Genomic DNA, 457,068 nt, shown 5'->3' with positions numbered 1-457,068 from the left:
GAACATTACTTGATTGAATATTTTTTTCCTAAACTATTACAGTGTTGCATTGTACTTAGAATGTAAATGTTTTATTTCAAACTGAACAAAAGCTATGGTTTTCTACAAAATAGTCAGGTATTAGTATTAGAACCTGTCTACCAAATAGCAAAGTCACTATTTTATAACAATTTACCACTATGCGTAATTACGGTATAATGTGAAAGACTGAAATGAGTGTTAAGATGGTATTAATCATGTCAGTATCATGAGTAAGTTTAATGCTGCTGTATTTTTTATTTTATTTTTAAAAGCCAATATATGTACTAAATTGCTTCCAGGTAATATTTGATTTCCTAAAGTGCACTGAGGTTATCTGGAAGATGAGTGTATTTTTTGACTGCTGCATTCAACACCGATGAACAACTACCACTGTATATCCATAGGGTTTGGCATTCCTCACAGTTCATGGCAGAAATGTTTTTTCTTAAAATCAGACCTGGTGTCCGGTAGAGGGATGAAATGAAATCAATCTTTGGTTCAGCTGTCTAATAAATTGCTAAACAAACAAACAAAAAACTTGAAGAAAAAAAAAAAAGCTTGATTACTACATTTCTTCATAGGTAGCATTTATATTTATAGCACCAGTGTACATTTTGAAACTTTTTTCTTGGAGGGGGGGAATAGGGAGGGAGGTAGATGAAAGCTTTAATTTTAAAAAAAAAAAAAAAGTTTAAGTAGTAAATGAAAATTATTTTGATTAAAATTTTTATTTGATCTGGGTATTTTTGGACCACTTGAAGTGAATGAACTGCGTTTGAGTTGAAGTGAGGGTGTTAAACCACCAATGGACTTGTATTGTGAATTACCTGCCAGTTGTACTTTATGGAACTTATTTTATGATTTAAAATACTGTACTGTAAATAGGAGGTATGTTACCTTCTCTTTATTTGTATGTTTACCATATACTTTGATATTTGAAATGTACTGGAAAGGTCACTTATATTTCTAGAAGAGATTGGATTTTATGCAACCTTTTTCCTTGAATTAACAGCAATAAAAAAAAAAAAAAAAAAGAAAAAAAAAAAAGTACCTGTGTGCAAGTAATGTCCTTTCTCACTGAGACCAATTAAATAAGTGTGATGCCCATCCTCTGGGTATAGGGCTGGGATCACAGAAAGTTTTGTCAAGCTACCATTTTGATTGCAATCTGTCACTTCTAAGACAAAGCTGAGAGTATTTGACTTAATGTAAGGTCACTCTTGTATCTGAAGTCAGGATACTGTCTCTTGATTTAAGCTTTTTTAAGACAGGTAGATGGATCTCTTGGGAGAAAGAGTGACCTTGTGTGATAGACCCAGAACTTTCACCTAAGCTCCTTCAGAACAGTTAAGCCTGTGTTATATTCTAATGGGTCCTGGATTTGGACTAAAACCCAGCTTAACCATGCTTTTTTGACTGCAGTGCAAATAACGTGTGTGCTAGGCATGTAGAAACTTGAAAGTGAGATCTTTCTTCTAACTGCTAAAATAGATGGAAGAGCACCAGGAATTGCCGAGAGGAGGGAAGAAGCTTAGCAATGTGCAGATTACAGCTGAAGGGTCTGATGTGCGCATAGTGCCGAATCTGCTCAGGTAGTACTGGGAAAGAGAAGGGTACTGATTACTCTGTCTCCTCACTTAACTGTACGGACAGTGCTTCTCATTCCTGCTGCTTAGCAGCACCTTATCTACAGAGCTGAGGACCACAGACTATCGTAGATCGTTATCCCAGCTTACTCCCCAGAACAGCCTACTTCCTGAGAAACCAACTGACCTGATGAGAAGGCTCAAAGGTGCCAGTGAACCCAACCTTTTCTTCAGCCAACTCCCATAATAATGGGGGGATAGAACCCAGCTGTCATGCAGACATCATCATATAGCTTCTGCTTCTGCAAGGATCTTGTGTCCCCTCCCTGGGCACAAAGCACTGCAGACACCTGTCCAAGGAATTTGTGAATAATCTTACTACTCCGAAAATGAAATCTGCTGCTTGCTGTGCCATCGGAGTTGCTGATACTCTCATTTGCCTCCATGCTGCAAGCAGCCCCCACTTTAACGGGTCCTGGTTGGATCTATCAATTAAAAAAGTTTAAAAATGCATACCCTGGGGCACAGCAAACAATATAAAATGCTGCATAAATGCCTCATTCTTCTGATGCTTGTTTTGCTGGAGACCTAACAGCACTCTTCCTAGCCGTCCTCTTTGGCTACACGACTACTGTCTGGGTGATCGGGCTCAACTACAGCTGCAGTTCAGGAGAGAGAGTCTCTTTCCCACTGAGTGGCTTGGAAACAGCTGAATGCTGTAACGATCAAATGAGAAAACCCCATGAGCTGGTTGGGCTGAGCAGCTGTCCAGGTTGTCCAGGGGTGACTCCCTGGTACTGTGCTGTTCCTAGTTTGCACTGCCTGCTTTGGGGCTGCTGCAAATGGAAACCTGTTGTTTGTACAAACTGTTTGGGCCCTAAAGCTGGAAGAAAAAAAAATGACGATGAGGTGGGGGGCATGGACAGGATTGAAAAGATAACATAAGGGAGTGCGATGATGCACACTGCTTGCTTCTGAGTGAACAGATGGCCTCATTTTCTCAGCTGAGCAACCTCAGTAGTGGTACTGATGGCCTAATGCCTAGATCTTGACTTAGCTGATAGCACTGAAGAGGTGAAGGAACAGAGAGCATGTGTGTTGTGCCAGGATAGATGTAAAGTAAAAGGTGCAGAAATGTACACTGAGAATTGCAAAACTCAACCAGTGCTAAGCTACTCTAGTTGTAGAGAGATGGAAGTGCCATCATCGTTTCAGTTTTGCTGATGGCTGCCTCTAGTGCTGTGCTGACCTTGGTCCCCTGCAGCTGCTCTTCTGAAATAAGGTGCCCTAATTTCTGCACACCCAAAAAAAAAGCAGCTTTGGGCAGCAGTGCCTCCTGCTCAGGGCTGGCAACTACAGCTGCTGGAATTAGGCACAATATACATAAAGGGTACATGGACCACACTTGTGCTTGTGAGGAAGAAGAGGTGTCCTAAAGGCATAGTCCTGAGTTTATACTAGGGCTCAAGCACCATCTCCGTTAACATGGACAGGATCCAGGCACTAACACACAGTCCCATGCTCCTCTAACCAGGGAGGACAGAAACACACATCTCAAAGCATGACCGCAGGGAGAGCGCACTGCCTTTCTACGCGTGGCTGCTGTTTGCCTCGAGCTAGCGGCTGCAGCCAGTCAAGTGCTGTACGGTGGAGCAGGCTAGAGATCACAATGTACCAACGGCTGTGCTTGGACAGGCTGAAAGTCCACCCGTGCCTGCATCCTGTCTCCAGCAATGAGACATGTAGGAAGAAAGTACTGTTAATAAAAGAAAAAAAAAAAAAAGAGAGAAAGACAAGTGGTAATTCTTGTAAATGCGTCACCTAGCAAAAAGAAATGAGTCTCTCAGGTTCATCTTCACAATAGATGGCAGCACAACTCCACCAGTGGAACATGAGGGACCTTCTGAGACGCCATGTAAGATGCTTCAGTTTAATTTGGTTTTAGCATCTTCGTGCCATCACAGTAAGCTTACTTGGGGGATTTCTCTGAGTTGTGATTTTGTAACATTAGTTTCTGTAGGGTTTTCTCATGTTTATCTATTTTCTCACATGAAGAGCATGCTAATTGTTGTTTCTCAAAAAAAAAAAAGTAAGCTAAATACGTGTCTGAAATATTAACTACCTAGAGCTAGAATAGCCCGGGTCTCATAGCGAAGACCCAGAGAATTGCAGCCAAAAATGAAAGCTGTGTCTTAATAACTACTGAGCATTAGAAATGGTATTATGGTATTTGTATTCATACCATGAGGAATGTTTTATGAAGTCCATATTTTTTTTTTTTTTTGCAAATTAGAATAATTCATGAGGGAGTCTGATTATCTTGCAGGATAATTTCTCTTACTTGTGTCTCTCTTCTTAGTCTGAAGGTCCACAGTATAGTATTTAACATCAGATCAGATATTTATCCAGAATGTCTCATGCTCAGGAACATGTTTCCCAGGAGATGGAACATAATAAACTCATTATTTTTAATACTGAGACACGCTCTCTGACTAGTGTAAAGGGTCACTGTTGTCTGAATGGGTCAATAATACAATGTACAAAAGCACAGGCTGAAAAAAAAAAAAATTGAACTTGATAAAAGGATAGAATAGCTGTATCTTAACTATTAGTGCATTCATTTTAGACCTCCCCTCTTTGATCTAAGATGGCCATTTTTATTGACTTCTAAAATATGGGTTTTTTTGTGGAGACAGGATGTTGGTGACTGATACAAAGTTCAGAACTAGCTCTTGTTGATTGGTGTGACTGATGAAAGATGGGGATTGCTACTTCAAAAACTTATTTGCCATTTATTTTTGGTTTTAAAGTACTATTAGGGACTCCTTAGAAAAAAAATAGTAGTATACATAATAAAATATCATTTACATAATAAAATATTATGCTTACATTATAGTAGTCTTATTTTACACCATTTGCAGTTTGAAAGTTAAACCACAGTGTTTTTAGCAGCTTCAGATTTTTTTTCTTGTTTTGACTGAAACTAAGTTTGGAAACTGATGGCATGTCTAGGTAGAGCCATCAATATAATGTGTACAATTGATTATGTTGCTATCAAATTGCTCTTTTTCTTTTTTTGAAGTTTTTTTACAGGGTTTTTGCACAGCAAAAGAGTAGACAGCTTAGCGATGGCAAGACTTCTGGATGAAAACATCATGGGACTTAACTTTAATTGCTCCTTAAAGACCAGATCGGCTCTGAGGTGCATAGTGACAAGGACTTCTAGGCACTTCAAACTGAGCATGTAATCCAGGAAATCCTGGCCCCTGTCAACATACGAAATAAAAACCTCAAATTAAAAGATCAATAAAGTGCAAGAAGGGGAGAGGAAAGCAACAGCAACACCCAAAAGATACCAACAGGCATTGGGAGAGTGCTTGAGGTGAGACAACTTTCACACATCACTCGATTTCTTACCGCAGCTCAGATCCATTTCATAGCCAAGAACTTCAAAAAGCAACTGCATCTGTTTGGTACAAAATGAGCTGAATTCTGCACTTCACCACAGCGCAGTTGCGTGTATCAGACACGTAACAGGAGAGATGGGCGCTTCCAGCAGCCTACATAAGGCTGATTTATGTAGACTTTGAACAGACGATAATAATATCTTTAATATCTTATGGTGTTCATAATTCTTACAGCTACACAGAGTTGCCAGCTAGCTAACACACCCTTTAGAGTGGTGTCTCCTTTTGAGTTGTTTTCCATTTGGAATTTATGTGGGTTTTTTTTAATCTTGATTTTGCCCTGATTAGCCTTTTAAAGTCTCTTTCACATGCATGCTAGAACCATGCACATGATGGAAGGCCACTTGAAATGCCATAATCCATGCTATGCAAACTCCCAAACAATAATATTGAAAACTTGCTAATCCACAATAAAACAGCCTGTGCAAGGGGGTAACTATTTCAGTGTGAGCCTGTGCCGGGACCTGCCTTTGCAAAGGCAGCTGAATGGGAGCTGGAACTTAGCATCGTGCTTTGAAACCACCACATTTTTCTTCCTTTCTAAGGAAGGGTATCTTATTTCTAGTAAGTTCTCAGGCAGAGGAGGCAAAGAATGGGATGTTACTTTAGAGTTAGACAGGAAAACAAACATGCATGGCTACCCTACAGACAAAGCCTGATGCCGAAAGGCTGTCACACCTCCAGTGCCACTGGAGAGAGCAGCTACCCTGAGAAGTGACATCACTGTCACTTTGTCCGAGCCAGAGCTGTCTACCCAAGCTGCTAGAGACTTACAACAGCGCTTTCCTAAATTTTGCTGTTGATCGAGGAAGAGAATACTGTGATGCTTTTATTGCCACCTATTGCCAGCATGTTCCTAATGCTGGTGCCTGCATGAGACGACTGGAGGGACAGTGTCCTGCTTCTCCACCGCCCAGTGCAGACCTGGCAGGTTTGCTGAAGCAGGGCAGCTGTCTCCTGATCAGCAGCTCTCTGCCTTCCAGCTAAGGACAAGGGGACCGCTGCCCAAATCCTAACACAGGATTTTAAAGAAAGAAGATGCTTATGTTCAATTTCTGAATTTTTTTTTTCAGGCACCTGGGTGGCCTCTGTTTTCATTGGCACCGACAGCCCCATCGTGCAAAAAAGACCACAGAAGCAGTTGGCAGATGAGTTCACTTCAGCAGTGATCATCCTGTGGCTTACAGGTTACCTGTCACCCTGCATTTAGCTGGTGACCTGGCCTGACCCCCCTGCTCTTCCCAGAGCCCCCCAGGTCCCCTCGGGCAGGGGAGTGTCACCACTGGCTCAGTGGCAGGCGAATGCCCTGCAGCTAGACAGTTTTAAAGCAGGTTTTGGTTTGTGCATGGGTGGGGGTATGTAACGTGCTGCGGACGATGGCAGAGGACTGAGAGCTGCCATCGGGAGCCACGGAGGGACCAGGACTGCTTGGTGGTGATCTGTGCTGCAGAAGCTTAGTTTCCAAACTTCAATCATTTCTGCTTTTTTGTTTGATTTTAAAATAAAAAAAAAACCTTCCTTACCAGTAGTCTTCTCACAAGAAAGTACAGCGTGTTTTGGGATAGAGTAAGTCAAGCCAGCCCAGCGGTACCCATGGTGTATACAGTCAGAGTGCGGGCACCTAGAATGTTTAATCAGTTATTTGGGACCTTACTTTTTCTGCCCTCCCTCCCCCCCCAACCATCTTGATTTATGCATTAAAGTTTAATCTTTCAGCTCTTCGGTGCACATCTTTAACCAGTTTTAGACAACTTCCATATTCAAAAGTCTCCAGGCTTACTCAGGCAGAGGGAAGGCTATGTGAGCCCTCTCCTCTCCCCTCCCCGCCGTGCATTGTCACTCACCCCCAATTTTTCAGCATTTCTTTGTTTGGAAATGTATCTAGTTTCCTTCTGAACTCTTTAAAGTTCCTTACTTCCATGATGGACATGGGTAACGTATTCCATATGCTCGCTTCCCTTTGGTCGGCAAGCTCATCCCATCTCCGTCTCTGACGGAGGGAGATGCCAGGCTCCTCCTGTTGCCACTTGAAAGCTGGGAATTGCCCTTGGTTCTTTAATAAAATTAAGCAAAATTCATTTTGCTTCAAACGCTCTTTCTCTTGAACTGTACACAGCGTCGCTTGGCTCTGCTTAGATGTTTGCATATCGTGCCATAATTGTTTCATCTGTGCCAGGACATTATTTTTACAGCTGGCTGTGCCTTTGATACAAGGAAACGTGAGAGTTTAAAGGCGGGAGAGGAAGCAATGGCGGCGGAGCCACCGCAGCTGTCTGCCCTGTCCCTGAGTGGGGAGCCGCTCTTCACCAACCCACCGCCCAGAGCACCAGCGGGGTGTTTTTTCAATAAAGGATCAGGAAAAAAAACAAGCCACAGCTAATGCAAAAAAGAACAGCTGGCATTGTCAGGGCCTTGGGAGCATTCATAGGCCTCAGCCAGCCTCCTTTGGGGCCTCCACCCACCCTGCCCTGGGCCTCATCCTGGTTAAATGGTGGACGGGTCTTCCCAAGTGGGTCCCAGACCCTTGTTGCAGGTGCCCTGACTCTCCTGCCCAAAACCCCTGGGTGGGCCCTGGACCCGTGCCACCACTGTGCCTGGTCTGGGGCTGTGGATGGGCCCCGTGCCCAGCTGGTGCCTGGTGAGCACGGCCCAGTGTCTTGCAAAGCTCATCGCTTCATCTGCCGTGAGGTGCCTTCCGCAAAACCCCTTCCAGGTGGGCAATGGATTCCTTCTTACTGGTTCTCTATCAGCTGTGGGCTAAAGTACAGCGGGTGGCAAACAAAGGGAGAGATGGAGGTCGTCTGGTTTGTAGAAGACACCATTTTAAGAGCTTGATAATTGCAGCGAAACCAAAGAGCAAAATGCAGCTGACGAAAGGAAAGAAGAGATGGAAAGAACCAGACTAAAATGTAGCTATTAAAGTCATGAAATTTTTTTTTTTTTTAACACTAGTTCAGGTCCAAATTCAGTCCCAGGTACTCTTGAGCTAACTTCTGCCATGGAACAAACAGAAAGCCAAGACAACGCGGTGCTGATAGAGCTGGCTGTGCCTCTCCGGTGAGGTAAACAGGGCTTTGCAGCTATGCTTTTATGCAAGTATTTTTGCAGCAGTGCAGAAGCCGTTAAACTGTGCAGCTATGGATTTCACCGCTCATTTGAGACCCGTTAAAATAAGGTATTACACAGTGTGCCTGAGGCAGCAGGGACAGGTGGGAGAGGGCAGATTTTGCACTGGACAGTTATTGCCTTATTGGAGAAAGGAAAATACATTTCTCTAATTTACAAATACCACAGTCTCAGCTAAAAACTCATTTGCCAGTGCTTGTCAGCACTCAGAGTCTAAAATGTCACTTTTCCCTCCCTGAGACAAAGAACAGCAATAATCCTGAGGTGCTGCCTTACCAACGTGAATGTAAATGCATTTTGAGTGAGGGTTGCTTTATTGCCTGAGATGCTTCAAGCCCATGGGCTGCTTGTTCCCAGCCCAGAGCTTTGCCTGCCCTTTGTTTTACCTTGTTAAGGGCAGAAGGGCTCCCTCTGGGCTCTCACAGTTGGGATGTGCGGATAGCACCTGGGAAGAGCCACCTGGGCACAGTTACCCAAATGAAGGACAAGGCCGGGTGTCCCTTCATCTCTCTTTCCATTGTGCTCTGGTTTCCTTCCCTTTCTTCCCCTTGCAAATGCTGTACTCTGCTCTTTGTCTGCCTCAGTGCATCCACAAAGACCTTGCTCTACCCTTTTGGCAGAGAAGGATTTCACTGTAAGTTATTTCTCAGAGCTATATTTTAATTTGTTTATGTGTTTTTATTCTGTGTTGTTTATCTTAGCATTGTGTTACATCAGCATGATGTCATATTTTGCCTTCAAAAGCTTTAAAGGTTTAGAAGATGTAATTGGGGATAAGCTTGCTCTCTGGATTCATTTTTTTTCTGAGCATCAAGCAGATTGGCCTTGTCGTCTCTCACACAGTGAGCGTCAGTTACAGTGGAGACACAAGGCCCACCCCTGTCCAGGGCATGTGACACCGGACAGAAGTGTAGATGTGGTTTCTGACCATTGGGGGATTTAAGCTGCAACTAGGGCACAGGCGAGGTGGTCACTTCGGTGGCCCTTGGGGCTGAGTGGGTGGTAGGAGGTCGGCTGACCTCTAGACTAGCATGGCACAAGGTGGAAGCGCGCTTGTATTCGGAGTGCCTCTGCTGCCAAGAGACCAAAGCAGAGCTGAACTTGGCTGGGTTATAGCCCATAAGAAATGCGAGGCTTAGACATGAGCAGCAGTGGAAACCTCATCTGGCACAACAGGCAGATCTTGGTGGCTCTGCAGTGGCCTTGTCCTGCTTCCTCTGCCTGGAAACTGGATGTTTCTCCTCCATTAGGTATTTGGGGCATTTGCTTGGGGCAAACGACCTCTGAAGCCACCAGCAGTGACAGCAGTTGAGGCTCTCCTCCCTTGGCAGGCTTCTCTCTCTTCTGTTAAAACCAAAAACCAACAACTTGGTTTTTGAAGACAAGGTGAGATGCTTCTCCTTTCCTTTAAAATTTTGTGTCGTCATGCTGAAGTGCCAGCTGAAAAGAGAGGGGCAGTAAAAACCTTCCAGATTAACATATGCTGATGAATCCCAAGCTAAGAAACGCAATTCACTCCTGCACTGCCCGGCCCTCAAGGTGCTGAATGGCTTCTGCTCCTCTACCTCTTGCAGCTCCCACTGCCCATCTCAGCATCTCCTGGTGAACATCTATGAGGTGGGAGTGTGTCCCCATCTCCTGCCCTGACCCAGCCAGTGCTACCAGTCCCACAGGTCTCGGATGTCCCTCAGGACTATGCTTCAGTAGGTGGCCTCTCATTTCCACCACTGATACATCCAAGTGCCCTCCATAAGCATGCCAAATGTGATCTGTGGGACATCCCCCTTCTAGATTCATCATGACAATTCCTTAATGAGCTGCTGTCTCCTGTCCTACTTACTGCTGTATCTGTTGTCATTGTAGTCAGGGGGCTCGATTCGGTAGCCCACGCAGAGATGTCTCATGTTGTTTGAGAAACCTTGGCATACCCCGGTGGGCTTCCAGCTGCCTCTCCAGATGTGTGCGTGTGTCCTGTATGTCTTGAGCTTTATTTCCTATCCCTGCATTGCTGCCACAAGTAGCTGCAGGTGACTTGGTCAGCAGTGAGACACCCAGGTGTGGGCAGCTGAAGGAGGCTCTTGCTACGTGCCCTTTATAGTGGGAGCAATGGGCAAAATTAACACTTGTCAATGGATATGTCCTGGTTTCAGCAGGGATGGAGTTAAATTTCTTCTTAGTAGCCGGTGTGTTTTGGATTTCGTGTGTGAAGAATGTTGATAAAAACATTCTGATGATACGAGTTGTTGTTAATGAGACCAAGGACACTGTCTGGCTTTCTAAGTCTCGTTAACGTGCAGATGCAGGAAGCTGGGCAAAAGACAGACAGAATAATTGATCCAAACTGGCCAAAGAGAGTATTCCATGCCATAAACGTCATGCTCAGTATATAAGTGGGGGTTGCCCATGGGAGGGGGCATCATTTTCTGGTATTTCTTTTTCTTTTTGGACATTCTTGTCGGGTATCCGTTCCGGCACCCTTGGCATTCTTTTCTTCTCTCTTGCTTGCTGGCATCGTTCCCTCTACCTTGCTAGCTTGCTCTTCCCCTTTGCTTGCTGCTCGGTGTCGTTCCTGTGATCGCTGCTCGGGACGGGCTGCGTCGGTAATCCGGACATCGGGCGGTGAGAAATTGTACATTGTTCATTTTGTATATTTTGTATATATTAATATCCTTATATTCTGTTAGCTTTGTAGTTTTTAGTATTATTAGTAAACTGTTTTTATCTCAACCCACGAGTTTTTCTTTCTTCCCAATTTCTCTCCCCTGTCCCACTGGGTAGTGGGAGGGTGAATAAGAAACTGTGTGGTGATCCGGGCTAAACCACCGCAGGATATCAATTGATTATCAATTTCTATCAATTTTTCCCGTGTTGTGCTAGCTACAAGTGGAACTGCATCCAAATGGAGACACACCTGCTGAGCTTGGCACCAGTGCTTCTGATGGGACTACTTTCTCCCTCTGGTGCTGGGCACTCCCCTCTGTTTCTCTTGCTTTTTCCTCTACTCTGAGCACATCTCGTTCCTTGCAAGGAGGGTGCACGCAGCCACGTGCCTCACTCTCTGTCCCTCTCCAAGGGAAAGCTATCCTGTTCTGTGTCCTGTGAGTATCCAGCTGTGGGGATGTGGAGCTTTTTTTCCTTCTCTTTTCAAGCTTACAGACAGTGCTTCAAGGATAGCATGTAGGGGAGTCCTAAAATCAAGTTATCTGAGCGCTTAAGAATTCTCTCTATAATTAATTCCATCCCTCTGTGAAATGCAGAGATGCTTTTCTCCCCTTACTGTAAACAGAGGAACGAAGCTGAAGGCATAAATCACATTGTCTGCAGCAGGCGTTGGCTTCGGGAGGAACGCAGGCGACTGGTGTTTGGAGCCTAGGGCTACATCCGTGCTCCTAAATCATGCATCTTCCCTGACCTCTGGGGTGGGGTGCACAGCACCACCTGGCCCCATGCAGCTGACCCCTCTGCCCCACCATGCACGGTGGCCTCCCCGTGCTGCCTTTCGGGCATCTGCCCATGCCAACCCTGCGGCTGCTGCCCAGGAGGGTGCAGATGAGCTCCAGTCAGCTGATGGTGGTGGACCTGGTGGTGGACCTGGGGCCTCCATGCACCTCCTGGACCCGTGTCAGTACATCCCTGTGTCCTTGATGTAGTCTGTGGGGAGGGAGGGAAAGTCAGGGAAGTTAAGGGAGGGATGAGAGCACCCAAGTTAGATGCCAAATGAAGGTTTAAGAAAGAGTATGAATCCCCTCTTTCAGAGGAAGAAAAAAAAAAAAAGGCACTGGTGAATTATTCTGTAGGCAATCAGAAGAAATTTCTGGATCGGTAGTCCTTGTCCTTATGGCCCTTATGATAGATTTAAACTTCTCAGACATCAGCTGGGAATATCATACCGCTGTGATGAGAAGGTCTTGGAAATTCTTGAAGTTTGTAGGAGATAAATTCTTGTCAAAAGTAGCCAGTGAGCCAACTGCGAAAGATGGTTCTTGCTGTTTGAGAATAGAGAAGGACTTGTGGGGGATGTGATGGTAGGCAGCTGTCTTGGCCACAGTGATCATGAAATGGTTGAGTTTAAAATTTTCAATGTAATGAGGAAAAAGGACAGTGGTATTGCTATATGGACTTCAGGAGAGCAAACTTTAAGCTATTCAGGGAGCTGTTTAGCAGAGTACCCTGGGTACCTGCTTTTGAGGGCTTAGGAGTTCATGACTACTGGTCGGTCTTCAAGAGCCACCTTTCAGAAGCACAGGAGCAGGCAGTTCCACCATGTTGTAAATCACCATTGCCGAAAGCAGCTGGGAAGCAGAAGGAGTAAGCAGGGATGGAAGGACCCCTGTGCTGAAACTTGCAGGTGGTTTGACACAGTGTGAGCTGCTCCTGCTCATCCCAGTGAGTTTTCTGGTCAGAAATCTGAGACAGGTGCTTCAAACGCCAACCTGAATGAATTCCCTGCCTTAGGCTCATTGCATTGACTTTCTCCTGCGTTGCTGTACGTGTCGACACAGCTATTGAGAGAGGGTCAGCGCACCCACTTCAGCAGCACCATGGGTAACGAACCCGGTACCCTCTCCCCCAAACTTAGTCCCCTCTTCCCCTCCCTGAAACCTGAAATAAGAAAAGCCCCTTTAAGTGATACAATCAGAAAATAGCTGCTTTGTAGACAAAACTGGCTGCTCTCCCTTAGTGCAAGTCAGTGGTGGCTTCTGCAAAGGCTTCCAAAATCTCTTCCATCTTGCCTGGCGGGTTGTATAGAGCTATAGAATAGACAGGCAGCTCTGCCACGAAATTAGTATGAGGTGCAGTGTAGGCCACGTGAGCTTGGTTGGGCAGAGTTGGCCCTCGCTGTGCACAGCCTTTCTGAACGGGGAAACGAGTACACTAGTAATTGGCTTAATTTCCGTACGGCCTCCAGACTGCCTCGCGGAGAGGTTTTAGCGTTTTCACTCATGGCAATTCCTCCTGCAAGTCCTGGGTCGGCGGTTTTGTGAGCAGGAACCTCAGCTTTCATTTGCTTCCCATTCAGGGTCCCTTCGCCAGCATAACCCCCCCGCCACCAGCGCTGCTTCCTTGGCTGCGTGTGGTCCTTTTGCTGAATCCTGACACTTTTTATTTTTGGTTACCATCAGAATGGAGCTGCGGAATAATTGCTCTTTCACTTTTCTCTTAAGTAGGCCACGCTGCTCGTCTGCATAAACGTTCTCTTCATGCATCTCGTCACTCTGCCTCGCGGACTTCCTCGGAGGGGATAAAAAAAAAAAAAACAAAAAACCCCACTTTATTTATTTTTTTTTTAAAAAAGATGCCTTTTCTTCCTCGTGAATTGCCCTTGCTCTGTATGACAGCCAGCAATTGGCCCCAAAGGATGAATACTAAGCAGCTTTGCCAAGGTGCAATTCAGCTGTAAGACATCCCGTATATCCGGGGCTGTCCTGGAAGACCTTGAGGGCAGGGGGATTGAAGCTGGGGAGGAAGGCCACCTCGGCAGCTCCAGCCCGCTCAAGCCCTCGACCTGAAGCTAAAGCCAGGTTTTAGCCACTAGTGCACAAATCCTGGTGACACGGGAGGACAAGCAAAGCCGCAAGTGCAGTCAGTTTTCTCCAGGATGAAAGCCTCTGCTGTCAGGCTATTCAAAGGGAAACATCCCGAGGCTGAAATCCGCTGATGTGCACCGGCTCCTGCTCCGGAGGCCGGCCGGCTGCCTCGGCTCGCCTCAAGCCTGCAGCCGGCAAAGGGCAGGGAGGGATGGAGGGAGCAGGACTACGTCCCAGGGCAGGGAGGGATGGAGGGAGCCCTGGGGGAAGGGTAGAGAGGAGCAAGGCAGGCTTTGCAAAGCCAGCAGCGGCTCCTCCTTTGCCTGCTAGCCCAGAGGCAAATGCAATCGTCTCAAATGCGATAGCATTTGGCCGCAGAGCTGCAAAGCTCTGGCTCTGCCACGAAGCACAGCACCAAGGAGTTTCCCCCCTTGCTGAAATGTTTGCCTGCAGAGATCACACACAATGGATCGTGTCTAGTAACGTTTACGCGACCTGATTATTTATCAGAACAAAAGCCAGCTCAGCTTTCAGTGCTGGTTAGCTTCTATTGTGATGTTTTCCCAACACACAGAGGCCCCTCTGAAGCAAATGTGTGGGGAAGATTGGACCGTGAGCCATGCTGGGCTGAAGCCCATGTCGTTCTCACAGAGCCAAGGTGGAGCTTGTTACCAAAAATCCAAAGGTGCAAGTCGGATCATGGGGAAAGAAGAAGCGTGTGGAAGAGGGAAGACGCGTGTGGGAGCAGTGCCCGTACCTGGAGGGGTGAGGAAAGTGGGGTGCGAGAAGCTGCCTGGCTCGTCTTGTGTGACTCTGCATATTTGGAGGAAAAAAGGAGTGGCACAAAAGCGTGACCTGAGAGCACTGCCGCAGGCTGTGCCGTGCTTTGCAGGCACTGAGGTAAGGGCAAGCACAGGTTTTGCATTTTAAAACGGTAAAGAGGAATGTAGGGTCTTTAGAGACATCCTGAGACTCCAGTCCAAGGCTGCAACCCCTACCATCACCCCAGCTCACCGTAGGCTTCTGTTCCAGCCTGCCCTAGCTCTGCTGTAGAGGTAATTAGGCTGGATTTTGTCCTGCTTCTCTCAGTAAAAGGTGGCTTGGGAACCTCCTTGCTCTGATGATTAGAAACCAGGTAAGAAGGCAGGAGCAGCCACGTGGGGTCAGCTGAAGAATCCTTCTGAGTATCATACATCAGCGTGAGTCAGTAGTGTATTTAAATAGGAAAAGCAAAATTGCTTAAATTAAAGAGAAGTTAGAATATAGCCAAAAAAAAAAAAAAACCAAACAAACAAAAAAAAAAAAAACCAAAAAAAACCCAAACCAAAAAACCAAACCTATCAGCCTCTCTGGAGGAAAATGCACAGTATTTGTGAGGCCACATGTGTGGCCTCAGTGTACCATGTCCAGTTGTAGGGTCCTTGGTACAAGAGAAGCATTGACACACTGGAGCAAGTCCAACGCAAGGACATGGTGAACCGGAAAAGGATGAGAGAGCTGAGTTTGTCCAGCCTGGAGAAGAGAAGGCTGAAAGGAGACCTTACAGGAAATCCAGAGCCAGGGTCATCTTGGAACTGCACAGTGAAAGGATGAGGGGCACAAACAAAAGTTACATACAAGAAAATCCCAATTAGATATTAGGAAACAGTTTTCACAGGGATGGTGGTCAAACCATCTCCTGCAGAGATGCGCAAAGGTCTCCCATCAAAGGCTTGCTCTGACTTTTAAGTTGGCTGTGCTTTGGGTAGGGAGTGCGACAGATGGTCCCTTCCAACCTTAGTTATTGTGTGATTCTATGTTTTGATTACATGTACACCTGTTTTTATTTTTTCATTTATATGTATACCTGTAGTTCAGGCAACTACAAGTATAATCGCTGTTGTCCAACACCTCCCGTATTAAGATCCCATTTTCACTTTCTTGTAATGTTACCAGACAGCATTCGTTTAGGTTGAAATTGTCAGAGAAGCTCTTTGCGCAGCATCTTTTCTTTCAGTTCGTTCATGTCCTTCCCTTTGCTGTTCCAGTTTATGTGATCCAACTGTTTCAAAGAACAAGATTTCTGAAAAAGTCATGACCAAGAGCCAGGTGGCAGCCTGGAAACCAGACAGCATCTCCAGCAGATGTAGCCTATAGGGTTATCAGGTGACCTGATTCTCCAGCTACATGGATGACCAAGGTCCATGCTTGAGCTCAGCTCCTGGGTCTCCTTTCTGTAGTGGTTCTCTCTCCCGCAGGGTGGCACTGACAGCCGTGTGTGGGTGTTTCTGAGTACTAGCTGGTGTTAGTGGGAGCCCTGCTCCACCACCTCCAAAATCTGGCCCTAGCCCCCAGGGTTTGGTGCCCAGAGGATGCCTGTGGCTCGCATAGTGGCTCTGTATCCACATGCCAGGGACAGAGTCCAACTTCTTGGTGTCAAGAAGATCAATCAGGAAATTACAAACTAAGATGGGAGAGCAGGTCCAAAAGCAAATAGGTCCTTCCCCTCTGCCACCCACAGAAGGTCAATCACTCTGAATTCACTGCTCCTTGAACTCAGCTGCACCACGCTTGGTTAAAACGGCTATGACCTCCACAAAGCCCTCTCTGTGCTGCTTTAACTACATCAAGTGAAAACCGTATTTCAAATGAAGCTGGTGGAGCTCCAGGCCATCAGCAAGCCCTCCAGCATAACTCTCCATATTGTTCTTTTTGCAGCCTGTCCTCTAACACTTTCATGCAGAAGGCAGCACTTAAAACAGACAGTCATACCCAAAGGACCGTCACTCTCACTTGTGAACCCTTCATGAACCCAGGAAAAAATCAATAAAGGGTTTTAAAAAAACAACAAAATCATATTTCATCTCTGTGTCAGCAGATCTGAAGAACAGGTTTAGGGTTGTTTTGCATCTGGGTTAAAAAAAAAAAAAAATTAAAAATTGCAGTGTAGGGTTCCCTGTAGGGGATTAGGTTTCACTGTAAAACTTTAAACAAACATGGAAATCTCAGCATAAGCTTCTTGAAGATTAAGCATTCTGGCATGAACTTAGGAAGAAAGAGCACAAGGCTGAGACTCGAGAGATTTTAGGGTGACTGTCTTCTCTACCACCGTTCAACATCCTGCTTTAAGCCAAATCTTCCAGGCTAACTTCTGCCTTCTGATTTCAGTGGGAGCTGAGGACTTAAATACCACTAGAAGATCTGTTTGCTCTGTTTTCTCTCTTTCATTGCTGTCTGCTCATCTTTGAGGTGTTGCAAGAGCTCTGGCATGAGGACTGGTCCCTATGCGTTTGTAAAATGATGAGCTCTGATTTTTATTGCTCTTCTCTGAGGGACATTATAAGGAGTTGAGTAGTCATGTGCTGGTGACGCACTTCAGCCGGTGTTACCGACCACAGCTTGAGGTCCACAGCTGAAAAGAGCGGCATCGGTCTTAATGGCCCTGGGTGGGCTATGGCGAGGTGCAACCAAGGGCTGCAGCGAGGCTGAGAGGCTTTATCATGTTGTGGTTCAGCTAATCTTGACTCATAATATCAGATTGTATGTTCTTACTGCCACTGAAGGCCACAGCAAAGTTGCCACTTACTCAGTCCCGCAGCCTGGGGCAGCGCCAGTGACCCCCACGTGTTTTTGTACTGTGGTGCCTGATTCGCTCCCTTCTCCCAACCGAGCAAGAAACATCTTGCATGGCCCTACCTCCACTGACCCCAGGTACAATGGTTGTCCAGTTCATGCATGGGGGCAGCATGAGCCAGTTTTCTCCTCCTCTTCGATGTGACGTTAAGTGGAAACAACCCAGAGTTTATGAATCCCAGGTGGAAAAAGTCAGGATTGGAAAGCAAGAGCTGGCCCAGAAGTCACAGACCCAAAGGTGATGCGTCTTTTCTCTTGCAAGAGTCATTTTGGGCATGGGACACATGGGGTTTTTGGTACTTTATGGCAAGATCTGGTCATTCTTGTGTGTAAAAATGGCATCCACCCATGCAGTTGAAATACAAAAGGTGGTCATGGACCTACTTCAGCTTCTGACCTCATTTTCCTCCTGGTTTACAGGAAAAAGAGGATTGTCCCTTGTTTGCCGAAACAAGCAACTGATGTTTGGTGTGTGTGTCTGTACGCAGTCGGGCAGGGAGAGGTGTGTACGGTCTACAAATATGCTGGCGCTCGCAATACAGCTTTGATTGCACAGTTGTATTGCAGATGAAGGTGACATCAAAATAATATTGTGTAACAACAGAAGCTTTTTCCAGGGTTACACAACAGTTGGATCCTGTACTGGAGATCAAGGAACTCCGGCTATTTGATTTCAGGCAACGAAGCACACTCTGGACACTGGAAACTTTGTACATTACAGAGACGCACATCCCCCCCACAGAAACTATCCTGACATAGTCAACAATATTTTAATTTGCTTTGCATCAAGATGAATGTGCTTGGCATAACTGAGGGAACAAAGATAACGCATTGGAACTAATAGTTGGTGTCTACTACAGTGGACAATGCAAGGTGTCTAACAGCCTTTCACAGAGGCCCCATCTGTGAGCAACAGTGAAAAAAAGTCAAAACAGCAGCAGAACCCTGGCTAAGTGCATAGATGACGGTGACGCTTTGACAAAGGGAACTTTTACACATGGCCACAGTGAAGCCTGCATTTCCCATGTTGAACAGCCAGAGGAAGCAATCCCTGTCAAACCCAGCTTCCTCAAGATATTCCAGGGCCACACATGCTGCCACAGGAGCTCATCCTAGGTAAAGGAAAAAAAAATTAAATGGAAAAAAAACTAAAAAATGTTAGCTGTTCCTATTTATTTACCTTAGAGAAAGAGGGACATTTTAGAAGCAGTGTCCTGGTGAGCTCTGTCTTTGAATCCTTTTCCCATTGCTTCTAGAAAAATCCTGCTGTAAATCTCACAGTTCCAGCATCTTGGTTCTTTCTGGGAGACAGATGAAGTTCCCATCTTCTGACATGTCCCCAGCAGACATTCTTCTAGAGGACAACCATGTCCAGGCAGACTCACCTAGGTTCAGCTGGGAGCCCCACAAAACCAGACTAGGAAATCTGAAGACTCTTCTCTGGATAACACACATTCCGAGGCTTTTAGCAAACCTCCTGTAGCTGCCACAGCCAGTGTTGGCAGCCTCTCCTCTTGCTGCAGAAACACCCCTGCAAGGCAGCACTGGTGGCAAATACAGATTTGGCGATACAGAAAAAAAAACCCTCACAGACCTAAAAAACAAAGGTAAGGTTGCTACAGAGACCCAAGTTATTGACCACTCCAGGAAAATCAGAAAATGGTTTCTGCTGTGCATGAGAAACCAGGGAGAGGTTGGCACCGGTGTCTGACAGGAAAAATGGCCAAGAAAGAAGTCACACTCCCAGGTGAAGCCTTCAGCCACCAAATGCCCTGCTAAGGAGGTGAGGTTCATGAAGATGGGGAAGTCCACTGTGGTGATACAAGGTTAATTTGCCCCTGGAGCTGCAGCATGAAACTTGTCCAGATATTACTAACTGAAAATGCGTGCCAGGAGTTATGCATTACTGCAGTAAAAACTGAAGTCAGGAGTTGTCCTCCGTGACAAGAGAGGAGTCACATGAAGTAGTGAGATTTCACCTCTTCTTTGCAATCCATGCATTTTATATCAGCTCACTGTGATTAAATTAAGCGTACAGTGTGGTTTTATAGAGCAGCCTGAGTTTTTTATAAAATGTCTTGGCAATAAATAACTTTTCTGAAGATATACAGTGAAAACAGCAAGGGTTTTTTCCATAACCACAAAGTAATTGTTCTAGATATATTACCGTACCAAACAGAACCTGTTCTCTTTACATCTTTTGTTTCTCGGTAAACACAGTACTTGCTGCAACGAGGAACATTTGAAAGGTAAAATCTTGCGATAGAAGATGTTATCCAAGGTATCTTTGTGTTCATGGGCACATTACTGACAGTTGCTCTGTGCTTCACGACAAGCTTAGAGAATAATAAATTACCAGGCAAAATGTTTCTATTCCAAAAACCAGTGTTATGCCCCTCAGTCAGAACCCAGCTGTACTTACTAAAGCTGGTCAAAAGAAATAGTTTTCTGTATATTTTGTAAAAGCTTTGAATTGTTTTTACTTCCTTGCATTTTTTTAAACTTTTCTTAAAAAAAAAAACTTTGCAAAAACCCTTTCCAAATCCTGAGATCTGAATTTTTTTTTAGAAGAAGCACTAAATGCCAGCAGAGGACGTTACCAGGATTTACAACGTACCAGTCTAAATCTGTGCTCTGCCTCAGGCAGGCCAAATTCCCACTAGCACTTGAGGTCCAGACAGTGATACAATTCTTATTTTCCTTTTTATCCTTTTTTTTAGAGCTGATTCACCGGCTTTGTCATCCCTGCACACCGGGTCAGCTCAAGGATTGTGGCCAAACAAAAGCAGTAACTCTCTGAGCTGATACCCAGAGGAACGGCTTAGCCTGTTCTGCCGGGAGCGGGAAGCATCGCTCCTGCTACAAAAGAAGTTATGCCATTGCGTGTGTTACAACTGGGATAGAAAGGTTAGAAAACCGCTTTCACACAGCGCTTCTTGCATGGGTACAGCGTGTGTGGAAGAAGGTAATAGCTCTCGTGTCCTAATTTCTTGTCTCCCTCATTTTCTTCTTTTCAAACCCTGAATGACCTAGACGGAAAGAAAAGTGCCTGTGCTTCGCTCACCCACAATTAGGAAGGAAACAAGTTTGAACTGTGCATGTTTGTGTGTGGCAAAGGGAGGACTCATGCTCCTCAACCTGCCCCTGAAATTACTCCTAATACGACTAACTAGTGTTTTGCAACGGGGCTTTCGGCAAGCAACAAACTGCCGTCGGAAGCCGCGCCTGCATACTACCACCAAAATGCCAGCATGCTTTTGCATGGATCACGCTATTGTTATTACAATGGAAAACAACCAGCTGTAAACAAATTATATGACTCGATACAGGCCTTTAATGAGTTTAGCTGCATACCTAGTGGTAGGTAAAAGGTAAAACAACAGCACTAGACAAGTTATTTCTGGACCCATTACAAGTAATTTGCAAGCACAGGCATCCCAGTTTTGCAATCTCACTCATCTTTGCTTCCCTCAAACCCTACGTCTTCTTGCCAGTGCCAGTGAGCTCCAGCTTCTCTTTTGAAAAGGTTTGCCTTCACTCAGCTCTCTTGCTCTGGCTGTGCTTGCGCAAGCCTCCATAAATGTTTAACTCCATTGACACTTACAGCCTGGAGTAAAAGAGAAAAGCAAGTCTCCTACAGACAGGGATTAATATTTTCCCCTCAATTTGCCCGTTTAATTATTAAGTGGAGAAATTAGGATGACGTTTGCCTAAAGGTGTTACTTTTGTTACATGCTTTGCAGATGCCTGAAGTCGTTCCTTTAAGCTTCACAGGGCAGTTTTAACAAATCGGAGCACGTCTCTGAGCCCGGGCCTCACTGGTTATCCTGCTGCCTTGTCTTTTTGTAACCTCCCCTACGCGTAGGGAACCGCCTGGCAGACAGCGGCGGTACACGCGGATCCTGATAGACAACAAGGATAGGATAGCAAAGGGATGCACTCGGTGGGTACCTGCTGTGCAAGACCCCGCGAGTTTGGGCTGCAGGAGTCAAAAGGTGTGCGGGTTCTTAGCAGGCAGTTTGAGGGGGGAGGAGGGGCATGAAGACAAACTGCAGGAGCCGTCCAGGAACCGCAGCCTCGCCGTAAAGAAAGAGGAATCCACGTGCCAGCAAGCAGTCGTCGAGTAAAGCAGTAACCTACGCCTAGGATGTTGGGGAACAAAGCCTGGCAGTGGAAAGGGTACACTGCGCGGTTTAAGGGACAAGGCGAGGCCCTTGGTTTGTCCCAGGTCCTTGTATTCATAGCTTAAGGACAGGCACAGGTCTTTGCATTAGAACACGGCCCAGCGTAAGCAGGGACCTGGCCCCGTCTGTCGCGGGCACCGCAGGGACCCCGGTGCGGAGGCACAGCAAGGCCCGAGCGTGCTGCGGCTCGCTGGGGGTGGCATGACAAAGCCTGGCATGACACAGCACTCACTGACTTCACCTCCCTGGGACTCTTAAAGCCTTTTTGAGTCGACAGCCCATTCCCTGGCCTTTACAGGATATTTCCTTAGCATGTTTGCTGGGGCTTTGGGGAAAAAAAAACAACAAAACAAGACAAAATCAACCCAACTAAAGCCAACCCTCCAGCACTCCGGCTTAGGAAAATTACACTGGCTCAGCTGATCTCACCACTGGGAAACACCGGCTTCTTCCAGAGCGGTGTCTGCTATAAGATGAAAAAATCGAATAAGGAAAGAGTGGAATAAGGAAAGAGGAAACACACAGACCATTTTACAGTAAGGGCTTACAAAGGTTTACCTACAGCAGCAGCGCCTGCATCAGCCCACAGCACAGCCCAGGCCAGCGGGGGCTGACTGCCGGGTTTCTGCTTGCAGGCACCTTGAAATGGGAGCAAAACCCTCTTCAAAACCTGGCTTTGCCATTTGGGGAAAGACGGGAGGAACCGCCATGCAAAATGTAGGTCAGGGCCATGGGTAAGTCCTGTGGTGCTCTGCAGAGACTTGCAGGATGGACTAACCAAGTTGCACAAAGCAAAAACATATCCAGATCCTGCCTAGCTGGCCTCTGTTTGTATCGCTTATTAAATATTTGATGAATGCTAACTGCCTAACCTACTTTACCCTGTTCGCCTACCATGGCGTTGACTGGCTTCTCCATTTTCCTCTATTATTGATGCATTTTGAGGAAGACAGTGTCTCGTGACAAAACAATGATCTTAGATGTGAGGAATGAAAAAAAAAAAAAGGGGAGATACAAAAAAGAAATGTAAACCAGACACAACCCTAGGAAGAGGAAAGTGATATGTGGGCAAAGGAAAATATAAATTCAGTGGGAGGAAGCTATTGCCAGTTTACAGTAGAGAGGAAACCAGCAATGTCTCAGGATGAAAGTGTATGGAGAATCATATTAATTTGCTATCCCCTTCTAAAATAAATTTGGATTTCCCTCTGGGAACTGCACATGCATGAATTTTAATTGATACAAATATACAGAAGAATTGCAGAGGAACTTCATTTTACATGAAATTGCTCACTGCAAGATTTTAAAACTGTGTACTAAGTCAGAGTATATCTAGTTTTGCCACTATAAATATTCATGAAGGAGAGAGAAAGGGGAATGCAGGCATTACTCCAGACAGCAGGAGTTTTTTTTATGTGACAGGCACCTCAGTAAGGTCGGTCAATGCACAGGTCTCCTCGTACCACTGAGAGCAGAGATCGCTGAGGTAAGCCTGTCTCTGGCCTTGTCAAAATCAGGAAAAACAGATGAGGAGCAATAAAAAATAACCCCCAGTTATACTGGATGAAGCACCACAACAGCCCTTGCTCCAGTATTTTGGAAGTCAAGGTTCAGTGTAACCAAGCAGGGGTCTTCTGAGTGAAGCTGCTCATGGCACATCTGGGGATGGGTAGCTGTGGCTCCATCAGCAAAGAGCCATTTTTCTTTGTTATTAACAAAACGTGGTTGGTCTTTATTTTGTCAGATAAAGAGAAGAAAGAAATGCTAGTAAGTGGTAAAGAGCAGCCACTGGCCTTTTCCAAAGAAGATGTTGAATACCTGCACGTTGGCATTCCTGTTACCTGCTCCCTGCCTCTCCCTGTGCTGCCTCAGGGATGTCCCTGCTCCCCAGTTCAAAACAGCACAACAGCTCTGGCGCTACTTGTACGGCTGAGCACCGAGTCTCCTTAGGGCTGATTTACACTGCCAAAAAGAGCATTTTTCACTCTGAACTGACTCCTTTCAATGCAAACGGCACTGTCAAAAATCAGCCTTGTCGGTCCTGTGAGCTAGGGTGGAAATCGCGCGCCTGGGACGACCACATTTCTGCAGATCTGTGGCTGAGCTTATCTGCTGTGCTGGCCCCGTGAGCAAAGCCTGGGCAGAGCTATTTCCATCAAACTCATGGATTTATTGCTTTATTTTATTTATGGTGACATTTCCCAGGACATGATTCACTTATTTGCTCTCTAAAACCTCCACCTTTTATTCTTTTATTGTTGGCATCTTCCATCCCCAGTATGAGAGGGAAGTGGCCGGGAAGAGGAGCGCTAGCGAGCCAACAGGCAGAGCTTACAAAGCATCACCCCAGCATGCAGGAGCAAGAAAGGGCTGAGGCGTAAGCTGAGATGGGATTAGCAAGGGACATCAGGAAGGTCAGGTATCATTCTGTGGGTGCAGATCTCTTCTCACAGAAGTAAAAAAGCTTTCATCGCTTTGCTTCCTGTAGGAGAAGCATTCAGTGCCTTCTAGTTTCTACTTCTCTTCCCGAAAGCAGCAGTTGTGTGTGGGTGGATAATGAAAATACCAGCAGTACCAAAGTGTAAGATAGGTGTCTCTAATAAGGAAGGGACAGGGGAACGAGTTCATGCAGAAGTTAATTATTTGCAAATTGGCAGCTATACTTCGACCTCAGATACTTGATGACCTGGCTAATGACACCTCTGGGCCATTGGTTTTCTGTAAGACCTGATGGAGGGTGAGTCAAACTATGACCATCGAGAAGGACAAATAGTGTGGCTGCCTTTAAAACTGGGAGGGAAGAAGAGTGTCCAACTTCATTTCCATGCCCGGGAGAATACTGGAGCAAATAATCAAATGGACTAGTTCACACTTGGTGATAAAAGGAAGGTGCACTACATGAGCAAAAGTAAATTTATTTCCTTTCCCAGCCACTCACCAGTCTTACAGAAAGGAGAGAGGCAGTAAATGTCATGCATCTGGAGTACTTTTAAGTGTCTCTGATGTCATTCTCATCATAAGTAAGCTCAAAAGAGAGATTTACGAGAGGGTGACAAAAAGCTTGTTGGAAGAGCGTAACAAGAGGGTGAACGGCAGCGGGCACGGTGGCGAGATGTAGCAGGAGCAACAGGGCAGGCTGGTGCCAGGGCTGGCGCCGCTCAGCGTCATCACTGGTGCCGCCGAGGGCAGCAGGAACACTATGTGGGTCTGCACCCTTACCCTGTGGGGAGGGATGGGGAGAAACCAAGGGTGCAATTCAGAGCAGGGACAAGTTCATGGCAGATGGCTGGGCAGGACCTCAGCTTGCAAGCTAAAGCCTGGGAGCATCCTGTTTCTGAGACAAAGGCAAATGCCATGCTGGGATGTACAAACAAGGACATACCTTGCAAGGTGCGGGCAGGAGGACTTTTCCTCTGTCCTGCAGAGACAGAGCTGCTGCTGGAGATCAGATGGTCTGTTTTGGGGTATGGCACCCCAAGAAGGGGCGCACCTTGGTTGGACATGGTGTGAGGGGCAGCCGCGGGGCTGATAGGGGGCCTGGAGAACATCACCTACAAGGAAAGACCAAATGCACTGCTGTTGTTCTGCCTGAAGAAGGAAATAAGAGTATTGCAACATGTGGGGCTGAAAAGCGGAAGGGAATTACTCTACTCTCTGCCTGTGGGGCAGCAAAGAAGTTTCTGGTTAGTCATTGGGAAATAATTATAGCTGGTAAGAGCAGCGAGGCAGAGGACAGACAACATGGATGGAGGCGGTGGAGCCTCCATTATTGTATATCTTCAAAGACAATCTGCTGGAACAATGTGTGTGCAGTTTATACATTACTATTTACATTATACTATAAGTAAGATTTTTGTATGGTGTATATAATACCTCAAGTAAGTAAGAGACAGTAAATATCCTAGTGGGGTCCCTTCCAGCCTGTGTTCTTTACCGAGCACAGCTGAGGCTGAAATTCTATGTTACACATCGTTTGTAGGAGAAAACTCACCTGCGCAGAGCGCAGCATGAGTTCCAAGTGGGAAGCATCCCCCACTGCAGGGCACTAGCCTGTGCTCTCCAAGCCACAGGATGCATCCAGCTTTGGGGCATCTGTCAGAGGCTTCAGCGAGTCAAAATCTGTAGAGAGTGAACTGCAGCAGGGCAAAATCTGAACCACTCCTGAGTACTAAAGCAGCAGAGGCCGGGGATCCTGCAGAAATATTTGCCTACAGATCGGGGAGGTAGCAAAACCAATATCATTTGGGGTTTGGAGCTCTTAGGGCAAGCTTTGCACACACTTTCAAATGCACCCCCCTTTCTGAACAAGAAACACAGAGTTTAAGTCCTTACCTAATCACGGGAGTCCAGCAGCTGGAGCTTTAAGAGAAACACAGTAATTTGTGACTTGTGCCATAGCTGTTGCTGCTGGATGTGTCTGCAGCTGTCTCTTCTCCTGCCCGTGTGCCTGCGCCAGCCCAAATTTGAAACTTGATTTGGAGGGCAGCCCCAGATGTTCCAGTTTGCTTGTAGGGGCTGCTGGCAAGAAGAAATAAATTGAAAATCTTCTTAGCTCTGGGTGCATAGCTGGCCTGTGCTGCTCTGATTTGTCTGCCACTACAAAGAGCGAACGACATTCTAGGAATTATGCTTTGAGCTTTAACATTTTCACCATCTAATGAAAGGCATTTGATAATTGCGTCAAGCGTAAGGGAAACATCTCTACGGTTACTCAGTAACCAAGATACTTTGTCAACACAGAAGTGACAGAGTTCTTATTGCCTAGTTAGTTACTCTGAAAAATGGAACTATTTGCAACAGAGGCATTCGATATATCGTATTTGTTAATGCTGCATTTCAGTGGTACGGCCATGGAAATGAAAATGCCTTAATAGCCTAGAGTCTGTCGTGTTTGAATCATGGTGGAGCCCCTTTAGAAAAAAAAATAATGCTTGCAGGGAATATTTTATAAAGTGTATTTTACTGGATGGAGAATTGAATTGACATAGTGAATCAGAGGACACCAATATTGTAAAGTTACTGATCTTCAGCTCCCAATTTATTTCTAAAGACAGGCACCGCTGTGCAGAAACCTACAGCCCCAGGGGTATTTGAAGGCCCCTGACTTTATTCAGGTCAGGGTAAAAAAAGAAATTTCTGGTAAATAGGGCAGAAGAAAGAGTAAAGGTTATTCACAGAGGCCATCTCCTGTCTGTGGGTTGGCGAAGTCGCCTTCTCCTAAGCATCAAGGAAATGAAAGCTGAGCTGTGAGAAAACAGCTATTTAGGAGAATCCTTTTAAATATGGATGCTGGCATACTGCTGGGGGGTTGGCTCTTTTCAGTGTTTCGCTACCAGCTTTTGGTTTATTATGTGTACCGTTCTCTCTCCTCCCTCTGTTTCGAAATGAATGAAAGAGATTAGCTGTGACAGGCAGTACGGGGAAAGCAGGCATGAAGGAGGTCAACGTTTAAAGTAGGAAAAAAACCACAGTATTCGATATCCCGCAGTTGGACTTAATTAGGATAATTAATTGTTGCTTTTTTGCAAGTGGAATGAAGGGTGCAAAGCCACAGGCCAAAGACAAGTGGCTTGATGGGGCTGGAGCAGGGGGGAGGAAGTCACCAGCTGCACTGCGGGCTGGCATGGAGAGCTCCCCTCGCCGCGGAGGGCAGCATAAATCATCGCTGCCTTCGCACAGCTTGTCATAACCGCATACTCCTCATGCCATCCCACCTGGGCCGGGCCTGGCTTACAGCTTCCTGAGTTCACACAAACCTTCCTCTGCCCCAGAGGCTCCCAAACTGCTGGCACTCTGGCTGATGGTCCCAGCAGCAGCTCGCTTCTTCAGAGGGACAATGGGGGCTCCCTTCATTAAAACTCCCTTTAATTGGCAGCAAACATGGAGTATTATGCAAGCAAATTTCACTGAAAACGGGGAAAAGAGGAAACCGTAGGAAAAGAAATTACAAGATCCCCTGCTGCTCTGAAGCAACTCCCTTGCTCTTTCTAAAGTAGGCTGCATAAATATTGATCTAGCTGGGATATGCCCTACATTCATTTGCACAGACATTATAAATGTGCTTAAGAATGAGAAATCAATCTTGTTTTCCTGCGTGGTAAACATGTACAACCAAGAATGTGCACAGATAATGCAAATTACAGCTCTCAGCCTTGCCACTTAAACATGGAGTCGGAAAAGGTGTTCTTGGGGGATGCATGAGAAAAATATCTTCTTATCTGTTTGTTTATTTTCAGGTATTTCCATTAATCCCTATACAGGCCATTTAAAACACTCCAACTCCAATTCTAGTTGTAATCTATCATCTAACTAGTTTTCTGTATTTCTTTCTGAATTTCTTTAGGTTACGTTTTCATAACCTCCTCCAAGCAAGGCAAGGTGCAACCTTAGGCATCCTTATAGCTTTATCACTCCCTCTGCCATTAGCCTTCCGTCTGGTTGAGCACTGCAACTGAGAAAATCATACCATTAGGTTGCAAAAGCAGTAGAGTTCCTGCACTGGAGAGCCACAGGGTGATTAATCACTGGGTGATTAATAATTACTATGTAATTGTTGCATAATCTGTTTAGACAGTCACAGTGTAGGAAATGTATTAGTATTTTCTCTGGAGAACCCTGCTACTAAAATAATAAAATGTTAACAAGTCCCCTCTCCTTATAATTCTACTGAATTACCAAAATAGTGCAAAGCTGCCTCATCTTGCTATATATTGGAGTGAAAGATTCTGCCTTTTTGCTACGCAAAGCATGTATGTGTTCATAAAGTAGATGTGGCAGACGTTAGGTGACAGCGATAAGGATCTGTGTGCTCAGCTAGATTTTGAAAGAAAATGACTCAGCTCTTTTTAAAGTATCCGATCTACCTTGTTTGAGCTAGCAGTTGGCCAATTCCTCTGCCAGTTTTATTGGTTTGACTCATTATTTTAAGATATTTTCAACTTCATTTACACATTCTAATTTATGTGTCCCCTTCAGAAAGCATTTGAAATGTTTATGTTGTTGCAAAGAGAAAAAACCTTTAAATTCAAAATGCAGAGTCCCTTCTCATAAACATAACTCCAGCATAAGGTGATGCAGTAAATGAAGAGATGAGGCTTTAGACGGTGAAAACGGTACGTTTAAAGACTTGGCAAAGGCAAGAAGAAAAAGTGAGTCAAGTAATCCCTATTTCTTATAATTACTCACCACGCTGACAGGGGTTATCATCATTGGCCTCAAAATGAAATAATTGTCATGCTGCATTTCAAAGCCGTGATTCAGGAGCTGCAAGATGTGTCTCTCTGTTTCACAACATTGTTATATATGGAGATACTCACCTTTACTGTCGGGATGCTGAACCTAGAGTATTCCTGCGTTACACAACTGTGGTTTATTTGAACACTGACCAAAATATGCAGAATTTGATAAATGATAACTGATCAGTTTACTCTTGGTGACTAATGATCCTGCGTTAAAACGCTGGATATTGTAGAATGGGCAGACACTCCATGTTATAAAACCTGTTTTCTTCATCTGTATGTTCAATGTGATTTGTGGCTACGCTGCAGAAGCAATCCTGAAAGATAAATTTGCTTATTGAAGGTAGCTGCCAGGCTCTACTACATGGAGGAACAGAAGCACCAGCTTACAGAAAGCAGCGTCTTCCAACAAAATGGTTTCAGCCAAAGAAATGGAGCTTAGAGAATAATGCAATGTTACAGCTGAAGTACCAGGATAATTGAGCCTATAACATCTGCTCAAATGTAGTGACACCAAAAAGAAGCACTTCTGTTCGTGATGTTATTCCTTGTTAAAGCAGAGTTTAAACGTGTGACAATACCCGCGTACATCAGGGAATTTGCGAACAGAAGCAGCTTGCTATCACAATTACCCTTCCCCTACCAAAGAAGGAATTTTCCCAGCAAAACTTTGATAAAGACATTGTTTGTGTTGCTTTCCAACACTACGAGAAGGAAAAAGGGATCATGTACTTAATTAGCCCCTTTAATAAGGGGTGTTCTTGTGCCTGTTTTACAGCTGGAACAAAGGGTTAGGGTTAGGCTGCTTGCTTAATTTTTGCCTTACAGTAAGAAATTTTATTGACTCCTTCCTGGAAGGAAAATAGTAGACAAAAAAACCCAGAAAAAAGATCTTTGGTGTGTTATAAGGATGAACTTTCCTAAGAAATTGTTCAAGATTTTCCTTCTGTTGCAAATTACCATTGAGTTTGATTAACCAGAACCTTTAATTTGCTTATTCTACTCTGTTGTGATTTCCCCTGGTTCGAAGCAGCAGGAAGCCAGCCCTAGCCCCTGTCCAGCAAATCCGCTTATAAATACATGCTGCTAGTTTCCCTTCCACAGTATAAACAGGAGGGAATATTCAATTAAGCTTAAAAGGGACACATTTAAAACTGATAAAAAGGAAAGATTTTTTTTTTTGCACAACAGGCAATTAATTATTCAGTTGAATCCCTTCATTCCTAGTACCACCACAACCAAAATCTTAGCAGGAGTCGAAAGAGGACTGGCAATACATGAATAAAAATAAACAGGAGCTTTAGAAGGGATTTACACTCTTGTGCCTCTGGGGTGAGGCCAGCATCCAACCACTGCAGTTTTGGGAAAAGGTTTCTGAGGCTGGTCATCCCACACCATCTACCATCGTGCTCCTTGCTTCTTTCCTTGAAGTGTGTGGTAACAACCACTTTGTAGCAGGACGCTATCTAGACGGACCAGTGGCCTAATCCACTTATGTTCCTGAAAATATATAGGTAGGAAATCTTACAAATTATTTACAAATAATTTCTATATCCCAACCCTCACAAAAAAAAAAAGAGATGTTAGTTCGGTATTTGACAGTCTGTTGTTACACTCGTTCAACAGTGACCACATTGAAAACCGATTTCTTGCCGTGTGGTGCAGACTGCTAATTTCAGCCTGTCAAGTCTTGGCTCACTTTGGTTTTGTGCATGACAAGGCCCTGGGCGATGTGATCTCACTTTCACATTCGCCCTGCTCCAAGAAGGATGACTTCCAGAGGAGGTCCAGAGGTCATCCACCATAACACATTTCACTTATCAACACCTCCCCTCTGCAATGAGATGTGTGCACTGTAAGTCTCATATAGAGGCTTTCCAAACTCCTTGTCTTACTTCAGGGCTACACATTGGTCATGGAGCAGTCTGCCTTTGCACCTGCCTGACTCCACGGTGACTGCGGCACAGTGTGACTGCTTCCTTTGAAAACTGGTCCACACCTCTGAGGACAGGAGGAGAGTCAGCAGAGCCATTCTAGTCGCTGCTTTCTGCATGTTCCTGCACAGCTTCCCTGAGAGATCCTGAATTTGGTTGCTGGTTTTGGAGAGCTACGTGGTCTGGCTGATTTGGAAGAGCATTGATTCTCAGAGTAAGCAATGAAGAGCAGGCATGCCTGAAGGTAAATGCTCCTTCAAGGCCGCAAAGCTCTGGCTAAAGCACCTGAAAACAAAGCGTCATACACTGGGAATGAGGATACTTTTTGCAAGCAATGCCACCATGTGGGGGAATGATGTGGTAAATGGCTTTTCACCAGTCACCTAAGAATCCACTGCAGGTTCCTTGTAGACTGGGGTATCTGATAAGGAGAAAATATAAAAGGGCAAATAAAAATGGTAGGACACAAAATATTTGGCTATCACACAGAAATGCACGCAGCCCAGCTGTGCTGAGTCATGATGGATGTGAGCCCAGCCAGCAGCCCATCTGCAAACGCTGCGGAGAAGAGCTGTACGGCCAGGTCTTACTTGCTATAGACCAACCGCATGGAGAAAACATCACCACTGTTGGGGTTTTTTCAAAAGCCTGATTGCTCATAGTCACAGGTACCAAGCTAGCTCCTTCTCTTCACCTTCTCAAATCTGCAAGAAGAACCTTCACCATGTGCTCCAGGTGACACCTTTGTTAGAAAACGCATGCTTGAAAGCTTCGTGTCCTGGCAGTACTGAATCCCAAATCCACTACTGCTGCAGGACTGATCTGTTTGGCGTGGCAAAGAAGAGTGTCAGGTAGGTGGAAGCTGAAGTTTGTGATACAATTATGAAAACAGCTTATAGGTGTCTGCTGGCAGAAGCAATGTTCCTACAATTCCAGCTGACTTTCAAAGCATGGCATTTCCCAGCCGCGCGGAGGCCACCGATGGGTTTTCACATGTTCATCGCCTGTCTTCTCAAGAGGTCAATGAATATTTTAACCACAAGACATGTCTTGATCTGTGCAATACATAGTCACGGGCCCTGAATATCCTGGGGAGCGTGCTACCAGTGACAGTGTCTGGGCGTTTATGTGCTTGAAAAACTAGGATCTTATTCTGCTCTAGCAATGAGAATTCACATCAGTTTGGAGAATGTGGTTTATCCTGGCTCTGTCCGGAGCAACTGGAGTCCCACAGAGCATTCAGCTCTGTTCTTGACATTTAGAGAACAGTAGAGGACACCTCTGGAAAGCCAAAAGCAGGATAATGCTGCCTCTGAAACAGTTTGGATGCCAAATAAGTACACGTGACTGTAGTTTGCTGTGCCTTGGCCAACATCTGCAAAGCTAATGCAGTTTTTCACCTCAATGAAATTTGGATGCTAAAATATTAGCTGTTACCCCCTTCCTATGACTTCTCTCTGCCCCAGTCCCAAGTCAGCTTCTGCACAAACTGACAGGGAGCACGGAGCAAGGCCTTACAGTGACCTGGGTTACTGCGTGGGGAGCCATATGATCTGTTGGTGAAACGGTGGGCTCATTTTCCTGGAAGTTTTGCTTAGCCTCACCCATGAATACTGGGTTCATTCCCACTGTTCTAGTATATTACCAAGAGCTCTCTTAATCTCATGCAATAGCGTGGCACAGCCCTGTGACTACACAGTCATAGCTGAAACGGCCGAGCGAGTGAACAAGGGAAGGGTGGGGATGATAAGCTAAGGCATCTTTGGTAGGCACGCTCATGTGCCGCTGGCATGGCACGGGAGGGCGATTCTGCACACAGGTGTGCAGCCACCCGCAGGGAAGTCAGTGGGCATTTTGTCACCATAGTAGCTAAATAAAAAAAAAAATAAAATCTCTGCTCTCCTAGCTTTAACTCCTTCTGGTCCTATTCATCAAACAGAGCTCAGATATGTTCCCTGATGATTTCCTGAAAGCCCTTCTGAGAGGGCTGCTTGGGGAGCTGCAGATGTGACTGTGAGCTATTTCAGTATTAACTTCTAGGTTGATCTTGCCAATATTTTAATTGTATAAGGCTTTATTTTATTAATCTCCTTAGAGGATTTCTATGTTTACTTGTAACATGATATAGCTTCAGTGTTGAATAAATAAAGTCAAAAAGGTTCCTTCAAAGAGCATAATGTGCATCTTTGTTTATACTTCCAGTAAATTACTATAGATGTAGCTGTTGATAGCACTCTGAACTAGGCTAAATCATCAGTAATACATATTTTGAGAGTTTAGCTTCCACTACACTATTCTCACTTCAGAGCTTATGCCATTCACAAATAAATGACATGTGTTTATGTGATAGATTCTTACTGTATCAAAGCCATACCCGAGATTCTTAAGGTGTAATTCATTTTAATGCAGAGCATTTCCAATACGCGGCTGACAGTGCGGCTCCACTCATACTGGCACACCAGACTGGACAACACTGTGTGCAGAAGCGGCAAACGTGAGTAGGGGCATGAACTTTCTAAGCCAATTTTGTTGCCAAACCTGCTGTATGGTAGAAACATATCCTCAGTCTTGCATGAAAGGCCTTTATGTACATCCTTTTGACAACAGACAGTGCCCTCGGAGATATTTACAAGCGAATTAATGGGAGATGACTAACCTCACGCAAAGCTGATACCAAAAATGTCTGAATCTCCTGGGTCACTTCAAATACGCCAGTCATGCTATTTAGGGCTACGTATTATGTAAAATCATTGCATTCAAGTCGCTGTGTTGGCTGCAGCTTAATGAATCCAGATTAATCCATCTCTATCAGTAGTGATGAATACTGTACCTCGAGGAGTTGTGGGGCTCTAAAACAAAAAGGGCTTAAGACACCATATGAGTATGAAAGATAAAAATAAATAATTACAAGGAAGGATTGATAAAGTTCTGGAAGAGAATCTTTTAGTGCATTAATATCTAACAGGCAATGAAACTCTTGTTCTTTAAAAAAATAGACCAATAAAACACGTGGTTTAAAATGGGAGAGCTGAAGACACAGTAAGAGGATTAGTGTATAGGGGTTGCTGAGTCTACTGGCAATTACAAGGTCTGGCTTTGCAATTAGTATCAACACAATTTAAAAACAAAATCTGTAAAATACTCCTTTAATTTTAATACAGTATTTAATATGACACCAGAATATATAACACAGATCTAATCAATACGAGTAACAAAGCTGGCATTTCTTTTGCTCAAATTGGTCTCCCTGCACATGGCTTTCAGCCATGTGGTTAACTCAATGTCAGCTGCTCATTGCCCCAAGCAGCAATGGAGAAGCTGCTATTTACTTCTGTAAATTGCCTTCTTCATGCGTGATGGGAACTAGAAGTTTGCACTGGAGAAGAAATTCCAAAATTTGCTAAGGAAGCTGCACCTCCCAGCTGTTCCACTGCAACACCAACATAACACAGCTTGTGTATGTCACAACAGAAAACACTTGTGTAATCAAAGGATCTCCACATCACACCACTGACGATGGCTTAGGAAAACCTCACTTTGCCGAACACAGTACAGGTTAGCTCTGCAAGAAACTGTAATCCCAGTGGCCTCGTACTGCTAGCGAGTAACGCTGTGTGTCAGTTGAACGTAACAACAGGACAACACCACTCATCTCCAGTTCCTCTGGTCAGAAGAAGCTGGGACAGGACTTTCCTTCAGCAAGAAGGGAGCTTCACAGCCTGGTGCTCCACTTTCGGGACGTGGGGACCTGGGTTGTGCCCATTGCCTTGAGAGGGGTTTAATGCACAACCAAGAAGGTATTTGCCTCTTTTCTAATCTCTTCATAACATGGAAATAATTACACTTACTCATATTTTTAAAGTGCTTTGAGGTGCACTGCTGAAGAGCATGTAGTAGCGTCAATATTACTTTTATAGAAGTGGTTTTGGAATCAGAAATACAGGTCAACCCTTGCTGAAAATTATTTAAGGGGCTGTAGGTACAAATAACCTTTTGGGCAATGCAAATCCAGTGTTCCTAAATATATAAACACAAGGGGAACTGTAAGATAATTTACAGCCCAATTCAATCTCAGGCATCAATTAATGGAAACTTCCCAGTCAATAAGAGTTCTTTATCATATGCTCAATCCAAGAACACATTTAAACTTAAGAGTTTCCTTGAATAAGGACCATCTTAAATGCTTTAGCACACTGAAGGCCTTACCTGCCAAGATGAGCACCACTAGCCCGGAACATACACACACTGCTGTGCTTTAGCTCGCAGCTGGAGCAGCAATCAATGTAAATTTTCAGTCCCTTGTTATCTGCATATCCCATTCGCCCCTACAGTTGTGACAAATGCGCATATGGATAGGCGATACAGCTGCACACCTAGCATTTTAAAAAATGAAATTAATCCCTACTGATAAAATTAAGTATTTTTTTTTTCGGGAACAGCATCCACATGATAACATTCAATTTTTCTTTATAAAAAAAAAGGATATTATTCTATTGTTTAATTTTAAATGGTCCCTTTGCTCATCCATCTCCTGGTCTTTGAATTACTTGTACAGTCACAAATATTTTGTCTTCTGCTTTAGCATTTTCACATTGAAATAAGTCTCTTGCTTCTTTGTCTGTAGGGAAATTTCCCCTTACTAGAAAAACAGGCTACTAAAGAAGAGAGCTGAGTAAGCTCCCTAACATTTTGCAGAGTTGAAGGGCATTAAATTCCTTCCTTCTAAGCTCCCTCCTCACCTTCACACGTTAACTGGAATCACTGAAGTGATTCATACCTTCTTAAAACACAGATGAACATTTAACAGCACTGTTGATGACAACTTGTAGCAGAGAAGTTATAAATATAATCTTTCCCACACTAGTATTTCTCAGCGCTCACCAACTTTTGATCCAGAACTGATTTGTCAGTCAAGGCTTGGGGATTAAGCAGTTCCTGTTTAATGAGGACATACTATTCTGCAATGATATCTTTGAAAACAAGAACTAAATTGGGTAATCATTGCATATTTGATATAAACAAAATATTCTCCTTGAGTATAGTTAATGGTAAAACTGAGTCTACAAAGGCTCTGTGCTGTTTGTACTACCCCATTGTAGCAGACATTTCAGAAAAATTAGGCAGTATCAGTAAGCCATCACTGAATTGCCCAGTAAAATATTAATTGTAGCTAAGCCAAGGGGTTTAGCTTCACATGAAATGAAGTGGTAAAATGTTAAAGAACAGAACAGAACTGGCAGTAACATTAATTGAAGCTGGACCTGGCCCTCTCTTCTACATTCACAAAGAAAGAGTAAGGAAAACCACATGCATCAGCTGATGCCCATAATCTGTCCCTTCCCCTGCAGAAACATCTAATAACAGCACAGCGTATCCCCGAGGGCTTTATAGGAATTTGTGAGAATCGAGGGAGGCAGACTTCAGAAGCAGCTGAACAGGAGCTAACGTACTCCAAGCACCACTGCAGTTACTCGGTCAGCTCTGTGGTTGCGTTTGGCAGCCTGATGCCTCCCACCGCAGCTGCAGTAGCTGCCGGCAGAGATGTAGGCAGCAAAGATCACAACAGCTCTGGTCTCCGAGGATTTCAGCTAAGCTTTGGTCTGCTCTGTTGCTCAGGGGACCCTCTGGCTCTGATAACTCTGGATGTAACATGGCCCACAAAAGTCACCTTGCGGTTTCAAGACCTGCCACTGTCTGTGGGAGTGTACAATTTGTTCATTCAGTATAAAGAGTTTTGGTTTCGAGTAATTTACAGTAACCTGCAATAAATTATTTTTTATTCCCTTATTTTTTGTTGACAAGTCCTGTAATCAGAAAACTCTTCTTTAAGATTGCCAGATTCTGTTCGGAAAACTGCAGGTCGCAAATCAACCTGTTTCATTTTGCCTGTCTTCCAAACAGCCGTCATCAATCAAACTTCAGAAAACGGAAATGTGTATTTCACCCTTCCACTTCCTCCTGACAAACATCAATTTCACACGCTCCATTCCCATGTCTCACAACAGCAGTTAATCCCTATCAAAATTCACAATTCCAGGAGAGTTTAAGAGTATCTATCAGTTACTGGGAAATGGAGAACGGCCTAATTTTCTCATAAGTCTGAGGGTTCAATTTAAATATGCATATACTTACAGATTTCAACCGCGCGTCCCTGCATAAAGCAAAAATAACAAGGCTTGGTACCACTAACGTTTGGAGATGCTGGGTCACTACAGAAACCACCACCTTCATATTGAGGAAACTAGGAAGAGTGACAGCGCGGTCCCTTTCCTCCTCATGGTACAACTCAGAGCTCAGGGTGCTGGGAGCCTCATCGCAGCCTTCTGCTCCTGAACAAAGTTCACAGGGCAGTGAGAAATCCAACAATTTTCCCACTCTCAGGACTTCAGTACCACTGCTTTGTTTTTTAATTGCGTAAAGCCCTTAATTAGTAAGGCTGCTGGCAGCGGTGAGTTAGCCCGGCAAGAGGGAGAGCGAGGTCAGCTCAGTCCCTGGCCACTTCTCCGAGTTGTATCGCAGATGGCGGCAGCTCTGTGGAGGCTGGGAAAGCTGCGGGGTAAATCCAGAGCTGGAGCTATACCAGTCCTCCCCACTGAGGATCTGACCCAAGGTTATTTAAATGACCTTAACTCCGTGTTCCTGCACTATACGGACTATCTTACCAGAGGAGACAAAAAGGGCTTGTTTAGTCTAGCAAAGACAGAGAGAATATGAAGTCTGCCAGGGGACACAACTGCTGCCTATAAGTACCTTGGAGGTAAACATTCCGGAGTTAAAAAAGAAAAAAAAGCTATGTGAGTCAAAGGGCAATGCTGGCATGTGAGCAAATGGGTACAGACTACCCCTGTGCAAATTGAGACTGAAAATTGGAAAGAAGTTCCCATCAGCGAAGGCAAAGTGGCCCTGGGACAGTCTTCCAGTTGGAGCTGAGGACAAATCAGCTCAGCTTGTTTCAAAATGATGTTCGACTTGTTTGTCTATCATGTTAGGAGGGCCTCACTAACGTGCAGCACTGCAGGATGCGGTATCTCCAGTCATAAAGGAGAAAACTGCATGTCCTAGGAGACCTCTCTCTGATTCCGTGTTCCAAAGTAACATTTGAGAATATCTGTGTTCTGAATTTTTTCTCTTTGTGTTTGTGCATGAACATCCAAGTATTTGAACAATCTGAGAAAAGCAGAGCTTCTCTCTGTCTGCTCCCTCCAAAGAAGAGAAGGGCTGGAAACCGTTTTCTAGAAACTCTCTTTTATTTCAAGTATTACTGTTAACAAGAATGTCCCTAGAGCCTGCTGTCTCCTTCTTCTGACTGTCTCCATGTGTATGTGTTTGCACATTGAATATTTCTCTCACACATCTAAATCGGGAGACCTGGAGTAACCTTCACGAAGTAGGTGGTGTGAGGGTGGTGCAAAGCAGTAGAAATAAACCAGAACGTAAGAAGCAGCCGGAACCAGACCTCAATATACTCAGTGCTGCACTTCTGCTGTGCGCGCTGCTACTGTCAAAGGGGATTTTTGGGCACCAGCTTAAGCTTTCAATGGCCAAGTGCTGCCGTCATCTTCTGTCAGTCCATGCTCTGGACGCGGTCCTGGCTCTCTCGAGCAGCAGGAATTCCAAAGACGCTCTTGGTGGTGATTGCAACTCCAGATACAGGCCAGCAAACTGCATGGTCAGACCGTAATTAATGTACAGATTGTTCTGTTTAGAAAGTGAGTGGTTTCCATATGAAGGTAAAACATCAGCTTCTTTGTTACAAAACCTTTTAAAAAGTAGTCACATATTTCCATCACAAGTTCCTTACGGAATACCTCTGTTTTCTGTGATGCATCTCACCTGCTTTTACAGGGTATGAAGATAGTAATGCAGAAGTGTGGAGGAATGCTTTATTAGGAGAGGTAAACCTTAGTTTTATTATGGTTCGGGTTTATTTATGGTTCATATGTTATATGTGTGCACTAAAAACCCCACCAACTAAAAATACTGTTTCACTAAGAGTTTATCTCGGGGTTCTCAGTGGTGATTTATCTCCCCTAACATTGACGTGACTGGTTAATTGCCCAGAACTCCCACTTTATTGCAGTCTATAGCATTTTTGATAAATATCTGGCAAGATGTTTCACTGTGATTTTACAAAATGTATTAAAAAGGAAAGACTTCAGGCAGTTACAGCCCTATCCAACGGACATTACTCAGCTAAAACATCCCCAGGAGCATAAGAGATTTCTCTGAATAAATACCATAGTATGGTGTCCTTACAACATGAAAACTCAGGCTTTCACACTGCTAATTGAATTTATCTGATTGTAATTTTCCTTTTCAGTAATGGATTTACAATCACATTGTGGAGGGTGGGGGAAATGTCACCATTTAATGGCTGCTTCTAAGCAATTTTCAAGGTAAGTATTTTTGGTAATTTTAGTCCTTGAAATACAGTGACAGAATAATAGCACTGAAACTTTATCTGTGAGTCTGCTCACAAAGCAGCTTTTTCTTGGTACGCCTGTGGGTATATATATATATGTGTGTGTGTGTATGTATATATATGTTTCCCACACACATTTTTCCATGTCTCTCTCCATCTTGGATCTGAAGAGACCATCCTCCTCCATCGCCCCGGCTGAGAGCTTGGGTTCTGCGCTGAGACAGCCAGCAGGGAGGGCCGGGAACAGCGGAACCTCCGCAACCGTTTCGCGCATGCTGCCGGGCGGCCGTTAGCCGGCCACCACCGGCGGCCCCGCTGAGGCGCAGCGCAAGGGCGACCGCACACCGGCACTCCAGGCCGCACGCTTTCCCTTCATCAGCTGTTACCGATAAGGAACGTAACCACCGAGCGCGGGGCAAAGTCCTGGAACGATTTTAAAACGGGTTTCAGCTCCGCTGCCCTAAGGAGCGGCGGGACAGCGGGGTCACCGGGAGGAAAGCGCTGTGAGCGCTTGCATACCAGCGGGCGGGCCGGCCTGTAACGCACGGCAGAGCAAGGTGGAGCTCGCCCGCCTGAGAGAGGACCCCCTCCCCGCCCCGCCCTCCCGCCGCGGCCCAACGGCAGAACGGCTTCGCGTGGCGGGAAGCCGAGCGGCGGGAAGAAGGCGCTGCCGGGACTGGTAGTAGGTCCAGAACTACATTTCCCAGCGGCCCCCGCGCTCCACTAGCCGCACGCCAGCCCCTGCTCAGCCCCAGGCGCCGTCACGTTGTGTTTATCGGGGAGGCCCCGCCCCGCCGCGCGAGCGGTGGCGTCACCCTCGCCAGCCTCCCTCGCGCGGCGGCTGCTTAATATTCATGAGGCGCGGGGAGCGGCGGCGGCGGGCTCACTCCTCACTCGCTCCCTAATGGCGCTCGCGACAGCCGGGGAGCGGGGCTGAGCCGGGCGCGAGGGCACTGGCGGAATGCTACCCGCCGCGACGTAACCCGCCCCCCCCCCGCCTCCGGCACGCGGCGCCGCGCTGCGCTCCGCTCGTCGCCCCCCCGCCCAACGGCGCTCCCAGTAGGGCGGCGGCGGCATCCCCGGCCCCGCGGGCGATGGAGCCCGCGCAGCAGAGAGCGAGAGAAGCCCCGGCGGAGGGCAGCGGGCGGGGGGAGCCGGAGAGCGGCTCCCCGGGCAGGAGGAGTCCGGTAGCGGCCGGCACGGACAGCGGCGTGGAGCCGTCGGGCGGCAGCGGGCAGTTGGACAGCAAAGGAGGCGGCGGCCCGCGGCGAAGGCGAGGGGGAGCCGGCAGTTTCGCTCCCACCGCGGCGCTGGCGGCCGGCGGGAACCCGGCGGCTCCCGGCGGGGCCGGCAACGCCAACTCCCTGCTCCTGCGGCGGGGGAGGCTGAAGAGGAATCTCTCCGCCGCCGCCTCCCCCTCGCCCGCCGCCGGCCCCGCCGCCTCGCTGGGCACCCGCAGCTTGGACAGGAAAGCGCTGCTGCTGAAGCCGCCCCGGCAGCTGCAGCCCCTGCAGCCCCCGGAGCGGGACTGGGTGCGGCGGGACCTGCAGCGGGGCTGCGTCCACGTCTACGAGCGCCACATGAACTGCTACCTGCGCCCGGTGCTTTGCACCCTGGAGACCACGGCGGCCGAGGTGGCCGCCCGGCTGCAGCAGCTCGGCCACCGGGGCGGCAGCAGCGTGGTGCGGGTGCTGGGCAAGGCGGCCCCGCCGCCGCCGCCGCAACCCCCGCCCGAGCTGGCGGCGGCCCCCGCCGAGGCGCCGCCCGAGCCCGCGGCCGAGGGGCAGCGTCCACGGCCGGAGGAGAAGCCGAGGAGCCGGCGGGGGACGCGGAGTGGGCCGGCCGGAGGAGACTGCGGGGAAGCGGCGCGGCCCGGCCGGTTGCCGCTGGGCGGCAGCGCCGAGGAGAGCGACTTGGCCGGCGGCCGGCCCGGCCCGGCACCCTGCGACTTCAGCCCCGCGGCGCCGCCGACCGAGCTGTACCTAGCGGGGCCGCCGCTCTCCTGCCCCTCGCTCCTGGGCGAGCTGGGGCCGGCCGGCTCCGACACCGAGAGTTTCAGCCCTAGCGCCGAGAGCGTCTCCGACCGGCTGGATCCCTACAGCAGCGGCGGCGGCGGCGGCTCGTCCTCCTCGGAGGAGCTGGAGGTGGAGCCGGCCCCCGACGGAGTGGAAGCAGGTGCGAGGCCGGGTCGGGCATCCCCCTGCCCAGGGGAGCTGCCCCCGGGGCGGGCAGGGGGGACGCCGGCGGGCGAGGCCGGCGGGCGGGAGCTGCCGCCGGGGGCCTCGCCGCCGGGGCCGCCCGCCCTGTACGTGCAGCTCCACGGGGAGACCAGCCGGCGGCTGGAGGCCCACGAGAAGCCGCTGCAGATCCAGAACGACTACCTCTCCCAGCTGGGCTTCCGGGACCTGTGGCGGGTGCAAGAGGAGGGCATGGACTCGGAGACCGGCTGCCTCATCCGCTTCTACGCCGGTGAGTGGGGCGGCGGCCGTGGGGAGGGGGCGGCCGGTGGGGCGGCGGGCGCGGATTCCACTGCCCCGCCGCCGCTTCCCACCCCGGCCGTTGGCCTGGCGGGCGCCGGGATGAGGGGAGGGAGGGAGCGGGCGGGCGGGCTGGGCTGGGCGCTGCCCCTCCGCCCGGGGCCGGTCCCGGGGTTGCCGCCTCTGACGGAGAAGGTGGCCTGCGGGCCTCTCCGCGGCGGGGAGGGGCCGTGCGGCAGCAGCGGGCAGGACTGCTCCGGTGGTGTTAGCGGCGCTGGGAAGCTCCGGGCTGCCCCAACGCGGAGGCCGTGCCAGGGCAGCCTCCCCCCTCCCTTCAACGCGTGGGTAATGGAGGTCGCTCCTTCAGTTGTTCTCAGTTTCCAGCAGCGGCGCTGGGCGCTCGAGGTTAAATCAGCCTTAATCTGCTGTTTTCCCCGCTGACGAGGAACGGGCCGATGCCGGGGGCGGACGATGCTGGTTGCAGGGTGCCGGCGGCTCGCTCCCGCCCTATTCAGAGGCCTCTGGGTACCGGTACTGGTCCCGCAGGCGGAAAACTCTGCGCAGTTTTGTTCCTGAGAGCGGTTGCAACTGCACAGGGCACGCAGGTTCCTGCGCTGAGAAGGGTGCGTTCCTGCAGACAGAATCCCCTCCTCAGCTTTTCCATGCTGATTGCTTTCACTTGCGATCAATTTTCCCATTTGTTAGAGTTAGTGGGACTTCACTGAGAGGTACTGAGAAAGTATGTGAGTGCAGGACATGGCCTTTGAAAACAGGGTCGTCAGCACCTTTATAATGAAAAGACAGGAGCTTTTTAATGCAGCTTTGCTGTTACAACTTACCGTACAGAATTTGGGGAGTGTTGGGTGGACAAGTTAGCTCCCACGTTCTAATTATGCAACCTTCTGCAGTTGTAGAGAGGTTTAAAAATACCATGTGTGTCAGTTGAATTGGTTTGTATAAAATACTTATTGTAATCTCAGAACTCCTTGGGTTTTAACTGTCCTATCCATCTCTGCAAGATGATGAAATTGTTTAATGTCCAATGAAGCATTCAAATACCTACTAAGTTTTCCTGTGAAAGAGGTAAATGCAATATCCAAAGATAAGGTCATGCTAGCAAAGTAGCACATGCCATCCATCCCCTTGCCAGGTTGGCTGAGCAGAGTGGTCCTTCAGTGAACTGTGAAAATTCAGTGTTTTAACTCTGAAAAATGCAGAGATTCTTCTCTCGAGTGAATTCCACTGAATGTCAGATAAAGGCGGTAATGGTGGGGTGGGCAGGAGAGCAGGATGCTAGATGAGTGCCCTGCTTTATTTGTAAGAGAATGTGGGAGTGGTGGTGAGTGGTCAATTCAGCTTTTCTTCAGATTTCTTGACCGGCTGTATAATGACCCTGGCATAATGAGTGCAGACATAGTATTCGTTCAAGGGACTGACAGAAATAGGTTAGATGTGTTGAGGTTAGAGAGGAGCTAAAATATTTTTTTTTTTTCAGATGTTGATGGTGATCTACATGTCTCTCCATTGCACTGTTGAGGGTGGAAGTCAGCAGGTGATGCTAGAAAGGATGTTGCTTCCTTTATTTCCAATCCCACTGTTAAATGGGGATGCACAGGCTCATTTTAAAATGAGACAACTGTGTGCCTCCTTTCCTAACAGGACGTGTTCTAAAGAAAACACAATCAGAAAATATAGCCAGGTCTTGCGCACAGTTAAGCTTGTTTGCATCTAGTTTTAATGCATTAAATAATGAATTCTGTATGTTAGATGTGGATGTTCCGACTCTTGCTTTGTTTCTATGTCTTAGCTTGATTGCTAACATACCTTGTCCATTCTGGAAGTCCTTGTACAAAACTACTAAATAGAAATGTTTTTCTATAAGTGTACATAGGATTCAATTAATGCAAATTTCTTACGCAAGTTCATATACTAAGAAGTATGCCTCTACTTCAAAAGCGCAGTGTTTTTTTGAAATCCTTATCTCTTTGAGGGGATCTGTGATCAACATCTAAAACACCTGTGATCAGGTGCTTGTAGCAGAATGATTGCAGCATGTAGTGTACCAGAGCAGCCAAAAACAGCTAAGAAGATATTACTGACATGTAATCATACTGATTTGGTGTAACTGTCTTGACAAGTTCTCTCTCCTTCCATATTTTATCCCCCACCCTGAAGATGAAAGAGAGGAAAGGAGGGACACTTTAAAAGAACACACTTCAAATTAAACTGGAAAGGGGAGTGCGTTTTGGCCCCAAAGTTAGGGTGTTTTGCTTAGGAGAAGTACCTTTTTTAATAAATGATCCTCCAGGATCATACCCTAAGGAATGCTTTAAACCAGTGATTTCCTGTTTGCCCGCAACTTCATTGGTTTAAGCAGCCTGGCTTGTCCCAGTGGATAGAGAACCACTAGCGTCTCTATCCCTGTAATTTCCTGCGAGCAATCTCAATAGGATTTGGCAATCCTGGTCTTCTACTGATGTGAAATGGCGTAAACCTAGGCTAGATTTATTGCATCGCTTCTAAAAAGAATTCTTTCACCTAATCCCCTTAGAGTGGGGAGGAAAGAAGAGAGCGAGCGCAGTGGTGACTTTCAGGCATTTTTTATTTCTGGGGAGAGACAGTTTTAAGACTGTAAGATTACTATACTGAAACTTAACATTACAAATTCCAAGTGAGATAAGATGATACAGCCAGTGATTTGAATGATTACTGTAGGTTGGTCATTCTCTAGTTGTGGGTTCTGGAAAATACATATTTTTTTAAAAAATTGCTAGAAGAACTGCAGATTTCTGACGATGACAAAAAAAGCTTTCTTAATAAGTCGCAGTTCACAAACATGCTGTAAATTAAATATCTGTTCTTTAAATGCAGAATTCCAAATTTAAAAGCTCCTGAAACCAAAATACGGCACTAAGAAGCAAAAAGTGCTTCCTGTATGTTGCCTTGGTTCCTTTCCAAATGTGGTTAGTGCATCTTTATTTTGGTATCTCCTCTCTTCTTACTTGGAGTGTGAGTGTGATTCCTTCAGTCTCTTGACTCTGAGCATTAAACAGATAATGCTGTTGCTAAAACAAAATCCCTTACATCTTTAAGGGTCTGATCCTACTCTCTCTGACATCAATTTGAGCAGAACTGGGCATTAGTGACTGGTCATGCATGTCAACTTTTCTCTCTGTTGAAATCTATATCAACAAAAGATACTGTCCTCAAAGTTTGCAATACTTAATCTCTACTTAAAAGGATATGGTTAAATAGCTTTCCTCTGAGATATTACGTTATTGAGTTATGGAACTGTATAAGAATCCATAGTGCAATTACAATCATGATATTGTCGCCGGGAGACCAATTAGGTCAGACTTACTAAACTGTTCCTAAAACCATAAGAGTGGCTGCGATCCAGAAGGCTTCTCACAAACAAGTTATACTGTTCCTTATTCTCTGTAAAAATAATTTTCGTAAAACGTAAGTTGTCCCAGTGGCCTTGACTTCTATATAATTTGCATGTAGAAGGAAAAATAGACTCATATACCAATCTCATCATTTAAAACCTGCAAAACTACTTATTTGTTTTGAGACTTTAGATCAAAAATAAGCATGGAATCATACGCAGTGCTGTGTTCTGGAGCATCTGCATGGCAAGGAGCTTTAGTAACTTGGTCTTGAAGGCTGGTTCGGTACAATGGATGTTTGAGGCTTTTTTGTTTTACTACTGGAAGGTGATGTTATTTGTGATTCTGGCACTTGGCCACCATTAAATTCTCTGCTCTTTGGTGTGACATGGACCTTCTACACCTGATGATGTCATCAAATACTTACCACTTTTCAATAGATAATTACCTATAGACAGAATACTAAGAAATGTCGGATGTAGGTAGGTGTATTAATTTTGCAACTGGCTCTCAGATTTTATTTGGGAAGCGATGCTTTTTGTTCTTGTGACCTTTTAGAAAGCTGTGAGGAGAAACGAATCCAGCTTTGTCTTAAAGTTCATTATAAGAAATGTTGGTCTATCCAGTAGGAAGATAAGGTTGGGAAGATCAGGATCAGTTGCAGTGATCTAAGCTGTTGTTTGGTTGGGTTGTTTTTTTGTGGTTTTTTTTTTTTTTTTTTTTCTTATCTTAAAAGTACAATTGGTAGTTGGGGTCACACTAAGACTGCCAGCTATATGGATGGATACGTGGTTTTAGATGCTTACTCGTACATGAGAACACCGTAGGCCTGGCAATGCTGAGCTTTGTGGAATGTGACATGTATTGACTCACTAGCTGCTTGTTGTGATATACTTGGTGAATAACTCAGTTCAGCTATTTAATACATTGGAAAGCTCAATTTAAGATGACTAAGTGCCATTTAAGGGGGGGAAATGTGCCAAAGACAGACCTGCTTCTTAAATTAGGGTAGGAGAAAAGCTGTGCCGTAAAGAGCTTCTGCCGTTGGAGTGCTGACTTAGTTCTGAAATCCAGTGTCTTACTTAACATGAAATAAATTGATTCACGTTGATGTGAATGGATGTTTTTTTTACTGATGTAATTGGAAAGGGGAGGACTCTGTGAACTTGTCTGAAACCAAAAGGAGAAACAACTTCTGCCTAGGGCTACTATGATCTTGGTATTTTTTTTTCTTCCTAGTGTGACTTGGATGTACATTCTTTTAGTTTGTAATCATTTGTTTGTTGGCGTTTCCTGCAAAGAGGAGTAATACCTAAAACTTGCCACTTTGGCAAAACATCTCATTTCAATTACATAGTGCATTTAAATCCAAGCTTGGTCCTTGTCAGAACCAAAGTAGTGAAATTTCTAGTCCTGTTCCGCAGAAGCATTTAAAATGGTTGCGGTGTTGTTGGCTTGCTCCACCTGTCCATGTGCGTAGTCCTTTGCATACCTCCTTGCAGTTGGAGTGGGGTCTTTCTAAGGTAGGCAGCTTTCTGGAGCTCTGAGGGCACAGCGGCCTCTCCTCCTGCGCGGGAGGAGCCGTGCAGATAATGCTGGAATGCTGGGGAAACTGCAGCTGATCTTTGGTATGTGACAGCTGTTAAGTACAGAGGTTTTTGCAACTTTTAAATTCTGCTGTACTCCTGGCTAGTGTCCATAATTTAAGCATGTGTGAAGTACCAACATGGGAGATTTCAGTGTGATGTACGTAAGAGTTACCATATATATTAAATATGTAGTACCTAAATTGGTACATTCAGGAGCTGAATTTCCTCACTACTGCAGCATGGAATGCAGCAGTCTGTTGTTGTGTATTTTTTTTTTTTTTTCGTTTCTCATTATGTATTTTGATACTATCCCTCTTTCCATATCTCACCAACTATTTCCTTAAGGTTTTGTGGTGTGGTGTTTTTTTGTTTTTTTTTTTTTTTTAAACTGTGCATAAACATCCTCTTGATGACGGACCTGGTGATACACCTAAAAGCCCTTGTGCAATTAAAACATCCATCTGTTCTGTCAGGACACTGACAGACTGCTATGCATCTAAAGCACTGCGTGGTTCTTGGGAAGATACTACTTAATAGTACAAAAAAAAAGAAACATTAATTTGACTTAGTCTTAGCAGCTAGTATGTGCTGCTTAACTACTGAAAACTACTTTGTGGTTTTATAAAACAATAGAGAGATTTCTTTGTTATCCAAATGATCTTCTGGAAAAGAAGCAAGTATAAACCACCATGTCTGAGAAGGTCAGTTTGAAAAGTTGTATGCATACAGAATTCCATAGAATAGAAGCTTAGTGATAGAAACCCTGAAGGGTACTACTTGGTGACACTCGGCTTTTTAATTTGGAGGGAACCTGTGCATTGCATGCTTACAGCTGTATTTTCCTCTGCGTTTAAGGGGTGATTATTTTAAATTAGCTGTTTAAGCTATTAGTATCTTGATTTATTTTAGAAAAACCAACCCCAAACAAACAAACAAAAAAACCAAAAAAAAACCCAAAACCAAACCCCAAAGACTGGGTTTCTATTTGCCTTGGACAGTAGAAGCAAAGACACTTTGACATAGTCTTCAGTCTTTCAATATTTCACTGCTTGTGGAGTGAGGCATGCTGGCAGTTTAGATTGGATAAATCTATGCATGTACTTGTTTTCAGCTTCCCTTGACTCAATTCTGTTGCTCTATTTTAGAACTTTTGTTCCAATGAGGATTTGCACTCTGGGAAGCTGTATGTCTGAAATAGCCCTGTAATAGCTTTATTCTTTGACCCAGAGAACTGAGTGTTACATTTGTCTTTGAGGTTTTTTTGGTAAGGTCTCTTTTTTGGTGTGAGTTCAAATGGTGTAGACTTTGATGCTTGGAGTCAGTTGCAGTTTGTGTGGGGAAACTAACTCAAGTAAAAGGGACAGAGTGGAATGTACTTAAGTCTCTTTTGTTTTGCAAGCTTCACTATCTTGGCCATGTGATTCCAGCTTATTTTTTTTTTTCTTCTCAGAGATGTTTAAGAGAAATGAAAACAACTTTTGTAAACAACCAAAAAGTATTAAACTCACTAAAAAATGAATGTGTGTTAACTTTTTCTAGGTTTGACTCGAAGACAGCAATTCCAAAGCACTAAGCTCTTCACAAGATATTTAAGAAATTTCACAGGAAGACAGTGTCCTTGTTTTTAAAATAATCATTAATGTCTTGCTTATGATAATAATCTGTGAGATTGGAAACCTAAGTTACAAATTCTTGTTGATAGAGTTGTGCATAGGTTTGGAGTAGTTAAGGTCTACAAATTTTGTCAGCAACTTTCTGTGAAAATTCTAGGTTTTTGACTTCATGCTTCACTCAGAAGTGCCTTGTTTTAATTTTTGTGTAACTTTGGTCCTTCAAATAGCTTTTCTGTGCAGTTGAGTTAGCCGCAATGTTAACTTTTTGGATAGAATAATTTTCACATTTTTCACTATAAAATACTTGTATTTGCTCTAGAATATTTTTTTTCCCAATTAGACTGGCATTTGTCCAGTATGCTGTCTTAACATAGATAGCGTTTTCCAAAAATAACTAGTGGCAAATTCTAATTGAATGTTTTCCCACTGATTTGCTGTTAAATACTGAAGCCATCTTGGCTACTGGAAAATTTAAAACACTAAGTCTTTATGATATATTTTGATTGACTCTTAATTTACTTTTCATGTGTGCTATATGATAAAATGCTACATGCAAAGAATAGACATCGCTTCCCTGTTGGAATGCAGCAGCTGTCCTAGTAGCACAGAGGGACGTATGTGGATTATAAATTAATAAAAATATTGTGTCCCACTGAAATACTATTCAGGATTTCAGGTAGGCAAAATTAATAGTAAAAGCAGTTTTCTGTGGTGTCTGTGCTGGCACACCCACTTTGTTGTTTGCTTTTTTGAAAAAAGGCAATGGCACTAATCACCGTTAAGTTACCACGGCTGTTGTCACTCCCTCCATGTGCTCTGCCACTGTCACATAAAATCATTTAGTTACGTAAGTTGATAGTCCAAATTCTTTATGCCAGTTGCCACAGTCAAGATTCCTCTTGCTTCCCTGTTTAGCTAAGAAGCTAGTCCTGATGCTTTTGGTCTTATGGCTGAGACTTTCTGTTCCCATGATTGTGGTTAAAATATATTGAAGAATAGGAATGTTGCAGAATCTCTTAGGGGAGTTTTTTGCTTCCCCTCCCTCCAATTACTTAAGGGGCAAAAATTAGTCTTTGTGTTCTTTGAAGAACGTTGTATTTAAATATGACAACTGTTAAATCAGGAAGACCTCCTGAAGTGAAGTTACTTAATTTCGTAAGATAGCATACTATTACTTTGAAGCTTTTTCTGTCAATGAGGGAAGTACAATTTCTTCCAGATGGCTTTGACTTATTTGGAGGGATGCTGAAAATACTCATTGCCCAACTAACTGCATTCCTTGATTTGACAGCTAAGAAATAACTATTTACATATTTATGTTCAATACTGAGTTTCAGGGGATTTTTCTTTCCAGTTTTATCTAGCTTAGTTCTCGATGTAGAAGGAAAATGAAATTGTGTGAGTGGAGAAGATTTTTTTTTAAAGTGTAACTCAAAGGTTTTTCTGGGCCAGAAGTAAATTTCGCCCTTCGCAGGGAGTTCGTTGTTCCTAGTCTTGTCCAGCGTCAACGGTAATTTTTAAAAGCAACTTCACTAGGCTCTAAGTTGTATTCATAATTCTCAAAAACCCGTAACAGCCGCATGAACCGGTTCCTCTCATCTGCAAGCTAAGTGCCATGCCAACTTATTTAAATAAAGACAAAACAACGGGCCTTGGTCCAAGGGGTAATGAGGAGCTGGAATGCCTTTGAAGTTCAGGACCCTAGGCTGTAGGTGCGATTTACATAAACCTCATTATGTAATCTGAATGCAGTTTCTCTTCCTGTTTCTTCCATTTATGAAGCTTTCTGTCCAAAGAGGGAGAGATAGTAAGACCTGTAATTAAGATAAGTAGCAGGCCACTCATTTTCTGAATGCATACTCTTGGTGAGGAGGGAATTTTAGATGCAGCACTGAGGGTAGAACAAAACCTGTGATTCAGGCACCTTTGGTTGATGAGAATAATACCAACTCCTTTCCTTTGAAAAAGCTGCATGCTTCTTTAAACAATAACTATGCCTAGTTTGACCTATTATTAGCTTTAAAATAAATGGTACAGAACAGCTTAAAGTTCTCATTAGCAACGGTTTTACTTTTATATAAGCTATAGATGGTCTTTGGGCAGCTCTCATCAGTTTTAAAGCTACCTTGAAACTAGTAAGTTTCTAAGTGGACAGTGAATTTTCTGATCAGAATTGCATACAATGACATTTTGTGGTTCTCAGTCAAACACTTGCTTTTTCTTCCTGTCTGGTTGCCTCTAACTTTTTTTTAAAGCAGGTAATAAGTAGTAGCACTGGGTTTGTGATAAGAGTCCTGCAAGCAGCAAAGCTAACTATATATGCAATCTACTTGCTTGTAAGATGATTGGTCAGATCTACCTGTGACTTTTTTTCACCAGTTATTTTATGGCTATTGACTCAAATTTTAAGTGATGGAGTAATGTATTTTTCCTTCTATTGTGTGTTACTTGGTGGAACAGACAGACCTCTAGGGGACGACAGTCTCCATTAGCAGTCATTTTATTTATGAAACTTAATTATGTCTGAGACAAGCTAATATTGTATGTCACTATTGGCTTTCTGCATCTACATGTATTTGTTTCATGCTATGAAGCATGTCTGCTGGAATAAAAAAGTTAATGACAAAGAATGTTATGAATGAAGTGGTGAAACACCTGGAAGAAGGCTGCAATGTATAATGTACGCAAGTTAACAGGCTTGGGACTCTTGGTTTCTTCTGGTACCAGTATTACATGGGTACAAACATGAAGGCAAGCTAGTTTGTGGGTTGCAAATGGGATGTTTTTCAAGGTGAAGTTAATCACATATGTGTGGGAGATACGATTTATTTAACATTTCAGAAATACCAACAGGGCCTTATTGAAAGGTGTGTAATATGTAGTTATACTAATGGATTTCTTTTTTTCCCCCCCATTTCAGTCCTAGGGTTGAGGATTTATAATGTACTGTCTTGGTGAAAGTGTGGAGCTTGTAGTCTGGTTGTGTGGATTAAAATGGCAATGGTTAGAAGTAGACCTGAGTTTATGTCCTTTAGGAGCAAGTAGTTAACTTTTTTTTTTATCTTGGGTGTCCTAGCTATTAAAAGAAAGGACTGGCTGAGAACGGGAATCTGCAGTCTTTGAAGTGTCCAGGCTCTGAAGTGGCTGTGGATGTGGCTTATCTTTTTTTTTTTTTTTTTTTTTTGGTGGCATGAAAATCATGTCCCTTGTCTGTATCAATGAAAATAGAATCTGTAGTTTGTATATTCCCTGTGATTAAACTGAAGATTAATGTGATACATTTCAGACTATTAAATACAGAAAGTATTTTCATTTCATCACTTACAGAATAATGGTATCTGTATAAGTATATTCATTCCCCTTAAGATTAGACTATAGCACTGAGAACTGCTTGATTTGTCTCTCTTTAATCTTCTTAATAAAATGACAACTTTAATTCCTGCTAATTCGGGAAGAGTAGATTAAATAATTTGACTTTATTTTGCTTTAAGATTGCATCTTGGAAGTGTCTCTTGTAAGAACAGTGTTTCAAAATGTTTCTTTTCTGAATCCCTGTGATAAAAGATCCTAGTTTATTTTGTAACTTCCAGCTTTTTCCTTCATAACTGAAACCTAGAACGAAAACATGATAATCAGTATTGCTAGATACTGTAGTAAAAAGATTAAGAGGCTTTGTAGCCTGCAGTGGAGGCTGTCAGCTTCCTTTTGTCGCTGTCAGAATAAATGTCGCTCTGGAGCAAATAGTGTACTAGAGCCTGGGGTATATATTATATTTAATTTGCAACACTGGGTGGGGTGTGATCCTTTGTATAGTGCTCCACTGGAGTGTGAGCAGTTTCATCATTTCTTACTGCTTCAGTTCTGCTTTATAGTTGTGAACAGCACTGTCTGAGACTGTCAGCAGATCGCAAAGCATAGGTTGACTGTAGATGCTTTTAGCCTAGAATATGCAGCTAGACTTTCCTCCTACTTTTTTTTTTTTTCCTCCTTATCTTTTTTTTTTTTTCTTTTCTCCCCTCTTCTTCCTTTCCCCATCCCCTTTTGTGGGTTGGGTTGGTTTTTTTTTTTTTCTTTTCTGTCCTCTTCTTTTTTTTTTCTACAGAAAGCTTTTGGGCATTCTTGGCTGCATTTACCAACTCACCCATTTTATACGGTTATACTCCTCTTCTTGAAGACTTTAGAGGTTTTCTCTGCAGTGCCCATTTATCAGTATGACTCTTTGTGTTCCTTCCTTCTCACCCGTATCTATAAGGCTGTGCGTGAAACAGTACCACCATGTTACTTGTGGAGAGGAGTGTTTGTTCTAGAGTGGCTAACACAGGGCTGCAAAAATAAATATGCAAAATTCTCTCCAGAAAGTCACAGCATGTAGCTACAACAATTTCTGCATATGTTAACAACATAGGATCAGACAACAATGTAGTCAAAAGAGATAAAAAGAGCAGAGCCTTAAAGGGATTTAAGGTGTACTGTACCTTTATATTACAGAAACAAGCATGTGAAAAGTTTTTGGTTTGTTATTTGTTTAAATAAGAAATCCAGTGTCACATGTATGTTCTTCACCAAGCAGTGCGTCTCTTGCAAATGTAGGATTTTAAAAGACAAAGTCTGTGGCATGCATAATGTTCTCAAAGTACTTTACCTGTAAGAAGAGTTTGTAAACTGGTTGTGAAACAAAGGAAAAAGGTTAATCTTGCATGGTAAGAATTATGACTGACAGTAGAAGAGTTCATGCTATTATAGCCTTTGAATTTAAATTGGAGGTACTGAATCTTTAACAGTATACTGACTTGTAAATAGTGGTATTACACACAGCACTTTTGTAAGGTTTATGCTTTTTAGGAATACATACAGCAAACATGGAGGAAATTCAGCATTTGGGACTGTTCTCTTGCTTGCTGTCACCAGCTAAGCGAGGCATGATCAACTGGTCAAGTTAAAAAAAAAAAAAAATGCAGTTAGCAATTGCTGCCCTTTCAGAATTGTGAAGGAAGGCACTGTGAAGGAATGTGGTACAGGGCAGGTCTAGTCTCCTCTTGTAGCCCTGAAAAAGGGTGGAATACTGGGAAGCAGGTTCTAGGAGCTCAATGTGCAGACTTGTGTCTGGGAGAGGATTGCATATGTGTACTCCTCACTGGTAAATGCAAGAACAGCTGTAGTTTTGATAGGAGTGCACTGTTCTTGTCCCAATATGTGGTCTTCGTTCTGTGAGGTTCTTAACCATATTGTACTTAAAGAATTGGTGAATTGCCTTTCCAGATGTGGTATTGTTACTTCAAGTTTGTTCGGATGCTGTGTATATTCAAGCCTTAATCAAAGATATTATCTGATGCTCTCTTCAGTAGGTTCTTTGGCTATTATTCCTTGGCGTCTGTGGGTTTTTGATGACACTGGCTTTTTTCACATTCAGATTTCACTTTTGCTCAGCTCTTCATTGCTCATATCCACTAGTTTTTTTCTGAACGTGTAGGGCATGTACTCAGTTGAAAATCCTTTGAGTCTTTCTCTGTAGACATGGCTATACTGCTTTGCAGTAAAGTGTGTAGTTGTTCACAGACAGTTGGGGACTAATGTCTAACCTTCATACCTAATTGTAGATGCTGTCCATACCAAAACAAATGCTGTGGGGTAAAGTTAATACCCACTAACCTTTTCATAGCAGAAGTACCTGAATATAGCAGTGTCTTCATCCACAGTAGCAGGGAAATAGTGCAATGTCCTTATTTCCCTAATGAAAGATTAGGCAAATCTTGTCTTATTATTTATACGTAAACATCCTATTTTGTCTTCTCGGATTCTCTTGAGCATGTGCTTCTCTGCACTGGAATTACTGTTGTCCTTTTGCCAACTCATGCTTAGGAGAATGTACCCCCGTGGGACTGTCTGCAGGCAGGCATGCCTGGCTTCTTTGGTTTGAATGTGAATTTGTGTTTGCTTCCCTTCTTGTTAGTGACAAGTGTGATGATGGCTAGTTAGAAGTCTCATTAAGCCATATTGGCATGGCCACTAATCTGAGCGTTTCACTGTGGTTTGAACTGATAGAGGGCTGTCACCTTTCTGGCAAGGCACAGGGATGAGGTTGTGGTATCAGTAGAGGTATCACGTGTAGCAGGCTGAGTTCCTGAATGGTAAGCAGGGCTAGCTGAACTGTAAAAATGAGTACACAGTGCTGTGGGTTACTTTAATCTTTCCCACTCTGTGCTATTCTCACCCTATCCATTTTCTTGCATGTATGTTGAGAGATTTGGTGAGCAGTGGAGTTCTTAATAAAAGGAAACTACTTTGATTTTGTTTCCTGAGAACCTGTAAGGCAAACTGCTGAGTGCACTTGTTCCTTGCTGGTTATAAAGGAAGGGAAGATATAAGAAAAAAGTTGAGGTTTTGTCATCTTGGTGTTTGCTAGCTGTAGTTGCTCTTACTAATGTGTGTGCTTTAATTTTTACTGAAGGCAGTTGAAGTGAAACGAGGATTTGAATGCTGATGGGGTTGAATGCTGCAGGGATTGAAGGTACAGTGGTAAATACAGTTGTAGCTTGCTCAAAAGTGTCACGAGTTTCCCAGTGAATGAAGAGCAAAGGTAAAAATCCTAACATGATAAAAAAGCATGGTTTTTTGTGGTTTTTTTTGTTTGTTTGTTTTTTTTTTTTTTTGCAAACTAACTGGTGAAGACTCTTGCCTGCAGGTAGAGCAGCGCTCTGCCACCGTTGCCAGCTCTGCTGGGTGCTGGCAGAGGTGTGGTGGTGACATCACCCAGAGCAAAAGGGAAAAGGTTGGGCAGAATCACTGGGACTGCTTGTTCTGCGCAGGCACTCTGGAAAGGGTTTCTTTCGTATGCTGTCTAATAGATTCAGCCTTTTATTTTATAATATAATTAAATAACCAAGCCTTTGTGAGGCCGCTGAATTCCTTTAATTTAGCGGCAGCACAGAAGCTGAATTCAGAGCATTCATGGGCCTGTACTATCTCCCTGACTACTTGCCAGGTCTATTCATGCTGTTCTGAGTGCAGGAAGTTCTCACATTCATTCAGGGTTGTGGAGGGGTGGGGGTGGAAGACGTTATGTGGTTGGCTTTTTTTTTTTTTTTTTTTTTTTAAGCAAGGGAAATGGTTATAAGGAAAATTCTTCAGTGATTCCCTGGGACCAATTTACCAACTGTTAATCTGTGAGTAAATAATGGGAACAGTTTATACACTTGGCAGCTCTTGAGAAAGAGCAAAGAATCATGAGAGAGAAGTTCACGGTTCAGAGACCCAAGATAGCTGAATACTTTGGTATGTTAGGATTTGTCTGAACAGAGATGGACCAGTACTTTTTTGTTAGTGCATGTAATCTTGTATATTCTGAGGTACTGAGTTTGAGGAGGAAAACTTTGCTCTGGCATATGGTAGCTGTCTGCTTATACGTAGCTTGCGTAAGTTAAAGAATTCTTTCTCTGCCTGAGTTTTAATGCTCTAGCCAATACATTCATCATCTTTTACAGGCTGTTACTGATGCTCTCTTGAGGAGGGGATGAGGAATTATAGTTGATGCCTGGTGAGGGGGAAGCTAGTAATGTGGCTTTCCTTTGATTCAAGGGAAGAGTAGAGATAGAGAGGACAAGAAGGTAAAACAAAACTGAGAAAGCAATGACTAAATCAAAGCAAATACACAGGAAGTACAAAATGCTGTGTCAACTTAAGCATTCATTTCACTTCTCAGGAACTGTCCCGCATCTCTAATCTGTGGTATCTAATCTTATAACTAGATACCACAGTGACAGACATAATCGACGTGTGTAAAGTGCATAGGAGAAAGGAAAGTGACTTCTCAGTGTGGGTTTTCTGCTGGTACAACTGATGTGTTGTGGGAAATACCTGCTATACTCACTCTAGCTAGCTGTGTATTTGACAAGTTGCATTTTCACCAAAACAAACTGAATTGGGGTAGTACAGACTCTCTTACAGGGTTGGTGTTCACTTGTAAACTTCTATATCTGAATCTTCTGTTACAAAAATGAAAGAGAAGTGCTTGACAGAACAGTGGATATACACCATTTGGTAACTGTGAATGAGCAGGAAAGTCATAGAATCATAGAATCACAGAATGGTTAGGGTTGGAAGGGACCTTCAAAGGTCATCTAGTCCAACTCCCCTGCAAGGAGCAGGGACATCCCTGACTAGATCAGGTTGCTCAGAACCTCATCCAGCCTGGCCTTGAACGTTTCCAGAGATGGGGCCTCCACCACCTTTCTGGGCAACCTGTTCCAGTGTTCTGTAACTCGCATCGTAAAAATTTTTTTCCTAATTTCTAATCAAAATCTACCCCCCTCTATTTTAAAACCATTACCTCTCATCTTATCGCAACAGGCCCAACAGCCTTTCCCCATCTTTCTTGTAGGCCCCCTTGAGGTACTGGAAGACCGCTATCAGGTCTCCCCGGAGCCTCCTCTTCTCCAGGCTGAACAGCCCCAACTCTCTCAGCCTGTCCTCATAGGAGAGGTGCTCCAGCCCTCTTATCATCTTTGCGGCCCTCCTCTGGACCTTCTCCAACTGGTCCATGTCCTTCTTGTGCTGGGGGCTCCAGAACTGGACACAGTACTCCAGGTGGGGTCTCACCAGGGCAGAGTAGAGGGGGAGAATCACCTCCCTCGACCTGCTGGCCACGCTTCTCTTGATGCAGCCCAGGATGCGGTTGGCCTTCTGGGCCGCAAGGGCGCATTGCCTACTCATGTTAAGCTTCTCCTCCACCAGCACTCCCAAGTCCTTCTCCTCAGGGCTGCTCTCAATCCATTCCCCGCCCAGCCTGTATTTGTGCCTGGGATTGCCATGACCCAGGTGCAGGACCTTGCACTTGGCCTGGTTGAACTTCATGAGGTTGGCACGGGCCCACCTCTCCAGCCTGTCAAGGTCCCTCTGGATGGTATCCCTCCCTTCCAGCATGTCGACGGCACCACACAACTTGGTGCCGTCGGCGAACTTGTTGAGGGTGCACTCTATCCCACTGTCCATGTCACCTACAAAGATGTTGAACAGGGCCGGGCCCAGCACGGACCCCTGAGGGATGCCACTGGTGACCGGTTTCCACATGGACATCGAGCCGTTGACCACCACTCTCTGAGTGCGGCCATCCAGCCAACTCCTTATCCACCGAGTGGTCCGTCCATCAAACCCATGTCTCTCTAGTTTAGAGAGAAGGATGTCGTGCGGGACAGTGTCAAAAGCTTTGCACGAGTCCAGGTAGAGGATGTCAGTTGCTTGTCCCTTGTCCACCAATGCTGTCACCGCGTCATAGAAGGCCACCAAATTGGTCAGGCACGATCTGCCCTTGGTGAAGCCTCGTTGGCTGTCACCAACCACCTCCTTGCTCTCCATGTGCCTTAGCATGGTTTCCAGGAGAATCTGCTCCATGACCTTGCCAGGCACAGAGGTGAGGCTGACCGGCCTGTAGTTACCTGGGTAAGTCCATAGCTTCCAGACATTTTTATGTAGACAGAGTGAGCTATAGCTAACATGTTCTGTCTGGAAAGTGAATTGGAGGTGGGGAAACCAAAGTTTGTGTCTGGCTCGTGGGATGCGCTGAAGTACACATTTTTATGCTAGGGTGTAAAACTTGCGAACTGATATACCCTTACAAATAATGTTTTAACCTTAGATTACCTTAAGGCTAAGTAATCGCCTTTGTAAGAGTCCACCTTTATTGGGATCCTGGTGTGCAAAGGAGTTGGTGATTCCCCTGCTATGAGATCTAGTTTGCTGCTGTGATGTTGTCCTACAACTTCACGTTCTCCTGAAAACGGAAATGAGTTTTTGAGTTGCATTCTTTTCCTTTGTAATTTGTGTAAGGAAAAGCACTGCTGTTATACTCTGACACACAGTATTTGGGGTCTTTTTGTCCTTTTATTTTTCCGTCCTCTAGTTTGCAAGTTTTAGAGTTCAGTCTGAATTCCTCTTCATGAGATTGTTGAATGTGAATTAAGTGATTTTCTTAAGGTACCATAGTTTTTGGAATCATAGTCTATTAAGAACATGTACGTATGGATTAGGGCACATGTTACCACACGTGCAACTGTGTGAAAATAATTCCAAATGTCTGGATTGTTGTAGTAAAAACAAGGAAGCAAGGAGTGTAGAATTACTGCCATTGGATAACCTCTTGCTCATTTTTTTTCCTTTAATTTAGAACTATGAGATGTGATTTCTGTTTCGTATTACAAGTAATGATGCTGAGTATCTATGGCTGCTTTTTCCTTTTAAGCCAACTTACCATTTCAGGCTATAAAAGTACTGTGACAGCTTTGCCTATGTGTATAAAATCATATATTATACATAAGTTGTTAATCTCTTCAGAATTTAGAAGGTCATTACGTAAACTTACTTTGTGAACCCTATTTCATAACAAGACTAAAAAGTGGAAGCACACATTTACTTCAAGCTTGGTTTTCTGGTATTTTTGTTAACAGCTTGTGAGAGTCTTTAACAAAACAAGGATAAATAGCATCAGCTATTCCACACCTTCTTGAGTAGTGGAGGAGTGTTTCAGTTGAGGGAAGGTTTACAGGTTAAAACTCCTGTTGCCAGGCAGCCCAAGAAATGAGTTGGCATCACTCAGAAATGAGAGCAAATAATGGGTTGATATTGGAGCAGAGTGGACAATGGAGAAATACAGAAAATGAAGAGAAACTTGACTATTTTTAAATTAGCTTGTTTCTGCTTCTAGAATACAAAATATTAAAGAGAAGGTAGCTATCTTTGAAAGCCTTTGTTGTGAGTAAGAAGAGAACTGGGCTACACTGGAAGTGGTATTCCCTTCCCTTTTTTAATTATTATAGCATGTTATGGTGAGTTAGGGATTGCTGTTACAAAACAGGGTATTCAAATGTGTAACTATACTATTGCTCCTCCTAGCTGTAAGCATTGTGAGTAGATGAATGCTTCGGAGTCACCCTTTCTCCTGTAATGCCAAATCTTTTTGTTTAGCTCCTGTTTTATATAAGAGAGTTGAGCATTTGCCACAAGATGCTTCATGAGAGATACTACCACCTCTAAGTACTAGTTTCCATAGGATTGTGTTGTTCCCTCTGCCTCTCTAATCTGATATTAGGGACCCATCACACAGGTAGACAGGCAGTCAAAAACTTCCTGTGTGGATGAGTTTTACACATGAAAGTGTCTTGGTTTTTGATGAAAACCTTTCCCTACCATCAGTGATGTAGGATTTGCTCTGTTGAAACATATGCCCTTGTAAGATTAAACTCGTCAGTGTGTGTGTGTGTTTAGCAGAATGTTGTAAGATAGTAATTAATGCTGTAGCCATCATGTGATTGGAAAATATTTCTGCAAACATGTCTATAGATACTTAAGAGGATAAAATTAGGCTTTGGAATTTCCCTCTGGTCCTGTTTAACTTAGTCAACTCTTAGACACACTTTTCTTATGGTGATAATGGTTATCTGCCATTGTTTTACTTTTAATGTCAATGTTGCACTGTCCTTTGCAGGAGCATAATGTGCAAACCAGTAGCAGTTGGTGCAAATCAGGATGGTCAGATGGAGGTTATGTTCTATCATCTGGCAAGTTTTTATTGTTTCTTCAGTTTTCTTGGGAGTTTGAAGACTGTTGTGGTTGTTATGCAGCACCTCTCTTGAAAATGTTTTCATGTTTCGACTTCTAACCTTGAAAGTTGGACAGTACAGTATTACATGCATAAATTCATTCACTTGTCCTCAGCGTTTACATTTTATAATTAGTATAAAAGACACTAATCTAGCTAGGACTCTGACTTCTCCTATGATTCTTATGTCCATACAGGATGAAATTTAACTGTGTAATCTTACTGATACAGCAGTGCTGTGTTCTTCTTTTGAGCTACATATTTTGGGGGCGGGGGGAGGGAAGGTGTATGGGTAACTCCAGTGAAAGCACTATTTCTTCTTTTATTTCTTTTTTTTTTTTTCCTTAAATTATGTTTAACTTTTGCTTAAGTGTTTTGAGGTAAGGAATTATTTAGGAAAGCTTTGGGCTAGATGGTGAAATTTGTGGTGCCTGGTCCTTTCCCTTCCATATTGCTGAAAGTTGTAAGCAACATTGTCTCAGCACACACGTTTCTTCCACAGTTTAGTCTTAAAATTATAGATAGAAAATGGTGAATTGCTTTTTTTTTTTCCTCTTCCCTTTCTTTTTTTTTTTAATCTCTAGCAGTAAGCATTCCTCAAAATGAAAAAGAAGGAATGCTATCTTCTTGAGTAATTGTATAGCAGAAAAAAATGAGGTGACAAGGTAGTATTTTTTGATGGCTGCCTATGAAAGGGGAAACATGATTGTTTGACAGAGCAGTGGCAGCCACAAGCAACGTAGATTCCATATGGCTTTGCTAAAGTATGAGTGTGATGAGAGAATAGTCTCTCTAGGCTATACACGCTGTTCAACTTTGCTGCAATTATAAGCACTGAAATCCTTTGTCCCAAGAGTGCTTGAGTGCAAAGTTCATTCTGTACTGAAGCTTTTCACCCAGTGTATCTATGATGTGTCTTTCTGGATCTGCTACAAGGATTCCTGCAAGTCACAGGAGTACTGACAGAAAGCCTACTTCCTTGCTGCACATAAAAAGGAGGAAAAAATATAGTAGAAGCATATTTGTCCTCAGCTGACTTGTCCTTTGCAAGTGATATTTGTATGGGGAGGTCTTTCCATCGTGTTCAGTGCAGCTGCCTGTCGCATCACTGGTCCTGCTGCCCCCAAGCTCTCCCCGGGCTTCTCCTGGCTGGGGTTTTCTGTAGTGCATTTGGAAACCTCTGGGCTCGTGTCCTTCTGTTGGGAATTTTGCTTTGGTACTTGGGAGAGCAAATGCTTGCAAGGTGGAGAATTTTTCTTTTCTTTCCCATCCCTCCTCGCTGTGGTGTGACACTGATGTGAGAGCAGCAGGCTTTTAGTTTCTGCAGTGTGCGAGTGGGCAGTGCTGCAAGCAACAGCATTCACCTCTCTACCGAGGAAACCTTCCAACAAATTGGCTGGGCGTTGTGCGGTGCTGCCGGTCGATTGCCTAAAGCAGTCAAGCATTCTTCCGTTTTAACTGACCTCTGTCCAGATCTGCATTCAGGTTGTGGGTGTTGATACAGATGCTTGACGTGGCCCTGATGTTGGAAATTATAATAGTTGGCATTAGGAAGTTGCTAGGCTAAATCATCTCAAACTTCAGTGGCTGCAAATCCCTTGTTTTAATAAAATCTCCTGTTAGCTTCTAATCCAGCATGCAATTAGTTGCAAGAAATCATTGGAGTGCTTTTCAAGAGTCTTTTAATTTGCTGAGGAACCAAGTTGTTGTTTGAAAGATTCAGCTCTTCCTTTCCCTTTGGTTCTGCCTTAAAAAAAAAAAAAGTTTAGATTTGGGAACATAAAGATTCTAAATGTAAAATTTAGAAGAAAAAATGGAAGAGACAGGAGGGATTTGAAAGGCAGAAACTGTTTCAGTCCCTAGTAAAATGGAAAAAAAAAGTCTTTTTTTTTTAACACCTTTAAACTTAATTTTACCTACCCTGTTATGAAAGCTAGGCAAAAACACTACTAATCAAGTATGTTAGTCTAATTTTTGTATACTTTAAACCTTAATCAGACTTCAGAGCGTTGCTTTCAAGCTTAGAGGCAATTACCTGGATTACTGAGATTAAATATTTGTGATTGTTGGAGTTTTACCACAGCTTTTTTTTTTGGCTGTGTGTACTTTCTACTGCAGAAGAAAAAAAAAAATGCAGTCAAAGGCAAGGGCATTGCCATTGTAGTGGTTTTAGGGGCAGATGAGGGGATGCAGAAAGCGAATATAGAGCTTTCTAGAGGGGGAGGTGGTGCAGACTGCTCGGGCATCTCAATTGCCCTATTGCCTGTTAAAAATGACTTAGTTTTAATTAAATAGAAGAACAGATAATACCTTTTTTTTTTTTTTTAATAATGCAGCTTGTGTTACAGGAAGGGAAATGTTCTTGATTATTTTATTTTTTAATTGTTTCTGGAGAGATCTTGTGTGCTGTGCTGAACCGCTGCTCTTGGAGGCTCTGGGGAGTCTGTCACTGTTTGCACAGCTTTGGGGAAATCTGACCCTTGAGTGCCAAAGGGCTGGTCTGTGCAGAATGAGAATGAAATCTGTTTCCTTTCAGGGGATTTTTATATTGAACACAGCGCTCTGCTTAATTTCTTCTAGAAAACTTCTTGAAGCAACTGCCTTCCTAAGGTTTGAGTTTACATGGGGCTTTTTACTCTACACCTCTGGATGTTGGTTAAAAGGAGAACACACTATGTTGTGCTTGCTAGACTGCTGTCCCTGGTTATGTGAAATGTATGTGAGCTGTGACTTGAAGATTCTTGTTATTGTTTGTTGTTTCTTTCAGCCCATAGAAGTACAGAGCAGTGGGATAAGTCTTCTGAAAGAGGGAACATGTCTTGTCTGAGTGGGTGTATGTGGCAATGCTGGCTTGGTTTTTACTGTGGTGTTGTATGTAACAAGTCTGTGCTCTGTTAGCATAGTCTTTTTTTTTTTTTTTTTTTTTTTTTTTTTTTTTCCTCTCTCCCCTCTCCTTGTTGTGGACTAATATGCAGTATTTTTGCCAAGGTTGGCCAATCCTTATGATGGATGGTACCAGAATTTTGTAGCAAGGAATCTGGTGGTTGATGTGTGGTTTTGGTTTTTTTTTGGTTTTTTTTTAATTTGGTTTTTTTTTTTTTTCTTTTCTTTATCGCTTATCTTCAATTGCAGTAACAAGACCTTGCTTTGCAGTTCCCTTGAACTGGTGCCTGTTGTTGAGCTTGGTGCAGTTGATCTTAACATGTTTGCATGGGCCTGATGCTGCTCACTAGGGCGTGACACTTTGGATGGCTTTCCAGAGGCATGTTCTTCCATCCTAATGTCCGTAAGACACTGAGTCAGAAAAGCATGTTTTGTGGGGTCAGATGTGTAGCATTCAGCAGGCAGTGCTTCTCATCTCTGTTTTGCAGTATTGGTACTTGGGGGCTACAGGGATGTCTTAAAATAAGGTAAATGAGTGTCAGTGCTATTACCTGCACCTGTGGACATCTTTTGTATAGCTGAACAACGAGTAGTGGTGTCTAACTGTCCTCTTCTGCATCTCCATTTTGTTATTAAAAGGTTCTGTATAATGAGGACTGTAAAATCAGATGGTATTGATGTGACATCATTTTTAAAACATCTTTGAAATCTTGATTTTGAAGTATCTTAAGTGAGGAGTTTGCCTCTATCTCTAGCAGTTGTTGAATTCTTACAGGCTTCTAACTTAAGCCTTTTCAAAAATAAATGTGTAAATATTTATGATAACTCTTTTTTCAGTGAGTGTCCTCCCACGTCCCTTGCTGCACATCATCCAATGCACGTATTACTGGCTGTAGCTAGTAATATATTAAACCTGTGCAGTTATTCTGTATTAAGTATGATAATGTGATTTTAGCACTAATAAATAAAAAAACTTTAAACTCCAGGCTCCTTCACCTTCGGTAATTTTAATGTCTGAATGTTAAAAAAAAAAGACAAGTTGCATGCAGTTCACTGACTAGCTCTTGTAGGGATACAAAGGGTCAAAGCTAGAACACAAAATTCATAGTGTCCTTGTGGCTTGAAGTTTGAGACCCTTCTGTCAGCTACACTCTTTTGCATAGGAATCATAAAATGTGTATTAAGGCTGCATATATAAAACTTCCTTTCTAGAACACAGGGAACTGCATCAGTGTGATGGGTCAAACGAACTCAAGGAGAAAATTGATCTTCTCTTTCCTTCTCCTTCCACGTGCTGGGTTGTCACCTTGCACCAGAAGGTTTGCTAGGTGTGTAGTTAGTGTTTTGAAGTATGTTTAACTCTGCAGAAGCCTTTCTTACTGTAGAGTATTGCATGAAGTGATACAGCTAAAGAAAACATTTTCAAAATTCTTAAATGACAATTAAAAATTAACTAGTGGTGTGGAGGAATTTGAAATAAAGATGACTGCACTTCTAAACACAAAAATTGAAGGTTAAGCCTAGATGCCCCAACTTGTGTAACTTTTAAAGATTTAAGCTCCAGGCATAAACAAAACAATCCATCCTGCTCTTCTCCAAAGAAGCACTTGGTGCAGATTAGAGAATTGCTTTAGGGTAACTTGCACAGTTAGCGGTAGTATCATGTTGACTATCTTCTGGCATCCTCTGGATCCAGAGGTCAGTAGAAAAGACTCAAAGGTAGGAGCAATTGCTATGTTGTTAGGAGGTTGATTAAAACTAAGCATTTTGTACTGTTACTGCTTGTTCTTTTAACTCTGTTTCTCCACTGTGCAGATGGCCGAAATGTTTGGAGGAAGTCTTTCTGCTTTGTATTGTGTTTGTTTTTCCTGAGAGACCCTTTGAGAAAAAGGTTCTTCTGGCCTGCCTTGCTGAAAAAGAAAGCAGAGCACCAGGTAGAAAATTGTTAAGCAGGAAGATAAGTAATCTCTGGTAGATCTTGTGTAGTTCCATACTTCAGCTAGGTATCTGGGTTGTATTTGTACCATAGGGATTTTTTTTGGGTTGGATTAAAAGATCCTTGTTTTGGTCAGTATTACCTTGCTGAGGTTTATCTAAAATTCATCAGCTTGTGTAAGTTGACCAGTTACTAAATGGTGTTGCTGTATAAAACAATATAACCCCTTTTGCAGCAATTTTGTTGACATGCGGGTGAAATGCTCACAGATTTGACTTCCAGAGTAGAAAATGTTGGCTGTGGAATGTAAATTTTAAAACACAAATTAAAAATGGGTTGTTGTTATCCTAATCAGATGTGCTTGCTCAAATTTAAGGCAGGTGAACCCTGAGAGGTTTAAGAAGTGTTTTTCTTTTTTCTCTGTCTGCATTCTAGTAGGAAATATGTTGGGGTACTTTTAGAAGCACTGTGGGATATATTCTGTGCTGTGTGTTCTCTCGAAGGCATTGATTAGATAGAGAACAGCCCACTTGGTTAGCAGGGCAATGGGGCAGCTTGGGCAGCTATTTTAGTAGGAGTATTGTATGTATTCAGGTACTGTTTTGAAAGAAGCTGAGTTGATTTGTTTAGAGCAGTGTTCCAGAAGTTCATTGCCCTCCCTGGAACTTACCTTCAGACAGTAGCCAAAATGAATTGGTGGCTGTTACCTGTTTGTTCTTTTGCTAAGATTCTAGTGCCAAGAAGGAAAAATGTTTAAGCATAAAGACTCATCTGAGGGGGGAGTGAGGAGAAAAAGGGATGTGTTTGTTACGTTGTCCCTTTATCCTCATTCATCTCCACTATGAGCTGTATTGCAAGGACTAGAAGGAATCTATCTCCTAAGAAAGTATTGGTTAAGGTATTTACATATAATAGGGGAAAAGAAACGTGTTGTACTGATCCCCTCAAAGTACTGCAAATAGTGCTGATTCTGGGTCCTCCTTGAATGTGAGTGATTACTGTAAAAAAGAAATGCTTCAGGTAACTGAGAAAGGAATTTACAGAGTTGGTGGGGGGTTACTTTAGATGCTAGCAAAACAGAGAGTGAGGAGGATTTGATCTAAACCGAAATGCTTGGAGTTGAATACAATCCAGAAATTAGTGCTTTCATCCCATCTAGCACCATGTTGTTTCAACCATCTCTGAACTGTGAATTGAAGTGAAATGTAAACAAAATAAATGTGGTTTGACTCTGATGTAAGTGAACGTTTGTTAGGATTATATCTGTCTAAAAGTTTCTCGGCTACTTCTTGTAATGAGATTTTCAGAATTAGCCTGCCTTGGAGACAAATAAGCTGTGCAGAAGAAAAGTAGACATTAGTTTTGAGCGTGTTACACTCCCTAGTAGATGCTAATGTTCTCTCCCAGTGCTGCACTACTTCTTAGCATTTCAGATCTTTCCCATTTAAAAACGTGGTTTTGAAGTTTTTTCTGTTAGAGAGGAGATGAATCTGATGTTACTCTGCTGTCAGTGGGATGAGTTTTACCCCATTAAAGGTAGCTTGACTATCAGGTAGGGATTAGCAAACTGTTTCCTGAAGAAAAGACTTTCTTCAGAGGAGGACATGCTTTCTTTGCCAAGCACAGAGTCAGATATCTTCACACTCAAGACTGAAACAAAGGCATTGGGGTATAGACTACCTCAGCCATGTCTTTGTGCTCCCACTGAATCACCTGCTCTGTTCAGCCATGGGCCCACGTTTTCCTTGGTCAGTCTGTTGTAAGTTACGTAGCACTAGAACTGTATTTGTTGCACTTGATGTCCCTTGCAACCTGAATTCCAGTTGAGCTTTGGCTTTCCTAAGACCATCCCTACAAGACTGGGCTGTATTTCCTCCTTTGGAGCTTTGTTCAGGACTTCCTTGCTTAAGCATCCCCCTACTCACCTTGCCTTTTTTTTTAATTTTTAAAAGTCTGTTTTCCTGAGCATGGGGGTGGACTGCACTTGTTCTTGGAGGGTGCTGCTGTTAAAGCCCTACCAGCTTTCCTGAGCTCCTCTGCTTTTCAGAGCTACCTGACAAAGGATTCCACCTACTGGCTTGTTGAATGAACCAGAGTCTGCTTTCTTGAAGTCTGGAGTTTCTACTCTGCTGCTCCTCATGCTCACTTCCTTGCTGTTGATCGCCGTAAGCCCAGTCACCTCCTCTTTGGTGAACAGCAGATCAAGTGGGTAAATGATAGTGATGTGTTTATCGAACCTTCCCTGAAGTGACCAAACCTGGAAAGTCAGATTTTATATCTGAGTTCTTTTGTGTGTGTTTCTGGTGTCCCTGTTTGAAGAAACAGCATCGAAAACACTTCAGTGTAAGATTTGCTGGTAGAATATTTCTCTTTAACTTCTAGCTACTGATGCAGACTTACTACATGCATTTAGTAGTTCACTTCTACTCTTTGTTATATCTGCAGGAAGTAATTGGTAACTAATTTCATGTTTTGCTTACTTCTCTCTCCCCTATCCCCCAGTGTAGTTTGCCTCTTGTGTAACAGTGTTTTTTGGTGTGTGGAGTTATTTTATTTTATTATTTATTTTTTTAAAACCCATTGATCTTGATAAGCTTGAAGACTTTGTTCAGCCTTTACATTTTGAATGGTTGGTGGAGGAGGAAGGCACTGTAACAAATGTCTTTAACAACTGAGTGTTGTGAAGGCAAAATGCTCAATGCTGTCTACTGTGTTGGTATCAGTAGCAGTGTTACAGAATTCTAAGGCCATTAAAGTGTACCAGCACTGTGCTGAGAGAGAATTGGGTGACTTACTGTAATTTAGTAATAGTGGGGGAATGTGTAGCACCTTGCCACTGTATTTAAAAAGAACAGATAAACAAAATTTGTGTGTATATGTATGTCTATGGAGGAGTAAAAATACAAGTATAAAAGTATGATGTTAAAATAAGATAAGTTTGTTTGCCTTACTAATGCTTAGGTGTCTGACCTTTTTGAGGTAGCCAGGAACATACGGTTCTTCTATTGCTACAGCCAGCCTTTTGTGAGGAGTAAGTTACATGGATAAAGAGAAACTTGGAATACCTTGGACATTAGACTTACAGTGAGGGTACCTAGAGCCCTCTTCTTTACAAAAAGGTGGCAAAGTTTCATTGTCTTAAATAATTATAGAGGTGTTGATAGTACTTTGTGGTTCCTGGCTTTTATTTTATACCATGATTTGTCTAGTTTTTACCTTTTTTATCTAGGGATCTGCTATCTGCAGAGGGTAATAGGTTTGGTGACTGACAGACGAATGTGTTGCCTACAGATAGCGTTATTTCTCTTACCAGCAAAGATGAAGATTCAGCTGGCTGAGACTGAGGCAGAGGAGAATGGGCTTAACTCAGGGAATGAAGCAATGCTAGGCCAGAATCCTCAGATAATGTGTGCCATCAAACTGATTTAGCAAAGCTGGAAGTGCTTTCTCGACTAAATTTCACTTTTCGTTTTCTTTCCTTTTTCTCCCTTTGTATTTTGTGGCAGTCAAGCACTTAACAGCATTAAGGTTTATGCATTGTCATGCAGAATGTTCTCTGCCTTTTTCCTTTCAAGCTACTCAAGGACTAAGTGCTTCCTTCTTCTGGAAGCTTGTTTCTTTTTAACTTGGACGTTCAGACACTCATTGAAGGAATATAGAATCATAAAATAGTTTGGGCTGGAAGGGACCTTTAAAGGTCATCTAGTCCAACCCCCCCTGCAAAGAGCAGGGACATCTTCAACCAGATCAGGTTGCTCAGAGCCCTGTCCAACCTGGCCTTGAATGTTTGCAGGGATGGGGCAACTACCACCTCTCTGGGCAACCTGTGCCAGTGTTTCACCACCCTCAGTGTAAAAAAAAAGTCTTCCTTGTATCTACTCTAAATCTACCTCCTTCTATTTTAAAACCGTTACCCCTTGTCCTATTGCAACAGGCCCTGCTGAAGAGTTTCTATCTTTCCTGTAGGCCCCCTTTAGTTACTGGAAGGCCGCTATAAGGTCTCCCCGGCGCCTCCTTTTCTCCAGGCTGAACAGCCCCAACTCTCTCAGCCTGTCCTCATAGAAGAGGTGCTCCAGCTGTCTTACAGTATTTGTGGCCCTCCTATGGACCCTCTTCAACTGGTCCATGTCCTTATGTTGGGGGCTCTAGAACTGGACACAGTACTCCAGGTGGGGTCTCACCAGGGCAGAGTAGAGGGGGAGAATCACCTCCCTCGGCCTGCTGGCCATGCTTCTAACGCAGCCCAGGATGCGGTTGGCTTTCTGGGCTGCAAGTGCCCATTGCTGGCTCATGTTGAGCTTCTCATCCACCAGCATTCCCAAGTCCTTCTCCTCAGGGCTGCTCTCAATCCATTCCCCGTCCAGCCTGTATTTGTGCCTGGGATTGCCATGACCCAGGTGCAGGACCTTGCACTTGGCCTGGTTGAACTTCATGAGGTTGGCACGGGCCCACCTCTCCAGCCTGTCACAGTCAATGTTATCCTTTGTTACCAGTGTAACGGGCAGGTGCATGCTTTAGGCTGTCAGTTCAGATGTGGACTCAGAAATGTTTCCAAGTGGATTCTAAATTTGTTACTTTCGTAGAAGATTATTTTGATACAGGAAAGTAATTGGTGGATGAGTGATTACTTTGGCTAGCTGAAGGGATAAGTGTACTACATAGAGGCTGTGTGAAAAGCTCTGGAGTTGGAAGAAAGTAAATTGTTCTAATCAAAGGTTATATAGAAGGGGTCCTGCAAAAGCAAATGGGTATGGTACTTGGGCTTTTGAAAATAGACTTCCTTCTCAACTGACTCCTCACAAATGAGCTGTGTGTGTATATGGAAGTTGGCTCAATATAGTGCAGAAAGAATTGGAGACAGAATTGGACAGACTGTTTTGAGGCTCTTCCAAGAATAGAAAGCAAGAGGAATAACACTTGTATGTGTGGAGCTGAGGGAAAACGGGATGCTGGATTAAACAGATCTAGCTACAAGATTTTCTTAGAGTTCTAAGAAATACTGGACAGTGGTGGGGCTTCTGCCCATATACATGTAAATGCTATCTAATAATAAAAAGAAAACTCTTAAATTAGGTTGTGAAAACTACATATTAGAGAGAAGAATCTATTTCCAGGTTGCTAATGTTTATGTTGCTGTATTGGAAATCAAGCCTCTTGTGAGTTAAAAGTTAAGACTCATTAGCATTTCTGCATGGAAATGTATTTTCTCATCCAAGTTAGTACGTATGTGTTTTTGCAAAATTTATTCCGAGCCGTTTTGAGCAAAACTTTCTATGTAGTGGGTTAATTTATTGATATTTTTAGAATATGCTGTTCTGCCTTTAAAATAAATTAACTATTTCAGAGTTAAAGATCAAGTATCTCAAAGAGATTTGTAATAACTTTGTGGAACATTGGCAAAGCCTTGTAAAAGCATTCTGCTGCTTTTGCAGCAATAGTTTGACCTGCAGGGCTCGTTCTCCATCCAGCACACGACTGTTGCAGGTCCCCTCTTATTCTGCAGCTGTTTTATTGAAGTAAGGGAGTTGAGAGGTGTGCGGTGAGTCATTCGTATATTGAAGTTCACTGTGGCTTTATCTGTAGCATCATCTCTTGTAGAGCTCTTGTTCTCCATTTTTACTACTTAAAAATATACACAGGAGATAGGCTTTAATAGCAGAAGGTTCAGCAGGAGAATCTAGATGATTCTGACAGAATGCACTACCTCTGACATGATGGCTCTAGATGGCCATGTTCCAGTACTTTTTGGTACATAAGATTAGTAGGGAATTGCCGTTTATTTTGATAACTTTCAATTCTCTGAATTGAATTCCTTGTCAGAAATGGAGGTTAAATCAGCATGGACTGAGATTATACTATTTATTTCCTTACAAGTAGTTGCCCTTTGTTTTCACTTACAAATATTCTATGTATTCTTTAAAACAGCTTATAGAACTCTTAATAAAGGGTTATTTAATTTTTATAAGGACCTGTCTAGGATTTGTCTTACCTTGGATAGAATGAGTAAGCACACAGTGAGCTGTGGTAATTACATCTTAGACAAACCTGTCATGTTTTAATCAGTTTACAAAATTATGTATTCACTGCAATAGAAATGATACTGACTTTACTTTGATAGTTTTTATAGTAATGATGTTTAATCTAGCTACAGGTAAAATCAGTGTTTATTTACAAAAAACTCTCAAAACTCAACACCTGAAAATGCATAGCTTGTAGGGCTTGTGTGCCTGGTTTCTCTAGATAAAGAGTTGGCCAAAAAATGTGCCTCCCTGTATTTATTGTCTTGCTGTGCACATGACTGACTTCACATCTGTGGGGCCGTGTTAGGAACTCAAAGGTTGGCGCTCACTGACTTCTGTGGCTAAACAAAAATTGATTTTAATTTTGATATATGACTAACTACAGAAATCTATCTTTAATTTGGCCTTTTAATTTATTTTCTGAGTAAGAAGTACTGAAGAGTAACACCTAATGGCAGCCACCTGAAGTCCTGCTGCAGTAGTTTGGGTCAATTTGTAGCTGCATTCCGAAGTAATGAGACAATGTTACAGCAAGTATGGAGCACTAACCTATAAAATACTATAAATCCATTGAATTTACAGTATTAATACTTGTCTTTATACACATGATTAAAGTCTTCCTTTTAAACGGAACCCTAATGTCTAAGATGGTGACTGTTAGCTGCTTGAATTTCCTTAACGTCTTAGCAGAGGCTTAGATGTCAGTTTTATCTGATGCTGCTTTTAACCTAAATGAATCCATCAGAAACTTACTGAAAACTATTTTAAAATAGGGAGTCTCAGCTGCCTGGTTTAAAACTTGAATACGCTTCACGGGTTTGTGAGCTCAGGAATTTCAAGGAAGAGAAGAGCTTGAATCAAAGTGCTCATCTTTATTTTAAAAAGGAAGAACAAACAGTATTTTGAGGGTGTCATTGCACAAATTTTAAACTCTTGAGAGAATACTTAAGCTTGTCTGTTTAGTGGTGAACATAATTGATTCACCTTCTCATTGCGCAGAACATAACTCAATTATGGTAGGAACAAACAGTGTCTCTAGAGATACAAGCTTGAGTGGATATATGAGATCCTGGCCTCCATCCAGCAAATGATGCCATGACTTCTTTTACTTCTGGTGCTTAAAATCTTATACTAGAGCCCTTCTGTGGGAATTAATGCAAGCAGAGGGGAGGGGGAACTGAAGTGATATCTGTTCAGTTTTAGCTGCCTCGATAAGACGTTGTCAGTTTAAAATGTAACATGGAAACTTGTTTTTATCCGTGCCCTTTCAGGATGCTTGCTTATCTCTGGGTATGCAGACAGTCACGGGTGGGGGTTTTTTGTTTGTTTTGGGGTTTTGTTTTGTTTTTATGCATGAACTCTGTTTTGGGACCTTTCTGCTGTTGGATCTTGACTGCGAACAAGACTCTCTCTCTCTCTCTCTCTCTCTCTTTTTTTTTTTTTTTTTTTTTTTTTTTTATTCTTCATAGTCTAAATGTATTTAATAAAATGGGCTTGTTGCACGAGTCCAATAATGAAGTTGGTACTATCTCTCCTATCAGCACTTCAGCTGCAGGTGTGTGGGGATGTGATGTTTGGGGGTTTTGTTTGGGATGTTTTTGTTGTTGTTGTTAGTCTCTACCAGGAACCAAGTTGTGAGACTCTTGACTTGAGAATACAATATTGAGGCTTGTTTCAGAATGATTTATGAATCTTTTAAGCAGAGCAGTTACTGTCCTTTTCTACAGTACTTTTTTTTTCTGTTGTGACTCATAGTGCATTTTATCTGCTGAAACCAGCAGAGTGGCAGAAGCATGACCTAAAGCAAACCCAGACTGCAACAGACCTTTTGTAGTTATTAAAAAAAAAAACCCAACAAAAAAGATACAGTGGGAACATGGAATAACTTAGATGAGAAGGAACCTCCAGGCCTCAGTTGGTCCGACTTCCTACCTTGAGTCAGGTCTAGTTAGATCAGATTGTTCAAGGTTTTGCCTAGTGAAGCTTGGAGTTGTTTCCATAGAAATGGTACAACCTGCAGTTGAACTCTGTACCACTGATTCATCACAAGCCTTGAGACTCGTGGTATTGTCCACTTACTCAATTGATATCTTGCCAAACTAACTGAGGATGCCATGGGAGACCAAGTGAAAGGCTTTGCTAAAACCACAGTAAACAACATCCACTGCTCTGCCTTTGCCGGTACAGACCCATCACATGTTGTAGAATACAATTATGTTGGTTGGGTGTGGTCTAACTCCATGCTGGCTGTTCTCAGTCGCATCCTTGTCCTTCACGTGCCCAGAAATGGCTTCCAGGAGGACTGGCTCTGTAGTGACTTGGGTTGTGCTGACTTACTCCAGATCTCGCTTCTTGCAGATGGGCATAATATCTGCCATCCATAGAGGACGATGGGGCTAATGACCTCCAGAGCTCCGCCCCAACCAACATGACTGTTATTTCACATCAATAGGATTGCCTGTGAACCTGGGGTTGCCTATTGCAGTTTATGCCTCTAGTACCTAGAACTTCTGAAGAACTGGCTTTTCTAGCCTCCCACGTGTGTGGTACCTTACCCAACCACCTTTTTTTAGGCTTTATTTTCTCTCTGAGAACTGACTCCAGGGTAGCAGAGGTCTTGCCTTGGACATCTGATTTTAATGGCACTTCAGTTCACTGGGGAGTAAACCTTGCACAGGTTTGATATGGAGACATAGTTCTCTCATAAATCTTCTGGAGCTGAATTATTACTAAGTACGGAAGTAGTTTGTTTTGAACCTACAATAAAACGTATAAAGAGTCGACTTGATTAAAGATTTCTTGTATTTTTATACTACTGCAAATGCAAGCTTGTCCTAGATAACAAGTACAATATGGAAATTTTACCTCTTTTGCAGAAGGTTTTAGTAAGAGCTGTAGCTGCAGGTGGTTTGGCTCTAAGTGTATTTCTTTATAGGAAGAACCAAAATACAGACAATTGTCTCCTGAAGCTATGAGTGTTCTCTGGCAGAAAGTTGTGAGAGGAGAGAGTTATGAGATCTTGGGATTTTTGCAGGAAGGGAACTCACTGGGGAAGTCTGACTTCTACTTAAAAATAAAATATACTTTTAGTGATGCAGATAAAATGGAATAATTGTCCATTAGTGGTGCAGTTGTTATGGTAGTCTATTGAGAAGTATAAGCACTGGAAAGGGAAATACAGTGGGGTTGTTTTGTTTGGTTTTTTCCTATGCCTGAGCTGAAACTTCTGGGATGGAGAAATTAGCCTTGACTAAACATACTCTGATTTTGATTATTCAGGATTTGTAAGCTTGATTAAACCTGCATTTATATTTCTGACTGTTTCGAAAAATTGATTCTCCTTTGTGAATGTACTTCTGGCTTCAGGGGTTGAAATTCGGAAGCTGAGCATGAGTAACTTGAACAGTGCTTGTTTAGTCTATTTGTGCTCTTATGGTTGAGCTTGTAATTACATGTTCAATCCAGCTAGCCCTTCTGGAAAAGTATGTGTTGCCGTTCTGCAAGAGTCCAAACAAGTATTTGTATTCAGCTTCATTGCATTCCTTCAGCCAATGGATGAACTTTAAAAATAAAAGTAAAAATTAAAGACTTAATTTAAGTGTAGGTAAGTATATTTAAGTAGAACAGTTAGTCTCCTAATTTGGAGCAGAATACGTTTAGAAAAATGCTGGTGAGTGTTATGCATGTTTCTGTAATAGAGGAAATGGTGAAGTATTTATTGATGTTATTTGAGTTTGTTATTTGAGTTTCTTATGATCTCTGGGTGGGAGGTTACCCAGTGATGTATAAAGTACATATTTTTGAAATTCTGTTGTCTCTGTTCTCCGAAGATGGGACAGGAATCTTTGTAGCATGGGATAGATGCTGGTTTTTCATCTTTCCTGTGCAATATCTCGATGTTGTTGGACTGCTACTCTTCACAGAAGCTTAGGCATGCAAGTAATGAGGGGACTGGCATCTCACACCAGTCTAACTAGTGCTTTTCAATCTTGCTCTTCCCATAAATAAGGTAGCTTTTAAAATGCTACATGCTAGTTTAGAAGATTGAGTCTGATGCTTTCTAAAATCCTGTCTGGCAATGTCGGATAGCAGTTTTCTCAATTGAACAACAGTGAAGTGAATCTGGTGTTTTTAAAATAAAGTGGACGATGGGGCAGGATTGGTGTGAGTGTGTGAAAGTCTGTGATTTAGGAAAGTCTGAATTGGCACTGCTGTAGCATACATAGAGAGTAAAGGAATCTGAACTTGTCATGTGGGAAATGTGGGAAGGTAACACCTTGTGCTTTTTTACATTTAAGGTTAGGCTTAAATATGGAGGAATTTATGAGGTACTTGAGCAGAAAAAAAAAATCTTTTGTAAATGCAGACTCTTCTATCTTTTTTTTTTTTTCTGTTAATTATGGACTTCTGAGTTCATAATGATAACTTGTTTCTAATGATAAACATGTATGGGCATTCTTCCTCTTCACCAAGCCTGTGCCTCTTCTGTCAGATGCAACTTTTCTTACTAACAGTAGATTACGATGATTTAAATATTTTTCTTCTGCTTATTCTTTGACCAGGTATGCCTAATGCTCCTTAGATGGAGCCTGGATAAATATATACTCAATAAATAGATCTCTGGGTGGTTAAATGGTCAGTTGTGGGCTAAGCCTCAGTCCTGGTGCTTGTTTTTCTGCCTATAATTTCTTACCGGGATGGTACTTTGAGTTCTGTCTTGAGCATTTTGTGCTGTCTGATCTGTGTGTGATAGGCTTAGATAAATGCTAGATTGTAACACTGATGGTAACAAACTGCTATTGTATTCTGCTCTCCGGAATGAATGTCAGCTGTGTTCTGTAATTACTGGGGTAAAAGAGGACACTTGAGTTCTTCAAGTAAGCCATTTTCTGCTGCTTTCCTGGGTAACAGTCATCTGGACATGTAACATGCCAATAAGAAAGCTGTATTTTAACTCCTACTGTGGCCTGGTACTGATTGAGTACGTATTCCTGTCAGAATGATTCTGTCCCTGTGTCTTCCTTACTGATGTATGGTTTTGTCTGGAAAATTTCTGCATCAGGACAGTTGAGCATCAAGACTTTGGGCTCCTAATTGTCAATGGATGTTGCAGTAACTGTGCAACAGCATGATGGATCTGACTTCAGAGAAGCAGTCAAGCTGCTCAGTACATACATTCCTTTGTTACCTTAAATCTTGGACATTCCTATGTGTAGTGCTTTGAGTTGAAAGATAACGAGTGTGGTAAGGGGGGAGGGGAAGAATGGTTCTTGATAGCATTCATAACAGCTATGTAATAGCTGAGAATTTGAGTTTCTCCATTTCAGTGCTATGTTTTTTTCCTTAGCTGTTACTCTGTGCAAGAACTAATAGGTGCCCATATGGCATCACTGATGCCTCAGACTAGAAATGAGTATTTCATCATGCCTCCCAAAAGATACTGTGTAAGTCTATTAAGCAGGTTGTGGGGGTTTTTTGTTTTTTTTTTTTTTTTTGTTTTGTTTTTTTTTTTTTTGTTTGTTTTTTTTTTTTAGCAAGTAGTTCAGCTTTCTGAGAATATCAGGAAGTGTTTGTCTCTTTGAGGGAGACAGGGCTTGGGCTTGGGCTTCAAACTCTGCAGCTGACAACCTGGAGTAATCTACTTCTTGCTCATCAATTTGAGGTGGTCAAGATAAGCTGTGGATATGATTCTAAAATGATACTTACTTACTGGAGATACCTAGCCTTACTGCTTAGGGTTTTGATGTTAGTTATTTGCAGGCTTTTGCAACCTAGCAGTGAACTTAGAGGTAAAAGAGATTCGTTTTGGTGGGGTGTTGAGTGGGCTTTTTTTGTTTGTTTGTTTGTTAGTTTGCTTGATTTGTTTGTTTTTTCAATCCTGAAATGTTTCTAGAAATAAATAACATCTTGCTTGCCAGACTACTTTGTGACAGGGTGAAAACACGGCGAGTGTACTCTCTGGCTGTGGTCTGTAATCACAGCAGCGCTGAAGTGTTGATTAGTTATCCTGAGAAGTTATTTACCATAGGGTTGGAAACCCTATTCCTTGAGGAATGGATGCAGTTTTAGGAAAAAAAGGGTTAAAAGAATTTCTGGTCTTTGCTAGTAGGAGATTTGAAGGCTTAAAGAACTAGACTGTTTTGATAGGTGGTTGTAGACCCTCAAGCCAGTCCTCTGGTTGTTCAGAATATTTTATCCTGCCTTCTGTGTCAAACAAGGGAAATGCAAGGATTGACAAGGACAGTGGCTGTTTTTCATACACGAGTGCCTACTTTTCTCTGGATATCCAAGTGCAGGGAAGCATCGTTGCTCTCATATGAGGGTGTTGACAGGAACAGACACTGTAAAATGTTCTCCCCTTGCTGAGCACTGTGAAAGAGCCGTGATGGAGAGCATTGGGGGACAGTGCTGGGCAAGGTCTATTCCTGTGGGTTGGCACTGTTGAGTTGTTTGAAGTCCCTTCTGGGAGAAGTCAAGTGTGTCACGTTAGGGCAATTCTGTTCTGATCTCTCCTGTAATGATTATGCTGCTCAGGTTTTTGTGATCAGTGTTAAGAGGCAGCTGAGATGTCCATAGTGGTACTGGTGTATATGAGCTGCAATTGCTGTCTTTAAAGATGCTGCTACTTTTATTTTAGGTAGTTAAAGACTGACCCTCTCTTTACGGCATACAATTCATAAGTACTCTTTCCTGTTTTGATTAATTTCATCCTGTAAGTTAAAAAAAGAAATGGAGAAGACTTGTTAATAAAACACAGACCACGATGTCTGGATTTACATCCTTGTCAGCAAAGAAAAAAAAATGGGGTCTTTGAAGCAATTAAAGGAGTAAAACTTTTCAGTTTTATGGCTTGTACAATACCGTTAAAACTGGTAGTGATCCTGCATTTGTTTGTCAGACAGTTTCCACTGTAAGAGAGAGTGGTGCAGCTGCTGGTAAGATGGCCAGACTGTTTGGACTTATATTTTCCATACAGAGTGTCTGCTTTATTCAGAATTATTTTTAGAAAACCTCAAGAAAAATATTTCAACTACTTCCTGAAAGATTAAAGCAATTAAATTCTCTTCCTGTGGAAGAGGTAGGGCTGTATGTGTGTATGGTGAGGGGAGCAGTGTTAACAGCTTTAGCACTTCTGGGGAAATAAAAATTTGCCAGACGGTGTGTCTTTTACTCTTTCAGTGAAAATCTTCGAACTTCAGTATCACTTTTCAAGCAACTGAAAATCTTACTGTACACATACTTGGAGGAAATGTAGTTTGGAAACTGCATTCCTGGAAGACAGCAGCTGTGTGAAACATTGAGCTTCTGGTCCCCTCCTTAGATGCTAAGAGGACTTACTTCTCTGACTGCATATAGGATACAAAAAGTGTTGCTTTTGTATAGGGTGCATGTGAGAACATGGATATTATCTTACTTTTTCTTTAAAAAAAAAACCCAAAAAACCAAAAAATTTCAAAGTTAATATTGGTAGTTAAAAGTTTGATTTGCTTCCAAAAGGGATTGAGAAACCGTCTCAGTATTGCCTCTGGATTAGAGGCTTTTTAGACATACATTGTATTTCTATGGCTGGTGTTCCATTACAAGACTGTTTGGCGGGCTGTGGATGTTCATTTCCCAAATGTATATGTCCTATTCCTGTATTTTCATTTTTACTTGAGTGTTCAGCAAAGGTTTTGAGGTGTAACCTGTTTTCTTGGATGAGAAGTCTTCAGTGCTCTGTTTTGCCCGTATTGGAATCTCATTAACATTCATGCACATTTTAGGCTTAGGAAATGGCTTATGCTTCACATAGGCTTCAAACAGTGTGCCAGTGATAAATTCTTGTGCTACAGCTGTTGGGCTCCATGGAGTAACGGATGTTTCATCCTAAAACAAGAGGAGGAGTTGCTGCATGATTTCTGGCCAAATACTTAATGCTGTCTTACAAAATGAGTGAGCTTGACATGTGTTTATTGTGGGAGAGGCTCCCCTGGTATTTATTATTAAAGACTGGAATTTAAGTCTAGCTTTCTTTACCACAAAAAAAGAAAGTCAGTTGCAGGCTTTAGATGAATGAATTTTTAACAAGATTTTTTCCTAAGCTAGGCTGTTACTGAGTTTTTATTGCTGCTGACGTTTCATATTGAGACCCTTCATTTATATCTAAAGAATCTCCTGTAGAGATTTTTAGACTGAAAGTGTCTTGAGATTCGGAGCGAAGAGCAGGAATAGTCTTGCTATCTCAAATCTTTCAAATGAATTTAACAATTCAGGCACAGAGCAGTTAATTCCAGCTCTCTATAGGACAGGTGGGCCTGATGAAAACATAATGTGGGTTTTCTGTGTTGTTTATAGTGTAGTATTCAGAACTTCCAGAAGTAATTTTCTGCATACAAAAACCTGGCAAAATACTAGTGTCTTAACCACAGAATGAGTGGATTACACTTTAGAATATGACTGTGCTGTCCGTGGCATGCAAAAAGAACAGATTATATAGTTCTGGTTTTGTTAAATAATTGTGTAATTTCTCTTCAGATGTAGCTGCTGTAACTTAAAAAATGTAATAGGATTGCTTTGAGAAGTTGAGTAATGGAATAATGGAAAAGAGAAGGAATGCAGGGAAAAATCACTCCTTTCAGATTCTCTGCAGGTCTTCAGTGAGAAAAAAAGGTATTTGATGTCCCTGGGAATTCTTACTAGTGCATGCTCTTGCTAAGTTAGCAGTATACAGAATAATGGGGAATTCTAGTAATTGGTACCTTTCCTATTTAGACTTGCAAAGACTGATGACAGGTTTTTAAATTTAATTGCAAACCCACGTCTGAATGTTCTTAAAGAACTCTTTAATACCATGAGCGGCTGGGATAGTGGTTTCTCTCAAACAAGATGAAGTTTTGCCAACAATGACGTCTTCACTGCTATGCAGAGAGTCGTCAAGATTGTGTTTTATGAGAAGAGTGAGAGAAACTTGGATGGGTCTCAGCAAAATCTTTAGCAAGGAGTGGGGAGAAATCTGAGAGAACTCCTCCTCATTTGCTCCCTGTTATTAGACTTAAGGTAAATTTTCATTCCATATCGAATAGCTGCTTCAGCTTTTGTTATGACACAATATGAAGACCAGATTTTACAGAACTTGCCAACATAACTAAGCCAATATTGGGCAAATTCTTAAGCTGCTTCTTGGTTTGTTTTCTGTTACTTACTGGGGAGACTGCTGATATTGAGAAGGAAAAAACTTTATTGAGCTGGCTGGGGTTGGAAAATGGGAAGAAAAAGAAAATTTCAGGCCTGATAATATTGAGACTTAAATAGGTGCTTGTAATTGTGAAGTGAAAGAGGAATATCAAGTATATTTTACTTATAGACAGAAGGGAGGATGAAAATATGATATACCAGAGCTTGCTTGTTGTTCTAACCAAACCCTACTTTTGTCCTAAAAAATGTTAGCTTTTCATTTCTGAAACTTTGAACTTCTTTAGCAAGGTGGAGAAACACTGTGAAGGTGGAAGACTGTGCTGTTTATTAGTCCTCTTACAGTTGTACACAGAATTTCTCAGATACAGTGGCTGAAGACAACTTCCTCTTGTTCAAACAATAGAGTTCATAGGCCTTGTGCAGCTACCCCCCCCCTTTTTTTTTTTTTTTTTTTAAATTTCTCTATGCCTCTTCATTCTGTATTCAGCTTAGCCGTCATTTGCTGGGTTACATCTTGCTGAAGAATTGCTCGAAGCAGGTGACAAGAAGTGAGAGACCTTTTCTTGCTTTGAATTATTCAATAGCTGTTCTCTAGTTGACATTTCTAATATTAACTCTTAGTAGAGGTTTCTGTCCTCTGGTAATCCATCTGAATTGCTTGATTGGGTGATAGACTTTTTTTTTTTTTCATGTAAGTCATGAAATGAGTTAGTATGAAACCTTTTGCAGACTTCTGTAAGAAGCTTCAATCTGAATGTCACATACTTGCTCTTAAAGTAATATAGCACATAGGTTTTCATGAGAGGAAGAAACAAGTTCCTTAATAATGCTGTCGTTGCCATCAGCCCTCTTGGAAACTGCGGCTGGTATGCCCGCAGTGTCTTGTAGGGCAGCTTGTAATGAAGGAAATCCTTAATAGACTGTATATAAAGGTAAATCAGTATTGGAGCAATACAGCTGCCTTTTTGTGTAGTATAGTTTGGCTTCATCTGCTGCAAGTAATGAATTTCTATGTTAGGGAAGTAGCAGGAGTGTCAAATCAAACTCTGTTCTGTAAGACAATCGATGTTCTTTAGTGTACAAGGTGCCGTACCGATAGCAGATTGGGAAAACGAAGGTTGACAGTAGTAGCTGGAAGAGGAGGGTAACTTCTGGAGTTTCTCTTATAGCAGCTGGGACTCTAGAAAGCAGGAAAATTGCAATGAAGGATGTGGAAGAGAACAGACACAAAAGATGAAAGGGAAAATATGCCTAAGCATACAAATTGCTGAAAGTTGCCATCTCTCTTTTTGTTTGGGCTTTTTTTTTTTTCTTATAGTTGCACTAAATGCACATAATTCCCATAGAGCAGGAGCCACACAGACTATGAAAGCAACTGTTACTATGTCAAGGCACTATTTATTAATACTGTTTTAATTTAGCTTGTTATTTGTCCCATCTAAGTTGCAATATTTTGCTTGATTAGGAAAATAGGTAAAGCCTTTCTCCTCTTATTCTGGAGACTATGAATGCAATTGTTACTTATTTTCAACTCTGTCACTTAAAGAGGGAAAGTAGTCCAGTGTGCACTGTTTTAAATATTGTATATGATGTCCCCTTTAAGCACTTCTTTGATAGCTGCCAGCAGAACAGACTGATGCTGATGAGGAAATCTTACCATGGAGACTGCAGTTTAAAATGGGCCAGCCAAAGTCTGCAGCTGAAGGGACTCTATTTCTGTCAGCAGAGATGTTGCACTGTGACAGGGTAGCTTATAAAGTCTGATGAGCCACATCAAAGCTGTAAATCAGTTGGTAAAAGCTCTAGTGCTGTTGTCTACGGCTAGGTTTTACTGCTTTGGTTTTTTTTTGTCTTCTGTTTCTCCATTGCAAATGAATTGTAGACATGCAAGAACTGCAGAAATACACTTGCATGTAAATTGTCACCAGAAAGAAACCATTGCTGTCACTGAGTCCTGAAATGCCCAAGTTCCATCCAGTTATTACTTAAGTTGTTAGCTAAGTCAGCACTTGAAAAACAGAAAGGAACGCTAATACTGTTTTTTTGTGGGAGGTGTGTACATTGTGGTTGTCCACCTTTTGCAGTGTAGAAGACTGTGCATCAATCAGGCTCGGCATGTCAAGGGGACAGTTTGTTGAGTTGATGTTTTATTTGTGGTACAAGTTAGAGATGCAGTGACAGCTAAAGCTGTGACTGCAGGCAAAAGAGAGGCTTTGTAGTTAGCTTCATAGGAATAAATTATTTTATATCCTTATTTTCTATCAAGGCACTTACTGAATTACTTAAACCAGAGGGTTTTGCAGTTGTTTGTTTCTTGCTTTCCAGATCTTTCTTTTTAATTAGATGCACTTAGCAAGTCAAGATATCAATTCAGTGGGATATCACTACAAGATATCACTACAGTGGGAGTAGTAAAACTTTGCTCTCTGAAGAAAGGAGCTGAGGAATGAGAGATGAGATCCTGCTTCTACCACTGACTCACTGTGGCCTGAGGCAAGGCTGTCTCTCATCTTAACCATCTGCAGAATGATGATGATACTTTTCTCATGGTGGTAATTGGTAGCATGTGAGACAGTTAATGTGGTATTGGAGAAATGTTCAGTCCATCTGAGGAGTATATAAGGGACAGGCTGCTAACTGGAAGAAGAAAAAATAATTCTGTGTCATTTACAGAGCAAGATTCACCTTTTTTGAGGTTTGTGCTTTACACAAGTAAAATCCCTCTTTCAGAGGTGTGAGTGCTCTTTTGCAGAGTGGAAGACTCTTGCAGTGCAGCCTTTCTTTTCTAATCTCTCCCTTGTGTACTTGCATTAAGTTTTGCTGATAATTTTAAGAACTTTGAAGGCCTGATGATGCAGCCTCAACATGTTAACTACTGCTCAATGTAGTGTGAGACTTCAAAAATTTGAGACTTCATGGCAATATTTGCAAGTCCAGTGACTTCTGTTGATATTTAGCAAAGCTTGTGGGCAAGCTTGAGCTTGTCAGCTCTCATTGGGCACATAACGACGTAGTAAGATGGTTGAGTAATGGGAGATGACGACCATAATGCCTGTGAAAGGAAAGAACCATACACCACATGCAAGGCATGGTGAGAAGAGCTGTACTATTTCTTCATATATTGAGTCCTCCTGACATCCTACTAAAAACTGAAAGTAGGAAACTTGTTCCTTGCAATTGTTCTTCGTATTGACAGTTGTTAGTCTAGAACTTAAGTTGAGTGGCTGCTTTGGCCATTCTTAGTACAGTGCTCTGACCAGAAATTAAAATGAATGTTTTCAAAACTGTTTTCAGGGAAACAAGTAACTGATCACAGACAGTAGACCATACCGGGTTCATAATGTGTGAATCCAACTTCCAGATCCTAAAAAAGGCAAATCATTTGTTCCAAGAGCTCTTCCTTAAGAAATCCAGAAAGTTGTAGTTGTTGGGCAAAAGTCTTGTTTTGTGAGAACACGTGAAAAGGTGGACAATGCTTGTATGTAATGTAGTGGAAAGTGTGAAACAGGATGTGTGCTTTCCTTCCACTCTGGATTTCTCAGAGTGCATTTGGAGTGTGACTGAGGTCAGAGGGTATAAAAACACTAACTACAAACTAGATTCTTTTTGTCTGACAATTTTTTAGTTGTGTTGTATAAGAAGATCCAAGTTTGTAATTTTCTTCACAGGAACGTGGAGACATTTGGGGAAGTGGTGGCCTTGGTAGGAGTAAGCCATTTGGGACAAGCTTATATTTTGTGTGTGCACGTGTGCCTGGGGTTTTTTGGTTTTGTGGGTTTAAGTTTGCTGTCTGTATTTAGGTATCACCTAGCATAGTGGGTTCCTGTGCTGTGGTGAGGATTCCTAGGTGTTACAAGACAAAATAAGTACGTAGAAACAGTTGCAGCAGATGGCTTAGATGAGAACTGCTGGGAACAGAGGAGGCATCAGCAATGTGGTGAGAGCACTATGGGGAAGAGTAGTGAAATATTTTTAATCATATTTTGCTGGTGTGTGGCTTTTTCCTCTTTTGCTTCTCTGAAGAGATCAGAAGGGTTCTGAGCTGGTCTGCAATGACTCTTTTGAAGTCACTTAATTCTCTGGTATTGTGCATGTGGAAAGTACATCCTTCTAAACCCTATTGACCTTCCTTTCACAATTACAGTAGTTTTCAAGAATGGCCTATCCATGTAAAGAAAATCAGTGGAGTTTAGTCCGTGTGGCAAAACCAAGTGGAAAGGTGAGAGACTTCCCTTGAGCTGTTTTGGATTTCTTTTAGGTTCCTGACATTCTTGCACGCTCTTAACTTACAGCATACTTGATATGAGGAGGGGAGACCGAACATAAGTTCTGTGATGGTAAGGGAAGGCAATACACTAATTTTGAATTAAGTGTTGCCTGGAATGCTCCGTAATGGCTGATAGCAGCTTCAACGCTAATTGTACGTTGTCTGAGTTACCTGGCTCTACTGCTCTTCGTCTGCTTGCGAAGGTTATTTTTGCCTTTCTAATTTGAATTCTCAAAAAATAAAAAGGGAGCCTGTGTGGGACCCTGCACCCCTGCGATACCCTTCACTTGAAAAAATAAGGGAAAACACTGCTTTGCTGATATCAGGAAGGGACTGCGTTTGTTCTTGCAGCAGTCCAGTCTGGTATGGAAGCAAAGGGGATACTGCTGTCTTTTGCTTGCTGGAGCAAGAAACAGAAAGGTCAGTATATGCTGCTTAGATAAGAAGGTTGATAAGGAGATTAAGTCTTTTAAATTCCAACAACAGACCTGTGTGTTATCTTGCCCATAAAGATTTTAATCTGTACATTTAAAAAAAAAAAAAAAAACTGAAAGGGGGGTAACACTAAAAATTGGTATCAGCTTTTTATTTAGGCCAAGTATTAAGTTCAAATCTGAGTGTAGGGGAAAAAATTTTGAAGTGCAAAATCACAATCAGCCATGCAGGTAGGACAGACTCAGTTGCTTTAAGGGATGTCTGGCTACCGTTGTCATTACATAGGAAACATTTCTTTAGCAAAGCACATCTGGATTCTCATACTTCTAAGGTTTCTAGAACAACTGGATGCTTTGGTGCTAAAGGATTACATACTTGGGGAAATGCACATCTCTATATGGTGAATCTTTTTAGCATCTGTGTTAGAAATCATTGTAACAACTTAGACTGTTGCTTCAGTTGATAACAACTTTTAGATTGAGGTGTTTTTTTTCAGAGACCCGAGCCTTTGAAGGTATCCAGAATGCCTGGACTTGACCACCACATTTGCTTTAACAAGATTGCACATATTTTCAGCTCTCTGCTGATAAGCAAGTTTATCTGCCATGAAACTGCAAGAACAAATGATCAACTGCATGGTAGAGTGAACTTACTATGACGTAGTCTTAGCTTTTTGTTTAAGCTATACTACTCCTTTACAGTAGGTTTTGTTTGGAAAGACGTTTTATTTTAGAAAGGTTTCTAGGACCCAATTAAAATTGCAGCATGTGTGAATGTGTGTCGAAAATGTACTTCTGTCTTCCAGACAACTCTTAGGGGGATTTTAAGTAACTTCATTGTTAAGAAAGCACATATTTTGCTTTGTCTTGTGGTCTAAATATGCATAATTTCAACTTCCGTCACTATATGTTGTTACATATTTCCCAGGCTGGAAGATAGTTCTTGAATTTTTCATCTAGCACAGAGGAAGCTTGACGACTGAGTTGCCCTTTTTGTCTTTTAATAGGCTAAATAGATCAAACTGTTCATGAATTTCCCTTAAAGGTGGATCTTAGTCTTTTTATTTTTGCTTTCTTTTTTTTTTTCCTTGAATCAGATCTCATTTCAGTCTTTGAGCTGTGGATTTCAGCCCTGGACATAGTATTTCACTAGCAGTTGCACCAGTAATACAATGCTTTTAATCCTATTTGCTATTGTCTATTTATATTCTCAAGGATAGTCACTCCCTTTGACCTAGCAGCATGGAGCTTTTCTGATTCAGGTGGGAAAACAGACCAGTCTCATGGGGCTAAAATTGTTATACAGGGATGTCAAGTTTGACCTGTTGTCAAGACCACCATGTGTGTCTCAGGTTAGCTACTGAAAGTACATTCTGCATAGATTTTTTTATTTTTTTATTTTTTCGCCCAGCTGTCTGGAAATAAATCAAGGCCTTTCTGAATTAAATAGTTTCAAAATATTTCACATACTGGCTGATGGCTGGCCATCCTTCCTTAGCTAAAAGCATACAAATTTCATTTAGGCCTGTCAATAGTTTTCTGGAAGCCAGGGTCTGCTACTTTTGCAGAATGATCTTTTTCAACTACTTGTAAACCTACGCTGCTAGAAACAGGTGTTTTGGTTTGGTTTTTTTTTTTTTCTTCCTTTTTCCGTTCATTCATAGCCTCCACCTGATTAGATCTATTAGATCTTCCATCGGCACCATGTGCTCTCTCTTTGGCTGAAGTCTCTTCAGGCCTTTGCAGGATCACTTTGCTTCTGCCTCTTTGTGGATTTATGGTAGTGTTCCACTAGAAACACCACGCACAAGGCTGACAGTCATCAAGTGAGGTAGTGGTAGTAGTTGCTGGGAAGGTCACACCTACAAGTTAACCAGATGCATTATGGTTGTCCCACGTACACTGGGCTCTGATGCTTGTCAAAGGGGTCGAACTGGTTTGTCATCTGAACCTGCATGATCATTTATCACTTCACATTTTACACCTTGACAGCCACATGGTTTTGTCCTTTGCAGCTAATCCAGTTGATTCTGTATCGATGACCAATCTTTTTAGTTCTTTTCTACTCCCTCTGAGTTCTCTCCTGTTATTCTAGTCACTGAAGCCATCCCTGCTGGCCCTCACTAGACTTGCTCACCCTGAGATTTCTCCATCTTTTATGGCCTGCTGACCAGCTGATTTGATACTGTCCTACTGCATGGTATAAGGAACTATCAAAAGCCTGTTGAAAGTCTTAATTTAGCAGAATTACCATTTTCAACTATACTTGCAAAAGATCAGTGTTTCTGGAGGGATGAGTTTACATCTATTTTGCTTTAAATCATATTAATTTGGTGTGAATGGGCTTATTTTACCAGCTCCTAAAACAGTATATTTGGAGATTGTTTGCTTCAGCCTAGAAGGCTTTAAATACCTGATTCGCTTAGGTAAAAGCAAGGTTTTCCTCCAGTGCTGCAGCACTTTCCTGATTTTTTTGTTTGTTTGGTTTTTTTTTGTTTCATCTCCTCTAATTCAATAGGATTGAAATAAGTAATAGCTGTAAGATGGGAGTGAGGTGGAAGAACCTTTGAGCAAGGGTTTTAATTTTTTTTGAGGAAGTGTGTGGGTTTGTTGGTATGGTGGTGGGATTTCTTGTGGTTTTGGGGACAGGCGTTTGGGAATATTCCCCCCCCCCCCACCCCCCCCCCCCCTTGGTTTTTCTTTTTTCCTTTCCCCCCAACACTTCACAGTAGTAAGCTGGCGTCTTCAGTAGCTGGAATCAGAAATGTTGCTTCTGCTGATCTGTTAATAGCAATAAAATTGGTACATAGGCAAGCTGACATTTAATAACACATGCTACAGAAGTGCTTGTGAGTAATTTGGATTGGGTTCCCACACTATTGGGCATTGTACAAAATATTAATTCTTGCCCTGGAGATCTGTGTATAGGCAAGACAAAACTAAGGTAGTTCAAGCAAGCATAAACAAGCAGAGTGGTAAAATGTAGTGGGGGCAGGTGTGTCTCTTAGGCAGCTGCTTTGCTTTCTGGTCTGAAGTGTGGATTAACTTAATGAAAGGAGGTGAAGGGAAGTTGTAGGGGAGCAGGAGGGAAGGGTGGGAGTAATGTTGCAGTCTGTTACGCGGGAGCTTGATTTGGAAAGAGTAGGGGAGAAATCATGTCTGGCATTAAGAACCAAGCCATAGTGTCTCAGTCTGCTAGAGGGAGGGCTGGAGGAGGACCGGGAGCGAGGGTCAGGCAAACTCATGAGGGTGACTTCCTTGCAGTCTGAAATGACCGCAGTACAAGATACAATCCTGTCCTTTGGACTGAGAGCTGTTTCCCCAGCTTTGTTTACTCTTCAGAGTGAGCTGTGGCAATAAAAATATTTGCAGTAATTAGGAAAACTAATCCTTTATGAGAAGCAGAGGCAGTGATTATACCACTTATAAGTTGTCCTTATGCACTTCTTGGTGTGATGAAAAGCAATTGTTTATTCGTGTGGTTCTCCCTCAACCCTTTCTCCATTCCCTTGTTCTTTGATATTTGAAAAATAAATACCTTCTCCTCTGCCTATTGCATAAATGGCTGCTCAGTGGCAAGAATGTTTCTGAATAACTTGCTTTAACAAGCAAGTTGCTGAGCTTCTGGCTCATCACTTAGCGCCCGCATTACCAGCAGTGAACCTGGAAGTGCCAGTGCTGTGTAGGATGTGGAGATTCCCCTGGAGCCTCCCTTTTAAGGGGCCCACATCTGAATCGCAGTTGTCCCTCTTGTGACTGTGAATCATTATCGCCTTCTTTGTGATGGAACACTGGTCTCTTGTGGTTTGCTATAATAAGATGAGTCACTGAAATGTTGTCTAATCACTGCAGAAATGTCTTAAGGTAATGTTCTTGTTGAACTTATTTATTCTAAAAGTGATGCTAATATTTTTAATCTGTAACTTACGATATATCTAGTTCTACAGAATCACTTGCTGTAGGTGCAGATGCTGTGAACTTCAGAGCAGTAAAGCCTGCCTACTCTGACTGCATTGGACTCTTAACAGGCAAAGTCTTTTTTAACTAAGATGGTAACTGTTTAGAGTAGCTAGAATAATTAGTGTCATCTGCTCTTCTGTGAGTTTGTAGGTCAAGCATGATGCTTTGCTCTATGTGACTATGGTATGCACATGCCTCTGATGGGAGAAGTTGAAGCCTTCATAGTTCTCAGGGGCAAGAAGATGATTGTAAATTTGGCATGTCTCAAACTAAGGAACTCGGGGTCTGCCTCCAGTAATAGCATCTATCGGTATCTTAATGATGACAGACCTCTTATCACATGTCCTTGTGAACCTTATTTTTCCACCAAAATGGGAGATCATGGATGTTATGCTACTGGTTGCATTTAAAGCAGCGTTTGAAAATGGTTTGTGCAACCTACCTTGAATGTGACTGTCATTCTTTGTTTGGATCTGATGCTTGAGAAATGAGGCAAAGAATATGTGGGGAGTTTTTTTGTAAGTTCCATCAGCCTCCTCTTGGTTTGGCGTAATTTTTCTGTATCGTAGGCTTATTATCATTCCAAAACTAATGGGAATGGTGAGGTTCCAGGACAGATTTCACTGGTGTTGGAGGGCAAAGGTGATGAATTTATTTCTAAAGAGGAACTTTCTTCCTAGCTCGTGGAATGATTTTGGTGTAGATACAGTAAGGTAATTAAATCATTTCTGGGTCTGAAATGACTGAGAAGTATCCGGTCCATGTTTTATTGCTTCTGGGAAAAATACCTTTCCTTGTTCTATTGCGTAGTGAATGGAGCAGGCTGCTATGTGTAACCTCACACACCTGTATCTTGTATTCTGTGTTTTAGTTGCGTTGTCTCTTCTTTATCAGTGATGAAAGAAAGACAGCTGTTTCAAACGCTCTGTAGTTGTCCAAAATATACTACAAATTCTATAGGTAGCAGCTTAGCACCGAGAAGCAGCAAGGGTCTTGGGTGTCAAAGCTGTGAGTCTCAGAGCCTTGGTAGTTTTCCAGTTTTGTTTTCTTTCTCATGCTCGTACCTAGGATGGAAGGGCAGGGGATGTGAACAATCAACCAATATGTGGTTGGATTAGAAGATTTTTTGGAAGGAAATTTTTTTTTTCAGGGAAAGTACCAAATTGGGTTCACCTCCATGTTGCAGCGTAGGAGCACGCTGTGGCTCCACTAAAGCTGAATTGCTGCAGGGTTGATGCGCTCAGTGCTGTAGGCCTTCAGTGCGTGCAGGATACCAGAGTGTCTGGCAGGGAAAAGGCTGCTAAGCCTCATGCAGTATTTTTTGCTTCTCTTCACTGTTTTCTGTAGATAAGTCTGTGCCCCTTTGAAGAGGTTGTAGGAGTATAATTGGCCCAAGACTAACTGCAACTGTAAAGCAGTCTCTGGTGTGTTGTGCTGGTGGCACTAGGCTAAGTATTAAAAAGCAAGCTTAACCAAGAATATGGGATATACCACTGGGGAGCTGTGACTGTTCCATCTGACTCTTCAAATTAATTGTAGAGCTCAAAGAAGTTGTTTGACAGTGAGCAGCCTGGGGGCTCAAACAGTAAATTGCAAATGGAGAACTGATATTTTAAGAATTTAGTGAGTGTTTGGTTGAGGGAGTTGCATGCTTGAGGCGTGCTAGTATGGATGAAAGCCTAGGTTTTCTGTGGATAGTGGTTTTAATGTTTCTTATTTTTTTCTATTTAAAATTTTTTGACACTTTGTCATTGAGTTGGGGGGCAAATTTAAAATTTTATCTGAATTCAGTGAATTTTTCCTGTAATCCCAGCAATTTGACAAAGGAGTTATTTAAGTGAAAGAGCAAGACTTCGTTTGGATTTTCAAGGACACCTTGTCAGATATCATCATTTTGCAGCCTGTATGAAAAAGAGGGAGCACTTGTTCCAGATGTTTTAAGATTTAAAAGGTGGGGGAAAAAAGCAGTAAACACAATGAATTGGAATAATACTTGCATTCATTTATTTGTATATGATGTTCAAAACTCTGGAAACTTACATAGATCTTGTAAAAGGTTCTGTAAACTGATTGACACAGATTAGCGAACACAAAGTAGGGTGAGTATAGCAATGGAAGAAGTCCTCAAGGCTTCATCTGTACTTAATTTCTGTGACAACACTTACCTCCTAGCCACTCAAATGAGAATAAGGAAACCATTTGGGTGTTACAAGAAAAATAAGGAATTTAATATTTTTGCTGTGCTTTTTTTTTTTTTTTGTTCTTTTGTTCTTTTTCCCTTTGTGAGAGGATCACACAATATCACACACGTCTAGCATAACGTGTCTCCAAACTGTGAAAACTGTACTCGAACACCTATAGCAAACTTGCCACTGATCCTTCTCTTGAGCCTGGAGCTAAAACCAGTGTTAGTTTGCTAAACTGAATTGCAGACTGTATAGTTTGCCCTTAGATTACTTTAATAAATAAATTTAAAAAAAAACAAACAACACAAGAAAACCAACCAAACAAAAAACCCCAGTGCCAAACCTACAGTGCAAGTTGTCTGTCGCTTCCGTGGTTGCTACATAATGAAATCAGACTCCTGCTTTTTCCCTTGCATCAGTTTCTGTGCTGAGACCAAGAAACTCTAAACTATTTGCAAGGTATTTAAAAGAAAAGTTGACTTGGAGCAAATTTAGAAGAGAAACAAATGGATCAGGGAGTGTGGAGGTGCTGCCGCTGACCCTGCAGGTGGAATGGAATGTGTCTGTTTACAGGAGCATAAAAATAACCCTGCCAGGACACACATTGCCTAGGCAGGAATATCCATGCGAGTCTCTCTTCTTACTTTATATTATTCTTATGTGGGCAATACAAACTTTATCTGTTAATCTGTGTGCTTATTAATCCAATATAAACTGAAGCTTAAGTATCTGATACTTACCTTAAAGAGCCAAATGGTGTCACGCTGCTGTAAACTATCTGATGTAGATGCTAAGCTGTTATAGTAGAATTTCATGGCCTTGCTTTTCAGTGATTTTTCTAGCTGTTGTTGTTTTTTTATTCTACTCAATTAATATAGTAGCACACTTTCCTGGCGTGGCATTTGTCAGGGCACTAAACCTATGGGCAGGGAGCCCATAGGGCATTCAAAAAGCAGGGCATGAGCTCCTTTTAGCACATTCATGTAATGTAACTTTCTGTATTGCTTTTCACTTCATCAGAGGGGCCTCTCAGCTCAGCAGCCTTTCTGCTTCAAAGAATGGTTTGGCACATTTAAATCGGCAAGCTATGGTGCGGTTTATCAGCTGGGAGGGTTGTTTGTTTGAGAAGAGTAGTACGGAGACTCTTGTTGCTAAGGAATAGAGACCTGTGTTGGAACTGAGGTCTGGAATGTGCTAGCTTTAATGCTGCTACATTCAGTGATCTCTTGTTTCATAGGCAAACATCTTGTTAAACAGTCTTTCCCAAATAAATACAACCTAAAATGTAATGTAGACTTGCGGTTGATTTCTTCCTTTTTGAAACTCAATCTCACATAGGCTTTGTCATCCTCTTTTACGAAAGTCAATTTAATCTAAAATGTCTCTTGTGGAAGTGCGTGGGAGTTTCCCTATCTGTAGTTTAGAGACCACTGTGTGCTTTGTACATGCCTTAAGCAGTGCTTTGGATGGGAAAGACTCAGAGTTAGCCCACATGGTTTGGGTACATTATATGCAACAGGTTGTCACTCTTTACCTTTTTTGAATTTGTTCCCAGATTTTAGACTACTTCAACTGTAGAAGAATGACTTGGGTGTTGATGTGCAAATGAACGTATGACTAATGACATGTAGCTCCAGAACTTTTTGCCAGAGTGTTTTCCTGCTGCATGTGTGGTTAACGGAAGCTTCTCTGTCTTACCCTAGTGTTGCAACTTAAAATCATACATTTACCATTGCTTCTGCAGACTTGATTGCAGTGTTACAGTTTTGTGTGGTGGGAGAGATGGAATTAAACTTTGTGTAGTGATTATGGTTTGTTTGTGGATTTAAGTCAAAAGTATTTGGTTCATGAGATTGTTATCTGGCCTGTTCTGTATCTGAATTTTTACATGTGAGGGAAGTCATTTGCAAACAGATGTTCAGATCACAATATGGGAAAGAGATGGGCAAGGTGTTGGTGGTAGCTTATAGAAAAAAAAAAACCAAACTCAGAATGCTGTTTTGTAGCTGGATAATCTCATGGTCTGACCAACTGCATGCTCCTACAAACAATACAGTGTCATATTGTCATAGCTATACTGTCATAGCTGTGGGTGATAAAGGAAAGGAACACTTGAAATAAACTGCAGAAACAGAGGTTAAAAGGATGAGAATATCTCAAGACGATCCTTCTGAAGAACTGGACACATGGTGTCATGAAGGTGTCATGAAACCATGATGTGAGAAGGAACCCTAAAAGGAGGGCTTTAAACTAGTGTTGCTGGGGGAGGGGGAGCACAGTTCAGCCCACTGCTGTCAGCATAGCGCCAGTGCCAGCACCGAGAGTCCAGAACCTGAGGAAGGATCACAGATAAGTGCAAATAAACTGCGATCCAATAGCACCCCTGTCGCTCCAGCCAGCAAGTCGGCTTTGTCGGGGGCCCAGCTGAAGTGTCTCTATACCAATGCACGCAGCATGGGGAATAAACAGGAAGAGCTGGAGATGCTTGCACACGAGCAGAGCTATGACCTCGTTGGCATCACGGAGACGTGGTGGGATGACACATACGACTGGAGCGTCAACATGGAGGGGTATAGGCTTTTTAGAAAAGACAGGAAGGAGAGACGAGGAGGGGGTGTCGCTCTCTACGTCAGCAACTGGCTGGAGTGTGTGGAGCTCCGCCTGGGGATGGAGGAGGAGCTGACAGAGAGCTCATGGGTCAAGATTAGAGGATGGGGACGGACAGGGGACGTCACGGTGGGGGTCTGTTACAGGCCGCCTGGCTAGGAGGATAGAGCAGACGAAGTGCTCTATAGGCAGATAGGAGCAGCCTCACGGTCACAGGCCCTGGTCCTCATAGGGGACTTCAACCACCCTGACATCTGTTGGAGAGACAACACGGCAGGGCACAGGCAGTCCAGGAGGTTCCTGGAATGCGTGGATGACAACTTCCTCCTGCAGGCGATAGAGGAGCCGACAAGGAGGGGTGCCATGCTCGACCTTGTGCTCACCAACAGGGAGGGGCTGGTGGGGGATGTGAAACTAAAGGACAGCCTTGGCTGCAGCGACCATGACATGGTGGAGTTGAAGATCCACGGGGCAGCAAGGAAACTACATGGCAAGCTCTCTGCCCTAGACTTCAGGAAGGCGGACTTCGGCCTCTTCAGGGACCTGATGGGCCAAGTGCCATGGGAGGCGGCCCTGGAGGGAAGAGGGGCCTAGGAAAGTTGGTCCGTATTCAAGGAGCACCTCCTCCAAGCTCAGCAGAAGTGCATTCCGGTGAAGAACAAGTCGGGCAAAAAGGCCAGGAGGCCTGCGTGGATGAGCAAGGAGCTCCTGGACCAACTGAAAGTGAAAAAGGAAGCCTATAGAGGGTCGAAGTGGGGACAGGTAGCCTGGGAGGACTACAGAGAGGCTGTGCGAGTGGCCAGGGATAAGGTAAGGAAGGCCAAAGCCCTGGCAGAACTGAATCTGGCCAGGGATATAAAATGCAACAAGAAGAGCTTTTATAGGTACGTAGGGGACAAAAGAAAGTCCAGGGTAAATGTAGGCCCCCTCCAGAAGGGAACTGGTGTCCTGGTTACCCAGGACATGGAGAAGGCTGAGGTTCTCAATGACTTTTTTGCCTCAGTCTTCACCGACATGAGTTCCTGTCCCACCGCCCAAGCTGTAGAAGGTGCAAGCAGGGACTGTGAGAATGAAGAACTGCCCATTGTACTCGAAGAGCAGGTTCGGGATCATCTGAGGAACCTGAAGGTGCACAAGTCCATGGGTCCTGATGAGATCCATCCGCGGGTCCTGAGGGAACTGGCGGACGAAGTTGCCAAGCCGCTGGCTATCGTATTTGAGAAGTCGTGGCGGTCTGGTGAGGTCCCCGATGACTGGAAGAGAGGGAACATAACCCCAATTTTTAAAAAGGGGAATAAGGAAGACCCAGGTAACTACAGGCTGGTCAGCCTCACCTCTGTGCCTGGCAAGGTCATGGAGCAGATTCTCCTGGAAACCATGCTAAGGCACATGGAGAGCAAGGAGGTGGTTGGTGACAGCCAACGAGGCTTCACCAAGGGCAGATCGTGCCTGACCAATTTGGTGGCCTTCTATGACGGGGTGACGGCATTGGTGGACAAGGGACGAGCAACTGACATCCTCTACCTGGACTTGTGCAAAGCTTTTGACACTGTCCCGCACGACATCCTTCTCTCTAAACTAGAGAGACACGGGTTTGATGGACAGACCACTCGGTGGATAAGGAGTTGGCTGGATGGCCGCACTCAGAGAGTGGTGGTCAACGGCTCAATGTCCATGTGGAGACCGGTCACGAGTGGCGTCCCTCAGGGGTCCGTGCTGGGCCCGGCCCTGTTCAACATCTTTGTCGGCGACATGGACAGTGGGATAGAGTGCACCCTCAGCAAGTTCGCCAACGACACCAAGTTGTGTGGTGCCGTCGACACGCTGGAAGGGAGGGATGCCATCCAGAGGGACCTCGACAGGCTGGAGAGGTGGGCCTGTGCCAACCTCATGAAGTTCAACCAGGCCAAGTGCAAGGTCCTGCACCTGGGTCATGGCAATCCCAGGCACAAATACAGGCTGGGTGGGGAATGGATTGAGAGCAGCCCTGAGGAGAAGGACTTGGGAATGCTGGTGGATGAGAAGCTTAACATGAGCAGGCAATGCGCCCTTGCGGCCCAGAAGGCCAGCCGCATCCTGGGCTACATCAAGAGAAGTGTGGCCAGCAGGTCGAGGGAGGTGATTCTCCCCCTCTGCTCTGCCCTGGTGAGACCCCACCTGGAGTACTGTGTCCAGTTCTGGAGCCCCCAACACAAGAAGGACATGGACCAGTTGGAGAAGGTCCAGAGGAGGGCCGTGAAGATGATAAAAGGGCTGGAGCACCTCTCTTATGAGGACAGGCTGAGAGAGTTGGGGCTGTTCAGCCTGCAGAAGAGGAGGCTCCGGGGAGACCTGATAGCGGTCTTCCAGTACCTCAAGGGGGCCTACAAGAAAGATGGGGAAAGGCTGTTTAGTAGGGCCTGTTGCGATAGGACGAGGGGTAATGGTTTTAAAATAGAGGGGGGTAGGTTTAGATTAGAAATTAGGAAAAAATTTTTTACGATGCGAGTTACAGAACACTGGAACAGGTTGCCCAGAAAGGTGGTGGAGGCCCCATCTCTGGAAACGTTCAAGGCCAGGCTGGATGAGGTTCTGAGCAACCTGATCTAGTCAGGGATGTCCCTGCTCCTTGCAGGGGAGTTGGACTAGATGACCTTTGAAGGTCCCTTCCAACCCTAACCATTCAGTGATTCTATGAATGTTTGCTCTCTTGTATTCAGAGTGCAAAGGCAGTACGTAAGATAGTTGTACAGGGAGTGAATCAACACAATGTTTTTCTGTTTGTTTGGTTTTGTTTAGTTTTTTTTTTTTCTTTTTGTTAGTGCTTGTTCTTTTCCACTATTGCTAAAGTTAACCATTCCCTTCAAATTTTCAGTTGTTAGTAAGCAACATACAGCTGATGGCTGGGCGTTTCATGGAGGGATCAAACATGAGTCAAGATGAGCAACCACTGCAATCCTTTGTGACGGGAGGGAGGGAGAGGGAGAGTGTTTCAGAGGTGAGTTTGGGAGATAGCAACCCAATGGTGAAACAATTTAAAATGCTTGTATGGAAGAGAGAGCACCAGATATAAGTTGCCTCTCTGCAGAGCCAGTGTGACTCTGCTTGCCTGATGTTAAGACAAGTGGCTGCAGCAGTTTCCAAAACTCATGTTGTCATTGTTGATGCTACTCTACTGAGACGTGGCTTACGTGCTTTGCTGTTGAAATACTATTATAAGATTAATATAATGCTTCATCACTGTTGATAGAACAGCCCCATAGTAGTGATAGAGAAGCCTAGACTGCCTAATGCATGCAACAGCATAAACATACACTGTTTCTTAGTAGAATGTTGTGCTGAGGAACTACCATACTTTCTGTTCTGTCTGGTCTAGATGATGGCAAACATACCAAATGCTTATGCCTGCTAGGAGTTGTAAGAGTGCCTTCCCTGTATATTTTATTAATGTGAAATTACTTAAAATACTAGGGTTTTTTTTTGCTTCAGGAGTTGTCTTCAAAAGTGTTAAGAGCATATCAGTTCTAAAGTAACTTCTTCCCTTACATGGGGAGATGAATTAGATTGTACTGTAAAAATTTCTAAGGCTGCTAGCCTGATACATTGATAATTCATTATCAGACAGATATTTTTAATTCTTTCCCCCCTTGTGTGGAAGTGACTTTAAATTCAAGGGAGATGGTATTGTGGTTCATGCTGCAAGCTGTTGTATGGATGTGGAGAAGTTCTGATATAATCCTAAGCATGTGTGATCCATTGCAGTTTTAATTAGAAAAAAAAAAATGAGACTTGGGAAAGTTGACAGCCCTTGGGAATTAAATGGGCAAACTCAATCTGCTGAGTACAAAAAGCAGGGAACTTGTCTTTTTTTTTTTTTTTTTTTTTAGAGACTTAAAAAGTTTAGCAGTTGTATCAAAGGAGAACAACTGTTTAACATTAGCTGTTGAGCAGACTGTTGTATTTTTTTGTAATTTACACCTTATACTTTACTACTTTATCATGTAGTCACTTACTGTATTTTCTGTAAGTTTACAATTTATATATATATTTGTAAATATATATATTTTTTATATATATAAAAATGTATGACAAGGAAGAATAAACTTTTTCCTTTAAACCAGGAGTGCAGTACTGTATTTCTCCTTGCATTCTGAAATGACTGATTAAATAAAATTCAGAAAGAGTTTTTTTCTTTTCCTGTGTGATTTGGCTAACCCTTGCTAAATCTACTGAGACTCTGATACTTGTTTGCAGTGTATACCTGACTTTCTCACCCTGTACATGAAAGGCATCTCATTGGTACTGTTGTTTCTGATCTTTGCCTCTGTGATGACAGATTCGGTGTATGTTGGTGTCATGTCTGTAATGTTGCTTCTGTTTGCATTCCTCAATGGGAGTTGTGGCAGAAAAGTAAAGACATTTATAATCTTTCAAGTGACAGGTCTTTAGTGGAAAGACTGGGACAAGAGGAGAGCAGACTTGTGTTTTAAACTCCGCTTTAAGTTTAGACCAAACAATGAATTGCAGCTGAGATGCAGTTATGGGGTTTTGTCTTCACTGGTAAGTTGGTCTTGCTGTCCTGTACCCCTTATGTAGTGTGAACAGGACCCTTAATGTGCTTGCATGTAGTAGTCTTTCTGTTGCTTTAATAACAAAGCCTGAGAAATTGAAAAGGTTAAACATCTTCAAGCTGTCCTCTGATTGTGGAGTTTCACTGTTTGGATTTAGACTGTAAAAAGGAAACAGGCTATGGGACCTGAGTGGGATTTCGTGTAATTTGAGAACATCGTCTAAGTCTTTTCAGTCCATGAGAGTTATATTCTCTTTGTCATCAAATCCAATATTAAAGTTAAGCTGAAGTTAGTGTGAAATACCCAAGTTGTTGAGGAAGGATGCCAAAGAAAAGATAAAACGGGCAGCAGCAACTGAAACCAGAGGAACTTTTACTTGTATTTGCTTCAGAGTAGTCTATTTCCCAATGTGTAGCATTCAGTTGGGACATAAACAAGGACTGTATGTATTTAAACTCGTGTAGTTTCTGGCTGCAATAGATGGTAATTCAAGGGACTTTTGAAGAGCAATATTGTCATGTCTGCTCAGCTGAGGGCTCTGCTTCCTCTGCTGCTGAGTGCATCAACTATTTCTACATGAGCAGTATTTGCTGATGCCACTTCTAAGGTGGCTCTGAAAATACTGAACATCAGCAACCTTCAGCTTTTGGTTTGGGGGGGGGGGGGGGGGTGTTGTTTTTTTTTTTTTTCCCTTTTAACCCTTTTAAGGTGGTAAAGTTGATCACCACTTTGAAGTTGCCAGCATAGTTTTAGAGATTTTGTTTAGTTAGACCATCTTACCCTTTCATCAAAGTGGTGAGCATTACACATAGGCTGTTTTTCGCTAAGGAAATATGATCTATTTTCATTTTTATTTTTTATACAGCTACTATGAAGTTCTATTGCAAGCATACTTCATCTTAAACTTTGAGGTACCTTATTTCAGTAAAAGAAATGTTATCTCAGCTGGATTTTTAGCTGCAGATGTTTGTCAGCATCAAGGCCCTTCGTAAGACTGGCTTGTCTGTCTGTCTAAGTGACAGATTTGCTTTCTGTTCCTCAAAACCACAAGATGTGCTGTGGAATCTTATCCGTGTTGTCTGAAGTAAAGACATCTTTTATCTGAGCATGAAGCTGTTTTGTTTAGTGCTTCTGTCTTTCACTGGCATTTCTAGAGCAAGTAGAAAAGCATGCAAGAAAGATGTAGGAGCTGTTTCTTTGCTTTTCCTAGTGGAGAAAGGAATGTGGGCAAACTGACTGTAAGCTTTCTAGCTTTGTGTAATTCTGTCTTTTTGTGTAGATTTTGCAAGAGATGTAGGCAGTCAGTCTCAAGAACTTTATCTTGAAGCAAGTGACTTCTCATTTTCTCACTTGTTTGTAAGAGTTTGGTACCTGCCTCCATATACTTGACGAATGAAGTAACACATTAATATGCCACATAGAGCAGAGTCTGCAAATAGGGCTTCATCTAATGCTTTTCTGATAGCTGAAGTCATGGGGGTGTCATTACCTGCTATCTGAGTGCCGCTTCTCTCATCATGGCGTGTATCTCCCGTTGTGCATGGTGGAGGATTGCTGTCTCCTTCACTGTTGAAGAGCTTTATGCCTTCTTGGTGATCTCTGCAAGACAGTGGCAGTGTAATCTTGGACAGCAAAAATTTAGGCTGTACAGGAGATGGGCTAAGAAGCAAAACAAAACAAAAAAACCTCATGTAAACTGTATACAGAGAAACTTTACAAACATTTTCAAACCTGAAGCAATATCCTTAGAATAGATCTACCTTGAGCGTCTTCAAGCCGTAACTACTGTATGGTACTTTACACTGAGGTGACTGACCTTGGAAATTCATGTTAGTGCTAGGAAAATGGAGGAGGGGGGGATTAAAAAAAAAAAAAAAAAAAAGGGAGAAACATAGGGAGACCATGGTGAGGTCTGTGGCACTGCAATTAGTTTTGGTAGCTTTGGTGTGATATTACTTTTTTTTTTTTTTTTTGGTCTTGCTATCATGTGAGTTGGTATAGCACTCGTATTACAGGTGCTAGGCTCTGTCCTGTGGTGAGTGGAGAATAGTTTTGTGTGGCTGAGAGAATAGAACATACCAAAAGGAGTGATCCAGAAATAGCCAGGCTGGTCAGAGAATTGGTACGCAAGATGCTTTTCTAGTGTATGCCTGTCTATTATTATTATTATTATTAGTAGTAGTAGTAGTAATAATAATAATGATAAAGTATGGAGTGTTTTATTTGTTTTGGAATTTGAAGTGGATTTTTTTGAGGGTTTTTTTTTTTTTTTTTGTTCTTGCATATACAGCAATCTGACTGAAGTTACTGAATTGACAGGGTCTGTATATAGGTATATTTAAGCTGGGGAATCTTATGCTTTAATGGAAGGATGGAAAACTTATGCAAGTTGGGAAATGAAATAGTACTTACCCCTGTAAGTCCTGAATCACTGTCCAGCAAAATCTGATGCTACCCCTTCTCTCCCCAGTTGTAATCCTAAATGAAAAGAACAAGCACTAAGTATGGAGTCCCATGTCTGATTTTAATGTCACAGCTAGGGAACTCATGAAACTGCATGGGTTGCCTTTTGTGGATTTGATCCTTTTAAAAAAGAACCCTAGGGTTGCTAAATGGTGACACAGAATTGGGGGTAGAACCTTACTTCCAGGGTTTTTTTTAAGGGCCAATGACTCGCACATTTAGGTACCTCTAACCCTGTTGGGTGTATAGATGATGGTGGGAGCAGCACTTAGTGCTTCAAGGGATGGGCACCCCCTAGAAGGGCATTACTTTGTTCCAAAATGTGATTTACCATTAGTTGTTCACTAGCCTTGTCTCTTGAGCAGCATTTTGTTTCTCCAATAAAAAAAAACGGAGTAGGAGGAATTGCTTTCTTGAGTACTGGAACAAGAGTGGAAATAACTCCTCCACCCCCAGCAGGGTTTCTCTGGGGAAAGTACATCTTTACTGACAGTGCAGACTCCTGTCTGTGTGTTACTGCATTTACCAAAAAAGCATTGTGGTCTTGATATAGGGCCTTGGTAGAGATAATTCTTGTGCAACTAATGTGGAAGACTTAAGGGAGTTTTTCTGGTAAGCGGCACATATTCCTGCTCAAATACAAACTGATGTGGTAACTTCCGTGTGGTTCTGCAAACCCCTTTGAACTTAAATGTGCATTAATATGTATGCAAGAAACTCTTAAAATAATAAATCATGTTTAAGAAGGTGTATAAGCAGGTAAGTAGGTTTAGGCCAGGTTTGGGGCCTCAGTCATCTTTGAGAGTCTTACTGTGGAAGAGTGTGAGTTGAGCCAGTGTGTGGGGCGTGCAGAGTAGCAGGGACAGACATCAGGGCTCCGCTGCTGTTGTGCCACTTGTCCCAGTATTACAAATCAGAAATTTCAGGCACCTTGAAAATACTGTTTGCTTCGCAGATGGGCAAGGATGGGAATTACTTGGTTAAATTTGTCTGTGTAGTCTGACCCAGAGCCACGCATTTTCTTAACCGGTTGCAGGAGCGTGTTTTCCGCTTTGCAGTATTAGGTAGTAAAACAACCACAAAGCCAGTTTGCCATTTACTTATTATGATATCTGTGTATGAGTTATAGGAACCAGGTTTAGGATCCCAGATGTGATACTACTACCCTATAAACAATAATGCATTTTTCCAGTAACAGTCTTTAAATTCTGTCTGACCTACGTACTGCACCTTGCTAACTGCACATCCATAACCTGTATGGTTTCTCATAGCAAACAAGTCCAGAGGCTAACATACTGCTTGTTTTCTGAGGAAAACTTTAAATCTTAAATAGGTAAATTGAAAATGAATCTTAACAGAAGAGCTCTGAGAATGTACTCGCCAGCTCAGGGAAGCTGCCTTGCTTTCTTCAAATGCAAACAAAGAGCAGACAGTGTATATCTGAAAGCCTTTTTGTGTTGATTCAGATCACTTGTCCTAGTTTCCAAAGGCCGACTCAATAATGTCAGCTCAAGACTTACAATGGGATATGTCAGTATTTATTCTACTACTTCTCCCCTTCATAACATCCTAGTCCCATTATTTTATCCCTGCTCTCCTCCCATTGTTAAATAGCTTGATTCTGTCAGGTTGAATAAATATCTAAATTCTGTCCACTGAAGAATGGCTCGGTTTCATCAGCAGATATAAATGACCCACGATTTCTAGAAAATGGAGCAGCACATTGTTGCTGCCTTTGTCGGTCTATTGGCTACGCCTCTGCACAAACCCACTAAAAGTGAGATGAAGTGATGAGAGCTACAGCTCCTGGTCTCCATGGGCTCTACCTTTTGTGCTTTAAGTGAGCAAGGAGTTGTATGAGCCTAGCACCCGTGGGCTATACTTTGGCCACCCATGTGTTCCTATATCATGGATGATGGTAAAAGAAATTGTTTTAACTGCTTATTGCTGCAGACATGCTGAAGTAGCATGTTGCGTTTTGTAAATATGATTTGAGGCTAATGAAGCAGATCAGAGAGAAGCAGCCTTTTACATAATGCAATTGCTTCAGCACTAATATGACTAATCTATTTGGACAAGTAACGATGAACTTCTGAATGGCTTATTGCAGGATGCTTGAGTAACTCGGAAACAACAACCTTTGTACTGGCATGGTACTCTTTTTATACGAACAAGTGGCTAGGTTCTCTTCAGTTGTACTATTTTTGTTTCAGAGCAGTGGGATGACAAGTCATGGGGCAGTGCATTAATAAAAAAAAGAAAAATCAACTGAACTTAATTATAATTTCAGGCTGGAAAACATCGTCTATGGATACAGAAGAGAGAGGAGAATAAGACTGGGGATGTATAGTGATGCAGGACTCATGTTGGGGAATAGATGAAACTGCTAATGGCCACCTATAGAAAGCTTGCACCTTCCACTTGAAAAAAAAAGTGTAGTTATTCCATGATGTACCCATAAACTAAGGGATTAATATACAAAAAAAAAAAGCCCTAAGTTTCAGAGTACGTGGGTTTTCACAGACTCTAGACAAATCTGCATTAGTTCCAGGTTGAGGGGTTTGGTGGCTGAGTATTGTTGTATTTGGTAGTTTCACAGACTCCTTTTTCCCTTTCCGAGCATATGCTTCTGGTACTGTTCTTCCAGCACAGGACGTAACGTAGAAGACAATCTTTAGTGATACTTTGACTGCATGCACTTTTTTCCTCCATAGATTGGTGTAATGCTGTTGGCTTGTCCACTTTAAAATGTTACTTCTGATGTGCTGTCCTGCAGTGCTGGCAAACTCTCGAGGAGAAAATAAATCAAATAGCTTTATATATATATATATATATATGAATATATGAGACCAACTCCTGTACTTTATATAATATAATTTTAATAAATTGAAGCTGCCTTTTGTTAATAAGAGTGGTATTGCTGCTTTAAACTTAAGCCTCATAACAAGACAGTATACCAGAGGCAGACTTCATAGTTAGGTATGCAGCAGCATCAGAGCCTGCAGCATTCCCTTTTTTTCCAGCCTGGTATAGCCTTTGTTTTTGTCAGGAGTGCATCTGCAGCAGGAAGCTGTCTGTGCCATGCTGGATAACCCTTTTACTTGGTAACATCTTTTATCTTTCAGTAATATACATTAGAGAAAGGTGTCTTAAGTGTGTTCTGTTCCTCTTTTGTTTTCGTTAAATAATAAATTTAGTAATGCCTTGGAGCATTACTGTCCTTTAGTCTAAGGAGGAAGTTAGATGAGTACCGCACATAATGGCCGTATTCAACAGGAATTTGCTTAAGAGTTGTGTAGCTAAAGTTGAAGGTGACTTGATAAGGAGTCCTGTGCTTTGAAAGGACAGATCTCCTGAATGCACTTTTTTCATCATTACAATCTTTTGGCCAGATCTCTCTCTAAAACTACTGCTGTCACATTTTTACCTTTTGGCAGACTTCCTTTACAGAAGAGTTACGAGTCTCTCTGATGCATCTCTGGGAAGATTATATTTAGTCACAGGGAAACTATCTGTTGCAACTATTTCCAAGAAATGTAGGAGTAGTCCTGAGCTACTGTACTGAGGTTATCACTGTGACATTGCCTGGTTAGGACTATGAAGTTTGCAAATAGATTTTGAAGAAAGTCAGACTTGGTATATTGGATTGTGTTTACTTTGCTCCCAAACAGATTTTTTTCCCCTAGTGAGACTTGAATGAAGACAACTGCTCTGCTTGAAGCTTGCATAGAAGGCTTTAAAAGTAATTCTGTCTGCGTGGTTTTTTTTCCTTTCCTTTTTAAAATGGTTTTTTTTTTTTCTTTTTTTTTTTTTTTCCTTTTTTCTGAAATAGTACACAAATAACATTTAGAAGGCAAGAAAAGCTGGGGATAGAAGTTTGCATTTCAACCCAGTAACCTGAGGCCTGGCACAGTGCTGTCAGATCATTTCCACGTTCTCCAGAAGCAAACTTTACTGATGGAACATGAGAATTTCCTTTCCGTGCGTTGAATCCTATGTGGTGAAAACTTAATACCGCGTGTGGATTCAGAATGTCTTTTTGCATTAGCTTAAAGTGTCTTGGAAAAGGGCATTTTCATGTTCGTTACTAAGTAACTACTTCTAGAAAAAAATTAATCCCTGTACAATTTTTTCAGAGATGGTCCAGATTCTTATTTTAAAATACCTAAATTAAGTAGACTTGGCTGTTTCAAATTGGGATGATGAGACCAGTATCTCTTTCAGCTCAGACTTTGAAGAGGAAAGTTTCTCAATTAAGAAGTAAATTAGTTCATCCAAAATAAGTTATGTGTTTCTTCAAATGATCAAGTTCTGGTGAACTGAGTTTATTTTCCAAGGATAGTCAAAGGATTTTGAAACTACATGAAGTCCTTGGACTCTGCTTTGTAATTCAGTAAGACAAAACCTTAGTGACAGCTGCTAACTCATCCCCTCCTTGGAGCTGAAATATCGAAGTCAAATATTCAGACAAAGCCCATTTTTTGGAGAAGAGTGGTTGGTTTTGACTCATAGCAAGTTCGGGTTGTCTTGCTATGTGTATTTCAGAGTGTTAGAATATGCTAGCCAGCTTTCCTCAGTTGTCTTACGAATTTGAATACCTTTTTTTCAAAGCTTGTGATGACAAGCCTTCAAATTTAGAAATCTGTCACGCCTCTGATGATATGGCACTCTTGGTTCCAGGTTGAACATCGGTCTAATAATGTTCTTTGTATCATTTTTACCATATTTAAGGTAGCTTCAGGAAAATTATCTCTACCATGTTAAGTAACTGTGATCTTGATTTATGCATAGGCCTTCCTAACAGGATTTTGTTCTGTTTCATCCTTGAGAAACACATGAGCCACTGCTGAAGTCAGCTTGTGGAGACAGTGGTGAGTTCTGCCCTGAAAGTAGCAAAACCTGAGGCAAAGGAATAGCAAAAGCATTTCAAGGAGGGGGGAAAAAAAAAAGTAACTACTAAGAGTAACTACAGAAGAAATATTTTGTTCTCCCCAAGAACAGAAGCCAAGAAACTTGCAGGGATGATTTTTGTTGAAATGCTAAGTCGTATAAATATTTGAGTGCAGCGACTATGCTTATTCAAAGCCTCTCTGTTCACGAACAGTCAAGGCAACTGTATGCTTTTGTTGGTAAAAGACAAATAATTAAATTAAATGTGAACCAAAGTGTTTTTAAACTTGCTTCGTGAGTTCTCACATTATATTAACAGTTCTAATGACAAATAGTTCAGTGGAGCAGCAAGAGAAAGTATGTCTAAACAGCTTTTTATACTATGAGTTAGTATGCAAAATGCAAATTGGATGCGGTAAACTACACAATTCCTTTCCCTTAATTACATTCCAGGTCACTGGTTGGCTTTGCTTCAAAACCCAGTAGGAGGCAACTAGAAAAACTTGGATTTATGAGTAGGACTTTGAGCAAGACAGACTGGGGCAATCAGTGGAAGCATTTCACTTTCCTGCTTTGGAGGGGCAGTTCTTCTCATCCCTGCTTCCTGTTAAACCTTTGCAGGCCTTTGCCTCATGTATGACTGTTCATAAACCTTCTCATCATCTACATCTAGGTTTGACAGTGAAACCAAAATACTGATGCCAGTGTCCCTTGAAGCTGGAAGTAGCTGTTGATGACCATTGTTGCCTGTTTGCTGTGTTATGATGCCGTTGATTCTTCAAGTTCCCTGGAGAAGTGCTTCTGCTGGTGGTAGCAGCACAGGTCCTCCTCTCAGTGCTCCAGCCAGAGAGAGCCTGCTTTTTGGGCCTCATCCTTCTCCCTGTACACATGCACAAGCACGCATGCACACGTGCGCATGCAGTCCTGTATGACGATGACAGTAGCAGTTCCCAGCTCACTTATAATAGAGCACAGATTCAGTTATTTGGGCAGCAATAGCTGACTGAGGAGCTTTTCCCTATTTCCTTCAAGGAACTGGCATTGGGTGGGGGATTTGGCAAACTTGGCCTGTAGCCTAGTTCCCTTAGATGTGTTTACAAACACCCATTTAGGTTTGAGTTTCTTGTGTAGGTAAAGTAATAGACCCACTCTGTCTTACGTGGGTCCACTGTATCCCCTGTGTCCTGCTGAGTCCCATGAGTTTAATCAGCTGTTGAACAACAGGCTTAATTTAAACTGCTGCTGATAAAATGACTGTCTGATTCCTGCTCTTGCAGTATCCTTTCTTACAGTGCCATCTCCTCAGGCATGCCTTCACACTTAGTATGCTAGCTAATGTAAGTGTTTTCTTCTCTTCCTGCTTGTTTTTACTTAAGATTTAAGAGAAGCTATTTTCCAGCACATATCCTTCATTTTTAGGTTTATGCGTATCCAGAATGTGAATGAAACATAGGAGAAAATAAATCTGACTGCTTTCTTAAGCTTTTACTATTTTTGTTAAAAACATTCTGTTGAATGATTTTATGGTGTTTCAGCTTAAGTCTCACTGTCCTTTAGATAGCCAAATGTGATCTGTCCAGCTATTTAGAAATCTTCTACTACTTAAAATGCCTAGAAATTAGAATATCTATTAAATCAGTTGACTTGGCAATACCATATATGAAACTTCCATTGAAAAAAAAAATTCACATTAATATGAGTACTACTGATCTGAATTATAATCGTAGAATCATAGGATGGTTTGGGTTGGAAGGGTCCTTAAAGATCACCTAGTTCCAACCCTCCTGCCCTGGACAGGGACACCTTCCACTAGACCAGGTCGCTCAAAGCCCTGTCCAACCTGGCCTTGAACACTTCCAGGGATGGAGCATCCACAACTACTCTGGGCAACCTGTTCCAGTACGTCACCACTCACAGTAAAAATATTCTTCCTTATGTCTAATCTAAACCTTCCCTCTTACAATATAAAACAATTACCACTTATCCCATCACTACATGCCCTTGGCAAAAGTCCCTCTCTAGTTTTCTTGTAGGCCCCCTTGAGGTACTGGAAGACCGCTATCAGGTCTCCGCAGAGCCTCCTCTTCTCCAGGCTGAACAGCCCCAGCTCTCTCAGCTTGTCCTCATAGGAAGGTGCTCCAGCCCTCTTATCATCTTTGTGGCCCTCCTCTGGACCTTCTCCAACTGGTCCATGTCCTTCTTATGTTTGGGGCTCCAGAACTGGACACAGTACTCCAGGTGAGGTCTCACCAGGGCAGAGTAGAGGGGCAAAATCCTCTCCCTCGACCTGCTGACCATGCTCCTTTTGATGCAGCCCAGGATGCGGTTGGCTTTCTGTGCTGCAAGCACGCATTGCTGGGGCATATTGAGCTTCTCATCAATAATAGAATGATAGCAGCTTGGGGGTTGTCAACGTTTGGCATTTTGTACCCAGCACGCTTCCCTTGTGTATAGTAAATAGTTCAGTTGTAATTAAAATGAATGATTGTTTTTCTCCTAATAATAGATTTCGCTGAACAGATTTTTGTTTCTGCAGTATTATAAATGAAACTAGTGCTGGCAATTCACAGAGGATTAAAAAACAGCTTTCAAGTATAAGATATCCTTGACCTCTTCCTTCTCTTTGTTGCTGGGATGGAGATTAAGGTATTTGGAACATAAATAGGTAGCGTCCAAAAAAATAAATTTATCTTCAGGAGTCTCAGTTCTCTCTCAAAGGATGGTGAGTGGGCAGAGGAATCAAAAAGATAGTATTTTGGGAAGGATTCTTTTAAAAATCTGTCCAGATGCTTTTAAAACTTAATCCTGTGAATGTTTGTATCATCGCTAATGTTTGTAGCATCACGAACTTTCCTGTGGTTTTTCTGATAATGAAGCTTCATACACGTTTTAGAGAGATCAGCTCTAGCAGTGATCTCTAAAGAATGCCTTTATGTTGTGGACGTATTGCTGTGTCCAGTCATGCAGCGGGTCTCTGGAAAGGGGAGGCAAAGGAAGAGATTCTGACCCACCTCCTCTTGTTCCTTCTCTTTATTCACTTGAGTAAAGCAGTCAGTGAGATAGCACAGGAGAGGTTTTCTGCCGTTGTGGTATGCAGTTGTAAAGTCTGGGCCCTTTGCATTCCTCTGCATAGAGGTGACTTGTGAAATGACTTTCAGAAAAACAAATGTGATGTGATCCATTCCTTTGTAGGGACGGAGGCACTTAAGACAATTGGTCGGAGTGGGTGTATCAAAATAGAGAGCCTGCTTAAATAAGATCTTGCATATTTTAGGTTTTTCCCCTGATTACGGGATGGAGGATACAATTTTAATAATGTTAAGATGTGCTGAACTGTAAAATGATGTGCATTGGAGGGGAGTGGTTTTGGTTTTGTTGGGGGTTTTTTGTTTGTTTCTTTTTAGATGCTCTTATTGAACATGGATGGAGGGTAGAACAGTTTGATTTGCTCTGCGCTTTTTTTTTTTTAAATAAACAGTTTAAATACAATGTCTCTGTAGCCACAATATTTTTTCTGATGGTAGAGAAAGCATTCATTTCTATGGCAGGAAAATGAAATACTGACCACAATCGATAAACTTAAATAGACTTTCTTGTGCTATGTATTATACTGAACACTGTCCAGCTGGCCTGCTCTCCTCCCTTGGTATTAAGAGGTGTTGGATTTAAATGCCAGTAAAGAAGGTGCTTGACTTTCAGTATGGAGTCCTCAGATATGTGTAGGCGCTTCAGACTCTTCTGTGTGTTTTCACTGAGAGGAGAAAGCTTTGACAAGTAGCCCCAGCTTCAAGTTGATCCTACCAGTGTTGTACAAAGTACTCATGGTGAGTATTTATGGATCCCTTTCTAAAATTATCATGAAGGAGAGTTAAAGTGGTACTCTGATGAATTTTCAAGTTCCTGGGGTTGTTTTTAGCACACTCGCTTTCCTGTCAAAGCTGAATTTACAAATTTATTTTGATTTCTCCTAGATAACATCCTGACTTAAAAGAGGCTTTGGGAGCTCTAAATCAGACTGTGTACTTGTAAAACTGGACCTTTGTACAGACTTTTTTCCTGTTGCTATGGGTGTGGAAATTTTCAACATTTTTACTTAAAGATGTATAGCATGAAACAGGAAACCTTAGAGTGTAGTCAGCCTTATGAGCTAGCACTTGTGATTGTCCTTTCTCAGACCCTTGGAGTGCTTTGGACAGAAAAACTGATGGGTTTGGGGATGACTCAGATGTGTGATAGTTGACTTAATTTACAAAGGGAATGGAAAAAGCCAATATCTTCTGGTTTTTTCCTCTCCTTTGTAATAAAACCGTATGACGTGCACTCCTAGACAATTCCCATATGCTATCTGGTTACTTCTAGTCTCTGCGGTAGAAAAGAAGAAACTGTGTCAAAGCCGATATCTGTGGGCATGCAATAAATCTTCTCTGCCTCTGCTTCCAAGGGCAGAAAGGCATTGGGAAAATGTTCCCTTTCATGTTTCTTCATGATACATATCTCTTGCTCCCCACTGTTTCCTTCTTCTCGCTTTATAAAATCGGCTTTCCTTCCCTTGTCTTTGTTTTTTCTCAGGAATACTGGTCTGAAGTACAGAGTTTCGATACAAGTTGCCTCTTACTGCTGCGTATTTTCATGCATTGACATACAAGCTTAATATATGTCAACATAATCCAACATAACGTAAATTTAAAAAAAGCAAACGCTTGAATGACAGAAGTCAATTTAGAGTGAATCAAAGGGTTCCTGTTCTTCAGCAACAAAACAAAGTTGTTTGCTATAAGCAAGTAGAAATTGTGGTAGTGAGGCTTTCCAAGGGTAGCTGCTTTTTTTTTTTTTTTTTTTTTTTTGAAGCTGCTCTTGCTGATAAGAGAGAAGTGAAAAAGAAAGGTTACTACGGGTGTTGTTAGGAGCAGTCTAGCTACAAAGTCATAGGAGAGAAGGAGAATGAGGTAACCAAATAGTCGTCCTGGCTTATTGTAACTCTTACTTCCAGCTGAAGAAGTACTCCTTGCCACTTACTGAACTCGAAGCTGCAAACCAAAAAGGCACTCGCTTTCACTAGCTATTTGAAAAGAAGATTTGTATAAACATAGTACATAAAATCACATGCACGCACAAATATTAGCTACTCTTACGTGGGGAAAGCAGTTAAGGTGTAGATACAAAATGTATGAACATAGCTTACCTAGCAAGTTACAAGCAGTCTGGCTGATATGATGGAGTAAGATTAGCTTACAGGGGCATTGCCCAGCCAGAATTGCTTCTAGTCATAGCATGGGAATCTTATGTTAACGAAGGTGAATTCAAAATGTTTAGTACTTAGGACTGACAGATAATTCTCTCCAACTAATGGACTTGTGCTGTTTCTTCTGAGTTTTGTATTTTTCTGTCTGTATTCTTCTGTGCAACTTAAAGCAGTCACTTAATTTTTTTACCTACTAGTTCCTTTTTTATTATTATTATCTGTTTGGTAATGCAGCTTTTGATTGCAGGTATTGACAATTCCAAATCCAGCATTCTGGCCTTCTTTTTACAGTGCTAAACTTTGAAGAGACTTGACCAGACAGCATATACATTTTTATGTATTGTTCCATGTCACAATTATTTGGGGTTTTTAAAACTAGACCTAATTGAAATGTGCCAGTAATAGCCTTGCAATACTGTACAGAATTGTTCTGACGTAAGCTGCTTATCAACTGGGTCCTAAGATAAAACTTGAGTTTAAATGTAGATCTATACAATAATGCTGGTACAGTAGTCTGTTGTAGGAAGTGTCATACTTAAAATACTTTTCCTTCACAAAGATTTATATTACCACGTGCTTTAGACATGTTTTAGGACACCTGACTTCTTTCTTCCAATGAAAGAGCAAGGAGAAAGTAATCTTGGAACTTGAATACATTTAATGCACAAAACAGTTTAGTCATCTTGTGGTTGGTGGAATTTTAGTCTAGAATACATTGAGAGATGGCATTTATGTTATATAAGTTCATGTGCAACAATCCTTGGCCTAGTCTGTATATTTGCTCCTCTGTAGCTTTTTTTTAAACGTTTAACTAGCCACATCTTCCATCCTCAGGGCAGGGCAGGCAGGTACAGGGGTGTGGGGGGTTTGCTCAACTTTTGCTGATGAGGAGCACGGGTTCCTATTTTTCTGTCATAGTACTAAGACATACAGATGAACTTCTGCCAGGGGCTGTCATTGTTCCTTCTCAGAGGAGTGTGCATTCAAGTAGTTATGTTGAACTTGCATTGCTGTGCTTCGTGTTGAGCATCTAACACTGATAAAACCTGAAAGCCGCTATTAACTTCAGTGGAGTCATGAGTGCAATTTTGCTCTTGAATTCCATCAAGACTCCAGCTTTGCCTAAAACAGTTGGTTAGCTCAGCAATTGCTTTGGACAGAGTAAGTATCCTTTGAGATGCCAGGGATTTTACTGTGCTTGTCGCTTTATTGTGCATTGGGAGTATAATAAGTAGAATTCAATTTTGCATGACTTCACAAAAATAAATCTGCATTTCCAGCATTGTGTTCAGCTGTGCTTTATGGGGGCTTAATTTGGGAGAAAGGGGAAAGATCAGTTGAGCGGTCATTGGATCCCATCCTACAGAAGCTGTACATCCTCTTATGCAAGTTGTGGTAGTACTTTCAAGTTTGTAAGGCTTAGGTTTTTGGCCCCGTCTGTTCAGTTTTCACCTCTTTACTATCGGTGCATACAATTGTAAAACTGTTCGAAGAGGTGAGTTTCCTGAGGCCATCTTAAGGGATAATTTGAAATGTGTTGCTGAAGTATTATTTTAAAGAAATATATGTAAGGGATGTCATCAGATACTGGGACAAATCTTCTTGTTATAAAACTAATTCTGTTTTAAATTTACTTTGAGCAAAAATATTTGGTAGAAGATCTCACTGAACGTCTTTAGTAGCTTTCTTAAATGAATCCAAAGTGCAGGATGAGAAAGTTGTTTTAAATAGTTCTTCCTGGAAACCTCTGAACCAATGTTGCAGGTTTTTTTACAACTTTGTTAAAGAAACATGAGGAAGATGACATTTTCTCTTGATGGTTCCTTCTCAGGATATTTCAGTTATTTTTCCTTGCAGAGGTGGCATATGGTGCTTTCCCAAAGGAGTTGGTATTGAGTTTTGCTACTGAAGACCAGGCAACTCTCTCCTCTTTGAGCTTTCTTCAAAATGCAGTATTTGGATTTTACAACAGAATTTAACCTGCACCCCATTGTATTTCTAATACAAGTAGAAGTGGGGACATCAAGGGCACCTCGAGAGCCTCATTGTTTTGCTGAAATAAACAAACCACTTGTATGTAACTTGCTTGAATTTCCTGCAGACAAGTGAGGCAGATGGGAATGTGTAGAGCTGAGAGTTTGAATGTGAAGGACCTGTGTTTCACCTGCAGGAGTAGTCTGTAGGGATAGATGGGATGAAGAGTTTAAGAACAGGTAGGTTTTCAATTTATTTTGGAGGGGTTGTGGTTTTGGGGTTTTGCTTATACATGCTGTACTCAACTGTAAAACCTGTCAAAATACATGGGATTAGCTAGATCTGGAATTCACTTCTTACAGTCACAGCAGTTGGATTCCAAGGCTTTGGGTTTGATGCCTCTACATAGCAATCCAGATGAACTTCCACAGTGTGTGCTTGCTTGCTTTTAATTGCAGGTAGCATCCTGTTCACCACTACATATCCTACTTTATTTAGCCTGTTGCCTTTATAAAGTCATCCTAGTGTAGAAGTTGTGCTGGTTAATAATGACTCTGAAATGAATTCTGCTGAATCACTGTTAGGTTTTTCTTCAGAAGCTTTTGGTTTATGCAGGTTGATATTTAGCTTTTTATAGTAAAGCTATTGCAGCTATTTTCCACTGGTAAGTATGTAACACTTACTAGAAATGCTTTAAAAAATTTTTTTTTTTTTTGTTAAATTTGACCTACGGTATCTTTTTACGTGTTGATAACATGGCTTTAGGGCTCCTATGCAGAGGTTGAGTCTTGTGAGAGCAAGATACAGGGAATGATCAAGGGAACAAACATTAAACTCTGTCTCAGTGGGTAAAAAGAGGGATGTTTTCTGCATTATGAAATTCATAAAACCTTTTCTCTAGTGAGGATGTAATATTAATGGAAGGCAGGATTACTGCTATAAAACTAGTAACTGTTTTATTGTACCACATCATATAGTGATAATGCTTGGCTTTAAGGATGATCACAAAGGCTAAAGGCTCATCTGTCTTCTACTCTGCCAGTTTTGTCTTGTAGTGAACATTTCTTTGAAGAAAGACAAGTTAACACAGTTCAGTAGAACCCAACATTTGTTGTCTGCTTTTGTTTCTCAGGTGAAAAGGTAGCAGCCTTCAAGTAGTACAGCTTGAACTGCTAATTTTTAAAAGAAATGTAACCACTTCAGAGCTTCCCCCATATTTATGCAGTGCAGCAAAACGAGGAGTATAATGACTAAAGTCTATGCTAATAGTTATGTGCCCATAAGAACAGCATAATGGTGACTGAGTCCCTCTTCTACGGAGCAATACAAAATCGATTAACAGCTTTGTGTTAAATCTCACAGGAATTCTTAAGAGTCTAAGTAGATTTGAGTGCAAAAATTCAACTGCTGGTTTTGGAATGGTTTGCCAGGTGAAATTTTGCTGTATATATACTTGGTCTGTTACCTTTGCAAAAGCATCCTTTGTTGGTTGCTGGTAGAAACTATGAGACGAATCCTTGGTTGTAGTTAAATATAAAGCTTGGTCTTAAGTTATGACAGTGTGGACCTTTACAAGGAAAAATACTTTTAATAAGCATGTAACTGAAGTAGGCTTTCTTCATAAGTTTAAAATTAAAATGAGAACAGTACAATAGTTTGAGTTTTTACTTGTGGTTTTCTGCTTCCTTTGCCACCCTCCTTTTTAAAAAAAAAAAAAAATCGCTGCTTTATTTTTATACATCTCATTGCCCTGGGCCTTGCCTGAAGTCATCACCGCTGTCCTTAGTTTGACAAGAATGCAAGAGGAAGCAGCCTTAAGTGATGGAGAAGCTTCAAAAACATTGCACGCAGTAGCTTTATCTGTATTTAATGAAAGGGTTTGGGCAAAAGTAGAAATCTGCAGAATGATCTGGCAGTAAGGGTTCAGCAACAGCTATTGTGGCACAGTTTCCCAAAGAGTGGGCAAGGACACTCAAGGGCTTTCAGTGTTTTGAGCTAATTGAAGCCTCTTTGCCCTTACATTTTGGTAAGACCAGTGGTGAGCCTCAATTTGCAGGTTTGTGGGCAAGGCAGGTGTGAGGTGTTCCTGATGTCAGTTCAGAGGGATGGTGCTCTGGGTCTTAACTGAGAAGGTGTCACCTACCCTGCTGATTTCACCCCATCAACTAGGAAAGAGTCCAGTTGAATCCTTAGTGGATTCAGACCAAAGTCTTCAAAATTGACTGGTGGTTTTCAGGGTGTGGTGGTGGTTTTGTTTTTTTGGGGTTTTTTTTTTTGTTTTTTTTTTTTTTTTGTTGTTGTTGTTGTTTTTTGTTGTTGGGTTTTTTTTGTCTTTTTTTTTTTGGTTTTGTCTCCAATGTATACAAGACTTGTTTCACATGTGCGAAATAACCTTACTTCTGAAATGGCTTGCTGAAAACTGGGTGGGTTTAATTACGTATCCTCTCCTGCAGTAGCCACTGTGTTACAGCTCTGGCCCCTACGTGCCATTCCTCTGCTCTCCACACTGAACTGTTTGCCGTGAGCTGTCCCTAAGGCCTCTCAGTCAAAAAGAGATGCAAGAAATTAAAGCGGCATGTTTTGTCTGAAAGGGCTTAGGGACAGCTCACAGTGAGCAGCTGATGCAGTAGGGTTGATGCAATGCTGGCCTAAGGCCAGCTGTGCAGATGAGGATGATGACCTCTGTAGCTGGCCCAGCTGTAGCAGGAAAAGGACGTCCCTAAATTAGGCACTCGGAGTCAGTCACTTCTGAAAAGCCTCAAACTTAGACATTATTCCTACTGAATAACTTAAGCTGCTCTTACCACTGGTGAATACCCAAGACGGCTCAGGGCGGGCAGTCTCTCCAGCTGGCCAGGCTGGCTACGCCATGCAGATACCAGAGAATTTTTAGTTTTCATTCCGTCAGACCAATATTAGTAATAAAAATAAGACCTGCTGCACGGAAGTGAACACGTTTCTTATGTCAACGCTTTTCCCTGCTCTTATTTTGGTAATGTCTTAAATCGTTCTTTAGAGGCAGACTTTATTGGCTGTACTTTTCAAACAGGGGGGGAATAATAAGTACTTGCAACTTAATCAGCTGTATAGCTGCTGACTTTTTTTTCCCCGAGTATTTTATGTCCCATAATGAGTTGGTATTTTATAACTTCTGATGGTAATGTATTCCATATGCCTTCCATCATTAGGATAAAGAGCTTTACTCCAGAATCCAAAGCAAGTAGCTGTGGGTATTTATTTAATAAAGTTTGAAGTCTTTGCACTAGGTGGGAAGTCAGTATGGTGCATACCCGGAGCTTCCTCAGGCTGCTCCTCGTGAGGTCTTACTTCTTTAACATCAAGGAAAGATTGCTGGTGCCCTATCTATGCTTCCTGTGGAGTAGCATAGGGTCCATTGTTCCAATAACAGTCCCACCGTTTCAATCAAATTCCCTGCTTTTCTCTGTCCTTGTTCTAAATACCACTACTTTCCCTCCAGGAATTACGACAAGCTAAAACTGAGAGGAATTCAACCATGAATGTCAAGATAGCCAAATGAGTGGTCTGCTCATAATTCCTTGAGGCATCTCCTCTAATGCCTCACACAGAACAAAAGTCCTGTTGTGGAGGTGCTTAGGAGTTGCTGTAGTCTTGGAGTCCTGACAGGAATGAAAAATAATCTTTTTATGGTTTCTTGCTAAAATACTCAAACTGCTCTGGTTGGGCTTAGCATTTGAAAAATATTTTCTGGTATGTGGCTCTCCTAGATGTTCTGGCATGTTTTCCTTTGCTATGATTGAGGCAACAATAATTAGAAGTTTTTGGCAGGATTCAAATTTGTGTTTCAAGTCACAAAGCATCCTCGTTACCATTTTATCTGCATGACTGTCAGCTTCAGTATCATATCAGAGGCCCATGTGAAAACTCATCTGCTCCCTTTGGGTATAGCTAAAACTGAAGAAATATCTGAATGTGCATCTCGCGCAGTCTTCTGCATCTCAAATGGGAGGTCTGTGAGACAGATTGGGGAACGCGATTTCAGAACTGATGATACTTTTACTACAAATGGGGCTTGCACTGGTAGGTTACCTCAAAACCAACAGATTTTTTTAGTCGTTACACTATGGTTATGCCATAATTTGTGGTCTTTCATCCTTAGCCTAAAGGCATTCTGGTGAAGTCCAAATTGCCTCATCCTTCCTGTAAACTTGGAAGAAAAAGGTCATTTCCCTTCTAATTTGATTATCTTCCAAGCCATAGAAAAGGCAGGTACACTTCTGAGGCCTTTCCTTGTCCTTTGCTCCCCAGTACATCGGGGATGAGCCCCCTTACAGGAGCTGTGCAGTGGAGTGATGCGAGACTGCCACATGATGCCTTCCTCCCTGCAGCGAGGAGCAGTCAGTGTGGGTATTGCTTTGCACTGTTTCCGAGTCTCATTCTACTTCTCTTGTGGCAGAGCTTGCTGTCATTTAAACTTTTCCTGCTTTTATGCTCTCCTGGCAGCAAAGATCTGAGCTCTTTAAAGCTGCAGTCTGTCCAAGCTTATCTTTCAGCAGGCAAGGCTGCTTCTTGTCAAATGGCTTTTGCTCTCAGTTACCTGTAAAACTTCTGTGGATTTATGGGTCTGGTTCCACGACTCGTTGGTATGTCCTTGAATAACCTCTGCTTAAAATCAAAATAAGCCAGTGGCTTTTGACTTTTCTTTTTTTTTTTCCACTTGCGTGATAATAGAACACTGTGATACTATCAAATCTCAATGATTACACCCCTTCAGCAGGAAGAAAACTGAATGATGTGTGAGCAGATTGTGTCTCAGGCAACGACATGTGATCCGATGTTAAACATCGGTTTTGCAAGTTATAGAATCATAGTATCATGGAAGAGCTGAGGTTGGAAGGGACTTCAAAAGATCATCTGGTCTGACCAGATGGTTGGTTTGTAGTGAAGTAGGCAAGAACAGGAAGAGAGAAACCATTTGCTTTAATGAAATTGGCCCAGTATTTTATTTCTGTATGTTCTCAACAGGAATCTTCTAGCTTTCACATAGCAAGGAGCAGTACTTGATGGGAAGGAAGCACCTTAAATTCCTACTTTGAAGGGTCTGTTGTTTATCTATGTATAAAAACTTAGGTTTTATGTACACACGTATGTTTACGTCTGTCTAAGTCTTCCTGTGGGAACAACTGAAGATTGGATTTGATGGGAAAATTAGCAAGGTAAGCAAAGTTTGAGAGAAAGTACAGTACTAGCATGAATACATCTAGTGATAGCTCTGTTCTCGCTCTTTAGTAAACATTTACTGGTGATAGTAACTGTTACTCTGTGACTTGTGACTTAAAACCTCTGTGAACTTGCATGAAATTTGAAGAACTGCCATGTAGAGACTTCTGAGTTGATTTACAGGTTCAGCTGTGCCTAACTTCATGTAGCTAGTCCAAGAGTCTGGTCCTAGGAAGTGGGTTTCTAAGGCTTTTGATTTTCTTTTTTTCCTGCACTTTTTCTGAAGACTAATTTTTCAGCATACTTTGTGAAGTGTGGGCACCCAGTGTGGTAGTTGTTTTGCCACTAGCCTAGGCAGGGTGGTGTTACTTCTCTAGTGTTCCTGAACGCTCTTTTGTTTCCTGCCAAGACTCTTGGCTGCAGCACTGTAGTGGGAGCTCATCGTCTTTGTTATCCGCCATAATCCTGAAGAAGTTCTGAGGTTGTGTTTTCCAGGACAGAGGTCTGCCCCTATTAAGTGTCAATTGTGCCCTTTGTTCCTGGGTGGGTAAAGTTGCATTTGGCGATACTAAAATGCACGTTACTAAATGAGCTTAGCTTCCCAAGGGATTCCGGCTGTGCTTTGCAGTCCTAAGGGATTCAATCAGCAGAGGGTTGTGCTTTTCCAGTGAAGTTAGCATACAGACAGAAACAGGCCCTGGAAGATGACTGCAGAACAGCATTTTTAAGTGAAACTGCCCACACCCCTGACAACTATTCCTTATACAACCATACTATTAATACTTACTTTGCTCCATTATGGAGATTTTACTGTTTCTGTGTGTGGTTAATTATTTAATCAATGCTTTGCAGCATGGAGTCTATTGTTCTGCACAAGCTAGGTAAACTATCAGTTACTTTAGCAAGCACCTTTTTCATATTCCAAATGTAGAGTATCATTCAGCTTTTGTCTTTAAGGCTGAGCTGCTCTGTTTTACTCACTTGTATTCCCTATCAGTCTTTCCGTAGCTTGCGTAGAATGGATGCCCCCTGTTCCCCTCTATTCTGTTGGGCAAAACGTTTATCCGCAACGTCAGTTGCTGGATTTGAATTTGCTCAGCAGTGAAATTACTGCTTTCTTGGGGCACCTATTTTTGTATTAGATACTGATACCCTGTGGGCATTAAAGTTGCAGTCTTTTAGCTTCAGGCAGCTGTGATGTTCCTGCAGATCGGAACTGGCAGACATTGGTAGCCTAAATGCTCGTGTTTATTAGCGCAGAGCAAGGCTTGAGGGTAACTATGCCAAATCTTGGCTCATTAAACCAGCAGGAAGATTCAAGGAGGCTGCTTTTAAAGATAAGGACAAGGATTGGCACAGAGTAGGTGGGGGTGAGAGAATGGCAGTGTGTAGGCCTTGTGGTAGGTGTCTTCTGTCTTCCCATAGATAATTTGAAGGCAAGAGCAGACTCATTGAGACAAATGAGCTGTCATACAAGCAGGAGTAATAGCAAGCTGGAGTAATAGTGTTGCAGCACTTGTCACTGCTGCTGTTTAACTGGCACTGGCCTGAAATACCTTAGGCTTAGAAGACAGAATCAACTCTCTAATTTTCTGGAGTCTTAACTAGTTATTAATCCCTTGATTTTTAAGGAATTTCCTAAAGATTAGTGTATGAAAATGAGTGATTTATCTTTTATCATGATGAGGAAGCTACTTGGAATTAACATAGTCTTTGGTTCGTTTATTCAGGGGAGCTCCCTTCCAAAGTTTCACCGACATTGGTATTTCAGAAATTTTGACTAGTTTAACTTGAATGTGATTACCTCTTGTCTCTGTTTGCAGACGACTTAGTATATTTGGATGACTCAGGTCTGGGCTGGGATGTATAAGGCTTTTAGGGTAACTTGATGGGGATAAACGCTTAAATTAAAATGAGCAAATTGTACGTCTTCCCATTTATCTCCTAAAAAACGTGTTCCTGTTAAAGCAGAGATGAGAGGTACTTGTCTTTGTGTTGCCATTGTTAATGATGGCTTCTATAGAGTAGGATCCTATTAATAGATTGGATAAGTAGAATCTGAGCCATTTTATGTCATTTAACAGATTTGGTCTAATTAGTAGTCTTGCTAATAATCTGAATTATTGTAAATAGCAAATCCATTGCAATATAGACAAAAGAACTTCACTTTTCCAAAGCTTTACTCAGGCTGAAGCAGCGTCTTTGAGGGGTTTCATCCAAGTTGCATCTGTTTACATTGTGGCTGAGTGTACTACCTCTGCTGTGGGGTTTGGACTGAACAGGGTGCACTGAGAGAGTAGAAACTGTATTCTTTGGAAAGCTATTGAAGCTATTCAAACCATGACCTTAAGGATGCCCAGAAGAGACAGAGAAGTGCAAAGGTACGGGTCAGCATGCAGGTCATCACCCTCTTTTGCAGTTACCAGTCAATGTGAACTCGACAGTAAGCAATTACTGTTGAGGTTGAACATTTGGTGTCCCTGTGTCATAGAGAAGACTGGTACCATTAATTGGTACTTCTGTGACTACTGCAGGTTATTTAATGTGTACTGCAAGTCTGTGATCTGCTCTCCATTATACCAGCCTGTCATATACTTCTGCCTATGAAAGAAACCTATACTGAAGCTGATAATAAATTACCTGTTTGCATGATCTTGAAGCTGTGTTTCATTTGTCGTGCTGCACTCTGTAGCTTGAAAACTTGCTGATAGTCTCAGGATGACTTGAGTAAAAGAGGCAAAGATTTTCTGTGATTAAGTGGATGCGTTTGTTTCTATTTCAGGAAAGCCTCACAGCATTGGCAGCTCGGAACGGATTCAGCTCTCAGGAATGTACAATGTTCGAAAAGGGAAAATACATTTGCCAGTCAACAGATGGACAAGACGCCAAGCTATCCTTTGTGGAACATGCCTAATTGTCTCATCAGTAAAAGAAAGCCAGACTGGAAAGATGCACGTCCTCCCTTTAATTGGTGGAAAAGTAGGATATTTTATTTTATGTATTTGCTTGCTTAACCCCTATCTCTTTACTCAGAGAAGATTGCATTCAATTATGATGATTCATAGCCCCCCAAAAGCTTGTTTCTGTACATGGAGTTATCAAAGAATATAACAGACTTTTGTTTATAGTCAGACTCATATTTAACAATTTACAACACTTGCATTAAAATGCTAAAGAAAAGCAAGGGAAACACATTAAGTTTCCTTTTCTCGTGCGCAGCATTAAATGTTTTACATGTGCAATAGTCCACAGCCAAAGGATACATGCACCTGTATTGTATATGATCTGTACCATGCCTCTTCATCCAGTATTTATCCATGTTGGGTTACTGTAATATCCAAAAATGAACTAATAAGGCTTATTTTCAACATTGGGGTTTTTTGAGTGTTTAGCATTGCATCAGTAGTTGTCTAACGTAAGCTAACAGCAACAAACATTTTTACTTGTGAAAAGCTGAAACTGGACTTTTTTTTCGAATTGATTACATCTGAAAAATACAGGAAGATCCAGTCTGAACACAAGGAAATTTTTTTTTTTTTTTCCACTGTGATGGTGACTGAACACTGGCATAGATAGCCCAGAGAGGTTGTGAAGTCTCCCTCTTTGGAGACATTCAAAAGCCATCTGGTCACGGTCCTGGTCAAACAGCTGTAGGTGGCCCTGCTTGAGTAGGGGAGGTTGGACCACATGACCTCCAGAGGTTCCTTCCCACCTCAACCATGCTGTGATTGTGTGAAATTTTAGTGAAGACAGTAAGATTACCACATTACTATTTTGGCCTAAATAATTTTTCAGAACACTATTATTGGCTTGATTAGCCAGGATAATGGGAAGAGAATCGTTAGCTTAAGGATGATTTACACCTGAAATAACATTTTTACCTTGAATACTGATAAGTTTGATTCTTAAGAGTCAGTAGGGGAAGAAACAAGCTTCACAATGTCATATGGGCAGACTAAAGTTAATTCATTAATATGCTATACTAACAATGTGGAAAGTAGTCCCTTCTTCTAGGAGCTGTTTTTCTTATCTCCTTTCATGATTCTTCACATGATTCTTCAACTCTTCCCTGGAGGTAGTGAGGTAGAGACATTTTCCCCTTTTTAGCAGCAGTGGGTGAACTCTGACAGTGAATTGTATTCCTGACTATAGCACACTGCACAGGACAGGATTCAGGTTCCCATTGTCCTTATCTTTGAGACAAAGATGTACTTATTTATTTATTTATTTTCATTAAAAAAGAGAAGAGATTGAGTACCTTTTTAATTGCTTAACATGTAATTTCTAAGTTATTTTTACACAGAAGTGCCTCATGTAACATAAAACATGCAGACTGTGTTAAGCAGTAAGTTGACAACAAATTTTAAAAGAAAATGAGAACCAAGCTGAGAAAAATGTACTGAGGGCTTCTGCTGACAAAGCTTGGGAGGAGGATGCTTGGCACAGAACTAAGTGTTTTTTAAATTGTTGCTCAAAAATATTCTCCCTCAGCCCCATAAATACACTGCACTTCCTGGTTTGCAAAGGCTTTCCAGAATGCAGTGCTGAGACATAAAGACCATAAGTTGTGTGGGACTTCTCGTGTATGGTAGCAGAATTATGTATTCTGGATGTTTTTTGTGAGTTGAGAAATGCCAAAGAATTTAATTGGGCTGTAAGAGAAGCATTTTTTTAACCTGTTTTTAATATCCAGGAATATAAATTGTACTTCTTCGGGTTGTGTAAAGACAGCCTTAAATGTGTTTCACTAGGAGGCCTTTTATGGTGCTTAGTCTCTCTTACAATGTAGACATTCCTGGTGGTTTTTCTCCTTTGGTTCCTTCATCCTTCTGTTCTTGTTCCTTGCTTGTGTAGATGTCATGAGTATTTGACAGCCAAGATCCAGCTTGAGTGCTTGAGAGGGTTAGTCCAGCTCTACTTGAAGAGCTCATCTTGGGCACACTCTAACTTTGCCCTGTGGAGCTCTTCAAAAAGAGGCTTTTGATTCTTGTTCATTAACAGTTTTGTGTCTCTGCTGTAGGTGGAAGAAGTGAAAAAGCACCAGCACTGTTTAGCATTTAGCTCCTCTGGACCTCAAAGCCAGACCTACTACATTTGTTTCGATAACTTCACTGAATATTTGCGATGGCTTCGACAAGCATCAAAGGTGAGAATAGTGTTAATTCCTGCCTGAATGGGATGTTTATAGCGTTTCCCCCAGTTCTGTCTTTTCCATGCAGCGATATAGTCCCTCTTCTAGGTTCGTTCGTGAAATGCTGCTGCTGTTAGTGTTGCACGCAAAAACTAAATTTGAGAGCTCTTGGTAACAGGCAATAGGGAGGTGAATTTTTTTGCATTTATACTGAGACTTCTTTCTACTGTGGTTGTGTAAGCAAAGTGCTGTGCTGGACTTCCTCCTTTTTCTCATCTTGATCCAGCTGGACGGATGGACTGTGAGATCATTAGTACAAAAAGGATGACAAATATAACTGTCAAAATTTCAATTTAAAAAGCTTTGTTTCAGTGTTAATAAAACCTAAATCGTGTTGAGTTTAAATTTGTTCCTTACACAGAGCCTAAAGATTAAATTTCTACGAGTAAGGAATTTTTTGTTTCTTGCTTGGAAATGTTGCTGAATATCTCTTTAGTTTTATAACTATTTCTGATTTTTTTTGTTGTTGTTGTTGTTTTTTTTTTTTAAAAGCAATTGTTTTATGTTAGTAAAAATAAATACTAACTAAAGCCTTTGTAAACCAAATTTTCTACTGTGCTTAGACTACAATTTATTATGGGAATTTAAGTCCTGCACTATTTCATTTGACTCTTCAGTTCCACTTTATGTTGTTGAAAGGTTGTTTTTGCAATTACCCATTTTATGTCTTAATCCCTGCCGCGTTTTTGATAAATCCTCTCTAAAATAATTTACGTATCTTGAACCACTGATTTTTTATTTTTTTTTTATTTTTTATTTTTTTTTTTTACTTTTAATGTGCAAGTTCTTTTCCTGTGCTGTCACCACTCTCTCTGGTATTCTAGTTGGGCCTAAACTGTCCATTAGTTTTATATTTGGTAGAGCTGTCTGTTCATACTCTTTACTATGTTAAAGCAACTTGGTTTTATGTAGTACTACTTAGAGATATTTATGGCACGCTGGATCTGTCTTTTTAGATTGCAATAATGTATTATTCAGGCTATTACCAGTGGTACAGCCTGGGTTGTGGGTTTTTTTTAAGAGGCTAGATTATTATGTCAAACTTTCTTTGACTAGTAACTATTGCACCTACCAACACATGCATCATTTAAAATGACCCTTAGGTTTTTTTTTGTAGTAAGTTTTCAAATTCTCTTTAAAGATGCTGTTCTGGCATCTCTGCTCAGGTCTGTTAAGCCTCAGGGTAAAAATCCCCAAGACATGTTTTATGAGATGATGAGGCACAGTCTGTCAGGTTTTTGAGTTCTTGTTGCTTTGTGGTTCTTTCTGGGAGACTAGTGCCCTTTCATCTCCAGAGGCTTTGACATCAGATAAATGAAAGGCAAATCTAATGAGTGAGAAAAAACAGTGGAAAACAATGAACTTAAGAAGTAGAGATAAATGGCCAGAAAGCCCCTCTGAATTACTGGCAGTGTAAGCTTATTCTGTGCCATGCTGTGCTTCTCTCTTTCTCTCTGGTTCATCCAAATGACTAACAGCAGTGGGACGATAGCCAGCATGAGAACATATCCCCATGCAATCATGATATCCTCCCATTTTCCTTATGTAAGAGTAGAAAGAAAATACATAGTCTGAAGTGTCTTTTCAGACTGTTGGAACTGAGGAAACTCACTAAGCTATTGTTTCTGTTGGTAAAACGTGCTTTAAGGGAAAAGTGATGGTTCCTTTTCCCCAGCTCTCTACCGGCCAGCCCCAAAAACAGACTCGGCATGCTGGATTCATGGATTTTGAAACAGTACTTGCTACTTCAAGTTACTTTTTTACTGTTTGGGATTTCTATCCTTAGACTGAAAAACACAGACAAGCATGATTGTATGCAAGGCAGTTGTGTGGGAAGTACTGTGCAGTTACACTGTTTCTGCAGAACAGAAATAGAGAAACTAGTAGTGCTGCAGAAGTAACTCAAATTTCCTCCAGCTGATGCTGTTTCTGTCCAAGTGCTTAATTGTAAGGTACATTGTCCCTAATTTACATGTACAAATAAATGAGAAAAAATCTTCCGCTCTGGAGTTCAGGCAAGCTAGCATTCTCACGCAAGAAAAAACCCCAACACTTATATAAGGTACTCTGCCTTGGGTGTTTGGAAGCTACTCAAGTTCAAAGAAGTTGAAATATTCTTGCTAGTGAAAAAAATAACGTGTAAAGCATTGTAGATTTAAAGAAAGCAAATTTAGGAAAGAAGAGGTTATGGCTCTCTAACTTTGAGCTTCTAGTTGCTTGTTATGAGGTAGGTCACATAATGCTTCCAGATTCTTCTTTAATTGTGGTGATGTCTATAATACTTGCACTTTTGTAAATTATTATGAACAATATTTAAGACTGTATTTTAAATGTAGATGTTATTTAATGGCATTTGTTTTGAAACTGACATTCGTGTTATGTTCAGTGGTAGTTTTTCTGCAGTCCCTCATTCTCCTGATGCATGCTGCTGGAAGCTGAGGCTTCTGACACAAGTGTAATGAAAGGTTTAATTATAAATTGTAATGCAGAAGGAGCTCCTTGGTAAAATATTTGATTAAAATTGCTCAATTCAGTTTTTAACTATCAAAAAAATTTCATGTCTGTCTTCTGTATACTCCAAAAGAGCTACAAGATGATGTTATTTTAACTTTTAAATAGCAAGTTTAATCTTGAAAGCAGTCTTGCAAGCAAGAATGCTTGCTCTGCAGTCTTTCTCCCCACAGAATATTGGCAATGTTGACTTTTTAGTGGTGTTCCAGAACGAGACAAATCCTAACGTGTCACTCTTGCAATAAATATATGTATGCTAGAGAAGTTTTGAATTCATGTTTGCAGAGACTTGGGCTCAATTTAATTAAAAATGAGCATCACTCCTGTATAATCTGATTCATCATTACAGTGAAATCTATCTTAGCCAAGAAGAGCTCTCGTGCTCTGCCCCAGTAAATTTTTGGAAGGGGTTTGTGAATAGGTGTTAGGATTGGTTTTCCTGTCTGCATGTGTCCTGAGGTGAACAGAACTCCTGTTTTCAGGACAGACTGGAATTACTGCACAAATACTGACCTAAATATCGAACTTGGTGACATACTTACTCCAAATAGGTCACTCTTAGATATGCTGATTTAGCCGAAAACAGAATATTTTTAAGAGCTGGAAATGTAGCTTGTTCGTTAATATTGATAGTTCTATACCACAGTGCATTTCTTTCCTTTTACTTTCCAAATTCTGGAGTCCTAATTAAGGAAGCTCTAAAGGAAAACAACAACAACAAATTTGGTCCTTTGTGATCCAATATGTTCATTCTGTTGCCAAATGTTGAAAAATAAGCTTATGCAACTGGGAAGGGGGTGCGGAGGGGGAAGAAAGGCTCATCTTCATGGCTTTAAAGAATTTTGTCTGAATAAAGTTGGCATGATGGTTCTGGAACCCGCACAATTACTTGCAGGGCAAATCTGATTTGCCACTGTTTACTAGAATGTCAAATGCAGAAGGATGGGTGAAGAATGAGCAGTTAACAGTGAAGAGGACATGATGAGGGCTTTCCTTGTTTGCCACTTCCAACACGTAAAAAGCTACACCCTTAAGGTAGCAGAAGAGAGGGAAATTTTACATATAAGGTGTTACTGAGTGCTGGGACTTGATGTTGTGAGGCTTGTATTTGGGGTGTGGTGGCGAGCTCCTGCTATTTGATGCTTCTAACACCTAAACTTAGGTTAAAGTTTTTTGAACATGTGAAATTGCTCTGTAAGTGCTGACAGCTACACAACTCATGACATGAATGGTTTGGCTGGAGTAAAAAGGGTTATCAGTCCTTCATGTTCCAAGGCATACAATTAAAATGGGATGTCAACATCTGCTTCAGAAATTCAGTATTGCAGAGCTTAAGTGGGGATGTATTACGGGATTTTGTCTTCTTGGAAATAGCATTCATCACTGGGCATGCTGAGACAGGTTATCTGACCCCGCAGAACTTCTCCCCTCTTGGCTTCAGAAGAGCAGGAAGTGTGTCGACAGTTTCATGCGACAATTATTTCCTGCTTTAGTGATCGGTTCAACTGGGCAGGTAGAGGAAGAGAGGTGCTGAGAGACAAGAGCTGTAAATAATACATGACTGCCTCAAGTAAGCTGCCTGTGCATGGCCACGCTGTACATGTAGATAGGTAGAGATGTACAGCGCACATCCATATCTGTGTGCACACCATCGACCACTTCCCAGGCTGAGTTGCACAGCTGTGGCTGCAGTGACAGAATGTTGAGTGGGGAGTAAGCTGTTGTGTGGGGCTTAGGTGCCAGGGTTGATTTGCATCTATACACAAAAGAACTCTGCTGTTTAAAATACAAGGAATATCCAAAACCAGATCCTTGGTTTAAAAACTATCAAACTTCAGAGTTTTCTCCTGTGTGCCTTTCTGTTTTCCCTTCCCTGTTTCCATCACCTTTGTCTTCCAAGTCTGCAGTGGAAATGTGTGTGATGTTCCAGGTGACCCCAGCCTGCTGTGAAAAAGAGAGACTAAATTATGATGTCAGTGTACATTATGTTAAAAAAGTGCTAAAAATAGCAAGAATAGTAAATTCAAAGGAGAAGGGCATGCTGCCATATTGGTATTAGTCCTTTTATGTCAGTGTAGAATGTTCTCTTCATACATTTATTTGCACTGTGAAACTAGCAGAAAATAACAACAGATTTGAATTTAGTTTATACTGTATAAGTGAGTAATGCATGAGCCTCTACAGCAGTAGTCTCCATCTTTCGTCAACCTTGTGTGGAGACCTACCTAAAAGGAGCAGTTAAAAATTAACTTTTTAGCTTTTTTTTCTGTAAAGTTATTCAGTTCTGACCAGCTGCCTCAGCCTTGTAGCTGTTTTTTCAGTACAAGTTTGATAATTTTGTTCAGAGACTATATTGTGAATTGTGAGTCTGAACTGTGTGAAGTGGACAAAGGTCTAATGGACTTTTATTTCTGCTGAGGAAAAAAGGTCTGAGTTCTGACTGCACGCAAGCTTGGTCTTATAGACTATATTTATATACATTCTGTTGAATTAAAAAAAAATGAATTCCTGAATGTGATTGCAGTTCTGCAAATATATCTCCAAAATAGGAGAACAAGATGATAAGCTTGTGCAAGTGTTCTACAGGAACAGTGCTGAGGAAATGCAGTGAGCAACAATGGAGCGTTACTGCTAGAGATGTACTTGCTGTTCAGCTGTGCTTCATCCACCTTTGAGCTAGTGAAAGATTATCAACTGTGGGACTGCCTTTTCCTTTGTCACAGAAGGTTCTGCTCATTAATTAAAGTGACAAGTAATAAGCCATATCCACTTGTGCCTATAGTTTCACCTTTATTTTAGATACTGTCAGGTGCTAATGTCTGACTTTGTCATATCAGGCATGGTCAACCAGGAGAAAGACTGAAGTGCAGATTCCCACTTCAGTGTGGAACATAGACTTGCAGAGCTTTTTAATACAAAATATGCCCTTCAGACTATAAAGAAGGCTTGAAGACAGTAGTCTTGTGGTTAAATTAGCCCTACGTTGTATTTGCCTTGGCTTGCCCACTAGCCGATTGACCTGTTTCTAGATACTGTAATGAGCTGTAACATCGTTACAGAGTTCATCATTGCAGGGATTTTTATTGCCAAACCTCAGTTTTCTCTGCAGGCATTATGGACAGGCTTTTCTAATGCATACTGGTCAGAACCATCTCAGAATACCTTTTTCCAAAGCCTTGACCACAGAGGAGTGCCAATAACAAGTGTAGGGAAAAACCATATGCAAGGTTGAAGTAGTTTATTTTAAGTTATTTGGGATGTTACTTGCTGTAGTGCTGCCAATTTATACTTTTGAGTCACTATATGCAACATCTCTCCAGGTGTCTGTTTAGTCTCCTAAGCAATGGATATGCCTCTTCTGGAGGAAGCCTACAGAGAACTTTACCTTAGTTTCCATGAGATCTGAATTTCTGGATGAATGTTTTTTGCTTTTACATTTGGCTATTGGTTATTACCTTTGGTAATTCTACAGAGAACAGTTATGTGCAACAAACACACTATTTGTGTTGCAGTTAGGAGTTTCTGATATTTTCTCATAGCTTTGTAGTCTTAGTCCATATGTTTGAATGTACCATTGTGATTCTGGGCTACTGTGTTTGTATGTGTGCTGGGGACAAGTTGGAGGTCAGGGATGTGCTAGTTGCTGAGAGGATGACCATGCAGTATTTGGTTTGTTTCTTATGCCAGTAGCGCTTGGAGGCTTGAAAATTAGTCTCTGTATTAGCATGACCTAAAAATGAGTTTAGTAGAATGCCAACATCAGTGGCATGTTTTGAAAATAGCCTTTAACCAAAACCAAGGCTCTGCAAAAAGCTTATTTTCTTTGAGGATAATAATTATGCAGGTTTCTTGACATTTGTGAGACTAAGAAGCACCATTAGCCTGTTTGCAACTGATGATTCAATATCTAGTGAAGAAAAAAGAACCCTGAAAGATTTTCTCATTTTTCAGTGGGGCTTTTGTTGAGCTGATCCTTACTTACAGGAAACGTGATGACTCTAAGTTTAGTAGAAGGAAACAATTTTTTTTTCCTCTAATACCATAAAATGACAATATTGAGATAATGCTTTCTCTAAAAATAGATCCCTAAAAATAAACTCATGGCTTCCTTTTGGCAGTGATTAAAAGTATTCGAACATAAACAAACTTCTGGTTTCCACACGGAACTTGACTTCCTTTTTTTTGTGTGTGCAAAATCTTCAATATTTGGGACGTTTGCTCTGCAATCATATCTGGTTGTTTCTGCTGTGGCTGACTTTTTGTCATCTCCTGTCTGAAAGTAAAAGATTGGGCAAAGCAAACTTGAAGCTAGTTTTGTTTCTCTTTTGATGGTAACACTTGAAAGTGTTCTTCCTCCTCTTTCCCCGCAAAACCTATTCTTTGGTGCCTTTTGTGTTGGAGGTTAGTTGATGTTTTGAAAATGAACTTCTGAGTGTGTTTCAGTGCAGTCTCTCTCTTAATGGTTTGAGAGGGAAGCTTGCTGGTTTGGCTCATCTCGTTAGTTTTCCATGTCAAAGTAGTTCAGCTGATTCCAAAGTGATGTAATTGGTGACTTCAGTCTTTTCTCTTAATTTCTGTTCTGCAGAAACTATAGCTTAACTATTTTAATTTTTTTTTATTTTTCCTTGCTGAAATGTAGAGACTCTATTGTCCTTGTTTTGGTCTTGCTGCCTTCAGTCAATAATAGAGTAGTTATTGAAGTCTTGCAGCCAAGAGTGAGAAAACTAGGTATCGCCCACACATCTGGAATAGCTTTCAAGTAATGTCTTTTGAAGCCTCTAAATCAAGTTCTGATATTATTGAAGCTGAATTTATGCAGCTCTTGCATGAATATGAGAAAGCATTGCCATTCCTTACAGCTAGAAGCTCAGTGAGGCATCACAGATGCTACCTTTTAAGGTGTGTTCAATCCAGGAGGATCCCAAAGTGTTTTCAGTAATCTCTGGAGGTAGAGGAGTGGGAGCAAGTGGGGGAATGTAACTTTGCTCTTAATGAGGCTCAGGGGAACTAAGTGTCTGTGGTGAGCAGATCCCATGAGACTGGAGGGGGTTGCAGGAACTGACATTGCGTGGTACTTCAGTACGTGTAAGGCGATAACTGAATCGATCTTGAAACTGAATGGCTGTAACAGTGAGAGCCTTTCCAAGCAAAGTTTAGCAGAGAGGAAAAATGGAGAGGAATTAATAGCAAAAACTAATTTTAGGGATGTTTGGTGTCCTATAGGCACCTTCTGTAGTCAGTGAAGGAGGAAGGTGTCCAGGGAGGAGAGAGGGTGAGTGCTGGAGACCAGTTTTAGGCCCCAAGCCAGTAGAGCTTATTCATGATTGTTTGTAGCATAAAATACTTTGGTCAGAAGGACTTTCTGAGTCTATGAAATAATGACATGAAGAGACTTCATCTCACTGTAGAGTTAATCGTTATGATGCAGCTGTGTAGGAGAACCTAGGCCAGAAACCGAGGACCTAGTAAAACCTCTTACTTAAACAAAACCCCACAGCCCCTCTCCAAGTGGAACTCAGGAGATTCAGATAAGTGAACAACTATTGAAAGTCTCACTGGCAAGAGTCTGAAATATGTAGTAAATGCATACTGTTAGAAAATCTTAGCTGGAGGGCTGCTCATTGCAAAGCCTGCATGCTGCCAGTACAACAACTTGTCTTGGTAAGAAATTAAGTCTAACACAACTTGTAAGAAGAAAAACGGGTATTTCTCAATTTTTGTGAGACTGTAACCTATTTTGCAATATTTACACATGGATTTTTTTCAGTCAAGTTGTTTTAAGGATATTAATATTCCTTGCTCCACCAAATGGAGATTCACATGTCTGCATTATAAGTAGCTTAATGCTATAGCCAATTACTGTCCCTTAACTCCAGGTAGCATCTTAAGCCTTGTCCTTGCAGGGATCTTATCAGTGTGAACATCCCAGCACGACTACCACCAGGGTAACAGTGATGTCGCTCCTTGTGTAATATTGGTTCCAGTACCTGGTCTCTAAAAGAGGAGCACTTTTTCTCCTGGAGGAGCAAAAATACTCCTATTCTGGTAATGACTGGCATCACGGAGACGTGGTGGGATGGCACATACGACTGGAGCGTCAACATGGAGGGGTATAGGCTTTTTAGAAAAGACAGGAAGGGGAGACGAGGAGGGGGTGTCGCTCTCTACGTCAGCAACTGGCTGGAGTGTGTGGAGCTCCGCCTGGGGATGGAGGAGGAGCTGACAGAGAGCTCATGGGTCAAGATTAGAGGATGGGGACGGACAGGGGACGTCACGGTAGGGGTCTGTTACAGGCCGCCTGGCCAGGAGGATAGAGCAGATGAAGTGCTCTATAGGCAGATAGGAGCAGCCTCACGGTCACAGGCCCTGGTCCTCATGGGGGACTTCAACCACCCTGACATCTGTTGGAGAGACAACACGGCAGGGCAGAGGCCATCCAGGAGGTTCCTGGAATGCGTGGATGACAACTTCCTCCTGCAGGTGATAGAGGAGCCGACAAGGAGGGGTGCCATGCTCGACCTTGTGCTCACCAACAGGGAGGGGCTGGTGGGGGATGTGAAACTAAAGGACAGCCTTGGCTGCAGCGACCATGACATGGTGGAGTTGAAGATCCACGGGGCAGCAAGGAAACTACATGGCAAGCTCTCTGCCCTAGACTTCAGGAAGGCGGACTTCGGCCTCTTCAGGGACCTGATGGGCCAAGTGACATGGGAGGCGGCCCTGGAGGGAAGAGGGGCCCAGGAAAGTTGGTCTGTATTCAAGGAGCACCTCCTCCAAGCTCAGCAGAAGTGCATCCCGATGAAAAACAAGTCAGGCAAAAAGGCCAGGAGGCCTGTGTGGATGAGCAAGGAGCTCCTGGACCAACTGAAAGTGAAAAAGGAAGCCTATAGAGGGTCGAAGTGGGGACAGGTAGCCTGGGAGGACTACAGAGAGGCTGTGCGAGTGGCCAGGGATAAGGTAAGGAAGGCCAAAGCCCTGGCAGAACTGAATCTGGCCAGGGATATAAAATGCAACAAGAAGAGCTTCTATAGGTACGTAGGGGACAAAAGAAAGTCCAGGGTAAATGTAGGCCCCCTCCAGAAGGGGACTGGTGTCCTGGTTACCCAGGACATGGAGAAGGCTGGGGTTCTCAATGACTTTTTTGCCTCAGTCTTCACCGACAAGAGTTCCTGTCCCACCGCCCAAGCTGTAGAAGGTGCAAGCAGGGACTGCGATAATGAAGAACTGCCCATTGTACTCGAAGAGCAGGTTCGGGATCATCTGAGGAACCTGAAGGTGCACAAGTCCATGGGTCCTGATGAGATCCATCCGCGGGTCCTGAGGGAACTGGCGGATGAAGTTGCCAAGCCACTGGCTATCGTATTTGAGAAGTCGTGACGGTCTGGTGAGGTCCCCGATGACTGGAAGAGGGGGAACATAACCCCAATTTTTAAAAAGGGGAATAAGGAAGACCCGGGTAACTACAGGCCGGTCAGCCTCACCTCTGTGCCTGGCAAGGTCATGGAGCAGATTCTTCTGGAAACCATGCTAAGGCACATGGAGAGCAAGGAGGTGGTTGGTGACAGCCAACGTGGCTTCACCAAGGGTAGATCGTGCCTGACCAATTTGGTGGCCTTCTATGACAGGGTGACAGCATCGGTGGACAAAGGAGAGCAACGGATATCATCTACCTGGACTTGTGCAAAGCTTTTGACACTGTCCCGCACGACACCCTTCTCTCTAAACTAGAGAGACATGGGTTTGATGGACGGACCCCTCAGTGGATAAGGAGTTGGCTGGATGGCCGCACTCAGAGAGTGGTGGTCAACGGCTCATTGTCCATGTGGAGACCGGTCACCAGTGGCGTCCCTCAGGGGTCCGTGCTGGGCCCGGCCCTGTTCAACATCTTTGTCGGTGACATGGACAGTGGGTTAGAGTGCACCCTCAGCAAGTTCACCAACGACACCAAGTTGTGTGGTGCCGTCGACATGCTGGAAGGGAGGGATGCCATCCAGAGGGACCTTGACAGGCTGGAGAGGTGGGCCCGTGCCAACCTCATGAAGTTCAACCAGGCCAAGTGCAAGGTCCTGCACATGGGTCAAGGCAATCCCAGGCACAAATACAGGCTGGGGAGGGAATGGATTGAGAGCAGCCCTGAGGAGAAGGACTTGGGAATGCTGGTGGATGAGAAGCTTAACATGAGCAGGCAATGCGCCCTTGCGGCCCAGAAGGCCAACCGCATCCTGGGCTGCATCAAGAGGAGCGTGGCCAGCAGGTCGAGGGAGGTGATTCTCCCCCTCTACTCTGCCCTGCTGAGACCCCATCTCGAGTACTGTGTCCAGTTCTGGAGCCCCCAACACAAGAAGGACATGGACCAGTTGGAGAAGGTCCAGAGGAGGGCCGCAAAGATGATAAGAGGGCTGGAGCACCTCTCCTATGAGGACAGGCTGAGAGAGTTGGGGCTGTTCAGCCTGGAGAAGAGGAGGGTCCGGGGAGACCCGATAGCGGTCTTCCAGTACCTCAAGGGGGCCTACAAGAAAGATGGGGAAAGGCTGTTTAGTAGGGCCTGTTGCGATAGGATGAGAGGTAATGGTTTTAAAATAGAGGGGGGTAGATTTAGATTAGAAATTAGGAAAAAATTTTTTACAATGCAGGTTATAGAACACTGGAACAGGTTGCCCAGAAAGGTGGTGGAAGCCCCATCCCTGGAAACGTTCAAGGCCAGGCTGGATGAGGCTCTGAGCAACCTGACCTAGTCAGGGATGTCCCTGCTCCTTGCAGGGGAGTTGGACTAGATGACCTTTGAAGGTCCCTTCCAACCCTAACCATTCTATGATTCTATGACTTCAGACAGTACCAAATGACAGGTGTTGAATGTAACTTTTTTGACAAATTCTCACTTTCAAGATCTTGATGCGAATCCTGGGACACTGACTTTCACGCCTATGAAATTTCTTCTGCACTTTGGTCATGAAGGGTTGAGGAACTCTACTTGTGTTTCATTACCTCTACATTTCTCCCTCCTCACACACATTTGCTGCTACTGTTTTCAGTTAAGTTGTTGCAGCTTTGCACAAGGGTCAAAAGTAGAAGTGAGCTATTTCTGCACGCTATCGAAATCTTTGTTCAGAGCTGAGGAGAGCAGGGACAAGGTAAATAATCTTCGCACCCACAGGTCTTGCTGGTGTGAGGTGTTTTGGCTGCATCGCCTATGGAGAAAAGATGAGGTGAGAAGCGCGTGCCCTGTTAACACTGCCACACTGAAGTGGGCTCCTCCCTTCGTCTTAGTGGGCAATTATGGCTCTTGCCTATGGTGTTGCCTGTTGGGCTTGTAAATCTGACTGCTGTGCTTTCAAGCCTCTGCTGAGTTTTATCTTTTCTTTGCAAAGCCCTTAGCTTGAATTGGCATGCATCTAATTTAACTTTTGGGGGAAAAAAAAAAAAAAAAGACAGAAAGGAAAGGCCAAACCATTTACCTTTTCACCCTTTGGACTGCACCCATTTTAAAAGCTGTCATTTAAAAATGAAAATATGTGACATTAAAGAAAAATAAACCCTTTTTATTTCTTTCCCCCCTCTTTCATTAAGATTTTTGGCATTAGCTTGTTTACCAGTCTGAACATTTTCTCAGCTCTTGGCTGTGGCTGAGGGTACCGATGTGTTTCCTGGCTGTGGAGTTCAGCTCAGCGGAGGGAGGCCTCTCTGCCAAGCAGGGCTTTGATGTTTGAATAGAAAGGAGGATTAGGATTTGAAGCAAGGTTAGTTCTGAGGTGAGGAGAACCTGGTTGCTCTAAGCAGTTAGTTTAGATATTTCAAACGTATGTACCACTGTTTAGTTAAGCCTTATGCAGGCATTGGTGGGATGTGATGATTATCGAACTGTTTAAAAACAAATCCTAAAGGAGAAAAATTACACTGCCTTTGCATTAGCATGCCTACAGCAGGTGTAATTTAACATTGTCAACTCAGTTCAAACAGACTGTGAATTTGGCTGCCTGTACAGTGCGGGTTGTTTAGTTATTTTAATTGTCTTTTGTTGAACTCCTAGATAGTAATTTCTTATCTGAATAGAGCTATAGGGAATGGGATGAGGGTAAACAGGAAAAAGACATAATTACGTTGGTTGAAATTCACACCACAGGTCACACCAAAAGATGTCCTTGTGTAAACAAGGCTTGTATTTGTCCATACAGCTGGGTTCAGCTGTGTCCATTGCTGACATCCATTGTCAGCAACAGATCATTTTTGTAGGATAGCCAAGGCTTTAAAACAAAGACAGTAATCAGTCTTGTTGCATAGCTCGGTGACAGAGGTGGCATTATACTGATGGACAAAGCAAAGTGGTTTTTAGCCCTGTGTAGCAAGGAGAGGCAAGAATATTGGTTGATACAAATATTTTTCTGTATTTTTGTTGCCAGCTGCTAAAGATTTACAGTGAACCCATATCATACTTTCACTATTCTTGAAATACTGTTTCCTTTTTAAAAATAATAATTAAATAAATTCAAAACACCTTGGTGAAACCGTTTTTATTTAAGGTACTGCTGGCTTTTGTGAATCACTGTTTATACTTGTAAGTACTATTGTGGCACAAATAACACATGTTTAAAAGTGAGTTTTCATATTTGGGAGACTGCTAGTTCTTTGCCACATGTGCAGCTCTTAGGTGAGGAGTAGCAGAAGGCATACTGCCTGAAGGAGGGAGAACGCTCCCTGGCAGCATTATTTGTGGTGGTATTTGCGGAATAAAGCTGCATTTATTGCTGCTGGGGGAAAATTAAAAGCAGGATGACAGCTTTTTGGTGTTTGCAGTGGGTAGATCAGGGCTCTTTGTAGTACATGCGCTATAGTTGTATACCACTTCTCTGGCAGCGCACTTCAGTATGCCGTACTCACATGGAGACTGGAAAGAAAAAAAAAAAAGGAGCTTAAAAGATTGTAGATCAGGGCTGCATAACTGCGGCTGCAACAAGAACTGGAAAAAGTCTTGCATTGGACTTTGCGGTTTAATGTGGAAAGTTGAATTTGGCCTTACCCTGTTACTGCTCCTCTAGTAGTGCAATGGGAGACATTGCAATACAAAGATTGATGATAAAGTGTTTAAACATCATATTCAGGGAATGGAAAAAGCTGCGTGTTTCATCTTGTTTCTTTATATTTGTGATGATTTAAAAATCTCAACTAAGAAGTGGACTTCAAAAAGTGTAAGATCTTGCTGTGTAATTTGAGCTACCCTGCTGTCAAGCTGTTGCATGTCTTGCTTCTCTGGCAAAGACAGATGTTAACTGTACAGCTTATGCTGAGAGGGTGTCATATGCCATCTTCCACGAAGCTATTTCCCTCATGTTATTCGTAGTGGAAATGCAACAGGGTTTTCATGTGAAAACAAATGTTGCCGTTTAAGATGGGATGACATGATGTTCAGAGGGGTTGGTCTGGGCAATGGCTTCTTCTGCCTGGGGAGTCGTGAACTGTGCTGCTTGTGTTTTTATTTTTATGTATGTATGTAAAGCATATAAACCAGAAGAAAAACCCAAACAAGCCATAGTGAGCGCTTGATGCAGGTTCCACATGTATCTAGAAAGCCTTTACCTCTAGCATTCCTACCGCACTGCTACTACTCTCTTCACTGTTTTTGTTTGAGATGAACCTAGTCCAGATAACTTGTTGGGGTATTTATTTATAGTGGAATGTCTTGGGTTCTTTATTTTCTTCTAGTGGAAACCCTACTTTCTGCAAATAATGTCCCTTCCTCCAGATGCTTTTTTTTTTTTTTTTTCTTTGATTGTGAAGGGATACTCTAGTCAGCGTTTTCTTACCCTTTATCATTGTATCCCTGCAGTGATTCCCCTCAGTGAGTCAAGGAAACCCAGTGCCTTGTTAAAAACTCTATAATCTCTTAGAAGAATGCTTTACTTCTAATAAATGATAGCAAGCACACATATGCACTGCATTTAAGTCAATTGAAGATGATTGCAAGACTGAGATCCCTTTATTGTTCAATTTGAGGACAATATAATTTCAGAATTTCAATACTCAACTTCAAAACTGGTGAAAGTTTCTGGTGAACCAACATATTGTTAAGATGTTGTTCTTCATAATTCTTCTTTGTTTTTCGTCTTGTCCCTCTGTTCTCTAGGTATTTGTTACAGAACAGTATTGACCAATGAAAAGAGAAGTCTTTATCCCTGCTTGTGAGAACGGTCTTTGTTTATATGAGTATTCCTTGTAAGAATTCAGAAGTTAATTCTTAGAGTACTGTTTTGTTAACAAAAGACTTCAATAAAATTAGTCAATTCCAGAACTAACACCTTTTAAAATATGATTTTAACTTTTACCGTTATCACTATGGTAGATGTATCATTCAGTGTATGTCAATTGCATTAAAAAGCTTATTTAAATTCTTCATATAACAAAGGGATTCCTTAAAGAAAATCAAGCAAACAAAAAATAACAAGAACATAGAACTTGTAAAAACAAAATTACTTCTAATTAGATTTTTTTTTTTTCACAGGGGTTGATGATTTTAGGAAAGGATTTGCATCTTTGGGGTTTTTGTGGGTTTTTTTTGTTTTGTTTTTGAGATGAGAGTAGAATTGGGATTTGTTTGGCTCCTTTATCATTATTCACACTCAGAGTTACCAGTTCTGGTACTTCAGATATTTTTAGAGTAACATGCCTTGCTAAGCACTGCTGGGGTTGCTTATTATTGTTCATATCACATTCCAAACAAGTAGTTGGAGGAACAGTGTATGTAAGCATTACACCTGAAATTACACATTCTCCTTTTTAATTTAACAGATGTCAGTGCTTTTTCATCTCTTTTGTTTTCAGTGTGATGAGAACTGTAGCATGCTGGACAGGTTCCGGCACCGTAAACATACTGAATACCTAGCTTTCAGAAATGACTGCTCAGAATAGCCTATGAATAATTTTTGTCTAATACTACAGGGGGAAGAAGAACAGTAGCTACAGTAACAAAAGGACTGAACTAATTGAGTAACAAAAATTTGAGCATTTTAATGAATGTGGGAGGACTGGATTATTAATGGCCACATTGGAGAAAAACACTGCACCGTCTGTTCCTCTCGAAGCTTATGGCAGTGTGTCTATAATAGAGACTACTTATCCTGTGTAGCTTGCATTGGAGAGGAAAAAAAAAAGGAAGAAAAAACCTTGTCCTTCCTTTCAGTGGCAAGCTACTTGACTTCTGCCAGCAAAACCTGATGTCTGTAGGTTCAGGGTACATTATGGCAAGGGCTGTGTTTCTGCCCAGAAGGTTGGGTGGTGTCTCCTTCATCAGGGTTCAGAAGCTCTTGTAGACTGTCACTGGGCAATGAATATGAGTTGTTGGCGGTTTTCCTCTTTTTGTTCCTTAGATGCTGTGTTTGTACTTCCAGAATCCTAGCATGTGAGGCCAGTAAAAGTGCCAATGACAGAATGAAATGATTGCTTCTCTTGCAGTGAGCAGCTGGTAGAATGTGTAACCATTTGAGCACTGTTTGTGCAGTTCTAGAAGTCTAAAATGGTGGAGAAGTTGTTTGCTTCTACTCCTTTGATCTAAGCCATGCTTGTTCCAAAAACACATCGCCGCCTTCTAGCATTTGACCCCTCCTCCTTGCCCGCCATCCACACTGGTTTATACTACTGTGTGGTGGTACTTTGTCACGTAGCCAACTCCATGACTCTGCTTTATGAAAGGCTATTTTAATAGCATTGGGCAGAAAATATACGAACTCTACATTGCAGTGTTTTGGTGGTTTTTTTTTTTTTGTTGTTGTTGTTGTGGGTTTTGTTGGTTTTTTGTTTGGTTGGTTGGTTTTTTTTGTTTGGTTTTTTTTGTTGTTTTTGGTTTTTTTTTTTTTTTTTTTAATAAAGACAAGTAAATAAGTAAAGCAGCAAGATGTAGTCCACCCAGCTGTATCGTAGAGATTCGGTAAGGGGCGGAGTTGCTGTTACTTGAATTTGTTGTCTATAGGTCTCTGTGGAATGGTGCTAGCTCTGTGTAGTGCTAGGTGGTACGATTTGATCTCTATAGACTGTGTTTGTTTTACCTTCCCCTTTCCAGAAAACAGTGTTAAACTCTTACATCTCAGTTTTGGTTTTGACACATTTTTGTTGCTCTTGGACAGTTTTCTAATTCATGGAGAAGAGTTGAGTGCTAAGTGCTTTGCTGCTGCTGTGGTTTTTTTTCTCTCCAGTGAGATATAAATGGGGTAACTTTCTTCTGCCATTTCATACCTCTTTTTGACCCTTGAAACAGAGATAGGGTGATGACTGTTATCCTCTCACCTCCACTCCCTTGGGTATACTGACCAGTTGTGCAGCAATATAGAAGACTTAGGCACTGTTTTTGCTGCTGTTACTTGCTGACTAAAGGACTAAAAGTTTATGTCAAATCTCTTATCTTTTTCTCTGGTTGTAAAGCATTGTGTAACTTCATTGATGAAAATGAATCCATTTCACTTCTGAGTTTGACAAACCTTTGCACTTTTCACCCTGATAGCCGTCTATGGTTGGCTGCGTATGGCCATCTGGTTTTAGCACTGAGGCAAAGCAAGAGAACGTGGCAAAATTTGCAGCAATGATGTAAACTGTGCTAGATCAGCTGTGTATGCTGACACTGACTTCTGTGCTTAAAACCAGTTTATCTTATGCTAGTAGGAGTGAAGGAAATGTTCTTGTTTTATTACAATATTAATGTATTGGTGTACCTCTTGACTTCCAGGTTGCATCACAACGCATAAGCTCAGTGGATCTTTCATGCTGCAGCCTGGAGCACCTGCCTGCCAACCTGTTTTATAGCCAAGACCTCACTCATCTCAATTTAAAGCAGAACTTCCTGAGGCTAAATCCAAGCCCATCCACAAGTAGAGCGCTTAGTGAATTACAAAGGTAAAGTGATACGGTTCTACTGGTCTTCCTCTGCCCTTGGAGCCATGTGACCGCTGGTCTGCAGGAGCTTTACTAAAAAATTACTACCTCGTCTTGTGGAGGATTGGCCTGGCTGTAACACTTCTGAAATTGGTTAACTCTGTGTGTTAGAGACAGACTAGCTTTCATAAGAAACTTAATGTTTTTCATGTAAATAGAAGGCTATTTTCAATCTAAAACACAGTTTTCAGAATGCGTTGTTTTTATCTGCCTGCTGAAGCCAGACTTTAGTTCTTCAATCTTTGACTCACATGAGTGAATATGAGTTGGTGAGCTGCCCATCAAAGGGGTGCCTTCTAGGTAGGAACAGTACTGTGTGTCACTTGACTTAGAAGTTTTTTGTCCTTTTTCTACCCTGCTCAACCCTCATTCTTCTTTCCTAGTAAATGTGACCTTCCAGTTGTTCTTTCCACTGCAGCTCATCTGAAAATAAAACAAGTGGGTAGACAGCAGCACAGTCGGTGATCTGAATAATTTAATGTATGTGTCCCAGAAGTGTGGAATCAACAGGCTTTCTGTATTCAGAAAGATGAATGTTTCCATACTGAATATAAAACTGTGATTTTAATTTCAGTGGTAACTGACTTGCAGAGTACCTCAGGATTATACTTGTGGATGGTACTGGTCAAACAAAATGTTTTAAACTACATTTCTAAATCACTTCCTCTTAGAAAAACAACTGAAAAATACAAGATGGATTATGCGGACTGTTGTATTTTTATGTAATTCCAATTTCATTTTAGAAAAACAAAAAAATTGGCATAATGGAAGATGAATGAATCCAGCAGGTCTGCTTCACAAACAAAGCAAGCAGTGATTCCAAGAGCTAATGAACACAGTCTGGAGAGGAATACTGGATTAAATGTTCTGTGAATGTCAGTATAGGTCTCCAGATAGCAAGTGGAATTTTAGCATAAGTTAGGTGATGAACACGGACAGATAATGAATGTCTTTATTTTAATGAATTTTTACTATTTTTCATTACAGGAGATACTGTATTTTGTCCATCTACATATAGCTAATTCTGTCAAGGATTAGAAAGCACTTATAAATAATGCAATGGGCAATGTTCATTGTCTGTTTAAAGTTCTCTGGGTGTTGCAGTTGTAGGAACAGCTGAAGAGTCTTGCTGAAAGTTAATAGACTGTTAATTTTTTTTTCTTGCTTAGGTGGGCCTGAATGTACAGGAGTGAAAGAGTTCAGGTGACTAAATAAAACTCGTATGTTTTCTGAGATTCTGCATCAGGAAAATCTGGAGAAGTGACATATACCTTAGGTGGTGCAAAACTGATTAAGTGTCTCATTCTTCTGACAGCTGGTCCTAATTCTGTCAGTGAATGATAGTCTGCTCTGCATCCATTGCTTTGATCTTGCCAAGCCATCACAGGAAGGCCTGTGAACTTCTGCGGGGGCGGGGGGGGGGGGTGTGGAGAAAAAAAAAAAATTATTAGGAAGGTTACACAGCACTGTTCAAGTGGATCAGAGACAGTGGTTACACAGCACTGTTCAAGTGGATCAGAGACAGTGCCTCATGAACTCCTGCCTCTTGGCACTGACCTTCCCTCTGCCACTGCTGATGTCCTCCAGCCTTATCTTCATCCAGTACAGGTGGCATCACCCAGGCAGTGAGTAGCTGGAAGCTGCTGCTTCTCCCGTTGCTGTGCCCAGTAGAAAGGACTGTGTGAGGTGGCATTTGTTGCTGAGGATTAGGAAGAGCAGTGCCCCATCGGTTATCTTCTGCTTCCCAACAGCGGCAAAAGCACGAGCCCGGCCCTGGAGTGCTCTTCCAAGCCATCCTTTCAGCCCTAAGAAGCACAGTCCCAGCTTCTCTTTAGGGTGGGAAAACTTGAATTTTACTTTTGCTGCCAGAAAGCTTTGAGCCAGCTCAGCTGCTACTGTTAGTCTGCTTTTCTGTAGTGAGTAAATACACAAATATCTAGCAAGAAGGGAACACTGTATTTTTTAAATTATTAGTGAATCCCAGTATGAAAGCATGTGCAAAGTAAGGGAAGCTCACTCATTCCTGGGAACACAAGTTGTTATTTGTCTGACTTTTTTTTTTTTTCTTTTTAATCCAATTTCAGGAAACCATTTTCAGATCTTTTGGGGGTTACACGAGGTAATACTTGACTGGATAAACCAAATGTGTTTTTTTTTTTTTGTTCACCTATGTTCTTTCAAACCACTGCAAAGCAAGTACAAAATCTCTGCTGTTTGAATTTCGTACTGTTGGCTTTTATACCAAATTTTCAGTTGCTAAATTGCAGCCGCACACAGGGCACAGCACCAGTGAATCAAGCCCAGAACTATTTAAGGCTCCAAAATAACCATGTGCTTGGATGCTGTTAACAAAATGCATTGGCATTTATATACCTGCCCTCCCTGGTACAATTTCTGATTAAAATATGGTTAGCAAGGCAGTCTAGGAAAATTTGTCTTGCTATAAACAGCTCTTGGTGCTAGCTGTTCCTCTTAATAAATCACTTTAGGTGGTAATTTAACAAATGCTCATGAATGCTGGATTTCAAAACGAGGTATGGCAAACACAGAAGAAAATACCAACTTTTCAGCTACTCACTGAGTAGACTTAGAAGCAGCTGAGTCATAGTAATGAGATGCTGACATGCACTGACTTGGCAGGTACAGTCAGGAATGGATTGGGAGAAAAACAAGAATTCCTACTTTTGCTTACACAGTTACTTCTTTCAGTTGTTAAAATAATGTAATTAATTGAATTTCTGAATAAAATATTTGGTCCTGCTCAGTGCACAGCATAAGTGAAAAATCTCCATCTTGGAAACTAAGTTGCTGGTACCCTGTGAAGGTTTACAGAGGTGTAGATGTACTTTTTATCCCAATAGCTACACTTTCACTTGCTTTACTTACTCAGACTTTAAGTTCTGTTGCTGTAGATAGTCTCCAGCTGTGCACTTCTGTAACTGAACTGTCTGCATATTGAAAGGTATATACATTTTTGTTTTTTACTGCTTACCAGAGAATATATATTTCATACTACGTATAAAATCCAAAGATTCATCTGTGTTGAAAAAAAAAAAAAAAACCACAAACAAAACCACAACAAATGTTGGGACTTGTTTTCCCTCACAGTAGCTTTTTTAAAAACAATAGGAAAGTGTTTTTCTGATGGAGGAGAGAGGAGATTCTCCAGTTGAAAGATTGCCTAGCTGTTGCAGTATGAGAAGTGACTGACGTGTCTTGTGATAATACCCGCATCGAGTCAGAATTTATGTTAAAGCCCTTGGTGTTTTAGCTCCTGTAAACTGTAGGTAGAGTGATTGAAGAAATTCTGTTTTCTTAAGTTGTCACAAATTGTACTGCTTGCACTCTTTTACTGTTAGTTGGTGAGTTTTTAATTTTTTTTTTACCATAAAGTTGAGAGTTGTATGTACACTGTGTTCTGAAACCTCGCTTTCCCCTTATCTACAATGCAGCTTCATGGCTCTTGTTCTGAAATGCAAACAAGAGTTCAATCTTCCTAGTTTTGCACAGTACTATTGCTCTAGGTTTGAAGCAAATGAATAAACCATAGTCTTTATTCACTGTTGTTCTGCTTCACTGGGTAAGCATGCTTTATCTTTACAAGTAGTGCTATTGGAAAAAATTGTTAATATTAAAAAGTTGTCAGTTTGGATTTTTAATATAAGCCTGTTGCAGATTTTTTATTTTTTATTTTTTTTAAAAAAAAAAAGGAAAGAAAGAGGAAAGAGGGGATGTAATAAACCACAAAGTTTTTTTTAACAATAAACAAAATGATGCTTGCCAATTTTATCTGAAGAACAAGTTCTCATTCTGATTGTGGTTGTTAATAATTAACAGTGATTATAGAGACTTTTATCTTAAGATCCATTGGTATCTCTTCTCTCCCAGAGCCCCTTTAGAAATCATCTGTCTTCTCAGGCTTCTCAGCTGAAGCTCTTCTGGGCTAGTGATAGGAAGTTGAAGTTGCATCTATAGGATATGAGAAGGCTAGAGGCCTCTGAGATAATGATGCAAGTGTTTCTGAAATCCCTTGCTACTTCCAACTGTAGGATAGCTGTTGTTATATGAAACCCCAGAATTTGGGGGGGTTCTAAACCAAAGCCCTCCTTACAAACCCATTGTGCGGTAAGTAGGTATTTTGAAATGCAGTCATTGCTCAGAGAACACTTAGGTTCCCAGACAGTGAGGAAGGTACAGTGTTAGTGACCCAACTAGCGTGAACCCAGCAGACAAGCTTGCTAGAAGTCAGAGTGAGATGTAGTTTGATCCTAGCTTGTCCCTAGAGATTGAGGAGCAGGGAGGAAAGTCTCCAGCCTGGCACTTGGTCTCAAAGTACATTGAAGTGCTCCTTGTGATTACTGCTTTTAGTGTATGAAACTGAGGTTAGTGAGGAAAGTCGGATAGATTAATGACATAGCAAATAGATATTCCTCCTTGCCATGCACCACAGGGCACTGCCAGTAGGTGAACTGGAAAAAAATTGAATTTTCTCCTTTTTTGTGAGGTTTTGGATTTTTGGTTATGTTTTTTGGGTGTTTGGCTTTTTTTTTTTTTTTTTTTTTTAAGGGGAGGTGGTTTGGTGGTTTGGTTTTTGTTTTGTTTTGTTTTTAGGATGCTCTTCTGGAAAGGAATTTGCTTTTAAATGCACACATTTATTGATGTTGTTTAAATTAATCCAGCTTTATGTGGGAAGTTTGCTACTGCAAGGAATGGAGTGCCATTGAACACTCCATGGTGTGGGAAGATGCTGGGAGCTTTCTCTCACATTATGGTGGTCTCAGAGCCAGGAAACCTCCTATACTTGTTTCTCCTCTTTCACTTGAAGCTGAAGACTGAAGCATAGCCATCTAAAGCAGTAGGGCAAGAAGGAGAAGTTGGCATAATATTGACTACCAGAGGTCTACTAGTAACAAACTCCATCCAGTATTTGCTATGTTCTGTTTCTACTTTTTTCTCAGCTGTGTCGTCTTTGAATTTTTTTTTTTTTTTTGCTATTTATAATACTAAAGACAACACTTTGAATATGTTGTTATGGAACTTCACTGCTTTTCTTTTATTCAGCTTGTAAATGCATTGAAGGAAGAGTTTGGATTTTTTTTAAGGGCATCTTTCCAAATCTTCATGACTGGTTGTGTTTTGTGTAGCTCCTGTGTACCCTTCCAAGCTCAATAAAGTACCCTCGTGAATACTTGGCAAAGATCAGTGACATTTGGTTAAAGAAAAATAAATTGCAAAATCAAGTTGCTACAAGTGACTAAGTGGGGAAGATTGCAAAATTGATTTAATGCCTGAAACACATAGGATTTTTTGGATTGTTTAAATTGGAGCAGTGAACTCCTTAATAGTGTTAGGAGAAAAATAGATGGTGCTAAGAAATATGCTATAAAATAGAATTTTAAAAACAGTCTAAAAGTAGAAATCACAGTTGTTAATTGAATTAATTTTAGTGAAACTATTAGGCTAAGTACAACAGTATCTCTTAAAATAATTCTTCAAAAAGTAGTGAACCTATTTATAGAGTCTAGTGATTGTGTATCAGCCTACTCTGAGTGACTTGTCTGTTGCTTTCTGATACAGTTTCCAAAGGAAGGGTTTTGTTTTCATGTATTTAAACACATTTCAGTTTGGAAGCTCACTCTTAGCTAATACTCTTTTATTTCACGTATAGATCTCCAGTGTAGAGAAGGAGAATATATATATTTTTTTTTTTCCCCAGGAATTTTGTTCTTCCTCTGAGGATAGTCTTTCCCCATTAATGAAGCAGTGTACACTAGGTACGTGCAGAAATTGAGAACTGCAAAGTACAGTAATGTGGATTCAGATTATTTCCCACTAACAAAACATACATTTTGTTTTTCTTGTCCTTATGGTCTTCTTACCAACTATGTAATAGAATAAAAGCTTTATTGTTGTCTTGAGTTTGGGAGGTAGTCTGAATTTGACTTAACATCTGTGATTATTTGTTGAAAATAACTGCCTAGATTTAAGGTTATTCCTTTTTGTGCAGTGCAGTCTGTTTTCTTCCTTTTTTTTTTTTTTTTCTTAATATCGTCTACCAATTAATTTTGGCACATAGACTCAAGTCTGTATGCTGGAACTGTTGTGCCTTTTATAGTTTTAAATGCAAGTAGAGGGAAGAAATATCAGGATGACTGTTCGTGGTGTGCTGGCATAAAGCATAGCAAAGATACCAAAATTGTAGCTATCAATCTACTTTTTGCTTTCTTTTTCTTGTTCCCACATGGGATTTAAGGGAGAAGAAGGAAATAAAAATGCAGATAAAACTATGTTTTCATTTATTCATTCAGCTAATGGAGAAAATTATAATTAAGGGGTGAATTTATTCAAGTTTCTTCTGACTTGACCAGAATCAGTCTTTGCCCTCAAACTAAGTTACCCTCTTTCCTGAGATGACTTTACTCCATCTGTTTTTGTAGTGTGACATGAGCTAGTTGATTTCTGGATGAACAGAAGTCTTGGCCAGAGAAACTGAGCAGAAAATGCCAGCAGAGCTCCTCCTTTCTGTATCATCTATTGAAAACTCTACTATGCCCAAGCTGAGGAGGGCTGCTATTGACCTCACTTAGGTGCAGCATTCACCTTCAGCATCCAAGAGAATCTCCCTAGCTGTTGCAGAAACAATCTACCTCTATTCAGCTGTCTTGGCAAATTTAGCAGGGCAAGAGGGCTGGAATAGTTCATTTTAATTGTCTAATTTAAGGCTTTTACGACGACATCTTTCTGGGAAGGGAAATGCTATGACAGTATTTCTGGCACTAGGCTAGCTGCTCCCTTAGGCAATAAAGCTAAGATGGGCAAATTTGATGCAACTGCAAAAAGACAGTAAATTGGACCATTTATTTCCAAGGAGGAAATGGGTGCATTAGGTTTATATGGAAATTCTCTTCATGATTAAGATAGTGGCCAAAGTAGCAGGTGTTCATGAAGGTGCCAAGTTGTAGTTCGGTTCCAACACTTACCACAGTGCATCGATCTGCTCAGAAATGGTGCTGGAGCTGAGGGGCAGTTGTACTGCTGCTTGAAATGATGTTCAACTGCAACCACAGCATAGTCATGAGATAGCCCAAATAGTGAAGATAGTATTGGGAAAGTGATTGTTTTCCTTAAGCTGAGAACCTTATTAAGCTGTTTTGTGTATACTGAAATACTGCGTTTCAGCTGCTTCTGGTAAGAGTAGGGCAAGACTGGTTTTGTCAGACGAGTCTGTTATGGCTGCGTTTCAATGACAATGTATGGCCAATTCAAATATACTATTCTCCCCCCCACAAGCATAGTGGAATACAAATGCTGTACTGTGTAATGGAAATTCCTCTGCTGTGCACATCGGGTAGATCTGAATTTGAAATTAGCATGTCAGTTCATTGCTTTGCCATGATGCAAACTTCTCTTGTTAGTCCCTGTCTTCATTTTGCATACATCAAACTAAAACCACTCCTGAAGTGGCAGCTTCAGGATTAAGTGGGCATTTTTTGGCTCAATTATGGCAATTAGTGTTCAGTCAACATTTTGCTCTAGCTTGAAGTAGGACTATTTTTGGTCAGAGAAGTGTTTATATATTGGTCATTACAATAGAAAGCTTATTAAGCTAACGGAACACAGCGTGTTGAGATGCTGTTATTCAGGTTGGCTTTTTTTAACAGATGGTAAAATCTAGAACCAGGGAAGGAGGGAGAAGAGGAAGGGAAGCATATGTATGGATTTGATATGAGGTTATTACACTGTCATGCCTCAAACAAGAAATGATATGCCTTTTCTTCTTTCCAGCAATACCATGGGGGCAGCATCAATATGTGCCTCTGCTTCTGGTAGGAGTGAAAATTTGAGTGTGAGAGAACAACAAAGATGTTGCTGTGTAAAATTTATCTAAAGCCCAACACTGTGCAAAATCAGCAGCAACAGAAAATTTGAGTCTGTAAAATACTTCTCTTCTACTGTATTTATATTGATGCTACAAGTGCTACTGGTGCTATTGACTGTAAATCTATCTAGATGTAAGAAGCACTATAAACAATTCAGCATTTAAAATATTTTAAATGTGCAGCATGGCACTACTCCATAATGGAAGTGCACCAACCCATTTGCGATGTGTGTAGTGGGCAGTGAGTGGCCAAAGATGAGAGGTAGACTTAGATCTTAACTTTGAGCACATGCCTGTTAGTTTGGCTTGGTAATGTTCTGTACTTGACAGTGCCCCATAAGGAGAAATCCGACACAGCATTTTGTAAATGAACCTGTTTACAAAGGAGGAAGAAAATATCTTCCCTGCCAGTTGTCTTAAATTAATCTCTTAACTTTAACTAAATTTATGGTGTTTGTCTTTCAGCTTTCCTTTAAATGTGATTTAACAATGAACTCTCCTTTGTGGATTATTTGACATACACTTATAAGTAAATTTTCAGCTTGTGTAGGAGTATATCCAATACTGGATGTACTACTTATTTTCCCTTACATACAATGTATACCTGTTAACCAGTTCATCCTTAATGATTAGATTACTCATAGAAGACCCTTAATAAACACCCATTAAAACATACAGTAGGGTAGCAGAGATGTAATCCAGATACATTGAGGGGGAAGGAGAGTGACTTCCCCCCCCACCCGCCCTGCTGCTTTGGTCTAGGAAAATTGTACACAAGAATGTGTGCAAAAAACCTTGAAGCTAAACACTGCATTGGAGTTAGTTAATGTATTTCTTAGTTTCATTCACCACCCTCCCACCAGGCCACCCCAGTCATCTTTCCTCTGCTTATTAGCTTGATCTTCTGTAATTTTATCTGAAGTCTGTATTTGGGGTCTTCTAGCAGATTGTAGTTTTCACTCAGTGGGAAGAAGCCCTGGGGCTGTTCTTCTGAGACTCCAGAGCAGCACAGGTAAAGGCTGTTGCCTCGGTGTTGATTGTAAAATGAGTTAATTCTTTTTTCATAGTTGACCTGAAAATTGTAATGTTTGTATTTTTACATTTCTCTAGGAGCGTAGTTATTTTGATTTGATCTTCCTGTCTTCACTACTATTTTTGCACTTAGCTGAATACTGAAAAAAAAAGTTGTTTCTAAAGGCCATGGAGTCCACTACTTAGAGCACTCCTGTTTGTATTTGCAGTTGATTTTGAGGAAGATGTGGGACAGCTGTTCCACCACAGGATCACCCCAAATTTCAAGGCAAACTGTGGCCTAAATTCACAGCTATCTTCAAGATAAATGTGGGATTGTCAGTTTCAGTTCTAGGCTCAAGAATTTTAAGCCCTTTGTCTCAAAATAGAGGAATAGGAAGGTATAGTGTTTAAAATGTGCTTTTTTTTTTTTTCTTTTTTCCCTGACTAACATCAGCTAGCTTACCATAGCCTCCTTTTATTTTGCAGTTCTCCCTCTAGAGATACATTAGTCATTGTTTCTGCACAGTAGCATTTTTTCCCTGCAGCAGTAATTTGACTACAAGATTTCATCTAGTCTCCATCTAACTCTGTTCCAAACTCCAAACTTCCAGCATGGCACAGGGTGTTCAAAATCTGTGATAACTCTGGCCGTGACTTTTCCATTTTTTTCTTCTGCCATTTTTGAACCAAAATACCAATAGAGAGCACAACATTCCCTTGCTTGCTGCAAGCCTTTGAAATGTATTTGTAAACTTTAAATATATTTAGAACCTGTCTTTGGTGGTAAAATCCACATTTCACTTACAACCCCCATTGAAATACAATATGAAGCACTACTTAGATGTTCATGTTGAGTTTTAGTCAGTAGTATTAGTTTGATTTAGGCAATACTAAAGGTGTGTGCCACCATTCTCAGCTGGTGAGGATTTCTAGGAGTTTTTTTGACTTTGAAACTTTTAAACTTGTTTAATGCTTGATGTGTTTTCTGTCCGTGTTTTGTGGTCGGGAGAGAACAAAGTGTTTTAAGGTAAGAATGTGCTGGGCTGGTGCAAAGGCTGTGGATGCACTGGCACATGCTGTTGGAGATTACTTACACATGGAATAGAGGCATTCATAGGTGCGCTTCTGCTTCCATCGCCACGTTATATAAAAGCCTGCTCATACCAATGAAGGACTTGCACCTTAACAAAGGGAAAACAAAGTCCAAATAAAATGTCCTGGTGTAAACCATGCCAGAAAAGGAACTTCCTCCCATCTGTTGGAATCTGACACAGATATTTTAATTCATCCTTTTACTTGCCTTTAGGCATACCTCCCAGTGGTTGTTAGGCAACCATAATAGTGTTGCTGAACTTGCAGGCAGACTAATTGGATTGCCCCTTCTTGGGTTTTTTGTTCAAACAGGCTTGGTCATCTTTAATAAGGCAAGCACATGCAAGTTGCTTCATTGGCTGATGTGATAGACCAAAGGGCTTTTTTTAAGAGTTCTGTGACATGTCAAGGACAAAATTTTGAAATCTGTGCAAGCTTTGACATAGTAGTTAATTGAGAGTGTAAGAATTCACCTCTGTCATTAGAGAAGTCTCACTAAACTCTGCTTTAATTCAACATATTTCCCAGTTGTATTCAAAGCAGCCTATTCTAATGAGAATTTTTGGTTGAAAGGCAGTATCTATGCACATGAATGGAGCTGAGCTGCACCACAAAAATCGTGCTCAAATAAGCTGAGAATTTCTTGTGCCTTGTAGCCAGTGTCACTAAGGTAGTCTTACTAGCAAGAAATGTGTTCAGAAAAATTCAGCTTTAAGACAGGATGAGATGCCACAGAAGAAATGTATATCATAAGGATGGCAAGGTTTTTGTTCTTTGTTACACTTGTAGGAAAATATATTTAGCATGTTGTTGAGGAGGGCCTGTTTCTCTATGCCAGCTTAATGTGAGTGAACTCTTGCAAGTGGTGTTGAATTTGAGTGACTAGTAGTTTCCCTGGTTGTTCTGAGTACATAAGCTAAAAATGCATGGGATGTGCATTTACATCACCAAACTTACCTTGTATTAATTATTGCAGGGTAACTTGGTGTGATTTGCTTTACTTGTTTGTCTCTTTTAAAAAAAAAATATTTTTTTTTCTTATCTCATCATAGATTCACCAAATTGAAGAGCCTTAACCTTTCCAATAATAATTTAGGAGACTTCCCACTGGCAGTCTGCAGTATCCCAACCCTGACTGAACTCAATGTGTCCTGCAATGCCCTGAGAAGTGTTCCAGCAGTTGTAGGCGAGATGCACAAGCAAGTACTTTCTTAAAATTTAATATACAGACTGATAATATAGACAACAAGCAGTTTCATGCCTCTGTACATAATCTTGCTATGGGAAAGGGTTTATATCTACTGGGTTTTGTCAGAGTAGACTGGCTTGTTAGATCTGTGTGGATTCAGTTGTGAGCTGCAAGTGGAGGGGAAGTGCCGTTTGTGTCTTGAAGCTCTTCCAGTCCCCAGTATTTGACACAAGGGTCACCTTCGTGGTGAAGATAATCTATAAACCCCCTTGCTTATGTGCTTCAGCCATCACACAATTCACAGTTCTGGAGATGTTTGAAGATACAGCTGTCTAGCACAGCCTGCATTTCATAGTTGCAAGGCTTTTAATTATTTGGTTGATATCTTCTGTAGCAGATGTTAGTGTTATTCCTTAATGTTTTTATTTCTTCTGCCCTTTTGTATATTTTATTTCACTGTAACTTCAGCAGATTTGTGTGTTTACAGGAAGGAAATGTGATTTAGCAGGTCACTCACTTTATTCACTCTCCTTTCCCTTCACCCGCCTTTAATAGCTTGCAGACATTTTTGCTTGACGGCAACTTTCTGCAGTCCCTTCCTGATGAACTGGAGCATATGCATCAGCTCAGCTATGTGAGTCTGTCCTTCAACGAGTTCACCGACATTCCAGGCGTGCTGGAAAAGCTGACTGCTATGGATAAGCTCTGTATGTCAGGAAACTGCATAGATACTCTGAACCTGCAGGTGTTAAAAAGGATGCCTCACATTAAACATGTGGATCTAAGGTAGGTACTTGAAAAAGGGGAAAAATAAGTGGGTCTAAATTATTGGTGTTGAAATGGTTTATCTTTGGCTGTCAGAATAGCCTCCGGGTACGAACCTGTTGTGTTAGTCCATTGAACCATGTTTGTGGCAGTATTATATAACTCACAGCACTTGCCACGACTTAGCACTCTTCTTTGAGGAAGAGGTAACATTTAGGGGGATCAGTAGTTAGGAAAATGAGTGGGGGAAATTATACCAAAAAAACCCAAACAAAACGGAGCCTGGGGCACTGGTGACTTCTGCAGTTCGAGTCGGTGCAGTGTTAATATAACCTAAACGATAGTCCCTTACTCAAAAAGCATCTGTCTGAAATGTTACAGATGTGTGAGACGAAGAAAAGGGCAGTGAAGGTGAGAGGACAAAAATAGGTATTTTAATATTTCTTAGTATGTTAAAAACCCTAGTCCACCGTGAGTAACACTATTTTATTGATGCTTTCAGCAGAATCTAAACGGATCCTTATTACAATGGCTCTGGTATATATTTCTTTTAATTGGAAAATGTAGCTACTCTGAAAACACAACTGTTACATAGAGGGCAGCTCTTTGAAAGCAAGAGTAACAACAAAATTGCAGGTATACACCCTTATCCTCACTAGGGAGGCTTAATGGGCCAACAGAAGTTACTATACTGATTTTTAGTGTTCTGGTAAGAGCTGAGAATCTGAAACTGAACTCTTTTGAGTGCTCTGCCATCTCAAATATTGCTGGGTTACATATAATCTTATTTCAATTGTAACTTCTGGGGAAGTTGTTGAGTATTGGCAGTGTCAATGCACTGCAGTGAAGATGTGATAAAACTTGTTCTCTTTATCTGAGACACCCGCTCATCTTGGATTTTTGCTTTGTTTTCTTTCAACACTCATTTTCAGGCCTCTGAATTTGCTTACTGTGGAACATGGCAAAGCGAGAGGCAAATTTGGGAATTCATAGATCTTAATTTGGCCTTTCAGTAAGGCAAGAGACTCCAGTATCTGCAACTTACTCATATCTGATGGACTTTTCCAGCAGATATTTATGATAAACCAGCAGTAACTGTAGAGGATTTGTTCTTTTCCAAACTATCTGGCACAAATAACAGCCAGATCATCTTTTCTTTTTATAGGCACAATAACAGTAATACTTACGTTCTTGCCCAGCTTTTTATTGTAGTTTTCGAAGTAGTTTAGAAAGGCACTTGGTGTCATCATTCCTTTGTCTTGATGAATAAAACAACATAGCTGATCCATTCTGCTTTTTAAATACCATAACAAAGGGGCAAATATTTAAAATCAACCTTTATCAGAACCTGGAGGTATGCTAGTTTAATTCAGCGCAACTGATTGTAGAGTGAGCATTGGTTGGTCAGCAGGAGCCTGCCACATAACTACACTCAATCTCCTTTTTTTTTTGTCTGCAAGATTGAATTCAGTTAGGCGACTGGAGGCCAATGAAATAGATTTTCTGCATCATGTGACCCAGCTGGATCTCAGAGACAACAAACTTGGGGAGCTGGATGCAACAGTTTTTAACAATGTTGAGGTGTTACACTGTGAACGGAACCAACTGGTAACCCTCAAAATCAGTGGCTATTTTCTCAAAGCACTGTATGCTTCTTCAAATGGTAAGTGCATTTTTCAGTGGTGGTGTCATCTGACTTCTGGTTTTCGTACATGGTTCTCTGTTGGATGCTTAAAGAGTGCAGTGCATGTAATCAGGAGGCTCTTGACATGGTCCTTGGAGAAAAGAGTTTCACACGTACAGTGTCATGCTACTGCCAATTCTGAGCTTAGAAGTGACTTTAAAGTAAAACTGGACTACTGATTTAAAATTTGGGCTGAAATTCCTCTCTGTGTCAGCAGGAAGGGCTCTTGAAGTTGTCAGTTCTTTGGATTATATTAATGTATTGCTTTACCAAGGCAAAAAGCAAATTTATTGCTTTTCCCCAGACCTGAGAAAGTTTGAACTTTTCTGAGACAAACTAAAATGATACATATTTTTGTTACTGCCTCTCACTGCTTACTCTGGCCAGAAAGCTACAAAATCTGTAATGAGTAACTTCACTTGTATTCAGTAATAAAAGTAAAGCAACGTTTTCCAGTTGAATAAGTCCTGTGTTATATGAATAGGATTTGTTTGATCTGTCTCTGGAAGGGGCTGTTACTTAAAATACTTAGTTTTCAGCACCACTTTTATTGTTTGGAGTAGTTTGGTATGGAATAAACAAATGCAAGCTCAAAGAGCTGTGAATTTGCCGAACCGTCTGCACTGCCTTTAAAAGGCTGTCATCCTAACGATATCCAAACCTGTGCCTTCCTTAAGTATTCATGCTATGATCTTTGTAGCTGAGAAAAGTTAACATAATCTGAGCACGTGCTGTGCAATGTGAGCTGAGAACCCAAGTCAACTCGTGTCTTGCAATCAACTGCCTATTTGGTGTTGCTGTTCCTCCTGGCAATCCTCTCTTGGCTCTCTCTGGGCACCTTGTCTCATCTTCCAAAGGAAGCATGATGCTTGTTACATTTTCACTTCAGCAGATTTTCTGTAGACTCAAATAAATGTCTGCTGGTTTTGTTTCAACCTTAATGCTAAGCATTAGCTACTTAAAAACCTTAAGATATGAAATATTATTGAAGCAATCAAAATATAACATTTCTAGCAGTAGTTGAGACACTATGAAAGGTCCGTAAGGCTGTCTGCAACCAGGGACTCCACAGGGATGCAAAGACTCATTTCATATGTTGAAAAATACTCTGGATCTTGCCATGATGTGGAGGAATCACATCATGGCAAGATGTATTCTGTAGCTTGCTGTTCCAGAGTGGGGAGTCTCCCTTCCATGCCTGTACCATTAGTGACCAGTGAAGTAAAAGAAGAGCAGGTTTGTGACTGGCACATCTGGGCAGAGAATGGCAGAGGTGAAGTTACAAGTCTGGGACAAAAATGGAGAAATTAGAATTTGCCGTGAAACTTTTAAAATCCTTCAGTTTCTCCTCTCTGATCAGTTATGCAGTGTTTGTCACAGCAAGTATAATGTAATACAGCAAATATATTCAGACATAATAAAGAAAAAACCTTGGTTCACAAAGGTCTATAGTCTCAGAAGTTTTTAAGGTTACTGACTTGTTCTGAAATTTCTGGATGTTAGCTGCTTAAAGTAACTCTTCTGGAACAGACATTTAGGTGCAAAACTTTATCACCACTTTTATTTTCCCCCTAGAACTTGTTCACCTTGATGTGTACCCAGTTCCTAATTGCCTGGCTTATATGGATATTTCTAGGTAAGAGTATGTTTTTGTTTAGTTTTGTTTTTCTTGGGTCTGTAAAATATGTATCAATGAGGCTTATGGAAAAATGGCATTCACTGATATTTTACTGGGAGGGAGTAGGGACAGGAATTGGACCTTGAGATATGAGAAGAGTGATTCTCAGAGTTAAGAGAATGGGCTTTTTTCTACTGGTCAGTTCTTCCCTGTTTCCTTTTTATAGATTTACTTTAAATTTTGCTGAAAGCAAAATGTGCCTTTATAGTTACAGGAAGAGAGTTTCTCTGAAGTAAAGAATTCCTATCTTACAGACATATAACATGATGATTCAAGCATGCACCAACATGAGACATGTACCGAAGTCCCCTTCTGAATATGTCTGTGTCACAAGTCCAGCGTAGGTAACAGTTTGATAGTTTACTCATCAGTTCGGCAGCTCCTGCAACTCATCCTTGTTCTTTGCAGCTCTGGCTGCTGCAGGGATGTCTGCAGTTGCCATTTGAATGCATCTGTAAATCTCACCTTAATGAGGGAGGTGAGAAAAGGAAAGAAATAGAAAAGGAGGTGTTTTAGTTTGTTTTACAATTTAAGGACTGAGTCAGGGAAACACTTAGACATTAAGCACATGTATGGTCTTCTTTAAGGAATTACTCATCTGTATGTTGAAGTGATAATCTCATTCATTAAAAAGCCTGCTTAAAGCACTCTTAAGCTGTTGAGGGTGATCATAATAATTACTGACTTAACCTGGAGGTGTGGCCATCAACTTTCAAAGTTTCATCAACCATGAGTTACTTGCATGGTGCACCTAAATGTAACACACAGATGTGACTAAATAAGGGTGATTTATTGAAGAGCATTCTTTGTAAAGCTATGTTCTCCATTTAGCTGTAAATGAAATTGAGGGCAGAATGCATGATTTTGATCACAAACCCCTTTTTATGTCTCATTTCAGTGATGGCATTATAAGTAAATGGGTAGAGTGTCTTTAGCTTCTTGGCTCGCTTGAAATTTGGGAAATCTGAGATTGAAAAGGAACCTATCTGAGGATAAGAGGGATTGGGTTGCTAGTGCATATTTTGGTTAAAGGCTATTGCATGAATAAATTATAGGATACAAGTACATGAATGAGCATGAACATTGATTTACGTTCATGCTGTGCAAGGGTCCTGTTTCTGAACTTCAAGTCTGCAAGTGCCTGGATATTATTTGATGCCCAGTTTTGCATCTGTGTATGCTAACTGAAGTAGTGGTTATGTGAAAGCACATGCACACAATCTGCTCTATGTATTTTGTACTGATAATTTTTGTCTTTAAGGTGGGATACATGGGTGTCCCACTGTGCCTAGCTGCATGTTTTCAGTGCGTTATTTGGAAAACTTACCTCAAAGAACTTACATTTTAGAAGGGCTAGTTTCTGTGAAGACAAATGCAAGAAAAGCAAAACACTTGACATTAAAGATACGCACACACACAAAAAAAATTTGCTCTATTCAGTGAGATAGCTGAAGAGTGGTGGAGTGGTTTCAGGATTGAATTTATGGGGAATCAAAGAGGTGTGTTTCAACTGTGTAGGATGTGAATATCTTCTGAAGAATATCTCCCAAATTTTCTTCTTCCTGGAGAGACTTCATCCTTGATACCCTGATACTGTTAATACTTCTTCCCCAGTAATTTGGAAGCAGCTTTTTTCCAGTTTCTTAGTGGCTGCACATCTAGGGAGATGGTAATGCTGTTAGCTTTCTTGCCCCCTCACTCAAGACCTTACTGCCCTGGTAGTACCCTTAGAGAAGGAGGGGTGATACAATCTCATAAGAAAAATACGATGTAGCAGATTCATTTCCTGGAGGCCTCTGTATCTCTTGAGGCTGAACTCTTAATAGCCTTTGCAACTTGATTATCATTTAGTTATACCTCTTTGTGTTCTTTATTCATAGAAATCATCTGGAAAACCTGCCTGAGTGGGTATGTGACAGCAGGAAACTGGAAGTGTTGGATGTTGGCCACAATCGGATACGTGAGCTGCCTGCCCGGTGAGTCTTGCAGACCAGTTGCACAATGTGAAACAGGATAAGCAATTCAGAAATAATTGCTGATTCAGTGTTTAGCTTGTTCCAGTGACTGTCAGGCTGCCTGTTTTATCTTTTGTTTGATTTTATTTTTACCTTGTGGGGTGTCATCATGCCTCCAGCTTCCACCCAGCCTTTCTTCTTTTATTTTCATGCAGAGAAACCAGTGCTTTTGAACTCCAAGTGGAAGTTTTGAAGCTGTTAATGTGACTGTTCAGGCAAGAAAGCCCTTCATTTTTGATATTGAATATTAAATATTTACAGCCATAACTTTGCATGACAGATCAGAGATACAGAACTTGTAACTCGGTCTCAGTTGTGCCTAGAGACTCCAGTTCACAGCCCTGTTTAAGTGAAAAAGAGTTGAGAAGAGAAGGTAAAGCCTCATCAAGCAAGCAAACTCCTGGAGGTAGAGCAATCACCATCACCACAAAGATGGTCTCTTTTCCAGAAGTCTAAAGTTAAAATTGATAAATATAAATGATAGAAAAGCAAGTGAACAGGAAGGAAAATAGGAATTGAGTTTAAATTAGAATGATTTTTATTAGGTTTTTTTACTAGAGAGACCTGTTCCAAGAGGTCAGGTACTGATACTGAAAATTTTTGAAGTTCCTGACTTAAGTGGAAGAGAGCTGTCATTCTTGCTTGCTCTGTATGCTTCAAAAGAAATGTTGTGAAAGAAGGAGAACATACTAGGCACAAAGGATGGAATTCCTGAGAGAGTTGGGGTTCTTCAGCCTGGAGAAGAGAAGGCTCTGGGGAGACCTTATAGTGGCCTTCCAGTACCTAAAGGGGGCTTATAAGAAAGACAGAGAGAAACTTTTCAGCAGGGCCTGTTGTGATAGGATGAAGGGTAATGGTTTTAAAATAGAAGGAGGTAGATTCAGACTTGATATAAGGAAAAAAAATGTTTACAATGAGGGTGGTGGAACACTGGAACAGGTTGCCCAGAGAGGTGGTGGATGCCCCATCTCTGGAAACATTCAAGGCCAGGTTGGACAGGGCTCTGAGCAACCTGATCTAGTTGGGGATGTCCCTGCTTCTTGCAGGGAGGTTGGACTAGATGACCTTTAAAGGTCCTTTCCAACTCAAACTATTTTTTGATTCTATGATTGTAGACAGCTAGTATATGATGAGCTAGTCGGTATTTTCCTTATGCATCACAAACAAAAAAGGATAGTTTTGTCTGGGTCAGGTGAATGTGCCATATGGTGTAAACTGGCAGTTTTAGTGTCAGAAATGGGAAGAGAATAGATTTCAGAAATGTGGGTGGAAAAGGATGTGAGGAAATTTACTTAGCAAACTAACAGGCTAACGTGCAGATTATTAATCCCTCTGTTTTTTCACACAAAGTGAAACTGTGCCTACTTAGAAGGTGCGGGGAGCAAAAGTTCATTTGCCTTTCATTTGCACTTCATAACAGCAAGGACTATCAAGGCATACCGGATATCTGTGGGAGATTAATGATCAGCTGAAATTAGGTACAGTCAACATCCCACTTGTCTCTCCTGCCATCTTATCATTAACCCCAGGAAACAGCTTATCTTTGAAAGCTCTTCTTTGTAGTATGTGTCTAGATAGCTTAGCTCCTAATAAGTCACCTCAGTTTTAAGGCCCAGTTCAAAACACAGGCTTTGAATGTCTGTTAATCTTTAGGGAAATTTGGATCTGGATTCAAATGCAAATGGCTCAGGCGTATAGATCTGCTGTTAAATATCAAATAAATACTAGTGCCCGGTAAGTGTGTTCATGTGCACTGCTGTGTGCTCTTCCTTCTACATAGAACAGCACTCTGAAAACCTGTGAAGTGGATGAGCAGGACTCTCCTAGTAGGAGGATGCTTGCAACTCTAACCACAAATGTTCAAGCTTTGACTGACCAGCAGTTTCCTGGAAGGCTGAAGGTTGCACCTAATCTAAACAAATTAGGTTGCTGATATGTGCGTTTGCCTCTTGAAACAAAAAAAACCAATCTTTGAAGACACAGAGTTGAAGCAGTTGAGATAGAGGACCATACACTAATGTTTGAGTCAGTCAAAGAAAATGAGTATAATGTACAGTGAGCTGTAATGCAGCCATTTCTGCTTTAGAGGTACTGAAAAATAACAAAAAGGGTACTTAATCTTAGCTACGCAGGACAAATTAATTGTCATAAAACTGATGTTGCCAAAGATTCCCCAAAGAAAATGGAAATGCTTCAATTAAGAGTTGCCAAGATGACCTTGCCTCCACCAGTGAACAGATGTCTGTATGTATTTTTGTTCTTTTTTTTTTTTTTTTTAAGATCTATCTGTATTCAACATTATGTTGTCTTGAACAGTTGCTTACTAAAGGAATTGGTTGAATGCTTTCACCAAACCATGTTTTCTCAGAAAATGCTGATGCTGAGCAACGTGTTTGTCCTTAGAACTTTTTGATCCCATGAAAACTGCCAGAGGGAGCTGGGCAAGTGGGAAAGCTGCCCGTAGGGAAGAGCGGCCCTAGTGTCCTCATTCCCCACTCAGCTTGAGAACTAGGTATCGCAGGCTCATCAGCAGGTTGCTTAGTTAACTGCTAGTGGTTCAAATTTCTCTTCAGGTAGCCTGGTTCCTTTGGTGCTTGTGTAACTTGGAAAAGAAGAAAAAACAAACTAAAAACTTCCAAAGGCTTACCTGGTTCTTCTGAATTATTTGTAAAATATATTTTCATGGAAAAGCTAATTGCTAAGGCTTTTTGCCATTATTTGAACTTCTTTTATTTTAAAATTACACTGCCCCCACTCATCCAAAAAAAAAAAACCCAAAATGATAAAATTTTTTGGAGATGTCAACCGATTCTGCTATTTATTGTAATGTTTGGTGTTGATGATATTGGTGAGTCTTGATTAGGGAAGGAAATAGAATAGAAAGGCAAATCTGTAACTGAGAGAGATTTTCAAGTGAAAGTGGAGTGAAACAAAAATGGTTAAATGACGAAAACATAATAGATATGCTTATCACTGTGTGGTAAGTCTTTTCACTCTGCGTTGAGCCTTCTGGAATGATACGGCTGGCTGTTGACTTGTATCCATGGTCATAACACAGACGATCCAGCCAACTGAGATAACTGTTAACACTGGCACACAGATAGAGAGTATGACTGTATCTGTCAAGGGGAAAATACTCAGCATACTTCGTTGATTATTTTGGCGCAGTAATCTGATGACCTGATGTATTGTAGGGAAAGGGCAGGGAGGCTCTTTATGTGTATTTGGGTCATTGTAACATAGGGAAGAAGATTTTTGCTTTAATGCTGAGTAATTTGAGAGTCTTTGATTGAAACAGGTCAGCATGATGCATAGGCTCGCCAGATTAAATAGTACGGTAGCAGGAATGTAAGACAGGTGGCAGATGAAGAATAATCTTTCTTCTTAATTTACTGAAAGTGGTTCCTGTTCAAAATCAAGAGTTGCTCCATTTTTGAGGTCTTTAGGTGCAGATTGAAATTCATTATGTTGTTTATACTGCATATTTTAGCTTTACTATTTGATCAAAGCAACTGTTTGTTCTTGTGTCTTCATGTTGCCCTTTTCTCCCCCTGCACTTCTCCCCCAGCCCCCCCAAAAAATGGATCAGGGGGATAGGAGTCCAGGTCATCTATTGCTTGTAAAAGCTCAAGAAAGTAAAGCCGATTAGATAAATTTCATTCACTGTAAAACTGGAAAGGAGGCTTTATGTTAGTCTGGTATTAACAGAAAAGGAAAATAGGGGGGTGGGGAATTGCGTTGGATTATGAGTCAGCACACAATGAATAAAGCACTATGAAACTTGTGGGGTGAGTGGTGATTTCACCCACACTTCTAATGTTCTTCAGTTATCTAGGGGGTTTCTGCAGTTTTCTGCAGCCATTGTTAGCAAATGCCTACTTCACTATCATGCTTCTGTATTGATGTTTTATACAGTGCAATAAGGTAACTCTTTCTCGCTACTTTCACTCCTGAATCATCCTTAAACCTCCTTCCCTGTCTCTGAACAACCCTTTCAAGAAGTTGGTGGAGAGTGGGAAGACATTCTTGGATCTGTGCGTAATTAATACCATGTCTGCTAATCAGTTGGCTGAATCACTTTCTTGTAATGAACTCTGATATCACACCTAAATTCTCAAAGCAACTCTTTGGTTTAGATTTTTCTCATTTTTGATGTTTTTTATTTCTCAAAGGTTGTTTTACAATAGTAGTCTGCGTAAGCTGCTGGCAGGACATAACATGTTAGGAAGGCTACCAGATCGGATCGAGCGAACACAAGTGGAGGTCCTGGACATACAACACAACCAGCTCCTTGAACTGCCGTCTAACCTGCTTTTGAAAGCAGACAGGTAAATATAAAGAAATTTCATCTCGATTTGCATGTGAGGGACCTTACTTGGTGTGTTACTTCCTAGCTGAAAGGGTAATCTGAGGTTCCCCTAATTTCAAAGTTGCCAAACCTTGTGTGGTAAGAACAGATGTCTGCCCAACTCACCAAAACACATTCTTTTTATTCTGGTTTTGTTGCCTTATATGGTTGCTGCTTTTTCCACACCAAGCTCCTGCTGAACACCTACTTCTTGAAATCTAGCTGTAAAGTGAAGCACATGCTATTTTCAGCTGCATACACTGAGATGGGTTAGTGGCAGTTTCTTTAAATACATATTTCTTAGGCTTGTTTGATGGAGTGTGAAAGCTTTTTTTTCCCTCCCCTTCAGTCAGAGGCTAGAATTTATTTATACCTGTCAAACAAAACAAAATCTGTGCATAAGGCTGTCAGAATAACTCAGCTATTCTCCTGTCCTTGCTTTGTGAATTTTTTATGCCTTTCAAATGTTTGTCACTAATTTAGCTGGTGTCACCACTTGATCTGCTTTCTGGTTTCATATTTTTATGCTGCTGTTTCTCTAGTCTGAGTCTTCATAATCTTTTTTTTCTTGGGTATGAACATATCCTGTAAAGTGATTGTGACTGAAATATGGCAAGTTGGTAGCATAGTCTGGGGACGGTGGATGGGCTGGCCCAACTTGCGTTCCTTGCACCTCTGCACTTCCACAAATACTAATGGCATTTTGGAGCGTTCAACCCATGCATAATTTAACAGACTGAGATTGTGTGCTGTGAGGTTTTATTTCTGATGCTAACTGTGACAAAAGGAACACATAGCTCCTGGGTTTCTTGAGCAGTGGAGAAGCAAGAGGAGAGATGATCTCACTCACAACTCCTCACCCAATTAAATATATTGATAAATCCCTGCTTGTATACTGTTCATTCTATCATGATCTTCTGGTTAAATTTCCTGGGATTCACAGCGTTGGGAGTTGGATAATTAGGTTTGCGGCTGAGATGATTTCTAAATAAACTCTTAGCTTGGTATACTCTTGAACAATAATGCTCTGAGGAATTTATCATTTAGGTTAAAAATTATCTTTCAAAAGGTGAACTTCACTAGGATGGGTTTTTGGTTCTGGGAACCAGTATATGATTCATTTCAACCCTGATTTGCTTTGAAGATTTTTTTGGAACAATTTTGCATACCTGTCCACATTCAAGCCTGTGTAGGGTGCCACCTTTGGAACAAATTGATTATCTGCAAAGTTTATTCTGATGTTTAATTTACTGTTTCAGTTGAGACTTTACATGAAAGTGCAGTTAAAGCATTGAAAGCAATGTTGCTACTGTAATAATTGCGATTATCTGGCACACTTCTGTTAAAAAGTGGTGAAATTCATAGCCTGTTCATGTGGCAAGGATGTTTTGCATGGACAGCTGCAATTGTCTTGTGGATGACTTTTCAAACTGTTGTACATTACAGATTGTATGAACTTCAGAAATGAAATCTCATAAAAAGCTTTTTTTTTTACAGGAAGTTGCAAAATTAGGTCAATAAAAAAATCCTAGTTACAGATCCCAAGTTGAAATTCCTATCTGTTAATTTGGAAAGGAAAGAAACCTTTAAGTAAGTTTCAGAAAGCTACTGGCATCTTTGAAAGCAGAGAGAAATGATTTTGTAAAATTTTTATTAAAAACAGGTTGTAGGCCTGGGTGTAGATTAGTGCAATTTTGGCAGTGAGAGAGAACCTGAATAAATTTTTTTGTACTGCAACTCATCTTTTTAAAGTGAGCTACAAAACTGTAGACAGCTTTTCATTATTTTTTTGTGATGCCAAAATGAATGAGTACAGGCTAAAGTCAGAATTGGGAGTAGATTTCCAGAAGTTGCTAAATGTGTGCTGAAAAGAGGTAGAATTGAAAAATATATTGAATAACAGTATTGATATTGAGACTTGGGAATTTTTTCTCTCTGCAGCTTTGATGTTCTGTGGCTTTCTACCAGTACAGGGCGCGTGTTTTCAAAGTCATCTGCTGTGGTACTGAGTATTAACAAAGTCACGTACTGTTGCAGGAGATGAACAGATCTTACCCATTCTGGCATCTCATCACCACTGCAACCTCCCTCGTTTGTGATGACAGTAGAAGCAGTTGGCTTGGGTGGGGTTTTCCCCCTTGTTCCCTGCTCCTTTACTGGTTTAGATTACTTGGCTTGCAAATGGCTTGTACTCACTACTGCTCCCGTGACTGCTGCAGACATGATAACTGTGGAGGAAAACAACAGTGCAGATTAGTTTTCAATGTCTGAGTTTTAAGTTTGGAATTTCCTACAGGAAACTTTTTTTTTTTTTTTTTTTTTTTTTTTTTTTTTCAGTTGTTTGCATCTGTCAGCAGCTAAGCATCAACAGAAATGGGTCCGGGCCAGGGAAAGGCATTTAGGGGGTTGGGTTGGTTTGTTTTAAAAAGGTAAAATGCTTCTCTTCTCCAAGCATTTTCTGGGAAGCACAGTCTGTACTGCCAGAGGTGCCAAGAGAACTGGATCTCCCAAGCGGTCTGCCATGGTCTCTACACAGCTTGTAATGTTGGACAAATCGCTTTACCTTACAGAACCTTTATCTCTCCATCAAATGACTTACCTTTTGCAGCCTTGAAAAGATTAGTTTTTTTTTTTTTTAAAGGTACTTGGGCCTGTGCAACTGACAGATGATATGTTGTCTGGATATGAAGTCTCATGCTGTGAATTCTAAATGCTTTCTCCTTCTGAATCCTGAATATTTGACAAAGTGGGTGTGAAGTGCCTTGGGCAAATTTCAGCACAAGCACTGGTGGGCTTTGACATCTAGAACTTCTGAGGAAGGGAGCAAAATTGATGTATTAGTGCATGAAGAGAGAATAACACTTTCTTAAAAAACAAAAACAAAAACCCAAACAACCCACAAACCAAAAATCTGAAAAACCTCTGTTCTCTTCATAGAAGAATCAACAAAGATTGCTTTTCTGTTTTAATCCTTCAAAAACCAATGAAGAATATAATTTAGGAGTGTTTTGCTGGTCTGTGTTTTAATTAATTTTCTATTTTAAACAGTTAGTTGAGGAGAAATTGAAGACTGGCCTATGAAACATTTATCTGACCATGACAGAACTTGGTTCTGTTGATTGCACTGAAAGTATGCACATCTTGATCATGTTAGCAAGGATTTCTTTTGTAGGGTGGGGATTTTCTTGGCAAGATGAGCGCCACAAAGGCAGCCAGATAATCTCTTCATTTCTCATTACCAGATGCTGCAAAAACAGAGAATTCATGCAAGTGCTACGGCTGATGGGGAAAACTCCCAAGCTGAGTCTTGAACCTTTTTTCATGCACCTGCATTCCTGTAGCCTTTCGTTTCTATCCTCTACTTCATCTGTTATGTTGCCTTTCCTGCTCTGTCTAATTCTCATACAGACTCTTTACTGCCTTCCTTGACCAGGAACAAGGAAGCCAACTACTGTTTAATAGCATGAAAACTATTGTACAAAATGCTCTTTGGATAAGACAAGCAAGCATTCAAGAGCTTTAGCTGAGTATGTGTGGTGTTTTTGTTTAGTGGTGGGGACTAAGGTGGCAGCTTCTGCAGTGAGCTGCTAGAAGTTTCCCCTTTGTTCAGTGGACTCAGCCAGGTCTAGGGCAGACCCACCACTGTCCAGGGCCGAGCCAATTGGTTACGGAATGTTCAGTGATAACGCCTCTGCAATGACGTATTTTTAAGAAGGGGACAAGTAAACTTTTAAAAAAGTGAAGAGGCATAAGCAAGGAGCAGAGGGAGGGAGGCACAAGCCTTGTGGACCTTGCAGCCGTCTCCCGCCGGGCGGCTCTCTAGGCTTGACTGGGCCCAGCCCAGAGAAGTGAAGAGAACATGAGGCATGTGCCTGAGCTGATTGTGAAGAATTTTTTGTGAGAGGAATGGCTGCAGATGCCAAGGTCAGTAAAGAAGGAAGGGGAGGAGTAAAGTTACTCCTGACAAGATTTTTCTCCAGCCCACGGAGGAGAAGAGATCCACCTGCAGCCTGCGGAGGACCTCACGTTGGGGCAGGTGGATGCCCGAAGGAGGCTGCGGCCCATGGAGGGCTCATGCTGGGGCAGCCGATTCCTGAGGGGACTGCACCCCATGGAAAAGGACCTGCACTGGAGCAGTTCATGAAGGTGCCCATGTGAGGGACCCCACACTGGAGCAGGGGAGGAATGTGAGGAGTTCTTCCCCTGACAATAAAGGAGCAGCAGAAAACAATCCATGATGAACTGACTGCAACCCCTATTGCCCTCCTGTGCCACTGAGGAGGGAGGAAGGAGGGTAGAGATAATTGAAATGAAGTTAAGCCTGGGAAGAGTGAGGGGTAGGGGGAAGTTGGTTTTGTTTTCTTCCTCGTTATCCTGTTTTGGTTTTATTAATAATAATAAATAAACAGTTTTCTCCCAATCAAGTCTGTTTTGCCCATAATGGTAACTTGAATGATCTCTCCCTGTCCTTATCTCAAGCCTCGAGCCTTTTTGTTATATTATCTCTCCCCTATTCCCTTGGAGAGTGGGGGGAGTGAGAGGCTGCGTAGCTTGGTCCAGAGCAGGGCTAAACTATGACAGTATGGCAGAAAAGTAGTGGCAGTGGTCGGGGGGGTCTAAAAATGGAGACAAAATGATGAAGGGCAAGGGTTTCCCTCTTGCCTAAGCTTCCTTTCCCAGTTAGTATGAATGTTTTCAGTACAAATCCTAAAAACAACCATTGGACTACTTAAAGCAGTTGTGTGGTGAAGATGTGTAGCTGTGATGTGCACAGCTTAAACCTTGGGCTTTGTTTTGTAGTGTCTGATCGTGGCCAGATGTGGTGGCTAAGCCAGCATCAGCTATTCAGAGCCTGTCTAGCCTCTTGTCTGCGTGATTCTTGTTTTCAGCTTTGTTCAGCTGTTCTTATCTAGTTTGATTTTCTGTTTGTTTTTATTTTATTTGAATTGATTTAATTTGTTTTGGGGTTTGGGCTTTGTTTTCTTTTTTTTTTTTTTTTTTTTCCTGGAGTTCTGGAAAGTGACCCAGTTAAACTTGCTCTTGTTTGATATTTGCCATTTCCACCCACTGTGGCTGCTTCTTTTTGATGCAAGTATTCAATCCTATTGTGGATGCAGGGGAAGTGAGGGAGGAAACAGAATCAAATGAATGCAGAGAGCTATTCAAGTATTTGATGCACATACTCTCATTGTAGAAATGCTTAGCTGCATTTGTTTCTTTGCTGGTATGTTAGGGTTTGCAACCAAATACATTAGAAACTGGGGAAATCCCAGTTAATGAAACAGTTAAAGACAGGTTAGAAAGTAAGAACTGAGGAGACAGGAGCAGTGAAGTGGGTTTTTCTGGCAGTCCATCAACAGGAAAGGGATTCACTTGAATGTTTCTGTCCTTTAATTTTTTTTTTTTTCTTTTTTTTTTAACAGAGGAGAAATACTCTCTTTTGCATGGGCTGGCAAAACTGCCTTGATTTCCGTGGCATGCCCCCCCCTCCCCTTTCTTTTTTGCCCCAGACACGCTTATCTTACGGAATTCTTCCTCACACACCTCCTACCACAATCATAAATTATTTTAGGATTAGACGATCAGAAATTGAGGGCATGTCTCTGCAGAAGGGATCAAAGAAGAAATTTTTTATTTTGATTGCTCTGTGCTGATGGAGATCTTGGGGCACAGGCCAAACTGGGTATCTTGATTTCCCTGCATATTCTCTTTTTGCAGCTGCAGTATTCTTTCCAACTCTTATCAGTACTTTCAAGCTAAGCACAGTGGTTTTTATTGTGCTGCTACTTTGCCATTGGATGCAGTTGCCTATGTTGCTCCTTTTAATGTTGAACATTCTTAAGCTTTTTGAAGGACTTAAATTTTTCAGTGGTCATGGTGTCTTACCAGAAAGCCAAGTTTACTAAGCTACCTCAGAAAATGGTGAGGAAATGGGAGATGCTGTATTCTCACAATTGTCTGTATTCATCCTTTGTGTGTGCTAGAGGTAGGCAGTGGTGTTAAAAAAAAAAAAAAAAATTGGAATCGTTTTCAGTAGGTTTTCTTCTGCTTTTGGAAGTTCAAAGTGAGATCAGAATCCTCTGGGTTTAAATAGGGAATGTACATGACTGCATATTAGGTCTGGTTTGTTGAATTAGTTCCATGTCCTTGATTCTAGCCTATTCTTTGGGACAGTCTTTTTTTTTTTTTTCTTTTTTTTTTCTTTTTTTTTTTTTTTCAATTTTGTCTCTTGCAAAAGTTAATTCCAGCAAGAGATTGTACTTTAATACCTCATAAAACCAAAGGTGACTTATTCTGGCTGGAGATCAATGTTTATATTATTACCCCAGAGGAGAATTTGCACCTTGTCGAAGCTGAAGAGTTCTAGCATCTCCCTGCCAGTGCCTTTGTTTCTTTCTTAATCTCCGACACTCTTTTAGTACTTGTTAATTCATGCTCTCCTCGCTATATTATACTCTGGTATGCGTGCAGGCTGCTGAATTCAGGTTCTTGTGGTAATGCTGTACTTTTTTCATGAGCTTGTGGTATAGTGTGTGGGTGGAATTGGAAAGGGAAACAATTAATTTTGGACTGAGCTTTAATACTTGACATTCTGCTTCCATCTGATAAGCAATATGAGTGGGATATCTTCAAGGAACATGAATCAGTTTAAGTCCATGCACAAGAGAGATGGGAACAGTTGGGCCCAAGTAAATTTTCCACTCTTCTGGAGGGCATTTGTAAGATATGCATTCTAAGGTAGCAGCTGCTGCATTGCACAAGGATGAAGAAATATGGGAGTGAGAATAACCTGGAGGAAGACTCCTGTGTTAAATCAGTGTGAGGGAAAACCTGATGGACAAGTACAGATTTTTGTAATTTTTTTTTTTATTTATTTGTTTGGGTTTTTTTAAGGTAAGATTATGGCACAGAATTGACAAAGCTTTGGCAGTAGCAATCTGCTGGTTCGTCCTGTTCTCTGCCCAAAGAATGATATTCCCCCCTCCCTTTAAAAAAAAAAACAAAAAACTATAGAATATCTTGAAAGAATTATCACTTCAGAATGTGTTTACCATTTTAATGTAAAGGCTTGTTAAAAGGAACATGTAAATAAGCAGCATACTCTTTTTTTTCCTACAAAGTTAATTTAATGCTAATGATGTGAGCTACAGAGATTAGCATGTGGCTATACTGAACTTGACTGTTGAGTGCTGCCCAGCTGTGAGTTTTTACATATGCGGTAGATGTTACTCTGCTACCACAGAGTTCCCAGTCTAGACTGTTGGCATGATTTTTCTAGCCACCTAAACCTTGTTTGCATCAGGGTGCTAAACTGTAGGTCAGGATGATGGGGGCTTATTTCTAGTGGTGTCAGGTGCCTCTCTGGAAGGTTCGGCAAAAGGGCGTGTGGGTATGAAGCAAGAGCAACAGCTCTCCTCTCTCCGTTCCCAGTTGGAAAATACATGCATCGAAAATTGTTTTTGGCAGCAATATGCAGGTTGCAGCCACTTTCAATACCAGTGAGGGAACAGCTTGAAATTTCTTGTATTCCACTAATGTTGAAAGTTTATTAAAAACAGAAGAGCTTTTGTTTTATTCTTTTTTCTTTTGAATTTAAATGGCTTCACCATAGTAGATACTATTAATTTCAGCTTTATCAGAGCAATGTACTTTTTCTTACTTAAAGCTTTCAGCTGTGCGTTAGGCTAGCTGTACTTGAGCATACTTATGTTCTTCTGAACTTCGTAACCATGGGATGCTCTCTAGGTTATCTCTTTGGCTCCATTTTGGTTATTAAAAGAAGGTACATGTGAAACAATCCAGGTTATTCTGCTGCAGCTTGCAAGAACATAAGTAAAATATAGATTCCTCTTCAGGGTAGCAGAACATGCCCTTTCTTGGGAGATGTTTTGCTGCCACCTCCTCATACCCATCATATTCCTGTGAAAGTTCACTTTTCCCAGCTGCCTTAAACCTTTTTATTAATTAAGCCTTTCCAGGCTGAGCTGAAGACAACCATTTTGTACTGTGAGTGGTACAAAAGATATTGTGGCTTTAATGTTAATCAAAGTGCCTTTTTTTTTTTGTGGAGAGAGACGACTATCATGCATATTAGATTGAAGCTGCCAAAGTAATAGTTGTATGTACTTTAGCAATAGGTGTGCTTGCTGGTGTTTAATTAAGTACAGGAGCTGTTGATGTGGTATGCTTCGGTTCAATAATCCAAATTTGAATGAGCTTAATATATTTTTAGTTTATAGCTAAAGGGTGAAATTGAGCAACATCTTCTTAGAATAAATAAATAATTTTAAAAAACTCTTTCAGCTACTTATTCCCTTCTCTGTATTAATCTTCCCTCTTCTCCCTCCCTTCTTCCCTCCTGTGGAGTTTTACCACCCTTGTGAATAATGAATGAGCCTGAGGATTAAACTGTGTTTCTCTGAAGTGGACTCCTCTGTCTGTGTAAAACGGCTAACCTAGTTTCAGTTCTGCGCAGTGCTGAGAGATTTTTTTGCTTCTAATGGAAGTAGTGTTTTTTTTAATCCTTTGGCATTCCACATGACTCCTCTGTAGCATGTTTGACCCTTATTTGCTGCTGAGCAAGTTTCAGCCAGCTGCAACTCTTGCAAATTCAGTTCATTCATTAATAGACCTTAAAGGTCAGCGTGGATTCCTGCATGCATGGGAGAAGCTATCAATATTTTATAACTTTCTCTTAAGATTGATGACAGGAGCTCTCGTACTTTTTGTATCCTGATCCGTGGTTTTATAGGCTTCAGCCAACTCATTTCTGAGTCTTCTTTCTTAAATGCAACTTTGCCCATTGCAGCTGCCTGTTCTTGTTGGTAGGAGCACTACAACCTGGTTTGAATGCAGTCACTATGGACTAGCAGGCACATGCTTACTTCTGTATCACAAGTTCTCTAAGGCAGCCTTCTCTGAAAAGGGGAGGAGGGAAGAGAGAGTTCGTATTTTGGTTGAAAACTCATGGTCATGCCAGAGTTCGTTACTAAAGGATAAATAGCTTTTTTTTTTTTTTTTTTTTTTTTGGAATTGCTTTGTGTGACTACAATGTGTATTCTTCCAGTGCTACTGTGATGACCAAGGTCCCCTAAAAAAACATAAATCTTCTGCCCGCAGAACTTGACTGGCAGGAGTGGGCAGTGCCTATACCTTAGCAACTCTTGTTCCCATCCTGCAAAAAGTCCTTTGAGGGAGAAAGAATAACTTCATTTCTGTACTTCTTCAGTCCTTGCTGCTTGTGGTGGGACTACAGAAAATATTGACAAGTAGCTTCTACTTCTTTGCAGTGTAGAGGAAGGGCACTCAGGAGCAAAATAGAGATCTCGTTGTCTTGCTGCATACACCAGCAAGCAAGTATGTAACTAAAGATGTTAGCACAATCTCTCTTTAAAATCTAAAAGGCAAATTACTGCTTGGTCTCGGGGTTCTTTTTGTGATTGGAGTATCTTTAGTTATCCAAATATTCAAAGAGAACTTTTTCATATTTTGTAGTTGCTTTCAGGGCTGCAGGTTTAAACAAAATACTGTCTGCACCCTAGCCAGTATTTAAAATACTGAAGAATTGGCTGACTTTTTTTACCAGTGACTTTTTAGTCACTTAAAGGGCAGCTATACTCTCATGGTTTGTTGATGATAAATTCAGAATTCATTTATGTGGAATGAATATGGAAATGATGTGGTTTATTATTGCTCTTACCTGTAGGTACATCTGTAGTACTATTGGAGGTACCAAGGTCTTGATAAGAGGATAGAGACATTTTTACATACTCATTTTGCTGATGTTTCGTCCATACAAATGTGTTAATCTTAAAACGTGATCAGAAGTTTTGTTCATATAATGTTAGACTTCTGATCTTCTATCTGTTATTTTGAACTTGTTGCTTTTGAACTTTGCTTTAAAACTATCTTAACTCTTAGAAACAGAGATTTTATTTACACTTCTAGACAAAACCTGCAGGATGTTTTACTGAAGTCCCTTATGCAACTTCTCTTTGCAGCCTGAGATTTCTTAATGCCTCTGCCAACAAACTGGAAATGCTTCCTCCAGCCACTCTTTCTGAAGAAACCCATAGCATCTTGCAGGAGTTGTATTTGACCAATAACAACCTCACAGATAAATGCGTACCCTTGTTAACAGGCCATCCACACCTGAAAATCTTGCACATGGCTTACAATCGCCTACAGAGCTTTCCTGCAAGGTAAGTAACTGGTTTCAGTGCCTCTGGCCCACCAGTGGGTGGACATCATGAAACATTTTCACAGCAAGAACTAGAATGCACAGAAATGTGATGGCACAGGCTGTGTTTTGAATGTAGTGATACTGCAGTGGATGGATTCACTTGCTATGCCCTCTTGCACCTTGCTACCCTCTCTTGTATTACACAAACAAGCAAGTGTATTAATTGGTGTATTTGGATTGCACTTGAAGCTCTTCTCAACTGGACTAATTCCTTGGAGTCAAGCTTTTGGAGGTCAAGCAGGGAGGTCGTCTGTTTTCCCTGGATTGGTCACTTTGCTTACAACTGGTGGGCTTCTCCTTACGAGAGATTTGTGAGCACAGCAATCTGGAAATGTCTTCTGGAAGTGGACTAAACTCCACTAGGGAAAAATCCTCTCACTCCAGAAGGAGATTCTGCCTCAGCAGCAATTTCTGTACTTTCATTTCACTCTGTTTCAATTGGAAATCTTTCAAGTGTAAGATGTGCTGTAAAGCTGATGAAGTACAACCTTGGAAAAGAGATGCCAATAAATAAAGGAAGAGACATCTCTGTCCTTGTGTGATGTTCTGAGCAGCTGGACTTCAATGGCAAGGTGGGGGGAAGCAGAGGAATTAGGGGGAAGGACTGATTGGGATGCTAGAAGGTGCACAGGAAAATTTGGGATGAAGTTGTTACCGAAATCCGGAATAAAACTCCTTAACAGCAATGAGAAGTTAAGAAGCAGGCACTTCTTTATTGCAGCGCTGGGCGCACGGGGGATCGCTCCACCTAGCGTGCGCACCCATTTGATCAACAGCACGGGTTAAATACACATTAATTATACATATTCATTAAATTCCAAGAAATAATATGCATAAACATAAATTTTCTGAGAAACCATTACATCATTTCCCCACCCACTCGCGCATGCCCAGTCTTTTGAGTCGAGGGTCTTTTGGTGGTCTTGGTGGTCGTCAAAACGCCCCCTCCTCAAATTCGCTGGTCAAACTCCTCCTTGAAATCTCCATATATGGTCTTGAGAACAGGTCGCGATGCTCCTTGATTTTCCTGGCTCCAAAGTGATGGCTCAGGGCCTATTTCTGCAGGTGGTGTTTGGGGGTGTTTGGGACTTACCATTGTATTAAAGATATGCTAGGCTAGCTTCTAACAAATGCGTATTATAAGATCTCTAGGGTCCCACTCCCTCTAAGGACAAATAGATTTCGTATAAAATTTAACCTATGTGACTACAGTTCTACAGTTAGCAAGAATCACCTCATACTGATATTTAATTTTCAACATTTATGTCATGTAACATTTCCCCCCTTTGAGACTTATTTAATTTTTTCAATAAGTCTCATTTACTTATAACTAATCTCCATAATCAGTAAAACAAAAAGTATTATTAGCATTACTACTAAAATTCCTTTGATAGATTTCATTATTTTGATATGATTTTGTCTAATTCATTAAAATGAGAGACTGTTAACTTTAAATGACATATTTCTTTAGAAATCCATTGTTTCTGTTTTGGAGGCTGTGCTTCTTGACTCTCAAATAATGAATCCAAGAATCAATATCTTCAAATTTAGGGGCTGTATATATTGCTAGAAGCACCTGATATGGTTCTTTCCATTTTTATTGAAGAGTTTCTGATTCCCGAATTTTCAGGTACACATAATCTCCTGGTTAAAATGATGAACTGGGGAATCTAAAGAAAGGCTCTGTGGCAGTTCCATATCCATATCAGAGTTCTTCCAAGGAATATCAAATACAATTCCATTTCATTATCCCCAGTAGCAGTCACATTTTGAACAAGGGTTAGAGTCTGATAAGATTTTCCATACATTAACATATGGACTAATTTTAGTCTTAGATCTGGATTGAATCTTGATTCTCGGAAGTGCTTAAGGAAGAGCATGAGGCCATTTTAAAGATATTTTCTGACAAATTTTACTTGTCTATTAGATTGTGGCCTTCAAGGAGGGTGTAAATTCAATTTGATTCCCAGAATTTTCCTCAATATTTGAATAATTTCAGACACAAAATGAGGACCTCTATTTGATTATATTCTTTTGGGGATTCCAAACCATGATATTATTTCTTTTAACATATTTTTAGCCACTTCTCTTGCCTATTGGTGCGACAGAAAAAAAATCTTTTGGCCATATTTACTAATACCAATAGATATCTATATCCATTTTGTTGTGGCAATTCTGAAAAAATCAATCTGCCAATAATTTTCAGGCAAGTTTCCCATATATATGGTTCTTGGGGGTGGTTATTTAATATTTCTAGGGTTATTCTTTAAACAAGTTTCACACTTTTTGTTACTGATTTTATTAGCTTTATCATCCTAACACTAATCACCTGTCTTCTTAAATCACTGATCATTGCCTCTGTTTCCCAATGAATTTTTCTATGCTTTTAGCTTTGATTGTGGTGAGACCACAACTTGATTTTTAGGACTAATGATCATTTTTCATATTTATTTGAATTGATTTAGCTAATTCCAAATCAACCTTACTATAATTTGGGGTTTGTTGTTCAAATTTCACTTCTTTAACTGGTATTATTGTCATGATGCCTTTTTCTGCTCTCTCCTTTGCCTTTTTATTGACTAATTTATTTCCAATATTCACTGGGAAATTCCCAAATTGGTGGGCTTTGCAGTGCATTATTGCAACTTCTTTGGGTTTCTGCATCACTTGGAGCAATTGCAGAATTTCTTCTTGGTGTTTAATGGATGTTCCTTGTGCTGTCAGCATTCCTCTTTCTTTCCATGTGGCTCCATGGGCATGTACTACTTAGAAAGGATTCTTCTGAGGGCCGAATGTTGTCTTTCATGAACAAACAGTTCAAAGGGTTTGGTTAAATCAGGCAACCCTAGAGCAGGAGTGAACATCAGAGCTACCTTTACATTCTGGAATGCCTTTCGAGCTTCAGGTTCTCACACAAGGGGTCCCTCCTTCGATTCCTTTAATCCACAGGTGACACCAGCCAGCCATTCCCAGAAATGTTTGCAGCTCCTTAGCTCCTTTTGGCTCCAGCATTTGGCAAATTGCCTCTTTTCTCTCATTTCCAAGTTGTCTTTGTCCCTGTGTGATTTCAAATCCCAAATACATGACAGTCTCTTTTCCAATCTGTGCTTTCTTCTTGGAAAATCTGTTATCACTTTGGCCCAAGAAATTTAGCAGGTTAGTAGTCAAGTTGAAATATTCTTCTCTGGTTTCTGTGGCTATTAAAATATCATCTACATATTGCAACACCAGTCTTTCAGGATAAATTATTTTGCATGTTTCTAATTCCTTAGCCAATTGATTTCCAAAGATCATTGGGCTATTTTTAAATCCTTGAGGTAGCACTGCCCAGGTGAGCTGAGTCTTCTGCCCAGTTGTGGGATTTTGCAGTTCAAAGGCAAAATATGCCTGACTATTTTTGTCAAGAAGAATACAGAAAAGGCATCCTATAAGTTCAATACAGTGAACCACTTGTGATTTTCTTTTAAAGCTGTCAACAAGGATACAGGTTTGCCACTAAGGGGTGAATATCTTGAACTATTAAATTTATTGCTATTAAAATCTTGTACTAACCTATATTCCTCACTTTCTGGCTTTTTCACAGGTAAAATGGGAGTATTGAATTCTGATTCACATTCGACTAATAGTCGATATTTTTTTAAAAAATTTTCAATCATTTTCTCAAGGCCTCTTCTAGCTTCTAATTTTAAAGGGTACTGTTTTTGTCTTACCAGTTTGGTGCTCTCCTTTAGAAAAATCTTTACCGGTTCTGCTGCTTTTGAATGTCCGGGAACTTCGCCAGCCCACACCAAAGGGTTACTGCATTGTCCACTTCTTGAGGGATTTCATATGGCTCTGAAGTTGTCTGCAACATAAAAATTCTTGCCTCTCTGGCTTTTGATTAGGGTATATTTAATTGAATGTCACAGTTTTAAAAATTAATTTGTGCTTTCAATTTGCTCAATAAATCTTTCCCCACTAAGGCAACAGGACACTCTGGCACGTATAAAAATTGGCCAGTTCCCCATTTTTACCCACCTTAAAGTTAAGGATTGAATGAAAAAATTATTTTCAGCTTTCCCTGTGGCACCAATTTTGTCTACATACTTTTTACTCAATTTTCTTCTACCAGTACTTAAAATGAATAGCTCCAGTATCAAAATAGAAAATCCATGGTTTGGGTCCCCAGCTGGATTGTAACCAGGGGTTCTGCTGGGGAATTCTCCCCCAGTCCTCTTTGCACCTCTGACAAAGGCATCTGCTGTGCTGCCAGTTTTTTGTTTCTTTTTCAGAATAAGGACATTCATTTTTCCAGTGCCACCATGCTTCACACTTTGTACACTGATATTCCCAATCTCTCTCCTATTGCAGTTATTTTATCCATTCCTCTACCACACCCCGACCTCATCCCCGGTTTGTTCCCCTACTGCTTGTCAAAGTGGTAGGGGGGGCAAGGCTTGAGCCGCTCCTTGTTCTATCTGGTCTTGTCGGCTCCCAGTTCTCCCTGCAATAGGACTGAAACCCTCATAATTCAACTGTCCCACTCTACAGCTCCCACCAGGCGTTCGGTGTTCTGGCCCCTTTTTCTACTGTTTCATTTGTTAAACCTGCATCAACACTTCCAGACAACACATAAAGATAATACAGAAATTTAACACAGAAATTTAACACATGAATTCTATGTTTTCCTCTTCAGTTCCACATTTTAAACATCACTTTCTATACTACAAGCCAGGATCTTTTCAACCTTTTTCCTTTTTTTTTTTTTTTTTTTTTTTTATGCCAAAACCATTGGATCCTTGGGGACGTATCTGCAATCTTTCTGCCACTTGGGATGATTTCCCAAAGTAAAGAACAAATCAACATCGGGGACCACATCTCACTTTCCTTCCCTTCTACAAGATAACATCAACTGTAAAATATTGTATCAATTTTTTTATTTTTTTTTTTTTTTCTAGTTACTGGGTCTCCCCTTATATCCTCCCAATGTTTAAGAACACATCCCAGTGGAGACTTCATTAATATTTCCCCTACCATTGAGGTAGACATAGAAGATATGTGTTTTCCCATATTTTACAAAGGAGTTTTTGGTACCAAAAAGACAATAACACTGTTCTACAAGCAAAGTCAATCCCGTCACCAAGAAAAGTTTAAAACCCCAAATGCAATACTGTATATCATTCAAGTCCCGTACACTGCAACACATGCATACAGACTTAAAAACAAAACAAAACAAAACAAAACAAAACGCACTGAAGCAACAATTACCAGCTTGTAAATCACTTCTAAAACACCCTGGGGCCCCTTTCCAAGCTATGTACAAATCTTACCAATACTCCCCATACTCTTACTCTTAAACAATTTAGACTAAATGCCAAATACCAGATAAATGCAAATGACAATTGTCCCAAATACAAAAACCAAACAAATGCAAATGACAATTGTCCCAAATACACAAATGTCCAACCCAGCAATAGCTTTCGCTTATGACTTACGGGCAGACGCCTAGGCTTCCAAACCAAACGGGTACCCTCTAAGCCCCAACCCTGCGAAGCTTTCGCCGCGCCTTACGGGCAGGCTATCCAAACCAGACAGATTTCAAAGAAGAAGTGCCTTACCCTTTTCTCCAGGGAACGTTGCGAGGAGCTTTGTGAGTCGAGAGCGATGGGTCTCCACGAGAATACCTCGGTGCCGGCTGGAGTTCGATCAACACTCGATCTCGTTCAGTCTCACTCGCAAGGTCCCATCTGGGTCGCCAAAACTGTTACCGAAATCCGGAATAAAACTCCTTAACAGCAATGAGAAGTTAAGAAGCAGGCACTTCTTTATTGCAGCGCTGGGCGCACGGGGGATCGCTCCACCTAGCGTGCGCACCCATTTGATCAACAGCACGGGTTAAATACACATTAATTATACATATTCATTAAATTCCAAGAAATAATATGCATAAACATAAATTTTCTGAGAAACCATTACATCATTTCCCCACCCACTCGCGCATGCCCAGTCTTTTGAGTCGAGGGTCTTTTGGTGGTCTTGGTGGTCGTCAAAACGCCCCCTCCTCAAATTCGCTGGTCAAACTCCTCCTTGAAATCTCCATATATGGTCTTGAGAACAGGTCGCGATGCTCCTTGATTTTCCTGGCTCCAAAGTGATGGCTCAGGGCCTATTTCTGCAGGTGGTGTTTGGGGGTGTTTGGGACTTACCATTGTATTAAAGATATGCTAGGCTAGCTTCTAACAAATGCGTATTATAAGATCTCTAGGGTCCCACTCCCTCTAAGGACAAATAGATTTCGTATAAAATTTAACCTATGTGACTACAGTTCTACAGTTAGCAAGAATCACCTCATACTGATATTTAATTTTCAACATTTATGTCATGTAACAAAGTGAGAAGCTAGGGTTGAAAGAAAGGGGAAGAAAGGAGGAAAAAGAGTGAAAATGAGCTGGTGAGCAGGGGAAATGTAAGAAAAATAAGTCATTTGAAAAGTAGCATTAACAAAACATTGACAGAAGCAGCACACATTTTGTTCCAAAACCATGTTAGCATCTGATATGAGGAGAGGTGACAGGCACTGCTGTGAACAAGGATCAAAGTCTGCAATTTTGTTTTCTTAAAATAATGAAAACCACTGTTCTTATCACCACTTCAAAATAAAATATGCATGTCTATTAAAAGAAAAATTCTCAAACTCTTGTTTTCATAGCAAAATGGCCAAGCTGGAAGAGTTGGAGGAAATTGATATTAGTGGGAACAAACTGAAAGCCATTCCTACAACCATCATGAACTGCAGACGGATGCATACTGTAATTGCTCACTCCAACTGCATCGAAGTCTTCCCAGAAGTCATGCAACTTTCTGAAATAAAGGTAAGGAATGAATGTGCTTTGGAAGAAGCAAGTATAATGTGACTTCACCAATTTATTCTCCCCTCAGTTTTCATTGCTACAGAAGTTCAGAGAACTGACATATGCTTTTTCCTCCGAGGTCATATGCAAAATATTCACCCCTGTGCTGCCTCAGAGTGGAATGAAAGAAGAGCCTCAAAATCTGATTTTGCACTCACTTTCACTAGATTCTATCTTCTATGCCAAATAAATGTTAATTGTCTTCCTGTGACAGTCTATTATGATATGACTTAAACATTTGGCAAGAGCTATGCGTAATTAACTCTTGCTGCCTTGGCAATTGGTTGATTGTGTAGGAATGGACATTGTTTAGAGCGTGTGTTAAAAACTGCTGAAGCTGCAAAATAGGATAAGCCTTGGGGACAGAGATAAATTCCAGGAGCCACAGGATTTGATTATTTAGGCAAGCTACTTTAATTTTCCTAATTGCAGTCATATTTCGCACAACTGGAGGAATGCTTAATCCGTCTCTTGTATGTGTTTCCAGAAGTAATTCTGTACTTTTCCAGACGCATTCTTTGCTTGACCATGCTGAAGAGCACTACTGCTTACCTTTTATGAATCAAGTTCCTGCTTCATGCCTGGCTATAGCACAGAATATTTTGCACTGCGTGCTGTTTCTGCTGACCAGAGCTGGGAGACAGTTAATTCACAGTGTACAAATCTTGTACAGCAGAAAATCTGTCATTCTCTGAGGCTGAGAACTGATTACCTATTCATGAACTCAAAACAACTTAAGCATCTTTTGGGTGCTCTGTAAAGTCAAAAGGCTAAGTTCCCAGACTGCCCTGTGTGTTTCTGCGTCTGGGGGCAGGCAAAGCAGCAGGAGCAATAATTCTGTTGGGCAGCGAGTACACGTAAAGATGAGCCTTTGTGGTTTTAGCCAGGAAATCTCAAACAAGCTTGTAGGGTTTTGAATACTCCTCCCTCTTTGGAACAATGGCTAGAGGAAGCGGAGGGCCATTTAGAATCAATCAGAAGCAAAGCCTTTTTTCTTAGAGGAAGAATTGGGGTGGGGGAGTGAGGCTCTGTGCAGTAAACATTTCTTTAAAAGCATGAGGGTGGTGTTAACAAAAAAAAAAAAAGTTAGGATAATGTAAACACACTGATAGGGAACAATCAGCTTTTTCCTTTTGTTCATCGGTTTTAGGAAAGCTGAATGTTTTGTAAAAGCATCAGTATTTAAAGTGCTACTCTGCCACGATACTTAGCAGAAAAATGCTTGTGGAAGATCTGGCAGTTTCTTCCTGCTGGTTCCCTATGGTTATTTAGTTCACTTTAGCAGAAAAAAGTCATGGACGTCACTAGCTGCTTTGGGACTGCAGGGATAGGTGCGTGACCTCAACTATGAGGGCACAGTACTCTAGGACTCCACCTTTGTGGAAAGAAAATGCCTGGTCAGCCTCAAGCCTGATTTTTGACTGACTTAATGTAGTTGCCATCTGGGAAGGTACCTGGCTGGGCATAGGGGTTCTTTGGGCCTCTTAGTGACTTCTCAAGGTCAGGGTTGGTGTTTGTCAGTTTGGAGGTCAAGTTTGTGCTGCCTGGCTGTATCTGTTACTTAGCCAGAGCTCCTCTTAGGTACATGAAAGCATTTGAAATGTGCCAAAGTAAGTTTAGAATTTATTGCTTGAGTGTGGATTTGGTTTGGTGAAATAAGTTCGCTTGTAGCAAAGCACGAAGCTGTATAGTCTCATGTAACCTCTGTGATGATATCATATTGGATGTTTCATTTTAACTGAGGTGGCATTTAAATGCTCTAAACTTCTTGGGAAACCCTGTTACTTGAGGTAGTGGCTGGTTTGCTTTTGTATTTAATTAGCCTGAGGACTGACATGTTATATTTTTTGGAGTCAGTAATACTGGAACAGTTCGTAGCAGCAGTTACTATGCTGTCTGAAATAATTTCAGAAGGAAACCTAGTATGAATGATGATGCTTTTACACTTGCAGTAACTCCAGGATTTCCAAGCACAAGGTCATTTTAGTGATATAGTTGTCTCTAAGCCTTTTTTACACACTACAGTCAAGGCTACAGGAGTTATGTGTTGTCCTCTGTTAAGGACTCCAGTGGATATTTCTTGAGATAACTTATACAATATGTTTTTGGGGGGGTTATTATATTTTATGTTGGTTATTTATACTATCAGAGTTAGATACTTCAGTGTGCACAAATAAACCTGCTGCAAATGGCCAAGCAGCTAGAAGCGCACACACCTGAGTCGATGCCCCAGCAGACTCTTCCTTACAGCCATTGTTTGACTTCACAAGGATGCTGGGTAACAATTTAAAATTGTTCTTTCACAGTCAAACAGTTCAGTACTCCATACTCCTTGAGCAGACCTCAGAAACTCAGGCTTGCTTTTCCCTCCCGAGTCCTGACTTGACTTCTGTCATCCAGTTGTTGACTGATGAGTTGCTTTTCTCTTAGAATCATAGAATCATAGAATGGTTAGGGTTGGAAGGGACCTTCAAAGGTCATCTAGTCCAGCCCCCCTGCAAGGAGCAGGGACATCCCTGACTAGGTCAGGTTGCTCAGAGCCTCTTGTGGTTGTCTTGCTGGGCAGCTGCAGTGAAAGTGGTATGGAGGTTTCTTGTTGCACTTTTTTGTCAAGCTTATCTTTCACAGGAGCGTTACCTTGAGATCTGAAATAAGTGAAGATCTAGTAGCAGTAGCATTTAAAGGCAAAGCTCTCAATCTTTGGTAATTTTCCTCCTAGTTAAACAGGTCATTATTGGCATGGCCACCTTCAGTCACAACTGGAGATAACTCAAGTCCCTTCCAGCCTTGGACAAAACAGTTACAAAGCTGTAAATGTTGTATAAGCAAATGCTGAATATTAAACCCTGTCTTCCAGCTGGCCTGTCCAGTGCAAAATCCTATGTGCATTTGCAGGAGTTGTTCTTCTGGTGCTGCATGGGTGGGGCTAAACCAGCTTGCATGAAAATAATGCATGAGGAAATTGGGATCAGTTAGGAAATATGCTTTCCTGCTTGTTTGGGGGGTAGAATAAGTACTAAATTTAACATAGATATGCAGAAAGTCCCTCTTAGATTATTCATCAAAGAGTACAAATAAAATCTAAGAAATCCTAACCTGATAAATAAGCTATCTTCACTAGTGCCTGAGGACCAAGGGCTCTACTGTAGAACTTTGGTGTGTTGGGCATTTAATGAGAACAATGAAATTACTTTACCGGTTTTTGTACTACTTATTCCAGCATGTTCTTCCATCAAATTTGTAATGGCATTGAGGTGTTGAACACAGCAAGGCCTGCTGGCAGCTTCTTTAATCTGCAGAGTAATTACTGGCTCTCTGGAAGCAGCAAGGAGTTGTGCAGAGGAAAGAAGCTTGCTGGAATAACTGTTCTGTTAATCCGTCTACTATTTTGTTTGCGTGACAGATTTAAATTCTGATTTCCTTATCAGGCTTAGATAATGTCAGCAGTTTGTTCTTCCTAGATGATGAGGCCTCTGTATTTACACAACCTCGAGATTCAAGATTTGTATTGGAAATTCATTATTTTCGTTGCACGTATTTAATAAAGCATTAGGAGATTTTTATTTTCCAAATGTTAGTAGGTTATCTTGTGCCTTTTTCCAGCTCAGGACTTAATTTCTTTGAATATACCTACAAAAATGAAAGTGTCTCGGTTATGTCAATGCAAATTATGTAATGGTCAAAATGTGCAGCTAGGAAAAGCTTCCCTCCCCTTCACTTCAGCTTTCTATTTTATTAAAGTTTTTGAAGTCTTTCTCTTTTTGCAGGTTGAAAGTAGAAAATTGTCTTTCTGAAAGGTGTGGATAGTTCTTCTATCCTCTGTTAAATACCAGTCTGCTCTGTCCTCTCCAGAATTTTATTTTTTTTTACAATTTTTGATGCATGCCACATTGGTGGTCCTGTAATAGAGTTTGAAGAGTTGGTTTTCTTCTGTAATGCCATATTTTTCCCTGTATATTGACTTTCATCTGGATATGCAGCTTTAAATGATGTTTGTTTGGGGATTTTGTCTTTCTAGTGCACTTGCTCTAGCTAATTTGTGCTTAGCTGGTGGATAGCCAGCAAGTTTCTCTGCTGTTTTGTATAATATTTTTTCTGAAATATTTAAGCTTTAATTATTTTCACTCATTTTATTGACTTCATATTTAAATATGAATCCATCTAAGATGACACAAATTAAAACCATGTTTAAAACTGTACCAATATTTTTTTAATTTCCACCTCCGTGTTCATAACCCTGCTTATTTTAATATCCCTCAGTAAATATTGAATTCCTGAGAGCACGCTCATACTCATGCTGGTTTAAACTGACTTCGAAGGAGGAACTGCTATGCCAGTGGCTTAGAAACTCCAGCTGTATTTATCTCCATTTCTTTTATCTATTAAAAGACTGGCAACTGTTCTCATCAGTATCATTTTTTTCTTAAATACTTGAAAATACACTGATTGTTGTCTCTGTGAAGAGCAGAAAGTCTTACTAGTTTTGTTACAAGATGACACCTGGCCAGAGATGGAAATGGAGGGAACATATTTCTAGGTGTCCCAGACATCTGGTAAGATGGCTAAATGCCATATGAATTTCTTTTGTAAGAACCACTTACTTAAATGAATGGTCTTAAGCCTCAGTTGCAGCCTTTGTTGTTCATGAAACATGCATTACTACATTTAATCAAAATTTGTGTTATCTTGATGGCGACTGAATTCTCTCACTTATTTGGTTGCTTTCCTTTTACAGTGTGTGGACCTAAGCTGCAATGAACTGAGTGAAATCACATTGCCTGAAAACCTGCCTCCAAAACTGCAAGAGCTGGACCTAACTGGAAATCCCAGATTAGCCTTGGACCACAAAACCCTAGAGCTTCTGAAGTAAGTTGCCTTACAGAGTGGGGACGGGGCAGAACGACTTCTGTGGCTAGGGTGTGACAAAAACACAATACACAGAAGTGTAGATCTCTTAAGGAGTATGGCTCCCTGTTGTCAGCAGGATTAGAAAATAACATTGTTTGGATAGGTCAGAATTCTGTGCTACTTTAAAGAGGATGACTCTATGCACTTCAGTGCTATTGCTTTCAGTTCTAACTCCTGAACAAATCTGCTAATTTGGTGTAACCATTATTGGGCCAGTTTGATCTCCATTTTACTTCTGACATCAGTTTCAACCAAAATGCTTACTTTATTCCACTGTTGAGATGGCAGTAGCTGCTGCTTATATTTGGGTCTGTCTTTGCCATTGTGCTGCTTTTTACCTCTTCACATACTGTTTCTTGTTACCTGAGAGAGAGAGGATTTTTTTCATATTTAAACCTCCCCTGAAGACTCACATCTCCTACTCTGCTTGCAGTAAAGCTAGTTACCTTGCTTTGGGACCTTCTGTTTCCTTCCTGTCTACCTGTTTTGTTTCCTGCCCTGAGACTTTTAAGTATTGTCCATAACTGAAGTTCACCAAGTGCCTTGTGCTTCCCTCTGCGGTGTGCTGGGAAAATGTTGCACTAAACCAGATCATATGGGGACAGTGTTGCTGCCTTGAGCTTTTCTTAGTTCCTGAAGGGAACTGTACCAGCTCTGAGGTTCCTTCTAAGTCTCTTTGATCCTCAAATATTGAATGATTCCAAGAAGGACTGATTTACTTTTCAAGGGTTGAGCAGTTGCTTCATGTGGTTTGCTTTTAAATGGTTAAGATCAGACACTGGAGTAGCAAACCTCATCTGCTGTGCAAGCAAGGGAAACTTACAGTGTGAGTTTGCTTTTAGCTTGAATCAGTGGATTTTGTCAAATTTAACTGAAAATTTGAATAATGATGAGTTGTCACAGATAAAAACAAGAGCCCATGTTCTGCCGCAGACAGAGAATAAAAGGAGTGTTCTCTATTTTAAGAGCTGCTTGGTTGTAAACAGGAAATCTTCCTGAAGAAGCAGTGTGTAATATTGCTTTGGTTCGTAAGGGAAAAAAAATAATACTTATGAAGTTACATTTATATATGTAACAAAGCTAATTGAATTGTGCCAAAACTTAGTGATACATCAGCTTTATTTGTGTGTAACCCAGCAGACAAGATGGGCAACCCAATCTCTTGCCACTTTAGTATTCAAGCATCATGCATGGTAGCAATATTGTACAAATTTAAGTCCTAAGTATTAGAAGAGTAGTGTGGCCCAGTTACACACCAAATTTTCACTGTCATATGCATTGTCTTTAATTCACAGAAAACTTTTTTCTTGTGTGTGTGTGTGTTTGGTTATTTGCAGGGGGGGGGGTGTTTGTTTGTTTTTGGGGTTTTTTTTGGTTGGTTTTTTTTTTTTAATAAATTATTCTTAAGACCTTGGATCTGTTCTATTCCCTAATATTCATTAGCCACTCTTAGCTGTTTCAGGCCTCCTGAGGGAGGACTTAGTGTCTGTACTAATATACTACGCTGACTTCTGCAGTATACTGCTATATTTGACTGTGAGGGAGGAGGTGCTCCCTCCAGTTGTTTTCTATGGCAGGCACAAAAATACTTGTGCACTTGGCACTTTTTATATCTTCCTTCTGCATGTGAAAGGCAGCTCTCCATCTGTGCCCTGACAGGATTCAAGCAGGTAGTAGGTTAATATGTATTCTCACTGCTGGTGAGAAGAAAAGACCTGTCATGCATGCTTGCGTTTTTTAATATGTATGGAGGTCTTAAAAGAGGCTGGCATGCTTAGGAGGATGTTGCCAAGTGATTTTATTGGATGTAAGAATTTTCAGTAGCAATTAAAGGGAAAAATTAAAACATGCTGCTACTCTGATTTTTAGGAGAGAGTATTTAGTTCAATTGTAACAGTCTTTCTAAATTAAGGGGAAAGTAAACCATGCTCTGCCGAAGCCTTAGCCCATCTTCCCTGCAGAGGATGAGCTGCTGGATATCATTCCTTCCTGGGCATGTGGTCTATTTGTAGTCATGCCACTGAGGAAGCTGAAAGCAATGCATTGAGGTAGCTTTTTTCACCACTGCTGGGAAGTCTTGGGACAACTGTGGGTCCTTGACCTACCCAGGAACCAGAGTTCAGTCAACCCGGTTAAAAAAGAAACAAACAGAAAAACCCTTTTGATCCGAGTTCCTCTGCCCTGGAAGATAAGTGCCTTGTATGAGAAGTCTGCAAAGCAAGTGTGTTTGCTCGTGTGTGTAGTGTTTTGCAGGTGGAGACTGAATTAAAATCTCTGCTGCTTTAGAAAAGTTCCAGGTTTCCGCTCTGATTTGGTGTCAGATAATCTTTTCTAATGCTCGTGGTAAGATGTTTGCCTCCTGTTCGTCACACAGAGGGCTTCAAAACCAAGGGTTTAAGACACGAGTGGTTCTAACGTTATTTATGTAATTTGCTTTTAATCTGCCCTGGGTGATGTACATCCTGACTATGAGCGTAAAAAGAAATCGAACTGGATGTGACAGTGCTTTGGGTCATTTGAGGAAGGCTGTGCAATGCTGAAAAGACTTTTCTGTGTGTTCAGGTCAGGTGGGGGTTTGGATAGAGAAAAATGAATGCTCAGAGTGAACAGTTAGACCTTGTCTGCTTGAGTCCTTTTATGATTCATTTGGTTCATGAAAGGTTCGGGTGCCTTTGAAGTGTCTGCAGCATGTGGGGAGCTTGCTTTCCCTGCCTTTGGAAGAGAGCAGTAGGGAGCAGCAGGGAGGTCATCTTTCCCCAGCAAAGCAGGGCTATGAAGAGAAGAAGGGTATAAACAGAGAGGGCTGGGCCATTTTTAAGTCTTTACTACGCTGTGTGACATATTTGAAATTCAGGCTAAAGGTTATGTTGGTAGTAAATTGGAGGGCAGAGGATCAAGGGCCTAAGTAAAAATTGAATTGTACAGTCGGGGAAGGCAAAAGGACTGTGCTTGCCGTCGGGACCGCAGGCTGGCTCTTGCAGGTTGGTGCAGGACGAGGATGGACCACGTTTCTGTTTGTGGGCATTTTCATGGAAGGCTGTTACTACATGTTGCTGTTTCTGAGCATTTTTTTTCTTTTTTTTTTTTTTTTGTTTTATTTAGAGAATGAGATGGGTCATACGGAATATTTCATTTGAGTACAGTGAAAAGAGCCCAGAGGTTTGTTGGTAAAATAAATTGGAGAGATGTGCAAGTTAAAAAGATCACTCCTCTGTACTGACTTTCATCAAGCTAGTGACAAACTTGCCTTTTATTCCTACTGGGCCAGGTTTGAAACAAATAGCTCAGGGGTGAGGGCAAGGAAAGAAAAGCCGGCTAAGCAAAACCATGCAGTTGACATCCTCATAGAGGCTCAGTTATTTACTGCTTTTTTGTTCTTTGTTTAAAGACACATAAAAGTAACCACTTCAGATGTCCTGCTTCATTTTCTTCTATTAAATGTATTACTAAGAACTGGAAGGGAAAAAAAGATGTTATCTTCACATTATAAGCTGGATCATGTCAGCACTTCAATCCACTGCATCTTTCCCCTTTCCTTTCTCCTTGCAGCAATATCCGTTGCTTCAAGATCGACCAGCCCTTGGCCGGTGATGCCTCAGGAGCGCCAGCGGTGTGGAGTCATGGTTACACAGAAGCGTCGGGCGTTAAAAACAAGTATGACTTGGTGTGGTTTTTATTATATGAGCATCCTAGTGGCAGAGCACCTCTATGCTGATACAAAGACATCCTTTTTTCAGTGAAAGTTTTGGGGACTTTTTGGGCCTCACAAAGGCAGAGGGCATGCCATGACTCTGTATTTGTATACAGGGCCCCTGCCTGGCTCTCAACTTTGGTCTTTGTTAGGGAAGTTGCTAAGATACAAGTGTAACAGACACATTTTTTCTATGCAAGACTCCGGCACTTGCAAAAATTTGAGTGTTTAAAAGCATTTTCCTCTTTGCAAAGCTTCTTTATCTTCAACCAAAGGATGTTTACCAAGCAAATCAGAGATACTAAAGAAAGAGGCAGAATGGCCAAAACTCTGAATATTCATAGTGTGCAGAGCTCCTGTGACTAAGGCAGCACTTGACAAATAATGTACCAAGAGTCTGCTAGTCTCTGTGTTGCTGGCAGTGTGATGAATTTTTCTTTGTTCCTTAAATACCTTTTCAGAAATCTTCTGCTACCTAGGTTTCTGTAGCAAGTGCCAGCAAGCCTTTACTTACTGTTAACTGATTTAATGCACGACTTGGTCATTGGCATGTTAATTCACAAGGATGATTTTCAGAGGGGCAAGTACGGTTCCAACTGATGTTGTTTCAGGCATATTTTTTTTTTCCCCTATTTCTATAAATAAGGGACTTGTTCACATGCTGAAAAGGAGGAAGAATCCTTAGGGCATGGCTTGAACTTCCAGTATAGTTCTCTCCACATCTTAGCACTATTGATGAGCTTGACTCTTCTCCACAGCTCAGAAAGCAGTTCTGAAATGCTTGTGAACAGAGGTGGTTAAAACTAGCTCTCAGACTAGGCTACATCCTTCTGGTCAGAATGACAAGATGAGAAACTAGTAGTAGCTAACGACCTTGATGTTCTCCTGCTTTGTTTTTTCACTAGGCTGTGTGTGGCAGCACTTTCAGCCAATAACTTCTGCGATAACCGGGAGGCACTTTATGGTGTTTTTGATGGTGACCGCAACGTGGAAGTGCCGTATCTCCTGCAGTGCACAATGAGTGACATCTTAGCAGAAGAGCTGCAGAAAACAAAAAATGAGGAGGAATACATGATCAACACTTTCATCGTTATGCAGAGGTGAGTCTTGGATCTGAAGCCTTTTTTACCTTCTGTATACTTACTGGGCAATTTGTTTGCTTTCAGGTCAGACACCTGCTCTTTTCTTGCTTAAAAAAAATCTGAGAGGAGGGGAAAAAAAGACTGGTATCTGGTTATGGTGTTTTCTTCTATTGCTTTTTTTTGTGAATGTTGCCCTCTGTTCCTTTCAGGTGTAAGGAGGATAATTCCAACACCTCCCCACCCAAACAAAAAGAAAAAAAAAACACCTGCAAAGTTGCTAAATGCTCATGATGGAGTGGTGTGTGGAGGTTTACTCTTTTCTGGTATCTTCTTTAAGTCCTACCATTCACAGTTAGCTGTAACCAAGTCAGTGGTATGGATCTCTTGATCATCTTTTAAACTTTCTTCCTACTACTGGCTGCAAAGCCTGGGCTGATCCTTTCTGTTTCTCTGTACCAATTGAGGTTATTTAAGGCTACACAAATATTTAAAACATTTAGTCTGATTCCTTAGAAATGTCTATGTCCTGTCATCCCTTAGAATATTATTTGAGGAGGACCCATCCAAAGAGATTGTGGCACGATAGCTGTGAGTGTAATAGTAGCTCTGTGTAGTGGTTTGGAAACCTGCATGCATGCTGTTCTTGACAGAAGAAGAAATTGTGCTTGGGGAGACATTGAGTGAAGGAGGAGTACGAAGGGAATTGAACAAAGGAGAATGAAGAGGTCAGGGAAACAAGGGAAAGCAAATAATCAGCTTAGAGACTGAGGAAATGGATCAAGTTAAAAGTAGCATTGCTTGTTGTTCAATTGCTGCACCTTGGGAAAGGAAAAATGCTGAAGTTCTGGCATCAGGAAAGATACAGAAAACAAGTAGGGTGGTATTGAACCTTAGAAACACAGGAGAGAAAATGCTTCCTTCCCATAATTGCTTGTAACAGTGCCTCAGACCAGTAGCCAAGGAGGTGGTTGCCATATACTTAAAATATTCAAAAATAATAACAAATTTGAGTATTGAAAGTAGTTATTAAGTGGTTTTGCTTACTACTAATGCAATTTCACAGGAATGTGGCATTCCTACAAAAAGCTGCTTAGCTGCTTTTTTTTTTTTTTTTTTTTCTCAAGTCAAAATAAGCTAACCACTTCTTTGGAGAACCGGAAATAGTATTCATTCCACTTGCATGTAGCCATTTATTGAGGATTGTGACACATGATATGCAGTAGCCCGGAAGTGTATTTTTAAAAAATCAAATAAGCATATTGAAGCTTGGTTATGAATTTCATAGTACATTCACTCCCCAGGATTTTGAATCAAAAGTTCTTGCGAGCTATACCTAGCCTTAATATAAATTTTAGTAACCTCTATAATTAGCTTTCTAATTACTGTAATTCCTAATTACTATAGGAGAAGGCCCTGATAATATACTGGGAAGGATAGATGGTTTTTCACAGTCTAGTATTGACATGAATTTACATTCTAAAGACAGGTTTCTGAAAACTTCAGTTTAATCCATAGATTTTTTTTTTTCACTATGACTCCTGCTAAAACAGCAAGCTTAAATATTTCTAAGAACCTATTTAACAGGTTAGTAAATGACAGTATAAATGAAAAGTGTGCCTTCTTATAGTGGAGTTAACAGCCACTGTGCTTTGTTGGTCATCATTTGATACTGCAAGAGCATTATTCTGAAGACATCACAAAACAGTGAACCTCTGCCTTCTATTTTTGCTCAAAAATAGTTTTTATTGTTAAATTATTATTTTTATAATAAAATCTGTAGCTTCAGAAGCCAAAGAACCAGCTGGATAATATGAACCTCTTTTTAAAGCTCTAGCTGTACTCATTTAATAGTTCTCTACTTTTCTAACCCTCTCAGGTTTCCTCGATCTGACCTTTAAAACAAATGTCTTTAAGATGTGAGGAAGAGAGACAACTATGCAACTCTTAAAAGTGCAAAGATTTTGTTGTTGTTGTTGTTCTAAAGTTGAGCAGATTTGTGTATCTGCATATGTGTAAATAACATACTGCCTGAGAGTTGCACGTGATTTCTCTGCAGTGCTGCTATAGTGTTACAGTCTTCAGTAGAGACTTTTCTTTTTGTCCCAGTGATCTAATAGAGTCAATGCCCTGAGTGCTTGTGGTTGCAGAACAGCAGCTGTTTCTCCGTAGTACCCATAACACTTGTTTTACAATTAAAGAACAATCATTGTTTTGTTTAAATTCCAGGAAACTTGGAACAGCTGGACAAAAACTTGGAGGCTCTGCTGTCCTTTGCCATATAAAACATGATCCCATGGACCCTGGTGGATGCTTCACGCTAACCTCAGCAAACGTGGGGAAGTGCCAAACCATTCTCTGCCGGAATGGGAAACCTCTGCCTTTGTCCAGGTGTTACGTGATGAGTTGTGAAGAAGAGCTGAAGAGGATTAAGCAGCATAAGGCCATTATCACAGAGGTGAGAGAACAGTTAGGGACTGTTGCAAGTTGCAGCTTCCGTGGAGAGTATTTGTACAGCAATGTATGAAATTGCATGTCAATATTAGTAGCCTCTAAGAGATGCTGTTAATTTGTGAGTTCCAGAGTTGCAGTTTTCCTTTCAAGGTGATTCATCTCATGCAATCAAGTTACCATGCAGTCAGGTTGCTTTTGCATCCCATTGCCATGCTGGATTTTGGTTAGCTCCAGAGTGTGAGCAACTGTGAGCCTATTGCATTGAAACAGGAAAGCAGTCACCCTCCTCCTAATGGAGAGAGGAATTGCTCTGTTGGAGCTGTCATGAAGAGCCTCTCCAATTGAAAAGGATGAGAGGGCAGAGCACTTGGAGCAATGCCGTCCTTCCCTTAGGAGACTCCTTGCTCCTGGCAGGCTGACTTTGCTGTTTGAGCTCCTGCGTTCCCAGAGCTGCCCTTTTCAAGTGGTTTTTGAAGAGATCACTTGCCCAAAAGGAAAACCCATCCTGTGCTCAGCTGAACCATGAGAGAGGGAGAAGACTATTTGTTTCCTCCTTACAAGCTTGAAGCCACCACTGTCAGTTTTGCTTTGCCTTGTGTGATACACGCGTAGGAATAGATAAATATTGGATCATCTTAATGGTGGGGGAAAGGGCAGAAAACTCACTACTATATGGCCATGAGCAGGGGGTGTGTGTGTGTGTAGGGCGGGGAGGGTGTGGAATAAGTAACGGGCCTATTGATCTTGCCAGAGATCTGAAACGTGACAAGTTGGAAGGGAGTCACTCCCTCATAGTGTGCATCATCGAGGCACGCTCGTCGTGTTGTTCTGTAGAAGAAAAGGGAAGTTTGTGCACTGAATCTGAAGATGACTCACTGATTTCATGCACGTTGATGGCTTATCACTGCTATCAGCCTTCTAATGGGGAAGTTAACAAACTGACAATGCTTCTTTTCCTCTGAGTGGTTTTAAAGGGGAAGCTTTTTTAGTCTTGGTTCACTACTCTGTGGTTATGTGCATTATAATAACCACTGCAGACATCAGCTGGACCAAATGAGTGTAATTCCTCACCTTTGTTGTTCTTCTCAAACACACAATTAGCAGGGTGCAGCTGTCCCCAGCAGGATGACAGATAGCCAGGCTTGCTATTTCAGACACTTGCTCTGCTTATTCTGGCAGCTTGGATTCCAATCAGGACAGGATCCTGGGATTTGGACGTGCATGGGATTTGCTTCTTGAATACATCCATTTTTACTGATGTTTTCCCTTCAGATAGTATTCCTCCTCCCCTTGGAAATGTCATATCTAAGTGGGAACATAGTAAGTAATTGGGGCATGTAAAACATTTCACTACAACTCAGCTGACTGAGAAATGCAGACTTGCTCTCTGCTGCATTTGACTTGCATGCTTCATTTAAAGTCATATTTTCTTTTTTTTTTTTTTTAATGAACTTTTGTCTCCGAAGTGATGAGCCAAGATGAAACTTACGATTGTTACAGCTGCAAGAGAAGAGTCATAACTGAATGACCTGCCCCTGTATCAAATGGAGCTGTGTGTGGCTTTTCCCTGTGTAAAGCCAGCTATCGTGGGTGGAGGAGGGATAAGTCTGACTCACCGGTAAAACATTAGTCCAGTTGCCTCTCACAGCTGCAGGAGCAGAATAGATGGCTCTTTGTTGCAGACTTCTGCTTTGTTGGTGTATGCATAGGTGATGCTAATAACAAATCAGTACGGTGTGGGAGGCATAGCGCAGGACTGGAAACAAGCCATTGCTGTGCTCTAAGCCCAGCTCTGTCACCTTCTTGCAAGTCACTTTGCTTTTCTGTCTTCTCATTTGTAAATGGCACTGTTGCGGGTACTGCAGAAACAGCCATCGGTAAAACGCAAGGAGATGCAGGTGCTGTGTGTCCCTGTCTGCTTTGTTTACAATTTCCTGCCCTTTCTAATTTCAGGATGGCAAAGTGAATGGTGTGACGGATTCTACAAGAATCTTGGGGTACACCTTCCTTCACCCAAGCGTTGTGCCGCGTCCTCACGTCCAGTCCATCACCTTAACTCCGCAAGATGAGTTCTTCATTCTGGGGAGCAAGGGGCTGTGGGATAGCCTCTCGATGGATGAAGCAGTGGAGGCAGTCAGAAACGTGCCTGATGCACTGGCAGCCGCGAAGAAGCTTTGCACTTTGGCCCAGAGTTATGGTTGCAATGACAGTATCAGCGCTGTGGTGGTTCAGCTCAACGTGACGGAGGACAGCTTCTGCTGCTGTGAGCTTAATGGGGTCCCACCCCCCAGCCCAGGCATTTTTCCCCAGTCTGTCAACGTGGTCATCAAGGATAGGCCAACAGATGCACTTGGGATGCCATCTTCGAGCAGCGGCATGGCTTCGGAGATCAGCAGCGAGATCTCCACCTCGGAAATGAGCAGTGAGGTGGGGTCTACGGCCTCCGACGAGCCTCCCCAGGTAGCCATGAACGAGAACAGCCCAGCCTACCCAGGGGAGCAGCGCTGCATGCTGCACCCCGTCTGCCTGTCCAATTCTTTCCAGCGGCAGCTCTCCAGCGCCACCTTCTCCAGCGCCTTCTCTGACAACGGCCTTGACAGCGATGATGAGGAGCCGATTGAGGGGGTGTTCACCAACGGCAGCCGCGTGGAAGTGGAGGTGGACATCCACTGCAGCCGAGCGAAGGAGAAGCAGCTGCTCCAAGTGCCGGTGGAAGCCAGCGATGAAGGTATCGTCATCAGTGCCAATGAAGACGAGCCTGGCCTTCCCAGAAAAGCTGAATATTCTGCCACGGGCACAATAGGGCGCCGGCGGGGCAACGGTTCCGTGGCGCCACAAGAGAGGAGCCATAACTTAATTGAAGTTGCAACGGATGCGCCGCTCAGAAAAACAGGGGGCTACTTTGCTGCTCCAGCGCAGCCTGATCCCGACGACCAGTTCATCATCCCACCAGAGCTTGAAGAAGAAGTCAAGGAGATTATGAAGCAGCACCAGGAACAACAGCAGCAGCAACAGCAGCAGCAGCGGCAGTATCCGATGGACCACCTGGCAGACTATTACGATACACCACTATGACCCACTCTACTGCTCAGAAACAAACTAACAAACAAGGAGACTTGAGTGCGGGACCCAGTGGGCTCACATTACAGCAGGGGTTTTCCTTATCCTTTTCCTTTATATACTTCCTTTTCCTTATCCTGCCACTACAGATAACTGCAGCTTTTCAATTTGTTAGGTTTAATATTCATTGACTTTCTTCTAGAGACGCTTGACCGGTAAAGTTTAAAATAGTTAACCTTCCCTTAACATATCAAGTGTAAAAATAAAAAACAAATAATAAAAAATAATAAAAAGGTTTAATATATTCCTGAGAAACAGATGATGATGTAATATTTTTTAAAAAGGCTCATTTGTTTTGTTTGAAAAGCAGGGCAGTAGCCAGTGCTAAATGATTTAAGTAATATTGTAATACTGTATTTCTTTGAGAGAAAAGGCTTTTTTGGTCTTGAAAATGATAGACATTTGTAGAATATGGAGACTAACTCCTAGGAGTTGCTTTACTCTTTCAGGTGACTTAAGTCACTGAGATTCACTAATTTTCTCTGAGAGAACAGTTGATTGGGAAATTCCTGTAAATAGCTCAGTGTTGTAAAGTGATGCTTACATGTTTTGTAGCCTTGGCATTAAGGACACAACCTGAAAAACTGACCTTTTTTTCTTAAGCGACTCCTTGGGCCATGATAGTTGAGCGTAACGGACTGAGTGGCTGTGTACAAGTTAGCTAGATGGTGTAGGCCATTTAAAGAAACCTACTTTTTCCTCTGGTCTCTTTCTTTCCTTACTTTTACAGACACGTTTTGTTTGTGTTCCTTACTGCTGCCACAACCAGCATGATTGTATAGAGCTCATTTGCTGTAGAACATTTACATACCAAGAGTTATATTAAAGCCGAATGCACAAATGAACATGTCATAATTTTTGTTATAATAAATATGAAATTTACACCTGATGTCTGCTTTTATGTCTGAATAGCTGAGCAGCAGCTTTCAAACAGCAGCTCTCTGTGGTTTATCAGTGCGCTGCTCATTTTAAACCAAGAAGAATTGAAACTTTTCAGCTTGCTCACATTTTCACACTAACTGCAGAAGCTCCTCTGTACTTGTAGATTTTAAAGGCCATGTAGAATGGCATTTAAAAGATACAAAACCACTCTCTGAGGAATTTACCTGTTTCTTTTTTTTTCTTTCTCAGTACTAATTCAGCACTATTGATTTGCCCTTCGCCACAGTATTGACAATGTCAGAAGACTGAAGAGGAGCGTTGCTCTGGCTCTATTCCACTGGGACTGAGTAACTGAAGACAGAAATGATGAAGGTTTAATGCAGGCTAAGAAAAGGGAGAAAGAAAACACCGGATATGGAGAGAAGAGGGAAAATATAAGAAGGTGGAGAAGTGAACTCAAAGCTACCTATGTAAACTCAGATTTGCTCAAGTGTGTTGAATGAACATGAGTTCTATGGCAGTTTGACTTTGCTGACAAAAGGGGGATTTTTTGTGATTCCTGTGGGAAAGGAGCAACACCCTTTTCCAATATTGCCTACAACCAACTGCTCCATTTTACTTGTCACTCTTTAGAAAGCTGAGTTAGTGTGTGGTCATGACAGTGTCTTGCTCCTGCTTGACATTTGGTCTGCATTTTGGAAGAGGACTGTGGTAACAGGCTGTTGTCCTTATTCTGTTCTAGGGTGAAATAGCCAAGTTAGGACATGATTGCTGTTAACAACAGATTTTTAGTTTCTTTTCCTTAAATAATAACAGCAGAGGAGCAAACATGAAAATACCTGGTTTGGTAAATGTTTATTGCACTGCCTACTGTAGATCTAGAAGATTGTACTTTATTGTAATTTGAGCTTCAAAATTTCTCTTTAAGAAAACTCATTAAATACTGTATTTAAACAAAAAAAAAGTTGATGGTTTATTGGCTAGTAACCCTCAGGTGTTCTTTGGTAAACAGTTTGTATATTTCAAATTTTGTTGAATTATTCATTTTCCTTGGTGTGCCTGGAAAGTATTCTCTTTTTCTTCTGTTCAAATGTTGCTTGAGGCTGAAGGTGATAACGTGCAAGGACACTACCATGGCCTAGACAAGTGACTACAAGTTCAGGGTTTCCTGAGCAAGCTGGAAAATTTTCTGTACCTTAAAAAAAAAACAAACCAAAAAACAAAACAAAAAAAAAACAACGGGGGGAGGGGGACAATTCTCTTCTGTGTAGCGCTCACTGCTAGTGGAAGAGTAATCTTGCTGCCGTCTGTGGTTAACGTGCCTCTGGTGTGCTGTACATGTGGTACTCGGGAGAGAGGAACCGAGGTCAGAGTAGGGGTAGGAGGGGAGCCATATCATGTGAGCTAAACTTTGGCCCAGCACTGAGAATTGATGCTCCCTGCTGTGCCCTTTTCTCCTGTGAATAGGAGTATATGTACATGGACTTCATAGAGTCTTTCCCATCCCTTCATTTGAAGGACAAACTTCAAGAACTTGCCAGGCCCTGTGGCGTTAGCAGCTTACAGGCAACAATGCATTTTCGCTCCTTATGCCCTTACCTTGAAATAACTGACAGCCCACCAAAGCCTGCCCCTTTGAGCACGGTGCCTCCTGTAAAGTTAGCAACAGCATTCTGGAGTCACAGCTTTTGCAGCATCCAAATGAGCGGATTTTGGCTGAGGAGCTGTACCTTTGGATTTCTGTCTGCCTGAAGAAGACATTTGCATTTGTAGCCTATCTTAACAGGTTGTAATGCGAAGGACTGATGCATTCCTAGGGACTTCACCCCTCTGCTGAGCTTTCCACAGTGTGCTGAGCTGGGTCAGTAGGCTGGATGGCTGGGAGCATCTTTTGAAAGTTTAGCATGCATGTTTAAACAAGGGTAAAGGGTCTTTTGTTCCAGCTTTAAACTGGGACTTGGAAAACAAGTTACAGTTTTTGCAACTTGTGACTTCTCTGGGCATTGCTGTCCTCTCACAAAAGGAGGTTAGTACACTCTTATCTCATGTGGACTCAAGGCAAAGGTTTTGTCTAGGTACATTACTAGTGTATGTGATTTTATGATAAAGTGCACGGGATATTTTACAGTTTTGACCTACCAGGAACGATCTGACTTGAACAGAGAAGTGGATTTGTTTGCAGAACTTGACAGCTGTAGCAGGGGCAAAGGTTAGGAGCTAAAAAGAAAGGAAAGCTTTTAACTGGGGAAAACATAGAGCCATCATTACCTTTGTAATCAAACCTTTCATGTCCTTTGAAACTTGCTGATAGCCGTATCTGAGACAAGCAGAAATGCTTGAACAGGAGGAGGTAGGTGGCTGGTGGCAGAAAAATGAGCATATTTACATTATTTCCTGGAAGATAACTTTAACTAGGAAGCTCTGATGGTATTGAGAAGTAGCTCAGCTGCTTACATGCTTGTATATGTGAGCCTTTTATGTGGCATAAAAGGTTTTTTCTTGCTTTCTGCCACAGTGCTCTAACAATGCATTTTGTGCGTGGACAACCTGTTGGCGTTCTCCTTGTGCATTCAGCGTGTGGTGCCACCAGTGCCATGGTGGCACTGCCTTCCTCTGGCTTACTGCTCTTGGAGCGAGCCAACGATGTCCATGTAGGTTGTATCCCTCGCTACCGGGAGAACGTTGTGCTGCAACTGCAGCACCCCGCACGTTGCCCCTTAAGTAGTCTCTTCATAGTGATCTTGACCTAATCGCTAGCCATCGGGCTTACAACTCAAATGCAGAGTTTTCTTGCAAATTATAAGTGTTTACTCTTTTAAGTATAACTTTGCTACTTTGGAACCACATTCAAGTGGGAGTGAGTGTTAATGAAGTGTCACAGCACCATTGGAAGTAATTCCTGCATCTCTGCCCTAGTCATGGATGGTGTCTTTTGGGTTTAGCCTTGTGGATCTAGGCTTGCAAATGTTCACTTGAGTGGGTTGGTCAGAATAACCTAGAGAACAGCTCACTGATCTGGGGTGCAGAAGGGCTTGCATTGGTTCAGGCCGAGCAGTAGCATTCAAAGGAGTAAACAGAACAGTAGCTTTAGCCTGGCCAGCCAGATTTCCCTGAACCCTGCCTGCTGTACATGAAGAGATGAGCTTTTCTAAGGAGAGGGCCCTCAAGTCTTAAACCAAGCAGTTCTCCGCAGTGCTGCAGGGCAAGCTGCATGGCAAGAAGTTGGTAAAAAAAAAAAACAACCAGAAAACAAAACAAACAAACAAACAAAAAAACCAACAAAAAAACCAACCCCAACCTTTCAGACTCACCTGGAGCCCGGACATCTTGGTGTCTGTTAAATGATTCTGTCTCTACATTTACTGTTTTCTGTTAACCTGCTTTACTGTCCTGCTTTGTTAATTCAGTTGAGTTGCTTCAGGGCCAACTTACTGCACAATTGTTGGATAAATTTATTTGTTTCTTGCCCATTTGTTACCTGCATGCTTGCACTGCTTGCAGTGAGGATTTCGTGGAGCGCTGCATGAACCAATGTGTTCCTCCTGGTTGCCTGTGTTTTGGTGGGGGGTACGCCGCAGCCTATGCTGATGGTGTAAGTGTTCAAATGTTGAACCTGACAAGACTGCTGCTTCTACGGAAGGATGAAAGTTAAAATTCATCTGCTGCCTGAGAACAAGTAAAACACTTCACAGTCATTTCAATCAAAAAGTGGGGGTGGAAAAACCTTAAATATTTAATGGATTAGCAGCAGCCCAGGGTCAGAATCAGTATACCATTTATTTAGGACATCAATGGGGGACAAAGTTCCTTGTTTGCTCCAAGTCCCTGGTATAAGTGATTGGTCCCTACTTTTCCCGACTCTTTTATTTATATTTCCATTCCTGCTGAGTTCAACAGTTCATCTTTTAGATCCTCTTTTCTCAGACTGACAAACTGGAATTCACCTGCAGTTGACTTGGATACCTCGTCCCTACCTTTTATCTCCCACAATGAGCCAAGTTTGTCCTCCAGCTTGTGATTGAGACAGGAGCTGAATGGGGTGGATGCTATCTCATCTTTTTCCATATTTTCTTAACATTGTAAGCTGAAGGGAGACACTTAATCTGCAAGAGTTCCTCAGCAGCATGACACTGCCGCAGTAAGGAAGCTGTCGTGTAACAACTGCAACGTGACAGAGACCTGGGACAGACAGGGCTGGTCTGCTCGCTGGCAGGAAGACCCGAGAGCAGATGAGCTCCTGAGGCTTTTGGCTGTGGGAGAGCCAGAGCGCCTGGTTTCCTGCACGTCGTCAGGCTGAGGGGAGAGGATGAAGTCGTCAGTACCGAAGCTGGGAGTTCGTGCTTGCTGGTGGATGAGGTTTAGCTGGCTCTTACTCCCCCGTCCCCAGTTAGGGTCTCAATTCCAGTGTCCTGGTGCTTGTCACAGCCCCTGGCGCCTGTTTCATGTTTTCATCTGAGCTTGTTCTTCTGTGTCATTTGTCAAAACTTAAGCTAACAACCAAAAAAGGGATTTTCTGCCAGTGACTTAGAGGTCCTAGGAGTCAGCAGTGGCCAGGGATGGGGCTGTGGAAGCTTTGCAAGCCACCGGTGTGAGCCGGTCTGCAGCTGTGTGATGGGAGCCTGGGCACTGGACACAATGCTCTGAGCACAGCAGGTTCTTCCCCCCTGTCAGATTAAGCACAGCTGCACCGAGAGAAATACATGTATTTTAACAGCAAAGTTGTCAGTATTGACTCACAGAACAGATGGAGTTGTTTTGCTAATTAAATGTATGCTGTTGGATGCTTTAAAAAAAAAAAATTGGGACACAGAACTATGAAGGAAGACTGGTGTAGCAGAAGCATGCAAGTCAGTGACTTGGGAATAAAACGCTTTCTCATTGTAATCCCTCCTAAGGAGAAAGACACCAGCACTTTTTTAAAAATAAAAAAAAAAATAAAAAAAAAAATTCCAACAACTTGCAGTGGGTTCACTTGCAGTTAGTACTTATCTTGGTCCCGAAAACCAGAATGTGAAAGCAGAATTATAGAATATATAGTGACACATCATATTGCGTGCAGAATATTGCATAGAATACACAGTGAGGTTCTCTGCTCAAATGTATTTGGAGTTGGGTGGCAAGGGTGAGCAAACACTGCTGTGTCTTTTCAAAGCGGCCACAGCTGTCTTTCCGGAAACGGCAAAGCTCCCCAGAAGCAGCCTTTGGGAGCCCGACAGCCATGTTACCTGCAGTAGGGTCATTTAACGAGAGGTAAGGAGATTCTCCCATTCTCTCATTTCAGCTGGGAAAAATCTGACCCCGGGGCTGTTCACAGTCAATTCAGGCACCAGCAAAGTCTTTCCTTGGCGTTCTTGGAGTGCCTTGAAATGACAAATTAGATGAGAACATGGAAAAAACGAGTCTGAGGTTCCCCCTCTTCAGAAATGGGAGAGTGACCTTCTCCCCTCCGAGTGATCCGTGGCTTGCACTTGTTTGAACAAGGAGCGGTCTCTTTGTGAAGATAAGAAACGGCTTTCAGGCCTCCTGGGTTTTCTGATTAGGAACTGAGCCTTTGTACGCGGGGCAGAAAAAGGCGTGTTGCCGTCGTCTCCCTTAATTGAAAACGGCAAGGGCTCCCCCTCGTGTTACTGCCGGACAGGACCAGAGCTGCTCCATCTTCGTCCTCGGACGGTGCCAGTGAAACCAGTGCATCTTCTGCAACACCGTGTGAAATGATGCAGGAGCACCGTGGCCCAGAGCAGCCTTCCTGCGGCTGAACGAAGGCAGCGGGGCAGCAGCACCGACATTAGCAGGTTGCTGCTTTGCACAAGCGCACATGGAAGCCTCCAAAGTGCCAGAAGCGATGGGTGCCAGTCTCAACAAGGGTGCCAGGGCTGAGGGAGCCAGGGAAGCTAAACCTGCTACTGCTCAGCAGAGCGTCTGCAGCGCTGCCAGGTGAGAAGGTGGTCTTAGTGAACGAGCAGTGAGATCTGGATCAGAGCGTACCTTGTTTATTTGGACCAATAAATTGCCTCATCTTCACCATCAGAGCTGATCCACACCTGTGTAAAAACCTGAATCTGCTTGAAGTTGCTCAGGGATGTGGGGCCATCTTGTTGGGGAGTTATTTTTGCAATCTGGAAGAAGGAAAACACCCGTTCTACTGTTTATGCCACCCCGCCACTCCCCCCCCCCCCCGCCCATGATGGCTAGGAATACTCACTAACCTCCACTTAAAAAGTCTTAAATGCATTCTCTTTTTTTTTTATCACCAGCTCTTCCAGTGTCCCATGGCTTCCATTGTCCCATGCTGAGCATCCTGCCCTGAAATACTCAGCATTTGGAAGTCACGGTGGTGGGTCCTTCACACTTGCAGATACGGGCTGCTGTGCTGTGGGCGAGAAGTGGTGTGGGTGTGCGGATGATAGTACAAAGCTATGCTTAAATCTATAAATCTAGGTACGGTGGGAAGCCTATGAGTAATGCATGTGCAACACACACACGCAGCTGATGAAATTTGAATTTTCGCTAAACAGCTGGGCAAATTCAAGCCTCCTTTTTTCTTCCTGCACTTCCATTATCCATATTTATCTTGGAAGTCAGTATGGAATAGAAAAAACTCGAGGTTTTCATACACTTATAAATGCCTAAACCCCTCAGTTACAGAGTTTCTCTTGTAGTATTGGAAGTTATATAACCAAACCATAAACAGGCTTTAGAAGACTCAGTTAAAACATATGGTCCTTACCTTTGTACATCTGTCTCATGAGATGTACGTCATGATGATGATGACGAGGCTCTGAGCAACCTGATCTAGTTGGAGATGTCTGTGCTCCTCGCAGGGGGATTGGACTAGATGACCTTTAAAGGTCCCTTCCAACCCAAACTATTCTGTGATTCTATGAGCCTTTCTACATCCCTCTGAAAAACTACTTACCTATAAAATGCACTCATGTGTTTTCCTCACTTGAGCTCTTCAACACGGCCTGAGGGTTTTGGGAAGTCCAGCAGCAGGTGCAGGACTGTGTGCAAATGGCATCACTGGAAATCAATAGACCATTTGTAGTAATGAAGGGCATCCTGTGACTTGCTCCTTTTGCACTGTCACACGCCAAAACCAATTACATCAAATGTCCTGACAACCCACAGACCTTGCAAGGAGTCTCATGTTTTATTTATGGCGGGTGATGGTGAGCATTTGTGACACTTTTTATGCTGTGCTGGCATTAAGCTGCTGCAATACACTGAGCATCACCTTTCCTTGGAGATGGATGTTGTGAAAGAAATGAGTAATGACAAATGTCACAGCTCTCATAAACAACGTGGTCGTAGTCCCCTTCAATAACTTACCTGAGTCTTGAAAAAGAAAAGGAGACACGCAAGGTCTGCAAATGTCATTGAGAGATCAGAGTTACCAAAGCTCTGTTGTGTATCTGTAGCTTTACTTATGTTAAATGCAAGTTGTGGTGGAAAATTACCAGAAGAGTAACTTTTATGAAGATAAATCTGCACTGGGAGTAAAATACATGGATTATGAAAGAACAATTTCCATTCAGAGTGTTCTTTGGCACTCTAATCCCTGTATGTATTCTCATCACCTTAAAGCAGTTTCTCACGTAAACCGAGAACCCAGGTTTTATAAAGCTAAGCCTTCAATCCAGTTTCTGCTGTTGCACAACCGGTTTGTGTCCCTAGTTGTTTCTCCATGTCAGATATGCTTAAACTGTTCTGAAGAACTAATGGAAAAAGCTTAAATAATGATAAAATTTAATATATTCCAGGAATGTTGTCTTAAGCACATGAAGAAAATAAGAAATCTTGGTTTTTATGCTTCCTTGAAAATTTCCTTTCTGCAGATGGGTACAAAGGTCCCTCCTCCTTACAGCTGGTCAGCAGCAGGAGGGCAGTGCCCTAACACACGCAGATCTTCCAGCAGCGCTGGATTTACAGTTCCACATAACTGAATTATTTGGTAAATGTAAAGATTATGGTAAGCCTATTTGGAGGAGTAAATATCCTCTCTCCTCTCCAGCCTCACCCCTCACAATTTTGCTTTTTACATTGAAGCAAGATGTCTGCATCTTCAGATGCTGGTTTGCTCTGTTCAGGACAAGATTTCCCAGAGACTGAGGTACTTTTATGAACTATTGTTTGAATAAAAGAGACATTCAGGACAACGGGTGCTCAGAGGTACATAGTCCACCACAACGAAAATTACATGGCAACTTACTCAGTGCTGGGATGCAGAATGAGTGGTGGGGGTTTTTCTCCTCCCCCCGTTTTTTTTTTTTTTTTTAAATATAGCCATCTTAAATATCTTCTGCTCCCCCCGAATTAGGGCACAGAGACACATTTTGTCAAAGAGAGATTGTTTTTCTTCAAGGCTCTTCTGTGGGGAGGGGACCCCTTTGTGAATAGTTAATGGCTGTTGAGCTCAGCTGGAGGTTTTGCTCTCAGACTGACTGAAGCTGTTTGCCGCTGTGTTGATGTTGAAGGAGACAGGTGCAAATTGATGGTTTAAATCCACAGAGGCTGGCTGAGAGTCTCGCAGGTAACTCTGAGATAAATGAGCTACTCAACCACCTCAGCACCTTGCACCGGCAACCCATCATCTGCAGTGGGGCTTTTCTCCTGTCAGGCAGCTTCCCTGCAACCTGCCTCTGTTCCTTAGCATCACCAGGGAATGGGATTCCATTTTATTCCTCTTTCTGAAGGTCCAGAATAAGCTTGGCGTGCCAGAAGGCTTCCTTGCATCAGTGGTGCATCCCCCAAGGCTTTTAGGTTGGGAGAGGCTGTACTGCTTACCCACAAGACAACCTCTCAGGGACGCACAGATTGGACCTCTGCGGTCGCGGTTTCCCTCACAGCGGGTTATAAGCTGATGGTAGTCACAAGCTGGTTACAACCTGAGGATCACTCTCACCAAAGAGGGACCGAGGGTGATGACTGTGTGCACTCCTTTGGTTGCTGGTGAAACTGGGCTGTGAGGGGCAGCTTCAAAGAAACATGTGAGTTTATTTTCAGTGCTGACCCTGAAGGTTGCACGCTGGCGGTGCGTACACACATGCACAGGGCGGGCAGCAAGGAAAGGCTAAAAGAAATGGCAGGGCTGACAGCAGCCATTTGCCCTGCCTTTGTTTACTGGTCCAAATGCGGATTATCATCCCGCATGAACTGGCAGTCACTGCGCAGAGGTAACGGTGGGGCACAACCGTCTGCAGCAGAAGGTGGGAAGGCTAATCTGCCCTGGAGGGTGGGACCACCTGCAGCGGCAGCTGGGGACGACAGCCTGTTGCAGCCTTAGTCATCTGTGTATGCCAGAAATCTCTGCTCTTTTGTTACACCTTCCCAGCTTGCAGGGAAAAGATGTTCAAGTTGGGTACAGGATACCGAGCAGGGTTCTGTTACAACAGGGAAGCAGGGTTGTTTGGACTGCTCTGATGGTGTACGGCTCAGCCTTCACCCTGAGGGAAAGGAAAGCTTTTCCTTCCTTGCCCTAGTGCTCTGAGGATTATTTCTGGGATTTTTTCCCCCTCTCCTCTCCTACACTTCCCTCCATGAAGGTGAGTGGAGGAAACAGCACTGATATTTATTTCCTCTTCGTGATTATTTCCTAGTGATCTTTCTTCACGGTGGCAGGGAAGGAAACAAATTCAAGGCACAAAGCTTTCAAGAAGCTGGCAATCACTGGGCTTTGGCTTTCCTCGTGGTCCCCCTGCGTGCAGTGCTTCAGGACCTCAGCAAGCTTGTGGCTGACACCAAGCTGAGTTACTATGCTTGCGAGAGGGGATGCCATCGAGAGGGACCTGTCAGGGTCTCTGGGATTGTGACATAGGCCAATGTGAACCTCAGAAAGTTAGAAGGCCCAGTGCAAGGTCCTGCACCTGGGTTGGGGCAATCAGTAGGGACTAGGTGATAAAAGAACTGAGAGCAGCCCGGAGGAGAAAGACTTGGGAGTGCTGATAGACGAGAAGCTCAACATGAGTTGACAATGCGTGCTTGCAGCCCAGAAAGCCAATCATATCATGGGCTCCATCAAAAGAAGCATGGACAGCAGGTTGAGGGAGGTGATTCTCCCTTCCACTCTCATGAGACCCCACCTGGAGTACTGCATCCAGCTCTGGAGCCCCCAACAGAAGGACACGGATCTGTTGGAGCGAGTCCAGAGCAGGGCCACGAAGACGATCAGAGGGCTGGAGCACCTCTCCTGTGAGGACAGGCTGAGAGAGTTGGGGCTGCTCAGCCTGGAGAAGAGGAGGCTCTGGGGAGACCTTATAGTGGCCTTCCAGCACCTAAAAGGGGCCTACAGGAAAGATAGAGAGAAACTCTTCACTAGGACCTGTTGTGATAGGACAAGGGGTAATGGGTTTAGACTAAAAGAGGGTAGATTTAGATCAGATATAAGGAATAAGCTTGAAGCTACAGAGGTTAGAAACACAAGGGGATGGTGAGTGCATGGAGGCAGCTGGGTGAGGAGCTGAGAGAATGTGACTGGGACTGACTGGATGCTTGGGGCAGCGAGTGGGTCCCAGAAGTCTCCAACTGAGCACCTGTAACTAGCAGGTACTTTGTTACTTTCCCTGTAAAATGCATAAAATTGCCTCCATTAACAGGAAAAGTACCCAAAATGAATTGACTGTGAGGAACACAAGTGTCCAAGGGAGGAACACTACAGCAATATCCACAGGAAAGCTCTGCCCACCTTTTCCTAAAGACTGAATTACCTTGCAACAAATGAGGCCTTTACCACACACACAGGGAAAAGGAGATGGAATCGGTGCTCACAGAGGACTGTTGCTATTGCATAGTGATGGCAGGCAAGCATTCAAAAATGAATGGGGCAGAGTAAGAAGCCCTGAGATTAAAATTCATATTGCACACATCTGTAAGGACTGAGTTCAGATTTATATAATCTTATCTGCAGCCTTTTCTAATCTTTCCAATGCGTCACTTCAAGGTGCTGCTTTTTATTGTTTGTGTAAGTTAATAACAGTGTGTCATCCTCTAACTGAGCCTGCATTCAAAATGTGCAAGATGTAGAGGTAGCGCAGGAACAAGTGTGCGGGCAGAAATGCCTACCAAGTGGTGAGCTGCGGCTTCAGCCACGTGCCAGACCTCCCGGTAACAGACCTCCTAGCCAATTACAGCGTACTAGGGAAGGTCTGGGTTTCGGCAAAGAGACAGAAATGGAAGTCTTAATTTCATGACTCTGTCATTACTGTGAGTCATGGCAAGTTTGGAAAAATTCTTCACTCCTGTCTCTGCATAAGCATAATAATGCTATGAAGCTTGATGTTCAAAGTGTTAAAGAGACGTTTACAGTATTATATAAATAATAAATACTTATTGTAAAGGCTCATGTAATTACTTCTAATCAGAACCACAACATTTTCTTGTTCGGCTTATTATTACCTCAAATATAATCCTTTGACATCTATGTGTGTGTGTACATAGATATGAAGTATATACTACATAAGCTCTATTATGGTTCAAAAGAGCCTCTTCTGGGCAACAACTCTGAGACAGACAAAAATGAAAAGAATGAGCACAGCCAGAATCAAAGTTGCCTCTTCCCTCCTCTCAAGCCGATAAATCTTATGTACTTCAAAAGTAGCCTTTTTTTCACACTCCCTCAGCTATGAAGACCAGTGATCTATTTCATCTGCCTCAAACAAAGGACTACTGAAAGATGTTCACTTAAATTTATTTTCTCAACCCTGGGGGCATACAATTACTGCTGTTCACTCATGCTTGGTGTGTTTAGATATTGGAAGGATGCACGTACTTTCTGTCATTGTTACAGCATTCCCATGGAAAACTCCAGGGCAGCCAGCATCTTCCCGACTGTGCCCACCACCAGCTGTGGAGTCAGCAAGCCAAACTTTGTTTAGGTGGCTACAGAAGCAAGCGGTATCTTTACCAACCTGACAGCCTCTCAGGTTCTGATCTGGCTCAGTGGGATGGCTAAAATGTAGCAGGGATCTGGAGGAGGACTCAAACGCCGCCTTTGAAATTGCAGCTAGCTGCCCCCAGCAGCATTCCTCAAGGAGCACACGGTCGGCATGTGCCAACCCCCGTGACTCAAAGGATAAAAGGCTTCGCTAGCCCAAGCGAAACAGGTCACAAGTGCAGCTGCGGCTGTGATTCAGGAAAGCACTCGAGTGTCCTCTGCTTTGTGAGCGGTGTGGCGCAAGGCAACAGGACGCATCAACAGGCACAGGGTCCGTTGAAGGCTGCCCAGCCTGCCTAGCTGTGCGTTCAATTCCTGATGTCACGGGAGAGGAAAGGAAGCGGTTGTTAGCACAAGTTTGGCAGCACTGCGGTTGCAACCTGTTAACAGCCCTTTACTCTGTGCGGGATGAAAACATTACAACCAAACACTTTAAATGCAGGAGTCCAGTTTGAGAGACCGATGCAAAGACCCTTGTTAAAACATCCGCTGAGCATCAGTTTTATTTCATCGTGTTACAGCAGTATCGTTACATTTGGTGATTCGATCGATACGCACTTGAGCACCTTGTAGGACAATACACCGTGGACTGGTCTCCTGTTTAGCATACGATGCCCAGTGTCCCTCCCCTGCTGAAGCTCCAGCTCTCTGGCGCAGTCCCAGAGCTGACTTCACACTAATGTGGCAAGAGCCTGGATGTTGTGGGAGCTTTCAGAGGTCCTGTGGACGGCATGGTGGTTTCTGATGCCTCTGTCTCTAACGTTGTTTTTGGGGCTCTGCTGAGCCTTGGCAGCGTGGCTCTGGAAGGCCCGGACGGTTCGGATAGCAAGGATGCAGACCACAAAGCTGGCGAAGTACAAACAGGCAGCAGCGACACCAAAAAGGCCGACGGCTGCGTCACCGCCCTGGACCACGCAGTTCATGGACGTATAACCACGGCGCGCGTACAGCCTCTCGCGCCTCTTGCAAACTTCTGTGGAGTTCACCTGGCTGACAAAGTGCAGGTAGAGGCCGACCGCCGCGACGTACGCCACGCCGGCCAGCAGGCTGAAGGCACATTCACCTGCCAGCAGCCCCATCCTGAGCTGCTGGATGGGTTTTGCCCCCACGAAAAGGAAGAGGAGCGTAAGTGATGCTGCTGTTAAGCTGAACGCTACGCCGCCGTACACGCAAGGGGCTCTCATCTGGGTGAATTGCATGTCCAGCTCCCTCACCTCCCGGAGCTCCGTGCCCTCAAAGGGGCTATAGGCCGAATTCAGGCTAAAGGATCCGGTGCCGAAGCCACCAAGGGAGGTGAATCCTGCAACAGAGGCCTGGGCAGCGCCCACGCAGATCAACACCAGGAGGTTAACTGTGATTTCCACAAACTTCAAAATGCCTGTCAGAAGTAGAAAGGTGGGAATAGGTGTCAAAAAAATCATGTCTTGTGCAAACTGGAGGTGACAGAATTACACCAAAATTAGAGACACGGAGCACTATTACTGAGAGAGTAGTCTTGTCTACAGCTACAGAAGAGTTCTGCTTTAAAAAAAAAAAAAAACAAAAAAAAACCCGAGATCTCCTGGGTACATTTTGGAGGTTGAGCAAATTACTTTTTTTTAATTTGTCAGTGTACTTGATAAATGGATCTTCATGCGGGGAAAGAAATCCATAAAAATTTTACTGTGCTTGTGTTATTGCCAAGGCAAGCGCACAGTGATTGTATTTTGGCCTGTAAGTACTTGGCATAAACACACTGAGCAAGAAATATCCAGTATGAACAAAACGCTGAGGTTAAAGCTGACAAAAACCTAGAAGCTTCTAATGGCTTAAAAAAAATTGTGCAAGTTATTTAGGTCCTTTAAAATGTGTTTGCTGCTTTAACTTACACCTTTTGTTTTTGTCTTCCTAAGCATGTGTTAATTTAAACTTAGTATCTAACCAGATGCAACTTACACTTCATCTCTTTCCAAGATAAAAATATCTTCATAAATCTGAAGAGGCAGTTCCTGATTGCACAAAAAAAAAAAAAAAAAGGAGGAGGGGAAGGAGGCAAAAACCACCTTACACGCAGAGGTAAGTTAAGTGAATTTGATACCAGGTCATGTGCTCTTTTCCACACCCCTGCCTTCAGAAGAAAGCCTTATGGCTTCTGAGATGACTCTTATTTTTCTTATGTTATGCTACTGATAAAGGTAACCTGTGATGTTTCTTAAGAAAAAAAAAAAAGTGGATAAATGACTTCTTTTTTGTGGTAGCTGCCTGTCCGGAAGGTGCAGCATCTGTTAGATAAATCTGATTGTTCTGGGAGAGCTCACTAGGGGTCAGACTAAGATTAGTAAACATGATGGATGCTGAAGCACAGCACAGCTAGAGCTGCCTATTCGGGAAACAAAAACCCTTCGTGTATTACGCATGTTGCTCCTCACGCTCTGAAGTTAATTACAGAATTGTGACTCTTATTATTCCATTGCAGTCTGGCAGCCAAGAACATAAGATGCTGGATGCAGTGGTCCTATATTTGTCTTTAAAGTGGGGCGGGATCTGTGGTTGCATACAGACTTTCATTTTATGCTGCTCGCATTGATCAGCATGGCAGTTCCCTCTTGAGCAATGGCTCCGCTGCTGTCAAGGCTTTATGGGCTTGAAAAGAAAGGGCTGAAGCAGCACGCAAGGGAATTAGACAAACTCCTCTCTTGTGCTGCCAGATGCTTCTAACTGAAGAAAGCCACCATGAAGGATTATCGGATATTCCCGTTCTGCCCTTTCTTATCCCCTCCACAGAGGACTGAGGTAACGAGCACCTTCTTGCTGCCGCTTGCTCTTCACGGGAAGGTGCTTGCAATGGTTTGCTGAGGGCTTTTGGGGGTTCCTGTTTCCCCTTGTACCTGGACTGATCCCCTCGCTTCTACTAATGCAGCTTTATGTAGGTACTGAGCCCATTCTCATCGTGGCCTTGCAGACCTCCCAGAAGCACAAAGGGGAGCACTGATAATGGTGGTAATGCCTGGGAACAGAATATCTGAGGCTCAGCATGTTTCAGTGTGTGTGTATGTATACACATACACAAGTACACACATACACAGATTTCATACCCTAAAAAAAGAACCACATAGAGCAGGCAGGGAAGACAAAGTGCTCTTGCTGAGGAGGAACTAAGCGTGCAGTTCTGCGTATGCATTCTGTAGAGGTGACGCTGATTTCTGAATGACAACATGCCTTTTCCTCCACCCTTCCGCACAACCATTTCTGTGAAGCAGGGCAATAACCATGCTGGTTACCAAATCTGGTCAGGAGGCTTCAAATATTTAAAAGGAAATATTGGTGAAGATAAATGTAAAGAGAAAATTAAATCTTGGTCCGTGAAACAGGATTTGGAACTCCTTGTACCAAATTCAAACAATGCAGCCAAAAGACTCAACATTTTTAACGGGTACAGAGTCATCTTTACCAGGACTGTTGAAAATGTTTTGAAAGAGTAATAGCTGAACAGGACATTCATTGGAACTGGATCAGATATTTTTTTTGTCTGCTCAGTTAGGCTGTACAATATGCCTTCCAAATACTGGGAGTCAACTTAGGTCCTCAGGGCCCTCGGGTGGTGTTGGACGCAGAAGGCCACTTCCCCTTTATAAGGGCTGACTACTGATTTCATAGATGCTCCATCAGGAAGCAGTTCTTACAAGTCTACAGGGAGGAAAGACCACTTGATTAAGGGAAACATAAATTTTAAATATGTTTGGGAACTTGGAAGCTGGGAACTCATGACCAGTCAGCTTTCTTCTACTGCTGTCTTCAGAATTTCCATTTTGTCTATGACTAGTGAGGCACTCTGACCCACTGAGCATCAACTTTTCCTGTACATCACCTTGCTAAGCTTTAGAAAAGGCAATTTTCTGTTGTCAAAGTAGTCAGCACCTGCTGTTAACCTCTCCACATTTATAAGTAACCCCAATCCTCAACGACGCTGCTCCAAAGCTTCCTAAGTGTTCACAGAAATCCCACATGCAACCCCTTAACTTCACTGAGCTGACTGCTGGTACCACAGTAGGGCTGGCAGAACGTGTCTCTTGGCCCATGAGATGACAAATATGATTAATGTACGTCTGCTGTGTTTTTAACTGCAACAGTAGAATGCTTTAATGGCATGCTTGGAAAATTTCCTTAGACAGGGCATGCAGGTTGGACAGGTTTTGTAGGTTCCTGGACAGTTTTCACACTCACCTGCCGTAGAATGGATTGGAGTAACTAAACAATGGTGAGAGGTGCATTAGCAGTTACACTATCAGTTATTTGCACCACACGCATTAACTTTATAAAAAAAAAAAAAATACAGGTGCAATAACAAAGCCTCCTATATTAAACAAAATCCTGAAATGATAAGCAGTATGTAGAACCAAGCTGTGAATTACAGGTCTACAGTGAACGCCAGCAGGGTTTGTTGAAAGCAGCAGACAATCCGTGGAAATCCCTAAGGCCTTGTATAATCACTGGGGCTTTGATGGAAATATTAAGCCCTACAGTATGTTCAGATCTTGACCCAGGCACCCCAAAAGCCTCATGCAACCTTGATCTGTGAAGAGTTACAAGCTGATACCCAGTCCTACTGTACTAGTATAAACAGGATAGACAGACTTGAGAAATAAGGAATAAAAGGATGGTTAAGTTTGGAATCGCAGCTCTGTCAAGGTATGCTAGCATACAGGTACTAGCAGTCACCTATGTCAAGCGGGGTACCGCTGGCAGAAAGGGCAGAGTTAAAAGCCAGGCTTCTGAGTCTGTGCTGCCATTCCTGCTTTTACAGGCCGGTTAGCTACACCATCTTAGAGTTACAGCTGCAGAAACTCGACTGCCAAAAGCTCTTCCTACGGGGAAGTTACTTATCTCTACAACTATTCCCTAATCCCATGCAACAATGAATGCATTGCAAGACTTGAGTGCAAAATGACAGGAGGGCTGAAAATCTCGGAACTCCACCAGTGTGGTTATTCTTTCCTTTCTCAAGTTCAAAATCTCTGGATTTATCTAAAATGTTATTGATTTGTATTAAAATTAGCATAGTGAATAATTGGCTTTGGGAACTAACCCTCTCCATACTAAGCAAGTAACAAGACTGAAGTCTGGACTCCTGGATTTTCATTTCCCTTCCCATGCTTCTTTCCTGCACCGCTTTTCAGCCTGAAGGTGAGGAGAATGGCTGCATCTAAAAGACAGTGGCTGTTACCAGAGCTTTCCAGAGAACTGTTCCATTCATTTCATAAAATCTACCTCTGCAGTGGATAGTAACTTCAACGTATCATACTTGTTAACTTTGTTTGAATCCAGTCTATTTTTGGCTGTGAGTAGGCTTCCTGCTATAACAACGATTTACACTCCTAATCTACTATTCGCTGTCCCTTTCCCTTCTGTACCAAGTGCATGCTGGGCTACTGCCACGGTATTAACCCCTGATCAGTGGTTCTGTCTTCTGCCAAACCGTGGGCTCAAACATCCAGCAAAGCAGGCGGGCAGGCTGTGAAGGGTACAGATCCACAGGCAGCTGACCTTACTCTAACAGCTCCTACCCTTGGCCGGACAATCACCGCTTTTCTCCCCTGCCCAGTAATAACTCCGGCCTAGCATTAGGCCCTTCCAAGAGCTGTTTTAAAAAACTAAAATAGCAGGAAACGATTCAAGTCTTTTCTGTGTGCTGCTGTTTTTTCCTGCAACTTTAGCAACTTGAAATGACTCACAGCGTATCTGATGAGCAATCATGCTGGCATGAGTTTAGCAGGGGAAACAGCACAGCCAGGACCAGAGAAAGACCAGAAACTCTTCTTTTCAGGTGAGATGAGCTGTTAAATCTGCATGCTCTGCCACATAAAACTACACTGTGGCTGACTGTGTGGTGCCCAGTAACTCAACTGTGTGCTCGTCTCATGCACTGGAAGCTGTAAAGAGGCTTTGTTCATCCAGGCACTGTGGCAGGGTGGCCCCAGTGCTCAGGTGTCAGGATCATGGTGCGTGTACGCATGCATGTAAGTAAAGTAAAACGGTCAATTCATGTTTGTTCCTATGTTTCTGCAGCTAACATAAATGAATCTGCAGGACAGCCACTTTTGGCTCCTCCTGTTGAACTGCCCTGACCCCACGAGGGCCTCACTAATAGAGGAGGCCTTCAAAGTGTCTCCCTCCACTGTGTCTTGGCAAAGCATCACTTTTTTCCTCTGCTGACTGCACATGGACTCTTCCTCCTGTCTCTTTGGGTACCATTCCCTTCTCTTCAGTTAACATCCCTGTGTACTTTGTCATTCTCCATTCTGGCTTGCTTTCTCCCTCTGCATCCTTTACAGGTCACGTACCAGTGGGACCAGTGGTACTCAGCCCCAGCAGGGCCGGGCTGCGCCTCTAGGACACCTCAAGACCTGTGGGAGAGCAGCAGTGCCTGTGTCACATCACTTTAGGGATCACTCTGGGAGAAGGGAAGAGGTGAGTTAGAGGCTACAACACACACATTAAAAAATATTCTCCTAGCCTTTTTCACTGAAAGTTATTTTGTGATTTTTTTCTCTTTTCCCAGTTTGGGTAGCTTTGCACTTCCGCACCCCCCACCCCAAAGAAGCAGACAAGTATTTTGACCATATATAGTGACTTACAAAAGCAGTAGTCAGTTCTGAAAAGGATCTCAAATGCTGAACTTCTCTTGCAGGTTTTGCATTCCCCCAAGAGTAAAGGCACACAGCTTTGGTCACCTCTCTGCTAAACTGAGTCAGTGGCAGGTAAGGGAAAAGAGGGAGAAAACGTCAGGAAAGAGGGACTTTGTTCTGCTTTTGGAAGGGGATAAAAATGTGACAGAAGTGGAGAGGAACCAAAACAGTGGAGGAGAACTGAACAAGGGAAATGAAATGGAGACAACAGTCACAACAGATTAAAAATATTAAATCTGGATGAAAAGTATTAAAACATCTTGCTAATGGTATTACTCCCCTTATGCATACCAGAACAAAGCAAGATCTTACTGAAACCAGTAACAGGAATTCACTGATGCAGGATCAGGGCAATACACAGCTTTGTTGTAAACAAACAAATCCCCCCCAAGCCTCCACACCACCGTTGTTTTTGTAGGTGTCTCTGTTCTTCAGCCAGTGGTGGGATGTAGCTTTCACTGAGTTATGCTAAAATCTTCCTAATGGAGTAATGTTGAAAGCTGGAAAAAACCACAACTCAACCGTAAAACACGAGAGTTAGGCAATGTAACACCAACAGAATCTTGGCTTTTCGAAGTACCCAAGGGAACTACATACTCAGAGCCAACTGCACTTAAATGGCACATAAGTGCCCAACACATTTATGCTCATTTGAGGTATCTGTCTTACTGGAAACTGATCGAAAAATAGTTTTAAACTGGAAAAATTATATTATTTATGTGCTCAAGAAAGATGCATTATTATTATCTTTTAATAAGTCATCCCTCTTTAGTCAAGATAATCACTCCATTAGGAAATCTCAAAGGATGACCAGCCTTGTTTTTAATGATCTAGATAAGCCTTACGTTCACAATCAGAGTGCTCAGATCCAAATGTATTGTCCTGTTTTTCCTGTGCATAATCTTCCCTTAAATAACTACTGTCCCACCTGCTCTATTCCTTCTGCTTAATACCCTCCCATCCTCTAAACAGTGCTGTCCAGCTTTCACAGGAAAGGGTGGACTTAATTTGTAGAACTACTGCATCAGCCTCTATCCCCAAACAGTTTCCCACCACTGCATGACACTAAGTTTCAGCAGAACCCAGCCCCTGCCTGGGAACAACAGCTCTGGTTTACTTGTTCCCAGTAGGGCCTTAAAGCATCACTTCTAGCACGTTCTTGATTTCTCTCCTGTTAACCAAGCACGAGTCATCTTCCACAATTTTGGAGAGGGTGGGAAGCAAAAGGTCTTGCAGTAAACTCTAGCGCTTGGCAATAGTGATGTGAATACAATGTCTGTAAAAGGCTGTACGCATATTTGTAGCGCTGGTAGATCTCTGCACAGACACCTTACGTTCTGCATTTCAGGAATTAGCCCTTTTTCTTCTTAACATACCCATAGTTCTTTCAAGTAGTAAACAAATATCTTGGTACTGAAACAAACTTGCAGATTTTTTAAAAAAAATACTTCAGAAAACAATGCAACACTCTTTTCCTTATGCCAACTTTCCATAGCCACTCCCTCCATTTGAACTGAAACTGAGCCGCCTTTAGAAAGTACAAAGATTGGGGTGTTATTGTTCTTCAAGTAATTACAGTCTGCTTGAAGGTAGGTCAGGTTGGAGGCACCTGTGAACTCCAGCTTCCCATTCACTTTACCAGCTGTGGGTTGTCACACCTGGTGAGCAACATTCCTGACTGGGTGGATTTTTCTCCTTTAAGTGAGCTAAGATTACCTGCTCAAGAAATACAGCTACACTCCACAGATAGTCTGCTGTACCAATTAGCTCTGAGAGCCACTTTTTAAAGGGAAGAGTTTTCTTCCTTTGTTCCCAGAATTTGGGTCAAATGTGGGGAAGACAAACCCAGTGGTCTTCCAAGAGAGATGGTTCAACTCCTGTTCTATACTGGAGGAGAGCGGACTTGACTGAGATTTCCCAGTAGGGAAGCACCGAACAGAGTGTAACACATACCTAACAGCTAACATCAACTTTACCAGTGTCTTCCCTTGCCAACTTAAGTGAGTCTTCTCAGTTGTACTTCTCTCTAAAAACAACAGTGTACATGTTAGCACAATGCCAAAACGTAGATGGAAACAAAAATTGATAGCAAGATGTGTGCAGAGTGAAGTCCCCTATGTTAGCAGGACAGCAGTTTGCTAAAGGTAACATTTGGCTCCCCTGTAGTAGCTCCCCTGCGTGTTTATATAGAGATAACTGCTGATGGCTATTTGTATTTCGCAGCAAACAGGACTTACCTCCATGTGAATACTTCAACTTCAGAACAGGAACGTTACCTGCAGCTCTGCCCCCGTATCTTGTTACTGTGCAATTTTAATTAAGCATTTTGAATAACTGGGATTATTTTAATCTGTACAACTCTGTCCAGTTCCCACTACTACTATCTTCCGTCTTCACAATTACAAAATTAGAAAAAAACTGATGGCCCATTCAGTCTATTAGTCACACTATGTTTAAAATATGCTCTGTAACAGATAGGAGGGGAAGCCCCTCTCTCATTACAAATGAGACTACAGGGGACCTTATTTCTCCCTTCTTACAGCAGAAATATGTTGAAATTAACTGCCACAGGAACATGGTATGACAGCTCTGAGCACAATTTAAAGGAGCTAAGCATGGCAGACTGTAGGGGTGAAACATGAAGATGGCGAGTACAAAATACAGCAGTTTCTAATCCTTTTGGGTGCCTCTACAGAAATTTAAGTATCCTGCTGACCGCTGCTGAAAAGACCTAACATGTGCTGCTGAACGTACTTGTGAAATGCTTGTTTTCATCCACAAAGTTACCTGTATTATGCACATTTAGTGACCCTTCAGTGTTTTTGAATATACATTACTGAAGCTACAAAATGTCTTTTACTTCAGTCCAATGCCTCCTGCAGACCATTATTCTCCTCCAGCATCTCCACAGCACTGGAAGGAATGCAAGTGCTCTGCAAAATACTGTTCCCCTCCTGCTCCCACATCTGACTCCAAAAAGAACGGTATCAGGACACAACGGAACAACATAACAGCAGCAGTAGAACAGTTATGAACAATGGCATAACTCAGGCCAAGTGTCTATTAGTGTGAACCCTGCGTGTAGGGTGACTTTTCATCTCAGTACTTTTTCCAGTCTATGAGTATTTGCCAGCATGGATAGCTACAGGAAAAACACTGAACTGTGTTTTGTAAAAACAAAAGCTTATAGATGTTTACATTTGAATTGATGCTGGCTTGTTAATGCATGAATATATCCTGGAGAAAGTCATTGTTACTCCCTAATTCTATTTCCTCCTCCAAATAAATTCAGTTTGATATTTCCTCCTGGCTATCTATGCCTGAAACTGGAGACTTTTCTTGTTGTTACAAACCATAATGCTGTCTTTTTCTGAGAGGAAATTGGTCTGAAGGTTTTAACAACCATGGATGTTAGAATGCAGGCTAAAGGCATGATTGTTTGGAAGCGCCTACAATATGCTTAAGAAATCTGACACTATTCATGGCGCCTCTTTAAGCTGTATTCATGGCAGCAAAGAACAGGGATTAAATTATACTTGCTCCCCCACAAACTGTTTTCTAACCTTTCTAGTGCTGTCTCCGTTAAATGCCAAGTGGGTTGAAGAATTAAAAGAAAAAGTTACTTAGCCGAGAATTTATGACCTGCACACTACAGATCTGTACGAGGCAAAAGTGCAGGCATTTCCTGAGTCGCATACTGACCGAAGAAGGGAGAAACGTAGTTTACCTTCACTGTTTAAGCAAAACTAAAGGAAGCATTATCCTGGAATTGCATTGCTCCACCTCTTTCACACCAGTATACGTACTAAAAAGAAAATAAAAGTTTTCAAGGTCAAGTGACCAAATATCTATGACCAATTTAAGATCAGCAATTCACTCTTGGGTTTGACTCAGATTTTGCTCTCTCTAAGGTGAAGGAAGCAGCACAGTAGCCAGCCTTTAACACTTCTCTCATTCCCTCTAGTAACCAAAAGCACCGAATCTGGCAAATAAAGGCAAATAAAACTAATTTAGGTTTTCTACACAGAAGAGAGAACTACAGAAATTTTACCTGTGCTGTGAAAAGCAAGTTGAATGTTTTTTTTTTCTGAAAGAATTCACCTCTAAGTATCCCCAAGCAAAAACTCTTGTAGTTTTCAACATGTGCTGCTTTAAAGGGCATGCACTAGTGTGCATTAAGTTGTAAGAAATGGTTATTGCAAGCAATAGTTCCTTAGTTGATGAAAGGTTTTTCTTTACCAGGAACAGTTTATTGTCCATTCCCATATAATTATATAGAGCATCTAGACAATGTCACACCAGTCTATAAGCTGTTCCTTAAGTCTTCTTCACTAGAACAGAAACAGAATGTGACAGACTTCTGTGTTTCTATTGCCTTTGGAATCTGTAATCTGCAGATCCACAAGTCTGAGATCCCTATTAAAAAAAACATATAGAAACTAGACCTAAAGATAGCATAGTAGGGAAGAGACAAAATATTCTTAAAGGAAAGTCATTTGAAAGAATCAGCAGACATATGAAGAAAGGCAATCCAAATGGTAGTGCTCTTAAATGACACAAGCTCCTGCAAGATGAAAGGGAAGATCCTCTTACAGGTTTGTAGTAGTTAAGAGAAAATAAAGACTAAAAGGAAACAATTGATTTTCAAAAAAGAGTTCAGGAGAAATCTTTGTTTTGTGCTGCCTGTCGCTAGATATGACCAAGCTAGCAGTTTAATGGAAGTGGATCTGTAGAATGAAACTGTTGGAGGGGAAGTCCTAAGAGCTACAGGAAAGGCATTTTCTGGGAGAGAAAAGTACTTTATTCTAGGTCTAGTTTAGTCCAAAGGACAGAGTGCCTGCTAGTAGTTATAGCTCATCCTCTCATGTAGTTTTATCTGAAGGAAATATCATTTGTGCATCCTCAGACTGCTGTGCAACATGACCCAGAGCTGTAAGTGGGGGCTCCAAAGAAATTCAGCTGAAAAGTACACAACAAAAAGCTACAGTAGATGCACAAACTAATGATTTGAAAAAAAACCTGAATAGTAAGCTTGTGAAGTATGTTTTAACAATAATCACACAAAATTCTTCCATGATTGCCATCTGTAAAATTGGTAGGCTGCTGAGAGTTCAAGCTCTTGAATTAAAAATTAATGAAGTCAGTGTTTATTAAGCAACTTCGCACTTAACGCATGTACTCAAAACATGCAGATGAGCTCTGCAAGAGCACACAGATGGGCTCTAGACAAATCATTTCAGGTACAGCCTGTACAGGGCTGACAGCCTAACCAGAAGTGGAAAGAATTCACTTGTGATAAGGACAGAACTGACTCTTCTTCACTCTATGAAGAAGCGACATAAGCACAGTGACAGGGAGAAAGGGAAAACATCACTCTAAAATCATAAATATAATGGAGAAGGTGAATAGATGAGATTATCATTAAATATTTTGAATGCCACCAGAATCAGAGACACCTTCTTTAAAAAGTTTTAAGGAACAAAAGAGTAGTACCAAGTGGCACAAAGAAACTGTGGAACTCCTTGTTGTAAGATAATACGGAGGCCAAACATATTCAAAAGGGGATTCAGAAAAGGATTAAACAAATTTGATAGGTCTATAAAGAGGTATTAAGCATAATGGAAGTAAATACAGTTTTCCAGTTCAGAAAATTCCACCAATATGAAGTCTGGAGAGCATTCCAGAGGTCAGCTCACTCTCTAATGGTCCAAACTCTGATGGTCCTCCTAAATTTGCACTCTAGTACATTGTTTGAGAGGATGCACAATTAGGTGCCTCTCATGAGTCAGTACGGCTAGCCACATGATCCTACCTGAATGGCTTTGGATAGGTATTGCTCATACAACGTTTTAACTGTCTTTTTTCCTTCTGTTTTCAAGAAACAGAAGAAAAAGGAGCAGAATGTTCTGATGTTCCTTAGGTGGTATCAAATGTTTCTACCAGCAAAGGGAGTCGGTAACAGTTGTTTCTTCCCCTACATTTGGGTTGGGTTTATTGTCTTAATGTGGTTATAGGGGAAAAAAAAAAGGGGGGTGGGGGGATTAGGGAGGGAAGATGGGAATAACAAAGATAAGACAATGATGCCCTTTTTTCTGCTGCTGCTTGGAGCTAAGATATTCAAATGATCACTGCAAAAATAACTGCCTATTTCTGAAACTCAACTTCAGCTTTTTGGAATATTGCTGGTGAAATGCATGGATGAAGAGGGCAGTATATGGGTAAAGGAAATACTTTTCTGAGCTCTGATTGTTTAGAATTCTTCTCTAGTTTGCCAAACTGGTCAACATGCACAAAGAGTATAAGTATATTTGCTAGGCAAATTATAAAAAACAAAATATAGTGAAAGCAGAGTGATGCACAGTTAGAAACTAAGGTTCACATTTCAGTTGTTTCTTTGGAAAAGATTGTGGAACATCGCTTGATTTCCCGGCCTTGTTTGATACTGGTTTATTTTATAACTATGGTGATTGGGAAGGGGGAATTTCACCACAGTGCTGATAAATCATTGGCAAAAGAAAGAGATGGTTAAGATGATTTACAGGAACTTTTCATGCCGTAAGAAGCTGTAGCTCATATGTACTAACTTCTTAGTAAACAATTCATGTAGCTTTTCATTTCTCATATTTACTATGACTGCAGTGAATATAGAATTCTGCAAAACAATTCTAGGAAATTCTGCTAAATCTTGGTACTTTCAAAAATTAAACAGGCGAGTTACATCCTCATAATCTTATTAACCTCCAATATCTTTTCATTTTTTTTGAAGTAAAACTACTAATAAAAGAGTTTATTTTCTACATTGTCTCTTTTCCCTCCTACACTGCAAGTTCAGACATTAAATTTTTGGAAAATCCTGAGCAATACCTGGGGGAGGGGTGGGAGCAAAATCATCACCATCAACTGATGCATCCAAAACCAGGACATTTTGAAAATGTTAATTATGTTTAATGTATTGAAATAATGAGAAACAAATATGGGTTAAAAAAACCAAAACAAACCAGCAAGTCAGATTAAGCTACCCAGAAGTCTAAACAACCAGTGAAACTGAAAACTAAAAATAACTTGCCACTTCATTTTTTCTAAAGCTGTGATAGAATAAGGCATGGAGATTTCTAGAGCTTCTTAGACAAGTTAAAATAATTTAGTATTGTTGAAGAAGAAACTGCTGATACAATTTTATCAGGGAGAAAATATCACTATGGCTCTGTGTTATTAAAAATGCTCTATGAACTGTTGGAATTAAATCTCCTTGAGATGAAAAACAAACTGCATATAAATACACAGAACATATTTATAAGACAAAATAGTTCAGCTCACTCTTAAAATTGTTCACATATACAGAAATACTAAGAGTAAATTGAATGTGCTAACTTTCCTTCATGGAGTGAAGAAATAATCTAACATTATGTATTTTAATTTACTTCCAATAACTAAACTCTTAATTTTCCTCCCTCCTGGAGGACACTGAAAGGCTGCTTATAGACTTCAGCCAAAGACATTGCACCTAGCTGCAAGTTCCAACTCCGGCTGCACAGAGCCTCTCCTACAAACAAGGTAAAAAAGCTCATTCTCCTGGAAGAGGGAAAACTTTGAAGGAGTAACAAATATTTTAGCACCACTTTTTATCCAGTTTACGGGAACGAGTTTACTAAGTATTAAGGCTGATTTCCTCCCACATTCACGCTCATTTCTCTGCTTGCTGTAGTCACTTTCTAGCTATGAAAAAAAAAAAAGTTATTTCTCAAGAGCTGTTTTATTGGATTCATGTCCATAAAATAGTTTTGTCTCCCACAATGTGGCTTTATAAAGGCGTATCAGTGATGACTGGATGAACACCAGAGTTGACAAAAAGTCGGAGAAGAATGTGTCAGAAATAAATTAGCATCAAAGCTTCAAGAGGCATCTTGAAATTGCCTACAGATGCAAATATCTATTTATTCCTAAATCCCAAAGGTTAACTCTTGCTGCACAACCTGAGTGATTACGCACATGACCCACTCTCAGGCTCTGTATGCACACTCTGGAGATGTATTTTCAATTACCTAAATATCTCTATAAATCTTGCCTTTAGATGCCTAAAATGTGCTAGTAACCTGCGGTTATGCCATTCATTAACTCTCCCAGTTTGTTTGTTTGTTTTCTAATATTACTTCAGCTTTACTTTGTTGTGCTTCTAAATACAGAAACCAAAACCAACTCAAGTGCTTGGAAGCAGAGGAGTGGATGGCAGGCAGTAAGAATCTCACATACCTCTTGTTGTGCATACCTTTGAACACTTCATTGAGAAGGTTTCCTTGGGAGGGTAACATTCTGGTGGTGGACCAAAATATTCCTGTGCTGCTCCTGAGGTTTTAGAGTAAGGGTCTGAGCAAACAGTGGAAGTCCTTGAGAGCTGGCCACCTCGGACATCTTCTGTTGATCTACAATAGAGTAAATGACCAATGTATATTAACTAGATCATGCTCTCTCCTGAACATCAGAACATGAGAAACTGGCAAAGGCTCCTGTTAGTGGAACCAGCTAGCCTGCTTGATAGGTACCTTGATCTTTTTTGCTTGCGTGTTTTGAAAGCAAATATCCCAAATACTTCCATAAAACCATGTTCACAAGGATATTTGCACTCTGTCATTGTTATTTTGGAAAACCGTACTCAGTGAGTAGGCTGGCTTAATTGTTTATGTTACTTGCAAAAGGTAGCAAGGAAGAGCGTGTGGGGAGTGTTCCCATAAAAATGAGTAACAGCTTTTTCACGAAAAACAAAACATTTTTAGCTAGTCCATAGCAGCCCAGAGAATAAAAATGAGAAATACTTTCACATAATAAATGTGTAATGTAGCACAACTATTGCACGGGTAAGCGTTTTGTCAAGTTTGGACTTCCAATTACCATGTCTTAGACAGATGCCTTTTAAAAGAATGAAAGCTATTAAAAGAAACTGATAAAGATTTTAAAGTGTGGGGAAAAATGCCTATTTAAATATTTCTCTCTTTATTTTGAGGTCTTTGATGATATTTGAAGAGGAATCTAAAATCAACAACAAAAAAATCAATTTATCGTGTCTCCAATTAGACTCTTCATTTGTATACTTCAAAATGGAATTGTCTGCCTTCCTGCAGTGACATACAGCTCCACATCTAAAGCCTGATGATTTTTAAGGTTGATGAGATTTAGATTATTCTATGGGAAAAGCGCAATTCGCCCTTTTTAAATAGAGCTAACACTTGAGTTAAAATAAACATTGTAAATTGTTTTATAAGTGTCTGGTCTAGCCTAAATGTTCTCCCTCATCTGAAGGAGAACTGCAGCTTGCCTTTTTCAAGGTACAGCTGGATGATTTTGTTATTAAAGGGTATTTTAAGTCTCATTCAGCATTCTTATTTTTAAAAGTCTTCTTCCTATTCAGTTTTTATCTTGAATTTCTTATCCACAGATCAGCATTTTCAACTGTAGTTTTGTTTCCTGATATCACTACACTTCACCAAGGTTTATCTTCATCCAGTTCCAGATTCCACTTACAAATATTATCTCATTCATCCACATTAAATCATGTTCTTTGTAGTTTTTACATTTTAATTAAGACATTCACTAACAAGAACAATGTGAACATCTCCATGTGTAGTTGCCAACAGCTCTATTTGGCCAAAACACTTCTGATTTTTCTGACCTTTATCCTCTGTCTTGTGCAACCACCAAAGCATCCTGCGCAGCTGTGTCACATAAATTAAATAAGCTGTGTGATTTATAAGACTTCCAGTTAACTTGAAAGCAATCCCTTTGGTACTTCTGATGCAGCTGCTTCTCTCTATTGTATCCTGCTACTTGCCAGAAAACAAAACAAAAACAAAACAAAAACCCCCTAATGTTCAGCAACAGAATACAATTAGAAAAAGAAAAAATTTCTTTCTTTTAGATGCTTTTTTTTTTCCTCACAGTGGCCTATTCTGGTTACCTTTGCTCCTGTTTTCCTTCAGGACTTTCCAGCTCAGGATAACGCAATTCCTTCTCCTCAGCAATGAGAGAAGCTTGCTATAGGAGTTTCAGACAGAAATGTGTTTGGAAAGAGAAATACCGTAGCTAGAAAGTCTTGCTTGTAAGGGATGAAAGCATTAGGCACCCAAATTACAGTTTCCATGGAACTCTACCCATCTATTTCTTCATAGTATCTGGAGGTCTTTTGGTCCATCAGCCTAAGTCTTCATCAAAATACTGAAGTTTCCTTACAAAAGCAGCTGGTTTTGTTGTGAGAACCAAGCAGGGAAAATGCTGTTAGGTTAAGTCAAATTCCATCAAAACAACTGATGGAAAAGTTTTGCGATTAGTTGCAGTGAGGGCTGGTGCCCTCCCGATTCTTGGCTTGACTCTTAAGAATTATCTCCTTAGCTACTACAGATCTGTAGCTGCAGCTTTCCTTCCTCTAATCCTCGGTGGATATAGAGATGGTCTGTTGGCCTTTATGGTCCGTCCACCAATTTCAGTCTAGGTGTCCAGCCATTTATAACCGACAGCAAAAACAAGAAGTTCAGAGAAGCACTTTACTAAGAAGTGGTAGTTTAATTAATAGCTATCCTTTCACACATTGTTTTTTTTTATGCTATATATGAAAAAAACAAACCCAACCCTTTTTTTTTTTCCTCTCCACAGTGCAACTGATGCATTTCTGTCATTTGCTTCTCTCACTTCTAATATGTTCAAGATAATTTAACTATATCCCCTCCTGATCTCTGCTTTTGCTAAGGACAGTCATTCAGCCCCAGGATGATTCTTAGGCTGACCTTTGTTCCCATTTCTCTCTAATTTTTCATGATTTAAGAGAGGCAGAAGAAAAATCCGTTAGCTATTTTCACAATACAATAGGATTATCACCATCCAAATTTTTTATACTTAGCCATAAACACTCCTTCTAGTCCACACAGTGCTCTTCACTGCTGCTTTTATTCTCAGCATGTTCCTGTTTTTCTTGCTAAAATGCATATTACCAAGGAGTACTACAGCATTTCAGCTTTTCAAGAATCTTAATTATATTTATCTCTTCTCCCTCTTTGCCTCTGTTCTTAAATTGCCTTTCAATCATGCCTCTCTGAGAGTAAATGGGAGTGATGAATACCTTACAGCCGTGCCCAATTTGCCAGTGGTGTTTAGAGCTACAGACCTCTCTCCTACAACGCAGCCACTGGCATGCCCTCAAAGGAAAACAGCCTAAGTTCACATCTAATATGCTGTAGGCTAGCCAGACTGGATGGAGAAGAGTTTACTTGTCACTCTAGGCCTTCTGCTTAGTTGATCTGCTCATTGTGCTGATAGGGGCTGGCCCACTATCAAGTGCTGCAAGCTGCTTTAGACACTTGAACAACTACTCATTTACTGACTGCAACTACTGAAATTAACGTTGGTTTCAATTAACATATACTTGTTTGCAGCTGAACCAGAGCAATCCGAGAGTTCAGTAAGTTCCTGTGCTGGTCTCAAGTCATTTAACATTCTCATGTAAGCAATTATGCATATTTGGCAAGCCTTGGCTTGCTGTCACCTTCTGACCAGCCTCTTCAGGAACGGTACTAAGACATATGGCCACACTTCACCTAGTTGTGACCCAACTTGATCCAGATAACCCCAGGAAATTCACATCTCTGTCTGTGTCACACAGCCTATCTTTCCATCCCTTCTCAAGCTCAATATAAAGAAAAAGGTTAAACTTCTAAGTGTAAAATAGCTCCCCAATTCCAAACATGGCATGATCATGTTTCAAAATTTCAAGGCTGAGAAAATGTTTTCTCTACTGTTGTAATATGAAGGTATTTAAAAGCAAACAAAGAAAATGACAGACATTATAGACCTGTGTGATGTGATTCTTTAGGGTGATAAAGACGTACCTTACATTGTATGGGTATGGTTTTCTCGCTCTTCTGTCTTCCTCATATCTATTAGATCCATGATTCTCATGGTGCCTGTATTGTTTATCTTGGTATCGTCTGCCGGCATGCGACATCTTGTTTCTTACATGTATTCTTTCTTTCTAAAATAACTTCCTGAGACAGAGAAATAAAACTGGTTTATTTTATAGCTGTACTTAAAGTTACTCATTGACCAGCACTCACATCCATTCCATGCTGATTCAAGACTTAGCACACACTTCCTTAAGAAGCGAAGGAAGCAAAACCCTTTAAACTACAAGTAAAGTAACTTCATTAAAGAAGAAAGTTTTTCTTTACATTTTCCTATTCATCGAGTAATCGTAATGTTTCTACATTCAATAGTTTTTGCGCTTAGCTTATTTACTAGGTCTGCTCTGTCTCCCCTACTTTTGCTGCAAGGAGAAGGCTTATCTAGCATTGTCTCTTACGTACAGTATTAAACCCAGCAAACAGCAGTGCGTTGCATGAGCACGCATACAGCTGCCACCCATGGCAGGGCAAACCTGAAAGCGCAGGCTGTGACCTTTGTCCTGGAAGTTTCTAAGAGGAGGGCACCCACGGGTGTAAACAGATGCAGTACCAAACCTCGCCTGTGGCTTGGATAAACGTTAGGTAAGGGCAAAGCTGCACTGGGCCGAAAATAAGTTGGCAAGAAGATACATCCTCGGTAGTCTGGCATTAAATATTACAAGGATGTTATTTCCTGAAAGTGTCTTTACCCTTTCAAGTGCAGTGCACTTAAGCCCAAACCGGTAAAACACAGAAACACAGCGTTTAGGCATCTAAGCACTCTTCATTCTCGTTTGCCTTCATCACAGCCCTTCGGCATTGCTGCAGAAGTGCCCGCGCTCCATTTAATTTGGACTGCTCAAGCTGAGGACTTGCACAAGGACTTCCCTTCTGTCTTTTTCGGGTGTTCACCAAATAAATATTCATTTTCATTTGTTTATGGCTAACAAAGAGACAGTGTCTTCTGCTAGGGGAAAAAGTGTCTTCAGCTCCGGGCCAAAGCTGTTTAGGAAGAGGCAGCCCTGTACCTTTCCCCAGGGCTGGTTTCCGGTGCCGGACCCGTCGCCTCAGCTCCATGACAGCAGCCGAAGCCCCCTCTGTCCCCCGGGAGCGACCGCACCGGCGGGGACGCGGCCTGAGGCCTCGGAGCTGAGGCTGAAGTTGCTCCCTTCGCTGCCCACCCGCCGGCCGGCAACGGCCCCGAGCCTCCCTTCCACCGGCTCCCCTCTGTCGGCAACCCCCCCACGGGCCAAGGCCAGCGGCCCCCGCCGCCCCTCACCTGCGGGCAGCGCCCAGCTCCGGCCCGCCCCGCAGCAGCTCCTGGGCGCAGCCGGGCCGGGACCGCCCTTCCCTCCCCGGCCGCCCACCCACCCCCCAACCCCTCCTCCGCCGCGCCTCCCGCCTGGGGCGGGCCGGGCCCCGGCGCAGGTGTTGGGCCGCCCGCCGGATTGCCTGGCCGGCAGGGCCTGCGCTCGTTTACGGAGCCCATCGCTGCGGGGGGAAGGAGGGGTGCAGCCCCCGGCCCAGCCCGGTTGTGAGAGGCAGCTGGAAAGGGGGGGGGGAAGGGGGCGGAAATCTGGTGTCTGAGGGCGTAGGACTGCCTGGGCTTTTGTTTAGTTTAATAAAATGAGGTCCCTGTGCACCATGGTGCGAGGAGGAATCCCGTAAGCAGGGCTCTGAGAGGATATAAAACTTGAAGGTTAATAAAGTTAAAGTACAAGGTCCCCACCGGTTGCCTTTTTTTTTTTTTTTTTAAGCCAGCTTCATTGACTCACAGTGTTCAGGGCGGGAAGCCCTGCAGTACCAGGTGTACACAGGATAGAAGGCAAAAGAAAATGGGGGAAACTTGTTCCCCAGGGTGGGAAGAGGCCATGTTGCGCTAGGCAGGTTGAAAAGGGAGGTGAGCAACTAAACTCTCCTCAGGTGTAAAGCCACGTTTTAGAGAATTGACCATTTGAATGCTTGCAGTCTTGCTTCTTAGTGCTCTGCCACGGGCCGTCCCTGTGGCGAATCTCCAGGGCTTTGTCTCCTCGCTGCCAGCCTGTCATGTTTCCCTTACAGAGGAACAATGTGCTGGTCCCCTCAGGATGCTTTCTGTTGGGGATATATCTATTTTTGTAGAGAGCCTGGGGCAAACCCATGAACCAGCATTGCTGCAAACGACTCGTTCATTTTGCAGTCCTGTACACAAAACCAATTTGTGCCTGAGAAGCAGGGTGGTGGTGTTAACGTGATGCTGTGCCCGGCTAATCCTGAGCCTTGCAAAGCTTCAGAGGAACTCCTATCCCTGAAATGAGGAGATGCCTACAGGAGCTGAATGCTCAAGACATGTTTTGTAAATTGCTGGACCATGGTAGGACTGTGATTCCCTGCTCCAGTTCAGCTGTGTTAACAGCTTCTTTTGCTCTTTACCGTTCTCACCTCACCTAGACCTCTTCTGCTGTTCCTGCCTTCAGCTGTACAGTTCATCTTCTCTCTGTCTTGCACCAACCCTCGTGCTCACTTGATCATGTAGTAAGCCAATTCAGCTTGCTTTCCAGCCAAAACCAATTTACTTTCTGCTGTTTAGTGAGTGGAATTGGCTTTGTGCTGCAATCAAATGTGTGCTGGAGCAAGGACTTGGCAGAAGCATGTGTCCCACAGGGAAGAAACTGGGGGAGGGATGGGGAGGCAGGGCTACCTCTCTTGGCAGTGGTGAGTGGTGAACATAACTGAAGCCTTAATGTGAAGTTGCAGTTTGAGACACTACTACCCATCAGTTAGCCACTACGCCTTCTCAGTTTGAGGCCATCATCCTGCTAGCAACAGCAGTCTAACAGCAGGAGTGTTTTATTGCTTCGTAGTTCTGTTTGTTTCCAAATCTTACTGTTTCTAATTAAAGGTAGTTTAGGCTGGTTTAGCAGATTTTACCCTAAAGAAGATTAGGGTACCTGCAGGAGTTCTGTTCTCCTGTCTAGATGATAAACATTTGGGAAATACATTCATCACTTGCATCCAGCAGAGGATGTCTGCTCTTCATGGGGGGCATGAGGAATTACAGATCCTTTTAGGTAGATGGGTTTCGTACAAACAGTAGAAAAATCCCAAGGAGACATGGCTGGAAATAAACTTTTGGGAGAGAGCTGAAATATGAAAATACCTTGACAGCCACTGTCTACAGTGTAACTAGTAGTTTTGTTGAAGCATTTCCCTTTCTGGGCTGAAAGGGTGAAGGTGTGGCCGCTTTGACTTGATGGAAAACTGGGTGCAAGGAGGGGATGTGATTATAGACTGGGTAAAATTCAGTGAAGCTGATGGGACAGGTAAGTATTTAAAGAGTGGTTAAAGTTATTATGGAACCAGGTAGCTGAAATAATGGGGTTGCTGCTGACCCACAATTACATGGTGAGATCTACATTAAAAACTTAACTGTGTGATCAAAGGGATTTTCCCTGGGAACTCGTAAAGCAAACACAAGGTATTGAGGTAGTGAACGCGGGAGTTGCCTATGTATGACCTAAGGACCAGTGAAAGAAGACACAGAAGATGGTGCTGATTAGGGAGAAACGGTCAGAGGTAGCAGTAGGAATATGTCTCTAAGGGGAAAAAAAAAAAAAAAAAAAGGCAGAAAGAGGTTGTAGAGGGATTGAATATGGTACTGGCTGAATTTGAGTGAGAACCATCAAGGAAAAGATCTCATAGTTCCTTCTTACCTTTTTGCAGATAAAAGGATGCTGTGTTGTATATAAGCAGACATTATGTATCAAAGATACACCCAATTCTGTCATCAGTTTCTCATTTTAATAGAACTAACTTTTTGGACTGAATTTTGGCTAGCTGCTGAAGTCCAGAGGGACTAATTTGCAGAAAATGAAGTGTGAACCATTTTGATTTTTCTTTTTGGTAATTTAGCTGAGTAGGTCACATTTGTGTCTTGGATCAACGCAGTCCTGGATATTTGCTCAGTGTAACAAAACAAAAAAAACCTCTAAAACCCAATCTAGGTATAGGGTATGAGGTGCTGTAAATAGACCTCCATGGACAGATTTCTCCAGCCAGGTAGGCAGGGCACCATTGGAGTCTACTCAGTCTGGTGGGAACACTAAGCTCCTGAGACCAGGAGGACTAAAATTAGCTTTGAAACATTTTTTTCCTACCCTCTTGGTGTTGCTTTTACATGAACTCTGTTGTTTATTGTTATAAACAACAAGAAAAGAATTTGAGTTGAAGGCTTCTCTTTTATTTCTTTGTTTTTTTTTTTCATTTTCTTAAAGAGATTTTGAAATCCCTGGTCTTAGGAATGGGAGGTAAATTCAGAACTAAGTAGTTGGTTACGCATTGGTCAATTTTTTATTTGTTCTACTGGAAAAAAACCATCACAACACCAGATACTACTTGAGCAAAAGAAATGTAAACAGTCATTACTAATTTAATATTAATGTTGTATCCTTAGTGTGTGCTATTACAAATACTTCTTTTTAAAAGCAATGGAAACCATCCTTAGACTTCTTTTATTGTTGTCTTTTGTAACGTGTGACTTGTTTGGTTGGTAGTTGTTTCTTTTCCAAGGCTGAGTCCTTCTTCCCAGCATCTTCTCAGCAATTGCCTGGTTCTGATTTAAAGATCTTACAACACGGTTTTCTGAAAAGTGGGATTTTATCGCCCTGAATCTAGACTCTGGCTGGGGAATAGCCAGCTTCTGGCACACACCCAAAACAGGCTGAAGGCAGTGAGGATGTTGCTATTCAAGCCTTGAATCCCGAAAGACTGTTATCTGTGGGCCCCTTCTTATTTATATCAGCTTGAAGTATGGAGCTGTAACAGCCTTGGTAATGCTCTGCATCACCACAGCTGTTGCTTTCATGCTGACTTTCCTCAAGTTCTGCTGTGGCTGGCCACCCAAGCTGTATCTGAAACCCTATCATTCATTTTCTTTTTCCCTGTTCTTAAGCAGAGTTGTAGTAGGCTGAAGCCATTTTCCCCCTTCTAAAATGATGAGCAAAACCAAAACGGCTTTTGAAATCTGAGAAACTGTTAGCATTAAAATTTCTCCCTCATTTCTTAATAGTCCTTTCTCACTAATTCCATCTATGTTGTGCTGAACTTGGGGGAACCTCTGTCTGAGTAGATCTTGAACACTGTCTGCAGTCTTATACTTAGTTTTCTATATTAATTTACCACTTAAATTTAAAAGTATTTCAGGACTGAAGTTTGCTTTCAGAGGACATCTAGAACCCGTGCAGATCTTTGCAGTCTTGACTGCTCTAAAATTCACACTGGCGGGCCTTTGCGAGGTGCCTTTGTCCTGACCGACCCAGAGATCTCGGTAGTCCTGGGCTTATGATTCTGGGCGCCAGCCTGCAAATTGCATGGAATTGCAGCAAGAGGAGCAATCTGGGAGCTCACACCACTTTCCTGTCTCCTGGCACGAATATATTACATTCCATTTTATATTAGTAAAATATTTATGAAGTTTTATTAACATGGTAGGAGCTCTCGCCTCCTTTAAAAGAGGTAGGAATTACGAGCAGTCTGCCTTCTCTCTCGTTTAATCTACTCTCCCATCTATTGTTTTTCTTTTCTCATCTGGACATAGATAAAATCCAATAACGGGATATTTGTTTTGCGGTCAAAACTATCAGGGTTGGAGGCAACACTCCTGGCAGTCATTGGAAAGATTTCTTGTGCATAGAAAATTTATGAACGCACGGAGATGCTGGGTTCAGTAACCTAACCTTAAAAGGTATCCAAACATTTTGTTCCTGATCAGAACACGTAATCCTGTGCAGCTCTGAGCTATTCACATCTGGTCACTCTATCTGAGGCTGTAACATTGGCAATGGTATGCATTAAGAATGGAAAAGGGGCATTAAATTTAGGTGTCCGGTTCATGCAAACGATATGTCGCAGTTTCTTTTGACCTCCGGAAAAAGAAATGCAACAGTGGCATCCTGTGGCCCGAGCAGTTCATGACAGGTGGGTCTGGTGTAGACCGGAATCCGCCACCGAGGTCTTCTCACACTGAGCGGGAAATGGATCAAGTTATCTCTAAGAAAATTTACAAAAGAAGTCCACAGTATTTCAACCCGGTGCACATTTTCAACCTGAAGTACAGAGCTGCTGTCTTTTTTTTCAACAGGGGCTTTCCACCGACTTACCTTCTATTCTGCTGCTTATTCTCCTACCAGACACTTTGGTGTTTGGGAAAGAGAGGATGACTTCAGTTACCCACCAAGGAGAGAGGACTTTTCTGTTGCTGTCTTTTGCTGCTGAACGTTTCCTCAGAAAAGAGGAATAGAGGAGAGACTGAGAGTGTCCTGTTTTGAGCTAACCCACAGTTTCATGCGGCATACTTGGTCTAAAAATGAATGTTTTAGGAAAGTCTGATGAAGAGAAGACTAACAAGAGTTGTCTTCCCTTGCACCTACATCATACTCAAGTGTTCACTGCCGCACGCCATCTGCGTGCCTGTGTCGCTCGCTTGAGTTTTTCAGAGTCCTGGCCTTTACTTGTTTAAATTGGACCAACTGTGATTTGCTTACCTTCTCACCAGCAGATAGCGGCAGCCGTGACGGCCAGGCTCTCCAAAAGCTTGCAGACGTGCCAGAAGGCACGTTGATGAGGAACATACAGGCTTATCTGCACTCCTATGGCACTCAAAGCTGCTGATGGCCTCATTTTTCCCTCTTCTCCTCCTGGTTTTACAGTGATTTCTCTTCTGTAGGAGAGGAGATGGTAAGGTGGTGTGCTTTAAAGCTTCTTCCTTCCTACTTCTTACCTTTGCACGTAGAGGTGTAAATTCTAGTGAAGGCTCAGCATCAAGAAGTACTGGGGTGGGGAAATGAAATGACTTTGTTCATTTTAATTTTGCGTTTTCTTGTATGCAGAAGGGTCTGCATGTTTTGGGGTGATCTACCTCGAAAACTGGAAAAGCAGAGTAGGGGCAAGGTTGTCCCCTGCTGCCTGTGTGTGGAAGAACTTGTGAGCATTAAGTTTTCTGTTGTGCAGGAAGGTCCCCATGATGCCCTTCTTGGGATGGCTGAAGCAGGAGGCAGGGGAACAAAACCAGCAGCAGGCAGGGGCTTAATTGTTGCCTTTAATAACGAGTGAGTACTCTTAAGATTTTTGTGAAATTACTTAAGTGAGCTCGCACCACTGTTTCTTGCCAGTATTAATTCCTGGGCTGCCTCTTAAAACACACACGTATGAAAACAACCAAATGTTAAGACTGGCTGTGGCTCCGGTGATGTTAACCCCTGCTCCTTTTTGTCAGTTAAACTGACAACCCAGATAAGAAGAGCCGGTGTTGGTATCGTCTCTTGCATAACAAACCACTCTTGACAAAAGAAGCAGCCTCCTGTCAAACGAATTTCCTTTACAACTGCCGAGGAGACTATTTTTAGTTTGATCTGCCATTCTTTACTCCTCAATCATCTGGTTCACTTTTCTCAGTTTTTCTCTCTTTTTCCCCTTCCCCGCCAGCTCTGATACGAGGTACTGTTGCTAATCAGAGGAGGATGAGGAGGGCACTGGGCTCTCGGCCATTCCCTGTTAGCACGTGTCTGCACTAGGATGCCACCAACCTCACCATGTCCAGCTGAGCTCCAGTGTGTGAAGGGAGGAGGCCTTCAGAGAAAGGCAAATAGACTGCCCTGAATCTAGATGAGTGATGTCAAAGACCAACAAGTAAATGAGATCAGTTCTTGTTGGGAAAGGGTTTTTGCTAAGGCTGCATTCAGAAAACATGCTTTAAGTTCCAGAAGGGGAGCTACAAATGTCCGGCGCTGAAGCAACATTACAGGCATGCTGCATCAGGCAGTGAGCTCTTCATATGCCATTAGCAAAGCAAGGCTGAGCCTGGCTTTTCCAGTGCAGATAAAATAAAAGTGCTTTAGGAATGATGGTGTTTATTCCATAGGTCTTGACTCTGTGGTACTGGCTGCCTTCCCTTTTGCTCTGTTTGATCCACTGCATGTTTTTAGCCTGTTGAGCAGCAGAATAGTTCTTGTCTTCTGGCTGAGATATAAAACAGAAGTCCTGACTATCTGTAATCCATTAAAGATTTTGTGGTGCTCTTTGCAAGAGTAAGAGTGTGTTAAGGCTTTGGTCGTTCAGGGAATAACACTGCTTTGCTCAGCTGCACATCATACTTCAGTCAAGTCCATCATTCTCGGCAGCATCCTTCTAAATCCTAATTCATGTGGGTTATTTTATATTCTATACCTTCTTCCTCCACAGTATACAATAATGAGTAGTTTCATGTCCATAGTGCTTCTGTAAGGTACAAGTTGCTATGATAACTGTTTTATAGCTGGATTTGAGGAGCATAGAAGCAAAGTGAATAGCCCAAATTTGAGAGGGAAGTGTTTAGCAGCAGAGGAAATTATGCCTCTGACACCTGAGTAAACCTAACAGTCCTAAAGTTAGCATGCTAACGTGTTCCAGGGACGTGCCACAATTCTCATGAAGAAGGAATCACTAGAAATGGTCAAAAGGTTTAACCATTGCTATTTTCTTAACAAACATGAGTTTTCAAATTATATAAAATGTTTGCATAAAATGTGTGCATTTTGGAAAAGAAAATTTGTTGGATCCAAATGAAAATGAGTTAGGTTTATAAAGTAAATGTTCCAATCGATCTCTTTTTCCCCAGTAGAAAAAAAAAAAAAAAGGAAGAAAACCTTCTGAGGAGGAAAGCAAAAAACAGACTTGGTTTCTCAAATGGAATGAGAATACAAATGTATTGTTGATGGAAAAATGAAAACTATATTGCATCTTTTATTCAGACTTTTCCCTCTCCAGTCTTAGTCTTTTCTTTTTGTGTTTTGAATATACCTGACTAGTGCAAGAGTGACGAGTCTCCTCAACCCTAAGCAATGTGCACCAGCACTTTGAACAGCACTCCTTAGCCAAGGAAAGTTAAGAGAGAGTTGGGAAGAGGTCTTGTGGCTGATGACAGCGGCTCCTTAGGTCTTCAGCTGCTTTGCTGTCCGACAGGATTGGACCAGGATTTCCATAGCAGTTTCTGCTGGCTCACTCCCTTCCACTGCTTGGGTTTGGATTGTGCAATAGCCCCCCAGTTCATGCACTCTTGTCACATGGTGTAATCCCAGTCTATGTGTAGCAGAATTATTTGTGAGCTTCTCAAGGGCTGGTTACCCCTGCTGTGGCATACAAAGCTGTGCAGCCCATGAACTGACAGAAAGCTTTTCTTTCCCTCTTTGTTCCCTTGCTTTAGACAGAAACTTCTTAGTTTCGGCTTGCTTTGTCAGGACATTAGTGAGCTCTATTTCTGATTCTGCTCTTTTCAAGCGCCTGAATTAGATTTTGTTTTAGGAGCTGGAAGTTGAAGAAGCACTAGAAGCAAGGTTTGTTTTATTTTTTTGAAGATGCTTGGAAGTCTGCCAGAGAGCTGTCAGGTTAGTGGCTGATGACATATCAAAGCAGACAAGCGAGGGTTCATAGTAATTCAAGATCTGTTGAAAACCAGATTGAAACATGGCTAGCAGTGAGGGATTTTTAAAGAGAAAATTATTATTGTGGATGTGCGGACTTATACGTGTATTTCAGCCCTTGCTGTGGGAAGAACCTGTCATTTTAGCTTCATGTGCGTCCTTTGGATTTTGGCTGTCTTACTCAGATTTTCAGTATTTTCATCTGAGTTCATTTGTCCCATCCCTTGCCCGAGTGCCTGGCGAGGACACTGCCCTTACATGCCTGCACTCGTGGAGTTGTGGTTTCCCTGCCACCTATGCACATGAAGCCTTTCTTTGAGACATTTATCTCCTTGCTCCATAGTTAAGTTCCCTGCCTCTGTAGGCTTTTGTTGGTCTACAACAAGGAGCAGTAGCAAGAAACTTTTTGGTGGAGAGCCTAGAAAAGAATCAGTTAGGTTCCCCCAGGTGAAGAGGATCCAACCTTCAAAATTTCTCGTGGCATGTTATGAGGTTTTGGGCAAAGATGTCAGGAACAAATGATAATTCTACTTTCAAAATGGCTATGAAATGAGAAAGCCAAAGAAAAAAGCAAATTTTCCTCTTGCACCGTGTAAAGGCCTTTACACAGTGATGACTGAAGACATCACCAGCTGAATGCATATAAGAAGTCGCCAGCAATCATTAAGCTCAATTGATCTTATTCTTGAGCCCATGATAACATCTGTTGATGTTAAAAAGCAATGGTGGGCAAGCAGGAGAGGAAAATTAAAGAAAAGATGTTCTGCTGTGAACACTTGTACCACCACCATCACCCAAGCGATGCTACAATATAGAAACTGGGTCAGAGACACCCTTCCCCCTCCACGCTGTCAAAGTTATTTGAGTGTCTATTGAAACCCTCACAATAAAAGAGCTTGGCTCCTGCATTCGCTAAGCAAAACTGATTTGTGTTTCTTGGTTCAGAAAAAGCTACTGGGTAATTTTCCATGTGACTACAATGCCACCGTTCAGCAGATCCCTGAAAGCTGATTTCTTGGCGATTTGCTTTTTGTTTAATAAGGCACTACTGCTTTTATTTAGCATTTCTAAATTGACACGCTGAATCTGTGTCTAGAAGCTTTAAACCTCTCTCTTGCCTGCGTTAATTTTAGGAGCTGCACTGGTAGTCTTCATTCAAAGTTCAAAAAAGTGCTGTAAGTCTTTTGAGATGATGCTGATATAAGTCTAAGTTAATTAGTTTATTTGCTTCTAGGATAACTGAATTAAAATGTATTAGTTCGGAAGTATGGCTTTTTTAGACTCAAACACAGCGCTCTTCTGAACTCTTCCCACTGCCCTTTTTAATTCCATATTTGAGTCTTTCATCCTTGTTTACAGCTGTCCCATTGGCAGTCTCAGCCTTCTGGTGTGCTCTTTCTGCTCTGGGTTTGTTTTTTTTTTTTGTCTTGTTTTTCTGGCTTCTTTCAGGGAGTTCCAGTAGCTTCACCTTGTCCTGAAAAGAAAACCAAGCTACGCTCCATACTCATAGTGACGGTCTGCACAGGTTGTCCACAAGCACAGAACCTGGGAGTTGGGCTGTCGGAAGTGACATCGGTTGGCAGTGGTTGTAAGCACTTATTCCAAAGGAAACATGAGTGAAGCAAAATAGCAGAGTCCAGAGTTTGAACCTGTTTTCTAATATTCAGTGAGTACATTCTCTAATTTTATGTCCTCAGCCTGCACTTTCCCAGAGTGAGCACATGCCATCTCACACTTTTTTCTCCTTACATAAAATGTCATTTGTTTCTTGAAAATTGCCTGACTTGATGGACAGTGTTGCCTGGGGATGTCTGGGGGACCTACCTGGCCATGGTGCCATGGCTGCTGGGAGTTGCACACCGTAAGTAGTTGTAGCGTAGTGTGTTAAGGAGGCCTGCTTGGGGGTGGCAAAAGAGGAGGAACAACATCATTGTTTCCTTGCTTCCTCCATAGCTGAGTCCACTCCCTGTCTCCCTGGACAAGGTAATTATTGTTATCAAGCAACAGTGAAAACCTTTCTGCCCATCCGTGTCTAGTGTAGTTCTGATTCTTCATCTTATTGTGCGTTAAAAATAAAAGGAAGAAAATACCCCAGTTTGTGTGTTAGTTTCAACAGTGAATGTCTCAAGCTACCTTTCTTGAACAGGCACATAACATGTCTAGTCTATGTCAACATGTCTTCCTTACAGCCTCACTGCCAAGAAGAAGAAATAGAAATTCTTGCCATTCCACCCTGTTGCCCAAGTTTTAGGAGAGACTCAAGGAGGGAGGCCACTTGCACCCTGAAGTTTGATGGCAGAATGACTTCTCTTGTTATCAAGCTAATCACTTTCCAGCCCTGTCTCTGGCAAATACTCTATCTGTAATAATCAAGTCAGTGCATATGACATAGTTTTTTGACAGGACAATATTTCTTAATAATTTAGTAGCGTCGCACACACACAAAAATAGAGTTATAATTAGCTCTCATCCCTAAAGTTGGAAGAGCTTTTCAGTTTGTTGGAGGCTGCTGGCCAATTCTCTTATCTAATTGGATGAAGTTCCTACTTTCTCCCATTTGTATGATGTCTGGTTTTACACAAACTCATTAAGTGCAGCTGTACTCTGCTGCAAGTTTATAACAACAGCCCCAGTGAAGACTAAGCAGAAGTTTAATAGCCGTTCTGTTCTCTCTTTTTCATCTGATCTCAATCCATTTTGGTGGCTGATGTGTGCCCAAACATCTTTCCCTAGCACCTAATTCTCCCCCCTCCAGCTTTTTTATTATGAATTATCTTAATAATTAGGAAAATTAGACAAATTGCATAAGATTCATCTGTCTGTTTTGAAACTGGAGAGTTTACAGCTTGCTTTCAAGGAAGATAGATTTAAAGCAATTACTTGTTTCTGTGAGGCATACAGAAGTTATTTTTTCCCTTCATTTTAAAGCTAGCATTAAGGTGCAATCACATAATTGCTACACTGTTCTTTAAATCTTCAGAGGCATTATTAAGCTGATTATATAGGTAGAACAGCAGCACCATAGTTAACATTATATTAAGCTTTTGCATTTAGGTTGAATTTTTGGCAAAATAAATACATTTTTTTAAAAAAAACCCAATTTTCTCAGTATGACTGCTTTTTTTTTTCTCGTATTCTTGTGTGTAATTTTGAATTTCTGCTTAGTAGAGTATATATAGTAATAGAAAGTCTTCCTTTGCCAGAATTTGAATTTGTCTTACTGTATTGCCTACATATATTCAAATCACATTTACAAAGAAAGATTCACCACATACTTCCTGCAATGGAGATTTATCAGTTTTAGAAGTGATTTTATAACTTCCATGGATGTTTTTATTCCACCACAGAACTATTCCAAGGTTTCCTGGGGAACTTCCAGCTGCATGATTTCCTTCCCTTACCACGTTCTGTCTTCCCATCAAACAAGGTCGGGGAGGCTGGAGGAGAGAGGGAAACTCAGGGAAAAAGTTGTCTCACAACATGAGGGCACTTACCAGTGATGGTGAATGCTCTCTTTATAGCCCAGTGGCGGGGAGACCTGTCTGACAATAAGGACAACACTCATCGGTGCTGGGCTCTTCAGTTACAGCTGTGTAGGTGCACACGGCTGCAGTGCAAAAGAGGGGAGACAGCAAAGGAGCAGAGTGAGACACCAGAGAGGGCATTCAAAGGGACTCCCTCCTAAGCCAAATTCCAATAAGAAGGGAAATTTCCTTCTGCTGGCACCCCACCTCCTAGCATCGGTATTCCCTTCAGGTTGTAGTGCTCTCCTGGCTCTGAAGGTCACCAAAGGCTTGACCCTTATGAGGTTCACAACACCCTTAGCTCTGTCTAGGATTTAAAGATGCAAACATCTTGGAAAATCCAAAGCCTGATATGAGTAGAGAGGAGAGACCTACTGCATCCTACCTGAACTTGCTCTACCCTATAGCTCTCCCTCAGCTCAAGTGATGACAAAGAGGTACTGGTGTTGAACACTTCATTTCTGTTCCTGTGAGAATATGAGAAATGGGCACTGTAGTAACCAGGTCTCTGGTTATTGCTGTCAGTAGACCTTTACGGCAAAGTTCATGTGTACAAGTTGATTATCAGGTTTCTCAATGATGACACAAACAGGTGGTTTAATGGATTGTTCTAATATAAAATTTAATCTCAGCTTGAGTGACAAGTAGATTTGACTAATAAATGTCTTTCCTAAAAAAAAAATGAAATCTGCTAACATCTCTTGTTTTCAGATGGTTGACTCCATCTGTTGACATGTTCCATCATGTGCTCAGCTCCTGTTTAGACAAATATGAAGTACAGACGTTCTTCTTGTTTCGAGTCCCATAGCTTTTGTTGTTTCCATTTAGGGCTGCTGCTGCAAGTGTGCATAAGATAAGCTTGCCTGACATTCATAAGTGAGAACATTTAGGTCTCTTCTACCCAGTAAAGATAATTTTTGTAATTGACCTCTATTACCCTGTTGTCCTCTTAAGTATAAAGCTTATTTTTATAGGAAATAATTTATGTATTAAAAGGGCTCATATAATGCTGGAACATTTGTTTTGCCAGCTACAGTCGTCATGGGCACATCATTAAAATGACAACGATAGCTGTTCCGTGCTGTCTAATTTTGTAATGTTTTGACAGAATGTAAGATATGAATGTATGTTTGTGCTACTAGTCATTGGTGAATCATACCACTTAATTGGATGGGTCAACAAGATAAATAGATGTGGACTTTGGGAAATGAAAACGGCTCCTTTCATTTATGACTTTGTGTTTGTTTCTACACTGCTTTTGTTGGAAGTAGTATTAGTTGATGGAGATTATGGAAAAAGTGGCGACCTATTTTCCTAACACTTGAGTGAGTGGTGATAGTTGTTGGAGGATGTGATGATAGAAGAAAAGTGGGTTTTAATTTTGGTTTTGAAGTGGGTGGGGGTGGGCAAATGGATACTTAAGACACATTAATGAAGTTATGTTGACAAGTGTTAAGTGTGAAGTCTGTCATGCATCTTACTGCAATGAATGTGTCTTTATGAGCATACTGCATTAGAGACATCTGTGCAATTGTCAGCTGTAATTACAGAAAAGGATGATTCGCCAGTGGACATACAGTTGAAAATGAACAGCAGTGTGGGGTTTTTTTACGTAGGTGTGTATACTTCTGTTTGCCAAAAGTGACATATTTTTGACTAGCTAATTCTTTCCAAGTAACTACTAAATTGAAAAAAAATGAATTGAACCTTTGACCTTTTTAAATAAATTTTCTCCTATAGGAGAATGGAGACTTTTTGATCATGTCCTTGTCGGTGGCATTCTGGAGATGCATGGAGAAATTACTTCCAGAAAGCCTTGGGAAAGCGTGAGGTAAAATGTCACTTGTCAAGCATGCAAAATAAGCAAAGAAACCGATACCGCTTAGACTAGGGTCCATCTGTGTTTGCACATGTTGTGCTCAGTTCTGATACATGTCACAGCTCTGTGTCATGTTCCATTTTCCTAATACCCTTCTGACTGTATCACGGGTTTTGGTGTTGCTGTCAAAGGGGCTTGCAAGTATTGTAAAGGGACAGTGGGGGTTTTGTCTTCATAAAGAGACGAGCAGGACTTGGGATGGTGCTCTGATTTTTTTCCAGCCACAGAGCTTCCCACCACAATCAAGTTGAACTTGAGAAAAGTAAAGATATTTGAAGGAAGACCCATGCTTTTCTCAGGTAGTTGAATAACCTTGTGTAGCAGTTAAAGCTGTTCTGCAGCTATCAATGGCTCCCCTTCCAGTGCAAGTACCAAAATATCTTTCCCTGGCTCCAGTGGAAATTAATGAGAGTTTTGCAGTACATGGTGGTGGGAGTAGTTCTCAAGTTGGTAGCATGCTTTGAAAAGCATGCGATGTGAAGAGGAGCCTAGACCTGTCTGAACGTTGGATGCTCTCTCTTCTCTTGTTGGAGGCAGCTGTATAGTTATTTTGCTTTTATACTTCTCAAAGATCTTTTATGACCTCTGGACTGGCCTTCCTTTCGCTCTCCATCTTGGCAGAAAACAAGGACACAGCCACAAAGTACAGGATTGACGTCTAATTCCAGAACTGGAAGCTGTGATGTGGATGTAACTGGAAGCAGTGCTATTTGTCCTTGATTAAAGATTGATTTTATGTCCCTAATGAAAACACTGGCACGATTCATCGTACTAATTGAGGTGGCCAGCGGCTAGAGTGACGGGTTTATCAGATACCTTGTCTGTGAGGCAGAGGAGTAAGGAGGAGCCAAAAGTGGGCACCTTTGGTTAAAATACATCTGTTTCTTTTCCATGGCCACTTTTTTTTTTACGTGTAAAATGTACCAGCTTCTTTGAGAGCTGTGTGCTGGAGGAAGCCGTGCCTGCTGCTAGCAGTAAATGAATTACTTAATGGGGAGAATGTCTGCAAAGCCTGGAGAGCCATTAGAGCAGCTTTTTTTTAAGTGCAAAAACCCTGTAACATTTCAAAACTGTAGCAAGATCAGGGATTGTTTTTTTTTTAAAGGCCTGGACGAAAGGATCTCAGTAATGTGTAGGGGGTGCTGACTGGCCAAGGCACCTCACCTGTTTTATTCCTAGGTGTAGAGGGAATTCCAAGTTCAATGCCAGATGGAAAGCAAACCCAGAGCTGCATGAACTACTAGCCAGTTTCCTTCAGCAACATTAATTTACAGTCTCATGAGAGAGCACCTTGGTTTGCTGCCAGTTTTGGCTTCAGGCAAAATTACCAGAGGACAGAGCAGCGCAGGCAGCGGTCCCTTTCAGGCCACGCCGTCTGGGCGGCGGAGGTGACGACACAGGCTGCTGGCTACGCTTTGCCGAAAGCCTTACAGAGTATGTCTGCACCCCAGCTCCCCGCTGAAAAGCGACATTAACTATACTGCGGCACTGTGGCTTCTCCTCTGCCTGCCGAGTGTGTTCCAGGGTGTTGGCATCTTCGTGCTACAAAAGTTGGCTTGCCTGAACTTGGGTTTGAGGGTGGTTGATGTGCTTTGCATGGCTGGGTCCTGCCAGTGGGTTCCTCTACTGTTTGGTGGGAGGGGGTTGGGGGATGTGGTGCAGGTCAGGAATAGAGGCTGTGTGTCCAATGTCACTTTGATTTGCCATTTGCTGTGCTGTGGGATCACATGGTAGAAGGTACGAAGGCGTGATGCCTCTCAGCCTTTTGCAGTGATATTGTCTAGAAGAAAGCACATTTCCAAACTGCCTTGTCGCCTGTTAGAGCATCTCATGTAGCACTTGGGCTCACTTTTCAATCTCCTGCTCTTTCCAAACTATCAGGAATCAGTGCCAATCTTAAACTTTTTTTTTTTTTCACTGGTTCTGAGGTGCTGTTAATCATAGAGTGGTTTGAGTTGGAAGGGACCTTAAAGATCATCTAGTTCCAATCCCCCTGCCCTGGACATGACACCTTCCACTAGACCAGGTTGCTCAGAGCCCCGTCCAACCTGGCCTTGAATGTTTCCAGGGATGGGGCATCCACCACCTCTCTGGGCAACCTGTTCCTGTGTTTCACCACCCTCATAGGGAAGAATTTCTTCCTTATATCTAATCTAAATCTACCTTCTCCCAGTTTAAAGCCATTACCCCTTGTCCAATCACTATATGCCCTTGTCAAAAACCCCTCCCTAGCTTTCCTGTAGGCCCCCTTCAGGTACTGGAAGGCTGCTCTAAGGTCTCCCCAGAGCCTTCTCTTCTCCAGGCTGAACAGCCCCTACTCTCTCAGCCTGTCCTCATAGGAGAGGTTCTCCAGCCCTCTGATCATCTTCGTGGCCCTCCTCTGGACTCGCTCCTTCTTACATTGGAGTCTCCAGAGCTGAACCCAGTACTCCAGTTGGGGGTCTCAAATCTTAAGATTTGAGATGTATAAGATGCTGAATAATTTTTTTTATAATGAGGGTGATGAGACACTGGAACAGGTTGCCCAGAGAAGTTGTGGATGCCCCATCCCTGGGGTTCAAGGCCAGGTTGGATGGGACTTCGTGCAACTTGATCTAGTGAAAGATGTCCCTGCCCATGGTGGGGGGGTTGGACCAGATGATTTTTGAAGGTCCCTCCCAGCCCAAACCATTCTCTGATTCTGTGAAATGCAGCATAGTTTGAATGTTGCTGAGCATGCTCAGATGACTAGAGGTATGTGCTGTCACACAAGCGTCTTGGAGGGCTGGATCCCAGAAGGGAGCAAGAGGCTTTTTGACAAGTGAGTTGTTTTCTATTTTTGTGTGTGTGTAAGCTTTTAGTAAATCATGGATCTTTACTTCCACTGCAGCAATAATGTACAGTGTAGTTTTTTGTTCCTTTTAGTGCTGAAAGCAGCATTTTCTCCTTTCACAATTTCTAGTGTAGTAGCCTCAACAAAGACAAAGATTAAAGGTCTGTCAAAGCTGTTTCCATCCCAGGGTGAATGAGTAAGTTTGTGGCCTCAGTCAGTGGTCAGTAAGAGACTGTACACATTGACCTTTTATGTGTTTGCATCAGATATGCTTGTCAGTTCATTTGTATAAGGGATGAAGCTCTATGCATAGAGAGATTACTCATTGTGTTTCAGTGGTACAATAAATCTAATTCTGTGACTCATAATACTTGACCAAAAGGGCAGTTTCTGAAGAAATATGAAGCAGTTGCATGGCATGCATTTACATAAATGCATTACACGAAGTGTTGCTCCAGTGTCAAGTGTTGCTCCTGCTGGGTCAAGTTGACCAAATCATATTTTTTTCCTGTCCTGTAGGTTAACTTTCTGCCATAGGGCTTTATGGTGAACAGGATAAAGCCTGTTTGTGCCATTCTAACTAGATGATGCTGGATCAGGTGTCGTGCATCCCACTACAGCCAGAATAAACACCTTAACATGGGCTGTGGCTGCTTTGACAGAAATGGCATCGGGAGCGTTGTCATAATCTGGATGAAACCAGCACAGCTCAGTGGTCTAGCAAGGTGCACCATGACGGTGCTTATGATCACAGTAGCATAGCCTGAGATATGCACATTGGCCTCTGTTAATCATCCACTAATAGGATTATCTACATATATTACACCTTACCTGCCAAAGGGTCTTCAGTGTTCCCAGAGAGGTGAGAACGATAATATTCTGGAAGGCAGAGGTGGGAAAGGGAAAAGTTTACTTACTGGATATACTGAGGACTGGTAATCTTTTTAGAGTGAGGATGTGCAGATGGGGGAAGATTTAAACCTGCAAGAAACTCCCAAGTGACTTCAAGAAAATTACTGACTAGGGCATGGGGCAGCATCTCTGACCACGGAGGCAGGTAAGTGCCTGTAGCTTATCAAGTGGGCCAAGAAAGGGAAGAAGGTTCCTTTTCTATTTCATCTCCAAATAAATAGATTGAGTGCTTTTGTTTCTGTCACTTTATAAAACTTGGCACCAGTACTGTCTGCTCCAGATGCACATTTTTATCTGCATGACCAGGACCTTGAGTTTGAATCCTGATTTCAGAGCTTTTCACTATCATCAAGGCATTGCATTCCCACTGTTATAATCGTGTTTGCAATGGGAGTTCTGGAGGACACATGCAGAAGAGGGCACACTAATATATTTCTGCAGGATATCCAAGAGGCAACTCAGCATATTTAAAATGAGTTGCACAGGTCAGTACTAGAATAGGTATTCCCACTGGAGAGGGAAAGGCATCTTCTGGTTGAACTCATCCAGAAGCACTTTTCAGTATATGGCAGAACAGCAAGGAGTGTCCCTGCCCCTTGAGAAGTCCTGAAAAAATTACATGCCAATGTTTTTTTACTGACTTGTGTTGTTATCCCTTTGAGGTTTCAGAGAGCCATTCTGAACGTTTTCAGTACTTGCACTCAGTTATAGTGAGATGCAGTAAACCATAAGCTATGATGGGATGCTTCAAAAGCTGCTTTGTTGTTTGTTCATCTGTGCAAATCAGTTTCTGCAGTGGACAAATCGTGACTACTTGGTCTTTTGCTCCGAGTAAGGCCTCCTCAGAGGCTGTTCTTGATACCAAAAAGTCACTTACAAGCTGAGGGCTAACTCCTCTTAGGGTCAGGAGCTATAGAAAACTTAAATGGCATGCAGTTGTTATCTGGAGATTCATACTGGAATAAATTTTGCTCTTTATAATTTGCAGCATCTCGTTAAATATTTAATAAGCTAGAGGGCCAAAGGCAGGAACTATACGGATCTGCAGAAGCAGCGCAGCTTCTGTGGAGACTTACAGTGCTTGAAACCATTTGAGTTTATTTCGAGAAGGGAGCTTTCTGGTTTTGGCCCAGCAAAACTTATTTTAAAGGTGCTCCTACCTAGTTTTCCAATAGCTGAAACACTCCTTATTATCAGTTCTAACATTCATTTTGTCTTTTTCCAGACCTCGTCCTTTCTCCCCATCAGCTCACCGTGCTTTGTCCCAGTGGTGAGGCAGGCATTTAATCATGGGTGCTAATCTGTTAGTTTTTTAGAAAAACTGGAGTAATCTCACTGGGCAGAAAGAAGGGAGTCACTGAACTAATTTTCCTGGTTTTGCTGAACTTGGTTTGCCTCAGTAGAGAAACTTAATCTCATCTTCTTTTGTTACATCTTAGCTACAAAAAAAAAAAGACAGTGCTGAAGCTACTTCCCTTTCTTCTTTTTTCAGTCTCACAGAATAATGTTGCGGGGGGGCGAGCAGAAATGTCAATACTTCGAGAACTGCAAATTTGCTTACCTTCTGCCTTGCAAAGGATTTCAGTAACCTCGTTCTCTGCTGGATGGTTCAATCCCAGAGCCCAGAGGACAGAGTCTATTCATTGTGTTCTGCTGCTGTTGCTGCTTCTTTTGGTTTCAGACTGGCTTCCTCCACCTTCTCTGTCTTCAGGGAGACGGATAAAGGGGTCGATGTTTTGCACGTGTGTCTGAATCGTCCTTGAAAGGCATTAAACTACTAACTTCAGGCACTCACAGCAACTGCATCTGTGAGGGTACACTGCACAGCTAGGCTGCAAAACCCACTCAAGAAGTTGGGTAAGGTCTCTGGGCAGTTAAATACTCAGTACCCGAGCTAATTTAGCTATGTTCTACATGAACTAACGCCATGGAAGGTATGTGGCAACAACTGCAATTTAAAGGCAGGTTTATATGAGCCCTTAAGAAGCAAAATACCTAAATACCTGCTGGAAACCAGTTGTAACTGTAACAAACATTCTCCTGTTGAAACTTGCTAATATGCTTTTCCAGCTCCTGTCTACAAGGACAAAAAGTAGTTTTAGCAAGTAAATAGAAGAGTTTCGCTGTACTTCCCCCATGACATCAGATGTATGGGACAGCAGAATGGGTGGCATTGTCCTCAGGTCCTGAAGCATATGGTACACTTGTGGACTGTATGTCCAAGCTTATCAAAACTGGATTATTGCATCTCGATGCACACAGGCCCCTGAGGAAGGCTGGCGAATACTGGCTCTTTGGTTGCAGACTTTTCTGGAGATTTCCACTCTAGAGAATCAGTCCAGAGTTCAGCTCTTTGGGGTAACGTCCATAGACGTGGTACTGGCTGCTCTTTTCAGGGGATCCAGAGAAAGAAGAAATGCAGTATGAGAAATGCAGAATGTAAATGTTTGAATGAAAGCTACGTGCTGTCCTTTGTCAGCTGCCGGCAGCACGGATACTTCTTATCCGTGGCTTTAGTGTGTAATTGACATTGTATTTATAGGAAGTTCCTATTGGTCCTCTTCCAAGTACTGCATGTAGTAAGTCCTGCTTAGAAGTGATTTTTTTTCCCCAAGGTCTCATTTGGGGCTCACAGTACTCAATGAACCTACCTGGAAAGAGTTACATGTGAGCTGACAGACGCACTAAATATGTGATCCCAGACAGTGGGAGCTGTGATAAAAGAGAAGCTTAGACCAAGCCAAGGTTTTCAAACACTCTCATTTGAGGTGTTGGCTAGCAGACCTACAGTTCTGAACGTTGTAGTAAGCATGACGGGGTGCTGCGAGAGGTAGTTGCACTGTGAAACATTAAGCACATGATTATCCCGTCTCCTAACAGTGAAAGCAAGGAGAGAGCTCTTCCATCTTCCGTTGTGATGGTCCAGACAGACCAAGAAACCACCATAGCTACTCTGACTATCACCTCTCCACTGGCCTAATGGGTAGCCTGTGGAGACTAGTCGCTTAGACCCTCAAAGGTGAATTTTTTACATAATTTTTTATATACCCTTTGCTTCAGTAGGAACCTAGTATGAGTGCAAGTCACCACCCACATCTTCTAAACATGTTGATGTTAGCTTGAAAAATATCACAGCATTAAAAAAGTAATATATTTGAAACTTTGTTTATGTGCACGAAATGCAAAGATGTCAGATTTTTTAAAAGCATCTCTTCTACCATGAAGTTCAGAAAAGTTTTTTCTTTTATTTTCTAGGAAATAGGTGCTGAAAGTTGCATTCCCATAGTTCCCAGGGCTATGGCTTTACAAAAATAATCAAATATTTTGGATTCAGAGAAAAAAATGAGTCATGTGGGTAAGCAGAACTTCTGCAGTGTCACTGTGGCTTGCACTTGTTCATGTTGAGCGGAACATGTCAATAGAACTATCAGGAAGGAAACATTATGTTTCATTTATGGGATAACACTCAAAATGTTTGAGTAATGTTTTAGCAACAGATCCTAAACAATTCAAATGCAAAGCAGGTAACTCACAGTGTGCTTTATTATTTTTTCACAATATTAACTAGACAGACATGGAAAGTTTAATGGCAGCATGTTCTTATAACATTTTAAAGACAAAGAACAACATAATCATATTAAATGATGATAAACTGACAAAACTACATTACCATACATACATAATCCAAAGGTACTGGATAAATGATATCTGCTTATGTACATTTATGCTGGTGATAATTAAAATTCAAATATTCAGAAGAAAAAGAAAAAAATATGCTATTTAAATTATAAAAATATACAGGTTTTATGTGGAATTCTTAATGCTGTATAACTTTTTGAAAAAGATTTCATTGTGTGATGAAGCTGCATTAACTTAGTATAGGAGTGTGATTTAAACTAAATACAGATGAAATTGGCTCTTTTGTCTTCCTTGTTTGAAAGAGAGATAGGAATGACAAACAAAGCTGGGCTTTTGCAATGAAAAAGAATTTTTATACTCATAAATCAAAAGATGTTTCATTTTTCATATAGTACTGAGTCATTAACTCATGATACAAATGAAACATTTTGCTAGCTTGTTTAAAGACAGAAAGGAAAAAAAAAGATAGGCTTTAAACATGCTACTTCACTCTACTTTTAATCAACAGGACTTCTAGGTTTGTGATGTGGAGTGCGGGTGCAGAGCTAAGTGCAGTGTCATGCTTCAGGGTCAAAGCATGCAGTCCTTACCTACAGCTGACTCCCACCGCCTCATCTGAGGAGGATGTGTGCACACAAGGATTGGGGGTACTGCGGCTGTATTCTTTGAACTGTATCACCTTGTGTTTCCTTTGCACATCTGGTTTCAGAGAAACATTTTTTTTTTCATACTTGTTCCTTATTAGTGCAACTCTACTCAGGCTGTGTAATCTCCAGCCACAACAGCATACTGATGAACTTTTATAGTGATTGGATAATTTTATAATAATTTCCAAATAATTTTGTAATTGAAAATTTTTAGTAATTGCAGTGATGTAGTGCACACATTTGTAGCTGGTTTTAGTTAGAAGTTATTTTCAGATGATCTCGGGTGAACTCCTGCATCATATAAAACTCAAGACTTTCTTACATACCAATGTCATTCTCCATATCTTCCAGCCCCCTTCCTTATCTGTATATTCTCTATTACCTTGACAGCCCCATTACTCCTTTGGTAGATCTAGTGCTTGTTCTATTAAGAAATGCCCTCTGTGTCAGCTCTGATTTCAGAATACTTAACTTGCAGAATTTTTTTTCTTGTTTTTCCATCTGTTCCTCAGTTACTGATCTGTAACAGATCTTACGTGGTCTTACAGATTTTTTTTTTCAGAAGCAAAGTATTTTCATTATTTTCTTAATAGATGGAGTGAAAAAGAATTAATGACAAATAAATGGAATACAGCAAAATAAAATATTCATCTTAAATTCCCATGGATTTCCTGTTTTGCAAAAGACTGCCTTCAGAATTAACAAAGTTTTATAGTGAAGAATAATTGTGAGGTCTCTGTAATCCACTCTGCCCTTATATCATCCTTTTTCAAGGGAAAGGATGAGAGATGAACAAATTCCAGGTAACAGTCATTAACCAAGGAGATATTTCAGTGATCTCTTTGTTTCCCTCCACTTCTTGATCCCTTCCTTTGTTGTCCTGTGATCTTCCACACCTAACCAACTTCAGAAGTGTCCCCTTTTTTTTTATTTTTTGCTTTTACAACATGGATATGCTAGGAGTGGTCAGCTGTGTTTGCATAAATAGTGACAGAGGATGGATTTTCACTGAAGCATAGTCTCGGAGCATGGAAGTCTATAAGGCATTTTGTGGGGAAAAAATCTTATGTGAAAGGGTAAGGAAGAATAGGAAAGACAGGAATTATTGAAAAAGAAATGCAGGAGTGAGAGGAGTGGATTTTATTAAAGAAGTTCAAGCTTTTATATACATTCAATGTTTCTAATATGTTTCTTAATAAATGTATTATCAACTATCATTATACCTAATGCAGCCACAATACCGTACTATTCTGCAGTCAGGATGGGAAAACTCCATTAGCTCTTTAATAAAATAAAATCATCAACAGTCATCATGACTCTTCTTTTTGCCTGGTATTAACTAATACACTGGGAAGTCCAGTGAGTAGACACAACGGAACACAAAATCCTCAGTATTTATTTAAATGTGTATCATGTGTCTTCTTCATATTATTTCTAAAGCAGCTTTAAAAAACTTTTGCCATTGGAAAGTATTAAAAATAAAACCCATTCAAATTATCCTGGTAGTATAGCAGCATTGGAATTGATAATTACTCTTTTACTACTTTTGACAATGTAAACCTTTAATAAAATAAACAATATTGAAACAATTTGAGGTCTAATAGTTCATGAACTTCAATAGGCGTATGGGCACAAATTGAAACGAAGACTAGGTTGTGAAATGAAACATTAGCTCGATACAAGCCAATTCCAGTTTTGAAATTGGCTCCAGACAAATTCAGCTTGGAAGCTGAAAAAAACCAAAGCCCACACTCAATCCACAATATTCAGTTGCTCCCATTTTGAATATTTTTCAGACGAATCCTACACGAGAATGCCCACTTCTGACAGAAGCATTCTGCCAATATTGCAGGTGCTTTTTGTTTGATGGTGGGATTTTTCATTTTTCTTTAATCAAGCATAGTTTCGATCCCATTTTTGTGTTCTTAGAAACACTTCCTTTCTATGTTTCTATAAAATTAGAAGTAATTTCAAATTAGAAATGTAAGCTCGCTCTGTCTTTGCTCATACAAAGTGTAGGTGCCACGACTAAATAGCAGTAAAAATGCTGAGATGTACAACTCTTAAAAAAACAAACAAACAAAAAAAGCAGCTTTGAAGACACAACATCAACTACAGCCTTAACATTGAACATATTACATTCCCAAGTTAATGGAGATATTTTGCATATAATGCCACAAAGTTATTCAACTGAAATCTTGAGGTTGAATCTACAGTTTATTCACTGTATTGTGTTCACCCTTAGAGCACTTATGTATTCTACGGTACATTTTATTCAGAGCTTTGCAACCTTTTATGTTAATGTCTGGACCTCCATCTACCCACAGATCCCAGATTTCAAAAGTTTCATAGAAAAAAAAATAGGAGCGCTTGACTTAAACATGTGAAGCTGGACATTTCCATGCCTCAGAGTGGCCCATGGGACACGCTTCGGACTCTTCAGCTTTGTCGGGACTCCTGGCCCTCTCCAAGAGCGCGGAAAACCCTGCTTTAAAATGCACTGACGCATCTGGTTTCAGAACACAGATCTGTTTATAAAACTGTATACTGAGTACTCTGCATGAATTTTACTTGAGTTGCATTTTGTGACATGAGCAGGTGACTTCCCCCCTGCCCCCTTTTCCTCCACCCTATTTTTCCTCGAAACCACAGTAAGCACCTGTGTGATCGAGGTGTCAGAGTCTCTGTCCAGAGAGAGGATCTGGAGTTTCTTCATCATCTTTTCTTCTGTAGACAGTCTTAGGAAATTATTAGCATGAAATAGTTTTGAGGTCGAGGGGCAGGAGGATAAAGCTCACTTTCTTTTCCTGTTATGAAAATGAACTTGATTTTGGTGTCCAGTTTGATAAACAAGGATAGTCAGAGCTAATCTGTAACTCAGCTGAGGTCTGCTTCTTGCCAAACAAAATTAAGATCTTTTTCAACTTTCAGGGATTTAGAGACCGCATCTAATTGGTTTCAAACCCCTGGAGGAACTCAGTAAGTAAACAGGATTAGTTGCAGATATGAGCCCACTAAAGTGGGACACAGGTCAGGTCTTCAGACTCCAGCTCTGCTCTGTCGAAGCAGGCACTTAAGGTCTCCTGATGTTTCTGTGTCAGTAGCCGCAGAAAACGTTTTACTGCTGAGAAAACCACTGGAACAGCAATTTCCTGCAAGCCTCAAAGATTTAACTTCACACTTGTATTAAAAAAAAAAGTATTTGAGTTGACATGTATTAGGGTATTATGATTATGACATGATGGCACAACTGGTAACTTGAAAACGCAGGTTTACAAGGCATCGGCAATCGGATTTCCAACGGTTCTCCTGTAGGGATAGCCAGGTGTCCTTCAAGAAGTTGCCATCTTGACTCCCCGTATGTACCATGTTGAATCATTTACTCTGTCAGTTCTTGCCAGCAGGACAGGGTGAGAACTTTGTTCATGCTGACCTTGTCTTTCAGATCTCTCCCAGCCATCCGGAAAATGCAAGGAAAATCAACAATTACGCAGCCTTTAGCAGCTCAAGTAACTGCCCTCATAAGTGTAAGCAGGTAGGTCTTTGTCAGTATATTTGCTCTTCAGAGATAAAATAATCCAGCCAGCTGCATTAATTAAAAAAAGAACCTAAATGACTTTGAGGCTCATTAAAGTTAAGAATAACAACATGACGTGATGACAGATACAACTTGCAGAGTTTCTGAAAATAGCAGGTTAAAATGTAAATATCTTTTAATAAATAATTTTCCTGCAATGTAAAAATAAATGATATTTCCTTTGGCAGTAATAGCTGATTTAATCTTTAGCTGGGAAGTTGTTTTGCTCATAAAATATCATTGTGCTACAGAAAAAAAATATTATTTTGTTGTTTTGAAAGACTTTTGTAATCCACGATAAACTGAGTGACTCTACTTATGTCCAAGATAAGCGCCAAGAGTGATGCAAGCTCCCACCAGAACCAGACTCAGGATGGTCTTCAGAGAGATCCAGGAGAAATCGAACAAAGGCCTCATACTGTTGCCATACAACTCCACGAAGGCATCCTAGAAAGGAAAATAATGGAATATCAGAACTGAAGTAACTTTTTAGAGAGGGAGGGCAGCATCTTTACGCCCATGGTCATCCAGCAATCATGCTGGCACAAAAGACCCAGACAAACCTATTAAAATAGTGATCTGGGAGGTATGTTTTTGTGCAGGGCTTAGCACAAAGTTCTCCTGCCTAAATCTTTACAAATAGTGCTGTAATTACTTATGGTCATGACTTCTGCTTTAGGCATACTCAGTCTAATAGAAAATACAGGAGCAGACTTTTTAAATATGAGTGCCACCATTTTGACTCCTGAATGCTGTATATACAAACACACACAAAGGACGTAAACAGACCTTCATTCTCCAAACCTTTCATTTCCACTGGACATGGGGCAAATATATTGCTGGTCAACTTCGCTGAAAATAAGGCAGTATTTATTTGATTCCCTTAGGATGGGTTCAGAAGGCTACATGTAGTAGCCACAGCAGTTTTTTTTCCATGTGAAATAAAGCAGTTAAGATTCTGTTATGGCTTTGACAGCCTTTCATGACTGTCATCAAAAAGGGTGATGCCTTGTTCATGTGCTCCTGTTAATTGTGCCTTGGATGTAGCAGCGGTCTGACTGCAGTGTCCATTGGGCCAAGCAGCTGATCTGACAGAAAAGTAACCCAGCCCTGCCTTTAAAAGAGCTGTCTTGCCATAGGATCTTCTTGTCAATCTGACTTGCCCTCCAGCCTACACCCAAGACATTCAGCTTGAGGAAGAGCAGGGGAAGCACACAGTGATGCCACTTCTCGTGGCCACCCACAAGTCACCTGGTGTGAGATGTAGAGGAAGTCCTCTCCCTCAGCCTAGCCCAAACCACCCTGGGTTTCTCCTTTGAGCTGCAGTCCTCCGTGTATGGAGAGCTGTTTTGTAAAGCTGCTCCGGGAAAGTCTGGAGGTATGTGTAGGCACTAAATGGAAAAGCTGTTTAAGTAGCAAAGATAAAGTTTTTGTGACTCATAAATACAATGGGATTTGACTGGGCTGGTGATCAGATTAGTGATAGTTTGCACGTAACGTCTTTCTTTCAGGCTGTAGTTTTTAAGAAACATGAAGTTTCAGAGCATTCCTGAGAGATAGGCAAATCATACTGTATGGCATGAAAGCAGTAAATAGCGAAGCTGAATGACTTGAAAAATGTGACAAAACTGATAGCATCATTTAGGACAGCTCTTCTATTGTGCAGCCAATGGAGGTCTGCTCCCAAACTACTGAAATAAACCTAGGAAATAGTTATCTAACGTGAGAGTTTTCATGTCTACCTCTCTTACTCTAGGCTTCCCATATTTTGTAGAAGTAAACGTTCTCCATTTTTGTTATGGTGCCTTTAGCTGTTTTGTAACGCTACTATGCTAGGAGGTAACTTGTCTTCTAAAACTGCATATATGTCATGGATTACAGCAGGAATTAAGGAGAGAAAGGTTGATGCTATTGATATAAACCTTCTAGCCAAGTTAGTTTTCCGTAGAATTTGTAGTTAAATTAGCCTCCATCACTAGCCATCTCCAGTTATTGTTGGAGTAAGAGCATTTGTGGTTTTACCACGAGAGGGCGTGTAAGGTTTTTTTAATATTTTGCCATTTTGACTCCCATTCACTAGACACTGAGTGAGACTCAAATAAATAATAGGTATTTACTTCCAAAATATGTCATTACATTAAGTAATATTTTTGTATGTTGTAGGTAAGAGCAAGTATGTCGGTAACAGAATAGCTATAGGCTGTGGCCAACAGATTGACCTGAAAATACATCTTCCTCCTGCTGTTTGTCAATGCTTGTTCCTCCAGGCAATAATTTTCAAACTTGGGTTTCCAAAGGTATATTCTTAAGTGAAAGCAGCTGAACCTTTAGGGGGAATGTCTTAATGCAAACTCTTCTTTCCGGAGAAAATCTGTCACCTTTTGCTTCGCTGCCTGTTTTTTTAAATAGACGTTTGCAAACTCTGGCCTTAATATTCTCCCGTGCTGTTGCGGAGCTGAAAAAGCACACTCGGTTTGCTGTGCAGCTCTTTGGAAAGCTGCTTTTATTTCTCCTTAAGGCTATGAAGTAACACAATATCCTGAAATGTTACAGACTGGGCTAAATCCTGTTGTCGCCAGTGCAGACTCACTGACTTCCATGGGAGCTTTGTCTGTATAGGGAGTTCAAGATCAGGCCTTATAAAAATACAACAAGGGTAAAGTTCAACACTTGGTGATATTATTATGGGTGGAAAAGAGAGGAAATTAAAAAAAAAACCATGGAAATGCAAGTAATGTGAAAGCATTTTAACATTGAGCTTTCCATGGTTTCTTTCTGTGGGCAAGGTATCACTTCTGTATATTCATGACAGCCGATGCATATGCAGTATCAATGTCAAAATAAGCATATTTTGTGCTTCTCTTCTATCCCAGTTTAAGAACATTCCTCCCAGTTTGTCTGGGAGACCATTTCTAATGATCCGATAGAACTCCTTGCATTGGGTATGAAAATGGACGGCGGGTTACAGTAAAACTCGAAGACAAGGCAAAAACGTGGCATAACCTATGGCTCAAAAGAGGAATGCTAACAAAAAATGTGCAGCACGCAGTACTTTTTCGCCTGAGATTATTACAACAATAACATGAACCCAACCTAATGGTGTCTGCACTATATATTACAAGTAGCTCTTTATGATCGTTCCCCCTCCCCTTCTCAAACATCCTGATTAGGCCTATTTCCGAAGCTTGTTTGAACAGCCTGTCACTATTTGTTTAAGTTTCAAACCTGTTTTAAATAAACACATGTCCATTTTATGTACTAAAACAAGGAGCGGGGGGGGAGGGAAGTATGACCCGTTGCTGAAAACTATTTTAGCACAAAGGGAACCCTAAACAGAATCTCAACTGTTTCATATGGTTTGTCTCTTTCTGTAAACCCATGTATTTGTCACTGGATTTTTGTTGCCTAAACTGGTCTGTTTAAAATAAGAGAATCTCTGCTAAAACAAAGAAGATTAGGAAAATTCCTTGAAACACTTGATGTCCTCTGAAAAGCATTCTCTATACTGAAAGAAAGGGTCTCCTTGGCAAATAGACTGAGGCAAGTTCTGGCTTGGTCAACCTTTCTGGAAGTCTTACACAATTGGAAAGAAAATGATTGCAGGCCTTGCTTTTAAGACCTACCTATTCAAAACTTAATGGAAAGTTATATCCTGGATGTAAAATTATATCAGGGCAGTTAAAAATTATATGGAAAAGAACTCTTCATTCAGCTCTGTAAGTTTTTAAAAAAGTAATTTCTTAAGAAGCTTTTATTAAGTCAAATCAGTCCATTGCTCATTTACTATGCAACTTTACATTGACTGTTTCTGTGAAGCAAGAAAGGTGGCAGTGGGGAAGGGAAAGATGCTCTGCCTAAGCTCCTCTTCACAGCAAAGCACCCTAGATGCCTGCCTCGCCTACATGGGCTGGATTTGCAGGCCAAGAAGCCCGAGAGCACCCCTCACTGCCCTCTTGCCCAAACTCGACAGCTCTGATCCAAGAAATAAATGTCATCTTTAATCACACAGGCATTCTTTGCTTGTGTGGTGAGCTGAGTTTGGTCAGTCTCAGTCCGTTCACAACTCAGCCTTCACCCCTGCTTGCAAGGCAAGGCATAGCTTCTCGGCTGCAGAGAAGTACATACTTCCCATGGGCTGAGCCCAGGGAAGCATTACGGATCTGACGGCTCCTTACTGAAAATACAGAGGGAGAAGGCAGTTTCAGCCTGGCATTTCTGACTGAGGGGGCAGTGGGGAGAGCAAACACAAGGAAGTAAAGGCTTCCTTTTTCTACCTGAATCAAACAGCTGGTGAGGAAGTGACTTTATTTCCCTCGTTATCATTGGGTTGACAGGATATCCTCTTGAGCCACATTGTATTGAATGAAGAGCTAGTGAGACTTCCATTTTACTGAACGGGAATTGCCTTGCGGCTATTTTACGCTGCCCTCTCTGTGACTCCAAAACAAACAAACAAACAAACACACACTAGCTCCCGGCTTTTGAAGAAACCTGCACAGGTCTGAACGAGGTGGCTTTGCCACCCAGTATGGGGCAGGAGAGGGAATGGCATAAGCTTCGATGCCAAGGTTTAGCAGCTGAATTACTTTTCCCTCACCCCTGCCTCCATACGAATGACATAGATTCTCACAAAAGCTTTCGTTCCTGAATGGTAACTCATTTCAGAAAGAGTTTGGGGAGGGAGCAGAGAGAGCTGTTTTAAGTTGTCCCATGTTTTCTATGTGGTGAAACCTCATTAAAATGTCATCTTGTAGCTAACGAGAAAAGTTCTTGGAACACAAAAAATAGACGAATCTGTAGCTGTTCTTTTCCCAAATAGTTTATGGGTCTTTTATGCAAGCCTATGTCGTGAGTACATGCAAATAAGGACAGCTCAGACTTTGACTGTGTTGTGCCGAGGTGTGGTGTTTCACGAGGTCGGTATCTTCAGAGAGGCTGCTATCTTTCCATGCCTGGGAGTGCCGACATGCTGGCACTCTGGCCAGGTGCACGTTATCAAATTATAATGGGAAGGAAAAGAAGGTGTCACCACACAAGCCCTGCTGACCACGGGCGGGAAACCAGCCTGGGGAGTGGCTTTGGCACATGCACCCCTGATCAAATCCACATCCAGATTTCTTTTTTCCCCCTCACCTTTGGGTCTATTCTGAATTCTCCATTTCCACAATGCCCAATATAGTCTTAGGTCTGCAGCTGATGTGTTAGTTGCTGGCTGCATAACCCTTTTATTTCTCCAGTGACATCTAAGGTTTCTGACGTTGAACAAAACTGGTTCTCATCACAGTGGTATTGCTTAACTTCTTTGTTCCTTGTCCTTGCTATCTATTTGTACGAATTCTTGCATCGGTGAGCCTGTGATCTTGGGGGCACATCTTGCCAGGTTCTCACTGAAGTCTGTGTGAATTGAAATCAGTGGAAATATTATTTGCATAAGGCTGACTAAACATGACACTCAGATGGAGACATCTAAGGAGCAGGGACTAATTGTGGTTAGGTTTGTTCATGAAAACTGATGCATATGCTTAGAAATATATAAATGTGAATGGTTATCATAACAGGGATGACTATCCCTCTTGTCCACGCTTCCGGAGAGTGACCCTGCTGGCAGGCAGATTTCCTCTGGACTTCTGCAAGATGAAGGACAAACCTGGGCTTTGAGGAATGGTCAAGCCATCTCTTTAAACACAGAATTTGTAAGGTGTTGGATCATTCAGCTTGCATGGAAAACCATGCCATGTTCAGACTAGCCTGCATTCTTGTTAAACCAAGTCAGCATGAGAAATGTTTCAGTAATTTAGTCTTGGCGTCTCTGCTTAATTCAGTTAGACGTGGCTCTGCAATATGCAAAAGCCCAGACCTAGTGGAGGCTGCCTTGTTTTCTTATTCCTGGAAAGGCCCACACTAAAATGAGGTATTTCTGGCATCGGCGTAACAGCTGTAATGTCACTACAGCACCTAGCTGGTGGTATTTAATGGGTGTCACTTTTGAGGAAGCAATGTTAGCATTAATGAGAGAAAGAAGGCGAGAAGGCCTTCTGGACAAAATCCTTGATGTTTAAACAACATGGTCAAAGCTGCTCTACTCAATCCTTCACAATTTTCTTTTCAGACCTTTTGTGGGTTGATAATCCTATTCAACTAATTTGCTATTTGTTTGCATTGATATTTAGCAGTCTTAGTTTTATTTTCCAAAGGTACCCTATACAGTACTTAAGTAGAGTGCTAGAAGCAATGTCTAACTCGTACCTAGAAAACAAATGTGTCCCTGCACATGTTTTCATTAATCTCAGTTGCACCAACAACCGTTCAGTTTTAGGCCACCACCTTCTCTTTCTACTCAAATTTACCAAACCCACTCTAGAGAGTTTACATTCACATACAACAGTAGACTTATTAAACACTCTTTTATGGATTTGTGAATCACTTTGGAGAAAAGAACGAGTATCACAGAGTTGCTGGGGGGACTCATCTCATCCTGTAACCTGCTCTTACACCTGCATCCTCTGAAAAGAAGCTAGATGCATTAAGAACCCTATCAAATCTTCAGAATTACTTTAAAATGACAATAGTGACAAAATGAGTCTGAATGACCACACAGGCCTGTTTCTCTCAAAATCTTGTCTAAATTCTCCATCTTGCTTGTAACTTACTTTCAATATGAGTGCCCTTACACTGGAAATAGCCTACCTAATTTAAAAGCCTGACTTTGAAGATTGGCTGCAGAGCATATGTTGGTAGTAGAGGGAAATGTGAACATACCTCTTGTTATGTTCCCTGCCTGTTCCAGCTGCCTCTGCCGCTCTCAGGCTGCCGCAAAAGAGTTAAATCATGTAACCGCTTGAGAAATGGGAACTGAAAGTAGCTGCTTGTAGAATTGCTCAAAGTGCTGTGGCACAGCGTTTGTCCTCAAGGCCATGGAGGGTTTTATTTAACTTGCACATCCAACTGTGCTGGAATCAAGGCACAGGTATTGGCAGAGGTAGAGAGGGGAAAGCAAGACAGCACGGCTGTCAGTCTGGCTCGGAGGGCCTGGCTCGGGGTGGCCTCAGCCAGAAAAGGCAGAGCGCGCGTGTGAACAAGAAGAGTGAAATCGAACCAGTCTGAGCAGGTTGTTCCATCGGCTGAACCACGAGGGACCAGTCATGCATTTTTCTGCTTCTTGTTTTAACATCCCTCAGGGAAACACTCCATCCCGTGTTTGTTGTCTCAACACTCAGCTCTGACCCAAACCCCTTTGGCTTGACTGACTTGTGCTCAGCATTGAGCAAGAGTAACACTGAAATGGAGCGACGGCCTTGGTGCTCCAGCAGCAACAGGTCATGCAAAGCCACCGGCACCTTCGGCAGAATTGCCACCTGTTCCTCATGTGACTTGAAGCAGGCTCTTGGTTTTTCTAGATCTCGTGACAATCAACTGATTTACAGGGGGAATGAGACAGCACAGCTAACTTAATTATAAAGTAACCTCACGATAAATCTGCAATTTAATGAGTAAGTGCAAAAAAAGTTTATGCTGTAGATGTCAATAGACAGTTACACTTCTACCAGCAGCCACCTGGAAAATATGAATTTGCACATGTGTTTTCTTTGGCAGCCTACACCTCATTAGCAGCCCAAACCATTTTTGCTCACCTGTAAAAGCCTTATTTGAGGCAGAGAAGAGGCAACCCTTTTTGGTCTTTGCTTTCTCTTGCCATTTCCTAGGTCAGCCCTTGGGGAGGCAGACATGTCCTGGCTGTCAGGCAGCCCGATGGAGCAAGCTGCAAGTACCCCCTCTTCCATCACTGCTCACACATAAGTTGAGGCCTCTCAGTGGCTTGCTCCATGTTTTCATCATTTCACAGCTAAGCGACAATGGAAGACTAAAATAAGGGGAAGTTCCTGGTCTGCATCTGCTCGGATGAGAATGTTTTTGGTCTGGGTGCATCCCCTCCACTCCTCCTCCTTGTCCTTTGTGTCCTGTTCACCACGTGCACGAAAGCACTAGACCTGGGAGACAAATGAAGGGTGAAGGAGCAGGGAAAGGAATGAGAAGAGTCTGTAGATGGAGGCAAGTAGGAATTTAGACAAAATGAACTGTCTAAATAGGAAAGGTGAAAACTGCCTGTGAGTGAGCTGAATTCTACTTTTAAGCCAAGATAGCTTTATGAGTTGCTTTGCCCAATGGAGGGCTCATAGGTTAGGCTTGGCTGGTAAGTCTTGAATTTTTGAGTTAATCCAGAAAGCCCTTTGGCAGATGTTATCAGGTAAGAGCTAACGGGGACCATATGAAAAAACAAGGAAGTCAGAGTGTAACAATACAATTCATAAACAGACTGAAGGACTTTGTTTTGTTATTCAAACCAGCTCAAATTCATTTGCATACACAGTTGTAATCCATTAACTATGACTATTAGATTTATTCAAATGCTACCATGCAAAACCAAAATATGAACACTTAATAAAATGCAAACCACCTCTGCCCCTCCGCCTCCAAAACCAACACCAAAACAAACAACAGGCATTCTACACAAGAAGTGGGATCCTCCTCCTATCCAAAAGCAGGCACCACTGGGACGTTCAAAAGCGACACACCTCCTACCCATATGTATATGTATAAAAAATAGAGACTAGCAGCAGGAGAAAAAGGGTTTTTCTGTACTTCAGGGGCTTTGCTTCTGTCACTGTTCTGGCCCAATCTCTCGATGGAGACCTGGCTTATACCAGCCGAAGGAGCCTGCCAGCATGGTTGAAGTACCTCCCAAACAATGTGAGTTACACTGGCAAAAGGACTCCTCTATTTGGTGTTAGTCTACGTAAGTCTACATAGCAGGGAAGGGAATCATGCCAAAATAGTTATCTTTGCAGGCTAGGGATGTGATTTTTTCCCCATGAGATAGTTATGCTGGCCAGACTTTGTCGTGTAGACCCTAGGAACTTTTATTTGCAAAATAAGACTGTAATTTATTTTAACCAGATGTTCAGCACTAATCTGTGTCTGTGCATTCACAGTGCACTCCAAGTAATTTTTACTGTGAAAGACTTGTACCTTGGACATCGGTAAGATTTTAAAAACATAATGCTGAACCTTTAAGGCTGTGGTGGGCTTTTCTTTCCTTTTGGTGGTGATGTGTAGTTCCCAGTGAAGCAAGCTGGTGTTCTGAGTATTGGGAGGACTGGTCCTACCAGTCAGATACCTTACAGGCCCTGTAAGGCCTAAGTCTCAGCTCTCCTGGGTATCAGACATTCACATGAATTTCTGGAGCGAGTCATGCAGTTCCTTACAATCTAATGGTTGATGGGAGCGTAGGGTGAAAGCCGAGGTGACCTAGGATCTCTCTTCTTTCGGTAAAGAGAAAGAGGTAGGAGTGCCAGTCCTCTGAAAAAAAACAAATCCTTCTTTGTTTTCTTTCATGCCTGGTGCTCTTGAGAGGAGGCAGTGGCTGGTTCTGCTACAGGACGATGATCATCAGAGTGGTCACAGAGCTGTCACTGGAGCCTGAAGTACCCACCACTATCAACAAGTTACACACACACATCCTTGGGAACAGCTGAAATACAGCTTAGCCTGCATTCCTATGGCCAATCATTCAAAACAGAAACTAAAGGATTTGGTTAACTGCTGCTTTTTTTTTTCATAAGCCTGCATGTCCTTGCAGATCATTCACAAAGGGCTGAGCATTTATATTTCCTGTTGACATCCTTTGAAAGGGAGAATGCCAATGGAAATTGGATCTTTTAGTGAACAATTTCTGTGGACAGCAAGTCAGATGAAAATTCATGAAGGATTTAAATCTATCATTGTGACCTTGAACTAACAGCACGAGGAAGGAGAAGGCCGTTAACTCAGGCAGGAAAGACTGGTAATTACTTCATATGTTGGTGCTTCCAAGTGAGTAGAAATTTCATGTAAAATTTCAGATACTCAAAGGAAAGAATAAAAAACAAAATTGGGAAAAACAGCCAGGAAAAAAGTAAGTGCATTACCTATGAAATCAGTCCTTGAAAGCTTTCCCACTTTCTAAAATAAGTAAGATCCCATAGATCAGAAACTGCAGATCTAAACTGATATAAAGTCCCAAACCTTATCATTTACTTTTTTTTAATGCTGCTTCGTGCAGGTGGGTCTACGTGACAGAGTGCAGCTCTATGGAGAGGAAGAGAGTGCTGACCTGGCACTGAACAAGGCAGCGCAGGGGCAGGCAGAGCGGTGCAAGTGCTATAGGTATAGCAGAGTCCTACACCAGGTGGGCTGACTGTTCCTGCTGCGAAACTACTGCAACCATTGTTGAGAGGCAGCTCAAGTATCCCTATGCAGCACTGCCCTGTGTCCTGTAGACGTGCCCTGAGGCACTACTGGAGAAGAAACGATGGATCCTGCTGCTCAGAGAGGCTCTTGCAGCACCGCCTTCCCCCGTACAGCAACATGCACAGCGACTCTTGCGCCAGCATCAGCTGCTGAGAGGCCAGTCTGTCTTGTCCAGTCACTTCAATGTAGCCTCAATAATTTCATTAAAGCATTAATCTGCAATTAAAGAGCTGCCCTTGCTTAATAGCCAGAGGAAGTGATTACAAGAGCTGAGGGAAGCAGGTGTGGCAGAAGGAGAGCGATGAGATCTGGAAGTAGGTATAGCAATCATCTAGAGGATGACCACAAATAACTCCTGTGTACAACCACCTCCTGCGTCTTTCTCTCCTTGGGTGATGACCTGTGCGCATCTTGATGCTCTTATCATTGGAGTTCTGCTACTACTGCTAACCTGCTTCATCTCCCCCCAATGTCTGCTGCTCCTGCCTCAGAGCTTTGCATGAGCAGGGGCTTCCTGCCACAGGGGTAACTTTTAGCTAGCAATTCGTGGCTGGAATCTAATGTATAAGTGACATAACCCACCCAGGAGCTGCCTTCAGAACCTCTTATAATTAACTGTTGCTGCTGTAAGTTTAGACAAACCCAGGAAATCACATGCAAAATTCTGTCTGATTCGCCATCTAATCTTTTTCTATCTAGGTTCTTATACCACACACATTGCTGTGGTATCTGAGCATCTCGGTGCCTGGATGCAATTCAGTTAAACCCTTTTCAAGCTAGCAGTCTAAGCTGCAGTCCTGACACTGCTCCTACACGCAGCCAACTGTTTTGCTATGAGCAAACTGTGAAGAAGCTTCTTCAAAGGCTTCCCTGAACGTACCAGTTTCTCTTATCTTCCTTTCCCAGATAATGTAAGGTTGGGAAACTTGCCAAGCATCACACTAAACCGAAAGAGATGTTCAAATTGCAGTGAGTATAGGAGCCAAGGGAGCCCCCCTCTGCCAGAATGTTATTGTAGTGTTCTCAAGAAGCTCACGGCATTAAGACTTCATTTTGTTGTGTGCCTGTCTGTCTGGCTAGGAGATGCTCCACTGGAGACCAGAAAGTCATTGCTTCCTCAATATTAAATACAAGAGTCTCAACCAACTACAAACCATTTGTTAGCTTCAAACTTTCAAGCTGGTTTTCTTTCTTTTTCTTTTAAGCTTGGAGGTGTTTGATCCTGCGGTTGCTGTCGCTTGAAACAGAACTTCAGCTTTCAAGAGTATTTTAGATATACCCTTTTCTGGTGACTGTACAACTGAAGCAAGAACACAGAAAGGGATCTGCAGTCACAAAGGTGATTCAAAGAAGCTATATTATTTCTGGACGAGAAATACTAGACATGGGTTTGATTGATTTAAGCCCGAGTAAGGGAAGAGAAAAGTTCAGAACTTATCTGCACTTTAACAGTAAAGAAGGAATCCTCCCCCCAGGAGGAACGATTTATAGTGATATCAAAGTGTATTCTGACTCATTAACTGAAATATGTTGTGTTGGTGGAAGACAGTTATATCAGTAAGATTTTGTCTACATAAGGGTTTGCACCAGTATAATTTATATCTGTAAGAAAATTCAGATGCATAACCAAAATGGGCGTTCAGTAGAGTGCAAATCAGGCATAGAACACGGGGGGGGGGGGGGGGGGCGCGAGAATTTGCAGGCTAATGTTTTAGGCTATGTGTTTGATTATTACAAATTTGCATTTTAAAAGTTCCTGGACGTCTATAATGAGGGCAGTTAAAAAACAAAACCAAACAACCTAGAGCAACACAAGCATCAAGAAACTAAAAGAAAACCAAAGCCTCTTCTTTATTTTGGCTATTTATTCCCACAGTCTTAGCCATAGAGTTGGTGGTGGGGAGGGAAAGAAGTTGAACTGAGCCTGTGATCACAACATTAAGTTGATTTGACTATTAGAAAACTTTAATTTAAGTGTTCTCCACAGGATTTCTGGTATTTATTTCCTTATTTACTTCTTAAGCTTATTTAATACTTTGACCTGAAGGAAGAAAACTTTGCACAAGCAAGAGGATTAAAGGTTCAAATTAGCTAAAGAGGAAAAAAAAATCTATGAATTCATTAAAGCTCAATGTCCTCAGTGTCACCAGTGATACTATCATATATTAAACTGTTAATATGCTTGAAGTGCAGAAAAAAAGACATTTTCAGCATAGGTTACAGACAGCCTTTGATTGGAAAAAATACAGTGCTCCTTTGCATCCTTTTTGCCTAACGTTTTCTGTCCCACCCAAGTGGCTTTCCTATGTATGCAACAACCATGGGAGAGTTACTGAGTCTCTTCTCATGCCTGCCTGACCCTGTACATTAATTTTAGCGTAATTTTGTCATCTTTGTCCACTTCCAAATTGTACCTCTTAACTCACACCCCTTTCATTCCTTGGGTTTTTCTGCATGCTTTGTTCACGTATTCACTTTCCTTCTTGTGTGTGTTTCTTCAGCCATTCCTTGTGTGATTCCTTCTTTCTGTGGCTGTGTAACCTTTCTTCATTCATCACCTCTGTTTTCACTATTCTTTTTCATGTATCCACTACTACCTTGCACAGTTTCCGCAAACCGTTTGTGCGTACACAAGTTACGCCTTTTCTTGCTAGTATATTGCCCATTCCTCTCTATAGAGTTGATGTTAGCAGAGACAAATACATGATTGTCATCATGCCAGCTCATCGTGCTTGAGCTGTGGTCCCAGAAGCTTTTAACTGCAGCTGGCTGCCACAACGCTGTGTGCAGCCTAGGTGGATGCCAAGTCACCATGGGCATTGTGCCAAGGGGACTCTTCACGGTTGTGTTGTGACGCAGTGGTAGCTTGCAGTGAAGACTAGCCCTGCCTAGAACTCAGTGAGACTCCAATACTTGGTTTGTGTCTTGAAGAAACCTAAGTTGAGGTGGTGTTCCTCTAGAAGCAAGCAGGGTTGGGGAGGACTGTTTGGAACAAGGCTTGGTACAAACCCTGGTTGTGTCTGGTTTGCTCTGAAGCCATCATAAATCCATGCTTGGAAAGCAGGAATACCTGGGCACTGTATAGCTGTAGTTCAGTCCTGCTCAGTGAATCCTAATATGCGGAAGGCGCAGCACTTCTGTGTGTTTTATCAAGAAGCTGGTAGCCACTGAGCCACACAAGAAGCTCTCTGAAGGCTTTCATGCTCCCATGAGGAGGACCAGCTCATAAAGCTGTGTTTAGTACTTCTCCTCTGGCAATTTTTAAGGGAAGATTTAGGAGAAAGATGAATTTGCTCTTTGTTGAATTTCTTAGATACTAAAATACGTGATCACATCACAGTTTTTAAAGAAAACAAAGTAGCATCACCTTGAAAAGATGAAAGGTATGATCCATGAACATAGGAGCTGTTGCACTGAATTAGCCGTGTGGTCCACCTAGATGTTAAGTCTTTGTGAGTCAGCTACAATTAGTTTGTGATTAATACCTGAGTTAAGACTAGTTTCTTCCTTTTGTGTGCCACTTTTCCAAGATGCTGTTGCTCCAGGTGTCAAGAAATGTCTCTTCTAATCTGTGTGCCTCCTGATGTATTGGGCCAAGTGTAGAGGAGTAGTCAAAGTCCCCACAACTACAATTTTGTTAGCAGTTTGAGTTCAACATTGCTCACTCCATTTCCTTTTCTTAAGCTGGATATTAGCAACAAGACCTGGCAATGACTTTATTTTCCAAAAGTTGTTAAAATGCTTTGAAATTTCTAGTTTAGCTTTTATTTATTTGTCTTCATAGATTCAGTTGCATAGTCCTTCCCACTTAAAGTTCAGCTAAATAATGCTCACATCCTTCCATAGAGTGGTATCTCCTCTGCCTCTGTGGCCCAGTTTTTCCTTCCTGAAGAGTCTGTAGGTAGATAATGATGTTGTTCCACTACATTTCCCTACTGCCCCTTATTATTGAAATCATCCTCCTCGGCAAAATACTCTGATTGTTCTTTTACTTTTAAGCTTGTTAAGCTTGTCTAAATACTTAGGCTTATTCAACTCCTTTTTCTGATACCTTCCCAGCTTTACTGAATTCCGTTTTTTGCATTTACCAAAATTACGACTCTCCGATGGTCGTAATTGGCATCGTGTTCTCTGAATTCACAAGATGCTGCCATATATACAGATGTCTTTAATAGATTTATCTGACTAATATGTTCCCCAGATCCTCATAACTTCTGGCTTATTTGCAGGATCTACTTCTGTTTTGGTCTCCATTTTCTAGGCTCTCCTTTCCCCAGAAGGTTTCCTTACTCTTTATCTAACAAACCGAAACGCCTTTTTGCACAGTCTTTTCTGGCCACACTCAGAACTGGCATAGATCTCACTGGCTCGTCAGGCTTGCATATGAAAGTGGGAACAACTGAGTCAATGCCATTAGCCTTGTCTTGGAACCAGAGTTTTCTATCTAGCCAAATTATGTTAGTTCCCAGACAGTCTCTCTCTCACTTACTGGTAGGAAAAGCTCATCCAGTGTCTCACAATATCCATTGTTTTGGCTGAAATTAAGAAGCCTGCAGAGTTCATGTTCCTCACATCTGTGTTCCCGGGGACGACTAGGGGCATTTATCTCACTGGTCTCATTCTGACCGGCGGCAAAAACCATCTTCAGTTGCTAAGAATTGCAATTTCTGCCAGAGAAGGGTGATCCGGGTCTCCGCTCTGTAGCTGAGCTTATCTTCCATCAGGAGGCTGGCTTCTTAAAGCAAAGAATTGGCTAGATTGTGCCTATGAGCCACCCTTCCCCTCCCAGATGACCTTTCAGCTTCTGAGGTTCCTCAGTTTCTCACAGATGTTTGTGAGATTTCAGAACACTTGAAAGTAAAGGAGCAGAAGCTTTGTAGGATCAAGGGTCCTTAAGAGAAGGTAAGATATTTTAACCAGTTCTCTAGTCAAAATAAGAGTTACTATCTTTTTATCTACTTGCTTAGGATTTAATAAAATGGTGGACTTTTGGTTGGGCAAATACCTGTCACTGCTATATTGCCCAAGGGAGTTCTTTCTCATTCTCACTATCATGTATCCCATTTTCCTAAATCTAAAAAAAAAAATAAAAATGCTTTCAAGTTAGATTCCTAAACACATGAGTAGACATCTAAATGAACAGACTGAGCTTCACAGCAGAGACCTCCTGCCTTGGTTTTCTGAAGTTAGGTAGATGCCAAGCATTGAAAGTCGTGGGCCAAGTCGTACGTTACAAAGCTACAGTTTGAATGGGGACAGGGGAAGTTAAATTCTGATCTCACTTCTAAAATTTTAATATTATGCATGAATAATCATTGCATTGATAATAATTTAATTTAAATTGCTGAGATTTCAAAAATATCTTCTGAAAATCGTGTTTGAATTTTCTGCACTATTTATTTGACAGAGATCAGAGTGGAGCAATGAAACTGTAAGCACAGAAAAAACTTTTCAGTAGGGACAGCCATAATAGCAAGTAACCAACTGAACAAGGAGTACATTGAAGAATGAGTGATAGGGAGAGAGAATGTAGGTATGGCGAGTCAGCACTCCCGGTCCTCATAATACAAGAAACAGCGCGATTCCAGTTACATGAAGAATGACAGGAAATTCACAGTGAGTAGGAGGATGTACTTTTGCATAGGATCCAAAATTACACCATTTTATTATTTAAATTATTTAAATTAGATGATTGCTACAGGATGCTGAGAATTGAGTTTAGCAAGCTTCATAGAATAATTAAGTAGTAAACAAAAGTTGTTAACAGTTATATCAAAATAATAATAATAGTAGTAGGAGTAATAATAATAATGGTGGGAATAATAATAATAATAATAATAATGGAAGTCTTATGCTTGAAGGATTAAATCAATCTCTGAATTCTTGGGATTAGTGTGAGGTCTTCATGAGAACTATGCAGGACAGGACAAAGGATGGGAGACAGAAGAGATTATCCTAAATCTGCCTCTTGTGGCATTTCTTTGCCTTTATCTGAAGCAGCTGGTGCTGAGCACAGGCACAGTCTGTGCTGGATGGATCATGATTTTGGTGAAGAAGTGCAATTTTTAATACTTTTGCATTATCTGGGCAAGGGAGTTTTGTGTCCTTCAGTGTTTTACAAAGATTTTTTTCTAAACTTTTTAGTGTTCATCTAACTAAAAAAGACTTACAGAGACAAGCCCCATGGATGTCTAAAATAAGATGTGCGTAGAAATTTAAAAAAAATGAGCAACATAGTACCTTTAACTTAAGAAAAAAGAATAGGATATGTCTTTTTATCTGGAAAACTAATGTGACTATTTAGTATTTTTAAAAATGCTGGCAGTTAAATGCTAGTATAATAAAAGGTTAAGAAAAGAAGTTCAAGACAGATTTTTTTTTTAAATGGGCAAGTTCTTTAATCTTACAAGGAACATTTTCATAAAATATATAATGAAAACTAAAAAGAAAACAGAATAAAAATTTGATTTTGTCTATGTGCTTTATCCAAATGAAAGGAATAGTAATTAAACATAGAATGACAGCAACACAAAGGGAAGAGGCTGTATTAAAAAAGAGAACCACATTCCTTATTTAACTGAAAATAAAGCTAAACAACCTGCTAACAATACCAAATTTAAATCTGTGCCAGAGTATAAAACGCTACTGTTCACATATGGCTGCCCTCACTCCTGTGTCCAGCCATAAACGACTGTGACGGTTAGACGTAGAGTTTTTAATCTAATCAATTACAGCCAGGGAGCAGGCTCTCCCAGGCTCCTCTGAGGACCATCCTTTGCCACCTAGAGAGGTATCCCTGTCCCGCACAGGGCTGGGGGCAGCCCCTGGAAGAGGGGAGGCCGCAAGAGGTACGGCTGATGGCGCTGGGGCAGATGAGGCTCCACCAAGCCTCAGGTGGGACGTCGACTGGACCCTGTGGCTGGACCAAGGGGCAGAGGGGCGGCCTGAGTACCGATGTCCTCAGGCAGGGCCACTCGTAGGAGCAGGGCTCCAGATTGTCTCCCTGCATGTGGTGGTGCTGCAGAAGACAACAAAGCCACATTAAAGTCTGCAAGGCTGTATCAGTCTTTGCTTCTTCTGTACTCTCCCTAGAGGACTCCTCAGTTTATTTTTATTTTTCAGCCTTCCTTGAATCTCTTTCATTTCCTCACCTTCTTAATTATACATCGCTGTATTATACATTTTAGATAGAAGTATGTGAATATTTTTAATGACATCAAGTCTTTTAAAATTGCATTCACGGCAGAGAATACAGCATATACGCCTCTAGTGTGCCACGAGTGATGTAGTGGTGTCTTTCTCACGGTCAGACGTGCTTCCCAAACTCCCCTCCCCCCCTAGCCAAGTACTTTCACTCACCTCTTTTCAGACCACTAAGCAACCACTGTCAATCACCCTTCACGCCCCATCCCACCACTTTCGCTCTCAGTCATTTGTCCGCTGCAGTGACTCTGTCAGCATGTACCTCACCAAACCATCGCAGACGCCCACCCCTTCTTACTCACCTCCCGAACCCTTTCATGCGGGCAGGGATATTCAACAGTAGCTCAGCTAGAGCTGTCAGTACTGTGGTAAACGCAGAAAATTCAAAGTGAGAGAGAGAAAGAGGGGATAACTGAGTAATATGGGCACTAGGTGGGAAATTCCTTAGTCAGAAGATTTGGCAGGTATGACTGTCTCAGAGGGATTGGGGAGTGCAGGAAACTCATCTGCTTGAAGCACTTCTGCAATGCAACAACTACACCCAGAGGCCGGTCCCCTTAGGTTCAGTATATACAATGATCAAGAGCGAGAAACTCTTCCAGAAGATGATTCAGAGAAGAAGCAGCCTAACGTGACTGCCCCCACGTTGCCTTCTGGAGAAACCTCTCTCCCCCTCTGTTGAGTGTACAGGGAAAGTCCTTGCCTATGTACCCGAGCAAGAATGCCTCCATCTGTGTATCTCAGTGCATCATCTGTGGATGGTGGTAATGAAGTGCTCGACTGGGGCACGTCAAGGAGTGTTCCTGGAAGGTGAGTGCTACAGCAGCTGTGGAGGATGGCCTGCAGCGGGAAATTATGAGTGGCTCTGCATCTGCACGGAGCTGGGAAGTCCCACGCAAAGAGGTTGGCCGTGCCTGCTCAGATCAAGGATCTCTGTTACTCTTGTAGAAAGGGTCATGGTATTTCCCTTTGGGGATTGTGTATCACTGCAAGTCAATTTTAGCTGTGTTTATCTTAAGTGGTTTTATATTCCTGCATTAGTTTGCTGTAGTAAAAGAAAGACTGCCATTTGCATTTGCATATCTTCTCAGTTTTTCAGTGGAAAATGATAACAAGAAGAAATTTCTCAGCTGCTTTTCAACGTGAACATTGCTTATCTTTTCTTTCAGCCTACTGTTGAATGAAATATCATTTCAAGCTAAGGGAGGCACTATTTGACAGAACAATAGATATCTCTCAACACCTGTCAAGTTAAAGAGTAACTGAAAGGTACTATATTCAATCTATTATCTTACATAAGTATTATGCAGAATCCAAGCATACCTTTCTCTGTCAATAAATCTAACTATGTATATTACATACGTACATATATCCATAAATACATGTGTATGCATGTATAATGCTGAATTATTTGAACAACTAAGTGAAAAATCAAGACCTGTGGAAAGAAATTAAATTTAGTATTCTGTTACTGTTTTCCCAGCTAATGATTATCATCTTAAATAGCCTGGTTCATTAGTAGGGTCCATCATCGAGTGGTTACAGATGCAATATATCCACCTTGGACACTGTAAAGGCTGAGTGTTAGAGCTTGCACTTCCCTTAAGCAGCTGTTTCATCCACAGCTTTGAGGTCAGCAGAAAGAGTTCCTTTGTTTTCATTTGACTTTGCTCAGGTCCTCGACGTGCTATACTGAACTTTCCTACAGTTAAGAGAAAAATCTCCCATCTGTGAGAAAGACCTCAGAGCTAAGCTCCTTATGTTACCAGGGGTATGAGGGTAATATCCGCACAGAGACCAGGCAGACCCTGGAAGACAACGGTCTGGACCGTGTGCTCCCCATTTTGATTATGAGGTTTTCTTAACCCAAGAAGCCTGCTGCTGCAGAAGGCCACAGATGTTTCCTTATTCTTCCTTTCTTCCCTGGTTCTTCCTGTCTTTACAGACATCACAGAGACACCGTGCATAATATGGGTTTATTCGAGCTTTCCGCTCAAGACTGTGACCTGACCCCAGACCACTGAAGAGCCGATCTCATCCCAGCCAGCAGATGCCTGTGTGAGATCTTACAGTCCTTGTCCTTCACAAATACTTCTCAGCCCTGTCTATTGCCAATTAAATCTCCCTATTGTGAAGCAAAGAATGATAGCAGCATTTTCTATGTCCACACGCTCCCTAGACTGATAAAACGCTCAATATATATTAAGAATATAAGTGCGCTCAGTCCATTCACAACACACAATAAGTGCACAATTCAATTAACTAATGCAATTCATATTTCATTAGGACAGAAGCTGTTTGTGACCTTAAGCGGACAACAATTTCATGACAGCATTGCAGCATTTTAATTAGATAGGAAAATAACAAAGACAAATGAAACAGAGGGAAAACGCGCTGCCTGGCAGAATTGTTCCAAAGAACTTCAAAACAAAAGATGCAGTTGTTCTCCTAAGTCCTTCTCCTCCTTCCCCCTTACTAATGATGCAGAGGACAAAACATGATTGCCTGCCTTTGCCACTGATTAACCATTTGTTGAGGAGGCTAGCTCCTCCACGTTTGTGGTGTGCAGCACCTGGTACGGTACCGAAAGGCATAGGAAAGAGGAACGTAAGGGCCTGGTTTACCTTTTGTTTACGGGTATCTAACTGAAGTGCAGCTCCCCTCAAAAGAATCAGTTTTATATAAAATTTTTCAAATTTGTTTCACAGGTCCAAATATCAGGCCCTAAAATCATTTGTGAAGCAAAGTGGTAAACCAGCAGCAACAACAGATATGATTAATAGAATTAATCGTTAGTGTGATTAGTAGAAAATAACAATCAAAATCACAGTACATAAAGGACTGTGATTAAAGTAGAGAAGGATTCTAATGTTAAGGTGCGATTGCTATAACATTTCTTTTTGTGATACTCATAAGGAAATGAGAAGAGATTAATAAGGTTAGTTGTTACAGGCCTGTAGTAATTTCATCCTTAATCCAAAGTATTACCATGTATGCTGACCCCATGTGAGAAAAATGGCTCCCTACAGCCTGTAATTCAGTTTCATTATTTTACTAAATATTGCCAAAACTGTCTCTTGTATTACAGAAACATAAAAGGATGAGATCCTTCGGTTTTTAAATAGTAAGCTTAAAGAGACGACAGAAGGATGAAACTACCAGATCAGGGTTCACGGTCTGCAAAACATGCGCCCTTCCCCCTGCCCCTCTCCCAGACTATGACTTTTGTTTTGAAGATAAAAATCAGTAAATAAATTTTGTACAAAGCTGGCCAGATTTTGTATTAAAGGCAAGATGCTGTATAGGAAGCAATTGGATGTGCAGCAAGATGTGTCTGTTTAATCAGGATATTTGTTGATCTGGGTCAGTAACAGGACGGTTATTTGTCCCTGACCAGTGGGTGGCAATGGCAGCAAATGGCTTATAGTAGACAAGGATTGATTTTGATAAACATGTCCAGATGGGTATGATTTAAATCAGTAAATATATTGCTTTGTATAAAGAGATATTTTAAAATTAATTTTAAAACGATGTTTACATCTACCAGTCACTAGATGCTACATATACACTCTTAAAATCATATTTGAACCAGGAGCATAATCAGTAAAGAGAAAGGAAAATGGCTTTGCCTTCTCCGATCCTAACACCTCTGATGTTTTTCTTCTTCGTGATGTACTAGATTGAAGCCCTGTTGTCTGCATATTAATATTATTTAGTAGTACTTTTCTCAAACTTACTGTGAGCCAAAGCTAATTTAACTGGAACAGATGAAGTTACTTTATTGGCAGCGTTGTCAAATAACTTTTTAATGTAATGAAAGCATCAAAACAGTACAGCTGGTAAATGAGAGAGATCATAAAAAGGGAGTTTCCAGAACTCACTGATATTAGCTGCTCACCCATACATTCCCTTCCTCTCAAGTTTCAAAATGAGATTATTATTAAAAAAGGCTGATTTGTCAAAAAAAAAAAAAAAAAAAAGAAAGAAACTGTCTGAACAAATCTGCAAATAAACCAACTTGGGGGAATTCCCATGTCTGTGTCTGACCTCCACGATCAAAATAAGGCATCTTCAACCCGATAAAAGATTCGCCTATTTTTTTAGGACTTAACTCTTCACCCGATTGGGTATCTGACCGTCGCAGCTCGTGCTTCAGGAAAGCTGGGCTTTAACTGTGGTGGGCCCAGCCTGCGCCAGACCCTTCGCAGGCTGGAGGGGTGACAGCTCGGGGAGGAGCAGTGCTGTGGGGACCAGGGTGGTGGCCACCACTGGTCACAGCAGCAGCGTCTTGTCTGGCTCCCGAGCATCGCGCTGAGTCCCCGCACCATGGAGGAGCTGAGCCCAGGCTATTTATTTGTAATGAGTACTGTTGTGCAGCCAAATTGCTCTGTACAGCTTCCTTTTTATTTGTTTTTCCTGTTAAGTTTTTGGCTTGGCTAATGGAGGACAGGGAGGAAATGCATCCCAGCAAAACTGTCTCTCTTCGGACTTGTGGGGGCCTCATTCCAATCTGCTTGCTGGCCTTGGGCTGACCATGTTAGAGATATAGTGCTGTGATTACTTTTTTTTTTTTTTTTTTGCTTTTCTACACTTAAATTTACAAATTTGATGCCAGATTTTTTCTTTCTCTTACAGTATGACAAAACTGCAGTCACCCCACAGCCGTGCTGGGATGTGCTCTGCACTACCAGTGATGGCACCGATGGCTTTTAGATAGAAGGAAGCCGAGGCTAAAGAGCAGAGAATATTTCTCACCCCACATTGTTCTCGGAGACTATTTCTGGCGCACAGGAAGGACTCGCAAAATGACCATCAAACTTATTTTAGCTAATTCCATACATGACTCGAAGTATTCCAAAGGTATGCGTCAAGCCTCAGAGAAGCGATGGCAAATTTCGTTCCCTGGTTAGACACTCTAGGGGCTGCCTGGAAGTGCTTTCTTATAAACAGTGGGGAAAACAGCCTTCAAATGATACAGAAGAATATTAACGGGAGTGGGTCCAAATATTGTATTCTAAAATGAACACTTTGACAATCATAACAATGTGGTTTGAAAAGCATCACTTTAAAAGGTCAGCTATACCACCCTCCAACTGCACATTGAAAGCATAGCGGATATATTGAGTCATACATATTGTTCATTGTCATTTGCATTTGGTGAAATCCCTGCATTTTACCCAATTTAGTAAGCAAGCACCGCCTTGGGCTCCCTTGGTGACACTCTCCTCTAAACGCAGTTACTGTTTGTTGGGCTAAAACAACATCTCATCCAATCCTGCACCAGTAAATCACTCTTTGGTCTTTTGATCAATGTTTGTCTTTTCGAGCCTGTGAGTCATTTTGCATTAATGGAAAGAGAGAGAGCGGCACACTCGGGTATTTTGAGCTTCACCTCTGGTATACTTTCGTGCTTGTTGTTCTGAACAAAATGACCATCTGTGCCAGTTTGCAGATAGCCACGAGTGCATCACAAGATCTAACTTCATATTTGTGTGGATAAAGATCAGCTTAATTCTATGAACACCATGTAGCATCGTTGGGCTACGTGTCATGAAAAGGCCTTACTGAAGTTAAGTACACTTTTTGCATTCTAGACTTTTTAAAACTGTCCTCGGGATTTGACCTCATGGCCTTTTCCTTATTTTTCACACATCACCTATCACTGGTATGGACTGTTCGACTTTCCAATAGTCATGTGAGTGATATTGCCAACCAGAATACAGCGGAAGCTGTCCTCACCCTTCCGGGGGCTACACCTGAAGAGTAAGCAAATTTTGTGGGTGTTTCAACCTTTTTTTATTTTCTATGAGCAATGTACAAATGACTCACGAATCATGCTTCGGCTGGAATGTATAGTTGGTAAACACTGGCAGGGAGCAATCTTACTTCTAGATTAGTAAATAAAAGCAGTCCGTACTGTGCCGACTCTTTGCTCCTGTTACTGATGTGAGTTTTTGGTGGGAAGGGCAGGGGCTCAGCCTGCGCAGCTGGGCAGGTCTGGTAGCTACAGCCCCCGGCAGCTGGCGGGGGAACCAAGAGCTGTCCAGCAACAGGGAGATGGGGAAGAGGTGGAGGAAAGGAATAGATGCACCTTCCTGTCATAGTGCTGACAGAGGCTTTCCATCCATTTCGAATGGCAAAAGAAAAAAAAAAATACCCCTCAGAGGGATGCATGGATATGCAAAGCAACGTGGAGCCTAATCCAAAGATCACCAGAGGCAAAGGAAGACTCCAGTCATGGACGTTCTGGGTTGAGCTCTGCACAGAGGATAGTAAAAACACACTCCCTTGCCACACACATATTATTTTAAAACTAGCCAGTTTGCTGACTGAAGGAGAATTTAAACTGCATCACGTAAAAGCACATACATACCGTGAAGAAACTTCTCAGCAGAGAAGTCACCTCAAAGTACATTTATAAAACCTAACGCTTCTATAAGGCCCTGGAAATCATAGTGTTGTTTGGAAGGATTAACAAATACTCTCCATCCAAGAAGGTATGCAAGTCATTTGCCTTCTCCTTGATATGGACACAGAGCTCAGAGGGTTTCGTTTAGACCCCCAACCCAAGCTGCACAAGCAATTCAGATGGAAAATTTGGAATGAATCCCTCTGACTTGCCCCCTCCCTCCATCAGCCACCAGAAGGAGCGCAAGGGAGTCCTCCTGGGGCGAAACACTGCGTGTCACCTAGAAATCCTTCCTGTTGTCCTGCTCTTGTCGGGTCGGGGCAGGTGGGCCACCATGCCCAGCTCACTGGTCCTCACAGCTGTTTGCCCCTTGACTCCCCAGTCCCCACTGAGGCTGCAGCTCCACGTAGCTCCGCACGGCTCCCACGCTGCCAGGCCACGCCAAGTTTTTTTGAGATTCAGCACCTCCCTCCAGCGATGCCTGTTCAGAGTTACCCGCTGATGAGTAATAGTGTGTAAAAGTCAATTACATTCATAATCATAGTTGCTACTTAAAATGTTAACGATGGGGAAACGTGCCCTACAGGACTGAAGATGGAGGCAAACTTTTATTAGCCCCACATGGGCTTTTATCTGTTTTAAATGTTACATTGTCCCAAGCAAAGAAGTGCCATTGTTAACAGCATTGCAGGCAGTCAGCTGCACTCAATTTAAAATTAAAAGGGGAAGAAAAAAGAAATGAAAAGGGAAAAAAAAAAAAAAGGGTCTGCCTGACGCACTGCAGTATGGCAAGCTACGGTAACTTGCCCCAGAAACGTTTTATTGAATCCAGCCCTTCAGTACAAAAGAATTCGTTAACCGCTTCATGATGTAAAGTCTGCTAAAGACATTATGCTCGCTGGCCAGCATAAGCCCGTTCCCATAAGCCGTCAGCACTGGGTTCCCACATCAGTGTTGAGTCCACGGTTGCACACACCAGTCAAGATTATCAAGTCAGGTGCACAAATTGTGCGTCCCTGCTTCTGACTTGAGCCTGTGCCACATCCCTCCCCAGCGTAAGGCTGCTGAAGTCAGGACTGGCAGAGCTCAGCTCAGGCAAAGGCGCAGGCTGGGGGTGTGAAGTGCAAAGCTGGTGTTTAAAATCAGCTGGGGTTGGGGATGGCACAGGAACCACTATGCACCTGTATGCACCAGCCTGATCTTGCATGGCTGGGCACACCTACCCTCCGGCAAGTGCAGGATCCACTCCAATAAAGTTGTCCCAGTGTAAAAACTAGCAGAACCATATGTTTTCTGCATGAAAAAGTAATACTACATTAATGTAATCTCCCTGTTACTGGGGGAACCTCACCTTTGAAAATGTTCTTTTATTGGGCTTTAAAAGGCTGGGGGCAAGAGAAGCAAGTGTGACTCTGGAAACTGCTGGTATCTTCACATCAGTTTAAGCTTTCCACTCACTATCATACATTTTCCAGTTTGCACTTCACTGACGCACGTGGTGCTGAAAGAGACGCAGTAGTGGATGTTTATTATATTTGTCGACCAGGTGGCCCCTAACTGCCCGAATTGCACTCTCTGCCTTCTATTCAGCATGCCAACTTAATGAACAGAGAGGCTGGCGGATGTCAAACAACCAGTCGGGAGAAACAAAAGAGAAGCCAGGCACGGTGTCACCCAGCTTGAACCAGCCCACCGGTATCTTTTTGCGCTGCCGTATCCATTCAGCTTCCCTGCAATCCTGGTGTGAATGAACCGGAGCTGCTGCCGAGCAAACAGATAAGAGTCTGGAGGAACTGATCAATATTATTTAGATAAGGTGTAACAAGAATACGTAGCAACCTGCCTCTTTGTCCGTGCTTGGGAAAGAGGAGAAAAGAGGAAAATGAAAATCCCTGTATTGGCTGCATCGGGCTGAATTCTTCTCTTTGACATTACGGTTAATCGACACCACTGTAACCATGGCGTTAGCCTAAGTTCAGGATAACGCGGTGGCTTTACTAAGAAACTCAAGCACAGAAATACAGTTGGAAAGTCCTAGGTTTCCTGGGCAAATTAATCCTTTGAACTCAGCTCAGCCACCTGCACCTTCGCGTACACTTTGTTACAGAGAAGATGTTGGAAGTTTAAAAATAATTCAAAGTATGTTAGTCATGCTTGAAATGGCCAAATGAAGATTAGAGAAAAGCTGCAAAAAAAAAACCCCAACAGCTTAACTGAACATGAGGTGACATTAAAGGGCATGTAAATATTTATATGTAATTTTATAGCAGTACGCTATATGCTGTGGTTTTTTTTGCTTACACACTGATTCCAGCGCTCACTAATTGGAATGTCTTCAACTCTGAAAAGGACCTTTATGGGATTGAGAAAACAAAAAACTAGGACAGCATCAAAGGCGCACTAGCTTTTGACACAAGAGCCACTTATGCGACCAAGGCTGTGTTCAATTGCCTTTGCTATTTTCTTGCAGAGAAGCAGCTGAGAAGTTTTAAATAATGGAAGAAAAGGGTCTGTTTATAGAACAAACTGGAAATGAGACTCTACCTGCAGAGGCTGAATACACAGCCAAAGTCGTCCTCTGGCTTCACTTAAGTTTAAGTTTATTACAAAGCTAAAGAAGGCATATTTCGTCGTCTTCTTCTCTGAACTACACATATATATATAAAAATATATACGTAGACACACACAGGACAGAAAGAGCACGCCAGTCTGTATAAAATCCCCTCTATCTTTAGCTGAAAATTTTTCTGCTGTGTCAAATTCAGAACACGGTGCAAAACCAAAATCTAGAGAAGAGTATTTTGAGACCTGTTTAGTTTTCAGGGGATTTTTTTTCCGTATATTAAGACTATGAGCTTACCTGTGTCTCGTGTAAGAATCTCTTGCCCTTCTTTCACTATACGTTTGTAAGGCAAAGTATTTAGCATAGGAAACTTACCAATTACACGTTATAAAAAGGCTGTTGCTAATCAAATTTTACAGAAAAACTTATCGAATTGCCTATGGGGCAAAAAAATTCCAGCATCATTGTGTAACATCTGTGTTTGTCCAAATGCATTTCTTGGAAGCAGACACTGTATTACCCACCAGAAAAAAAACTCAGCGAAGCTGCATCCCAACACTGAAGTGCAAGGCGTGCGGACAGGTGCCTCCCTCTACTCAGTTCCTTTAAAAACAATTTCTGCCAGTTTACTTAGGTGCTTTATTTATAGCCTGGCCCAAACTTTCAGCTGTGGTTTTAGCTTCAGTTTTCATGCACTGAGTCCAGTAGATTTCAAGAGTTGTTTTGGCCTGAGAAGTGTTGCTCGTTCAACCCTTAGGAAGGCTTTTACTGCTTGGCAGCTGGCAATGCCAAACCCTTCGACACCCAGCAGCATACAAGCAGGCCCACAAAATGATTCAGACCTTTAGCTGTCATTTTACACACGCCAGTCCCAAATTTAGGCAACCCCTTCTCAGTTGCTGCAAGGCTTTTGTGAAGACCAACCCAATGCATGTTGAGCTTATGCCTCCAGATTGCAGGATGCAATATTCACAGTAATTATAATTCTAGCATTTGGACTCATATCAAAAAGAAGCAGCTCATGTCCAAGTGTAATTGTAAATACCACTTACATTTTAGCAAAACCTAAGCCAACAGATAGATCCCTACAATCCAGAAAATGCTGAGCTACAATGTTCTTGATTTGCCTGCTAGAGCCAGGGATGCTGTAATAACCACGACCTTGAACTGCAACCACACACTTTTCCCCTCCAAACATTTGCTTTAAAGAAAGCTAAATTAACTAATGTGACATCATAATGATACAAATTGTCTTGCAATGGCCTAGGATAGGTACATTATCACCTGCCTAGGCACAACAGTGTGCACAGGGGTTGGTTTTTTCCCCAGAAAAAAAGAAAAAACATTCTCTCGCAGAAAGTCCTGTAGAATGACCAACAGCTGTGACAGGGGTGGTAGGAACGCCATCTAGTTAGCAAAAACTAACGCTCAGCTTTGGAAGCACTATTTCCAGTGAGGTGGAGATTTCTGGGGCAATCCCCACACTGACTTTTAGCTACTGGCTCCTTAGAAAGGAAAAAGCAGCATCACACTAGCAAGATGTCAGATGCATGCAAGAGCAAAGCTCTTGCAGAGAGGACAAAGTAATCTTCTAGCCCCTTTGCCTTTGAGCTACCTGAAATACTGAAAATATCCCCTAACACCTGTCTCCCAGGACAAATGCTTGAGAAAAAACAAACAAACAAAAAAAAAGAACAAGAGCCTGGGAGCATCCTTAGCTGCATCTTCAGAGGCAGAGGGACATATCCTACTCAGAGACCCTGAGAGTAGCTTGTCATGTGCAGATGAAAAATGCCCCTCTCTCCTGCCCGTTCTGGGGAGTAATTTTCAGCACGGCTGCCCAGGTGGTTATGTGTTACTACTTGCCGATAAAGAACACCGTGCTAAAGTCTATTTTAACTGCATGTCCAAAATGCTCTACATCTGTTCAGCTTGGACGGATTCAGTGGTCCGGTTAACATAAGCTCAGGCTAGTCTGAACCTGTTAAGTGCTCAATTAAGCCTGATCCACTGCACCTCTTTCTCTATTTTCTGCGTAGCTGGATTTCGTTTTTTCCATGACACAAGCATTTCCCTAGCCTTTTGGAAAAGGCATTTAGCTGAAAAGCACGGAGCAGTAGGAAATTGTTTGCTCTCGGTATGCTGCGATGGAAATAAAGTCAACATGATAGATTAGTACGGGGCAAGTGGAAGTTATTTTTCCCAAGATGTCACACTTGCGCTTCAGAAATGAGTGATCTCGAGCGTCAAATAAAGTACCAGCAAAACCACCAAAATATACATCATATATAGCAAAACAAATGCCATACAGAAATGTGTTATAAGCTCTTGCTGAGCCACACAAAGCCCAATAAACATTTGCTTGTCACAGTGCAAAGCGTCGGTTACAGCATGCAGAGGAAATTATGTCTACACCACAGGAGTGTGTGTCTGGGCTTAAAACTAGGTGAATGCATCAGATCTTCATCTGGTGTAAGCCAGAGAAGCTACAAAGATTTCAGTCAGGTTTTAGATCATTATTCCTAATAAGCTCTTGTTCCACGATGTCTGCAGAGACGCTTGGTTTACAAAGCCATGGCTTTGAAAATTCATAATCTTTCTTTTAGGCTTCTCCACCAGGAATTCCTTACAAAGATTTGTTGTTTGATCCTCCACGGGAGGAAAGAAAGCTGAATAACTCCTGTCTCATTTGGACACCGCCGACAAATTGACATAGGCTCCGAAATTAAAACTCTGCATAATTCAATTTGGGAATGAAAGAAGAACCTGATCAGGAAGGAAGGGGAGGTAAAAAGTAAAGCCCACATAGCAGATTGCCTCCAGGTCCTACGAGCTGCTACGCCACAGACAAACTGCGCCTCCCAAAGCAGGGATGATGGAGAGTTTCCCTTGAGGGCTGTAGCTGTGGTTTATGAATGTGCAACTTCATTAGCAGCCAGTGACCCCGTTAGACGGGGCTCTTCATTTCTTGGCTCGGACAAAACTCTCCAGGGACTGTCACAGCTGTATGCCATGCACAGAGATCTCGTTGCTGGGGTGAATGAGATGGCTTTCAAAGTCACCTTGAGTAAAGGCTTGCTAATTCAAAGACTATCCTTTGGATTTGCAGAAAATAAAGCATTTTGGTTTGGGTTTTGCTGAACCAAATTGCTGTAACTTGTAGAGACATCTATTCTGCAGTAGGGAAACCCACTCATCCTCCCAGGTGAGGAGCTGACACTGAAAATCACACATAGCCTAACAAGGCTCCTCTTTCCATAACTAGGGGAGAAGTATGAGACTATTTATTTCTAACATGATTTCATACTGTGTTTTTTAAAAAGAAAAAAAAACCTGAAAAACAAAAAAAGGAAAGCTCACAAGCAGCTGATGACCTGCTCCATGTAGATCAGTTACAGAGGAGCAACTGTGCTCTTCACAAAGGACTTTTGATGTAGGCAGCAGGCAAACAGTGATTTAAGATGGGCTGGGCTTGTGGGGTGGTGATGGTAGGGGACATTTGCGGCAGGCCTGAACTGTTTGCCGATTAGCTCAAACCATGACAGACCTCAGAGTCCTGCTCTCTGGGGACAAGGGTGTTTGGGAAGCCCGTGATAGTGTCTGGCTAGCTGGAGGACGCTGCTGCAACTGGCGCTGCCTTCTCGTCACTTTACGAAAGAGAGGAGAGGCAATAAATGACCCTGCAACTAAGGGTCCTGGTGGGATGGATGCAGCGAACTAGGTGTAGCAGGCACTGAGACTAGGGAGACAGTAGAGATTCAAACATCTACCGAGAAGAACGGAGCAATGAGAGCAGTGAGGAAGGAAAGGTCATGCTGAATGTCACGTTTTTCATTATTCAAATCTGTCGGGTTACAGATGCTTTCAAACAGCCCGTAAGGCTTTAAGTTGGTTTGTTCAATTAAGTACTGCTAAAGCTTTGACCCAAGTTTAAATTTTGGCCAGAGACATAAGCAACAGCAGTAGCCTTCAGCAAAAGCCTAGAGTGATAAAAAGATGTGGTGAACTCTATTATCTGTACTAATAGTATTTCAACAGTGTGCTCTGGCTGCCCCTGTGAGGTTCTCACATGTATTTTGGAGAGAAAGGGAATATATATGTTGTCATTTGTACATGCCGTATCAACTGCTGTTCCTAATGCATTCTTCTGGCATGATTTTCTGTTCCTTTCCTTAAAATCTCCTTTTATGGCTGCCACGCAGTAGATCTGTTATTTTTAAACTACCGCATTTTTTTTCTCTTAATACTCATCTGATTGTTCAAAGCCGGACCATGGATTCAAAATATACATCTGCATTTTTCCGCAGCTTCGGGCCGAGTTCATTCTAGATGTTTATCAGCAGAAGGACTTCAGCCTGGGAGGTTTCGTGGCTTCAGCCCCGGTGGCTACAGGTGGGAAGTGTTGATTCATTAGTGAGCGAGTTCGAAGGCTGCAAAACAACCTTCTGCCATGGCACCGAGGCTGAGCAATAAGCTGTCTGATGTACCGGAGTTTCCAATGAAAGGCGTTTTTCAAGAAGTATCAGCAGTTTTGAACTGCTGGTATGACTGAAGGTAGTTTTTTTAAACTGTCCCAAACTCTCCCCTCTTCCCACTTCTGTGCTGCTGTTCTACTCTGGAAACTTCTTTTTGTTGTTGATTTCTTAATGCTGATGCTTTCATTTAAGAGAGCTGCTCTTCAAGGCAGTGAAGTGGTTCAGCTCCACTGACTTTTCACTGGAGTTGTGCCAGCTTGCACCACCTGAGACAGAGCCCTCCCTGCATTTTCAGAATCAGATCTGCTGTATTTAGAAGCAAAAATCAATTTCAACAGTTTCTTAATCTCGTTAGCTCTATAAAATCACACAGCAGGGCAGGGAATGGCAGCTGGCAGGCATCTGTTACAGAACAAATTTTACCAGTGGATGGAACATCTCTTCAACCATCTGTTTGTAATGTGTAGAAAGAGGAATTACCATCACTGATGACTTCAGCCTCAGAGATATTTGCTGGAGATCTCGTGGTCATTCAAAAAATATCTTAGACGGTCATGCAACCAACATACTTGAGATGAGTACTGACCTCATTCAGATAAACCCAAAAAGAGAGTTTACAGATTGAAGAATTAACAGGTGGCTGTGCACAAAGACAACCATATTAGGAGCAAGTAGAATAAAGTATCAGCCAGGGAAATGTACGACGGAAATTTAAATGCGTCAGTATTCCCAAACTTGACATATTAGCATAACTGACTGGCAAATTAGCAATACAAAGAATTGACCAAAACATGGTTTTATTTACAATTCCACAGGCAAGCTCAAACAAAAAAAAAAAACCCAAACCCTAAAACTATTAGTCTAGATAGAAGGACATTTCTACTAAAGAAGGAGATACAGAAACCACGATAAAACACAGAAGTACAAAAGATGGTGGGAAAACCAAAAAGACATAAATTCAGTTAGTAAAGGATTTAAAAATCAGCATAGAAGCCTGGCATGAAAAGCCTGTTTCCTGGGTCCCAACCCAGTGAAAGGAGGATAAGGCTTATCCAGAGAGGAAGCAGCACATTTGGGAGCCACGCATGAGACTGTTGGGGGCAACAGGGCATGGTGCAATGCCATGTTTGTCCTGATTTGCTCTCGTGTTTCTGGATCCATAGCTAGCTTGGAGTCTACACATCACGGCCCCACACGGTAGTGGCATGGCACAGTGTGGAAAGGCCCCACAGCTCAGAGACACATGGGAAAACTCAAGAGAGAATCACAAAAGTTTTCCAGGGCTGGGAGATAAGCCTACTACTGTGATTCATCTACTTTCTGCCATCATCTGACCTATGTTTCTGGACCCACTTGGTCACACTTAATTTTCCCTTCTTATTGTGGTCCGAAACACTGCAATAGAAAATCTTTCAGCTTTAGCAAATGAACACGTGAATGAAACTTAGGCATGACACGCAGGCAAGCAGGCTAGATGAGTCAATAGCCACTATGTCCCTAACCTCTACAAGCCTGAGGAGACTCTTTCTCTTTCCTGCAGATCAGAAACACATTTAACTACCCCCCAGCTAACTCCCTCCCAGACAGTTTGAAGTGGCAGTAGAAGGCCTGCTCTTCATCTCAAGGCAGAAGACATGCAAAGCCACACTGGATTCAGCCTGGTGGCAGAAGAATTGCGCCAGACCTAGCGAATGAAGGCTGGAAGGTATTTAGATACATCTGCAGGTATCGTATCATAAACAGATAAGTTTTACTTGGCTGTTTTGCAAAAACAAAGTCCAGTATTTACAAATCTCTGTGTGAAGGTACGTGAGCACACCAGTGAGCTTTACTGACTCACAGAGCCTTCGCAGCGAAAGGAGACCACAAGCTCTTAAGGAGAAGCATATGCGTGGCAGGGCAGCACTTGGGAGAGCAGACAGGGATGTTTACTACCATCAGAGCTTCTCTCATCAGAGCTGAGCCCCTTTTCACCCATACAGAAAAAAAAAAAAACAAGGGCAAGGGAGTTTGGTCATTAGCCAGTAACAGTGGCATTTCTGAGAGGGGAGGGAGGCTGGTGGATGCTGTAGGAGGAAGGGTACTGCTACTGGGCTGCTGAAATTTTGGAGTGGGGAAGGGGAAAGAGTCAGAGATTTTAGCATCTGAAGGCTTTGCAATGAACTTGAAGGTTCATCAGCTGTAGAGATGGCACAGGTTGCCCTGGGCCTGCAGATAGAAAAACACAATCCTGTGGAGATCTTGAGAAAGATTCCTTACAACTAAGGACACCTTCACATATCCAGGCAGAGTATGGCAAAGCCACAGGCATTCTAGTCAGCCCCTGGCACTACAAATGCCAACCCACCTTGCCCTAGGAGAGGCTTATCCCATGTCAGCCCCAAGCCTTGCAAGCACCTTACCATTATGGTAGAGTCCAGACAGCCCCACATGTGGCATCGGGGCTTCCCTGCTTGGAGCAGAGGGAGTTTTAAACATTTAAGAAAGGACTTACAGGAAATAAGCTAGCTGACAAAGAGCTAGCCCAGAGAAAATGTGGGAGACAAACCATGTCCTCACCACAAGGCCAAAGTGTGGGGTTAACTTGGGATTGCAGAGAGATGCCTCTGTCCTCGGGGAGTTCAGGCACTTACTTACATTTGGAAGCACTTACTTTCCTTCAAAGAAAAAAAATAACCCAGAGGCCTGCACATTCCTCTTCCTCCCAAAATCACTTCTCTGATCTAACCCAGGGGGTCTGGGCTCACCCCACTATGTAGGGATATGGGAAGACCTGGGATCATTCCACTCCCAGCCCAAAGGGATTGCAGCCTGCTATTTCACTTCATTTCAAACCCAACATTGTGGGTTAACCCGAGGTGAAAATGCAGCAAGCCCTTCCTGCTGTAGGGTTTCCACAGCTCCCATCTGATTTATTGAGACAGAGGGAGAAGTACAAGCCCTGTGATCCAGCAGCAGATGCCCTCACCCAGGACCAACCACAAGATCCAGCATGTATGGCGTGCCCAAAAGTTCATCTGTTCCCCGCTGCCACTCATGAGAGCAGGAACGTTATAAAGGTGCCACCTCTGCTTACAAACCCAGCCTCCCTCTAGCATTAGCGTTCACTGGAGCAGGTAGCAAACTGCAGATCCCCGCACTCCCCGCGTGCTACCTTAGGCCATAGAAATGCCGTATTATCACTGGAGCAGCTCCTTTAGAGGCATGTACACTGTGCTTTCCTTTCTTTTTTTGAAAGCTGGCAGGAGCATTTAAAGGAAAAGAATTCCTTTAACCTTTGCTTTTGCAAGTAGGAATTACCTTGTGTATCTAAAACTTCCTGTAGAACAAATAGAAGTCCTGAGTCCTAAAGCTGTGAAGCAGAAGAGGAACGTGAAAAAACTAAACAGTATGAAAACCTCCTGTAAAAACTAATAATTTTCATGTGTCTTTCTTTCAGAAAGATCATTTTATGTGTTTCTTTGTTCATGCAATCACAAATATGTTACGAGCCAGTAAATGCAATTAACAGAGTATATTTAATTTTTTTTTTAAACAATTGTTCTGGATTTGTTGTGTCTTGTGCTCTCTACCTCCTATCGCTTCACTTGGCTTAAAATTGGAACTATTGCTCTTTGACCTAGGACTGATTAGTTTTTCTAGACTGTTGCCCTAGAGGTTCGTAATACAACAACCCAGGTTATCCAATATCTAATTAAACACAGGTTTAATTCAAGGTGGACCTTGAATTTCCTAGGGGAAGCGAGTAGAAATAATTTTGAGCAGTCTGAAAGGAAGAATGCATTGGCAGGGAAGTGAAGAGAAGACGGTGGGGAAAGCAGATTGGCTTTCCATCAAAGTCAGTAATAACGTTTCCAGCCCCTTCCAGAGTGATACCCAGTAGATTAACTTTGTCTTCTACTAACAAATATATTCCTAAATATTAAACCAATCTGTATGTAAAATTTTGTCCTTTTTTTTTTTGCCAGTATCTGTTGTATTGAGAATTTCTTTATGGGTGAACAGCTTTATCTGTAACCTGAAAGCATCCCTATAGCCTTCACTTAGAAGATACAGTAAGCAAATCCTTACCCGCACCTGTTTTTCCTGAGCCTTGAACGCACTCTGTATTAGGTTACTGCTCCCTGTAAAAAGCGTTGCATTTCCCACCCTCTGCTGCCTGCAACTTTGCCATCAAAGAAATACATTTTTAGGCCTGTAATATAGAAAATACAAAAGCAATCAGTTCTTTCAGTTACACTTAAATATGCAGCAACTTCTCAATAAGCAGAGCTGTGCTGCCCTCAAACGAGTCTGTCCCAAGTGAACAGTTTCATACTCTGGTTCCAAATGTGCCACAAACTCCATCACTGTGACCTTGTCTCAGAAAGCTCCACTCCAAAAAAAGATCACAAACTTTGCTCCAGATTCATACCTTGGGCCTCAGCTCTGCCCCTAGCTTTGGCATTTTTTAGGTATGTAACAGCCTTAAAGACAACAGATTAAAGACAGGATGCTTCCTGCCGATGGAGCGTGGAGCTGGGCACCAAACAGGTGATTCCAGCCCCGCATTGTGAGCCATCCTCCCTGCTTCCTCATAAAAAATGTACCAGGGTGTTGGATTTATACAGAGATTACCGTCACAGGTAAGCAAGGCAAGTGAACACCCACATCTGTTGGCTGTCAGTGGCAGTGGGTGTCTAATGCTCCCCAAGTCCCTTGACAACATTATCTCAATTACAGGCACACACTTGCCTGTCGTACAAAACTGAAACCCTTTTGTACCATCTGATTGCCTCCTCAGCCCTCCCTTAAACTGTTTGTCCTGGGTGGCATGTCTTTAGCTGTCTGACAACTGTGAAGGCGATGCACAAGATGAGCTGGGGGATGGAGCTCACCACCTCACTGCCCATTGTCTCCAGCACAGCTGGTTTCAGGAGACTGCCGAGTCAATGCCCTCGAGAGAGGGGGAGGCCAGAGTGGACATCAGCCTTCGTAGAGAAGCAGAACACTGGTGTCTGAGCCTCTGCATGATCCTTGTAATTTGCTATTGCGTTGGGAACACAGAAAACTCTGTTGATGAGAGGCTGTATTTCTACAAGGAGGGAGTTGTCCAACACCCACAGGCATGAGTATGAACATCCAGTAAGGACACAAAGCTTGCCCAGGTTACCCTGCCAGTGGCCTCAAGCCATGAAGCTCCCATGAAAAAATGTCCCCACAGCTCCAGCTGTCAGCCCATCGGGAACTTCCCCGCTCTGGAGACTGGCCACGGCACAGGGGCACAGAGGCGAGGGCGCACCTCTTCTGCAGTCAAGGGTGAGGTTACCCTCACTGCAGAGGTTTTTCCTTCCACGTTCTCCTCTGTCCACAGGAAGCCTCTCCGATGTGATGGGGTGATGCAGCGCGACCGCCAGCCTGCACCTCCCCCGCTTCTGAGAACCCCAGCTCTCACCACTACCGGCCTTCCAAGAGGCCGGGTGCCGCAGCCGGCATGGCATAGCACCCGCCTGCCCTTTTCACTGGAATCCCCGGCTTTTCGCTATTTACATCCTTTTCTTAGAGAGAGACAGGAAGCCGAATGAATCAGAGATATCTACGGTTACCTCTGCCCCAGCTCTTACCGGGCTCCTAGTGGTGCCCCATGCCTTGATGGAAGGATCTCTGGTTGGCCTCATGCTTTGCCCGCTGCTGAGACGGGGCAGGAGGGCACCAGAGGTGCCACAGCCCGTGCCATCCCCCCTGGGGCAGCGGGTAGGGACGAGGAATCACAGTGGCCCCGAGGGGCAGGGAGGCAGGCAGAGACACCCCCGGCCTCGCTAGCTGCAATGCCCCCCATGGCAGTTCCCACGGGAGGGAAAAGTCGGGCTGTCCTCCCAGAGGCACCTGCAGAAAGCTGAGAGAGGACAGGTCCAGGAGCAAGCCTGCAACAGCCCTACCGCTGCCACCAAAGCCCTCATCCCAGGCGTGCAGGGGTGTACGCTGGAGGGAGGGAGGACACAGGCAAAGCACTTCAGGGTAAGAGGGCCAGTTCCATGGAAAACTAAAAAGCAAGATGTTGCTTTGAACAAGCATGTGGGGTATGAAAACACCCCACCAGAGGAAGTATACCCTTTGCTTTTCTCTCGCAACACCTGGCTGACACGGAGGGTTAAATGCTAGCGAGCTCTGCTGTGCTTCTTCTGTGGAAAGGTTTTCTTCCCTCCGAAACCTTGAAGAATAGGCGAAGTGCAAGGCGGCAGCTTAAAATGATGCTTCCCCAGCGAGAAAGCAAACCCTCCAAGCGAGGATGGGGTTCTTCCTTTGCGCAAGTGAATCGGAGTTACATTCTCTTCTGCCCATCAGATGTGGGAGGCTGCCTCTGAACCCAAGTGATGCATCTCTGCTCTCACCACTGCCCTGTTTTAAGGGGCACTTCTTGCTTCAGGGGAATCATTTTGGCTGCCAGAAAACAACTGCAAGGAAAAAACTAACATGGTATTTGGGCCGCCTTCGTCCAGTCCTCCTGTCTGAGGCCTTATTAGCTGAAAGTCAGTGCTGTGAGGGAGCTCAGCCCTCGCCACCCTAAGCATGGCTGCACTCAGCTTCTGGGACCCCCTAGAGCTTCTAGGACCTGCCAGAGCTGCTGAGACCTCCCAGAGCTTCTGGGATTCCTGGCTCTGAGGCAGGTTTCCCACTGGCTCACAGAGGCAGCTCTCTGCTGCACCAAACTCGCTTGTGAAATGTGTGTGGGGTCCAGGAGACTAAATCAGGGCTGGGCATCTTCGCGACAGCTTTAGGGCCAGACGGCAGCAGCGCCATGCCTAACGCTGCACCATGTAAGGTGAATCGAGTGGCTTGCCATGGGTACATGGGATACCTCGGGGAAAGTCAGATGCCTGCGAATGGCACTTGCAGAGCCTCAAATATTTCCTATAGAGCTCTATCCGACGCCTAACAGGCAGCAGCGTTCAGCCAAGCAATACAGGGAAGCTCCCCTACCACCCCGGGAAATGCTCTGTCCCGCAGGCTGCCAGCTCCGGCTCACTCTGCCAGACACAGTTCCCAGACTTTGTGCTGGCTCGTGCTGCAGGCCCCAGCTCTTGCAAGGAAAACCAGAAGAGCTCAGGACTTCTGAGGTTCAGGTCCTTTTTGCCAACATAAAAAATGTACCAGCGTGCCAGGAGGGCCAGAACAATGCACCCTTTGTGTCTCAGTCAAATCTGCAAAACAAAGCGTATGTCTTCTCTTTTCCTCTTCTTCTCATTAAGGGAAAAAAGTATCCACAAGTTATAGCAACAGGACATCCAAAAACCCCTTTCCAATGAAAAGAACCCTAAATTTGCAAACACAAGTACTCAAAAAGTCGGAGATGCCAGAACTGAGACTGCCTGCTCAACTCCAGAAGCAGTGGGCAACTGAAACAAAGGACATACGTCCTGCCCCTCTCACGGAGGGAGGACTGCATTCTCTGGCCACGTTGCACTGCCATAAAGTACCTGGAGAGAACAAATGGAAATATTTTCTTCAGCGGCAGGAAAGTGACAGGGAGAGGTGAAGCCAAGCAGCTCCAAGCCAGGGAGCTGTAGCCTGGCCACAGTCCCTCCCGCACCCAAGCTCTGTCCCAGCGCAGGTCCCAGCAGAGAAGAAACGAAGTTCCGAGTCTGATTCAATATTGCCTTGTTCCAGTTTTACACCAGTTCAACTCCCATTATTTGAAAACAAGAAAGCCCTTAGCTATAAAAGTCAGATTTTTTTTTTTTTCTTTTTAAGGAAGGGAAAGAGGAAAGAGAAGAGAATAAAGGACTCTCTACCGATGATTCATTATATGGAGGCATTTCACAGGAGTCACACTGCATGAAACCCAGCAACAAAGCAGTGGTTTTGGTCTTTCCTGAAAAGATACAGCAGAAGATGCTTTTTATCAGCATCACAAATATCAAGCTGTCTTTTTTGGAACTTGCACTCGGATATATTTCTGTATTGTCAACGTAGTCATAACAGCTTGGGTTGTCAACTACTCGGCCACTATAATAATTCTGAAACTAAATATCCATGCTTACAAACAAACCAAAACATTCTGGCAGCCCAACCTCACACAGCTATACAGAGTGCACACCCTTATTTTCTTAATCTAGCCTGCCTCCCAATAACTAACTACTTCATTAAAAGGGCATCTTGTTTGGAAATTCAGGGAAAGTCTAGGATCCATACGTGTGCCAGAGGAAAGGTTTTGTTTCAAAGTTTCATTTGCTCCATGATTTCAGTCATTTGGTTTATCAGTGGGTGTGAATTATTAGAAAAACACAAACGGTGAATAGAAATTAAAAATCCAGTGACCTTTCACTGCAAGGAACAGCGGTTTCACAATGCATTCCTGATTAGAAAAGAACATCAAATGACCCACATGCTGGTAGCTGAGCAACTGCAAAGCTGACTCTTTGCAATCTACAAAATCATGGGATTTAAAAAAATTTTTTCTTTAAAAAACATAAACAGTCAGTGTTCATGTTCCTAAGTGGAAAAAGTGTCTGAGGGCCTTATTTACAGACTTGGAAGGACAGGCTAATCCCTTGTCCTTGTAGCCAGTTTTAGGAACTTTCAGGTTTTTCTTGGCAAATACTCAAATGCAACACTGATGTCTTGCTCAGGGTAGCTTTAGTCAACACGATTTCTGTTAAACTAACTCACCTGCAGTGTGAATGAGGCAATTGTTTGGCCTTATTACTACCAAACAGTTATTTTAAAGAGTAATCCTTATGGTTAACGAAATGACAGCGGAGGCCTTGGCTTACCAGGAAGAGAGCATTTTCTCAGAAAAGCACAGTTCTCAGTAAATGATAAACCACAGAGCTACTGCTGTGCACATTAAACAACAGAGCTATATTTATATAGAATTAAGGGTCTTAAATCCCACCTCCACTCCCACCTCCCCCAGCTTCTGCCATGCAAAAGGAAGGATTTTCAGATGCACATCTCTCACTTTGAGTCCCAACACAACCTCCTGACCCACCCTATCAGGCATCCACGTTACAGCCACGGGGAATACAAACTCTTTTTCCATATGACTGCTTAATTTAAGGCATCTGAAACTTCTCCACCACTTATTATTACTGATCTTCTGGGTTATGGTAGTGCCAAGAGGCCCTGCCGTGCCAGCTTCGTAGCGAAGTAAGAGTCCCTCCCTTGCTGAGCTGCGGTCCAAAGAGACCACAGAGACACCAGGAGTCAGAGGAAGCAAGTGCTCTGATCCCAAACACGTACAGAAGGAAATAAATCAGTCTCCAAAACAAGCAAGCATCCCGATTCAGAAGCACACTTTTAAAAAGCCTGTACTTAACCCTTTACGGAGATCTGTGGGACCAGCGAACTCCACAAGCTCCTGCTCGCTTGGGCTATGTGCTATGGCCCACCCTCAGCCGGTGCTGCCACCAGCACTGCTGGGTTGGCAGAGCCACCTCAGGCTCACTTGATTTTTCCAGCGGAGAAGCATGAACAGCCTTTACAGTGTGCTGGTATCTAAGCTGGGTTCACATGAGCTGCGTGACTACCAAAAGTATTTGGCAAAGCAGCTTCTGTCCTAGGGGGAGAGGAGGGCAAGGCTCATGGAATGGGACAGCAAACAACCCATGGAGATGCTTTCCTATGCCTAATGCAACAAACTGCCAGTAACATTACTTTTGCTTTTTTTCACTATTTCAGATAGGCAAGGAGAAATAGGAATTAATAGTGCTGCACCTGCACAGTGCAACCCAAATCTGAGCTCCAGAGACACAGGCCATCCTCAGGAGAAAGAGACTTGTGGGGCACATCCAGCAGTCCTCTGGGCTCACACATGTCTGTCCCCTTCCCAAGGAAACCAGGGGGAGGAGGAAAAGGGCACGCAGGTCTTGTCCCAGCACAGCCTTCAGCCATCACTGAAGCATCCGCTTGAAGGTGGGAGTCAGAAGGTAGAGAGACTCACCTGAGGCTCTGTTAGCATATTATAGCATTTTAAGAGCAGCACAGAGCTTTCTAGGAGACTTGAAAGCCTTCTATTCAGTCTAGGTTTAATCCTGCTGTCATGCAGGAAAGGTAGCTGAAGGGAAAGAGCACCTTTCAATGAAGCATTTATTGGCAGGGCTTCTCAGGAGTCAGGGGACTGCATACTACTGTGAACAAGGCCCACTCTCAATCCAAGCTTGCAAGGACTTTGTTCTCCGGCTGACAAAGAGAAATCTATCAAACTCTATCTGACAAAAGAGGCTCCAGGTGACCACAGTAAGAGAGTTTCTGGCCTTTCTGGCCTTCTGGAATTGAAAGCTGTCTCAACACTTCAACAGTAAACACCAAGATGGTCTGCGCAGGGTAGGGTGGCCACCAGTTGTACCAAAGCCTCAGAGTGACTGCTAGCATATTCCCTGAATGTATTTGCAACTGTATTTGCAATTTTGGGCAGTATTTGCTGTAAAATGACAACTGCCTGCATCATATTGGTAACGCAGGACATCCAAATATCAGCGGAGCACGGCCTGTGAAAAGCAGTGAGTAACAGAAAAATCAGTTCCCCAACTCCCTGAGCCCTCCAGAGAGCTAACAGAGCTGTGATCATGGAGGACAGAAATTAAAATGTGGTTATAGGCAGGACAGGGGCTGTGTAAATGTGGGACGTGCCAGCTCAGCCTGGCAGCGCCTGCCCACAGCATGTGGGCAGAGCTGGCTCAAGGCGCAGCCCTGCCGAGCACTGCAGTAGTTTGTGCCATAATCTAAATAGGCTCTGGGCACCATTGAATGGAGTAGTTACTAATTACTACACTCGTTGGCTTGAGTTGGGCAAAGATTTCACGCATCCCCCCCTCTGACCCCATAAGGCTGACAGCTCTGGGAGGAAAGTGGAAAGTCTCCAGCGATGCCTAGGAAAAAACCAAAACCACTGGGTGACTCACTTTTCCATATCAAATATGATTATCTGTAAAGATATTTAATCCCACAGAGACTCCTACACCAAATTCACTCACTTCACAAAGCAAATAATATTTTTTCTCCTCTTAGCCCAGCTGATTCAGTGGGGCACCTGTTATCAAGGAGAGTCAAAACACGTGGGTCTGGGCTGAAGGTACAATTGGTTGTTTGACCAAGGCTGACAAAGCCAAAATGCTACGCGCTGCAATTTTCAGGCTGCTGAGGAAAGAGGCAAACGCGGGTTAAAAGTGCTCAAATGACCCAGTGTGGAAATACAAATATAATTCTGGTACCAATGAATTCTGTATTAACAGCGTATTCACTGGCGGGAGGAGAGGAACATTTCTGTCACATCTCAAAGGCAAGTGGGAAAGCAGCACTATGCTGGAAATATAAATACTGCTTCAATAACCTTCACTACATCTAAAGGGGTTTCTGTTTGGGGAAAATTAACTTTCTTTCCCCTCAGGCACTGCCTTATATAAGTGCTTTGAGTAACAAGGAAAACAATGACTGAAATAGTCATTGTGCTCTGTAAGCTCATGTGCCCCACAACCTCCTAATGGGAGACACTTTGGACAAGTTTTATTCCCAGATCTGCACAGGCAACTCCCACTGAAGTCAGTGAGAGGCCTGTTTATGCTTCTCCAAGAAGAATTTCACCCAAAATGTTTAACTAAAATAAGCATGAAACAAATAAGTCCTAGCAAATATTGGGTGACTAGAAAAATGTCCTAAGTATTTTTAGATGGCAACCTCAGATCCCTGAGTTTACCATGGCTTAGCTCTAGTTTATGAAGCAAGAGTCTGGTGAGAAAAAAGCACCTGGGCATAGCTATTGCACATCTCATAATCATTTTTAAAATGGAAAAATGGATGAAAGATATCTGAGCTCAGAATAAAACTATTCCAGTCAACGGTTTACACCTTGACTGAGTGGGTCCTGAAATGTTTCAAGGTAGTAAGATAATGTGAAGGTACCACTTTAGCACTACATCACTATATATTACACAGTGCTTATCATAAGAAGGAAAGTATCTGTCATCTTCTGCGAGTTAACTGAGCAAGGGAATCCTTGTTTCATTAATTCAAAACAGATTAGAAAGGAAAAAATGGAGAGAAACTCTTTAGCAGGGTCTGTTGGAATAGGATGAGGGGTAATGGTTTTAAAATAGAAGGAGGCAGATTCAGACTTGATATAAGGAAAAAATTTTTTACAGCGAGGATGACGGAACACTGGCAGAGGTTGCCCAGAGAGGTGGTTGATGTCCCACCCCTGGAAACATTCAAGGCCAGGTTGGACGGGGCTCTGAGCAACCTGATCTGGTTGGAGATGTCTGTGCTCCTTGCAGTGGGGTTGGACTGGATAGGCTTTGAATGTCCCTTCCCACCCAAGCCATTCCATGATTCTATGATTCTAAAACCACCCAACGGGTCAGCAATTAAGATGAAGGGAGAGTGCGAACAAAATCTCACATTCATGGGCCCAAAATTGTGTGTTGGATAGAGCATGGCACGGGAGCCGTCTCAGATGAGGGACCTACCAGTTCGTGCTTGCCACTCGGATTAGCCAGTACCTAAAGTGAAAAGTTTAATTACTGCATAAAATTAAGGGGAGGGATTCTAGTTTATGTCTCTAGACTAACTGATGATATACTCTTGGCATTTCTGTAACCTCAGAAACATCCAGATATAAATTTAAAAGAGCGGCTTAGAGCTGCAGAAACTTTGAAATGTAAGTGCCTGGGGAAGTGAGGAATCCCTTTTTAAAAATAAAGGAATTAGGCAGAAGAAAAGTGAAGGGAATATATCAATGGAAGTGCAGCAGAAGCCTTCCTGACGAGATCAGTTTAGCTACAGAAGGAGTAAAACCACTATCACTGGATGCATATAAAATTTTACTAGGCTGTCATAGATGTCTTGCATCCTCACTTGCAACCTTTTCTGGTTACAGCTTTCTTCGTAACAGATCGATAGGCATGAGGGAGCAAAGAACTGGTTCTCAAAGACTTCTACTACCAAAATAAGTTAAGGCATAAGACGGCAGAAAAACTTTTCACTCTTGAAAGAGGTGAGTTTAACAATGTCTGCAACACCACATGCCCTTTCCGCAAACTGTACCAGTACAGAGCGGAGGAGGTAATTTTACCTCTTTGTTCAGGTACTAACAGATGGGAAGGCTGGGAGGAGAAAAGCTACTCAGCGATCTCTGGAAATTTTAGTGGCATCAACAAATGTTTGGTTTGATTCCTCTCGCTATCCCCAGCTGCGATTAATCCTTCCTTTACCATGCCACTGGAGGTTCGATGAAACTCACATCTTCTCGCAACTGCAGCAATCAAAAGGACCTTATTAGGATTCGTCCCCCCAGCTCCCCTTTGCACTGAGAATACATGGCTTCAAGAGTGTTCACGAAGAGATTTTTTTTCTTCCTCTGGCTTAAACAGTGAATGGCAGAGCTCCGAGTCTGAATAAACAGTGTGGGTGGTGACTGCTCTGTGAGGCCCATGTAAAGGATGCAATCATTTTCTGACTCTGTTCAGCATTAAATCATGTGAAACTAGCTTGATTACCACACATAACATTGACTCTGTTACAGGCTATAACGTACCGTGTATCCTTCCCTAACTTTGCGAGGAAAAAAAATAACAATTAATTCTCCTAGCTTCAAGTGTTTAATTGTGTATAAAGTTCATTGACCTCACTAGTTGCTGTCAGATGATCTTGCTAAGGCCTGTGAAAAACATCCCAGGAATGCAGTGATGTGGGCAGAAACAAAGTGAGTTCATGCCACAAAATGCTTTAAATGGAACAAAATCAGCAACCATCCGGAGAGCCTGCACTGAAAACAGGACTTTGGAATAATCACTGGTTTAACCTCACCTAAGCATGGCTAGCCCTTGAAAAGGGGCTATTATAAATCATATTGTTTTAAAAAATAAATCCTTTAGCATGTGACTACATAAAGTAACTTTGTTTACTGGGAAATCTCTGCAGCTGACTGGGAGTCAATGTTTTGGAATGACTGGAGAAACTGGGACACGCAGGAGATAAGCTGGGAAGAGGGGAACCTGGTTTTGTGCCTGTCTAGTTTCCCACTGAGGGCAACCATAGATAAGTCGCTTTGCCACTGCGCAACTCAATTTCTTTCTCTATAAAAATGGAAATAGGACTGCTTATCTTCATACAGACATGAGATGCTTTTTTCTAGGCAGGGAAGCCACTGTTAACGGGAGGAATTATCACATATTTGACACATACGTGAGTACTCAAAACGCATCGTTCTTAACGTCTCTCTGAAATGCAGCTTCTGAGCTGTGTCGTAGGAAATCTTCCCCTGAATGACTCCAAAGAAGCAGGTTGTGTTGCCCATTTCATATGTCATTACCAAATGAATAAAATCAGCATGAATTCTGCTGGTAGTGCCCATTAAAATAGAAGCTGCTCTTGTTAGGTATTGTTCACAATTAACCTATGCAATTTCAGAGGGATGTCACAGCCTAATTTTCCAGGGAAGCAGTGCACGAACCACTGATTAGACAGCAGCTTTCATTAAGCCTTAAATCTTAGCACAAGTTGAAAGCACATCTGTTGAATCTGTCAGACCGCAAGGCCTTTGGGACAGAGAACAAGACCCCCTATGGGCATGGATGGCATTTGGATCATCCCCACTCTGGCCTCAGGGCGATGCAGTTGGATGAGCCCCATATCTCACCAGGGTTGGAAGCACTGCTGTAGAGCTCACCCCATTTCCAGAGTTTTTGTGGGTACCTCTGGCAAAGCCTGACCATGTCTATGAAGTGTGACCAGGCAAGCATCACCGCAGGGCACTCCTTTATAGGCATTTACTTCCCATCCTCTCCCATGCTGCTCTTGCCACTCATTCCCTCCTCCTCTGAAGAGGAGGGAACCTCGTTCCTCCTTTGTTCTCTGAAGAGAGGAGGAAACTTTTGACTCACAGACAGCAGCAAGGTGGTTGAAAAGCCGGTCCGAAGTGATGACCTAGGAAATGGGCTTTCATCGCATCTGGTATTTTGCCTGACAGTAGCTCTCAGTTTGCTGCAGGGCATTCTTGTCCAAATCCTTTCCAATATACTTCTGATATTTTGCATTTCTTATGGTGGCTGGAGCAGATAAGCTCCCAAACAAATAATCCTGGTGAGACCATTTTCCATTTGGTTCATTTTGGTGATCATAACAGGCTTGGATTATAACTTCTACCATCTGGAATTTAATCTTCTTCACAGACAGATAAAACCAGATAATAGCCATATTAAATTGTGGATTATGATTTCTCTTGGTATTAAGTTCTAAAGTCTTACCCCAGAAGGGTACGGGATTAAGACAACCTATACTATTAAGTTAACTGGAAAGATGTAGTTCATAATTTCTCATATCTATTTTATCTACTCATTATCAATAATAATAGTGGCCTTAATCTTTTAAGAAAATACTCCAATCAAACTCTGTAACCAAAACAAAGTGTATGTGGGAGAAGGGGCTTTAATTAATTTTTGCTTTTCATCATCCATTTGTAAGTGTTTGGGTAGGAGGGGAGTGGCATGGAGGAGGAGGAAAAAACAGAACATGTGATGCAACTTCATGTTTGTGGGAAAAATATTCAGAGGACAAGATATCTATGAAATCAATGGGTTCCAGGCTGCAGCCAGCATTTCATGCTTTTCACAGATGGTGACACATTGGAATGTTTTCCCAAACAGCAAGAAGCCAAAACGGGATTTCTGCAGCTACAAATAGGTAAGAAAACCCTAACCCAGCTCCTCAAAAAGCTACAAAATATCAGGCAATTTTAAGGTACTTTTGAAAGAAAACGATGGCATACCATCCTTCTGGATTGCATTTTCTGCTAATAATACAGCAAAATACGTAAGCAGTAATAATCAGAAATAGGTTTCTGAGCAACACCCACACGTTTAAAAGTACCACGAAGACTTGGGTTTAGTTCAATCATTTCCAAAGTTCAAGATAAATCATCTGTAACAAAGGACTTAACGTAAGTGCAACCCTATTTTATTACTCAGAAAACTGTGCTCCACCAGAATAAACTGACAGCGGGGTTTGCAGCTTCTCAAAAATGAAGAAGACATTAAACTTGCCTTAGGGGAAATACACACACATATATATATATTATACACTACGCAATACCTGGGCATTACAATTTCCTCTCACCTGAAAATGCCGTACTCTTTTGTTAGGATCTGAAAAATACAACACTAGAAATCCGAGAACAGCTGGTGAAAACCATATAAACCTAGGGAACTGTCTGCATATTGATTCAGAAATTCTTGCCACATCACTCCCTTTCTTCAATTTTATTTCAGGAATCCTAACAGATCCTGGAAGTAGGAGTTCTATCTGAAAAAAAATGTGTACTTTGGTCATGCTTGATGCTAAATAGCACCTTGAATCCTCTCCTCCCATCTCCTGCCTGCTGTTTAAATCCAAAATGATTTTAGCAGCCTACTAGCTAGAATTTCATTGGGTTAGCAACCCCTGCTTTGTACCATCTGAATGCTGTGTTTCTGGACTGTATGAAGAAGGGATTGTTATGTCTAACTGTTCCTGACACAATGGACAGCAAAAGTATGTTGAAATTTGAATTAAGATGACAAGTATTATCTATATCTACATGAATAAAGACTTTTATTTATATAAGGTTAGTATCCTCAGATAGTATAGGGCTAGAACATTGTTTGGATACTGTTGCAACAGTATAATCCCAGCGTTCCCGTGGGATATGGCATGTGTTTCTATCCCTTGTGATTTATAAGCTATTGGACCTTAAAAATCTTGCTGCTTCTTTCCCCTAGCAGCAACATTTCACTGGCACAGTTCCAGCTCTGAATATAGCCAGTCCACAGCTTCGGACTATTAAAAATGTTTGGTGCCTGTTCATTTCGAGGTGAGGGACCAGAAAGGTCCACACAACCCACTCCACAAAGCCAATGCCTGGACTTGCGGGGGCTGATACAACCCCACCAAGTTCAGCAGCACCGTCCTGATTTACACCCCTTCAGTATCTTATCCACAATCCCACATCAATACGTTAAAGAGACACCAAAAACTAAAAGCAAACAAACAAACTGACCCTGCATTCCCATTAAGATAAAAATGTGAAATCACCATAAAACAAAGGGAGATATTGTTGTCAATTCAAGGAGTGAGGATTGAAGGACTCTAGCCTCATCAGATAAGACTCTGGATTTTCTTGTCCAGCACTCTTGTTTTAATTCATTTTCCAGTTCTATATGAAATGAATTATAGCTAGATCTGCATAGCGTTTAAGGACATAAATCTCTCCTACAGTGTATTTGAATTTAAAATACACACAGCCTAATATCTTTCACGCCTGAAAAAAATGGAAGCGAAATCTCAGGGGGAACAGAGCAATTACCTATTTCAGTCAACGTGTGAAGATTAGTCAAATAAATGGGCTAACAGGCCCACCAGCTGGAAAAATTAAACTGAAAGCCTGCTTCTGAATATATGCATTATACCACCCTTAGCCAGAATGGCTTTAATTATTCTTAAATATAGCAGTGGAATGAGAAATAGGAAAATCTTACAGACCTTTGCTCCCACAATAGAGAAAGAGATGAAAAATGTCATCATTATAATTTTTATTGCCTTTAGATAGATGGGCAGTCTTCTGGGTCACGGTAATCCTTCTTGGCTTTTTATATCATCTATTTTGCCCAAGGATCTTAAGTTTGTTTTTTTTTTAAGTACTTGTGAATTCTGTCATTCATTCGTCATCTACTGGGTATGAAAATAGCATTGGGCCCATTTTGCAGGTGGGAGTAAATATCACTGTGTCGGTGACAAATTATGACCACCAGCTGAGTTCCCTTCTCTGACTATCAGGCCACTCAGAGAAGTCAAGAAATGTAGAGTGAGATGCATTTTGCCTAACTTCAGTAGTCTTAAAACTGCAAGTCTAGACTGAACTCATCATGTAGATTTTTTCCCTGGGTGAATCATCTCACTTTGCCCTACCTATTTTTGGACAAGATAAATCACCTTCTGACAGTGTCTGTCTGCTGGATGGCTAATTTTTAGATATCTCACATCCATCCTGTGCAGAAAAGCACAATCACCTCTAACTACTAAATAGTTAATAAACTCTATAATGAATCTATGTAAGGCTAGTAACGTGTTTTACCTAATATTCTTTGACAGTAATTACAAAAATATTGAATTCTTAATTTTCATCATCTCAAAAATTTCTCCTGACAGAAAACAAACAATAGAGCCACTACGTTTCAACAGAAAATGCTTGAAGAAACCTACTTCATCAGGCACACTACAGAATTGAAATAAAGTCTCTCTGTCGAGATGGTGAGGAAGAGAACAGAAATACATAACCAGACTTTGCAGCCAACACGCCTTTTTCTGTAGTTCTAGCTTTTTACATATGTTTTAGGAAGGGTTGAATTTACATTTACATTTTCTCTTCAGTCATCTGCTAGATGATTTTATTGTTGAATACGTGCTGTCATGAGACTCAATTTTGCCCGAAAAAACAGAGAGCTCCTGGGTCAACGCCACTTTGATGCTACAGCTGAACACAAATCCCTGCTGCCCATATAAGCCTGTGCCTGTTGCTCACTCTACTTCTGGCGTCCAGTCCCAAAGATGATGGTGGAGCTCAGTACACATCTAGCTGTAGGAATTAATTGCTTTAGGATGACACAGACAACAGAGACTTTCCCCTCTTGAGAAAACTCCCCAGTGAATCCCCACGTGAGAGCCAAACCCCTTCCAAGCCATCAGCTTAAAAATAACACATTGGGTTTTGGAAAAAATGTAATTCTGCTGGGTTTGTGCGGCCTCTGCTTTGACCCTTTAAGGTTGCACTGGTGTTGTGTTTTCTAAGGACTTCCCCACAACCAAGAAACTTCTCTGCAACCAGCTCCAGAAGCGGAGGCCTTAAGAACATCAGTCAGGGTGAGGCTCAGCCCCGAAAGACTTGGCAATGCTGCCAATGTACGTGGCAGCCCGAAAGGCCTCAGAAACCCAAGAGGCCCATCTGAGCAGAACTACAGAGAGACAAAATGCCTCTCCACTCCCACAGTGACAAGTGCCTTAGAGACACCAGAAGGCACTTGCAACAGCAAGTCAACAGATAGACTGCCTCAAATTCAAACCGATGAGTGTCTATTTCATGACTGATTTCACTCTTATGGGTAATCCCCAGGGTAAAAATTTCTCCCTGTTTCATGCCAAACTGCTACCAACAAGTTTTGCGGAGGTTCTGCATAGCTTGGGGTTTTTTTTTTTCAAGTGTTTTTTAAAGCCTACACAATGAAAAACACAGTGACTAAATCTGAAAGCCTGGGCATTCTGCACACGTTACTGCTTTGCCATAGAAAACTTCAGGGTTTTAGGGTTAGCAACTGGGATATTATGACCTCCTGCCCATGAAGTTGCAGGTATTTAGCATGCTCCCAGTACTGCACCATTAGTTCTTTGATTTCATAGGCAGAAGGAACAAAGGTGGTTTTTTTTCTCCTTAAATCTGCTTCTCTAAAAAACATCTTTTAAAGCCTCTCAGCAGAAATGGACTTAGTGGACGCGCAGAGGTCACAGAAGGACTTGTCCCCTAGTCCCAAAGTGCATTTTCCCTGCTTTAAGCAGTCAGCTCTTACACTGGTCAGTTGCAAAGCAAAGCTTCTAAATGTGACCTGATATGACGCTAATATTTTTGAGCCCACCAGGGTACTGGCAGAAAAAAGATCCAAGCTCTGAGAATGGCTCCTCTAGAGTTTTATGGACAACTTAAATGATAACAGCATCAAATTATTGCATTGCTGATAATATTAATGGAACAACTCCCTCCCCCCGGTGTAAGGGCAGAGACAGTGGTTATGGGTGAGCCTGAATATAGCTGTACCTCTTTCCATCAACCTCTAACCTTATAATATCTTCTCTGTATAAACAACTGACAAAAATACAGAGGCTGTTGAATCTTCCTCTACTTAAGCACTGAAATTTGGAAAGAGATTATATTATATTTTACCTTACAATGAACAAATTCCTTCTCAGCATGTCCATTCCAATGCCAGCTTTGTGAACTATGCCACAACAATTAGAAATGCTGGCAGTAAACATAACTTACTGCTAAGGAAGTTATATATCTAAAAAACCAACAAGGAGAGGGTTATAAACTCCAAAATATTGCAATGCAAGTTCTACTAAGATACGTATATAAGTAAAAAGTGAGTAAAGGGTGGTAAAACTGAAGGCACTTTCCCTATCTTCTGTGACAAGATTATTTGGGATTAACTTCTGTATTGGACGGATGACTCTGAGTACACTGTGGGTAAGGAGGAAATAATACACATTTTTGTGGCTACAAACACTAAACCAAAAAACTAAACTGTCTGGCTTTATATTGGTAAAACACAGAATTGCAGAAACACTGCTGAAGTTTTGTTGGGACAGAGCACGGTACTAATCTTGTCTCCTTCTCAGTTTCTTTATCTCATGCTTTATTTTCCCTTTACTTTCTATTTTTTCCCCTTTTCCTTTTCACCCCTTCCTTCTCTCTCTCCCCCCATCAGCATTCAGTTTCTTTCTGTCTCAGGTAGAGGAAGGTCGATTAGCAAGGAAATCCTGACGCAATTGTGATGCTTTCCTGTCATACTTCATTATTCACTAAGGCTATAAAACCATTATGAATGATATCATTATTATTAAATAATTTCTGCACAGATTAGATTTCAATAGCCTAATCTTCCCCTTTTGTTTCATTTTTAAAAAAACACTGCCTTTTTTCGGTACAGCACATGGGGGGCACAAGAACATCTACAGCTCATCTCCGGACATCCTAATTGTTTTTCTGCACTGCTCAGGCCACGGCAGTGGCACCCCGTAAGGCCACCTTGGTGGCACAGGGGGGTTTGTGAGGTACACCAGTGGGGCAGCCCACCCTCCCGTGCCCCATCTGGTGGGACACTGGCTGTTGAGGTGGGCAGCTGCTTCCTGAAGGTCCTTGAGATGACCTTCTGCCTCCCTGTACCCACGGTGGGGGTGGGAACCACAGATCTGCTGCCAGCAATGTGCTGCTGCACTCGACATGACAGTGGTGATGTCGCCATCCTGGGATGCAGACAGAGATGGGGTTACCACATTTCCCTGGGGTATTTGGTAAATAACCCAAAAATAAATAACCCAGACCTAAATAACCCAGACCTTAGGGGGAGCTGTGGGTGGAGAGGATTTTGAAACTCAATTCGAGTCTTGAAAAAGCAGGTCATAACATCTCCTCTCCATCTGCCCCCTGTGTAAAGCTGTAGCCACACTAAGGTTGGCAAGATAGAACAAGAAAGACACACATACTGTGTCTCCTGCTTTCCCCTTGGCACTGTCCTATTGCTTCCGTACTCATTTCCATCTGTGCAAAGTGCATGTAAAACAACTTAACCCCTTGCCAGACAGACATTGAATCAGGGAGACCTTATTGCAGCCTTTTAGTATTTAAAGGGGGCTTATAAGAAAGATGGGGACAGACTTTTTAGCAGGGCCTGCAGCAATTGGACAAGGGGTAATGGTTTTAAACTAAAAAAGGGTAGATTCAGACTAGATATAAGAAAGAATTTTTTTACAATGAGGGTGGTGGAACACTGGCACAGGTTGCCCAGAGAGGTGGTGGATGCCCCATCCCTGGAAACATTCAAGGCCAGGTTGGACAGGGCTCTGAGCAACCTGATCTGGTTGGAGATGTCCCTGCTCCTTGCAGGAGGGTTGGACAAGATGACCCTTAAAAGTCCCTTCCAACCCAAACAATTCTACGATTCTATGATTCTATGATTCTATGACTTGAATCGTTCTCGGTTCCTGGGCCTCCTCAGGTACATAAAAGCCGTGACCGCATTTCAGGAGGTGGCTGATTCGCAGCCTTTGGGCGCTGGGTGCAGCGGAAACGGAGCCTGGCTGTGGGCATGTGCCAGCCCTCGCCAGGTAAGAGGTGGCATTGTCTGCCTAATGAAGTGTCAACATTTCTACCAAGCATACTGAGTAAATTTTCAATGGCATAATGGGGTTGTACATAGTAAAATGAAGGAGTCCAAATTTCGTAAAAGCAGGAAAGCCTACAATCAAAACACACAACAGAAAGACGTGGATTTCCCAGCCTGGAAAAAGAGCAGAAAGGGCAAAACTTTCAGAGCATCCTTGAATGCCGAGTTTTAGAGCATCCTCAGCTGCAGCACCCAGCACCTAAGGAAAGGCACCACAGTGGGTGCAAAGGATACTTAGCACTGCAGGACATCACCCAGGGTGCTTGAGGGGAACGTGCCGAGCAAGCAGATGGTTTTGAACATAGCAGCTCTATGCAAAATCATCTTTGCTGTGTCTTGTTTCCACTGGGCATACGTATCTCCCTGTCACAGAGGAGTGGCACCAAGCACACACAACACAGCAAAACAGCAGCAGAGCAGCCTTACAATGCAGCAGTAATTCCAGCATACACCTTCCAAAGAAAGGAAGAAAATAACATGCAGCCTGCTATGTGAAGAAGTCTTTCAGCAAAGTTTTTCCAGCTACAGTGAGATGTGTATAGCTACACATTTACAGTTAAGACACCAGGGAGATAATCTATGTACATATACTTCCAAAGTACGTTTGGACAAGAACTGGAATTTTTCTCTGTAAGTAGCATAACAACTAAATATTTAAACTGCTAGGAGGCCAAAAAATTGCAAACAAGTCAATAACAAGCTTTCTCTCAGTTCCTGTATCGCCCACTAAGGACAGTTGTAAAACAGGGCCTGAGTAAGCCCACTTAAAATTGAACATAATAATAATTATTAATAAACAGCTATATGGCGTGGAAATGTGTATACCTCCCTTGGAAAATCTACAAAAAGACAAGGCCAGTGCTTTAGAGAGCTCTCCACTTTTTCACGTACCAATCACCAAACACTTCTGCGATAAATTGTCATGCAAACTGATGCTTGATGGAGTTTGGACAAATTAAATAGTCTTATGTCAGAGCCAGACTCATAAAAGAGCCTTATATGGGTACCCAGCATCTCAGAAAATGCACGGAGTTCTGCCTGCTCAACTGATGCCATGCCCTGCAGACAATTTGTGATCACTGGCACCTTAACGAGCCCACACTTTGCAAGGAACAACCACCTGGCTGATGAGAAACAGCCAGCAATGTTTCATGGTGAAAGGCTGCCGTCCTCCCCGGTGCGGGAGGGAGACGAGTGCGGGGGCCATGAGGAAGGACATCATGTGAAGGAAGAAGCGAAGCACTTACAGATGTCCCGCCAGGACAACGCCGCAGTGTTCCCGCTACATCCCGGCAAAGAGGGAACACAAGGGCGAGCGCAAACAGGGTTTGTGTGCATTCAATGAAATTGATTTTGTATACAAAGAGGACTTCAGCTGCTGCGAGGCAGATGGAAGGCGCTTTTGGCTGCGCTGAAATGTCTGGTACGGCCTGCGTTCGGAAGCACGCGTGGGGCAAAAACAAAATACACTACTGTGCAGTGTAAGTTGTCTGGTAAAAAATGTAATTCAGCACAGAGCTATAGGAACTACAGGAAAACAAGGAGGAGCGGATGGCTTACCCCACCACTCTGCTCTTCCCCTTCTATAAGAAAGAGAGCTGCTCCCACTGTTGGACATGAACCCGAGCAGCTCAAAGGAGGATGAGGGGGCAGCAAATGTCAGAGGGCAGGAAGAACCACCAGAAACTTCTTTTCCAGAGCAGAGGAGAGTGAACAGGGAGCAGGAGGCTTTACCTTCATCAGGGCACCACTCACCTCCTTTAGTCACCAGCAGCAGTTTTGTTCTCCGGGCTGAGGGGAGTCATGGGCACCTCCAGCCAGCGACTGCAGTTCACCCTCCCTCTGCTCTCCCCTCCCACAGGAGCCGAGCTGCTTCTGCCTGGCTCTCTGGGCGGCACGGAAACAGGTGAGCCAAAAGGGAGTCCCACTGTCAGAAAGTTTGAGAAACGCTTGACTGTCCCAGCTAGTTCATCCTACTGGGGTGATTGCATCACTTAAATATCTGGTTTGCTAAACACTTTAATTAGGCAAGTGTTTTTCTGTTGAAATTTGCAGGTCTCCATAGATCATTTACGTTCCAGTACCCCACGCCTGTTAAAAATCTTTCTCCCAGCTCGGTTTTGTATGGTGCTAATGTCAATCCACATCAAAGTCCACAGGAATTCTACACATGTGAATCCAAGTTTAAGCAAGAAAAAAAAAAAGGGCTCAGATTTTTATTACGTGAATTTTATTGGAACATTCCCTTCATGTCCCTACATACAGAAAAGCGTCTGGATTCAGTTACAGCTGCATTTACTCCCACACATCTGCTCCCTTATTGTTATAGTTACCTTTTCTCGAGGGATTTAAGAAACTACCCAAAAAAAAAAAAAAGCCCTTCACCTTTAGGCCCATGATGACGAAGATCAAAAAGCCTTCAGCATTCCTGCACCGTGACATGAATTATGCTTTGAAGCCGTTTAAAAATTGCTTTCCTAATTCGAACACTGCTGTTTGACTGTGGAGTTTCTAACACTGGCGTGCAGAAGGGCCGGTGCCCTTCCCCTCCGTGGAGATGCACAGCTTTTGTTTGTAACGCACAACCCGTCTGTGAGTGGCGTTTCACTGGAAGGGACGTAAGGCAAGGTATAGCAAATCTCCCTAGCAACAAACATAGAAACAGGAAAAATAAACTTTGGATGCACCAGGTTCAATTGATTACACAAACCGCTGGGCGGGCTGCGTGATGGAAAGCAGTAGGAGGACAGCCCCGAACAGGGCTGAGTCTGCCGACGGAGGATGTCAGCAGGATTAAAGGTACCTGGAACATTGAAACCTAAGATCCCAAATGTGTTAAAAATCTTACTTTAATAGAGTAATACACTATGAGGTGAGATATTTCCCTACTTCCCAACTCCGCCTACGTGTAGAGCCTCTGTGAGGCTGTCAAAGACCAGATCTTATCCTGGTCTCACGGCAGAGACGAATCCCGCTACGGCTGAAGGCAGGAGCAAAGTTCTGGTTTATTTCAGTGCTAACGAGGGTGGGCACTAAATGCATACGTTGATGAACCTCAATGCGGGAAGGCAGAAGAGGATGCCAGGGCCATCAGGGATGAAGCACTGCAGCAGCACACCTAAACACACACCCTGGCTGGGGGGTGCTTGGGCAAAGGGGGAAGAAAGGAAGAACCACTGAGTTCCCACAGCAACTACAACTGACATGGCTATTACTGACATGAACAAAAAAAACCCAAACATGCTCAATTTCGGATTGCTCTCACTAGCTAGTTAAGGCCAGTTAGCGCGTATTTGGGGTTGGAGCCTGAGCTGACTCAAAGACAGACACCAGCTGCATTTTCTACGGAGGAAAACATGAGCTAGGTCTCAGGAGCAGTCATTTTCCAGGAAGACAGTTTAAAATGATTTGGTTTTAAGTATGGATGGATGTGATTTAGAAGAACCAAACTGGCTTATTAAGAAACATGCGCATGGCAAGGATAAAGGTTAAGACAAAGGGAGGCATAGCTTATGTGAACTATTTCCTAATAACCCCACTAGTGAGCTGACGGTGCTGGGACCTGGGATGAGGTGGGCAGACAGGGGTGCAGGCTGCCTTTGGCCTGGCCAACATGCTGACTGCCCTGGGAAGATGCTAGTTACGTCTTGACAGCAACGTGCGCATTCTCCTCCCAACCATACAGTAGCAGTCCTATCTGAGACCTGTAAGTAAGGAGAAATAGCATATTCCTCAGCCTGTAAATTAATTTAATTCCTGGAGTGCACTTACAGAGTAATGCCTGAGGCTTACGAAGGCAAAATGGAGCTAGAGACAGCACATTAGTCTCTGGAGAGACACACCAGCTGTTTCACGTCCTGATGGGGGTAGGGTGGAAAACAGTTGTATATGGTCTGCATCATCCACTTGAAATAAGAGTATTTTTCCCTTATTTTACCATGCTATTCAAAAATCTTGTACTTGAATAAATAAAGGAAATTAGCAAATTCACAGAGATGCATTAAGTCCAAATCCTGCGGTATACCTCTGAGGTGCAATGCTGAGATGGAAACAGCAGCCTTCTCCTCCTACAGAGCATTACCAAGAAATAATGATTCTCTCTGATGAAGAAACAGATTAAAAGGGAAATTGAACTCCAGATTTAATTTCAATAGTAGCACACCCAATTCAGCTCATAAATAAGCCAATCCTACCATCTATATTAGGCATCAATAGAGAATTAATGTCGGCCTTAGGAAAATTTTAAGCCTTAAGAAAAGGAAAGGGTAGATGAGTGTTTCCCCTTTCAAATACGAATCTATAATCAACCCTCTCAAAAACGAAGATGGTTAGGGGCCAATGGCAGACAAATTTAATTTAACAAATTAAGGTGCAGAGTTGCCCCCAAAGCTGAGATTCAAATGCTTCTAAACTTTGTGGAGGTCTAAATTTATATACAGTCATTGTCAGTAGCCCATATATTTTTAATAAGCTGTATCAAGTGCCTGCATTCAAATACTCTCCCATACTGAGACACCTTAGATGCAAAGCTCTTATCTAGACCCCAAGTCTCAGTTTCCGTAAGGAATTTGCTTCCAAAAGCTTACAGTAAGTGCTAGGGGTTTCTGTTTTGGCATCCTCATTTCTGCCTCCAAATGAGCAGTGGTTTGCTCAGTACTGAGTCAGAATATCATGTCTCCAGCTCAGCTTGAATAATCAGTCAGGTAAGGCACAATGCAGCTGATCGCTTAGAGCACATAATTATAACATCCCTGAGCTGCTCAGAGGATGCTGGCACTGACAAAGTGGAAAAGGCTAAAAGCATAATATTAAAATGTCATAAAACATTCATTTTGCATGATTAGAGAAACTGGTAATTAGCATTTTTCTTTTAGTGCTTGGCTTTTTATTCCAGCTACTCTAATCCAGCTTCTTTCTACGGCAATTATTGCCAGGAAAGCTGAATTTGGCATTCTTTTCATGTCCACTTTAAAACCTGCTCTGTAATCTGTCAGCTATGCAGGTCTCATACACAGTATTTGAAGATAAGTGAAGGGTTTTTTTCGCTGTAGTCAAATTATGTTCATAGTAAGCTTCAGTTGCTAAACACTGAATTGTACGAGTATGTCTATACTCTATGAAACAAATAATATAAACATGTTTCATCTCTGTTAGTCTAGATTTATCTTGCCAAGGCTGAAGCTTTGTGTAAAAGGACTGACCCCAGGAGTGCATACGTCAAGCTGAATTAAGGAAAAGCAAAAAAAAAAAAAAGTAGAGCCGTATCTAAACTTCCTAAGAATAATAGGATGTTGATTAAATTGTTAGAAAGTTAAATAAACAAGCTTTTTTTTTTTTAAACTGTTCTTTGAACGCCTCAGACTTTCACTGGCCCTAGCTGCCTCTGAAGGTAAGGAGGAGAAATAGCCCAGAAATAGCTGGAGGGCATGCAGATTTCAGGAGGCAGTGCTCTGCCAAAGCTTTCTGAGTGACATTGGGTAAGTCACTGAAGCCTGGGGCATTTTGACATCTCATTTCCATCAAACTAATTGAGTTGTTGTAGGAGTAAATAGAGAACAGAGCTTTGCAGCAGAAGGGCAAGCTAATGTCTGCTTCAATGGGTAAGGCAAGCAGCAGCTTGCGAAGAGCCATGTACTGGTGGTGGGCTGGCCTCTTGAAAAGCAAACACCAGCACCATTCTGTCAGGAGCACAGCTAGAAAACGGGTTGGGAAGTGCTGAGAAACAAGCCATTGCAGGGCCCTGTCTGTGCACTGTTGCTGGTAGCAGTACCAAGAGAAAAAGACAAAAGCTAGCAGGTATTCCCAAATCTGGTGGCTGCTTCTGACCATGAGAGGGTCAAGCGCTACTTGGTGCAGACTAGGGTAACATCACCATGTCCGAGCCACAGGTGGAGAACCACTGACCCCAGGGGTGGAGAGGGTAGGCTTTGGAGACTAAAGTGGTCATTCATCCCACCCTGCCTCTGAAGCTTTTTCACCTGGGTATCACTTTTGTCTGGCTTTAGGACAGCTATCCCAGCTCATAGTCTGAAACTGTTTGCCACCTTTCACTTCCCTCAGGAGACAACTGCAACCCTAAAAGCTCTTAACCTACGGGACAAAGATTTCCTTGGCATGCAAGCTAAATTTTTGCTTTTTCAGTGGCATTCTGTCCTCACTGAGCTCTTGCCATCAGTCCTTATGACACCAGTTCTGCTTCCCAAGAGTCAGTAGCCCTGGCCACCCATGAGCTGCACTGCCTCCCCGCCGCTGGAAAGCCATGCAGCTACGTGAGTGTGGCACCTCACTCCGGCCACTGCCTCCAGCTTCCCAGCAAGTGCATTACCTTGGGGACAGCTTCACGCTCACCCATGTATATAGATTTTGGACTGGAACTGGCTTAACCTTCGAGCTGCCCTTGGTGGGTAAGCCAAGTGAACGCAGGACTGTCTGCATGCCCCACTGTGACCCACAGCCACTTAGAAAATCCACAGGCATCTTTCCTCATACATGTCTTTTTAGAAGTCCCCCATTAGCCTGCTTTTGTTCTTTCCTGAAGCCCATCCATCTTTCCTGAAGCTATCCATCTCTTTCTGACAAAAAGTGTCAATTTTTCCAATTATAGCAAAGCTGTACAGAAATGCAATAGCGTTTCTTGGCTTATTAATAATTTTAGAGAGGTAACCATTTTTCCTCTGTTGTATGATTTACGAGTTGGTTTGTCATCTCATATTAAATATTATAGGTAGACATTAAGTAGCTAAACAGAGATACTCTTATTTCCCTGAAACGATGCTTTAGATATTTCAAGTTCCAATCACCTTTCTGGTCCCACATCCATTCCTAATTAAAAGAGTAACCAATAAATGCTGTTCTTCAATATGTGAATAAGAAACCTCAGTATGTCTGCACATTGCCACAGAGAAACTTAGAAAGGTGCTTGCATTAGTTTTACTTACTGACAGAAGGATCTCGCCAGGATTTGAAGAAGAAAAACATGGAAATCAATACCAAGAAATATAAACACAAACAAGGAAGATATTAAATTAAGCCGCATTTGAAAAGTTCCTACTCCAATGAGAACATGATGTGCAGCCAAAAACCTATTTTTATACTACAGAAAGTATTTAAGTGAGCACATCTGCAATAAGCTTCTGTGGGAACGTATACCGGGGATCTTACTCACGCAACATACACAGGTGGATTCACACTTAGCCAGTGGGCTCTGGAGCACTGCGAGCCACCCGTGCATTCTGCCCATCTTCCCTGTTACACACAGCTTCGGAAAATCGGTTCAGCCTGACTTGCCAGTATTTTCATTATCTGCATGCATACAGCTGGGGAATCTTCCTATTGCCTCTCAGTTTTTGCTGAAAGGGACCGCAACTTCCAGCACACCAGTTTCCCCCCGTTATTACCCTGCAGCACACAGGCAAAAGCATCTCTCTTTGCCAAATTGAATCTCAAGCCTGGCAAACGTATCTGAAGAAAGCGCCTGCCTCGCTCTCCTTCGCCACCCTCCTCTCTTTTTGGGAGACCCCAGCCCCCCCATACATGACCTGGATCGATACAAAGGGCCCTCATGTTGCAAACGGCTTCCCGGCAGCTGAAATTATTCCAGCAGAGCCGATCGCAACTTGATGCCTGGGGGAAACAGCAATTCCTGACAGATACCATCTCCTGTCCTCAGATACTGTGTCAGCAGCGCTCTCCATTTATCTTAGTGAGTGATAACATGAAGAGGCAAGGTAATGTTGGACCTCACAGGAGAAACCTGAAGAGCAAAACTTTCACGGTTGAGCAAAACCCGTCCTTTTTAGTCACTCTTCTCTTTAGCTCGCAGAAATGGCGAGGTCTGTTAATGTTTTCAATAGCCTGCAATTCCTTTTTGTGCAATTATAAATATTTTAACATATGACATCAGTACAATATGTTTTCATTGTGTTTAGATCTCTTTAATTAGGATGGGGCCCGAGTTCTCCTTGCTGCCTTTGGTACTTGGACTTGGCAACCAAATTTGTTTTGTCTCAACTTACTGTTCTTTCTTCCAGTGCAGAAGGAGCAATGTGCACTTCTTTTTTATTTATTGTTCTTGATAATTGGCTTCGTTTTCAGTCAGAACTGATCTGATCATCATGGAAAAAAAAATAAAACACATAAAAAAACCATTAAGGGATATTTATCTCCAAGTTAGAAGGGTAGTGAAAATAACCAGAAGGATGAGATAAGTGGTATTTCTAATCTAAAGGATAAAATCCCCACTTAAGCATCTATAGACGATGATACAGCTTTCAAACGCAACTATTTATGTCCGTTTATTTCTGGACTTTGCACTTAATATGGTAGTTAATTTATAGCAAGCAAAGGCATAATTTACAGGATTGCAATAAGCCAGGAGCCCAATCCCGATACAAAAGAGGTCAATGACATTCCACCCGTTGCCCCTCCATCGCATGGGCTGTAGCTGCACACTGGGTCACACCTGGACAATGTCACCAGCCACAGCCCTGGGTACCGACCAGAGCAGGGCCACCCCAGGTACCCACTACCCCCTTCCCATCGGGTGAGGACCAGAAGAGGGTCCTGTCCCACCCAGCTGCTCCAAAAAGCCCTCAACTCCCTCCCAGTGCCAAGTCCCACCACCCTGTGGCCACGCTGGGAAACTTTGGGAGTATTCACCCCATGGCTGGAGCCCTTGTGCACCACTTAGTAATGCAAGAAGTGCCAGCAAAGGGTACTTTCCATAAATTGTTTAATGTTTTCTGGTAATCACTTAGGCGACAAGTAGGCCCAGAGGCCCAGTAGGGCAGAGGGGGCTGCTTTGCCAGGGCTTAGGTGAACGTCGTGTGGCGGGCGGGAAATTTCCATTTGGGTATCTTCGACTACCAGAATTAGTCTGCAAGTTTTGCTTGCTTATTTGTGGCCATCGAAATTGCACTGCTACACCGCATTATTAGTCAAGGCAGACACTAAAACGACCAAATCGCTAGAAGATGGAAACAAGCTAGTTAAGAGTGAAAGATTACAAATTAGTAAAGTACATGGAGTAAGAATGCAACTCCCTTTGTAAGCCAATATGGCAAGGAGAACCGTTTCCCCCTCCCCACCCCTAAGCGAGCTAATAAGGAATGTTAAGCAGGGCTCCATTCGCTCTCTCTTGAGAGAGGCTTTTTAAGTAGATTTACTTGTATTAACTAGCATACCAAGATGCTTTATGAGAAATCCTGGCAATAGAATTACAGAGGTTGACAGCACATTCGAAGTGAAAAATTAAATCATAACTGGTGTGCTCCATCTAATCCCATTCCTTTTCATCAGTACGAGAGTAAAATTTATCGTAGAAAGAACAAGAGCTAAATGAACAAGATGCTTGGGGACTTTCTAGTTCCTTCCTTGATGTCTCCTAGGGGCGTACAGAGGGAGTTTCATCCTGTGATTCAGCCAACCGGCCAAAGACTGCATGTATGTGGGTCTAATTCTCCACTCACTGCCTGACTCCAGGCACATCAACTCATGGCCAGATCCAGAAAAGACAATTGCAGGCATTTAAGCAGGACACAGACTCCACGGGTCTCTGTAAGACCCACAGCGAGATCCAGAGAGCCCAGCTCGGCACCCTGTACCCTGGAGCCAGGGGAACTTGTTGGGTCACCACAACTTTACTTTTTGAAGCTGCCCAACCCAAGCAGGTAGGACCTATTCCCTATGGAGCCAAACCAGTAGAGCATGCCTAACCCATGCACAGGACCAGCTTCTCCCACGTAATACAGCTGCTCTCTTTTCTCTAAACACACAGCAGCAGCCGTCTCCAGGCCAGCGGTTACCACTTACATCGGGAGTGGCTTTCTCTGCCTTCAATCTGAAGGCTTTCAAGGTTTCCACCACCAAGGAAAGCAGCCTAACCATCTGAACAGGGATGGGAAAAAAAAAGCCCAAGTATGGAAAAAAAAAAGATGGCACGTTACAACCACACATGAACATGGAGAGCTAAATTCATTACCCCGTACAAAGTGCCTGGGAAGTCAAAGCTTACAGTGTGTTCTCCTGGAGAAAGAACAACAGTGCTGTGGATGCAACAACAGCATTATGGATGTTTTGGGTCTCTTCAAATTAAAAAAAAAAAAGCATTAAATGCAAGAATACAGCAGGTGAAAGTACTGAAGTAGTAACATGAAAGAGATAGATATTTATGTTTAAAAATCTCCAACTGCTAGGCAACTTAGATTTTTTTTCTTTAAGGATAAAAATTTGCATACAAAAGAGAGAAATGTTTGGGGGATAAAAACAAGGAGGAGGAGCAACACGATCCTCAGTCCAGATCTTCCCCAAAGTTTTCAAAGAAATCAGGAAGGAAAGCAAAGGCAAAACTCTCAGCGATACTGTAAGTTACTCAGTACAAGTCTTCAGGGGCACACGGCTTTGAAGTACCACGGGGAAGGCTCAATCCTATTACAGCCCTCCCGAGGAAGTGTTAATCTTTTAGACAAAGAAACCAAGGCTCCCTTTTTATGAACTCGCATGTATTTTTGATTGCTTCTGGCTTGGTTGAGTTGTTTCTTTAAGGCTCATCAAACCCGATTTTTTTCCTGAACCTCTAAATCTACAGTTCAAGTCAAAGGCAAGTAGAAGCTGCTATGAAAGATCAGGCCACGTTCTTTTACGAAGGTTGAATTTACGGGCCTATATTTAGCCATTATTGATGAAATGTTGGCATTGTGGAAATCAATAAAATAGCCCATTGCCAAAAATGGCACTAGGATTTTATTCTTGATTTAGGAATTGCTGGCTATGGTCAAAAAAAAAAAAAAAAAGAAAAGAAAAGACAAAAAGCATGTTTTGCAGGTTCATAAAAAAGGACACAATAAAAAAGGCAGAGTGCTAGGAGATAAGCTACATTGATAAAATGTAATCCTTTTATGCTGGAATTAAAAAGGATTCAAGGTTTATATTTCTGGAGCTTTAGTCTACATTTATCATAAATAAGCCTCAGTTACTATAATGTCGTGGCACTGTCTGTTGGGAAAAATTTAAAAATCAGCCCCTTTATTAGGATTACTGTTATTACTTTAAGGGAGGGCAATCAAATCCAAACTCTGGGCTTTTTTTTTATCTTCCAGAGACAGATGAACAGCTTTTGGTTGGGGATTTTTTTTTTTAAAGTTTAGAAACCAATTACTGGTCTTGACTGAAGCTGAGTTCAATTCCTTTTTTGATATTCTGCAGTGCACTTCTGACCAGCTTTTGCAAGCTATGACTAGTGTACAGCATTTGCAGTCCCTCCAATAAAACAGAAAATGTATTTGTAAGCTCATTACTACTAGAATAATGGCACGGACACAACTCACACCGTTTGTTGGTGCAGCAATGATGAAGAAAACTCACAGTATGAGCAAGGGGAAAATCACAGCCATTGATTTCTGATTTATTTAATCAGTTTTGGGGTTTTTTTTACATTTAGGTGTGGGTTCATCACATCAGATGTTTTTCATCACCATCACCTTCTTGCAGAAATGCTGGCAGGTGCCAAAAGCGAGCTGTCCCAGAGGGCAGCATGCGTCTTACACAAACCCATACCCCCACGCAGGAGACCTTCAAACTGGGTTTAAAGGTTTTAAATACATTTTGCATTTCTTTTTGCTTTGCCAGGATCAGTGATGCATCATTTGCCATGTTCACCCTTCCTCTTGCTGACCAGGGGATGGGCTGCCTGCGGTTTGCCTGCTGTATCCCCCTGGGCCCCAGCCTTGCCCCCGGGCCACGCATCGTCCTCCCGCCATCAAACAAGAAACGCTGCGTGCGGCCAGCCCACGGAGCAAGATTTGCGACCTCCACGTGGGCTCCACCTGGCATCCCAGACGGGGATCAAGACTTAAAACGCAGCAAATGCATTTGTTGCGGTGCTAACGCTGTTCTGCTTGTGCACCGCAAGCTGCTCGAGTCAGATATTAAATGGGGAAAAAATACACTGTGGAATTCAGTTATTACATTAATTTTACTTTGTTAAACAGCAAAGGGGAGTAAAAAAGATATACGAGAGCAGCTTCAGACGTAAACAAGGAGCGTACCCCATTTTGGACAGCCTCACGCGCTGTGTATGGCACAACATGTAGTTTTCTTCTTTTTGTTTGTTGATTTCAGTTTAGGTTTTATCCAATTATACATCTATTGTGTGACAGGCCTGGCATGAGAGATCCCATTTACAGGAAATATTTCTGAGATCACAGGCCCTGCAGGCTAAATGCAAACACTGGAGCAGATGGTAACTGATCCAGTAGAGCTGTACCTAGGGGTGCTGGAAGGGGGAAAAGACTTGGAAAGTAAAGTCGCTAACAAAATAACCTCCCATTATTAAAAACTCCAACCAAATCAGCCCAGTGAGCAGCTAGGGACCTCATTAGGGATGCCTCCGACCGCCGCCATCGACCTGCTCACCGTGAGGGGCCGGGGGCAGGAGGGAGGACAGGCAAAAGAGGGTGCCTGGTTATAAAATGACTTTCTACCTGCCCGAGAGGAGAGCAAAGAAGAGGGTGTTTTTGCCCGTCGAGTAGTCACTGCTGGATAGTGGCAAAACTCTTGGAGGAGAAACACGAGAGCTAAATGTCAACCCACCCTTTAACACAGTCGTTCCCAGGCTCTCCCTTTGGCACGGCCAGAGGATGTTGAGACCAGCCCTGCGAGACGAGCTCCCTCCCCTTCCTAACAATACAGCGTCTGTGCCTGACCCGGGCCCGCCGATGCTCATATTGAAGAGGGTGCCCCTCTAATCTGCCAGGCATCTTGTGTTCATGGCAGCCCAGGCCGAGGCCAGGTCGGCACTCGGAAGAGCGGACCAGTGTCACTGCGGCGGCTTCACTGCGCAGGCAGGCTCGGGCGGCGCAAACGCCCGTTTATCCTGCGGGAGGGTGGGGATTAAGGAAGGCAGCTTGCATCAATACGCACTCTAGCACTTTCTTGCAGAAAAAAACCCACCCTTTTGATGGTAAAACTGCATTCATGCTAGGGTTCTAAAAGTGCCATGACATGAAATTACAGCCCTAACGAACTGCATTGTAGCAGGAAAAAAATTTAACCACAGACCTGCAAAAGCAGGTAACTCTGCCTCCCTGTATATTTAAGTAGCATCTGTTGCAGCGGATTTCCAACCTCGGTACTACGACAGTATCTCAGTGCAATAATGGTAAAGTCAGTTTTAAACACATGAGGGGAAGCTCAGGGAGACTGGATCATAAAACCGAGATTCCAGACCAGTAAACGGGAACAGCTGACCAAAGCCCTTGAGAAACACTGACTCATTCATTTAAAGGTTGGTAAAAGTTACATCACTTCATGAGGCAGAGTGCAAAATATCAGCTTACGTTACTTTACCTACTTTGTTTGCTGGAGAGGGACTAATTATATCCACTTACTTATGTCAGTTGTACTGTCTCATCTTTACCAAGTATCTGCAGAGGTCTCATTAAGCTAGAGGTGGTCCCTCAATGCTGCCTACCTCATTTTTGACACTTCTCTTGTCCTACCCACTTCGGGCTCTGTGGCTGCTTCTTGCATTTGAAGTCTTATCCTGCCACCCCTTAGCCTTCTGCACTCTTTCACAGACCAAACAAGCAGCATTTGCTCTGATTTTCCTTGTCGGTGATGTTCCCCAGGCCATGGGGGAGTCCTCTGGACTCCCTCTCAGACTGGTTGACTGCTTTGTTGTTCAAATCGGGGCACAGCATCCAGCTGAGACTTCACCAGCACGCAGTCTCTGTATAAAGGTTTCCTCACATGTCTTGTGTCTCACTCCCCTCATATGACTTTTTCACCCTCTGGAACACAAAAATAAGCCTTGATTTACATGAGCAGTCCAGTTTTACCAGAATCCTCTAACATAAACCCCCTTGCTGCTGCAGAGCCCTGTTTAAATCAAGAGGCCTTCACATGGGTAAAGATGTCTTAAAGAAAGATCGGGATGTAACTCTGTCACAATTATTATGATTTGGTAACATTTAGCAGCTGTGTTTTTTGCTGTAGACATCATTTTTATAGCTGAAACTGTTCCTTTAATTTTTTTTTGCATGAATGTTTCGCTATTTTTTTGGTCATTGTTGTTTCCTGGACTCCTAAATATAGCCAAGTGGAATAACTAGCACCTCTGTAAACCATTGGTTAAATGCCATGCTGAGTTTCATTTTGCACTCTGGAAGGCCATTTAAAACACATCAGATTTGTGGAGCTCAAAATTTAGGAAATTATTTACATTCTGGGAATAACTTCTAACCATTTCCTCAGGCTTTTCTGCCTTGAATACACATTAATGCTATTCCCACCAAATAAAAGCGTGGCCTGAAAAATACCAGGTGTCAAAATAAATGGCACTTCAAAGTTTAAAAAACACAATTGAGAAATGAAAAACTGGAAAGGTTGCTCTGCTGTCACAAGGTGTTTTGTCACCGGGATGTTAAACAGCAAGTGGACTGCTTTGGGCTTCACGGGAAATTTCAGGCAAAGCCAGAGAGGCAAACTCACTGGCAGCAAATGAAGCCACTGCTGCACTTAACCCTACGGAGCTGAGTTCATTAATGTCATTATTTAGTATAAAGGCACGCTATTTTCAAAACCAAAAACATCATAGAATTGAGTGTCACATTTCTGCCTGAAGGGGAAGTAAGATGTCCATCTGCAAGGTGTAAGATGGCAAATGGCATAGCCGTTGGAGGCAAGGCAGGAATCCCTCACTCCATCCTGAAAAAAAAAACCCACGTATAACTGAAAGCTGAGGTACAGGGATCAGTATTGGAAAACACTGTAAGTCCTCAGTGACCCAGAAGCCTGTGCTACATCCCTTGACTCTGAAGTAATTTCAAAGAATAGAAGTGTTGAAGTCCCTTTGAAAATAAGACTGTTTGACCCACTGGGAGTAAAACTTGCTTATTTATTCAATTTTCTGTCAACATTTCAAAGGAATTATCATCCCCATTTTGCAGCAACTAAGCTGTTTCCCTAAGGTCAAAGAGGGAATTAACGTTAAACTAGATTACAGAGTACTGTGGTTCCCATTCCTGTGGTCAACTAGCTAGTATCTGATTAGGTCACCCCAGTACATTTAATTTAAAAGAATGTTGAATCTAACACTTTGCCTAAGAAGTGTTCGGGCCTTCAATAAAAAGTCATTTTAAAGTGACAGAGGGAACAAGAAGGCTTCCTAAAGTCTCAGTAACTTGCGAACCCAAAGAGACAGAGAGCAATGCAAAGTACTGTACTGAAATATCAGCATTTGCTGAAAAAAAAAAAAAAGTCACATAAATACTCTCGGCTTTTTGGGCACAAAGGCTGCCTGCAGGGTCTGATCATTGCTGTGGTCCGGGGGGAAGGCTCAGCAGCTGCTCTATCCCAGCCTGGCCAGAAGGAAGGTATATTGAAAATTAGGTAGAATGAATACCACTCAAAATGACTTCTTGTATTTTTCAGCTTTAAAACAGAAGGTGGGCTACAGGACCTGTCCGGACACAGACATGAAGAAAGTCTCTTTCAGAAACACCAACTGGCCTGTGCTGGAAGGGAGACTGGAGAGATTTTAAACTATGAACTTCATTCCTCTTCCATGCGCCGATGAAATCTGTAACACCCAAAACAATGAAGATCTTTTTGCTATTTTTTTTTGTATTTGCTGAAAGGGCTGGAGCTTCTCAGAAGAGACACACACGTTTTTGCAAGGCCCAGCTATTGCTTCTGTTACCATTGGTAAGCCAGCAAATCGCTGCCATCCCCAACCAAACTGCAGCACCTCACATACGAGCACTTGTACCTCTGTACATTTAATATTCTCAAGCCAAGCCTGGTCCTTGAATGTGTACTTTGATGCAGAAGGAAACTTACAAAGATTTGGCTGAAAATATATACTCAACATCATTTGTTGACAATTCCAAACATCAAATAGCCTCCTGTACCTGTTTAGTTATTTAAACAAAGCTCATTCAGTTTGCCTGCCAAGCTAAACGTTTCTGACGTTACCATTCAGACAACCACTAAGCAACATAAACTGTGAAGACAGATCTTTAGAAGCCCCAAACCAAGCCCTGCAGCACATCCACAGAGCCCGCTGGAAGAATAGAGCTCGGCTTTATGTGGGATTACTGAGGAGCTGCTGTTTCTGAATTCTTCCATGAGTTGCCACGCTTGCTCTGCAGTAAGAGTGCTTTGCTCCTCTTTAGCCAAAACCAATGCTGCAAGACACTAAAGACTGCTCAGGAGCAAGGCGGCCTCTTTCCAAAAAATGACTACAGGTTCATGGACTCCTTCAAGAACAGCTGCTCCTCCATACCCAATTCTGAATAACGTGTGAGTAGAGAAATCTTGGGAAATCTGTTCTGTCAAAACTGTCAGGCTATGGACTAGTGAGATATGTTAGTCACCTACATGCAAGCCATTGGGTACCAAACATGACCAGTGGAGGTTAACTAACTGCCAAACTAACTGTACAAAAAGTTGCTAGGAAATCAGAAGAACAGTCACTACAAAATCTTAAAGAACAAAGGGTGGAGTCTCTGCTGGCAGAACAACCATGGGTTTCCCAAAGGGCTTCTGTGGAGCTCTCCCCATGGTACCACTTTCCAGCTTGGATACAACCAGATCACTGGCCATTTTCACTCTGCGTACACCTGATCCCTCATGAACACGCCTTTTTGCAAATAAAATTATATTTTCACATGGAAAATAAGCAATTTATTTGGCATATAAGTTCAGTTAGTGTAAAAAAGTTAACATGCAAACAAGTACATGAAAATTAGTGTTATGTTTTCTGAATTTAATTCTAAAAGTACATTGCACAAGGAAAAGCAAGAAGACATAGTGAACAGCTAAGTACAATTCATAGATTTTAAGATAACACTTTCTTTTCCTACTTTTGTCTCTCTGAAAATCTTTCTTATTTCAGCATAGTTATACACATATCCACTTGCCTTCAAAACATCCCACAAAGGTTTGTGAATGTGTAATAAATGCAGAAGACAAATCCATAGATTGCATTAATACGGACAGGGTTACAGATCAATCAAAGGAATGTTACTTCTGTATTGTAGAATAGTTTGGGTTGGAAGGGACCTTTAAAGGTCATCTAGTCCAATTCTCCTGCAAGGAACAGTGACATCTCCAACCAGATCAGGTTGCTCAGAGCCCCATCCAACAGGACCTTGAATGTTTCCAGGGATGCAGCATCCACTGCCTCTCTGGGTAACCTGTTCCAATGTTCCACCACCCTCATTGTAAAAGATTTTTTTCTAATGCCTAGTCTGAATCTACCCTATCTACCCTCTTATTTTAAACCCACTATCCTTGTCCTATCGCTACAAGCCCTGCTAAAAGTCTGTCCCCCTCTTTCGCATGGGCCCCCTTTAGGTACTGTAAGGCCGCTATAAGGTCTCCCCAGAGCCTCCTCTTCTCCGAGCTGAACAACCTCAACTCTCTTAGCCTTTCTTCACAGAAGGTGCTCCAGCCCTCTGATCATTTTTGTGGCCCTCCGATCATTTTTGTGGCCCTCCTCTGGACTCACTCCAGCAGGTCCACGTCCTTCTTATGTTGGGGGCTCCAGAGCTGGACACAGTACTCCAGGTGGAGTCTTACCAGAGCAGAGTAGAGGGGGAGAATCACCTCCATCGATCTGCTGACCATGTTTCTTTTGATGCAGCCCACCATATGGTTGGCTTTCTGGGCTGTGAGTGCACACTGTCGTCTCATGTCCAACTTTTCATCCTCCACTACCCTCAAGTCTTTCTCAGCAAGGCTGCACTCAATCCCTTCATTCCCTCAGCCTATATTGATACTAGAAGTTGCCCTGACCCATGTGCAGGACCCTGCACTTGGTCTTATTGAACCTCATGAAGTTTGCATGGGCCCACTTCTCAGGCTTGCCCAGGTCCCTCCAGATGTACTTAAAGAAACTTTTCTTAATAGGCAGGCAGCAGTGAAAAATAACATATTCATGCATTGGTGCAATGCAGTTTCTGACCATGAAAATTCAGTGAGGCTTAATAATTGCATGAGGAGGATGTGGGATACCTTTTGTCCTGTCTATTTCCCCTGGCTCACACACCTCTAAAAGGTCCTACCATTGTAGCTCTATAGCTCCGCTGGTAATTTCGCCAACCAGTTTTACCAAGTCTCTCCTCCAAACTCCCACACAGCAGAAGCATCCAGCTTGCACTCGCATCTTGTATGCTAGCATGGAAGAAAGCTACACCCACAGCTGTTTTCCACGAATCTAAAGAACACAATCGGCCTAATTGTTTCTTTGAAGATAGACCATCCTTTTCCTGTGGCCTAATTTAGACTTAACATTAAAAGCATATAAAGCTAAAAATGGAAAATCACTCATAATTGAACTTGTAAAATATAGAATCTATTTTTCATAAAACAATCTCAAATTCTACTTTTTTTTTTTTTTTTTACAGATGGTTTCCTACCTCAAATGGAAAACACTACAGCAATGACCTACTTGGTTATGAACTCCAGCACTTCTGACCCGTAGCAAGTAGGATGCAACCCGAGGTGAAAAGAAGATGGCTTCGGATCTGACTCAAAGTGTACCAAGGTCAAGTGAGAGTCTGCTGGGACTGGGATCATGCCCACAAGGACTGCAGACCTTCTCAGACAAAAGCAGTACACGACGGAAGAGCACAGAGGCAATAGCAGGAGGCCAATAAACATTGGCTTTTCGCTGAAAATGAGCAGCTGTTGGGTGTTACGATAAACTGCTAAAGTAATGCTGTTTACTGTCAGTGAGTAAGCGGTTTCAGAGCATGTTTAGTAGAGGGGATGTTATACTAGCAACACGCACAATTTTGAGACATGAAACATCTTCAATCTAGCAGAAGAATCTGAAGTTGTGATCTACTCAATAACCTGTTTGGCTCAGACCTCAGGGCCCAGGCTGCGCCCAGCTGATGATACCCCTCCTCACAAAGACTGGCATGCAAGGAGCTAGTAAAATGCCCCCAAACAAGAAGTCTTAACGGGTCCTCGCAAAGCCCGGGAACTGCGCTATCCATTCTTCAGCACCATCTACTGGTACCGTACCTAGCATCAAACTATTTATTTGCCTGCAGGCCACAGCCAGCTGTCACTTGCCCATTCCTCCAAGAAAACCATGGACCCCACTGGGTCCAGGGTCCCTTTGTCACTAACAACAGCTTTTCTGACATGGCAGATATACCCCAGTGTCACTTCTGGGACTTACCAAACTCCTTCTCCTGCTGAGATGCCTAGACACTTAGTCTTGAACCAGCTCATGAGATACCAGGGGCCTGGATTAAGGCTGTTCCAGCTCAAGAAATGAGATTATGTATTCCCAGGACCAAGGCATTCCTGACCATACCTGCAATACTGACCTATAAATATCCTTGCATCTGCTGACCACAGAATGCTATCTAACAAGCACTATCTTTCTTCCTCTTCACACCTCTGTCACCTTTTGAGCTTCAGTTGCATCTAAGTGGCACCATCACACTTGAGTGACTTGGATGACGATGCTCCACTCATTTAAGAGTGGCTTCGGGAGGACAAGAGACAAAGCACGAGGCACAGCGGCATCCTCAAGGATGGTACGCAAGCTAATCACAAGCAGACATACTAACCTTGCATGAAGGAAGCGCAGATCACCCCAGCTGAGCCTCCCCAAAATGGAAAGGTAATCGTGTCTCACCACACAAGCTCTGAGCAGCACTTGCAAAACCAGCCCCCAGCAAATACTGGAAACATGGGTTGCAGCTGCTGGGCAGCAAAGCAGTTGAAGGAAATGTCCTCATCAATAGAAAGAGGCTTTCTGGGGCCACACGGACAGTTCTGGAGACTGGAGTGAGTACAATGCATAGGCTCCCATCTCTGCTTCAGCATCCTCATGCCCTGTTGTTTCACCGCTTCAGCTGGATGTTGGGAAAGTGTTGACAGTGATTTCAAAGTTTTGAGTCTAAACACATTGTTGAATCCAGGCCCTCAGTAGTTTTGTTGCACAACAGAAAGGAGGGAAAACATGAAATAAAAAAACCCACTGCAAGCACTTTCCCAAGGCATAGGCGCAATCACCCCAAGGGCTGAAGCCCAGCTGGTCTCGCACCCTGCCCACCCATCGACTTGTTCGCACCATCCCTCCACCAGCCTCCAAATGCCATGCTGCCAAATCGGTCAGCACTGTTTCATTTGTTTAAGGGGCCATCGCATGGGAGCTGATCAGCATCTCTGCTCTCCCAGAGCAAATGCCCTGCCACCCCTGGCCCTCCTCCAGCCAGCCCAGCACCCAGCTGGGAATAATGACCATTTCTCGGAGATGCTGCTGGGCTACTTAATAGAGCATAGCCTAAAAAGAAGATGAAAATCACCATTGTCAAAAAAAAAAAAAAATTCCAAGTGGGATTTTTCAGCCTCATTCAGGAAGACACATTAGATGTAAAGACCAAAAAAAAAAAAAATCACCTTTCTTATCTTGTTGCATAAGAAAGCACCTTTGAAGATTCAGAACAAACAAAAATTACCCAAATGGAGGGTAAAGGAGGACACAAATAGAGATGATAACTACTGACATTCCACTTCAAGCCTAATTTTTAAGCTGAACATGGAATTTAAATATAGAATACATCATGTAGGCAGAAGGGATTTTCACCCTCTGATACCCGTGTTTTTTTCCTGTTTGGCTCAGTCATTTAAAGGAACAACTTTCCACTTGAACTCTAATCATTTTTTAATGAATTATTAAAAAGCCTGACTTTACAAGCAGCTTTCCTTTTATATACAACAGCACACAAATAAAAGAGGAAACTGATTAAACAGAACATGCCTGTATTCACTTGACAGCATACTTTGTAAAACCAAATTGGGCATGTGCGCACATCTGTGGGCGAGGAGGGGTGGGTTTTTTTCTTCAGTCTTCCTTCTCATTTAGAATAACTGTGTGCTGTTCTGGCACTTTTAATTTTAACATATCCAGCTAATTATGATTTTTTTTTTTAAAGTTAGCCGTGCCTCTTTAAAGAAATAAAATATTTTAGCTTGCATTTATATTTATTTCTATAAACTTATTTTGAAGTAACGGAGCTTAAGTTGCATTCTTGAATGGCTTGCATTTCATGTCCAAAAAATCCTAGTGACTCTGGAATATATAACTTACTCCTTCTTGTTGCAAACAGACTCTAGATTACATTCATAGTAAAAACCGAGGGATGCTGCCAGCTCTCTTTTGAAAAGTCATGGCAATAAGATGTCTGCATTTTCCAACTTCATGTACTTACTCAAGACCGAAAAAAGATTTCTTTTGAAGCAAATTATAAGCGTGCAGTACGTTGAAGTGATTAAAAAGGAATAAAATAGCTAAATATGCCTATTTTTTTTTGTGAAAACAATGACGTTTATAACAGCAAGGATGTACCATGAATGGGAACAGTTTTCCTGCAACTCCACGCATTTAAGCAGAGCTTCTCTCAGGGTGGGTGGGCACATGGGACCAATCACAGTTTTTGTGTCCAGCCACTGCACAGGCGGAGGCTTCTGATGACAAGGCAGCCAGAGCCATCTGCCCCCCTGTACCCTTCATGGAGGCGTTTCTCACCTGTGTTACCTTTGCACCAAAGACTTTGCCTTCAAAGAACAATTTAATCCAAAACATAGCAGGCAGAGTTCCTTAGCTCTGTGCCTCCTCTGCAACACATTTTTTCAGATTCTTTCTGTCCAGTTCTGTGGAGGGCATACACATTCAATAACTTCTACATTTGTCCGTATTAGAGACTATTAGCTTCCCATATGAATCTCATTTAAAAAAAAAAAAAAGATTAATGAGGAACATGAACATACTAGCCAGCTTGCTTTCAGAAAATTACAAATCCATACAAGAACACAATGACAAGATTATTTTGAATGAAAATAACACTAGCGTAGGCCAAGCCTAGGAAATCATTCCTCTCATATTAAGATCACAAAACACTAAGGCTGACTTTTTGGGTACAATTGGACTGTGAATCTCAGCCTACGTGGCTACCCAGAAAGATATCTGCTATCTCTGTAAAACTTGCCTGCCCTTCGGAGGACCACTCATCACCTCATGCCAGCTGAGGCTCACTGGAAGAAGCACCGAGACACCAATGCCTTGTCCTGGCCCTCGGCACTGGCGTGAGTTCTGCCCACACTGAGTGACCAGAGGGGATACGCTGCCAAGTGATACGCTTGATACCACCCAGCCAGATCACGTACCCAATTACTGGCTAACGGCACAGAGTAGACGGCATGCATCATCCCCAGCATGCGATTCTGCAACCTCGAGCGACGTTGACGTCCAAGGACTGTTTGCCAAGATACTGACTGCTGCACTGGGCTCTGGGGTCATACATCAAATGTTCACATGCACTGACAGATGTTTATGTTGGTCATCCTGATTTAACTCCCATTACATCATTTACCAAGCTACTGATGTTATCATAAACGATTAAACAAGCCGGCAAAGGAGACACGGATACAAATTTGATTCCCTTGTGGTATGAGGACATTACACTCCAGAGTGCGTCTTGCTCTTAAATCAAACTGAACAACTGCACAGATTCTTTAATTCATTTGAGTTACGTATGAAAAACAGTCTTTTTTCCTTTTTTTTTTTTTTTTCAGAAGACTGATTTCATTCATCATTTGACCACCACAGGGTGAATGAAAGGTATTAAAAGGTAACAGAGGGGGTCAGATCTTGAATCACAAATTATTGGTATAAACCTAAAAACAGTTTTGTACCATTCGAGCTGGGATTCATTTCAGCTACCTTAATTCCTGAACGTCGACTGCATTATTTAGTGCTTCCAGTCACTTCTGGTTTTTGTCTGGACTATTTTAACATACGGAAAATAACTGAATGTTTTGAGGGAGCAAAACTAATAAGCAGAGGAAGTCCTCAATCTAGTGTGTACACAACATGCTTGCTGCCTGCCACTGAAATACAGCGTTATTATCAAATACAAGGGGTTAAACTTCAGCTCCACGATCTCCTCCCTGCTTGCTTGGTTGTCATTAAGTGCGAGAAGGGAATAGGAAACACTTCACACATCTTATTTCCCGCTTCTAATATATTTTTGAGTTTTCTATTGCAGGCTTTACTCGGATGTGTAATCACTGTGGAATGGCTACTATACCCTTGCTACGCTGCATAATACTTTCCCTTCCTCCTTCTGTAGGATTCCTCATGAAAATAGGCACTTTGTGTTTTTGGCCCTTAGGACAGAACATAACGTACTGTCTCTAGGAAATTTTTTTTTTTAAAAATCATTAAAACATTTTCCACAACTAAAAACAAACCCCAATACATGGAGTACTACTGTATTTCTTTTACACATGTGACCTCATAGATAGATGTGTGCATAGACACACACACAAATGCATTCAATTTTCAATTTTGCTATTTATAGAGCTCTATAATTTTTCCTGGCTCAAGTTTTAGTAAGTCTTCCCTGATGGGGTTCAGTTCACACGGTGTCCATGGAACATCCCCTCCCTGTCTCCGCCTCCTCCTAGAATTCCATTTAATATTTTGCCGATTAAATTGGCCGGTTGCTTTACTGAACTCATCACAAAAACCAGTGGGGTTTTTCTTTCCCTAGGAGCTGTGTGCATTTTGTCCATTTTCCTCACAATCTCCTAGTGGCCAAGCTCACAGATGCAGTTGTGTCTGTCTACAACCACCCTTTTTTTGCTGATGTAACCATCGATGCACATCTAGAGGATCTTGGCAGAGAGTCGCACAAAGGTCTTCCAGCCACGCTGTTGCTCCCTTAAGTAGGAGAAATACAGGTTTCGGGAACACTTGAGAGCCACGGAGCCTGCCAAGCTGGCAGCAGCTCTGGAAGATGGGCATCCACACCGTGCTGTTTGCTTGCTCCACTTCCAGTGAGATGAGCAGCAATGCTCAGAGACCTCAAGGTGGGGAAACCTTTTTCTCACCCTGGAGTCAATCTACTCTTCAGTCCCCTCATATTTCATCAAACTGGCTTGTCCCATGGTGAAGGACACCCCGGTCTGACCTAGGACAGTCAAGTCTGGTGGTACTTCATCTCTGCCCATCCCCTCTCCATCTCTCCAGGCTGGACTCCACTGCAACCCAGCAAGCTCCTGTTGCACGCATGCCCGCTGAGAGCGAAACGCCTGTTTGTGTAACTCCCAGCTTTCTTCTGGTAAGAAGTCACCTCCCTGCCATGCCAAGGTGCAGTGCTGGAGCACACAGGCACACAACAGCAAGAAGAGAGAAACAACTAATTGCTCCCTCTCTCCGCTTTACAGAGCCCAGCTGACTTGGGCCAGAGGCCTACAGCCTGCATAAAGGACAGAGAGGTAGAGCTCAGAAAGTAAAAAGCTATTAAAGCGAAAACCCATGAGGCAGATAACAGCTTGCTGCCAGACTTTTCAAAATTTAAGTGTTGATTGTTCAGAATTTATGTCTAGATTTTTCTTAAGAATGCAATTTCCTGGCACATGGTACAAGTCGCTCTAGACCTGCATGTCAGCACAGCAGGCATCCTGTTGCAAAGGTTATTATGGAACTATTGAATGTTTTCATGCCAAATTTGTCCAAATTAAACCGAGGGGAATGGAAATACTTTCCCTGGATAGGTGGTGGTTGCATTAGGTGGGTTTGTTTATGAGGAGAATAAAAGTTACAGCTAAATATAAAAGCAGATATATCATAATATTGTCTGAGAACTTGAATAACATGTCATTCAGCCTGCGTGCTGTGGAAAGAACACGAAGGTCAAGTCTAAAATAAGATCAGTGAGTGTTTGACAATAGAAACATGTAGGAGGTAGAACAGGAGAATTTTCCACATTTTTTTAAATCACATTCTTCTTTCAAAAAATATTCTTGCCTACCTCGCCACGGGTCTGATGCAAAACCCCATTGAACTCTGTGCAAAACATACTGCTGAATTTGGCACGTTTTTGATCAACCCCCTGGCAAACCTGCATTAGTCATTTGTGCCAACTGTTTACTTTTCGCATTATGCTCAGTTGGCAAAATGAAAGAAGGCTGCTCTGTTGCATTTTTGTTTTCAGAGAGTTTCACTTTCTGCTGCAGCCCTGTCATCCTGCTTCCCTGGAAGTCAGGGACTTCAGCGAGGCTACTGCTGCCTCTGCAAGGTAAGCACATCCGAGTTCAAGGCATTGAGGAGCTAGCAGAATCCCTGGCAAGGTCAAAAAGGGGTGGGGTGGGGGGAAGAAAATAAAAAGACCCAAATCACTACCTGAAATACTTTAGAAAATCCAAAAGCGTTGCTTTTATTCATCCACCAAAACCTGAGGTGAAGATCTGACGGCAGGGACTTGCCGTTTCCAAAAGTGCAACCAAGGCAGGGATTTCAGCCCCTGCCCTAGGGCAGGGGTAACTGCCCCTCAGCATCTCTCTTGAAGGAAAGATGGGGAATGCACAACCCTAGTCTTGACAGAGACATCCAGTGTACTCTACCTTTACTTCAGTCAGTGATGTTGAAGGTACATTTCTCTTTCCTCCCTTACATTCACTTTTAAATATAGTTACAGCCACCTACCTGTAAAAGGTGTTACAAAAGGAACCTTGCAAATGCCCTACCCCACCTCCCCAACAACCTCATTGACAAAATCCCATGATTTTGAAGCAAAGGCGGAGACAGAAACTAGTCCAAGGCCAAAGGCTGACGGCAATCCCCCTCTCTTTCCTTGAGCTGTGGCAGACAGTCCATGTCATCCATAGATCCAATACTAAAACAGTCACTGCCCTCATATCATTCCGCGGGACGACTCTTAGTGTTTCTAGGAGGAAGGATGTGGGGCAAGGGAGGGAGATGTAGGGATAGAGAATCCTCTCCACAGCTCCCCCAACCTGTCCCTGTCCTCCAGAGACTCCATACCAAAGCTCAGGGTGAGTGAGGGCTGCCAGCCACCCTCTGGCAAGCCCAGCCCCACAGCCACCCTTTCACTACTAGGCATCCCCAGATTTCAAGTGGGAGCTCAAGTCAAAATGAGCCACGTGGTGCTTTCTTATTTCTCAAGCACAAAGATGCCTCTCTGGAGCATGAAGGGAAGGGAGAGAGGGAAGCTGTCTGCAAGGTCTTTGCCCAGGGGAGGATTTGTGTCCTCAGAGGGACCTCTGATGAGGTTGCAGGAGAGGTCGAGCAAGGAGCCGGTGCCTTGTAACGCACAAGCCTTGTTGGGGGCGGGGGGTGGGGGGGGTCAGGAGAGCCCCAGGCACAGCCCAGCCAGAGCTCGCTGTGGGGCAGGGGTCTGAAGGGAGAGGTCCTACTCCGGTCCGTGCTTCACACTCCCCTTCTGCCTGACCTCCAAACCTTGGGACAGACATGGACAAAATTAGTAGCACACGGAGGGCTGGCACGCGATGGCTTTGACCCTAATGATCCCACTGGGAACGCAGTATTGTTCTGGCCCTATTAATAATAATTTGCATGTTGTCTAAAGGCCCTGTGAGGAAAAAAATGGAAATAAAAAGGATAGCAGGCTCAGAGGGAGAAGGAAAGGAAATGGGAGTGCTGCCATTTTCTTCTGAGAACTGTCAAAATAAGAAGGCTGACTTTCTTACAGAGCCAGAGGTAAAACTAGTCATTGCAAAATTATTTAATATCTAATCACTCAGCCTTCATCATTTCAAGGCAGGGTTTTGAGAACCTGGGCCATTTAGCTATACTGAAGAGCTTTTGCCAAACCAGCCTGGTAGGGACCTTGATCACAGGAAACTTATTTTAGTGGGACTCTGAGTCTCTCCCAAGGTGCTGGTGACAGTGACCTTTCAGGATGAGGAGTTGCTCTCAACAGAGGGACCTGAACTACAGAGACAAGCAGCGTCTGCACACAGTATTTCTCCATCATACTTCGAGCCTTACGTGTAAAGAGCAGCCAGTAACATCAAGCTGTCACAGTTCCAGCCTGTCTTTTTTTTTTTGCCAAGAGGAGTTTTTTTCGGGATCAAAGCGTCCTCAAAACCAAACAAGCTGGCTGTCCATCCCTTCCATGAGAACAGGTAGTTTATTCCAGCTGTCACTGACTGCAAACCAAACAGCTCCTCTCTCACCATCAGTTTTAGCTCTAGGCCAGTGATTAAAATTAAACAGTTTCATTTGCGAGAATGATGTATTTGTGTCTGCAAGGGGAGAGAAAGGAGCAGAGAGGGAAAAAAAAAAAAAAGAGAGCAAGTTTTCTAAAACAAACCCTAAGCCAGTTTACACAGCCTAGCAGCATGCCAGCGCTGCCTCTTCCTTCAGGCCATTACACTGCCACAGAAGTCCCAGCCTGCAGGATGTGCTACCATGCCCCAAGCATCCTTCTCGTTGGGTTCAGAAAAATAAAATAAAATAATTTAATTTTTTAAAAAGGCAGAAAATTCCAGTTGCTTGCAAAATAAATACACTATTCCCTTGCAAAATGATCAATTTCAACAGAGATGAAAACCGATATGAAGAGATGCCTTGACAGGTTTCCCCACCACTCGTGCCACCCAGGCTGGAGAGCAGAGCGGGGACCTCCCCGGCTCGTGGCCCTAAAGCACCAGAGAGACTCATCAGCTCGCCCCTGGGGCCAAGACACAGCTTTACTGGCCAACGCTGAACAAGGACAATTTCTAGCAAGTGGTCTTCGTGGGACGTTTGCAGCATCCCGGGCCAGGTTCCCCTTACAGCGAGGATGGCAGGGGAAGCTGAGGAGCACTCTCCAGGGAAAACCCGAGGCAGCGTCGCTCCAGTTTTCCACCCCTGCACAGACATGCCCAACCATGCACTACAGCCAAGACTTTGCATGATGCTCTATAGATCTTTTTTTGGGTCTGCCTACATGCTCACTGCTATACGAAGCTGGATACCATCGGTTTTAGCATCTGTACTGGAAAAAAGTAGATATTTACTCTAGTCAGGCGAGGATTTCACACATTCAGTCCAGAGCCAAATACGCAAATTTTATGCTGCAGGAATTTTTTTTGCAGACAGTCGTGAGCTACTACAGAAGCCTGAACAGAATCCAGGCCGGCTCATCTACTTGCAGCCTTGATTACCACCTGACATTTCAAGCAACCGGTTTTATTTCCCCCCTTGCTGGTGTGCCCCACCGCCATGCTCCCACCCTTCAAGGAAGATAGCCTTTCCCTCACCTAGGCTTCGCAGCAGCCCTGCTATTTATTGCAGATCTGGGCAACGGAGAAAGGCACAGGTCAAGCTGGAACCCAAAAATAATATGGGCATTAGGCGTCCTTCTCAGTCATATGTGGGACCTTTCGCATCCAGCAGCAGACTGGGGATTAGATATTTAGACAGTGTGATTTACTGTGATTTGCCAGACAACTTCAGGAGAGGGGCTTTGGATATGTCTAACTTAAACTAAAATTTGCAGACGCTTGGAGCACGATGCAGGATTTGCTTCTATTATGAATGAGGGAGTTTTTACTTTGGTTTTTTTGTAATGTCATTTTTTACTTGAGCTGTGCGTACATTCTTGAGAAGTTCAACAGATTTTACTAATCTACAACACTGACCATCTTATTCTGCTAATGGAAATGCCAACTCATTTACTACTGTATTTGAATTTGCCTTTGAATTCTTTTTAATTCTTTTTTCTTTAGAAAAAAGATTAGAAATAGGGTCCTCTCCTACATTTTATAATACACGGTCTGAACATGTGATGGAGTTTTTTTAAGAAAGGAGTTCTTTCCATTAGAGACAAAGTTGGCAGTAGTTATTCCATCGCAAAGACACACTACAGGACTGTCCTGTACCACAGAGGAAGGTATTTCACTGGCCTCCCGTCCAAGGACCTATCCTGATTTTCAGTGACTCACGCAAGTCTCCCCAGAGCATGCAACAGGAATTTTGTCTCCTAAGCCTCAGTTCTGCAAGACAGTTAAAACTAACTTCAACCTCATGGTCATGCCCCAAGGCTTGATTACTATTCTTTTTTTTTTTTTTTGAGTTTTAAAATTGCTTTTTCTGCCTGTATCTGAACACTGAATGAAGCTTGTGAGTGGAAGCAAAAGAATACGTGTGCATGAAGTACTTCTTACAGGTGCGTGTAGTACAGCTCCTTCCCCTGAAGTGCCACAGACAGCTTTTACATATGGTGGGAATGGAAAAGGAAGGAAAATTTCCTTCATGAAACGCGTGATGAACTGTGCTGATACATAAAGGAAAGCACTAACATTGGCAGTTGCCATTTCTCACACTGCTCACCCTTTTCCTGAATAAAAACTAGAAACCAACACCTGAAACTGATCTATTTAATCTGTTTCCATCACAAGCATTGCTAAACATGTCCGAACAGCGGAGCTGAAAAAGTTTAAGCCGAATTTCCATCTCACTTTTTTTCTTTCTTTCTTCTACCTCCCCTCTCCACTCAAATCTCACCTCCAAGCAGCTTCAGAATCTGACTCACTTTTCTCTTTCCCAGGCTAGCGAGCTCCAGCAATGACAAGATACAATGCTACAGCTTTGAATTTCACTCTAAGGCCCAAATTACCATGACATACATTTTGCTCAGTATTGTACCTTGTATGACTTTTTTTCTGATTTAAAAAACCACCAGCCCAACTCATGATAGTGTGGTGGGCAACAATAAGTTTCCCAGATCTGGTGTGCTGTAGAGCTAGCAAGAATACCCATTTCATATCTGGGTTAACCGAAAAAGAGAGATACTAATGATTTGCCCCATATCCTATCGTGTACTGAGTACTAGAGCCAAGAAGAGGAAGTTATGTTTTGACTCTCAGTTGCTTTCTCGAACAACTGTGCGACAGCCTCTTGCAATCACTAGGTGGGAAAAATGGGGCCTTTTCTTTTTTATTGTACCTGGCCCATGTATATAAATTACTCATGTAAGTACCCTGAAACCCACTGAGTTGCCTTTTCAATCAACAAAGTTAAATCCTTTTTATGCTCCAATAAAATAGCAATAAAATGATATGTGCACTGAAGGATGCTGACTGTTTCTTTTAACTAACTCTAAAGGTGGCCATTCGTAACAGATCTTCAGTCAGTGCAGGAGTAAATCCAGTGATGCGACTGCTCTTAGCCGCACACCAAGCACATTTACAACTACCTTTCCTTTTCCAAAACACATGCAGAAGTAAGAAATTTTCCCTGGCTGGATGAGACTGGCAGTGCATCTCTCCCAGTATCCCTGGTCACCGACCAGCACCAGGTGCTCCGGGGAAGAAGTAATGTAGTAGATAATTTGAAAATAGCATTCCCCAGAGAAAGGTCTACCCTCAGCACCCGGCGATCACACTTCAGCAGCTGACGTTAAATGTACCCCCTGTTTCATCAAGGTGTATGACTGCCCTTCCAAGCAATTTTATTTGAACCAAGTACAGATGTTTTCCTTACCCTTATAAATACCTAAACCTTTCCTGAATGCAACTTTGTACTTTCGCTCACAGGTCTCCCATGAAAACACCTCCCAAAGGTTAATCATGCATTGCAGAAAAGGCTGTTTTTCTCTATTAGTTGAAAACCTGTGGCTTTTTCATTTGATCTCAGTTTTCTTGCCGCATATACAAAGTAAACATACCTACAATTGTCCAATTAAGTGCCTCTTCCTGTTCCTATTGAAGTCAACGGCAACACTTTCTAAAATCAGATTTGTTTTCTTACTCATTAACTGTAAAATCCAGAAACTCGCAAGGGACTTAGCAGTGAGGAGAATTTAGCAAAGTCTATCAATATGCAATAATTATGATATAAAATTAACATTCGGATAAAATAACAGAAAATAAATGCCAGACTTTTAGATGCATTTGGAAAAGTTATCCCATTTCTCAGTCTTTCAGGAGGCAAAAAAAAAAAAAAAAAGCCATCAGATTGTTAATGAGACTGAAAGCCAGAGTAAAATAAAAATCCCTCAAATCTGTCATCAGCATTCGTGTTTGCCAAGAAGGCCTGGATGTTATCCTGCTGGGGAAGAGAAGATTTATGGCACTGCACACCTTCATCCGTTCTATTATTATATATGAAATGGAAAATAAAACAGGCCGGTACTGCCCTCAGAAATAATCAGTATTTTGCTGCCACCGAGTAACAAGTGTTATCGTTATTACTAAATCAGTAGGTATGGGAGTAGCCACAAGGTACTCATAAATAAATTATTTTTAAAAAAACCAACAAACCAAACAGGGCCAGGCTCCACCCTCCCAAGGGCACGGAGCAAAATAAAACAGGCCAGGGAGGGAGCTGGGAAGGGCCAGACCTGGAAGCACCCAGGACTGAGTCTGGGAGCCGGTGGTCCCAGATGCACCAGCAGTGGTGGTGGAAAGGGACAGTCAGAAAGGCCTGTGGGCAGCCGGGGACCGCCAGCCCTCTATGAAGCAGGAAGATGAAACAGGCAAAGAACCAGACAGCTGCCAAATACAAGCGTGCATGTGACGGGAGCGAGGAGCGTGCCCAGCCAGCGTCCCGGTTGCTAAAAGGGATGGAAATGCAATAGCCAAAAAATAATAAAAATTCACTTTGCCGCAGGAGATTTGTTATTTAATCAGACCTATCGTGTAGTTTTTTAGTTGCGGCTGCTCGGCTGCCAAGACTGCTCACTCAGTTTGGGGCTGCCAAAACCCCAGGCCAGGACTGAGCGCCCACTGCCTCACCGGGGCAGGACCACGATGCTAAAACAGTGCAGGCTGGCCCCGTGAGGCAGCTGCGGAGCAAGAGGGAAGACAAGGACATCGCAAGATTGCTGGTAGCTTGCGCTGGTAAGCAGAGCGGCGTACGGAGAGCTGCAACTTTGGCCAGTCCTGCCCCAAGCCCTGGGCTTGGCATCCCTCGGTGGCGACGGCGGAGCGCGAGGGTGGCTCACCAGTGCGCCAGGCACAAACTATCACATGAGATCAAAACCACAGCAGAGGTTTCAGAGTGACACCCAAGTGCCACTCCCATTTCCACATCCACCTCCTTCCAACATCCCAGGTCCAACGGACCTTAACCGATTGAAACATGACTCTCTGGTCAGCAAGGCCTGTATTGGGTGCAAGGGCTTAATTTTTGCTGGCGATGCAGTACAAAGTTCCATACCGGCTTAGGAAGCCCAGGCCCTGGTATCTGGCTGCTGAGAAAATGCTTGTGCTCCACATGCAATTTCACACATCATTGCATAGGTCTTGTGATTCTCCTGCTAGAGCCCTGCTTTGCCATCAGAGAAATGCTTGTGCCTTGGCAGAAAATTTCAGCTGGATTTTCTTCATGGATTACCGGCTCCGAATTTCAAGCTACATACTCGAAAACCTAAGCTACTTACTTCCCAGCAGAGCTAACGCAGCAGCTTGAGAGAGGCCTGTGTTGATGCAGGCACAGAACTAACTTCTTTCTCAATATTGAAAGTAAAGTAAAACTTTTTAATAGGATTGCTGTTTGAACTTTACAGTTCTTTGCAAGATCAAGGCAAATGACATCATCTCCATAACTGAGACCCCTGGTTCTGAAATTTTAAAGGTCACGGTCAATACATATATTAAAAAAAAAAGACGAGACTTCTGAGAAAAATACGCAACCTAACGTTCTTGCAAGTTACAGAGAAAGCTATTATAAACGAAAGGGACTAGAGAACCACAATCATTTTCTCTTTCTGCCTTAGCACTTCTACTCCTTGCTTCAGCACAGATCCTCCGCAGAATGAATTTCTCGCTCTTCAGCAACAGCAAAAAGAAAAATATTTTGATAATATTTTGAGAATTCGATTATAAACCCACAAAGCCACAAAAACTGGCAAAGGACCTAGAAGGTGTAACACTTGAAACTGCCAATTCATTTACTTAACTGAGTGGATTTCAGATAGTTTCCTTTTACCAGTCAAACAGTGACTTGGGGTTAACCCCACTGGGGATTGAGTCGTTACAAGGCCGCATGTCACCAGCAAAAAAAAAACCAAATTCAAAGTGCCTCTGCTCCAGCACATGGCATCCGGCTCCAAGCAAGGCACCATCCCGCTTTTGCTCAGGACTTGCAAGAGAAGCAACGTGCTGCGCAGGCAGGTGCCAGGCCGAGCTGCTGGGAGACCAGCTCCAAAGTCTGAAAGGGATGAGATTTTGGTGGGTGCCGCATGCAGGACCACGGGAAGGCCCCTGCGTCACACTGATATCCCTGACCTCTAGCACTGTCCCGGAGGCAGACGCATCTGCCATCCCTCGCCTTCATGAGACAGCTATGGACTGTCGTGGGGCACAGCGACTCTCCGCACTTTCCTTTCCAAGGCATGCCACTGAGAAACAAGAATTAATGATTTACTAGGCAAAAAAAAAAAAAAAAAAAAAGAGGAAGCTTAGTGATTAGGGCAGTCAACCCAGGAGAAGGGAAACCCAGGGTCTAGTTGCTGGTCCAAGAAGCATTTATGCATTCGGCTGTAGACAGCCACCTGAGAAAACACGTTGGACAGCAGGAATTAGACACCCGCGGTTCTTCCTCCTCCGCCAAATGAAATCTCACCCCTGCAGAAGGAGAAGCCCTGTTGCCAAAGGGAAGGACACCTCAGCAAAATCAGCAGCCATCTGGCAGATGAAGCCTCCTGAGATGTTGGAGATGCAGGTGTAAACCCCCCCGGCCCCAGCCTGGAGATGGTCTTGCAGACAAACCTCCCGTTACCTCTGGAGAGGCCTTAACCAAGGAGCCATCAGGAAAAGTGGGGGCTTCTACCCAGCTGTGTTCGTGTGTGAAGATGGCACATGAGTGACAACAGCCAGGCCAGAGGATGCCTGCCAGGTTCGGGACATGGAGGTTCTTGGGCACAGTGTGCTGAGCAGCTCCCCTCTCCCAAGGCGGAGGCAGCTCCTGACTGGCTTAGGAGAGGAACAGTGGGAAGCCAGGGACTTCTGCCACCATTCTGGCTAGGCAGGCACTCAGAGGATGCACGCGCTTATATTCCACCAAAGGTCCACTTCAGACATCTAAATCCTTCCCTATATCTGGCCTTAACTCTTGAACAGAATAAAGAACTGCAATAAAAGAACAGAATCAGACAAAAATGCACGACTATCACACGAAAATACCGTCTCTTAAAATGATGCTTTCTTGGTTGAATTTTCAACACAACGCTGCTTCTCTCACCTGGGCTTCTTTACATTCTTTACATCAAAAATGTACTTGTCTACACGTATATGATGGTGCCTGTGTCTCCTTCTATAGTTCTCATGCGTGGCCCAAAGAGGGAACCCGTCACTGCAAGAGAAACACAGTTATTTCCCCCGCACCAAACGCATCACATTCAGTGTTCCCTATGTCAAAAGTCACCAAGTGCGACAGCCCGCTGCCAAGCCAGTCCTTCTGCAGCTCAAACACCAGGCTCTCAGAAATGAAATGAAGCCATTAAGTTGTCAATCACAGAGCACACATTACACCAAGTACCATGAAATTGCAGAGATGAGCTGGTTCTCCTCTTATTTCTTTTGTAACACAATTAAGATGTTATCAGGCCAAAGTACAATATTGCGGTATCCTGGCCTACGTGAAAATCTTTGAAAGCTGCATTTATTTGCCACTAGAACCACAAGCTAATAATATAGCCCCAGTGAAGGCAGTCTCCATCTGTTGCTTTTTCTAAGTTTTGAACAAACCCACGACTCTGTGTGTTGTAAGGGTATTAACAATGCCTGGACACAATTAACAGTGATGTCTAATGCCTAAAATTTATACTCCACCAGCTACACCAACCTGCCCTTCCATATGCTTCCTTCCTTGTTTTCCTTGCAATATGAAGAAATCATGTCCTGCAAAATACATTGCCAACTTACAGAACTGATTCAAACCAAAGAGATGAAGAAGACAGACGTGTCTACCAAACTTCAGACCTGAGCATAAGACATAGGCCCAGACAACAGACTCAAAGCACATGCTGTCCAGCTTACTCACTGTATGACGTACACTCATGACTAACTCCTATGCTCCGATGCTCTCTTCTCTACTGCTACACAGCCCCTTACTACTCTCTACTGCTACACAGCCCACTCCACAAAGTGCCAGGGAGCCACAATATGAAGGAGGAGAAGGCTACAACAGCCGGCGCTCCTGCTTGTTGCAGCAACCTGGGTGATGGGGAGGTCTTGCAGGCAGCTGTGCTGAGGTCCGACGACATGTCACCACCTACATGGTGATCAGCTACTTCAGAAGAGCCGCTTGTGATGCTTTAACAAGGCTTGGGCATGGGGTATGGTGCAAGTGCCAAACTGAAGACTGAATGCATCTATTAAAGCATCCTTTTCCACTGACAGATCCTGACAGCTAGAAAAAAAGAAAAATCCACCACCCCATGTCATCCTTGATTTCTTCTGCCTCAAGAGAGGATTCTAAAAGCTGTGTTGGCAACTTCATGTTAGTCTTTTGCTCTTTGGAACCAGCTAGAAGGTTGTGCCGGCGTTTAACCATCCCATGGCTCAAGGGTACCAGCCATTCACTGGACAGACAGGCAAAAGCCACCCTGGGGTAATATTTTCCACATCTTCCTCCACGTGTACGTCGCAAATAACACGCAGCAGTGAATGGCCTCCCATGCATCCAAACTCTGGAGCTTTTGTTTATAGGAAACCTCAACTAAACGGCCATCGATAAGAAGCATCTTTTCCTTTCAAAGGCAGTCAGTGTTTATAGTCCGAGCTTCTTGTATGTCTAACTGTTGAGAAACAGCTCCAGCGCTCACCTCATCTGGCCAATCACATCCAGTAACACCTGTCTTTTCACGTTCCCGGTTTTATTCATTATTTACGTTTCTCTTTACACAATACACGCACAGGACAATACATCTCCAGCGTGCTTATGGATTTGATCCAGAGCTCACTGGAGTTAACAGAATGACTTCACTGGCTCTGGAGCGAACCGAGGGCCCCAGCTCCGCGAAAGGGCTTCCAGCCTGAGCAGGGACTTACGCACAAGTTAGGCATCCCAACCCAGCAGCGTGATCGCAAAATCCCTAACCCTTTAGCTGCTCGTCTTTTAACCAGCTGAGGTCTCCAAAAGCCTGAACTATTTTCCGATCTTTTTTTTTCCCCTCAGTTATCTTTTTTTTTTTTTTAGAAAAACACCCACAAACCCTCTGCAGTGATTTGTGAAATAAGGGATCAGGGGATAAGTGTCCCTTTCCCAGGTGTGATCTCAATCACCAGATACTGGAATAATTTTATGTGTGTGTATATATATATATTTGTGTGTCTGTATATGTATGCATATTTGTATGTACATACATATATGTATACATATACATACACAGACATACACACACACACGCATTTTCTGCTCCCCCTTCTGGCCCCATGAATCTTGAGGTTTTTTTCTTCTTCATTGGGGGAGAGCAGGAGAACAATCCTGCCTCCAACGTGACCCATAGCCAGGGATCCGCAGCACTCCTCCGGGAGGCACGCAATGCGGATTCCTGCTGAGAAAAGGGCCCCCAAGGCACAGTCCCTCTGTCACAGCAGCATGTAGGTGTGTTCTGAGTCCCCGAAGAGATATACCCTTTAGTCGGGGGGGGGTCAGCACTGGGAAGGCAAACATCATGTTTCAACAGAGAAGGCTGATGCGGGCGGTACATCACTGAGCCTAACGCTGACTTAGCAAGAGACCGAATGCTGAGAATTTAACGTGGCAATGCTTCACAAACACCAGGCTCGCAAACCACGTTAACTGGGAAACTTACACTGTACCTTACACTCCTTTACACGCACCTCTTAAAGGTGTGCTGTGTAATGGAGTCAGCGCTCCGGTTGCATCTCACAGAGGACTGGACCCGAAATCGCTGGTCTTCTACCTAGCAGACCTCCATTTCCAGGTGACTTCGGTCAGCTCTCAGCCCACACAAAGTTTCTTCTTCGGTATAACTCTTACTATTTCTTCCCCTGACACATTCGTATCATAAGCTTTACACATACAACAGGTTTGGTTTGCCGGAGAGCAGCTGGGACCACATTTTGTTACAAGATATCAATTAATACAGGAAAAAAAGGAAAGAGATACCCTTCCAGTTTCGATGTGGTTGTTTATTTTGGAACCAGAGAGGGAGAAAAAGGGAAAAGCTTTTGATTGACTACCAGTGTAAAAGCTGTCCATTTTCCACAAGTGGAAATCTTCCCTTTCTGGACGATGCTGAAGCCAGCTCCAGCCAGGGGTGATCTCTACCCCAGAAACACAGTCACTCATCAGACGACAGAAAATACTCATTTTCCAGAACAATCACACAGACGTGGCTCCTGGCACCTTTGCTTCATCTCAAGACAAAGACAGATTTTTCACGCTAGACATATCCTACACTGTAAAACCCTGTCGCCACCACAGCTGTAGATGCTGGCACCCACAGCCACCTGTCCGCCCGTAGCACCGCGTTCGTCGTGCTCCTGCCTGGTGCGTCACCCCTGATGGGCAGGGATGCCTGCACGCCTGTACACACATACACATGCACGTGGTCCCTGCTACCCCAACAGCTGGACAGGTACCTCTGCTGCCCCTTCCCACCCCGCTGCGGGACTCTGCCTTGGCCAGTGCTGCCATCAGGCAAGGGTGGATGGGGGTAGAGAGCGAAGGCGGCTGATGAAGAAGGTGCGGTGCTCATCCTTTTAGCTTGCGAGCCATAGCCGCTCACCCCACCCCAACTCACCCCACCGTAACCCCACGACAAGGTGAAACTCAGCAGCCGGCAAAAGGCCTATGTTGCCTCAGCACAGGCCAGCGCAGATGCCCCCCGGCACACCTTTTGCTCCCCATAACACGTGTGCAACCCCTCAGGGCACTGCGCACCTTGCAGCCCCGCCAGCCATGGGCCAGAGCCGGGAACAAGCAATCTAGAGACGTACCCAGCCTCCATTGTCCTGGATCCAGTTGTGCAGGTGCCGGTTCAGGTACTCGGTCATCCAGGCAGCGATGCTGTCCACCAGCGGAGACATCTCCCGGTTGACGCTCTCCACGCACATCACGCCGCCGAACTCGAAGAAGGCCACAATCCTGCCCCAGTTAACCCCGTCTCGGAAGAGCTCCTCCACCACTGCCACGAAGCGGCCTCTGGCCGTGAAGGGGGTCAGGTGCAGCTGGCCGGACATTTGGGCAAAGTCCCTCTGGTAGCGGCGGGAGAACTCGTCCCCCGCCTGGCGCAAGGCGAGGTGGACGACCTGGGGCACGGGGCGCAGCCCCTCAGCCGGGGGCACGTGGCTAGCAGCAGCTGAACCGGGGGGCTCGGGGTGCGGAGATACCAGCCCAGTGTGATCAGAGGAAGTCCCAGCAGCAGCAGCAACCGCAGCAGCATCAGCAGGAGGAGAGAGACTCGGAGGCAGGGGTGCCCTGTCGCCGGCAGCCCAGTCGTATCCCCTCTGCGAGAGTTTATAGTGGATGTACTTCAGCACTATCTCCCGGTTATCGTAGCCTCTTCTCCCCGGATGAGCCATAATTCCCAAGAAGAAGCAGCAAGAGGGAGAGAGGAAGAAGAGGAGCAGGATGAACCCAAAAAAGTAAAGCAGCCAATAATAATAAAATTAATAACACCAAAAAAAAAATTATAATCCAGTTACGGTATTAGGCACGGTTTCATTCATGGTGGTGTGGGGGCGTTCTCAGGGTCTCGGAGGTACTTTTGTCTTCTCCGTGTTGCCTCCTCGGTTTGAGATGCACGGTATAAATAGGGATTAAAATGCTGTAAATACTTTACTTCCAGGTGCACACTTATTACTTATTATAAATTTACTTTAGGACCATTTCCTCCTCGGTGTTGGAATACATCTTAAAAAATAATATACCAATTCAAAATCAGGTGCACTTTCCCCTAGGTGCTGAACTACCATGGACACGAAGGAGTGGACGAACACGCACCGTCAAAACTGCAATTCAATACGATTCGCTAAGCAGCCTTGGATGAACGTTAATCCAACGCACTTTAAGCTAGAAATCTCAACACTGCTTTTTTTTTTTGCTTTTTTTTTTGTTAAGTTACACAAACTAAATTTCCTCTGTAAAGTACTTACTTGGACTATAAATATGTTCCTCTGTCAAGTTTCCTCTAAAAAAAAATAGCAACAACAAAACCCAAACATCACAAGTCTTCAGAAACGTTAAGTTCTGGCCGCTTTGATGCTTCAAGTCACCAAGGGGATGGGAAAGGGACACACAAAAAAAAAAATCTCTACGATTTCAAATGTTTTTTCCCAGACTCCTGTTTAACAGACATCTCCAAAGATGTGTCAAAGCTCAGAAAATCCCGCCTCGCAGCCGCGGGAAGGCGAACAACCTTCTCCCCCAAAGAGACGGAAAATCCTGGAGACCAGCTGAACCACATCTGAATCCAAGCTCTCGCAGAAGTGCTCCGGTTTTCCCTCCAGTGCAACGTACAGACAGACGCATTTACGTAGTTTCATTCAGACAGCGATCGCGGGAGCCCGGTGCTTCCACACACACGCACGCACACACCAAAAAAAAAAAAAAAAAAAAAAATTGTATGTATTTAGGTAATTAATTCTTTTTCACCAGGAAAGGCGTAAAAAAATATTTAAAAATAAAAATAAAGAGGAAAATTGCTTTTGACTGTGGCTCCGGGGAGAAATGCCATTTCCCGAGCAGCTTTGTATCGGAGGAGGAGGAGGAGGAGGAGGAGGAGGAAGAGCCCCCGGCGCTGCCGCGGAGGGGCGCGGACGGGGCGTGTGCGCCCTGTGACCGGTGCCGGTGGGGATCGCGGCCGCTGCCCGCCCGCCCGCGCAGCCCCGCGCACCCCGCCGGCTCCGGGCGGCTCCTCCGGGCGCTCCGCGCTGCTGCTGCCGCCGGCGGCGGCTCCGGGCGCGGCGGCGGCTCCGAGCGGCGGCGGCCGCGGGCGGGGAGCTCTCCCGGCGGCGGCGGGGTGGGGGGGGGCGGGGGGGGGCGGGAGCGGGGGCGGGGAGGGGCGGGGAGGAGCGGAGCCGGAGGGGGAGGCTCCGGCCCCGCGCGGCGCAGACGGTTTGCTACAGCTCCGCCTCACGTTTCATTCAAGAAAAAGGGGAAATAGGGTGCTAAAAAAAAAAAAAAAAAGGCGGCAGGGGGGTGGGGGGGGAGGCGAGCAGTCCTGCGCAGCTTGGGCCCGCCCTCCATCGCGGCGCGGGCCTGGGGCCGGCGGCGGGGGGGCGGTGGCGGAGGAGGAGGAGGAGGGCGGGCGACAGCCCCAGAGCCGCCCCTCCGCCCCGCTCCGCCCCGCCGCCGCCGCCGCCGGCCGGGCGGGGGCGGGCAGCGGGCGTGGAGGCAGCGCGGTGAGGCGGGGGGGTTGGGGGCTGCCGGCCCTCCGCGGGGCAGCGCGCCCCACTCCGCGCCTCTGGCGCCCCGCGCCGGGGGGGAGGGCTGAGGGCGCTGCAGCTGCGCGGATTTACTTAAAAAAAAAAACAACAAACAAAAAAAAAAAAAAAGGGAGGGGTGGAAAGGAGAAGAAGAGCCCGAATCACCCTTTTTTTAAAAAGAAAAGCGGCTCGATGTGAGCGGGCAGGGGCCCCGCACACCTGCTACGCACACGCCACCGGGTCAGTTTTGAGGCGCGCCTGTGGGACAGGCGGGGAGTTGGATTTGGGGGACTTTTTGCAGAAGCGGGGCTCAGATTTGTCCGTCCCCGGCCTGAAGATTTTTTTTGTTTTTAATTTTAGATTGAAATGAGGGGAGGCGAAGGGCTTGGAGGATGGATTAATCCGGATCTTGACTAAAGAAGCAGAGTAAACCTCCAAAGCCGGTTAAACCCACAGCGCTGGGAAACAGGGGTGGCCAAGCCCACCCCCCTGGACCCCCCACCCTCACCCACCCCCAAGCGACATCTGGGCAAGGGCGAGTGATGCTGGGCAGCCGTGGGGAGCCACCCCAGGACAAATCCACGTGAAACGGGAGCCGGAGATACTCGGCACCTTTCCTTTGGTTAATATGAGGGGAAGTTTGATAAATTCTGCCAATTTGGGGCGTGGGCCGGCCGTGCCGTTCCCCGGCGGGCGGCTGTTGCCACCCAGCGGCCGCTGCTCGCCCCGGGCCGCAGCTGCCGGAACCCCCTTCCCACGCCCTCCCCCCCGCGCCCCATCCCCGTCCCTGCAGGCCGGCAGCAGCGAGGGGCTCACCCACCGGCTGGGGTGGGCTGGATTCCCGGGGATTAAGAGGGTTAGGGGTTTGCAGGACAGCAGGTGACGTGAGGTCAAGAGAAGATGGACGACGCTCTGCCCTGGGCGAAGGGCTGTACCCCACCAGGACACGCGTGTAACTCGTGGCACGGTGAAATGCGGGAGTGCAAGCGAGCCTCGTCTCTGTCTGCATAAAAGAGTTAAGAAAGTAAGGCGTTTGCCATGAGCTGAGGGGTTGCTTCTGATGGCAGAAATGTAGAAAAGGGATGTGGCAGCTAAGGAAAATCACTGCCTTTATGTTCTTGCACCAAAAGAGAAAAAAAAAAAAAAAAGATTAATTAACCTGACATTTCCATGTAACATGCTACGGTTTAAATGGAGCAAGTGATACAGAAAATCAGAACAGCCGTAACCAACCATTCTGCTGATTCAGTCTGTCACCGTGCTATAGTGACTGAATCTAACAGAGTCGGTCCCGCAACTATACATCAGACGCAGATGCTGAGTAACAGAAAAAATGTCGGGGTAAGCTGCACAGCAGAATTGTAGCAAGATTGGGTTTAAAGCCCAGAGGAGAAATCAGTGCGGAACTGATGCAGAAAACAAAGATGGATATAAAATCGATGGGCTTTTGGAAGGAGAAATTGAAAATATAACTGAATTTGCTTAGGGTATCTAAATGGATTTTGTATGTGGAAATGGAAGTAAGATCAACTAAATGAACAGAGTGTACAGAGGGCATGTAATCAGCAAAATAAAGTAGCTTCAGAATTCATAACTGATTTCTGATAGAAGCAGGTATGGCAAAACTTTATGAGATAGTCTGCCTGGGATGGAGTTAGTAACGATGCTTTTTCCCCACCAGCTCTACATTCAGCACTTTGCTCTAGGAATGGTAAACCCCAGACTTTTAAAAAGTTAAATAGGAATATAGTGGTCGTGGTTCACAAGAAAGCTTGCTAATACCAAACACAGCTGAGACTGTACAAAACAAAAAAAAAGAAAAACACAAGAGAAAATCCTAGGAACTGTTTGCTTTAAGCAAGGGTATTAGGGATGAGTCATGGGAAACAAAAACTGTGCCTTGAAGAATGACAAATTGGGACTCCATAAAAAAAAAAAAGAAAATTATGTGCATTTATACAGTCTTTCTTGTTCTTAACTTAATGTGTGAAATGCATTGCATCTGACCTGCATTTATGGCTGTAATTGAAGGGAGCGGCACCTTAAAACCAATTATAATGCTACCTGAGTGGGTGATGAGCATCACAAGTTTGCATCACAGTACTGCATTTTTACCTTCCTTGTTTATTTGAGCTCAGAAGGATGAAACAACAGTTATAAAAGAAATCCAAAATAAAGACAATATGGTTTTGGGGGTAGATAGGAGAAACTGGGAAGAGAGGCTCAGGATTTATCAAGGAACATAGAATAAGTGCGTGAAGTCAGCTGTGGAATCATTACGGTGCCTTTAGGTAGCAGAATAACATGCTGACTACTAAAACTCTGATCCTGGCAAGTCCTCCCACGCACACATTTCCTTTATGTGAGCTGGCCCACCAAAGTTAATCAGACTAAGGAGAAGAATTAGCTGTATCAGGGATTGGAACTCAATTAGGAATACAAGCAGAAGCTGATATGAAAAAAGCTCCCTTGACAATTAGAGGCAGGAGCATCGAAAACAGGCATCAGGTATAAAGGACAGATTATTTTCACGAGACAGCTTTCTTCTCCATGCTTGGGCAACTGACCAAACAGGCAGGATCCTGCATAGTGTGCTGTTCTTTTGAGAGCTTCCCAGATGCCCGATGCACAGCGGATGTATTATTAACAAATGCTCTTGAAAAGTTCAGAATGCCTGGCAACACTGAATTTCCTGACAATCTGAAAGTGGGCACCTTTTCCCTGTACCTTTGTATTAACATCAGCAGGATTTCAACAGCAACCCTGGTTCCTGGTGACCTGCCCACCCTTTTGTTTCCTTGGCTCATGAGCAGGCACGTTGGAGAGAAGCAAGCAATTGTTTAAAGCCCTGCCTGAGCAGGCATGAAACGAGAGGGCTGTAAGTCTGCGCCCTGGGACAGCATTGAACATGAGTGAGGACACTGCCATAATTTTTTTTTTTTTTTTTGCTATAAATCTGCAGAGATTTTCTATTCTAGGACAAGCCAAACCAAAATAACCTCTCTCCCCCCAGAATAAATCTGAGTAACCCAAAAGGAATATTTAGAGTGGTATAGTTAAATACAGTTACAACAACCAAAGAAGCCTTTTGCCTTACGGTGTTTGAGCACAGCTTAAACACTGGGTTTATTGAAAGAGTCTGCTAAGATTGTGCCCAGGGGTGAGGAATTTGCACGTAGGAAAATTAGCAGCACTGTGAATGCCTGTAAATGCCAATGGCGCTTGTCGGTGCTCTGTCCAGTGAGGCACTCGTCTGTGCCACCCACAGCCGAGCTTCCTCTGGCTTCCTCTGCTCCAGGCATTCAGGGCTGCTCCTTTCCAGTACCTATTTGCTCTGCACACCTCGGTGCTTGGCAAGAGCTTCCTAACTTGCCCTGACTGAAATGAAGCACCAGCCGCATGAGCTTTCACGTTTGAGGACGTGATACCTGTGGACCTATGGTACCTCTGCCCAGCTGCATGAAAAGCCTTGAAAACAATGCTCTTCTAGAGACCTATCTAGGCAGCAGCTAGGGTCTACTGTATAAAATGCTTGAAGAAACAGTTTTTGGCATGTAAAAAGTATAGGGAAAAGTAGTATCCTATGAGCCAGGACAGTTGTTTTGCCCTTATTTTAATCAGGACGGTGGGAGATTAACCTGAACAAACGAGCACTTCTTCAGAGTGCATTCCTGAAATGGGAGATTGCCTTTCATCCTGCCAGGGCTGCAGATGCTGCAGGTGTGGAGCAGATCCTTTTTGGCTGGAAGCACTTGCAGAGCAGAGAATGCTACTGTAAAATGCTTAAAGCCTGCAATTATGGTTTATTTAGTGTGGCTTGATTGTGCTCATCAGAAAAAGCAGCTGGATGAGAGACTCCGACAATATCCTTAGGGTCCAACAGAGACAGGCTCCTGTCAGACCCCTTTTACTGTACTCATCCCCCAACCATCTTCACTTCTTGTCAAGATAGAGGTCCCATGGTTTGGAGTGGAAGGAGGCAAAACAAATGCATGCAGCTCTGTAAATCCTTCTCTTTGACATCTCTACCTTGCTATGTGGCAATAGGGTCTTTATCTTTACAGTATCTCAGCTGTCTCACCACCTTTCGCAAGCTACCAACCTGCTTTTGTGATTTGGGCAGTGCCACCTATGCCCTTTCTTTCTGCTGTGGAAAAGGGAATTGGCAACCAACTTCCCAGTGAAAAGAACAGAAAAGCGAAGAAGACAGCTTCAGCATGGAGGAACGAGAAATGTGAACAGTCTGCTGGACAAACAGAAACATTCATCTCTGATCCATAAACTTTAATTACACCTGTTAAAATTTCTCAAAAAGGAGAAAAGCATTTTTTTTTTTTTGAGTAAAAGCTTTGAAATACAGACCAACATACTTCATTTTAACTACCTTCTTTGCAGCACCTGTTAGCTTTGAAAAGGGTATTCCCCTCAGTTGCAAGTTACCTAGAACATTTAAAATCTGTTTTTAGACTTTTTTCTATATACATTATTTACAGCTGGTATCTTTACTGATTTAACCTCTCATTTTGGCCAAAGAGAATTGTTTATCAGTGCCCAGTAGCATGATTTAGTGTTAGTCACGTATGTTTTGCTTTCACCCCTTGTGTTTATTTACATTCCTTTAGCAGCACTACTACAGAACCAACTTCATAGTTAGAACTCGAAAGGTTTAAAATTAACACGGGGATTCCCCTCCAAGATGAAAACAAACTTGTTTTCAACTTAGAAAAATTCAATTTCAGACTGGCTCGGTGGTATTTTACCACAGAAGAGGTTTGGTATTATGTTCCCTCATCAAAGTTTCTCCAAGTAGCAAACCTTCCCAATCAGCTTTATTAAATGCTTCCCCCCACCCTGTCCTCCTCCATCAAATTAGATATGCATCATCTTAAAAACAAAACAAAACAAAACCAAAAAACACTTTCCACTTCCTTCAGTGCAAGTTTCTTTCCAAAACCTTAACAGCATTATTTCCCGCCCACCGCAGCCCACCAACAACGGAAGATTAGCACGGTCCTCTATTTTCACCAATTTAGTGCATCTAGGTTGACAGAAAGGAAGTCAGAGGAAGAGGATGGGAGGTGTGGCAAGACAGACACCTCATTTAAAGGTCTCTGGCTCTCCTGAGAGACTGTCCCCAACGACAGAGGAAAGGAAATGACTTCATGAGATTTTATTACCAGCTTTGACAGACAATTAAAAACGCACCTACTCTTTAGCATGCTTGCTACTGGCTGGGCAGAAAAAAAAAAAAAAAAACAAAAACAAAACAACACAAAAAAACGGAGCTACCAGATAATTTAGCCTTGTAGCTGAAATCTGATTATGAAAAGGAATGAAAAGCAATCTACTTTGACCCGATACTTCTACTGAAAAGGAAAAAACCAGCAGCTCCAGTTGCAACATGGCTTTCTTCCATTTGAAAACTTTTAATTCTCCAACATTCTGAGATTAACATCAGCCCCGCAGCTTTAAAACACATTTCAGATAGCATACACTTTCCTCAATCCGTCTTTGATTTTGGCTCTCTGATAAGTTAATGAGAATATCTTTCTAGAAGATGGAACTTTTGTGATTTGAGATTTACTTTGCAAGTGAGTATCTAAGGGCTCTTTCTCCCCCCTACTATTATCTTGGAGCTACCTATCCACTTAAGCCCTCCTACCACTGAGCTGAAACATAATACAGTCATTTTCTATACAGCTGCATGCTCAGTGGTGGTACAGAAAGACAGCTACCGTAACTATTATTTCGAGCGTTTTCCACTGGGAAGAATGAGCATTACTTGGCTCATCAGGATTCACAAGCACGTCCAGAGAGCAGAAGCACTGGTTTTACTGGCAGTACCTCCTGCAATAAAGGCAGATTTTGTCAATTTAATCCCACTTTCATTATGGTTTGATGACACTGAGCCTGCTGACAATATTCAGTTGAATTCTTTACATCCTTCATCTGTTGTACACCTCTGCCCTAAACTGCCAAAATGGAGGAATGTATTTCCCCCTCTGCTGGCCTACAAAATTAAAAGGATGCTGCTGAACTAATCCCAGATTAAAAAAAAAAAAAAAGAAAGAAAGAAAGAAAGAAAGAAAGAACACCAAGCCCTGCAAATTAACTTATCCATTGCCCTTCATCCTCTCAAAGAACTTAGAAGTTACAGACTTTGTTGATTCTCCATTTATTTTGAGAAATATAAAATATGAGAACTAGTTTACAGTTCTGGCACAAAAATGATGAAGCAATAAGCACAAAGTTTCTTTTTACAAATAATGCTATATATTTTTACCATTTAAAAGTGCCTAGAGTTTTTCACAGCAAATAAAGTTTATTTACCTATATCTTTTTTCTTAGTAAAATATTAAATCTATTTGAATTGCACATGAACACCTTGGTGAAGTAAACTATATGTAAAGTTACAATAAAGCTGTACTTAAAGCAGACAGTCATTAGAAATTACATGGAATGGAAAATACTATCAAAGCCTAAATCGAATCTTAAAGATTGATCAAGAAAACAAGAGACAAGACACTGACTGATATGGCACAAGTGATTAAATTATTGACAATTTGACAAAAAGTAATAAGTCTATTTGAAGTTCTTCATGGATCTAATACACTGCTAAAACATTTCGATGCAGAGACTTTGTAACATTTAAACTGGCAAAACAGTTTTTTGGCTGCTAAACATTTTTCCACAAGATTACCAGGCATCTCCTTCACTTAATATTGGACCTTAAAATGAGTACATTGGTAGATAAAGAGTGTGCATAAGAAAACAAAATTTACACCAAAAGTTGCTGTAGTTGACAATTCACTATGCTTTGACAATAAAACAGTCAAAAAGTTTATCAGTTAAAATTAACTGCATTAACTTGCAACAGCACAATCTAGAACATTTAAAAAGATTGTTCTTCTCTTGTTCCTTCAAAAAACTTGCCTTGTTCCAATTTCCAGAGATGCTGAGGGGTTCAACCTACAGTTTTACTGTCAATGCAACCACTTACACTATGCAAAATCAGGCGACAACTGAAGTGTCTATAGATCAGAGCCATAACTTTTGTCCACTATTCTTATTCCTCCTTCACAGAGACTGGCACTGATTTATATCAATCATTACCTGGAGGACTCTTCAGTCAAAAAAAGAGTGATTAGTGATCTAAGATGTCCAACCTGAAATATTTTAAAGAGGCCCAGCTGCCATCGTGTCTTGTGTGTGCTCTGACCTTCTGGATTACGTTTCTTAAATACAAACCCTTTAACATTCCAAGTTGAAGATCCAAAAATTCAAGTATCCAAAGTCTTACTACTGGTTTTAAGTCCTGACCTTCAAGCTTGTGTTGATGTCAAGTTATTTATATAAGAATTTATTTTCAAACTACAGCACAACGGATTCACCCATTTTGGTATCTTCTGCAGGTGGTCAAGAGTATTTGATTTGCATCATAGCAAGAATTAACACAGATAATAGGGTCCAAATAGCATTGTTATGTTGCTTTAAGAAACACAGCAATGTTGACAATGGGTGTATGGTAAATGCTCCATTATGTCATTCACATTAAGCAGCACAGGAAACATATGCACACTAGATTTCTTTGCACTGAAGCCCAGCTGTTTAAAAATGCAAGAATACACACTATTCTCAAAATTAATATTATATTATAGGCATGCACAACTTCACAAATCTAAACAAAATCAGGAGGCAGGACCTAAAACACAGGCTTTGCGAAGAATTAAGCAATGCCTCAATGTTTGCAATCTAATGAAATTCTAACCACTTAAAATGAGAGTGTCAGTGTGACCCTCCCCCAAAAATATCTTTGCAAATCAGATATGAAAGCAAGTTTAGTCTATGTTAGTAATCAACTGTATTCAGAGAGGGAATAATAAATTACAATTTAAAGGTTTTCCAGTTAGCCACTTATTATTTTTCATCTCAGTTTAACTGAACACCTCTTCTTAAATAGAACTAGAGAATATCTTAACAAAACCAATCCATTTTGCTTCTTTTGTTGTTAAATCCTACTTTCAAGGAAGTGAAAGTGTGCAGTTTTACAAGTAATTCTAGATTCAAATTCCTGACTGAAAATGGAAAATACGACACTGAAAACACAGCAGTGCTAACAAATACAAAATATGCAGCTTTTGGAAAAAAAAGCAGCTCACAAGGCACTTGCTATAGTGGTCCATTAAATAAACAGTATACATAGTGCACCCTTAAAACATCATTGTTAAGCATCAAGCTTTTCAGTGTTAAACTTAAGATTTATCAGAAACAACCACTGTGTTCTGTGTATTCTGAAGCAGTTATTTGAGCAGCCTTGTTTCATATAATGTAAATGAAACAAAGTAGAAGTGGGGCATAGAAGGAGAGTATTTCAAATCATTTCTTATCACGTGAAAGTCTTTCCGTGTAGTGATAAAATTAAGCGTGGAATGCTATTCTGACACACATCCCTCCCGACCCCCTGCCCCACAAAAGCTACATTCCTGCTACTGGAAGAGCCTGGCTCATCATTTGCAGCTTTGAAAAATAATGTGCATAACAGTAGCATCAAGCTACTTTCCTTTCCAGAGCAAAAACTGGCAGATAAGGAAAAGTAAGTATCTGTAAAAATTGTACATTATTTCAATGGCTTAAAATGCTGAAAGTCATAATCAACACACTTGATACTGGTTTGTTTTTTTTTTTTTGTTCACAACATACTTCAAAGGCCAGCAGAGCTACAGACCCAGTCACATGTCCCAGCATTTCTCTGTGGGAATGGGTTCTTCATCTCCCTTTAGAAAGTATGCATATATTAAAACATACTTTTTAATTATTCCCAGACCGAGAAAGCTTGGATCATGTATCTTAAGGTTTCCAAAATTGCATGTTGGATAGAATAAGCAAAGCTGTCATTGACAGAAGGATCTGTAGATTGGCCAAAGGAAAAGTTAACATTCTAAATTAAAAACAGTCCCAAAATGTTAGCAAAAGGTACCAACTTGTTCAGGGGACTTCAATCTACTTCAGCCCAGCCCGTCATGGTACTTATTTTGTCTGTAAGCACCAAAGTGTGAAAACTTAAGCATTTGTCCAGAATTACCGCACATAGTCCATTCCTAAATTCTACTCTGCAGATCACTTACAAGTCCCCCAAATTCTCTCCAACTCAAATCACAAAAAAAAAAAAAAATCCTAGTCCTCATTCACACTTTTGCATAGTTTGGCATTTTCTGGAGTTGTACTTTTGTTTCCTTTCATAGCTTTTGAGGGGACTCATCTGTCACATATGCAAGAACTTCCAGTCTAAATCCTTCAGGAGAACACCTGAGTCCCACTTAAGCAGCAAGCTGTCCAGGACTGTCTGACATTCTTCTTTCAATTCAAAGTAAAGATTACTCAGTTTTATCTGTACTTTCAGATTTTTCCCTTTGCATCATGCAGCGACGAACTATGCTGTCAAAACTTCCTAGGTAAAACAGGCCAACAATGCGAAAAATGCCCATGCAAACAACCTGGAAACAGAGAGAAACATCATCCAATTAATTTAAGATCTTCGACTGCAGCATATTATTTGGTCATGAAATAAAAGAAGTTCCAGGCAGGCTATGTCATATAACCTCAAGGAAAAAAACTCCTGAAAACCATCACAACTATGTAACAGTTCAGGACTGAGTAGTAGGTAGTAATCTTAACTTTCCCACCAACTTGTGGCTTCAGCTTGAAAATACTACTTCAGTTTCCTAAAGCCAACTCTACAGTATTAACTGCCATATGATGAAAAAATAATCAGTGTTTGCATAATGTTCTACATTTTAAAGTATTTTAAACTATAAAAAACAGCAGCTACAGGGCCTTCCCAAGTCTTACCTGCTGAAGACCTTCAGTAATAGAAGTGACTGGTGACATTCCACTTGTTAATATTGACAACATGTAACCATCTGATCCAACAGAGCTGTTAAAGTTCCCTTGCTAGACAGAAGGAAAACAGTGATTAAGAGGAGAAAAAACTAATTTACCCAGCTGTGGCAAATCATGTGTCTTATTTCAACAGCTATTCTTGATGAACATAGCTGATCGATGTCACTAACAACAAATATTTGTATGTAAAAAAACATTAACACAATTAAGAAACAAAATATTCAAAATTGTTTTGTGCCATACAGCAACATTCCAAAAGGTGTTCACTTAAAAACAGACAAGGAAGCTAACTTCTCTTTAGAAAGAGGTATGCTAAATTACTGCAGATTTCTTTACAAGATAGAAAGGCTCTAAACTTCTTCTTGAAACATGTTTACTGATGGAGAAAATGCGTGGTAGTCTCCCCCTCTATAAATATATTTCAGAGACAGAATTACACCCTAACTCTGTCAGATCACTACTAGATCACCAATCACTACTGTAATTGTAGAATAAAATACTGCTTGCCTTTTGTTAAAATTAGTTTGCTATCAAATGAGATTTTGGCGTGGGGGTGTATGTCAAATGCCAGGTAACAGGTCCTCCTTCATCTACATCAAGCATTTGTGACTTGTGCTTCTCAAAATGGCAAGATACCCAGCCAACTAAGCAATTCAGCTGGCAGAAGAAGGGGACAGACACCAGGAAAAAGTTCTCTGGTTGACTGTTTTTTCACTACTCATCAGGAAAATTGCAGCTCTATAGCCTTGACTCCCAGGCTTCTCCCATTTGTTTCCAGCAGACTTTATGCTGGAAAACACTTTCTGAAACACTGGAGGACTAAATCTATGGAGAATGTGGAAGTGAAAGGAGAAGGTGGTTTTCCTGAACCAGGGTTAGGAGTGAATCTATGCAAAATAGTAGAGCCTATGAGATTTGGTTATTTCCCAACACACACCTGAGAGGACTACGAGTTCCCACAGTGCAGAGCTACCTTCTAATTTCTATTTTAGTCTCTCAGCTGACAGCTTGAGTGCATAAAGATCATGTTTGAACTAATATATCATCCAAAGTGCTGGAAAGCACGGTGTAGAAATACCAGATGCTTAAGATTAGAGAGGAGATTAGTTTTCCTTAAGCACCAAATCAAAATACAATGTGAGGCAGTACTCGCTTTAAAACTCACCACCCTAAAACCTGACATCTTTCTGTGTTCATGTGCTATATTTGGGAACATACTGTAAAAATTTCACAATTAAACACCTGCTGTAGATGTAAATCACATTCAAGATCAAGAGTATTTCGAACTGCAAAATAGTTACAGATTTTAGGATTCAATCTCTGTGCTTTGTAAACATGAAATTTCATGTTTGTTTCCATTCCGAGGGGCTTTATTAGCATTCCATAGCACAAAACATTAAAAAAAAAACCCTCAAAAAGGCAATACACCTTTAACCACTAAGAGCAGCATTTATGTATTTTAATCACTCATAAATCACATACTTAAGACATTAAAAGCCAAAAAGGCTAGATGACCTTCATTTATTGTAGAATTATTTTTATATGAACTCATCTTCAAGAAAAATAACATAGTCTAACAAGCTTTTGAGGTTAGACAAATGGTATTTCATACATAAAAAGTCAATACCGTTTAGTGCTTTAAAGTCAGTCATAATCTGTCTTTGAGACATTGCATCATACTGATGCATCATTCAGCTCTGTCTAATGTACAACTTCTGATACTTTTTAATTCCAAGAGACTGTATAAAATGATTTGTGGGCACAGTGGGAAAAGAATAATAAAGAAAATACTTCCTGTTCAAACTAACCAGCAAAGAGTACTCTTCCATGTAAATTGATTTTGCATTTAGCTTAGCCATTGTCTAACAGTCTTAAACAAGCATTACAGGCAATCCAAATCTCTCCAATGAAGAGTGTACTTTGAAAAGATAATTTATACTTACTATGGCGTCTTTGACTATAACTCTGGCAACTTGCTCTGCCTGGCAAACAGATGAGGTTTCAGAAATTAGCTTCGTCTCTAAAGGCTTTAGAAGAAAGACATCAATGTAAGTTTGACTAATGACACACATAAGGAAAAATACGAAGGTCAAATTTTGGCTTTTGGGTCTTTTGTTATGGATGACATTACTGTTAGCAAGTGCTATCGTACTGTCACCTAAAACATCCACTTAAAGAAATGTAAAAGCATTTTTATAAATAATAGTCTAATTTTATGAAGGGAAATGCCACCCTTTCCTTAACTAGTACTTTTTATTGCCAATAAGTGAAAGTGTTTTTTTCCCCCCAAGTATTTTATTTTCAGTAGAAGCTATCAAAATGCTTAAACTACGTCTTCTCAACACCTGTATTATGGGTTTTTTTTGGCCAGAAATTAAATAAAAGATAGGCCTGAAATATTTGAAGATCCTACAAAACAACTTTTTTTTTCTCCTTTAAATTTCTTAAGCTCCACACACAGGTATCCACCAAAATACATCACTGCACTTTATTTCTTCAAGTTTTAGAGCATTTATGCCATTTTTCCTCAGTAGAAGAAAGCAATTATGACAGTTATTTTAGCAATCACAATTTCTGTCACAAAAAAAAAAAAAAAAAAACAACAAAAACCACCAAGTCTGGTCTGTTACAAAAACAAACAGCAGAAATAAGCTTTAAACTATTTAGAAGCATGTTTGTCATTCATGTCCTTTTAACAAATAAAACAATGATGCAGCTAACTGCATAGCAAGCTATTTAAATGCTCAATATGTTAAGATACATGGTTCCGTTGATGAAGAAAAAACAGCACTACATTAGGGAGAAGAGTACTTGGTAGCAAGTTGACTTGTTGCAATGGCTAATTCAGTTGCATTTAATAACAAAATTAATTGAAGCATTCAAGCCTAGTCAAATACTGGGACTAGTTCAATTCTGAGATTAATACTTTAAAAAAGCACTTCCAGGGAAGAGCTGAGCAACTACTGGTTTCTCTCTCATTCTCAATTCGAATAATTACAGAAATTAAATTTCACAGAAATAGGCCTATTTCCAAATATCTGTAGAATTATAAATCCTGATTTCACTGACCAGGCTCACTGAAAACTAGGTTTGTTTTGTTTTTGGTTTTTTTGTTTTTTTTTTTTTTGTTTTGTTTGGGTTTTTTGTTTGTTTTGTGGGGTTTTTTTTTTGTTTTTTTTAGTATGTGTATTTTAAGGCAGGGGGGAAAAAAAAAAAAAAAAATCAGTGTTGTTGCCAGCAGAAATCACATACAATCACATACAAACACCTTTTACATGCAATGATATGGCTTATGTCATCAGATCTCCATCTCATAACCCCTATGTACTTTTGAGCTTACTGGCCAGTATGAACCAAATCTGAAAGAGATATAGGGATGTCAACAGTAATAAAATTCTGTAAGTTTGGGGGGAAAAAAAATAGGAGCAACAGATAAAGTTAACAACGTGTTGAGAGAAAGGCAGGCAGAAACCAGACATTAAATACTTGATCTGGCCAGTCAGCCAGCCAAACCACAGTTGGCATCTGGAAAGCAGTTACCCCAAAAAAACCCCCAAAACTTAATAATTAAACATAGGAAAGCTGTATCCTAGTTCCTGACATTTACTATATTCAATGCTTACAGAGAAAAATAGCCTAGTCCTAAAGAGATGCAAATGACAGAGACAGAAGTTCTAAACTAAGTAGCATTAAATAAATGCAACAACAATAAACGAGCACCTGAACTGTCTGACCAATGCGATATTGCAGAGATTTAAGATGCGCTATCACAACAGGAGCAAGTCACCCAGATTTAATGTATGCTAAAACAAAGCATAAGTCTTTGCTTAAAAGATAACACCTTTTTGACAAATAACATAAACCTGACTGAATCTTTTTTAAAGAGAAATCTTAGACGAACAGTACATTTTGCTGGTGACTAGATCTCCCTGAAATAGGCTATTACAAGGAAAAAAAAAACATCCCAGAGAGTATGCAAGCATCCGCAGCTGTCCAATTCTGACACTTTGTATGGATGTGTGAGAGTATACATCTAACACAGAGTATCTGTATCAAGAAATGAAGAAAGACTTGTGTTATACAATCCCTGCTGATTTCTATACAAAGGGTGAAAGACAAAATAGAATTTAATCCCAATTTCCTATTACACATGATGGGGCATCTTGAAAAGGCTGATCTCCTTCAATATCAGGTTTCTAGTTCATAGTATGCAAACAAAAATACACACAGTTTTCTCTGGCTACCTGGTACTTCAGTCTGAACAGAGGGTCTGAATGTAGTTTTTGGATTTATACTTCATATGTAGGGACATGCCAAATGACAAGAGGCGACTGAATTTTTGAAGGTCAAAACTTTCCTTTTCAAGCTAAGTCAAACGAAAAAGGCCTACTGCTGACACAGCCTTCTGAAAAGTGATACTGTCATTTGCACTACAAGCACAACGCAAGAGAGTTTCCTTCCTACTTTAATACTAGACAACAGCCGCTACTGAATTGTGTCATTACGTATATTCTTACAGCACGGTTAGTTTGCAGACTTCACTGAAGGAACTGAGGTTTATTTTGATCTGTCACATCTGTCAGAACAACTGCATATTATCAAAGACACGAAATAAAAATATTGGGTTTGGCTCATTAAGCTTTGATGTCAAAACAAATGGTGCTTTTACAGTTTACCATTCCACAACAATATCTCAATTGTGTACAGAAGGACTTTGCAGTATTTCAGAAATTAAAGGTAGGTGGTTTTTCCATTTAAAGTCAGAACAATAAACTACACAAAATTATCCTACAAGCTATTTAACTCTGACTAGTTAAGTTGATAAAACTAAAGTGTTTAAAAGTACTTCTTAAAATCTTAATATGCACTAATTTCAAAAGTACTATGCAAGTGAATGAAATCTGAAATGCATTGCTTACAATGAAGTGAAGCTTTAAAAATATTACAGTATTACTGAAGAACAGTTTACCTTTGTTTTACTTTCTTCTGCAAAGCCAGGTGTGTCAGTATCTGGAGGATAGGCCACTGTAACGTAGATATTATAAGGTTTTACCTGTATTTCACAAAAGTAAATGTTATCTTAATACTGACAGCCTTTACATGTCCCTCATAACTTAAGTTCTCTTGTACTGAAGAAATACAGCAAGCACGAATTTGAATTACTTCTAGTGTTAAGTCAACCTCATATTCAGCACTTGCAAGACTCAAAGCTTTGTCAAAGGAGAATGCAAAACAGCAAGGGTCTTAAAGAAATGGTTGTGTTGTTTTGTTTAACAAAAATATCTAAAAACTTTGCATTTGATGTAATTTGATGAATCTAAGCATTTTTAAGACATTTAGGAGGAATACGAAAGTAGTTTAGCTCTACAATGTTAACAATTTCAATTTTTAAAAAAGACTAAACCATTGCCAAATACCAGTACCTAGCATTCATAAACACAAGGCTCTCACTGAGGCTTATTAGCATGCTTTTTTTTTGTTGTTGTTTATGTCAACATATTTTCACTGCTGGAAAAATATGAGGAAAAAAAATTTAAAACTCAAATTTGGTATCTTTAAGAGAATCTAAAGAGACAAGAAAATAAGTGGAAAAGGTGAGGAAAAATGGAAGCTGTCATGTCAAGCATTGCCATGTCATTCTATGACATATATACAAATCCTTGTACATCACTTACTGCACTACTATTCACAAGCTACTACATTGCAAATCTGTACTCCAATACAAATAAAGAAGCTTTAAATGAAAATATTTAGGGGGCTAAGAGAAAACAAAGTGTTGTCAAGCACCAAGCATTATTATATTATGAAACATTCTATATTGAAAACACTTACAGAAATACCACATCACAGGTTCATAAATGCCCTATTTTAGTTTTGAATAATTCAGTCTTCACAAAAAAAAAAAAACCAACCCCTGTCAGCAGTCTGAAGACCCTGCAGTCACATTGTTCTATTTGGCAGGCCAGATGTGATTAGAGGCAGTTTTACCCCACCATGCCTACCCTGATCAAGGCACACAACTACATTGAACAGAACAGGGTAACAACAGGGACTATGTAAGGGTTCAGAACCAAACAGAGACACTTAATATATAAAGGCTTACCAACACTACTTAAAATATACATTCTTAACAGAAAAATAAGGCAAGTGATTTGCAAATTAATTTTACCTGTCTTACTACAATGTACTTACCAACCTCGTTCCACTGAATAATGAAAACAGTGCTTGTTTGGTTTTTAGTCTTGACTTAAGCATAAGCTTGCATCACTGCACAATAAAAAGCTCATATATACCAAAATTTAGAAGAGTGAACCACTGTCAATACTTTTTTTTTTTGTGGATAGTCCTTAAATTCTAGCTTGGAAGTTTTACTGTTTCAGGTGGTTCATAAACCACTTACCATGGCCTCACAAACAAGCTGGGAATCACTGGCCTGCCTCTCATGCATCCATGGGATCTTCAATATCAATCTGCACTTAGAGTCTTGAAAAAGACTTTTACTCAAAAGACTTAAAATTCCAGTCTTTTCAGGTAAAATAAAAGATTACAAAAAATGTCTGCACATGTGGTCATCTTGAGTTCTAGGAACAGATTCAATCTATTCCCTCTTATGCAATTGAAATCAGCTTAGTTTCTGCAATCCCATGCAGAGCAACAGGATTGTACTGCTGCCAAAAAACATCCCAACATAGCGCACACATTAGCAGTGCTGCACAAGACGAAAAGAGAACTATTTAAATGAAAATGTGCTGTGCTGCTAGTTAAAAAAATATTTTTGTTTACAATCAAAAATACTTAAATTTTTGCACACATACCTCCATTTGCAGGGCTTCAGCCAACCCTCGAAGAGCAAACTTTGTTGGAGAATAAGCTGTGTAACCAAATAGGCCTAACTGCCCAGCCTGAGATGATACAAACACAATCCTCCCCATTCTTCGTTCCTTCATGGTAGCGATTACTGCTCGACTCGGGTAAACACTACCCAGATAATTGACTGCCATTAGTCTCTGTACGAACGATATTAATATGGTATTTAAGCCACAGGTTCAGAATTCTTCAGTATTATTTATCCAAAATCCCTCTTTCAGTCTGTTTTAACAATGAAGTTCACGAGATCTGTAGTTCTATCAGCTGGCAAAAAACCCCAACTTTTCTGTTCTACAGCTTCATAAACTTCTTTATAGCTAAAAATCTCACTTCAAGACAAAGAAATCCAGTCTATCTATGAGACTTAATAGCATCCAAGATACTGATAATACTGTGAACCATATGGCCTTCAAGGAAAAAAAAAATATCTGAGGGAAAATCTAACCTAAACAGTGTCCAGGAAGCAATCCATTTACTCACGATGTATGGAAACATACTGAAATGAAAGTGTAAAGAGCTTTCTAAAACAGGAAAAATTTGATGTACTTATCATTTCAGATCTTTTAATCTTTGATGGATAAGGGAAAGTCTTTAATTTCGCTCTCTAGAAGACCTAAACCACAACTGATAGCCTATACAAGCAATTGAATGGATGATTCAAATTTATTATAAAATTATGTCTGTTTAGTATTTTCAGGTGTTACCTGTAGATGACTGGTGGCCTGAGGGCTGTGGCCATAAAGTAATCAAATTAAAGGGGGTTGGGGTATTTTTTGGTCTTTTCATCAGAGCAGCAGCTCCTCAAGCTGCAAAACAATTTGTGCATCTCTGAGTTGAACACTGGTAAGAGTCAAATTTTTCTTAAAACAGGTTACAAATATTTTAAAATAAAATCTTCACAAAAAAAAAAAAAAGAGACCATGTGAAAGTCTAGTGCTTTTCACAGTGCATTAAACTACAAAAATACATGCCAGGCTTTTTTTGCCATCTTGAGGACTGACTCTGTCCCTGTCCCAGAGGGAGAATTCACTGTTCTGACCCATCAATGGACCGACAGGAGAGAAACTAGAGGCAATCCTCGCAAATCTAAAGATACATTCTAACTCTGACAGTCACCACAAACCAAGTGTATCACTATTAACACAAAGTCTGCAAGGACACAGGAATGCAATCTAATTGTTAGAACGGTTGAATAAGAAATCATCATATAATAAAAGTATGCTCACTCACTTCAAAAGAATTCACTTCAATAGCCTCAAATTTTCCTGTAACTGATGTTCCTGCACAGTTTACAAGCATGTCAACTGGTCCCAGCTTCTCCTGAGCCTGGAAGTGGGGATAGAGGTTCAGATGTTCTTTATCAGGGAAAAAACTTCCAATAGCACAGCATCATTATAAGAAACTATTTCCATTAGAAACACATTACACACAGATAGTCTTCTTAAGATACATAAGTGAATCTGCTACTTCCTCACCTGTTTTAGAACATTCTCCACCTGTTCGTAGTCTTTAGATACATCAACAGAAATACACAGTACAACCTAGAAAAGGAAAGAGAAAGAACATTTTTACAACACACCAGGTCCATTAACTGTTGACTTCAAGCCTTTCAAAGTGAAACAAAATCCAGTTACACATTTGGTCCAGAAAAACAAGAAGTCTTTTTCACAGGACAGTTTGCACTTCTCCCACACCGGAGAAAGCAATCTTTGCCTGCTCCAAGCTCCTCCCCCTCACACACACGCACATTCTAGTACAATAAAAGCTGTATTAAGAATGAATAAGCAACTGAGGATCTTCAAAGCAGCTACTCATGTGCAAAGTATCATTTTTAGTTTTCTGTACTAAGACACACTAGGACACAAGTTATCTAGATAAGTTTTTACTAAACTATTCTAACCAAGGCAGTCAAAATTCCACAGTACTACATTTAACTTTCATCAGTGCTAACCATAAGTCAAACCATTTGCGTGGCTTTGGCTCATTTTTAAGAAAAATAATTTTTTTCCCACATCATAGAAAGGCATGGTTGCAGAGTGTAGCTCTGAAACTACAGCATCAGCACTGCAAAAACACTCCTCAAAAACCTATAAAGCAACTGTTAAAAAATTGCTAATGTTACTACTGGCAATGCACACTATCCACCTTTTTAATATTTTATTTTAATAGGAGTAAACTTAGTTGCATACTGTTTAATTGGGACATGTCAAGGACAAAACTAAAATAAAAATTGTATGAAAAATTGACTAGTTCTACAGTGTCATAAATATCTAAAAAGTGAACTAACAATGATATGTTTACTCCTTGTCTATAAATCAAAGATTATGGGTTTTAGTTTCAAAGACACAGAAAAATGAAAATAAGCATTGGCCTGAGGTGGGGCGGGGAAGGAGGAGAGGGCCCAGGCAGGACAGGACAACAAAAAACAGATGACTGTGACATAAGTTTTGTTGCAGTCAAAAATCAGACCCTGTTTTTCTTGAAGGTTACTGATTACTTTCAGCAAGATGATTTCAGAATCCATATTTTGAAGCACCTTCAAATCATCTTCTGGCCTTTGGGTTACCACTTAAAAACTGTAAGATCCCTACAAACTTCAGCTTGGCCAGGTATTTACAAATAAGCTACCCTCTCTCCTGAGCAATCAGCATAGCTTTACAGTAATTAATCATCTTGAAAAGAGAAGCAATCTTGTATCACAATAAAAGGAGGGACTCATGTATTCTTGTTCCAATTTCTATCCTTTCTGTCAATTCCTTTAAACTCAGTTTGAGGTGAAATAAAGTCATCACCAGCTTGTAATAAGTACCATAATGACCACTTGTCATGGAGCACGTGGACACACACACACACAAAAAAAAGCTTACCACAGTGTCACTAACTGCTTTGGCAGCTAGTCATTTGTCAGTTCTACCTCTGGTCACACTGCAACACCTCCTAGCTGCATAAACAGAATCTGCTTGCCATTCCTGTACAGCAGGTTGGCTATTCCTGCCTCCCAGCACTGTATGTAGTTGGACATCAGAGTAAACTTGTGGTGCAAGTTATTGGTGGGTCTGCATGCATCTCCCCTTAGGGCATTTATTACACTTTTGGAAATATTTCTCTTTTACATAAGTTTGAGAACAAAACAGCAGCTGAACAAAAATGACATCGATTTATTTTCTGGATGTCTTTGCAAGATCAGTGAGAAGGTTAGAAATAAAAACTCTGTATCAAAATTGGAGCAGTTGGTTAATAAATCAAGATTGCATAGATTAGTTATTCCTTCTGTGAACAACACACTCAGGAACTACCACAGCTTTTATTGACTACTGTCATGTTAAACAATCCACCTCTTTGATTCTATTATCATACATTCTTTCTTCTACTACAATATATTGAATACCTTCACTTCAGAGCATGCACTATAGATCCACACCTAGGACACAGAATATGCTGTCAGGAATAGGCTAATATCCCCAGCCCTGTTCCTCACTTGTTGTTCTAAATATTGCATGGTGTTGGATCACTTATAAAGCTTTCACAATAAAAGATCAATTCAACTCCCAATGAAGTAACTGGGAATATTCTTTATTAGGAAAGGAACTTAAGAAAATATTGCAAAAAAACCTTTAAGAGCAAGTATTTTGTTCCATTGCACACCTATACCCATGAAGGATGCACTGTCAACACTTTAAATTGCATGCAGATGTCTTTAAAAAAAGATTTGCCTAGTTGAACACTAAAACATACGTAGATGCCATACCCTTGTTGTCAGTGCGACTTAGTTTCACGTATATACCCTAGAGCTAAATGGTGACAGCATATGCTCCCATAAAAAATAATCTTTCCTTAGGGTCTTTGCCTCTTAGCTCAACATCTAGTAAGCCTAACAGTCTCTGTGTACATGATCTATATCAGACAACACCTTTCTCTATACTCCTTCAGCGATCCTTTTGTACAGCTTCCCTCAGTTCAGCTACCCTCACTTCCCAGCTTCTGATCTGCTGTTCCAGTGTGAGCTCTGCCCCAGACTCCCTGCTTTTTCCAGTTCTGTTCTTTGCATTTAGATCAGGCAGGCTTCCCTGTAACTTTCTCTACAACCCAACAACAGCTACAGAAGAGCCAGCCTGCCTATCACTCCCACCGCCTATGCTTAACCGGGCTGCAAGTCTACAGCTGCTTCTGCAAAAGCAGTCCTGTTCAGTCCACGCTGGAGCTTGCTCAACCTTGAAGGTACTTTCTGAGATTTTAACTGAAACTCTTATGAACATGCACCAAGTAATATTCCTTTAAGAAATCTGCATCTATCAAGCTTGGGCAGATTTTAACAAGAACATCCTGACACTGTGTTTGACAAGGGATTAACTTCAATGCTAAGCTTGGGAAACTACTAGAATAGCTAAAAGAAAATGGTTATTGGGATTAATTAATTATTTTTTTTTTTAAAACATGGGGAAAATACAGTTTCTCCTCACCTCAAACAGCTTAGTTTTTCAAATAAAGTTGATCTGAGTAAGGCAGCATGCACAGGGGAAAGAAAAAAAAAACACAACCAAAAAAACCAACCGAAAAAAAACCAAAACCCAAAACCCAGCTTGAGCCATTTGACAAAAATACAAGGAAGTGAAGACAGAATTTTATCTTATAAATGAAGGTATTAAAAAAATTTTCTATCAGCGAGTATTTGCATCAGCAACATTACTGCCTCCAAATATTCCACTTTTTCCATTGCCTCTTTTCAACATAACATCCAATTTATCAATTCAAATCCTTTTTCACAGACAAATAAATTGTTTGTACTTGTAATCATGAAACCAGCAAAAATGTTCTGGAACACAAGAAAGGAGAAGTCAAAGATGTTAACAGTCCCAATACTGTCTCCCCTTTCTCCTTGATTATTAGTACTCTGAAAAAATAATTTTAACATTTCACCTTGAAGCTGCGTACCTTGAGCCTAGTAAGCTTAGCTATTTTAAGCTAGTACCTCTGTATACTCCGAAATAGTGCCTTTATGCACGAGTGCACTATCTGTTCACCAAAGCAGCTTCAGTGTTTGGAAGTCTCAGAACTTCACAAGCTTAACTTGTGTATCTGTTACAGTACTTTGCCAGGAAAAGGAATACAAGTATGATGCAGGAAACTAGAACTGGAAAAAAATTATCTAAACTTCTTTCTCAAGAAGACAATCATTGTGTTTATCAATTGCAAAAAGCAAGACATTTGAAAAAAAATTTGGTTTTTCCACTTCATCCTGAAGAATGCAAACACTTAGAGTGGTAGTAAATTGTAGCTATCCAAAAAAAGCATACTACATGTACAGCTGAAGACATCAATCTTTTCCTCTAAGAAAAGCAGGCTAATGCACTACTAGGCAACATCAAATGTAGCAGAGTTCAGAATACCTCATGTAAGCAGACTGGTATTTTTGAAACAAAATATTGAGTCCTCACTCATTTTTGTCAAACAGCTTTGTTTTAAAGACTGGACTACTGAACTATGTTCTAGTGACTATCTTAAACAAAACACGCAACAGCCACTGTTAGCAGTGATCTTACCTGCTTGTCATTAACAGAATACTTCTCTATTTCCTTCTTTGTCTGCAACAGTTTGTTCTGAAACAAATACAAGAACAGCTAAAGTACTGCAGTTCTGAGAGCAATATTAGTTTCAGTATTTCGATAAGGCTTAAAAACATTCCCTAAACCCCCCCCAAAGTTATCCTCTACCAGTTATAACACTTTACTATTGTCATTTTACAGATTTATGAGAACTCACTTACCTGTTTTTCACTTCATTCTCTAAAGCCAGTAACGACTTCTGTAATAGATTTAATGCTTTTGTTTCATACAACTACACAGAGCACCTAAGACTGTAGATATTTTTTTTCCTCCTGTATTTTGGTTCTATTTTATATTTACGTAATATTACATAACTATTCTGAAGAACAATCACTGTCATGGAATTATAAAAATGAAACTAAAATCTGGTAAATTTGAGTTGTCGTACACCTTTCAAGAAAAATTGTGTTAATTCTGGCTGCATTCAAGGTTATGTAAAATAAGTTCTCAAGCGTAAGTAAATTACCAAAGACAGCTGGGACTGAGGCCCCTCCAAAAAGTTAAGTGCTTTTACTTCCTGAATAATTATTTTTTTCTCTACAAATAAAGTAACAACTCATTATGAAAGCAGAGTCATTCTAACTAAATTCTGAATACCTCTTAGTTAAAAAACCAAAGCAACCCTTTTTCCTCCAAAGCTGTCTTGATGAACAGTTTTTCACTACTAAGAAGTATGATATGACGCTGATTAGACACCAACATATTCTGTGAATTTTAAGATTTGCCTTTGATCTCCCAGTTGTCACTTACTGTAGAGAAATTCTACAATTTCAAAAATAAGGTTTTTCCCTTCCTTTGTCCTCTGCCATAAATCTAGACAGTGAAATAACGAATGCTGTTAACAGAAGTGATAGCACTGGCAGAGTTTTTAAGGCAAGCTAATCACAAATTCCACTTTGGGCTATGCTCCTTAAGAAGGCAGCCACCTCTCCTCTTCAAATGCATTAACTTGAAATGCTCTGGATCTTCTTAAAATACACACTGAAAAAGTACAAATAATTACACATTCCAAAATCATTCCCCACCTGTGCAGATTTTGTGAACAGAGTTTAGCCAGTAAAAATAAATGTACACTTACCTCATCTCTTGCAATCAGTGTTATGAAAGCACCTTGCTTATAACATTCAATAGCAATACATTTTCCAATTCCACTGGAGCCTCCAGTTACCTAAAGGTTAATTGAAAATAGGGGTTAATCCACCCCTTTCATCCCTTCTCCCATATAATAAGAGTCAAAGAAACATGAAAATTCTAAAAACATACTGAGATCAAAATATCACCCAATGAGAAATGAACACAGAAGATACTCAATAAGTAAATAAACTTTAGTGTATGAATGAAAAATAAGATCTGAATAGATTGATGAGTGTTTGTTTCTACCCCAAAATCAGTTTTACCTCAGTGTTATTTTGCTCATTTCTTATGTCAGGCACACTTAGACCTGCCCCCACGTGCTTTTGACTAAGTTCTGTATGTTGTTTCTACAAGCTGAAGTAATTAAAAGTTTGAAATCACTACTAATGTTAGCCATAATAATACAATTACATACTGCCCTTCCAAACCCGGTCACAGTAGAAATTATTTGTAAAATTAACAATTATAGATTGCCTGCTGAAGATATCAACACATAAACAGAAAATACCTTCTTTCTTGTTAAAAAAACACCATTAATTCAACAGTTGTCCCTCTCTAGAGTGTTTCTTAAGTCTCCCAATCTGGACCTTGAACTGTCCATGCCATCCCACAATTCCAGTTTTGCAGGGATGCCAGCACCTAAACTTCCATTGCCTTTTCTTCTTCCTCTAAACAGTAACATTGAATAGTCTTATAGGCAAACAGGAAATTAATAGTTTGTCTACAGACAAATCCAGGCTGATGACTACAGCCCTGTATCATATGTTGCAGGCGGATACACTGCCAAATTATACTAATACACAGGTTAAAATCACCTTAACACCTCTCTTACTACTCTCAATAAACCTACTTACAAACTTCATGTGGAACAAGATGTAGATGACAATTCTGACATCTCTTTTTGTCCAAAATAAAAACGTCTGCCTGTCTGACACTGCCTTTAGATGACTTGTTCATTTAAGCCCAGTCTCAGTCTGAAGTGCCTTCTGTCCTTAAACACTGGTATGTTCCTTATATACCCAAATTATTTGAATTTTCTTTTAACAGCGTATTAGGAGGCTATAATTGAGATAATACTGGAATAAAGTGCCTAGAAGCACTTATTGTAAAAAAATTATGTTGATTAAATGAGTTCTGAAATACAGATTTCCTAATATTTGGAAAAATATGTGATTCAGACTGCTCTGGAAATTGTCATTTTTGTTCTTTATCACAACCTTTCAAAAGACTTCAGAGAAAGTAAAGTATCACCTGCATTTTAAGTATGAGAAAATGAAAGCATTGAGCTAATTAGTGGAAGAATAAAGATCCTCAATCTCTAACTACACACGCTATCAGAAGATTTGTGTTGTCTCCTCATATGCCTCAGAGTTTTGTTGTCAGAGATGCATTACCTTAATATTCTTTCCACTCCTGGAGGCAGTAAAGTCAGAAAAGCCACAAGTACATTCCCCTGAGTCACTAAACTCTTCTTGTATATTATCATTAACCTTCAAAAATAGCTTTGTGTAAATCAAATAATCCCAGCAAAGAAAGATTTACAACATGGTCCATGGTTTCTGACTGGTTCGTCTGCAGTCACAAATGGGCCAAGAATGGGTGTAATGTTCACAAATACTAACTTCAGCTCTTTAGGTTTCCTCTATTATTAGAGATAAATACTTCAGCTCAGCTTCTAACTGACTGCAAGATTAGCTTCATACACACTGACCTTTGAGGATGACTCCAAGATGCATATCCTGTTCTGGAAATGTGAAACCTGGTCTGTAGCATTCTGAACCAAGAATGACTGCTTTCAAAGTAAAAATGAAGTCCTGAAGAGTGTGTTAGTTAACGATTTGGGACTTCAACAGACCCCCAGAATTAATTTAACGCTTCATGATGGAAGGAAGTTAAGAATTTCAGTGTGTTCCCAAAATGTCTTGCAAGATTTCAATACCTCTCTGAAAAGACTAAAAAACTCAGTTTGATACATTCAGGCAGACCTCAGTTCCATAGCACTAGATTTTCAACAGCAGTAGGTACACCAGCACATGAACCAATCAATGTGCATGGAAGACTGCTCCAGTTTCAATTTTTGGCATAGCACTGAGAGACAGCTGATTACTACCTGCACAAACTGCCGAGTATCATGAGCAGGTCAACTACACCAGTGCTTTGAGGAATTCTTTGAAGGTGAAGGTACTTGCACCAAGCCTCTGGCGTGTCAGACAACGCTAACATTTATTTCAGAAAGACAAGGTCTGAAGCAATGCAAGAAATGGAAAAAGAAGGTTTTATTTGCAGTCACACCCAAGAACACAGAGAGGGCTCATGTCAGATAGGTCAGTGACAAAAGGCAGTGTGAATTACCTGGGAACTTTAGCATTTAGGTAAGAGGCTGTTACTAGTATGTGTAAGGTTGTTACTAATATGCACATCTTTCAGCAACATTCACCATGAGCACCAATGTAACAACAACAAAAAAATCCCTAACACTAGTGAAAACTTTGCTTTGAGCTACAATGATGCTAGCCTAAGCAAATCTATGAAGTCTGTTAGGTAAGTTAGAACATCGAAGCTCAGGATTAAAGGAAGAGCACACATCTACTCCATTAAACAAGAGACGTTATTACAGTTACTTACCCTTCTGGCCAATAGTTCTACAGTGCTACTGCATTTCATTACAATGAGATAGTTGAATTGCCACTGATCCCATTTTTAAATTTCACTGTAACCTAACCTTAGAGGAGTTAGCAAAAATTAAAATCTGGTCACACAAACATAGACTAATTAATTGACAGGAAGGGCCAATTAAATCCTAGTATTAATTCAGACATTCGGAATGCAATACTACCAACCCTTGAGCAGTGTTATTTAGTGTTTCCTGTGTCTGAGAGAACAGGTACCAAATCAGCCATTCCAAAAATGGCCCAGCTCCAACTTCTTGAGCTACGATCCTTGATAACAGAGTTCAGCTTCTAAGGATCATAGGGTTTATTTCTGCCTTGATAAATGGAGATTTTGGGGTGAAGCACAGAGAATTGCTGTGTCTAACTTCCAAATTTGAGATACTGGAAATTTGCTTCAATTTATGAGACAGTCCAACCCCAAACTAACAGAAGTGTCATCAGGAATGATCAAAATCAAGACTTGACTGATACGGTACCTCCAACAGAGCTTATTAACTTTCACTGAGCACCGGATGCAAGCTGGCCTCATGCTTTTAGGCACTGCTCTGACAGAAGGTATTTAGTTCTACTGGAACAGAACATCCCTGTAATCTACAGTAAGTGGTTAGTATGCCTGCCTAGACTCAAAATAACCTCTTGTCAAGCCACTCGGATGCATCCAAACCACAGATCGTATCACTCCCAACACAAGAGCTACAATGCTGAGACACCAAGATTGGCTGTCCTTAAAGTTGAGCACAGTCATCAAGCTGGACTCTGTACCGAGGCAGTGAAACTACTTCTAGACTAGAGATGACCCTTACACATCTGGATTTGGCATGATCATCCTGAACTATGTGCAGGCGAAAGGCCCTTTTCAATCTGAATAGGAGATAGTCCCAAGCAGAGAACATCCTTACGTTTCCTGCCATTGTCAGTCCACAGACTTTGATAAACTGCATTTGTATCACTGATATCTTGGGGTTTTTGGTATTTTTTTTTTTCCAAAATTTTCAACTTGGTTTTAGAAAGATTAAGGCTGAAACAAGGAGTGGAAGGTTAGCACTGGTATTTCAGCAAAGACAGACTCATCACTCATTAAATTTACAGAAGGCTGCTTTTGCCCTAACATCTTAAGTTTTTGTTGCATTCTGCTCTATCAAGCAAAGTACTTTTGTAGAGAAACAGAAAGAAAGAGCAGAGAGAACATGTGTAGGGCAGGTGTAACACCCCTGACAATAGGATGCAAATGAGCAAGATGCACATGAGGCAACAATGACTGCCTTATTCTATTTTCATTCTCCTGTCCACTATTAGAACCAGCTACCAAAATAGCAGCTTATTCTTACAGAATAGGTGATGTGTGCTAGTATGTAGCCTGAGACCCAAGGAGAGAGTTAAAGCCAAGGGCAAAATAAAAGATGTATAAATTAGACTTCTGGATTTGGAAGCAGCAGCACTAAAATAACTTTTATAGCCTTTATTTGAGAACACTTGCTAGAAACAAAGCAAGTAGTATTAAACAGCCAAAACCCACTTTGTTTTAAATAAGCTAAACCTAATGTTTTAGCCAATTTGACAGCAGAGAAGTCTTTTTTTTTTTATTTAATGGTGCTCACTGAGATCACCAAAATACACAGCAGATAGGAGGAGGGGAATAAACCTCACAAGATTAGACTCTTAGTAATTTGGAGTCCTGTAAACTCTCACTCTGAGTAACAGGACTATTCTTTTCTAAGGAAAGGAGACTCCTATGATCATGATTCCCCCAGAAAGCATGCCTCACCTAACACAACGAGCACTTCCATCATGCAAATGACTCAAAGAGGACACAGAGAAAAAACTTACAAGGTCTCTGTTTCAAATTTCTATCCCAAAAGGCAGCCAGTCAGTTACTTTAGCCAAAACCCAAATATCTAGTAAGCATAATTGTTAGGAGTGAAGAGAAAGACTTTTTATGAAGGATTAAGAGTGAAAAGAACGCTGACTTAAGTTGAAAATTCAGTAATCGGTATGTAATAGCATCTGAAGTTGCCCAGTAATGTTCTTTCAGAAATGTAACGTATTTTCAGGATACTTTCAACAGGCCCCCAGTAAGAAGAGTTTCTAAATAAGATTGACATTTTCTGCTTCAGAAAAACAACTTACTCAAGTACATCTTGAAAAATTTTATTTACTGTGCAACAGTAATCACTTGCCCTCTTGAGAGGGCTTAACCAGCTAAATACACATTTTTTACAGGTCTTTATTCCTTTATTCTTTATATCAAGACTGGGTTTAACTGAGGCCTGACAAGATTACCAAATGTTAACCTATAGTCTTTCCTGAATCAAGTAATAAACTAAAAAGAGTTTAGATATGCAGACCACTTAAACAGATTTTTATACTTTTTTTTTGTGAGAAAACTTCAAAGAATTCCTCAGATAATTTTAGTCCTTAAATATTTTCATTAAGTCTCTCCATCATTTCAGCAGCAGAGAATACTTACTCCCAGTATACTATGTAAGAAGTCACTTTACACATACAATGTGGAAAGCCTCCTTGAAAAAAATTTCTGATTTACAGTACCATTATCCAATACTTTTCCTTATGCATTACACTAGAAAATTTGAAAACTATATTTACAGGTGTCCAGTGTTATTAACAGCATCTACAAACCTAAGAACTATCAAACTCTGAAACAATTGCTCCACATTTTGTTAGCTTGCATTAATACTTTAAGAGCATAAATAAAGTCAAAATAAAACAAGTATTTCTGCCAGTGGTGACACCAACAAAACTGCTTACCTGCAGATTTTTATTTGTATCATCAAGTAAAATACATCTACAGCCTTTTCCTCCACCAATATATACTAATGTAGTTACTTCTCTAGCTGGATTCCTAATTTTATAAGACTTGGAGGAATACTGTTTCTGAGACTTTCACTTGTATCAAATTGAGCTTAAACTGCTAATACAATCAGTGGCAGTGGCGATAGAGAGACTTCCCCAACAAGAATATTCTCATCATTTTTAATGTGAGCTTTTTAAAATGAACCATTCTGATCAGAAGAATCAGCACAGCAGCTTTTTAAGAGTTTATTCACATAAAGATGACAAAGCTTGAGATAATCACTTATATAGATAACCAAAACAGCAAACTTTTCGAATAAAATACTTGAAATTTTTTACTGTTTGCTATTCTATTTCTGCATAAAAGTCACAGAAGTCCCATAAATCCCCTTCACCTTTGCTTTTACGCGGTGTTGAAGGGTTCCTAAAACCCTATTGAAGGGTTCCTCCTTAACAAGCATTACTTCTGTGGGAAGAGCCATAACCAGAGAACCTTAAATCAAGCTCGAACACACGTCACACAGTATATGATGCTGTAAAGCCAGTTACAGCACCCAAGTAACACCTATTGCATAAAGCAACTTGGGAATACTGTTGCAACTCTGACAGTTGTCAAGGTGTCAATTATTCTGGGGACAGCTCCATCCTCCAAAGAGGAGCTTCAAAAATAATAATAAAAAAATCAAAATCAAAACCAAAAAAGGCACCATACTCAAAATGGTGCTCAAAAAAACCCCAAACCAACCAACTTAGAGTAGCTGTAACTTCACTTGCACCCAAAAGGCCTAACTTCTGGATTATCGCAAACTCCTGCTGTAATAAAGGGCATCTGCCAGCGCTACTTACCCCTCAAAAGCTAATTTAACCAAACAGTAAACTACAGCTTCTCTGGACAGAACATACCCTAGGGATTTAAAGCTAAATTAAAAGAGCTGATTCTAGGGCCCTGATTCTTTCAACTGCTTCATCCAGTTGCTCTCACGTGTCCAATTTCACTGTTTTGTGATCCACCTGGAAGCAACTGGGTATTGTTCCACTTCCTTCCTCTCCTGCAAGCCACACATTCATATAGCTTCCAGGGGTGTATTACTCGTGCAGTGTTTCAATAGTATGCTCTTCTGAAGACTTCCTTCTACCATCTTACTACAGATAGTCCAAATAGTGGTCATAGACATTGACATCTATCTACTCAAAAGTCGAGAAGGTGAACGAGTGTCATCTGACCACTTCCTTCATATTAGTCTTCCCATTTCTCACATCTGACTTGGTTTTTAGACCAAGGAAACCATAGATTTTGCCTTTTGTCTATGAGCGTACACACCACTCAAATATGCTAAAAGAAAACAAAACTCAAAGTAACCAGTAACTTCGAGAGTATAAAAGGAACATCTCAAAAAGTCAACATTAAGAATAAAGACGGTTTGCATTTCTGGTGACTCAGAGGATCGCCTTAAGCCAACCGAGACAGACAGCGGTTGTCAGACTCATCAGTGCAGGTTATTTCCTTATCACTCGGACCTGTGGCTCCCATGTTTTGGTAGCTTGGGGTGCTACAACCAGCTGCCAAGACTCCCTGCAGACCAGCGAGCACCCTTAACGCGAAGCCTCCCCAGCGAGGGCCTTTGCCCCCAGCCCCGCTCCGGGGGCCACTGAACACCCGCCTGCAGGGATTCACCGCCCGCACGCCACTGCCAGAGCCCCCCCGCTTCCCCTGACCGAGAAGCTTCCCCTGCTCACCCACCCTCCACCCCGCAGCGGGGCCGCCATGCCCCCCCGCCCCGGGTGCCAGCCCGGCTGGCAGCAGCGGGACGCTCCTTGCCCACGGCCCTGCGCGCCCATCTCGGCGGCAGCGGCCTCCCTTCTCCTCGACCCGCGCGCCGGCCCAACGGACAAAACGGCCGAGGGCAGCTCGCGCGGAAGCCCCCGCCGCCTCCGCCTGGCAGGGCGCGTCCGTCCCCGTCGTCCTCCCCCTCCCCCCCCCGCCACGCCTCACCCCCCCCCCTCCCCCCGCCAACCGGGGCCCCTCACTCACCACGACGTGAGCGCCGGGCAGCTTGAGGGGCTTGGGGCTGATGAGCGGCGACACCATGTAGAGGAGGAGGACGAAGGCCACGATGAAGGCGACGGCCAGGAGCAGCATGGCTCGGGCTGCGCTGGCGGAAGGGTCGCGGCGAGAAGGGGGCGAAGCCCGTCAGCCGGCTCCAGCCGCTTGCGGGAACGGGGGGCGCCGACCGCCGCCCGCCTGCGCCGCGGCACCTGGCGGGAGGGGGAAGGCGCTGCCACGGGGCGAGCGAGGAGGAGGAGGAGAGTCCGGCCGCCACTCCGCGACCTGATTGGCTGTCGGGGCGAGCGCGTGCCTCCGCGCTCGGATTGGCCAACGAGACGGGGGAAGATGCCGGCGGATTGGCCGAGGGGCGGGACGGTGTTCGGAGATTGGAGCCCGAGGGTGTTTTCAGGGTCATCGTTGGAGGCAAAGGGCGACGGGGAAGAGAGAGCCCCTCTGGAGGAGGCGGGAATCGGGCAGCGCCCCCTAGGAGCGGGGCGGAACGGGAGCGCTGCGCCTGCCGCCCTGCGGGGTCTTCGCTCAGGGCGGGAGGGGCTGCGCGGGGGGCGGGGACGTTCCCCCGTCACGTGGGGCGGGCGGTGGCTTCCCGCCGAAAGGAGGGGGCGGGGCCGGGCCCGCGGCGCCATGAGGGCAGGTGGGGGGCGCCCAGCCGGTACCCGGGCCGCGGGGGCGGCGGGAAGGTCTCTCCGGAGGTGGCCAAAGGAAAAAAAAAAAAAAAGGGGATATCAGTTAAGTGTGGTGATATTAAGGACTTGGCGTCCTCATGTGCTTAAAAAAAGTCTTGAATATTGAGCACCTGTTTGTACACGAGCTTTTTAATGCGTTGCCCGAGGTTACCGACTGACGCGATTAAAATGGTGTCAGAGGGTTCCTGCGCCTCGCGCTCGGGAAGGGGCGAAAGCAGAGAATGCTCCCTGGCAGGGGGAACAGCGCGTGTCAGCGAGCTGGAAAGCATAAACGTTGTGTGAAAGATAATCAACTGACTTTACCACAGGCAGGTGTTAAACCCTGTTTTGCATCGTTGCCTCCAGTAGAAACAGATGTGGATTCTGGGAGACCTGAGGCTCAGAGTGGTTGAGCTCCGCCGGTTTCTGCTGTCTGCAGTTGAGAGTTAATGCTGCTCCCTTGTTCTAACATCTAAATCAGTTTTGGTTTTTTTTTTTTCTTTTTTTTTTTCAGCATGCTGTTCCCTGCTGGGTGAAACTACAGGTTTTCCATGTTATTCACATGAAAAAAAAAGAAAAAAAGCATGGTTTTCAGCTTTAAGGCGTAATAGTAGAATAAAGATTAAAAGAAACAAAAACCCCTTCTGGAGCAGTCAAAATAAAGTAATTCTATATATCTGACTTAGATATTTAGATATGTATTTAGTGTAAATGCTTTTTTTTAATTTAAGGTATAATTATTTTTAATTGAAAAACTCCTTTGAATTACTTTTTCTTACTAGTTATTATGCAGCTGTTGACTTATACAAAATAATTTACAAAAAAAAAAAACCCCGAAAACGCAAAAACCCCTAGGCAAGAGGGTGTGCAGAAGGGCGTGAAAATAATATTGGAGAGGAGATGAGAAGCAGCGAGTAGGCGGAAATGGGAACAGAGATGTGGGCAGGGATTATGCAGTTTTCAAGGTGAGAACAAAGAACCTGAATTTGATGCGGTAAAAAGATGAGGAACCAAGAGTTAGTTCTGAAATGGGATTTACCTGGAATACGTCTTTGGTGGCATTTTGAGTTCAGTGCTGCATAGGCGGAGGTATGAGGAAGTGAGAGGAAGAAATCGCGCATAATAAGGTGGTCACTGCTACGGTGACAACGATGAAAGTTGATTAGTGATCCATCTAAGAAAAGACAGTATGTTAATTATATTGTTAGCAGAATTCAGAACAAGATGTGGACTGGAAAAAGCAGCAATCATAAATGTTAATTTCCTCTTTTACATATAGGACGGTCTATGTGTGTTATCTTTTCAAGAGTGTTAACACAAAAGCGGAGATTAATCAGGTAATAACTATAGACTATTTATAGACTTCCACTGCAGAAGACAGCGAGACTTTCAAAGCTCAAATGTCAGCAGCGTGGAGATAAAGCAGATGGAGATAAATCCATCTTTCACAATACAACATCCCTCTCAACATCGAGGTGAGGGTGTGGTCGAAAGAAATAATCTGCAGTAAATTTCTAGTAAAATAAAGGTTGAGCATATTGGCAGGGGGCCTTTAAAAGCCTTGAATGCATGATATGTTCCTGATCAGCCACATTTATGATCACATGTTCCTAACCACATTTTAAAAGCACTTCTAGACTAATGTGGAGTTCCGTTACAGTAGATTTTATGGAGAAATTCATGCTGCTTTTTCCTTTTGGCTAAGAGGCTGCCTTGCAACGTTGAGGTTGACGATGCAGTTCAGATAATGTCTGTTCTTGTTTCGTTTTCTGTATTGTTAAGTGTTATGTATTTCTGCCTGAAAAATATATTCAAGGGTGAAGACGTTATCAACTGCATATCATCCACCAATGAATACCCAGCAGATTTAAAAAATTCTTTTAAAGTATGCCAGCAGAAACTAAAGCTTGCCCTCCCCGAGTAACCTGGTTTGTATTCATCTCAGGTGGTGTCATTCACTGAGGAGATGCATTCCTGGCACAAGGGAATTGTTTACTAGAAAACTGTTTTCTCTGGAACTCTGGAACTGGAAGTTGAACGCTTATGTAAACATTGCTGCTGTCCACTCCAAGCTGCGGTTGTACATAAAGCAATACTTCATTAATCTGACCTTCGTAAATAACATCACAAAGTGTTTAATTTTAAAGAGCAAGCTGACCAATGTCTGTATATACCCTGAGGACTGGAAGGGCAAAAGAATGGATAAAACATGCTCCTTGCTTTGCTAATTAGTCTTTAGAAGCAGCTTCAATACAACAGTGATGTGTTTAGAGAAAGAGAGGGAATATAACACAATTAGGTGAAAGCAGCCAGACTGTAAGAGCTGTTGCAGCTGTGGTTTTCTGCTTCCTCAGTTTTGCTAATTTAAATCTTTCAACAGACTTTTGCAATAACAATATTGTGGGTTGCGATATTCAGCATGAATCAAAGTGTGGCAACGAAAGAATCCAAGCAGTCATTTGAACATGGAAACAATTCTGTGAATTGATAATACTACAGCACAAATGGCTGATACTAGAAGTGCCCTTTTGATCTTCTGAGAAGAGACATGCACCCAAAGCATACCAGGTACACGTAAAAGATACCTTCAAGAGAAGGGATAAAGTTTTAGAAGAGCACGTAGCAAGGTTGCAGCCTCTGGAGTCACTTATATTGTGTCTGGCTGTTCGCCTGCTGGATTTTCTCGTTGTGTTGTCTGCATATTTGGAAGGGGGTTGGGGGGGAGATCAGGATCTATAGGCTACACTGTGATAATGCCAGAGACTTCGGGATGGCATTTTCATCCAGCCTGTCCTGCTGCATTTAGAAGAAGAAATGGCGGTGAAAGAGTAACTTCCATGGCCAAGGAAAACAACTTTTTCCTTCTGTCCTTCCAGATTAACTTGCTTTCTTTTCCAACCTTCCCCTATTTTTTTTTTTTGTAACAAGCATAGGTGTGGCATCCAAGAGACCTCTTAAGAAAATAGCATTAACGGTTACAAGAGGTTAGAGCCATGTTAGTAATTCTGGGATTACAGTGAAGCTCCAGGTTTTAGAATCATGGCAGCCTAGACAGATAGTTCCTGTCAACCAGCTTTCTTGATCCCTTATCTCTCGGGGAAGAGTAGCTAATAGGAACATAAGGAGTGCTGTACCTGATCAGAAAGGGATCTGACATACTCTCTTTCCCTGACAGTTATCCATAGAGGATACTTGGAAAGAGCAAAGAAATGATGGCCTGTATATGGTGGTAACTAACGTAGGGTGACTGAAATATGAATCCCATTCTGTTGTCTGCTGGGTTATGCTTCCCCAAACCAAAACCCAGGCCCCCCGTAGCTGGACAACAGCTTGTGTACTGGTCATCTTGCTGGGCAGAGATCATAGTGGTGTCCTTGTATTGCAGGGCGAAACAGCTCCCAGAGCAGTACGCAGGCCAAAACACCCTGTCCGGGTACCCTCTCTGCCGGAGAGCTGTCAGGGTGATCTTACAGTCCTTCCTAGAAGGAGATCTCCACTGCTCCTGAACTCAGCGTATCAGCCAGGAGGTGCGTGCTTGCAGCAGGGCCAGGTTCCAGAGCTCTCGCAGCCTCCGGCTACTCCAGGTGCCCTTATCGCGATGAACTCGGGCAAGGCTGATGGCCCAGGGGCTTCTGCAGAATCACTCCCCGAGGTCGCCAGCACGCAGACAGGTGGTGGTAGTGGGCAGCCCAGGCTTGGGTCAAACCAAGGCTGCCTGCTGGGAGCAGAGGAGGTGTTGGTGGCTAATTGTGTGGTACAAAACCAGGTGATATATATGTACGTAGCCCAGTTTCCCAGGGCTTCTGCAGCTGTTCTGCGATAAACACACTGGAAACAAAAATGCTGAAAGCACTGTTTAAATCAGATTTTTGTCTTCACACTATTCTTCAACCTTATTTAACTGTTTTAACGTGTTGGCCATACCTGTTTTAAACAAAAAGGTAGAACAATATCCAAAACTAATTACTCATAAATAATGAACCATTATCTGTTATATTTAATTAATATCTGTATTTTATGCTGAAGAAATAACTGTAGTGATATTTTTGCATATTAGGCAATAGATGTATTGAAATAAAATTAATGGCAACCCAGTAGTAAAAGGAGATCTTTACTGTCTAATTTTAAAAGGCATAAATTAAACTTGAGACCAAGATGATCTTGAATTTCATCTAGTAGAATCATAGAATGGTTAGGGTTGGAAAGGACCTTCAAAGGTCATCTAGACCAACCTCCCTGCAAGAAGCAGGGACATCTTCAACTAGATCAGGTTGCTCAGAGCCCCGTCCAACCCGGCCTTGAACGTTTCCAGGGATGGGGCATCCACCACCTCTCTTGGCAACCTGTGCCAGTGTTCCACCACCCTCATTGTAAAATTTTTTTTCCTTATATCTGAATCTACCTCCCTCTATTTTAAAACCATGACCCTTTGTCCTATCACAACAGGCCCTGCTGAAGAGTTTTTCCCTGTCTTTCCTATAAGCCCTCTTTAGGTACTGTAAGGCTGCTATCAGGTCTCCCCAGAGCCTCCTCTTCTCCAGGCTGAACAGCCCCAACTCTCTCAGCCTGTCCTCATAGGAGAGGTGCTCCAGCCCTCTGAGCATCCTTGTGGCCCTCCTCTGGACTCGCTCCAACTGGTCCATGTCCTTCTTATGTAGGGGACTCCAGAGCTGGACACAGTACTCCAGGTGGGGTCTCACCAGAGTAGAGGGACAGAATCCCCTCCCTGGACCTGCTGGCTACGCTTCTCTTGATGCAGCCCAGGATGCAGTTGGCCTTCTGAGCAGCGAGTGCACATTGCTGGCTCATGTCCAACTATTCATCCACCATCTGTACTTCTTTTCATTTGGAATATCTACTTATACCAGACTGCACGCTGGAACCATTTTCTGTTTACACTTGGGCATAAGAGACTTCTTTAGCTTGCTAAATATTGCTATTCCTATTTCTATCATTATTACCTTCCTGGATGCATATTTTCATGAGTGCTTTCTCTTTTTAGCCAGATAGGGAACATTTTTGTCATTATACTTCCAGCAACTTCTGGCCTATTTCTTTCACTTTACCTGATTTCTGCTCAGCAATTTGGTGATAAAGTTGCTCCCACTCAAGTCACTTCTTTTTCCAAAATAAGCATAATTTTGTGTTTTGTATCATACCTTTGGAAACATGTGCCTCTAGGTAATTTTTCAAGATTGACAGGTCCTAAACTTGTGAGTTTGCTCTGCTTTGGTGTTAAGCTACCAGTTATGCCACCCCTCCTCATTCAGTGAAGGCATGTCTGTTACGCGCACATTCATACAACTCAATCTTACTGCAAAAGGTCAAGTTAATGATTTGTAGTCTTGGTAGGCCTCTGGTTTGTTACAGACTTGCCTTCTGTAGGTGATCCTCTTAGGTAGTTTCTGTGCTTGTAAAGGTACCGTGTTGCTCTCAAGATGTTCCTTGTGCCTCTCGTTGACAACCCTTTGCATTTCTGGAGCTGCTTGCCCTTCCCCACGTCACTGTGTGGGAGAGCTTTGTACTCTGCCATTGCTCTTTGGTTTGTTGCCTCACTCTTAAGAGTACAGAAAGAACCAAAATTACCTTCTCCAGGTTCATGCCAGGTTCTCTTTCAAAGCAATGCAGAGAACTTTGTTTGCTCAGTCTTTTAACATGAATTAAGTCTGTTTCCAGTTCCAGGTAGTGCACTGGATACACACAGCACTGGCAAGAGGCTGGTGTTTGTTTCTTGGATGCAGTTGCACAACATCTGCCTTTTTATCAGTCCCCGGTAAATTACCTTTGGCATGCACTGCAGAGAAGCTTGTTACGCAATGGAAGTTTAGATCTCTTGTACGTAGCTCAGTTCTGCTCCTCTAACCCAAGAAACGAGTACAAAAGAGCTTGCTGAAAACAAGCAATTCAACCATTTCTCCACCTTGCATTGCTATCAATCAAATACATTGGACTTGCTTGCGCTCCTGCAAGTCTGGCTGCATCCTCTAACAGCACAGCCCATCGCCATCCTGCGATCAGCCAGGGAAAAGGACAGCGTGTACAGATGGGCCCTGTCGCTTTGAACAGAAAAAGGGAAAGCAGAGGCACGCCACGCTGTAAGGTTTTGCTTTGGTATAAACATTGGAGAAATACAAGAACATAAAGGGCTTTGAAATAGGACTTTAAAAGGAACGAGTGCCTTATCTTCCATTTGAGGAAAAAAACAACAACCCAATGATGTGAAGGGCAGAGGGCCAGACAAAAAAAGAGACAAACTGAAATTAGAACAGCAAGAAAAGGCAATACTACTCAAAAGCAACAGGAAAGAGGCAGGCATAGATTGCCAGTTAACATTTCACATCAAAGAAAAATTCTCATAAAAACCTTTTTCTTCTTCTAAGAAGCATTGTGCGTTTCTAGTATCTACTGCAGTGAAGCGAGCATGCTTTACACAAAAGAAGTCCCAAGAGAATAAGCCCAATAGCCACTAAGCTTCTGGAAACCATTTCACACAGCTGACAACTAGGACAAAAACCCATAGGAGCCCGGAGCATCAGCATTGCTGCCCTTGTTCACCAGTGGATTTTCACCCTGTGCCAGCTACAGGAGATCTGAGGCACAGACCAGTATCTATTAATACAGGCATCCCTTCTCTATCCTGAAGCTGGTGAAGGAACAGTGAAGGACAGAAGATGTTAAGCTCTGCCCGCAGGCCTTGCGGCTCCTCTGGAATGTTGCCATGCTGCAGCTGCACAGGGTTTGCTGTCAGGCAGGCAAGTGACCTGCTTGTTTCCGTACTGACAGTGGGCACGTGCATCACGGGCATGAGGCTTTTGGGCAGGTAAAAACAAACTAAAAAAAAAAAGAAAAATTTTAAATTATAGATCCAGAACAAAGCCAGGCACAAACACAACAAGAGCACGTGTAAAGATTTTAAAAAAAAAAAAGTAATTGTTTTGCTGTTTAGTTGTGTACAGAGCAATTAATGGCTATCATTAATTAATTAAAAACATCATTAAAACTCCAAGTGAGCTCAACCTTTGCCAGGCAAGAGCATGAGCATTTCAACTGTCATTTTAAATGGCACATTTCAAATCAGTAGTCAGCTACTTTTCCAGATTTTACAAAATCTTACTAAAAAAAAAAAAAAAAATCTTGACAGGTCAGAGCATCATAGGTATAGCTTGTTCTCCAGCCTTCAAGAAGGGGAGGAAGGTGAAATGATAATTTGAAATTGTATAGTTTGAATTTTCATTTTTTCCTAGCCTTCTGTTGGGCAAATGATTCACTTGACTCTTCCAGAGCCCAAGCCACAGCTGTACGTAACAGTCCTTACTTGCCACTGTATTTCCTGTGTGAGACGGTGATATTTATAGCAACTTTCTCAGTTCCTCACCTAGCTGACTGGTTATCGATGGAGCAGTAGTACAAGGCAACTACTCCATCCGAGATTTTTGTAACAAATTGCCTGTGGACAATCATTGGCCGACAATAGAGTGAATCAGAGGAAATTATTGTTTATAGTTTGCGGAACACATGTGACACTGAGCATGTTTGAAAGCAAAGTACCTGCCTTCAGTAGCTTAGATTTAAATTAGCTGAGACAGCAGAAGAGGAGGGAGGGCAAGCAAAAGCAAGTCTTGCCAATTCATGGCACAGTGCCTAGTAATAGGTCACCAAGCAGGAAAGAATCCCTGGCTCCATTATCAACATCAGGCCCGCGCTCAGGTGTTGGTGACTTATTTCCTGGAGATGTTTCAGAACAGAACCAAAGCCTTTTTAGAAGACAACTTAGCACCTGCTATGATGCAGATAGGACATTGTATTTTGTTTTCATGAATAATGGTTAAGAAGTCCAAATAAATGCGCCTTAAAATGTCAAGTATTTCTGCCAAAGACTAGCAGATTGTACATGTGGCAGGTACCGTGCACAGGTGGTATGGACAGATGGACTCTGGCATCCCCAAACACTGAGTTGAGGGGATGAAGGGAAGAAATATCCTTCCGTGTTCATTCATCAAGTTGGAGCCTCTTAGGTAGGATAAGGGATGCAAAGGTGAGTAAACAGAAAATGGTACAAAACAGTGACCTAGTCAAAAAGCCACCATCAGAAGGGCGTGTGTGTATGTAGAGGTAGGGAGGGAGAGGAGGAATTGTAATTAGGTCACAGGGACCAAAAAACAATTAAGAGGACATGCTTATCTAATATCTGGGCTGTCAGGACATAAACGCCAGGAGAGAGGACGAATGAACAATTAAAGAGTTTTTACGCAGCTGAAGGATTTGTGGAATAAAAATCACTAGATGAAAATTGTTAATGAAAAGCTAAAGAAAAATCAAGAGCTACATCAAAGCTTAAGAATAAAAGAAATGTTTTGATAAGAATTAGTTATCTCTTGGAAAAGCAGCGTAGTGGAAAACAAACAGTCCACCAAGTTCTTGCAATAGTTTACGTAAGTTAAGGGAATGGCGTTAAGTCAACCATGATTACTAGGATGTATCTGGTTAAGACCAAAAACATGTATGGAAGCCAATCATGAAACAAGCTTGTCATTCTGGAGGAAGGAAAGAGTAAACAGGAAATAAAGATGTTCCTGCATCTTTCAACAAGTTCAGAACTATTAGAAAAGTTTCCTGTCAAAGTAATCCTCAGAAATAACATGAAAAAAAAATTGGAATATATTCTTATCAGGAAGACTACTAAATAAACAAAAAATAGATAAAAATGTCTGACCAGAGGACATTCAGCAGCTTCTTAGCTTCAGTTGACAAAAAGGGAAAGCTATGATCAGGCACCCCTGTCAGACAGGAGCATGATCAAGAGCTGATTCAGGAGTATCTCCCTAAACTGCATATGTTCTACTCTACTCATTAAAACAAAAGCAAATTTGAAAACCAACAGATAATCTGAAAAACAAAACCAATAAAAAAACTTAAAGGAGATTTGTACAGTTTGTAGTAAAGAATGACAAAGCAAAGAGGTAAATCAGGGAAGAAACAAGACTCTAGAATTTGAGGTCAGTCAGGCAACATGGGGAAAAAAATAACAATTTACTGATTTTTTTCTAACCCTATGAGTATATGCATTGAGATGTATACCACAAGTGACAGGAAATCTGAAGTTTATTGTCAATGTGAAGAAACCATCTGTGAACAACACAAGAAACATGTATACAACTGCTTTAATTAAAAAAGTATTTTACCCACAGGAAGGAAAATGACCTTCTTTTTTTTCATACTGCAGAGTAAGCAGTAACACCAGAAGTCAGGAAAAAAAGTGTATGACTAGCCAAAGATGAGTCACAGATCAGACCTTATGAAAAATGTACAAGTAATTTATCCAGTATTTGTAGAGGTTTTGATTTTGTAAAGCAAATATAACCTTTCATATATTCTTGGAGTATTTTCAATTATGATTGAAAGTTAAAGTCATATTACCCCCTCCCCTTATTTAGCTATCATCTATTCTGGGATAACTTAGCTAGGAAGCTCTGTGATATATATTAACTTATTCCCACTTTACAAAGACAGCAAAACGAAAAATTGTCCTTGTAGCTGCAATTCTAAGCAGCAATTTTTATTTGGAATATATTTCTAAAAACAACTTTAAACATCAAACATTAATGCTTCTTTTACAGATGTCGTCCCACAACTGAGCAAGCAGCAAGATGTAAATTTAAAACACAGTATACTTTTCTTCTACATTAAAGATAAGGGATTACACAATTAAGCTTATGAAAACCCATAGGACAAGTCAGCCTACCACAAAAAAAGTTCCTGAGAATTTTAAGATTGCAGTAAGGACTCTCATTTTAAAAAGGTCAAGACAAGTAGCTTCAAACCTCTGAGTGAGAGCCCTGCCAGTATGTGGCACACTTCTAAAGCATTCACAAAGAGGCAACAAGAAAAACCAATCCTGTTGCAACAAGGATTGAGTTTACTAACCATAGTTCCCTGCACCTACACTGGAATTTCTACCCACCTTGCCCCCCAAAAAGGTCCACAAAAAGATTTGCAGCCCGCTGATTCACGTTTACACATTCCAATGAAAGACAAAGGTAAAACTGTGTAACTGAATGACTTTGGAAAGACTCTTTCATCATGTTAGTAAACAAAAACTCAGCACCTTGCAGATCAAAGAATTTTAAACTAAATATTTTGTTTAGCTGTTAAACATAGAAACCGAAGTCTAAAAAAAATTTAGAAATCAAGCAGTAAATTCCTGAACGTAACATTGAAGAAATACTCAAAGAACATAGCTGATGTTGTATGATACCATTTTACTTCATTTAAGTACAGCAAGTTTCACCCATCCTATGATTTATAAAGTACACAAAATATGTACATAAAGGAAATCAAACCCCATCAAAACATGATCATGTATGTGTATATGTACATATAACATACACAAAATGTGCAAATTTTTTTAATGCAAGTTAAACAAAGCATATGCAGGATAGAGTTGCACAATGATAATGGAACATAGAGTATTCTAGGTATCCTAACGATGTTTCATATCTACAGCCAGTGCAAACTTACAAGGCACAAACTCAATGCTGACACTACAGTGTTGTAAGTTACATTCAGGCACATCTCAACTTCTAGTTCTTCAGAAAAAGATCAATGGAAGTTCTACTTCTGTACTAAAGTGTCAGCCTTCTCTCAAAGTTTAAGCGCTAAATGGATGTAACCTATATGCAATAGTTAGCAGTAGGGTTCTGAGTTAATTTATCACTGGAAAGTCTGTGGCTAAAACATGTTACACTCTCCTTGCGTGTGAAAGTATACTATTTCCCAAAATACCTCCTATACATTCTCCAAAGACTACCTATACCTTGCCAGCCTTGACATGTGGATTTTTACAGGATATCAGGATATTACTATTGCTTTTTTCTAACTTCAGTCAAACTCCTGCAGTAAGTAAATCCAGACCTTAAAAAAAAAAAGAACAAAAAGAACAGGCAGTAAAAAACCTTCTGAGATACTTGCATTTAACAAACTTTTGCTAAATTGCATAGTGACATGTGTTATCAGCTAGTAAAAAGTTAAAAACAGAAGCTTGCTGTTTAAGGCAAAATTCTAACACGGCATAGCAGAAAAAGCCAAATACCAGTTCCATCAGTATTTAAACAAAGTACTGGCCCATGTAGTCTTATCCTCACAGTGTTCTATTTCTTACTTGAATAGCGAACCCACACTTGCAGTATGTTTGATTAGCAAATTTTGTAGCATTTTTCTAAATAAATGAGAGCAACTAATATGTAAGCTGATTGACAGATAATGAAAACACCTGACAAGTATGTTCTCCTCCACCCCTCAAAAAAGGGGTTTTGGAGCCTACTGGGAGTTTAAAACTCACTTGTACCCAGGTCTAATATAATACCTAAAATTTAACTAATCTTTTAAAGTTTTCTAGTATTTAATAGACATTACCACATCACTTTGCTGTCTCACCCTAGAATTGTATTTTCATATTATTTTTCAATAAAAGACATTTAATAGACATCTGAGGAAAACAATACAATACAAAAGCTTAAGGGTTTTTGCAAAGGTACCTTCTATTCCTTCTGCAAAGTAAGAAAGGAGTGATTTTATTGACATTTATTTGAAGTGCCATCAATAAAGACACAAGAATACTTAAGAAAGAAAAAACAGTTCTAATGCTCCGCATGTATCTTTGGTTTAGCCTTCCTGACCAAAGTCTTCTGTAAACTTCTTTAACTTCTCCAGGTCCTGTTCATTAACTGTTGGTTTTGTGCTAGATAGCGACCTGAGCATATCAGCCTGTCCAAAAAAAAAAAAAAAAAAAAAAAAAAAGAGAAAACAAGTGTTTTCAGAAACAAGTATAGTAGCAACGAGACTGTTAGTAGTGGTAAGACATATATACATTAAAATACCCATTAAAGTAATATGACCAGAGTTCCTATTTACTCAAAACTGAGCCTAAACACTTCTGCACAGAGGCAGCACTTTAACCCTGGGAAGACAGAGAACTGTCAGTGAGTTTTCTAATAATGAAACCACAACCTCAAGTTTAGGTTTAAGCCACTCATCCATTCAAGTTTTATTATCTCTTTTTATTGAAAGGAACTGAACTTTTTTTTTTGTCAGTTATTATTTTGAACTCATCTGTAACTACAGCAGTTTAAAGTGGAAAATAATCAGACGTTCCCATGTACTCTCCATAGTTTAACAATATAGAACAGTAGTTTGTGGTTCATCTCTAGTAAAGTTTTACTGTTCATGACCGGTAATTTGTGTCTCTTCAATTCAGTCGATTTCCTAGATAAATATTTAGATACTAGAAAACGGAGTTCAGAAAAATCACAGGTCTACGAAGTTGCAAGCAGCAGCTGAAACACCTCATGAATAAAAAGGAGCGAGAAAACTAATCAAGTCCTAGCCAAAGGCAACTGCAAAAAGTAGATGCCTACACCTCATATCATTATAAAATTATGGGCAAACCCAAAAGTTAGTATCATGATTTTCTAGACTTGATATTTGTCTGATCAGACGAGAGATACCCTGCTCAGAAAGAATCAAAGCCTGATATTTTTAAGGACAAGAACGGATTTTGGATACTGAAACAACTGCCCACGCAACTGCAGTGCAGCAGAGCCCAGGTTCCATTAGGAGCACACAAGGAATTGTCATGTTTAATTCCAGGAAAGACTGATTAAAAATCCACTTAGCCCATGCAGGCAGAAGTTTTAGGGCAGGCCTGCACCTGCATGCAACCTTTTGTACTTCTTCAGTATGCAAATATGCACAGAAAATTATTTTCTGAAATATAGTGATGGTTCTATTTAAAAAGTAGCGCTTACTGTTTTAGAGGTTTGTGATACCCATGAAATACACCGATTTCTTTCATTCTTCACAGGACTGACAGCACACAGAATTGAGATCAAGTACTTTCCTCAAACATTGTACTTAAATTCAGAATCTTTGTTATTCTTGGAGGAAAATGCAAAATCAGTGTCCAGCATTTTTTTTTTTAAAGCAGTGAACCAAAATTTCATTTTGGCTTAAAATGACATATTTTATTCCCTAGACCAAAGCAAGACCATATTTTAACATGCACAAAGAAAATAGCTGAAAGAGCTGTGTCACCTGTGATTAAATTTAACCAAAACTACTAGTACATCCACCATGTTTTTATATTTTACTGTTTATATTTTTATTTCTTTCATGGGCAATATTTACCTACAGCACATCACTTCACAATTTACACTGAATATAATATTCCATTTCCCAGTATCAATGTTAATACATACCAAGTGACAGGAAGGAAGTATATCACAAGTCAGGGATTCCAGAGGTTTTAATGAATAAAGGACAAGTGAAAGAACAGTGGAAGAGCCAGATGCTGTCTGTGGATGAAATGACAGCAGCTGCATGCCAGCAGATAAGAAAAATAAGAAAGAAATGCTTATCAAGGATAGAGAGCTGGCTTTTCCACAAGCATGCTGTACTGTAGCACTGTATGTTGAGAATTCAAGTGTTATGTGGTATTGTCCAGCATTTCTGAAAACAAACAATTCATCCAATTGCCTTGCATAACTATTTGAAAAAAAGAGTCTTTAAAGTCTTTCCAGAGATCTGCAAAGCAAGGAAAAAAATGCTACAAAGGAATACCTACCATAGAAACCTGAGGTTCCAGTAATTTATCACCCGGAACCTCCATCCACGTCATTTCTATGGCTGCAGGATCACCTGGAGAGCAAGGGGTGAACAAGTCTACCATAATATTTGGATTAGACACTGATGGTCCTTTTACCTAAAAATAAGAAAATACTCAGTTTATAGGAGTTATAATTTTAAAGACAGAAACTAGAAGGTGAACAGCATCTTTAGAGCAAAAACGTTCCTCATTTTATGCAGATGTCCCACCCACTGGGAACACGTGTCCTTTGAAAGAAAAATTGTAAGAATATACTGGCACCATTCACTTTGAAAACATGCAGCTGTAGCCAGATACTCAAATTCACATCAGGTCAAATCCCAGGAGCCACTTCCTCCTATGGCTGAGGATTTCTGTGGAAAACTAACATGCCAAAAAAATCTAGTTGGAGAAGACCACCCTTCATAGTCCCTGGTCCCTTTGGAAGTTCATTCGTCGCTGGTTAACAGCTTTCTAAGAACTACTCAATAATTATCCTTGAGTGCCCCTCAAGTCAGGAAGCCAGAGATGGCTTTTTAATCTTTGACATAATGCACTACAAAGTTCTGAGCACCTTTTCTGACCTCAGCAGCACTCGGTAGAAAACAGGGCCACCTTGTGGGAGAACAGAAACCATCCTTTTTCTCCAGACACATGGGCAGACCCAAAAAAAAGCTGCACCAGGCATCTGTTCCTTTTCTGCAACACATTATCTGGGACCCACAGTTTTATTTTCTTTCATCGTTACCCGAAGCATCACACATCCACAGGAACTCAAAACATATGCAAAGATTGAAAGACAACACGCTAACTGGCTATTTTTAACAGCAGAGAACTAGATTTGCTATTCCAAATTGCATTTAAAGAACACTACTGGAGAGCACAGATTGTAACATTCAAAACACACGCTGACAAACACGTCCTATCACACAGAGCAAGGAATGGTTTACAATGAGTTTGTAATAACTGAGCTAAGGACTGTTTAACTGGGGCAAGTTGTTCGTTATGATGCAAATAATTAATAAAGCTAAGATTTTGCTTATAAAATAGGAAGTCACATCCAATTAAAGTACTCATAACACAAGTGGAATCAACTTGGCTTATGTCAGAGCCCTCAAAATACTGCAGTTGTCAGTTTTTTCCCTTCCTTTTTGGAGGGCAGAACGAGGTAAGAATTCCTCTTGGGTTGCTCTGCAAACTGTGACAACTGAGGTTATTTCATTGCTCCATGGTAGTCTGAGACATGCCTCGGATTCTTCCAAATTTGAGCGAAAGGCTAAAAGGTAACAGCCCTTTAGCTAGAAATGTCATTGTCACTTAAAGTCAACAATGGATAAACACTTGAGGCATCACTGCTTAAGGGAAAGAAGCATCTAAAAAATCCTTGATATATCAAAACAGCTGCTTATTTTTAAACAAATACAGCTTACATCACAGTGTTTCTGCTGAGTTGCCCCCAAAAGAAACATCTAATCAGTGTTTCAAAATACTCATTTTGTTTTTAAACTGGGAAAAGCTCCTCAAAAAAATCTTCTATGTTTTTTTTTGTTGTTGTTTTTGCCCCTCACCAAAATGACAGGCTGCAGGTTTATTTTAATAACTACAAAGTTGACCAAGGTTTCCTCAATGCAGACTTTGGAAACTTGGGTAGTCCTCTCATAATCTGGACCATATTGAATTTAAGTATTCCTTTCTCTTTAAATCTTAAGCTGAATGTGTTCCTTGGAAGAAACTACATGAAAAAAAATTAAAAAAAAGAGCCTATCTTAAACTCAAAGTAACTGTAGCTGTTCAGTTTTAGGGCCCTTAACCCTTTTATGGCAGGCTGAGTTATTGGTAAAAAAATCTGTAACTGAGACGATGAAAAACTGCTGCCAACACAAGTTACATGGTGTACATCTCTTGACAGCTTAGGATCTAAAATTTTTCCTACCTTACGCAACCCAACACCTGCTCTTTTAAGGAGGGACAAATGAAAGCTTCCCTTTACAGCACCAAAAAGGTCTGCAGAATACCTTGACCCACGTTCATTGAAGATACATGAATTTCTGTAAAATCAAAGTTTGCAGTAAAAATGTAAATAAAAAGTACTTTTAGTCTGAGTTTACTCTAAAAAAAGTACCACACAGGAAAAATGCTATTTTATTTAACTAATACGCATACGGTATATATTTGGAACTCTGTTTATAACCATTGATAACATTATCACTGTTCTTTTCTTTCCACTGAAGAGCTTAAGTTTATAAAGAACAATTCATTTGCTTGAACAAGACCCATATGTGCAAATTCTCCAGGTGGGGGTGGAGGGGCAGGGCAGGGAGCATTGCAGATTTAATACATTTAGATTGGTGCTAAATAACTCTAGTTATTTCTTTGTCAGATACAGTTTGAGATCCAAATATTTAGAAAAAAAAAAATCTTAAGTCAGTACATACTATGTACTGACAACTGCAAGACAAGATAAAAAAATATAGTTTCAATACTCTCTTTAGAGTACGCCTAAATAACTGTAAACTAGTCTTCATATTACAGCAGCATCCATAGGAGGCTGCATTCTGCTTAAACAATGAAACACAGACCTTGCTCAGTTGTCTTGCATCTTTACTGTTGCAAATAATATTGATTCAATGTTTTTACCAGAACTTCACAAGTATCTTCATTTTTCCGTTTGAAAAATATGCCACATAAGCACAATGTGCACAATTACAATCCATCTGTTCCCATGTAGATGAGGGATACATTTATTTAAACATGGTAGAAAACCATGAAGAACCACATAATGTGACCCAGAAAGAGCACCTCTGCTCTTCCCATTTAAGTCAAACTTCAAACTGAATGCTTTTAACACTACCTAAAGACATGAAGAGTCAGAGCTTGGATTACACAGCATGAATGCCCAGAAACCAGCTCCATCAGACTTTGGGTACGACTGAGAGGAGGGATGGGAAGAGGGAGAATACCCAAGTTCTCCCCTAGTTGATGAAAAGGACTTTCATAAGCATGTAGTATAAGAATCATAGAATAGTTACGGTTGGAAGGGACCTTTAAAGGTCATTTAGTCCAATCCCCCCTGCAAGGAGCAGGGACACCTTCAACTAGATCAGGTTGCTCAGAGCCCTGTCAAACCTGGCCTTGAATACCTCCAGGGATACAGCATGCCCCGCCTCTCCGGGCAACCTGTTCTAGCGTTTCACTACCATGAAACCAAAGTTTACTTGCAAGGAATTTTAAAATTAAGATAGTTCTCAGAAGTGAAATAACTTGAATTTTTTTTTTATTCCTACTTACTTTTTTAAAGTGAGTAGCCGATTGCACTTTTCTAACAGGCTGCATCAGTGCATCACGTACAATGATGCTTATATCTGCACCAGAATAGCCATCCGTTTTCTTTCCAAGCTCTCGATAATCTGATTCCGTTAGGAGATTTGGAGTTGACCCAAGGTGAAGTTTGAACATTGCAGCCCTGGCATGGTCTTCAGGTAAAGGAATATAAATACGCTTCTCAAACCTGTTTTAAAGAAGAAAAAAGTGTTCCACAGATGCTGGCTCATGCAGGTGCACAGTGGAAAGAAGCTTATGCAAATAAGTATATAGTTTGTTCCTAACTATATTAGAGAGAAGCAGTTTCAGTATTACAAACCTTTAAAAAAAAAAAATCAAAGTCAAATATTCAACAACCTGTTCTCATAAATAATACTGTAGCTAGCAGAAGCTAACATCCAGAATGTAACATAGATCTCTTCAGACTGAAGTTTTTCCAGGTTCTCTTCAGCAGAGTTTGTGTTTTAAAAGAAAAAAACTTAGGGGAAAAGGTCTCTAAGTGTTGAAATGTATTTGAGCAGTTTTCACACTCGAAAGAACTGCTTGATATACTACAGTCTCCAACTAAATTAAAGAAAACGTCATAGTTGGAAGAAATTTGAACTCATTCTCAATAGAGTTGTCAATAGAAAATGTTGATAACTGCAGTTCTTCCTTTCAAGCAGCATCTGTTCTCACAGTAGGGATTACCTCCCACCAACAAAATAAGAACTACTCCAAATTCTGTAGAACACAATTTGATACACATGACAAAGCAGGCCAAATCCATGAAATACTAGTTTTATTACTGCCATTGTTATACAAGTTCCTTTGAGTCTTATGGATAAGAGTTACAGCGCTATACTTTCTGACTGCAGAGATTCACAGAATGGTTTGTGTAAGGAGGGATGTTGTGGTTTCGTTAGTGAGGGGGGGCCTAAGGTGGTAGCTTCTGTAGGAAACTGCTAGAAGTCGCTCCCCTTTGTTCAGTGGACTCGGCCGGGCCTAGGGTGGACCTGCTGCTGGCCAAGGCCGAGCCGACTGGTAGCAGAATGTCCCCTGATAACGCCTCTGCGATAACGTATTTAAGAAAGGGAAAACAGGAAAAAAAAAAAAAAAAAGAGAGAAGAAAAGATGTGAAGAAGCTGAGCAGGGGCAGAGGCGCAGAGGGGGAGGCGCAGGCCTCATGGGCCTTGCAGGCCTCACCCTCTGGCCTCTCGCCAGGCAGCCGACTGGGCCTGACTCGGTCCGGCCCGGCCGCAAGAAGTGGAAAGGAGATGAGAAGTGAATAAGATGTAAAAAAGATCCTGAGAGACATCTACCAGCCTGTTGTGAGGAACGGCTGCAAACGCCAAGGTCAGTTCAGAAGGAGGGGGAGGAGTAATGTGGCTCCTGGCCAAGATTCCCCTGCAGCCTGTGGTGACAACCATGGTGGAGCAGGTTGTCCCCCTGCAGCCCATGGAGGTCCATGGAGGGGCAGAGATCCACCTGCAGCTCGTGAAGGACCCCGTATTGGGGGAGGTGGATGCCTGAAGGAGGCTGTGGCCTGTGGAGGGCCCGCTGGGACGGCCGTTCTGGAGGGACTGAACTCCGTGGAAGAATGACCCACGCCGGAGCAGTTCCACGAAGGACTGTGGCGTAGGGGTGGGACCCCAAAGAGAAGGGGAGGAATGCGAGGAGTTCTTCCCCCGACCATGAAGCAGCGGCGTGAAACAACGTATGATGAACTGACTGCAACCCCCATTCCCTCTTCCCCCCTGTGCCGCTCAGGAGGGGAAGGTAGTAGAGATAATGTTAAGCTTGGGAAGAGGGAGGGGTGGATGGAGGTTATCTTGTTCTCTGTCTCATCATTCTGCTGTTTGTAGTAATAAATGGATAGTTTTTCCCAAGTCGAGTCTGTTTTGCCTGTGATGGTAACTTTAAGGATTTTCTCCCTGTCCTTATCTCAAACCTCGAGCCGTTTTTCCTTATGTTTTCTCTCCCTGTTCTCTCGGAAGGTGGGGGGAGTGAGAGAGAGACTGCGTAGTCTGGTCCTGATCAGGGCTGAACTACGACAAGGGACCTTTAAAGATCATCTAGTTCAAGCCCCCTGGCCTAGGCAGTGACATCTTCAACTAAATCAGCTTGCTCAAAGCAAGATCGAGTCTCATCTTGAACGCTTCCAATGATAGGACATCCAAAACTTTTATTTCTTCCTTATGTCCAATCTAAATCTACCCTGTTTCTGTTTAAAACTGCTGCCCCTTGTTCTATCACTACTGGCCTTGGTAAAAAAAAAAAAAACAAAAACGAAACAAAACCAAACCCCAAAAAACCAAACCACTAACAAAAGCATCTCTCCATCTTTCTTATAAGCCCCTTTTACATATTGAAAGCCCGCAATATTGTCTCCCTGGAGCCTCCTGTTCTCCAGGCTGAAGAACCCCAACTCTCTCACAGCCCTTCTTCACCAGAGAGGTGTTCCAGCCCTCTGATCCATTTTCATGGACCCCTTCTGGACCTACTCTATCAGATCCATGTCTGTCTTGTACTGTGGACCCTAGAACTGGAATTTCAAGAATGACTTGAAATTCCGCGCAATATATTCACTTCAATCTGTCTCCCACAAACCTATAGTCATACAGGTTTGAAGTGACCCCTTCCAACCCCCAAAGTATGATCAGCTTGAATTAAGTATACAAATAAAAATCAGTGATAGTCACAAAAAATTATTGTTTCTTTAGCCTACAAAAACTACAATTATTCAAGCTGTGTCCTTATCACAACATAAAATCATACTTGTCACATAGCTGTACTTGTCCTCTGCAGCTCAAAGAAAGATCCAGCTAATTAGATACAGGTATCAAAGCCCTTTATCTACCAAAAAAGCAGTTAAAACATGCACTGAAAGATGACAAATTATGCCTAACCAGTAGACAAACACAGTGTTTCTCTAACATAAGGCTACATTTCCATGAAATCTCAAGCTATTCAACAGTTTGCCAACAGCTGAAAAAGAAAGCTCTATGCCATCTTGCCCTCTGAGATGCATATTTTATAACTTGTCCCCCAAGACCACCAGAAAGCTAACCAACAAGGAAGAAGAAAAGTTTTCTGCTTGCTCAAGCACAATCAGTTACCCAAGACATCAAATAAACTACAGGGTCAATATGACAGTGAACAACCGACCTCTTTAAAGGGGCGAGGGACTATTAGTTTGGCTCAGTCTATCTCATGGAATTGAGTTGTAGAACATTAGCCATGTCTACAAACATGAGCTGGATTACTACCTCAAGTAGTCTCAGGCTGAACCCTCACAACAGCTGTGAATTTCATACCATGAAAAAAAATGCCATCATACCTTCTCCTGATAGCAGAATCCAAAACCCAGGGTATGTTTGTTGCTCCTAAGACCAAGATTCCTTCATTATCAACACCAACACCTATATCAGGGCAGAAATAATTTAACCATTTAGATGACAGACACTGCTTTAAAATGTTGTCAAAATTTAACAGGGTGGAACTACAGATCTTCAGTGTTCAATGCAAGCTATGCTTAAAATACGTATCTTAATTCCTTTGACTGATTCTGAAAACCAAGTAAACTTACCTTGCATCTGGACTAGAAATTCTGTTTTTATCCGTCTAGCAGCCTCACTTTCATTTTCACTTCTTGACCCGCAGAGGGAATCTATCTCATCAATGAAGATAATAGAAGGTTTGTTTTCTCTGGCGAGCTGGAACAAGTTTTTCACTAATCTTAAAAAAGGAAACAGCTTCAATTATCTTAATGATTACACCCGTAAAAACACATACTTAAGATTGTGATAGTCACTTTCTTTAGAGAAAGCTAAAAAAAAAAAAGTATTAACATGGAGCTACTCAAAGATACAACATTCTTCCTCCAGCTCCAAGACTCAGCACTGTACTGACTGAGGTAGCCCAGCATAAACGGAAGTGAAACATTTTAGAGTACTCCAGGCATGGTTTTGCAAGAAAAAGCCCTTTTTTGGTTTACATTTCTACAGCACTCTGTACTATACAAAACCACTGCTCTAGACAGATTCAAAAGAACACTGCTTTCTCTTATTTAACATTTGTAACCTATTCAGGTTAACTCTAGAGATTTTGTAAGAAATAACATTAATATTTACTTAATAGAACTTCACTAAATACTTTTTATATGACAAGAAAAGTTGGTTTGCCAAAAAAAAAAAAAAAACCACCTCCCAAAACCCTACCCATATCTTATTAACACATTTTACTAAGTTAAAAAGGAAAATAAATAGGAACATGCTGGGAAATTCTTCACTGTACCAGCACTAAATCTCAGGCAATAGTTTCAAATGAAGTCAAACAAAAAAAAACTGCCAAGCTAGATTCCAGTTCTTTATTCCTTTTGCAACAGAAGAAAAGCAGCTTAAGGTTTCCAGCTTCTGGGGAAAAAAAAAAAACCCAGTTCAAACACTTCATCTAATGGCCTTTCTTCCTCATCCTGTCAAATTTAGCATTGCTCAGTTGTCTCACACTTCAAATTATCAAAGCATGGTTTTACAAGTATTCTCATCATCATATGAAAGTCCTTTCTGTACAACAAACCCAGAGCTTTTTCTTACATCAAGAAGCCTTCACTGGAAGCCAAGACAGACAAGTTCCTGCATTTGTAGACTGCAGCCAACGTGTCACTTCAGGCTTCCTGGTCTTCCCCACATATCACATAGTAACAGTTAGTATGGGGAACCACAAAATTTTCTTTCATGGCTGCTCCTCTCCTTCAACTCATTTTTGCAAGTCTCTTGCATCTTCTACGTTTTGTTTGAAATCAGGCTAAAGAAAACACACCTCCATATGGACAAAGAAGTGCCACATGTTAACAGCACAACTGCTGGGACAGATGAGTGTGGAGATGCCAAGAGGCAGAATACCCCAACACTTCAGACTGATGTAGTGTGCAATCCCAGCTGAGTTCAGAGGGGGAAATGAACTCCATGGTGCTCCCAAAACCTTTCTAAGCTAGTTTTAAAAACTATCTTGAGCACTAAAGAGTAGTCCAGCTGCAACAGCCCCAAACGCAGCACATGATGATATCTTTACATGACACTAGAAAGCACAGAAACATCTGAAGTTTGTTTTTAAACAGGCATGACCCTTCCCTCAAATTCAATTTCTTTACAGCAACTTATCTAGCTCTATATTAATTTCTTATTGCCAATGTTTTCCTGGACCTCTGGCAACTCCAACTTACTTTTCACTTTCTCCTAACCACTTTGAGACAAGGTCAGAGGAAGATACTGAGAAGAAGGTAGAATTGTTTGCTTCTGTTGCCACAGCTTTTGCTAAATAAGACTTTCCTGTTCCTGGTGGTCCAAACAGGAGAATCCCTCTCCAAGGTGTTCTCTTTCCTGCAAGAGAAAAATCAGTAGTCTTCAAGATACTCTATAAAGAATGAACATATTTTCATGATTAGACCCCTCTAATTTACTCAGAGGTTTTCCACATCTACCCATGCAACTTCTTTCAGAAGAAGGATCACAATCTCTTTGCTACGAGCTCAGCTTGAGTCTCTGATACATCAGCATAACGCTCTTATCAGACCCCAGTGCCAGTTCTGACAGGCCAATAGCAAACAAATGCTGTAATTCTGACCTGTAAACAGGTGTGGAAATTTAATGGGTAAGATCACTGCTTCTTTAAGTGCTTCTTTGGCACCTTCAAGGCCAGCAACATCACTCCATTTTACATTTGGTCGCTCCATAACAATTGCTCCTATAAGAAAAGATTGTAAAAATTAGTGATGCACATATCTTTTAACAACTTCAAAAACTGATTTTGGAAAAAAAAAAAATCTACACCTGTGTCCATACTGAATAAAAACAAGGCATTTCTAAGTAGATAAAAATAGTGAATACTGTTAGTCAAATTGATGTTATTTCTATAGAAATCTGTCACATTGTTTTACCACAATAAACCACAGATAACCAGAATACTCAAGAGTTAGTAGAAGTTCTGCAATGGTCAAAGCTAGTCCATAACCGACAAGCAAATCTGCGTTTAGAAGTCACAGATGAATACCTTCTCTAATAGGTACCCAAGCACCATCTCCTCTCTAAACCTCCACTGCACTTCCTGACAAATCTGAAATTTCATTTTAAACAAGGGAAGCAATGTAGCTGCACTATGCCAGGATTTATAAGATTCTCCAGCAGATGAAGTAACTTGCTGGGTATCTCCAGATGTGCAGCAAACAATCTGACCATCTAATGGTAAAGGGCTTTGAGAGCTTGGGCTGAAAGGATCAGAAAGGTTATATGGAGCCTGCTTAGTTGTAGATGTATCTTCTTAGTCTAGCCACGTTCTCTCAAAGTTTATCACCAAGTCTCATCTTGCTGAATCAACAAGTTCAGCTTGATTTTATCCAATTGAGCTGTAACTTAGCCTTCTCTTCAGACTTTAGATTTGTTAGTCTGACATGCTAAAAATGATTGTCTTGACCACTTTCAAATGGGACAACTTGGATCTGAGCTACTGACTGAATATTAGATCTTGGACTCCTAGCCAAGGCAAATCCAAAGGGTAAAAGAAATTTTCTCAGATGAACAAATGTCAGCCAACCAAATACTTATCTAAGTACTCAAACACACCGAACATTTCAGTTGCCCTCTCTACAAGGGGCTTTCTACAATTTCACAGCTGGTTTTCACCAGCTATTTTCTTGACACTTCCACCTTATGCTTTCAGAGGTTTGAAGTAATTTAAGGCTTTTTTTCTGCTATAGGATTGAAAATTTATTGTTACTCAGTGGCTAATGAATAAAGCAACTAAAACTTGCTTGCTTTTTAAGTATTTCATTTGAGATTATATTCTTTTGCTGCATTCCTTTTCTATCAGATTGAAATGAACAATTTCTGTTAACAATTGCAATTGTTAACAATTTGGAATTTGGAGTCCAAAAGCAACATCATATTGTTAAAGATGTTTAAAATGTTACAGAGAAAGTTGATTGCAAACTGTCTTAGCTTGCAATCTATATACTGGAATTAATTCAACCATCCACTTCCAATGCATTAAATTATTTTGCTAGGTTGACTACATCTCAGTTTTTCTTAAAGTAAACAGAACTATGGGCTCCATCTCTAAAATAATTTGCAGAACAGGAAACAGCTCAGATAGCAACAGGAGATTATTTCAAAGTTGAAATAATCACAGTTATCTCCACCAGACATAGCATGGTAGAGATCACCTATACCAAGACACAAATGGAACTGGAATTGTAGGCTTCCTAATTTTGTAGGTATAAATTAATAGCTAGAAGATTAAGCAATAGAATGCAAAAGGCCTTTAAAATTCTAAACAAGAGTACATGACAACAGACCCACATCTACTATACAGTCTGAATGTTACTGGTCACTTCTCCCACAAACAGCCAAGTTGCTATTTTAATTAAAATCTTGATAAATACCCACAGATTTGGGAAAGTTCCATAATGCAAAGTCAGCAAAATTAAATACAGGAAATTTCTGTGGCTGTTGTGGGAAGCAAAAATGAAAAGGAGTAATTTGAAGCTCGGGGCAACATTGTATTATCTGAATAACAGAATCCTGTGTTAAGTTTAAAGGCACCAAGGATCTCACACCTCAGACTTTCAAGCAATCGAATGTATAAGCAAGAATGTTGTCATTTTATAGAAAGTATCATAGAGTTGGTGGGTGCAATAAACTATTTCTTGAGGCAAGAACTGAAGGTCAGATTCATGTGGGAAGAAGCAAAGTCCTGAGAGAGAGGATAAAAGTCCAGTGCTTACCATTCTTCTGTCATTTTATAATATAGGAAACTATCCCATGTAATTGTGCACAGGATTAAATAAATGTGCAGAGAAGCAGAAAAAGCATGGCACAGTTTCCAAATACAATACAATAGCTCCTGAAATTACACAGGCAGAGAGATCTGGTAAATACATTTAATCTTTGTTACACTAAAATACAGGGGGAGAACAATGAAATTTCTTCAGATCCATAAGCAACTTCTGGCAGGGAAGCTCTGAACAGCTCTTCACTATTAAAGGGTAATAAATATCAAACAAAGCCTCTTTTTTTCACTGTGTGCGAAACTACTGGTAGCTGCTATACATCGCATCACTGACTGTATTCAGCATTTGTGTTAAAAAACCTAAAACTATTATGTTACTCAACTGGGAGAGCATCATCACTGCACATGAAAAAATGCTGCCTGTTACTATAAACAAGCAAGAATCCATGTTCTCAAATGCTAAACCTGAGCAGAAGCTTTTTTGTGAAAATGGTCCTGCTTACACAAAGTGTTTGTATGATGTCTGTGACCTTAGCCTCCAGGCAATACTCTAATGCATGTAAGAGTAAAAAATACTGATTCAGTCTAGCCAATAGCTACCTGGGATCTTGCAACTTCTCCCACTGGAAAATATTATCCCAATAAATAGTACGATTTTAACATGAGTGGCACAGGGTACAGGAGGTAAATTTCAACATAGTCAGTGTATAACTTTATGGAAGTATGGGTTTGTGTGCCATGAAGACTATCATTTTGTACGTGAAGAGTACATACTAGTGGAGCCACTTACAGACAGTAAGTTAATCCATAACATTTAGGTAGCAAAAATATAGAAATTTACTTAACTGAAGTCACCTTTATTTTATTTAAAAAAAAAAAAAGGATGCTTCAAAATTACCTTGAAGTTGATTCTGTAGCTTCTTTCTTTCAGGATCCTCTGATTCTCCTTCCCCATCACTCTCATTCCTGATTTGGAAACAAGAAAAAATGTTGAAATACAGTAAGAAAGACAGCTGTCCTAGGATAAAAATCAGAATGCAAAAAGCAGAAAAACCACCAAACTGAGGAATAAAAGAAACTGTGAGGTGCTTTCAGACCTCTGCAAGTTTAAATCTTTGTACTCCTGCTTTTCTATACCACTGTATCACGTTCTAATTCACCCTCCTCACCATTTCAACTTCCTTTTATGGGTCTGAGCCCTCTCTTAACACACTTCTACATGCTTTGAGCCAGCTTTTAGGAAACAAAAACTCTTGTACTGAGCAACACAGAAGTGCTGAAATGTTTTGTTTGTAAACATTGGCACTTCTCCCTTATCTAGAATTGCAACTGGACTCTGTCAATTCCATCTAATGCTATGAAACTCTACACTCTCATCTTGTCAGAGCAAAGAAAACTGGAAGTTGAAGAAGGGGAAAAAAGAGAGACTAGATAGTGAACAATTGGAGTGGAGGTCACGAAAATACATGTAGCCTCTGTGATATTACCAATTCCTTCTATTGTAAATCAGCAGAACACAGTATAGCTCAAAAATAAAACTGATGAGACAAGCAGACAATGAAGGAGACTGAAAATCAGGTGAAGTTTCAAGAGACAACTGAGCAACTCTAGCTGTTCAGGACTGCTAAAATGGCAATCACATGAGGAGGTGGTACCATCCTGAACTCTTCCTCTCTCCTATCCCTACAAAGGTAGAGGCAAATGCAAAAGAGGCTCTGCTTGTTCAGGTGACTTTGCTTGTTCAGCTCTCTGATATGCTAAATGAAAAATAAATCTAATAAAAGGAAAGCAGTGGAACGACTATGCAGCAGCAAGGCATTACAGTGATTCAGTCCATCTTACAGAACTTCACCCTACATAGAGCTTTGCACTTCTTATTAAGTGTGAGACAGATCAAACTCAGGCCACAGCAATCATTAGTCTGCATTTATTTTCTAGTTCGTAAGTATTTATATGTAGAAGAATTCTGGGGGTCATTGGGCTGATTGCCACTAAATCTGATAAGCAAGTGTTAGTCTGAAACAGCTTTTGTTCTTCAGTGAATTTCCTCTGCAAGCATTTGCATGTTTTAGTAAACAAGCATAGAAATGCTTATGATGCTAATTCATGTTATTTTTATTTTATTAGTCCACTGTATTTCAGCATTAGCAGTCATCTGAAGCACTTCAAAAACACTAGTTACAATGATCTTTAAAGAGGTGAATTTTAGAATAAGCTGAGTTCAGGAAGTATTTTGCTTTACCTTCTCCAAAAACATACCCTTTTCCATCAGTAGAACCAGACTCTTTAACTGGTTTTGGTGCAGTTTTTTCTCTCTTTTTCAGATATTCTTTCAGCTTTTCTGCTCTGTCCAAGTATTCTGCACATTTCGTTCTAATGCTTTGTTTTGCTTTATCACCCTGTGCTTCATCTAAGAGTTTGAACAGAAACAATGCTTTGTTAACAGCAAAACACATGCGCATCAATGAGAAAACAAGACTAAATCTCATCTTTATATCTTATCAATATACCTCTCTCAAAGCTCACCATATAACCAAACACCTCAACTACTGATTTTTCCACTATACCATAGAAAGAAGGGATAGGAAGGATGTCATCACCTACCAGAAATCAAATATACACCTGAACATTGCTTTGGCTTAAAATTTGACTGTAAAGGATTAAGGACAGTGGCACTGAAAGCTTTTCTGTCAGCCTTTCAAGCTGCTATACATTGTCTTAAGAAATACTTTTCTAGAATAGCTCATCAAGAAGCTTCTTGTGCTGAGCAACTTTTATTTAGAAACATACTTTATTTTTCCACAACCTGCTAATTTTAGAAGATGTTCACATCATAAAGAAAAAAAAATACACAAAACATCTGAAAAAGTTAGGTATGGTTTAACAGCCACATTGTTCTGTTAGTCACTATTACAGTATTTCAACTCAGCAATCAAAATTTAACATGTTAGGTTTATGTGTTAAGTGTCCAAAAGTACATAGCATTGCTAAAAGCACAGAAAGGGATATTCTGATAAAGTCCATAAGATATAAATCAATAGGAAGTGAGAAACACGAATTATTCTGAGTGACTATAAGGAAAACAGTGGGTTTTTCAAATCATGGAGATCTGTAAGTACACTTATGTCAGGCGAGCAACCCTAGCCCATTTAGATTAGGGCTGTACCTACACTGAGAAAGCCCACTCCTTGCATACAAACACTGGACATGATGCAAAAGGCAGACAGAAGTGTGAAAAGAAAGGCACAAAATAATGAGAATACAAAAACCGAAGAAAAATTACAACATACAAGTCTATCTCATACATTTTGTTGTCCAAGATGAACAGCAAGACGATGACATTAAGGAGCAAACAATGCCAGTAGAGGTTGTAGAAAGGCAAGCAGCATGAATTAAGGAGCAAAAAACACTCCATAGATACAACAAAGACTTGTTGTGTAACACGTGGTTTTCAGCACAACAGAAATACAGGGCTCCCTGTACTTATTGTCACATTCCTTCATGTGCAGTGGCCAGTCTGAAACATCGCTACAGAAGTCCAGAGGAAAGACAGGAAGCCCCTGCCTCCCTGTTTTAAAAAAAAACCTAAACCAAAACACAAGTAAAAAAGTAAACTGATTTCTCATGAGAATGGAGCAAGCACACAACAGAGTAAAGGCAAAAGCTACAAAATATATGACCTCAGTCAAATTACAATCAACAAGTATCAACTGATGATGAAAGTAAAAATTTAAATACTGATGTCAACATAAGAGATTAGTCTGGCCAATTTGACTACTAAACTCTACTTAATCATCCAATACATTACACTTACATTTAACAACATGGATAAAATACTGCACAGCATGTTGGTACAAGCGGAAGGCTTCCTCATAGTTTCCTGCTTTATCTTCTTGCGCTGCCTTGCTAGCAAGGTCTATTGCTTTCTGTAACACAAGCAAATAATTAAGTGCTGCGTGAGAGCATTTTGCATGATCAAAGAGACATTTTAAGCTCTTTCTGTGACTGTTTTTGATGGCCACTTTTTCTGCTCTTCAACATTTACCCCCAAAAGTTGAAGGCAATTGCTTGCAACTCCTAGGTGGTGCTTTGTACCTGACACAATATTTTTATCCTTTTAGGAACAGTGATTAACAAACAAACTGCTGAAATTTACTAGCACACAAGAAAGTGTAAGTGAGAAGAAAAAGTTTCTGTTTACTATGTTGGAACTACTACTGGTTTGTCTATGCAGTTTTCCTTAACAATATCTTGCATTTATTATGAAAAAAAAATGGAAATCCATTCTAAGGTTGGTTTTTTTTTTTTTTCTTTATCACAGTCCCAGACACTTTGAACTATGACCGATGGCATCAGTAAACCCTGTCACTAGGAGAGCCAGTACAGGAAGTACATGATTGCAATGCACTGAAACTAGCACTATCACTCTTCCAACCCTATGCTACGAGACATCTTCAAAGACTGATTATTTGCTTGGCTTCTCTAGAAGGATTTCAATTCTTGATAGCCAAGTGAGAAATCCTAATTACTACTCCAGGAGGAGTAGAGAAAAAAAAACCACTAGACAGAAAACATACTCAAATCACAAGTATCAAGAAAAGTTCTAGAAGTCATGGATGGATTTTTAATTTGTTTACTGAGCTGGTTTCAAATAAAACTGACTGTGATCTAAGCCATCGTACTGCGTACACTAGCCTGTGGATTTGTTTGTATCACCGTTATTCCTTTGCTCTTAAGTGCTTATTACCTTTTATCACGCTTCGCTCCACAGAATGCCTATACCACTTCAGGACAATTAAAACTGTCAATTTGAACAACTAGTTCATCTAAGTTTATAACAGGCAGTTGGTTAGCCAGAGTTAACCAACACTAACTAAATCTTCTATAGCCCCACACGTACTTTTCCACATTCAGTCAATTTCTTTTCCTACACGTTGTTAGTGTGCTCAGGGTGATTACGGTTATTGTCAGAGAGCAAAGTGGAGAGCTTCAACTGCAGCAAGGAGTTTTCATTAGATATTCCAGTACAGATACTCTTGCCACCAAGACGACACTCTGATGGGATTCAGGCAAAACAAAGATAGTAAACGGTAGCCATGAAAGAAGAAACAGCAAAACCTCTCATTCTACTGTTCTGTGTTGCTCTCTTGGAATGAACGATTGTCTCATCAGATCAACCTGAAATCAAAGAGTCACTTATTTAAAAACAATGATCCAATAAAGCAGACTCTATGGCTCTGTTGTGGCAAGTGTTGTAAGCATCTGTTTCTTTCAAACAGAATTAGTCTTTCCTTTTTGGAGAAGCCATGAGCTGATAAGCAGTTTACCATGTACGAATGGGCAGTCCCCTCCTTGCTGCTCGCCTTGTGTTGGCTCTGTTAGGCCCCTCTATGCACCATTCAAATCCAGCAAAAGAGCAAAAACTAACCCCAAAAAAGTAGTTATTTGCTTCTTCAAGTTCTTAACTCCCTTTAGTGACTTAAATTACTGCAGAACAGTCCAATGATTCCTGGATCCAGTACCACATAGACAGTGATACACACGACACTGAATCCAAAGAATAAATGGCAAAGACCACCTGCTAAAATGGAACTGTGAGAAAACAGGGCATATTGTAGTCCTGCTCCTCTGAAATGGAAAAAAGTCTATATCATATACTGACTAGTTTTGGTACACTGTTTTTGTAAGTACTCAGAAGACTATTACTTGGGTACGAGATTCTCAGCTCTAGTACTTCATTACATCAGCAGGCATCTTAGCCTGTTACTGTGATGAAAAGCACTGCTATCAAACAGGAAATAACTAGAAAGTTGTAGGAACTAGGGCATAGATGACCAGCTCTAACTATTCACGAGGCATAAACTGTATCAGGCTATAATTTGATCGTTTGATGAACATCACTTTCAGAAAGATCATTGGCTTAAACAAGTTTAATTCCTTTTCTTATTCTAGACCCTGAGATACCTCCCCTGATTTTGCCTGTATAAGCATTACATGGCCATAATGAGTTTACAGATACAATCATGGTTCAAAACAGTCAAAAAGCAAATGACTATTTTTTAACAAAGGTAATTTCTGGATCTGTTTCACTAACCAGCTGCAGAACCGATTATACTGTCCCAAGCGAGGCTTAACGCAAGTAGAAAAACAGAGCAAGCAACGATTTCTTACAGTCAGTAGTCTTAGAAGAAACCCAGGCCAAACTACGTGTCTAGACCACAAGAGGCAACCGCGCTTCCCAGGTTCATCAGGCCCCTCCGTTCCAGCGTCCCGCAGGGCCGCTGCGACCGCCTGCCCGGCAGGTCCCCGGCCCCGGCCCCTCCCCGGGGACTCGGCGCCCGCCGCCAGCAGAGGCCAGTGCGGATGAAGGGATTCACCTGCGGCCTCCGATACTTCCGAGCCCCAAGCCGAGTCCCCTCGCCACCCCGCTGCGCCTGCCCGCAGAGCCAGCCCGCCGCCCGCCCGTCAGTGGGCCCGGCCCCGCGAGCAGAAGGCGTTTGCGTTCCTTGTCCCCTTCACCCCGCCCGCAGGTCCGGCCCTGGACACCTCCAGCCCCTCCTGCCCGCGGGCCCCCAACCGCAACCGCCGCCTGCCGGCTCCGCCCCGCCCCGGACAGGGCCGGCGTCGCTCTACCTGCAGGTTGCCGGAGGTGCCCGCCATAGCAGAGCGGTGTAGAGGCGGGAAGGAGACTGGAAGCGTAGGTCCGCGGCTGCCGGTGGTCGTAGACCTCCCCTTCCCCCCGCCGCCGGGGCCGCCCACAGAACCGAAACCGCGGCCTCCGCCAGGCGCTTCCGCGCACCGAACGCCGACACACCTGCTTCCGCTTCCGGGCACCGCCCCGCGCACCTCCCCTGACGTCACTGCCATGCGCCTCATCCCCGAGCCTCGGAGCCCCGCCCCGCCACAGAGTGCGCTGTGCGCATGCGTGGTTTTGTCGCTGTCAGATGACGTTTTGGCTTTGTTTTTGTACTGTCTCTGTAACATGTTAAAAGGTCGTTGCTAGAGTTTGTGGTAAAATTCTTTCCCCGCCCCATCTCGCACTAAGGTTAAGAAATTTTCGTACACCTCTTGCCCGCTCCCAAGGTTTGGTTGCCGTCAGTGGCGCCGTCTTCCGCGTGTTCTGACGGGAGTGCCGAGTGTTTTATTCACAGAACCGGCTCCTAATAAATCCAGACATAGTCATAAGCAGCCAAGTGTTACTCAGCTGCGGTTTGGTAATAAAACCTGGGGTAGCGTGCGGTGCCCGCAGAGTGTGAAGGAGGAAGTGACTCAGAACGCACAGCAAATTATAAACCAGTTTTGTAAAGTTAACTGGCTGTGTGGGTTCATGGACGGCTGCTAAATCAATGCCAAATCCTTCCCTGTGCTGCTGTAGTTCCTCTAGGGCCAAAAGGAGCAGCTGGGAAACTCTTCACTAGGTTCATCAACCCCATTCCTCCGTCTACCTCCAACTATACACAAGTTTGATATAATAACTTCAGCGTCACTTTATGATTTTGTTTTGTAATAAAATACTTCACTGAACCTTTTTGATACTGCCAGTAGGCTGCCTGTTCTGGGCAGAGGGTAAAAAGCACATCACAGTCACCTCTCTACCTGGGAAGCTTGTGGTAATCTCTTCCTCAGATCATCTGGTTGGCCATTTATTTTGGTATGTGTCCTCATATACCCACAGGCTGGAGGGCACTTTGGTTGATTTCTAGGCATGGTCAGTAACAGCTGTTCTGCTTGGCTTGATTGCAATTGTGAAAAGCCATGATGTACCAAAGACTAAGTAATATAATCAGGCCTTGGAAACTGAGATGGTAAAGAGAGATGGAGAAAGGTGGAGAGGTGGAGAAAGATGGAGAGGTGGAGAAAGTGTGGTTTATTGAGTTCATCACAAAAGACAACTGAAATTGGCCAGGTGACAGGAGAGCTGATGATTTCTAAAGGAAGCTTATAGCTGTGTTGTCATCAGGCTTCAAGCATGGCATCGGTGGTATGACATGCTCAAGAAAACTCCGTGGGTTAAATCACATATATCCATTTCTTTCTTATTCCATTTTCAAAGCATGAAGAAAAACCATCCTTTTTACCATTTAGCTGCCGATTATGCCATCATGGAACCTTTGGTCTACTTTTAACCTCCTTTTTATTCAAAACACACTATTTGCTTGAGGATATAATTTCCCTTTATCTTCTTATTCTGATTCTTTATCTTCTTATTCTGATTGGTGTAGTAAATGCCTCTCCAGTCACACTGAACTGGCTTCTGAAATTCCAGAAAAAAAACAATTGGTTTCTGCAAGTGTGAATGAGATTTAAAAAAAAAGTTAGAGAAGGCATCTGTGTCTTTGCAGATAACAGAGTAAATTTTGCACTCCATACTTAAGTCTTACTCATACAGTATTCCTACTATAATGTGACTTTGCAGCTAGTTTGGCCTGAGGCAAGACTGGCTGAATACTGAGTAATGACATCAAGATTAATTCCTGAGAAGCTGATGAAGTGCCACGTCAAGGGTATTACTTCAATTTGAGGGACAAGTCACATTATCTAATACTTCCCAGTGCTGAAGTTCCTGTGTTACCATATTCTGAGAACCCATATCATAATGATTGTGTACAACTAAGTGTAGTGAAAATAAAACATATTAAAGATGTTAATATAGGTAACTGTTGGCCTCAGCTAAGCCCATCTGCCAATTGCCTGGGGCATTGTTACTCACATTGCTATGAAGGAAGGGGTCCACACTGCACATTGCGGTCAAGAATAGATAGGTACATCAATAAAACAAGTAATGTCTACAGCAGAGCTGGGCCTCATGTCTGTGGTTCTCCACCACTGTGGCAGCTGAGAGGTAGCTAGAGATGACTCATGTTAGTATCAGAGTGAGACATCCATACCATGGATGACATGGGAGCCATGCAGTTAAGGGAAGTCACTGCCTTAAAGAATTTGACAGTACAGATGAACAAGGCAGAGAAGAAAGGTAGGAAAATATAACCTCTATTTTTCTATCTTTTTCTACCTTATGAAATGATGCAGAAAGGTCAATCTGACCTAGGTAACAAAGGCTATCAGTAATAAACTAGCAAGTAAAATTCAGATTGTCCAAATCCTATTACATTACCTTGATCCAGTTTGGTGGACACACAATGAGCTCCTGTCCCTGCATCTGGGACTCCAATGGACATGCAGTGCAGCTGGGCTGAGGACAGCCAGCCAGTCTGTCCACGTGGCCTGCAAGCCCCCTTCTCCACGCTGGGAAATGCCGTGGGCCAAGGAGCAGCAGCACTGCTGTTCTCAGAGATCCACGCCACCGGCTGTCCTTGGGAAGATGTCAGCCTGTATCATAGTGCCTTTGGGCGTAGTGCTGCTGTGGTATTCCCAAGGTGGATGGCTGCCATCCATAATCACTTTTAGGAGCACTGAAACCATGCCAGCATTGTGGAGGAGGGCTGTGTCCTAAAAGCCCTTATTTCTGATTCTTATTTCTTAGGACTCTGGACTCAGAGAGGGTGTTATATAGCTATGGAGCCCAGGAGGAAAAGAGTTAAAGCTGTACTCAGTACCAGAAAGACTGAAGCCAAAATAAAGCCGTGTTACATCTATGGTGCTAGTGGCAAAGGTGAGCTTTGGAACAAGACTTGAAGCACTGGGTTTTGAGGAGTGAGTGGTCCTCAGACTCTATCCCATCCCATGGCCTGAGGTGTCAGTGCAAGTATCTCCACCACAGGTCAGGGACCCTCTTCTTGGAGCCCTTGGTCTTTACGCCCCCTTCTTCAGAGCCACAGCAGCAGTGAAGGAAAATAAAGCCCGCTTTGATGTATTACCTTCCCACCTTCCCCTTCTGCCTGTGTCTGTGGAGGTAAAACCTGTGGGTGGGACCGGCAGAGGCTTCCCTGGACAAACCCAGCCCTTCTAGGAGAGCCTGCAGGCTCAGCACAGGCGCAGGGGAGGGTGAAATGGCCCTTGGGCAGGGATTTCCTTCATGCCCAGCTTTTCCTCCATCCGAATGCTGGTGGTCACACATCGTGGCCATGTGCCACCTGTCCCTTCCCACACACCAGACCCGGTGGTTCAGAGTTGGGACAACCCACTGCTGCTGCCACCAGCCAACAGTTTTAGATTTTGTTCTGTGGGAATGATCAGATCTTGAACAAAACTGAAGTGAAGTGGCTCCTTGGGTGGGTCAGGGCACGGCCAGGACACAAAGCTTCAGACAGGAGCAGGGCAGCTGGGGGCAACTAGGCAGCCCTAGCCTCAGGCATCTCCTTGGGGATGGGCCAAGGCCAGGCTGGGACATAGGCCCATGGACCCATGGGTACGAGTCAGGGTCAGCCCCCATGAGGGGACGCAGGGTCAGACACAACCCTGGCACGGCTGGGCAGGGCTGTGGGCTCACAGGTTGTTGAGAAGGATCCAATTTATGCCAAGTTTGGAAGGTGAATCGTCTCCTTCTGCAAAACTGGCATTCAGAAACTAGTATTTCCTCTTCCATCTCTTACTTTCATAATCTAGATTGAGAGAACATGAGGCCTGCTGGTAGACCTTGGTCTTCCTCATCCATTGCACTGGGAAGACATTAAAAGTCTGTGGTGGATGGAGGCAATATATTTCGTAGCATAGTAGAATAATGGGTAGGGTTGTGCCTGCCTGTAAAAGAAAATTTAAATGTGTACCTTTGGAGCTAAACTCCTTGGATTTCTTAGTTATGTTAATTTTCACTCTTCTTCTGGTTTAGTTTTTAAACTTGGAAACTCAAAACATGTAAATGTTTGAAGATGTGCTATGATTTTGATTCAGATGTGTGTATATACGACATGTGTTATCTTCTGGACTAAATTACTTTATTCTAGGCCATGGAATGACTCCAGATGTATACACCTGTACTTCATAGTGAGATTAATCCAGCACATCAGCAAAATAGCCTGAGAAAATCATTGCAGATATTACTGAGGACACATTTTTTAAACTATTCACTTGATCTTTTGACAAAGCAAAAATAAAAATGCAGCATATTTTCTTAAATTGTGAAACATACAGTCCACTACTACTTAGTTTTTTGAACATTTAGCATAGTGAATTTCAGGACTTTTTTTTCTGCTGTTATATGAATACCAGCAGAAATTATCAGGAATAAAAATGGAACATGAAGCAATATTTTTCTTAGTGTTTCCTGTGTTGACTTCAAGGGTAATATTTGCCCTGTATAGCGTAAGTCTGGGGATTTCTGAGGCTTCCCTCATCATGAACTCACCAGACAGGGACACTTTTACTGGAGGCCAAGGACAAACATTTCAACTAGGTCTTCTCTGCATAGCATTTCATATATTAGCTCTTGCTAACTCATTGAGATTGAACGGAATAAAATTTCTTTTATGATGACTTCATGCACAATTGAGCAGATGGGGCTCGGGGCTGTATTAGTTGACTCATGTTCATTTAAGATATCAAATTTTACCAACTGGAGCTGCCAACTCTTCTACCTATATATGAATTCAGGGAGGGATTTTGTGCTATGCATTGTTAAATTTGGTATGGCAACGTTTTTCTCTGAAATGTCTTACAATCACAGTGTTAAACAGGTTTACAGCCCTACTCAGTTCAGAGATTTTATTATTAAAAAAGTTTTTTAAATGTTCCCCAGCCAATGTTTCTTTGAGTTTAGAAAGGTTCAAGTTTGGACAGTGCACATTGGATTGCTTCACGTTGCCTTCATTTAAGATTTTGGTGACCTGTAGAATCTTCGGAACAACTTCTAAGGATATTGTAGATGCTCTCATCACCTGGGGGTCTTTTTTAGTCACTGCTAGATTTTACAAAAATATATACTGTAATCCAAAGAGAAATGATGGGTCTCATAAAATCAGCAGATCAGATTCTACACCCTGTGTTATGTAAGGGTTCAAGCCAACTGGTTGTCACAGCTTGTGTCTCACTGTCTTAAAAAGACACAAATCTTTGAGTTCACTGGGCAGATTTTCTTTCCAAGAATCTGCTTTCCTGTGCAATAGAAAGCCTGTACTGTCTACTGTTTCCAGAGTACCAGAAATCTAAATTGTGTTAGGCAATGAGAAGCAGAAAAGCAGTTCCACTCCAGTAGGTGCTTTTAAAAGTACTACCGGATGCCTCTGTGCATGACAGGTGAATAACTTTTGCTATTCCAATATACAGCAGAATAACTGAACTCGGCTGTTGCAAAACAGAGAGGCACACTACATGAGTAAGTTTTAAAACTGACATGCTTCCTCTGATGCTTCCAAAAGCCTTTATTCTTATGCTATGTTGAAAGTGTTTTTTGCCTGTGTGGCTGTAGAGAGCAGTGTTCACAACATCGCTGAATGACTTGCAGACTAACGAACAAGGAGGTAAAGGGGAAGAGAACTGGTCTGGGACTAGACCATACTGCAATTCCTTCAAATAATTTTTCTTCCAAATGGTGGTTTGTCTTGTGATTTTCTTGAAAGTGGTATTTAAAGAAGTAAGGGTTTAAATGTGCCTTCTGCTTCAGAACTGCAGAAGACCTTAAATATGGAAGAACTCTCACTGTTCTTTAATTCATGGGAGGGTACGAGGACATGGGGCCATCCAAGGTGTCTTCCAACCAATCTGTTCCCTCTTTCCACAGTACAGAAGATGCAATGATGGTGCACTGGGGGATGAGCACCACAGTGGTAAGACACTTGCTGTTGCACCTCTCACTTAGGCAGGCTCAGGGTTGCTCAGGGGAGCTCAAGAAAGTCCCACAACCACCAAAGGCCGGCAGCTGTACTAGGAATAGCAGCCTGTGCAGTTATTGCAATCTAGTCTGCACTAGATTTCTGTACCAGCATTTCCCTCCTAGATCTCTCTTTATTAATCCCTAAGCCTTTTAATTAGGTCCTGTATGGAAAAGAGTAGAAACTGCATAGAGAAGTCATTTAACTTTCTCTTCATCTAAGCCACTCTTAGCAGAGTAATTTTCATCTTAAGCAGAAAGCTCTTTGAGCCAGGCAATTATTCTACCATAGGCTGTCTATAATCCTTCCACATGTACAATACTTTCTCCACACCTTTCAGGACAATTCTCTCTAACAAGTCTGTTGCCCTTTTTTACCCAAAGTGCACTGAAGTCAGTAGCCACCTTCACAGTGAGCTTTGAATCTTGACCTTAGATAGGCAGATGGATAGGTATTTGCATTACCACAAGTTCCTATAGACCCAATTACATGTTTACATCCTACTGCTGTTATATAAATGCTAATGTTATTGTGCTAGTAAGTTTATTAGCTTGCTGGAATATGCATGCAGTATCCTCTGAAGTTTCCTCATAGAGCTTAATGTGACCATTAGATCTCACAAGGACTGAAGAAAGCTCCTTCTCAGTAGCCATAGTTACTGATCACCTGAGTAAATGTTCCTGGGAAACCAAAAAGGAAGCATTCTATTATCAAATTCTAGCTTTCTTTTGTAAAATATAGAATACTTTTTTACAATTTACAACTTTTAAATACTTTTCCTATTAAGGGGTAATATAATCTTTTCTATGTGTTTTGTGATGCAAGTCCTGGATTAGTGCTCATATGATCTGAATCAACTGCTGAGTATGGGAATAGCTCCCTTGCTTTCATGGGCACTAATCAGTTTGGATTAGCTGGGGTTTTGGAACCTTTATTTCTAAATTTTGGATCTGGAAGTCAAGATAGGCTTGCAGGTATAACTTCTAGAATCTTTTCATCATACAAACAATGCCCAGGATGTGTTCCTTCAAGTAGTGCATAAGAATGCACACTGTGATTTGGTTGCCTTTAACAGAGCTGCCAAATACCAACTGGAGAAACAAGAATTAACATGTTCACACCTCATCTTAGCTGCATTCAGGGATCAATAGAGGCCTTCACTCCATTCTCCACTGAAAACACACAGCAGGAGAAAATTCAGCCTGTAAAGGCACACCCATTCCAGTGAAATCTTCAGCAAATATTGATTCTAAGCTTTTATTTTCCTTTAATATGTATATATTCAGGCTGTGAAACTGCCCTATCTCTGGGAAAGTGTGTGCCTTCACCCACATTAGTCACACAAACACATAACTGCTTGGATTACAGAAGAAAATGACTCATCTACTGATGACAATGGATAAAAGAGAGGGGAAAAGATTCCCTAGTTCTCATACTCCCTTCCTCTGTACATTATAAGGAGATGCTTAAGGGAGTAATACAGAGAGCTGGAAGGGAAGCTGTGTGTCAGAGTCCAGCTCTGCTACGATGGGCAGTGAAAGTCGCATCATCCCTTCCAGAAACTGCTGAAGCTCTGAGTTAAAACTAGTTTGGTGTCTGAAGGAGAGGGTGGCTTTCTCCCTTTACTCCTCTTGGGAAAGGTGCTTCTGCTAATTTACCTTATGTCAATGTGATCTCTCTCTTTAGATTTTCCACATGGATCTAGTCACAGGAGCAATCCCATGCCCATACAGGTTTTCTTTTGCTATGTGAAGGAGGAGAATTCTAAAATTGCTCCTATGTTCAGTTAGGAACTTACTGATGGATTATTATGCTGCCAATAAATCACTAGTTGAGGTCCTCCACATATCTATAATCAAGCACAATAAATTGTGGATATGTAGGGAACCCATCCTCAGTAATGGTACTCCTGTGGTAGGGTGGTTTCAGTAAGGTGAATGCATTCACCTAAACGACACTAGGGAGTAGCACTTCAAAGATTTTAATATATCACTAAATGGGAAAAAAAAGTGACTGAGGAAACATGACAAATGTGACTGTGTGTGCATTTTTTTCTGGCACAAACGTAAGGATTTTGAGTCATAGTTTCAGCCTAGCAAAGGAAGCTGGTGCAGTAACTGTGGACATCAGTAACAAAGGAGAAAGAATATTATCTGTGTCCCCATGAGATGGCACCCTTTGCCAGCAGTGCGCCACAGGGATGGGTTCAGTTTTTTTTTCTTCCTGGAAGGAGGGGATCATAGATGCTTTAGTGAGAAATAATTAATCCAAAGCATCTTCTCTCTGCTTTGTTTCACAGAAGTTGATCCTAGTCTTTGTACAGTGGGAAAAAGGTAGTTTCAGAATAATGCATCAAGGTTTTCTTCTGCTTTTACATATATGGATTTCCCCGTATATTTTGAGTTCCTAGTTGTATTGCGAGGCTATTTTCACAGCCTTTTTCAAGTAGTCGGTCAAATCTATCTCTTTATTAAGCTGATTTATTCGTATTACATGAAGCATTATGCCTGGTGCTAAGTGTTGGGAGCAATGCCTTTAGGGAAAATAGTCAGATCCTCAACAACCTGATTCCACCTGAACCACTGATATAGGATCATTCATTTCCCATTCACCAGATTAAAGGCTTTGTTCTCACTGAAAGCTATCAGCTGTTTGGTTGCCTATTTAATTTTTTTTTCCCATTAAACATATACCCCAGGCCAGAACAGCTTCACTGAAAAAAAAAAAAAAAACAACAGAATTGAGCACACGTAAGTGTGAGAAATTAATTTCCTGTCCGTTATTAGGAGTAATCACCGGTCAGTAATACTTCTACGTCATCAGACATGTCTGAAGAAAACTGTATTGCTGCCATACATGTTGAATCAGTGTGTTGCTATGTGATGCCATCATTTTTTCCGTATCAGTGCAAACACCTTGGGAAGAAAGAGAAAAGAGAGAGACAGCTTGTTACTGTTCAGTTTGTATCTCTCTCAATGGAACCATAGAATAACACTTTATTATTGTAAGTGTTATTTTAATTTCAAATTAACTTGTGATTTATAACTGTTGGTCTGACCTGTGCTAGCCTTTCTGATGAAAATGAAAAATATTTTGGTTATTGCTTATTCCTGTTGCTAAATAGTAATCTAGACCCATGTTATATGAGGAATATGAGAAGTTCTGCTGTGTATACCTGTTTACAGACACTGCAATTCTACCCTTTGAATTTTTCTATTGTGTTAAATTTGTAGGTCACTGAATCAAAATGAAAGTGTACAAATGACCTCCTCATTGGCTTCCTTGCAAGATCCAAAGCTTACTGTGAAAACTGTAGCTCAATTAGAAGACCTTTCATGGCTGGCAGCGTAGAAAGAATGTACTGATTTGTTCTATTCATTATTTAGTCCCACTTGTAGATGATTTCCCGTGTGGTCTCCAAAGCATGACAGTATTAATTGCAATCAGACTTGCACTGATAATTAGTTTGAGGGAAGAAAAAAAAAAAAACCACAAAACTACAGTGGATGCTTTGAGTCTCTGAAATAGGTGAAATAGTTCTCTATACTGTGTGGAGCAGCAGGAGTATTCCCTGGCCCCAAATGAGCTTGTTCAAAGAGTGGAGAGAGGAAGGCTGTGTTTCTTTCCTTTCCAGCAGCGTGTAGGACCAGCGTTCCTAGGAGGAGTTCAGAGGGAGTAGCAGGGAGAGCTGGGGGAGTGAGGGCAGAAAGCAGGCTGAGTAACAGGAGAGTCACCTCGCTGGTTGCATCCCTTCTGCAATGAAGCACATCCAGCTTGCCGGTTCATAGATGAAGACACGCATATGTAACTGCCGGACCCTAGCGTCCAGCAACATCTTAGTTTGTGTTTTAACTTGAGCTACTGAAGACTTGGAAGAATGAGGGCAAGAGCTCAATTATTACTTTGTCAGTAGACTGTAACTTGTCTTGACTTTTATGTTCAAAATTTTCCACACCACACAGCCATTGTTTCTACTTTCTTTGTTTACCTTATTTTCTGAGATAATATCACAGTAGGAGGTGCCCAATTCACAGGGGGCTTAAAAAGAGTTTTAATTTTTTTTAATAGGGAAACATCCTATCATTGGTTCTATTTTTTTTTTTAACTCAGTGACAGAAATACAGGTCCTAATAAGTATGTGTTGAAAATACTTTGTGATTAAACTGAGCAGGACTAATTTAGTGAAAGGTACGTGCAGGAAGCAGGGAAGCTGATGCAAGTAGTTGTCATTCAGTCAGACTGAGAAAGAGTGTTCCTGGACGGGAGGAGAACTGCTTCACTTCTTGTCCCTTGCAAACCTCAACTACCTGAGCTTAAGCATCTTCTACTTTTCCAGTTAGCATCTTCTGCTTTTCCACATTTTCCTGTTTTGGCCATAAGTAAGACTCAGTCATATGTTAGGAATTTCTGTAAATATGAATAAAAAGCTACCAGGAAGTCACAGTTATTTTAACATTACCTCCAACAGCAAATAAGCCCAAAATATCCATTCTCAGGGAAAGCAGGACTGCCCTCTGAGCTGCTCAGGTACCAGTGCCAGTGTGGACTCCTTCATTTGAACCATCACAGCTGCAGCAGTGCTTATTAGTTTCATGACACCATGACCAGAAATAATTAATTTCTCAGCAGTAAATAGGTCATTCTATACAGCTACATGGTGTCGGACCTCAGCTATCACAGAGCAGTTGTCTAGTGGAGGATAAGTGATGTTTACACACCTCCAGCTTGGCAATGTAGAGGCCTTTCCCTTTTCCATTGTCCAGCCTTTAAAATAACGGATACACCTACTTATATATGTATTTCCCACCTATCACTAGCAAGGAAATGGATCTGGTGAGTTGTGCCATCTCTGTTAAGGCTGTTTGGCTGTTGTCCACCTCCCCGAAGCTTATCCAGAAGCTCCTGAGCCACTTCACAGTGACCATACTTGTGTATGAAGTTAGGTTTGCTCTTGCAGAGATGGCCGTGTTTGGCTTTAGACTACCTGCAGACATCTGAGAAGAGTCTGGCAGCCAACATTATTGTGGATTTTCATCAAAATTTATCTTACAGAAGGCATAATTAGATGCATAACAATGATGGCCCAGATGGCACAGTTTAGCCAGCTGGCCTGTAACTTGTTTTAATTGCGTAAACATATCCACACCCTGTCTTTGTTATGAATTCACTTATGGCAAAGCATACAAATTTTAAATTTGCTGTCTGGTAATGATGGAAAATGAACCCCATCTGCATCATAGCAGTAAGTAAAATGAAATTTCCTTTGGGTAATAAAAGCTTAGGAGCCTTTTGGAAGGAAACATGATCAGGACGCCATGCATGGTGTGATTTATGCCTAAAGCAACACAGGAACATGTAATTCCAGAAGGAGATAACAGCTCCCCAATTCCTACTGTCACCAAGGAGGCACCGTGTCAGTGAAAACACATTCTTTGATTTCCTAGCCCTTTCATTTGCGCAGCTGAGCACACCAACACTGCAAACATGAAAGCAAACTCAATTATCTTGCATTTACCTTTTGTCGCTTAAAAGTATGCAAGGCCACCTGAGGTTACTGAGGTGTGAACCTGAGCTGTGCTGGTGGTGCGGCACACCGTTTCCTCATGGGGACTGAAGTGTAGCCACTGCCTCCCAAGGAGTACTTGCTGGGGTTCCCTCTGCGGGAGATTCAGCTGCACAACCAGGGAATGGTGTGGAGGAGTGTAGGCCACGTCTTCCTTGCTAACATCTGTGTACGTCTTTTAAATCAAAATAGACTTGGTGGGCTGCACCATCCCCTCTCCCTCTCACTTTCTTCTCCCATCCTGTCACATCCATCAGTAGTAACGTGGACTGTGGACGTGAACCCAGCGGTCCCCATCCTGGAGGTGAAGGGATGGGACTTTCTCTTCCTCTCCCACCTCTGGGGACAGCTGGCAGCAGGGAAGGCTGCTCCCCTGCAGAGGACCTGACTGCCTATGGGAGGAAGCTTTTGCTTTACAGTAACAAGAAGGGCAGATATTTTTCCTTGAGTGTCAACTCCAGTATGTCCTGTGGCTTTTAAGCAACCAAACACACACATATGCCTCTCACAAAGACAGAATTAAGACACTGGCTTAATGCGTATACAGATGCAAAGTGCCCAGCCACACACTCCTATACATTTTGGTTGTCTTCCTGGGCATCTTTTTCTGCAAAACAATTATAATTTTTCTGCAAATAGCAACAAATCCAATGTACCTTGGAGTACTGGTTTTTGCTCAGAAGATTTTTTTAACTGCTCATGCACTCCTATATTCTCTCTTTCGTAGTCTTCGTTTGTTCTTGTCTGGTGCCTTTTGTACTGCTCTTGCTGAAGGCAACGCACAAAGGCTGCTCTTTCCTGCCAGAGCTTGTTGTTGTCTTCAGTAGCTGGGCAGGCAAAGACAACTCTGGTGTGAATCATTTTGCTCCTCCAGTGTAGGAGTTGCCACGAAGAATGATTAAGGGGGAGGGGGGGGGAAGCGAGAGTGAGAGGGAGTGTGTGTGCACAAATTAAGGTTGGGAAAGTGGGAGTGGTGTCAATGAGCAGGCAAGCTAAGAGAGTCTTCTGCTCGGCAAGGTTCCACCACGGGTAGCTAGTTCTTCGTGCTGTACTCATTTCATTGATTCCTTTACCAGGATTATAGCCTTGAAAAGTAAGTACAGCTTTTTTTCTTCCTCTGATACTGTAATTAATGTATAATTAAGAGTTAACAAATCTCCACTGTGAAACATAGTTGCGTAGAAGGAATGGGATAAGGAAATTTGTACGAAAGGATATAATGTGGAATTAAAAGAGCAAAAAAGCCTTTCCAAGCTACTGCATTTTTGGTTTCATCCCAAAACTGCTGCATTTGCTATGCTCTATTTCTTCCGCCCGCAAAGATTCATTGGAAGTGGTGAATAGGATCTGGCAGGTGAGACAGCAAGGGCATTAGGAATTATTAAAATATGGTGGTTTACTGCAAATGGCTTTCCCCATGTCAGAAAAGGCAGGTTGTGTATGATGCCATGAAAATGCTCCATGTGTCAAAGTAGAATTTAGACTGTTTTGTAAGTCTCTGTTACAGAGAAGTATTCCTCTCATTTTCTGCAGAGGTCTGTACACTCTGCTCTGTTTGCTTTGGGTTATTAATCAAGTGACTAATCCACGCTTGTTTAAAGTGAAAGGCAGGAACTTAGTCCAGTAATTACCAATTTATTTTCAGCGTGACCATATAGTTTGAAGAATTCACTGGCTATTGAGGTACCACAAAGCATATTGCGGCGGCTCATTTCTCCCTTTCATTCCTGGAGTGACTTTCTCTGACAGTACTTTTTCCGCAACCATATGAGATGCTCTGGTCCCACATCAGTCTGATGTCCTGGGTTCCTCAAAGAAATATCTTTCCAGAGGTAATTGTGTCCTTGTTGCATAGCCATGTAGTCTGACAGGTGGAGAGTTGTCATTTGTGTAGAAGTGAGAAAAAAAGGCTCACAGAAGTCTTTTATTTCTTTATATTTTGTGTTTGCTGAGTAGGAGCTGAAGTGGGGTCGTGTGAAATGCTTGAGTTAGGTTCAAATATTAAAGTCTCACTCGTGAAACATATGTGTGAGTTGTTTCATATCCTTTCTCCTCTCAGTGGAAGTTTGTTTGAACGGGAGAAACTACAGCGCTGACACTCAAAGTTCCTGAGCTGTACACCTAGTACACACAGCCCCCAGCACTGGATGGCCAGCACTGTCCACGCTTTGTCTGCCACAGGTGTCTTCTCCTGGAAAGACTGCTTAACTGAGACAAGAATAAAATAAATACTTGCTCTGCTTTATCAGATTATCCCTACCTTATAGCTAACTTGACTTGTCAGACATTTCCACACAGATGTTGCTATTGTCCAGATTATATTTTTAAAAGATAAGCTATATTTAGCTTTTCTCTTACCAAGCAGATAGTAAACAAAGCCTCTCTGTTGTTTTCTTTTGGTTTTGTTGTTGTTGTTGTTGCATTCCAGAGCGGCTAAGCAAAAATGGTGTCTTATAACAATGAACAAGTTTAAATCAGGTTTTTCTAAACTGGTTCAGTAGCCTTTCAGCTCCCTTCTGTATCTGAAAGTGTTTCTGTAACGCTGTGGCAGAGGCACAGTTTTAAGCAAAGCTGGGTGGATCACAGGCTACCTGTGCTTAGACAGTGCACCACTGCCGCGGGCCTCTCTGGAAGTGCTGACATACCGCTTTCCCGGGAAAGGAGGGACTCAGCAGGAATCCACGCAGCAGGCCTTTTTAAAATTTGTTTGAGGGTTCCCTGTGATTACTGACTCAGAAGCTGCATCTGATTTCTAAGACTGCTAATGGGCATCTGATGGGCTTTCCTCTTGGTGGGAGCCTCAACTCTTCTCACTTGACTGGGACTGACTTTAATGGACTCACAAGGCTTGGGGCGCTCAAGGCTTTAATGAGATTTAAGATTTTGTAACATTTAATACAGTAAATTCTTTTCATGAATATGAATGTCATGAGCTCCTAAATATCACACATCATTAATAAATGGAGCATAAAAAACTGGCTGACCAGAGGCACTTGAAAGAGATGGTGGAATAGAGATTATTCTCTATCATTCCCATCATTCAAGGTTAAGGGTGAAACTGAGCTTTTTTCCCAATGAAATGCCCTGAATGGGCATTATTTCAGTAATAGCACTGAAAGAAAAAAAATATAAGAATGGAATTATAAGCTTTACCATTACCAGAAATAGTTTCAATCAGCACAACAGAAGCTCTGAGAGTATCAGCAGTTACTGGATGAACAAAGGGTAAAGAAAATGTTCGTCATGAACTACGTCCCATTTTCCTTACTGAAAAGGAACATCAAAACTTTGTAGAAAATGAACAGTATCAGAGTTACGAATGAGGTCAGAAGAGTTTTTAAGCCATGGTACAGCTTTTCACTGGCATAAGGAAGAAGAGTTTAATTCAATCTTGCATAACTTCCTATGTTATTTTCTTACTCTGAATCTCTTGCAGCCCAAGGAAGTGAAACACAGGCAGCACATACATGTCTTAAAATCACTCTAGGTTTGCCAATATAATTGAAAATGCTAATGTTAGAATGACAGCCTAGCATTTGCAATATAAAGCCAGAAAGGAACAAGAAGTATTTTTAAGTGGCAATGATTTTTAGCATGTAAGGAAGATCCAGAGGATTAAATAGAAGAATATCAGGCCAGCCAGCACCAAAGAATGATATTCTACCCCACTAGCAAATAAGCACAGTGAACTGCTTTGTGAGATTCTTCATATTGTTTGTCTTCTTGAGGGTGATAGATGTCAAATGACACATTCTTGATTCGCTGGGTAATTTTCCACCAGCTCCTCAGTAAGAAATACCTGGGAAGTTGGTACTTGCCCCAAATCATCAAATTTTAGCTGGGGTCTGGAGGAGGGCAGGCAGAGAGAGATAGAGACAAGGGGACAAAGTATATGTATGTATTGTGTGTTCATGTGTGAATGGTTGAGTTAGTGGGGAAAATAAGATGGGCAGCCTGTGCAAGGGAGTTTATGACAAGCACAGGCACAAAGGTGCATGTCTGGGATGAGCAATGGAGGAGAGGCATTTTAAAGGATGATTTTACATTTGCTCCAAGTTGCTCCAGTTGTTCCAAGTTACTCCCTCATCAGCAGTCTCAGTCCTTCAAATTTATTTTAACTGTCTTTTGCAACTGTTCTGCCCAAAGCTCTCCTCCTTCGAGGTGTGTGCTGAGCCCATGGTTTCTGGCAGGTATGACTTTTCTGGTAGTTAGTTGCTTTCATGTGTGAGAAATTGTGACTACATAAATGAGACAGATGGTTGCAGTGCTGGGCTGGTGCTGAGTTCTCCCTTTTCACCCATAAGATCTCTGAGACGTGATTCTTGAACATCAGTCTGACATCAGCTCGATGCCTGCTGACACTGTCAAATGGGATCTCACATGGATAATTTCTCTTTACCAAGCAGCTGCTGGGCATGGCCAGGCTGATGGAAGATGGAGAAGCCTGGCCAGACCCATTCTGAATTTTGAGTTCTGGCAAAGCCTCAAGATGTTGCAAAGCACACCCCTCTATATTTTTATGTGGGGATAGCTTTCTTCAGTGATGTATATTGAATGCTTTGTCTCCTCAGGACAAATTCCTTTTTTTTTTTTTTTTCAGTGGGAGGGGATTTGTTAGCAAACAGTTTGTTGCTAATACCAACAGTCAGAACATTTTGTAAGAGTGCAGCGCTCTTTGGTGTGCTTTTCAAACATGGATTTAGAAAGCCTTGTTTTTATGTCTCTTTCTTTCTTTTTTTTTTATTTAATTAGATTGTGCAATGAATTTCAGTAATCTTTTATACAGCATCTTTTAGCCCCAAACAAACCAGTTGCCAAATAAACCAATTGCCTTACCAAATAGATCCAAGACCACTTATAAGTTAATTAAAATAAAAATAAAGACACTTATTTTGTAAAAGGCTTTCTCTAATCAAACAGGTATTACGAGTAAATCAAAGTGTTTTCTCTACCATGTCACAGGCGAATTATGCACCTGTAAAATACATACTCCCATAAAAATGTATAAATACCACCAATTATTTGGAAGTAATTCACTACTGTCAAATACCACAACTGCTCCACAGCGTCTCTGTACAATGGTGTCAGATGTTCAGCTAAGTTTGGGCAGTATGACACATGCACTGAAATAGGAGAATGTTCTCATTCAAAATGCCTTTCCAAAGCAGGAGGAGAGTGACCAGTCAGGAAAGGTACCTTACTGGAGACCGTTCCCTGCCCATATGTTCCCTCTTCCCCCTTCTGTCTTTTCATACCTTGCTACTCTTACCCAGTGAGGTCTTTCCTGGCTAGGATGCAAATGATATGAACTAGCTAAGTAAATGTTTGAGACTGTAGTATTAAGTAGTCAGTTACCAGAGGGAAATCCTTGTGCTTAGGGTATTTCTCAAAAGATCAGCAAACCTCTTACCAATGTAAGAAATAACTGACTTTCCTTTTCATAACAGGATAAAATAGAACCCCTAGGTCTTCAGTGTCAGAGCTTGAAATGCAAATGCAGATAGGTATGTGTCTGGATAAGAACACACCTTTTAAAATCACCCCTCCACAGAATATTTATTCCACTGTTTTGCCATTTTTTTTCTGGAGAGAGCAAATGCTGGAGATACCTTTTAAGTTCTGTGTGAAATCTTATACCTTTTGATATACGTGATACTCCCAATATTCATCTTTTCCATTTCCTTTCTCTCTGTGTCAATAGATTTGATGGAGCTGTTTAACATCAATTTTAACAGATTGCCTTTTCTTTAGGGATAGTATTAGGGCCAGGGTAGTGTCAAATTCACTATGCCAGAGTGGTCATCTTCTGTGTGCTTGCTGATCTAAAGCCAGACTTGTGCTATTGACTGAAATTCTGTGGTTCACCCTTGTTAGCTAGAATCTACACAAACGTGCTTACACCAAAGTGCAATTTCAGGTTTTTGAAAGCGCTCTGGAAGATGGGAATGCTCCCTGGCTTTCCTAGAGCATGGACTGCAGCAACTGTCCCTTGTGCACCACCCGTCCCATTCCTGACTGCACAGATCATCTAACAGCCCTGTGGCAACTGCAGTTATTAAGAATGGCTAGGAAAATATTTGCAGTTAAAACAGTGTAAGTGCTGAGTGGACACACAGCAGTATTTATTTAGGAGGTCTCCTTTAAGTTTCTAGGACAATCTTAACTTACAGGACCAGACGGCTTTCTGGAAACTTCTAGCAAGGCTAGGAAGAATGGGGAGTCATCCCTTAGAGGAAGGATGTGTACCAAAGCTAAAGCTTTAATGAACAATTAGCCATGAAGCAAGAGACAGGAAAGATTATGAGGCTATTAAAGGCCTGTTTGAGAGCCAGGAAAGCCCAAAGCATAGGCAGAGTGCCTTATAAGTTGGCACATTTTAAGAGTATCAATTAAAAACAGATTAAATTCATATATGATCCAATTTAACTCAATATGCGTGGGTCACCCTGACCTACCCAGATTTCCCCAAGTGCTTCTGGTAATACTGGCCCCATGTAACATGTGGCATTGCCAGCTGTCACTTGAAGATGGTGGCTGTTACTGAATCACTCACATTTACTTGGTTGGACATGGATGAGACCTTCCCTGCTCCTCAGGAGCCTCTGGTGTGCTCTGAAGCTGAGTGGGCTTGATCAGGTCCTCCCCTCCTCTCTGAGCTGCCCAGTTCCCTTACTGATGTCCAGCCTCTTTCCATGAAGAAATCAGTGCTCTGACAGAGCCCCACCACAGCAGGAGCTAGAATTATACTCTGTGAGTCATCTCTCTTTTCCCTTTTCTGTTTCAGAATGACGATGGATGCTCTGCAACTAGCAAACACTGCCTTTGCAGTCGATATGTTCAAAAAACTATGCGAGCAGGACAAAACAGCCAATATTATTTTTGCCCCACTGTGTACCTCAACATCTCTGGCTCTGGCATATAAAGCTACAAAAGGTGATACTGCAGATCAAATGAAACAGGTAAGCTGTCAGCATCCTGTTCTGTGGCTGCAAAATTATATGGCTGTGGGAGGTGGCCTTCTTTTTTATTCTTGTTGATATTCTACTGGATGTCTGGTTCCCTTGTAAGCCAGGCTGCAAACCATCCATCCAAAATCCCACACTGCATGGCCCCACACAGCAAGAGAGGTTGAAAATCTGTCATAAAGAAAAAGCTTGCTCACACATCTCTGTACAATGGCAGAAGGTGACAAGGCAGAGCTCTCAACAGTTGCATTAAAGCTTTATCTCCTTTTAGCATAGTGTTGATTGTGGCTGCAAGTCATAGTCAGGATCACTACATTTGCTGGATAATGCCGAAGCTTCAAGAATGCTGAATCTTTATAGAACTGGAAATAATTTTGCCATTATCTGTCAGCAGCAATTACGGTTAGCAACCTTGCACTGACATTTCGCATTTCTCCAGCAATACAGCTAAGAAAAGGCTAGTGCAGTAGAATCATAGAGTCATAGAATGGTTTGGGTTGGAAGAGACCTTAAAGATCATCTAGTTCCAACACCCTGCCCTGGCCAGGGACACCTTCCACTAGACCAGGTTGCTCAAAGGCCCACCCAACCTGGCCTTGATCAATTCCAGGGATGGGGCATAGACATCTTCTCTGGGCAACCTGTTCAAATGGTTCACCACCCTCATAGAGAGGAATTTCTTCCTTATATCTAATCTAAATCTACCTTCTTCCAGTTTAAAGCCATTACTCCTTCTCCTTCTATCACTGCATGCCCTTGTCAAAAGTCCCTCTCCAGCTTTCTTATAGGCCCCCTTGAGGTACTGGAAGGCTGCTATCAGGTCTCCCTGGAGCCTTCTCTTCTCCAGGCGGAACAGCCCCAACTCTCGTAGCCTGTCCTCATAGGAGAGGTGCTGCAGCCCTCTTATCATCTTTGTGGCCCTCCTCTGGACTTGCTGCAGCAGCATGTCCTTCTTACGTTTGGGGCTTCAGAACTGGATGCAGTACTCCAGGTGGGGGGGTCTCACCAGGGCAGAGTAAAGGGGGAGAATCACCTCCCTCAGCCTGCTGGCCACGTGTCTTTTGATGCAGCTCAGGATGCAGTTGGCTTTCTGGGCTGCAAGTGCACATCGCCTGCTCATGTTGAGCTTCTCATCAACCAACACTCCCAAGTCCTTCTCCTGAAGGCTGCTCTCAATCGATTCTCTGCTCAGCCTGTATTTGTGCCTGGGATTGCCCCAACCCATGTGCAGGACATTGCACTTGGCCTTCTTGAACTTGATGAGATTTGCACGGGCCCACCTCTTCAGCCTGTCAAGGTCCCTCTGGATGGCATCCCTTTCCTCCAGCATGTCGACCACACCATTTGGTGTCATCAGCGAATTTGCTGAGGATGCACAGCACTGAGGATGCACCACTGTCCATGTCATCAACAAAGATGTTAAACAGAGCCGGTCCCAATAGTGACCCCTGAGGAACACCACTCGTCATTGGTCTCCACTTGGACATCGAGCCATTGACCACAACTCTTTAAGTGTAACCATCCAGCCAATGCCTTATCCACCAAGTGGTCCATCCATCAAATCCATGTCTTTCCAGTTTAGAGAGAAGGATATTGTGTGGGACAGTGTCAAATGCTTTGCACAAGGCCAGGTAGATGATGTCAGTTGCTCGTCCCTTGTCCACCGCTGCTGTAACCCCATCATAAAGGCAACCAGATTTGTCAGGCACGATCTGCCTTTAGTGAAGCCATGTTAGCTGTCACGGATCACCTCCTTATTTTCTATGTGCCTTAGCGTAGTTTCTAGATGAATCTGCTCCATGACCTTGCCAGGCATGGAGGTGAGATTGACCAGCCTGTAGTTCCCTGGGTCTTCCTTGTTTCCCTTTTTAAAAATGGGTGTTATGTTTCCCCTTGTCCAGTCAGTGGTAACCTCACCAGACTGCCACGACTTCTCAAATATGATGGACAGCAGCTTGGCAACTTCATCTGCCAGTTCCCTCAGGACCTGCGGATGCATCTCATCCGGTCCCACAGACTTGTGCTCTTCAGGTCCTTAGGTGGTCTCAGATCTGATCTTGTCCTACAGTGGGCAGTTCTTCATTCTCCCAGTCCCTGCCTTTGCCTTCTGTGACTTTGGCAGTGTGGCTAGAGGTGAGGGTGAAGGGCTAGAGGAGGACACAACATGAATGTTTCTCCTTCCAAGCAGCTCATGGCGTTCAAGAGGTTTCCATACCATGATGCAGCATGGCAGTAATGATGCAATCAGTTTATCAAGCTCACTCTGTGGTGCAGGGAGGCAGCCTTGCAGCCTCTTCTGCTGCCTCCACGTGAGCAGAGGTTTGCAGAGTTCCTTTTTATCCCAGTGAGGATGCCCATGGTTTCTGCAGTTACCTACAGGTGAAGGAGAATCAAATTTAGTATGCATTTATATGCTGATTGTCACCTTGCTCTGAGGGATATTCTGTGTATTTGAATACATTTTTCCTCCTTTGGGAATTCCTCCCTGTACTTCCTCATTCACTGAAGGTACCCCCAAGCACAGCCTCCTGTGCCCCAACTCATGCTACAGATTACAATGAAACCTCTGCTGTTCGCAGAGCTGCAAAGCAATATATCCACAAAGGTCTTCCTGACTTTGCAGATTTTTCCAAACAGGATCATGTAAAAAAAATTTAAATGAACTCTACATCTTTTTTAAAATTAATTTAAATGACACCTTGCAGCTTCCTTGCTATTTCAGAATTCAAGCACTGGCTTTCTAATAGAAGAGTTCAAAGTATTAACCTGCACTTAATTTTATTTTCACTTGTGTCTGCAGTTTGCTTTGAACCATCCCATAACAAGTTAACCTACACATCCACAAACAGAGTTCTGTTACACAAGCACGTTTATGTTTCATATTGCTGAAGTAGTATGTAAAAAGTGCTGACTTCAGATACTAAGGGGAACTTGGTATGTTTTTAAATGCAGTATCTCCTATTTTGCATGTCTGTTCTAGCTTCTGCCTGCCCCCGAGTTCATGGTTGGGTTTTAAAGACTAGAAACTTAAAGGAGACAGGAGTCTCTGGACTCTGGAATGGGAGTTAAAACTTGTGCTAAAAGCTGTTCCAGGTAGAGCAGTTGTAGTAGCATAGCTTCCTCCCCAGAGGTAGTTTCCAGGCACAGAAGTGTTTTCTGCACTTAACATACTAAGCAACAAAAGTGTTGGAGGAAAAGGAAGTAAGTTGAGAAAATTATTTCTGAGGAAATGACTGTGGAGTTTGGCTGTGAGAGGTGTGCTGTTGCTGTGTCCTTGGGAGCTTATTTCGTCCTGCTCACACTGAGCAAAGAGAGGGGAGGATGCTGAGGGACAGTTGAGGCTGAGCAGCAATTTGTTGAGCCTGTGAAGATACGATGTGTTCAGGGAGAAAGAGCGGGAGTGAGGGACAAAGGGAAAAGAAGGTTGCTAACGCCTGCCATGCCTCACGTGAGAATTTGAGAAAGATTTCCTGGAATGAAACAGCCACCATCGAAGGCCCTGTAATAAGGAGGCACAGAAGTTCAATTCTTATTTACAGGGTTATTTTCCAACAAAACCAGCAGGAATGCGTCACCTCTGGTGCCTAAAAGCAGGGAGTTTTGAGTCACCCCAGAACTTCCTAGAACTGGACTTGTCATTCCCAGGAGCTGGGAGGTGGCCATGTCTGGGTCTGCAGCCCTACCTCCAGCTCATACTTTGTCTACCAAACCTCCAGCTCATACTTTGTCTACCAAAACAGACGTAGTTATCTGATCAGTCTTTGCTGAAATATCGTGTGATGTCATGTGTCAGTCACAGCAATCGCAAAACGTGATGATCTGTGAAGCGTTTTTAAAGGTATAGCCCACTTCTGGAAAGGAGGCTAACTGGGACCCTCGTTTATCTGGCTTAAAAGCTCCAGGTTTTTGAACAGGAATGTAACTTTGGTGAAAACATTGTGTATCCGTACTACAGACTTTTAGTCAACTAAGCCACATCACAAGCATGAGCAGGTCTATTGATTTCTTTGGACTGCTTACGGGAAATAAATGGGCTTGTTTGGTTAAAGTTCTGGTAGGATCAGGTTTTTTAGATTTATGTGAGGATGTCAAAGAAATAAATGATTTCTGAGTAACAACAGTGAGAGGCTGTGTTGTTAGCTTAAATATGAAAGGCCACAGCTCCGGTCACAAACTAGCATTATTTTTTGCTAAGCTGTTAGGAATGCTTAGATAATAAATGGAAAAAAAGATGCTGAGTATTTTATTATGTTCTTTTAACAGGTACTCCATTTACAAGATGTCAAAGATGTTTCTTTTGGGTTTCAAACAGTAACTTCAGATGTTTCCAAACTCAGCTCTTTCTTTGCATTGAAAATGGTCAAGCGGCTCTTTGTAGACAAGTCTCTTAATCCTACCACAGTAAGTACTGTAGAAAAGCTCTGGTGCTATGAATTGCTTGGCCAGCACGTTGGCACCTTATGGTGTCAGACTTCAACATTATTTGAAGTAAATTCTCTCACTCTTGGCTGTTACTTCAGTCGATTCAGATGATGAACAACGTAATATTCTCTGCTGCCATAAAAGTCTGTAGGAGGATGAGTGTGCTGCTTGACCCCAAGCTATGCAACTCTTACAACATTTGTAATTCTGTTATTAATATGCTTTAGGTCAGTAGGCTCAGTAGGTTTTGAAAGCAGAATAACTTCTATGCCACATCAAGGTCTTTGCATTGTAAGTATGAACATAGAGGAGTTTTAAAACAAGTTGGTGGCGCAAGTGTGTGTCCAGTTCACACACCCAAGTAATTACTGCATAAATGGTAGTTTTCTTAATCTGTCTGAGGAGGCAGAAGCCTGGCTATGGAAAGAACACAAGTGAGGAAGATGGTGTTTGGCCTTACGGTCCTTGCAAATAACTAAGAAAAATATTGTGGGTTTTTCTTTCCCAAAAAGTTGCCTTTGAATAGGGCCCCAAGCAAGGACAACATCAGCCTAAAAGTGATGTTTCAGAAAAGTCAACGTACTCTAATCAGATCGCCAGCTGTTCAGCCTCTGCTACAGCAAAGACCAATACCCATCCACAGCAACAAACATCTCATCTGGCAAGGACAGACATGATGTGAGCAGCCTGGGGCCTGTATCTCAGTCTTCTCTTACACAGATCTAGACTGAGAGTTGCTTTATCCTTTCAAACTCTGGCAATGTGCTTACTCCTGCAATACCAAATTTACTTTAGCTGCTGATGCAACGGCCCTGGGCTGAAGACACCTTTGGGAGTGACATGCTGAATGCAGCTGTGCATCCTAGTTGTCACCTGCTGTTACTTGATAGCGGTTCATCATAATACAGCTACCCCGTGGTGAAGCTTAGCATGCTGATGTTGTAGGCTGTGTAAAAAGCCATTGAGTGAATGGCATTTAACCAAGTATGACTTTGGTAACTTGTGTTTTTCAGGACTTTGTCAACTCCACAAAGAGGCCTTTTCCATCTGAACTGGAATTAGTGGAGTTCAAAGAAAAAACAGAGGAAACTCGACAGAAGATCAACAAATCTCTTTCAGAGCTAACTGATGGTGAGTACAGCTTAACCTTGGGGATGCTGTTTGCCTCTTTGAAGAGCGAGATCTTTGTTCTTGTGACACCTCTTTACTAAAGCTTTTAGAAATAAATACATAGTGAAAGCAATGGGACTAGACCCATTATTTGGATTCATGAGGATTAGCAACATCAGCTGGTTTAGAAATCACTAACTTTACTACTGCAGCATTTCTGAAGGTGGAAATGTGAGACTGATCTTGCATTAGCCTTGGGGAAAGCTGCTGACAGCTTTGACCGCAGCAAGACAGCTTGGGAAAATGACAGCTCCTGGCTGTGGAGCTTCACAAACATCTGATATCAATACATGGAACCCAGGCCCTGGTTTCCTTTAAAAGTTTTATTCTAATGAGGAGTATTTGATGGACTCTGAATTTCAGGCTGTTAATGAATAGTGCAGCTCAGGTCAGCTGCTTTGCTGCTTTTGCCAGCGAGCATGCCACAAGTGGACGTGCGGCTTGTATTTGGAGGTGCCTTCCTGTGGACATGGGGCTGTGGACACTTTTCCTGCAGTACCAGTGAGCCACCACCTGCTGGGCTGAGTCACAGGAGATGCACATCAGTGACCGTGAGAGTCCCTGGGCAGAGCATTCCCAGTCTGGCAGGGTGCAGAGGTCTGGTCCTGGCCCATATGAACATGCAGCACCTATAACCAAACCTGTTTGCAGCCTGTGCACAGGTGGCTCTGGGGTCGGTTGCTGCCTGTTGCCCTCGTGTGGTGCAAATATCAAAATATGGGTGCGAGGGGTGTGAGAGCCATGTCTGGTCCTTCTCAGGCTGGCACAGTTGCCCATGTGGAAGCACCTTGCCCTGCCTGTGCAATTTGTTCATGAAGGCAGGACTTGCCTCTGCAGTGCTCTGAATTCAGTACCTTTTGTGGCAGTTCTGGAGCAGGTCTAAAACAGAGTGAGGAGGGGACAACATTTTCATATTTGAAGTATTTGGTTATGAACTGCAATCAGAACAATATGGCTTTTTGTTGTTATTGTGATTATTTTAATCTCACGTGCCACTCTAGAAATGGGTAGCAGCTGATCTGGAACTTCCCTTCAAGTCTGGCTCTCCAAATGACAAAACAATTTTTTGCTTACACCTGTTGAATTTCACTGAAAATTCAGTACCTTCTTCAAGGTACAGAACAAAAGCAGTAGACATGTTTTTGATTCCATGCTATATAAGCCAAGAAAAAAAAGTCATTTGGAAAGTCTCCCTTGATCCCAAATCCAATTTCAAATATTAATCTTCAATTTTACATAAGTGCTTCTTTTTGAAATTTCCCATTAGAATTAAAATCTCCTATTGGTGAGGTGCTGGACACAAATATTTTAATTCAGTGAAGTGTTTCCGTATTCAGTTGAAGCATTTGATAGCTTTATAATGTATTGTTTTACTAACAACCAGCTTAAACCTGTTCACAGGCAAAATGGAGAATATTTTGAATGAGGATAGCGTAAGTGACCAGACTCAGATCCTCCTAGTTAATGCAGCTTATTTTGTCACAAACTGGATGAAGAAGTTCCCAGAGGCAGAGATCAAAGAATGTCCTTTTAAAGTCAACAAGGTACGTTCTGAAAAAACAGAGTACTCTTTCCACTCAAGAAAATGCAAACTTTGAGCTACGGAGATCCCAATAAGAGAAAAAGAGAAATATTTATTATTACCACAACATTCTTAGACTCTTTATCTTTATGCTTGTTTGCTTGTCATGTTGTTTTAAAACTTTGCTGGTGCTTTTGCATCCATTGTTCAAAAGCTTCTGTGTGAAAACAGACTGCCCTGTTAGTAAATTTAGACAACAGCAGCTGAGTACAAGTGCCCAGAAGCCGCCACTGCCTGCAACGAGGGGATGCACATTCTGATGGGTAGCTGCTTCCAAGAGATCGCAGCCTGTACCAGAGGCTCCATCCTAAACCCAGCAGTGGTAAAGCACAAAACATCGCATTTCTCATGGTCACAGAGCTAGTGAAACATCTACACCATCTATGAGGTGTCTTTGAGTATACCCCTTGGGTGCCTGGCCCTGTGCTTTCCTCCCCAGCAATGGCACCCCATCAATCTCCCTCTTTACAGTCAGGTTCAGGACTGCAGCCCTCTGCATATCAACCGTACTTTGCCAGTAGGGCCAAGTGGGTGCGGCACCCATGGCTCTTCCCTTCCAGAATCTGTGACCAGTGATGAATATTGTGCAGCTTTAAATCAAGATATAAAGCTGGGAAATATTTGTGATATAAAGAGTTTATACTCCAAATATCTATACGTGTGTGTGTGTCTGTGTGTATATGTGAATGAGAAAAGTTGGAGCTTTGGGTTCACTGAAAATATTCACAAAATACTACATCAGCCACCAGTTTCAGCTAAATAAGTTTTTAAAGCTACACAACAAACAATATTTTTTTTCAAGTGAAACATATTTTTTTTCCCTAAAATAACATTTTTTTCTGCTGAATTTGAATTTTAAAATGAATTTCCAGGTGAACAGAACAGTTTGTAAATCTTCCCTATGAAATAAAGAGTTTTGTTCTGTTTTGTTTCATTCATGAAAACCAAAGACATATGGTTTTAGGTAAGCCTGAAATTTCCTCCAATTCTGTTCCAGTTTCTGAACCAAAATATCAGTTCTTCATGTGAATGGCTTGACCTTCACTGTTGAGGTGTGCTCAATGCTTAACACTTATTTGCATTACAATGCCCTGTAAACAGTATAGTTTGTAGCACTCAGTGAAACAGGCATGAAGGGCCTCTGATATTAGATAAATTTATCTTTTAAGGCACATTCCCTATATGTTGCTATGATTCTATGACTCTATTAAGTAGACTTCTTTGGAAAGCCGCCTACTATAGAGAGCCAACAGCTATCATTACAAGGGTCTCTTAAAGCTAGTTTCATTACCTATGAAAGCCAACAAATTATCTGACGGTAACTCAAGGTACTGCCTACATGCAAGCTTACAAACTTTTATCTCTTGCTGTCTTAGTTGTGAATTAAAAGCAATGCTAGATTATTTCTTCTATGTTTTGCAGACTGAAACTAAACCAGTGCAAATGATGAATCTGGAAGCTACTTTTTGCCTGGGCTATGTAAAAGAATTAAATGTTGCCATTCTTGAGCTTCCATGCCTTAACAAACATATAAGCATGCTCATTCTACTGCCTAAAGAGATTGAAGATGAGACCACTGGCTTGGAACAGGTGAGAGAAAAAAAGAAAATTAGTATGATGCTTCGTGTTGAAACAGCCCGCTTATAATGCCATATGCTTATGCAAGGTTTTTGTTATTTAGTCACTATGTAGAAAGAAACAAGAAGTAAGTTTCCTGTGTATTTACCTTCTCATTCTGCTTCTCTGGTCCTGATGTCATATTTGTGACATCATCATTTCCCCTGTGAGAAGTGTGAGGTTGTGAACAAGACTTTGTCTTAGATAGTGCCTGCAAAATCTGGCCCCCAAAAATATTCTTCATTTGAAGATTTTTGTTCTTGCTATAGTAAAGTGCCTAAATTCATACTTACTGGGTACTCAGTAGTGCTGACTTTATTTACTCTGGTGTCCTCATTTTTTCAGTTGGCATGTATCTGTGATTTTTTTTTTTTTGCTAAGGTCTTACACTTCCCTAGGATTTCGTTTTGAGCAAAGGCATCTGAAAAGAAGCAATTTTTATTACAAATGCCCCCAAAATTGAAGAAGAATAAGGCATTTCCTAAAGAACCACTATTTCTTATGTAATTTCTCTATGGACATTATAGAACATATTTTCACCTCTCTTCAGAATTGAAGGATTAAGAGACAGATGATCATGCAAATCTCCTTTATAATGTGCTGCAACTGGCCATAAATTTTCAAAGCAGGAGGCCTCTGCCCTTGCAGCTGTAAGGTACTTTTATATGGAGGAGTAAATTACAGAACACACATATCTTAGAATGCAAGTGAGGCCGTTCCTAATACTAATTTGCTGTGGCTCAAAATTCTGCTTCCTCAATCCCTAGTTTTTAAAACATTGCTCAAATAGCTGCATGTTTGGTTGAGATTGAGCTCTGGATTTGGAATCTTTTTTATCCAAATACTAGCAATTTCATTACTGTGGAGGGTCAGGAATCACAACTTTTGGATCGGCCAATCAGCCCCTGAGTAGGGGCTGTCTTTCTCGATTTCCTTCATATGGTTGTTGAGGTGATCGTGTATCAAAAGCTCCTAAGGAGCTAATAGTCAGAGTATGTGCATTCAGTGGCATTGCTCCAGAGGCCTGTCCTGTGGATTGAATCATACTTGCATCAATATAACTGAGAGTATCTTAACCCTGAATGCTACAGTTGTGAATTCAAAAGCAAAGATAGCATTTGGCGTTTGGTTTTTGAGGCTTGATAGGAGTGGGAAGTTCAGGAATGGTCTTTTTTTTTCTCTCTCTTTTCTTGGACCGCTCATTAATTTCCTGTTCCTTTCTGTCTTCAGCTGGAAAAGGCACTTACCCCTGAGACATTATTACAGTGGACCAATCCCAGCATGATGGCCAACACCAAAGTGAATGTATTTCTTCCAAAGTTTAGCATAGAAGGTGATTATGACCTAAAGCCACTTCTAGAATGCTTGGGCATGACAAATGTCTTCAATGAGAGCGCATCAGATTTCTCTGAAATGTGTGAGACCAAAGGTGTGGTTTTGTCGAAGATCATCCATAAAGTCTCTCTGGAAGTAAATGAACAAGGTGGCGACTCCCGAGAGGTACCAGGATATCGGATTCTGCAACACAAAGATGAATTTAAAGCTGACCATCCATTTATATTTTTGTTTAGGCACAACAAAACTCGCAACGTGATTCTTTCAGGCCGATTCTGTTCCCCTTAAGCAGAGCGTATTCATTATGAAAAAGCACAATTACATTTATGGTGGTGCATGTTCTGGTAAAGCTTGGCATCCTGACTATCACCTTTGAAAGGAAATCTAAGAGGTTCATATATCAGATGGGTAATACACTGTACTCTACATATGCAGCAGAACTAGTTTATATCCTTTTGTTTCATCCCCTAAAGCTGAAGGATTCGCACTGTGAAGAACACAACATATTTTACTGAGAAGTGTCCCAGCCTCAGAAAGAAGTATATTTTGTTCCTCCGTGACACCTTTTTCCCAAGACAAAGTGAACTGAGAGTCTGTTTTTGATAGACCGGGAGTTGGAAAGGGCTCTGGGAGGAAGAGCTCCACTCCTGCTCCCCAGCCAAACCACTTTCCCTCGTGACCCATGCTCTGTGGATTCCTACTGCCTAGAGGGGGAAAATGTGGACATGTGGTGTGATAGCCCTCCCCTGGTACCTGGCTACACTCTGGTGGTCCAGGCTGTGCTACTGGACCCTGCTAATGCACAATGAAACAGCGCCAGGTTCTGCAGCGTAGCTAGATGATCCAGGCTAGCACCAGAGTTTGCATATGTGAAGCAGCAGCTGCCTTGAGACCTATGGATGCAAGAGGCAATAATCATGGTGACAAAATGTATACCCAGAAGACTCTTCAGCGTGAGTTCTGTCAGTTTGTAGATTGAGGAGGTTAGACTGCTGTGTGGGATTTTTTGACTCACTGCCCTTCAGACATGGAAGAGGGGACCAGATCACTGCAGCTATGAGAAACCCTGTTCTCTATATATCCTGAGAAAAAGAACATTCTGCAATTCTAGGAAAGAAATCTGTTGAATTAATACTGGAAGTGCCACACTTTTCATGTACATATTATCTGTCATTTCTACTTCTTCATTCAGCATTAAGGAGACTCCATACAATTACTAAACGTTTGAGGCATGAGAAAGAAATAAGGACTTCAACTTGAGTGAGATTAACATTGTCATTACCAGTCTCCAAATTCCATATGAAGTAATGGTAATCAGATTTCATTTCTATCTAAAGACTGCCTGCTGCATATGTTCGGTACTGGTTTACCTAACTACTGTTCAGAATAAAGCACTATAAAACCTGTGCCAAATGTCTGAAATACCTCCAGTGTCAGTCTGTGCATTCACTCTTGGGTGTTCACTGACAGTGTCAGTGTTCACTCTTGACTGCCAATAAATGACAGGAATGGAAATGGACAGATTCACTTAGGCCACAAAGTCAAAATAAAAAAAAAAACTAAATAAATGTTTAGATTGCCCTTCTGGGCCACATGATGACAGTTCCTGGTAAGGTCTATGTTACTAGCTGGTCATGATATACAGAGAATCCAATTATATATCCTCAAAAAAATGGGAGCATTTTGCTTGAGAATTCCTCTTGGTGCTTCAGGTCTGAAAGAAACTGGAAAGAGATTTCTAAATGGGAACATGCAACCCCTAATATGCACACCTCTCTTCTAACACCAGAGAACAGCACAGTGGTTATTGTGAATTTGAAGACAGGAGTTCAGTTTTGATTCTTGACCTTGCCAACCCATGAGAAACCTTCAGTCCCAATGATTAAGTGGTTTTACCAGATTCCTTCCCTCTGAGGACATTTAATGGGCTCTAACACATTTTAATATCGAAGGTTAACTGGAGTCATTGGCCTGTATCTTTGTAGGTACTGAGGGGACTAACTTCTGCCAAAAACAGTGGGAGGTGAGTCCCTGCAGACCTCTGGGGGTCTTTGCTGATACGCATTGGGTGTGCTGCTACATGGACAGAAGTCAGAAGAAAAATGCAAAATGTAACAATTACTTTGCTGCCCATCCTGTCTGAGAAGGAATTGTCTGCAAAGGTCTTTACCAGCTCAATAACTTCAGTGACAGCTGAATGGCTGCGAAATATTTTATACACTCCATCATTTTCTGACGTGTTTTGGAGGTGGGGGTCAGAGTTGTCCAGAGCTGTTGTCACGGTGGTTTCTACTGCAGGAGGTGGGTCAGGGCTTGCTCATGGGGTTGACGACAGACTGAGCAGCTGCACAGGTAGTCCATACATACACAAGGTGGACTAGTTGCCTATAGTCTGTAGAGTTTGTTTGTGTTTGGGCACTGACTCTTGGTCAGGTAGCTCCAGGTGTTCAGGCTGTTATCACACTTATTGCTACATCTGTCCTGCTCTGCTAGGCTGATGAAAACCTCTGGCAGATTGTCCCATCCCTCTTCTTTTTTGTTTCCTGGAAGAGACTTCTTGAATGAGAAATGCTCAGACATCACTTTCTCAGCTTTTTCAAGTTTTGAAAACATTCCACCCCAGGAGCCAGTCTTCATTCAATGCAGCTCATACTCTGTTTAAATGCTGATGAGAACACTTAGCACATCCACACAAATTTGTGTAAGCATGTCTCCTCAGAGAATTCCTTGTGATATCTTTGCCAGGAAGGGTTATCCCATGAAAGCAGAGAGAAACACTGCCTCAGAGTGGGGGCCCATCTTTCTCCACCTCCTGACTAATGCCAAGGTATCCCAGGCTATGCAAGGCAAGCAGATGTTAGAGATACAAAGCTGTCCCAGTCTGCAGAAGGCAAACCCATTTATTGGTCATTTACAAACAGAGTAGCTTGCCCACGAAAAGCTCAGGTTTATTTTTCACTTCTGCCACTTCTGTCTACCAGTCCCAGTATGAAACCTATCCATCTTGAGCACCTCTCCTATGAGGACAGGCTGAGAGTTGGGGCTGTCCTCATTTAGAGTACCTAAAGGGGGCTTATGAAAAAAGATGAGGAGAAACTCTTTAGTAGGGCCTGTTGTGATAGGACGAGGGGTAATAGTTTTAAAATAGAGGGAGGTAGATTCAGACTTGATATAATAAGAAATTTTTTACAATGAGGGTGGTGGAACACAGGAACAGGTTGCCCACAGAGGTGGTGGATGCCCCATCCCTGGAAACATTCAAGGCCAGGTTGGATGAGGCTCTGAGCAACCTGATCTGGTTGGAGATGTCCCTGCTTCTTGCAGGGGGGTTGGACAAGATGACCTTTAAAGGTCCCTTGCAACCCAAACCATTCTATGATTCAATGATTCTGTGTGAGGGAGAAGTATCAATAAAGCTCCTGCTGGTGTGAGAAATGCTGTTACAGTCTATTGTTTGGTTCCACCCATGCTGGCCTCTGGGCCTTGGGCAAGAAATTGTATTGGAGGACATGGGAAAATGTGTGTGGGAGCTTGCGTATAGGAATACTTACGTGCTGAAAGGCGTTGGTTACGATGGAGAAAGTTAACATTGCTGAGGACTTGCTCAGGTCGCCAAGCTGCTCCACCTCACCTTTCAACAGAGCATTACTATCCAGTGATGGGTGACGGCCCTGGTGGAAAAAAGCAAGCCGTGGCTGGCTTTTGCAGGCAGTTGCGAACTGCAGTATTATGTGTCTAGTCATCTTCTCACTTGCTCAGCTGCACAGTCATTGCCCACTTCCTGCTCCCTGTGTTTTGTAGGAGAGAAGTGATACGTCTTCATGTGTTGTGGTAACAAAATTGTTTGTGGGGAAGAGCATTTTAGTTTTGAAACTTGAAAAATGCTATGTAGGGCAAATTGGCTCCACTGGAAAAGCAGTACAGTTTTGAACCCTGAGTATACTATTCTAAAGGGCCTAGAAAAGACAGAATTTGCACATACATGGACATTTCCAGAGGCAAAGCAGGTAAACAGATGTCAAGGGAGTTCTGAGGGAATATATGTACAGAGCAAGTGAAATAAATCAGTGGAGGAATTATATTAATTTAGGAGGGAGGCAGCAAGCACAGAAACAAACATAATAGTTGGAAAGTTTGATCTCTACTTTCCATTTGCAGTGTGATACTTGTGAATCTGAGCCAGGTGTTTCAGTGACTGGTCAACACTGACATTTTGAGAAGACAAATTTTTAGAATTGGGGCTAGATCTGATAAAGGAGTAAGGCATTGATTATTATTAGACTAGATATAAGGAAGAAACTTTTTTACGATGAGGATGGTGAAATACTGAAACAGGTTGCCTGGAGAGGTGGTTGATGCCCCATCCCTGGAAACATTCAAGGCCAGGTTGGACAGGGCTCTGAGCAACCTAATCTGGTTGAAGATGTCCCAGCTCCTTGAGGAGGACTGGACTAGATGACATTTAAAGGTCCCTTCCAACCCAAACTATTCTATGATTCTAAATTGGAAGAAGAAAAGGCTTGAAAGATACTAAAAAATATTTAGACTGTCACTGAAAAGAGGCTAGGACTCATAAAGGCAGAAGAAGGAAAGATATATGGTAAGGTAATGTGCAGAAATAAATTTTAAAAATCGGATAAAGAGACAGAGAACTGAGGAGAAAGACTAAGGAACACTATAGAAACATGCAGGAAGGAAAAACAAAAACAAAGAAGTGAATGGCAAATAGAAGCAAAAAAAGTGAGGAAAAAACCAGCGGTTAACAAGAACACTTATTTTATCATTGTATCTTGCATTGTTTACAAATCCCTCTCTTCAGATGGGCACTGGAGCACTGGAGCCTGGGCAACTGGGCTGAAACCTTGGCAGAGGAGCAGAGAACAGCAAAGCTGGTGGGAGCTGCACCTGAGGAAGAAGGTGGCCCAGCTTCAGCACTAGAAGGGAAGTGTGCAAAGGGCAAGATGATGCTGGGAGACCTTCTTCCTCTTTCCTCCTTTCTACCCTATTGTGGTTTAGCCCTGGTCACTACACAGTTTCTTGCTCACCCTCCCCAGCGAGAGGGGAGAGAATTGGGAAGAAAGGAAAACTCATGGGTTGAGATGAAGACAGTTTACTAGAATAGTAAAGGGAAATTACAATAATAACAGAATATAAGGATACTAAAATATACAAAATGAACAATGCACAATTTCTCACCACCCGATGTCCCAATGACCAATACAGCCCGTCCTGAGCAGCGATCATGGAAATGAAACTGAGCAGCAAGCAAAGGAGTGACAGGGAGAGAGCCAGATGCCCCCCCAGGCAACTCCCACTGATATACTAAGCATGACGTTTATGGCATGGAATACTCTCTTTGCCCAGTTTGGGTCAATTATTCTGTCTGTATCTCTCCCTGCTTCCTGCACCTGCACATTAATGAGACCTGGAAAGCCGGAGAGTGTCCTTGATCTCATTAGCAAGAACTCATATCATCAGGGTGTTTATCAACATCCTTCACATAGGAAATCCAAAACATATTAGCTACTGAGAGGAAAATTAACTCCATCCCTGCTGAAACCAGGACATGCCCTCAACATGTCTGATCCCTCAAATAGCCAGTTTTATACTTTGTAGGAAGAAAGAAAAGATGAGAAAGGAAAGACAGAAAATTTTCAGGGTTGCAAGGCCACACACAACCCTAGAGGACTTAATTTTGACCTCTGAGTTCAGCTGCCATAACCTGAGCTCAGTAGTGGTGATAAGGGGAAATCAAACACAGTGTTGGTGCAGCTGTGTTCTTCCCATCTCTTTACTTCCATCTCACTTCATGCTGGAGACATAACCTATGTGATCAGCCACTCCTGGCCTTCTTTTAGTCTTAACTCCAATTATTTAAAAGAATAACCCCTGGCTGGGGATTCCTGTTACAGTTCAAGGAAATACTTCTTCCTCTCTCTCTAATTAAGCTCCTTCCATGCACATAAAGCTGTCTCCTTACCTGAGAGAGAGAGATGGCTGTAGGCAACATAAAGCTCATGCATTTCCCATTTACTCTATCTCTGCAAGCAAGCTCAGCTCCAAACAAGGCTTCACTGAATCCTGGCATGGATCTGCACACCCCTGTGTCCAGGACAGATTCTGCCAAATTCATAAGGGACAGCACACAGCAGTACAGCCATAGATCTCCAGGGTTAATGCCCAGCTGAGAGTGACTTGGCATTGCAATCAGGAGATGTTGCCAGCAGATATCACCTGCTGAACTTGTTGGGCAGCTTTGAGAGAAATACTATTAGCATTTTGCTAGATGTAGCTTTCCCAGTCTTTGCAGGAAGCTTCATGTTGATGGCATTTGCATTAAATTGCAACACGCTACTTTCATCAACAATTGGTTGGAGGCTGAAGAGATTTTTGTAATGCAGTATTCACAAGAACGTGCTCCAGAGCTCAGCTGTTGTGCTCTTCGTTTAACCTCTTCAGGTAAGAAGGTAAACAATTCTTTGGGTTTTTTTTTCTTTTTTTTTTTTCAAAAATAATCTGTAATTTTTTTTTTTGGCAGATCCAAAGTAGTCTACAGGTTGGTAAAGTTTATAGATGAGATAGAGGGGGAGGTACCTTTACAGGCTGCAGGCAGCAAAACACACTGCTAAAATTCAGGTGGCTCAAGAGCTCACGCAAAGGGAGCTGGTCTTCAGTGGGACATAGATGGGAAATTTAGGAACACATGTCCAAAGCAATGAATCTAAAGATTCTTGCCTAAATTTCACAGACTTTTGAACCTGAAATTTCCCCAGGACCTCTCTGCCCATCCAGAAATCCCTAATTGCTACAGGACAGATCAGGTCAGTGGCTCATATTGGAAAGCAGATGCTTTTCAGCCTGTATCTCCAGAAGGGCTGAAGGGCAGGCTCATTAAGAGCACCTCTCCCACTCCACTGGAAATGGGCTTCACATGAAGTGATGGTGCTGATGCCCTGAGTAAAGTCACCCACAAAGTGGGAGGTACAGATGATTTTTCTTTTTTTACTCAGGTTTCCATGGCAGAAGAAAAAAGCCTTGAAATGTTCACTGGAGCAGAGAGAGGGCATGCAGTTCTTTGGCTGGGTGCTTAGGTGTTTCACCTGCACCCTGATCCCCGCTGCTGGGAGATTGTTTATGTTCTTAAACAATGACTATATAAAATAGGAAGGGTGGAGGAGTATTCAGATTTTGTTTTGTAAGTGGGATGCTAGTCTTCACTGACAACATATTAGCTCTTGGGTTTGGCAATGATGTTTAGAAGCTTGCTGAGCAGCCTGTGCAGCTGCACACAGGCATAACAAACAACTCGCCACTGTACAGCCCGTAACAGGCCAATGTACATCCATGTCTGTTTATGCAGGAATAATTGGCCTAGAAAGAGGAGGAAAAGATGCATCCTGGAGGTACTGATGCAAAATAATAAAAGCAGTCAGAAAAACCCTTTTCTGGCACAAAAGGAGTTGCCTGAGAGGCTCAGTTGCTTGGAAAATGAACTTGGTAACATTTTGCTTGAGAAGTTATTTTGTACTGAAATGTACAAAATGAAAATGTACTGATTTTTAATTTAAAGCATGTTATTTTGGAAATGTTTGGTGTCACACAGGGATGATTAGAACTTCTGTGTTGTAGGATTTCATTCTTATGGTGTGCTCTTTGTCCCTTTCACTCCAAATCAGCACAGAAACACTTGGAAACATCTTTCTGTATGAATGGTCATGAGAAATAAGAAAGTAATTTCTACTGATCACAGATTTTTCACGTGAGGAGACAATATTTTCTGGCATATGCTCCTTTTCTAGTATAGGCACATGGAATTTCTGCCAATTCTATCTGCCTTTGTGTATGAGAAGTGAATGTGCATTAAAGCACCTTAATGGGAGGCAGATTGAATAAGCAAAACATACAATGGAAATTATCCTGTGGCATCAGGGAAAACAGGTTCTGTCTTGCTTTACCTTGTGTTAAATATAGAATTGCTTTAAAAACAAGGCTACAGCTCTTTTAGCCTCCCCACCTTATTTACTGCCTCCTCCTGCTGACTGCATAATATAGTCCAATACACCTATTAATTATGATAGCTTTGAGCACAGCTTTTTATTCTTTGAGAGTTTTGTTTTGATTTCATCTACCCGTAAACAAACTGTAAGGAGAGAACAGATCATGAATAGTTATAGAAAAAGAGTGTTCTTCATTTCACACAGCCATGGAAGAAGTTTGTCACCTTAACAAGGTCTCTGGTGTACAGTGGTTTCCTCTGAAGGAAGCTCTTTGCCTGGGTAGCTTCATGCTCATGTATAACAGTGCCAGCACTTTCCATCTGCCGGACTATGTTAAAAGCTACTAAAACATCATGCAAAGCATCTGCCTTCATCAGCTGTGAAGCCCCAAGCCTGCTTGCTGTCTCTGCACTATTGCTAATGTTCAGTGCAGACGTTTTAGCTAGCGCAGAACAGCAGCTGTGATCTTCATGGAACACTTCTTTTGCTCTTATATCTTCTCTCCTTAGCAATCCAAGATCTTTGAAAGGTAACATTACCATTTGTTGTCCACCATGTAGGTGTTCTCCAGACTCCACTCTCCTCACATTAACTCCAAAACTGATTGAATGGTTACACAGATGACGCACATGGCTTTACGGTGTGGAAACATTCATACACTTGTGCCCGCCCCAATTTAGATTAAGGAAGTTCATTAAATCCTTTCATTTTGCAGTAAGAAAGTTCATCCACCTGCCAACACCTCCCCTCCCTTGCTTTGGGTTTCCAGGGCAGCTTTCTAAGTAGTTCCTGCTCACAAAACCATGGAATTTGTTGCAGTGTTTGCACATGGATGGCCCCCTAAGGACAGCCTGCTGCTTTTTCTAAAGGAGTGGCCACCTCGATATGCCAGGCGCTGGCTTTTAAAACCTGTTGCCAGCTCCTGGGCTCTCCTTCCACCCTTGGCAGCCCGTCCTCTCCCTGCAGGGTGGGGTGGAGGTGCCTCCTTACTGCTGGGGAAGTTTATTAACTCTTTTTTTTTTCTCCTTGACTTGTTCTGAGGTCTAGACACACCTACAATATGCCTCATGACCTACATTCACTGTGAACTATTTCATAGGTCCATTTCAGATCTTTCAAGAGGCGTGGAAGTGGAGCAATACAAACTTCAGCACTACAGCAGCGCTGAGTTTTGTTTTCAGAAGGTTCTGGATAACAGGTAATGAAGCTGGAAGAAAACAGAAAGGATTATTTAGTACAATGGTTTTTTTTTCTTGTGGTAAGATGACTGTGTTATTAAGAGGAAAATGAAAAAACATGTTTCATACAAAGACACAAACAGCAGAGCTAGAGCAGCTGTTTTCAGACTTAATGAGATATAACTCACCTTTTATTTGTTTGTTCAGAAAACCTTTTGGGTATTTCTCCTCTGTTTTGCCCATTTGTATTAGGTCTTCGTGCAAAGTGCTCCCGGGCTTCAGTGTAAAACAAATGTCTCAGTATGAAACATATATGAAGTTTTTCTTTCAGCATTGCTGATTCTTTCCACAGAGCACCAGTCAGAAACGTGATAAAGCATTGATTATTGCTGTGCTTTTCAAGCTAGTCGAAAGGCAAGAAACATCTGCATTTGCCACATGTAGCACCTTCATATATTCAGCAGCTTGACTTTTCAGCTCTTCCCAGCTACTGCAGTAATCTGTCTGAGGCTAAATCTATTTTCTTGTGGGCTGAGTTCGTTCTCATTGTCTGGCATTTGCTGTGGCCTGGTAGGTTCTTCCGGTGCCGGAGCCCCAGCTTCACATGCAGAGTTTGTGTCTGGCTAATGGCTGAGTTCTCCACATCCTTGAGAACAATGCAAGACATTTTGAGTAATTCTTAGAGTAAGGAAAACTGTGAAAGGCAGGCTCTCTGGGAGGGTTGGGGCTGTGGTAGAAGAACTGGGGCCTCGGTGGGAGAGCGGGGTGGCAGTGGAGCGTTGGCTGGGAGGGGATGGAGGTCCCCAGCAGCAGGCAGCCCCTTCCCAAGAAGACTCTAAACCTCTCACAAAGTGGCTGCTGGACACTGACAGTCCAGAACAGGCTGTACAAAGGCTCTGCTGATGAAAGATCCTGAAGTTCAGCTTTGCACCAGCCTCTCCCCATCCTTAGCCTTTTGGTGATGCAGGCTGGAGCGCCTCACGTAACTTGGCCTTGCAGGCTGCAGCAACCGGACAGCACTGAAAGAGTTCCTGCTGTCCTGTGGCCTTCTGTGGGTGGTGGGAATAACCACCTGGCTGTGTCCTCACCCATCTTTTCAACAGAGAGGAGCTCTGGTAACTTGCTATTGATCCTACCCATGCTTGTCTCCACGCAGGTTGAAAGCTAGAGCCAGCCAGATCTGTGCTGCGGGAGACATGAGGGCCTCCTTGTTGTAATGCGGCTGTGCATTTTCCCCTAAATAAAGCATCTTTCTGGATCACAGGCCACAGCTACTCAACTCGATGTCTGCAAGCAGGCAGGAGTGTATGCATTGCTCTTCACACATTTTCCTGGTGTGCTGTCCAAAATATTTTTTTGACACTGAAAGTGATGTGGGGTGTTTGGGCGATAACGATTCCAGAAGAGCTCGTGTGATCCCACTGGTATCCACACAACAGTTTTACAGTCCTCCTAAGGGACAGGAAAGGAGTTTCTAAACCCCTTTTTATCAGGTGGCCTCCTGCTTGCAAGGACCAGGCTGAAACTTGGTACCAACTTGTTCTTAGGAGAGTGGATTTAATCTAAATGATCCATGGGAAAGGTATCAGACTGTTATGTTTCTAGTACAAAAGATAAGAGTAATGCAGATCTTATTATGTAATTGAGCAGGAACATACAGACTTATTTTCAGGACTGTTGAGCTATTGCTTTGTTTGGAAATTGTAATTGTGTATCCTGCCTGAATCTGTGGCTCCTGGAAAACTCACAGGACCGAATAAGTGTATTTCAAACTGCTTGTGGTTCTATGTGTAGTTCTATCACCATAGCTGTTAGTGACTCTTTTTCAGATATGAAAACATTTAATTAATAATGATTTTATTTTAATAAACTGTTATTTGAAACCTTCATAGCACAGCTCTGGCTACCAGACATGGTTATATGCAGGCGTGCTTTCTGTCACCAAGCTTCTGTCACTCCTCGTACATTGTTACAGGAGGAAAGAGTTGATATAACTGTCTACATCAAACCAGTCTGGAGAAGGAAAGTATTAATCCACAGTTGACTGATTTCAGTACTGTGATCTGAAATAAGACAGAACATGGGACAAGACAGAAAAACGATCCTTTCTGAGGAATTAATGTATGTTGTGAGCGTGGGTCCCTTTTCTAGAACTGCTGTGTCCTTGCTCCTGATGTGTAGCATGGACCAAGAGATGTATGCAAGGTTGGCTGTTTCAAATGCTCAGAATGTAGCAAACGCCTATTATTTAGCAAACAGCTATGGGACAATCTCAGGGCAGACAGATGCTTCACAGTGTGATCTAGCTAGGGAACAACCTGCATTAAATTTCTTCTTTCTTTTGTGCTCCTAGTCAGCAGCTGCTTCATGATGGACTCCGTTTCTAGACAGATTACCAAGTTCTGCCTTGATCTCTACAATAAGCTCAACAGAAATGCAGAGGACGCAAACATCGTCTTCTCTCCGATGAGCATCTCTGTTGCCCTGGCCCTGGTCCATCTAGGTGCGAAAAACAACACTGCTGCTCAGATAGAAAAAGTGAGTGTTAATGAAACATGCCAAGATGCTTCCACATTGCTTGCTGTTCCCTTGGTGGAAGTGTTGGGCATCCTCGCACAAATGTGTGTGAGGGTCTTATAGGAAACTGTGTCCAGTTCTGGAGCCTCCAACACAAGAAGGACATGGACCAGTTGGAAAGGGTCCAGAGGAGGGCCACAAAGATGATAAAAGGGCTGGAGCACCTCTCTTATGAGGACAGGCTGAGAGAGTTGGGGCTGTTCAGCCTGGAGAAGAGGAGGCTCCGGGGAGACCTGATAGCGGTCTTCCAGTACCTCAAGGGGGCCTACAAGAAAGATGGGGAAAGGCTGTTTAGTAGGGCCTGTTGCAATAGGACGAGGGGTAATGGTTTTAAAATAGAGGGGGGTAGATTTAGATTGGAAATTTGGAAAATTTTTTTTACGATGCAAGTTATAGAACACTGGAACAGGTTGTCCAGAAAGGTGGTGGATGCCCCATCCCTGGAAACGTTCAAGGCCAGGCTGGATGAGGCTCTGAGCAACCTGATCTAGTTGGGGATGTCCCTGCTCCTTGCAGGGGGGTTGGACTAGATGACCTTTGAAGGTCCCTTCCAACTCTAACCGTTCTATGATTCTATGATTCTATGAAACAAGCAGGAATACAAGCACAAGTGCTGCCTTCACAGTTGTGCTTGATGCTCTATGATCCTTGCCATCTGCTTCTGTGAGTCGCGCCGTACCCCCATGCAGACTCAAGAGCATGGAGCAAGAGCTGAACAAGAGGAGGTGACACACCACAGCAGGTCCCTCTGGCTTTCCCCTAGTCTGCTGCTAGAATATCAGGCTTTGTTTCAAAATTATGGGCAGGCGCTTCCTGCCTCATGATTGCTATGAGAATCCTGAAACTGTGAGGCTGGGTGGCTAGTGTGGAGAGTTGCAGAAGCCTGGAGAGATTGCACCTAGGTGGCTGGAAGTGTCAGCTCACTTGTCAAGTATGACATTCATATTTTTATGTCTTTGCTTGAGGTAACTTTTTGTTTTGAAATTTAAGGTAGCTGTAGCAATACAAATACAAATCAAGTTTAAACATTTTGAGGTAGTGGAATGTAACATGTTGAAGGATTAAGTGCAAGTTCTTCTTGGTTTGCTAATATAGAAATGTGAATTTGAACATGGATATATGAACAATTTCAAGTCTGTCATTCCAACCTGACTGAAGTGGAGAAAATATCTTTCATAAATCTACACCATTTATCTAGGACAGCAAAGAAAAATCTTTTAACCAAGAAAAATGCTTTATTTGAGCGTGGTGAAGCACTGGAACAGGTTGCCCAGAGAGATGGTAGATGCCCCATCCCTGGAAACATTCAAAGCCAGGTTGGATGAACTCTGAACAACCTGATCTAGGTGGACATGTCCCTGCTCCTTGCAGGGGGGTTGGACTAGATGACCTTTAAAGGACCCTTCCAACCCAAACTATTCTATGATTCTGTCCCAGTTACAATTGCCATAATTTGGTGTCTTCAACTGCAGGTGCTCCATGTCAGGAAAGCTGCAGGAAGAATGAGCCTTGAATCTGATCATGAGGGTGCAGCCCCAGAAATGGAGCCAGAACAAAGCCGGGAGAGACAATCATCCCTCTCACAGGTGCATCCTTGGGGGCGGGGGGAGCACTGGAGCCTTTTCTTCACCGCACAGTCGGTTACTGGGTATGAAGCACTGGAGTCTGCCACTGGAGGGAGTCAAGATCACACGCACAGAGTCTGCCCAATCCACGAGGAAATGCCTGGTAACAAGGTGTTATTTTATTAAGGGTCAGGTCTTCCATGAAGTCAATACCAAAGCCTCCAGTGATCTCATCTGAAGGAGGATCAGGCTACAAAGCTTAGATTAGCTGAATTTTAAAATCAGGACAGCAGGAGTTATGCCTACAGTGTAATCTAATTAGGATGCAAATTAACAACCAAAGCTAAATGGAGGAATTGTAATAATTGTTGTGTTTGTCATATTTCCAGTGTAACAAGGACGGGGACCTTAACCATAAAGTGTTCCAGGCACTGCTTTTACAACTACAAAACCTTGGCGAAAGATACGTTTTAACTCTGGCCAACAATCTCTTTATACAGCAAGGATTTGAACTCCGGCAGGTAAGTTACCTGACCTCAACCTTTCCTGTAACTGTAAGCCTTACTGTTGTTCCCAGCGTGTCTATTTTGGAGCACTTGATGTGCTTTTTGGAGCCGTACGTCTTGGGGCTGGTGGGAGAGAGACAAGAGTGTTGGCTTTCAGTTCTTTTGTTTATAAAACCCTACCCTGTAGGTATCAATAGCTATAGAGCAAAAATAAAGTAGGAGCCTGTTTGCTTTTGGCAGAGGTGTGACTACAGCCAAAAATGGCCTATTCAAGCTGTCTGTAGGCTACTTCTGGACTTGCGAGTGGAACAGCAAGGGCAGCAGTAAACTTGGAGAGGGCTTATCACCTGAGATGTTGTATAGTTTCATGCATAGGGCTGCTGTGCTGAGCTCGTTACTCCTTTCTTACTGAATGACTGAGTGGTCTCTAGACTACCTAGTACAGATAACTTGCCGGTCAATTAGTTCTGTTGAATTATTTGGATACTTAAGCATTAAACAGCACATCTTGCATAATCTCTCATTTTTTATTTTTATCTGAACCTTACGTATGCAGTTCTCCATGGGAAGACTCTTTCTTCCAGCTTTTTTTAAACTTATTTACATTTTTGCCTATGCAATATATTAATTATATCTTCTTCAAAGAATAAACTGCAGATAGCTGATGTTTCCAAAATGAAATTTTGCCCTATGGAGTCAGCAGCTCCCTCACCATTTCTAAAATAGTTTTGAACCATTGATTTATTTCAGAAGGGAATAAAGGATTAACAGATTTGATCATTTAATAATATTTATTTGGCTTTACAGCAATTTCTAATGTGCACTAAGGAACTATATGGAGCAGTGCTGCAAACAGTGGACTTTCATGGTGCTGTTGAAGCTGCAAGAATAAAAATTAACACTTGGGTTGAAAGTGAGACACAAGGTAAAACAAAACAAAACCATAGCCATACTATCACTGCCTCCTTCCACTGCTTCAACAAAAGAAATTCCCGGGTATGAAAAGCAAAGACTTGTTCAAGCAAAGACTTGTTCATGTTTCTGGGTGTGCAATCTTATGGTGTTTAAAAATGGTTTGTCTTCCCATCCACTCTTGAAATTTAGAGTAAGTTATTAGCTAAAGTATTTCTGAATTAAAGGTGTGTTTGTTCTCAAATACTGTTGTATTCCCACCCTTATGCCTGGCATGATAATTGCAATAATACCTGTAAAGCTTGACCTGATAAATTGCTCCCGTGAACAGCCACAAATGCAGATACAGGACAAGAGGAGATGGAAGCTGTGAGCTTCATGGTGAGACTGGGAACAGCCTGATGGGGGGTAAGGAGGATGACTGAGGGCTTGGTTATAGGTAGAGCAATACCCACAAAGATGAGAGATGTGACCACCAGCGAGACTCACTATCACAAGTGATGGTCCACCAGCTTTTGCCCTTAATGGGCTAGCAGGGGCCATTGGTTCTTGCTGATTAGACTGAACATGATATATGCCATTTTCCTTTAGTTTTTGCCAGAGCTGCAGTAGCAGCAGGACGAGAATTTTTTAAATCTTCTGGCTGAACATAAACCAGAACTTACTGGGGGACAGACAAATAGATTGGAGGGCTTCTGTAATTTCTCAGTTGCCCATCTCCTGACCAAACCTGTCCTTGTCCTGGTGAAGCAGCCTGTGACTGGTGTGGGGAAGAGCTGTTAATCCTAGCTGGCTCCCAGTAAGAAGGCTGAAGGTTCAGGAGCCAACTTGCACAGGGTTAGGAGCCATCATTGCTCTGGGTGCTTATATGAAGCCTATGGACCTGCTAACTCTTACTTCAGACTCTGTGTAGAAATTCCAAATCTCCACAGGTGGTTAACTGCTGTGTCCACGGCAAAGGGCAAGATGCCCTCATGCAAACTGAAATATGTGATTAATGATGCTGCCTCCTTCCCCGTGGTTAATGTCACCTGACACATACATATGGTCACTAATTGGCCAGTTTGGTGACACTCACTCTCCCCTGTCCTCCCTGGCTGATAGCAGTGCAGAGGAATCGACCATTTGTTTGCTTATATTGCCTCTGTCCTTTAAATAAACCAAGAACTGGATTTCTAAGTTTCTCCAAAACTAAGCTCACAGGCGAGTAATTGAGTCTCAGTCCAGAGTCGTAATGACAGCTAACAAATACTTGTGTATTCCAAAATTTCCTTTAGGTAAAATCAAGGAACTCTTTGCTCCTGGTGTGATCGATGCACGTGCATTGCTGGTGCTGGTGAATGTAATCTACTTCAAAGCATCCTGGGAACGCAAGTTTGAGGAACAAAAAACAGTACAGAGAGATTTTAAACTGAATCAGGTACATCTGCATTCTGTAAATCTTGACATTATTTACCCTAGACACTGTGAGCAATGAAGCAAGCTTAACATAAAAGCACAATGTCCAGGGCTCAGCTGCCCTGTGAGCAAGGTCTGGGTCTGCTGGGAACTTAACCCGCCTCTCCTGTTGGGTACAGGTGGCAGGAGGGTTTTTAATGGAAAAGCATAATCTTTACTGAATAAATGTGTGAGAATCAGAAGTTGCAACAACTTAGAGTTTTGCTTTGGTGACTGGCAAAACACAAGTGTTAGCCCTGATTAGAACGTTTGAACATAGTAGTTAATACAGATACTTGTCTGGAGTGGCAGCAAATCTGAGCATCCCACTTCATAGAATCATAGAATGATTAGGGTTGGAAGGGACCTTCAAAGGTCATCTAGTCCAACCCCCCTGCAAGGAGCAGGGACATCCCCAACTAGATCAGGTTGCTCAGAGCCTCATCCAGCCTGGCCTTGAACGTTTCCAGGGATGGGGCATCCACCACCTTTCTGGACAACCTGTTCCAGTGTTCTATAACTCGCATCGTAAAAAAAATTTTCCTAATTTCCAATCTAAATCTACCTCCCTCTATTTTAAAACCATTACCCCTCGTCCTATCACAACAGGCCCTACTAAACAGCCTCTCCCCATCTTTCTTGTAGGCCCCCTTGAGGTACTGGAAGACCGCCATAAGGTCTCCCCGCAGCCTCCTTTTCTCTAGGCTGAACAGCCCCAACTCTCTCAGCCTGTCCTCATAGGAAAGGTGCTCCAGCCCTCTTATCATCTTTGTGGCCCTCCTCTGGACCTTCTCCAACAGGTCCATGTCCTTCTTGTGTTGGAGGCTCCAGAACTGGACACAGTACTCCAGGTGGGGTCTCACCAGGGCAGAGCAGAGGGGCAGAATCACCTCCCTTGACCTGCTGGCCATGCTCCTTTTCATGCAGCCCAGGATGCGGTTTGCCTTCTGGGCTGCAAGGGCGCATTGCTGGCTCATGTTGAGCTTCTCGTCCAACAGCGAGTCCTCCTCAGGGCTGGTCTTGATCCATTCTCCACCCAGCCTATATTTGTGCCTGGGATTGCCACGACCCAAGTGCAGGACCTTGCAGTTGGCCTGGTTGAACTTCATGAGGTTGGCACAGGCCCACCTCTCTAGCCTGTCAAGGTCCCTCTGGATGGCATCCCTCACCTCCAGCATGTCGACGGCACCACACAACTTGGTGTCATCCGCGAACTTGCTGAGGGTGCACTCTATCCCACTGTCCATGTCACCGAGAAAGATGTTGAACAGGGCCGGGCCCAACATGGACTCCTGAGGGACTCCACTTGTGACCGGTCTCCACATGGACATTGAGCCATTGACCACCACTCTCTGAGTGTGGTCATCCAGCCAACTCCTTACCCACCGAGAGGTCCATCCGTCAAAGCCATGTCTCTCTAGTTTAGGGAACAGGATGTCATGCAGGACAGTGTCAAAAGCTTTGCACAAGTCCAGGTAGATGATGTCAGTTGCTCGTCCCTTGTCCACCGATGCTGTCACCCCGTCATAGAAGGCCACCAAATTGGTCAGGCATGATCTGCCCTTGGTGAAGCTGTGTTGGCTGTCACCAACCACCTCCTTGCTCTCCATGTGCCTTAACATGGTTTCCAGGAGAATCTGCTCCATGACCTTGCCAGGCACAGAGGTGAGGCTGTGCTCATACAGGCTCCAAGGGATCATCCTGGTGTTTATATGTTCAATGTATTTTAACATTAGCTATGGATTTGAGAGATTAAACCAGACCAAACTAGGCCAGTTTTTGTAGTAATAAACTACAAAAATACAGTTGCAATTTGAAAAAGGAGAAATTCTTATAGGGTATTTTGATTTATTTATAGTATTTGCAACTTTTGAAAGTTTATTTTAAATATATTTTAATTTTTAGTCATTTTTTTTCTGCCATAGGGATGTCACCAAAGCCTTTATTGTTTAACTAAGGTATTGTGAATATGTTTGCAAAGTTAATTCTTTAGCAAGCACATTCCTCCAAGTATTATATGTGCCCTCTAAGTTTGACACATATTATAAAAAAAAGACAATCAAAACTGTTTACTTTCATTTAATTCAATTTTGTCTTCTTTTCATATGTTGTGCCAATATTTTATTAGTTCTTACCCATGACAAAAGAAAAAAAAACTCAACAGATTTAGGTCTGATCTTAAGTTGCAGAGCTTTGTATGGGAAAAAGTGTCTTTTGAGCGTTCCTCATATATCAAAGGAAAAGGTCAGAAAAACATATATTTCTAGTTATCGTGTTGCATTCCATTGTTAAGACACTGGCAAGAAACTGTCATATTGGGTACTTATATTTGTGACTTTGAATATACCTTTGAATATGGATGTTGAGAATGGTCTATAGCTGAGAGAATTTGGTGCACTGCTGCAGTAGGAGAAACTGTGAGATAAAGAGAAGCTGTATAGATTTTTCTTCATATGCTAATCAATACTAGCAGGATTTTTGCTGAAAATACGTCATCTACCAAAAGTCTGCTTTCACTGCTTTAGAAGTTAGCTAACTGTAAAAGGAAACTCGAGCTTTTTTACAGCGTTCAAATGACACCATCACCAAAAAAGGCAAGATAACAAGATCTAGAAGAGGATACCTGAGAAAGGCTATGATTTTGCTCTTATCCTATTTATTGGTCGCTGTCTAAACAATCAGTCTGATAAATGACAGCCTGATTCTTGCAGTGCTATTTCTTTTTTATCCCGGTCCAAGTTAGGACTTGCAAATCCGAACAGCATCAGCCTGTTTGGAAGTGTAGCACTGCTAAGTAACTTCACTATCTGATCAGTTGCAGGGAAATTGTTTGGGGTTTCCCCCCCCCCCCCCCCCCCCCAAGAATTACCCCCTTTATTTATGCATGGCAAAGCTGATGTTTTGTGTGTCACTGTAGATGCAATAAAATAAAGAAAAATGTTTAGCCTAACAACAATTACTGCTGAAACCCTACTACTGATATTACACCTATAATAAGTTTAAATGTTAAGAGCTGTATTGCTTAAGTGACTGTATAATTTTCTTTTAAATAGAATGAGAAAAAACCTGTGCAGATGATGTATCAGAAAGGCATGTTTAGATTAGGCTACATTGAGGAGATGGGTGCTCAGGTCCTTGAACTCCCTTATGCTCAGAAGTCACTGAGCATGATCATCCTGCTTCCGGGTGACATGGCTGATGGATCTACCAGTGGGCTGGAGCAGGTAAGGCAGTATATGTCATGGACTATGGCTGGAAGTTGGTTGTCTGAATAAAGACTGGGTAAAGATCTAAACTTTTCAAAGCTGCCCACCTATTTTAAGCTCTTTTTTTTCTCCCCTGTCTTCTAGATTGAAAGCACAATGACCTATGAAAATTTAATGCTGTGGGCCTCTTCAGAGCACATGTTTGAGACGAGAGTGGAGGTATACCTCCCTCGATTCAAGCTGGAAGGCACCTTTAACCTCAATGAGGTATTACAAGAGATGGGCATGACTGACATCTTCACTGAATCAAAAGCTGATCTTTCTGCAATGTCATTTGCAAAATCTCTGGTGCTGTCAAAAGTTGTCCATAAAACGTATGTGGAAGTCAATGAGGAAGGCACTGTAGCAGCAGCTGGTACAGGAGCTGCCATTGTGAGGAGGTCTCTTCCTCTGACAGAAGTGTTTATGGCTGACCATCCTTTCTTATTCTTTATTAGACACAATCCTACCAATGCCATTTTGTTCTTTGGCAAAGTCTGTTCACCTTAAAATCAGGGCCATTTTCTAACATTGGAGAAACACCTGGATGAAATCAGAAATAGTATTTTTTGCCAATGTATTCTTAATCCTTTGACAGCTAGTTTACTTTTCAAAGTAATCACTGCAAGCAGTTTAGCTTAGAACCCGTCAATTGGGTGCACTGCCACTAGGCTTCTTGAATTGGAAATATTGATCTGAATCCAGAATAGGAGTAGATTTTGCTTTAACCTCACTGGATATGA

At 42.1% G+C, this 457,068-nt stretch overlaps 7 protein-coding genes across 10 annotated transcripts; 3 read left to right on the top strand and 4 right to left on the bottom strand.

The window, feature by feature from the left end:
- The first annotated feature begins 39,983 nt into the window (after window positions 1-39,983).
- Window positions 39,984-195,114, top strand: PHLPP1 (PH domain and leucine rich repeat protein phosphatase 1). Its single transcript, XM_086740321.1, has 17 exons — window positions 39,984-41,587; window positions 120,344-120,540; window positions 122,582-122,707; window positions 139,971-140,137; window positions 151,214-151,360; window positions 151,906-152,136; window positions 153,576-153,778; window positions 155,375-155,435; window positions 157,358-157,453; window positions 161,665-161,820; window positions 171,842-172,042; window positions 178,772-178,934; window positions 183,709-183,839; window positions 187,431-187,535; window positions 188,478-188,672; window positions 190,881-191,109; window positions 193,059-195,114. Exons 1-17 carry the CDS (start codon window positions 40,213-40,215, stop codon window positions 194,178-194,180), a joined length of 4,905 nt encoding a protein of 1,634 aa, XP_086596447.1. The 5' UTR covers window positions 39,984-40,212; the 3' UTR covers window positions 194,181-195,114.
- Window positions 195,115-207,524: 12,410 nt separating this feature from the next.
- On the bottom strand, window positions 207,525-226,957 carry LOC104478894 (MARVEL domain-containing protein 3). Its single transcript, XM_086741944.1, has 4 exons — window positions 226,902-226,957; window positions 225,572-225,727; window positions 221,952-222,121; window positions 207,525-208,414 (listed from the first exon to the last, which is right to left on the bottom strand). Exons 2-4 carry the CDS (start codon window positions 225,685-225,687, stop codon window positions 207,708-207,710), a joined length of 993 nt encoding a protein of 330 aa, XP_086598070.1. The 5' UTR covers window positions 225,688-225,727; window positions 226,902-226,957; the 3' UTR covers window positions 207,525-207,707.
- A 22,637-nt stretch (window positions 226,958-249,594) lies between these two features.
- Window positions 249,595-344,625, bottom strand: BCL2 (BCL2 apoptosis regulator). Its single transcript, XM_086740320.1, has 2 exons — window positions 342,677-344,625; window positions 249,595-252,493 (listed from the first exon to the last, which is right to left on the bottom strand). Exons 1-2 carry the CDS (start codon window positions 343,259-343,261, stop codon window positions 252,359-252,361), a joined length of 720 nt encoding a protein of 239 aa, XP_086596446.1. The 5' UTR covers window positions 343,262-344,625; the 3' UTR covers window positions 249,595-252,358.
- An 8,489-nt stretch (window positions 344,626-353,114) lies between these two features.
- KDSR (3-ketodihydrosphingosine reductase) lies at window positions 353,115-376,302 on the bottom strand. Its single transcript, XM_086740319.1, has 10 exons — window positions 376,126-376,302; window positions 368,555-368,644; window positions 367,414-367,470; window positions 363,349-363,414; window positions 363,104-363,199; window positions 361,822-362,013; window positions 359,976-360,059; window positions 356,950-357,033; window positions 354,956-355,057; window positions 353,115-354,600 (listed from the first exon to the last, which is right to left on the bottom strand). Exons 1-10 carry the CDS (start codon window positions 376,231-376,233, stop codon window positions 354,481-354,483), a joined length of 999 nt encoding a protein of 332 aa, XP_086596445.1. The 5' UTR covers window positions 376,234-376,302; the 3' UTR covers window positions 353,115-354,480.
- A 10,043-nt stretch (window positions 376,303-386,345) lies between these two features.
- On the bottom strand, window positions 386,346-408,365 carry VPS4B (vacuolar protein sorting 4 homolog B). 4 transcript variants are annotated; one of them, XM_086740314.1, is made up of 11 exons: window positions 408,181-408,365; window positions 405,362-405,473; window positions 403,807-403,957; window positions 402,446-402,513; window positions 399,388-399,507; window positions 398,987-399,143; window positions 397,352-397,500; window positions 397,103-397,184; window positions 393,751-393,970; window positions 390,442-390,579; window positions 386,346-388,586 (listed from the first exon to the last, which is right to left on the bottom strand). In XM_086740314.1, exons 1-11 carry the CDS (start codon window positions 408,205-408,207, stop codon window positions 388,485-388,487), a joined length of 1,326 nt encoding a protein of 441 aa, XP_086596440.1. In that variant the 5' UTR covers window positions 408,208-408,365; the 3' UTR covers window positions 386,346-388,484. The 4 variants fall into 4 exon arrangements, with proteins under 4 accessions (XP_086596440.1, XP_086596441.1, XP_086596442.1 ...); XM_086740315.1 differs by lacking the exons at window positions 386,346-388,586; window positions 390,442-390,579 and adding an exon at window positions 390,587-391,660; XM_086740316.1 differs by lacking the exons at window positions 386,346-388,586; window positions 390,442-390,579 and adding an exon at window positions 391,636-391,738.
- A 12,442-nt stretch (window positions 408,366-420,807) lies between these two features.
- Window positions 420,808-438,322, top strand: SERPINB5 (serpin family B member 5). The gene is made up of 7 exons (XM_010119555.2): window positions 420,808-420,910; window positions 426,602-426,776; window positions 431,046-431,183; window positions 432,218-432,335; window positions 433,776-433,918; window positions 435,379-435,546; window positions 436,804-438,322. Exons 2-7 carry the CDS (start codon window positions 426,603-426,605, stop codon window positions 437,194-437,196), a joined length of 1,134 nt encoding a protein of 377 aa, XP_010117857.1. The 5' UTR covers window positions 420,808-420,910; window position 426,602; the 3' UTR covers window positions 437,197-438,322.
- A 10,122-nt stretch (window positions 438,323-448,444) lies between these two features.
- LOC104479018 (serpin B12) lies at window positions 448,445-456,835 on the top strand. The gene is made up of 7 exons (XM_086741936.1): window positions 448,445-448,621; window positions 450,133-450,246; window positions 450,615-450,746; window positions 451,539-451,656; window positions 452,921-453,063; window positions 456,134-456,304; window positions 456,431-456,835. Exons 1-7 carry the CDS (start codon window positions 448,451-448,453, stop codon window positions 456,833-456,835), a joined length of 1,254 nt encoding a protein of 417 aa, XP_086598062.1. The 5' UTR covers window positions 448,445-448,450.
- Window positions 456,836-457,068: the final 233 nt, after the last annotated feature.

The sequence above is a fragment of the Chlamydotis macqueenii genome, chromosome 2 (genome assembly GCF_036417535.1).
Source record: "Chlamydotis macqueenii isolate bChlMac1 chromosome 2, bChlMac1.mat, whole genome shotgun sequence".
Classification (NCBI taxonomy): Eukaryota; Metazoa; Chordata; class Aves; order Otidiformes; family Otididae; genus Chlamydotis; species Chlamydotis macqueenii.
The sequence above is the reverse complement of the archived record's forward strand: the minus strand, read 5'-3'. Positions and strand labels throughout refer to the sequence as shown.

Coding starts and splice junctions, on each gene's coding strand:
- PHLPP1 (XM_086740321.1), top strand. CDS start 40,213: ATGGAGCCCGCGCAGCAGAGAGCGAGAGAAGCCCCGGCGGAGGGCAGC. Junction 122,708..139,970: donor GGCTTCGACAAGCATCAAAG/GTGAGAATAGTG, acceptor CTTGACTTCCAG/GTTGCATCACAACGCATAAG. Junction 151,361..151,905: donor GTTGTAGGCGAGATGCACAA/GCAAGTACTTTC, acceptor CGCCTTTAATAG/CTTGCAGACATTTTTGCTTG.
- LOC104478894 (XM_086741944.1), bottom strand. CDS start 225,687: ATGTCGCATGCCGGCAGACGATACCAAGATAAACAATACAGGCACCAT. Junction 222,122..225,571: donor CCATACCCATACAATGTAAG/GTACGTCTTTAT, acceptor ACTCTATTGTAG/ATCAACAGAAGATGTCCGAG. Junction 208,415..221,951: donor AAAGGTATGCACAACAAGAG/GTATGTGAGATT, acceptor TACTTCTGACAG/GCATTTTGAAGTTTGTGGAA.
- BCL2 (XM_086740320.1), bottom strand. CDS start 343,261: ATGGCTCATCCGGGGAGAAGAGGCTACGATAACCGGGAGATAGTGCTG. Junction 252,494..342,676: donor TCCAGGACAATGGAGGCTGG/GTACGTCTCTAG, acceptor TTTCCTTTCTAG/GATGCCTTCGTGGAGTTGTA.
- KDSR (XM_086740319.1), bottom strand. CDS start 376,233: ATGCTGCTCCTGGCCGTCGCCTTCATCGTGGCCTTCGTCCTCCTCCTC. Junction 363,200..363,348: donor TGGAGAATGTTCTAAAACAG/GTGAGGAAGTAG, acceptor CCCCACTTCCAG/GCTCAGGAGAAGCTGGGACC. Junction 357,034..359,975: donor CAGAAGAAAGTAAAACAAAG/GTAAACTGTTCT, acceptor TTTCTTCTAAAG/CCTTTAGAGACGAAGCTAAT.
- VPS4B (XM_086740314.1), bottom strand. CDS start 408,207: ATGGCGGGCACCTCCGGCAACCTGCAG. Junction 403,958..405,361: donor TTTTATCCATGTTGTTAAAT/GTAAGTGTAATG, acceptor TCAAACTCTTAG/ATGAAGCACAGGGTGATAAA. Junction 402,514..403,806: donor GGTTCTACTGATGGAAAAGG/GTATGTTTTTGG, acceptor TTTCCAAATCAG/GAATGAGAGTGATGGGGAAG.
- SERPINB5 (XM_010119555.2), top strand. CDS start 426,603: ATGACGATGGATGCTCTGCAACTAGCAAACACTGCCTTTGCAGTCGAT. Junction 431,184..432,217: donor AGTCTCTTAATCCTACCACA/GTAAGTACTGTA, acceptor TGTGTTTTTCAG/GACTTTGTCAACTCCACAAA. Junction 432,336..433,775: donor TCTTTCAGAGCTAACTGATG/GTGAGTACAGCT, acceptor ACCTGTTCACAG/GCAAAATGGAGAATATTTTG.
- LOC104479018 (XM_086741936.1), top strand. CDS start 448,451: ATGATGGACTCCGTTTCTAGACAGATTACCAAGTTCTGCCTTGATCTC. Junction 450,747..451,538: donor AAGGATTTGAACTCCGGCAG/GTAAGTTACCTG, acceptor TTGGCTTTACAG/CAATTTCTAATGTGCACTAA. Junction 456,305..456,430: donor CTACCAGTGGGCTGGAGCAG/GTAAGGCAGTAT, acceptor CCTGTCTTCTAG/ATTGAAAGCACAATGACCTA.